Genomic DNA, 572995 nt, shown 5'->3' on the forward strand with positions numbered 1-572995 from the left:
GATGCCATGAAGCCTGAGTTTGCAAACACCACACCACCTCAACACTCAGCATTCTGGGGGGAATGTGGGGTTTGGTTCCTGAGAGCCTCCAGTCACAACAGTTTCAACAACCCAAATGCTATTTGTGTTATGGGGGTTTGTTTACTGATGTCCTAGTGAAACCAGCCCATGTCTTCAGGCTGAAACCCTACCCTTCCACGTAACCCTTTTCTCGTTAACACTTAGCAGGCAGTTTTCAACTTCTTCCCCAGCATCCCGATCTGCACAACCTGTCCACCTGCAAGCTTAACATTTTTTTCCTGTACCACTTTCCACCACGTGTGAGCCAGATCCGCTGAGAAGAGTTTAGTGTCTTCCTGACCCCAGGTAATGTGACTGTCCATTGCTTTGGCTTTCTTCACAACCATGCCACCCACCTCACATTCTTTTATCGATGGTCATTTTGTGAATCCACAAATGTAGCCTCTTTTCCACTTTCTGTGTAATGTCTTCATGCAGTAGAGATGTTACGTTAGCACTTTCCAGAGCAGCCTCGTGTACAGTTTGGGGAATTTCCTCTTCCTGTTTCAGGATATCCTGTATTGTTGATTCACTAATGTTGAACTTGTGGCCGGTAGCACCGTAACTTGTGCGTGAACAAAGCTTGTCTCGTACATAAACTTTCTTCTGAGGCACATCACAACTTTTTGTGCTAGAAACACTAGACAGGACATCAGCACTACCCCTGGGGCTGTTTTAAACAGCGAAACAACCAATAAAAAAGCACAAAAATGCGGACAGTGTGGCACTAAATGGACCGTGAAAGAGACATTTGTTCATAAGAAGGCAGAGCATTGCTTTGTTCAACATCAACAGGGAGTGTGGGCACTCAGCAACTGAATTTTTTCACCACTCAGGGCATGTTTGCAAATGACCATGAAAAGCACTGTGTGCATTATTTTTGGGTTACAAATAGATTTTAGTGAGTAGGTGAATTTGCAAATACAGAATTCATGAATAATGAAGATCAACCAGACTTGCAAAACACATTGCTGACAAAGGACTGTTAGCTAGGATACATAAAGAACTCTCAAATTCAACAGTAAAAACATAAAGGATCCAATGGATGTGAAGAGACATCTCACTGGGGAGAGGTGTGAATGACAAATTAGGCACATCAAAAGATGTTCGACATCCCTCGCTGTCAGGGAAATTAAAACCACAGACAGATATCACTAGATATAGGCAGACACCTGTCAGAACAGCCAACACAAAAATTTCCGAGAGGGCCACAGGCTGGAAAGGCTGAGGACGCACCCTGGTAGAATGCACGACGAGATCACCGTTCTCAAACACAGTATGGCAGTCTCTGGAAAGACCAAACATCCACTTACCATGAGACCCAGACCCAGCAGGGTGGCCCTGAGCATTTATCACAGAGAAATGAAAATTGATGTCTGTGCAAAAACCTGTCCGTGACTGTCATAGTACCTTTATTTACAATAGCCTGAAATTGGAAAACAAGGATGTCCCTCCGTGGGCGAACACTTCCACTCCGCGGCTCGTGCAGACCACGGAACGTGGCTCAGCCGCACAAGGAGTCCACTGTTGGTGTGCCAGCCGCTTGGATGGATCGCAGGGATCTGAGTGGAGAAGCCAATCTCAAAAGGTCACATACCGTATGATCCCACTACAGAACATTCCCAGACAACCCGTTTTAGAACTGGCGCAGGTGGGGGCGGCGGGGTAAGGGGCAGGGGCAGCACAAAGGGCCACATGGGGGAGGCCTTTGTGGACATGGCGTAGTCGGGCATCTTGCTGGTGGGGTTGCGGGAACCTGCGTGTGGTGAGGTGTCACCCATGTCGACTTCCCGATGTGGATGGCACACCACAGTTGTGTCAAAAGTCACCACCAGGGAAAACTGGGTGAGGGCGAATGAGCCTCTGTGTTACTTTTGCAATATGCTGCGAATCTGTACTTATTTCAAGATGAAAAGTTTTGAAACTTTGTGGGAGGCACGTCAAAGAACCTGCAGACGTGTTTTAAAGCCACCACACGCGTCGCAGACGCCTTACCCATCGGGTGAAAGGTCACATGGTATCAGGCGGGGCCCCTGGGGGCCTTGAAAGAGGGCTGGAAAGAGCGTGGTACTGGGGTGGCGACTGGGACAGCAAGCGGACAGCCCTGGGCGCGTCGGTGGGGAGAGGAGTACAGAGTGCGCAGCATGGGGAACTGCCCAGAGCCGCGGGCACCCACCTTACGCAGGTGCTCTGGGCAGCAAACTGCTCCAAGCACGGTTTTGTGGGCCAGGCACTGGGGCAGGACTCAGCAGCACAATCCAATTGCTGTGTAGACGGGCCACGTGGTGGAGCCCAGCTGCCGGACAGGCTGGTGCAGAGGGTGTGGGTGGGCCTCCCTCACAGGCCTCCTCCTCCGGGAGGAGGGGCTCAGCAGGACCCTTCTCCCCGAGGACTGGCGGCCTCCCCAGCAGCGTGGCGCAGCTTCCACAGGGCAGCTTGGGGCTTTTTCTGTTACACAGCCAATGGCGCACATTAGGCATTTCAGACAGGTTTTCAAAGCATAAGGACTGGAATAACCACACGAGCACATTGGTTTCCAGTCTTGCATGACACACACATCCCCCGTTTTACAAAAACGGGATCACATCCTAGTCACCGTCACACTCACCCCTCCTTTAATTGCCCTCTTTTGGGGTCCTTCCTCTAAACTCATTACCACCCCACTCCTCGCCAGGGAAGCCCATTGCTTCCTCTATGTATCTGTACGCTAAAATACTTAAACACTTTTTTATTTAAACACATTTAAGTGTTCCTAAATTTTTTTTTTCATTTCACCAGAAAGGATTAATATTTTACACACTTTCCTGTCTCTTGCTATTCTCACTAATAATTTGGAAATACCTCAACACCGCTTGGTATAGACCTCATGCATTCCTTCCGAAGACCGCGTAATATTTCATGCAATGTGATTCCCACAATTTACGCAAGCATTACCCAACCGATGGGCAATTTGTTCTCAGGGGTTTTACCACGCGGTATTTTTAGAAGAATGCTGCAATAAATATTCTTTAAAATTTTTTTTTAATTTTTTTTTTTTTTTTTTTTTAATTTTTGAGGGAGGGAGAGAAAGAGAGAGGGAGACACAGAATCCGAAGCAGGCTCCAGGCTCCGAGCTGTCAGCGCAGAGTCTGACTCGGGGCTTGAACACAAACTATGGGATCATGTCCTGGGCTGAAGTAGGACACTTAACCCACTGAGCTACCCAGGTGCCCCTACAATAAATATCCTTTTTTTTTTTTTAATTTTTTTAATGTTTATTTATTTTTGAGAGAGAGAGAGACAGACAGAGTATGAGCAGAGGAGGGGCAGAGAGAGAGGAAGACAGAATCCGAAGCAGGCTCCAGGCTCCGAGCTGTCAGCACAGAGCTCAACGTGGGGCTAGAACCCGTGAGATCGTGACCTGAGCCGAAGTCAGATGCTTAACCGACTGAGCCACCCAGGTGGCCCATTATTCTTACGTTTATGTATATGTCGGGTTTTTCTACTGCCTGGGTCCTCACGTGTGGGCTAGCTGTGTTTTTCATTTTAATACGTATCTCCAGATTATTCAGCAAAGAGCTTCAGCAACTTACAGTTCCACCAGCAATGAATGAAGATCCTTTTGTACACATTTCTACGAGCTATAGAGATTATGGTCTTTGGTAATTTTTGTAAATCTGCATATGCTAATTTTAGCATATCCTTGTCAATTGTTTTTATTTAAAAAAAATTTTTTTTTACATTTATTTATTTTTGAGAAACAGAGTGAGACAAAGCGTGAGCGGGGGAGGGGCAGAGAGAGAAGGAGACACAGAATCAGAAGCAGGCTCCAGGCTCTGAGCAAGAGGTCAGCACAGAGCCTGATGTGGGGCTCGAACCCACAAACTGTGAGATCATGACCTGAGCCGAAGTCGGACGCTCAACTGACTGAGCCACCCAGGTGCCCCTATTTGTTTCTATTTAATAGCTATTTATGTCTTGCTATCTTTCCATTTTTCTTATTATCGCTCAAGCGTTATTTATATATTATGCCATTAATAATTTATCTTTTATATGCATTGCAAATATTTTTCCAATTTAACATTAGTTTTTTGACTTATTTGGTATCTTTTGTTATTTACATGTGTATATTGTGTGTGTGTGTATATACTGGTATATATTTTATAAATATATCAAATGTAAATTGTGTATAGAAACATATTTTATATACAAATATTTTTCAATTTATGTATTTTAAAATATATATTTTACATTTTTAAAAATTTTTATGAAGTTGGGGCAGTTGACTGGCTTAGTCACAGAACATGTGACTCTTGATCTTGGGACTGGGACTTTAAGCCCCACGTTGGGCATAGAGCTTACAAAATTTTTTTGTGTGGGGCACCTGGGTGGCGCAGTCAGTTAAGTGACCAACTTTAGTTCAGGTCATGATCTCATAGCTCATGAGTTCAAGCCCCGCGTCAGGCTCTGTGCTGACAGCTCGGAGCCTGGAGCCTGCTTTGGAGTCTGTGTCTCCCTCGTTCTCTGCCTCTCCCCCGCTCACACTCTGTCTGTCTCTCTCTCAAAAAAATGAATAAATGGGGCGCCTGGGTGGCGCAGTCGGTCAAGCGTCCGACTTCAGCCAGGTCACGATCTCGCGGTCTGTGAGTTCGAGCCCCGCGTCGGGCTCTGGGCTGACAGCTCAGAGCCTGGAGCCTGCTTCGGACTCTGTGTCTCCCTCTCTCTCTGCCCCTCCCCCGTTCATGCTCTGTCTCTCTCTGTCCCAAAAAAATAAATAAACGTTGAAAAAAAAAATGAATAAATGTTAAAAAAAAAATTTTTTTTTAATTTTTTTGTGTGAAGCCAACTATGTCTCTGCAGAGTTTCTGGGTTTTAGTTTGGGTTGAAAAAGGTCTCTGAAGCACGGGTTTGCATACTTTGTAGACGTCAGAGTATTTTGCTGTTTACCTTACCCCACCCCGCCTGTCATTTGTTGTGCGATGGGAGAGCAGGACCCAGAGCGATGGCCGTGTGCCCCCGCCATTTACAAATGAAGCCAGCTTCTTGCTTTGCGCTGAGACCCCCTTTGGGACCAGCCAGCTGCCCATGAGCCAGCCTCCAGTCCCACAGGTGGCTGCCCCGGTCCACGTCCAGGGTCACCACCGCCCTGTCCTGACCGCAGACCGCTTTCTTGGGTTTTTGTGCAAATGCTCCTTTGCGGCAGCAACGGGCCGGTGCCAGCGCACCCCTGCTCCCCCTGAGTACAGGTGGCTGCCTCTGTCTGGCGCGTGCCTGGTCCACGTAGCCACGTGGCTGGTCCAGCCAGGGAACCCCAGCAGAAGCGGGGGCTTCGTCCCCCGAACGACAGAGAGAGGGGACTTGAGACACCACGGGGCATGGCGGCAATGCCTGGGCCAGAGAACCGCAAACCTGCCGCGCGTACCCTGACCTCGGCGTCAGGAGGGATACGCCTCTTGCTTCCAGGCGTCTGGATATCGGAACCTCTTTGCTGCTGCAGCCTAGCACACCCCGACCTGAGCAAATGCTCCCGGGACCAGGGGACCAAACCCCACCCAAAGCACGATGCAAACAGCAAGAGGGGGTGGCCCTGTCCCACGCCGTCCCCACTGGACGGGTTCCCTGGAGCTTCTTACTCGAAGTGCGGTCCCTAGAGCATGACACTGCCCACAAGCTCAGGCCTCCCCAGGCCAGCGGGACGGGAGACCCTGGCCGACATCACCTGGCACCTGCTTGACCCACTGCGCTCAGGGCCCCTCCCTCGATCTGCAGCATTTGCACACCGGCTATTGGCTTCCAGCGCTGAAAGTTTAGACTCGTGTGCACTGACCCAGCTCCGCTCTCACTTCCTGACTCCTAGACGAGGGCCCTCCAGGTCAGCCCTCCACAAGCCCCCCACACACAGGGGCAGAGCTGGGGGCGTGGGGGAGGCCGGATGCGGCTGCCGCAGGCACCTGCCCTCCCTGCCACCTGCCTCCACCCTGCAGACTTGGGGTTCCACGAAAGTCCCCCAGGCAGGCCCTGCACTTGCATTCTGCCTGTACGTCTGGCTCCTCCTCCAACATGGCCACGATCTCCCTTCCAGCTCCCAAAACTACACGGAAATTTCCAGATCTACCATTAGTGCCCCCTCCCCCATTCTCTTCACTCTCAGTGGACTTTTTTTCTGCAGAATTGTGTTTTCACGTATCGCTACTGTCCTGAACCATTTCGGTAACAAGGCCTCAGTGGCGTTCAAGACGGTGGTTCCCAAACATCAGCCCACGATGCTGTGTAAGTGCCGAGAACAGAGGCCTCGAGCCGGGGCATCCACCCCGCCTTGGACGGGGTATTTGCCACAGCGGCCCGAGGAGACCAGCAGGCGTGCTCCTCCAGTGTTCTTCATGGGGCCCAGAAGTACAGTCTGGGCCCCGGCCCCGAGTCACCTCCTCCTCCCCCCGGGGCCCCCGCCTTCCGGATGGAGCCATCTGCCAGGCCAGCACAGGGCCCGTGTTTGCTCGTGCTGCAGCTTTGAAGCGTCTGCAACACGTGTTGCCGATGAAGCAGAGCAGACCATCTACAGAGGGATACGGGTCGTGATCTTCACCTTGAAACAAGCCGGGTTCGGAATCAGCAGCTTTGCAGGATTTCTGCTCTTGAGGGCGTTTGCCGTGGAGTGTTCCTCGGACTCCCCTTCGCCGGAGCTATTCAGGCCCACAGGTGGATGCTGGGCTCTGCTGGCGTTTCTTTTTTCAAGCCACTCCACGTGGTACTGAAATGACTTCGACGGATCCACATCACCCCTGGCCACCGGGCACACGGTCCGGGCCAGGCGGCTGCAGGACGAGCCACAGGAACTGCGGGAGCTCCAGGAGCCGGGGCAGAGAGACAGGGAGGCCGGGACGGGCCCCGGGGGAGGCAGCGCGGGGGCGGGGCCCCTGAGTGTGCCCGCACCGGGCCCCGCGCGCCCTGGGGGTGAGCTGAGTGTGGCTCAGCGGCCAGAGTCAGAGGCGGCAGAAATCCCGCGGCACGAAGCAGGGAGGCCGGGACGGAACCCCTCAGCTTGCGGCACATCCTGGAGGCCCAGAAGCACGGCCCCGTGGAGACGGTGGGGATGGGGTGCCGTGGGGGTGCCTCTGCCAACGTGAGGAGGCGTTCCGCCCTGGCTGATAGCGCACGTTGCCGTCAACATATGTAAACACATGGCGGTAAGCTGAGGTCAGTAGGCCGAAAGATACACCCACAAAAATGAGCATCAGAGATCTGTTTGTGGGTGGGAACAGCTCTGCCCCCACCGCGCTGACGGGGGTGTGGAGAACCGCCAATCTGCCCTGCTCACCACCCCCGGCCACGCTGGTGGTAGCTACGTCCACTGCCCTGGCCACAGCGGCCACAGCAGCTGGCTCGGGGACGGTGTGCAGCTCAGATCACTGGGGTTTTCAGTGTGGCCACAGAGGGAAAGGTGTCTGCCTCCGGTCTCAGGGTCAGGAGGAGCGGACGCCGGGTCCACACGTAGCCTCGTCCCCACTACGGTCCCAGTCAGGAAATGAAACCAGGAAGACCCGAGCAGAGACGGGAGAGAGACCCTCCTCTGCTCAGGACCGGTGGCCCTGAGCCCCATCCTCCCTGGACATCCCAGCTGTGTGAGCAAGTGAGTCCCCTGTTCGTCCCAGCTGCCCTGAGCTGGGATTTGCTCACTTGGGTGGTTTATAACTCACACAGGGTTTGGAACCTGCCCTGGCCTGAGGCTTGCGCCCAGCACGAAAATCGGGGGAGGTGAAGGCAGGGGCGTTGTGGAATCAGCAGCCCTCCATGGGGACCTTGCCTTCACTGCTGTGGGACTGGACCCCCTAGCTGCTCAGGCTTCATCTGCAGGGTGGAACATTCCAGAATATCAGGAGGGGCATCAGCCCTGATGGCTTTGGCAGGTAGGGGCTGAGACTCAGAGGCTGCCCTCCACAGGACTGCCCACAGGACTTGGCCAGGACCAAACTAGCATAGAATGTGCTAGACTTCCCCAGTTCTCCGTCTCTGGGAAGGAGGTAGGCAGGGCCGTCCTTAGCATAGCGACGTCCGCTGAGGAACTGTCCTGGAAATTTCTCTGTCTGCTCCGCTTGTTACGGGCTCATCTACAGTCTCCTGCTTGGCCTCGTTGGCAGATGGGTCTCCTGTTGCTGCGTGACAAATCAAATATATACAAAGATTTACAAAGGCGAGGGCCTCGTGCCTCTCTCCACGAACATCCACAGGACGTCCGCTGATTCTCCTGCCCAGGGCTGGGAACGGCACGGCAGGTAAAGTATGCCTGCTGAGGGCCACCAGCTGTGTGTGAGGTCCTGTGTGAGGTGCTTGCACTGTGGGCCATGTGCAAGCCGGGGCTCACTGACCACTGCTGCCTGGGATAGCCGAGCAGGACACAAAACGCCGAGGTGACAAAATCGGCCCCCGGGGGCACTTGGGGGCGGGGGGAGGGAATTGTGAGGAACTTGCGTTCTCTTACGCACAGCTTTCAATATTTTCTTGAGTGTTTTGTAGCAAGAGTCACTTTTATAATCAGAAAGGTCAGGATCTCTTCCTACCTCTCCTCCAAAAGCTGAGTATTGCCGTTCTTTTTCATGTGTTCACCTGATTGACCAACACAGAGAAACACAGAGAGAGAAAGAGAGAGAGACAGAGAGAGAAACAAAAAGAGGGAGGGAGAAAGAGACAGATATAGACAGACAGAGAGAGAAAGAGAGAGAGAGGGACGGAGAGAGAAAACCTGTGAATTTACGAATCTTTGATGACTAGTGAGGCTGATAATTTCCACGGACGGTCCTTAACTTCTGGCCCTTCATTCCTGGCTTACATCACCTTTCCCTTGGGGCGTTTCTCCTTTTCTGATACACGTGTAAAGCCTACTTATATATTCAGGTTTTTAATCCTTCGCCCATCACTTATGCTGCAAATGTGTCTTTGTCTTTAAACTTTGTTCACTGCGACACCACGGGCACATGTCTTTGCAGGGACGAACCTCGCAATCCTTCCGTCCGTGATTTTGCTTGTGCGGTCAGACTCAGAGAGTTCTTGCACCTAAAACGGTATGTAGACGTTGCTTTCGTGCTACGTGCATAGTTTTATGCTTGTTTTTGCCACTTAAGTATTTAAACCACCTCAGGTTCATTTTGATCTAGAACATGAGAGAAGAAGCTTTTTTCCCGCTAATGGTTGACTGATTGTAAATCACAGATGGGGGCCTACTTTGCTGCTGGTGGGAAATTCTCTGTGACGGTTTAAGAAAGATTAATAAAGTCAGGCACGTTTCTGTGTGATTCTGGACTTCCTCACTTGTTCCACTGATTCGTTGGCCCAAACAGCAGTAGCATGCTAATTATTAAAAATTTTACCATCTATGTTAAAAATTTGCTAGGAAGAGCCATCCTCATTGTTTTTCTTTTTTAGAATTTTCAAGCTATTTTTCTATATTCTTTCTGAATGAGCTTTAGGACTTTTTGTCAACTTACCCTAAATAAACTTTTATTTGAATTTGTTTAAGTTTCCAAATGTACAAAACAATACTTAGGCTTTACGTCCAAGGAGAGAGCACGAATTTCCATTTCAGTGAAAGAATAATGGCTGAGAATACAGACTTCTCAGCTACGTGGCCTGGGTTCAAATCCCAGCTCAGAAAGCTTTTTACTGTGTGACCTTCGGGGGGATAGGAGGCCTCTCTGGGCCTCGACATTTGTATACATGCAACATGGAAAGTATGAGTAGCGACTTGACAGGTTGGCTATGAAAAGTGACTGGTTTATACATGGCTTGTCTGTGGTTAGAATAATGCGTGGCACATTCTCAAAGGATGCTGACTTTTCTTACTTGTTACTTCCCCCACTAATATTTTGCAGGTCACTGCGTGTTGGGTCCACATGAGAAAGTCGGGATTCAGTGAGTTTATGTGTAGAAAATACGGAACAGCTCGCATCCACGGTAAACACTCAGTTATACTCTTTAACACCAAATGGCAGAACCACCTCATTCTATCCTGTCACCTTTCAGGAACATTCCACCTTCACTGTGGGAACGAAATCAAGGAGAAACACTCATTTGGGACAGTGGTCCACATTTTCTGTTCACTAAAAATCTGTTACGCACTTTCATGTAATTCAAGCCAGAGATCAAGTCTCTCTGAGAATATATAGTCCTGCTGGCGGGGGAGGAGGGGAAGGCCTTTAGCTTCCTAGTTTTGGTTTAAATTTCATTCCCAAGCTGAGACTGCTTTATGAGTTTCAGCTGGAATGAGTTTTCCCATCTCGTCTCGAATCCGAGCGAGAATGTCGCCACAGACACACTCTGGACGGTCGAGGCTGGAGGTCTCACTACAGGAAAACCCAGCCGTGGTTCGCCAAAGCCAACAAACCGCAGGGCCGGATGCGTGATGCCGCGGTCCACCCTGACACAGAGACCGGCCCACCTCCGTGTCCACGTCCCAGACGTTCCCCGCCCCCGGCCCGCTTCCCACGTTTCCACGGGCCACATCTAAGGATGTGTTGGAAAACAGGTCAAGAGCGATAGCATCCAGCCACACACGCCTGGACCCCCCCGAGACTTGAAGGAAGACTTCTTCCTCTCGTTCATTTCAAACAAAACAAAGACCAGAAATTCACCGGAGAAAATACCGGCTGTGGCGGGAGGGATCTAGATGGGCAGGGTCAGACTACACGGACGGTGATGATGCGGTGTTAGGGAGGGCGGCTGGCTGTGCAGACCGAGTCATACCTGCACGGAGCACTGAAGGATGAGGGAGAGGGTGCAAGCTGGCGAGTGGCAAGCAGGCTGTCTGGGGAGAACATTCCGGAAGGTGCCGCAGGCACAGTAAAATGAAATCATAAAACACCCAGGCACATTCTAAGAGTTGTGAGTGCTTCGCAGTTGTTGGATTTACAGAATACAAGGGGGAAAGTCAGGCAGCAGAAGGTATAAATCACAGCTGGACTCATGTACATGGGAAGGAATACGGATTCTTTTTTTTTTTTTTTTTTTTTTTTTTAATTTTTTTTTTCAACGTTTTTATTTATTTTTGGTACAGAGAGAGACAGAGCATGAACGGGGGAGAGGCAGAGAGAGAGGGAGACACAGAATCGGAAACAGGCTCCAGGCTCTGAGCCATCAGCCCAGAGCCCGACGCGGGGCTCGAACTCACGGACTGCGAGATCGTGACCTGGCTGAAGTCGGACGCTCAACCGACTGCGCCACCCAGGCGCCCCTGGATTCTTTTTTATTATTAAGTAGGCTCCACGCCCAACATGGGGCTCGAACTCATGACCCTGAGATTAAGAGTCGCGTGCTCTACCCATTGAACCAGCCAGCCCTGATTCTTTTCTGTAGACAACAGGCCTCTTTTGGGGGCCCGGGAACAAACCGCTGAGGATCTGGGCAAAACTATGGCCACTGTCCTCAAAATAGTGCTCACAGTACAAGTGCGTCCGTAGTTTCAGAGGGTCCGCGGGACCCCGGGAGCGAGGACACAGAGCCCTGACCAAGAAGCTCACAGACCACAGCTGGAATTCAAGCTGAAGTGAGGGGGTCAGAGACTGTGTCACAGGCGCTCTGGGCAGAAAGGAGAGCACAGCAGAACCATCTGGAAGCTGCAGGACACATCTCACACATGGTGGAGGGCCAGGGTCTGGCATGCGTCCCGAAGCGGGACGTGTCCCTGCTGCTTTTTTTTTTCTTAATGTTTATTGATTTTTGAGAGACAGAAAAAAAGAGCGCATGTGCACCCACAAGCAAGCGGGGGAGGGGCAGAGAGAGAGGGAGACACAGAATCCGAAGCTCCAGGCCCTGAGCTGTCAGCATAGAGCCCGACGTGGGGCTCAAACCCATGAGTTATGAGATCATGACCTGAGCTGAAGTCAGACGCCCAACCTGCTGAGCCACCCAGGGCCCCTGCCCCCCATGTCCCTGCTTCTAACAGGTCATATGCCCCATCAATTTCTCAATTTCTTTTCTTTTTTTTTTTTTTGAGAGAGAGCAAGCTTGAGCTGGGGAGAGGGAGACAGAGAGAATGCCAAGAAGGCTCCACACTCAGCATGGAGCCCGATGCGGGGCTCGATCTCATGACCCTGGGATCATGACCTGAGCTGAAATCGAGTCGGACACGCACCCGACCGAGCCACCCGGATGCCTCAAATTCTCGATTTCTTAACAGCTGCTCGGGAAAAAGACGTCCTCCACATCAAATGTACACTATTTTGTAATCTCCTATTTTTCAGCTGGTTGGGGCAGTGGGAACTCTGATGAACTTAACCCTGACAACAATGGTTCTCATCCAGGGAACCCCAGGCATCCACGGGGAGACTTGACCTCCAGGCGTGGGTCAGGCACGGGGCAGGGACACCAGGGCTCTGGACTCGTGGGCACAGAGGGTCTTTCTGTGCACCTGCCCAAGATGTTGTCCCCAGCAGGGAACACGGAGCCGGGGGACTTGGGTCAAATCCCCAGGCCTGTAGTGGGCGGGCCCACCTGAACCACAGGGAGTGAGGAGAAGAGCCCGGGGGCAAGGGTCAGCACTGTTGTCAGAAAAGATAAAAAAATTTAAGAACGGGAAGAATGGTGCCGGTGGAAAACAACAGATTGGCGCCAAACTCAGCAAATTCAGTCACTTACATTTTCTTCCTCCTTATCGGGCCTTCCCTCGCTCACCAGATACTTACTGAGCACCTACTACGTGCCAGGCCCTGAGAATGACGTCAGCGGAAAAAACACAGGCAGAAGCCTTGCCCCTCGAGGGCCTTGTGTTCCTGCTGGAGGTTGGTCGGGCTCACGTGGCTTCAGGGTGACCTTCCTCTCAAGGTCCCGGTGCTTCAGCGTTGGCCGACCCTGCCTGGGGTTGCGAGCCGCCTTCCCATCTACACCAGCCCTTGGCCTCGTCGCCACCATCGGGACCGGCAGTAGGGGCCTCCTGGGGGCTCAGTCGGTCGAGGCTCCCGCTCTTGGTTCCAGCTCAGGTCATAATGCGACGGTTTGTGGGTTCCAGCCCCACTGACAGTGCAGAGCTTGCTTGGGATCCTCTCTCCCTCTCTCTGTCCCTCCCCTGCTCATGCTTGTGCGCTCTCCCTCTCAAAATAAACAAACAAACAACCATTCAAAAGAAGGATGGACAGTATATTTGAAGTCACTGGAGAATACCCCGGCTTCCCCCATAGTTCCTGTTTCGATGAGGCCGAAGGCTCGTTGCGCTCGTCCCTGAATCTCCCCGGCAGGTGGTCACCTGCAGGTCCCCGCGCCGGGCACTTCCGTGTGCGGCGTGAGTCCGGGCAGAGTGCACCCGGGGGAATCGGGAGCACGGGAAGTGACTTTTCCTCCGCTTCAGGAACGTGGCCGTAGCTGCACCGTGACACAGACGCCCACATGTGACTTCAACAACGCAAATGGCAGAGCTCGGTTCCCGCAGCGACGTCGCCGTGCATCTGCCGGCTGGTCTCAGACTGCGAAAAATCGCGCGTCTTACCAAAGGCAGGGCAGGACCCCGGCAGGTAGCCAGAGGCTGGGCTCAGGGCTGACCGTCAGGAATGCGTCACAAGGGGCCCCCGCCCTCCAGTCCCAATCAGGGCGCGTTTCCAGGCTTCCCCAGCCACAGGGAGTGGGCGAGCGGCAGGCTCTGACCCCACCCCCCCCAGGCCCACCAGTGCCCCGCGATGCCACGTGCGCCAGAGGCAGGGCCGCGCCCCCGACCACGCCCGCCCGCGGGGACCGCAGCCCCCTCCCGGGGACCCCCGAGCCCGGACCGGGACACGGACCAGGCCCAGGCGGTGCAGGGGCAGGTTCCCCTGGGGAATGTGGAGCTCCCGATCGCTCGCTCGGGTCAGCGGCAGGGCGGTTTGGGGCCAGAAGGGAGACTGGTATGCCGGAACATTCCTCTGCAGGCTCCCATGACGGCCCTGCAGCGCTGGAGCAGATCCACAAATATTTGTCTGGTTGCATAGTTCAGGCATGTGAAAATCAGACCCGAGAAACACACCCTTTCTTCTCTTTCCAGAAACGCTGCCTGAGCTCTGACCCCTGGCGCTCCCGGCATCCACCCCGATTTTCCATCTGGTCTCCATTATCTCACTTCGGTGCCTTCACAGACTTTGCTGGAAACGAGAGCAGTCGGTGTTCCTCTGCCCGTCTTCAGTGCTGGCCGAGGCGTGCCTCCTGCCACAGGGAGGAGAGCCCCCGGGGGTCCGGTCCACACAGCCCTCGCTCGCCCCTGCCCTGAGCCACCCGGCCTCTGCTGCTCCCTGGAAAGGCTCTGGAATTCCTGATTCCACATCATCTGTGCGTGTCAGGCCCGGCACACTGTTGCAGCCAGCTGTCTCCAACCCCCCGGGGTCCCCTCCTGTCTGTGGCCGGGGCTCCCCTGACCCGTGGCTGCTGCTTCCTCGGGCTGCAGGCTCCAGAGGAAAGCAGACGAGCCGGGTCTGGACCTGCCGGGTGGTGAGAGCCAGCGGGACCCGGGGGGAGGCCGTCTGCAGGGGGGAAGTGAGGCGGCACGGGGCTCCCGCACCCCCTGCATTATGTGGTCTCTTCCGTGTGGGCTGGAGGCTCTGCCCTGAGGTCCACAGGCAGAGTTCAGCCGCCCAAGAAGGTGGATGGGAACGACTGTGTCTCTATTTTCACTAACTTCTAACTACAAGTCAGATTTCCTTCCTCTGAATGTGGGTAACACAGCACGGTGGCGGCAGTGCACCCGGGGGCCCCGTCGACAGCAGGAGCCTCGTCCCGGACACTGTTTAAGCTCATCGCTATGTAAAATCACGGCGCCTGTTAGGCCCGCCACTGGGGCTTATTGCCCGTGAATAAAGAGGCATCCATACTGCGACATCGCAAATTTATTCTTTAGACTCTAACCATGCTTTTCAATCAAGTGGATTTTCTTTGTTCTCCTAAGTGTTCCCAGCGTTCTTCTGAGAGAGGTCCTGAAGCAGCCCCCACCCGTGCCCCCCTGTATCCCCAGGCCTGGCCATCCCGGCACCACCCCCTACCGTCACAGAGTCCCCCCCCCCCCGGCCCCGCACCCCGAAAGCCACTGCCTGCGAGGCCGGAGCACAGACAGCGTGGGAATTACAACGTCGACCCTGAGAGCCCGCACCTCACCTCTTCGGTGGGTTTCCCCAGGACTCACCCCATCCTGCCCTGACCAGCCCCCCACCCCTCGCTTCCCTGCCCCAGGCTGCTCCCTGCTCTCCCGAATACCCCAGCTGTGCTCCAGTTTCTGTCTCCGGGTCGGCTTCTGAGGGAACGCAGACTTCGCGTGGCCACTGCTCCAGGCCACGGAGGGGTTTCAGGTCCCGAATGAGTCAAGGGCCCCAAGCGAGAGGCCCCCCCATCCCCAGTCTTTAGGCTGAAATCTTAACCTTTCTCCAGGGTCTCCAAAGTGGTATTTCGGCAGCCAGGGTAGGGACGATGTCAGCTCAGATTCGTAGGTTCTCCGGAAGGACCTTTAAGAATTATCATCTTTTCAGGGGCGCCTGGGGGGCTCAGTGGGTTGAGCGTCCGACTTTGACTCAGGTCACGATCTCACAGTTCATGGGTTTGAGCCCCACGTCGGGCTCTGTGCTGACAGCTCAGAACCTGAAGCCTACTTCGGATTCTGTGTCTCCCTCTCTCTGTCCCTCCCCCATTCATGCTCTCTCTCTCTCAAAAATAAATTAAAGTTAAAAAAAATTAAAGACTTCTCTTTTCAGTGATAATCTCTGGAAAAGGGATATCATGCGTGTATTTTGAATCACTTATGACCCACCCCTGGTTACCCGGTACCGTGAGGAGAGTCGGGGCCACATTCACACGTGCATTTCCCACTGAGGTGCCACAGAGCAGGGACGCTTGGACTGTCACAAGGACAGAGACAGGTGGGCGGTGCACAGCACAAACACATCCTGCACCCATAATGTGACAGCTGGTTTGGGGACGTTCAGGGAAGTGAATAACCACACGTGGCCACTGCCGGCTGGTGTGCGGGCTGCAAATACAGCCACCAGCGCCCTGGGGACCCAGCCGCTCTGGAGTCCTGGCTGAGGTGGGACAAACATGTCTCCCCGGAGAACAACTCTAATGTTGTTAATTTAAAGTTTCCTCTTTTGGGGCGCCTGGGTGGTGCAGTCGGTTAGGCGTCCGACTTCAGCCAGGTCACGATCTCGCGGTCCGTGAGTTCGAGCCCCGCGTCGGGCTCTGGGCTGATGGCTCAGAGCCTGGAGCCTGTTTCCGGTTCTGTGTTTCCCTCTCTCTCTGCCCCTCCCCCGTTCATGCTCTGTCTCTCTCTGTCCCAAAAATAAATAAACGTTGAAAAAAAAAAATTTAAAAAAAAAAATAAATACATAAAGTTTCCTCTTTTCAGGGGTGCCTGGGAGGGCTCAGTCTGCTGAGCATCCAACTTCGGCCCAGGTCATGATCTCGTGGTTCCTGGGTTCGAGCCCCTCATCAGGCTCTGTGATGACAGCTTGGAGCCTGGAGCCTGCTTCGGAATCTGTGTATGTCTCTCTCTCTCTCTGCCCCTCCCCAGCTCATGCTCTGTCTGTCTCTGTCTCAAAATAAACATCAAAAAAAATTGTAAGTTTCCACTTTTCATTTTGTGTCCAGTCACACGTTGTGTGGGACTTCCTCAAGGACAGTGAGCATGGGGTGACCCACCAGATACGTATACCCCGCGCTCATTACTACTGCCGTGTGACCAAGCACCGGACTCTTGGGGCTCAGAACCCCCTCTTTCATCCTTGACTCTGTGGGTGGGGATTCAGGAAAGGCTCTGAGGAGCGGCCACGTGGGGGCCGGAGCCTGAGTCCACATCCACAGCGGTGCACTCACAAGGCTGACAGGGATGCCCCCAGGTCACCTCTCCAGCATGGTGGGCTCTGTGAGGTCGGGCTTCCCCGGAGACGCAGCCGCTGTGACCCTGCATCACCAGCCTGCCGGACTCGGGGGTGGGGAGTAGATCTCACCTCTTTGTGGGAAGAGTGTCCCAGAACGTGGGGTGCATGGTTGAAAAGCCACAGTATTGAATATTATACTCAACATGTTTGCAGTGAGCATGGAGACCCTTGAAGGCCATCCTGACTCGCCCTAACTTGGAAAGCAGGGACTGGAGGTTGGGAACGCCGCGGAGCCAGATCTGCTAGAGAGCAGCTGAGCTGAGGACCCATGTGCTGACCAATTCCGGAAAAGCCTTCTGTGGATCCTCGCGGACAAAGAAGTGGTTGGAGCAGAAAGCAGCTGTGTGGGAACGGACTTCAAGGGGAAACAGCGAGAGGAAACCACACCCTCAGATATTTACTGAAAACTCCACGGTTCGTTAAATACTTTCACTCGGTTTGTCTCATTGGGTTACGTTTCATACATGACTAAATGTATCACCAAAAATATAAGCCAAGCATCAAGATGTGTATGGAGACTTCTGGATAGCATCCCCTGCTAATATGTAAGAAAAAGAGAGGGAGGAAAATTAATCAGGAAAAAGAAAGAAAGAAAGAAAGAAAGAAAGAAAGAAAGAGAAAGAAAGAGAAAGAGGTAGGAAGGGAGGAAGGGAGGAAGGAAGGGAGGAACGGAGGAAGGAAGAAAGGAAGGAGAAGGAAAGAGGAAGGAAGGAAGGAAGGAGAAGGAAGGAAGGAAGGAAGGAAGGAAGGAGGAAGGAAGGAAGGAGGGAGGAAGGAAGGAGGGAGGAAGGAAGGAGGAAGGAAGGAGGAAGGGAGGAAGGAAGGAGGAAGGAAGGAAGGAGGAAGGAAGGAGGAAGGGAGGAAGGAAGGAGGAAGGAAGGAAGGAGGAAGGAAGGAAGGAGGGAGGAAGGAAGGAAGGAGGGAAGGAAGGAAGGAGGGAAGGAAGGAAAGGGAGTCTGGGTGGGGACAGGGTGGGGAGAACGTGGATTCTGGAATCCCAGCACTCTGGCCGGGGACTGCAGCAAGGAGGACATCCCTGGCCTGGAGGACCAGAGGCTGGGGCTGGAGCTTCAGAGGAGGGGAGGGGCTCTGGAGCAGCAGCCTGTGCGGGGGGAGGGGAGGGGCAACCTGGGGCAGAGCGGGCAGGATGACCCAGCACACGGTCATGGTCACGCACTCAGCTCAGCTGGATACCATGAGTGTGAAAGCAACACTCTTCCTACAGACCCAGAAAAATGACCTCACCTGTGGTCACTGTCATATTGCCTGTCACTCTGTGCCTAGAACATAATATGGCCTGGAAACTTCCGTATGGACAGTTGACCACGGTCATTAGACCCCTCATGTAGAATTTGTTGGTAGGCTCCTGGTTATTTATTAATAATTCACTTATTTTTAAATTTACATCCAAGTTAGTTTGCACATAGTGCAACAATGATTTCCGGAGTAGATTCCTTCATGCCCCTGACCCATTTAGCATATCACCCCTCCAGTAGCCCTCTGTTTGTCCTCCATGTTTAAGTCTCTTATGTTTTTGTCCCCCTCCCTGTTTTTATATTATTTTTGCTTCCCTTCCCTTATGTTCATCTTTTTTGTATCTTGAAGTCCTCATATGAGTGAAGTCATATGGTTTTTGTCTTTCTCTGACTAATTTCACTTAGCATAATGCCCTCCAGTTCCATCCACGTAGTTGCAAATGGCAAGATTGCATTCTTTTTGATTGCCAAGTAATACTCCATTGTATAGATATACCACATCTTCTTTATCCATTCATCCATCGATGGACATCTGGGCTCTTTCCATACTTTGGCTCTTGTCGATAGTGCTGCCATAAACTTGGGGGTGCACGTGTCCCTTCGAAACAGCACACCTGTATCCCGTGGATAAATGCCCAGTAGTGCAATGGCTGGGTCGTAGGGTAGTTCTATTTTTAATTTTTGAGGAACCTCCATACTGTTTTCCAGAGTGCCTGCACCAGTTTGCATTCCCACCAGCAGTGCAGAAGAGATCCTCCCTCTCCGCATGGTAGGCTCCCGATGTTATGCTACGAAGTGTGCTGTGCCGTTGGTTCAAATCGATTAGGCGGGGAGGCAAAGTCAGTGATGAAACAGGCCTGGAATAGGAGAGGGAGTCTGCTTCAAGAAAGGCGGAGAAGAGTTTATAATGAAACTCGTCAGTCTTAAAGGATGCAGCATTTGTTCTTTTCTATTTTGGGCTCAACCAAACAAGCGTCTGTTGACAAACTGTTTTACGTGAGGAGGTAGGGACAACCCTCGAGGAACACACAGTCTCGTGGAGATGATGAGGATACCATGGGATCATTTCACCAGTGGAGATGTGAAGTCAGTGTTGTGGGCACACGGCAGCAGCCAGGACAGGGGAAGACTTCCTACATCCTTGGGAAAAAGTCGGAAGGTGTATCAGTCAGCTCGGGCTACGTAACAAAACCCCACAGCCTAAGTGGGTTAACCAACTGAAATTATTCCCTCATTTCTGGAGTCTAGAAGTTCCTGATCCAGGCACGGGCAGGGCTGGTTTCCTCTGAGGCCTCTGTCCTTGGTGTACCGAGCTGTCTCCTCACCATGTCCTCACGTGGTCATCCCTCTGTGCTTGTCTGTGTCCTGATCTCCTCTTCTTAGAAGGACACCAGGAAGATTGGACCAGGGCCCACCCTAGTGACTTCAGTTTACTTTAACCACTTCTTTAAAGACCCTATCTCCAAACACAGGAGCATTCTGAGGTGCTGGGAGTTAGGACTCCAACATAGGAGTTTTGGGGGACACAGCTCAGCCCATCGCAGAAGGTACCCAGGGAGAGTGACACTAAAGTGAAACATTGGCAGTGCTGGTTGTTGCGTGTACCCAGACTGAGAGAGGACCCCAAGTCCAGGCTAGATCCCCAGCTTTGCAGAGTCAGAAGTATACATGTTGCACATGTAAATAAATTCTAGGGTTTTTTTTCTCTCCAGTTATCTGTGTTTTGCCACTTTAATTTGCATGCCTTGATCACAGAACCTAAGAGGGTGGAAGAAAGACGAGGGTGAAGGTAATGTTCCAGATCTTGATTTGGGTGGCAGTTACATGGACATGTATACACAGGTAGACATTCACTGAGCACTGTGTTTCAGATTTGGGCACTTCATTGTACGGAGGTGATGTGAGTTTAAAATACGTCAGGCTGATCCTTTCCACCATGACCGTACCATAATCGCCAGTAAGCTCACGGTCTGTGAGGGGACCTCTGCTCCCCACTGCGGGTGTGTGGGAGTCCATGGCCATTTGCCTCACGGTGGCCTTTGCAGGGCTACTATTTTGCGGGAAAAGGAAACGAAGCACAAAGTGGCACCTTGTGCGAGGTCAGGCGGATTATTTGCATTCAAGATGAATTTCATCCTGCTCCGAGTCTGAATTCTCTTTGCTGTGCCTTCCAGCCCCTGCTGGGTTAAGGGAGATTCTGCCAGCTTGCCGATCTCAAATTACTGTCACTTGAGTGTGACGCTTGATCTGGAAGTGCTCCTGACTGAGAGTCCCCGACAAACAGTCAAGTTTGCTCGGAGCAGCGTGGGTTCCTCGTCCGTGGGGGTGCGAGGCCTCCTGCCAGCTAGAACTCCACACGGGGCCTGCGGGTGCCTCTGTAGCTTGTACAGGAGCCATCGAGGGGCGACCTAAGGCTCCGAAGTCTCTAAGCTCCTAGAGAATTAGGAAGGCACCGGCCCACACCTCCGTCTCGCTGGGCAGGCGGGAACGCGAGCCCGTGGCGGGGGCTTTCCCCACGGTCACTGGGCCAGCTGGCAGCGGTGGGGTGCTCCAGCACTTTCCATAGGGACGTGGCTGGGAAACGGTGCCTTTCCAGAGAGGGGCTGGCACTGGGGGGGGGTGGGGGAGGGGGAGTGGAGAGGGGAGGGGGGCAGCCTGCTGGCCTGCAGCCGGGTCTCCCCAGCCCAACATCCCGAGCACCAGACAGCGGTGTGACTCCTGCTTCCGTGCCCGGGACCCCAGGTGTGGTGTGCGTGTAAGTGGTCGCCGTGTAATGGTGACAGAGCACAGGGATGAGACGTCACGGTTGGATTTTGTTTGCCTGAAGTGTCTGTGTCACCCAGTGGAGGCGCGGTTGGTCGTGTAGGAGAAGATGCCGTGTACATGTTACCCTCTGTGCACACGCCTGGACACCTCGGGTCACCTACTTCTGTCCCCGAATTGCCAGAATCACCTTCTCCCCTCTGCCGTGGCGACAGAAACCACTCCGATTGGAAGATGGGCTTTCGGCAGCCGAAGCAAGCCAGCTTGCTCCCCAGAGGCCCCTGCATCACTCCGCGGCCTTTGGCACCCGCTCTCTGGTTGGGATTCGGGAAACATTGGCCTTCTTAGTGCTGATTCTGCACTTCCTGCCAAAAGTGAGCTCTAGGCTCTGAGCCGCCACTGAAACCCGAGCCCGCTGGAGTCGGCTTCCTTTCCCGGGGAGACGGGGAGACGACCGGTGAGGTCATCGCACGCGGGCTAGCGGAGCAGAAACCCAGCCTCCCACAAACCGAGACCAGACATGTGCCTCACAAGAAAACATTTTGGAAGCCAGGTTTTAATCAACAGCATTAAATGAATCACGGATTTTTAAAGACTGGTGAATTCCAACGGCAGCCTGTCTGGATACGTTTTAAAACTGAAGACGTACGTTTTGCTTGAGAGATGAGAAAACCCTAAAACACCAGCATGAACGACGCAGCGAATGCAAGTAAAAGTAACAGGAAAAGGTAAAAGTTTGTAAAAGTAAGTTAAACACTTCATGTTTGTCTCTGACAAATTGTTTTACGACAAACACACGCACAACTGCTCCGCCTTCTGCACGGGGCTGGGGGGGGGGGGGGTTGCGTCTCAGACCGCAGAACAGTGTGTGGGCTGGTGCCACTTCTCCGCCCGCCATGTGACCCCCGACCCCAACCCTAGGCGACTGGGCAGCACTCCTGCGGCCTGGGGACAGCAGATCCCCCTGTCAGAGAGGACAGCGCCATCATCCCAAGGCTGCAGAGTCGGGGCGAGGGTCCCATGACACTGTGATGCCCCCAACTCCCTGGTCCTTGTAAGACAGATGTGGAGTTTGGGCATCTATAGGGTGGTCCCAACAACCCTCATGTTGCCAAACACAGACCCTCACTGACACATTGCTTGTTGCATTTTGTCTTTAATTTTTAGACAAGATTCTATTTTTAATCTTTAATCTTTTAATCTATTTTGAATCTATTTTAATCTTTAATAGACAAGATTCTATTTGTCTTTAATTTTTTTTAATGTTTATTTTTAAGAGAGACAGAGAGAGACAAAGCATGAGCAGGGGAGGGGCAGAGAGAGAGGGAGACACAGAATCCGAAGTGGGTTCCAGGCTCCGAGCTGTCAGCACGGAGCCTGACATGGGGCTCGAACTCACAGACTGTGAGATCATGACCTGAGCCGAAGTCGGACGCTCGACCGACTGAGCCACCCAGGTGCCCCTCACTTGTTCCTTCTCCAAGATGAAATTAGAATTGTTTTGCCGTTTGCCCAGAAGACTCTCCCAGTGACATGACACGGAGACTGCAGTGTCTGAGTATGTGGCCGTGGCGCTGGGCTCTGTGGCCCCAGGCAGCTCTCCCTGCTCCTGTTTTCCCCCTCCGGTGTGGAGATGCCAGGGTGCCCATAGAGGGTCTGTGGGCAAGACCTTCCCTAATTACTTGGCCACCGGCCTCCAGCGGGGGTGTCCTGGCCCTGCTCCCGTGGCCTCTGACCCTCCGCGTCAAGCACAGCACGGGCCTGGGCTTCAGCCAGCATGGCAGGACACCAGCGTCCCCTTCCCCCAACACCAGCCACCCCCACTGCCCAGCTGGAGCCCCCCGCTGCCTGCCACAGTCCTGGGCTCCCAGCCCTGCGGTCCAGCCGTCAGTGGCCCCAGACCCGACTGAGAAGCACTGTGGCCAAGTACTGCGCTTGCCTTGGTCACCGTGCTGAAGCCCACGGGCCCTGTTTCCTGTGTTTCCATCGCTGTGCCACAGACATGACGGTGGACGCCAGCCCTTGTTTAATTATGCGCACGGGGTCCGCAGGTCCGCAGTTCGGACAGGAAGCCCGAGGAGGTCTGGGGCCTCAGCTACGAGGACTCAGAGGCTGGAGGCCAGATTGGAGGCTTCCCCGCTGGTGCTGGGAGTGGGCGGCCTGTCTACAGGGCTCGGGCTCCTCGCAGGCGGCAGCTGGGCCACGAGAGCGAGCGAGCACGCCAGGAGACTCGGGAGAACTCCGCGTGGGCTTTTCCGGCTGCCGGGAGCCGACCCATCCAGCCTTCCTGGTGGCACAGCCCGGGTGGTTGGAGGAAGGGCAATGCACAGCGACCCTCCGAATGGGAAGCTACTGGTGTCCCTCCTCTTACTCATCGTGGCCATCCCCACGGCCCAATTGGCACTGATGATTCAAAAGAAACCCATGGGGGCAAACTCGGGGATATCTTCTGGGGATGAGGGAAAAACCCTGAGAATCCGAAGATGGATAATGAAACCTTATAGCCAGCCGGTGCCACCCCTGCCTGCCCGTCCCCTACCTAAAGGAAGGATAGCCCCATACATCTCTCAGCCAGGGAGGGGAGCAAATGGGTTCGAAAGCCCCACTCCGGCAACAAAGGGATGTCTCTAGGGATACAAGTGACTCCAAGCCCTAGGCCCACTTGGCCCCCAGGAGGCATTCCTGATGGTAACTGGACCTGGTGACTGAAGGTACAGAATGGTTCATTAGTTCCCAGGTATACATTGTCTCTCTGGGAGCGCATAAGGCGTGGGTTCCCAGCCCTCTTGGCTCCCTCCCGGAACCCCAGACCAAAGCGAATACTTTTGTTCCTTGTACCGCAAATGGTTCAAAGGAACAATCAAGAAGTCAGGTCCCTGTAAACGTTCCACTTGAGGTGTTGAGAGCTAGATGACCTTCCATGAAAATAGCAAAGCAAATGCTTTACAGACTATAAATAAACGTAGATACATAATGAAAGTAGTATGAAGAAATCAGTCAATAAGCAAAAGGCAGGAGGAAACGTTGCAAAGAAATAACCGTGAGGTTCCTTAATGGGTGATCACACCAAGGAACGTTTTTAGAATCACGTAAAGCCGAGAAACATAGATGACCACGCTCCAAGGAAACTGCTAACAAACATAATGCCACGTTTGCCACAATAAAGCGGCCAGTCGAACACACTGCTGTCGTGTCCATTTGTTATTTTCGCCGACGCCGTTCATCCTTCGGGAGCCCCTGGACCTGCTGGGGCTGGACCTCGGCATCTGGCCTCACCTCCAAGTCGGCCAGCATCGTGGCTCCTACGTTCTGCTGGTTAGGACAGGTCCCTGGGGCTTCCCGGACTCACGGGGTGGGATCAGATGCCACCCTGCCCGGGTCCCGACGTGGCTGCCTACAGGGGAGCCGGTGGGCTAAAGATATTACTGTGAGCCCGTCTTCGGAAAATTCCATCTGCCAGAATCCCCATCTCAGAATCATGTTTTTAAAGCATAAATAAAGTGTTTGGAATTGCAAAGGAAACCAGTTATACTGGAATACAATTTTCAAACACAATTTGTGGAATAGTAAAATACGTGCCCTAACGCATCGGAAGTAGGGTCTAGCCGTGCGTCCCACTGCCACTAATAGCCAGTTTCGAGGATGTGATGAGCTTGAATGATAGTTTGATAAATCTACCACGATCACAATGTGCACAGACCTGTGACTTTCTGTTGTCATGAAGTCACAGATCCAGCAAAGCCCAGTGCCCACGGCTCCGGAGCCAGAAGCCGGCCCACCGTATCTAACAACCGGTCCAGGAAGCCAATCATTTCTGTAATAATTGGACCCAATGGCCAGGACTTGATCAGTAACTGACAGCTTCCCTAAGTTTTGTCTCAATTGCAACTTAGGACCAACCAGAGGAAGCTGAAGATATTCCCCTGTCCAGTCGCACGGGACGCCCCTTTCCAGCTGGCCGCCCCAGCATCCCACGTCCACTGCCTCCCCGGAGCCCGGAAGCTCCCCCAGTCCTCCGGGGCTCTCCCAAGTGCGAGTGACGGCGGCCGAGTCTGAATAAATCGCTTTGCTTATTCTCGTTTCATTTCCGCAACAGATAAACATCCTACGGTGCCCGGGAACGTCCTCTACTTGGGTGTTACTGGTCTGGGAGCAGTCTTCCCAAGAGCTGCATCCTGTGCTGTGCTGGGCCCGACCGTGTGCCCCCCACACAAACTTACATGTCGAAGCTTTAACCGCCAGGACCTCAGCATGTGACTGTGTTTGCAGATAAGGTCTTCAGAGAAGGAATTAAGTGAAACTTGACTTTTATGGTGGGCCCCAATCCATTATGACTGGTGTTCTTATAAGAGAGGATTAGGACACAGACACTCACAGACACACACAGGGACGACCACATGAGGACACGGGAAGACGGTACCTACACGGCAGGAGAGTGGCCTCAGGGGAAGCCAGCCCTGCCCACGCCTGCATCCTGGACTTGCGTGCACCACCCATCTGTGGTGTGTGTTACACAGCCCAAGCTGACAAACACACGTGTCCTGGTTAACGGTGGCTGTTCGAACCCGCCTGTCTCTTGGTGATTCTCTGACGGTTCATCTGAGGCCCATCCCGTAGGGTCCAGTTCTGCCTGCCCTAAGATCTCCAAGCATCTCACACTTGCCCCAAAGAAGGAAACCCTGCAGGGGAGAGGCCACACTGTAGGATGAGTGTGTACATTCAGCGGATGCCCGGGTGACCTCTCTGTGAGATGGCAGAGACCAGAGGATCCTGTGCATCACTGGCTTGCCCTACCCAGCCCCATGATGCTCCGGGCTTATCCCAAGCCCTTACCAGGCAGGCATTGGCCTGCAGGGCCCCTTATCCTCCGAGGGGAGGCCTTTGACACAAGTGCTAGGCCTCAGCACGTGTACTTGGTTTGACCTAATGACATGATGTGCGCGTGAGGACCTCCGTTTCACGCCTTTCTGGCACAAATCCTCTTTGGGATGTTGGGTTATTCTCTCACCGCACAGGACTTTGATTTACTCGTCTTGGGGGCAGAAATTAGCTGATCTGTGGAAGGCAGCCCTCAGGACGCCAGCACGGATTCCTGCCCTCTGTATTCACACCATTGTGCAATTCCCTCCACTCCGTGGGACCAGACCCGGAGACTCGTGCTCCTAAGGCACACACAGGCACAGGTGACCGTGCCGTCTGTCTTAGGTTCCAAAGAGACTCTGGCTTCCCTCGTGGGCACCCTCCTTCCTCTTTCCCTCCCACTCTGCAGATGGCTGGTGGCCATGTTTGAGAGCCATGCCCTTTGGAGAGGCCAGCACGGATCTCTCCGCCAGCAGGGACCTGAGTCTGACGGCCGCCTGACTGAGCGCAAAGCAGACCCTGTCCCGTCTGAGCCCTGAGATTACCCCAACCCCAGCCAGCGCCCTGACTGCAGTCGAGCGGAGGACCCCACCAGCCACACCCCGCTCCTGACCCACAGAGACTGTGACAGAGCAAACGCATTGAGCCACCAAATTTGGGGCTCGTTTGTTATGGGGCAAAAGTATTATGACAGTCTTAACCAAAATCGACCTACAGTTTTGGAGTTTGGGGAACTGCCTTCTTTAACTTCTGGTTCATACGTTATCCATCACTGATGGGTGAGGGAGGTTTTAACTTTTCTGTGTTGAAATGATTTATTCCTTTAAGCTTTCAAATTAGCACTTGCAAAATCATTCAAGAAAGGAAGCTTCTGTTTTTAAAAGAACTCCATTAACTATTTCAATTTTTATTTTTTAATATTTATTTATTTTGAGGGGTAGGGTGCAGAGAGAGAGAGAGAAGGAGACAGAGAATCCTAGGCAGGCTCTGCACTGTCAGCACAGAGTCTGACACGAGGCTCGATCCCATGAACCACGAGATCATGACCTGAGCCCAAATCAAAAGTCGGACGCTTAACCAACTGAGCCACCCAGGCGCTCCAACCATTTCAACTTTTAAATTGTTCTTTGTATATTCAGATATTTCTAAGTCAATTGGATGTACATGTAATATTCTCTTCGTAATCTGATTTTATAACTCCTTCAACATTTCTAATTTTGATGACTTCAGTTCTCTTACATTCTTTACAAGCTCTGTATGCATTGTTTTGTGTGGTTGGGGGACTGACATCTTCTTTCTTAATTTCCACCTAGCTTTCTTGTCTTCACGAGGGTGCCTTGCTTGTTGATGGTGTTTATTTAAGTGGAGTCGTCCTGGATTATTCTCGGTCACTATTATTATTGGTGACAAAATGCTCGGAGCTCTGTTACCATCGTTTTATAGGTTCTCATGGCAAAGACTCTACATTGGCTCACTTTCTTCAACACACTTCTTCCATTGTTTCATAAATTCCTGAATCTTCAGTGAGCGTGCAAACGTGTGTATGTGTGCACATGTCCATAGTCAAATTCCAGCTTTATATCCACTGCGAGGGAGGGTGACCGTGGCCCTGGTTTGCCCAGGACCCCCCAGTTACACTCTGTGGGGAAATCCAACTCCTCTGGACTTCTTGGAGCTCCATAAGAGCCCTGTTTCCTGGCACTCCTCACCTCTTCTCACCTGCCACAGGGATTGTATCTGTAGCCTTTTGTCTAACAATTTCTTTGATCGAGAAAGATAATAAAACTTCGCTGGTCTCCCCAGGATTGCTAAATGCTATAGCTCAGCCTAGATCCCTAGGTTAAACCCCCCATGGGGCAAATAGAGGGGTAGCCATCTCCCCAGGTGGGGGTATTTCAAGGGAGAGTGAGCGTCAGCATTGAGAGAACTCCAAGTCTCAAAGCTGAGACACACACACAGCACATGCAAACACATACACACGTATCATACACAAACACACGCTTACATACACACATACGTACACATCACACCACACACAAACACCCCGCACATGCACACACATGTACATGCACACACATCACGTGTGTACATGTGTGCACTTATGTACATGTCCAAAGCACATGCGTGCACACATCACACACACACCCCACATACACACATGTATACAGACACCCCACACACACATACCACATATTACACACACATCACACCATATATACGCAAACACACACACACACACACACACACACACACACACACAGAGGCACACACACCACATGGCTATCTGGCTCCTGGAGATTTTATTTACATACCCAAGTGTTGAATCAAGGATGGGCCCATTGTGCTTCTAAGGGGACCCTCTCAGAGGGGGCGGGAACAGGTGACTTCCTCCCCTTCTAAGAGAAAAAGAAACCCTTTTTCCTCGTCCCTCCCGCACAGAGTGTCTTGCTGCTGCTGTAGGAACACGTCCCGTCCGCTTGCCTTCCGTCTGCCCAGGTGCAGGCCGGCCTCGCCGTGTGGCCACCCCTGTCGGCCTGGTGCTCCCAGGAGCCTCCAGGAGAACCGCGTCTCCGGTCCGGAGAATCTCGTGCGCACTCTTCGGCGTCCGCTCCTCAAACCGGGTGGCTTGAGGGAACAGGAACGTCTTCAAGTCTCTGTAGCCAGAGCGTGAGGCCCGGGGCGGTCGGGGCCGCGTGGACACACAGCCTCTGCAGGCTCCGGAGGGGGAGGGCCCTTCCTCCTCCGTCGGCTTCTGGCGCCTGCAGCGGGACTGACGACCCGCCCCGTGGTCCCAGGCAGTCTGCCCGCTGCGCGTGTCTGTGCGCCAACTCCCGTCCACCCCCCGGCACCCCGGCCACTGCGGCAGGCCCCGCCCTGAGCCGGCCTGCCTCACCTTGGCCTAGGCATCCGCAAAGACCCGGCCTCCAGAGGAGGGCCTGTCCGCAGGCTCCAGGCGGACGCGCACCGGGGGTGATAGTTCATCCGAGCGCACACACGTTCAGGGTAAAGTTAATAAAGATGAATATTCACAAACCCACACACCTGTCATCTGGGCAAGACTATGAACAGCTCCCCCTTTCCCTCCCGATGGGGCTGACAAGTGGTAAGGTCCCCTGAAGGACAGCCATTCCCCATGGTCACCCACAGCAGCGTGGGCAGCTGTGCTCTGCTGGACGGCGTGGGGCCGCGGACCAGCGGCCACCCCCCCCCCCCCCCCCCGCCCGTGAACGTGAGAAGCAGCACTGATTGTGAAGTTCCTACCTGCCTGTGCTCCGCCCACGGCCTCACTGTTACCAGACCAAACCCGCCAGTACTAAAATAATAATACATTGTGGCCAGGGAGACCGTAGCCTAAGCTCGCAAGGATGCCATCTGTTAAGGTAATAAGCTGGCAGACGAAGAGGGGGAGTGACCACCTTAACCAACGATAAGAGAACAAAGTTCAGCACGGATCTAAGATTTGGGGGCAAAAGATGCTTAATGCACCGAGATTAGAAAAAACTTTAACTGGATACAAATGTACCTGGCAGAAACCTCCAGCAGTTACACACCCAAGTAGAAATGCCAGAATTCTCACTAAATACTAAAACACAAGGATGCCTGAGGTCCTCGCCAGGGGAAGACGAAAAAGAGGGGCGCCTGGGTGGCTCAGTCGGTCGAGCATCCGACTCTTGATTTCGGCTCAGGGGATGATCTCACAGCTCATGAGTTGGAGCCCGGCATCAGGCTCACACTGGCAGTGAAGAGCCTGCTTGGGATTCTCTCTCTCTCTCTGCCCATCCCCTGCTTGATTCCTCTCTCACTCTCTCTCTTTCTCTCTCTCTCAAAATAAATAAACTTTAGACAAAACTGATAAAAACATTAAAAAAAAATGAGAAAAGCCACATTGCAAACAAAGGGTGGCCCCAGCTTGCTGTCTGTGATCATTCAGCTGACAAGTCACAAGGACCCGCTGGGAAACCTTAACAAGTAGTAACAAGACTCAGCAAGATGATCGGAATAACACAGACGTACAAAAGTTACTATCTTTATAGACGCTTTCTAATGTACTGGGTAAAAAAGGGATCCGTTCACAACAATGACAAAAATTGCAAAATCCTAGTAGCCTCATAGAAACCGTGCAAAATTTATATGGGAAAATTATAGTTGACTCAAAATCCAAAAGGCCTTGAAGAGAAGGAAAAAAATCTTCCTCTCCCCGTCACAGTCCTGCAGCTGGACTAAGAATTAAATTGACACAAGGCAGATGAAGAGGAGAAAAAGCCACAGTTTTATTATGAGCACACAGGCCCAGAGGAAGAAACTGAAGCTGATAGAAATGACCAAGGCAGGCAGTTTGTACATTCTTTAGGCAAAGAGATAATAACTCTGTGAGGAACTAAGAGAACAAAGAGCTCTTGACTTTGGGAGCTTTTTTTTAAAAAAATTTTTTTTTTCAATGTTTATTTATTTTTGGGACAGAGAGAGACACAGCATGAACGGGGGAGGGGCAGAGAGAGAGGGAGACACAGAATCGGAAACAGGCTCCAGGCTCTGAGCCATCAGCCCAGAGCCCGACGCGGGGCTCGAACTCACGGACCGCGAGATCGTGACCTGGCTGAAGTCAGATGCTTAACCGACTGCGCCACCCAGGCGCCCCTGGGAGCTTTGAGTAGTAAGAAATTCTACACAGAAGTTGGGCTGGGGCATTAAATCAGAGGAACAGCCTTCTGGGTTCTACATGTCCCACCTCTGGTGACAAGAACGTCTTACCTCCCAGTGCAGGGAGGGCACCTTCCATGTGGGAGATTTACTTCCCGCTTCCAGGGGAAGGGTCTGGGTCTCCCTCTTGCACAGACCATCTCTTACCTGACTTTTATTGAAAATAATACGCCACAGCTGTGCATTGTGGGGCCCTGCCCCTGGCCCCGATGGCCTATAGAAATGCATAAATGATCCCACATAGTGAGACTCAGTGTTGTAGAAACAGAAGTTCCCCAAACATAATTCATTTTGTTTAAAATAATAACGAAGAGGGCACCCAGGTGGCTCAGTCAGTTGAGCGACCGACTTGGGCTCAGGTCATGATCTCACAGTTTGTGAGTTCGAGCCCTGCGTTGGGCTCTGTGCTGACAGCTCGGAGCCTGGAGCCCGCTTCGGATTCTGTGTCTCCCCCTCTCTCTGCCCTCCCCCACTCATGCTCTGTCTCTCTCAGAAATAAATAAACATAAAAAAATTTTTTTTAATAATAATGAAGACCTTAAGTCATATGTGTGAGGAGGTATTGAGTAAGAAACCTTTAGAGAAAGAATCCATTCATTCTGTGCCAAAGGTCAGTATTTAGCCAATAACCAAGATAAAGAAAATTAGGAATATCTTTACCTCATGGTCTCAAAAAATTGACAAATAACTATAGAGCAAAGAAGCAAGATTCTTCATTTTACATTTATACATAATTACATTCCTTCTTAAATGTTTAATAACTGGGAGTAGAATGCCCCTGTGATATTCAATTCATAACTAAATAGGTTGCTAATCTATAAACTCAAGGATGATCTATAAACTGCATTTTCTGGAATGTTAGAATGTTTGTTACATACAAATATAATTTATATTCACTGAAATTTAGAAAGAATGTTTGTGGTAAAATATTGAATTTGTTCCCCTACATTATCATGACCTATTTACTGACTTCTAACTCTACCAACACACAAACACTACAAATCATCTTGAGAATTAGGGAAAGTACATCGAGATATTTCTCCCTGGTGATTTCTTGTTCATGAATAATTTCAAATCTCTGTAACTTAATTTGTAAATTTAATACAACCTCACGAGAATATTTTATGAAACTAGACAAGATAATTCTAAATTTAATTAGGAAAAGAAAATGCGAGGAAATAGCCAAGAAAGTTTTCAAAAGAAGAAACGAAGGAGAAAATGTTCCTGACAGATATAAAAGCGTGAATAACCATGTATATATTACATGATCCATTGCATACATCCTGGCAACCGAGATGTTGGAACAGGGTTGACGTATGAAACCATGGAAGAAAACAGAGATTCCTGGATGGGGTACAGTGGAAAGTTAGATCTTGTCTCACGTGGTACAAGAAACAGGAAGAAAAAATGCTCTGAATTGTGCATAAAGGCACAATTGACAAAACTGGGGTACAGAAGACCTTCTTAAGAAAGATACAAAACACAGACGTGAAGGAGTATGGTGATTTTGCATCAAAATTTAAAACTTCCATAGAGCAGAAACCTATAAACCAGGTAAAAAGATGAGAGAACATATCCACTGTGTCCACAAAGGATTTCTATTCAGAGTATATATTTACTTCAACACCTATAAGTCAATTTTTAAAAATAGACAAACAAGCGTATAGGTAATTAGACCAAGTTTACGGACAGTTTAACAAAGGCCCTCTAAGCATACACATAAAAATGTTTTCACCTGGGCGCCTGGGTGGCGCAGTCGGTTAAGCGTCCGACTTCAGCCAGGTCATGATCTCGCGGGTCCAGAGCGTCGGGCTCTGGGCTGATAGAGCACGAGCAGGGGAGAGGCAGAGAGAGACAGAGACACAGAATCCGAAGCAGGCTCCAGGCTCTGAGCTGTCAGCACAGAGCCCAACATGGGACTTGAACTCACAAACCTTGAGATGATGACCTGAGCTGAAATTGACCCACCCAGGCGCCCCTGCCTTGACATCTTTGAGCCTCACGGGGCCCCAAAGGCCTGTGAGTTCCTCTGCTCACACAGATATGCCCCCGGCCCAGGAGGAACGCCTCCCTGCCTTTCAGCTGTTCTCGGCCAAGTGGGGTCCAGCTCCAGAGACGATTCCTATCAGAATCCCAATTGACCTCTTTGCAGAAATTAACAGAAAATAGAACTGGCATGGAAATTCAAGGGACACAAAACAGCCAAAACTTTCTCGGAAAAGAAGACAACATTGGAGAACTCACACCTCACAATTTCAAACTTACTACAAAATCTACAGGGATCAGAACAGTGTCAAGCTTGAATAAGGAAAGACGTGGGTCAACAGAATAGAATCGGGAAACCAGAAATAAATCCTTGTGATCACAGTCAACGGGTTTTCAATAAGGGTACCAAGGCAATTCAGGGGGGAAAGGACAGTCTTTTCAACAAATGGCGCTGGGACAACTGGACATCCACACGCATAGAATGATGTTGGCCCCTCACCTAACCCCCTACAAAGTCAACTCAAAACAGGTCAAAGATCAAAATGTTAGCCCTACGACTATAAAACCCACAGAAGAAAACACAGGGGTAAATCTTCATGCACCCGTCTTAGGCAGCAGTTTCTTAGATGTGGAAGTACAAGCAAAAAGAAACAATGCACAAACGGGACATTACCTGCACGAACAATGCTTCAGCTTCCAAGGACACCGGCAAGAGAGTGAGCGCACAAATCGCAGAATAAGAAAACGTGCACATTATCTCTCTGTTAAAGGTCTTGTACGTAGAGTAGAAAAAGAATTCCTGCAGCTCAACAGTAAAGAACCCAGTAGATGTTTCTGCCAAGAAGGTATCAAAATGGCCAAAAAGTTGGGGTGCTTGGGTGGCTCAGTCGGTTACGCGTCTGACTCTTAATCTCAGCTCAGGTCATGATCCCAGGGTCTGAGTAGCCCTGTGCTGGGCACTGGGCGTGAGGCCTACTTAAAAAGGCAAAGGGTCAAAAAGCAGGGAAATTGGAAGGGACCCTCACACAGTGCTGGCGGAGATGGAAAATGGTCCAACGGCTTCGGAAAACCACCTGGCCGCTGCACAAAGGACTGAACACGTGCGGTGACCATGACCCAGCCGTTCCGCTCCTGGTGGTGTGTGCGGGAGAGAGGAATGCACAGGTCCACACAGAAACTTGCACACGAATGTTTAGAGAGCACCATTTGCAACCCCCGAGAGCTGGAAAGAAACCAAATATCCATCAGCCGATGAACGGAGTACAACAGGTAGCACACAGTGGAAGATTATTTAGTGATAAAAAGGAACGAAGAAGTGAGAAAAACTACAACATGGGTGAACTGCAAAAACATTATGGCAAATGAGAGAAGCCAGGAGAGGGAGGGAGGGAGGGAGGGAGACAGAGAGAAAGAGAGAGAGAGAGAGGAAGGGAGGGGAGAGGAGGAGGGAAAGGGAGAGAGACAGAGAGAGTGACAAAGGAGACAGAGAGACAGAAAGAGGAAGAGACAGGGAGAGAAAGAGAGACACACAAAGAGAAAGAGGGAGAGACAGGAAGAGACAGAGAGAGAGGACATAGAAAGAGGGAGAGGCAGGGAGACAGGGAGGGAAAGGGACAAAGTACACAGCAGTGTGTACATGTTGAGATGTGTGTAAATACACACGTGTGTGCAGGGGGTGCGTGGATGAGCTCAGAATGCTGAGCACCGGGGGGGGGGGGGGGGGCGAGGAGACCATCTCAGAGGGATCCCTGAGCTCCACACTATTTTCACAGTAACACAAGGACATCCTTTGTTGTCTGCACTGTATTACTGATTACCGTTGTCACTGATGCACAAACGCGACGGAGGCCCAAACCCCCAGTGCCTAGACACTGGTCAGGACACGGTGTCCTTCACGGCCTCGGGTCCCATAGGAAACTAAGGGCCGGCGGCACGCAAGAACAACCCTAGTAAGCTAGCAAAAGCCATGATTTCATCAATGTCCATCCCTAGGCGTGTATCCTGGGGACCCTGGCCGGTGAGGAGGGGAGCCTGCGCCCCACACCCAAACCGGAGTCGGTGGTGTTGGGGAGCCCACGCGGCAGAGCTGGGAGCCGGACTGGACGCTCATTCCGGGGAACAGCCCCTCTGACCGAACGACAGCCTGTGGGTATTCGGACCCAGGTATGTCCTCAGGAATCACAGTGAGCTGCCCCCCGCACGAAGACAACTGCCCGTATTGGTTACCAACGGCAAACTCGAGTTTCTAGCATATGTTAGAGTTTTGAAAAATCTCTACCACTGTGAGCTTGGCGGTGGCCCCACACTTAAAGACTTTTCTGATGATACAATATTCCGCGGGACAGAATGTCGCAGTGAGTGATATTAATCCCAGTGAGCGATATTAATTACTGTGATTTTTTTCCAACAGCATAATGAAACGTACCAACTCTTGGAAGTCCTGCTTACGTCGGTGAGCCTGTATTTTCCAAGCCGTAAACATACAATGTTATAAAATGATGCAGGGGAGGTGGGGGGGGGGTACAGGTGGTTGGGCACCCGGCTCTTGATTTTGACTCAGGTGGAGATCTAATGGTTTACGAGTTTGAGCCCCACGCCGGGCTCTGCGTTGACACCATGGAGCCTGCTTGGGATTCTCCCTCTCTCTCTGCCCCTGCCCTGCTTGCACTCTCTCTCAAATATGAAAATAAATAAAAATAAACTCAAAAACAATAATACAATAAAATGATACATGAATTTAAAAAAAATCCAAAGTGCAAGATATGGCAGTGGGTTTTTTTAAATTTTTTAAAATCTTATTTATTTTTGAGAGAGAGAGGGACAGAGTGGGAGCTGGGGAGGGGCAGAGAGAGAGGGAGACACGAATCTGAAGCAGGATCCAGCCTCTGACCTGTCAGCACAGAGCCCGACGTGGGGCTCGAACTCATGAATGGTGAGATCATGACCTGAGCCGAAGTCCCCGCTTAACCGACTGAGTCACCCAGGCGCCCCTGGCAGTGGGTTTTAATGTAAAGTGAGTCGATCTAGCTTCAGAGTTCACATCGTAAGGAGCCGTGAAGAGACCTTCACTTGCCAAGTTTGGGTGTGGTAGCAAACACCTCCCCAAGGCTCGCGGGGCTACTGCTTCTGGCCAGGCCGACTAACCTGGTAGGGAGGTCCCGGGCTTGGCGGGCCTCCTGCTGCCTCCCTGGGGCGAGGTGGGGGTGGGCACAGCGCAGCCGCTCGGAGGAGCAAACTCAGTCCTCCCCCTGGTCCCCAGGCTCCCTGCCCTCGGCTCACATGGCTGGCCGGCTGCCTCGCGCACTGGGAAGGCAGGGTCCCAGCCTGCCTGGCCTCTACCGATGCCCTGCAACCCTCTCCCCGGCCCCCCAGATCCCCCGCCATTCCCGACGTTCTCCCCAGGCCCCCACCATTTACAACGCTCTCCCGGCCCCGGCACCCCCACCATTCACAACTAGGCCCCTAGACCTCCCACCACACCCAACGCTCTCCCCTGAACCCCAGGCCCCCCACCATTCCCAAGGCTCTCCCCAGGCCCCCAGGCCCCCACCATTTACAACTCTCCCCGGCACCCCTAGACCTCCCACCACACCCAATGCTCTCCCCTGCACCCCAGGCCCTCCACCATTCCCAACGCTCTCCCCAGGCCCGCACCATTTACAATGCTCTCCCAACCCCGGCACCCCTACCATTCCCAACGCTCTCCCCAGGCCCCCAGGCCCCCACCATTTACAATGCTCTCCTGGCCCCAGCCCCCCCACCATTCAGAACACTCTCCCCCGCCCCCCAGGCCCCCCATGGCCCCCAAAGCTCTCCTCTGCACCCCAGGCCCCCCACCATTCCCAACGCTCTCCCCGGCCCTGCACCATTTCCCGCGTGCCTCACTCAGCACCTGTCTACACCTGCGTCTTCCCTGTTCTTCGTGAACCCAGGCCCTCCTCACTTGGGCTCAGCCACCCCAGTGAGATCACGCCTCTCGCGGCCGCCCTCGGCCTCCCCACGACCACCTCAGCGTGCTCCCCTTCCCGTTGTGAAACCTCCTCCCCGTGGCACTCACCTCTCGCCTCCCCTCCCGGCTCTGCCGTCCCGGAGGTCCCATCCCTGCAGCGTGGCTGGTTCGCGTGGGTCTCCCCCAGGGCCCAGGGGTGGGCGTGTGCACGTTCCGACGCGTGACGACGACCGCCTGCGGCCCCCACGCCCCTTCCGCACGGCTCCCAGAAACCCCGAGCTCCCGCCTTTGGTGCCGGCGGGACGTGCGGGGCCCGGGCCCCTGCCCGCGGGGAGCCCCCACCTCGGGCCGTGCCGGCCACGACGGCACCCCCAGCCCGCCTCCTGCTCTCTCAGCTCATTTCCGGCCGGCCTGGGAGGCCTGCCCGTTCTCCCGGAGACCTCGATTATGTCAGCGGAGGGGCCGGGATATGCCATCCGGTCCTGACCTCCTCAGGTGTGGCCCCACCGTCAGTCGGTCCCAGGTGTGCTGTCGGGAATAAGAAAGAAACTCATCACAGCTGTTGCATTTACGCAAAGCAATTAGGTATGGTCCTCGTGCCTGGAGAGAGAGACAGAGCAGGGAGAGGGAGGGAGAGACGGAGGCTGAGCCGCCCGGGCCGGGCACCCGCCCCAGAGCATTAGGACAACCAGGCTTTTCTAGGGTCACACTTGGTTTTGTTCTTTCCGCTTGTTTACTTTTCTCCTGCACTTAGATATGAGCATGTATCACTTTTGTAGTAAGGAGAATACGACAAACGTGCATTTTTAAAAATCTCTTTTTTTAAGTTTTATTTATTTATATTGAGAGAGAGAGAGAGCACAAGCAGGAGAGGTGCAGAGAGAGGGACAGAGAGAGTCCCAAGCAGCCTCCACAGTGCCAGTGCAGAGCCTGATGCGGGGCTGGAACTCACAAACCCTGAGCCGAAATCAAGAGCTGGATGCGTAACCAAACGAACCCCCAGGCGCCCGACAAAGGTGCATTTTAATTTAAACCGAGAAGGAGTGCAGACTGGGCCCAGTGGGCCCAGTGGGCAGGAGGATGAGCTGAGGGTCTGGAGGGAGGAAGGGGCCGCTCTCTGGGGAGCCTGTGGCTCAAATTTTCGATCTTTGGTCCCCCAAGTTACTGCCCTATCTTCAAGTTCCTTCGGGGGTGCATGGGAGGAAGGGATGGGTCGAGGATGAGACTGGAGTGTCCCCCCTCCTCCCTAAAATGACCCCAGCCTAGGGACTCACTGGCACATTTATTATGGAAAGAAGGTCCTGCGTGGATGAAACAGAAAAGTGTAATTTTAGGGAGGAGAAACCAGGGAGTTCGGAGGATTGAAACCAGGCTTCCACATGCCGAGAACCTGGGCTAATTAACCCCCACCACGGGGCCCCGGGGAGACAATCCCTGGGCACTGCCTCACATTGGGGACTCTTAGCAAACGTCAGCCTCCTTCCTGCCTTCTCTCAAGTTCTGGAAAATTCTCCACGGGCAGACCTTCCAGGCTTCGTGGTCACAACGTGCTTTCATAATTAGTTCGGAGACAGCTTCACAGCCCCCTTCAAGAGCGATGTCACTCATGATACTAATTGCCATCAGACTCTGTGGTGGGTCCATCCAGAGAGCATCGCCACAGCAGACGTTTCTATGCGCAGGTGCCACAAAACCGGCCACAACACCCGGGTTTGCCCTTTGCCACTCATGGACGTTTCTAGTTTGTTTTCTCGTGCACTTATGTGATCAATAGAATATCAGTTTGTGAGTGAAACGCCCAGAACATGACTAGTAAAGCAGCAGCTGTGACGTATTACTCAGTCCTGTGTTGCTCAGGTCCAACATTTTTTCTTAGACTTTACATTCGTAGGATAAAACCATTTACAAAGTTCACACGCTCCACCCAGGACCGTAGAGTTTTAGGTTTTCCTGACCAGAGTGGATTCGCACCATCACAGTATTGTACAATAATAATCTGTGCACATCTACACGTTCTGAGTGGGGCTCTCCATTGTGAATATCTGAGACGGTGACTAGAAACCCTTAAAACAGTAGGGGCGCCTGGGTGGCTCAGCCGGTTGAGCATCCGATGTGTCTGATTCTTGATTTTGGCTCAGGTCGTGATCTCACGGTTCGTGGGTTCCAGACCCACGTCAGACTCCAAGTTGGATTCTCCAAGGAGCCTGACTTGGGATTCTCTTTGTCTCCCTCTCTCTCTCTCTGTGCCTCCTCGGCTGTGTGCCCACCCTCTCTCTCTGTCTCAACATAAATAAGCAAACATTAAAAAAAAAAAAAAAAAAAGAAACCTTTACAACAGCAACAGTCAAGAACCAAGAAAGAGTATCGTTAATACATAAAAGAGTATCGCTATTACGCTACAGAGAAACCCGCTCCTTGAAGGACTGTGTGTCAGGGGTGATTTCTCTTTGGGCTCGAAGCAAGTTTGTTTTGTGGAGAGAGGTAAGAGTAAGGAAAACGAAACAAAAGCATTGTGGTGATGAGCAGCCGAATTCCCTGGGGGCTGTGTCCACACATTTCACAAACGTACACGGGTCATCCACATTTTAAGTGTTTTAATGTTTATTTGAGAGAGAGAGAGAGAGAGAGAGAGAACACAAGCGGAGGAGGGCCAAGAGAGAGGGAGACACAGAATCCGAAGCAGGCTCCAGGCTCCAAGCTGTCAGCACAGAGCCCGACGTGGGGCTCGAACCCACGAACTGTGAGATCATGACCTGAGCTGAAGTCAGAGGCTTAACCGATTGAGCCACCCAGGTGCCCAGGTGCCACATTTTAACCGTTCAGGCTCTGCAGGGCACACCCTTCCTCAGCAGTTGGTCTACTCGGGCTCCCCCTTTGCTGTGTGGACGGCCCCTCTGTGCCCGCCTCAGCCGGCTTCTTCCTGGGCGAGGTGCCAGCCTCCAGCTGCCCACAAGGGATCTAACAGCCCACGGAGCTGCAGCGTGGGCAGACTCGTCCGGGACGGGCATCTCTGCTTCTGGGACGGCTGCTCCAGTGGGGCCAGTTCCCCCCGACGAGGCGGGAGTCCCACAAGCGACATCACCTTTTCTAACCCAGCCCATCACCCACACCACTCCCACGGCAGGCACGGGCTCCCTGGGGCCCAGGAGAGAGGACAGAGACACAGCCTCCTGCTGGACTGTCACACGAAGGCGTCTGTGCACCACATCTCAGATGTCACATCAGTAGGTGACGACCGCCCATTACATCGCTTCTTGGAGAACGCTGCTCGGAGTTTCATCGTTTTACCTTGTTGGCTGCAGATAATTTTCCTTTGAATCGTGTTTTGAAATGTGATCCTTTCATTTGCGAAGCCTTGCAGAAATGATAAAGAAAAATAAATGAATGAACCAGGGGTCCCCAGCGTCCTCGCCCTGGAAGCAGGCTCTGCATTTCATTTCATCTGGTTTCCAGCACCAGAGCGAGCGGACGAGGTCTTGTGGGCTCCATCCAGGTGTCACCGTGAGGACAGACCTTCCTGCCCGGCTCCGGCGGCCTTCCCAAACCAGCCTTTCTGGAGTGGCGTCCTTCTCACGCCTAGAGTGCCTGGGCGTGCGCGTGGGGGTCCCGCAGATGTACCAGCTGCAGCTGCCCGGAGCTGAGACCGCCCCGGGTCGATCCAGCCCCAGCCGGACTGGAAGGCTGTCCATCCCACGGACCCCGTCCTTCGTGCCCACAGTGCCCCCCACCCGCCCTGAAAGGCTGCATTCCCTCCATGACTCCACGTTTCTTGACTCCCGACGGGCATGTGTAGGGAATCTCCTCACTACGTGACCCTGCCACGTGGACCCTGCCCCCTCCTGTGCCTCGATGCCACCGTCCCTTCCAGTACCGTCTGGCTCTATTCTCCCCTTTGGTCTGTTGATGAATAAATAAATCCCCGTTGTCCGGGTGGGAAGGAAACACTCTTCCCAGGTCCTAACGTAGGAAAGGAAGATTTTTTCCTCTCCCCTCTTAGGTTAGCTAACCGGGGTCCTGTAAATCAGGCTGAGGAAAGATGGGCAAGAGAAGCAGTCTATGACCGCATGCAGCCGCGCGCACGGTGGGAATGGGGGGCCGGTGGCTTAGAGGGGCGCTGGCGACCTGGGGCTCAGGGAGCGTCTCTGCAGAAGGAACAAGACCAGGGCAAACCGTGGGGAGGTAGGTCCGTGAACCGTGGGCAGGTAAGTCCACGGGGCAGCGACGGACTGCTCGTCTGCCCAGCCCCACCCTGGAGCCGGCTCACCGACCTCCTGGCCGTGAAGCTCTCCCTCAAGGGGACGCCGACTGGCAGTTCTCAGCAGCCGGTGCTGTTCCACGGATAAGCGCAGCTCGGGGAAGGCTCCTTCCTGCGTCTGGCCTGGCGAGGCTCATTTGCCTCCAGCTCAAAATAATCCTTCTGCCAAAGGGCAGGTGGAGGCGGCAGGTTCCTGTCCCCTAAACCGCCACGATGCAGCGGGTTTTCCTGGACCGTGTCCCCAGCCTCGAAGCTGTGTCCACGGGACGGACGGCCTCCCGCCATGCGGCCACGTCCTCCCGCCCGCCGCCGTCTGCTCAGACGCTCTCGTCTCCTCTAGGAATCGTGTTGTTGCCGCCCCAGGGCCCCCACCTCCCTGTGGACTCGCCCGACATCGACGCTTTCGGCGTCCTCGGTGGAAAATCCCCTGCCCCCAGGTGCCCTTCCCAGCCTGCTGGACGGACGGAAGCGGAGGTGTGCACAGGTGCCAGGAGAGCCCTGCCCCCTGCAGCCCGTGGCCCACCGCCCACCGCCTTCCTCCCCACCAACCCCGCACGTGCTTCCTCGGGAAGCTTCCGATGGCCGGCCCGGCCCACGGCAGCTGGGACTGACGCAGTTTGGGGGGCCCACCTGACGTCGCCAGACTCCCTCCCGTCCCGCTCCCGAACCACCGCCCTTTGCAGCGCGCCCATCTCGGCTCCGCGATGCCGCGGCCGCCAAGCCCACCGCTGGCGCTGCCGTGAGCCAGACCTGCGCCCCAGCCGCCGTCATCAGTCCACACGCCCAAGTGCGTTCTCCCTGACGAGATAAATCCCAGCGTGTGGTTTTTGCCCCCAGCATCGTGTGGCCTCGGGTAGGGACAAGGGCGCTGGCTCAGAGTGTCCCGGTAAATCAGGGGCCGGGAAGGAGGCAGGAGGAAGCTGTCAACGTGAGAAACATCTGGGGACTGAGGGGCGCGGCCTTATCACTCGACACGGTGGGCACGATGGACGTGATGGAACCGCAGAGCCCGCCCTGGCCCGCCGGGTCCAAACGTCCCCTTCGACCAGACCCCCACGCGGTCCGAGTACACATCACAGGGGGAGAGCCGTGGGCTGGGTGGCCGTGGGGCGAGAGGGGGGCCCGCGAGGAGGGGAGGGTCTGACGCCAGCCGCAGGTCCCGGGTGGTCACCTGTAGGGACCAGCCAGCCCCGCCCCCTCTGTCACCCATGTCACTCGTCAACAAACAAGAGACACTCTTGTGGCTGAGAGATTCCTCAGGTTTAAGGAGCCGTGAGCCGGGAACCAGGACACGGAGCTCGCCTGTACCGTCCCTGCTGGAATGGCTGAAGTTTGTCGACCGACTTAGGGACCTGAGTCAGGGCAGGAGATGCCTTCCATCTGCCTCCCCTCCGGTCTGACGCCCCTGCAGGTGGCCCTGGACACTCACGCTGTCCATGTGTCCTTCCGCTGCCCGTTGGATGAGAGGCCGTCTCACGCTCACGCTCTAAGGACGTGTGACTTCTGTGTCTGAGGCAGTTCGGCATCAGCAACGCAGAGGGGCCCTCGGTGAGGAGTTGTCGGCCGCCTGCCCGCGTCCCGCGTGTCCACCTCCCGCGAGGCCGGGATCCAAGCTCACCACCTGCCCCAACCGGCCCGGAAAGGCAAACCCATGTTTGGCGGCTACAGAGTCCCATTTCTGGGGCAGTAGCTCAAAGTTTGTTTGTTTTTTTTTTTGATTGAGGAACTTTTCCAAATACAGCCCCTCAACCAAACCCTGAGGTTCTTCGTTCGGGCTGGTGACTGACAACGGGGCCACCGGCGCAACTTGCCGAGCGTGGTTGTGAGGTCGTCTGCACTGCCGTCTCAGGGGCAGCCCTAAATGAGCGTGTCGTGAAGGCTTGCTCTGTGAATTCACACGTGCGTAACGTCGACGCGGCAATAACCACCCAGGAATCAGAGGGCTTGTTTGCACGGCCGTCCGCCTGCTGTCGTCGGGGGCCGTGTCACCAGGGGCGGGCGCTGGCCTCCTTCCTCTCCGTCCCTGCTGGGAGCCGGGCAGGACCCCCGCCCGAGACCGTGGGAGGCTGCCTCTCCCCGCGCTCAGGCCCCGGGCATCAGCAGGGCCACAGATCCCAGCCCACCCCAACTTCCAGAGCGGACTGGTCGCTCCTCCCTGGACAGCCAGGTCTACCTCTCCCCCTGCCTTGCCCGGAACACTCCGGGGCCTCCTAGCAAACGGCCCTGGGCCGGCAGGACGGCTGCTCACTAGCCGTGAATCCGGTGGGTTTGGGACGGCCGCCCGCAGTGCAGCTCCAAACTGGGCCATGAGAGGACGTGGGCTTCATCCAGGCTCTCCAGGGGATTAATCATGCTTTCTACTGTCCATATGTTACCGTGTTTGGACATCTTAAACAGCTTGCTGGCTGGAGTGGCAGCCCCTCCCCCCACCTTCCCCAGGGCCGGCCAATTCCCAGACAGCATGCCGTCCAAATGCAAACCAGCCAACTCCGGTCTACGCCCCCAACCGCCTCTTTCCCTGATGCTCGCACACCAAGCCAACACCCTCCCTTCCCAACACCACCTGAGGGCCAGTCCTATAGCCCAGAGCCGGAACGTTCCAAGAGCCCCTCCCATGCTCTTTGCGCTGCCCTGCTTCGTTTGTCTGTGGAAACCCCAGCAGGTGCCAGGGCTGCGTGCTTCCCTCACCCCTGCTTCTGCCTCCTGACCAAACACCGTGCTCCCCCTGTGGCCCTGGGTGGCGGGCCCTGACGTGGCTTGCTCCCTCCTGTCCAGAAATGTTCATAATAAATTCTTCTCTCAATGCATTGGCCTCTCGGGGTCTCATGAATCACCTCCATAAATTAAAATATCTTGGGTACAAATGAGACATCCTGGGGTGTGAGCCCCGAGAAAGGCAGCCCCCGTGTAAGACGTCCGGGTCCCCAGGATCCCCGTGCTGGAGGGGCCTGTGCACAGCAGGTGACGGTGCTGGCAGATCCCCAGCACCCCGCCGAGGCACAGACCCACGAGGGAAGAGATTTGGGGTCCTCCGGACCAGCCAACAGGCCAGCCATGACCCCCGCATGACCTCTACTGATGCCACATGACAGACAGGAAGAACCATGCTACGCCCAGCCGAAGTGCACCAGACGGGGGCTGTGAGCACCTCAGACACCCCTGCCTGAGGCACTCCCCTCGGCGGTTTGCCTGGAGACAGAAATTGGAGCAGTGTGCCGTTTGGGGCATCCGGGGAAGCCAACTCTCCTTACATCATCGGGGGTTTTCGGGATTTGCTTTCTTAGGGACTGGTGATTCTTCTAGCACTCGGGGTCACACGGATGGGCAGTGGAGGGGGAGATGCCTGCCCACCACCCCGCAGCCCGAATGGCTGTGGCTTCCGTCCCTTTTAGTGATTTGTCCTCCAAGGAAAGATTTCCCACGAACAAAGAGGTTTTTCTGGGTTCGGAGTGTTTTCAGGCTTAAAAACCAGGGACTCCTTTCAATTGGCAGATGAGTACACTGAGGCCCAGAGAGGCCTGGTGCCAAGGTGACATGAGCAGGGACACCCTGCTCTCTCTCCTCCTCTTGCCACCGTGGTGGTTTCACAGCCGTGGAGCAAGAGAAGCAACACGCCCCCGCTCGCTCGCAGGTGCTGTTTCCACATATCCAGATTTAGCCCGGAGGTTGTCAACTCCACTGAGCCGGGCAGCGTCTGGGCAGTCCGCCCGTCTCCCGTGTCATCGCTCATCTCCATGGCTTCCACACTTCCCAACTTTCATTATCGCGTGTGATGACTTGAGTGGTGAGCTAAGAAAACAGGGTTATTCGCACTTAAACCCATGGCGTTTGGAATCGGATGTGTGCTTCTCGTGTGTCCTCTTTCCCAGACGAGAGGCGGCCATCGTGGACATCGCTTACTCTGCAGAAACAGGCTCTTGCTGAGGTCAGACGCCCCCTTGGAGGCATGTTGTAGGAATGTGAACGCGGCCGTCAGCGTGGGGTTACCCAAAATACTCGAAAGTATTGAGTCGCTCGGAGAACTGGAGAGCAGCCGTGTGCAAACTTGAACAATAACTCTTGGGGAAAGTCTGGGTGCTCCAGAGACTCTAAGATGAAAATGGCCAGCGCAGCACGTGGTAGAGAAATATTCAGGAAGTGAGTTAACGCTAAATACAGCCGATGCTTGAACAACACAGGGGTTAGGGGCGCGGACCCCCCGCGCCGCTGAAAATCCACAAATAACTTTGGGCTTCCCCCCAAACTTAACTACCGATAGCCTACTGTTGACCGGGAGCCTTAGCGGTCACCTAAAGAGTTGATCAACACACATTCTGTATGTTATGTGTGTTATATACTACCTTCTACAATCCAGTGAGAGGGAGAAAAGACAATGTCATTAAGAAAACCATAAAGAGGGGCGCCTGGGTGGCTCAGTCGGTTGGGTGGCCGACTTCGGCTCAGGTCGTGATCTCGCGGTCCGTGAGTTCGAGCCCTGCGTCGGGCTCTGTGCTGACAGCTCAGAGCCTGGAGCCTGCTTCGGATTCTGTGTCTCCCTCTCTCTGACCCTCCCCAGTTCATGCTCTGTCTCTCCCTGTCTCAAAAATAAATAAATGTTAAGAAAAAAAAAAAAAAAAGAAAACCGTAAAGAAAAGAGAATCCATTTACAGTATTTCTCGAAAGCAAGTCTGCGTGTAAGTGGACCCATGCGGGTCAAACCGTGTTGCTCACGGGCCCTGGTGCAACCTCACCTTTGGGCCGTGTCTCTAGGTCGCCCTTGGGGACAGCGGCACTGCTGCGGTCACCTCAGAGTGGGAGACACGAGGTTCACAGGACGAGTGTGTCCGGCAATCAGGACACACAGAGGTGGTTCCCGCCTGGATGCCACGGAGCCTCCACGTGCACAGATGGTTGGTACCCGCGTGGGGGGCAGCCCCCTCCGCCCACCGCCCCGAGCCTCGGCGGAAAGCACTCCCCGTCATGCAGAGCCCAGGGGTTTTTGATCAGAACTCGTGGGTCGCCAGGGCCCCCGAGCTCCTGGAGCTCCCCAGGTGGTGGTCAGACGGCCACGGGGATCAGCGGCCAGGCTCGCCCTCTGCCCAGGCCCCGCCCAGCTGCCCTTGGACGTTCTGTCCTGCTTCCTTATTTCAAGAACTGTGCAGCCTCACATCTCTGCCCACACGCGGACTGCAGCCTGAAATGGTTTTGGCTCCACTTTTCACTTGTTGTTACCGAGTCTTTGGGTTTTCTGGGGACGGTAAGCCTTTGGTCTCCTTAGCCCTAGATCTAGAAGTTGCAATTCCTCGTGACTCGGCACGCTTCTCGGCTCTGTCTTCTTCCCTTTTCCAGGGCATCTCTCAGGACTGCATTTCCAGGATTCAAGGGTCACGTGTGGCTCAGCACAAGGGCCTCCAGTCACACCCGGGCCCCAGAGGACTCGGGCTCCCACCTCCTTCTTCGCCCCGGCTGCACGCGCTCTCCCCGGAGCCGCGTGTCCATGCACACTCAGCCTGCACTAAATCCTCCGTCGGCTCGGCAACACTCTCATCTCCTTAAAGCAGACCCTTTGTCCTGCACTCCGGACGCCGATAAACATCAGCTAACTGATCCCACGGGGTCTCTGCACTTAGAGAACGTAAAATGAGCGTGTCCACACGGCCACCAACCCTCACTCCCCACCCCCCTCCAACCCCGCTGGGTCCGAGTTCTCCGGGGGCCGTCTAGCTGCTGACCTTGCACCCTGAGCGCTATTCTGCAGGCGATTTTGATGCTGCGGCCAAGGCCGCCGACTGTGGGGGTCTGCCGAGGGGGGTCACAGCGCCATCATGGCCCGATGCACTCGCTGCTCTCCCCGGATCTCGCCTCACTCTGCCCCTCCTCCCCGGGGTGTACTTGTCTTCCGTGGGTCGCTGGCTCATCTCCCACTGTTTGCCTCCCGCCCTCAGTTACATGCCAGCACCGTCTGCAGGACACCAAGCCTGGCACAAAGTAGGTCTTCGCTACGCAGTAGTGGATACAAAGTGGTTCACAGCTCAGATTTTAAAAGGCAGAGATAAACCAGTTTTTCCCTCCAAACAGCAGGCATGCAGGCAGTGAGGTTTATTTCTGTTGAAAGCCTCAGATTTTAAAAGGAAAAACGAAACCAAATGTTCCCCTCAACACACCAGGTATCCTCGCCAGTAAAGCTTATTTCTGTGAACGGCCGGGCACCCCACGCGTCTGAGCTGGTTGGAGGGATGTAGGTCACCGCTCACAACGGAGGTGAAGGAGTTTAATGGGTTGGCTTAATCAAGAAATACAACCTTAACGAGCCACTAGCAGGAAGCGCTCTAAGAATCGCTCTCTGGGAAAACGGGAAACGGAACATTTTATGCTGCAGCTTTTCAGGAAAAGGAGCGTCATCTCCAAGCCTTGATTCCTAAAGGGGTCATGTTCCCGAAGCCCCCTCCTGTCAGGTTGTACCTCAGAGCATCCGTGTCGGACGGCGTGGTGGATGCTGGTAGCTGAGTCCTGGAGGGCTCGATGCACGTCACCTGTCACACAACAGGGATGGACAGTTGGCCTGTTGGAGGAAGCCAGCTGTGACCTGTCAAACCTGCGGTGAGGAGGAAACGGCCTGGAAGACAGGGGTGACCCAGGCAGGATTTGCAGACTTTCTAGGGGACATACTGACAAGGGCACCCACCCCAGCTCGGCCCCTGCCCTCCTTCATCTGAGCAGGGAGTGTGACTGTAGTCTTAAACCTTTGTTTTTTTTTAATTTTTTTTTCAACGTTTATTTATTTTTGGGACAGAGAGAGACAGAGCATGAACGGGGGAGGGGCAGAGAGAGAGGGAGACACAGAATCGGAAACAGGCTCCAGGCTCCGAGCCATCAGCCCAGAGCCTGACGCGGGGCTCGAACTCACGGACCGCGAGATCGTGACCTGGCTGAAGTCGGACGCTTAACCGACTACTTAAACCTTTGTTTAGGGGCACCTGGGAGGCTCGGTCAATTGTGCCTGACTCTTGATCTCAGGTCACAATCTGACGATTCACAGGATCGAGCCTGGAGTCGGGCTGGCAGTGTGGAGCCTGCTTGGGATTCTCTCTCTCTCTCTCTCTCTCTCTCTCTCTCTCTCTGCACCACTCCCACTCTCTCTCTCAAAATAAAAAAATAAACTGAAATAAATAAATAAATAAAGCTTTGTTTAAACCAAACACACCAGGAAATAGGGGTTTAATCTCAAAATAGCCAAATGGTAGTTATTTGGAAATTACTCTTAAAATACATTTCCCTGTATTTTAAGTTTAACAAATTCACATTGTATTTGATCTGACCAATGTTTAGGGCATATTTTATGTATCTGTGTTGTGGCTTGAATGATGGTCCCCCAGAAGATATGCCCAGATTTTAACCCTTGCTCCCCATGTACGAATGTGACACATTTAGAAAAAGAATCTTTTCAGATATGATTAAGTTAAGGATCTCAAGAAGAGATTGTCCTGGATGAGACCGGCCCTAAATCTGGTGACTGGTGTCCTTATAAGAGATACAAGAGAAGAGACCAGACACAGGACAGGAGCCATGAGAAAACAGGGGCAGAGGTGGGAGGGATGTGGCCACAGGCCAGGGACGCCCAGAGCCCCCGAGGCTGGAGGAAGCAGGAAGGACCCTCACCTGGAGCCTCTGGAGGGAGCACAGCACTGCCCCCCTGGATCTCAGACTTCTGGCCTCAGAACTGCAAGAGGAAACATTTCTGTGGTTTTACACCTGTTCCGTGGGGTTTTGTTAAAAAATGAAAATGACCTGTAAGAAATTTTATTTGGGGGGAAAGAGAGGAAGAAGTTGAAAGTTAAATGCCACAGAATTTTATGGCTTTTTTTTTTTTTATAGTTTTTTTTTTGTTTGTTTGTTTTCCAGGTCAGTTTTTCAAAAACCTGCACGGATGTTTTGTGAGAGGCTTTGAGGCATTTTTTCTCCAGGAATGGAGGCAGGGCTGTGCCCACCTGTGCACAGACTTGTAGCCTGGGGCTCGGCTGCCCATTCTGAGCACGCTGGGAGTTCACGTGGCTGCTGGGAGGTGTCTGCGCCCCTCTTTGTCCGCCCATGGGGATTGCTCGGGGCTCCTGATGAATTTTGATATTCCTGCTAGGGACTGTGTCTCTCCCCTTATTTGTTACTGAAAAGAGTTAATTCTGATCATTTTGTGTCCACCTAGGGAAGATGGAACCTATGCACGGGGCCAGCCGCTTTCCTCATTTTGGAGAGGAAAAGGTATTTCTATTCCACAGGGTGTTCTCCGAGCGAATGGGGGAGCGGGGGGAGGGGGTGAGTGGGCTGTTCAGAATTTTCCCCAAGATTCTTCTTTTCCCCAAGGATAAGCACTATGTCTGTCCACGTGTGTCCAGGAGGGACTTCAACTTCAGACAAATAAATCGTGCGCTCATAACATGCAGGAGGGAGAGAGGATGAGCACACAAGACAAGAACCAGGTCTCCGGTTAGAGATCAAACCCGCATCTCGGATTCCTGACTGTGCAGCGGACCCTGTGTGACGGCCTCCCTGATGCTCGCGGGCCCCGTGGGGGGAGCCAGGGCGGAGGAGGGACCCTCAGAAAGACGCTTCCCCTTGAGCTCCCCCTCTGCCTCTCCTTCCCCATCAACACACCTGGGCGGCCCATTTTCACAGAACGGAGACAACAGAGAAGGGTCTCGAGTGGGAGAGACCGAAAATGGCCGTCTTGCGCTCAGACTGCAAATTTTTATGCAGAAGAAGTTATTTCTTCACCGTGAGGGAGAACTTTTACAGATACGGAAATTCACCTCGTTTTTCATTTTTTGTTTGATTTCTGTAGAAGGACTTTTTATGATGGCTGCTGCTTGATGAGAACGTGTCGGGGTTTTAGCACGCAGAGTCCCTCGTGTTGGCTGGAGGAGAGGCCACCGACCTACAGACGCCCCAAAGCCTTTGCTCAAAGCAGTGGGCGCCCTCTCCTAGTCCAGGAGGAACAGTCTCCAGAGCTGTTCCTCCAGCCGACACGACTCGTCCTGGCTGGTGCCTGACCTCCCCTGAGCCACGACGGACTTGGTGTGTGCCTGCATCCTGGCGACCCAAGGGGCGTGGGCCCGGCCTGCTGGTCAGCGTCCACCCAGCTGCATCACACAGCCCACGACGTACAGGCCGGGCCCGGGGCTCGCCGCGGCCAGCTCAGGGTCTGTGGCGCGTTCAGTTTGTCATTACTGAAGCTAATTCACCGACACAAGAAGAAACATACCAGGTTGTAAGTCAGCTGTAGACCTCACTCCTTTCCTATCAGGCCGGAAGGTCCCTGATGCCCACAATTCTTAGCTCGTTCATTTAGATCCACATGGCAATCCAATGTTCCCACCTCACTGACGAGGGACCTTCCCTCCACCCGGCTGGCTCACCCGCTATTGTACGTGCCTTTCATCGCTTTATATGGGAAATAAAAGCGGGCCGCCCGGGTGGCTCAGTCGGCGAAGCTTCCGACCTCCGTTCAGGTCATGATCTCACAGTTTGTGAGTTTGAGCCCCGCGTCGGGCTCTCTGCTGTCAATGCAGGGCCCACTTTGGATCTTCTGTCCCCTTCTCTCTCTACCCCTCCCCCCCCAAACAATGTAAAAAACGTTTGAAAAAAAAAAAAGGAAATATAAGGACTTATTTCTGTACGGCTTTGAGCCTTTTTTGGTGGGGGGGCGGGGCGGGGCCCATTCCTGGTTGTAACTAACACCGCTAGTTCTCGTGTGCCTGGTATTTCTGGCTGAAAGTCCCTTAGAGCCTGCAGGCTGGGGAGGAGGTGCCCAGCTGCACACTTTCCATGTGACGCTTGGACGCGTCCCTCGGGAGTTTCGCTGTGCTCCTACTGGGGGGTGGGGGGGAGGAGGGGGGCACACAGCAGTAAAACTCACCGTGAATTTGGGAGCACAAGTGAGGCAGACACACTCACCAGGACAAAACCTCTGCAATCATCATTTTGTGTTCCTTACCCCGGACCAGACAGAGGGAAGTGCCATGGCGCAAGGTCCTCCTGTCACTGGGCCACCAGGGGAGGGGCCGTCCTGGGGGAGGTCCATGTGGGGCCAGGGGGCTGGGCGGTGTCTCTGAAGGAGGCTGTGTGGTGTCTGTGTTCCCTCTGGCTCCTCTGAAGTGTGACCAAGTCCCTCCCTTTGCACGCAGGCTGGCCCTGGACAGGCCCTGACCGGGAGCGTGCAGAAGTGTGTCTGTCAAGACGCCCAGGGCTTCCCCTCCTCCCCCTGGAGCCCTGAGCACTGGATACAGAGCCACGTGTGGCCAGAGGCCCAGCCGGCTCTCAGGCTTCAGCCACCCAGGTGGGGCCAGGTTTCCAGTCCCAGGGGTCCCAGCCCCCGGACCTTCTGCCCATTGATGCCACGTGGAGCAGAAGTCCCCCGCTGAACCGTGCCCCCAGCTCCTGACCTACAGAATTTTGCACAAATAAACAATGATTGCTATCTCTGGGTGGTTTGTCAGCCAGTGAAACGGCCTAGTGACCCGATGTAGCTGGGGTCCCAGCAGCCTGGCAGTGAAAGGTGTTGGGGGAATCCAAGCACAGACGGCGGGAGGTGAAGCAGGACTGGCTGGGTCACCCGCTGCACAGGACAATGTTCGCTAACCAGGCCCATGCCCCAGCAGGGCCGTGAGGCTGTCATGGCAAAGGAGGCAGACAGGACTTGGCACCCTGGAGCCTCAGTGGCAGAGGTTGGCTTCTAAAACAGGCAGGGATGCTTGAAAGAAGCGAGGGCTGAGGTCAGAGACACTGGCACGCAGGTTCAGCCGCACAGAGCAGAGGGAAGGGGCCCACAGACCCCACGGAGGATCAGAATGGGTCTTAGCCTAGGAGCTGCATGCGGGTGGGAAAGGTCTGGACCCTGCAGACCGATGGGCTACCGGCTGGAGACAAACCCTTGTGTTTATGGGCAAATGAGGCCCCTAAGGGTTCCAAGAGCATTCAGTGGGGGAAAGAATGGCCTTTAACAAAAGAAGCTGTGCGTGCAATAAAAGTGGGATCTTCACTTAACGCCATACATGAAAATTAACTCAAAATGATTCATAGACCTGAACGTGAGCACTGAAACCCTCAAACTCCAAGGTCTTCAGGGCCTCATTTCAGGCGATGGTTTCTTAGGTACGATGCCAAAAACACAAGCAGCAAGAGAAAAACAGGTGAACTAGGACCACATCAAAATTACCAATTTTTGTGCTGCGAATGAGGTCATCGAACAAGTGAAGACACAGCCCAGAGACAGGGGGAAAATGTCAGCAAATCATACACCCGATAACAGACTTGATTCTAGAACAGACCACAAACTCCCACAACTCAACAGGAAAAAGACGAATAAACCCATTTAAAAATGGCCACAGGATTTGAATGCACATTTCTCCAGGGATGCAGCGGTCCCTCCTTCTCTGCAGGGGACAAATTCCAAGACCCCCAGGGCACGGCCGAGACCCCAGACAGCACTCAACCCTGTATGCTCTGTCTTTCCTGTGCTCGGAAGTTGAATATATAAATTAGACGCACGCAGTAGGAGATTAACAACAATAACTAATAATAAAATAGTACAATTGTGACAATAAAGCACGAGAAAAACCACGTGACTATGAGCTGTCTCTCTGCCTCGAGATATCTTACTATACTATACTCACTCTTCTTCCCGTGAGGACGGGAGACGACGAAATGCCCACGTAAGATGACGGTCAGGGTGTGGCGCAGGCATGCGGTGAAGCAGGCTACGTTCAGCCTTTTCAAAGTTTTTAATGGAAGTAAAATTCATACGTAATATTAAATGAGTTTCTGCCGTACAGCACGATGATTCGCCGATCACATACACGAAGAAATGCTCACCACGCTAAGCGCGTTACAGTGTGCCTGACTACATTCCCCGTGCCGTACCTTTCACGCCTACTGACTTTGTGGTGACACTGTCAGAAGGAGGGTCACCAGCTTCAGGACCACATTTGACTTTGGGTGTCTGAAACCACGGCCGAGGGGGTCCACTGTATACATATAGCCAAAAGCTCAGGAAGAGATACCCAACATCGGTGATCACCAGGGAATGCAAAACCAAAACCGCAGTGAAAACTCACTAGAAGGGATATAATAAACAAGACAGGAACAGGAAAACAAACGTTGGCGAGGATGAGCAGAAATCGGAACCCTCCCACGCTGCTGGTAGACACGTAAACAGTGCCTGAGCCTGGGTTGGGGGTTTGGGGGGTGAATGGGGATTAAATGCTGATAGGCGTGGAGCTTTTTCTGGGGGAGGGGAAAAATATTCTAAATTTAGACTGTGGCGATAATCTGCAACTCTATGAACATACTACTAAGCGCTGAGTAATGTCCATTAAATGGATGAGTTGTGTGGGAAGGGCAGCCAAAGACGCCACCCCACACAGTCCACACCGGCAGACAGAGTATTCTGAGCTGAAGGCCACGAAGCAGCAGGCACAGGAAGAGCTCTCTGCCCTCCCCCCTTTGCCTAAAAGCAGGACATAAATCTGTACAGGCAGCCTGTGCCCCTCTATACGGGCAGGGAAGGGGGTGAGCCACAGCAGCCCCGCGACGCAGCAGAGGAACGCGGGCTGCAGCTAGCTCCCCTCTCCCTTCGATTCCCTCCACCCCACCCTGCCCGGCTGCTTCCCTCCACCCCACCCCACCCCCCTGCACTTGCCCCCAACCACCCCCCGCTGCTTCCCCCCACCCCAACCCCTGCACTTGCCCCTACCCCACTCCACCCCACCTCCCTACACTCGTTCCCACCCCACCTCCCTGCACTTGCCCCCACCACGTGTCGCCGCCCCTAGAAACCCAATGTCCTCCCCGAGTCCTGTCACTTCTCCATGATTTACTGTTGTGCTGTGGATGCACAGTATGAGCGCTTTACCGCTTGACGTTCTCCATCTCTGGGAGCTCTCGGGCGTGGACTTCTGCTCATCCCTCTCTGGTTCATCTGTGCTTTGTCGGTCTAACTCAGAGTCCCAGCCAGTGAACGTACAATGTGCAGAGGGAAGGCATTTTCCTCCCCTCAAAAGTATGTGAAACTAAACCTCAGCAAGGCGGCTGCAGAAACAGACAAGGCCCAGCCGGCTCCGGAGCCGGCAGAGATGCAGGGGGCTGAGCCATCAGGACCTCACCCTGCCTGGCTGTCCTGCCAGCCCGTCCAGGAGCCCATGGTGAGAAGAGCCAGCCCCCTGCAGGGCTGGTGCACAGCATGCAAGACTTCTAAAAAATGGTTTTCATATAGTCAAAGAAATAAAGGACCTAGATTGCAGTTTTTAATAACATGCTTTTTGTGCAGTATTTACTACACTTTCCAACAAATTGTCGGAGCAGCCAAGCGAGGTGGGGGGGGGGGGTGGGGGTGGGGGTAACACATGTAGCCAGTTACAGCCTTGCCTGGGGCTCTAGGATTTCACTAAATGTGTCGTGGAGAAAAACGTGTCCAAATTCAAATTGGAAAGGCCAGTGTGAACTCACAAAAATAGAGCAAATGTGTTTCCCCCGTGACAACAGTGGGCTCGACGACCACTGGGTGTTTCCGAGTCTTTTCTCCCCCCACAGAGGACCCAGGGCACGTGAGTCCACATTTCCAGGCAGAGAAAGCTCATGGGCGGCCTGGAAGACTGTTGTTCTGGGACGTCAGACGTTTGCTGAGGGACAAGGCCTGGAGTATGGGGACTCCCCACAACGACAGGGTGATGCTGGGTCTCTTCTGGGTCCTTCTCACGACAAGCCTAAGGATGAGATCAACATGAGACAGATTACAGGAGGGAAAGGAATTCGATTTCGTAGGTAAATATGTATGTGAGCTGGGGCGCCTGGGTGGCGCAGTCGGTTGGGCGTCCGACTTCAGCCAGGTCACGATCTCGCGGTCCGGGAGTTCGGGCCCCGCGTCAGGCTGTGGGCTGATGGCTCAGAGCCTGGAGCCTGTTTCCGATTCTGTGTCTCCCTCTCTCTCTGCCCCTCCCCCGTTCATGCTCTGTCTCTCTCTGTCCCAAAAATAAATAAACAATGAAAAAAAAAAAATATGTATGTGAGGGAGCCCCACGAAGACGGAAGTCTCGAACAAGTGACCAAGCAGGCGACTTTCATGCCTTTTAGACAGACGAACGGGGAATTTGTGAACAACTGACAGCGGTTTGGGCTGGGGTCCTAAACAACCGGAGGAGGAGAGGTCTGTTCACACAGCCTCCATCCCTCGATTTCCCACCAGCCTCCTGTGTGGGGAGGGTGCCTCTGGCGGGGGGAGATTCGTCTCCGTGGTCAGGAGGGTGGTGTGAGGGAGGCGGTCGGAGTGCCCTTCCTTCGTGGGCTGTTTCTCCAGCATCTTTAATTCAGAGTTATCAATATGGGGTCATGTATTCTGAACCCCACCAAGGACTAGAGGCTTCTCAAATGTAACGCGTGGAGGGGACCTCCCCCGAGGTTGCCCCTCTCTTGCCCTGTCCCTCTCCTCTCCTCCAGCCTTGAGGTTCATCCAGGAGTCAGACCAAGACCTTTCTGGCCTTGCCTCACAGGCACACCCCCATCCCCGATGTGCTGAGACTGAGCCCCATTCCCGTCCTCGTCCTTGTGGTGGCTGAGCCGGTTCTGTTCGCCCACTGCACCAGCAGCCCCGGCCATGAGGACAAGCCCGGGGAGGCAGTGAGGCCCTCACATGGCACCAACACAGGGACAGTCCACGCGGCGGGGTCTGGGGAGGCTGCATGAACGCGGGAAGTGGATCAGACAATGCATAGCTCACTTAGCAAGCAGTGCACAAAATGAAAACAACGCAGGACCACACAGACCACCCTGGATAAAGCTTGAAAACAGAATGCGGACCAAGCAAAGCTGCTGACTTTGTGTGACTTCTATGATACCATTCATGTAAAATTTAGAAAAAAAAAACACAGTGGATTGTATGCATTAAAATAAATCTTTTGTTGGGGTGCCTGGGTGGCTCAGTCGGTTAAGCGTCGACTTCGGCTGAGGTCGTGATCTCATGGTTTGTGAGTTCAAGCCCCGCGTCGGGCTCTGTGCTGACAGTCAGAGCCTGGAGCCTCCTTGGGATTCTGTGTGTCCCTCTCTCTCTGCCCCTGCCCTGCTCATGCTTGCTCTCTCTCTCTCTCTCTCTCTCAAAAATAAATAAATAAATAAATAAATAAATAAGTAAATAACAAAACAAAATAAACAAATAACAAGATTTGCCAGGACAGTTTGGCAGTTGAGGACAACTGAGAGCACGCTGTCCTGTCACAGTGGTTTGGAATGAAGACAGTGTGGCTTTGGTGCCGCTGGACACAGCCTGACCGGTGGGAATTTTCACGTGACAAAGGTCAAGGTCCGGAAACGGAGAGAAAGAATAGTGTGGAGACATCTCAGTTCAAGAATCACATGTTCTCAATAATTTTGGTATCGATTAAGCATCTACGGGTAAAAAAGTTAAATTATAGAAGTCCTAGAAGAAACCAAGTGAGACTATTTTTATTATCCTCGGGTGGGGAAGTACCGATGTAGACTGCGTGTGTCCCCCCCCCCCCCAAACTCATACACTGAAACCCAACTCACAGTGTGATGACATTCAGGAGGTGGGGCCTTCGGGAAGTGGTCATGAGGATGGACCCCAGGAATGGGATTAGCGCCCTTACAAAAGGGACCCCGGAGAGCCCCCCGCCCCATCAGCCACGTGTGAGGGCACATCGAGAAGACAGCCCCCTAGGAACCAGGAGTGGGCTCTCTCCAGACACCCGATCTGCTGGCGCCTTGGTCCTGGACTTCTAGCCCTCACAGACGTGAGGAAAAAGTCTGCTGTTTATAAGCCCCCCACCCCCCACATTGGTGGCATTTTGTTATAGCAGCTTGAGTGGACTAAGACAAAGTGCTTATAATCAGGATATGAAATATAGAAGCTGCAAAGAAAATAAAAGCGTGGGGGCGCCTGGCTGGCTCAGTCAGCGGAGTGTGTGACTCTTGATCTCGGGGTTGTAGGTTCAAGCCCCACGACGGGGATATAGATTGCTTAAAAATAAAAATAAAATCTTTAGGGGTGCCTGGATGGCTCAGTTGGTTAAGCGTTTGACTCCTGATTTCGGCTCAGGTCATGATCTCACGGTTTGTGAGTTCAAGCCCCACGCTGGGTTTTGTGCTGACAACATGGAGCCTGCTTGGGTCTCTCTCTCTCTCTCTCTGCCCCTACCCCGCTTGTGTTCTCTTTCAAAATAAATAAACATTAAAAAAATTTTTTTAAGTGGATGTGTACTATATGACAGCAATGACATCTCTCAAAAAGAAGCACTCAGGTGTAAGCGGACGTTTCTTCATAGTAAAAACGGGAAGCACCTCAGTGTCCATCAGACGGGGATTTAGATGAACTACGGCCCCTTAGCACTGTAGAAAACCATGTTGGCGGCTAAAAAGAACGGCAGACCGACGACTCGTGTCTTTAGCGGTGCCTGTGCCCTCTCCACCCCAGGCTCCCTGCCCACACACCCCAATGTGATGCGGGCTGGTGGGCCGGTGGGCCCCTGCGTTCTTACTCAAAGTTCACTGGAAAGATCCCTGCGGGGACGCGACCTCCGTCCGAAGCAACGGTGCAACATGCCACCAGCCACTGAGCCTTCCCGTGACAAACGTCCACAGGCCACCCTGCGCGAACAAAAGAACCTACGGTTTACGAGAGAAATACTTCTATAAAGACTGGGTGGAGGTGGGGTGTGGAAACGATTTGGGGAACCACACGGATGTTCGAAAGTCTCTCACGTACTTGGAGAGGCTGAGATTCTTCACCACAAAATTAAACCCGGTGAGATGGGGACTTGGTGTTCAGTGGGGACAGAGTTTCAGTTCTGAGAGATTTAAGTGTTCTGTGGGCAGATGGGGGGGGGGGTGGCCGCACAGCCGTGTGGATGCGCTTAGCGTCTGCACCACAGGCTTGAAAATGGTTACGACGGTAAGTATTATGCTACCTGCATTTTACTGCAAGTAAAAAACTAAGACATTACGAGAGGGGCGCCTGGGTGGCTCAGTCGGTCAAGCGTCCGACTTCGGCTCAGGTCATGATCTCCCGGTTCGTGGGTTTGAGCCCCGCGTCGGGCTCTGTGCTGACAGCTCGGAGCCTGGAGCCTGCTTCGGATTCTGTGTCTCCTTCTCTCTCTGCCCCTCCCCTGCTTGCACTCTGTCTCTCTCTCAAAAATTAATAAACATTAAAAAAAAAATACCTAACATTAAAAAAAAGACATTATGAGAGATGAAAACCTAAAGACAGAGAATGGGCCTGTGACGAGTTCCTGGGGGCTGGTCTTGCTGCTGGTGGCAGCTCAGGAGGAGAAGTGGAAATTGCTCAGTTTCCAGTCTGGGGAGGCGGGAAAGGGGCACACGCCCCGGCGGGTGTCTGCGCAGACCAACAGCTGTCCTGGGACCGGCCGCTGGCCACACCCCCCTTTCACATAAGTCCTTGTGATCTGAGCCACTCTTGTTGGGGCTTATACGCGCCAAACGCGGCCCCCGATGGTGCATTCCTGGTGCCGGAGGCCAGAACTCGGGTGCCGGGCAGCTCCTGGCAGAGAGCTCTGCGGAGCGGCCTTAGGGGTGATGGAGCACAGCACCACCGGGGGCCTTGCCATCCTGAAGACTTAACAAAGGAAAACCGAAGGCTCCTCCCAGGAGGAGGTGCACCCCAGGGACCCCTTCATCAGGGTCCACGAAGGGGAAGGTGTGTGGGTGACGCCCCAGCACAAGAGGCAATAAGACCGAGCCCCCCGTGTGGCTTCCTGTTCTTCGGCCCCTTGGGAAGTCAGCTTGTGGGCGCGAGAGCCGGGGAGCAGGTGCCGGATCCCCCCAGCTCCCTCTGGCCGGAGGCAGGCTGCCTCAGCTGTCCCAAGAGGTGAGGACCACGCGCCCCTCGGGGTGAAGGGCAGAGGAAGGTGTGCCTTTGCTCTTGGTGGTGGACAGGATCACTTATTCCATGGACACAGGAGACAAAAGAATCCTTAGCCGTCCCCACTGAAAGGAGCGTGAAAGCTACAGAACCCCCGGTCGTGGGGGACAGAACAACAATTTGAGCAGCCAACCTTCCTCTTTCCTTTCCGCGATCAGAAACTTGAGGCCGGAAAGCTAATGTTTATCACTAATTTAGAGACTCATCTGTGAACTTACATGGATGCTCAGCAGTGTAGAGGGGGAAGAATAATTCCCCTTTACCCTCTGAGTTCCTGGCTGAGACCCGCCCCTGCAACTAAAGACAGATAAAAACAAGTTTATTCATATGTGAACCTCACGTACAGGTGGGAGGGACCCAGCTCCCCGGATGGCCTATATGCCATCTCGTAAAATACCATCAAGGAAGACGCTGGGCGGGGAGGCCGGGATCCAGCACAGCCGGCAAACAGGGCTTGAAGTCGGTGCCTTCCCCACCACTAAGACTCTGCTGTGGTTTGGATTCGTCCTCTTCCTGGTACAGAGAGGGAGCCGGACGGTGGCGATTTCCTTTGCAAAAGGCAACTGTCCCCTACAAAGGGGACTCCCAGATCCTCTCTCTGCTGTTTCTCAAAATCGTCCTCGTGCCGAAGAGGCATCTTTTGGGGTGACGTATTCTGCTACCCTTCAGCAAGCTCTAATATCTAGAATAATCCTGGTAGTTTCCCCCAAATAACTATACATTCACGATCACCTATTGTCTGTGTTAAATAACAAAACTTGAGCTGAGTAGTTAAAAGATCAAATTGGCTTTACGAAAATTTGTGGATCCACAGCACCCCACCCAGCAAGTGGAGGGGAGCTCTGTGGGACCGCAGAAGAGAAAACATTTTATTTTTTTATTTTTTTCAACGTTTATTTATTTTTTGGGACAGAGAGAGACAGAGCATGAACGGGGGAGGGGCAGAGAGAGAGGGAGACACAGAATCGGAAACAGGCTCCAGGCTCTGAGCCATCAGCCCAGAGCCCGACGCGGGGCTCGAACTCCCGGACCGCGAGATCGTGACCTGGCTGAAGTCGGACGCTTCACCAACTGCGCCACCCAGGCGCCCCAAGAGAAAACATTTTTAACAAGGCAGAGAGGGAGTGGAAGAAAGGAAATTATTAGCAAAGAATGCATTGTTTGGGGCAGGGCCGCCCTTCTGGGGGAGCAGAAGGGGTCTATCAGTGGACCACCTAGTGTTGACCAGGAAACTGTGTCCATTGGTTGAAGGTCACATTTCTGGGGTTGGAAACTGCAGCCAGGTTAGATAAGTCCTGGCATACTGACGAGAGGACCCTGACATAAGTGACTCCATTCTGGGCCTGCGGTTTTCTTTTAACAAGTGTATTTTGTTTTCTCGGGTTTTTAACCGATCTGGTATTTATAGTTCGGTTTCCTCAGTGAATAAAGGCTGTGGTTTTAAGGTCACTGACACCTCCCTGCCCCCCACTCCATACAGCAGCTTGTCCCTTCTCTCTTAATTTTCCTTGACAGCTGGGCCCCTGCTTTTTTTTTATTTTAAAAAACATTTTTAAGTTTATTTATTTATTTTAAGACAGAGAGAGAGAGAGAGACAGCCCAAGTCGGGGAGGAGCAGAGAGGAAGAGAATCCCAAGCAGGCTCCGCACTGTCAGTGCAGAGCCCGATGCGGGACTCAGGACTCACAAAAGGTGAGCTCATGACCGGAGCTAAAGCTGAAAGTCAGACACTTAACCCACTGAGCTACCCAGGCGCCCCTGAGCCCGTGCTTCTAAGCCCCAGGCCGAGGAGAAATCACACTCCAGAAAGATGATCTAAAATGTTAGTTTACGATCTTACACATTTTCTATTTGGTTCGACAGAGACCTTTTGAAGCCATAATGTAAACTGTGCTGGCTTCTCCAGCTAGACCCCGGGACCTGCCCTCTGCGGCTCACCTGCTGTCCCCACCCATCTGCGTCCACATTTTTCCTTAAACTCTTCTGTCCAGCTGATCTCTTACCTCAGAGGACCCGCCGGGCACAGCAAGGAAACCGCACGCCACCCCGCCCCCAGCCAAGCACTAGCACCTACCCAGACCAGAGTGAGCTGTGAGCGGGATCCCCACCTGGCACCTGCACAGAAGGACCCCACAGTGACCCACAGAGTGACAGTTCCCTTTACCTCATTATAACCCTAAATTCTTCCCCCCTCCCCCAGGGAAAAGCACAAGCCTCACTCACAGGAACAGTCGTGTTTCCTTAAGAAGCACGTGAACTTATGCTGGCCTTTGTGTTCAGTGACGAGGCTTCCCTATCTAAATATTCGTCCTAATCCTAAACAAAGGGGACCCATCCACCCTTGCTCCCGGAGTTATTCTCCACGAGCTCCTTATTTGCTGCAAATAAAGTTTCCTCGTGCGAAGGCTCACCTGCTGTCGGTCCATCTGTGAGTCACCAAGGAGTGAACTCAACGCTGGCTGGGTTACACTGGATTATATTAACACATCGATTCCCTTTTCCTATATAAATCTTACTTGATATCCAAAAGAGTCTAACTGTAGAGAGCACACGTTGCCTGCAAAGGGGCGCCAGGAATGATGCTCTGAACCGTCCAGGGGATCCAGTTCCTGCTCTGGCCCGGAAGCTGTCTCTGTACTTTGTGGGGGTGAAAACGAAGTCCAGTGTGGGCTTCAGCAGCACCAGAAGAGCCTGTCTGCTTAACTGACGTATCTCTTTCGCGGGATGACAGTTCTGATGGTGAATCGTACAAGTGGCAGCGACATTCCTACCCGATTTGTGTTTGTTCATCAATCAATCTAGCTCTGATTTCCTCCCTCCTGTCTGTTTGCAGAAGGTTTTGTTAAAAAATAAAGGGGAAGCAGATGAGCACAAATCCAGTCTTAACCAACAAGTAGGCCGAGGTGGAGGAGCCCCGGGGCGAGCTGCAGGGAACCGGCGCCTGTGCCGATGTCCCCACAACACCAGGGGCCTACGGACAGACACGCGTTCCCACCCAGCTCTGAGAAAGAAGCGAATTCTTCCCTGCCTACCACTGCTGTCTCCTAAGCGCCGCTTGGCCTGCACCAAAGAAGGAAGGAATTTGGGGGTGAAGCCCCCCTTCCTGCCAAGCACAGACTGGTCACTCCTAGGAACGAAACGAGAAGAAACAAGCGCCTTCGGTTTCCTTCCGCAACAAGCCAAAAGTATCACCTGATCAAACGGTGAGGAGCTGTTTATTCCAGGCCGAGGGGCAGGGGGCAGGGCCCAGCTGCGGTGCTGCAGGGATGCGGGGGTGTGGGACACGCGGGGGACGGAGGGTGGGTGGGTGGAAAACCACCCACAGGAGCCAGCCAGGTGGGGGGTTCCGGCGAAACCCGCCCGATGGGATGCTTGCGGCAGGCTGGAGCGTGGTCTGACGTCGGGGTGGGGTAAGGGGTCCGCTATCCGCGGGGGGGAATCCGGGCTAAACAGACTCAGCAGGATTCTTTGCCGAGCTCGTCTTCAGGGGCCGAGCGAGGAGCCTGTCTGAAGGTCGGGCACAAGAGTCCCGGTGAAGCAGCAGATTTAAATCCGCAGACACCGCGTGCGCGCGTGCTTAATTTCGGAAGCGGAGGAGGCAGAGACCCGCGTGTTCCCTCCCTCGTGGTCCGGGGACTTGGGACAGCGAGGGCTTGCTGCCCCGGGTGTCCGGGAGTGCCCCAAAACCTGTTCCAGGGACGAACCGGCCCGACAGATGCAAAAATCGAGACGGGAGTGGGGGCGGGGGGACGCACACACTGGTTCTCGGTTCCACCTGCAGGACCCGCGCCGCGTCCCCACGAGGTCCCGCCCCGCGGCCTGAGCTCGGGGATCCGCCCCCGGTCCCCACCGAGTCCCGCCCCGCGGCCTGAGCTCAGGGACCCCTCTTTTGTCCTCCAACATTTACGGAGCACCCAGTCCGAGCCGGGTCTGGAGTCCCCACTGGCGGGAGCCCGTGCCTGAGAGGGGGACAGGGCCCTGGAAGGGCAGGTGGGGGAAGGGAGGGAGGCGGAAACCTCAGGCTTCCCTCCCTCTTTGACCCCCTCCTCCTCCCTAACCACGGGATAAAGCCTCCTGCTGCTGTGTTTAACCCGGTCGATTCCCCGCGCCCGGACCCCTGCCGACGCCCCAGGCTTAGCAACAGGAGTTTGGTTCGGTGACTGAATAAACGTTTCCTGCTCTCAGGATGTGCAAGGAGGCCCCCTTGGTGGCACCACGAGCTTCCCGCCCTTCCCGCCGCCGGCCGTGCGGCCTGCTCTTCCGTATCCTGGGCCCCCACCCGGCCCCCCGGACACTGATGAGCGTGCCCGGCCCCACTGTGAGCAGAGCCTTAGCTCCGCGGGGCAGGAAAGCTGCTTCCGCCCTCCCTGGGGGGGCTCTCCCGCTGGGCAGACACTCGAAGGGGCGGCCACCGCGGGGCTCGTGTGGCGTCCGGCCAACAGCCCACCTGTGGAGAGGGGACCGGGCTCAGGAACAGGTGTCCTGGCCCCCCGCGGCGGCGGTTTTAGCAGCTTTGTCATGTAGAATCTTCCCCGGACGTCCCGGGAGACACCTTCGCAAATGCGGATTTACCTTCAGCTGTGACGCAAGCGGGGGAGCGGTGGGGAGGGGGGAGGGCGGAGAGCTTGCTTTGGCCTCTGCTGTTTCTGACTTGTCTTCAGCTCAAAATAATCCTTATGCCAAAGTGGCTTATTTGTAGGTGGAGTGTTTTGGTTCCCTACAGCCCTTAATAACCTCAATTAAAAAAAATTTTTTTTTAATGTTTAGTTTTGAGAGAGACAGAGACAGGATCAGAGTGGGTTAGGGGCAGAGAGAGAGGGAGACACAGAATCCGAAGCAGGCTCCAGGCTCTGAGCTGTCAGCACAGAGCGCGGGGCTCTAACTCGCGAGCTGTGAGATCATGACCTGAGCCGAAGTTGGAAGCTCAACCGACTGGGCCACCCAGGCGCCCCAGTAACCTCAAATTTTTAATGGTGGCCAGATACGCTGCCCAGGTTGGAGGGCAGTCATGGTGACAGGGGTCCGTATGGCACCAGTACTGCAGCGTTTAAAATTCCCTCTCTGGGGCACCTGGGTGGCTCAGTCGGTTAAGCATCTTGCTTTGGCTCAGGTCATGATCTCTCGGTTTGTGAGTTTCAGCCCTGCATTGGGCTCTGTGCTGACAGCTCAGAGCCTGGAGCCTGCTTTGGGTTCTGTGTCTCCCCATCTCTCGGCCCCTCCCATGCTCATGCTCTGCCTCTCTCAATAATAAATAAACGTTAATTTTTTTTTTTTTTTTTTTTTTTTTAAATCTGGCTCTGTCTCTTCCAGCCGAGGAGTTGTGGGTTCTCTTCAGGCCTCAGTTCACTCATTATCCAGACCAGAGGTAATAACTGTCCGTACCTCCCAAGTCTGTTTGTAAAAACAGAATGACTTAGCAATGTGAAATACTTAGCATGTCACCCAGTACGTAGTAAGCACCCCATAAATGCCAGCGTTTTTTATTCCTTAGCTACAAAAGGAGTTCAGCAATAATCCGCAGCCACAGGAACCCTGTGAATTTTGGGGTGAGTGTATTCCTTCAAAGGATTATATGTGGATAAGGAAATTTCAATCTTGAGGCGCCTGGGTAGCTCAGTTGGTTAAGCATTTCACTTTGGCTTAGGTCATGATCTCACGGTTCTAGGTTTGAGCCCCGAGTCGGGCTCTGTGCTGACAGTTCAGAGCCTGGAGCCTGCTTTGGATTCTGTGTCTCCTTCTCTCTCTGCCCCTCCCCTGCTCTCACTGTCTCTCTCTCTCTCAAAAATAAATAAACATTAAAATAAATAAAAATAAAAGGAAATTTCAATCTTGCTGAAACAATGAACTTTATTCAGTCCCAGACAGAAAGCTGCAGGTGAAGAAAATACTGCATGAACATAATATAGGAGGAAGGGTGAGGAGAGAGAAAAGAACTTTGAAAAAACTACGGTAGAACTTATTTCATTTAAAATGAAACACTACAGCCAATTGCTGGTTAGGTTAATAATATTGGGAGGTCACTGAATGGCATCTCCGAGGGGCACCCCATAAATTACACACCTGCTGTTCATTAGGATTCTGAACACCTTGAGAAATAGAACAAAAAGGTAGTAAATAGTGATGTGGAAATGTTGGGGTTCATAGTGGGTGGTCAAGAAAGAATTCTAAAGACATTTTCCGTGCAAAAAGGAGGTTTTATTAAAGCACGGGGACAGGATCCGTGGGCAGAAAGAGCTGCACTGGGCACAACCGGGGTTGTGAGGGGTGACTGATTATGTACCCTCAGGTTGGGAGGGGGTCAGGGACAGTGTAAGTCTCTAAGGAATTTTGGGAGCCAGGCTTCCAGGACCTCAAGGGGCTAGCTGCTGTCAGGAAAAGGTCATTTATTACTGTTTCGTAAAAACTCAGTCACGAGATCAGATTTATATCAGGTGGCCCCACGCTTGGAGGATGATTACCAACATATATCTTGGGGGCAGAGATAAAAGAACTTTACAAAGGAATTTTTATACGTAAAAGTAGATTTACAGGATACCAGAGGTCAGGATAATGTCAACCTAAGGTTGCCTTTTGCCCTCAGCAAAGTGTCATCATCCAGGCAGCTGAGCTCCTACGGGAAGGTCACTTGGCCTGTCCCAAGGCCTTGTCAGTCGGCTGGAGGCATAAGGAAATTCTTTTTTCTTTTGGCTTTGTTTCCCACATCAAATAGCACTACCATTTTGTGCTCCTAGGAGTGATGCCCCTCTCTCCCTGCAAGACACTTGCCTTCTGATCCATTTTAATGTGAGGGGTAGCTTGTAAAGAAATTTTGGAAGAAGCTCGCGTTTAGAGAATAGCTAGGGTTCCAGAGAATGGAATATCATTCGGTGCTGAAAAGACTACAGGCAAGGCTCCATCCAGTAGGGATGCTGATGGTGGGGAAGCTGCATGGGTGTGTGGGGGGGGGGGGGGGGGGGCGCTTGTGGAAATCCTTTGTACCTTACCCCTAATTTTGTTGTGAATCCACAATGCTCTGAGACAAAGTCTGCTTTTATAAAATATACCGAATATGTAAAAGGATAAACTTTACGGCAAAGAGATAAGGTGCATGGTTTTAACGAAATTGCTTCCTTACAATAAAATATTCAATCAAATAGCATTTTTTTTTTTACGTTTATTTATTTTTGAGACAGAGAGAGAGCATGAACGGGGGAAGGTCAGAGAGAGAAGGAGACACAGAATCTGAAACAGGCTCCAGGCTCTGAGCGGTCAGCACAGAGCCCGACGCGGGGCTCGAACTCACGGACCGCAAGATCATGACCTGAGCCGAAGTCGGCCGCCCAACCGACTGAGCCACCCAGGCGCCCCTCAAATAGCATTTTAAAATATAGTTGGTGCTAGTGATAGTGCCAACAAGATGGGTTTGTATCAGAAATATATTTCTTTGGGAGGCAGTGAGTCTATACGAGAAGGTGGACTATCTGAACCTACAGCAATCATTTCATAAAACACGTACATCAGGGGACGCCTGGGGGGCTCAGTCAGTTAAGCCTCGGATTCTGGTTCTTGGCTCAGGTCATGACCTCAGAGTTCGTGAGTTTGAGCCCCACGTTGGGCTCTGTGCTGATAGCATGGAGTCTGCTTGGGATTCCCGCCCCCCGCCGTGTGTGTGTGTCTCAAAATAAATACATAAACATTAAAAAAAGAGAGAGAAAAAAGAGTGTTGTTATCAAATTAGCACTAAACCCAAATGTGACAGACAACCCCCTGAAAGTACCTCAGAGGCAGAAGGAAACCACTCTGATCTCACCGTGAGATTAGGACCCGAGCCAAAACCAAGAGTCGGATGCTTAACCAACTGAGCCACCCAGGCTCCCCACAACATTGTTTTCTTTCTTTTCGGCCTTTATGGAGGTTTTCTGGGGTGCGAAAAGATTTTGTTCTCAGTTATATCTCCAGACCACTGGGCAGGAACAACCCCCAGCACACCTGCCCCGGAGCACTGCATATGAGGCCAGACGCTTGGCCCACCCCAGGGAGTGCTCCTCTCCCGCCACGGAGGTGGCAGGGTCCTCCAGTGGGAGCTCAGGCCAATTACCGGCAATCGGAATTTCTGGGCTAGGGCTGGGATATCAACATGTTTTGCTTTGTTTTTCACTTCCCAGTAGACTCCAGAGCACACGCACTGCTGAGATTTCCACTCTGGAAGACCAAACAAACCCAACTCTCGCTGGAATTGGAGCCTTCAGCAGAACCATAAGGGAGCCAGGTCTCTAGACTGCCTTCTATTTGGGGAATAAGTTGCCACTAATTTAATTTCACGTAACTTAGCTTGCAATGAAAAATCCAAGATAGCTACCGTAAGAAAGCGTAAGAAAAAAGTTCCTGAAAAGAAAGCAAACAAAGACTGATGCCACAGATGAGCAGGAGAAAAGCAGACAAATGGATTTTTTGTAAGTTCTACACGACACGGGAGCCCGCGTAAGGAATTGAAGACCCACGGAAATGGTTAAGCCTGAGTGTTTTTGTGCAAGGTTTGATGAAGGGTGGACAGTCGTGGGGCCACAAGACAGGATGAGGTGGAAGGTCGGTGTAGTAAACCAAAATCAAGGTCTGTTCGTCCAGATTTTTCTCAGCGTTGCTGCTCAGGGCAAACGGAAGGCACCAGTCATTTGAGGGTCTTAAGCCAGCTTCAGGGAAAGGGGAGGTCAGAGAACCCATCTACCGCCTGTCATTTCTCAAATCCCTTCAGCTTAAAATGTTCAACATGCCCAGGCGCCAAGATACCCTGAGCCCTGTCAGAGGGAATCATTAGTTCAAGCTTTATACTGAAAAATCTAACCATGAGTTAGATTTTTTTCTAACCTTTCAAAGCTTAGAAATCCAATCCAAACTTTATAAGACTGTGGCCCTGTTAAAGAAAAAAAAAATTTCTGATTCTTGTTAAAGACAGGACAAAGGCAATAGGTGTCCAGACTGTCAGATACGGGCACTCCCGTGCAGCAAGGACGCTGGGGATGTGCAGCCACAGGTCATGGTCATGTGAGGCCGGTTCAGCCAGAACCCCCTTCTGATCTGTGGATCTTACTGTACCCCAAATTTTCCTTAATACACTAGCTGTAACTGTTGCTGTGGCTAGATTGTAAACTGTCTGTGGGAAGGGGTTGTACATATATTGTCAACACCTGGCATGGTGACTGGTCCCCAAGATGTTTCTCAAATGTAATGAAACTAAACACAAAGACATACATTTCTGGGAAGTAAAATAATAGGAAAGAGAAAGAAAGAAAGAAAGAAAGAAAGAAAGAAAGAAAGAAAGAAAGAAAGAAAGAAAGAAAGAGAAAAAAGAATTAAGTAAATTTAGACTATAGTTGGTTGATTACAAGGCAAAAAGAAAACTCAGGGGACTCATCATGATTTGTTCCTTGGGTCCCGAGGTCCCTTGCCAGCTGGCCTTCTTCTCTGCACTTCGGAGTCTCACCATGTTTGTTTCACATACAATGTCCAGTTGTTTTGGTTGTACTTAGCAGGAGGGATAGGGAAACCACCACGACTCACCCATCATGAAGTGGATTGTTTGAATAGCCTTAATTACTAAAGAAACTGACACCATAATTTAAAACTCTCAATAAAGAAATATTTAGAGCCAAATGGTTTCATTGGAGACTTCTACCAAATGTTTAAAGAATGAACCCTAGGGGTGCCTGGGTGGCTCAGTCAGTTGAGTGTCTGACTTCGGCTCACGTCATGATCTCACGGCTCGTGAGTTCGAGCCCCGCGTCGGGCTCTGTGCTGACAGCCCAGAGCCTGGAGCCTGCTTCCAATTCCGTGTCTCCCTCTCTCTCTGCCCCTAACCCACTCGCATTCTGTCTCTGTCTCTCTCAAAAATAAATAAACATTAAAAAAAAAAAGAACCCTAATCGTACACAATCTATTCTAGAAAACAGCAGAGGTGAGAACACCTCCCAAATCATTTAATAAAGTTTGTATTACCTTAATACCAAAACCAGATAAAGAAAATACAAAACACGAAACTAAAAAAAAAAAAAAAAAAAATCCACAGATCAATATCCCTTATGAGTAGATGTACAAAAATCCTTAACAAAATATAGCAAATAGAGCTCTACGGTGTGCTTAAAAATTGTACACCATGACCTGGTAGTGTTGGTTCCAGGGATGCAAGACTGGTTCAATGTTGGAAAACCAATCAGTGTAATCCACTACTAACAGCTTTAAAAGGAAAAAGAAGGGACACCTGGGTGGCTCAATTGGTTGAGTGTCCAACTTCTGCTCAGGTCATGATCTCGCCATTCGTGGGTTTGAGCCCTGCGTTGGGTTCTGTGTCTCCCTCTCTGTCTGCCCCTCCCCGCTCTTGCTCTGTTTCTCTCTCTCTCTCTCTTTCAGAAATAAATATCAAAAAAATTTTTTAAAGGAAAAAGGAAATCACGTGATCATATCAATCAATGCAGAAAATGATTCTGACAAAATTCAACATCTATTGATGATAAAAAGTCTCAGAAAAATAGGAGTAAAAGGGAACCTCCTTAGCTTGTATCTTGATAAAAACCTACACATCGAGGCATCTGCGTGGCTCAGTCGGTTAAGGGTCCAGCTCTTGGTTTCGGCTTAGGTCATGATCTCATGGTTTGTGCATTTGAGCCTCACATCAGGCTCTGTGCTGACAGTGCAGAGCCCGCTTGGGATTCTCCCTTTCTCTCTCTCTTTCTCTTTCTCTCTCTCTCTCCTTCTCTCTGTGTGTCTGTCTGTCTGTCAATACCACACAGTCCTGATTGTTAGAACTATAAGTCTTGAAATCAAGTAAACTAATTTTCCTACGTTATTCCTTTAGCTAGTCTAGCTCCCTTGCCTTTCCATATAAATTTTAAATTTAACATTTTGTCATATAAATTCTCTCTCTCAAAACAAATAAATTCACTTAAAAAAACACCTCCAACTAACATTATACTTAATAATAAAAGACAACGATTTCCTTTTAAGATCAGGAACAAGGAAAGGATACCCACTCTACCTCTCATTCAGCACCATGTTAGAAGTTCTATGCAGTACATAAGACAAGAAAAGGATTAAAGGCATACAGATCAGAAAAGAAGAAACAGAACTGTCCCTATTGGTAAATGGTATGATTTCCTACGTAGAAAATCACGAGGTATTAAAAAACCTCCTAGAATTAATACAAAAGTCAACTGTATTTCTATCTACTAACAATAAGCATGTGGACACAATACAACTCAAAATCACTCAAAAAAATATGTAGGTGTAAATCTAACAAAACATTATAGGATTTGTATGGTAAAAACTACATTATGCCAATGAAAGAAATAAAAGACCTAAATAAGCGGAGAGACATACCTGTTAATGGATCAGAGAATTGGACAAAATGGCAACTCTACCCAAATCGATACACAAGTTTCATGAAATTCCTACCAAAATCCCAGCAAGATAATTTGCAGATATACACAAGTTCATTCTAAAATTTATATGGAAAGGCAAAAGAGCTAGAATAGTGAAAGGAATAAAGCAGGAAAATAAGTTTACTTGATTTCAAGACTTATAGTTCTAACCATCAAGACCGTGTCGTATTGAGAGAGAGACACAGATCGACAGAGCATAATAAAGAACCCAGGGATAGATGCACACACATACACCCAAATAATTTTCCATGGAAGTATGAGAGCAATTCAATAGACAAAAAATAACCTCTTCAACACACGATGCTGGAGCCATTGGATAGCCATGAGGGGAAAAAAACCCAAAATGACTCTGAAACTAAGTCTCATACCATATAGAAAATGCCTTCAGAGTGGATCAAAGATTTAAATGTAAAATGTAAAGCTATAGAACTTTTAGAAAAAGATCATAAGAGAAAATCTGCAGGGTCTGGGGCAAGGCACAGAGTTCTTAGACTGGACACCAAAAGCACTGCCCACTTAAGGAAAAATTGGATTAAGTGTGTATTAGCCTCCTAGAGCTACCACAGCAAATTCCCACAATCTGGGCGGCTTAAGATAACAGCAGTCTATTCTCACAGTTCTGGGGGCCAGAAGTCCGAAATCCAAGCGTTGGCAGGGTCCCGGTTCTCCCGAAGTCTCTAGGGAAGGATGCTTCCTGCTTCTTCCAGTTGTGGCGACTGCCATCCATCTATGGCTTGTGGACACATCACTTCATTCTCATCCTCTTTCTTCATGTGTCTCTCTCTGTACATGAACACCAGTCTCGAATTTAAGATCCACCTCAATCCAGTACGACCTCACCTTAACTTGATCACATTGGCAAAGACTCTGTTTCCAAATAAGGGCACATTCACCAGTACCGAGGTTAGGACCTCGGTGTATCTCTTTCCAGGGACACACAATTAGACCGCATGAAAATTAAAACCTCTTATTCTGCTAAAGAGTCTGCTAAGAGGGTTAAAAGACAAGCTGCAGAATGGGAGGGAATATTTAGAAACCACATATCAGAAAAAGACTAGTACCTAAAATACATAAAGAACTTATAGAACAACGATTTAAAAAACCCAAATAATCTAACCAGAGAATGGGTGAAGTCATCAAGAGACATTTCACCAAAGAGATGTATGGATGACAAACAAGTACGTGAAAAGATGCCGTGATGGTTAATTTTAAAGATGCTTCGCTAAGCTGTGTTATAGGCTGAAGCGAGCACCCTCCCCCCATCACCACCAAATTCACACACTGAAGTTCTATTCCCCAGGACCTCAGACTGTGACTATATCTGGAGTTGAGGCCTTTAAAGAGGTGATTAGCTTAAAATGAGGCCATTAGGGTGAGTCCTAATCCAATCAGACTGGTTTTCCTATAAGAGGAGAGAGTCTGGACACACCCCAGGCCACCCCAGAGGCAGGCCACCTGCAGGCCAGGGAGAGGGGCCTCCGGAGAAACCAACTTGCTGACGCTTTGATCTTGGACCTCTAGCCTCCAGAACTGAGAAAATAAATTCCTGATGTTAAAGCTGCCCAGCCTGTGGTATTTCTTATGTCAGCCCTAGCAAATAAATACCCCATCAGACCCAGATATTTGGTCAAACACCAGTCTAGACGTCTCTGTGAAGGTTTAATTTAGATGACATTAACATTTAACTGAGCAGACTTTGAGTAAGTGAGATTGTCCTCCATGATGTGGGTGGGCCTTATCCAATCGGTTGAAGGCCTTAAGAGAAATAGACGAGGCTGTCCAAGGAGGTGGGAATTCTGCCTCCGGACAGTTTTTGGCCTCAGACTGCAACATTGACTCTCGTGTGGGTCTCCAGCCTGCCCTACAGATTTTGGAACTGCCAGCCCCACACTTGTAGGAACCAATTCCTTAAGATAAAGACATCATTAAGTACGTATTTGTGTTGGCGCTATTTCTCTGGAGAGCCCTGGCTAATACAGATGCACGACATAATCAACCATTAGGGAAACTGACCTTAAAGCCACAGGGGGCTGTCAATGCACACCTGTCAGAAAGGCCATCATAAGACACTGACCACATCTAACAATGGTGAGGATGAGGAGAAAAAGAATCGCTCACACAGGGCTGGCGGGGAGGGAGAGTGGTAGGGCCACTCTGGAAAACTGTTTGGCAGTTTCTTAAAACAACTTAAACCACAGGTTTTATGCAGTATCTGTACTCCCCGGCATTTGTTCCAGAGAGATGAAGACTTATGCCACTCAGAAACCTGCACATTAATGTTTATAGCCACTTTTCTCATAACAGACAAAAACTGGGAACAACCCAGATGTCTCCAATGATTGAATGGTCAGATGAGCTGCAGTGTTTCCATCCCCTGGAGCTCTACTTAGCAGTCACAAGGAACGGAGTATTTCAGCGACCTGGGGGTAACTCCCAGGAGATGGGCCAAAGGAAAAAGACGCTCAATACCAAAATGATACGTACTGTGTGATTCCATTTATATGATGTTCTTGACACGAGAAATTATCGAAATGCAAAAGCAGATTAGTGGTTGCCAGGGGTTGGGAAGGGGTTAGGGGTGGGAGGGAAGTGAGTGTGGTCACAAAAAAGGAAACAAGGGGAATCCTGGTGGGATGGGAATGTTCTGAATCTTGACCGTACCAACGTCGATGTCCTGATTTTGATATTATACTACGGTCTTACAACAGGTTACCTTGGGTGGGGTGGGAATGGGGTGTCTCTGTGTTCTTTCTCTCTCTCTCTTTTTTTTTAGAGAAGAGGAGGGAGAGAGAGAGAGCGCACGCGTGCACAAGCAGGGGAGGGGCAGACAGAGAGGGAGAGAGTGAGAATCTTAAGCAGGCTTTGTACTATCAGCACAGAGCCTGATGCAGGGCTTGAACCCACGAATTGTGAGATCACGACCTGAGCAGAAATCAAGAGTCAGACACTCAACCCTCTGACCCACCTGGGCACCCCTCTCTGTTACTTCTCATAATTGCATTTCAATCTAAAATTGTTTCTGAATAAAAATAAGATATATATAATATATCTCATATATATATATAAGATACACATAAGATATATATATATATATCTTATATATATATAAGATGTATATAAGATATATATATATATAAGATACACATGAGATATATATATATATCTTATATATATATAAGATGTATATAAGATATATAATACAATTTTAAAATGGGCAAACAAGTTGAATCAACCTTCTTCTAAAGATGATATACAAATGACCAATAAACCCATGAAAGATGTTCAACATTATTGGCCGTCAGGGAAATGCACACCCACACCACGAGATACCGCTTCACACCCACAGGGATGGCTATAATCAAAGACATACTACACCAAGTGTTGTGGGGACGTGGAGACACTGGCCCCTCGTCCACTGCTCGTCCACTTCCTGGTCCTCCAGGAAGGTCCCGGAGGACTGGCCATGGATGGACCACAACAGGAGTGTTCTCTTTCTCGGAAGAGTGGGGTAATGGCACAGACTGTATCCTCTGCCTCACCCAACCAGACAACAGACCAAATATAGGAAACAACTCTGCCAACCAGTGGCCCCTGGGTTACCGCCTAGAGAGTTTGATGGCCGTAGAACCGGGAGGGGGCCTAGGTGTCACCAGCGAGTGGTGGAACCCTGAGATTGGAGTGGCCAAGGGAGTTGGGCTTCACAGGGGAGCGTGCTGCGGAGGAGAGATCACAGACAACTCTAGGAATCTGTCTGCAGAGACTTGGCCTGGTTCTGGTAAGTGCGAGTACCTGAGGGGACGGAGGCCAGAGAAAGATCAGTCATGCGGAGCAGCCCTCAGGCTCATACAGTGGAGGGCAACTCACGTTCCACCAGTCAGACTGGAAAGACTCCCCCAAAACAGCATGTTGCAAAAGGGTATTGTTTTAGCAGTGGGGACTGATTAGTTCCAGAGTAAACAAGTCTCAGAAGGGCCAAATCCTTTCCAGCATCTTCAGTGTGTACCACAACAAAGGCTAAGAATATTCAAAGGGATACAAAAACCCAAAACCAAAACAAAAAACAACAAAACCCAAACCCTGTACCCAAGGACATATTTATGATATCTGTCATGCAATAAAATATTACCAAATATGCAAAGAAGCAGGAAAATATAACTCATCATTAGAAAAATCAATCAATAGAGACAGATCCAGAAAGATGCCAATGTTAGAAGTAGAAGACGAGGGTGTTACGACAGCTGAGATCAATATTTTCCAAATATGCAAGTGGTGGGAAGGAACTCATGTGTACAAAAGAGATATAGAAAAAAGGACCTGAATAGAAAGATCTTCAAGAAACGAAAATACAAGTCTAAGATGAAAACTACCCCGATGGGATTCACAGCATCTTAGACAACTCAGAGGAAAGGTTAGCCAAGACGGAGCGATGGAAACCGTCCAAAATGCAACCACACTGAGTTGCGGGGCACAAAAGTGGCCTAATATTTTTGTATGGAGGGAGGGGATTCGATGAACACTCTAAACCCAGAGCTCAAACAAACAAGCAGGAACGAAAAACAGAGCTCAACAACCCCAAGCAGAAGGAACATGAGGAGAATGACTCGAAGCCATATTCTAAGAACATTGCTCAAAGCGAGTGATGAGGGACAATCTCCCTAGTATCGGGAAACATCGATGCATGGGGGCAGAAAGGTGACCGTGGTGGGGTGGCCGGTGGCCCTGGGACCCTGTGCCTGGAATGCCTGTCCGTCCCCCTTCTCCTCCAGGGCCCAGCTCAGAGCCAGCTCTGGTGAGGGGCACGGACTCCAGACTCGAGGCTGCCGAGGTCCGTCTTAACTCTCCATGCCCGTGCCTCTAGACCATCTGGGGAGATGAGTGCTTGGACAGGGTGGGGGGGGGGGGCAAGGTCTGTGAAATATTCTGAGACAGGCCTGGTGATGGAACCAAAGGCACACTGATTTGTTAGATTTTAATATCAGGTGAACGGGCCGTCACAGGAGAAAAGTGACTGTCCTGAAGGGCAGTCAGATGCGAGCGCTTCTGTGTGTCTTGATAGGGGCAGGGGAGGGGACACGTTTTTTAGGAAGGATGACTGGGCCCTAGGAAGAAAAGATGGCACATGTAATACTGTCAGAAACAAAACAAACAGGGCCCCAGATGGTGTCACGACACTGGGTCTTAACACCCAAACTCGCTGTGGGCTCGACCTCCCCCAATCTTAACCGGCCAGTGAGGAATGTTCTGCACGGCACCAGTGAGGTGATCTGCCCCCTGGGCCCTTGCCATCCCCCAGATCTTCAGGATGAGACCCTCGCCCTTCCCCTTAGAGGACCGTGACCTTGCCTGCAACAGTCCTTTCTTCCTTGTGCTAATAGTTCCGCCCCTTTTCTGCCTACAGGATGCTTCCCAGTGGCACAGCTCCCCAGAGGTGCCTTCTGCCTGCTAGGTGGCCGCTGCCTGGTTCCTGAGTGCAGTAAGAAAGCCAAGGAGACCTTCAAACTTACTGGGTTGCATTTTTGTTCTTTAACAACAGTTTCGGACAAAGTCTGTCTGGCTGTGGTGGTGGCTTCTGGTGTCCCCTGCTCTGATCAGAGCCAGCCTTGCTGGTGGATGGGCTCTCAGGATGGAGGGCAGCTGTCCTCCCCTGGGAGGCCCTGTCCTCAGGCTGAGGAGCGGGGGTTCAGAGAAAGCCTCTCCCGGTGTTTGCATTTTTTCAAGTGCCTTCATCTCAAAATAATCAATATTCCGAAGAGGCATATTTTTGGGTGGCGTGTCCTGACTCCTCCGAGAGACCTTTGAATTTGTGTGTGCACAGTTAGGGCCTCAGGAAGCACAGGGTCCAAGAACGGTCACTTAAATATCTTACGACCACAAAACGGCAGAAATGCCGAATGCAGAGAGGTTAGCTACGGTCTTAAAGGGAAGTCTGCAGATGGTTATCTACCACATAGAACCTGAGTCATTGGAATGTGGGCTGGGCTGCCCTTTGGCTCAGAAATATGTTCCTCGCATGGAACGGAGGGATTGGACACAGCCTGGGAAGGCGTCCTCACCCACTCATGGCTTCGCTCCCGTCACCTGTGCCAGGCCACACACTCGTGTCTCTGGTGTGTAAATGTAGTTCTTTCTTTCTTTTTATAAATTTTTTTGAATGGTTATTTATTTTTGAGAGAGAGAGAGAGAGAGAGAGAGAGAGAGAGAGAGAGAGAGAGAGCATGAGCGGGGGAGGGGCAGAGAGAGAGGGAGACACAGAATCGGAAGCAGGCTCCAGGCTCCGAGCTGTCAGCACAGAGCCAGACATGGGGATCGAACTCACGAGCCGTGAGATCACGACCTGAGCTGAAGTCGGATGCTCAACCGACTGAGCCACGGAGGCGCCCCTAAATGTATTTCATTCCAGGAAGATTTGAGAGTAGGTGTGGACCTGCTGACATTAATCGAACACACAGCATTCATATTTTTGTGCGTAGTTGGCATTTAAAGTATTTTTAAAGTGTAAGGATCTGGGGGCACAACGGTCTTGTGATTTCAGTCTAAAATGTGAAAACAACTGAAAGGACTTTTTATTTTAAAAGGTGATCTTTCTCTTCATAAACATTATCAGACCATTTGCAAGAATCTACAGTGTATGAATTTGTGAAGGTTGCTGACTACCCTGCTTGTACACTCTCTCTCTCGAAAAACAAATAATAAATAAAACTTTAAAAAAAAGTGTTTTAACAAAATGAGGGCCACACCTGTCCTTTCTTATCAAGAAAGAGTTGGACACAGAGTGCAGCTGTTGATCTGCAGTCCTGGGGGAGGGGCTGGGAGCAGCCTCCCCCCACCGAGGGTCCTGCTCCCCGCAGGGGAGGTGGCCCAGGGCAGCCGAGGAATGATTTGCCTTTTGCTGCTCCAAGAAGAGGGGCCAGTTGACATTTGCTCTTGAGAACCAGAATTTATCTCCGTTAGGAGGATTTTTTAAAATAATCTCTACACCCAATGTGGGGCTTGAACTCATGACTTGGAGACCAAGAGACACGGGTTCTGCTGACTGAGCCAGCCCAGAGCCTCTCCTGGGCATACTGAAAGCTTTTCCTCTTAGTCTTCATTGCCTACTGGTCAATAACAAAACTCAACCTAGCAAATCTGAAGATCTAAGTGGCTTAGTTTTTTATTCTTATTAATTTTATTTTTTAAAATTTACATCCAAATTTGTTAGCATACAGTGAAACAATGATTTCAGGAGTAGATTCCTTAATGTCCCTTACCCATTTAGCCTAGCCCATCCCCCCTCCCACAACCCCTCCAGTAACCCTGTTTGTTCTCCATATTTACGAGTCTCTTCTGTTTTGTCCCCCTCCCTGTTTTTATATGATTTGTTTCCCTTTCCTTATGTTCATATTTTTGTCCCTTAAAGTCCTCATATGAGTGAGGTCATATGATTTTTGTCTTTCTCTGACTAATTTCACTTAGCATAATACCCTCCAGTTCCATCCACGTAGTTGCAAATGGCAAGATTTCATTCTTTTTGATTGCCGAGTAATACTCCATTGTGTATATATACCACATCTTCTTTATCCATTCATCCATCGATGGACATTTGGGCTCTTTCCATACTTTGGCTATTGTCGGTAGTGCTGCTATAAACATGGGGGTGCAAGTGTCCCTTCAAAACAGCACACCTGTATCCCGTGGATAAATGCCTGGTAGCGCAATTGCTGGGTCGTAGGGTAGTTCTATTTTTTAGTTTTTTGAGGAACCTCCATACTGTTTTCCAGAGTGTCTGCACCAGCTTGCATTCCCATAAGTGGCTTTATTTTTTAACGTCTATTTATTTTGAGAGAGAGAGAGAGAGAGAGAGAGAGAGAGAGAGAGAGATTGCAAGCAGGGGAGGGGCAGAGGGAGTGGAAGAGAGTCCCAACTTGAGGTTCAAACTCACAAACCATGAACTCACGACCTGAGCTGAAATCAAGAGTTGATGCTTAACCGACTGATCCACCCAGGTGGCTTTATTTTATTCTATTTTATATTTGTTTTATTTATTTATTATTTATTCACTTATTTATTAAATGAATCGGCAACGGCCAACACCCGTCCTAGGGCATAGAGTGTCGGTGTGCAGAGCCGTGAAAGGTTGTAGGTAGAGGTGGGGACAAAAATCCCTCTGCAGAAGAAAAGGACTGTTGCACAGGAGGCTGACTGCAGGGGGAGGGCAAGGGGTCATCCTCTCCAGGTGGCAGACTCTCTGGCCACTGGAAAAGCACACGTCCTGAGTGGTGGGTGAGGTCCAGTCCACGGGAGGGGACATTGAAAGGGCAGTGAAGATTAGGAATCAGCCCTGGTTTGGGGACTCGGTCAAAGTGACACCATTTTGGGCCTACGGGTTTCCTAACACTGGCTCCCGCAACATCACCATGGGCACGGCGGCCCTGCGAGTGCGCGAGCTGGATTAATCATGCTGAATTGAGCTGACGTCAAAGGCGGAGGGAAAAAGTCGTCCTCCGCCAGACTTTCACGTCCTGATGCGCTCATCCGGAGCACATTCGCACGCGGGGACGTGTGTTCAGAAGGCTTTCAGCTGTGGATCACACGTGCTAGGAATTCATCTGTTTAGAACATTTGAACCTCCTCGCCTCAAGGGAGGGGGGATCAGAAGAACTGAAGAGAACAAAATTCTTGGCTTTTGATTTACCAAGTGGGCTTCTCAAGGCAGAGGTTGTAGTTTGAGGCAGAAACGGGAAGTGTTCGAGCCGGGTTTGAGACTCAAATGCCAGTCCCTGAGGACACCTGGGATTTGGGGATGTGGCAACAGCAAATGAGGACAGCCCTGCCCTCCTGAGATCAAGTGCTCTCCTCCTCCCAGGCGGAGAAGTCTGGTGATGCCACGAAGGATGGAGACCCTGAGAGTCAGGGGTGGGACAGATCACGGGGGAGGAGCCTCTCCCTGTTGGTCTTGTCCTGGCCGCGGGCTGCATGCCAGAGAGGTTACCCTGGACGTGTGTTGTCCTCTGGAATGCCAGTGCTCACTGTGTGCGTCCAGACTTTGCTCAGCCTCTCTGGGTCACCCTCACACCCAGAAGAGGTGTGGTGAGGCCCAGCATCATGCCTGGCAGGGACACTAACCTCACACACTTGAAACTGAAGTTGGTGGAAGGCCAGCCTTGAAGGCACATTGTGAAAATAACTTGCTGAGGGTCATTGTTTGCTAGCACTGTGGCTCCACCGATTTAATCTCTCCCATTGTATCCTTATTACTCCCATTTTTAAATTAAAAAAGGGAGCCTTTATGTCCTTGAGGCCAATAAGGCCAGGGAAGAGGGTGCGGGGCTCTTTGCTCCAGCCTAGTAAACAAGGTGTGCCCCCGAGGGACAGGGACAACACACACATGCACCACTCCAGACCCTAGGGAAGGCTTGCTCTGGATTTCTAGGGAAGTCATTTGTGAATGATACAGGCTAATATGTAAACATGATAGAGAATAAACGTAAAAGATTTTGGCTATCTGACAATGAAAGCCACGTTAAAAACATGGAGATATGTTTAAAAACAAAGTCAAAATTAATCGTTTCTAGTCCTTAAAGTTATCATCTATAATTCTTTTTTTAAAATGTTTATGTATTGGGGTGCCTGGGTGGCTCAGTCGGTTAAGTGTCTGACTTTGGCTCAGGTCAGGATCTCACGGTTCGTGGGTTTGAGCCCCATGTCGGGCTCTGTGCCAACAGCTCAGAGCCTGGAGCCTGCTTCAGATTCTTTGTCTCCCTCTCTCTGCCCCTCCCCTGCTCACACTCTGTCTCTCTCTCTCTCTCTGTCTCTCTCTCAAAAATAAATAAACATTAAAAAAAATTTTAAGGGGCGCCTGGTTGGCTCAATCAGTTAAGTGTCCAATTCTTGGTTTCGGCTCAGGTCATGATCTCATCATCGTGAGTTCAAGCTCTGCATCAGGCTCCACGGTGACAGTGAGGAGCCTGCTGGGGATTGTCTACCTCTCTCTGTCCCTCCCCTGCTTGCCCTCTCTGACTCTCAAAGTAAATAAATACATTTTAAAAATTAAAAAAAAAAGTTTATTTGAGAGAGAGGGAGAGAGACAGAGAGAGAGTGTGCATGTGTGCATGAGCTGGGGAGGGGCATAGAGAGAAAGGAGAGGGAGAATCCCCAGCTCTGTGCTGTCAGCGCAGAGCTGGATGCAGGGCTCGAACTTACAACTGTGAGATCACGACCCGAGCTGAAACCAACAGTCAGACGCTTAACTGACCGAGCCACCCAGGTGCCCCATAATCTGTAATTCTAAATTCCTAAAGAACAACAAAAAAAAGTTTTCTGAACACGAGAGGAAAAAATGTATTATCTCATCATAGGTAAGGTCTTTCTAAACATGGTAAAAACTGAAGAAGTGATATAAGAGTAATAAATTTGTTTGTATAAAACTTTTTAAAGCTTTGCATGAAAACAGATACCCGGGAAAAAAAAGGACAAATGAAAAGTTAGGTAAAAATTTTGCTAGCATATGATAAAAGACTAATATTCTTCAATGTGTAAAGAGTTTTTGTAAATAAAGGAGAAAAATAAAATAAAAATCCAAATGGAAGAGCAGACTGAGGCCATGGACAATAAATAAGAAATAGCTATCCAATGACTTTTTTCTGTTCGATTCTTTTATTTAAAATTTTTTTTAAGTTTATTTCTTTTGAGAGAGAGAGAGAGTGAGAGAGAGCGCACGAGCACAAGTAGGGGAGGGGCAGAGAGAATCCCAAGCAGGCTCTGCACTGCCAGCACAGAGCCTGAGTGGGACTTGAACTCATGAACCGCGAGATCATGACCTGAGCTGAAACCAAGAGTCAGACGCTTAACCCACTGAGCCACCCAGGTGCCCCATGTTTTATCCTTTTATTTAGCAGCTTATTTTAAGATATAATTCATGTACTAGACAATTCACCCACTTATAATGTACAATTCAATGGCATTTGAAGGGGAGTATATTCATATCATCCATCACCACAATTCTGGAGCATTTTAATTACCACCCCCCCCACCCCCCACCCCCCACCCCGTGCTGGGCAGTCACTGGTTTACTTTCTGTCTCTATGGATTTGCCTGTTAGGGACATTTATAGAAGTGGAACCATACCATATATGGCCCTTTTGATAGTTGATGACATTGCGCATCGTTTCCTGTGCTTACTGGCCATTTGCTGATTGTATTGGGAGAATTATCTACTCCAACCCTTGGTCCATTCTTAATTGAGTTGTTTGTTGTTTTATAATTGTAAGTTCTTTATATGTTCTATATACAAGCCTTCTATCCCAAGCAGGGTCCATGCTATCAGTATTGAGCCAGACATGGGACTTGAAATCATGACTGTGAGATCATGACCTGAGCCAAAATCAAGAGTCAGACGCTCAACCAACTGAGCCACCCAAGTACCCCTGTAGGAAGTTTCAAAATTGAGAAGTGTGATTCCTCAAATTTTATTCTTTTTTTTCAATATTGCTTTGACTATGCTGGATCCCTTAAATTTGCATACAAATTGGTCAATTTTTGCAAAAATAGTTAGCTGGGATTTTGATAGGGATTGCACTGAACCCAGAGATCAATTTCGGGGGGATCGCAATCTATAAACATTAAGTCTTTTAGTCTGTGACTCAGTTCTTTAATTTCAACACAACTTATTTGGCAGTTTTCAGGGTATAAATTTGCATTTCTTTTATTAAATTTATTCCTATTTTAGTCTTTTGAAATCTATTATAAAAGGAATATTTTTAAAAAAAAATTTTTAAATTTATTCTTTTTTGAGAGAAGAGAGTACACATGAACACAAGTGGGGAAGGGGGGGGGGGAGAGAGAGAGGAAGACTGAGGATCCAAAGCAGGCTCCATGCTGTCAGCACAGAGCCCTGTGTGGGGCTCGAACTGACAAACCACGAGATCATGACCTGAGCTGAAGTCGACACTTAACCAACTGAGCTGCCCAGTTGCCCCGGGAGTATTTTTTTTAATTAAAATTTTTTTTCATTTTTCTTTAAAATCAAGTATAGTTGACATACGTTACATGACTTTCAGGTGTAAAGCATCATGACTCCACAAGTCTATAGGCTATGCTGTGCTCCCCACAATTGTGGTATTATCACCATACGACACTATCATAGTACCACTGACTACGTTCCTTGGGCTGTGCCTTTTATTCCTATGACTTAGTCATTCTGTAACTGGAAGCCTAGGTCTCCCACTCCCCTTCCCCCATTTTGTCCGTCTGTCTACCCCATTCCCCTCTGGCAATCACCAGTTTGTTCTCTGCGTTTATGGGTCTGTTTCTGCTTTGTTTTGTTTTTTTAGATTCCACATATACGTGAAATAATATGGTATTTGTCTGGTTTATCATAATACCGTCTAGGTCCATCCACAGTGTAGGAACGGTCTTCTTAATTTCACTTTCAGTTTGCTCATGGCTACTACACAAACCCACAATTGATTTCTGTGTATTGATCTTATATCCTGCAACTTTGTGAACTCCTTTATTACTTCTAATAGTTTTTAGTGGATTCCTTAGGGTCAAATGACTTTTAAACACATGGAAAAAGACCGGTTTCTCTTATAATAAGAGAAATGCAAACGTAAAGTATCATGAGATATGGTTTTGTTCACCTACTACATTGGCCAAGATCTAAAATTCTGGAGGCTCCTGGGTGTCTCAGTCTGTTGAGTGTCCAACTTCGGCTCGGGTCATGATCTCGTGGTTTGTGGGTTTAAGCCCTGACCTGGGCTCTGCGCTGACAGCTCAGAGCCTGTGTCAGATTCTGTCTCCCCCCGCCCCTACCCTGCTTGTGCACGTGCACACACTCTCTCAAAAGTGAATAAACATTTTTAAAAAAAGATCTAAAATTCTGATATCATTGTATAGGTTGCAATCTACGAACACATGTACCTCGTTCATCAACCCCGCTTCCAGGGGCGTACCCTACAGCACCTGTCTTGCAGGTTGCACACAGTACTGCTGGCGAGGCACAAATGCTACTTAAAGAGTATGCGGTACGCAGGCCCGTCACTGTTTGGTTCCATTTTTGTAAAGTTCGAAAACAGTCAAAACTAATCTGCTGAGAGAAATCAGCAGAGTTGTATTATCCTCATAACAGTTGATCAAGATCTTTAGGACGTGTTTTAAATGAGGATTTTGTCCTTCTTAACCCAACGGTAATACCACCCAATGAAGCAGTAACTCCCCACTATCGAGTATCCAGTTTGCTGGTGGCTTGGAAGTTATTACTATATTATCCTTCCCAAAAGCACTCCGTTCAGCCCAAATCCTGCCCCCCAGCATTATTATCAGGGCCTTCCACATCGTCTCCTGTATTTCCTGATTCGCTAAATTCTCTCCAGCCCTAGACAGCCCTAGACTCAGCAGCCACCCCACAAAGCTGACTGAACATCTTCAGTCGTCTCCTCCTGGATGGTGAAACTCCCTTGTGTGTGTGTAGGGCTGTACAGGGTTTATTTTGATCCTTGACACAACCTTGTGAGCACAGGTAATGAGAACTGAAACTGCCCAGCGTGCTGGCATTTAAGCCCTTGATAAGCCCCGCGTCCTAATAAATCCACATGATCCAATATTCCCAGAACAAGTCATACCTTCACATAATAAATAGCTGTCAGGTCCTTCCTGCCCTGTTGGAGGTATATTGATGAGGACAGCAGCTCTTGTCCCTGCCATCTAGACTTTATAACAGGGTGGGGAACAGGCAATGCACATGTAAACCAATCAGTGCGGTACGTAAGCACAAACGAGCATCGGTGCTCCAAAGAGAAATGAACAAGGACGTGTGTAAAAGAGAACAGCAGAGAACCACCCACTTGTGCAGGTGGTCATGGGAGGCTTCTGAGGAGACACCTGAAAGCATTTCTTTGCCTGCAGTGTAGAAAATGACCTGGAGGGAGGCAGGAGCCAACCGGGGAGGAAGCTGCACAGTTGACCAGACGGCTGACCTGTGCTCCTGAGGTTTCTCTTGGGGTCACTCTTTCAGCAAACATTTCCCTAGAGCAATGCGAGATTCCCTCCACCGAGCATATTCTTGTGGACTCGGACGTACTGTCCCTTCTTTCTGGTCCCACTGCTGACCGTGTCTGCAGGCTCTGGTCACCTCTGCACTGGACGACAGCCCTAGACCTCTGCAGAGTGTATATCAACGTGGCTTTTGGTCAGAGATCTAGCCCCAGTGCCTTATCAGGACCATCGGAGAACAGATGCCTCTGTCCTGGCCAGGCCACCATCTCATCAGGATTCACACAAGGCTGCCTAATTAGTGTAGCCATAAACCTGTAGCCACAGGTGGGAGTGGCAGGGCCAGCAGGAGCTCTGATCTTAAGGACTGATGTGTTAGACATGGAAGAACCCTGAATGTTCCCAGTTCATCAGCCCTGGCCCCCACAGTCTGGGAGTAGCAGGGCATTGGGTCAATTGGAGGAGGTGACCCAGGTGGCCAATGGTGAGAGAGCATCCTTACCTACAAGGTAACTAGCAGACTGTCAAACTCATCCACCTAGTTACACGAATAGAGAATTATTCCTGTGTGTAGCATGCATGATGCGTTTAGAATACTTTTTGCCATGTTCAAGAATTGGATTATTTTATGATAAACGTAACTACTCTGAAAAAGCTTCTGAAGACTGGTTTCCAACGATCACATCAATGTCAGCGGGGTAAGTACACCAATACATCAAGGTCCACTGTGGGTCTGAGCTCACCCCACTCTCCCACCACAGATGTGCTCATCTCTGGGGCAGAAACTCCCTTCTCCCCAAGTGGGAGCCCAGGGACTCAATATTAAGAGACATACGCCTCGTAGAGGTTTGGAACGGTTAACACGCCAATTGATACTTGCCAGAAATAAAGTTCCCGCAGGAGGAAAAATACACGTAGGCTTTTCTGACCTCATCTCCAGAAGTCAAGTGTGGTTGGGAAACTTGCAGAAACTAGCTCTATATTTAAGTTTCTGGAAATGCTTGGTCAATGAGCTGGAAGACAGCAGGGGATGCTTACTTAGCACCCTAGAGATTCATGAGATAACTGGGGCTCCGCCCAACTTTTCCAACCTGTTATTTTGAAAAATTTCAGTTTTCCAGACTCGTTTGAATTGGACAATGAACCACACACACTCATCACAAAATGTTAGCATTTTTGTTACATTTGCTTTATCTCTCTGTAAAATACATATATTTCTGAACCATCTGAAAGTTGTGGCCACTAGGACTCTTGATTTTTCAAATAATCCAAGACAAACCTCCTAAGGACAAGGGCATTCTCGTGACAGACATCGTCACACTGACACATTAAGGATAATTCTATAATACTCTCTCTGAAATACATTCCATATGTAAAATCCTCCAACTGTTCCCCTCATCTCTTTGGTTGCTTCTTTCCCTTAAAGTAGTGTAGGTTCGAGGGTCATGTGATGGATTTGGTTGCAGTCTCCTGTGTCTGGCCTCATTCCCTAGCTTTTCTCATTTTCTCCCAATATTTTTGGCAGATTTAAATGGGTGTAATTTTTGACATTCAGCATGCTAATGAGCAAGGCTTCTGAGGGGCGGGGGTGAGATACTTCTGGCAGGAATGGTGGTTGCGTACCTTGGAAGTGCCACCCTAGCTGACATAGGGTGGCTCACCTCCCTGGCCTGTGCATTGTCTCCCAGTGACTATCGCTAGAGGCAAAATTTAAACCAGGACTTCTCCAGGAGGGAGGGGATGGGCTGACACATTTAGCTTTGCCTGGAGACATTTCTGGTTGTCAAAATGTTGGGGAAGGTGTGTGCTCAGGGCATCTGGTCAGTAGAGGCCAGGGACGCTGCCAAACATCCTCCTTAAAAAAGAATTACTCAGCCTCAGATGTCCATAGTGGCAAGGTGGAGAAACCCAGGGGATGCCACTGCAGTGTTCCAACCAGTGGACTCTTCCGCACCTGCCTCTTTCCCGTTCCTCTGGGCTCCTGATGTGCTCCGTGCACGTGAAACACAAGTGAAAGCATCAACCCTTCAACACATCCCCACTGGTGAGCACAGCGACACGCTTCCGTATTTGCGTCTAAACTGGCCCTCTAGTTGGCCTGTGAACTCCCTGTGCTCGCCAAGTGTGTCACCTGAGATGAGCTTTAATTGCTTGAGCAGGCACATATCAGTCTTATTTGAGAGGAAAGAAGAAGGTGCCAGTAAAATCCCAGAGGGCATTGCTAACTAGCAGCTCGCTGGGCCGCACGTGAGAGCCTAGTGTGTTCTCCAAAAGTCCTGTCATCCGACCTGACAGCAGTCCGTGAGGCGGTTTACTACGAGGTGGCTGCCCGTTTGCGCTCGAGGAACCAAGTCCCCTCTGTGCCCTGCTCCCTGCTCGAAGACACCTCGCTAGTGGGGGGCCGGGGTGGGGGAGGGGAGAGCTCCGGAGAGTGGAGGACTGTGCGCACAGAGCTCCAGTTCAGACCCAGGATTCAGCTCCTGCACTCATCTCATCAGGAGTCAAAACTGTTTCTCTTTTCCTTCCTCTCCCCATGCTCCCGCAAACAAACAACAAAACACTCAAAGGGCATCTTGGGTAAAACAAGTCAAACGAGTTCTCGAGCGACCTTGGGAACGCCTGGTTCCCAATTTCGGAGGAGAGCTAGGCTACTTCTCTTGTGTGTGTCGGGGGCTGGGTTCTCAAGGTCACAGGTGCGTGGACAAGGCCCGGGTTCCTCCCCCCCCCCCATCCCCGGCGGGACAGAGGTGGGTGGGCGAGGCCCGGGTCTAGTCGGACCGGGACCCGGGTCCGCAGGGCGCCCCTCCCTCGCCCGGCGAAGAAGGTGGGTGGGCGAGAACCGGTTCTGGTCCGAACGGGACCCCGGTCCGCAGAGCGCCCCTCCCCCTCCCGGCAGGGCAGGTGGGTGGGAGAGGCCCGGCGGCGGCGCAGTGCGGCCGCGGGTCCGCGCACGGGGAACGGACCCGGCTGGGGCTGGCGCCCTACCCGGCGTGTGGCCAGTGTCAACGCAGCCACGGCTCAGCCCGCGGACGCCCCTACCACCGTACCCGGCCTCATCCACCCGGGCGGCGTGCGCGCTGCAGGACGACTTACTGCTTAGATCCAAGAATGAGGAGGGCAGGTCCATCCGCGAAAGTCCTCCCACTGAACGAAAACGAAACTTCCCAGGATGCCTGACTTCCGGCGCGAGCCCTGGCGCCCCAGGCTCCCGGGGCTCGACGCCCCGAACACCGCCCCTTCCCGGCGCACACCTGGGGGCCGGCCCCGCGCGCCCGCCCCGGGGCCCCGCCCAGCTGCCCCCGGCGCCACCAGGTGAGAGCCCCGCCCAGCCCCGCCCCGGCCGCCCACGCCGCCACCGGGAGAGAGCGGCGTCGGGCCCGCCCTGCTCCGTCCCGCCCGCCCAGCTGCCAGGTGAGCGGCGCCAGACCCCATCGCCCACTAGGCCCGTGAGAGCCGCACCAGCCCCCGCCGCCAGGTGAGCAGTTCCCAGCCCTGCCCGGTCGCTGGGCCCCTCCCGGCCCCCAGGCCCCGTCCCGCGCCGTCCCTTCGCATCCGCCCGACCGCCGGGTGAGTGGCGCCATTCCCCGCCCGGCCGCCGGGCCAGGTCCAGCTTCGTCCGGCCCGCCCTACCCGCCGCCAGGTGAGCAGCCCCAGGCCCCGCCCGCCGCCCGCCGGGCTCCACCCAGCCGCCAGGCCCTGTCGCGCTCCGTCCCGCCTCTTCCCCGCCTCGCGGCCTGGTGAGTCGCACCAGGCCCAGTCCCGCCTCCCGCCTAGCCCGGCTCCCAGGCCGTGTACCGCTGCAGCGCCAGGCCCCGCCCCGCCTGCAGGTGAGCTGCCCCTGATCCGCTCGGGGCTCCAGGCCGCGCCCAGAGGCCCTCTAGGCTCCGCCCTGCCGCCAGACCCCGCCCGCCGTCTGCGGCGCCTGCGCAGTGCGGCCCGTTGGGCCGGGGCCGGGCGGCGCGGCCGGCGCAGTCGGCGAGCGCAGTGCGCGTGCGCCGTGCGGCCGGGGGCGGGCGGCGGCGGCCGCGGAGCGGAGCGGGGGCGGGGCGGCGCCGTCTGGCTCGGTCGGGCCGGGGCGGGAGTGCGGCGCGGGACGGCGGGGCCCGCGGGCTGCGGACGGCGGCCTCGGCGGCCGGCAGGTGAGGCCCACGTGCCGCGGGTCGGAGGGTGGAGAGCGAGGGCCGCGAGGGGGGCGCGGGCGGGGCGCGCTGCGGGGCGGCGGCGGAGCCCGGGGAGCGGCGGCCGGGCCGCGGTGCATTGTCCGGGCGCGGGCGGCGCCTGCACAGCGCCCCCTGCCGGCCGGGCCTCGGGTGGGGGGCCTCGGGCTCCGGCCGCGCGCCTTTGTTCGCCGCCCCCGCCAACATGGCGGCCGCCCGGCCCGCCCGGCCGCGGGCCCCGCGCGCTTTGTTCCGCAGGCCTGGGCGCCGGCGGGCGGGGGGCGGCGGGGGCGGGGCGCAGGAGCGTTGCATAATCGGCCGGGCGTGGCGCGGGACGGGACCCCCCCCTCCCGGGCGGGGGGAGGGGCGGGGCGCTGCGGGCTCGGGTCGCCCCCCCCCCCGCCCCGCCCCCGCCCCCGCCCGGGGCCGCCCCTCGCGCCCCAGCCTCCCGAGTGACCTTGAGCGCGCTGCGCCCCGGGCGCCGGGATGGATGGGGCGACGCAGAAGCTGCGCAGTGCTCGGGGTGGGCTCTGGGGGCCCCGGTGGGAGCGGCCGCAAGGGGGGCGCACCACGCATGTTGACGCAGCGGGGTCGTGCGGACGCGGTGTCGCGTGCCGTGCGCTGGGGGACCTGGGGTCGGAGCGGGAGTTTCCATGCACATCGGGGTGGGATACGCGGGTGGAGGGGCTGCGCTAGCGGGAGCATCAGGCGGCGGCACCGGGCACACTGGAGCGTGTGACGCCACGGCAGCTGGAGACGACATACCTTCCGAGACGTGAACACCTGTAACTTTCCTGTGTTGGAATTTTCTGGAAGGAACTCTGGTCTGGAAAGGGTGGAGGGAGAGGGCTGTGACCGCTTTCCACACAGCTTTTGTTAGGAAATGGAAATCCAGCCTGCCCTTGGTGGTGTATCCCGGGGCAGGTTGAGTTTGAGAATGCTCTTAGAGGTTGTGAGCATCCTTTTAGAGGTGGTGACACTTCACGTGGGGTCACATCAACCAGGAACCTCCTCAGTTCCTTCCCCCAGCCTTGGCTGATGGGCAGACACCCCGAAATTGGAAGAGCCAAGAGTTTACAGAAAACATTCGTTACAAGACTTGATAACGAGTAAAGGTCGCACAATGTTTATGTCAAAATTATGGATAGTAGGTATTAATTTCTAGTGAGAAATAAAATAGAATGTTTTTAGTTTTGGTGTTGAGTAGCGAAATGGTTACTGTTAAGATGTTGTGAAATGTGTAAGGTAAAAAAGGCTTGTAGTTCTCTATGTTTAATATATATTTGTCTATATATGTATATATATTTTTTAAAGCTTTGGATAAATCCCAGAAATTCCACCACTACTGCTTCTGACAGTACCCTTAGTTACCAATTCAGAATAAGGCATTTACTTGGTTTTGGAGTGTCTGAAGTGTTGTTTAAGGTAGTGTCTCTGTGACTCTAGATCTAAGATATACTACAGGAAAAACAGAGGGTTCCTTGGTCACCTAAATTTGGCAAACAGTGCTGTGTTTTGCCCTCCATTAGGGTCACAATTCATTTCATCGAATTAAGGGCCTTGAGAAATACTGCAGTACTGTTCCCATGGTTGGTGGCAGATCTCTTTGATGTGTTTTTAATGGAACATTTGTTAACACCCATGAAATTCAGGTGAGGATGAAGTGTTGGTCGTTGCTGTCCATACAGAGCGTCTTAGATAATGGTACCTGTCCCTTAAGTGTGAACTGGGACGTTGATGGGGTTTGTGTGTGCCTGTGCATCTTATGGCAGTATCTTAAATTTGGCTCTTAGTCATAAGATATGAGGATTATTAACCTGAAGTCTTAAGTTGAGAAATTTGATAATAGTGTTTTCAGTTTCCGGTGATTTACTTGATTGTCCATCATTTGCAGCTTCACTCACTGTACTTCTTAATTGTTAGCAGTTTTTTCTTGGTACATTAAAATTACATGGTAGGGATGCTGTATCTGAAGAGTTAATCACATGGGTTATTTAGAGATTAAAAATAATGCTGTTGAGTATTTCTTTTGGTTTAGCTGTTAACAGGATCTTAATTTGCTGAGAAAGAGCAGTTAATACATATCTACGTAAATACTTGCTTATGTTTATTGATGCTTAATTAAATGTTTTCTTTCCCTGTTCCTTGAATGAGAAGAACTTGGAAGAGGGAATCAACTATTTTGCCCAAGTATGTTGTTCAATTTGGCAGACGTTATGGTGTTGTGAGAAGGCTGTGGGCTCTGGAGTTGGCCATGGAGATAGTGTGGCCTTCAACTCTGCGGTGTCTGGGTGGAAATCCAGCCCCACTCCGTCCTGGTCTGAAGCCACACAACTGATTCCCACTCCCACCCCGCCACCTCTTGGCCTTTTGAACTTGCCATTTCTGAGTTGTCACACGAGGCCATCTTGAGCATTAACTGAATTTGTAGGGTTCCCGGTGCAGTCCTGAAATGCAACAGCCCCTGCCAGTCATTGTTGATTTACTTTTCTTCCTGCTTTTGAACTTTGCATGGTATTTTTAATGTTGAAGTGAACAGTTTGATAAGTTGTGCCCCAGTATTCAATGCAATTTTTTTTTTTTTCAACGTTTATTTATTTTTGGGACAGAGAGAGACAGAGCATGAACGGGGGAGGGGCAGAGAGAGAGGGAGACACAGAATCGGAAACAGGCTCCAGGCTCTGAGCCATCAGCCCAGAGCCCGACGCGGGGCTCGAACTCACGGACCGCGAGATCGTGACCTGGCTGAAGTCGGACGCTTAACCGACTGCGCCACCCAGGCGCCCCTATTCAATGCAATTTTTAATTGAATCTTTGTTCTTAATAAAATGAGTCACGTATGGGCATAATACATAAAGATGTGCCCTTGCAGACCTTTCAGTCTGGTGGGGAAGATCTGCCTGCATGTGGTGAGGGAATTTGATGCTGAGAGCATTTGGCGGAGAAGGCGATGCCCGAGAAGGATCAAGAGTATAGAGCAGGAGAGCAGAGAAGGACAGCCACAGCAGAGGTGCGCCGAGAGTGTTTGAGACCATCCTGGATTTGAATCCCAACCAAAGATTGCCCCGTGTTAGCATTTACTCCTATGCGTGTGTTTATCTGTTAGATGGGGTTAGAACACCTACCTCATCAAGTGTGAACTTCTGGGTCCCTGTAGTAGGTGCCCTGTGGGTACCGATGCTGGTGATGATGACGTTACCAGTGCTGACACCAGCTGTAGTTTGGCAGGGCCATTCTGTGTAGCAAGAATTTGGGGCTAGATTTGACGTAATTCTGCATACCATATCCAGGCAGTTGGTGTTTACCCTGTAGGTGGGGAAAGCCATTGGAAGGCATTAAGCAGCATGAAAGGTGGACTGAAGGAATCTGCCAGCACAGGATCTCTAGTCCAGCCTGTGGGAGGCGGTGGATGAAGTCATTTGGGACAAGGGGAGTCAGTCTGGAGTCACTAGAATGTTGAATGTGATGAGTGTTTTGGGTGGAGGAGGTGGAGGGAGAGGGATACATTCAGCATAGATGTTTACTTTATCCGAATATTGAGAGTGTAAATGAAGAGACTAGTAAAATATTTTTTATACCGTTTTAGGTGTTGTTAGATTGTAGTGTTGTCTTTTAAAAAGGCAGAACACCTTTTTAAAGAACTTAGATTGTATTTATGGTAAGTTTTAGTTTGTTTATAGTTATATCCTTATAGCCTACGTGTAATTTTTGGACGTGTATGTGTATGGCCTTGTGTGTATCTATAAATGATCTCTGTAGTCACAGGCATGTGAATCTACATGTCCATATGTTTGTACATTCATTAGTCTTGTATCTTAAATCATAGTAATTAATCTAGGTCCTGACAAGTGGTCAGAATGTCCTTTTTCCTGCGTACAGGATTGGGTTGTTGTGAGTTGCTCTTTTTGCTTTTTCTCTTTAGACCACTGTGGACCCATGGGCTTTGGTATATTCAGTGTTTTAATCAAGTGGTCCTCATTCTTTTTCCTCAGCTTGTCTTAACTGGGGCCCCATGCAGTCCCTTCAAGCTGGGTGTCTTCCCTTGGTGCCACCCCATTAATCTTTGAACCATTTCTTGCTTTCTGATACCAGATGCTTATGACTCACTTTGTGCTTTCTTTATCAGCCAGTTCTTTCAGCTGCTTTTATTGGAGAGTGGAAGTTAGATACCAAAATCTGGTTCTGTGTTTCCTTATTGCTACTGGGATGCCCCTACTTTCATTAGACAGATGTGGGAAATACATGCAACTTGATTTTGTATTGATATTTCCAATTCGTATTTAACAACTCAGGGTTTTTCCTTTGAGTTCATCCTTTTTTCCTCTAACATTGAAAATTTGCATTCTTTGCAACATTACTTCTCTTTGTCCTGCAGTGTAAATGACGTTTGGAAACACCAGTAACAGCATAGTGTTGGTTTGTATTTCATTGTAGTCCTTTTTGTTCGTAAAATATATCTACATAAGGATGCACAGTCGACATTTGGAATTATGAAATGATTTGAAAATATTTTCTTTCTGATTCTTACCAATTTGATTATTATTTTGGTTTATTTTCACGAAATCTTTAGTGCTTAATGATTGCGTTCATTTTGTTTAATGTATTTTTTTTCAGTATGTAAAACATTTATGCAGTTCAGAAGCCAAAGCCGTGTTACAGAGGTATGGTCACATCATTCCATTTCTGTCTCCTGCACCGTTCCCCTCGTGCCCCCTTTTTGTTAGTTTCTGGTTTATTCTTCCAGTGTTTTGTTTTTGCAGATACAAGCGCTGGCATATTTTTATTTCCTTTCCTTTTTTAAACAAAAGGTAGAACTCAACACTTTTCTGTTTTTTTGTGGGTTTTTTTGTTCTTTTTTTTTTTTAATTTAATACATTCTGGAGATTGCTTTATACAAACTCTTTTCCATTCTTTTGTGCTTATAGTTTCATAACGGTGAACACAGGTTGTTTGTATTTTATTGCTGTTATATGTGCTGCTGTAGGGAATAACCTTGTAGATGTGTTGTTATTTTGTGTTTTTGCAGGTATAGCTTTAAGATAGTGAGATTGTTGGGTAAAAGGTAAACATGTTTGAAATTTTGTTAGTGTCAAAAAATTCCAGTTTAAAAAGGTAGATCTGATTATGTCACCTTTTTACTTAAGACTCTCAGTGGCTTCCCATTGCTTTAAGGACACAATTTCATAACATGACCTCACAGGCATGTGTAATTTTTATCGTTTGTGCCTCGCCTCACCGGCGTCACATCTCCCTTTGTTTTCCTTGCTCCAGCCACGCCTGTCGCTCTTCTGTGCCCGGCACCTTCTCCGCCAGACCACGGGGCACTGGTTCTTTTCTTCTGCCTGGAATGTTTTGTTTTGGTTCTTGTTTCGGTTCTTCCAGGTTTTTTTTTTTTCTCCCTAAGTCTGTTTGTTTTTGAGAGAGAGAGGGAGAGAGAGAATCCCAAGCAGGCCCAGGGCTGTCAGCACAGAGCTCGACGCGGGGCTCCATCCCATGAACCTTGAGATCATGACCTGAGCCGAAATCAAGAGTTGATGCTCAAGGGATCGAGCCACCCAGGCGCTCCCCTAGTCTTTCTTTAAAGTTTGTCTTAAGTATCACTTTTTCACGAAATTCTTTTTTGTGTGAGTTTGCAGATTTTTGTAATAAGGTAGAATAGTCCAGAGAATTCTGTATATCCATTACCTGCTACCACAGCCATCAACTTGCTGAAGTTTTTGAGTTTTTTCTTGACTTCCCTGTGGTTAAGTTCTCCTATTAGAGACACTGCTGACCTTACTGCTCTTCTCAAAATTATACTGTAAATGAATGTAATGTAATGAATTTTTATTTTCTTTAGAATGTTGAGTTTCGTGAAAACAGAAATTGTTCCTGTTTTTGCCCACGATTAGTTTTGTAGTATTCAGCTTGGTGCTTGGGTCGTGACCGCTCAAACCCGTGCCCTGGGCAGTAGTTGGCCAGGTGCTTTGTGGGTATGTCTGGTCTGCTGTACAGGATGAATTGAAAGTTGTGTCAGTTCTGTTGCCTCTGACTTTGGTGCTGTGGGTGCCCTGCACAAGGTGGGCCCTTGTCCTGGAGCTCACCGCACCTGTGGTATGGGGGGCAGGACTCTCTGGGAACCTGGGGGAAGGGCAAGCCTTCACAGCAGCCTTGCAGGGCCGAGTCTGCCTGGCATCAGTGAGGGCCCCCAGAAGAGCAGTGAATGCAGGCTGCACATGTGCAGCCACAGGTGCTGCACAAGAACGCTCCCGTGGCCCGCCCAAACTAGAACCGGGGATGTGGTTCAGTCTAGCCAAGTTAAAACATTACAAAGCGGGGGCGCCTGGGTGGCGCAGTCGGTTAAGTGTCCGACTTCAGCCAGGTCACGATCTCGCGGTCCGTGAGTTCGAGCCCCGCGTCGGGCTCTGAGCTGATGGCTCAGAGCCTGGAGCCTGTTTCCGATTCTGTGTCTCCCTCTCTCTCTGCCCCTCCCCCGTTCATGCTCTGTCTCTCTCTGTCCCAAAAATAAATAAACGTTGAAAAAAAAAAAAAAACAAAAAAAAACATTACAAAGCGAAATGATGAGCTCAGGGTTTTAAATTCTTAACTCAGATTCCACATAAGGGACCTGAAAGTTTCTGTGACTGCTGTAAAAAATTCATCTTGAATTCCAAATTTGTAAGGAGCACTGATGGATAAAGAATGGGATTCTAAGAATTGGAATAGGGACATACGGTCAGATTGCCATTAAGTTAGAGACCTAAATTCTGCTGGGCTTCCTTTGCCAGTAGAAGCAGCGTTTCTGTCACCTGTGTGAGGAACTTCATCTCCCTTTGCCTGGAAAACCTGTAATTGCCTTCCCTCCCCCAGGGATCGTCCTAGCAGGCCCCAAAGTGGGAGGTGCAGAGTGTGACCCAAAAGATGGTTTGGTTTGCCACTGTATAGGTAGGAACCTGGGGAATATTTGTGGGAATGGATCTTAAGGGGGGTGAGATTATGGTGGAAGGGACCTGAAGGTTGGTGAGGCCGTATTTGTTGATGTGGGCTCATCAGCAGACGTTCTGGATCAGTGTTGTAGCTTGAGGGATTAGAGTTCTGGTTGATTGCCTGAAACAAACAAAAGGTGGTCTGTCTAAGCAAAGCTGAGATGCCAAAACTGTTGGTATACCATGGAGGAAGAAGGCATCCAAAGGCTTAGGGAGATTGGAATGTTGTGACAGGCCTGGTCACCCACTCTGGGAGGATTCCGTGCTCATGCCTTACCCTGCAGCTGCAAAGGGAGCCCCAGGATCCTAGACGGCTCTGGTCACTGTTAAGGTCAGAAATCACAGTGGGAACTGCAGGATCCATAAATGTGGTGGGGATAGTTGGATCCTGGAGTGGCAGGTCTGTGGAATGGTCTTAATTTAGAATTAATCTTTGTGGGGCGTGCCTGGTCGGCTCAGTCAGTAGAGCATGTGACTCTTTAAATTTTTTTTTCAATGTTTATTTATTTTTGGGACAGAGAGAGACAGAGCATGAACGGGGGAGGGGCAGAGAGAGAGGGAGACACAGAATCGGAAACAGGCTCCAGGCTCTGAGCCATCAGCCCAGAGCCCGACGCGGGGCTCGAACTCCCGGACCGCGAGATCGTGACCTGGCTGAAGTCGGACGCTTAACCGACTGCGCCACCCAGGCGCCCCTAGAGCATGTGACTCTTGATCTTGGGGTCGTGAGTTCAAGCGCCACCATTGGGTGTAGAGATTACTTACAAAAAATGTTTTAAAAAAAGAAAAAAAACTAATCTTTGGGTTGCAACTACTAGTAATTTCTTTGGTTTATTCTGGTGTTGTTTAATCCACACCAACTGTGGAATTGCCGTTCATGTAACCATGTGGTCACTAGAGTTGTTTTTTTTATTCACGTATAAATTGTACTTTTCATGGCTCTTCATTCCATTTTTGATGAATATTGGGTTGTTCCTGGTTTGAGACTGTTGGTTCAAGCCTCCAAAGAGCCAGAAGACAGCAAGTTTGGATCACATTTAGATGTAGCAGAGGAAATACATGTGAGAGTGCTGTCAGCACCTTGCTGGTCTGTTGCATATGGAAGAGAAAGGGATAGAGAATGTTTGGTAGGCAGAGTCTGGTGACTGCAGTGTAGTTTTAAGAAAGTTTAAGCAAGGCCAGTGAGGAGTCTTCCAGCCAGAGTTGGGAGTCACAGGAGTCTCTTGTCCTGCAGGAATAAGCCTGCTTTAGTATTCTGCCTGTGGCCGATCTTTGGCTAGAAACAGCCTGTGGGAAGTGTGGTCCTGGTGGGAAGGGTGATGGTGAGTTCAGAGTAGCGCACCTCCCCATGGTAGGTGATTCAGGAGGCTCATTTTCATGGCTGTCACAGGATTCACGAGCGTGGACTTGATGTGAACATTCAGGTATGTGTTTCTTTTGCATGCTTTACTGTTCAGTACACTCAGGAGTAGAATTGCTGGGTCATATGTTCTGTCCAATATTAGTAGATAATGCCAAACTTTTCCAAAGTGGGTATACCAGTTTCTATTCATACTACGGTGAACAAATCCTTATTGCTTTACATCCTCACCAATGTTTGGTATTGTTGGTCTTTGTAATTTTAGACATTTCAGTGGGTGTATGGTAGTATCTCATTCTGGTTCCTGAGTTAGATGTGGCCATGTATTTATCTTGGTCAGTGAAATGGGAGCAGAAGAGATTCATCACATAAACTTTAAGAGCAGTAGTGAGATTTTCCATATCCCTTCCCTCTTGCCAGTGATCATGTTTCCAGATGCAGCTTCCTACCGTGCTGGTCTTTTATGTGTCTACATTGGGCAGAAAGCAGAGGGAAGTACAGGAAGGGTGGGGTGGAGAAAAGAAGAGGAGTGGGAAGGCAGGGGTGTTTTTTGTGTTGAGTTTTCTTAACTAAGGTTTCTGGGGTTATCCTTACAGATAAGTCTTTTTTTTTAAGAGCAGTTTTAAGTTCACAGCAAAACAGAGCAGAAAGTACTGAGTTCTCCTGGATCTCCTGATCCCCCAGCCCCTGCCCCCAGCATCCCCCATTATCACTATCTTGCACCAGGTTGAACATTTGTTTGTTACAATTACTGAACCTGTGTTAGCACATCATCACCATTCTGAGTACATAGTTTATGTTAGGATTTACTGTTGATGGTGTATACTCTAGAAGTTTTGATAAATATGTGATATATATCCATGATAACAGAGTCATACACAGTAGTTTCACTACTGTAATAATACTCTGTGCTCTACTTATATTTCTACTGTAATTCCATTGTAGTCAGAACACTAAAAGCTTATGAAAATTTTAAAGCTTGCTTTATGGCCCAACATATGATGAATTTTTGTAAATATCCAGTGCGTGCTTGGAAAGAATGTGCTTTTGCATTTGTTGGATGCACTGCCTATATTTGCCAGTTCAACTTGGTTAGTCATGTTAAATTCTTCTGTCTTTACTTGTTTTTTCTTTCACTCTACTGGATGTATTGATTCAAAAGAGAAATGTATTGATACCCTGATCTTGCATTTGTCTGTTCCTTCTTAGTTCTGATAGTTTTTGCTTTATATATTTTGAGGATATGTTGTTAGGTGCATACATGTTTATAGTTGTATATATTCCTCATCAGTTGAGTCTTACAAAATCATTGAGTGTTCCTCTTTAAGAAAAAAGTATTGTTAGAGATAAAGTTTACTTAGCTGAATATTAATATAGCTGCACTTTTTTTTTCTGGTTAGTATATGCAGTCTGTTATCTCTTTTTACCCTTTATTTTCATACTTTTCTGTGTGCTTACGTTTTGAGTGATTATTTTGTCAAATGTATAGTTAGAATTAAAAAAAAAAAACCTAGTCTGACAATATTCCTTACGTTTGGAAAATTCAGTCTGTTGACATTTAACAAAATAACTGACACAGTTGGGTTTAAATCTTAATACGTGCTTTCTCTTTATTAAACCTGTTTAATGTGCCCTTTTCTCTCTTGTTTTTCTTTGGATCCTTGTTCTTTATTTTTTTGTTAACTTGGAGGTTATTTTTTAATGTTTATTTTTGAGAAGGGGAGGGGCAGAGAGAGAGGGTGATGGAGGATTTGAAGCGGGCTCTGTGCTGACAGTAGAGAGTCCAATGTGGGGCTCTCCCAAACCATGAATTCATGACCTGAGCTGAAGTCAGATGCTTAACCCACTGAGACACCCAAGCGCCCAATTAACTTGGAAATTATTTAAAACCTGCATCTTTGACTTCTCAAAATATAATATTTGGGTATATCCTCCATTTCCTGGGCACTTAAACTCCATTTGTCTCATTTTCATTGCAACTATTGTGCTGCTTTAGTTCTGTATCTATTTTATCTTAAAAATATTGTAGAATCAATAGTTAGATTTATCCTTTTTATTGTTCTTCATTCCTTGCTGTAATTCCAGTCCCCCATCTTTGAATATTTTCCTTCTGCCTGAAGTATACTCTGTGTTTTGCACCTGTTGTATGGCTGCTAAGAGTGAATTCTCTGATTATGTTAGCTAAAAATTTCACAAATTGATTTTGAAGGATAGTTTTGATGTGTATAGAATTTCCTAACTTGTTTTTCTTCTGAGGCATTGAAAGAAGTTACTGAATTACATCTTCAGCTTCATTTTCTCTATGAGATGTATGTTGTCAGTTTAACATTTGCTCCCATGAGTGGAAACTGTCTTTTTTTACTTAAGACTTCTAAGACATTTTTGTCTTTGGATTTCAACAATGTTACCGTGATGTGTTTAGGTATATACTTATTTATATTTTGTTTTTTAGTTCTTAGTAAATATGTACTAAAGTAATTTTCATTCTTTTGAAAAGTTCGTAGACACCATCTTTTAAAGTTTTTCTGCTTCCTGCCTCCTTCCGCCCCTTCTAAGAATCCACCGGAAGCATATTAGACCCTCTCAATTTCTTTCTTCTTTTTAAAAATTTTTTTTAATGTTTTTATTTATTTTTGAGACAGAGAGAGACAGAGCATGAGCAGGGGAGAGGCAAAGAGAGAGGGAGACACAGAATCTGAAGCAGGCTTCCAGGCTCTGAGCTGTCAGCACAGAGCCCGTTGCAGGGCTCGAACTCAGACTGTGAGATCATGACCTGAGCTGAAGTCGGATGCTCAACCGACTGAGCCACCCAGGCGCCCCTCTTTTGTCTTTTTTTTTTAATGCTCATTTATTTTTGAAGGAGAGACAGAGCATGAGCAGTGGAGGGGCAGAGAGAGAGACAGAGAGACAGAGACAGAATCCTAAGCAGGCTCCAGGCTCTGAGCTGTCAGTACAGAGCCTGGTGCAGGGCTTGAACTCACGAACTAGGAGATCATGAACTGAGCTGAAGTCGGATGCTTAACCGACTAAGCCACCCAGGCACCCCAACCCTCTCAGTTTCTTACCCTCTGCATGCTTCATTCTGGATATTTTCTTCTGGTCTCTCTTAGTTCGCTAATTTTTAATAAGATTAGGCTACTGTTAATGTCTCCATTGAATTTATTGTACTTTTTTCATTTCTGGGAAATTTGGCTCTTTGATAGTGTCAAAGGTTCAAAATAGCCAGAGTAAGACCAATGAATAACTGAAGTAGTAATTAGTAAACGTTTGGTGCTCACACACCAAAATGACCGTTTGTAAGCGGTCAAATCAGAACATAGAATGAGGCTTACAGGTATATTGTTATAAAGAAGCTTATATGGTGAGAAGGCAGTGACTGTATTCACAGAGATTAGTTATGATGTTAGAATTCTCTTAAATAATATAGAATCGGTCAGTGGTTACCGTGTATCAACCTTGGGAAACCGTTCAAGTTTTGCTTGTAATTTTTAGAGGCACAAGAAAGTAATGATCCAGGTCAAGTTAGCCTTGCCTGGTAAGCTGCATTAAGCTTTGCCTGCATGAGTAAACTGGTTCTGTCTGCATGGGGGATCCTCAAGGCTGGTCTTTGCCTGTCCTTGATTTTAACAATTACATCCTTTTGGTCATTGGCTTAGCAGGCTGAGAGTATGACCAGCTATTATACTGTTATTCTTGATTACTACCGCTGAAATAGACGGGCAGAAGAATAAGCACATTTGCTGTTTCCATTAGTAGAGTCATCAGGCTGGAGGCCATGTAGTCACTGTCATTATTCACGTGATTGTTTTTGATATCATCCAGTTGTTTGATCCTGATGGATACCATTTGTCATGTGAGTGGCTGCCAACAGGCATTTAAAACCTTCGAGAGAGGGGCGCCTGGGTGGCTCAGTCGGTTAAGCATCTGACTCTTGATCTTGGCTCAGGTCATGATCTCCTGGTTCGTGAGCTCAAATCTCACATCAGGCTCTGTGCTGACAGTGTGGAGATAGCTTGTGATTCTCTCTCACCCTCTCTGTCTGCCCCTCCCTCATGTGCATGCACTTGAGTACACTCTCTCAAAAATAAATAAATGTTAAAAAAAATGGTTTTAAAACCTTTGAGAGAATATAGTGAGGAGAACAAGAGCCAAGGATTGAAAAACTCCCCAGAGCAGGGATTCCCAGGAGCTAAGATTTAACCAATCAAATAAATGGGCTATAATTAGATTCAGGTTTTACCTAAGTCAGTTTACACTTTTAAAAAAAATAATTACATAGGCACAACATAATGTCCTAGCAAACACCTATCCTCAAAATATGTAGGACAGGATGAACAAGAGGATATTGTATTTCAGGGGGTGGTGTTGGAGGCAGGTTTTCCACCTAAATTTGGCCTCTGTAAGATGTGAGTGATCAGGTAATTTAATGAGGCATTTCTTTGGTAACAAAAGAAAAAGGTTAGTAGTTCGAGCAAATTATAAATTCAGTTTTCTAAGTTTGGTGAGTAGCTAGTTAAGGTTTCTAAATACAGGGTTCTGAGCATCTTCAGATGGAGTGAGGGGCAGGCAGTGGCAAGCTGACAGATGTTCCTGGTTTGCAGTGTGAGTGTCCCTGGTGGTCTTTCTGAGCAGCCACATAGCAGCAGCATGAGGACTATCTACACATGAACAATTGTAGTTACTCTGAAGTTTATATCAGGTTGTCCAGCTTTAGTTTATATGGCTTTAAGAAAATTAATTTTAGTTTTGTAGTGATTCCATGTCAAAAAAGTGGGAGAAAATTGGAAATGTTAGAGTTCTAGTCAAATAGTGGAGGAAACTAGAATTTGGGAACCAGTTCAGTTTACAGGTAAAAAAACACCTCAAAGACAACAGACTACAATCTGATATCCAGAAAGGTGTATTATTCAATATTATTTTTATCTTTATAATTATTACTATTTCTGTTGAAAAGAACAGGAAGACTGATTTTTCAAATTAAGTCTAGTTTTGATAAACCTCGCTTGATTATTTACATAAGTGCGGCAAAAATAGCAACTTGACCATAAAGGCTCTTTTCAAATCCACTTGGTGGAACTGTTCGTAAGGAGTCTCAGATTGAACTTTGAAAGTCTCTCTCAAGGGGAGCCTGGTGACTCACTCAGTTAAGTGACCCACTCTTGGTTTTGGCTCAAGTCATGATTTCATGTTTCGTGGGTTTAAGCTCTGTGCCACGCTCTGAGCTGACAGCATCGAACCTGCTTGGGATTTTCTCTCGCTCTCTCTTTCTCTCAAAATAAATAAACATTAAAAAAAAACTTTTAAAAATAAAACACCTTCTTTAGGCTAATATGTTTAGCTGAGGACTTGTCTAATTGTTTCCTGTTACAAGGAGTGAGGAGAACAGATTCTTATTGAACTCACGCAGAAACCTATATTGTCAACCTTTGTTGTAAAGATAAACTTTATGAAATTGATGTTAAGCTGTAGATAACTTAAAGAGAGGAGAAAAGGGAGGCCTTTAAATCGGTAAAACAAAATATTAAAGAGCTAGCAATGTTTGAAATGAAGTCATAAAAATTAACGATTATCTTTATCAGCTCATTTAGTCTTCTGTAATTATTCTTCATCCTTTATTAGCAGTTTTATGAATTCATCAGTTTTCACTTCAGAGTTTTAGAAATTCTTACTCTCAGTTCAGTTTTATGATTTTAAGAGTTTCAGAAATCTTTATTGTAGAGTACTCGTCAGGGTCTTTTCCATGAATCTCCTCGAAGATAAAGCATTATTGCAGGTACAGGTTTCTAAAAACACCAGAATAAAACAATAACTGTGATAAAAGACTTAAAATTTGGTGATGGTTAAAGATCAGATGAGATATTATAATATAATTGACAAGGGGTTTTGGTTATTTTTGTGATATACAGTTTTTAAAGATAATAGCAGGAATTATGACTTATGTGCCAGGACGTTTCAGATCTTTAAAAGTGTTTGTTTATTTTTGAGAGAGAGTTGGGGAGGGGCAGAGAGGGAGAGAGAGAATCCCAAGCAAGTCCCAGCACTGTCAGGGCAGAACCCCACATGGGGCTTCATCCCATCAACTCTGAGATCATGACCTGAGCCGAAATCAAGAGTTGGATGCTTAACTGAGCCATCCAGGCTCCCCAGTATTACTTTTTATCTGATAATGCTTCCCATGTAATTTAATATAGCCATTCCTTGTTTTATCATGATTTGCTTTATTGTGCTTCACAGATACTGTTTTATTTTTATTTTTAAGTGTATGTATTTATTTTGAAAGAGAGAATGAGCTAGGGAGAGGAAGAGGGGGGACAGAGGCAGAGAGAGAGGGGGACAGAGGATCCAAAGCAGGTTCTGCGCTGATATCGGAGAGCCCGATGTGGGGCTCAAATTCACGAACTGTGAGATCATGACTTGAGCCGAAATCAGGCATAACTGACTGCACCACCCAGCTGCCCCTGCTTTTTTTTTTTTTTTTTTTTTTAACAGATTGAAGGTTTGTGGCAACCCTTTGTTGAACAAGTCTGTTGGTGCCTTTTTTCTCTTTGTTGAAGATTTTATTTATTTTTATTTGTTTTAATGCTTTGTTTATTTTAAGAGACAGCATATGCAAGTAGTGGGGGAGGAGCAGAGAATGAAGGAGAGAGAATCTCAAGCCTCTCTGTTGGCAGCACAGAGCCCAGTGAGGGGCTCAATCTCATGAACCATGACATCATGACCTGAGCTGAAATCAAGAGTTGGACACGTAACCTCCTGAGCCACCCAGGAACCTGAGAGATTTTATGTTTTTAAGCAGTCTGTACACCCAACGTTGGGCTTGAACCCCCAATCCCAAGATCAAGAGTTGCACGCTCTACTGTTAGAAAAGCAGCGCCAGGGTGCCTGAATGGCTCAGTCGACGAACCACGCCCATATAAGATGGTCAGCTTTAAAATGTTTTGTGTGTTCTGACTGCTCTATTTGCAGTAAATAATCCTGCGGTGACCTCTTCGTGTTCAGTGGAAAGGAAGAGTCACATGTCTCTCACTTTCAATCACAAGCTAGAATCGATTATGCTTAGTGAAGAAGGCATGTGAAAGCCCACATGGGCTGAAAGCTGAGCCTCTTGTACCAGTCATCCAAGTTGTGATTGCAGAGGAAGTCTTTGAAGGAAGTTAAAAGTGCTACTCCAGTGAACACACAAATGATAAAGTGCAACGGCCTTGCTGCTGATAGGAAGTGTTCGTCGTCTGCGTAGATGATCAAACCAGCCACAACATTCCATTCGGCCAAAGATTCACCCCGAGCGAGGCCCTAACTCTTCAATTCTGTGAAGGCTAAGGAGGTAAGGAAGCCTCACAAAAAAGTTTGAAGCTGGTGGAGGTTATAGGTCTCAGGAAAGAAGCCGTTTCTGTGACCTTAAAAGTACAAGGTGAAGCAGCAAGTGATGGAGAGCATCTGGCTGAGAGGATTAGTGAAGATGCCTCCACTAAACGACAGACTTTCAGCATAGGTGGGACAGCCTTCTAGTGGAAGAAGATGGTACCTATGACTTGCACAGCTGGAGAGAAGTCATTGCATGCCATCAGACACCGACCAGTTTGAGGGTAATGGCAGGTGGTAACTTTCAGTTGAAGCCAGTGCTCATTTACCATTTTGAAAATTTTAGGGATCTTCAGAATTATGCTAAATCTACTCTGCCTGTGCTCTAGAAATGGAACAACAGAGCGTGGGGACAGCACATCTATTTATAGCATTGTTTACTAAGTTTTTTTTTTTTAATGTTTATTTTTGTGAGTCAGAGAGACCGAGTGCAAGCAGGGGCAGGGCAGAGAGAGAGAGAGACAGACAGACAGACAGACACAGAATCTAAAGCAGGCTCCAGGCTCTGAGCTGTCAGCACAGAGCCCGACATGAGGCTCGAACTCATGAACTGTGAGATCATGACCTGCGCTGGTATCAGACGCTTAACCAACTGAGCCACCCAGGTGCCCCTATTTCCTAAGCATTTTAAGCCCACTGTTAAGACCTGCTTAGGAAAAAAAGTTCCTTTCAAAATATAACTGCTCATTGACAGTGCACCTGGTCACCCAGGAACTTTGATGGAATGTCCAATGAGGTTAATGTTTTCATTCTGGTAATACAACATCCATCTGGCAGCCTGTGGATTAAGGAGTAATTTTGACTTTATTATCGAAGAAATACCTTTTGTAAGGTTATAGCTGCCATAGATCGTGACTCCTCTGGTGGGTATGGGCAAAGTCAACCGAAAACCTTCTGGAAAGGGCTCACCATTCTAAACGCCATTAGATTCACAGGAAGAGACCAAAATGTCAACATGAACAGGAATTTGGAAGAAGTTGATCCCGGCCCTCATGGGTGGATTTGAGGGGTTCAAGACTTCAGTGGAAGATGTGGTGGAAACAGCAGGGGAACTAGAATCAGAAGTGGGGCCTGATGATGGGATGGAACTGCTGCAATGTTATAAAACTTGAGCAGGTGAGGAGTTGCTGCTTCTGGATGAGCAAAGAAAGTGGTTTCCCGAGATGGAATCTACTCCCGTAAAGATGCTGTGAAGATTGTTCAGATGACAACAAAAGATTTAGAATATGACATGAACTTAGCTGGTAGAGCAGCTGGCAGGGTTTGAGAAGTTGGAAAATTTCCAATTTTGAAAAAAGTTCTGTGGGTAAAACGCTATCAAACAGCATCAGTGCTGGAGAAATTGTTCCTGAAAGAAGAGTCAGTTCAACATGGCAAACTTGAGAGTTGTCTTGTTTTCAGAAATGCCACAGCCGCCACCTCCCTGCGGGGTCAACAGCCATCAGTACTGGGGCAAGACCCTCCACCAGCAAAAGGTTACATCGTTAAATTAATGTTTTTCTTTCCCCATTCAGAATTTGATTTGGGGAAGTTTCTTAAAAATGTCAAAGTATTTAAAATACTTGATCAGACAGGATCAGGGGTCTGTGAAGCAGTACTTGGTTGTCCAGTCAGTGGTGGTGAAGAGATTTCAGTGCTAAGTACTTGTAACCCCCCCTCCCCAAATTTAGCTCTTCTAATAGAGAAGATTCTGTTATTTTTCTAGGAAATAAAAGACCTGATAAAGATAATATGGAACACAGGAAATTGTTCTTTGAAGATACTACATTAAAGGCATGGAAAAATCTTTGATTATAATTTCTTATGTAAGAGCAGACCAGTAGTCTAAGAAAAAGCTTTGTCTATATAACAGAAAACTAAATTCTAATCTTGTACTAGGGCTCTTTTGATACTAAAATTCTTTTTTTTTTTTTTTTTTCAACGTTTATTTATTTTTGGGACAGAGAGAGACAGAGCATGAACGGGAGAGGGGCAGAGAGAGAGGGAGACACAGAATCGGAAACAGGCTCCAGGCTCTGAGCCATCAGCCCAGAGCCTGACGCGGGGCTCGAACTCACAGACGGCGAGATCGTGACCTGGCTGAAGTCGGACGCTTAACCGACTGCGCCACCCAGGCGCCCCACTTTTTTTTTTTTTTTAAACTGAAATCTTAATCTTAGCTTGACCACACATAAAATTTCTAAGATTTCTTTTCCACAACCCTACTACAACTTTCTATGTCTGCTTAGGTTTTGCTCGGTTTTTTGTTTTTCTGTTATTTATTTATTTATTTTTTCTTATTCTGGGATAAGGATAAAAGTCCTTAACATCTTTTAACAGCAGTGCATCTCCATTCCTCGTGTCTTTTTTCTTTAACTGAAGTCATACATCTTTTTGTATAGTCACTTTTTTTTTCCATCCTTATTATTTCTAGTAGTACAAATGTGTGTAAAATAATACCTTTTTGGTAGTTGGCTGGGAAAATGGCAGAGTAGGAGGATCTGGAGCTCCTTCACATGGATACAACGAGGTAACACTCACAATAACCTAAATAGCCCAGAAATCAACGTGCAGATTGGCAAAACAGACTCCATGACTAAAGGTCGTGAACGTGCCACATCAAAGAAGGTAGGAAGGGTGAAGATGCAGTCGGGAGCAAAACGGACGCTGTGGTGGGTAGAGAGCTGGCAGCAAGGAGGAGGGCAGAAACCAGGTTGCCCAGAAACAGGGAGGACGAATCCCAGTAATATTTGCTTTTGAAAGCGAGAGGGGCCAAATTTCATAAGTTCTTACAATCAGTAGGAGTTAAGGCCTGGGATTTCAGTAGGCTTGGGAGAGCCTGAGGGGTGTTAGGAAGCAGAATCCCCCTCCTAAAAGAGGTAGCATGACCAGCAGCCTGAGCAGGTGCAGTGTGGAAACAGTAGATGGAAAAACAGTGGTGGCAGCCGGGAGGGAGAATGGTTTGCTCAACTCAAGAGTGTGGCCTGGGGAGACAGGGATCACAGGGAGACCTCCCTGGGGACAAAGGAGCTGACAGGCATGCTTTCTCTCCCCTGCCCCCCAGAATAAAAAATGGCCACCTGTGGGAACCAACAACCTAATTTGCTTGTACCAACACCTCTCCCCACCCTCCACGATGTTTTGGCAAATCCATCCTTCCCAGTCATGCTCCCCTTAGTCCCAGTGCTGTGGGCTCTTCCCCTAGAAGACCAACACAAACCCAGTCAACTCCTGACCCGTACATTTTGTGGGACCTTAGTTCAGGTGCGCATCTCATTTCACAAGTGGACCGCCCCTGCTCACGATAGGGGCACCAAACTGCTCACAATAGGCAAATAGGCAGAGAGCCTCTGCAGACAACTGGACTGAAGGAAGAAGTGGCCAAGACATCGCAGCAGGGCACACGTAACACAGGAGACATTCCCCGAAGCTGCAGGCCCTGGGGAGCAGGGGACCCTGTACTTCAGGGCACAATAGGATTTCTTCATAAGGCTGTTACTGAAAAGAGAAAGAGAAGTAACCGATTCTCCTAACACAGAAACAGACATAGAAAGTCAGGCAAAATGAGAAGACAGAGAAATCTCTCCTAAATGAAGGAAAGGACCAAACCACAGCAAGAGACCCAAGTGAAACAAGTAGAAGTAATGCTTGGTGGGAGTTCACAGTAATGATAATAGTGATATTCACTGGACTCGAGGAAAGAGTAGAGGACTTCAGTGATATCCTTAATGCAGAGATTAAAAAGAAAAAGACCAAGAACACAAAAATAAAAATGCACTGGGGAGTAAATAGGTGAGATGAAGCGGGGGAACAAATTAATGATCTGGAACACAGAGTAATGGAAAGTAATGAAGCTGAGCCAAGGAGAACAGAAAATTATGCAACTTGAGAATAGTCTTCGGGAACTCTGACTCCATCAAGCATAATATCATGTGCATTATAGGGATCTGAGAAGGAGAAGAAGAAAAAAGGGAGCAGAAAATATATTTTGAAGAACTAATAAATGAAAATTTCCTGAGTCTGGGGAAGGAAACATACCCAAATTTAGGAGGCACAGAGATCCCACAAAAATTCAACCAAGAGTGGTGCACACCAAGACACAATTACAGTAATTAAAATGGCAAAAAGCAGTAGAGAAAAAAAATTAAGGGGCGCCTGGGTGGCTCAGTTATAAGCACCCAACTCTCGATTTTAGCTCAGCTCATCTCATTGTGAGTTTGAGCCCTGTGTTGGGCTCCCTGCTGACAGCGTGGAGACTGCTTGGGGTTCTCTCCCCTCTCTCTGTCCTCCTGGCCCCTGCATGCATGCTCCCTCAAAAAAAAAAAAAAAAAAAACACACTAAAAGAAGACCATTATATGCACGGAAACAGCATAAGGCTGTGAGCAGATTTTTTTCTAGCAGAAACTTAGGCCAGAAGGGAGTGGTATGACGTATTCAGAGTGCTGAAAGGGAAACTTCTGTAGCCAACAATACTGTATCCAGCAGGATCATCATTCAGAATAGGAGGAGAGCTAAGAAGTTTCTCAGGCAAAAACTTAAGAGTTCATGACGGGCTCAGTAGCCAGTCCTGTAAGAAATAGTAAAGGGGACTCTGAGTGGAAAGGAAAGATCATAAGGGAGAGCATGAAAAGTAATAAAAACCCCCAAACAGTAAAAATGAATATTTCTGTAAAAACCAAAGGATTCATATAATGATGTAAAATATGACACCGTATACTTAAGATGGGAGAGCAGTAAAGAATGGGTTTAAACTTAAGTGACCATCAATAAAGACTGCTACATGCAGAGGATATACACAAGCCTAATGGTAACTACATTCAATACCCAGTAATAGATATGCAAAGACTAAAGAGGTAGGAATCCAAGTATATCACTAAAGAAAGCCAACAAACCATGACAGAGAGCAAGAGAAGAATGGATCAGAGAAAATCTATAGAAGTAACCATAAAATAAAATGGCAACAAATATGTATCAATAATTTCTTTGAATGTAAATGGACTAAATGTTCTAATCAAATGACGTAAGGTGATAGAGTGGATTAAAAAACCAAGACCCATCCGTGTGCTGCCTACAAGAGACTCCTTTCAGACGTAAAAACACCTGAAAATTGAATATGATGGGATGGAGAAACTTATCACGCAAATGGATGTCAGAAGAAAACTGGGGTAGCGATCTCATATCAGACAAAGTAGATGTTTAAGACAAAGACTGTTATAAGAGACAAAGAGGGACACTATATAATAATAAAACGGACAACCCAACAAGAGGATAGAACAACTATATGCACCCAGTGCAGGAGCACCCAAATACATAAAAGTTAATAACAAATATAAAGGAAGTTACTGATAATAATACAATAGTAGTAGGGGACTTTAACACCCACTTACATCAATGGACAGGTCATTGAAACAAAATCAACAAGGAAACAGTAGCTTTGAATGACACACTGGGCCAGATGGATTTAACAGACACATTTAGAACATTACATCCTAAAACAGCACAATACACATTCCTTTCAAGTGCATTTGGAACATTCTTCAGAATAGATCACATAGTAGGCCACAAAACAAGTATCAACGAATTAAAAAAAGTCGAAGTCATACCATGCATTTGTTTCTGACCACAATGCTATGAAAGTAGCAAGTAACCACAAGAAGAAATAGGGAAAGAGCACAAATAAATGGAGGTAACACAAGATGCTACTAAACAGTGAATGGGTCAACTGAAAAATAAAAATAAAAAATTACATGGAAAGAAATGGAAGTGAAAACACAATGGTCCAGAATCTTTGGATCCAACAAAAGTGGTTCTGAGAGGGAAGTTTATAGAAGTATAGGAGTATCTCAAGAAGCAAGAAAAATGTCAACCTAACCTTACACCTAAAGGAGCTAGAAAAAACAAAATGGAAACGCAGCTAATGAAAGACCATAAAGATTGGAGCAGAAGTAAATGATGTAGAAACTAAAAAAACAATAGAACAGATGAGTGAAACCAGGAGCTGGTTGTTTGGAAAGATCAACAAAATTGATAAACCTCTAGCGAGGCTCATTAATAAAGAAAAAAAGGACCCAAGTAAACAAAATCAATGAGAAAGGAGAAATAGCAGTCAACACCACAGAAATACAAACCATTTTAACAGAACATTGTGAAAATATATATGCCAAGAAATTGGACAATTTAGAAGAAATGAGTAAAAATTTCTAGAAACATAATCTACCAATACTAAAGCAGGAAGAAATAGAAAATTTGGACAGACTGATTACCAGCAAGGAGATTCAATTGGTAACCAAAAAAACTCCCCCCTAAAAAAGTCCAAGACCAGATGGCTTCACAGGTGAATTCTACTGCTTTTTTTTTTTTTTTTTTTTTTTTTAATTTTTTTTTTTTCAACGTTTATTTATTTTTGGGACAGAGAGAGACAGAGCATGAACGGGGGAGGGGCAGAGAGAGAGGGAGACACAGAATCGGAAACAGGCTCCAGGCTCTGAGCCATCAGCCCAGAGCCCGATGTGGGGCTCGAACTCACGGACCGCGAGATCGTGACCTGGCTGAAGTCGGACGCTTAACCGACTGCGCCACCCAGGCGCCCCAAATTCTACTGCTTTTAAAGAAGAGTTACTATCTATTCTCAAGCTGTTGCAAAAAATACGAGGGGAAGGATAACTTCCAAATTCATTCTATGTAGCCAGTATCACCCTGATGCCAAAACCAGATAAAGACACCAGGAAAAAAGAGAACTACAGGCTAATATCTCATTAATACAGATGCAAAAGTTCTCAACGTAATATTAGCAAACTGAATCTAACAATACATTAAAAGAATCGTTCACCATGATCAAGTGGGATTTACTACCGACATGCAAGGGTGGTTTGATATTTGCGACAGAATCACTGTGAAACATCACATTATCAAGAGAAAGAACAAAAGTCGTATGATTTCAGTGGGATGCAGAAAAATCATTTGACAAAGTATAACATCCATTCATGATAAAATCCCTCAACAAAGTAGGTCTAGAGAGAACATAACTTCAACATAACAAAGACCATATATGAGAAACCCACAGCTAATATCCTCAGTGGGGAAAATTGAGAGCCTTTCCCCTACGATAAGGAACAAAACAAGGGTGTCCATTCTCCCCACTTTTATTCAACATAGTGTTGGAAGTCCTTGGCACAGCAATCAGACAAAAATAAAAAGACATCCAAATTGGCGAGGAAGAAGTAAACCTCTCACTATTTGTAAGTGACATGACACTATTCCTAAGACTCCACTGAAAAGTCCTAGATTTGATAAATGAATTCAGTAAAGTTTCAGGATATAAAAGCAGTGTACAGAAATATGTTGTATTCCTGTACACCAATAATGAAACATTGGAAAGGGTAGCTAAGAAAACAGTCTCATTCACAACTGCACCAAGAAAAACAAAGTATCTAGGAATAGACTTAACCAAAGAGGTGAAACACTTGTATTCTGAAAACTGTAAAACACTAATGAGAGAAATGGAAGATAATGCAAAGAGAAATGGAAAGGTTCCATGCTCATGAGTTGAAAGAACAAAATTGTTGAAATGTCTATCCTACCCATAAGCTATCTACACATTTAGTGCAGTTTCTGTCAAGGCACCAATAGAATTTTTCACAGAACCAGAATAGTCTAAAATTTGTGAGAAACCACAGAAGACTTCAAATAGCCAAAGCAGTCTTGAAAAAGGTAAATAAATCTGGAGATACCACAATTCCAGATTTCAAGTTATATTACAAAGTGATAGTCATTAAATCAGTATGGTATTGGCATAGAAACAGATACATAGATTAGGGGAACAGAACAGAAAACCCAGAAATAAACCCACAATTACATGGTCAGTTAATTTTCGACAAACCAGGAGAGAATATCCAATGGGAAGAAGACAGTCTCTTCAACAAATAGTGTTGGGAAATCTAGACAGCAACATGCAGAAGAATGAAACTGGACCACTTCTGTACAACATATACAAAAATAAACTCAGTGCATTAGGGACCTAAATGTGACACCGAAACCATCAAAATCCTAGAAGAAGAAACAGGTAGTAAGTTTTCTGACATTAGCCATAGCAACATTTTTCTAGATACGTTTCTAGAGGGAAGGGAAACAAAATCAAAAATAAACTTTTGGGACTACATCAAGGTAAAAAGTTTCTGCAGTGAAGGAAACAACAAAACTAAAAGGCAACCTATGAACGGGAAAAAATATTTGCAAATGACATCTGGTAAGGATTGGTATCTAAAATATATAAAGAACTGATACAGCTCAATACCCAGAAACCAAATAATACAATTAAAAATTGGGCAGAAGAGCTTGGGTGGCTCAGTCAGCTAAGCATCTAACTTTGGCTCAGATCACGATCTCAGGGTTCATGGGTTCGAGCCCTGCACTCTGTCGGGCTCTTTTCTGATGGCTTGGAGCCTCGAGCCTGCTTTGGATTCTGTGTTTCCCTCTCTCTCTGCCCCTCCCCTGCTCGTGCTCTGTCTCTCAAAAATAAATGTTAAAAAAATATTTGGGCAGAGAACATGAACAGACAGTTCTCCAAAAAAGACATCCAGATATTCAACAGACACATGAAAAGATGCTCAGCCTCGCTCATCGTTAGGGAAATACAAATCAAAACCACGATGAGGTATCACCTCATACCTGTCAGAAATAAAAAGCACAGGAAACAACAAGTGTTAGTGAGAATGTGCAGAAAAAGGAACACTCCTGTGCTGTTGGTGGGAGTGCAAACTGGTGCAGTCCCTGTGCAAAACATTACGGGGGTTCCTCAAAAAGTTAAAAATGGAATTACCACATAACCCAGTAATTCCACTACTGGGTATTTACCCAAAAAGTATGAAAACACTAATTTGAAGGGGTGCGTGCCCCTGACGTTTATAGCAGCATTTCCGACAATAGCCAAACTGGAAGCAGTGCAAACGTCCGTTGACGGAGAAATTGAGGAAGATGTGGTAGAGATATGCAACGGAATATTACTCAGTCACCGAAAAGAAGCAAATCTTGCCATTTGAACAGCATGGATAAAGAGGTACAGAGTATTATTTTAAGTGAAACAAATTAGAGAAAAACAAATCTGTGATTTCACTCATACGTGGAATTTAAGAAACAAAGCAAATGAGCAAAGGGAAAAAAAGACACAAACCAAGAAACAGGACTCTTAAGTATGGAGAACAAACCGGTGGTTACCAGAGGGGAGGAATGGACGGGATGGAGATTAAAGGGCACACTTATCATGATGAAAGAAAATTGTATACATACATACATACATAATTTTTGCTGACAGTTGCAACTTTATTAGTTCAAGATGTTCGCAGTTTCCTAAATTTAGGACTCTTCTCTAGAAAAGAAACTTGCAGGGCAGTGGTTACAGATTACAGGTTTATTCTTAGAAGATAACAAAAGTGTTTATATATTACATTGAATGAGTACAAATTCCTTGTACATGATAGGCTTGAAATTGATCAGCTGTTTTTTGGAAATGGCAATATGAGATTGTGTCTAGATTTCTCCTGACACTGCTCTGCCCGAGTGGTAGTGACAGGACAGGTAGGGGCCACAAGGCCCCTCATCATTGCTGAGTGAAGATTTGAAAGGGGATAGCAGAGCTGTAAATATCTGGGGAGCTGTTGCCAGAATTCACAGACTTCACAATTCAGTTGGCCCTCGAACAACAAGCGTGAACTGTTCGGGTCCTCTTATATACGCAGATGTTTTCCAATAATTACAGTACTGTGCCGTGAACATGTTTTTTTCTCATGACTTTTTAAAAAAAATTTTTTTTAACATTTATTCATCTTTGAGACAGAGAGAGGGAGACACAGAATCTGAAGCAGGCTCCAGGCTCTGAGCTGTCAGCAAGAGCCTGACGCGGGGCTCGAACTCACGAACTGAGAGATCATGACCTGAGCTGAAGTTGGACGCTCAACCGACGGAGCCACTCAGGCGCCCCTCTCATGACTTTTAATGACATTTTCTTTAGCTTACTTTATTGTAAGAATATAGCATATGATGTAGGTAATGTATAAAATGTGTTAACCGACTCTATGTTATTGGTAAGGTTTCCAGTCAACAGTAGCTATTAGTAGTTAAGTTTTTGGGGAGTCAAAAGTTATATGTGGATTTTCGATGTTGCTGGAATTCAGTGTCCCAACCCCAGTGTTGAAGGATGAATTGTAATAAGAAATAGGAGGGGTGCTTCATTGGCTCAGTCAGTTAAGCATCTGACTTCAGCTCAGGTCACGATCTTATGGTTCATGAGTTAGAGCCCTGCGTTGGGCTCTGTGCTGATAGCTCAGAGCCTGCAGCCTGCTTCGGATTCTGTGTCTCCCGTTCTCTCTGCCCCTCCCCGGCCCACACTCTGTCCCTCTCTCAAAAAGAAAGAAACATTAAAAGAAAAATAAGAGGTGTTCTTTTACATAAAGATTGTTGCCTGGCTGCAAATCTGGAAACACAAGGCAAGAAAGTATGAACCTATCGGAGCGTGATTGCAGCCTGGCCTTTCTTGGGGGGTTATCACTATGTGTGTACAGGACTGAAAGAGTGGCTCTTGTACTGATCTTTCCAGCTGGCTGTACAGACCTTTTTGTGGCTCAGTGTACTGTGGTTTGAGAACAGTGGCTTTCAAATATACTGGATCATTCCACAGCAAAAAATACCATGTTTGGCTCAGCATGCATATATGGAGCATGTATATATACGCTCCTATAAATAACTAAAATAAAAGCTTAGTAAACTGACATGTATTTCCTTTTTTCAGTGTATGGCATGCCTGCATGCTTACAGTTTTTTTTTTTAATGTTTATTTTGAGAGAGGGGTGGAAAGAGAGAATCCGAGTAGGCCCATCACAGGGCTTGAGCCCACAAACCATGAGATCATGACCTAAGCCGAAATCAAGAGTTGGCTTGATTTCAGACTCAACCGGCTGAGCCACGCAGGCACCCCAAAACTCTTTCCCTTCTGAAAAACTTTTTTATCCATGGATAAGTGAATTCATAACCTGCTTGTAAGTTATAGATAAATTGAATATATCTTTGTCCATTTATGTGTATAGGTAGCTACAATAATGTGTATATTCTCTGTTTAAATAAATGTTAATCACACCAAGGATCTGTGACCGCAGTTTGAGAAACAGGAAGTCACAGATTACTTCATAGTAGTAAAATTAATTCTGGCAATACCTTTCAGAGGTAGAAATATATCACCTCTGTGTCGGGCACATAGGCATCGTAAACGTGCAGATAGGCACAAACAGATGTTACGGCTTTGGTTTTGAAAGATTTTAGTCATGTCTCAGATATAAAAGTGAAAAGAATAGTTGGACCCAGATTGTGTTTTTGGCAGCTGGACTAAGTTCAGGTTACTTGCTCAGATGGCCAAAGAGTTTACTAGAGACTTTTTATTTGTGTGCAGTAAAGACCCTTTTAGAACAGTTACGGAAATCACTTTGTGTTTTAGGAGCTTCTGCCTACCAGTCCAACAGCACTCCATTGTCTCCCAGAAGCTTGGGGATCCACTGGCCTCTAAGGGTGCCCCTTAAGGTGGACTTCCTTGAAGCAGTTTCCCTGCAGTGGTTGTTAAATTCCAGATTACCTGAAAGTTCACCTGTTTTTCAAGAAAGGCACAAGAGCCTGGTCCACGGGCCAGGTGGGACCTATTTCCCTTTGGCGTTCCTGAGATGTTCTGTGAGGGGCCCAAGTTTCCAACAGCTGTTCCAAATCTCTGGGAGTCACGTGTTTCCTCCTCTGAACAGAATGGGTGACTTAAAGTTTCAACAAAGGGCAGTAGAAACCAGGAAGCAGGGCAGAGGCAGAAAGCAACTGTTCATAGGTCGGTTGGAGAACTAGAAGCCGGAGAGACTTAAAATTCTAGGGAGGAAGCAGGGAACTCCATGGGCTCCAAGGGCACCAGCACCTCTTTGCTGTCTGGCTTGAGTCCCTGGGAGCCTTCTTTGCCTTCCGCTCCCGACACCTGAAATGTCAAAAGCTCAAACTAGCTGAGGACGACCAGTGGTCATAGCAGTAGCAAGTAGAAGTTTATTGTGCACACACCGAAACCGCAGTTTGCAAACTGGGAGACTCAGGCCAGAACATGGAGTGAGGCTTACGGGGCATATTACAGAGATGCTTCTCAGGTGATAGAATGTTCTTAAGTGAGCGAATTGGTCAGTGGTTCACGTTTTGCTTTTGATTTCCAGAGACACAATTAAGAAATGACCCAGGTCCAGTCAGTCTTGCAAAATAATCTAAACTAAATTTTGCCTGCATGACTCACTGGTTCTCTCTGCTCCGGGAACCTCCAAGGCGCTTTGCTGTCTGTCCTTGATTTTACAATGGTTTTCTGCCAGTTTTTCTGTTAGGTCTTATCCTTCAGAGCATAAATAATGCCGACAGCTGTTTTAGTTTCCATTTAGTAATTACATTGATTTCTGTACCCTTCCCCCAGCTTACTTTCAAGTATGATTTTTGCGGGATGCCTGGATGGCTCAGCTGGTTAAGTGTCCGACTTTGGCTCAGGTCATGATCTTGCGGACCGTGGGTTTGAGCCCCGCGTCGGGCTCTGTGCTGGCAGCTCAGAGCCTGGAGCCTGCTTCAGATTTTGTGTCTCCCTCTCTTCTGTCCCCCTCCCCTTCTCATGCTCTCTCTGTCTCTGTCTCTCTCTCAAAAATAAATAAACATTAAAAATTTAAAGTATGATTTTGCAACACCAAATACCTGGCAGCTCTGTGGGTCTGCTTTTTATTTGTTGTTTCTGCCAGTTTTTGTCTCCTTGCGGGCTAGTTTATATGTGTGCGTGCGTGTGCGTGCACATGCAGTACCTTCAGGATTGTTGGGAATAGTGTGGAGTCTGGACTGGTATTCTAGGGAAGATTTATGCTCGCTTCTGCCAGGCATCTGAGGGGGTGGGCAGTCTGGGCTCCCCTCAGCTCAGTTTTAGGAGCGTAGATGTTCCAGTCAGATGGCACTTCTCAGCCTGGAGTCCTGCCATCCCCCAGTTCCTGAGAGCGATTCATGATCCTGGCTCCCGGCACCCTTGGCTCCCGGCCCCTCCTCCCCTTGCTGGTCCAAGGTAGCCCTCGGGCTCTGGTCTTCGGCTCCTTGCCTTGCAAAGCTGTCAGCCTTACAGCTGCCCCTCGACACTGGGCAGTTGCTCTCAGGGACCCAGGCTGTCCCGGATGTGGGGTTTCCCTCCCTAGACCCTGTTTCTGCGTGCTGCTGTCCAGTCCTTTACGCTTTTGAACATGGGCTCTGTGTGTGTGTGTGTGTGTGTGTGTGTGTGTGTGTGTGTATGTGTGTTCAGGCTGTTGTCATGGAAATCTTGAGCCATACACAGAAGTTAAGAAAACAGCGGAAGAGAACCCTGTCTCTTGGGCGCCCCTCCAGTGACCACTTCCTGGCTTCTGGTATGTCCACATGTTCCAGGCTTCTCGTAGACTTCCTACACCTGACCTGGAAGCGGCCCTGGTTCCTCATCGTTCTCGTTGGGGTATCTAGGTTTCTGTGACTTTCTAGCTTTCAGGAGAATGTTCTCGGTGACTAGTCCCTCCCCACCAGGACCTGTTCATTCTCTCTGCAGTACCTGCGCATGGCCTGTAAGGGATTCAGAGGTGCCCCATGCCCATGGTTTGTACAGGGGTGGTTGTGCTGTGGGCCTCTTGGCAGTCTGCTGAAGCCTGTGGATACCTTCTGGTAGCATTTCTGAATACGGTAAATGAAGTAGAGGGTATCGCAGTAGAAATCAGTGATATTTAAATGGTTATAAAACTATGAAAACAAATTTAACAGTCAGGTAAAATTTTTTATTTTAGGATACTTAAATGATGGCTTTTGATGCTCTTCAAAAAATAATTGAAGGTGGTCGTTGACATGTCTTCCTTCATGTATCGATCAGCAGATCATCGGAGAGCAGTGTAGACCTGTGTGTCCCTGCAGCGCAGCCTGGCGCAGCAGCTGCGCAGGTGAGGTCAGACGGCACAGGCGAGGCGCTGCCCTCACTGCAGCCCCCAGCCCCCTGTGGCTCTAACCAGCCAGGTGCAAATTTGGGGGTTCCCACCGCCCGCTTTGGTGAGTCACTGCAACATCTTGAAGAATTCAGGCGAGCGCCGTGCAGGCATCCTCCTTCTCACCGAGTGTCCCTTCTTTGTGCCTTGCAGATAACTGTGTTCTTACAGATCGAGGTCCTTCGTCTCACTGAGTGTCCGTCCTTTCCTCGTGTCGGACAGATACTGTGTTCTTACAGATCGAGGGCTTGTGGCGGCTCTGCTGAGTGAGCACCGCCATATTTGCTCACTTCTTGTCTCTGTGTCCTCTTTTGGTGATTCTTGCGGTATTTCAGAGTTTTTCTTTGTGTTTGTTATGGTGATCTGTGTTCAGTGATTCTGACTTGCTGAAAGCTCAGATGATGGTTAGCCGTTTTTTGGCAATAAACTTTAAGCGGAGGTATTGTTTTTTAGATATAATGCTGTTGCGTACGTAGTGGACTACAGTATAGTGTGAACTGTATAGTGTAGCATTTTTATGCGCTGGGGAACAAAAGAGACTTCTGGTTGTCTGGACGGAATTTGCAGGATCTCCCAAGGTGTGCCTCTACTCCTGATTACAGTTCTGTTAGATGCAAATCAGGACCAGCCTTATCTGGAAACCCACAGGGTGAGGTCTGGGAGCGTCTGGATGGGCAGCTTGGAGTTCTCTTGGGTGGAGTCAGGAGCATCGCCTACTTTGCCACTGGTTGTGTAACTGTTCATGGGGTTGGAGCACTGCTGACCAGGGAGTCCAGCTCTGCGTCCCGAGTTTTATTGGGGTTCCTTTATGTAAGCATGGTTGACGGATCGTTGGCCATCAGGTTGAATTCGACACCTGGCCTCTGTCCCTGGAGTTGGGCTGCCATCATGGGATTGGAGCGCAGTCCTGTAGTGACATGGTTGGTCTTTCTGGTGTGACCAAACCCATTCTCAGTCACCTTGTTTGCATGAGTGATCAAGGGGTCACCGTGAATCACAGAGACTGCAGAAGCTTCAAGGATTTAAATGTATGTTTGTTTTAGAGAAAGAGAGCAATAGCGTGTGCAAGTGCTTGAGCAGGGGAATGGATGAGAGAGAGCGAGAGAGAGAGAGAGAGAAAGAATTCCAAACAGGCTCTGCACTGTCAGCACAGAGCCTGACACAGGCTCAGTCCCACAAACCGTGAGATCATGACTTGAGCTGAAACCAAGAGTCAGACGCTCAACCGACTGAGCCCCCTAGGCGCCCTGAGAAGCTCCAGGGATTCAGAGGAAGCCTCCCTGGAATTCGGACCAGGGCTGGCTTGGCTCTTTGTCTTGCAGTATTACTGGTTCTGTTTTCACAGTTGGAGGAGCGCTGACCCGGCAGCCAGTCTGCTCTGCTCTGGTCCGGTCTGGTCTGGTCTACGGCAGCCACGTGGCATAATTTAAAGTGTTGATGAGCTTACAAGCTACTTTGAGATCTGCAGCACGTGCAGTGGGATGGACAGACAGCGTCCTGCTGAGGAAGTCCTGGGTTCTGGTCACACTGTGTTCGTCACACGCATTCAGGGTGGACTGAGGTGCTTTCAGGTGAAGGTTAGCAAAGTGAAGACCGACATTTCCCCCATCCAGATTCATGACACCTGTGCATTTGTCTGTGCTTCAGAGGTCTCCGGATTGGAATGTGGTGTTTGGGTGTGTAGTGATTTAGGCCATTCATTTTGCCTGTATTGAAATGTGAGAGTTTGGGGCTCTGGAGGCCTTCAGATATCCCTCAGTGTTCTAGCCAAACGTTGGGTGATTCACGGTGGCTTTATTCACTTTGAGCCTTCTATTTTAATCTTGAGGTTTGAGTCAGGGGGACACACAGCCTGCGCTAGAGGCCTCTGTAATGTTGTTTAGTGCCATGCATTGGACTATCTAGTAAATTCTAGGAAGTAGATTTCCTGTCAACCTAGGAAGGTTCTGAGTTGTACTCCACTGGGTTTCTTTCCATATTTACAAAGTCTAAAACTAAAACCGCTGGACCTTTTTCTCTCTTAACATTCTATTGCGAAAATTTCTGGGCATGTAGTAAACTTGACTGAGGTTGAACATTAGTCTGTTTTTAAAAATCACATTTTAGAAAGTAAGTTACAGACCTTTGAGCACGTACAGTAAACCTGTGTTGTCGCCAGTTCCAAACTTGGCTTTTCACTTCCCTCTACTGTTCTTTTCCCCAGACTTTTTAAATGAAATGTTCTAGACACAGAAGAGTTGAAACTGTAGCTGCGTTATGTCGTATGCACACCCTTCTTTGAGGCCCATTCGCTGTGTTGCTGCACTAACATTTTTTGTGGAGCCATTTGAGAGCTTGCAGTAAATTGCAGACGTCGTGACGCTTCTTAGGGATATTTTTCCTTGTAACTATATTGTAACTAAGAAAATGACTTCATTTCTTTTTTCAGGAATAGAATTTAGTGATTCATCACTTACATAAAAGTGTTCATCCCAACCAGTGTCCCCCTTAATGCCCCTCACCTCTTCAGCCCATCCCCCCACCCAACACCCTGACAGCAACCCTGTTTGTTCTCTTTAAGACTCTTTAAGAGTCTCTTATGGTTTGTCTCCCTTTCTGTTTTTACCTTATTTTTTGTTTTGAAAATAATTTCTCCTTTAATATTTAGACTCTTCAGAATTTAGTGGTGTATCATTTTTCACATAAATATTTGTGGTAATACACACTCCTCCTATCTGTGTTGAACCATTTGTGACAACCTCTTTAAGACCGCTGTGTTTTGGCCATTAGTGCTCCCGTTTGCTTTTCCAGTAGTGGTCCAGGTGTTGGGACCTAGCATCTTTGCTTAGTTTTGGGGATGTATTTCTTTCTTTATAAATAGCACTGTTGGGTGGTAGCAGCTGGCAGCAAATAGTTTGATAACGTAATTTCTATTTTATGTTTATTACTGACTATACCTGAAATGTTGAAACAGTCATTTCTTACCCTTTTTGGAAATAGGATATAGTGTCGTTGATTTTTGTGGTGTTTTCTCTTCCTTTATGGAAACAGTCTATATGTGTATTGTTAAAGTAGGAGGTTTATCTTAGCAGCGCCCCTTGCAGTCTGAATGGCCGTGAGCCAAGCTACTTTAACTTCATACTGCAGTTTTTAAGTTTCTAGAGGAGTGTGGTCACTGTGTGTGCCTCTTTGGGGTTGTGAGGCATCTGGGCAGGTGCACGCACAGCAGTGTGTTATGCGCTGTGTGTATCCTGGGACATTTATTTTTCTGTGAAACCGTTTGTGGGAATTGTGTGGTACCCTTTATGATTATTACAGAAGGAGAATTTTGAGTTTCAGACCTAATTAATGGCACATTTTATTTATTAACAATTTTTTTTTTAACGTTTATTGTTAAGAGAGAGACACAGAGTGCGAGCAGGTAGCAGCAGAGAGAGAGGTTGACACAGAATCCGAAGCAGTCTCCAGGCTCCGGGCTGTCAGCAAAGAGCCCGACGTGGGGCTCGAACTCACAGGCTGTGAGATCATGACCTGAGCTGACCCTTAACTAAGTCACCCAGTTGCCCCCTAATGGCACATTTTAAAGATTGTTTAGCAAAATTGCAAGACTGGAGAGTTGGCTGTGTTTAGTAGAGATGGATTTGGCAAAAGAAAATCCAGGATTTTGTCTTCCCCAACTTTTTATTAAGAAAATTTTCAAATTAAATAAAAGTTCAAAGTAACATTAGCATGCCTGTCAGATTCAGAAATTTGTAGTTTGCCCTTTTCACTTTATCCTATGTATATTTCAGTTTCTTTTCCTGAAGTGTTTGTAATTCCCTTGCAGATATTATAGCTGTCTGCCTCCAAAAACCTCAGCACGCATTTCCTGAGGGTGACTGCTCGAGTGCGCCTCAGTATCGCTGGTGTGTGCTCCCACGGTGTCCTCCACCGCGCCCGAGAGTCCTGTTTACATTCTCCACTTGCCCTAAGTGTCCAGTACAGCTTTCCCTTCCAGACCGTGTCCTCGGGGTTCACATCTCTGGCTGGAAGAGTGAGTCCATGGACGTTTCGGAGGGTCTGGCCTGCTTGTCTGGCGGGCACTTGAGTGTGGCTCCCGTGTCACCTGCTTACTGTAAACTGGAGATCGGTCTGGAGGCTGGGAGGTGTGCCTGTTTGCGTGGCCCCTGCAGGGATGTCCTTCCCCGCCGGTCTTCACCCCGCAGTGCCAACATCTGCCAGGCCTCTCCAAACCTAGCACCGCCTCTTCTCTGTCTTTTGACAGCATTTTCTGTAAATACTTGCGAGAAACTTTGATAATTCCCAGTCTCCTAGAAATAATGAGATTTTTCTGTCTCAGCAGGTAAAGGTTTTTAAAAAAAGTTTATCTGCAATTTGTCTTCTTTACTAAATTAATCACGTTAGAGTAACATAATAAGGTAAAGGTGGTATGTTTAAAAGTTTTTTTTTTTTTTCCCCCAATAAGTTTTGCCCTTTCCAGTCAAGAGTGAGATTTTGTTTTAGGAAAGTTTTTTGAAGCATCATACGGTGAGTGTGGGGACAGCACAGTGTTCGTGTGAGTGAGAGCTCAAGAGTGTGCCTCTCTTGCTTGGGCTCTCTGTTTCTGGATAAGATTAGGCAGTTGGAATATTAACTGCAACTCAGAAATGGGAGAGGACTTTGATCTAAAGTCTTGCTTTCTTATGTTCAGAAAGCTCCCTGTGTAGCCTTCCCCCCCCGCGGCTGTGCCTTGCACGTTTTAGAGGAGTGACAGGTGGAACACGCTCATCCTGGGGACCGCAGCGGGGACTGGTACCAGGAGAAGCTTGGACGTGCCCGTGAGGAGGGCGCACTTGGAACAGGAGCAGGCTTGGTCTCCCATGTTGCGGAACCAGTGTAGTGCACCGGGCTCCGACCTGCTGATGTGTGCACGGTACAGCGTTCCCCGGTCTTTAAAGTGATCTTGTGAAGAGCAGCAGGGGTCCGGTGCTCTCCATTTGGGAAACGGTACATCGGGTGAGGGGGGAGCAGATGGGGCAGAAGGGAGCAGGGGGCGCCAGTCAGGGTCAGGTGGTGGCGGGAGCAGTCCTCTCTGGTGTGTGGGGGGCGTCCCCCTAGCAGGTGGTCACTTGCCCGCCCAGGCGGGGACTGTCGTTGGATGCTCACTCCAGGTAGGAGATTATAAGTTTGTTGGCCTTGCCTGATGGCTTACGATGTGGGCACCGTAGGAGGGGGCTGGGTCAGGGTTTTGCCAGGAGAGCCAGTGACAAGACAAGAAGAGTAAGAAAACGGAGGAAGGCAGGGGAGGAGCTGTCGTGGTGGATGTCCGAGGAATCAGAGTAGTGAGGAGGGCACTTAGTCCCTGAGGAAGACCGTGGACAGTGGCACGGTGGTGAGGCCACGGAGGGAAGGAATGGTGGCAGCCGGGAAGCGTGGGTGGACATGTCCGTGTGACGGAAGGGGACGATCGAAGGTGGTTGAGGATGTTGTGGTTCTTGGTGATGAGAAGGTGCGGGCTGTGACCCTGGAGGCGTGGGGCTGGAGGGGCAGCTGTTTTGAAGCGATGATGTCCAAGACCTGAGGGGTGAGCTGCAGAGTCCTTGTTGCCGAACACGGAAGAGGAGAGTGGGCTCCGGGTCCCCGGGTGGCCGGAGGACCGGCTGGCAGGGGCTTCGGCCCCGTGGGCTGCATTCGGCCTCCTGGAGGTGGGCGGGGTCCTGCAGGGCGGGGCTGTCACGTGACAGTTGCCAAGGGAGCCGGTGCTGGGGGCGCTGAATGAGGTCGGGGAGCAAGGCTGAGAGGCTGAGAGTGGACTCTGGGAGACGGGTGGTAGCCACTTGTCAGGCAGCCTTGGGCGGTGAGGCGGGCAGAGCCCGGAACCTTAGAGGGAAGAGCCTCGTCCAGAGACGGGTGCTGTGTCCTCGCTGTGTGTGCCACCTCTGTCCTTCCTGAGCCCCACACAGTGAGCACAGCCTGCAGGGTCCCCCAGTGAATGAATTCTCAGATCCTGTCATTTTTGAGTCTGTCTTCCTCGAATAATGAGAAAGCTTTATATTAAGAATTTTTAGCAGTAAAACGGACTCTTCTCTCCTCCACCAATTAGGCTTTTTAATTTTATTCCATTCTGTTGCATTTTTGTCTCTAGAAAATGAATTCAGCCTGGTCTTCAGTTAAACCTGTGAACACAGGGCTGTGGTTGTGCGCGTGAGAACTGAATACGCGAGAGCCGAAAGCAGCCCTGTGCGTCCATGCAGTTTGCAGTAGACGCTCTCGTGGTCTGGAGAATGCGTGTCCCCACACGAGTTTCGTGCACACTGACCCTGCACCGGAGTCACATTTGGTTTGCAGGATAAGCTGCTTCCCTAAGATGACTTGACTGTCGCACGGGTGCAGAATTTGCTGGTCCCTTCCTCTGGTTTCTGGAAGCCTGAGGTTGCCTACAGGGCACCGCTGGCTTGTTGGCTGTTCTCTTTCCTTGGCGGCCGGCCTGCTGACCTGGTGCCCAGCTGTGCTTCGGACCTGAACTTGACTCCTGTGCTGCCCCTGCTCCGGCTGTCCTGGCGCCCTTCCTCCCTGTGACCGCCACCCCCTCACCACCTCCGTGGGCTCGGTCTTTGTGTCTCGTTGAGGAGACGGGCCATAGCAGTGTCTGTGGTCACTGGCGCCCTAGCGTCCACCTTTTACTGATCCTGGCAGCAAGGGGGTGTCGGGGTAGGGTGAGGGGCAGGTGCACCCTCCGCTGCCTCCCCCGTGTCCTCGGCTCACGGGTCTGAGGAAATCAGGCTGGTCTCTTCTGGGCGGGGCACTTCATAGCTGACGTCGTGTTTAAAATTTTACATCAGCTGGCGGCTCGCTTGTGTGGATGCCCTAGTAACGAACTATTACTTCGCTGTTTTTACAGAGTCCTTATGTTCACACATGTCTCTGCTGAACTTGTAAAAGAGGCACTTGGATGATGGACTGAAGGAACGTTGAGAGTCCGTGAAAAGTTTCAAATCGGAGTTTTCAATTTTCACCCTAGTCCGGCAGCTGTGCTGCTCACGTACATACAGATGAATGAAGACCCCATTCGGGAAGACACCTGGCCAGCGGTCCAGAGCGGATGCAGGTAGGCGGGGCGGCCCGGCGCTCTCCAGTCAGTGTGCCACCGTGGGGACCTGCGCGGATGCGTCCGCACGGCTCCGAGGGTTGGCTGTTCTTCCAGCCCCGTGACGGCCAGTGTTTCGTACACCTACGTGTGGAAAAACAGGTTCCTTGTTTGAAAGGCAGGGACGAAGCTAGTATTTTTCTCCTCGGTCTTTCGCCTCCGGCAGGTTGGACCTCCAGCAGATTCGCCAAGTGAAGCGTAAATACCCGCTTAATGGGGTTGTAATCAGGAGAGGATTTGTCATTTCTTTTTTTTTTTTTTTTTTTTTTTTTAATTTTTTTTTTTTCAACGTTTATTTATTTTTGGGACAGTGAGAGACAGAGCATGAACAGGGGAGGGGCAGAGAGAGGGAGACACAGAATCGGAAACAGGCTCCAGGCTCTGAGCCATCCGCCCAGAGCCCGACGCGGGGCTCGAACTCACGGACCGCGAGATCGTGACCTGGCTGAAGTCGGACGCTTAACCGACTGCGCCACCCAGGCGCCCCTGTCATTTCTTTTTGAAGAAAGAAGTGAAAGGGGTTTGACTAGAGGAGTAGGAGGTTTAGGGTATTTATAGTAGTTTTGATGAAAAAAGCTTTTGTATGTTGATTTGGAAGAACTTTTTTGGAATGAAAGGGATGGAAATGAAACAGATATTTAACGGAAATTACTTCCTACTTTGGTGGCCCGCAGTTCGTGCAAGTAGAACAGAAGGTTAGACTTTGCGTGATTTGTACCCTCCCCAGAAACCAGGATAATACAGGGCGCACTGTGAAATAGTTAAGTCCTGCTTGGGACCTGAGCTCTTCTCCGTGCCAGAAATAAGTCTGTCGTAACATTTTAAGATTCTTTGATGAATGAATCTGAGAATCATGCTAGCAAAACTAATAAACCTACAGGATGGTTGCTGTTTGATTTAGAACTGTTCCTTGTTTTCATTAACTACAGTGTTTGGAATTCCTTTGTAGAAGAGCCACCGGGATTCACATTTTGAAGTACCCCTTTTCTTTTATTTTCGTTTCTCATTTGTGAAGATAATATGGATTCCGGTGTTCGGCATCTGTCTCTACTTTGGGCCGAGATGACAGACTGAAGTGTCAGCCATCTGCCGGTGTGTTGTTCAGATCCGGGCCCTCGCGGCCGCGTAGACAGAGGTGCACGTCGCGTCTTCTCGAGCCCTGGTTCTTACCGCCTAAGCAGGGGTGTGTTGTGGTGTGTACCTGCGGAGGTTCTGAGGACGAATAAATGAGCTCGTGTGTCGGGGTGCAGTTGGGTGCCCGGCACACTATAGCTGTTCTATGGAAAAGCATTGTTATTGTTGATCATGGTGTTTACAAGAAAATATTTTTATTTTTTTTATTTTTTTATTTTTTAAAAAAAAATTTTTTTTTTTTTCAACGTTTATTTATTTTTGGGACAGAGAGAGACAGAGCATGAACGGGGGAGGGGCAGAGAGAGAGGGAGACACAGAATTGGAAACAGGCTCCAGGCTCTGAGCCATCAGCCCAGAGCCCGACGCGGGGCTCGAACTCACGGACCGCGAGATCGTGACCTGGCTGAAGTCGGACGCTTAACCGACTGCGCCACCCAGGCGCCCCGAAAATATTTTTATTTTAATTGCGAGAGTTGTTGTCAGGTGTTTTGTTGATCAGTGAAACCTCCCGTGTTTCTGCCGTTTGAAACAGTAATTCATTTTCCAGAGTTCTTTTTATGCACACCATTCCAAATTCAGCACTCCTGTCTTCTTCCTTGATTTTGAAGTCCTTGTCAGGTGGGTGAGCAGATTACAGCGGTGGGTCGCGGGGTGGGTCGCGTGGTGTAAGTGCCCGAAGGATCTAAACCGAGAGAGGCTCTTGCTCTTAAGGGAGAGATTGTTAATCCTAGCCAGTACTTTGATCTTGTGTTTTTCTTATTCCTTGGCAGTTTTAAGAGTGTGTGGTATAGGCTGAAGACAGAGTGGGTACCCTGTTCCAGGTGGCCCGTTAGATACGTTAACATGAGACCGTGGAGTCTCTTACTGTTCCCTGCTGTTCTGTGGTATTGTTCGATTTTGGAAAATTGCCGATCCCTTGATCAGTATTGTTTATAAAATTGTCTTCAACCGTTCTTCCCATTAACATAGACCAAGGCTCTGTTGCTTTTAAACTCCTATGTCAGTTATGAATGTGCCCATTTACAAATAAAGAAAATTCACCCAAAAGGGGGGGTTCTCTTTCTCCTGCAGCAGGAAACCCAGGTAGGCCTTCCAGGGTCGGTACGGTGGCTCAGCTGTGACCATAGGCTGCTGCCATCTCAGAGCTTACAGCTGAGAACCTCACTGGGTAGGGCCTTTCTCCTCCTCTGTGGGCCTCTAGGGAGCTGGACTAACCCGAAGGCCCCCAGAACAAGTGTCCCCAGAGAAACCGGCACAGCTGCAGGGCTCTCCTGGTGAAGCCTGGAACCTTGGTGTGCACACTGGCTGACTTCTGCATTGCATTCCTGGAGGCCTTCCTGGGGGCGGACCCAGGTTCCAGAGAGGGAGCCAGTACTGTGCTTGATGGGGGGAGGGGCTGCGGGGGGGAGGAATCTGAGGTCATGCCTTAAAATCCCCACAGCAGTAAATAGATCAGTAGGCGGTTCCCAGTTCGGGGATCTATGTTTGACAGAGCGTGGGTGATCAATAACAATTTGAAAGTTGAATATTTGTGTGCTCTTTATCTAGTTCAACATATTAGGGATTTCTGTTTTTTTTTTTTAATGTTTATTTTTGAGAGAGACAGACTGAACATAAGCAGGAGAGGGGCAGAGAGAGAGGGAGACACAGAATCCGAAGCAGGCTCCAGGCTCCGAGCTGTCAGCACAGAGCCCGACGCGGGGCTCGAACTCCGAGCCATGAGATCATGACCTGAGTCGAAGTCAGACACTTAACTGGCTGTGCCACCCAGGCGCCCCAGAGATTTCTATTTTAAAATAACTTAGGTTTATCTGTGTAATTCTGTTGGAATTTAATTGGTTACTAAAGTAGTAATTTATGTACACCTAATGACATTGGACAGCAAGTCCTATTATGTACTGTACTGTTACATATATATAATTATATATATACATACTATATTATTTTTCATGTGTTTTTTTTCCCCTAAAGTCAGGCTCCATTTTTTTACTGGTTTATCCAAGGTTTCCGTTTTTCTCCTTTGTGACATAGTTTAATCATACTGATAGGTACAGGGAATGGTAATGATACATAACCATGTACATAATGCTCAGATTTATTTGGCAACTACTTTTGCTCTGTTTAATTAAAATAATTTTAAAACTTTGATTTTACTTTTATCCAGTTGATAAAAATTCATTGTTGAAAATGTCAAGTAGTGCCAAAGACTTCTAACAAAAAGCAGGCCCTCTATTCCTTCTGATATTTACCTTAAGTGTTCGTTAATACTATGCGGAGACAAATTTCTCTGGATTCTGACAGTGCTGAACCAAGTAAGGCAGTGTGATGACTTTTTTTTTTTTTTGGTACATTTTATTTTCCCTGGAATTTAGCCATTTCTTAATTTTTTCATATTTGCTTAAATTTGTTTGCAACTTGGTCTCTCAAACCATCCAACAGCTTTATAAAACTCCGTGTACTATGCCACGTGGCCAGTGCCACACATGGCCCATCTGTCCGTGGATCCCCAGAGACTCTTCTCGCACTTTCAGCTCTGTTGTCATCTAAGCCATGGCCTCTAGCTGCTGGTGCCCTGTCGTCCTTGGAACTCCATTTTCATCTCTGTAGCAGGATCCTCCTTGTTTGTGCTCGCTGTGCCTCCGGTGTTGGTATGTGCTCTTGCCTAGGAAGAGGCTGTGTGGCCTCAAGCAGCTTTCGGAGTAGACCGCGAACGAGTTGGTGGTTAAAGTGGCAGGTGGAACGTGTCGTTTATTCATACTCTCGACTTTTCTGCATGTATGAAATTGTCTCTGATATGGTTTTCCAAAAGTGCACCTAGAAGATGAGGTTCTTTCTGAGACCCTGCATCAACATTGTCTTCATGCTGCCCCCGTGCTGGCGGGGCCCAGGATTCTAGGTGGAGGTCACTCGTCATTCAGAATTCTCTAGGCATTGCTCCGTCTCTGGCCTTCCAGATCTCAGTGCTGCCATTGGGAAGTTGGATGCTGTTTCCAAACCTGTCTACGTGTCCAGTGGTCTTTGCCTCTCCTCTGGAAACTTCTGGACTGCTGCTTTATGTGCTATGACCTGTACTGCAGTGAATGTCCAGTTGGGTCTTTTTCACTTGGTGACATTTTCAGTCGGTCCCCCCACGGGGGTTCAGAGATCCTTCCGGTGGTACCCATCCTCTCTCTCTGGCTGTATGCAGCTTGGATGTTTTGCTTCTCAGGTTGACCTTTTTTTCCCTAAACTTTGCCAATTGTTCATTCCCATTTTTTCATTCTTAGGAAGTTACTGACTTTATTTCCCAGCCTTTTAAAAAGATTTCAGTAAGGGGCGCCTGGATGGCTCAGTCGGTTAAGTGTCTGACTTTGGCTCAGGTCATGATCTCGCGTTTGTGGGTTCGAGGTCCACGTTGGGCTCTGTGCTGACAGCTCGGAGCCTGGAGCCTGCTTCAGATTCTGTGTCTCCCTCTCTCTCTGCCCCTTCCTCACTCGCACTCTGTCTCCCTCTGTCTCAAAAATAAAAATAAACATTAAAAAAAAGATTTCAGTAAGCATTTTAAATTCCTAGGAGCTCTTTTTTGTTCCGTTTGCTATTTCATAGATGCAGGTAGCTTATACTTCTGAGGCTATAAATTGCATTTTTTAAAAAGTATATTTTTTAAAGTTTATTTATTTGAGAGAGCACGCATTCACAAGCGAGCAGGGGAAGGGCAGAGAGAGGGAGAGAAAGAATCCAAGCAGGCTTTGTGCTGTCATTGTGGAGCCTGACATGGGGCTCAAACCCATGAATCATGAGATCATGACCTGAGCCAAAATCAAGAGTTGGTCCCTCAACTGACTGAGCTATCCAGGTGATCAATAAATTGCATTTTTAAGAAGACTTTCTTGGGGCACCTGGGTGGCTCAGTCGGTTAAGCATCCAACTTCATTCAGCTCAGGTCATGATCTCTGTCTTTCTTTCTCTCTCTCTCTCTCTCTCTCTCTCTCAAAAATAAAAATTAAAAGAAAAACTTTAAAATGACTTTCTTGAACTAGCTTGGCCTGTTAGGAATGTCTTTGTGTTGATCTGCTTTTTAGTCTGTTTCGCCTGGAAGTTTTCCTTAAATCTCTTAAGATCCGAGGTGGATCCTCTAGCAAGGCACAGAAAAGTTGTTTGGAAGCCGCATAGGTAAGGGAAGTGCTCTCTCTTGAGCTTACCACTTTTGCTCAGCAGCAGGGACAGGGTCTCCTTGACAGCCTCCCAGGAAGATCTCACAAGAGGCAGAGCTCCCACAGGGAGGAATGAGTGAGGTGGCAGGGCTGGGGGCCCTCAGGGTGGTGTGGACGAGATTGGTGAGGGTTCCTAATTTGAACAGGTTGTTGGAACAGACATGGGTCTTTGTCTTGGGGAAATCTGGGTCCGCACAAAGCTGACCGCTGGTTACAGGCACATCTTGGAGGCGTTGGAGGTTCTGTTCCAGACCATGAGAACGCGGATGTCCCCGTAAAAGAAGTCAGATGAATGTTTTGGTTTCCCAGTGCATATAAATGTTATGTTTACACTGTGCAATAGTCTGTTAAGTGTGCACTATGTCTGAACAATGCACCATAGTGTAATCAAAAATGAGTTTATTGCTAAAAACTGCTGACCATCAACGGAGCTTTCAGCGAGTCAGAAGCACTGATTCCCCGATCACTGTAACAAATATAAAAATAATGAGAAGGCTTGAAATATTGTGAAAATTACCAGAATGTGACAGAGAGACATGAAGTGAGCAAATGCCTTAGACAAAATGACGCTGATAGGCTTGCTTGACACAGAGTTGCCTTCGGTTTGTTAAAAAATGGAGCATCTGCAAGGACACTACAACTACAGCAAAGCGTGATAAAGGAGGTGTGAGTGTTTTGGAAGATGGGTCCCAATGAGCTTCTGCTAGAACAGTTTGAGTGTATGTGCTTTTGTTACCCGTCATGGTTTAGTCCAGTTTAAGTAACTTCTGTGAGTCATAGAACAGTTAATTTTGTGAATTATGGCTCTACTCCTTTTCACATTTCAATCAACAAATAGATGCAGCACCTAGTAAAGGGTCTCGTTCTGTTTTCTGTTGGAAAATCTGTGATCCTCAGATGAGTGATGCCACCCACTTCCAGTGACAAACTGCCATCGGCGCCCAGTGGCTATAAACATGCCTACCTGCTCCTCTGTCACTCTCCCACTGAGCAGCGTGCGGTGACCACCCCTTCGCAGCGCGTAGAGCGCCTACTCCCCACTCGTCACAGCTCAATAGTACCTTGTATTCATTTATGCTTAGTTATTTGGACATTTAGGTTGTTTCCACTCTTCCGTATTAGAAATGATGATACTGCAGTGAATAGGCTTGTCTGTTTTGCCAGTGTGTCATCACTGGGATAGGTTTTTAGGAGAGCTGAATTAGATCTTACATGCATACGTGATTCTGTGAGGTGTTCATGGGCTTTGTACCATTGTGCCTTCTTACCAGCAAGCGGTGTGGAAGCGTGTCTCTCTCCCCCATCTTGCTTCTGTAGTGTGTTGTCAGCTTATGAATCTTTGTTCGTCAGATGGGTGACAAAGGAGTCTGTAGTTTCATGTGTGAGGCCTCTTTGGCCTGCCTTTTTCTGTTCTTATCTCCAATTTTCTTCTACCTTTAGAAGCTCTTTTATTTTTTAAAAAATATTTTTAATGTTTGTTTATTTATCGAGAGAGAGAGAGAGAGAGAGAGACTGAACACGAGTCGGGGAAGGGCAGAGAGAAAGGGAGGCAGAGAATCCCAAGCAGGCTCTAGGCTCTGAGTTGTCAGCACAGAGCCTGATGTGGGGATTGAACCCACAAACTCTGAGATCATGACCGTAGCTGAAGTCGGACGCTCAACCAACTGAGCCACCCAGGCGCCCCTCGAAGCTCTTTTAAAGTTGGAGTTACTAGCCTTTGCCTGTGATATATTTCTTACACTTGCTGCTGTGTGGTGCCAGCTTCTGGGAGACCACTCTCCTTAAGTCCCTGGCCTCTTACTCCTGTCTGCATGGGTCTCATCCTGTATCACAGATGTCATGCTGGACTTAAACATCTCTAGTTTCTCGGATCCTGTGTGTTTATGATGCTTTTCTGTCTTGTTTTCTGGAGAGTATCCTCCAGTTACTTCCAGAGATTTGTGGGAGGTGTAACTTTTGAGCCCATACATGAATGTAAATGTCTATACCCTCAATTGGTAATTTAGCTGGGTATGGAATTCAGGGTTCAAAGTCATTTTACTTCAGCATTGCAGGTATTGTTTGCTGTTTAGCTCAGTGTTAATGATGGAAGAATAAGTCTAGTACCTCTTTTTTTAAAAAGTCCTTTTTAAAAAGAACTTTGCAAAAGGACTTTTCTTTTTTTCTAAGTTTTGTTTTGTTTTGTTTTGTTTTTTGAGAGAGAGAGTGCGCACGTGTGCACAAGCAGAGGAGGAGGAGCAGAGAGGAGAGACAGAATCTCAAGCAGGCTCCGTACCATCAGCACAGAACCTGACGCGGGGTTTCAACTCACAAACTGTGATATGACCTCAGCCGAGATCAAGAGTCAGATGCTCAACCGACTGTGCCACCCAGGAACCCCAGGACTTTATTTTGCATAAAGTAGTTTTAAGTTCAAGGCAAAGTTGATCAGAATGTACATTTCTTGTATATCTCTGGTCCCTCCCCTTCAATGTCCTCTAATAGCCACATCCCCCACCAGATAGTACACTTGTTACATTGGCATGCCCACATTTACATGTCATGATTGCTCAGAGTCCATTGTTTACTTTGAGCTTCGCTCTTGGTGCTGTACGTTCTATGGGTTTTGACAGATGTATTCAGATCCACCATTCTCGTATCGTTCAGGGTAGTTTTATTCCCTGAAAATCTCCTATTCTCCAACTATTCATTCCTTTTTCCCCCAACCCTTAGCAGTCACTGCCTTTTATTGTATCCATAGTTTTGCCTTTCTTAGAATGTCATAGAGTTGGAATCTTACGTAGCTTTTTCACATTGGCTTCTTTCACTTAGCAGTATGCACTTAAGGTTCCTTCTGTCTTTTCATGGCTTGATAGCTTATTATTACTGAATAACATTCTATTTGTTGACACGCCATGGTTTATTTATCCAGTCACCCACTATAGGACATTTTGGTTGTTTCCAAGTTTGAGTATCATAGAATGAAGGTGCTATAAACATCCATGTGCCCAGGTTTTTGTGTGGACATGTTTCCAGCTTCTTAGGGTAAATACCAAGGACCATAATTGCTGGATCATATGGTAAGAGTATGGTTAATTTTGTAAGAAACCACCGAACTGTCTTTCAAAATGGCGACACCAATTTGCATTCCCACCAGCCATGAATTAGAGTTCCTGTTGCTTCACATCCTCTCCAGTGGTTGGTGTTGTCAGTGTTCTGGATTTCGGCCATTCTGATAGGTGTGTCGTGGTGTCTCCTTGTTTTTAGTTTGCATTTTTGGATGACATATGATGTGTAGAGCATCTTTTTGTATGTGTTTTGCCATCTCTACATATATCATCTTTGGTGTTAAGGTGTTTGGCCCATGTTTTAATCAGGTTGTTTTTTCTTGTCGAATTTTAAGAGTCTTGTTATATTTTGGTTAACAAGTCCTTCAGATATGTTTTCTTCCAGGTGTTTTCTTCTTCTGGCATGTCTTCTCATTTTCTTGATAGTGTCTCTCATAGAGCAGAAATTTTTAATTTCAATGAAGTACAGCTTATCAGTTAACTTCTTCATGGATTATGCTGTTGGTGTAGTATCTAAAAAGTCATCAACATAACCAAGGTCATCTGGATTTTTCCCTGTGTTGTATTTTAGGAGTTTTATAGTTTTTCACTTTACATTTAGGTCTGTGATCCATTTTGAGTTAATTTTTGTGAAGGATGTAAAGTCTCTGTCCAAATCCGTTTTTTTTGTAGGTGGCTGTCTATTTATTCCAGTACCATTTGTTAAAAAAACTATATTTTCTCCATTGTATTGCCTTTGCTCTTTTGTCAAAGATCAGTTAACTATATGTGGGGTCTTTTTCAGGGTTCTTTATTTGTTCTATTTGTCCATTTTTAAAGAGTCAGTACCACATTGTCCTGATGAGTGTAGCTTTACAGGATGTCTTAAAGTTGGGTAGTGTCAGTTCTCCAACTTTGTTCTCCTCCTTCAGTATTGTGTTGGCTGTGCTGGATCTTTTGCTTCTCCCTATAAACTTTAGAACCAGTTCATTGATATCCACAAGATAACTCATTAGGATTTGGATTGGGATTGCACTAAATCTATAGTTCAAATTGGGAAGAACTGACATCTTGACAATACTGAGTCTTCCTGTCTATGAACATGGAATATCTCTCCATTTAGATATCTCTCCATTTAGATTTCTTTCATCAGTTTTGTAGTTGTCATGTAGATTTTGTATATGGGGTCTGTAGTGATGTCTCCTTTTTGATTTCTCATGTTAGTGATTTGTGCCTTCTCTCTTTCTTGTTAGTTATCCTGGCTAGAGATTTATCAATTTTGGTATTTTCAAACAATGATCTTTTGATTTCATTGGTTTTTCTCTGTTGATGTCTTATTTAAAATATTACTGATTTCTGTTCTTTTATAACCTCTTTTATTTTACATTTAATATGGTTTCCTATTATAATTTCCTAAGGTGTAAGCTTAGATTTTTAATTTTAAATCTTTCTCTTTTCCCATACATGCATTCAGTGCTGTAGATTTCTCTGTAAGCATTGCTTTCCTTGTATCCTACAATTTTTGCAAAATGTATTTTGCTTTTCATTTAGTTCCAAATATTTTTAAATTTGTGTTGTGATTTCTTCTTTGAACAGTGTATTTAGAAGTGTGTTGCTTAATCTCTGAGTGTTTGGGAATTTTCCAGCTATTTTTCTGTTATTGAATCTAGTTTGATTTTATCGTGGTTTGCGAGCAGTTGCAGGATTTGTTTATTTATTTATTAGCTTTTTCAAAATTTATTTTTGAGAGACAGAGAACGAGCAGGAGAGGTGAAGAGAGAGGAGACACAGAATCTGAAGCAGGCTCCAGGCTCTGAGCTGTCAGCACAGAGCCTGATGCGGGGCTCAAACCCACGAACCATGAGATCAGACCTGAGCCGAAGTTGGATGCTTAACTGACTGAGCCACCCAGGCGCCCCTGTTCCTTTAATTTTAAGATGTATTTTATGCCAGAATGTTGTCTTGGTGAATGCTTCTGGGACCTTGTAAAGAATTTGTATTCTGCTGTTGTTGGATGAAGTGGTCTATTGATGTCAATTATATCCAGTTGATCAGTGGTGGTGTTGGGTTTGACTGTGCACTCAGTGATTTTCTGCCTGTTGGATCTGTCCATTTCTGATAGAGGGTTATTGAAGTGTCCCACTGTGTAGTTGTACAACTTTGGCCTCCCTTGATTTGATATTCTCTTGTGAGATACATACATGTTAAGGATTGTTGTCTTCTTAGAGGATTGATTGCTTTATAATAATGTATCTCTTAAAATTTTTTTAACGTATTTATTAATTTTTTGAGAGACAGAACGTGAGCAGGGGAAGGGCAGAGGGAGAGAGGGAGACACAGAATCCTAAGCTGGCTCCAGGCTGTGAGCTATCAGCACAGAGCCCAACGCGGGGCTCGAACCGATGAGCAGTGAGATCATGACCTGAGCTGAAGTCGGACGTTTAACCCATTGAGCCCCCCAGGCGCCCCATCATAATCTATCTCTTTATCCCTGATGACTTCCCTTGCTCTGGAATCTGACTATAATTAATGTAGCTACTCTCGCTTCTTTCGATCAGTGTTAGCATGGTATATATTCTTCCTTCCCACTATTTTTAATGTAAGTATATATCCTTAAAGTGGATTTCTTGTGAGAAGTGTACAATATGGTCTTTATTTTGATCCACTATGACAGACTTGGTCTTCTAATTGGTGTACTTAGATCATTGACATTTAAGGTGATTATTGGACTAATATCTGCTATATTTGTTACTATTTTCTATTCATTACCCTTGTTCTTTTACTTTAAGAGACTGCCCTAGAGTCTGCAGGATCCTTTTACAACTAATCCAGTTCACTTATGCGTGAGCTATAATCATCTAATACGTTGTTAATATTCTGGAAAAATGTTACCATTTCTGTTAAGAAAGATGGTCTCTAATGATCTTTATGTAGATTCGAGTTTTTCAACTCATTTTCTTCTCTCTGAAGAATTTCTTTCAACATTTCTTGAAGTGCAGGTCTTTTGGAAACAAATTCTCTTAACTTCTGTTTGTTTGAGCAAGTCTGTTTCTTCTTTACTCTTGAAGGTTAGCAGAATACAAAATTCTGGGTTTTTAGTTTTCTCTCAGCACTTAGATACTTCACTCCTTTCTGCTGCCGTGCTTCCTGAGGAGAAGGCGGATGCAATTGCTCTTTGCTCTGCTTCTCCATCCATAAGGCGTGTCTTCCTCTGGCTGCTTTCAGGAGTTTGTCTTTGCCCTGGATTTGCGCTGTGAATATGATACGCTTATATGCGGTGTTCGGGCATTTATCCGGCTTGGTTTTCTCTGAACTTCCTGCGTCTCTGGCTTAGCGTCTGACGTTAATCTGGGGAAATCCTCAGTCATTATTGCTTTGACTGTTTTCTTCTGTTCCTCCGTCTCCATCTTTTCTTCCTGGCATTCCCCTTGTACATGTTACTTCTTTGTAGTCGCCCCACGGTCCTTGGATATTCTGATTTGTTTTTTCCTGTCCTTTGCTCTGCTTTTCAGGTTTGGACCTTTCTGTTGGCATGTCCTGCGGCTCAGAGACTCTTTTCTCAGCCGTGTCTGGGGCTCACTGGATTAACGTCTGCTCTGTTTCTTACTGTGCCCTGTTCCTTGCCCTGTGTTTTCTTCTACTTTCTCTCCCACTTTTCCCTGCTTTTTGTAGTTTGGATTGCACTTTCTCCATCATGAGTCCCTCATACACATTCTTCATTTCTGTTCTGGTGTTTTGACCTCTGCCGTCTTTTTTTTCCCTGATAATTTCTACCTTTCTTTTTACATTACTCATTTTTTTCTTGCACGTTGTCTACTTTTTTTCATTAGAACCTCTAGCTTAATTTTGATAGTTACTTGGAATTCTTGGAATGATCATTCCACCACCCGTCATGCCAGAGTCTGGTTCCTGTGCTTTCTGTCTCTTCAAACCGTGTTGGTTTCCTTTTTCATGTGCTTTATAAGTTTTTGACCAAGTTGGACAGGCTGTGCCAGATGAAAGGAGCTCACAAGCCTTTAGTGACCTTCGATGGGGCGTGGGGGGCGGGATACATTCTGTAGTGCTCTAACTAGGCCTCGTGTCTTAATGGGTCTGTGCCACTGGCTGACCCTCGTGTCCTCCTCCTGTCCGCTGTGGGACAGGACCCTCGGCAGCTGGACTTTTAATCTCCCTGCCCTTGGGCAGGGATTGGGCTCTTGGGGATGGGCCTTGTTAAGAACCAAACACTTTGTTCTGTCTCTGAATGGCTACTTTCTCCCCTCCCTCTACTGGGGGCTGGAGGGGAGTTTTCTCTCCCCTTCCTCCCCCACCCCCCCCCACCACCCCCCCCTCACCCCTCGCCTGGAACTGCGGCACTCCCAGAGGTGAAACCCGGGAGCACGTGGACCCTCCCTCCCTTCCTGCCAAGATTGGCCACTGGGGGCTGGGCCCCAACTTGTGGGCGCGGAGGCTGTGGGTAGGCTTTTCCACCTGCTCCCCCCGCAGGTTCTGCCCGAGGCGCCGTGTGCGTCCCTCTGGAGGCCTGTCTCTGTTCACCCTGGGACTCCTCCTCTGGCCACTTGAAAGATTCCTGATCTTGTGCAGCTTCTCCCCTGTTCGGGCAGAGGGAGGACTCCGCTCCTCACGTGCAGGCTTCCGAGAGCTCCCGCTCTCCGTGTTCGTGCCTCTGGCCCTGTGTGGTGACTGTGAAGGCCTCGGTGGCCTTGAGGACCGCCGTGCGTCCTCCTAGTCCATCTGCAGAGCTCCGGGGTCCTTGCACATGTGGTGGTGCACCCAGCCTGGAGCGTTTGCACCCAAGGGGCCGTGTCTCCACGAGTGTCAATGCCTGTTCGCCAGAGCAGAGGCTTCCCTGGGAGCGGCTCGCTCCTCTCCGGTGATCTTGCCACAGCCCTCCTGTGGCGGGAGAGCGAGCCCCGTCGGGACACGAGGTGACAGGTGGGCCCCAGCGTTGCCTGGCACGTGGGGGCGGGGGCAGACAGGTGCAAGGCCGGCTGCCCTGTCCCAGTGAGCTCCATGTGGGAGGCAAGGTGGCCCTGACACCAAGGGGGTAGGGTAGTTACCGTGGACCCCCAGTGATCCTGTACCGTCGGGTCTGTTTGCCTGTCCGCTCTCCTCATCCTGTCCACCCCGAGCCTAGAGACATTCCGGGGTGACGGCGGTGGGGGTGGGGTCGGGTGGGGCGTTCAGGGAAGTTTGGTGTCCTTCCAGGCTGTCTTCCATTGTCCGTGAGCTGTCTGCTTGTCTGCGTGGGGGTGCCCGGGCCGCTGGGGACAGCGGGGAGGACGGCGCTGGGCACCCGGGACCTGCCGGTCTCACCGTCTTCATGAACAGGGACAGACAGCCCTGCACTGACCGGTTGGCCGTGTGTCTGCTTGTTCGCTTCACTTTGGAATTGGAAGTGGAAGTAAGGAAGCGTGTGTAAGCATGCACGCTCTCCGGGACGGCCAGGATGGCGGGTTTGCAGATAACCCCGGAGCTGCCTTCTTCCACTCAGGGGACCGCTAGACGGAGCTTGTGGTCACACGTTCTTTGTTTTCTTTATATTTTGCTGCCTAGCGTGGATTTTGATCACTGTAGTTAGGGGTGCTTTTGCCGCATCCCACGGATAGCGTTTCCAGTTTGATTTTCTTCAAGGTCAAATTTCATTGTGATTTTGTCCTTGAACTGTGGATGAAACAAGATTGTGGTTTAATTTTCAAAAACGGGTGTTTCCAGATATTATTAATTCCTCTTTCCCTTCTGATGTGGTAAGAGAACAAACTTCCTAGGAGTTCATGTAGTTTTAAGTGCATGCAGGGTTTGTGCTATGGGTAGCAGATGGTGTGTCTGAGTGAACATCTCAGGTGAACTTGGGGGAAAAAACCCGTGTAGGCTCTTTGTGGTGTTCTGGTCTTCTGCGTCCTCTCTGATTTTCCACCCACTCCTTACTTCCGTGACTGAGAGAGGAGAGCTCACGTCTGAGTGTCTAATTGTGGATGTGTTGATTTTTCCTGTCAGGGCCGTCGGGTTTTGCCTCATGAACTCCAGTGTTCTGTACCCAGTGCACGTACCGTCAACCTGTTAAATGTGCCGGCTTCCTGGTTGACTCTTACCGTTTTGAAATGTTGTCTTGATCCCTGATAACTTTGTCCTGAGGTTAATTTGTGTGATGCTAGCAGTTGTCCCATCCTTTTTTATATAGTCTCTGAATTCGTGTTTGGACAGTCTTCATTTGATGCCGTTATCTGTACCGTTGAGGCTAGAAGCTCCTTTGGCCGGAGATAGTGCTCTGAGTCCTTGAGTTTTCCTCCCCCGTCTTCTGTTTGGGCTCACGCTCTTTCTGGCAGTGGATCTGGAGCCAGTATTGTCTTTGTTTCTCTGTGTTGTTTCTTTTTTAAATTCACTGTTTATTTTGAGAGAGAGTGTGCGTGTGTGAGCAAAAGAGGAGCAGAGAGAGAGGGTGAGACAGAATCCCAAGCAGGCCCCGCAATCTCAGCACAGAGCCCAACGCAGGGCTCGAACCTGTGAGTCATGAGATTGTGACCTGAGCCAAAGTCGGACGTTTCACCGACTGAGCCACCCAGGCGCCCCTGTTAGGCTGTTTTAAAGTATTTCACCGGCCACTGGTTTCCAGAACTGTGATTAGGATGCGCCCTGGCAGGTTCATCCTTGTTTTCATCCCACGTGGGCGTGGCTGAGCTCATTGGCTGTGCGGCCACGTGGCTGTGTACGCACCACATCTGGAGAACTCTCTGCCACTGCTGCTTCTAGCTCTTTCTTCTCTCCCGGTGCGCTCCTCTCTTCGTGGGTGTGGTAAACCATCCCGTTTGCCGTGTGTCAGGCCAGTTGACACGGGCCGTGAGGGTCCCCACGGCCGCTCCTGTCCCCACCGTCTTTGGGTCTGGTCCGCGGTTAACCGTGTCCACTCATCTTCATTTCAGATCGTGTGTTTTCACCACTTTCATTTATTTCTTTCCTTTTCTTCCCCACATTTTTCTGTTTTGAGTATCGTCTGTCGTCCTTTATATATTTGAGCAGATTATAGCTCTTTTAACATCTTTGCTGTTAATTACATTTTGGTTGTAACCCCCTTGGCGTGGGGTATGGGCTGCCACTTTCCTGCGTGTCAAGTGGCCTCTGTTGGGGTGCGGGCCATTTGAGACGTGTGGTGGCGCATTGGGACTGTGTGGCCGTGCTCGGACTTTGTTCTGGCCACCAGATGCCCGGGTGGGTCTGGAGCAGCCCTCTTGCTGAGGGGTCACCTCTGTGTGGTTTTTACCAACTGCCCTACGGGTTTGAAGAGGTGGCTGGCCGGACTTTGGACAACTGCCATCCCTTTCCACCCCCAGATGTTTGGAGTCCCTCTGAGACCCCATTCGCCAGCACTCTGCACCCCCCCCCCCCCGCCCCTTTGTCCTCCCAGCCTGGGGCACAACCATCCCGTTCTCCTTGCTCCCCTGTGGGCCGGGTCTGCACATCACTCTGAGACCGTGGGCCGGGCAGGTGCACAGCCTTCTGGTGCTGTGGTCCTGTGCGTCAGCCGTGCGGTGCCTGGGTCTAGGTGTCTCACATCTGCCTGCTTTCTAGTGGCTTGTCGCAGGAAGACAGCTTCTGTAACTTAGTACTTTACGGCCAGTTTGTCACTTGTGTTATGTTTTTTTGTTCCATGTGATTTTGGGTTTTTTATGGCAGATCTGGGGAGATGAGCTGTTGTCCTTGCTATCTTATTTTCCTAGAACCCCTTTTATTTCCTTCTTAACAATTAAATAAACAAATGACTTCCTACAGGTTGGCTCTTTATGGCTTATTTTCATTTCATGCCTTTTTTTTTTTTTTTTTAATGTTTGTTTATATTGAGAGAGAGGCACACACACAGAGCCCTAGTGGGGAAGGGGCAGAGAGAAAGGGAGACACAGAATCCGAAGCAGGCTCCAGGCTCTGAGTTGTCAGCACAGAGCCCAGTGTGGCAGTCAAACCCACGGACCATGAGATCATGACCTGAGCTGAAGTCGGACGCCTAACTGACTGAGCCACCCAGATGCCCCATTTCATGCTTTGCATAGCAGTTTTTTAGAAGTTCATTTTTTCCAAGTTCTGAAGTATTTTTGTGTCCAGTTTTTATTGACTTATGCTCACTTCTCTTTTAGGCCATGCTGGTGTGTCTGCAAGCATGATGAAGAAAAGGACGTCCCACAAGTAAGCAACTCTGAAACTTGCTTTTAGATAACAGGTTGTGGCCTTAGGTGACGTAGGACATGAGATGCCATCGTGCTGCCCTCTTCTCCGTGCTGAGCAGGTCATGCCCCCTGTCTTTGGCCTGGCCTATGGCTGCCTAGGCCTGTCCTTCCACTCTTGAAAGCCTCTGGGCGATGATTTCCCCTCCAGCTCCCAGGGGTTGCGCTGTCTGCAGGAAGCCCCAGTGGTGAGGGCGGCGTTCTCCCGCTTCCCTCCTGGGAAGGGCTGCGTGCTCTCGGCATGCAGGTTCTTGGCTGCGTCTGGGATGCGCTGCTGACAAGGAGGTCCTTGTGGCTGGAGGGCCTGAGTAGTATGCCGACAGCTGCTTGCTCAATGCTTTTCTACATTTTCAAGTACATGAGAAGCTTGAAATCTAGAGAAAGAATATGCCTGTTGAAAAGATTTTAAAAGGCTGTGTATTTCAAGTGACCAGTATAAGTCCTAAATTCTGTAGGTACCAGAGCGAACAAGCCACTTTTCCCTCCCTTTAATCTTTGTGTATGACATAGTTACGTTTACAAAGAAAATTGAGGTACTGTCTTAAATAAGACTGTGCTTGTACTGAGTTACATATTTGAATAGATTGCGCAAGTACCCACCGGGTCCTGGTCACCGCTGCTGCACCATGGGCGCTGCTCTAACAAGTAGGTTCTGATCGTTTGGTCTTGATCGTAGATTGTTAACTACAGACCAGGCCCTCTGACCCTAGCTGGCACCTCCCGAGCCTCTCAGAATAGCAGTTCTTTCCAAATTGTTCATACCGAAGTCACCACCCTGTGTGGTTGAAGGGCCCAGGGCGCCTTGGCTGCTGCGGTGGCACATTTGGATGACGTTAAACATGCCCTTCCGTAATGTCGCTGATCCGAGCACACGTGCCTCCCGTGTAAATGCGTGCATGCGTAGTGATGTAAATATTTGTCAGGTTAGGTTCACGAAGTGTCCTACAGTGTAAAACTGTGAAGTTGAGGTCTGTGTGTCCCTGAGGGTTGATAAGGCATTTCCCAGATTTCATTGATATGCCCATTACTAATGTTCGTGGTTCTGCCACGCCCACCGAGCTGGTAATCTATGTACTCTATCTCCACTCATGGCGCACCATTGCCATAAGTAATCAGCCATCTCTTGGCCCAAGTGGGAGGTAACAAAACAAATACAAGCTGTAATATCAGGTAATGATAAACACTTAGTGGGGAAGAGAAGCAAGTTAGATGTTGATTTGCAAGACCAGAACAGTTCATGCAAAATAGATTTTACCAGTTAGTTTAAAATAACTGGCTTTCAGAGTGTAATGTGCATTCAGTTTTACCCATTTTTACACATTCCTGGATATCTCTGGTTGGAAGTTCCTTTAGTTAGGATTTCAGGCATTCTTGGGTTTGTGCAAGGGTTTCACATGCCTGCTCATAAGCACTGCTTTCCATGGACTCGTGGCTCTGATGAGCTGGTAATGCCCCCCCCCCCCCCCCCCCCCCCAGCACAATGAATAAACGCCTATCTGTTAAAACTTCTGAGAATCTGCTCCCCTGTGCTCTGCAATGCAGGGAGCTCAGTCGGGTGCTTGTTTCAGTGAAAACAAGCTTTCAGTAGACAGCCTTGAACTTGGTACTCTGTAGCCAGAGGGCGCCACGGGAAGAAAGGACACACTCTCAGTCCTGTTCGCCTGTCTTCTGATCTCTGTGCACATCTGAAGACGGTTGGAAAGAAAGAGTCTGCACGTTTCACAACAGGTGGCCATTGCTCACGGCCTCTGGATGGGCCCACAAGGCTGGTGGCGAGGCCCCTGGTCAGGAGCTGGCTCGAAGCGGGGAGCTGGGTGGTTCAGCTGGGCGCCTTGGCACGTTCCTCTGTCTGCCTGGGACCCTGCTTACTGCGCCTAAAAATCCTGGTCTGGACTGGAATGGTGGGGTGTCAGCTTTTCTCTCTAGACAAGGCTTTCTGCCAGCAAGATGTTTATGGAAACCACGAACAGAAAAGCAGACCTGGAGCCTCACTCTGCCCTTGCTGCCTCCACTGTGGCCCAACAGCGAGCGAGGAAAGGCACAAGGGACCCACCGCCTGCAGCCGCTGACCTGTGGCCTTGTCTCCTCTCGCCTCCTGTGTTTCTGGGAATCTGAGCAGTAACTGCACGTGCGGAGGGAGTCATAGGAGCTCCAGGGGACGAGTGTGGCAGCCCCGCCCCCGTGGGTATCAGCAGGACTCAGAGTCAGGTCCGTGGCAGTGGGAGCATTGCTGCAGCAGACCAGGGACATTGTGTAGCCGCATCTTGTTCTGGTTTTTAAAGTGAAGGCAGCACACTTCCATGCCTCCTGCCGACCAGGCCCCCCACTACATTTTGGGAACAAGTTGGTAGGCAGGCCTTTCCCAGCTTTGCAGGACGTCGTTTGGGAAATGCATCTGCAGGGGAAGTGTACTTGGCCCTTGAACAACATGGGATCAAGCAGCACAGGGCCACCTCTGCCCGGATTTAAGTACGGCACAGAACTAACTATGAGCGTATTTTCTGTTCCTTGTGATCTTTCTTTTCTCTTTCTTCTTTCTTTCTTTCTTTCTTTCTTTCTTTCTTTCTTTCTTTCTTTCTTTCTTTCTTTCTTTTCTTCTTTCTTTCTTTCTTTTCTTCTTTCTTTCTTTCCTTCCTTCCTCCCTCCCTCCCTCCCTTCCTCTCCTTCCTCTTTCTCCTTTCTTCCTTCCTTTGCTTTCCTTTCCTTTCCTTTCCTTTCCTTTCCTTTCCTTTCCTTTCCTTTCCTTTCCTTTCCTTTCCTTTCCTTCTTCCTTTCTTCTTTCCTCTTTCTCCTTCCTTCCTTCCTTCCTTCCTCCTTTTCTGCCTGCCTTTCTCCTTTCCTTTCTTTCCTTTCCTTCCTTTCTTTCTTTCCCCATTTTTGAGAGAGTGAGGACGAGCAGGGGAGGGGCAGAGAAAGAGGGGGACAGAGGATCTGAAGATAGTTTGATCTGGGGCTTGAACTCGTGAACTGTGAGATCATGACCTGAGCAGAAGTTGGATGCCTAATGGACTGAGTCACCCAGGTGCCCCCCCACCCCCCATAATTTTCTTGATGATATGTTCTTTTCTCTGGCTTACTGGATTGTAAGAGTACAGCAGAGGTTACATACAGTGTACAAAGTTTGTGTAAATCGTTCATGTAATTGGTAAGGCTTCCGGTCAAGCTATCAAGTTTTGAGGGAGTCAGAAGTTATACTGGGGGTCAGCGCCCTGATCCCTGCTTTAAGGGGCAGCTGTGCATCTTGAAGGGAAGGTAGAGTGGGGGGATCTCAGGCGAGATTAGCCGTAGCGGTTCTTTGTTGCAGTTTTCAAACAGAAATCCGGTTCTTTGTCTTCCCTAGTTGGAGTAGTGGATGCCTTTCCATTTTGAGGCACTGTCAGAAACACGACGGGTTTTGGTGTGTTTTTAGAGAAATGGACCAGGGCTGTTACACACTAAGTAGAGGTATTTCCAGCCAGTGCTTTTCCATTTGTTAAATCACAAGTACCAGTCGCTGACCGCAACAGCGACAGAGACAACTCCCCTCCTCCTCCCCCTCCCATCCTCCTTGTCCCCCCTCTTCCTCCTCTCCCTTCCTCCTCCTGGAGTCCCTGGCGTGGGCTCAGGTACTTTTCATGGCACCCCTGTCAAGTAGGAACCCTGGGCCCTTTGATGCAAGAGGTTAACTGACCAGTTTGGGGTCATGCAGCTGAGAAGTGACTGAGCCAGGGCTCCCAGAGGGGACAGCAGGATTCTAGAGCACACAACCACCACACTGTGCTTCCTCGTGGAGTGGTTGCTTGTCTCACATTGGAAAAGCAGGTTACACAGACAAGGTAACAGTGAAGCAGGCATCTACATGAAGTGTGGTGCTGTCTTAAATTGGACAAAAAGAATAATACTTTTGAATCGACTTTTAAGTGCTTTTTACACCAAGGAAGTGAATAGTGTATTGGAAGGCCTTGGCATTGGGAGGTTGCCGCAGACAGCTCTGGCATTCTCTGGGACAGAGTAATGAAAGAACCCATAGCGTGTGGATGGAACCCCGACTCCCCATCTTGTTTTTATATCGTCATTTTAAGCTGGCAATGGCAGTATCAGCTGTACAACTTTTATTAAGCAACAGGAACCAGAAAAACTTTCTCCTTACTGGTGTGCGTCTTGTAAAAAGACAATTATGTTGATACAATCAGTAGTTTCTTCTGAAAGGTGCTGCAACACGAGTAAGGGAACTGCTCTTAGAAGACAGTACTAAATAGAACAAGGAAAGGGTCAGTAATTAATTTGTGCAACATAGCACACGGTGCGTGAGTGGCATTTCCTGGTTCACGGCAGAATGGTGCTGGTTGAAGCTGAAGAAGTGTGGTCCCTTTAAATACTGACCACCAAAATAAGATCTTCCAGTCCCGGGGAGGAGGCTGTGCTTTGAACACAGAATCTCTTTTCTGGGTGACAGAACAATTAGCGGGGTGTGTTCCAGATTTCCTTAAAGTGTCCGCAAGGCACAGAAAATGCCCCTGCAATCCAGCTTACCTTTTGGGGAGCATGGGTGCGTGGAAACTAGTGTTCGTTTTGACTGGTGCTCCCTAAGGTATGGTGCCTGGGGCAGCGGTGGCCTGGAGTGTGTGCTGGAAGGTCTGGGATCGAGGAATCTGGGGCCAGGTGCGGGCCTTGCCCACACGCTCCGGGTGGTCGCTCGCCTGCCAGAGTCTCCTCCGAGGCCCATCTGAGAGCTACGCGGGCTCGTGGGGAAATCCGCTCCTGCCGTACAGGGAGAGTGGCTTTCTGCCGAGGGGTTGGCCGGTCCCGTCTGCTCCCCGGGGGCATCCCCGTGGGCATACGAGAAGAGCCGGTCCGAGTCGTGAGGACCAACAGCAGCGCGTCCCTCCAGAGCCCGGGGGCCTGTCCGTTGTTCCCAGAGGCGGCTGTGGAGAGAACCAGCAACGCGCTCACAGGTGCGTACCTCTGGCGTTCTGTGCTGTCCTCCTCGAATCGTTGGGATCGTGACTCAGTGCAGCCTTTATTTGCGCGTGGCGGCAAGTTCAGCCGTCCTCCCGGAGCGAGGTGCCTGCCGTCCGCCTGCGGCAGCGCTGTGTGTGTGTCGGCCTCTGGAGGCTGGGCCTGGAGAGCCCCCTAGACTCTTCGCAGGGACGCACACGAGCTCGAGGGCTGTTACGAACACGTGTATCCAGGGAGAATGTAGGTCCGCGGCGCCATATTCAGGCAGCCCTTAATTTCTTTTAAGTTTGTTTATTTCATGAGAGAGACAGAGCGAGCAGGGGAGGGGCAGAGAGAGGGAGGGAGACCGAGAATCCCAAGCAGACTCTGCTGAGAGCCCGGAGCCTGCTTTGGATTCTGCGTCTCCCTCTCTCTCTTTGCACACCCCCACCACCGCTTGCGCTCTGTGTGTGTGTCTCTGTCTCTCAAAAAAAAAAAAAAAAAAAAAAACATTAAAAAAAATTAAGCTGAGCTGAGGAGCTCTCTGCCACTTTGAGTTGAAAAGGAAGCCCTCCGAAAAGTGCGGATCCAGAGTGGACCCTGGAGTCTGTACAGGTTGGAGACTGCAAAGGCTGGCTGCAGCCGAGGTGGCCGGAGGAGAAACCAGCCGTGGGGGAGGTTTGCCTGCCCCTCGTCTCCGTCCCAAGGCCTCTGCTCGCTCCGCTCCCGGCCACTCTGCAGCCCCCTGGGTCACTGCTGCTTCTCCGATCCCACACCTCCTGCTCAGACGTCAGGGCCCAGCTGGGCCTGAAGAAGGACACCCGCGCTCCAGACGCCGTGGTCTCGGCTGGCACGGAGCACAGGAACGCCGGCGACTGTCGGGCACCTGAGGAGCACTGACCACATGAGAGAGGATCACACATGGCGGGAGAGCTAACCAGGAGTCTGCGGGTGGCACCACCGCACCCAGACGAGGCCGACCCGCAGAGCTCACAGAGGAATCGGGAGAGGAAGCGAACGTTTACGGCCAGTAGAGGAAGGCTTGTTAATTAAAGAGACACGGTTCAAGAAAAGGTGAAGAAACATTTGTTTCTTATCTATCGGTTGGATAGAGAGGCTGAAATTCAAGCCTGTCTGTTTCACCTAATTCAGGAGAGCTTGGTCTGAGGCTTTCTGGAAGGTGAGCAGTGTCAGGGGAGTGGGATCATGGAGGAGAGGCCGGGAAGTGCTGTGTTCCTCTGCTAAGGAAGGGACGGTGGGTGAAGGATCCAGAATAAATGTAAGAGAGGGGCACCTGGCTGGCTCAGTCGGTTAAGCGTCTGACTCTCTATCTCAGCTCAGCTCACGATCTCACAGTTGTGAGTTCAAGTCCCACGTTGGGCTCTGTGCTGGGTGTGAAGTCTACGTCTTGAAAAATGAAATGGGGTGGGTAATTTTGCACAGCTGTCTTGAGATTGGTCAACTGCTAGTTGAGGGGTTGAATCCAGGATAGAAGCTCTTCTGGTTGTGATCTGTATTCTCCAAAAAGCCAGCACCGTAGTGATTGTGTGCCTGTGCACGTACGGAGAGAGATCAGAGGCTGGTGTGGCAGCTCCGGTCCCAGGGCAAAATTGCTTCCTGTGAGAACACTTTTTCTTAAGACCTTCAACTGATTGGATAAGGCTCAGCTACATTATGGTGGGCCATCTGCTGATTTACAGGTTGCCTTTCTAGAAAAATGCCTTCACAGAAAACATCTAGGGTAATGATTGACCACATAGCTGCGTACTGTGACCCAGCCAGGGTGACAAATTTAGATAAACCGTCACACTGGCAGAAATGCTGTATTTGCTTATAATTTTGGTAGTAATGGTGGAATGTTTGTGTGAATTAGGAAACGGTGCATGTGACTGCATTCCTTAGTCAGTGAGGTTGGGAATCAGCCTGTGCCTTTGCTGTGAAGAAAGCCTGATGCTGTACACAGCATGCATCGCTGGGACTTCTGCTGAAATCTCACAGATGGTAATTGGTTGTCTGAGGAGACACATGATGCTGAAGATCCCTGTGCTCTGCCGGCGATACGTAAGGGCTGAGGTTCGCGGTGGCTGCTGCCGAGTTCCTGGGCGGGCAGCGCTGACGTGCGCTCTTGGCCCTGCCTCTTCCGTGCATCCAAGGGAGGGCGATTGTCCTAGCTGCTCTTCTGTCCGGCGGGTGGCCCTGCCTTGCGCACCCCTCTCTTTCCCTTTCCTCGTGCAGCCGTGGGGACGCACCCAGGGCCGGCGGGGGGGCCGCCGTGGGGCCGCCGTGGAAGCTCCTGGGCGCTCCTCGGTTCTCCGCAACCGTCCTGTAACCTCCCGGGCCTCTGCGGTCAGTGTGGAGGCCTTGGCTCACATTCCCCTTGCCGAGAACTGTAAACTCTGCTGTCTGGTGGCCCCAGTGTCACTGTCTCGTTCTCCCGTGATGTGGTCCTCGTGCCTGGATGCCCACGAGATGTTCTTTTCCTTAAAGAATTTGTCTTAACTGGAGGATGTTCGCGTCAGAGGTGGGGTCTGTTTTCCCAGGGCTGCCTGTGCACACGGGTGTTGTCTGTCTCGGGGTTTTCCGTGAGTTGCGTCAGTGTCCTAATGTCCTACAACAGCTAGGAGCCCGTGTCCATTAGTCACAGCTGTGTCGTGTCCTCCCAGGCGGGCCCCGCCGCGTCTGTTGGCCGTGCTCCTCTGGGTTAGTCCTCGTTTCTGAAACGGCTTCCTTTCTGGTTCTCACTCCCTGCTCTGGCCTCTGGTGTGTGCCTGGCCGTGGGGAACGGTTTCCATCTCCCTCCCTTGTGGGCAGATGGCCTGTGGGTGTGCCTCCCGACTGTTCCGTGTCATCCATGTGCGGCCGTGCCACTGTCCTCTCGGGCCCCATGTGTGAGGAGGGCTGTGGCTCCCTGGATGGCCATCCCCTGCAGAGCTCCGAGCCCCTCTGTCTCCGCAGGGTTCTGTGGGGTCTTCCCTTCTCAGCCACCCCCCCCCCCCCCGCCTTGTCAGCCTGTGAACCTCATCCTCCTGGAAGGCAGGTCTGCTGGGCGCCTGCAGAAAACCCGCTCAGAACCTTGGGAGCCCTTTTCCACCCCACGTGAGCAGTTTTCCATCTGGGGTGATCTCCGTCTTGCTGAGGAAAGGCCTGCGCCAACAGATGCGGACCTCGTTGGGCAGCCCTCGAGGTTCCTCTGTGTCACACTCCCTCTAGATTTACCAGCTCGCCTCCTTGAAAGTCTGTACATCGTAGCTTTAAACATCACAGCCTACAATAAATTGTTTTTTTTCAAAGTTTGTGTGTATGCCAGTCGCTTATGACTTTCGCTCGTGGTGTAGACGAGAGATCTCTGCCCACCGGACATTCTCGGCTGAGCACGTGCAGTGCCCCGGGGCCTGGCCGTCCTCTCTGTCCACGCCCAGCTTGGTCCCTTGTCCGCGACTCCTAGGTGGAGCCCAGATGCCTTCCCTGATACCAGGACCCACGTGTGCTGCTTGTAAACGTTGCATGTAGATTTTCCAATTGTTAATAATCTGGAAAGAATGTGGTTTGGTGTTGCTCCAATAATTTTTGATAATACGTTAAGTGTTTGTCAAAATTCAAGTCTTGTTTCAAGTTACAATTTCAAAATTCAAGTAAGAGTCTGTTTCCTAGAGAAGTACTAACGGTGTAATGCCTGGATGCCAGCCGGCCTGGACTGCTGGTTAAAGAGAAGTTAAAGGTCTAGTTTTTTCTCCTTGATTAAGGTGGTGGGGGCTCATTATGTGGGCGCCACAGTGGGTGAGATTGAACAGTTGCACGTTTCTGCTTGACGAGAAGCGGGTTCATGTTCTGTAAAGCTGTGTGCATGTATGCGTATTTTATGCGGTCAGCCCTTCTCTATCTATGATTAACCGGGGTCACTGTGAGTTGACTGCAGTAATGGAAACTCACAGTTGAGAAAGCGATGCTCGTGTTCCATATCAGGGTGAAGTTGCTGTGGCAAAGTGCTGTTCCTGCGCCTGCCCACAGGGCGCACAGGGAGCAGGACGTGTGCACACGGTGACCCGGAGGGCCCCTGGGGGCGCCTGGACCCGGAGAGCATGCTCGCTAGCAGTAGGGTTGGGGGTCGGGGTGTGTACTTCTGACATGATACCTTACGTGTGTTATGTGTGAATGCAGAAAACATCGGAGCAGTGTGGGGCCGAGCAAACCCGTTTCCCAGCCCCGGAGGAACATCGTAGGCTGCAGGATTCAGCATGGGTGGAAGGAGGGGAATGGCCCTGTCACCCAGTGGAAAGGAACCGTTCTGGACCAGGTGCCTGTAAATCCTTCTTTGTATCTTATAAAATACGATGGATTTGACTGTGTTTATGGACTAGAACTTAATAAAGATGAAAGAGTATCTGCGCTCGAAGTCCTCCCCGATAGAGTTGGTAAGTTCTCTTTACTATTTGTGTGTTGTATTCTTTACAAATGATTGTCGAAGTGATTGCTTTGTGATTATTCTTTTGCATTATTGGTATTTTTATTTTTCCTGGAGTGCAGGCACTCCCGATATACTCTTAAGTCAGTCATCTGAAACCACACTTCAAGTCAGGGGTGTAAAGATGTGTGAAATGATTGCTGAACAAATTGACAAACTGATAATTTCTAACATTATTTCCCATGTTTTGCTCACTGTTCATGTGGACTCTGATGGGTAAGAATGTTTTCTTGTTAGCTCAAATATCTTGTGTACCTCTTTCATCAGATTATAGTAGCTTATGCACTTACTTTAGAATCCTTATGTGAAGTATATCTTTCATTGTGTGTTATTACATAAGTAATAAGTGTATTTTCAGCCAAAATTCAAGCAGCCCAAACCCGTGGGCTTTATTCTGCATTCTTTAGATGGTTGTTTGCACAATGTGGAAATGAACGGCCCTTTCTTTTCTTAAATATTGTACAAATAGGTCCCCTTATATAACTTAGTTCCTTAAGGCTTAAGGTGTCAGTTAAATAATAACGACTGATTTTATTTTTAAGGATAAGGTAAAATACCATTTCTAGGATGAGTCGGACGCACCCACGTTAACGTTACTTTCTTCTTCTTTTTTTTTTTTTTTTTCAACATTTATTTATTTTTGGGACAGAGAGAGACAGCATGAACGGGGGAGGGGCAGAGAGAGAGGGAGACACAGAATCGGAAGCAGGCTCCAGGCTCTGAGCCATCAGCCCAGAGCCCGACGCGGGGCTCAAACTCACGGACCGCGAGATCGTGACCTGGCTGAAGTCAGATGCTTAACCGACTGCGCCACCCAGGCGCCCCTAACGTTACTTTCTTAAAGAGTGTTCACTTTGAAGTGCTTTCTTCTTACCACGGCCATGCTGCTCGTGCCTGAGCGCTGGTTGATGCTTTTGGAATTGTCTTGAAAAGCCTCTATGTTAACAAACGCAGACTCAGCAGATGTGGACTTGTGGGTAGAAGTGTGGGGCCAGATTGTCAAGAGGGGAAACTACTCTGTCCCTTTGTCCCTTTGTTTTTGCCATTGTGTTCTTGGGACACACGTGCTTCCCTAGCAAGTTAACTCTTTGCCAGAGCAGCAAGTTTTCTGTTTGCCTTCCCTTTAGATGACGATGCTAAGTCTATATTTATCCCATGTAAATACAGTTCTGTTTTCGCAGAAATCTTCATGTCTTTATTATTATCAAAGGTAACTGTGTAATGTTACATCTCTGGCATTTGTCACGTCTTTACCTGTTCTTGGTGCCACTGGACCTTCCTCCTTCCTCACGAGGCACATCCTCTGTTTCCTCTTGATCTTGACGTTAGCCTATTTCCAGTGTGAGAAACTAACATTGAAGAGTCTTACCTTCAGGTTTTAAAAAAATACCTAGACTTTCAAATCCATTGTTTGTACTAAGTAATTGTCGTGTATCCTTTTTCTGATCTAGATGTTTAGTCTGTCCCTTTTGGGGTGAGACTGCCCTGCCGGCCTGTGTCAGTTCTTCTGTCATCATAGGACAGAGGAGGTCATTTCCTCTTGGTAAAAACGTGATTTGATCAAACCAAGATACCCCCAAATCTATAAGTATCTCTGGTGATGGACTTGAGTTGCTTAATGGTTTTCTTACTGTTTCCAATGGGAGATCAGGCTTGTTTTTGTAAAAAGCAAAGCATTTTAAAAAGGAAATCCAAAGGCGTCTATGCAACCCAGCAGTATTTCACGTGCTGAATTTAATGAGTAGTTAATTCTGGTACTTCTCGCATGCTTCAGTCTGGAAGATTATTTGCCCTTCGCTTACGTTCCACGTAGGACGGAAACCGTCTTTCACGATCAGCTTCAGGTTATACATCAGACTGTACTTGCAGTCTTGTTTGCGATAAGCTAAGGAGGGGACCCGGCCTGAAGGCCTGTGGTGGCACAGTGTATGGGTGCCCCATGTGTGGTCAGGGGCCCTCGAGGTCAGGAGGCTCGTGACATCGGTAAAAACACAGAACGTGAAATTTACTACCTTGACCATTTTTAGGTGTTGAATTCAGTTAGTGTTAAGTGCATTCAGGTTGTTATGGAGCAAATCTCCAGAACGTTTTCATCTTGTAAATCTGTTGCTCCGTTCCCCACCTCCCCCCCAGCTCTTCTACTTTCTGTTTCTATGAATTGGGTCACAGTAGATACCATTAGATAGAGTATTTGTCTTGGTGACCACTTCCTTTCCCAGCATAGTGTACTCAGGGTTCACCCACGTAACATGCGACAGCATCTCCTTCCCTTTCGAGGCTGAGCGGTACTCATCGTGTCGACCCCGCATTCGGCTCGGCCCTCGCTCTGCTTGGGTTGCCTCCACCTTTCGGCTGTTGTGGATAGTGCTGCCATGAACATGGCGGTCAGGCACTTCGGGCCCTGCTTTCCTCTCTTCTGAGGATAGTCCTGGAAGCAGAATCGCTGGATCGTGCAGTAATTCTGGGTTTAATTTTCTAAGGAGCCCATGTACTGTTTTCCACAGTGTTCGTAACACTTCACATTCCCACCCACAGTGCACAGGGCTCCAGTTTCTCTACATCCTCGGCAACACCAGTTGTTCTTGTCGGTTTTGGTTTGCATTTCTCTGGTGATTAGTGAGGTCGAGCACCTTCTCCTATGCTTTTTGGCCACTTGTCTGTCGTCTTTGTAGAAATGTCTGTTCAGGTCCTTTGCCTGTTTCCCAATCAGGTTATTTGATTTTGTTGAGTTGTAGGAATTCTTTACATATTTTGGAGATAAGTGAGTTTTAACAGAACAGTGTGACAGGTTTACTGATAATGATTTCAGATTCTGCGTGCGGTTAACCTTTAACAAGCTTGTTGAGCTGTGATGTAGTGTCACAAGAGTATCTGGAATTATCTGACAAGACTAATAGAATACTCCCCCTTTTCAACAACACATCTTTGTGAGGCTGGGTTTCATATGTCAACCAGAAGAGCGTGTAACAGATGCTTCAGAATGCTGAAGCCATTAGGAGAATCTAGCTTTCCTTTTGTGAAGTTAGACATTGAGAGATTTAAACAAATGTAAAATCATCCCGCTCTTCTTACTAAGTCTTTCTTAGAAAATATGGTTATTTTTTATTAAAAATGCGTTATGTGAGTATTTAAAAAATATTTTTAGACTTACTTGTAATTTCTAATAGCAGATTTTGGTAGCTATCCATGTAGAGAATTGCTCTTTTAGATCCTCAAAAATTATACAGGAGTCCTGAGATCAAAAAGTTTGAGAACTTCTGAAGAAACGCGAGTGGGCTTTTAGTGCACACTGGGGAATTTTGTGTAATTTTGGATAGTTATTGCATATGTAAGCAAAGAGAAGCACCATATGTATTTAGAGTTGTCCTTCTGATAAAATTGGCTAGCAGTATCTTCAGAAATTCTGTGTTCCTTTGAATTTTAACAGAAGTAAAAGCACTTATGAATGAGTAAAATAGAAGTGCTTTTTTTTAAAAGACAGTTGTCTAAAATGCGAGGACCAGAGAAACCTTAAAATCATTAGGACCTTCTGTAATTTTCCCAGTATTAAAGACAAGTTAGGTTGTGATTTTCCACCTGCCCCATAACGAACACGGCAGGGCCGTCGATTAATGTGTACGGCGGGTGTCTTAGTGCGGTGCTCTTGGTATCGGAAAGCAGACGGAAGGGGTCTGTGCTTGCCTCCCGGGTGCCCGGGCCAAGCAGGACGACTGCCGATGGTGGGGAATGCCATTAACGAATAAAGCCAGAGGAGGCAATGGTCTCGGCCGGCCTTTCACTCCTGGTCCCGGAGAGCCCCTGGGAGGAGACCTGGAGGAGGAGGAGACCGTGCAGGCAGGGCCCTGGCAGGAGGCAGGAGGCAGGAGGGAGAGGGCGGCTGGGCCGGCGCTGAGAAGCAGTGACTCAGATGCTGAAGTGAAAGCCCTGGGGCGTTCCAAGCGAAAGCACAGCCCAGTGTGGTGTAGCGCCCAGGAGCAGTTGGCTTGCTGTGGAAACAGATTACAGACCCAGAGGAAGACCTCAGGCCTGGGGTAGGGTGACCTCTTAGTTTGAATAACTGCCCCGTGGTCACGGAAGGTGTTACCAGAGGGAAGGTAGGTGAGGAGTGCATGGGAATGCTCCTGTTCTACAGCTCCAGGCAAGCCTAGAATTATCTTGAAGTTTTTTTTGTTTTGTTTTGTTTTTTTTTTTAATGTTTTTATTTATTTTTGAGACACAGAGAGACAGAACATGAATGGGGGAGGGTCAGAGAGAGAGGAAGACACAGAATCCAAAGCAGGCTCCAGGCTCCGAGCTGTCAGCACAGAGCCCGATGCGGGGCTTGAACTCACGGACCGTGAGATCATGACCTGAGCCGAAGTTGGATGCTCAACCAACTGAGCCACCCAGGTGCCCCTTGAAGTTTAAAATAGCTACTAAACCTACCAAAACCCACTGTATACCTCGAACGAACCATTGAAAGTTCTAATTTCAAGGTACCGCACCAAGAGCAGTTGAGTTCGGAAAACAAAAAAGAAGGAAAGCAGGTTCTCGCAGTGACTGACCTGGGACCCCCAGAGCCTGTGGACTCCAGTGGGGCCTGGGCGCCAGCCCGCTGATTCTTGTGCCGCTCACACGTCAGGCCATCGCCTTGTGTGAGTTCAGTCTTCACACACAGTACATGTCCGTAAGATCCTGTGTGAACCGCTGTCTGCTTCTTGTCCCCAGCGAGCTCTCGAATCAGCGACGCGCACCTGGCCGACACGATGATCGGAAAGGCGGTGGAGCACATGTTTGAGACAGAGGATGGCTCCAAGGACGAGTGGAGGGGGATGGTCTTGGCTCGCGCCCCTATCATGAACACGTGGTTCTACATCACCTACGAGAAGGACCCCGTCTTGTACATGTACCAGCTCTTAGATGATTATAAAGAAGGCGACCTTCGCATCATGCCCGATTCAAGTAAGTGTGGATTGTCAGCTTTTATTTTTGATAATTCCAAAGGAACTTGAATTTTAGAACAAGATATTTGATTAACTATTTTTTGTAGATTCATCTTTCTTACTTTGATTACTAGGGTTAAGGGATGATTCTTTTAGTCCTGCACCGAGTGTAGATTGTGAAATTTTGCACCTTTTGCCAAGACTAACGTGCTTTCTGTGTAGATCTGTCGTGGATTGTGGATGTGGGGGTGAATGGAGCATGTAACACGGGCTCCTTCGTGAGTGGCTTCCTTCACTCAGCGCAGTGTTTTCAGGCTCCTCCGAGTTGTAATGTGTCAGTGCTTCATTCCTTTACTGGCCAAGTGCAAGTGTAATCTATGCGTGTGTATCCACCCGTCTGTTGATGGACGTATGGGCTGTCGCCCGCCTCTTGCTCGTTATGAAGGATGCTGCTATAAACCTTTGTGCGCAGGTTCCTGAGTGGATGTTTGCCTTCCCTTCTCCTGGGTGGACACAGAGGTGTGGGACTGATGGGTCTGTGGTTACTGCTGTGTTGTGTGGGGGACCGCCGGACTGATTGACAAGGCCACTGCACCATTCTGCACATGCTCCGACCATGTGTGATGGTTCTGATTGCTTCACACCCTCACCCCTTTGTGTTACCTGATGTTTGGCTCTGGCTGTCCTCATGGTTGCAAGATGCTAGCTCGTCATGGGTTTGGTTTGCATCTCCTTGATCGCTGGAGACATCGGGCACCTTTTCCCGTGTTGTTGGCTATTTCTGTGTCTTCTCTGGAGAAGTGTCTGTTCGCGTTGTCTGCCTGTTCAGTCAGGCCACCTGTCTGTCACTGACTTGTCCGGGTCTGTGTTCTCCGTGCTGGTCTCCTGACACGGCGGACTTGCAGACACTTTCTCCCATTTTGTCGGTTTCTTTTTGCTTCCTTGATGGTGTTCTTTGAAGCCCAGAAGTTTTAAATTTTGACGAAGTCCAATTTATTCTTTCTCTTGTAGCTCGTGCTTTTGGTGTTTTTTCTCTGATAGTCTTTACCAAGTTCAAGGTTCTGAAGATTTACTTCTTTGTTTTCTTCTAAAAGTCTTGTAGGTGTCGCTCTTACCTGTGGGTCTTTAGTTCTTCTGTTTAGGTCTTTGATACATTTTGAGCTAACTTTTACGATGTGGTGAGAGGGTCCATCTTCATTCTCCTGCACGTTGTCTGAGCGCCATTATTTGGAAAGACTGCTCCCTCCCCTGTTGGGTGGTTTTGCCGCCTTGTTGAGAGGGAGTTGGCTGCAGACGTGTGGGGGGTGCCGCTGGGCTTCAGCTCTGCTTCGTCGCCCCAGGCTGTGCTTGCGTACGTCCGGCGCTTGGTCACACTGCTCCGGAGTCAGTGTGGACACTGGGAACGGTTGAGCCCTACTTTGTTCTTTTTTCACCATTGTTTTGACTCTTCGGGATCCTTTGCGATTTCGTGAATTTTGGTATCAGTTTGTTAATTTCTGCAAAGCAGTCAGCTGGGATTCATCGGGGATTGTGTCGAAGCTCTGATAACTTGGGGGGTAACTGCCGTCTTGACACCGTGACGCCTTCTGACCCACGAGCATGGGCTATACTGCCGTTGCTGAGATTTAAAGATTTCTATCAACAGTGTTTTGTAGTTTTCAGAGTAGAAGTTTTGTACTTCCTTTGTGAAATTTATTCCTAAACATTTTGCTCATTTTGATGCTACTATGAATGGAACTATTTTCTTAATTTCACTTTTGGGTCAGCCTTTTCTTTTTGAAAGTACTCTTTAGCCTTTCTTCCAACACAGGGGTGCCTGGGCCTGAACAGATGGGGCTGGCGGATGCACGATACATGAGCGGTGTGACAACCATCTCTGTTGCTGAGTTCTGCCAACGAGCCAGTCAGGGAAACTGCTCTGACGTGTGCTCATCTGGCCCTGACTTTCTGCCTTGTGTACATTTGCCACGGGTGGTAACAGGAAGTATTTAAATAGCAGGAACTTAATTCTCATGAGAGCATTCTTTAAAAGCATTTCTCTGGCCTGGGGCGCCTGGGTGGCTCAGTGCGTTAAGCGTCCGACTTCCACTCAGGTCATGATCTTGCGGTTCGTGAGTTCGAGCCCCACGTCGGGCTCTGTGCTGACAGCTCAGAGCCTGGAGCCTGATTCAGATTCTGTCTCTCTCTCTCTCTCTCTGCTCCTCCTCTACTCATGTTGTGTCTCTCAAAAATAAATAAACATTAAAAAATTAAAAATAAAAGCATTTCTCTAGCCTATATGAAGTTGATTTTTAATTTTTTGGTAGAGAAGTATCCCTGTTAGAGCTGCTGTCTTGCTGATGGAAACTATGAAGGCGTTTGCACCGTCCCCAGTGTCTCCCAGCCCCTCTTTCCCCCCCCCCAGCGTCTCTCCCCTGTTCGCTACGTGCATTGCGAGAGCGGAAATTAAGTTACCATTGGAACCCATGGTGATGCCCTGCTGGGGCGGCCTCTGTGCGAGCCCCTCACCTCTCGGCTCAGTTGCTGTGGTGTGCCTGGTAACCACACACTTGGAACTTTGTGGACGTGAAGTGCCCCGAAAGCGGGGAGGGCCCGTGCCGCTGCTGAGGAAGAAAGGACTTCCGCCTCGGGTTCGGCATCACTTCCCTGCTCAGATCGGATAGCGCCATACTTCGGCGTTGTGTCGCGCGGTGGTCAGAGTAGCAGGGTTAGGATTGCGTCCTCGGGCAAGAGGACCCGCCGCCGCCAGTGAGGTGGACCGTCATTAGTGCAGTTGGGCACTCGGGCCGCCAGCGGGCCGCGCAGAGCTCCAGGGCCAGACCCGGGCTACACAGAGGGGGGCTCGCCTTGCTCGGGCCCTGAAGAGTTTTCTGGACGTGGAGTTGGAACCTCCTAGCCCCATCCCCTGTGTCTTCGCTGCTGGAGGGGACAGTTGGCTGTCCTTCCGGGGACGCCTCGCAGCCCCCATGCGCTCGGGACGGTGTTTTCCAGCACTCAGGCTTTCGGGGGGGGGGGGGCTCGTCTGAGAGGTGCGCTGCCTCCACGGTCCTCAGAGATCCTGTCATGGCCGGGCTGGGGAGGGGCTTCACTCGGCACCTGTTTCCAGAGCAGAAGTCTCTTATGTTGAACCTGGGCTGGGACGATGGTGTGCAGTGGAATGAGGTGGAGGAGAAAGACACTTTAAGGATTCGCAGGAAAAGACCAGGGAGAAGTTTGAGCAGCGTATTCTCGCCCCCCTGTAGGTGTTGTCTGCTCTGAAGGCCTGTTTTGAAGGAACTCCAACTTACTTTTAAGAAGTTTTGTGGATTTAGGTTTTTCCCTGGACTTTTCCTTGGTGTGGTCCTCACCTCCTCAGGCCGTCACAGCTGTAATTAAACACAAGCCTCAGGGATTTCTGGTCATGATTTTCAGAATCCTTCACATGTTATGGCCTGAGGGTGGGAGGGGGCGGCAGAGTGTTTTTGTAAATAAAGTTTTATTGGCACACAGCCACACTTTTCATCTGTATATTCTCTGAGGCTGTTCTCACTTGATAAGGCAGAGCCGAGTAGTTGGTACAGAGACCATGGCTTCAGTCCTCACATATTTATTGTCTGGCCCTTGAATAAAAAGTTTGCTGACTCTTGGGTCTAGATAATCAGGATGAATTGGGGATGTTAAGTTTTTAAAAAAAATTTTAAATTTACATTCAAGTTAGCGTATATAGTGCAATAATGATTTCAGGAGTAGATTCTAGTCTTTTATCCTCTATGTATAACACCCAGTGCTCATCCCAACAAGTGTCTTCCTTAATGCCCCTTACCCATTTAGCCCATCTCCCCCATCCCCAACCCCTCCAGCAACCCTCAGTTTTCTGTATTTAAGAGTCTCTTATGTTTTATCTCCCTCCCTCTTTCTATATTATTTCTGCTTCCCTTCCCTATGTTCAACTGTTTTGTATCTTAAAAGTCCTCATATGAGTGAAGTTCTATGATATTTGTCTTTCTCTGGCTAATTTCGCTTAGCATAATACCTTCTAGTTCCATCCACATAGTTGCAGATAGCAAGATTTCATTCTTTTTGATTGCTGAGTAATACTCCATTGTGTGTGTGTGTGTGTGTGTGTGTGTGTGTGTGTGTGTGTGTATACACACACACACACACCACATCTTTTTTATCCATTCATCCATTGATGGACATTTGGGCTCTTTCCATACTTTGGCTGTTGTTGATAGCACTGCTATAAACATTGGGGTGCACGTACCCCTTCAAAACAGCACACCTGTATCCCTTGGATAAATACCTAGTAGTGCAATTGCTGGATCGTAGGGTAGTTCTATTTTTCATTTTTTGAGGAACCTCCATACTGTTCTCCAGAGTGGCTGCACCAGTTTGCATTCCCACCAGCAGTGCAAAAGGGTTTCTCTTTCTCCACATCCTTGCCAACATGTTGTTTCCTGAGTTTGTGTTAGCCATTCTGACAGGTGTGAGCAGTATCTCGTCATGGTTTTGATGAGATTTCCCTGATGATGAGCAATGAGTGATGTTGAGCATTTTTTCATGTGTCTGTTAGCCTTCTGGATGCCTTCTTTGGAGAAGTGTCTATTCGTGTCTTTTGCCCATTTCTTCACTGGATTATTTGTTTTTTGGGTGTTGAGTTCGGTAAGTTCTTTATAGATTTTGGTTTTTACAGACCAAGTCTTTATCTGATATGTCATTTGCAAATATCTTCTTGCATTTCATTGGTTGCCTTTTAGTTTTGCTGATTGTTTCCTTTGCTGTGGAAAAGATTTTTATCTTGATGAGGTCCACATAGTTCAGTTTTGCTTTTGTTTCCCTTACCTCCAGAGACTTGTTGAGTAAGAAGTTGCTGCAGCCAAGGTCACAGAGGTTTTTGCCTGCTTTCTCCTCTAGGATTTTGATGGCTTCCTGTCTTGCATTTAAGTGTTTCATCCATTTCGAGTTTATTTTTGTGTATGGTGTAAGAAAGTGGGGAGAATGTTAAATTAAAAAAAAAATTATTATTAAAATAGACCTGTGAGTTGGTACATACTGAAAAATTGACTTCAAATTCTTTTTCCTCCCCTGTTTAATGCAGATGATTCTCCTCCAGCAGAAAGGGAACCAGGAGAAGTTGTGGACAGCCTGGTAGGCAAACAAGTGGAATATGCCAAAGAGGACGGCTCTAAAAGGACTGGCATGGTCATCCACCAAGTGGAGGCCAAACCGTCCGTCTACTTCATCAAGTTTGATGACGACTTCCATATCTACGTGTACGATTTGGTGAAAACGTCCTAGATGGCATCATGGACTTCGCCAAATTTGTGGAACTATTAAATGTATAATTTGTAGACATAAAGACTTGATTGCTTTCCAGTTTAATGAAAGCTTAAATGTCCCTGCGAACCCACAATCTCTGCCAGCAGAACTGGTTTTGTTCCGAATAGTACAAATTCATGTGAACACAAAGCATTTTGTGTAAGGAACTCCTTCCTCTTAAAAGAAGTCTGTCTGTCTGGAGGGGAGTTAACAGGCAAGTTTGGTACAAGTTAGGCTAGCCCCATAGTCATTTCAAACTGTAGTAGATCTTCCCCACTTCCCTGCCACTGTTGCGCTCTCCGACTCTGCCGCCACAATGCAAGCATAGTTTGGTATTTTTGTTATTGCCTTTTTTGAGATATGTATGTATCTATATCTACCTATCTATATCTGTGTGTGTACATATGTAATATATACACACACATAGATCTGTGCGTGCGCGCGCACACATACTTAATTGGCAGTCATTTCTTTGTGGATTGGGGCGGGGGGTAAATAATATTCTCCAGTTTAACAGGAGTACTTGTCCGAAGTCAGTCATACTTAGCATATTACTGCTGCTTATTTAAAATTAAATGTGGGCACAGGAGACACAGGGATGTTCAGCTTGTTTTCAAAGTCAGAAGTTCAGACACCTTTTCAGTCTGGAGGCTTTAAACTGTGAGTCCAAACATGAATCATTGGTGAGCAGTTGCTGGACCCACATTAGGATTTAACAAAACAGGAATCTGGGTAAAAAGCTGCCTTTAATTCTAAGCTTTGTAAATTTTTGTTTACATTTTTTACTGTACTTTTTTTTTTTTTTTTTTTAAAGCGAAGCCCAGGTACTTGGTCCACACAGTGTGATGCGGGCGTATTTTGGACGGCACAACTGGTCTGTTATTTGTACGAGTCCGCAGTCTGCATTCTAGTACATGGATTTGAGAGGCAGCAGTGCGTCAGTGGTTTGTGTGTATGTGGTAAGTTCCTGGAAGAACCTAGTGGTTTCGTATTAGAAGTTCAAGTTGAAGAATGGCATTGCTGCCTTCCAACAAGTTCTCTGGGACAATTTTTTTTATTACTGTTCTTACTGATACGTGATTGTGGTCAGAAGGCTTTCCCCCCCCGGCTTTTCCCCACAAAGAACATCTAGACAGATGACAGCTTCGGTCCCCTGACACCTTCTGTGGTGCTGTTATGGTCTTGCCCCCGGTGTGCTGTGGATGTGGACGCTTCCCGTCCTGTGGGCCCTACCACGTCGGGGTCCGTCACTGCACCAGCTTCCGTGGCTTATTCCCGCAAGGTTGTTTTAACCGAAGTAGAACTGCAGAAGTGGGGGTAGTGGCGGCATGGCCATCTGTCGCCTTGTGTCGGATGAGCCCTGATGGTTTGGCAGCTAGGAGAGAGGCAGTACGTGACACCAGTCTCCTGCGGAGGTTGGAAACCTTCCCTGCATTTTGGGCAGAAGGTTGAGTGCATGTGTTGTCAGTCCAGTACAAGAAGGCCACGTGGCCTCAGCGTTGGAGATCCTGTACCTCAAGGCCTCCCCACGTGTGGTTCGCACGGCTCCCGCTTTTGCCTTCGGGAAGTCCGCGTGCTGTCGTGCTGTTGGATGGTAGCCCTGCGCCCCATTCTGGTGCAGCGCCCGGTGTCCGCGGTGTGTGGCGTGCCGCGCCTCACCTCACCTCGGGCGGCGGCCGAGTGCCTGGTCTCAGACGCTCCTCCTGCTCGGACAGGTGTCCTGCTGCACGTCTGTCACCTCTTTTCCTGGTGGCTCTTCTAAGAGTCCCTGCATGGGAATCTCAAGGCTGAGCCCGGCTCCCCGAGCGCCAGTGGACAAGTGTGCCCGGAGGGTGGGTGCGGCCGGCGTGTGCGCGGCGTGAGCGCGGCACAGAGGCGTTGGGCTGCAGAACCGGTGTCCTCTGGCAGCATCCGGCGGGGCGGGTCCGTGGAGGCGTCTCCGGCATCACTTACTGACTTGCTTTGTGGTTTTTCTGCAAGTACCCCTAGCACCTTCAGTCCCACACGGTCTGCCGCTCTCCAGACGAATGTGACACGTGATTGGCGTCCTCATTTTAGTCAGCGTTCCATGTATTGCCGTTAGGGCGGAAGGAAGGGGAAGGGGTTTTTTGTTGTTTTCTTTTATTTGCCCCATTCTCTTTTCTTTCGGCGGCTTAACTCCCACTTCTGTGGTGACTGATCCCACTCCTTTGCCCGGGATTTCAGGCTTCGTTTTAGGCTCACGTTTCCGATCTGCATGCATTGCTTGCCTTTTCCTGGTATTGGGATGTTGGTTCCTTGTTCTGGGAGCCCAACATTAGTTTCCAAAATTATCACGGGACTTGTGACCGCACAAGACCTGAACCTGTATAAAATGTCCTGGCCTTCCTCACTGACCTGCTGTAGTGTTCTTGTGTCGTGTGCGTGTGACGTCTGGCTGCCACGTGAAGCTTCAGAGGAGAACCTTAAGCGCAGACCATCCTTTTTTGCATGCTCTATTCTAAGTAGGATGTTCAATGTAACTAACTGAACTTGCATGTGAGAGATATTTAGGTTTTTTGTTTTCTATCTTTGTTTTTATTTGTTTTCAGCTGTCTGTATATTTGCTTCCTGTGCTGTTGTAGTGGTCGTAGGATACAGATGCACTGGTGAAGCAGTGTAGTGCCAGCAGAAGGTGATTTTCCAGCCCTGTCTGTCGTGCAGCATTTGAAGGGACTGTGCATTCTTGAAACTCTCACAGTTACTTCTAAGCCAGAGTTCATTCCTATTATTGTTTTACGTGCCAAACCCCGAAGTGCATTGGGCTTGAATCTCTGAACGCTGTGGACCCATTAGAAGACTGTTCTGATTGTCACAAATTGTAGTGCCTGAAAACATTCTTAAGCTGATTGTCTTAAAAAAAAAAAAAAAAAAAAAAGAAAAAAAAAAGAAAGTTCTCCAAAGACAAAACAGGAACAATTATTATAACAGAAAATAATTATGGTTGAAATGTCTGTGGTTCCTTGGAAATGCTGCGCTTTTTGTATTTTCCACCGTTAGTGCAGTTTGAACGAATGTGTATAGTTCAGAGGTCTTCGTGTTCGCATTTTAAAATTAGGTATATGACCTCATCTTTCAAGCTTGAATTCATTTTTAATTTTAATTTTATTTTATACAATGTGTAGACAGTTCCCTGTTCTCTGCATTTAGAAGTATAAACAATATAAATCTGTTAATTCTGTAAGTAATTTTTATAATTATGATGTAACTCTATCCTATCCTTAAAACATTTAAAATAAACCCTTTATGTGCAACTTCTGACTGTAAATTTTGTGCTCATAAGCAAAATGTGATGTGTTAAACCTGCTTCTGAGAAAGTTTTTAAAGTTTTACTTTAAGATCCTTTCACCACGTGTAAATGTCAGATATATGCAGAGACAGAAAGAAGTCCGACTTTTACTTGAATGGTAACACTCAGTAATTCCCGAGGGGAGAGGGGCAGTGATCAATATCCCAAATACATTCACTAGTCCAAAATATTCAGTTTGTGATTCGCCGCTAATGAGAAAATTTATCATAAAATTTTAAACTGAATTGTTTTAAATAGAATTAAATAATATGTATTTTATACTTTCACATCTAGTTCTGCTTTGTATATTGCCTGTAATGCTGTTAATACTTCAGTACCAACTGGTGAGAGTTTGTAGGGGGAAAGCCCCATGTCTTGACGGCAGGGACGAGGAAGCGCATAGGTAATGGCCTAATGGCCGGGACGGGTGCGTGTTGTGTTTTATCTTCTGGGCGATTATAATCAGGAAGAAAGTAGATTCACAATGTGTCTGTAATCACATTTGTTTTTTGCTGTTTCCCTATTGAGTTGGGCCAAAGGATCTTGTGGTTAAGGCTGGGGTGGGACAGGCCACCTTCTCGCTGCCAGAGTTCGCTGCAGGAATGGCCCCCCCCTGCCCGGGCTGGGTGGAGGCGCCCGCCCGCTGGAGGCCGGATCTCACGTCCTCCTCCTGCCACACCTCAGCCTTTTTGTGCTACTGCACATGTAGCTCGGGAAGCGTTTTCCCTGCAAATGACAGCAAGTCTCGTCAGAAGTTGATGGTCGCTGGCTGCCGTCTATAGGCCAGCGAGCGGGTCTGCACGGCTTGGAGAATCATGGGTGGGCCTGCCGGTTTGACCGCTCTCGGCACGGCCACGGCGCTGGTGGTGAGTAAAGCGTGACAGATGCTCTGGAGTCCTTGGCCATCGCCGTGTGAGACTTCTGATGGGGGGAGGGGAGGCGCACCTTTTCTCCGTGGTGCCGATGAGGAGGGCGTGGAGGCCACGTGTCTGGTCCAGGAGGATCACCAGCCTCAGTGCAGGGATCTGAAGGACCCAAAGTCCAGCCATCTCTGTGGCTAGTTTTGTACCCTTGCTTCCTAAGTGAGGGCAGGAAGTGTTTTCTTATTTTCCAATTATGCTGAAGAAATATAAATTTCCCTTTCGAGATTGTAGAAACTATTTTATAGTTAAAGATATTTTAAATATGTCATTACATTCATATTCTTACAAAAGCTGCATTTCTTATGCCCACAGAACACCATAACCTCACACCTAATTTTTACAGTAATTGGTTTGTTCTGTGTCATATGTTTGTACGGTCTTAGGCTGCCGAGTCTCAGAGAATTAGGTGAGTGAGTCTTTGAGTTATTTCTGTGGACTTTGTCAGATGGTCTCTGTCTGCCCTCTTACTCACTGTGAAACCCTTCAGCTTAGTTGACTCAGCTTTTAGGGTTATTGCCTTGGCACATCATTTTGCCTAAAATTGACCTTGCATTCTTTCTGCTTAGTTTTTATGCGAGGATGCTGGACCAGGTGGCGCATTGATCTCTGCCAGTCCAGGCGACAGTGACACTGGAGTGCGGGCACTGGCTCGCGTTTCGTTTTTGTGCTGGCCGTTCCCGTTGGGTGAGTAGGCTGCCGACTGCACTGTGGGCGCATCCTGCTGCCTCTTACCTCTGTCCTCCATCACCTTCAGTCTGTGCTCTGGACTTGGGTGCTCCTGGAGCACCGCCCAAAACAGCGCATCAGCTACCCAGGGCCCTTCACTGGATCAGACATGCACGTAACTTCCAGGCTGTGAGTTGGAACAGCTGTGGCAGGTACGATGTGAACAGGACAGACTCAGGCCTTCCACAAACGTCAGTGCTAATGTAGAGCTGCTGAGGGGTCCAGGTTGAATTTGCGCTCTGAATGGACTTTGGGGTGTAGACTGCAAAAGTGGCTCTAGAGCTTTGCCTTGAATTTGTGTTCTGAAGGGTGTGTGAACAATCTGGTAGCTTCTGCCCAGGAGTGTGTGTGTGTATACACATGACAGGTGCTGGGTGTCCCCACCAGGGAGATGCAGAGTGGCTCTGTCCCTAGAGGTGGTTCTTCACTGGGGACTCTGCGTGTCATGTATGGGGACCTTATTTTAGCAAATGTGGCTTTGGGTTGTCCTGTAAGGCTAAGGTCCAGTTGTCTCAAGCCCTGGGTTTGTGTCCTCTTCAGAACAGCCCTCAGGGGAGCAGGCATTAGGGACTGGAAGATTGGAGGGGATGGAACCCATGGTCTGTGTTGTCCTGCAGCTGGAGGGGAGACTGACACCTGTTACCGGGTGTCCCTTTGCTTGACTCACACACGTTCACAAGGATACTGATGTGTGTCAGCTGTCCTCACTGGCCCTCTCTCTGTTTTACTTAGTGATTGTCTGTTTTTACAAGGGTTGTGCCCTGAATCATCACGCATGTGTTGGGCCCCTGAAGGGAGTGTTTGCGAGGACACTGCATGCTGGTGTGTTCATTGACTCAGGTGGCTGCAGCAGATACCAGATGGGACAGGGGCGTTTAAACCACAGACCCTGTCCTTGTGCTGGTGGCTGGAAGTCTGGGATGCAGGCCTGGGTGGGGCCGGCTTCCCCTGAGGCCTGTGTCCTGGAGTGTAGATACTGTCTTCCTCCCATGCCCTCACGGGGTTGTCCCTCCATGTATATCCATCCTGATCTCCTCTGCTTATAAGGACACTGGTCACACTGGGTCAGGTACCTCCCATATAAACTCATTTAATGCAGTCCCATTCTGAGGTCCTGGGGGTTAGGGCTCCAGCTGGTGGTTCAGGGGACACAGTGCAGCCCATAGCCCTATATTCAAATTTGGGTGGGCTTTCTAACAAGGAAAATAAATCTTATTGGCAGGGCATTGTTTTTTATTTTATTATTTTTTAATTGTAGAGAGCGAGTGGGGAAGAGGGGCAGAGAGAGGGAGAGGGAGAGAAGGAATCCCAAGCTGGCTCCACACTCAGCACAGAGCCTGATGCAGGGCTCGATCTTATGACCCTGGGATCATGACCTGAGCCAAAATCAAGAGTCAGACACTCAACCAACTGAGCCGCCCAGGTGCTCTGGCAGGGCATTACTTTTGACAGACTGATTATTTTTAAAGTGGCCCTAATGTTCTCTTTCGATATAAAAGGGCGGGTAAATTTCATGTCCTGGAAGGCAGGGAATCGCAGAGCTCTAGGTGTGGCAGCTGCCTCCCTGGGCGCACTCGGGCACATCAGCTCACCCCTTCCCTTGCTCTCATGTGTGACTGGGAGCCCTGCCTGACTCCCTGTAGATGCGCCTGTGTCCAGCGCAGTGCAGACTGGAGCCTGACGCAGAGGGGATGCACCGAGTCGTGCAGGGCCTGCCTCACACAGATGGCTTTGTCCCTCAGGCCTTGCCATGTTCCGCTCTCCTTTGTTGAGTTCCGCTCACGCTTTCTGGGTCCTGTGACGTCAGCAGGGAGGTTCTTGTTGGTACTTTCCCCAGAACACTGGCATCTCCCAGCATCCCCACACGTTGTCGTAAAGCACTGTTGACGTGTCAGCGGGGTGTTCTACAGTTTCTGTTTGATCGTGATGGAGAAGTAGACTGTGACCCTGACCTTTGTGAATAAAGGGACGCACGTGAGTCTGCTTGTGTTCTCAGCGTCGTCGTGGGGGGTCCTCTACACCCTGCTGTGCAGGACCCGGTCGTGGGGGTCCTTCCTGCTTCGAGAAACGTGGTGTGGTGGTGGTTCATTGTCCATTGGCGGCCCGGTTTGTTGTAATGTAGAAAGCAGGTCTTCTTCCAGAGCGTCCTGCAGCCACACAAGGATGCCATGTTCTTTAGATGTCCCGGGAAGAGTAGCTGTGCTGTGCAGGGGTGGGGTGGGGGCGTGGTGATCCTTGCCTCGTCCACCCAGAGTTGGGCCTGATGCACCGTGAATTTCATCTCCGCTTTGCTTCTCCTTTCTACTATAATCTGAAATTGCCCCCACCTCCCCAAACTGGAGTTTTAAAAAGTTGATCAGGTTTCTAGGGGAAGAAAAATTTGCAGGTGTTAAAACTCACCTTAGTTTTTGATTTCCATCATTAAGTTTCTGGTGTGGATAATTAGTGTTGGTCCCCACACACTTTCTAAGGGAAGCTGGTTGTGTTACTTAAAGTATCACAGATTCTTACTCCGTTTTAATGTGCGCCCCAAAGAAATAGCCAGCAAGATACTCAGAGGAGAGACTGGAGGCTGGTGTGTACCTGCATCTTCCGCGGAGTGCGGGCTCCAAGAGCACATTCTTGTCCTGAGGAAGCAGATACTGGAATGTTTTAGAACTTGCGGGTCTCCATCTGGAGGAGAGGGTTTAATTGAACTTCTTAAGACGGGCATTTCAAACGTTGCTGCCCTGCGAATCTTTATTACAACTTAGGAGCAAGTTAGTTCTGACCTAATTGAGCTTTAATGCCGTTCAGACAGTGGCAAAAGCGTACGTTTTCTCTAGTCTGTTGTGTAAATGTGGACATATACCAACAACTGCATAAGGAACAAAACAGGTATACTTACTTAGTCTGAAAGTCCCCCATCCTTTAGTTGTGAATTTTTAAGCAGTGCCATGGGAGATGGCTTTTCTTCCAGATGACATGGGGGTGGTTGCCACCATCCCAGAGCTGTGACCCCCAAGGGGCAGTTGACCAAAACTGCTCCTAAACCTTGTGGTCACTGGTCTGTGATTAAGACATGCCAGTGTGTGTGGTTACATGGTGCTGTGATTGGGGGAAATGCAAAGTGTGGTGCCTGGCCTTCACGGGGCCAGTTTACAAGTCCCCAGGAGACCAGCCTGGCAGGGTTTGGGGTCTGGTCTCTTTTCTCTGTTTGAAAACGTCTCTGAGCCCCAGCATCTCTCCCTATATGGTTTATTTTAACCTCCTAACTTCTCATTTGTTTATCCAGAATACTACTACAATTTCCCCTTTCTTTAAAGCACTCAGGAAAGATGATCAGTGTTTGCAAAAGTGCGTCATCAGTAAGTGACAGTGTTGTGTGCACAGTGGTCAAGCTCATGCCTGCCCTGAGGATCCCTGCATCAGGCTGTCCGCTGATCACCTGGTCAGCGAGCTGCCTCGCACCCCATTATGTCAGGGTGCTGGCCGATGAGCCTGGGGTCATGACAGCATTTGTTACTAACCAGTGTCCTCCCCGCTGCGCTGTGCTCCCAGAGGAGCTCTTGTCCTCTGGCTGTCGCTGGGGCAGTTTACTTCTCTGTGCAACCAGAGAGCGGCATGGGACAAAATGCAAAGCGCAGATTGCCGCGTGTTCTGGGTTTGCACTGTTCCCAGTTGTCCAGCAGCTGCACGAGCGAGCGTTCAGAGTGCGGAGTCCACCAGGGCCGCTGGAGCAGGGCCAAGGCCTGGGCCTTCTACTGGCCGTCTCCCAGGGCACGTGCATACCCCTGCAGTTTCAATGTGGATCCCAGAGATCTGTCCTGCCATTTCCCGTTTACCATCAGAAAAGTCCGAACCCTTTTTCCTAGTTTCCGTGTCTACGTTATTTGAAACATCCTAAAAGTATGTGTCTTGTGCTTTCCCTGTTTATCAGTAGTTTATGTCGTTGCTACACTGAGCTGGCCGTGGGGTGAAGAGCTGTGTGGTTTCGGCTGGACACCCATCCTGATGGCAGCTGCTGAGTTAGCAGGGCTCCGTGGGGGTTACCTCCACTCCTTTGGAAAAAAGACCAGCCTTCCCCTTCTGATGGGATATTGTTCAATTTGGTGGATTTCAAAAACATTTAAGTGTTTTGAAGAAAGAAAATGGGACTTTTGAAAACCAAGGCACTTTGATGTTTTCCTGATACTCTGGAAGGAATTGTAGGTTTTACTTAGTAGTTTACATGCCAGTTCAGCCCTGAACTAAAGGTAAATTAGAAAGTTTTTGAAATTGATTTTAGAGGTCATCATAATCATCTGCTTTGTTCTGAGACTAGTTGTTAATTTTTCCAAGAAAATGAAGTTCCTTTTATTACTAACTAAACATACTACCAGAATTCCTCTGCACTTTGTGAAAATATAATGTCTGTAAATAAGGTAAAATTGTCATGTCTTTTTTCGGGATCCTTTTTAAGGATCATGTTAATTCAGTTTTGCGCTTGATTTGTTTTTTATGATGTTTAAAGGCAAGATTTTAAGAATCTTGTGTCTTGAATGTTTTCAGATGGGTTAAGACCTAGTTCCCTGGGAAGTACTATCTAGAGTATCCTTTGAAACAGTTCTGGGTTCGAGTGACTTGAGAAGAAAATCCTCCCAGTGGGACATAGACGGAAGCACTTTGCTGGAAGAAGGAAAGTCGTTCATGCAGCACTGGGGCACCTGTGAGTGTTGGACAGAACGCTCGGAACAGGTGCGTCCCAGGCTCACCCGGGATACCATCCTTAGTGCTCCTTGCTCTGGTCGGCCGAGTGCTCAGCTGAGACCGTGTTGGAGTTGGGAAGCTCCCCAGCTGTCCCATTCTCTTTCAGGGGATCTGGTCACCGGCCAGCATTCCCATAACATTGTGGCGGGCGTCCCGGGCCACCTTTGTGTTGGTGCTGCGACGTCTGCGGCATGGCCCAGGCCGGTAGCCAGTGTGAGTGTAGTCCCTGGGAAGATGGCCGTGTGGTCAGCGGGGCACAGAGACAGAAGGTGGGAGATCCACCTGCCCCGGTGGCTGCTCGGCCTCCCCCAGGCCACTTGGCCTCCCCCAGGCCACTGTGTCCCTTAGGCTGTCAGCACTGAACATACTTACGAAGGCCATTAAACTGGTCGTCATAAGCCCAAAGAAGCCCTTCCAGAAAACTTAGTTGCTACCTTCCTGTCTGTGAAAAGTGGCTTTTATGTGCTTTTTCCTTAGTGTCTGACATGGTGCTTTAAGCTGTGGACTCCTCTGAGGCAGACGGGTTCAAGACCCAAGATATAGGAATTTACTGTACGTAGATGTTGTTAATCATCAGAAGTGGATGGTCATTAAAAATGATCAGCAAGAAGGAGATGTTAACCCACCTGGGTCCATTGTTCCCGATCACAGTATGAGGAGGTCTGGGTGAGGCATAGTGAAAATGCAGATCCCTGGACTTCACAAGTACACAGACATCAGGGCCCAGGAAACTGCAGTCTAAGAAAACTCCTGAAACCCAGAATAATTTGATGCACGTTCATGTTTGAGACTTGCCATCATGGGTCTCGGGGCCACTTAAAAGTCACGGGTTTGGTTTTTTTAGTATTTGCAGAGCTGTATCTCTGGGATGATGAGGCAATGCTTTTATGTCTCTAATGACTGTGACCTGACTCTTCCTCTGTTTTAAACCTCCAGATTACATTTTACATCAATACAAGAATCTTATTCTTAAAGGACGTTGGAACTCTGGAAATGGCTCAAGTTGTGAATGCTTTCCGCGGTTGCTCAGATTATCGGCTTGTGGCATTCCTGTGTTAAGCCGTCCATGAGCAGGCTGTGGGTTCTCCTGTGACCTCAGCCAGGCGGCCCTGGTCTGCTGTTGGCCTTCTGGATGGAGAACCACCCTCCGGCATCGGCACCCTAATGATGTTGATGGCTCCATCTGAAACAAAACTGCCTTCTAGATCAGCTCTGTTCTCTTCCTGAAAGCCTAACTGCTGAGTTTTAGAGCAACGCAGGAAGAAAACCTGAATGGCCGGACAGAAGGAACCCCACACCAGAATGATTTTTATTCGCAGATGCTCTTGCATCCTTGTGTTAACATAACTCTGGAAAATGGATTGATGTTGCCTTATGACTTTGGAAGAAACGTATTATTTATTATAAGAAACAACTACTTTATTATAGGAACAAAATAATAGTATTTATCACAATGCATTTGTCATATAACCTTGGAATTTCTGTGAGTAACCACCTTATCTGTGTGTTTCACAGAATTGATGTTTGTCCTTAAGAGGGTGGAACTCAACCCACAGACCATCCCAGTTATGACTTGGGTGTGTGTGTGCAACGGCGTAGTACCAAGTGCATCCATGTTTACTCTCCAGAGAGCTCACACCAGCCTGCTTCCTAGACTGTGCAGAGAAAGAGAGATCATAATATGCTTAATGTGACTTTCCAGTATATGCGATACAGAGTTGAATTAGTTAGCTATAACAATCTTATGTTTTATATTAAATTCCTTGTTACCCTCCTGGAAGGGAGTTTGACTATAGCAAAAACTAACAAGTGATCATCAAGAAGTGTTTATAAATTGATTATTACTTCCTAGTAAGCGTTAATCACAACACGGTACCTCAAAAATCTATGAGATGCAGCTACACCATGCTTAGAAATTTATAGCTGCAAATACTCTGTTAAAGAGATTTTAAATCAATAGTCTAAGATTCTACCTTAAAAAAATTAGAAAAAGAGAAGCAACAGAAATCCAAAGGAAACCGAAGGAAAGAATAAAGATTAGTATGGAAATCAGTGAAATAGGAAACAAAAACAATGCGGAAGAATCAACAAAACCAATAGCTGGGTCTTCAAAAAGATCCACAAGTTTGGCATACTTTGAGCTACAGTGACAGAGAAGACATGAATTGCCATTACCAAGAACGAAAGAGGGGACATTACTAACAACCTTACAGAAGTTAGGGTTGTAAATAAATGCTGTGTACAACTTCATGCCAACACACTGGACAAGTCAAGTGAGATGGAAAAATCTTAGACACAAGCTACCAAGATGTAGTCAAGAAGAAATGGAAGGTTTTAGTAGGCCTTTAACAAATTGAAACAAAGCCAAGGGCCAGATGGCTTCACTGGTGAATGCCACCAAATGTTGACAGAAGAAATCATGCCAATCTTTTCACAGATTTAGATAATAGAAGAGGGGTATACTTACTAGCTGTGTGCTCTGAGGCTCCTATTACCCTGATAGTAGGGCGAGACAAAAACGTAATGAGAATATTGTGGACCGGTATCCTTCATGAATTCTGAGTATAGCTACAGAAACTTCATCAACTCAAGTGACACACAGGCACATCTCTGAGATACTGCAGGTTTCTTTCCAGAAGCCAATATCACAATAAAGCGAATCAAATGAATTTTTTGGTTTCCCAGTACATATAAAAGTTATGTTTATACTGTAATCTGTTAAGTGTGAAATAGCATTATGTCTAAAAATAGGTACATACCTTATTTAAAAATACTGCTAAAAATGCTAACCATTATCTGAGGTTTTCGGGGAGTTCTAATCACTAATCCCAGATAGCCATAACAAATATAATAATAATGAAGGTTGAAATATTGTAAGAATTACCAAAATGTGATGCACAGATAAGAAGTGAGTAGATGCTGTTGAAAATGCCGATAGACCTCCGATGCGGGGTTGCCACAAACCTTTGATCTTAAAAAAAAGCAGTACTTGTGAAGAGCTATAAACAAGGTGTCCCTGTATAGAATGGTTAAGGTACATGACCAAGTGAGTTTTAATATCAGAAACCAGATGTATTCCTTCCACCATATTAACAGAAGACAAAAGGCACAAGTCAGCTCAACAGGTGGGAAAAAAGCATTTGACAAAATGTAATACCCATTCATAATAAAAACAAAAAATGTGGAAAAGGAGGGAATTTTCTCAGCCTGATGAAGCGCCTCCATAAGAAATCTACAGCTGGGGCACCTGGCTGGCTCATTCCCCAGAGCGTGCTACTCTTGATCTCAGTGTTGTGAGTTCAAGTCCCAAGTTGGCCGTAGAGATCACTTAAAAATCTTAAAAACAAAAAAATCTACAGCCAACATCGTACCCAGTGATGGCAGAATGACTGTGTTTCTCGTAGGATCAGGAACGTCAAGGGCATCCACGCTCATCCTTTCTACTCAACATTGTACTGGAGTCCAGTGAGAACAAAATAGTGAGCATCCAGAGAGAAAAGGAAGAAAAAGTTGTTTTTATTGCAGATGACAGGATTCTGTGAAAAATCTTAAGGGCTAATGAATTCAACATGATGGAAACCTAGATCTATATGTAGATGTCAACCACGTTTTTCTATATACTAGTGAACTTTCTGAAATGAAATTAATTCTATCCATACAACATCAAAAAGATTAAAGTACTTGGGAATAAATTTAATACAAGATCGTACACTGAAGACTGCAAACATTAGGGATTTCATGTTCGTGGGTTGGAAGACTCATTGGTTATTAATACGGAGATCGTTCTGAGAATCCCTGCAGGCTTTGTTGCAGAAATTAAGCTGACCCTAAAATTTTTAGGGACATACAAAAGCCTCCCAATATTCCCAAAGGAATAGTGAAAACAAAATTGGATAAAGTTCTTCCTGACTTCAGAACTTCCTGTAAATGTACCAAAATTAAAATAGTGTGTTAGTGGTATAAGGATCTGTCTAGATCAGTCTGTCTCTGGAATTACAAATGAGAATCCTGAAATCAGCACTTAACATTCACGGTAAGTTGATTTTCCTCAGAGGCACCAAGGCAGCTCAACAGGGAGAAGATGAGTACATGAAGCTGGAAAAATTTGATACCCACATGCAGAAGGATGTAGTTTGGCCCTTTACTGTATACAAATACTAACTCAGAGTGCCCCATGGACAAACCTGAATGTAAGGGCTAACACTGGAGAACTCGGAAGAAATCCTAGGTGAGAGTCTTCATGACCCTGGGTTCGCAGAGATTTCTCCTATACTACCCCCAAAAGCGAATCCCTAAAAGGCCAGGCTGACACGTTAGATGTCACCAAAGCCAAAAAGTTGTATCATGAGCTATCGTGAATGAGAGAAGCTACAGACGGGGAGAAGTGTTGGCGGATCATGTTGATAAAAGGATCGGTATCCAGAATCTAGAAGGAACGCTAAACAAGACGACCCAAGTGAAGATGGAAAGGAGTTGAGTTAGACGCTCCTCTAAAGAAGGCATGCGAGCACCGGAAAGAGGTGCTCAGCGTCCTCCGTCCCTGGGGAAAAGCAGAAGAGAGTGGGGTTGCCACTTCTACTGGGACAGCTGTCCTGTGCAGGACAGGCGGTGATGGGTTGAACTTGGGAAGGACGCTGTCGCCGCTTGCTAAAAAGTCACAAAGCCGAGACCCTAGTTCCTAGGGGGCGTACCCGTGAGGACTGACCCGTCTACAGAAAACACGTGAACCAGTATTGGGAGTGCATTTACAGCAGCCCCAGGGTGGACGTGGGGCAGCTTTCCGGTGGCCACTGTGCAGGGGGGCAGCATGGCCTGTCGTGGGGTGGAGCCCTGCTCAGGGACGGCAGGGTGTGGCTGGAGGAGCCTCAGAAACACGTAACCTGAGAGGAGCAGGTGGGAACGACCACTTACCTGGTGATTCCGTTTCTGTGGAAGGGCTCGAGGATGGAAAATGAGACGGAGAGCGGACCCTGGGCCGAAGGGCTGCGCTGGGAAGGGAGAGCACCTGCTGGTGGGCGCGGGAGGTTCGGGGCGAGGGAAGTGTCTCCAGTCAGATCCTAGTGACCCCGTCACCCCCGCCACAGGGGCAGGGTGCTCGGCCGTGCTGTCCTCCCGCTGCCGCGTGGGCCGGGGATACCCTCTCTCATCACGGGAGAACTCCAGGACAGGCCCGTGGCACCGCGGATGAGAGACACGGTGAGGAGTCGCGCTCCGGGGACGCGAGCCACGGGCTGGGGCGGGGTCCCGGCGGCCGGCTTTCCCTCGTCGCCCCGCGGAGGCACGTGCTGCTCACGGGGCGGGGGCGGGGCGGGGCGGGGGCGGGGCCGGGGCCGGCCTTTCTCCGCGGGGAGCCGCCATCTTGGGCCGGGTCGGCGGCCCGGCTCCTGGCGCGGCTCCGACCTTCCGACCTTCAGTCCCGCTGGAACCTGCCAGGCCGCCGCGCCCGCCTCCTCGAGTGCCCTCGGGGGCGGCAGGTGGTGGCCGAGGGCCCGCGGCGCCGTGAGCGAGCTCGCCGCGGGCGGTGTTGCGGAAGAGAGCTTGTGAGGCGCCGCCGCCGTCCGCCTTCCGCCTTTGCTACCCGGCGTCTCAGGAGTCCTCCATGATACGGCCGCTCGGCGGTTGCCGTGAAGACCCCGGACTTGGCCGTGTGTCTCTGAGTGAGTGTCTGTCTCGGCTGAAAGCGGTTCGGCCGTGTGGTCGCGAACCTCGAGAGACCAGCCTGGCGCTCCGGTTTTGGCGGAGACCGCGGGGGGGGGGGGGGAAGGCTGCGTCTCAGGCGCGGCCGCTGCGCGTCACCTGCGGACGGCCTCCTGCGGGAGCCTCAGCCCTGACCTGCTGGCTGCTCTGGCCTTGGGTTTCGGGCAGGGGGACACTGTGTGCGGGACGGGGACGTGGCCGGCGTCCCTGAGCCGATGGTCTCCCTTGGGTTTGGGGCAGGGGGACGCCGTGCGGGACGGGGACGTGGCTGGTGTCGCCGAGCCGACTGTCTCTCTTTCCTGGCGCACAGACGTGTCTCTAGCCCTGGACAGAGTAAGGCCCCGGGGAGGAGCGGGGCCGTCCGTCCACCTTAGGTCATATCCGATGGTGACCAGTGTGGCCTGTGGGGGGTTACCTCTCAAGGCTGGAGCCCCTAAAGGATTAGTGTCCTCCTGAGAGGGGCTCCAGGGAGTGCTCTGGCCCACGCACCATGCAGGGACAGAGGTCGCCATCCCTGAACCTGGAAGAGGTCACACTCTCTGGACCTCAGCCTGTAGAGCTGAGAAGCGTGGTTCCCCCGTGCAAGCCCCCAGCCCAGGGAGTCGTCACCGCCGCCCGCACGGGTGAAGTCTCACTGGGGCGCCGTGTGTTCCCGCTCGGAATCTCACGGTGACTCCCAGGTGGCGGTGGGCCCCCAAAATGTCTTGTAGGAGACCTGGACCCACGGGGAGGGTCTTTCTCTGAGCGCCTGACGTAGGGCTCTGCCCCAGAACCTTCTGTGATGAGTGGGGCATGCCCAGTGCAGTGGCCACACTGACTTCCGGGACCCTGCCCGGGGCTGACGAATGCCGTTGCTCTGTTCTGGCATTACCGACCTTGTGGCGTGGGGCTCAGAGCGGCTGTGGTGGCCCGTGCAGGTGAGGCACTGGCAGTAGCTGGTGGTCGTCTGTCTCCTTGCTGTTCTGGAGCTGCACAGGCAGGCCTCACATACTCGCTGGTGTGTGTGGTCAACTCCACGCCTTCAAAAGGCAGGCATCTGTCTCCTTCCCGTTTCTCCCCTCGGGTTCGGCCAGACTTTTTCAGGGGCTTCGGTTCAGGCACGAAGGGGCCTTATTCTGTGATGTAAGAGATCCCCCCCCCCCCCCCCCCCCCCACCGTTTCTGCCCTGAGCCAGCAGGGACCCTGTGCAGACACGACCCTGGAGGACGGTCCTGGCGGCCGCCTGCAGCAGAGGCAGTGCATTCTCAATGCCTGGGGAGCAGGCCAGCTCAGGGCCACCCCCGCCTGCCCACTGGCTGCGCCCCAGATGACCTTGAGCCCCGAGACCACCCGAGGCTGGGCTCCCAGGACCCCAGCCCCACTGTGAATGGTCTCGTTGCCACCTATTCCTTACTTCCCTCTGGGATTGTCCACGTGGAGGCAGGCTCGTGCCGAGGGCTCCATGGCTCTGTCAGGCACAGCATCAGACCCAGAGCAAACAACAGTGCAAGCCCCATTCAGGGCCTGGAGGAAATGGAACCCCCTCTATGCCGTTCAGCCCCTGACCTAGCTGTGTTTGGCTCTGAGCAGTGTATGAGTCCCTTGGGAAGCCTTTGATATCCCAGGGCCTACCTGTGGCAGTTGTGGGAAAGACGCCCCAGGATGCCTACCTTCAGGGCAAGGTGACAGTGGCGGTGTCCCCACAGGACTTGGGCCTCAGGGAGCATCCACCATGAGGGCCTGACCCTAGGCGTGTCTGCTTCTGCCCACCTGCCCTTTGCTGGCCCAGCCGTTGGCTGGACTTGTGTGAGTGCGTGTCCTGCGTTCATGGTTTACAGAGACGGAAGGCAAGGGGGCACCTCTTGCCAATGAAGAAGTGCACGCCTGAGGTCAAGGGTCTGTCCAGCTGGGGACACCCACCTGTGGAGGGCAGTGCAGGGGTTGGTTTCTGTCCTCTGCATGTGCTCACGCTTGCCTGTTCATTGTAACCTGATGACCGTCACTGTCCATGCAGCTGACCCTCGTCAGCTGTCACTGTGTCTTAAGTACACATTTACAAAACAAGCTCGAACAGACAGCCTGGGAAGTTCCGATCTCTCTCTGAAGACGGGATGGTGGCTTTTACCCCCAGGTTGTACAGGCGATGCACGTTAGAATCAGTCGTGGTTTTTCCTGTTCTTTGCCAGTCCCAGAGATTGAGGGCAGGTGTATGTGCTCACTCGAGTGTGCGTGTGTGCAAGATGTAAGCAGCCATGTGTTTAAACGTGCGTGTGTATGTATCTGTGTGCATATGCACGAGCAGGTGAATGAGTGAGTGTGTGAGCGTGGGTAGGTGAGTGTGCAGGGGTGAGTGTGTGTGTGTACGTGTGGTGAGGGCCTGTCTCTGAGGACTGGGGGGTGAGAACACAGATGGAGGGAGAGCAGGCCAGTGAGGAGGAGGACAGAGTGCAGGCTGAGATGCGCAGATTGGGGCCAGGCACCCAGAGAATGGATTGTTTCCAACTAGGCCTCTGTTGAGACAGAGTGTGTGCGCCCAGGGGTGCTCTGGACACTAGGGGGTGCTGCACACAATGCTCCTGGAGGTAGGAAGTGCATGTTCGGATTCAGTGGGTCTGTTGCGAGCATTTCTCACCAGCTGCAGGGGCAGCTGCCGTCCTGGGAGTGGCCGGGTGTGTAGACGAGGGGCTCCCAGAGAATCGGGAGACCTGGGGAGACGGCCAGCCTCCAGAGCTGTTGTCAGGCCAGTCGAGTGAGACTCCTGCAGGCCGAAACGGCTTGTGGGTGAGGGTGGGGAGGCTGGGCCTCCAATCTGCCAGGACATTGGAACCCACCCCCTGGGGCTGGGTGGGGGAGCCTCTGTGGAGTACAACTGCGGCAGTCACCAAGATGGACACCACCTCACCAACCACGTTAACTAGTGAGCATGTGGCTGCTTAGCAAGCAGTCACCAGGCTTGGAGGACGGGTAGCCTCCACTTGGAGGGCACAGCCTAGTAGGAGGAAGCCGGGGCCTGAAGACAGGGCTGTGGAAAGGCCCTTCCCCTGAGCTGGCCAGCCTCAGGCCCTGGGAATGCTGTGGGGTGAGTGTGCACCCCACACTTCATGGTCAGCAGTCAGAGCCTGGAACGTCACAACCAGAGGTCAAGCACAGACGTATGAGGGCCTCCCTCGGGCCTGCACCCAGCTGGCAGTCTTACAGGGGTGTCCCTGGGTCGTGGGCACTTGGCTGGGTCACTGTGGTCCCTGCTGTGACAAACAGAGTGACTGTCACTTGTGGGAGCTCAACAGTACCAGTCAATGTTATAAGAACAAAGAAAACAGAATATCTTACTATTTGCCGGTTACTTTTCCAGACACATTGCATATTTTCTCACGAAGTCTTCATAGCAGACGTTACCTTCTCTTTCACAGATGTGGAAACTAAGGCAGAGAGCCAGGAGGTAACTTGCCCAAGGTCACACCACCAGGACGTGGTGGTCCCACGTCCCTCACCTCCACAGATGTAGCGCTCATGCCATAGCCCCGAGGGACATGCAGCCACATGCATGATGACGGGTTGTGACTGCATGTCCTTGGCGCTGCGCTCACATTGCGCTGTGGTGAGATGAGAGGGGGAAACTTACTCAACACAGCATATTCACGCTTGTTTCACACATGCCACGTTGGCGTGGCTCAAAACGACACGACTTGGTGTGGACGTGGGGGCAGCGAGCCTCATTTGCTGCTGCCAGTCTGCAGGGGGTGAGGCCTCCGCAAAGGAGTCCCTGTGAGACCCAGCATCCTGCCCCAACAGGTGTCAGCCCAGCAGAAGTGAAACTTGTGTTCACATCAAGTCCGTCCGTTCAGCTGAGGTCAGAGTATGTTTGCAGGGGCCAGGAAGTGGACCAGCCCCTGTGTCCGTCAGTTGATGCGCGAGCAGTGTGGCCTGTCTACACAGTGACTGGTGTGCAGCCGCAAGAGGGGTGACCTAGGGGTACTGGCCACCACGGGGATGAATCTTGAAACGTCGCAAAGTGTGAGAGAAGCCGGACCAGGGGCCACCTGCGTGTCCTGTGCTTCTGTTTCTGGAACGGCCTGGAACCGGCAGAACCTCAGAGTCTGGGAGCTTGGTGAGAGGTTGCAGGGCTGGGGTTCCTTGGAGACCCTGGAGACAAATGAAAGTACACAGTGATCATGGTTGCACAGCCAGCCCACGGAATTGCACTACTGCGGGGTGGACTTTATGGTCTATGAACTGTGTCTCTAGTTTTAAAAGGTCTGCGAGGGGCCCCGGGGAGGATAAAGGCTGCAGCCGCACTCACTGAGTGGAGCCTACGGGCTCACATGGAGAGCTGAGGGACAACAGCTGAGATGGCACCGGGCTGGCAGGAGGTGTGCGCCCTAGCCCAGATTCACTGTAGTGTCCTTCCTGGTCCTGAGGACATAGGTGACCCATTGGCTGTCATACCCAAGCTTTACACCAGCAACCTGGGATGAGGAGTTAATGGAAAGCTGGCATCGGGCATGGGAATGTCTGGAGCACCAACCCCAGAGAAAAGAGAGCGGTGACAGGTCTGACTCCACACACGGCCCCCAGGACTCCCCAGTGTGAACAGCCTCACCCTGAAACTTGCCAAGACAAGGCTGTGCCCTGGGGGAGAGTCGGTATGTGCCAGAAAGAGGAGAAATTGGATCAGAAACTGTCTAAATGAGATCATCAAATAATCCATCATGGTCATTGCTCACGTTTACGGAAGGCTAGAACAAACCACTGCTCTGAGCGGTTTGTTAAATAAGTAGGCTTAAAGGATTTCGCAGAGTAAGACACTGAAGGCATAGTGGGCAGATCTGAACTAAAGAAATAAGATTCTGGACGTGGCAGATACAGTCACGGAAATAAGCATCCGGTGAAATTGTTAGTAGAGTGGACGTCTGGGGAGAGACCGTGAACTGGACGGCAGGTCTGAGACATCTGGGGTGGGGGTGGGTGTCCATGGATGGGACACGGGACATGTCCCTCAGTGGTTCTGAAGGAAGAGCGTGTGGGGTGTGGGTGCGGGGCTGACTTCTCAGTTGGTGGCTCAGAATTCTCCAGACTCCGGGAGAGCTGGGGCCTTAGGCTGATGAAGCACAATCAGACCCAGACAAGGTAATCAGATCAATAAACCAGCAGCAGAACGGTCAAAACAGAAGAGTGAAAGCTGGGAAGCGAAACGCAGACCGCTTACCTGCCCAGATCATTCCAGAAGGAGGGAGAAGAGAATATTTTCAGAAAAGCAGGAATAAGAGTATTTCCTATTGTAAATACTTGTTGAAACCACTGGTAAGTGGCAGACCGTTTGTAGCACAACGAAGACGGTGGAAATAAATCTTGGTCTGTGGTGATTGCCACACATGCAAGGAGGCTGAGCCCATCGTCGAGAAGTGAAAGGTCCTAAGGCTGGAGGAAGAAGCCCAGGTTCCTGCCTGCTTGCACACCGTGTCATGAAAAAGGAGTTTAAAGCAACAAGATAAAACAGGCTGATACTCTCCAGAAAGGGGTGGCACAGCTGTGTGAACATCAGCCTCCCTTAAGGTTAAAAGCATCAACAAGAATAGAACAACGAATGAAGTCATGACTGCTACTTGGTGACGCAAAGGAGAAACCTATGAGGCATGCAGGATCATCTTAACCACGCACGCGCTCAGAGTACATCAAAGACGGTACACGGCATGACGAGGAGGTTGACAGCTGGAAAAATGGGACGTGCTTCTGGGAGATTAGCGAGGCAGAAATGAATACTGGCAGATGAGGTCTGAATCATAACAGTTGGTGAGTGTAGATCCCTGTGCCAAATGGGGTAGATGATGTGTCCTTGTTTTCCAAGCACACTTGGTGCCATTACACACACCAGCCAGGTGGCAGGCATGCAGATAAACCCCAGCAGATCCCCCACAGGCTGCATCATGCAGACCCCTCGCTCTGAGCACAGTGTGATGAAATTATGAATCCGTAAACAGAGGCACCAACACTGGAGAGTAAAACCATCTTTCTAAATATCAAACGAGTTGAAGAAGAATCCATAGTAAAAATTACAGCATATTTTGAATTTAACAAAAATTGCCCATCAAATTTTATGGGATGATCTTAAAAACTTTCAATGGATGTTCAGTGGGAATTGACGCAGCCTTAAATCCATCTATGAAAGAATAATGATTGAAAACTGATAAATATACAAGAAGATAAGCCCGAGGGAAGCAGAGAGATGGACGCAGGTGTGGATAGATAGCACTGAGCCACGCAGCCGGAGTGAGGGAGGACATGCGTGAGAAGCCGCAAACGATTTTTAAAAGACCCAATTATGGACAAAATAGATATTTTTAGTTTCAAGGGAAGAGTATGAACAATGGGATGTCTCTGGATGAGGCCCTTAGACAAAATGGGCAGTTTTCTAGAAAAATAAAATAAAACTCCCTGAATAAACTAGGAAATCCTAGTAAACCTATAACTGCTAGAGAAACAGAATGAAAAGCTCACGATCTGTGCACAAAAGTGAAACCAGGAAGGTAAGCCACACTGGTTTTGTTGGACCTTCAGGGCACAGGGCCTCCGCAGTTCTGTCCCTGAGGACCATGGGAGAGAGGCCCTGCGTCCGTCCCACAAGGCTCAGATGCTCCTGGAGCATCCCACATGGGTCCCAACACCTCTGCTCCCCAAGGATGAGCGGCCACCACCTGATGGTTGAAGGAAGGTGTCGGGGAGCCAAGGAAGCGAGGAAGAGCCTTGTAAGGTTTTCATTTGAGTTGGGTGGGATCACTTAAAAATTTTTTTTTAGTGGGTCGCCTGGGTGGCTTGGTCGGTTAAGCATCCGACTTCAGCTCAGGTCATGATCTCACGGTCCGTGAGTTTGAGCCCCGCGTCGGGCTCTGTGTTCACAGCTCAGAGCCTGGAGCTTGTTTTCAGATTCTGTGTCTCCCTCTCTCTCTGCCCCTCCCCTGTTCATGCTCTGTCTCTTTCTGTCTCAAAAATAAATAAACGTTAAAAAAAATTTTTTTTTAGTGTTTATTTTTGAGAGAGAGAGAGACAGTGCAAGCGGGGGAGGGGCAGAGAGAGGGGGAGACACAGAATCCAAAGCAGGCTCCAGGCTCCCAGCTGTCAGTACAGAGCTTTAAAGGTCTTATTTCTTGAAAACACTATTTTGATCCCCAGTGGGATGGGTCCTAAGGACAAAAAAACCAGAGGGACATCTTAAACTGTATTCAGGTGACTTCTTTCTAGTAGCAATGTTGTCACCATTATTTTGAAGCTATTATGTTTCTAATATAACGTTAGTCATTTTGGATTATTTGGAATAAAACTTTATCATGCAAAGACGACAGTTACAGGTATAAAATTAGAAATATCAGCATGAACTCGAGATTGAGTTTTCTCTTTTCACAACATCCGTATCCCCTAGCTGTGTCCATGACCGTGCCTAGGAGCAGTGTAACCCTGCAGGGGCGAGCCCCTCTATGCCAGTGCACTCACAAACATGCCTCTGGAAGTGGCCGGGCTCTCTGGAGAAATGCCTCATTCTGCATCTCGGGCAGGAAACGCACACAGTGAACTGATAAACTGGGCCTCCTTCTGTGCCCGAGAAAAAAAGACCACAAGGCTCACTTGAAAAGGACACACAGGTGTCAACTTGTAAGGGGTCCCACTGGCCAAAGAAGTGACAGTTTGAGCACTGGAGAGAAAAATGACTACACTGGATCAGAACACCTGAAATTTATAAGTTTCGTTATGATACTTGATAAAATGCACTGGTGGTCTTCCCGGGTTGCGAGGCACCAACTGACTGTGAAAACTGGTAAGAATCGTGTATTGATCCAGGTCTTTCTGCACGGACCTCGGGGTAACCACTGTAGAGAAAGGACAGACTGTTTTTATAGAAAAATTCTGGTGCCTGAGGCCAAGTGGCGGATAGATTTAAGAAATGGTCATTTCACAACACAGTGGAACAGTGGGTCAAGATGGGAGTCATCAGTAGATGCTAGACCGGTTGGGGAAGGTCTGGTGGAGAACTCTACACTGGGGAAGGGGTGTCCATATCTGGACCACCGATGATCCATCCGTGTCAGCAGAAGTGAGGCAGGAAACCCGTGGCATCACGTAGGGAATCGTCCCACCAAGATGACCTTCTAGTTCAAAGCAACCTTTTCTCGAAACCAGGGCTAGAAGTATTAACTTGGTATTACCACCAGAAGGCAGTCCACTGGCTTCTTCCATAAATAGCGTGGACAGGAGTGGGGCCATAAATAGATAGCGTGGACAGGAGTGGGGCCATAAATAGATAGCGTGGACAGGAGTGGGGCCATAAATAGATAGCGTGGACGGGAGTGGGGCCATAAATAGATAGCGTGGACGGGAGTGGAGTGACCAGAGGAAGGGAGCTTTTGCAGATTGAAACAGACTTAAGGGACTGACCATATTTGTAAGGGTGACTCTTCCGTGGATCCTGATCTGAGCAAACCATGTGTAAGAAGATGTTTGTTTTTTACCCGTTGGGAGATTTGAACGTCGCTTGCTGTTTGATGGTATCAAAGACTTAAATTTTTGTGAGGTGTGACGGTGGCATAGCAGTTGAATGGTGAAGAGGCCTTATGTGTTTAGAGAAACACGCCGAAGTGTTGGCATGGTATACACAGTGTCTGGTGGTGCAGATAAGTCTTAGTCCCTCGTTTGGGTCTAAGAGTTGAGAAGCGTGGGTTTGACCTAAGGGTCAAGAAAGGCACCACGGACCCTTTAGGATCATGTCTACTTTCCGGTGACAGGAAAGGGTACCCCAGCCCTGGTCCAATCATGACATCCAGGGGGTGTCTGCAGATGAAGCAGGGTGGGGCTTGGACCCTGGAGTGTTCCCCGTGGGGTGCCGTTCTCCTTCCAGCAAGGTTTCAGTTGCACAGGAAATACAGTGGGTTGAGGCCGTTGCGTGCCCATGACCAGGGCTGGCCCTCCTCCCACATGAGGCTGTGCCCACGCCGAGATGTGGACGGTGCCAGCTGTCCCCCTGGGACCTGGTGGAGGCACCCCAGCTGCGCACCGCGAGGCCTCGCCTCTGCTCTGGCCCCCACACCCGCCGGAGGGCCAGCTCCATAGTTACTCTGAACCCAAGTGGGGGCTCAGGAGAGCATCTGCTGCTTGTCAGTTCACGAAACTGCCACCTTTCAGTTGGCAGCACACAGACAGCCGTTCCTGTGTTTTCGTGCTTTTTTTCCTGACGTGGAGACCCTTTTCCCCTCGCAGACGCTGCTAGTGACTGGCTTTCTTGGAGCAGAGGCATTGCGTGTGCGTGTGTGTGCGTGTGTGTGTACTCGAACCTGTGTTGGGAGCTGGTCCGAGAAGGGACACGGGAGACCCAGCGGGAGGGAGAAGTTCCAGCTCTGCTTTCTGGAAGAGAGCTGGGTTTTCCCTTTGGCCTGCATCCCTGGTTTTCGTGGGATCCTCTTTGCGCTGCTGAGGGGTGACCTGGGGACTGGGCCAGAGGCAGCTTGAAATGAGCAAGTCAGCAGCCCTGGCTGCGGACAGTGACGCCTAGGGGCCACTGTCTGACGGTGGCACTCCCTCTGGCTGGCGCTCGTCTCACCTGCAGGGTCTCGCGGGCAAAGCGGGAGGCAGGTGCATGCCGTTTCTCTTTAAAAAGGAAAACTGGGAGTGGTTTTCAATAGCTGTAATTGGGGATAAAGAAGTGTTGAGGCGGATCCCCTTGTTGGGAGGCTTGGAAGGAGGGAAAAATGGGGCGTCTCCCGACGTCAGGCCTGGACCCAGCAGGCGAGACCCCGGCAGAGCCCCGGGTCGGGCCTGGACACGACTGCCAGGCGGCCCTCTCAGGTGGCCGCTCTGCTAGGGCAGTGACTCCCGTTCCCACGTGAATTAGGGCACAGCAAGTTATGCACCGTGTAGTTTTGGCTTTGTTGCCCTTGTCCTGCCAGTGGCCGTTGTTGTGAGGCCACCCGCCCCTCCAGGGACCGCGGGCCCCCCTGTTCCTCACCAGACCCCAAGAACTGCCCTCTGTGAGGGTGCCCAGCTGTGTGCTCGTACTGAGCCCCAAAATCACGTCTGTCCCTGCAGTGACTTGCCTCATCCTTTCTCGTGTGCATAGTTGGGAGAAGGATGCTGGACACCCCAGGGGCCGGCCTTCACTGGGGGGCTGGGAGGGGGCCGCCATCCAGCAAGCAGTTCCCGTTCCAGCAGGACAGGAGGACTCGAGGCCAGAGGGCACCCCGGGCTGGCAGGTGATCAGGACTCGAGGCCAGAGGACACCCCCGGGTGTCGGGGGGGCAAAGCCGCTTAGGGACCTGGATGGGGTGGCAGGACTGTTTTTTCTAAGAGAGCTGCACATTTGTTTCGTGTGGTTTTCGGGATCTTTCATTTTACGGTAAAAGCTCACCCACAGGTGAGGTATGAAAACAAACCATGCAGCGGCCAGAGAAAGTAGCAGGAACCATGCATCCACGGGCCTCTGGACGACACATCTGGGAGACATTTCAGGCTGACAGGGTTTTACACAGACACACTTGCCTTTGTGACCTTGTTAATTAAAACTTGGAAGCAATTTTCCTGGACGGTGGGTGCCCTCCAGCTGCCGGGCGCTTTGGGCTAGGTGTGGCTAAAAAGACGAGCAGGCCCCGTAGTGTTGTGGTCTTCTCAGTATGCAGATGCTTTCACTTGAAGCCTCCAAGCTGGTCCTGGTGCGCGTGGGACGGAGCTCAGTGCTCCCCGCCAGCTCTGGAGGCTCAGCTGATCCCGTTCCTCGCCAGGTCACCAGCGGCACACCTCAGTCACCCCACCAGCCCATCCTGTCCCAGAAGGGACTCACAGCAACAAGGACCAGAGACACTAAAAGAACACAACACTTGGGGCGCTGGGGGCTCCGCCAGTTGGGTGTCCGACTTTGGCTCAGGTTGTGATCTCCCAGTTCGTGGGTTCGAGCCTCGCGTCTGGGTCTCTGGTGAAAGTCTGGAGACTGCTTCGGGGTCTGTGTCTCCTTCTCCCTCTGCTTCTCCCCCGCTCACACTCTGTCTCTCTCTCTCAAAAATAAACATTAAAAAAAAAAAAAAACACTAGATGCGTAAAAGAAAGGGGGTTGTGGCCCTGATTCTGGGCCCTGCGTTGGGGGGACCCTCCAGTCTGGCTGGCACTTAGGAATTTATGGAGCCCGTAAATCAAGTACCTGGGGATGGGGAAGGAGGGGACACGGGTGAACACTCTGATAAAATGACAGAACAAAAAAGTTCTCAAAAGTTGTGTGATTCTGGGTTATACTCCAGGAACACGAGTAAGAAGGAAAAGCATTTCAGGGTCCAAAGCTGTGTGGGTCCGCGGAGCCCCCACCACACCCCACACATTATTCTCGCGTGGCTCCTTGTTTCCCCATACTTGCCCTTGTGTGAAGTTCGGTTTTGGGGATGGTTTTGCTCTGGAATAGTGGTAGATTTCACGTTATTGAAATAGGACGGACGTGGTGGGACATGGGGCGGTAACGTCCCCAGGTTCATCAGCCAGGGGCTGTCCCCGTTGTCTGGTACCTGGGCCTGGGCCGCTTGCCCCAGGTGGACAGGGAGGGGCACACACGAAGGAGATGGCTGGCACGTGGGCGCTGAATCAGTTGGTTTGCGCCCGGGCTCTCCTTACCCGTCTAGGCAGTCGGTAGCCCTGGGAGAGGGCGTGGGGGCGGGCTGTCCCTGCAGGTCAACAAAGCCTGATGTCACACGTCAGACACTCATGGTTGATACACTCGCATGAACACTCCTCCCTGCTACAAATGTCCATTACATTAATGCCTGGGTTCTAAACCTCACTCAGGACTGGAGGTGGCTGTGATTTCCTGATGCAGCACCACGGGTGACCTCTGCTGCCCACGTGGTGTCTATTGGGAAATGGGAGCCTGCCTATCCCGTGTCTCACTGAGAAGCATCTTGCAGGTGCTTTTTCTGAAGAACAGGCAAAGTTACTAACTCCTATGGGGCCATGATGAAATTTAAGGAAAACTGGACTTTTCACCGTGATTGCATGGAGGTAAAGAACGTGCTGACCGCTGAGTGCAGTGTGGTGCCGCGGGCGTGGTTCAGGTTGTGTCAGCTTTTCCCCGCTGTTCCTTGTGCACCTTCAGGGCCAATGTCAGCACCCAAGGAAGGCAGCTGCTGTCTTAAGTGTTACCATGAGGACAGTTTCAACCTGCATGTCACCTGAGAGGGTCTCATGTCATCTAGTGCTCTGCAGAACGTACTGTGAAAACTGCTGACATAAGGGTTTATTTTCCTCAGAAGCCATCTGTAAGCATCCTGGAGATTGGTAGTTGCTGGTTTGGGTTCAGTGGCTCATGCTGTCAGAGGACTAGGCCAGTATCTCTGAAATTCTCTAGGCCTATTCCTCACAGTCTCAGAATGGCTGCAGCAGCTCCAGACATCACGTCCTCACTAGCATTCAAAGTCAGAAAGAAGGTTAGCACCAGGCAGGGGGTTCTCGAGAAATTCCCTTCATATCAGGAAGAGGAATACCATTCCAGGAAGAGCCTCACATCTCACTGGGCAGGTATTGCGGAGGGAGGTTGGGGAGGGTGTTGGGATTGTCCTAACACCATGTGGTGGGTGGCAGGCAGGGAGAATGGGGTTAGCAACAGGAAGCACAGTACCTGAACAGTACTTTGGGATTTCACTCTCATTTTAATAAAACCAAAGTCCACATTTCCAATTTCATAGTTTGTTTACAAAGAGAGGAGCTACATTTATTACTGTGTTTTTGCAACACCTCGTAAGCCTTTTGTGAAGATTAGATAACATCAAGTAGGTAAAGTGCCCAACACGGTGCCTGGTGCATGGCGTGAATGCACACCACCCACTTTACCATGTACCGGGCGCCCGGCCCTCCACGAGCTGCCACAACCCTCCTTCCCTCGTCCTCTATCAGCTTCCTGCACACGGCCGCTGCAGCCACGTGGAGATATTTGCTCTTCCCTGTCCCCAGCCCACCCGCGCCCACCCCCTACCCCCACCTGCTCCTGGGCCTGCCCTCCTACGCCGCCTTCCAGTCCTGCCCTGAAGGTAACTGTCCGTCCTCAGCGCTGCTGTTAGGGGTTGAATTGTGTCCCTTCAAAGGTATGCTGACATCCTGGCCCCCAGAACCTCAGGATGACTTGGAAAGCGGGGTGTTGCAGATATAAGTAGTTAAATGAAGCCAGTGTCGTGTGGATGTCCTGCTGCCGTGTTGGGAGCAGGTCCAGCATCGGGCGTGGACTCCTGCAATCTCAGGGGCTCAGACCTTGGCTCAAGCACGCTCCCACCTCCCACTGCCCCACAGCCTTCTGGGAACGGGTTCCAGACTGCTCTGTCCTCCTCTGTTGGTGTCCCTTAGTGTCCCGACTCCACCTGGGTGTGGGGTGCAGAGGGTCCCCTTGGGACATGTGAGTCTCGCTGAGTCTCAGGGTGGGCACGGTGGTGGGAGCAGCTGGCAGGACAGAGAACCCAACAGCTGTGCGGCCGCTCATGGGCCAGCCCCCTGGGCCAGCGTGAAGGTCGTGTTCACCCTGTGCCCAAGACAATGGAACATTCAACCATGACGGGCCAAGCGAGAGCTTCTTGCACACTTGAGTGCGGCTACCAGCCCCGGGTTTTCATTTTGCGCCAGGCCTGGCGGCTGCTGTGGCCAGCCGTGGTTGGGAGCTGTGGAGAGGTGCCCCAACGCAGAAGTGATGCACAGATCCATTCGCTGCAACTGGGACCGGTTCTCGTGACTTGGAACCTGGGCACACAGCCTCACGACGACACAGGTGGTCACCCTCCCTGGGGAGGGGTGGTCTGGCTGCCAGACCTCATACCCGGTGTGCAGGGTCGGCCAGGCTGCTCCTGCAGAGATGGGGCAGGGGTTGTGAGCCGCATCTCAGCTTCCACAGCCCTTGGCAAGGGCACCCCCAGCCTGGTGCGACCCCCATCTCACTGGGTACATTTCTGAGGACGGTTTGGTGGGATATGGGGGTGAGCTTCAAAAAGAGAAAATGAAGCCGTGTCCTGTATGGCACGGAGCCTTGTCCCACATGATTAAAGTCTCTCCAGATCCTGGCACATAGAAGCCATTGTGCAGTTGTTGAACGCCTCCCCCCACCACCCATCCACCTGAACTACCGTCACCCCCTGCTGGGTTTACTGTTGACTTGGGACACCCATAGGACTGCTCTTTCCCTCCACACCTTACTTTCCCTTGTTCAGAGGGCACTGCAGCCCAGGCTTTCTCTCACACTAGACTTAAACATTTGGGGTCAGGGACACGCACTGCTTGTGCGTGGGTGGAGCCGTGTCCCCCAATTCCACGTGCTGAAGCCCTAACCCCCAATGGGGCTGTGTCTGGAAGTAGGGTTTTTAGCGGGTAATGGTGCGTAAACAAGGTCCCGATCTGATAGGACGTAGCTTTAAAGAAGAGGACGACAGCTCTCCCCACTGCCATGCAGGGACACAGGGAGAAGGCGGTGGTCTACAAGCGGGGCTGGGGCTCACCAGCACCTCGATCTCCGACTTCCCACCTCCAGAGCTGTGAGATGGGAGTTTCTGCTGTTGCAGCCACCGACTCTGTTAGGGCAGCGGGGGAGCCTGAGGCACACTGTCACCTTCTCTCTGTGCCTGCGTTTTGTGTTTCAGTCCATCTGCTGGAGCAGCACAAATGCTTCTAGAACCATCTAACACATTACTGGGAAGAAGCTGGTGGGGCCGGGGAGCACTTCCTCAGCCCAAAACCATATCTGTTTTGACCACTTCTAAACACGAAGTTGTGTCTGGGAAGCTGGGCCTGTGGGGTGACTTGCTTGTGACCCCGTAGCTAGTCACTGAGAAAGCCAGCCTTCTGTTCGTCACTTTGCCGTCCGTTCCCGGCAGTTGGTCAACCGCCATTTTAAAAGTGAGCCATGAAGACCTCATGTCATTCCCTGAGAACAAATACTTAAGTACAGGAAAATAAATAACTCCAGCATGAATATTTAAAACCAGGAAATTCAGAGTGTGATATTTGCACACTGGGAGGTCTAATTTGTTTGCTGTGCTGATCAGAGCAGAAAAAGCTTCCATGAGAATATTTGTGTATTCATAACTGGTGGTAGAAATAAATGAATCTTCCTGTGTACATCTTGAAGTGAAAAAAAAAAGTCTATTTCATGGCAAGTGGCCTCAGGTCCTGTTTCTTCGGTGCCTCTCTTCTGGAACATAGAAGCAACTCGGCATGCAGCATCCAAAGACGGAGTGGGGAAGAGGCATGCTGGCTGGAGACTTCCCAGGTGTCCCTGCTCAGAAAAATACTTCCTCTGAGAAACAGCCTCAGTCAGAAGTGGGGAGAGCCTGCGTGCCGAGCACAGACAGGCAGAGCCATGATCGTACCACAGTGTTTCTTTCCAGAGAGGCAGTCTCCTGTGCCAACCAGCCAGTGTTAGCTCCAGGAACATTCTGCCCCACAGTCAATGCCCTGGCTGTGAGCCAGCCGAGGTATCAGAGCTCTTGATAGCTGCTCGGGAGAAATAGAGCTGGATGCCAGTTAAAGGTGATGAACAGATTCTATTCAGTACCGCTGCACCGGCGGGGGAGGGGGGCGGTGGGGGGAGGGGGCGCGGAAAGCTGAGCTCAACTCTGAACACAGGCCAAGGGAGGGTTTACGGCCAAGGGAGAGGGTGGGGTGGGGTCAGTGTGTGGAGGCGGCTGGAAAGCCGGTTAGAGGAGACACCAAGGGCGGGGGATTGTTGGTGAAGGTAGGCGGGGTGATCAAGAACGGGGGCTGACTCAGTGGGATTCTTGGCAGGCAGGGGACGGGGCCCAGGGACCAACCTTAGGTGAGGAGCGTCCTGGGAGCCTCCGGGGACTTTTGTCATCAGACAGGAGGAGATGCAGTTTGGGTGGGGGATGGATGGTAGGGCAGAATCTAGGTCACAAACTGTGTAGGTGTGGCAGGGGTTAGGGAGAGGGGGTTCGGGGAGGGGGGCAGACCCAAGAAGGCCCTCCTGGAGCTGCTCACAAGCCTCAGGAGTAGGAGCGCTGTCCAGCGTGGCTGGGGTTATCCAGGGCATGTGAAGCTGCTTAGCAGATGCCCTGTTCAAGGCACCCTTACATGCCCAGAAGGAAGTCCAGTACGAACTGACTTTGAGCGTCCCAGCGGGGATTAGGGACAGCAAGCCCTGTGTCTGGGACTGCATTTGTGGCTGTTCCTGCTTTGGGTGGAGGAAGTTGTGCAGGACACTGACAGCAGAGGCAGGAGAGGGTTCTGGGTTTCCTTCTGCCTCTCATGGCTCCTGTAGCCCCCTTCCACCTTAAGGAGTGGCCCGTGGAGTGGGATGGTTGTCTGAAGACACAGGCTCATGCCCCAGGCACGGCCCTGAGAAGTCCCTTGACAATGGGTGGGGCAGGTGAATGAGCAGACCACCACCAGTGTCCCTTGCTGCCTGGAGGAGCTCTGGAGGGCAGGCCCCATCCTTCACACACACACTCAGAGCAGCCAGAGGAGGGTCCCCTGGTGCGGAGGGGTGCTCCCCCACATCTCCTCTCCCTGGAAGGCTGCACAGGCTTCACCGCGGCTGCAGGAAGGCACCTCAGTATTTATACAAATAACTGGAAATTTCCCCCGTGGGAGTGTGTCGCTGAAAGGAACGTTCTCTACTTCGCTCACTGTTGAGATAAAAGGGAAGGAAGCCAAACAGATCAAGACAGTCTTGACATTCACAGTTTTAGCTGCATTCCATTCATCATATTCCTGAGTTTTAACAAAAGTCGGACCTCCACCTGCAAGGGCCCCCTCCCAGCTTTTTTCTCCCATTCACCTGCATCTCCCCCAGGTCTTACAATTCCACAGGGAAACGCGGCTTTGGCAGCGCGCTGCTGGGGGCAGCGTGGGTCGGACCGAATCTCCAATCGGCGGGTGCGCCCTCCCGCGGGGCTCAGTCCAGTACGCGCTTTTCCGCCGCGCGTCGCGGCTGGCAGTGGGGCAGGCAGGATCCTGCTCTTATTTACAAGTTTGATGTTTTGTTCATCGTGAAGTTTTTTGCATTGATTTTGAAGTTTTAAAATACTGCCTTAGAATGTGATTCATCTTGATCGCTGAGTTTTTTGCGGCAAATGCCTTAAATCTGCGCCTCCCACGAGTGCCCCACCCTCCGCTTCCCCGCCCCTGCCCGCGCAGGAGCTGAAATTATTTTGCTCGCTGCTGGATCCTGAGGGCCTCCAGCGTGCCTTGGTACTTTAATACTGTGACCTCTCAGATCATCAGGACACGTGGGGCGGGGGCGCAGAGAGGACCGTCGATACGAGCAACGGAGATGGGCGGGGCGCGGGGCACTGGGGACACTGCCGAGCGGGATGAGGGCCCTCGGAGAGGAGAGGAGGGGCGGGGCGGAGAGCAGGCGGAGCTCCGGAGAGGGCGTGGTGGGCGGGGCGTAGGGCGGGCCGGGCAGCCCGGCTTCAGGGAGGCGGGTGCTATCGCAGCCGCCGCTTCGGGGTCGCCGCGGGTGTCTGTGTGTCCCTCCTCCCTCAAGTGCTCACGCCCGTGTCGCAGCCGGGGCCGGGGCAGAGGAGCAGGTGGGGCCCCAGGTAGCGGCACAGCCCGAGCGGGTCCTGTGCGGCACCGCCGCCCGCCCGCGGGTGACCGTCCCTCTGCACTCACCGCCCGCGCGCGCAAGAGTCGGTGCGCCCGTGCTCACTGCCGTCCCCCTCAGGTGTTCCGCGACCGCAGGTATCCGTCCCCGAAATTGTGGGTGCTGCGTGGAAGTCCATGCTTCCGCCGCCCCCTGCAGGTGTCCGTGCGCCCGCGCTCCTCGCCGCCCCCGCTCCCCGCAGGTGTCCCTGCGCCCGTGCTCCCTGCCCCCCGCCGCCCCCCGCAGGTGTCCCTGCGCCCGTGTTCCTGGCCGCCCCCGCCCCCCGCAGGTGTCCCTGCGCCCGTGCTCCCTGCCCCCCCCGCCCCCCGCAGGTGTCCCTGCGCCCGTGCTCCCTGCCCCCCCCGCCCCCCGCAGGTGTCCCTGCGCCCGCGCTCCCCGCCGCCCCCCCCCGCAGGTGTCCGCGCCCAAGCCATGGTGGACGTGCTGGGCGGCCGGCGCCTGCTGACCCGGGACGGCGCGTGGGTGGAGGCCGAGGAGGAGCTGCAGAACAAGGTGGTGGCGCTGTACTTCGCCGCCGGCTGGTGCGCGCCCAGCCGCGACTTCACGCCGCTGCTCTGCCACTTCTACGCGCAGCTGGTGGCCGAGGCGCGGCCGCCCGCTCCCTTCGCGGTGGTGTTTGTGTCGGCCGACGGCAGCGCGCAGGAGATGCTGGATTTCATGCGCGAGCTGCACGGCGCCTGGCTGGCGCTGCCCTTCCACGATCCCTTCCGGCAGTGAGTGGGACGGGGTTGGGCGGCCGCGTGGAGCTCGTCCCTCCCCCCACCCCTCGGGCGGGCCTCCCCGGCGTCGCTCGTGGCCCCCACCCCAGGCCCCCGAGGGGTCCCGTGGGGCTGCCGCATCCCTGGGGACTTGGAGAGCCGGGCCCTGACTTAGCGGGTCTGCGTTTCCAGGGAGCTCTGGTGACGTGGCTGTTGCAGAGCCTAGCGGTGGTGGGACTCGGGGAGGGGTGTGGAAGCAGGAGAGGGTGCCTTGGGAGGCTCGCGTGGGAACTGGGTCTCTGCGTCAGCTGCCGCGAGCGGCTGGGGGCAGTGCCCAGGGGCGCACAGAACTCCAAGGCTGGAGGAATTCCCTCTCTGCTGGCTGGGGTGCGGCTTGGTTATCGCTGCCAGGCCTGGAATTGCCTGAAAGTGAAGGTGTTTACCATTTCCACAGCCGTAGGAAGAACCAGGTCCCTGGGCTCCTGGGGTTAATGTCAGAGGCCACAAAAATCCCCAGGGGGTAGGGACCTGACTGGGGAGGAGGGAGAAGGTGGGAGAGAGGAGAGAGGAGGTGGGATGGAGGAGGTGGGATGGAAGAGGGAGGAGGAAGAAGGTAGAAAGGAGGGAGGAGAGAGAAAGTAGGAGGGAGGAGGGAGGACAGAGGAAATGCCAGGGAGGAGGTCAGAGGGAGGAGGGAGGGCAGAGGAGGTGGGAGGGGGGAGTTGGGAGGGAAGAGGTGGGAGAATGGGGGAGCCGGAAGGAGGAGGGAGGGTGGGGAGGATCTCAGGAGGGTTGGTGGACTGGAGTGTGACTGGGCTCTGATTGCACCTTGGGGTCCTTGTTGTGGTGAAAGCATTCACACTCTGCACACGGTGTTACCCCACTATCCTTGTAATGGACATGGAGTGAGTTTCTGGGTGTGTTTTACAGGGCATGTTTCTCATTTATGGTCCTGGGGGGGGCTATCATTCAGTTGTGGTGGACCCCCCACCTCCCTCCCCCAGCTGTCCTGATGAATTGGCTCGTGAACAGTTAAAAGTGACAGGGGGCTTTGGAAAGGTCCGTAGAAGAACGTTTCTTCCCACAAACACAAGCCGCAGGGATGCTGAGGAGGAGGTGAGGCTCAGGCCTTCCAGGTGGGCACCTGCTTCTTAGAGGCCTCGCTCCAGGAGCATCTTACAGATGTCTAGTTTACGCGACAGTGGAAACAAACCCAAGTGACAATTTTGAGAGGGTGAGTCCCAGTGACTTACTTGGCAGAGGGATTAGCCGTAGCATCTTCTCTGGTGGTGTTTGCGAATGCCTCTGATATGCTTAGCACCAGAGTTATGCACGGCCTTGGAACCCGTACAGGTTTGAAAGTGGCAGGGGTACCGTGTGGGTAACTAGGCAGTGCTCAGGGTCGGGGATTTCTTTGTGGCTTGATGGAGGCAAGGGGGCTCACTGCTGGGTGATGAGACCCCTGTTGTGTATGAGGGCGGCCCTGATCCGGGAGTTTGGAGCCATTGGCGGTCACGTGCCAGCACCTTGTCCCGGTTCGCAGATGTGCCGCTGAGGCTCTGGAACCTGAGTCTCTGCTTAGAGCTTCTCCTCCCTCTTTCTCCTCGGGGCTACCTGGGATCTCGCTGGGGGACTGCCTTGCGGAGCTCCCTCCTGCTTCTCCTGTGCTGCGGTCAGAGCCCTTAGGGTCCACTGCAGGCAGCAGGAGGCCAGCGTGGTCTCCAGAAGAGTCTAGCGTCCGTTTTTCTGCTGGTGAGACCTTGTCCTTCCTCTTTCCAAACTGCACCACACTGGGTCTGTCCTTGCAGTTTCTGTGGTAGGAAGTGGGAGGTTCTGTGAGAGTGTTTGGAGCTACTCCCTTATTCTAGCCAGGATAGTGCTCTGCTCCCGCTAGGTCAGTCATGGTCAGGGCCCTGGGGCTTTCTTCCTCAGCGGCTACCCACTGAGTCCCAGGTGAGGGGAGGAGGAGGAGGAATCACTGGGGAATCACCACGGGTGCCCTGGGCATGGCTGGAGGCCACATGGCTGCAGGGCGTCGACAGCCCTAGACAGACATGTCTACTGAAGTCCCTGCAGCCGGTGCCTGTGTGCAGGTGGGCGAGCGGCCTGATTGTGGACACCAAGGACAGGTGTCCTGCCCATCTCCTTTCCCTTTGTTATGGGCCCAGTGCCAGCAGGAATTCCTGTCTCCTGCTGTCGCACGCAAGACCTGCTCAGTGGTGATTTTTCATGGCCTTTATGATTGTTTGTTAATAATGCTGGTACCCACTTGGGCTCTGGTACCCCGGGAGGCCCCCAATATGACTCTGCCCCCCTCTGGTCTGCTCTCGCGCTGACCACCACCCCCACCACGGGCCAGGAGGATGGGATGCCTCCTGACAGGTTTGCACTGCACAGAAAAGACACTTGGCCGTGGCATCGTTTCATGGGTGGAGAGTGGCTCTGTCAGAGCCACCCACTTGGTGGGGTGCCTGTGCCCCCTGCCATCTCCCCAGCCTTGGGTTCCAGCCCCCCCCCCTCCCCCCAACTGCCAGGCCTCCTGACTCAACATGTCCCCATTAGGCACTGAATCTGCTGAGTCTGGTTTCCTCCTCATTGCTACCTCCTTCAGGTAGGGCCTGGACCGTTGGAATATTCTAACCTCAGCCCCAGTGTCCATGTTTAATGGATTCTTGTTCTGGAACCCACCTCATCTTTCTTGTCTGAGGCAGGCCTGGTCCTGCTGTGCCTACCCCAGCTCTCCGGGGTCCCTGTTGCCCAGGGGGCTCAGTCCACGTCTTGCCCTGCCCTCCCACACTTGCCCCATACTCACCTCCTGCCCCAGCCTTCTGTGACCCCCTCTGCAGACTGGACAGCAGTGTTCCAGAATACCCCATACCTTTCCCACCTCCACAGTTCGTACACACGCTTGCAGCCCCCCAACCCTGGAGCCCTCACGTCCCCGCCCAGCAGCCCCTCCTCCTCATCCATGACACTGGGGACACGAGGGGCATTTCTGGCCCTGGAGGCCCATGCCTGTCTCGTGCCCAGCGCCACCCGTGTGAGCAGTGTCTCTGGCATTCGTGCTTGGCGCCTGTGGGCTGCTCCTTGGCTGGAGCCACTGCAGAGATTTGCTGGCCGGTGGGGGGGGGGGGGGGGAAGAGACTGGAACCAGCGTTGCCATGACAACCCAGAAGTGGCTGTGCCAGTGGAGGACACGCTATTAGGTGAAGGGAGGGAGGCACTGTCGCAGCAGCGCCCGCCCCGAGCTGGGCCCTCGGACTCCCCCAGAGCATACCGCGCTCAGAGCTCTCATGCCTGCACTCTGTGCGGCCACGGGGCTCTCCTTCCAAGGCGCCGTCCGTTCCCGCGGGACACCGCGCCCGAAGCCGGTGGAGACGGTGCTGGCGAGCCTCTCCGTGCAGCTCCAGGGTTACGGTCGTCTCCACGCAGACGCTGCCAGGCTAGGGATTCGAGGGCCCACACGGCTGACTGCAGATACTCTGGAGCCAATGTCTATTCCAGACTCCTCCTCACTCCTCAAAGCCCAGCCTGCCTGCACCCCCCTCCGCCCCCGCCCGACACCTGTCAGAGCTTGATTTAATGTTGCGAGGGAGTGAAACAGCAGCAGCAGCAGCCCAAAGCTTAAACTGTAAAGATTTACTGATGGGCTTCAGTTACACGCCCAGCAGCCAGGAGCTGGTCTCCAGGGAGGTGGGAAACCACCGAGGACAATTTCATGGCTCTGCTTTCTGCCATGCCTGCCTCATGCTGAGGCTGCAGCCAGGGGCCACTTGGCAAATGCAGTCTCTCCTCATGGTGGCAGAGTGGCTGCTGTGCCTCGGGCTGCGTAATCTCACACCCTCCACTCTCCTAGCTCACACGGAAGTGTTCTGTGCAGTCGCACTAGTTCTGAGTCTGCTGGTTACCCGTTCCGGTGCTGGTTGGTGTAGCCAGCACTCAATGGCTGTGTTGCATTGGACAGCTGGCCCACCTTGGGTTGGACGTGGCTCCATCAATAACAGCCAGTGTTTTCTGAGCATTTACGTGCCAATCCCTTAGCTATCCCGTATGCATATTAACTATCTAAACCTCCCAACAACCCAGGGAGGTATTTCCCATGGTACAGATGGGGAATTTGGGGTACAGGGAGGTTAGCTAGCTTGCCCAAGTCCCACAGCTAGTGAATACCAGAAGGTGGAGGGTCACGGATGCTGAGCAGGGAGCCACATGCCTCTACCGCCCAGGCCATCAAGGGCACCGTTCTCAGCTTCCCTTACTGCCTGCTCTCTCCCCCATCCCCAGGGTGACTGGATGGTGGAGGGAGGGGGATGCAGGCGGCCCTGGGAGACTGGCAGGGTTGCATGCTTCAGCAGGCGTGAACCCAAGGGATCGTGGGCTCCACCCGCCCCACCCCAGCAGGGACAGGAACCTCTGCACTTGTAATGAGCTCCCTGGTGCTGCTGCTGCTGGTCTGGGAACCCTGTGCCCTTAGCACTGCTGCTGCACACGTGGGGCAGGGCCTCCTGGCCTTGGGGGTAAGCCCCAGGCCCTGGGTAGCAGAACCCCCCGCGGGACCATTCAGACGTGGTGGGCACTGCCCGCCCCGCCTTGCCCAGAGTGAAGACCCTGCACTGACCCATCTGCCTGAGCTGCTGGACAAAGCCGGTGGCAGCCTCTGGCCACCTCCCTGCAGTCTTCAGGCCAAGGGCTGTGCAGCCGTTTCTCTTTTCTCCATGTGTTTGTCTTATGCTTTGGGGGAAAGCAAGTTTCATAGGCCCTTCAAATTTCTGGGGTTGTTCAGCATCCTTAAAACACTGGTGGGGGGTCTCCTCCACCCCCCAGCCTACCCCTGAGTTGCCGGGCCAGCTGGCTTGTCAGCAAAGGCCTCAGCTGGTCCCGGGGCTGGCATCTCTCCACGTCTGTGGTTTGTGCGTGTCAGCCCTGGTGTCTGTTCCACAGATGATGATCACTCTTGCATAACACTTTTTCTCTCCTCCTTGGTTGTTTCTTCCTCATGTGAGCAATGGCTTCCAGAAGCTGCCGGAGTGGCAGCCGTGTGCAGGTTTCCTTCGGGACCTGGTGGTCCTGGCGGCAGTCGGGTGTAGTAGGAGCGACCTCGCCCGCCTGCCTGGGTCCGCAAGCGGGGTGGAGTCCGCCGCGGGCCCAGGACCCATGTTCCCGTGCCTTCCTTTTCCCCTGAGCAGTGCTGGTAGCGCCTTGGCCCGTTAGGTCTCCGCGCAGCCAGGTTCGTTTTGAAGCTCACCGGATCTTGTGCGTTTCTCTGCTGTGACTTCTTCCCGCCGTCTGCCTTTCCTAGTGTCTGCTGCATCAGTCCTGTTCTTGCCTTTTGAGTCAGTCACACAGCTCGTCTACAAGTCGTTTGGAAAAGTGTGTTTAGGACCACAACTTCCTATGTCTAGTTGTGTCTACGGCTGCAGATCAGAAGTATATTCCATATTGTTCCCTTTTGATTGTGTTGTGGTCTGTTTTGCTGTTTCACGTGTAGTGGTAGCGTATGGTTAGTTAGTTTTTAGACTCATTCCAAAAGCTGCATTGTGTTGGTGTCCCGTTTTCATTGCATTGTGGTCTGGTTAGGTGGTCTGTGTGCTCTTGCTTGTTTGAAATTTTGTGACGATCTCTTGGTGGCCGAGAACGTGCTGGGTGTGTCACCGTCTCTTGGACGTTTGAGACAAGGCTCTCTTCCTTTCGGTGGAGGCGGGAGGTCTTCTTCCCGCTTGATTTATGCCTTTGTGTTTGGCCTGGGTTCCAGAAGGCAGCAGCAAGACCTTGATGGAGACGTGACGGGGAGACTTGGTAACAGGAGGGTTTCAAGTGCGTTTTTCCTTCCACTCAGACCCACAGTCCCTAGGGTGACAGGTGAGTGCAGTCAGATTACTGAATGAGAGACACTTGCAAGGTGGCCTTGGGAATGGGGAGGGGTCTTCATCAGCTGCCCTGTCTTGAGGACACTCATTTAGGAGAAGGTTAAGGGGAGAGACAAAGGAGGTGGTTGCTCCTTTTCCTACGTCAGTGCAAATAATTCTTGTTACACGTGACGGAAAAAGTAGCCGAGAAATGTGTCGTCCATAATGTAAATCAGCCTCTCCTTGAGTTTGAGGGGCAGAAAGTCTCACACAGCTTTGTTGGAACTCACAGAGTTTTAACACTGATGGTTGTGTGTACCTGGTGTTTTTCAGCCTCTTGAGACAGAGGAGGGATATAAATTCATTGGGGCGTATTTGTGGGTTTAGAATTGTACCGTCCGATATGGTAGCCACCTGCCACTCGTGGCTACTTGAATTTAAATTAACGAAGATGAGAAATTCAGTTTTGCTGGCGCTCCTCCACCTCTTGGGTTCTCCGTGGTCCCACGCAGCTGGGACCTGGGCTCTGGGATGGGCAGCCCAGGCTCAGAGCAGTCCCCTCCCTGTGCACGCCCCTCTGGGACAGCACACCTGTCCCCTCCCTGGGACACCCTTCAGGAGAGGCTCGCAGCAGGGAGAGAAGGTGTGGGCAGGCTGGGGGCTAAGGCTTTGCACGGTCAGCCAGCCTTGGGGACGTGGGTGTGGCGGCCTGCCCACTCCCCCGCTGACCCGGCCCTCCCACTTCTCTCCCGCAGGGAGCTGAGGACCAGGTACCACATCACAGCCATCCCCAGGCTGGTGATTGTGAAACCAAGCGGGGAGGTCATCACCGACAAAGGGCGGAAGCAGATCCGGGAGCGGGGGCTGGCCTGCTTCCAGAGCTGGGTGGAGGCGGCCAACATCTTTCAGAATTTCTCCGGGTGACGCCGGGGGTCTCGGGGGCACCTGCGGCTGCATCCTGAGCACGGAAGGGGAGCGGCCGTTTCCTCCCCGCCCGCACTGGTACGGTTTATGTCCCGGCAGAGAGAAACACTGCCAGGGAGGATCCCGTAGCCTGCGGATCCTTATTTCTATCACTCTTAGCAGAGCTGTCTTCACGCGAGCCTGAGTATGCTCCCGTTGGGCTCTTGGGAATCCGTGGAAAACACATCTTTATACCACTCCTCAGGTGAAGGAACACATTTACGAATATGTCTTCTGGAGACCTACTTCGGTTAATGCTAAGTTCTCACGACTCATGTATCACTGAGGTTTGCAGAATCCGTACGCTTTAATAAACATTTCCGGCACAGCCCTCTGATCTCCCTCCTTGTCCCCGCAAACCAGGCGCTCGCACGGGGACAGTGAGGTGCTCCCCCAGTGCTGGTCTCCACACTGTGCTCCCGTTTCCAGTCTCACAGCTGCTCGAGGCTGCACGTTCACGGTGTCACACCCGCGTCTCCTGCGGGTGCAGATGGGTCCAGGTAAGCGGGAGCCACCACAGGCTCTGCCAGGAGCCCTCTGCCCTCGCACTGCCGGCCACCGCTGGCACACCACACACACACGTACACACACCCCTTGTACACTACACACACGCCCTACACCCCCCCCACACACACATGCTATGCACACACACCACACAGACATACACCCAGCACGCACGCACATGCACACACGTGGACGCACACACACCACACTCACCTCACCCCACACACCACGTACACACACCACCCAGACACACACACACGCCCTACGACACACACTCTACACCAGACACACACCGTGCTCTTGTCTCCACCGGCAGCCTTGACTGCTGTACGACCGATGCTCAGAGCACACGCACCACGTGTCTCCTGGAGCGGGCTTTCCCGGAAGTCACCGTAACCACCCACCTGAAAGCAAGCCACAGCTGGACAGGACAGGGGCTGGGGGGATGGTCCGTGGTGCTAATGCTCCTTGCAGGCTGCTGGCTCCTTTGTGACACTGCCTGCGAGGCCCCTCTCTCCCCTTCCGGTCACAGCATCCACGGGGACCCAGAGCCCGGGGACTTGGGGACCTGGCCCTTGGGTGGGTGTCAGAGCCGCCCTGGAGCTTCTGTGGGGGAGGTTCGGGGCTGGGGGGCCACTGCCTCGGGGTTCTGGGGCACACTTTTGCCGCTGAACAAATGGGCACACAGACACATAAGCTGTCAGGGTTCATCCCCATGTGCAGTCTTTTTTCCTCTGCTGTCAGCCCCGGGCAGGTGCTCCCCCGCCATGGCGCCCACCGTGAGCCCCAGGGCAGTGCTCCTCCGAGGTGGCACCTGCCACCAGCCCTGGATGGGTGCTGCTCTGAGGTGTGCCCACCGTCAGCCCCGGGGTGGGTGCAGCAGCAGCCGCCTGGTGGGAAAACAGGCCCCCATTGGTCTTGGTGGTTACAGATGCGCTTCTGACCCTTGCCCTATCGGGAGAGGCTGCGGAGAACTTGCTTGTCCTTCCTGTCCCCAGGAGAAAAACATAATTTATGGGAGGGGTCCTCCTGGTTTATAATAAACAGTTGAACAGGGGTCCTCCCCCCTCACATTTCAGGGGGTCCCCTTTGCACTTTGTCCACCCTTGCTTCCTTCAGCAGACTCCCCAAGGATTCGTTCACAGTGGGGGAGGGGATGTGTGTGTGTCGGGGGGAGGGGACCGTGCCTTCTCTCCCTGGCCCCACCTTGAACCTCTTGGCACCTGTATCAGTCAGCTTGGGCTGCATAACAAAGCCCACAGACAGGGCGGCATGAACAACACAGACCTCTTCTTTCCCCGCCCTGGAGGCTGGATTCCAGAATGAGATGTGGGAAGGGTGATTTGTCCCGAGGCCTCTCTCCTGGGCTGGCAGATACCAGTCTTCTCCCCGCCTTCTCACGAGGTTGTCCCTCTGTGCATGTCTGTGGCCTCTTCTCTTAGGAGGACACCAGACAGGCTAGATTAGGGCCACCCTTGTGACTTCATTTGACTTTAATAACCTCCTTAAGGCCCTGTATCCAAATAGTCACATGCTGAGGTTCTGGGAGTTAGTGGGGGCACTTGGCCCCCAGCACCAGCGCTCGGCCTCCCAAAAGCAAACTGTGGTGCACAGACAGACACGTGCTTGCAGCTGAGTTTCCCAGCAAACAGCACAGAAAGGAGGAAGGAGAGGGACAGGGTACAGCCCGCCCCCCTGAGGTGGTCTCTGGGGTGCGGGACCAGGAGCTTGGGCCCTGCTCGGGGTGGGCAGGTGGGCCTGCTTGCAGCCCACGGACGCAGTGGCCGGCAGGTGACACAGCAAGTCAAGTGTGTGGACACCAGCAGGAGGGACAGCAGCTCTTGCGACTGGATGCTGATTTTAGGGTGCGCTCTAATGAGACCCCAGACGGGTTGCTGGCCCCGCAGGAGACTCTCCTCTGAGACACAGCTTTACCACCTACTCCGTCCCATCTTCTGTGACCGACACCTCCAACAGCAGGAGCAGCAGTGGGCTCGCTCATCCTGCGGATGGTCACTCGCGTGGTGCCCACAGGCCTGGGCCGTCAGCGCCTGCGGCGGCCCCACGCTTCCCCAGGCAGGGCAGCCTCCCGGATGGTGCCCGCTCTCCAGCAGGCCATCCTGGCCACTGCACTCCCCACGAGGAGCAAAGCCACTGGGACATGTAGCCGTGCCCAGGCTGAGAAGTGTCTGACTCCTTCTCAGGTTAACCCAGCAGAGCTGGTGGGCTCCCCATGCCGGAGTGGTGCAGCCCCATCACCTGTCCTCAGGCTTCAGTGGGGGAGGTCGCCTGCTTACGGATCACTGTCCCCAGAGGCGGGCTGGTCTGCAGCAACCCAGTGCGGGAGGGGAGCCTGCCGCCCTCTCACCAATAATCGCGGGGCCCCTTTCCTTCGTCATCAGGGAACCCGAATGCACATCTTCCCCCGGTGGTTTCAGCCGTGTCCTGTGAATTCTGGCCTCAGCGAAGCTGGTTGAAAGAGGCTGAATCGCCTCTGCACCACAGCTCCTCCTGGAGCAACTGGACGCATCTACCTGCTGGCTCTGGCGTCCCCACCCCTTGGCCACCTTCCCTGTGGAGGTGAACCTGCCGCACTCAGGCACTCTCCACCTGCCGGGCACCTGCCAGGTGCCTGCCTGCCTTCCTGGGGGCAGTTGGCTGAAAAGGCCCAGAGCGTCACTGCAGGGCCCTCAGGGTTGGAAGAAGCGGGCCATAGGGAGGGGGGTGTGGCCCCAGGACCATGTCAGGAGAGCCCCCAGAGCCCAGGTGATAAGTACAACTTTTAGGACTCAGGTTTACAGAACTGGTGGGCAAGGGATAGGACATTGGACCCAAGCGCAGAGGGGCTCCTGCCCACGTTGTCCATGGAGCGCCCACAGGGGTGGGAAGGGACAGTGGGGACGTGCAGAAGTGCCATCAGGCCCACTGCAGAATGGGGGCTCCCTGGGGCTCCCAGGCCACGAGCGGATGCCCACCCTGCAGTCATGGCCGCCACACGAGGGCGGGACCTGTTCTCACGGAACAAGTTCTGCAGACTGAGAAAATAGAACACACAGAGAATGCTTCCTGTGTGGGGGCCAGGGGTCCTAACTGGCCACCCACCTATCCCTTGAAGGGCTGCCATGGTCCCTGGCTGGCTTCCAGGTTTCCACTCCCATCTCCTGGAATGTGAGGTCCACACAGCAACTAGACCATCCTTCATGTGGAAATCGGGTCGTGTTATGTCCCTGCTTCCCAGCATCTCAGACCGAGGCCGAGTCCTTCTGGGACCATCCTCCCCATTCTCTGCATCCACTTGCTCCTCCCAGACACACCTCCCTGTCCTTCCTGTCCCTCCGTGTCCTGTCCATCTCCTCGCTGTGCTCACTCTGCCCACATGCCTCCTCAGAGGCTTCATCCCTGACCCTCCTGTCTAGATGGCACCCCCCTCCTCGTTCCGTGTCGCTGTTGTCGACCCCCTTCTCTGGGTTGTCCATCTGTCTTTCTAGCCATCTGTCAATCATTCATCTTATCTATCATTTATCACATCTTTCTGCCTATTCTGTCATGTCTGTGTCACATCTGTCTTCTATCTCCTATTCACCATCCATCCATCCATCCGTTCATCTGCTATCATGTGTCTATCTGTATCATCTATTATCTACCTAGCTTCTTTCTATCATCCATCCATATATCTGTATCATCTGTCTACTACCTAGCTCTTGTCTATTTATCTATATCTATCTATCTATCTATCTGTCATCTGTCTCTATATCCTTCTCCCCGACCACCAAAATCACTACCTTGAGAGCAGAAATTGTATTCCTGTCTGGTTCCTGGAACGAGTGGATACTGGATGCTTTGTGACTGTTTGTTGCCTTATTGAATTCTGATGTCCGCTGAGCATGATCACGTGTGGCACACCGTAGGTTACTCTGTCCGGCCCCACATCAGTGGACGTGATGCCAGTCTCTAACTGGTGCTGCACTGAGTGCCCTTGTACATGTGACTCCTAGCACTGCTGTTGGGACACAGTGAATTTGTGTGTGAATTGGTAAAGAGAGAAGGAGTGAGCCCTCTCTGTTTCTGGACCGTGTGATGTTCTGTCACCATTTGGGGAGTGACCTTTCTCCTGCTGGCTTAGTCAGGGCAGTGGGCTGCACTTAAATAAGTCAGGCCTGTCTGTATGGCAGTGCAGTGGAGCGGCCCCAGGCTGGGCACACCTGCCCTCCATTGGGTGCTCTGGCTTCCTGAGGGGGTGCAGTGGGAGGCCAGTGGGGTGCATGTGCTCAGTGTTCAAGGTGGCCTGGCCCCCCTGACCTGGAGTGCCCGTGCCTCCCTATGCCTGTCCTGTCCAGCCCTGCCTACGTGCTGCCCCTTCCCACGCGGCTGGCCAGCAGAACCTGGGGAGGTGTCTTGTTAAGGTCAAGACGACTGAGCGCATGGAAATGGAAACGGGGCACAGGGAGTGTTTGCAGCTGAGTTCTTGGCTCTGCTTCATGGTAATTAATTTGTGTCCCATTTAAGTGGCCACCCGCGGCCGGTGGCTACCGCCTGGACTGTGCCAGAGACAGCACACTCAGCAGTGTGCTTTGACCCGGGGCCCAGACTCCAGCCCCTGGCCACCCCTAGCAGACAGCTGGCACCGGCCCTGAGCGGGCCTGGTGCTGGTCCTACGGGGTGGGGACGCTGGCCAGGACCCAGACGGCTCTCCCACCAGCGGTCCCCGTGCAGCTGTTCGCTCCATCTTCCTGGCCCCCTCACAAGACACGCTTCCGGCTGTTTCCACGTCTGCGTCTTCACGAGGTGTTCTGACGTCTGGCAGGGCTGGTCTTCCCTGGCTTTGTCTTATTTTCCGGAACTTTCTGGGGTATTCTCCTGTACTTAGTTTTTGCACGGCAAGCTAAGTGTGGCGATCCAGTTCGGAGGGGAAGCCTACTGTTCTCAGGAGAAGAGCCCCCGCTCTGTCGCTGCTGAGATCCGCCGCTTTTCCGTCTCGTCCCCAGTGGCCCTGCGTCCTGTGCCTTTCCCTGTGTGGTTGCTGCCCCTGCCTTTATAAAGAGAACTCTTTGCTCTCCTTTTCTCCCTGTGACTGGTTTTTATTTACGGAAGGGGCCCGTTCGGCACGTGGGTCTGTCCCCAGCTGCGCGTTGTGTTTCCCATGGCACTGGGTGCTCTCAGCGCACGTGTGTCCACAACAGCGGACGTTGCCTCCCTTGTTACAATTTGCCTCTTGTGTTCCTCTCTGTCATTAAACTGACCCTTAACCGTGGCAGGGACGTGGTGGGAATGTTTCTGGTTCTTTGCTGTCAGGTTGGATGCTCCTTTGGGTTTTAGATATCCCTTTATCGTAAGAAGAAAATAATCCACTTTCTGGTAGGTGTTTTACAAATTTAATCAAGAGTGGATGCTGAAGTTTCTTAAATGCCATTTTAGCCTCTTTGCAGATAATTATGTGGTTTTTCTTCTTTGTCTTATTAATGTAGTGAATTCTGTGAACAGATGTCCTAGTTTGAATTACCCTTGTATTCCTAAGGGATGCATCCTACTTGGCCATGGTTTATTATTATTTTAATGAGCTTTAGAATTAAATTTGTTAAGGTTTTATTGAGGCTAGTTGCAGAGATATTCATATATAAGATTGCTCATTTTGTGCTATTTTTTCAGCCCTGCTGTGCAACCCGGTCTCACCACGCACAGCACCTGCTTCGGGAGACTTTGGTGCCCAGCCGGGGGTTGTCCACTCACCAGTGTGGTGTGCACTGGTGCCTTTACATAGGTTGTAACTCTTGGTTTTGCTTGTTTCATACTTCTCAAAGATGTGTTTTTCTTTTGGCAAGTAAAGAATACGGAGCCATGCTACCTGGGGTCCAATCTTTTGTTTAGAAATAAACTCTTGGGCGTGTCCTCACCTGAAAAGTGTAAAAATAGCATGTCCTCTTGTATAAAATAGATACTACACCTTTCTCAGAGTCTGTTGGGGAGTAAACGGGTTACTAACACACACAAACTTGTAAGATCAGCGTCCAGCACACAATAAACATCATGTAAATGCTATTATTGCAGCTAATGCTATTAATCACTTGTTAACAACACAGAATGCCGGGTTTAGCTGGAGGAGCCCAGTTGCAGCTTGATGGCCTCACATGGCCTGAGCTCAGAGCCCTCCGTGTGTGGAAGGGAGCCTGCTGTGTGGACAGGAGCCTGGGGGCTGCAGGTGGAATGGCCTTACATGCTGGTGAAGTCGCTGGAGGACTTGGAACCCACGTTTTCTTGATCGGCTGAAGCCCTCCTTCTCTCTGTGAAGAAGTTGTGTGTCCTGTAGCTGAAGGTTTTTTGGGAGTGGACGTTAACGTCTGACTGGAGACCACTTGCCCTACTTGGTATTTGTAAAAGCAAAACCTGCTGGTGAGGTCCCACAGTGAGGAGTGCAGGGACCCATGGGTGAAGGGGAGTGTTTGGGCTGATTGGGCATGTCTGTGGGGCTTTCCCCTGGTTGTGAGGTTTGTGTGTTGTGGTTCCGGAAGCAGGGAGAGCCGTCCTGCTGGCAGGGTTAACCGGACATGTGGACGGGAACCGTAGGACTCCCCCGAACCTCGCAGGTTGTTCATTTCACGTGAATGTTCATCCAAGGAGTGGGGGCTAAGCTTGCTGTGCGATGATGAGTGAAACTGCTGTCCGGACCAACCAACATAAAATACTCTTGAGATCTGAAATACCCTCGATGTCTCCGGTGATGTCTGAGGGACGCTCCCACGAGAGGTCAACAGTGCTGGGAAGAGTGCCATAACACAATGGAAGTGTTTGCACGGGACCATGCAGCAGGGGGGGTGCAGAGGGTGAGTGTCCCCACTTCTGTCCCAGAGACGGATGTAGGGCGGAGGCTGAGGGCCTGGGGACTTGAACAGGTGTGAGAAACTTCTGTGTTGCTCGCACAACAATGGGAACGGATGGAATGCTACCCAGCTGTCCACACGTGATCAAGATGGTAAAATCTGTGTTCAGAGTATTTTACCACAATTAAAAGAGAAAAAGATCTGTATGGGTATTTGTCCAGAGAGGGTACACAGATGCTCAAGCTGAGTAGTCAGGAGGGAAGCAGATGGAACTTCAGTGAGACGCCACTTCGCAGCCACTGGGGGGCGGGCGTGAGTCACAGTGAGAAAGCAGCGTGGGAGGCTCGGAGACACGCGGGGAAGGCAGGACAGCACAGCCTCCTGGGAGAACGGTTTGGCAGTTGAAAAGTTAGAGGCGTGCAGTGTGTTGCAGCAATTCTGCTTGTGTCTATGCACTGAGGGAAACCGCAAACATCCACGAAAAACTCGTGCACAAATGTTCCTAGCGGCATTATTTGTAAATACTCGTTACTCATAAATATTCATAAGTGTTTGCAGACAGTTGGAAACAAGCCAGAGGCCATCAGCTGACGTACAGATGAACAAAACATGGTACACGCACATGGTACTGTCGTCAACACCGGAGGGACTGATGCACTGACACGTGCGACCACGTGGATGAGCTTGGAAAGCTCCGTGAGAGCAGCCAGTCACGAAACTTGTACGATTCCTCTTATACAGAAGTGTTCAGGATTGGACACCAAAGACACGGAGACAAAGGGGTGTGTTAGGACTTGGGCAGGGGGAGGGCTGTGGGGAACTGGGGGATGGTTGCTCGTGGATCGTTTTGGGGGCAATGAAAATGTTCTAAAATAGTGAGTGGGGGGTGAATGTCTTAAAAACCATGATTTATATACTTAAATGGGGAAGTCATGTAGTATGTAAACTACTGTCAATAAAGCTGTTACAATAAAAATAAACTATAAAAAGGAGAGAGAAATCATTATCTTGCATCTATCCTGCTGGTGGTGCAGGGGCAGTGAGGCGGACCAGCCGTCCGTTTCCAGGACTTGGTGGCCCACAGGCGAGCAGTAGTTACTCGAGAAGAAGAAAGAAGCCGACAGTTGCCTGTTGTGTTGGGCCATATAACTGAAAGAAATAGGGTGTGAGGTGGGATTGGGGGCTCCCTGAAACTGCGTATTCAGGGCAGGGGCCAGCCTGGTGGGAGTGGTTGGACTTGAGATGGTTCCTGCCAGGCTGGCAGGGAGCCCCGTGTGTTCTGGAAACTTGGGTTTCCAGAAACCCAGAAACAGGGCTGGGTGGTCTGAGCACAGGAGTCTGCAGATCCCATCCTGAGGACAAGACCCGAGGACAGAGATTTCTCTGCCATGCTAGTGTGATGCAAGCCAGATGATACTTAAAAAATTTTTTTACTTTTGTTTTAAAGATAGAGCCGGGGGGGGGGGGGGGGAGTCGGGTAGAGAGAGAATCCCAAGCATCAGGCAGGCTCTGTGCTCCATGTGGAGCCTGATGAGGGACTCGATCCCCTGACCCTGGGATCATAACTTGAGCTGAAATCAAGAGTCAGACGCTTACCCAGCCACCCAGGCACGCCTGCCAGATGGCACCTTAAGTCATTCCTTCTTGTAGATCTCGTTAATTCATTTCCAAACCACACTTTCCAGGTTAAAAGCAGATTACTGAACACTCTGATGTTACTCTTGGGAGTAGAGCAGGAAAATTGCAGAGGAGCAGCTGCCCCGTTAAGCGAGCCCTGGGTGCACCCCATGCAGGGGGGCCAGGACCTCACAGGCAGAATCGGGCAGAATCTGGTCCATCGCCATGGACAGAGCCACCGTGTGGAACTAAATGCACCTGGGGTTTACTACACCTGCTTCAACAGCTGGCTTCTCCTTCCTCATTTTGGGGGCACCTGTCAGATCCCATTGAAGGAGCCCGGGGCCCCCAGAAAGAGGCTGTTCAACTCATGACTTCTGGAGGAAGGGAGGGATTCCCCAGACATGGGTGAAGGGGCAGAGCTCTGTTCCCCGTGGGGCCCCAGGCTGCCTGGAGGCCTCTGAGCCGTGCGGGCGTCGGAGCCTGAGTGCCGGGGACCCTGCCACAGTGTCTCTATGAGCCGCCGCCTCTTGACCATGTTTCAGGAAGGTCAGCCATCCTCCCACATGGTACGGGGTACAGGGTCCCCCTTCCAGCCCCGGAATGACGGTGAGAAGCAGGTAGGGGGAGTGAACAGGCTGGTCTTGCCCCTCCCTTCCCTCCCCCTCCTCCTGTTTTCTTCCTGTTAAATGTCGAAGACGCTTTATTGTTTAACCTTTAAAACCTTTTATTTTGAAAGTCTTTGAACTTAAAGTTGCAAAACAGTACAGACAATTCCCGTGTGTGTCCCCAGTGTTAGCGCCTTGGGTCATGTCACCGGCCGCTCCCACTGCCCGCGCTGCGTCCAGCAGCCGCGTGTCCTGCTGCCTTCGGTGTGGAGCGCCCCCTCTCTTCCTGATCTCTCTCAGCTGGCTGACGAGCAGTGGCCAGTTTGGGTTCCTCAGTTCGGGTTTCTCTGCCGTCTCCTCGCCCTTGATTGTAGGCTATGCCCTTTTGGCGAGAATGTCATAAAAGTGCTATCGGGGCCCCCTCACTGCTCTGCATCTGGACGCACGTGTGAGGAGGTCACGTCCCTGGTGCTGTGCTCAGGTGGGTCTTCAGGCTTCTCCGTGAGGCTGTCCTCGTCCCCTGTGTGAACCCGCCACTTAAACGCCAGACGCTCCGTCTCCCCGGCCTGGCCTGCCGCAGGGAAGGGGCAGGTGCAGCCGAAGGGTGAGGGGGCAGGGGAGAAGCTGGGGGTCAGTTCCCAATTAACAAGTTCCCAGACGGGGGGGCATCGAAGACAATGCAGACAGTAGCACTCTTGTCTTAAGAGTTAGTCGGGGGGTTTCGGACAGGTGGTTTCACCAACCCACTTATCGTGGATGCGCTCCCTGAAGGCAGCTGAAGCATGTTTTCAAGTGGGCCTCATTGCACAGCACGTGGTGACGTAGGTGCTCTCTCCGTGGTTGGGAGGTGAGCCCTCACGGCGGGCAAGGTGACAGGCTCAGTGGCTGGTGCCCTGGAACACTGGCCTGCGTTCTTATGGGAGACCCCGGCTTCTCCTGTTACCTCTTCTCCCCAGAGCCCCCTCTGTGCTCACTCACTGGTTTTCCATCCCTCACCTGGGTTCTGGAAGGATATTGCTCTTTGCTACCCCCAAGCCACGTCTTTGTAAACACAAACAGAATGTTGTGGGGGAAGGGGCGGCTGTTCGTGGTCAGAAGAGGAATTTAAGTGGGGTCTGCCCTGTTAGTTTTAGCTGCATACAAAGCACGGAGGTCAGAGATGTAAATCGCCACCGTTTCCTTCAGCTTACAAGCCCAGAGCTGGGTGGGCCACCTGGATGGCCTGTGCTGGGCTCTCCCACGTGCTGTGGCCCATGGGCGGCGGGCAGCTGGGTGCTCCCCGGGGCCTGGTTCCCGTGGGGCTTGTGGGATTCTGAGCAGGTGCAGCTCTGTTCAGGTTTCTGCTGGTGTCCCATTCGCTGCCTGGTTCTGCCCAAAGTCCCGTGTGGGCTGTGAACACAAGGACGCAGACTACCAGCCCTGTTTGCCAGCCATCTGCTGCGGGAGAGGTGGGAAAGCCGCAGCCGACAGGGCACTAAGCATCAGAGTGTTAACAAAATAAGAAGGATATCCTTGCTCGTTCTGTCATGTCTGTGTTGTAGCTCTGTCTTCTCTCAAGTGTGTGAACGTTAGAAAAAGGGGCGCCTCCCAGCACGCCGACCAAGGTCCCATTGAGAAGCCAGTTCCAGAAGCCTTTCTGAACCAGACACTCCACTTACAATTTAGACGAAGCTGAAATTCCATCACTGTCTTGGAAAACGGTCAGTTCTATACAGTTATCTTAGATGAGTTTTTCCTCCCTGAAAACTGTGTTAACATTCTTTTTTATGAAGTTTATTTTTGAGAGAAGTAGAGACAGCCTGAGCAGGTGAGGGGCAGAGAGAGAGGGAGAGAGAGAATCCCAAGCAGGCTCTGTGCTTGCCAGCACAGAGCCTGACGTGGGCTTGAACTCACCACCTGAGCCGAAACCAAGAGTCGGACGCTTAACCGACTAAGCCCCCAGGCACCCCCGTGTTAACCCAAGCAGGTAGTTTATGGCTATGGACACCACTTCCCGCAGTGACCGTGTTGACCCTCACGACGGGGCATGCACCTCTCCAGCTCCCATAGCACAGAGTTCCCCTGAACGTGTCCTGCTCCTGGGCACGAAGGCAGCACATTCCAGACAAAGCCCCCCCCCCCCCCCCCCGCCAGCTGTCCAGGGACACCAGGAGGAAGCGGATCCTGGCACGGATTAGAAAAGTGAGAAAGACGTGGTAAAGTCGAGGTGTGTCCGTGTGAGCCAGCGCCGTGTCTGACGTTGCACATCTGCGAGGTTCGCCGCCCCCCCGCCCCGAGTTTTGCACCTGCCTCCAAGGCTTGGCCTCCGTGCTGCAAGGGCCCCACCTGCCACTTACCCTCCCACCTTTATCTCCAGTCGCTGCCCATCTTCCTGCCCTTCACAGGCAAATGTTGGCTTGGTCGTCATTGGGATACCTATTTACTGAATTTAGTAAATGTTAGTGTAAAACATGCCCGTAGCCCAAAGTGCTAAACATAACTGAAAGTCTAGCAGCGACAATGATCGACACTAATTCTGATTTTGAACAACAACAACAACAAACCCATGCTCTGATCCCTGAGACACAGCCACCTTCAGAAATGTGCTCCCCAAGTAGATTTAAAACTGCCCCCAGGCCCGGAACGGCCCTGTCTGTTGCTAACAGAAACTGCAAGTTTATTTTCCCCCAAGACTATTTCTGGTGTCTTCTGTGTGTCTCAGACAGACTGGCCTCTTGAGGAAGCCTCTTGGGTGGAACCGGACTCTCTGTGCAGTCCTGGTCTGCAGCCCTGGTGTGCGGGTCGCGCCCCAGGCTTCCATGTCCCTGTGTGTGTGTGTGAGTGTGTGTGTGTGTGTGTGTGTGTGCACTCGTTGGGAGGGGGGGCCCTGCACCCCAGGTCTCGGGTTTGTGAGTGGGCACTTTGGTCCCTGGTTCCTGGGTTGTGCCTTTCTGGTCCCCGCCCAGCAGGGGGTGCTGGTGCTCCAAGAAAGTGGGTGCAAGGTGTCCGGAAGCAAGGGAAGGGCTTTGTCTCCCCGAGTGTGTCCCCGAGGCCCATGACTTCAACTTACACAACACTATATGTGTCAGTTATATCTCAATAAAACTGGGAAGAAAGGAAAGTAGTGCTACACTGACCCGCGTTAACTAGTGCAATACCGACACACGTAAACTAGTGCCACACTGACCCATGTTAACTAGTGCTATACCGATGCATGTTAACTAGTGCTATACTGACCCGTGTTCACTAGTGCTACACTGATGCACGTTAACTAGTGCTATACTGACCCATGTTAACTAGTGCTATACTGACCCGTGTTCACTAGTGCTACAGTGACACGCGTTAACTAGTGCTACACTGATGCATGTTAACTAGCACAACACTACTGCCATTACAACCAGCTAAGCAGCCAACAGTACTGTTGAGTACCATCTGTCACGCACTTGCTAAGCATTGTACGAGCCATCACAGAGCAGCAGTGCCCTTGCAAACATTGGGGACTGAGTGCGTGGCTGTTGACGTCGCGGGTCCTGGGAGGACCGGGCCCCACTGCCTAACATGGCGCCTGGAGCCCAGCTTCTTCATCAGGGGCCACACTCTTTCAACCACGGGTTGGGGCTTGGAGCCTGTCCCTGGGGACTGGGGCTCCTCTTGGCTGTCTCCCCTCTGAGAGCATTTCTTCTGGCTGCTCTGCTCCCTGCCATTTTATGAAGAAAATGTTCAGACACACGGACACGTTGAGAGTGGGCACCCCGACAGTGGCCCCTGGATTCTACAAAAATGCTGGACTTGTATATGTGTTGGGCGGGGCTTTGTCATCCATCTCTGTCTTGGTCCACTCATTTTGTTATTAACTAAACTTTATACTTCATTGGATTCTTAGATTGTAGTCGTGAAATTCACAGAACACAAACTTAGCACGTCGGTCATTTTTGAGTGTAGGGCTCAGTGGCGTTGAGTACATTTGCCTTTTTGTGAGGTCATTGCCACCATCCGTGCCTGGAAGGGTTTTCTTCTTCCTGACCTGGAGCTTTATGCCCTTTAAACCACTGGCCGCTCCCCAGGCCCCTTCTAGCACCATTCTGCTGGCTGGCTCTGAGAATCGGACAGCCCCAGGGCCCCATCTGGGCAGAGCAATACAGCATTTCTTCTTATGAATCACGTCTCCTTGTGACTGGCTGATTTCAGCCAGCATCACGCCCTTCAGTGCCTCCACGTTGCAACGTGCATGCGACTTTCTTCCTCTCTAGGGCCGGGTAGCTCTCCCTCGTGTGGGTGTACTGCATCTCATTTTTGCGTTCATCTGTGGATGGACAGGCCTCTGGAGCGCGACAGCACATTCTCTTCTTTACGCCCCTGCGTTCTCTTCTGTTATGGCCGCACTGGGGACCCCGTGACATGTTCAAATTAACCCCAGAAAGCACCGGAAAGGGCCTTCCTAGTGTGTTCCTGATGGGCTCAAGTTGTCACCTTTATGTTAAAGAAAATAATAGAGAACATCAAATTATAGGGCTGCAAATGTGGTGGCTCCAAGTTAGCTGTCGCACGGTTCCCCGGCCTCACTGTGGTTTTACGCATTTACATACCTCTGTCTACCTCTCCCGCGTTCCTGACCACGCAAGGACTCCTGTCCAAATGTGCGATCCCTGTACACACTCAGAGTGTGGGTCACATGCAGATGGCCATGCTCTGCTTTGTCATTTTATTACCGACAACCTTCCGCGTAGTCTGTGTTGTCTTACTGCCTTGTCTTTCAGATCTTAAATAGTGAATATGAGCGGGCAGAGCTGGGGGAACAAGCCTGTGTCTGTCCAGACTCTGGGGTCCCTCTTGATGGGGAGAGGACACGTTTCCACACCCCCCACACCCCCTCCTGCAGTAGATGATACATTTCCACACCCCCCTGCGCCCCCCCGAAGGCATTGGTGGAGATGATGCCCAGAACATCACACCCAGGAAGCGGGTAGGTTTGGATCCGGCCGGCCGGCTGGGCTGTGGGGCAGGTGCTGCTGGGCCTCAGGTCTGTGTGGGGTGGCCCTAGGAAGTTGGGCCTGTTGCTGAGGACTTGGTGCACCTTGCCCCAGAGCACTGTGGACGCTGGGTGTGTGTGCAGAGCACCCGCCATGGAGAACACTGTGCTGTCTTCCTGGCTCCCAGCACACTTGTGCTGCGTGCGTCTGGACCAGAGCAGCCTGGGCGTCCGGTGGGGGCACGTGATGTCCGCTCCGTACTGATGCAGAAACCTGGAGGGAAGCCGAGATTGGCCCCAGATCTCCTCTGGGCGGACACTGTGGCCTCCTCTGGCCACCCTGTGTGCTGCAGGGACACCCTCCAGTCATAGGATTTCTCTGGCATGACCAGAGGTTCAAAGCCTGGAACGCCCTCGGGCAGAGTGGAGTCCTGTGAATGGGGGTGGGGACCAGGCCACGCGTGTGGCAGGCCCCAAGGAGGGGCCCTGGTTCCCCTTCTGTCCGCAACCAGACCCTGCGCTGCCCTCCCCGCGGGTCCTCTGGGGTCCACAGCTGCTGCCCAGCTGGCGTCCTGGGGTGAGTGCAGCCGGGGTGGGCAACCGGCTGGAGCAGCACCCTCCCGATGTCCTCAGGAACAGGAGGACAGACACCAGCTGCGGAATCGTGGGAAGTAGAGGAAAAGCAAAGCTCCGTGGAGGGTGTCGTCTGGAGGGATGCCCGCTATGCCCATGCAGGGGAAGATGGGGCCTGCAGGGCAGCTGGGCCCTCTACTGCGGCCCCTGCCCCATTCACAGTGATGCCTGGGGGGGGGGGAGGGCATGTCTCCTGTCACCTGTGTCCCCAAGCCACACCATCAGTGTCCAGGAAGCTGCTTTTCTCTTGCCTTTGTTCCCCCCAAAATCTGACCTCAGAAGCCAGGGTTCCCTCATACCCAGCTCATTCAAAACGGACTTAATGGCAGACACAACTTTGGGAGAGAGACAGGCCTAAAGTCCCGGAGCCACTCGGAGCAGTGGCATGTGTATGACGGCACCTATGTAGCATGGCACCTGTGGGGACTCTTTCCTTGGCTCTGTAACTGCCCAACAAGGGAACGTACGGGCGGACTCAGCTGGAAAAGGCATTCTCGGGCCAGGAGGAGAAAGTCACGATAAAGTGACTGGCAGGCATCTTTGCAGAGCCTGTGGCCAGGCACTGGGGCTGATGTCCCTTCGGTGAGGGGTCGTATCGGTCTGTCTACTCCTGGGCTCCGCAGGGCTGGGGGGCTTCTGTCCTCACTTCCTGGGGAGACACCAACGCCCCCTGCCTGGGACGTCCTGACAGTAACTGACAAAAACCAGAGATGACAAGGTTGGTGACATCTTTTGTTCCAGTGATTCTGTGAGTCAGGAAGCAGTGCAGGGCGTTTCTGAGGTTCAGGGCTGGTGGAATCTGCCATGGGGATGTAGAGACACCTTCCACCTGCCTCTCCTCACGCACGGTGGTTCCGGCAGGTGGGGGTGGGGGTGGGGCTGGGGACGAGATGCTCACACACAAATACGAAAGGTACAGAGCCAACCAGCCCAGTGAGGACAAGGGAGGCCCTTGAGTCAGAGACCTAAATGCCAGAGGGAAGGGGCTCATCCAGCCTGGCTCAGATGCTCGGAGCTCAGGGAAGGGAATGTTTAGCGCCTCGTGCACGTTGCTGTCCTGTGAAGAAACAACTCTTCTTTCCTGGTGGTCGGAGACAGAACAGAAGAGTGAGATTTCACGATTGCAGCAGCTTGTTCGTAAGCGGGAGAATGGCGCACACACATGTAATATTTTTTAGACAGTTCTGGACATTCTTAGAGGTCCCTTGCCGGGCAGGGGGCCTGTAACTCCAGGCCAGGTATTTCCCAGGAATTGCAAAGTACAGGAAGGAAAACCAAGGCGGCCGCCCTCGGCCACCGCGGCCAACATCTCGCTTTCCCTTGGTTTCCTCCGGTGTTTGTGCTGCCGAGGCCCTTCCCGTAAATGTTTCTCACTGGCTCTTGTTAACAGCTGCGTGACGCCACTTTCAATAAGCCGTAGAGCAGTGTCCCCAGGTCCCCATCCCGTGCGCCACCCCCAGGACTGACGCCCCAAGACAGCATTTCTTCACCACCTTCACCTGCTCTCTCCTTTACATTTCAGTGAGGGTTTTTTCACCCCATTTGTGAATTGTCAAAGCACCGTGGCCGTTAGCCTGTATCCCGCGTGATGCTGGGATACAGTCCTACCCCTGCTGGCTGCGTATTTAATTTTGTTTATGGAAATATCTGACTAGTGTGTGGTCAGTTCTGTGGTCTTTGTCCCTTTCCTTTCTATTTAAAAAAAATTTTTTTTAATGTTTATTTATTTTAGAGAGAGAGAGAGTGTGAGTGGGGGAGGAACAGAGAGAGAGGGAGACACAGAATCCGAAGCAGGCTCCAGGCTCTGAGCTGTCAGCACAGAGCCTGACACGGGGCTGGAACCCATGAGCCTTGAGATCATGACCTGAGCTAAAGTCAGACTTAACCGACTGAGCCACCCAGGTGCCCCCAACTTTGTCCTTTTTCAAAGTGTTTTTGGCCATTCTAGGTACTTCACATGTACATATGAATTTTAGAATCAGCTTGTCAATTTCAACAACAAAAAGCTTGTTTGGAGTTTAGTTGGACTTTTTTTGAATTTTACAGAACTATTGGGAGAGAACTGACATCTTAGTAATGTGGAGCCTCCTGATTCATTAACAAGGTATATTTCCCCCCTTATTTAGGTATTCCTTAACTTTTTCATCAGTATTTCGTAGTTATTAATGTACAGGTCTTATTACACAGTTTTGTCAGATCTATCCCTAAGTATTTTGTATTTTTTGATGCTACTATAAATGGTATTATCTTAATAATTTCTATTTCTGACTGCTCATTGATAGCATATAAAAATAGAAGTGATAGAGGTGCCTTGGTGGCTCAGTTGGTTAAGTGACCGACTCCTGATTTGGGCTGAAATCATGATCTAATGGCCATGAGATCAAGCCCCTCATCGGGCTCCACGCTGACAGCATGGAGTCTGCTTGGGATTCTCTCTCTCTCTCTACCCCTCCCCAACTTGTGCATGTGTACGCATGTGTTTTCTCTCTCTCTCGAAATAAATAAGCTTTTTTAAAAAACAGAAGTGGCAGTCGTATGTTGACCTCAAACCTTGCAGATTTACGAAACTAGTTCTAATAGATTTTTTTTGTAGATTTCATCATATTTTAAATATATGATTGTGTCATCTGTGGAAAACAACTTTAGGTTTCCTTTCCAGTCTGAATGTTTTTTTACCCCTTTTTCTTGCCTGCTCACGTCAGATAGAACCTCCAGCACAATGTTGATGGGGCACCTGGAGAACAGGCATCCTTGTCTCTCGTTCTTCATTTTGGGGGAAATGCGTCCAGTTATTGCCACTGAGTGTTATGGTCACTGTAGGTTTTCTGTAGATGTTCTTTACCACACTGAGGACACTCCTTTCTGATCCTAATTTTCAGAGTTTTTTTTTTTTTAATCAGAAATAGATGTGAGATTTTGTTGAGTGCTTTTCCTGTATCTAGAGAAATAATTATATAGTTTTCTTATTTTTAAAGTTTTACATGTTAAAGATTATTATTACCATGTTCAATTGCATTGATTTTCAAATGTTACACCAACCTTGCATTCCTGGAAAACCCTACTTGATGATAACGTATTTTCCTTTTTATACCTTATTGGCTTTGACTTGCTAAAATTTTGTTCAGAGTTTTTGCATCTATATTTATGTGGAATATTGGTCTTTAGTTTGCTGTACTTGTAATGTCCCTATCTGGTTTTGGTACCAGTGTACCTGGCCTCATAAAATAGGTTGGGATGTATTCCTTCCTCTTTAATTTTCTAGAGTTTCCTTTGTGGGAACAGTTTTAACCACAAGTTAAATCTCTGCACATGGGAGTGTCTTGGCCAACTTCATGGAAATGGGCTTGATTTCAAGATTTGAATTAAATAGCAAGCTAATGCAGAAGGCAGTCACCCCATCCTGACATTTGGGGCAAATTCCAGAGATTCTGAGTCTCCGAACCTACTTAGAATGGTGAATTTTATTGCTTTTCACGTATTGGTTTTATCTATTTTATTTCTGTCAGTTTTTTTCTTTATTTCATCTAAGTTATGAAATTTATTAGCATAAAGTTGTTAATAGTTTTCCGTATTATCTTTTTAACATACGTGGCTTCTGTGGTGATGTCACTTCTGATTCCCATTATTAGTGATTTGTGTCTTCTCTCTTCATTGAATAATTAGGGATAACTCCTTGTTTTGTTTTTCTGGGGGTTCATTTAGGGTTAGGGGTATACTTATCAGAGTTTACTTTCAAGTGATGATGTACCACTGTATGTGTAATGTAAGAGTGCGACAGTCGCATGCTTTCATTTCTCCTGCCTCCCTTAATGGGATTGTCACCACACATTATCTAATATGCACATCAGAAATCTTAAAATGTATAGTTCTTATTTTTGTTGAAACAATTGTCTTTTTAAAAGATTGAAATAATATGAAAAAATCGTGTATGTTCACTCATGTAGTTACCATTTTTGGTGTTTTATTTCTTCGTTAGATCCCTGTTTCCATCTGACATCATTATCCATCTGCCTGAGTGATATGCTTTAATATTTACTAAAGTGTGGGCCTGCCGGTGAAGAGTTCTGTCATCATTTGTGAATTTGAAATAGTTTGAATTTTGTCTTTTTTAAAATTAAAGGTGTTTTTTGCTGGGTGTTGAGTTCTAGATTAACAATATTTTTTCTTTCAATATTTTGCTGCTGTTATTCCTCTGCTTCCCGGTTGCATAGTTTTTGACGAGAAATCTGCTGTCATGTGCACCTTTCCCCTCTGTACCTAATGTGTTTTTCTCTGACTTAGAAAATATTTTATCCACATTGCTGGTTTTTGAGCAGTTTGATTATGATGTACGTTGGTGTCATTTTCTTCTTGTTTCTTGTGCTCAAATGTCATTGAGTTTCATGCATCGGGGGTATTTATCCAATCTGGAAAATTTTGTTCACGGTTTCTTCAAAAAAAATGTTTTTGTCCTCCTCATTCCCTTCTCCTTTAGGGACTACAACCAAATGTATATTAGGCCTAGTGAAGTTGTCCCACAACTTACTGATTCTTTCTGATTTCATTTTTTTTTTTATCATTTCCCCCCAGTTCCCATGTGGACAAATTATCTGTTGCCATGCTTCCACGGCCACTGTCTTTCCCTCTGAAATGTCTAATCTGCCATTAGTTTCATCTAGTTCATTTTTCCCAGAGACATTGTAGTTTTCATGTATAAAGTTGGATCTGGGTGGCTTTAGAAATATGTTTTCCATGTCTCTACTTAACTTTTAAAACGTACAGAAAACATTTATAATCACTGTTTTAACATCCCTTTTTGTGAATTCTCCCATCTCTGTTCATGCTGGGTTGGTTTAACTGATTGACTTTTCTCCTCATTCTGACTTATATCTCTAAGCTGCTTTGCATGCCTAATAGTTTTTGATTGGATGTGAGGCATTGTGAATTTTACCTTGCTGGGTGCTGGGTATTTTTGTATTCTCATAAATATTCTTGAGCTTTGTTCTGGGACAGTTGTATTTCACAGAGTCAGTTTGATTCTTTCTAACCTTTTAAGATTTGTTTTTAGATTTGTGACCTCAGCAGCGTTGTCTCAGGTGAATTACCCCCAGTGCTGTGGTGAGAATTATCTGAGTGCCCTACCCGTGAACCTGTGATCTGCAGACGATTCGGGCCTGGCTGGCGGAATCACACCACGGTCCTGGCCCTGGGTGAGCGCTGGTCCCAGTTCTCGCTATCCTTCCATCCTGGAATCAGCCTCGGGGAGTGTCCTCCTGCACTCGGGAGGGATGCTCAGGGCAACCCTCCGCAGGTCTCTGGAGTCACTTGTCACTCTCTTCTCCTTGGTGCCCTGTCTTGTGAACTGGAGCCACCTTCATCCCCTGGACTCCCGGCTCCGCCTCTAGATCTGGGAGCCCACCAGCCTCCTCCTCCTGCGACCATGTTCCCTGCCTCATGTAACTCTCTCAGGTCAGTCTTTAGGGGACTCACCCTGTTGGTTTTCCACTTCTCAGGTACACTGTTCTCCGTTGCCTCGTGTCCAAGGTGGAGAGGCCGAGCAGCCTGAGAACACAGAACTTACATGACAAGGAGCGATGCCAGACTCTGTTCTATTTCAAGGCCCACACTTGTAACCTCCGCACCACAAAGCCAGTGAAGAGTTATTTTAAAAAAGAGAAATGGTATAAGCACACTCTGTATAAATCCTTGCCCTTGACCAAGATTTTCAGCCTACCTGTGTCAGCATGGAGTTGTCACATACGGGACAGAAACCAGATGAAGCAATGAAATGTTTTGTTAGTATGAGTGGCTCCCCCAGGCAGCAGGAGGGGTGTGGTGGTGGGTCTGCGCAGGGACGGCAGGGTCAGCCGGGGCTGTGAAATCTTGGCAGGCACGAGGCATGACCTCCATGCCGAGCCCGGAGAAGACCCAGAAAACAGCCCCAACCCCCAGCTGTGTTCTAGACTGGGGTCTGGGTCAGAAGTTCAGAAGGCCTGATCCCATTCCTGAGGCCTTCTAATTAACAGCCGTTTCCAGCCGAGTTCCACAGGAGACAGGCCGCAGGGGAGTCATCTGAAGGACTGTTTTCTCAGTTTCCCCAAGAATGCTCCATAGCTAGTGCTGCTGTAGAAGGAGAGGAGATAAGCTAATTTGTGATATATGTTGGTTGCCTTGGGGAGATGGGCTTTATTCTAGCAGCATCCTTGTTGAGAAGGGCCCACTGAGGCTTCCCAGCTAACCTGGCTGGGATGGGAGCCCATGGGGTGGGAAGGAACATCGAGCTGCATTTGAATGGGTGCAAACCTCAGGAACCAAACAGAGCAGCTTGGCCTCGCCCAGACCAGTTGATGCATCCCCCTTCTGGCCCGCCCTTCCAGCATCATGGGGCAAGGATGCTCATCCTGGCAGGCCGAGTGTCCAGCGTCGTCTGGGAAGGGGCGGCCGCACATCTTCGCCCTGGGCCAGGGCAGGCTATGGTCACTGGGATGCACATGTCAACCTTGTCACGTCCAACGTGCCCACGCCCCACCCAGCTCAAACCCAGTTTCCATAAATGGGCATGGAGCCCGTTTCCCTGGCCTTGTCCCAAGACCAGGGCACTGAGTTCCCAAAGTCTAACTTGGCTCAAATATCTTTACCTACTAGGGTTATTTTTCTGTTGCCATGGTGGAATTTGCCATTTTCAACAGCTGTGAGAAATTCAGAATTTATTTCTTTCAGTGAAACAGCACAGTGAGGGAGATGGTTACTGGAAGCTGTTGTTTTTCCTTTGTATGGATCCTTGGAAAAATGACCACAGTTAATATTTTAAGGGATTGATCTTTTTCTACAGGACACAGTCCGTGGAGCACATCGGTGTGTAGGTACAGATGTTTCTATTCCATCTTCATTCTGTGTTTCCATAGCTTTGAGGCATACTGCAAAGGGACAAGGAACCTGGCCAACAGTGGGCAGGCTTATTACTACTTCTGGAAGTAAATCAAGGCTGATGCTCTGGGCTGAGTTTACTCCGGGCATGTGATCTCACTCCATCAGATCATGTCAAATATAGACTCAGAAAGGAGTCATGGCAGAACATCGACAGAGGCCACAGCTGCTCTTGGATTTTTGTGTCTTTTTCAGAAAGTGGTAAATTTGTCCTGGCACACAGCTCCCTTAAGACAAAGCAGAGAGCTCATCCCTTGCTGATTTCTAGAGGAAAAGCTCAAATGCTATGAAAATACATCCCCAATTGTATCTGGAGTTATAGAATTTTTGTTAGTTTAGTTATTTAGTTAGTTATTTAGTTATAGAATTCTACTTTTTTTTTTTTAAACAAAAAGCACCCCCCCCCCTTATGCCATAACATGCTACCCTTTATGGGATTACCAGCCATGATTATTTGATGGCAAGAAGCATTCATAATGACTCATTTTATTGGTCGCTCTCAGTCATGAAATGTTTTTCAGAATCTCAGAAAGGTTCAGGATTGGGGAATCTGGCTCCGCCCTCCAGTCCCACCCCACCAGCCTCACCACCACCTCCAGGAAGAACACAACACAAATCCTTCAGGATGGATGAAAATGCCCTGCTAATCAGGCCTTCAGGAGACGACTGTCCATGGCCCTGTCAGATTTCTCCTTCCTAAACAGCTTCTACTCCAGGGAAAGGTTTTCTTGATTCTGACAGAGTCCCTTCTGCTGACGTTTATGTGTTTTTCTTTATTCTGTTTCATTAAGTTGAGGTCTAATTGACATAGCATCAAATTACTTGCAGGTGTACAATGCGATGTGCGGTATTTGTATATATTTACTGTTCTCAGTGTGTGGGTGGAGGGTCGCAGAGAACAGCTTTGTGATGTAACAGAAGCAGAAGCGTAGGCCCAGTGAGGCTGAGTCCCCACAGCTGGTTGTCAGCAGAGAGGTCTGGTCTTCTGGGCTCGAAGAGCATTTTTTTTCACCATGTGGAATTCATTTGAACATACATTTAAATCCCTCCCCAGCTTCCATTTTTCAAGTTGAAGATGATCTTTTAGCCCTTCCCAAAACTTAGGTATTTTCTTATTTTCTCCTAGTTCTAAAGTGAAAATATCAGGGCACTTGGGTGGCTCAGTCAGTTAAGCATCCAACTTGGGCTCAGGTCATGATCTCACGGTTCATGAGTTTGAGCCCCATGTCGGGCTCTGTGCTGACAGCTTGGAGCCTGGAGCTTGCTTCGGATTCTGTGTCTTCCTATCTCTGCCCTTCCCCACTTGCACTCTGTCTTGTTCACTCTCTCAAAAATAATAAATAAGCATTAAAAAAATAAAAAAAGAGTATATGCTTTTAAGTGAAACTTTTGCTGGTAATACAAACATATCTTCATGTGTATGTGTGATAAAAATGTATTCCTAGGGTTCCTGGGAGCTCAGTGAGTTGTGCGTCTGACTCTTGATTTTGGTTCAGGTCATGATCTCACAGTTTGTGAGTTTGAGTCCTGCATCAGGCTCTGTGTTGACCATGCAGAGCCTGCTTGGGAGCCTCTCTCCTATTTCTGCCCCTCGCCTGCTCATGCTCTGTCCCTCTCAAAAAGAAATAAATAAACATTAAATCAATCAATCAATCAACCAATCAATAAAATAAAGTGAAAACATCTCTTGAGTTCTTATCCACTACATGTCAGTGATGAATGCACCGGGGATACAGGAACCAACACCACAGCCCATCCTTCGAGGGCCTTGGAGTTTGAGGGAGATGTTGATAGCTTAGGGGTTGGTTGGGGTAAGAGGTTGTGTGTGTGTGTGTGTGTGTGTGTGTGTGTGTGTGTGTGTGTAGGTTGGGGCACAAGAAGAGGTGTCATCATGTCTGTGGGGCTTTAAGAGAAATGTTAAGGGAAGTTTTTACAAAAAGTGAGATATTTTCACTGGGTCTGGAAGAAGGCACTGCCTGGCAGGTAAGCGGAGCATCCATTTTTAGCCTTCCAGTATTCAGCAATGTTTAAACACCGAAGTAATGCACTTGGCATTACTTCTGTGTGTGTGTGTGTGCGTGTGTATGCTCATGTCTTGAGTGGTAGTACTTGGACTAACAAGACCACGTTCATTTTGGAAAGGTCACTTCTGTTGCAATGTGGAGGGTGAACTGAAAGGAGAAAAAAGGGGGAAATCCATTTAGGGGCTACAGTAAAAGCCCAGGAAAGAGACGATGAAGATTCGCACTAGGGAAGGGCCGCATCAGGAGGCTAATCCACAGGATTTAGTGGCCCTTTGAATACTGAGCGTTGAGGCAGAGGATGAGGGCCGCAGAGGCGTCCAGTGTTGTGCTTTGGATGCTGGGGTTGGACGTCTTACTACTAGGTTTACAGTTATTCTGTTAGGCGTATCGGAAGTGTGGGCAGAGCACGGGCTGTGCAGTGGAAGACGAGGAATCTGACATCAGCTGCGTGGAACCTGAACAGCCTGGGAGTGTCCCGGGAGTGTCCCGTGTGCACTGCCCTGTGGGCAGAGGGACACACGGCTCTGGAGAGCAAGGGAGAGAAGTACAAGAGGTGGAGTGCAGCCAAGGAGTGCACAGCTGGGTCCAAGGAGACATTAGCGAGTGAGAACAGGACCCCTCCCCAAGGGCAGGCAAAGGGGACTCAGGGAGGAGACTGAGTAGATATGCCTGACAGGCGGGAGGAGAACCAGAGCATGTGCTCACGTTCTGTCTGGTGAGAGGTCTATTCCGGGCTTGAATGCAGATGGTCAAATCCTCTGTGCTCACACGGCCTTTCCTTGGTGCATGTGTGAAGGAGGGAGAGGGGTAGAGGAAGGGGAGGGAGCAAGGGAGAGGAGGAAGGGAGAGAGGAAGGGGGAGAAGAAGGAGGAGAGAGGGAGGTGGCTAGGGAGGGGGGGGGAGGAAGGAGAGAGAATGGAAGATCTCTCTTCCTGTTTTTTTGAATTGAGATGTAAGTGACCTATAACATTATGTAAGTTTAAGGTTACAGCATACTGATGTGATGCATTCATAGGGCAATATGATGGCCACTGGAGCACCAGCTAACACCTCTCCTGCCTTGCGTAATTTCCGTTTCTTCTAGTGATGGGAACACTTAAGATCAAGTTTCTTAGCAGGTTTAATTTTTATAATTGTGGGTTTTTTTTTGGGGGGGGGAGTCTGTAATCCCTGTACTGTGTATTAATTACATCCTCAGGGCTGATTTATCTACAGGCTACAAGTATGCACCCTCGAACAACCTTCAGACAACACCTCTGCCATTTCCCACCCCCAGCCTTTGTAACCACCAACCACATCCACTGTCTTCTCAAGTTCGGTTGTTTGTTTTAGGTCCCCCATTTAAGGAATATCATATAGTATTTGTTTTTCTCTGTACGACTTACCTCACTTAACATAACGTCCTCAGGATCCATCCCTGTTGTTGCAAATGGCAGGATATGATTTTTTTCTTACGGCTGAGTAGTATTCCATTTGTGTGTGTGTGTGTGTGTGTGTGTGTGTGTGTGTGTGTGTGTGTCTTCTTTATCCATTCACCCATCCTTGGAACTTATGTTGTTTCTGTGTCTTGGCTACTGTGAATAATTCTGCCATCAACATGGGACTGCAGATATAGCTTTCATAACCTGTTGTCATTTCCTTTGGGTACATACCCACAAGTGGGATTGCTGAGCTGTGTGGTAATTCTATTGTTAATTTCTTGAGGAACCTCTATACTGTTCTCTAAAGTGGCCGGGCCAGTTTACGATGCAAGTAGCGGTGAACAAGTGCTCCTTTTCTCTGCATCTTCACCGATACTTGGTGTCTCTTGTTTTCTCGATCGCGATTCTGACAGGCATAAGGTGACATCTCGTTGTGGTTTTGATTTGCATTTCCCTAAGGGTGAGTGATGTTGAGCTTCTTTCCACATACCTGTTGGCCGTCTAGATGTCTTCTTCAAAAAATGCCCATTTAGCTCGTCTGCTCCTGGTCGAATCGGATTGTTGGCTTTTCTTGTTATTGAGTTGTAGGAGTTCTTTGTAAATGTTGAATCTTAACCTCTTATCTGATACATGGTTTGCAAATATTCTGTCCCATTGTTTAGGTTACCTTTTTATTTTGTTGTTTCTTTTGTAGTGCAGAAGCATTTAGGTTTGATGTAGCCCCCTTGTTGATTTAGTCCTTAGTTGTTTGTCCATTTGGAGTCATGTCAAAAAAACACTGCCAAGACCAATGTCAATGAGCTTGTATATGTTTTTTCTAGGAATTTTATAGTATTAGGTCTTCCATTTAAGTTTCTGGTCCATTTTGAGTTAATTTTTGTGAGTATTGTAAGATAGGGGTCCAATTTCATTTTTCTCCGTGTAGTTAACCAGTTTTCCCAACACCGTTTGTTGAAGAGACTGTTCTTTCCCCATTGGATGTTCTTGGGCCTTATCAAGTACTAACTAACCGTACACGCGGTTTAATTCTGAGCTGTCTGTTCTGCTCCGCGTATCTGTGTATCTGTTTTTGTGCCAGTACCATGTTGCTTTAATTACTACAGCTTTGTAGTGTAGTGTGAAATCAGGGAGCGTGATGCTTCCACCTTTGTTCTTTCTCATGATGGCTTTGGCTGTTTGGGGCCTTTTGTGGTTCAATACCAATTTTAAGATTGTTTATCCTATTCCTGTGAAAAATTCCTTGGCGATTTGATAGGGATGGCACTGAACTTACAGCTGGCTTTGGGTAGCATGGACTTTTAATAATATTAACTCTTCCAATCCATGAGCCATTTGTTTGTGTCTTCTTTGATTTCTTTCAACCACGCCTTGTAGTTTTCTTGTAAGGATCTTTCACTTCCTTGGTTAAATTTATTCCTAGGTATTTCATTGTTTTTAATGCGATTGTAAATGGGATAGTTTTCTCTATTTTTTTCAGCTATTTCTTTGTCAGTATATTGAAATGCAACTTGTTTCTGTGTATTGATTTTACATCCTGCAGCTTCACTGAATGCATTGATTAGATTGAGTAGTTTTTTAGTTGAGTCTTTGGGGTTTTCAATATATAAGATCATATCATTTGCAAATAGTGACATTTTTACGTCGTCCTTTCCAATTGGAATGCCTTTGACTTCTTTGTCTTACCTGATTGCTGTAGACGGGACTTCTAGTACTATGTTGAATGGGAGCGGTGACAGCGATCATCCTGAGGCTCTCCTTCTGTATCAATATTTTATTCAAGTTTTATTTTAAGTGATGATAATTAAAGCATTTGAAGGGGAGTCTAACTCCAAACAAAAGGGAAGACGACAATGAAACCAATAAGCTTCTAAACTGCCGAGTGGTGACCGTGCAGCAGAAGTCAGATTTAGATCCCAGGGATTGTCACCATGTGACTGCAGTGACAGACACTCTTCCCAGCTTGCAGTTGGAGCTCTTGGGGCGAGGGGAGCAAACCAGCAAGAGAGAGGATTAAGTCCTGAATTGTCGCCTTCATCGCACCCACCCTATCCCAAAATGGCATAGAAGAAACTCGACTGTACCCCACAGACTGCTTTGGTGTCAAGGAGGTGATGGAGTAGGGTAGAAAGAGGTCATGAAGATTCTTCCTAGAAACCCCTTTCAGATGAGTTTGTGCACAGCATCAAACAAGGAGCCTCTCCTCATTCAGGGCGGGAAACCCAGGTTTGAGTCTCAGAAAGTCACGATTTCATTCATGTACTCGATATGGATTTACAAAGTGCCTTCGTACTTTGTGAGTTCCCCCTAAGACTACAAGTGAAAGGATGTTTTTGGAATCAGATTTCTTATGTACCTTTGAAATGGTAACACCTTCAAGCTGAATCATCTTTAACTTGGATGTCTAACATGGTGTTCGGCAAAATCGCATCCAGATGTGCAATATTAAAAGGCACACTAAGTTCCGAAGTTAGCTATGCTGCAAAATAATTTTAAATCAAACAATTGTATGGTATTCATTTATGCTGGAAGTTCCAGTCCCAGACCAAGCTGGTGGCCCCGGCATTGATGTTCTTGCTGTCTGGCAGAGCTGACGACATTGGTTTGATACCCGGCTTCACAATCTGGATGTACCCTGGACCCATCAGGCTGGAGCCATTCCCTTTCACCAGGAAGCAGGTTTCAGGGTCGATCTGCTACTTGGCTGGTATTCCAAAGTGAGTGTCACTGTTTCCTGCTGTCCAACTGAGACTGGCAGACTTTTCCAACTTCTTGTTCACCTTCTGGCAAACAGAGCCTCCAGACCCTGTCCTGTCATTAACGTTGATGCGAGGCTGGAATTCTTCAGTCCTGTAGCCAACTGCAAAGTTGCTCTGGGTCCCTTGGGAATTTATGGTCTCAAGATTTGTCTGATGGCCAGCCAGCCAACCCTGGTAACTCAGCACACAGCACCCTGGATTGAAGGCCCGGTGATGTCGAAATCCAGGCTGATGTGCTCCTGCCTGTATCCTGCCTCAAATTTATCATCTCCACCGCCTCCGCCCAGGGTAGGTGATCTCCCACGGTAATGTTGGTGCCTAGCGTGTGGTGAGATTCCATTTCTCCACAAATGTCAGACCATATTTAGTCCATCTGTACTTGGTTTCCAGATTGCCTGTCACTTCGGTGGCCTCAGGGTTGGCTGAGCCTGAGCCGGTAGATTCCAGGCCATTCTCAGATTTTGTTTTCAGATCTGTTTTTGTTTTTTTTAAAGGTAAATCCATAGCCCTTGGCGAAGACCATCCTGGCAGATTTGCCAAGATGTGCATACACGGGAGGCACAGCCGTCTTTTGCTTATGGGCAGCTGGGGCGGCAGGGGGCGGGGCTTCAGTGCCTGTCTGCTTTTCTTGTGTGAGTTTTATAAATTGTCTTTTAAGGAATTTGATGCATTTATATGGGAGATTAAATTTAGGGCCATAGATTGTTCCTAGTATTCCTTTGTCATCCTTTTAACGTCCACAGGATCAGTAGTGATGGCCCTTCTTTTATTTTTGATAATAGTAATTTGTGTTTTTGCTTTTTTTTTTTTTTTAAGTAGCTTGGCCAGAAGTTTGTCAATTTTATCAATCTTTTCAAAGAATTCGCTTTTGGAGCACCTGGGTGGCTCAGTCGGTTAAGTGTTCAACTTCAGCTCAGGTCATGATCTCACAGTTTGTGAGTTCAAGCCCCACGTCAGGTTCTGTGCCAACAGCTCGGAGCCTGGAGCCTGCTTCAGATTCTGTGCCTCCACTCTCTCGCTCTCTGCCCCTCCCTTGCTTGCGCTCTGTCTCTCCCTTTCTCAAAAATAAATAAATTTTTAAAAAAGTAATTGGTATTTAAAAAAACAACAACAACCAGCTTTTGGTTTCGTTGACTTTCTTTGTTGATTGTCTCTGTTCGATTTCATAAATTTTTGCTGTAATTTTGTAATTCCTCTTCTTCTTTAGTATTTTGGATTTAATTTTCTCTTCTCTTTCCAGTTTTCTAAGGTGGAAGCTTAGATGATCGATTTAGAACTTTCATCTTTTCTAGCGTATGCTTTCAACAATATAAACTTTCCTCCAAGCACTATTTTCCCTACATCCCACAAATTTTGATAAGTTGTATTTTATTTAGTTGAAAATATTAAAAAGAATTTGTCTTGACACTGCTATGGCCCATGTGTCACTGAGTTTTTTCATCACCAAGCATTTGGGGATTTTCCAGCTCTCCTTCTGTTACTATTTCTAGTTTGTTCCACTGCGGTCAGAAAGCAAATGTGTGTGTTTCGTGACTCAGAATGTGGTCTGTCTTGGTGCATGTTCTGTGTGAGCCTGAGAAGGATATATATTCTGCTGTTGGTAAAGAATTCTTTAAATGTCAATTAGATACAGTTGATTGATGGTGTTGTTCAGTTCAACCATGTCCTCGTTGGTTTTTTGCCCACTGATCTGTCCATTACTGACAGCGGCATGCAGGCGTCTCAAAAATCAGTAGTGGACTCATTCATTTCTTTTAGTTCTGTTAGTTTCTGCTTCATGTATTTTGACTCTCTGTTTTTAGGTACACACACATTAAAGATTATTGTGTCTTCTTGGAGAATTGACCACTTGGTCATCATAGAATGAATGCCCTTCTTTATCCTGATAATTTGACTTGCTCTGATGTCTCCTTTGTCTGAAATTATTACTACTGCAGTTTTCTTTCAGTGAGTGTTAGCATGGTTTATCTTTATCCACCCCTTCACTTTTATTTTATCTGTGTCTTTGTATTTAGAATAGGTTTCTTGTAGGCAGCATGTAGTTGGGCCTTATTTTTTAATCCAATTCAATAGCCTCTGTATTTTTTTTTTTTGGTATGTTTTGACCGTTGATGTTTCAAAGAGTAATTTATGGGGCACCTGGGTGGCTCAGTTGGTTGAGAGTCCGACTTTGGCTCAGGTCATGATCTCCCGGTTCATGGGTTCAAGCCCTGCATCGGGCTCTGTGCTGACAGCTCAGAGCCTGGAACCTGCTTCACATTCTGTGTCTCCCTCTCTCTCTGCCCCTGCCACCCCTCCCCCACACTCTGTCTCTCTCTTTCTCAAAAACAAACGTTAAAAATTTTTTTTAGAAAGGATAATTTACATAGTTTGATTAATATTGACCATATTTGTTTTCATTTGTTGCTTTTGTTCTTTGTTCCTTTGTCTTCCACTTTTTTCCTGCATTCTCTAGTTTTAATGGAACACTTATATGATTTAATTGTCCTTCTCAGCATATCAATTGTTCTTCTTTTATTACTTTTCTTAGTGGTTGCCCTTGAGTTTTCAATATGCGTTTACAACTAAGCCACATCGACTGTCAAATAAGACTGTGCTATTTCATGAGTAGTGCAAGGACCTTACACGGAGTCTCCCACCCCCTCCCCCCATCCTTTATAACATTTCTGCCATTCATTTCACTGAGCAGCAAACTATAGTCACCAAATTTGGTGCTGCTATCATTATTTTGAACAAACTACTCTCTTACATCAATTAAGAATAAGAAAAATAAAATATTATATTTTTACCTTCATTTATATTTTCTGTAACATTCTTCCTTTCTTTATGTAGATCTGAGCTTCTGACCTATATTTTTCTTTTTTTCTGATGATCCTCTTTTAATGCTTCTTGCAAGGCAGGTCTATTGCTACCAAATTCCCTTAAGTTTTGTTTGTCTGAGAAGATCCTTATTTCTCCTTTATTTTTGAAGGATAGTTTTGCTGAATACAGAATTCTAGGTTGGTGTGTTTTTTCTTTAACCCTTTAAATATTTTACTCCTCTCTATTGCTTGCATGGTTTCTGAAGGGAAGTCCAGTGTCATTCTTTCTCTTGCTTTTCTGTGTGTAAGGTGTTCCCCCACCCCCTTTCAGCTTCTTCCAACATTTTTTCTTTGTCTTTGACTTTCTGCAGTTTGAATATGATATGCCTAGGTGTCGATTTTTTAAGGTATATATCCTGCTTGATGGACTGTTAGCTTTCTGGATTTGTGGTTTGGTGTCTGTCCTTAATTTTGGAGAATTCTGTCACCAAGGCTTCAGTATTTTTTCTGTTCTTCCTTGCTCTCGTTCTCCTCTTCTGGTGTTTCCATCACAGGTATGGTTTACCTCTTACAATTATCCCACAGATCTTGGATAGGCCATTCCATCCTATTATTAGTTTTTTTTTTCTTTCTGCATTGCAGTTTTGGAACTCCCTATTGGCATTTCTTCAAGTTTATTATTGTCTCCTCCTTCATTAGCCACCCTGATCTGTGGATTAACTGTTTTTATAGTGTTGTTTTTGATTTCTACTATTTTAAAAAAACTCTTTCCTTATAGTTTTCATCTCTACTTTCATTGCCCATTTGTTCTTGCTTGTTATTCACCATTTTCATTAGAACTCTACGTGCATCAGCTGTGGTTTTGAACTCCCAGTCTGCTCGTTCCAACATCTCTTCCACATCTGAGTCTGGTTCTGACACCTGCTCTGTTTTGCTCCTTCGTGTGCCTTGTAATTTTTTGTGGAAAGCTGGACATGTTTTCCCAGGTGAAAGGAATTGCAGTAAATGGGCGTTTGGTGTGGAGCTTATCTGACTTGGAGCCAGGCTGTGCTTCCTGGGTGCTGTGGCTGTAGCTGTGAGAGGCTGATGGTTCCTCTGTGTCCTTGTTGTCTCCCCTGTGTATTTTGGTTTCCCTAGAGACTCTTTATTTGTATATTTATTTATTTTTATTATTATTTTTAAAACATTTATTTATTTTTGAGAGAGAGAAAGTGCAAGTGGGGGAGGAGCAGAGGGAGAGGGAGACACGGAATCTCAAGCAGGCTCCAGGCTCTGAGCTGTCAGCACAGAGCCTGATGCGGGGCTCACACTCATGAGCCGTGAGATCATGACCTGAGCCAAAATTGGACACTCAACCGATTGAGCCACCCAGGGGCCCCTAGAGACCCTTTTTAAATAAAATCTAAAAGATGCAGTTCTTCCCATTGTATTCTTTGGTTCTTATACAAGGGAAACATTTTATAGTCCTATGACTAGACCCCAGTCTTTTAGTGAGCCTGTACCCCCCTGGGCCATGCCTTCTACAAGTGTTCCTTGGGTTTTTACCCTCTTAGATGTGACAGGCTAAAAGTAACTGATTTGGTGTCGTAGACTCTAAGTCTAAAGTTCTCTTGTCTAGCAAAAGAGCAGATGCAGGATTAAAACAAGAGATGGCTCCTGTCCGGGAAAAAGACAAGAGCTCTGAACAAGGGTCCTTGCTCCGTATTTATTCAGATCAGAAGGCTTGCAAACATGATGGGCATGTACAAAGAGGCAAGTAAACTAGGAACATTAACTTGTGGATATGAGGGGGGAAAGAGGATTTTGAAGATACACAGTGTTTGGGGTTTGGGTCAGTATGAAACAAAATCCAGGTGCTGGGCAGATGGGTAGATGGTTGTTAACAGCAGACAGAAGGCACTGTGCCTGTTTATCTTTGCCAGCCTAGGGGATGAGACAGGTAGGGGAAATAACCTCAGGGTTAATAAGCCACCTTTTCTTTTGTTAACCATCTCCACTCTGGGCTGCTTTGCCTGCAGCGCAGTGGTCCAAAGTCCAATTCACCAATTTACCTAACCCGGCCCTGTTCTCCTATAAAAGCAGCTTTCTGCGATAGTACTAAATTTGGGGTGCTTTCACCCTGAATATCTAATCTTGTTATTCCTGTGTATTGGGCACCTTTGCGCCGTTTCTATTTCAGCCCTTTGCCTCTCTCTCTATTTTTGGGGGCTTAGCACCCCCTCCCTATTTGGGGGTGCCTTTGCACCTCCCTATTCCTGGCACCTTTGTGCCTCCCTATTCTTGGGGTGTCTTTGCCCTATTCTTGGAGTGCCAATCTGGTTTACCCAAACTCGGTGTGAGCATTTTATGACTTTGTATGTCTTTATGCCTTGTTAACTCATTGGTGTAAGCCCGGGGGATTCCTAAGCTTACCCCCACAGTTTGGATATTCCCGTTCCTCTGTGGAAGGCTAGAGGTGGCTGTGGTTGTGTGTTTTCTTTCCCCCAGGTGATAGGCTTTGGAAAATCCAATAAGTTAGGCTTTGGTGAAATAGTTTCTTCCCAGGACAGGCTGTGAAAGGACAGGTACCTGGGTGTGTTTCAGAATTGCTACTTTCTCTTCATCCTGCCATAAGCAGGAGGTGATTTTTCTCCGATCCTGGGAACCTGGTATGGCTCCTGCCCATCTCCCCAAACTTTTTGAGCAGTGCTTTGCCCCATGACCTCAATTCTCTGATGGGCCCAAGAATAGTTGTTGATTTTCAGTTTCTTCTTGTGAAGATAGGAGTGATAGCTTCTAGGTTCATCAGAAACCAGAAATCTTCCCCTGCACTTCTGAAGGACAGTTTGGCTGGATACAGAATTCTTGCTTTTCAGTGTTTAAATTCCAGTACTTTGAGTACATTATCTCACTATCCCATGGCCTTTCTGCTTTCTGATGAGACATCAGCTGTTAACCTTCCTTATTGAGGATGTTTTACCCATGATTAGTCTGTCCTCTCATGCTTCAGGAGTCTCTGTCTCTGGTTTTATGGTATATCTGGTGTGGCTGTCTTTGAATTTATCCTGTTTGGGTCTTGTTGAGCAAATTGGTAGATAGATTCATGTCTTTTATCAAATTTGGGAAATTTTCAGCTATTGTTTCTCATGATAAACTTTTGACCTCTCTCTCTTTCCCCTCCTTCTGGGTCTCAATAGACATATATTGGTGTGCCTGATGGTGTCCCCCAAATAGCTGAGGTTTTGTTAATTTGTATTCATTCTTTTGTTTTTTTCTGTTCCTCAGACTGGATATGCCTAATTGTCTTTCTTATCTTCAAATTTACGGATTCGTTCTTTTGCCTGTTCAAATCTGCTATGGAACTCTTTTGCTGAATCTCTCATTTCAGTTATCGTACTTTTTAGCTCCAGAATTTCCAGTTGGCTTCTTTTCATAATTTCTTTCTCTTTATTGATAGTCTTTATTTGATGGGCCATCATTCCCATACTCTAGTTTTTATCACAAAGTGTTTCCTTTATCTCTTTGAGCATATTTAAAATAGCTGATTTTATGCTAGTAATAGTAAGTCCAACATCTGGACTTTTTCAGTGAGTTCTTATTGACTGATTCCTGTCCCTCTGTGTATGGGCCATACTTCCTTGTTTCTTGGCATGCCTCATAATTTTTTGTTGAAAACTTTACATTTTGTATATTGTAGCGTGACAGCTTTGCACTCTCCCCCTTCCCCAGGTTTGTTGTTCTTGCTTCTTATTGTAGTAGTGGGTAGTGGTTGTTTGTTTAGTGACTTTTCTGAATGAATTTTGTAAATCTGTATTCTTTGTCACGTATGGCCGCTGAACTGTCTGCCCCGTTAGCTTAGTGGTCAGCTAATGATTTAGCAGAGATTCTTTAAATGACCAGGACAAAAAAACAAACAACCCCCCCCCCCCAACTCCCAGTGTTTGCTGAGGGGCTGGTGTTGGGGCATAGCGTCAACACTTAGCTTTCCTAGAGCCTCAGGGTCAGCCACAGGTGAGAGCTTACAATCTCTCCTGAGCCCGTATGTAGCCTTGGGCATGCATGTGGTCTTCTAGATTCCCAGAAATATGTGGGAGCTTTTCACAGCCCTTATTCCCCAAAGCTCCTTATTCCCTAGTCTTTCTGCCCTGCCGTTTTGGCCAATGTATTTGTGATCCATTAGCCACTGCCTCATGCATCAGTGACTAAAACATATGCCTGGAAAGGTTTTCAACAAGTGACTCCCAGATAGCAGCTTTATCATTAGGCCAGAAACCCAAGCCCTCTGAGCATGTCTTCCAAGAAATCTCCAAACAGATCAAATAATGGCAATTCTTTTCAAGTAAGGTCCATTCTGCCCCTCTGGTGCCCATCCCAGGATGTACTCTGTTATTTTATTTTATTTTTTTAAAATTTATTCTTTTTTTAAAAGATTTATTCACCTTTGAAAGAGAGAGACAGTATGCGAATGGGGAAGGGGCAGAGACAGAGGGAGACACAGAATCTGAAGCAGGCTCCAGGCTCCAAGCCGTCAGCACGGAGCCTGATGCGGGGCTCAAACTCACAGACTGCAAGATCATGACCTGAGACGAAGTCGGCCGCCCAACCGACTGAGCCACCCGGGCGCCCCTCTGTTATTTTAAAGGCTAACACTCATTTCAGTCCTGCGGTACTTACCCTGCGGGGCTAGGGCAAGTTGAAATGTTGCTTACAGAGATGCAGGCATTTTTCTGGAATGAATGCCCCCCAGGTTACCACAAGGTTTGGGGCAGATTCCAGAGTGCCAAAGGAGTTTTTTCTGCCTCTTTTTTGTTCCATTGATTTTGATGCAGATGTGGATTTGTGGAGTTCCTTACCCTAACAATTTTTGCTTTCATCACTCAGGAATGAGTTTCTTAAGAGAGAATATGTTCTGTATTTTATTAATTTACATACTGAGCAAATGTTTGGTCACAGGATAGACGTTGGCTACATACTTGTTGCATAAATGAACTCATGGATCAGTAGGAATTGAAAACAGAGACGTAGAGAAGCTTGGCCGTGACTGGAAGTAGGTATGCGGTGCCTAGGAGGGTGAGTAGTTTTGAGAGAAGTTTTTTGTTTGTTTTTAATTGAACACGTTTATAGGATGTGGGGAGGAAACCACTGAAGAGGGAACATTAAAAAAGTCTCTCTTTACTACGTGACCGTGTTCACCATCTTTGTTCTTGGCAATGGTGTGACTCTGGCGCTAAGTCAGTCTGTGGTTCGCTTCATCCTGAGCTCTTTCCTTTCACATCTGTTTGCCTAGTGTCCCTACAGTAGATATTTATGGGTAAATAGATTCTTTTTTACAATGCTTTTTTAAGATAGAATTCACATACCATAAAATTTCACTCGTTTTAAGTGTATGCTCCAGTGATTTTTAGTTTATTTATAGAGTTGTGCAACTATCACCACTATTACCCAATTTTAGAACATTTCCACCGCCTCAGAAGAGTCCCTTGTGGCCACATGTAGTCCTCCCCACCCCTTCACCCCTAGTCTTTGGCGAGCATGGATTCACTTTCCGTGCTTGTGGAGTTTAGGTTTTGTGCTCACCGTGGGGGCTCGAGTGTGGCTTGCTGGTCCTTCCCAGGCAGAGCCGAGACCCCCACCCACCCTGTGGCCTCCTACCACAAGCCAGGTTAGCTGGGAAACCTCAGTGGACTCTTCTCAACAAGGATGCTTGCTAGAATAAAGCCCATTTCCCCAAGTCAACCAACATACACCGTAAATTAGCTTTGCCTCTTCCCCTTCTACAGTGACCCTAGCTACAGAGCATTCTGGGGAAAATTGAGAAAACAGTCCCTTCAGACCACATGTCTGTAGGCTAATTGTATTGTGGAATCCTGACTGAGAAGGACCGTAATGAGAAAGCTTGGGAAATGGGATCAGGCTTCCAGAGACTTCCGAACGAGGCGTTATTTCCATGCCTAGCTGTTGTGTGGAGCTAAGGATGCAGGATTCCTGTCCTGGAGGAGCTGATAGTCCGTAGGGGTTGCTGATGCCAGGCTCACGTGACACCTCAGAGAGGAAGATAACAGATCCCCAGGTGGCAAGAGGATCGTCCCCTTCCTCATTGGCTCACTGAGAGGAGAGAAAGTTAAGCTGGCTTGGGGAGGGGGGGTGCTGGGCAGATGTTTCCCCAGTCTGTATTCTTCTGGGGAAGAATGTCTTAAATTTCTCCCAACAATGTTTTCAAGGAAGCCACAGACCAGCATCTTATTATGCAGGAGAGGTGTCAAGCTGGGTTGGGTCTCATCTTCAGTGGTAGCAACCTTGTTCAGGAAGCGGACCTCTGGAGGGTCTTGGACTCCTTGGGGAACCGCTGGAAACACCAGTGTGTTTAGTCAAATATACAGGAATATGTATTTGCATAACATGGAGTGATCTCAAGCACACGTGAAAATACATCACAAAATACCCACAAGGCATTTGACTAAATATCCTGCTAGGTCTGGTGTTTTTCTTTCTTTTTCTTTTTTTTTTTTTTTAATTTTTTTTTTTCAACGTTTATTTATTTTTGAGACAGAGAGAGAGCATGAATGGGGGAGGGGCAGAGAGAGAGGGAGACACAGAATCGGAAACAGGCTCCAGGCTCTGAGCCATCAGCCCAGAGCCCGACGCGGGGCTCGAACTCACGGACCGCGAGATCGTGACCTGGCTGAAGTCGGACGCTTAACTGACTGCGCCACCCAGGCGCCCCTTTCTTTCTTTTTCTAATGTTTATTTATTTATTTTTATTTTATTTTATTTTATTTTTTTCAACGTTTATTTATTTTTGGGACAGAGAGAGACAGAGCATGAACGGGGGAGGGGCAGAGAGAGAGGGAGACACAGAATCGGAAACAGGCTCCAGGCTCTGAGCCATCAGCCCAGAGCCCGACGCGGGGCTCGAACTCCCGGACCGCGAGATCGTGACCTGGCTGAAGTCGGACGCTTACCCGACTGCGCCACCCAGGCGCCCTGTTTATTTATTTTTGAGAGAGAGAGAGAGAGCACGCACGCAAGCGCAGAAGCGGGGGAGGGGCAGAGAGAGAGAGAGAGAGAGAGAGAGAGAGAGAGAGAGAGAATGAATCTGAAGCAGGCTCCAGGCTCTGAGCCATCAGCACAGAGCCCAACGCCGGGCTTGAACTCACAAGCTGTGAGATCATGACCTGAGCTGAAGTTGGATGCTTAACCGACTGAGCCACCCAGGCACGCTGGGTCTGGCTTTTCTGTCATTTGCTGCCAGCTCTTGCTGGACAGTTGACACCAGGTTGCAGATTTTAGGAAAAGTTTTTAGGATAAAAATTCCAAATTGGGAAAATTCTGTCCAATATTTGTGTGCACATATGAAGTGGTCAAGGATGGCACCATTTTCCCCTTGTTGGGGCAGGGAGAGCGGGCATTGTTTGAAAACTGCTCACTGCAGTGTAGGAGCTCTCCTTCTCTATCCGCTGCCTGCTGGCCATTCTTCTTCTTTTCCGTGGGAGGGGGCTGTGTCCTGGCCACTTGTTGCCTCGCTCTGTGATGGGGAAGCAGAGGGGGAAACCCAGTCGGCTGAGAGTTCTAGACCCAGTTGGTGCATCGTCGCCTGATGACTTTGGGCAAGCCAAAGATCTCTTTTGCTTTATTTTCCTTATCTGCAAAATAGAAATGATAATATTCCCTTGCTGATGTCACAGTATTTTTCCCGTGGAAATCAAGTGAAGGAAGTCATTAATGTGTGAATATAAAGGGTAATTACTTGTTTTGCTTGAAGATGATGCCCTCACTGTCCAGTCTCTCCCCCGGCCATAAGGTGATGGATTCCCTGTAATAGCTGCCTCCATGATGGTCCCCAGGGATCCCGCCTTGTGGGATTCGTGCCCTGCATGCTTGTCATCACACAGTTGTATAGTGTATTGTTCTGTGTGGCCAGTAGGATGTGGCAGGAGTGGTGTCGTATCACTTGAGATTAGGCTATAAAAGATCACTGGTGATCACTTACTCTGGGAAAGCCAGCCACCTTGTCACCATCTGCTATCCTGTGGAGAATTCCACATGATGAGGCCTCTGGCTGGTAGCCATCTGATTGAACTTCGGAGTGGCTGTTTCCTAGAAGTAGACCCTCCAGCCGTTCAAGGCCTCCGATGACCGCAGCCCTGGCCGAGAGACCCTAAGTCAAAGAGACCCCGCTGAGTCGTTCCAAGACTCCTGACTCTCAGAGATGACTTTGTGAGTTGCTAGCATCTGGTTTCAGCCACTCCGTTCTGGGGTAAGTTGTTATGCTGTGATAGGTAACTAATACGTTCCTCAAATAGAAACGTGTATGCATTTGCCCACAGAATCCGTGCTGGTCACATGGAGGGTAAGTGAAAGCAAAGGAGGGAGTGGCTGGAAGGCGGAGCGTAGATGTCGTAGACGTGCACGTGAAGCTTTCTTCCCCACCGAGGCTGCGTGTCCTGCACAGATGCCCAGAGCAACCCCACAAGCACCCTCTCCCCAACTTTCGTGACCCGCCAGCGGGCGTGTTTCCGGGCGTGAAGACCAGAGCCATGGTTTCAAATGAGTCCTGCCTCGCACCTCTCCTGAGCGACACGGCCCCGCGTGCGACCCTCAGCCTTTGGAGGGATAGGCGACTTCAGAAGCCCAAATCGAAAAGGCATAATGTCACTGTGAGGAGGTCATCCTGTCTTCCCGGGGGACCTCCATCCACGCCTTCCTGTGTCTGCGCGTGCTCTTCTTCCCTCCCTGAGCCGGGTCCTGGTTGCCGCCCTGGGGTGGCCCGAGGACTGGCTGTTACGGGGACCTGTGCGGCTGTGGGGCCGTGGGCCGAGGCGGCTGTCTCTGTGTCGGGCTGGAGCCTGCGGTTCACGGGCCGTGCAGCTGGAGGTCAGGGCCTTTCATCGGCGAGCTGGGCACACGCCTCTGGCGCAGGAGTCAGGCCTGCTGACGGGGTGCGGGGGGAGAGGGCAGCAGTGGGTGCCCGTGGGGTGAGCCACCAGGCGAGGGCCGTGAGTGAGGGACACGCGGCTGCCGCAGGCGGGCCTGTCTGCGGCGCCCTGACCAGAAATGTGCGGGAGACGGGGCTTCTGGGAGAGGTCGGGCCAGGCCGTCGCCTCCCTGGGAAGCCACTGCACCGGTCCCCCAACACCTCGCCCACTCAGGGCCAGGTAAAACGAGCCCACTACAAATCACTTTGTCGTTACTCCTGCTAAGAGCGGTAGTCGAAGTTGCTACTCCTACTGAGAGTGGTACTCAAAGGTTTGGTGTCAGGCCAGTTTTCTGTTCATGAAGATTATCGAGGGTCCCACCGATTTTTGTTCGTGCAGGTTATGGCTATAGGTATTTGTCATTTTAAAAATTAAAGAAATGGACGTATATTAACTTATGTATAAATAAGAATAATAAACTATCACGTGCTAAAATAGATGACATCTTTTAACAAAAATAACTAATTTAATAAAAATAAAAAAATTTGGTGAGAAAGAGGGACATCATTTTACATTTGCAAATATTTTTAACGCCTGCCTATTAAAGGTCCTTCAGTGCCTGTTCGTTAAGAATCTCCTTCTGCCTTCAGTGATACTCCCCGTTGTGTGACCTCTGTCGTGATCCCCCTCATTGTGTGGCCTCTGTCATGATACCCCTCGTCGTGTGACCTCTGGAGAGTTCCCCTGTACACATAAGAGAGCGAGAGGGAGAAGGTGATTAGGAAAACAGCTGTGACTTCACAGAGCCCCCAGAAGGGGGCAGCGCAGGAGTCCGGGCGTGGATGCCGCCCTCCATGTGCCCAGACAGAAGCCTGTCCTGGAGCGGCATGCACGGCCTTGGAAGGGGCCAGCCTTGCAGGCAGCCTCACTGAGTTCCAGGACCGGCTTCGACACACCCCCAAAGTCGTGCACGGCTGGGAGACGTGGCCTCGGTGTGGACATTTCCCCATTTCGGCGCCTCACCCGCCCCTGCCACGTCCACCGGGTGGACCTGAAACCACGTCCCGCACCGCTTGCCTGCTTATCACTCCGGCTGCCACGTGGCTCTGTCTTTCACGTGCTGTTACTTTCTGGGTTGATTATAAGGCAAAACTCTTCTCCCGGGAGGTATATTTGTCAAGAAACCGACTGCTGCTCAAAATGATGATGTGAATTCTTACAATATCCTTTTTATAAATCAAAGCCTTTATTTGGAAAAAGAGTCCTCTAAAAGAGCCACATTTTCTTTTCACCCTGGCCCTCAGCACAGTTTTGAGAAATGTTTTGGAGAAGTACCAGCTTGTGATACCAACTGCCCAGACATTGTTTGGACACAGGCGCATTTTTACGGTCGTTGCCCTGTCACTGAACCTTTACGGAATGAAGATGATGGCATGGCCAAAGTTTTCCTTAAAGTCAGGTTTCAAAATACGACATGATTTTCTTTAAATATGAATTAAAGTTACAAGCACTTTCTGTATCCTGTCTTTTTGTGTTCTAAAACTGCTGCCTGCTGCTCGTACCCAAACTGGATAATGCAGGATACTAAGAAGTCACCTGCGAACGTACTACCCAGACACGGTAGCGAATGTCCTCCCGATCACTTCTCTAAGCCTGTGTCTGCACATGCATATATATGCTTAGTATCATGCATGCATTTACATCTGTACGACTCTGAAACAAAGTGGGGTACCCACTCTGAGCTCTCAGAGAGCTGAGGCTCCCTTGCTCATCAGGCCCTTCCAGGAGGGAGCAGAAGGTGCCTGGACACAAAGTAGCTTGGAGTCCCGATAGTCGGGGAAGGGCAGTGGGGTCAGGTGGGGCGTGGGACTTCAGGCGTCGCTGACTCCCCATGCGGAGAGGAGAGACGTGTGCCCACCTCAGCTGCTGGCGAGAGGCATGGCAGGGCCGGGAGCTCAGCCTCAGAGAAGGGATGGGTCTCGGAGGGCAGGAGTGGCCGGGAGGCAGGGCTGGGCAGAGGGAACCTGGCATGCCCTCCTCTGTAGGTGCTCCCCTTTAGAAAGGAAGAAGGAGCAGTGGGGAGACGGGGAAAAAGCACGTGAGCAACTGGGAATGTGCGTGTGTATATGTGTGGTGTGCGTGTGTGTTCCTGTGTGTGTACTTGTGCGTGCACTGTAAGGAATGGCTTGTGTGGCTGTGTAGACCTGCAGCCGCAGACCCGGGAGCTGGTGGTGTGGGTCGGAACCCGAGCGGGAGGCCCTAGAGCGCGAGCACAGCAGGTGCACATTCTGATCCTGGGGCAGAGAGACCGGGTCCCACTCAGCAGCCAGGAGGAGAGGGGTCACTCCCCTTTCTGCCGTATTTATGCCTCAGTGCACTGGACGAGGCCCACCCTCACCGCTTTACTCAGTGCAGATTCAGGTGTGAACCGCCTGGGGGTGGGCATCGTGTTTAACCACGTACCTGGGCATCTGCGGTCCAGTCCAGTTGACATATAAGATGCACCATCACGCCCCAGGAGTGCGACAGATCCCCCCGCCCCAGGCACAGAGCCCAGAGCTTGTCCTGGTCGGCTGCTCCTGCGGATCCCCGTCCTGGTCTAGAACTGGCGTCACGGGAGCCTGAGTCCAGGTGGGGGTAGGAGGAGCACCCCGCGGGCTGGTGCCTGGAGTGGAGACCGAGGCTGAGAAGGACAGTCACGGCTGGACCGTCTGTGAGGCTCCCTGTGCCCTCTGGATCAAATCCACACTCCTCCCCGGGGCTCCCCGCACTTGGCGGCTCCCCCCACCACTGCTCCTTTGTCTTTTCATTTGTCCGTGGATGAACAACTTAGGCTGTTCCCGCATTGGACGGTGGCTGCAAGTACATAGAGCACAGGTTCCCCTCCAGATCCTGTTTTCACTTCCTGTGGGTTGTACCCAGAATGGGATTACTGGATGTGGGGTAGTTCTATTTTTAACTTTCTGAGGAATTTCCAAACTGTTCTCCTGAGCGGCTGCACCAGTTTGCATTCCCACCAACAGTGCATGAGGGTCCCTTTTTCTCCACGTCCTCGCCAACATCTGTTGTCTCCTGAGTTGTTAATGTTAGCCGTTCTGACAGGTGTGAGGTGGTATCTCATCGTGGTTTTGAATTGTATTTCCCTGATGATGAGTCATGTTGAGCATCTTTTCATTTGTCCGTTGGCCATCTGGATGTCTTCTTTGGAGAAAATGTCTATTCAGTACCTGTTTTAAATCAGATTTTTTTTTTTTTTTTGCCATTGAGTTATGTGAGTTCTTTATATATTTTGGATATTAACCCATTCTCAGATATATGATTTGCAGATGTCTTCTCCCATTCTGTAGTTGGCCTTTTAATTTTGTTGATGGCTTCCTTTGCTGTGCAGAAGCTTTTTAAGTTTGGTGTGGTCCCACATGCTTATTTTTGTTTTTGTTGCTTTTGTATTTGATGTTGAATCCAAAAAATCATTGTCAAGAGGCTTACTTCCTACATTTCCTTCTAGAAGTTTTATGGCTTTAGGTCTTATGTTCAAATATTTAATTCATTTTAGTTGGCTTTTGTGTTTATGATATAAATAGGGGTCTGGTTTCATTTGTATGCATGTGGATGTCCAGTCTTCCCAACACCATTTACCGAAGGGATTGTCCCTGCCTGTTGTATGTTTTTGCTCCTTCGTCGTATATTAAGTGGCCATATAAGCATGGGTGTATTTCTGGGCTCTTGATTCCACTCCATTGGTCTGCGTGTCTGTTTTTAGGCTAGTACCAAACTGTTTTGATTACCACACCTTGGTAGTACAGTTTGGAATCAGGAAGTGTGATGCCTCCCGCTTTGCTCTTTGTCCTCAAGACTTCTTTAGCTATTTGGGGTCTTTTGCGCTTCCATACAATTATTAGGAATTTTGATCTTTATACTGTGAGAAATAGTAATCCTTAAAGCAAGGATTGTTCTAAGCAACTGAGATTTTCAGGAAGATGCCTCTGGCTTCAAGGTGGAGTACAGCTCGGTGGGGCTTCCGAAGGGGAGGGTCAGGTGAGTCAGGAAACTGGGGCACATTTCTGAGTGAGAGATGAACCTGGTTTGTGCTGGAGTCGGAGAGGGTCGGGAAGAGACGGCTGACCTGAGCCAGTAGGTGTAGACAGAGTTTGCATCCTAGGAGATGAACCACCGAGTTCACATAAACCCCTCTGTAAGGGGAGTGTTATTTTTACAGGGTGAGCGTGTTCATAAATACCGTTTCTCCCTAGAGGGCCGGGCATTGCACGCAGTGCCCTGGACAGAGAGGCTGTTTGTTGACTTGTTCCGGCAAGAACGTCAGCCTCTGTCTTCTGCCCACGAGTGCCTATAAAACACTGGGAATGAAAAACCTCACTCCAGGGCTCTGTTCAACAGCTCTGGAATCGGTGAGCCTCAGAATCAACGACGAGCATTCCTGGGCCCAGTCTCCAGGGTTTCTGGTTCAGTCAGTGTAGGGGAGAGCCTGACGATTTTCAAATCTTGGGTCTTGATGAGCGTCGTAGTGGGGACCATTTACAAAGCACCAGACAGGCATGCCGTGAACGTAGATCGTGTTTAACCATGTACCTGGGCATCTGTGGTCCAGTCCAGTTGACATATAAGATGCACCATCGTATGCATCCATACGTTTTTATGAAGAAGAAATGAAGTTTACGTTCCTGGGGTATGCCACGACTCTTGCTGTGAAGTGGGGTGGATAACCCGTCCAGTTTGTTCTTGGAGGTGCTAGTCAGATACGCAGTGGAAATCTTCAGCAGGAGCCTGGGAGGGACCCCCAGCTCCGCTCCTGCTCCACTGCCCAGCTCTGGCAGATTCCTAGTGGGACCGCACACTGGGTGGCTGTCTGCCTCTCCCCTCCCCCTTCTTCCCCACGACCTTGGCGCCACACCTGTCCCCAGATGGGGCAGCAGGGTGCTGACGCTCCCGTGTGCACCACTGACTGCTCAGGTTGCACCAGGTGTGGGATTTCCAGAAGGAGGATTCGTGTCTGCTGGCTGTTGGCTGACCTCGCAGACAGCCACAATGTGTCAGGAGGAGGCGTGGGGAGGAGGCGACCTGTCGGAGACGCTGTGATCCGAGTTTTGGGTCCCCCCAGACTCCTTGGCAATAAGCAATGCATGGCTCATTCACACGTTCCACTCCTGAAATTTCCACGGAAAAACGGTTGCGCACAAAAATCTTGTAGTTTCCCAGAGTAACCGTAGGGACGTGGATGGAGAGGCCGTGGAGCCAGAGGTGAGTCAGCTTCTGCCTGAACCGCAGAGGGGTCAGCCTGCAGGTGCGGGTGAAGCCTGCGGAGGCAGGACAGACTCAGTCCAGGCCCTGAGCAACAGTGCAGCCCAAGCCGTGGCCACAGGAGAGAACGTCAGGTCCGGTGATCAGGAGGTTCTCCTTGACCCTAAGGTGAAGCTGGAGGAGTCGTGGGTCTTGTATCTGGGGATGTGAGGTCGTGGAATTGGAGTCTTATGGGCCCTCGCTTCTGCAGGGGACGGATGCCAGCAGGAGGGGCTGGAGGTTGTGAGAACTGGCCGGTGAGGCTCGACCAGACACTCCCTGCACCCTGGTTTCCAGGATCTAATTTTACCTGTGTGTGGCCAGGCCAACAAAAGGTGCACTTGGGGCGGTGTCCGTTACCTGAATGGTTAGAGTTCTGTTATGGCCCCAACACAGCCAAAGCATCCATTGGTTTGAACCAAGGCAAAGACCGGAGAGTGTCTGACCTGCTCTCTGGCATTTCAGATGATGTCCATCCAGCAAGAGTTCACTGCAGACCTGGAAGAGAAGTCCCTGGGAATTCACATATTGTTTGTTCATGTCTCCATGTAATGAACCTCCCTGGGGGATGCCTCAGCCCGGGAAATAAATATGTCTCGTGTGCCTGGATAAATGGGGTTCCTGGTCACTGGAAGGACAGACCGGGCCTTCTGGGGGAGGACCTACCCAGCATCTTCCTGGAAGCACAGGGCAGCACCTGTGGTACCACACGTGGTCACGGGGCACATTGGACATCGATGCCCAGCCTGGGGGCAGTACCTCAGCCGGTCATCTGGGGCCGGAGTACATTTGTGTCCCAGTGAACCATTTGACCAGCAAACATTCACTGAGCACCCACTATCAGCCAGCAGTGCCCAGGTGCACGGGACACCTCTGTGAGCAGCCGTGCAACAGCGCCTACCCTCCACGGGGACACGGGTAGTTACAATAAACGCAGGTATCGCATGCTGGCACCTTGTTCCGTGTGCCAAGAAGGGAATGAGCTGGACCAACCACCAGGGGGCAGCCTCCCCCCAGCCTAGCTCATGCTCCTCCCTGGGGGTGCGGGTCCTGACAGCAGCTACCGCTGGGTTGGGCCGAGGCAATTTGCCAAGAGCGGATCCCAAGATCGTTGCCTGTCCTGATACAGGGGGACACCAGAGGGCCCTAGAAGGGGGCGCAGGACCCATGCCTCCCCCGCTGACCCAGTCCTCAACAGCCAGCTCCCCAACCCCAGAACCTGATCCCAGGCCAGCCTGGTGGGGCATGGGGGCAGGCAGACTGTCCTTCAAAGGTAGCCTGTCCCCCTCAACAGCCAGCTCCCCAACCCCAGAACCTGATCCCAGGCCAGCCTGGTGGGGCACAGGGGCAGGCAGACTGTCCTTCAAAGGTAGCCTGTCCTCTGTGCAAAGTGGGAGCCAGAAGTAAGCGGCTGTTCTCTTAGAGTTTTGTAAAGACATATTATCAGCGGCTATCTCCCTCAACTTTGGAGAGTTAATACCAGAAACATTGAGCAGATTTAAACACTTCCGGATACAGTTAAAGATCTGGAGTCAAACTTTTAAAACTAAAGTAACTTTGAAATGAGGTAACAGTCGGAACATTCAGTAAGGATCTGGATTAGCAAAGTGTGTCCCCAGGCTGGGATGGTCCTGAACACCTTGCCACCAAGAGCAGTTTCAAAGGAGGCAATTAGCAGCGAGCTGCGTCTGTGGCCCTTTAAACAAGACACAGGCAAGCTTAGCCGTTCCCTGTCATTCGACTACATTTCTGTGCACGTCTGACAACATGCTCCCCCTTGTCATTCTGTCTTTCTGGTCACGAGTCCCTCTGGTTTGCGCCGTCCGGGCATCTCAACGTGGGCGAAGCTGTGTTTCCACCCTGTTCTCATTCTCAGAGTGCACTGACTTTTCATTTCCTGACATTGGCTTTCTGTGCAACCCTGTTTTACCCAGCATGCAGAGCAGGGCCGGCTTAAACATTTACAGAGTTGTTTCTCCAAAGGGAAGCACGTGCTGGAAAGAAACACGATTTCACGAGATGAGACTGCAGTGGCAGTTGGGGGCTTCCCTGCAGAAGTGTTTTCTTGTCCAGAACAGTCCTGGAGGTCCAGTTGTGACATGGTATCTGGACAATTTCTGTCCACTCTGTGCAGAGAGGGTGGTTTCTGAGGGATCAGCATGACTGGGAACTGGCTGTTGTCTAATAAGCCCGACGTGAGAGACAAGGCAAGGGGCGGTACGCGAGGGTAGTTTCCCTTTACGTGTAAACACACACACATTTTTAAATCAGCGCATAATGGATTATACCATAATGCTGCTTTTTTTTTTTTTTTTAATGTTTATTTTTGAGAGGGAGAGAGCGAAAGAGTACAAGCGGGGAGAGGCAGAGAGAGAGGGAGACACAGAATCCGAAACAGGCTCCAGGCTCCGAGCTGTCGGCACAGAGCCCGATGCGGGGCTTGAACTCACGAGCCGCGAGATCATGACCTGAGCCAAAGTCGGATGCTCAACCAACTGAGCCACCCGGGCGCCCCATCACTTTTTTTTTTTTTAATGTTTTTATTTATTTTTGAGACAGAGAGAGACAGAGCATGAGTGGGGGAGGGGCAGAAAGAGAGGGAGACACAGAATCCGAAGCAGGTTCCAGGCTCTGAGCCATCAGCACAGAGCCCGATGCGGGGCTCGAACTCACGGACTGTGAGATCGTGACCTTAGCCGAAGTCGGACGCTTAACCAACTGAGCCACCCAGGCGCCCCACTTTTTTTTTTTTTTTTTAAGAAAAAAATGAGACGGGTGTTCTTCCACGTCCTTACACACATCCTGTCGTTCTTGGTAGAGATGCGTGACGCTGCAGGGAGGGGCTGCGCCACGATTTGCTAGGGTGTCCCTGGGTGGACATCCAGGTCGCCTCCACACCTCTGCCTTTGTTACAAGCACTGAACGTTTGGCTTCAGGGCCGCTGCCGGGAGAACGTGTGCAGCTGGATACCCGGAGTCAGGTTTCTGCAAGGCCGCCCCGTGAGGGTTTGCTTCACTTTCCGCCCCTCTTGCCTGCCTTGGCACCAGGGGCTGCTGCCTGCTACGTTCTTGCCAACCTGCCTGGGGAAAGCGACCCTATGGCTTTGATTTACCTTCCTCCTTCCTCCTCTCCGTCGTCGCGTCGCATCTTCCATGAACTGCCGTGAGCTCTTCGGGGAGTTTTTGACAACGCCCACCCCGCAGAGCTTTCTCGGTGAGACTGAGGCTTTGGCATCCCGCGGGACTTGCCAGGACGCGTTCAACTGAGTGGATCTTTTTCCAGGTTGCCGAGCACACACTGCATCAGGCAGGACACCGGAATTCTTACGCAATTCTTCTGTAATCCTGCGATTCAGCTGCCGTTCATGAGAATCTGGGACCGACGGTGAACTCACGTTTCCAAGGTTAATGTCCCGGTGGTATTAACCGCTAGATTTATTAGTATTAAGCGAAGGTGCCTATGCTGCGTAAGGAGTCTGCAGTGTTAATGAGGAAGGAACGGCTACCGGCCGAGTTGGATAACTTACTAACGCATAAAAAACCCAAAAAGCTTTGAGCTCACATTTTTCCTCTTCTGTCCCCAAAAAGGTCTTGCCTCATGTCCACTCTCAGGACGGAAATGACTTGCACAGCTGCTCTTCCTCCCTGGCGTGGTGTGTGTGTGTGAGTAATTTGTGCATTCATGTGTGTTACACCACACTGTTTGGGACACTGCCCAGGGAGGAGGCTGCAGGCATGGAGGGACCAAGGAGGGGGTGGTGGCCTGCAGGAAGACATGTCACAATGCCGGGAAGCCCGGGTGCGAAGCTGCTTGGGGGGGGGGTGGCATCCTCACAAACCTGCAGGGAGGTGGGCCACTTCCCCCACAGTGGGCCATGTGGACGGAAGAACAGAAGACCTTCCAGAATACTCTTCTCAGAGTGATGCCCTCAGGACGGCCGCGTGGCCCCGTGAAGAGCTGGGGGCAGGTTCCCACAAAGACAGATTGAATTTTCCACGAGCTGAGTGGGATGGAGATTTTGACTCAGATTTCATTTGATTTAGGGGGGAAGATGAGACATTTCTAGCATTCCCACGTTACTGGTTGCAAGTTCATTTTTACTACACAGAGAGAATGTGTCTTAGGCAGTTACTATGCATCCGAGGTATTAATCAACAGAAGATGCAAATGAATACAATATTTTTAGCGTTGTGAGCACATGGATAAATGGGTACCAGACCACTAGACAATGAGGGTTTGATTGAAACTTTGCATCTGGTTCCTATTAACTGAAATGGAGACAGAATACGCATTCAAGGTTTCCTGCCAGTTAATTTAAAAAGCAATTTGGAATTCATGGGCCTCAGCTGAAGTTTGGTTTCAGGGATCCCACGGGCCGTAACGAGCTGGCCAGCCTCCTAATTTCTTCTCCGTGTTGTAAAAGCAATAAGGACCACCTCTCGGACACGACAAGTGGCCTTCCACTGCCCATCCGTCAGACGCAGACCCCTATCTCCGTAACTGTTCCCCGCGGTGGGTCGCTGGGATGCAGTCGACTCTGTGCTGCTGGAAATAATGGCGGCCACACCTGGCTCCACGCTGCCACAAACCACCTCCAAGGGACTGCGGCATCTGCCCTCAGTGGGCCCGCCCCCCAGCAGCCCCAGAGAGCTGGCCACTGTCCTTACTTTCCACATCGGTTGGCAAAAGGCTGTATCGTTGCTCTGATTTATACTTTACAGTCACTGATGATTTTGAACACTTGCCCACGTGCTCATTAACTAGCTGTTTGGCTGGTGTTGTGAATCCACTTCAGTGGCAGCTGGCTTGCACATTTTAATCACTTCCGACACAGAAGCCCATTTCCCTAGACCCTATCTTGTCTTCTCACACGATGGGAATGGAAACCTAAGATTTTCAAAGAAAGGAACCCGCATTTTAGAACAGCTCCTTCCCAGGATGCGCCCAGGTGTTCCCATGCCCACTCTCCTCTGCTGCTGTGGCTGTGGGCTCCTGGCCCTCTTGTGGCGCCTGGGGCCTCCCCGGGGTCATCTAAGAAACCAAATTCCCATACGAAAGTAGGGGTTTAAATGCAGCGTACTTTAATTTATTTTTTAAATGTTTATTTATTTTTGGGAGAGATGAAGCATGAGCAGGGGAGGGGCAGACAGAGAGGGAGACACAGAATCCAAAGCAGGCTCCAGGCTCTGAGCTGTCAGCACGGAGCCCGACGTGGGGCTTGAACCCATAAGCTGTGAGATCATGACCTGAGCCGAGGTCAGATGCTTAACTGACCGAGCCACCCAGGCGCCGGTATAGTGCGTTTGGAGACTCATTTTTAACTGGTTAACAATGCAACCAGCAGGGAAGACAAACCAAGTAAGCTAAGCTGTTTAGAAGGCTGTTGAAGAAGTTGGGACTTGTCTGGTGGGTTTAGAAAGGACGCCTGGATGAGACCACTGCTGTATCTGAGTGTGTGGTTGTCACCTTCTGCAGCCGTAGGGAGAACAGAGACAGCACTGGGCCCCAGCTTCCTCCGAACGGTCAGTTTTGGCATCGACTTGGCTGAACTACAGTCCCCAGCTACTCAATTAAACACTCATCTAGGTGCTACTGTGAAGGTGTGTTGCAGGTGTGATTAAAGTCCCTCATCAGGTGACGAAGTAAGGAGGATTAGCCTAGAAGACGTGGGTGGGCATGATCCAATCAGTTGAAGGGCCTCGTGAGCAGAGCGGAGGCTTCCCTGAGGAAGAAGAAATTGCGCCCTGGACAGACCGCGGCCTCAGCCCATGCACACACATTCCTGCCCTTCCACACAGCCTGTCCAGCAGAGTTCACACTCACCTGGTCAGACTCCAAGTTCATGTAAATCAGTTCCTTGTGACGGCCCTCTTAATGTGTACCTCCTAGCGTCTCTTTGTCTGTGGTTGGGCCCTGGCTGACACGCTCCCGGCACCCTCGTCGCCTGCCTCCCCCCGCCTCCGCTCTGAAAGCACCCTCCCCACATCCACCCTCTCGTTTCCCTGGAGTCACAAGGGCAGACACAGCAGAGAGAAGGGTCAGTTACTGTAAGGAACATAAACCAGAGGCATCGTAAACGTTTCTTCCTCTCTCCCTCCCATCCAACATTTCATTATGAAAATTGTCAAACTACAGAAAATGTGAAAAGTTTGTAGTTAACACCTCTTCAACCCGCATTCTACCATTGACGTTTTATTACACTTTCATCTGTTACACATTCACCCGTGTGTTCCTCTACTTGTCCATCAACCTTATCTTCCTGATGCATTTGAAAACAATTTGCTGACATTACTGGCTTTCTTCCTCAGTACCTCAGCATGTACATCACGAATTAGAATTTAGTATTTGCATGGAGCTCTTTTGAGGAAAATTTTATAGAATTAAATGCATAAATCTTAAGTGTACTTTTCAATGAGTTAAAAAAATTTTTTTTCACGTTTATGTTTGAGACAGAGACAGAACGTGAGTGGAGTAGGGGCTGAAAGAGAGGGAGACACAGAATCTGAAGCAGGCTCCAGGCTCTGAGCTGTCAGCACAGAGCCTGACGTGGAGCTTGAACCCACGGACCGTGAGATCATGACCTGAGCTGAAGTTGGACGCTTAACGGACTGAGCCATGCAGGTGCTCCTCAACGAGTTTTAACAACTGCATTTACCTGTGTGACCCGAACTTCATCAACAGGATATTTACATCACCCCAAAGTGTTCTGCATTCCTCACCAGTCAACCCTTGACTCACCTGAGAATCGAACCCTGGGCTGATTCTCTTTTCCTCCAGAGATATAGTTTCTTTGTTCAAGAAATTAATCAGTATGGAATCATAAAATGTGTGCGCCTCTGTGGCTGGCTTCCATGCGCCATAATATTTTTGAGATTCATCCATGTTGTTGGATGTACCCATTGTTTGATCCGTGTTGCAGCTGAGAAGCATTTTGTTGTGTGACTGTATCACCGTGTACATTCTGTTGACGGACGGCTGGGTTGTCTTTGTCCATTACAAGTAAGGATGCTGTGAACATTCCTGGATGGGTCTTTCTGTGAATATAGGATTTTCATCTCTTGGGTTAGTATCTAGGATTGAACGTGCTGTATCATCTGGTAGGTTTACGTTGAGTTTTCTGTGAAGCCGCCAGAACTTTCTCAGGGTAGATTTACACTTCCACCAGCAGTGCTGGGGGTGGGGGGGGGGTTCTGACTGTGCTGTATCATCACCGTTTGATATGGTCAGTCTGTCATGTTTAGCCATTCCAGTGAGTGTGTAGCAATAGCCCTTTTTGGCTTTAATTTATGCTTCCCTGGTGACTAATGATGGTGAGCCCTTTTTCATGGTAACATTGTCTTTTGATCATGTGCTTACAAACCCCTGAATCCACCCCAGCTTTGTTGGGGCATCCTGGAGAGCTTGTCAAGTTACATTGTGAAATTCTGTTTTAAGCAGTGTCTTCATCAAGCCTAGGTGGGATTCTTGACTCCGGTGGGGAATCTGGAGGCAAAGAGACTTACACAAATTCCAAGTACCCAGCAGAAGTGGCATCCTAAAAGGGCAGCAGAGACCAGGTCTGCAGTTGGGTGAAAGGAAGATGAGTAATGGGGCCAGTAGGATCATGGGGACAATGTGATCATGGGGGCCATTGAGATTATGAGGGGGCAATAGAATCATGGAGCCAGTAGGACCATGGGGCCAGTGGGATCATGGGGACCTTTGGGATCATGGGGGGCAATAGAATCATGGAGCCAGTAGGACTATGGGGCCAATGGGATCATGGGTGGGGCAATAGAATCATGGGGCCAGTGGGGTCAATGGGATCATGGCCAGTGAGGATCATGGGTGCAGTGAGGACAATGGGGACTAACGAGGTCATTGGTCCTGAGAATTATGGGTCTTTTGTCCACTTCTGTGTATCAGCAGTGGGTTATGTAGGGGTGTTTGGGCTGGACTAACTATGCAGGGACATTTGTCCAATTATGGCAACAGATTTTTTCTTATGAATTAATACCTGATACTCCTGTAAGAAAAATATTGAGCCTTTTCCTGTCATACTGACTGTAAACACTCCCCCATTCTGATGTTTAAGATTCCAGCTTCTTGTGTCGTGATTCCCGGGGTTGGGGTGAACGATGATGGCGGTCTTCAGATGTTGACGCATAACTTCTCACGTATCTGTCACTCTGCCATTACTGACCACTGTGACAGGGCCAAGGCTTTAGCTTAGAGAGATAAATGTGACCGTCATTCAGGAAGACTGAGGCTTTAAGGTCAACGGTCGCAGAGCTTTAGGCTGAGAAAATGCTTGCACGGAGAAGGACTTGCGAACGACTCCAGGTCCTTCACCTGCAGAGGACCCAAGCCACCTGCTCCCACCAAAACACATTATGCAAATCTGGGCTCTTACAAAAGCTACAAAATGAGGGGTGATTTGTATATTTTAAATGGATTTTGTTAGGTGAGATTCACTAGACTCTTCATTCGAATTTCAAGTTCTTCCCCAGTCAAAACATAATTTGATCGTCAGAAATTGGTCAGGTGACTCAGTCCATCAGGCAGGCACAGACTCAGCAGGAACAGTACCTTCCTCCCCCAGGAGACACAACAGCGAAAGCCAGCGAGCGAGCTGGGGACACCTGGGTATTGGTCCTGCGTGGCGGGCAGAGCCACATGGGGGTGAAATGGACTGGAGGCTTGTGTTCCCCTAAGATTCACAGGTTGAAGCCTGGCCCCCAGCATGACGGGGTTAGGAGGTGAGGCCTTTGGGAGGTGAGGAGGTCTGGGGGATGCAGACCCACGAACGGGGTTAGCGTCCTCATCAGAGGCTCTGGAGCCTTCCATTGTGTGAGGACCCAGTGGGAAGACGGCCACCGTGAACGGGGAGGCGGGTTCTTTCTCACCAGACGAGGAGTGGGCCCCACCTTGATCTTGACTTCCCACCCAGAACTGTGGGGAGTAAATGTCTGCTGTTGAAGCCGCTGTGGTGTGATGCTGTCACGGCAGCCTGAGTGAAGACAGGGGCTCATTTGGGTCCCAGCACTGGCTACCCTGCTGGGACTGAGGGCCTTTGTGAGGGCAAAAGTGACCGTCTCATCCAGCTCGGGTGGCCATAACACACACCCCAGACTGCATGGTTCAAACAACATGGGTTTATTTCTCTCAGTTCTGGAGGCTGGAGGTCCCAGATCAGGTGTCCCCCAGTCTGGTTCCTCACTTGCTGTAGCCATCTCCTGCAATGTCCCCTCATGGCAGGGAAAGAAAGAAGTTCTCTGGTCTCTTCTTGTGAAGACACTAATCCCATCATGGGCCCCACCCTCATGACCTCATCTAAACCCAGTTACTTCCCTAAGTCCCCCCTCCAAATACCATCATGCTGGGGGCTAGGGTCTCAACGTATAAATTTTGAGAGGACACAATTCAGTCTATAGTATTCTGCCCCCCAAATCTATGTAATCCTTGCCTGCAAGATACCTTCATTCCATACCACCTGCCCCTAGAGTCTTAATTCATTCCAGCACCAACTCTCAACTCTGACTCTGGAGCCCCCTGTAAGTCGGATGTGGGGTATACCTGAGGTACAATTCATCCCGAAGCAAAGTTCCCCTCCAGCTGTGAACCAGTGACACCAGACAAGTTGCATGAGATGGGCCGAGGATGGCCGTTCCCATTCCAGAAAGGGAGCTCCTGGAACGAAGGAAGGAGTGATGAGTCCCAAGCAAACACAAAACAAAAGAAGGCAGATTCCAGTATACCACAAGGCTTAAGAGTAATCCTCTTTGGTTTGACGCTCTGCCTTCTCGACCCACTGGGGTGGCTGATTACAAGAGACGTATTATCAGAACTGGCTCCCATGGTCATGGAGGCTGAGAAGTCCAGGACCCGCAGTCGGCAAGCTGGAGACCCAGAAGGGCCGATGGCGTGCCTCCAGTCCGGGTCCCAGTTAGAAGGCGAGGGATGACCATGTCCCAGCTCAAAGGCACAGAGAGAAAATTCTCCTTCAGTCCACCTTGTGTTCTGTTCAGACCCTCAACTGATTGGCTGAGGCCCACCCGCACTGGGGAGGACAGTCGGCCTTACTCAGTCTACAGATATAGATGCTGATCTCCTGCAGACACTTCCCAGACACACCCACAATCTTGTTGGGCCACGTGTCTGGGCACCCCAGTCTGGTCCTCACTTAAAACTAGGCATCATGGTCACTGGCCAACTGACTGACGGGCACGGAGGCTCTCCGGGGCTGTGGAGAATGTAAAGCAGGGCACCCCCAGCTAACCCTCTGAACCTTCCAAATCCACTAGGTCGGTTTCTCAGGGCAGGGGCAGCTGTAGGGTGTGTGAGGAGGAGGGCATGGCATGGGTGGGGTGGGGAGACATCAGCAGACTCTGCCCCCGACCTGGAGCTGCCACCACCCCTGCCGGGCCTCCTCCCACGTCCCCTGGCTCGGACACCAGCCGGGTCAGGATGAGATGAGTGAACAAGAGAAGCCACAGCAGCCAGCTTCTCCCCTCGGTGGCGTGTGTGTCCTTCACCCATTACCACACTGGAGCCTGCTCATAGGCTGGGGAGGGACCAGACGCGAGCCTGGCCTGGCATTCCCTGCAGTCTCAGGAGGCAGCCGGCCTGTGCTTCCCCGGGCAGACGAGGGCCGGATAAGAGGGCCAGAGAGGGCCAGACGTGTCTTAGGGACGCGTGTTACGATGTGCCGCGTCCTTGTGCTGTCCCCCTGGGACTTCCTTCGTGCCCTCCTGTGTCCTCAACTAGCATGTCGCCCCATCAGGGCAGCGGCGACAGCTTTACACACTGCGGGGTCCCCACATCATTTTACATCCTCGATCAAGGATATTTGTCACTTGCACTTTTTACTGGATGTGGACTCGTCATGGCTTCTTCTCAGCCCAGCTGCCAGGATGTGGGTGGCTTCATACAGGTTAACTTCTGTTTAAAAGTCAACAACAGCGGAGAAGGAAGGCCCAGCAGGTGTGAGAGCAGCGCCGATTGAAGTGAGCCACCAGGGCACACGGGCAGGCGGGGAAGTGGTCTGAATTCAGAACTCTGCCTCCTCCGTTGCTGCAAAATTTCCTGCAAAATGTGAGTGATGCCTGCGGCTCTCACTCCACTGGTCCGTCAGCCTGCTGGTCTGCCTGGGGGCGTCTGCCACATACACAAGTAGAGAGGGTATATGAGGGACTGGGAGTTCCCGCTGCAGCAGAGAGGTCATGGTGCCTGCCCAGCCCCTTGATCGCAGAGACCCGTGCCCAGCTCCTGCAGATGCTGGTGGCCCTGCCTGCTGGGAGGCACCTGAATCCGAGGTAGGCCTGTCGCCCAGGGTCAGGAGCTGGCAGCCAGGACTCCAGCTCAGGGCCCTCGGGTGGCTCATGATCTCTCTGATGTCCTAGGTGCTACTCAGGAACCCGGCCCTCCCGATTCTTGCACTGGAGTCAGCTCTGGGGGACCCAACCAAGACACCCACAGTCTAGACTCAGACATTAGCAAGGTTCTGCCTCAGGTGGTTCATCTCTTCCCTTTCTTCTGTAGCATTTTTGAGCAATTCCCAGACGTTATGAAATGACATTACATTTATGGATCCACTCCAGAGGAAAAGTGCACCAGCCTCCTGGCCATGGTCCCCCCCCAGCCCCATCAGCACAGGTTTGTTGCCTTCCGTCTCACCCCCCCCCCCCCCCACCAGCACGGACTCCCATGCGATTCCCATGTGCATCATCAGCAGACAGACTGGGCTCATGCCCGCCCGTTTACCGCTGTTTCGCTCTTAGTGGGTAAACCCAGGGCTTCAGACTGCAGGCAGGAGTGAAGAAATGTGGGAGGAAGATTCCTTTGGAAAGAAACAGCCTTTCATTAGACCAGAGAAATCACGCCCGTAGTGGGCAAGTGGCCGTAAGAGACGCAGAATACAGGAATTGGCACCCAGGGTAGCGTTCAAGGGCTTCGTCTGGCGGGGCCAGGTCCCCTCTGCGCCCTCAGGCCCTGGCCACACAGCATGGCTTCCTGTCTCTTCCAGCACAGCTGAGCATTGGTTCCAGGGAAAGGCAGGTTTTCTACATCTTTCCTTCGCTTGATGGGAGAGGTGAGAACACGGGCTGGGCTCATGTGGTGCCCATACTTGCTGGCCACGGAGCCTGCACACGGCAAGCCTGGGAGCAACGAGAGCCCCTGAAGCTCCCTGGGGAGCCCTGAGAGTAGGCCAGATGCTCATCACACCTTATTCCCACCAGAAACCAAGCAGGAAGAGGGAGGGGAAGCGATCTCCACTTCACAGTTGGGAAACTGAGGCCAGGGCCTTATTGACGGGGGCTGAGTCGCTTGTGGTGCTGGGGGGTCAGCTTCTGAAGCATTCACTTGGAAGCCTCGCTGAGGCCGCCTCCCCCAGGGAGGGCTGGCCGCCCGTCAATGGGGGGGGGGCCTTGTGTGGTGGGTGGCTTGGTGCACCCGCGAACTTTGGGGCGTTCCTCACTGGCTCTGGGCGTCACGTGCATCAGAGCCTGGCGACAGGGGCCTCTCTGCAGAGCTGCCGCTGGAGGGGGGACAGTTGAATGAGGGCTGTGTGTTTGCTCTGCTGCTGATTTACAGCCCTTGGTCACATGGCTCGTCATCATGACCCACAGCACTGCAGGAAGGCATCAAAGGAGGGTCGTCATAAAGGCAAAGCGAGCGTCACCACAGGCGTCTGGGCATCTGGGAAGTCGCCTGGGGACAAAGGCCATGGTGAGGACTAGCATTGTCCGAGGGCCTCTGGGTGCACAGGGCGCCAGGGGCCTGGGGCTGCCCTAGGGAGGAGCTGCCCCAGCCCAGCAGGTGCAAAGGCCCCACCCACCGTTCACAGGGCAAGAGCGGAGAAAACCAGAGAGGCAAATTTAGATAAAAAAGGAAGAGATTAACTCTGAAAACAACAACACAACTTGGTCCCTGAGCAACAAGCTGATGGTGGGTTCAGGTGGGAGGCAGAGGACAAGCACTCTGTCTGAGGACTCAGGACCCGGAACTGCCACCCCGCCCTGGGGAAGAGCCTTGAGGCCCTGGGTGCAGGGACCCAGCGAATACCTGAGCCTCTCTCTGTACAGCCTGCTTGCTTGGAGAGGGTGCTGCTGGTCTCTGGGCCTGGAGGAAGGGCCCGGAGCATGTCCCTGGGAGTCATGGAGGGCTTTATTCTCTGTTCTGCAGATTAAAATACATCACTTTTTTAAACTGCCACTCTTTGCCGTCTTTAAGGCCAGCTTCACCAGAGTGACAGATGCCATCTGTTATGGGCTGAATTGTGGCCCCTCAAAAATCCACATGTTGAGTCCTAACCCCCAGTGCCTCAGAATGTGGCTGTGTTTGAGATAAGGTCTTTGCAGAGGTGATTAAGAGTAAATGAGGTCTTGTGTGTGGGTCCTAATCCCACACGACTGGTGTCTTTATAAAGAGATGAGGACACAGACACACACGGAGGGATGACCACGTGAGGATGCAGGGGGAAGACGGTGTCTACATGGTAGGACAGGGGCCTCAGGGGACACCAGCCCTCCCCACACCTGCCTCCCATACTTCCCGCCTCCAGGACCGGGACAGAACAGTCTCTGTTGTCAGGCACCCCGTCTGTGGTGTTTGTTACGTCAGCTCGCGCTGGCTGATACACCGTCCAACCAATACACTGTCCTGCAGGTGCATTTCCGTGAGCCAGTGTTCTGCCTTCTCCATGAAGCAGGGGACCCAGGTCCCAAGACGTCTGGTCCCACTGAGCTGCCCGTGGGTATCCACCCAGCCTGCCAGCGATGGGTCCTTTTGATTATTCTCTTTTATGTGATTGTGTGTCACATAATTTGTTAGCTGGTAATGAGTTCTCCATTTTTGTGACTAGACCCCGGGTTTTGGAGCAGCGGCATTGGCAATATTAGTTTTGCTGCTCAAGGCTGATGGGATTTTAAAACGGACATGTAATGTTGATGGTAAAGGTCTGATTCCTTTCAGGCAGTTTGAAATAATAAAAATGGCCTTTTACTGCCTTGCTGGGCCTCTGGCTGTCCAAGGCCTCTTTTTAGGTCAAGAAAGGCAAAATCATAGGCAAATCCAGAGCAGACAAGCATTCCAATCGTTGTGTGAATGGAGTTAAGCCCCTTAGTTGGGGTCTTCGGGGATTTATTACACTCATGGGTCCCAGAGAGGGAGGTCTGGCTTGCCCAGAGGGCCACACATATTGGTGAAAGCCAGATGAGCTTGGCTGGAGGAAAATCAGGTCAAGTGAGGATGGGTCCTGGGTAGGGCAGCCATGGCACCTGGCAAGTGTGTTATTGGCTACCCCAACCCTGTGCAGGTCAGCAGAAGGGGAGTGCAGAACGGGGGTCCTCCTGAGACTCACCGCCCAGGCACACATCGAGAGGGAGGGGTGCCGTTGAAGGCTCACTCGGAGAGTGGGTGTGTGAGAATGGCTGCGTTACACCTGGCCCTTCCATAAGCACACAGGTCGCTCTTGAAAACCCAGTCACTGGGAGAAAGCTGTTCAAGGAGAAATATTTCCATTAATTTTAGTGGTGAACGTATGAGACGTTCCATCCTAGCCCAAGCGATCAGACAAGTTTCTCAGAAAAATATGTCAATCAGACAGCGGAAACAAGTTTATATGAGTAATAAATAATCAGCTGAAGCAAGTAAATGGAGTCTGTACATAAAATACAGCCGAATGCAGCTTTATTGTCCTGGGCAAAGGATCAAGCAAGGATTTGATGTGCGTGGGGTGGCGAAGGGGGCTGTGGGAGAGTTGCCTGTCCATGAGTTTCTTCAATGATTTTCCAAAATTTTTGTCTCATGGGTATTTTTCACTCACACTGTTCTTTACAAATAAGGTTATTGTGCAGAAAAGCAGTTACATGCAAAATAAAGGGTGTACACCAGAGCTGGGCATAGCCCAGAGCACCCGACACAGGAGGGTGACCGGGAGGTTTGTCTCCTGGTCCCCTTTCCCTGGCCCTCACACATAGGGCAAAGCTTTTGGGTTCATCCAACATGGTGTACTGGCCAAGCTTGTTCCGCGTGATGTTCTTGGACCGGAAACTGAGCAGGTGCGGACGAAATTGTCGGATGTGTTGTGTCTTCGATTGAAACTACAACGTTAAGATAACACTTCTTACCATGTATTGATTGAGTGTGTTTTAGGGAGAAAAGGCAGTATACCAAAAAGCAAAGTCACATGTTCCCAGTGTCCTTGGGGGATAGTGTAGAAGTAGGGACCTGCAGATTTGGGGTTGAGACTTGGCTGGTGGTGACTGATTCTTTCTTGGCAAAGCTGTGCTTCCTGTAACAGGTGGACAGGTTTAGAGTTGGTTTGTTGGTTTTCCCTGGTCAGTACCTAGCTCACAACCTGCTCCCGTGTCGATAACCATGGGCGCTTGGGGCTCTCGAACTTCATCTTGCTGTTCCCTGCTCCATCCATCTTTCCCCATCTCCCTGATTCGTTTACCTGTGCCTATCTCATGGCATTGAATGTATTTAGTTCAGCATCTTCTGTTGGGAGAAGGTGGACTCTGAGAGGCAGAAGCATCTTGTTACTGGTTCGCATGAGAGAGAACATCAAAAGGAAACAAGTTTTTTATTCCTTTTTTGGTGGGTTCTTTTTTTAAAATTTGGTTTAAAGAACCAGATTTTTAAAAAATGTGTATTTATTTTTCAGAGAGAGAGAGAGAGAGACAGAGACAGAGACAGAGACAGAGTGTGAGCAGGGGAGGGGCAGACAGAGAGGGAGACACAGAATCCGAAGCAGGAGCCAGGCTCCGAGCCGTCAGCACGGAGACCGATGCGGGGCTCAAACCCACAAACTGCAAGATCATGACCTGAGCTGAAGTCAGACACCCAACCGACTGAGCCACCCAGGAGCCCCCAGATTTTTTTTAAGATCACATGATGAATCTTTTTCACTAACATCTGCCCAGCTATTCTGTTGATGTACGTAAAGAACTAGAGACAAGCTTTCCTGAAGTCCAGAAAGTGAAAATATGTGATAAATGTGTAGAGAACGTATAGACCAGACAGCAAGAAAACTCAGCATCAACGCTCGCACACCCTGGGAGGGCTCAGGTGGTGGCAAGGTTGCCGGTGCTCCTGGGGAGCAGAGAAAGTTCCAGAATGCCTGGTATGAGAGCCTCATCCAAACCTTCTGGGATCACTTGACAGAAACAATGAGGTTATCAACTCTAACTTGACTTCTGATGGTGTAGTCACTCGTGTCCATGGCAGGTGGACCACCAGCTAGAAAACATCCCATGGGGGCATGGTTCTCAAACCAGACACCTGGGAGAACCCTGGAGGGCTGGTTTATAGCACAGACCCTGGGCTCCCCTCTGGGGCTCCCACTCAGCAGGGGAGGAGCAGGCTGGTGTTCTCCCATGAAGCACACATACACCTTCTCCCTCATGTGCCTCTAGCCTCTGGACCTTGGCAGGCGGGTGAGCCCAGTAAGGACGGTTCTCTGCACCCGACACAAGCCTACCCAAGAAACAGTTTTTGAAAAAACTTAAGAAAGGTTTGCAAAGTGGAAGACTGGAAAAACAGACTGACCCCTGACTGTGTGTTTCTGGAGAGCAAGGCTGTCATTGGTGCCCAGAGTTGCCTATGACAGGGAGAAGCTGGCTGCACTCCCAGGGCGAGTTCCAACATCACGGAGCAGAGAGGGGCCAGGACAGCCGGACGCAGGGGCCTCGCCATGCTCGCTGGAGGAGGCAAGGTGGTGGCGTCAGCCAGGCGCCACACGGCCAGGGAAAGTTCTGGCTCCACGGGACCGAAGGCTCGTCTGGACTTCTGTCTCCAAACCCTGCTTTGGTCTGAATAATGTGCCATATTTATTTCCCAGCACAGCCGAGACAGCCTAGTGAGAAGACAGTCTTGCTTTATTTCTGGAACTTAGCAGAGCTGGGGCCACGGGTTCGGGGCAGCATCTTGAGCTGCTTCCACCTTCCCCTGTTGGATGGGCCATGTCCCCCTGCGCTCTGCCCCACCTGCTACCCCTGGGGCTGCAGGGAATGAGTCCCAGAATGCTGAATGGGGCAAGGGCGGTTTGGGGGGGACGGGCAAGGTCAGGTAACAATTGTGGGGATGTGTGCACAGAAAGGAGAACGTTCATTTCGAGGTGTATCCTCACTCTGTCTCACCTGGGCAGCCTGCTGAGCCCAGACAAGCGGACTTGGGGCTCTGTGGTTGTCCTGCGGTGAGCACCTCTCTGGTGCCTTGTCACTGAGTGAGACCCTGACACAGCCACCTGCTTCACTTAGCGTGGGGTCTCGGTGATGGCCCTTCCTCCCCAGCGCAGCCCGTGGGTCACCTCAAACATGCTCGTCCTTTGGACTGCGTGCAGCTGGGTCGGTGCTGTCTCTTGGCTGGGGGTGTCGCTAAGGGAATTCTTTTTCTTTTTTAAAAAAAACTTTTTAAATGTTTATTTTTGAGAGAGAGAATCCCAAGCAGGCTCCCCACTGTCAGCCCAGCGTCTGATGCTGGACTTGAACCCATGAACCGTGAGATCATGACCTGAGCCAAAGTCGGATGCTCAACCCGGGCACCCCAGGAATTCCTTGTAAAGGTGAAACAGAACAAAATTCCCTTAAACTCCCCTCTGACTCAGATTTTAACCCTTGATTCTGTGCAAATACCTTTACTTAAAAAAAAAGTCAAGACAATTACGTTAATAATAAAAAAACAGAGACCACCAGCATGAAAAAACATAGAGGGTGCTTGGGAAACATTGAAAAGATCACATTCACAAGATAAACTCTTACAAGACAAGTAGCTTAAAGTTAAATGCATCACAATAGAGAATATCCTGTGTCTTCCTGTGGGCTTTGCCCGAGTGAACGTGACCTCTGATAGCGCCCAACCTGTTAATACAGAGTGTGTGCTTTGTGATTTGTTTTTAGTTGGTTTCCTGGGAAAGTTGTAATTTTCATTGGAAAGTAGCAGGTGTTACAGTATAATATTTTATTACAGGTCGTAGCTAACACTGTTTTTCTGTGGGAAAAGATTTCTGATTTTATCACGGAAATCAGTGCAGAAATGTGAGTGAGTTTATTCAGACTCACTTTGCAGGCATATCAGGAACAATTCTTCCCCAAGGCCAGTGGGAGGATCCAGCATCGGCCCCTGGGAACCACCTGCCAGACATGGGGGTCTCACCCCCCAAGTCCTCCCCTGCAGCTTGGCTGGTGCCACCCTCACGGTCCCTCTACAGCTGGGGCCACCACAGCTTCCTCCAGACAGAAGTGAGGCACCGACCCTGCGAATCGGCAAGAGTAAACCTGGATAACTAACATCGTGGGTCTTTGTTGGGGGAAGGACATGGTTTAGAGAGGACAAGTCAGAGCTGGCTCTAAGAGACTCTAAAACATCCCAGATGAGCGGTTCCTACAGACACGTGTGTCACCCACGATGCACAGTCTTCGGGGAGGAGGGGGCAGATGCCGCCCAAATCCTTCCAAATCGCATGACGGAGCAGTAGAGCAGAGCTGTGTCTGCGGGACATGTGGGTGTGCAGCATTCCTGTGCAGGCAGCCCCCGCCACCCCCACCCCCGCTCCCCCCGCCCTGTGCAGGGGACAGGGGTTTCCCCGGTGACGGCCACAAGGGACTATTTGCCTGAATGTTTCCCTCTTGACATATTCGGAGCTCAAAGGAGAGGTTACGGAAGCCCACGCAAACGACATCAGCAGTGCAGGGAGCGACCCCAGGAGCTCTTTGAAAGCCCAGCCCTCGCTGGCCTTTCTCACGGCCGCCTCCCCCACAGGGCCTGGGGGCACAGGCCTCGGAAGATGGGGGCCAGGGGGCCTGCGGGCAGCCAGGCTGTGGCCCCTTGGCTCCCGGCCTGTTGCTGACAGCACGTCCCTCTGTGGGCACCTGGCAGCCTCAGCCGCTCAGACTCCGCCCGCCTCTGCTTCCTGAGGACCAGGGAATCCTCAGGGGCAATTTGGGCTGTGATATTGCTGTTTTACAGCTTCTGTTTATTTAAGTTTTTAATTACAGAATGAATATGTGTTCATGGTAAAAAATAAAGTTATAAAACTAAAAGTATGACCAAATGGGTCTGTAGGGTTGGGGCTGACTCACCCCCAGCAGCAGGGTCAAGCGTTTGGAAGCATCCGTTCCCGTTTGCGGCTCTCCACACACTCGGAGTAAACCCACGGCCCACACCCTCGCCCGAGTGTGGTTTCTGCTTGTCTCTCCTGCACTCTGGCCACGGGCCTGATGCTTGTCCCTCGGACGCGGATATCAGTCTCTCCCGAGGCTCACACCCCCGAGGGCCCGGCTCCTGCCTGTAATTCCAGCCCCACTGCAGCATCTGCCCTGCAGAGACTTTGCTCCGCAGAGTCCCTGCCTGTCCCTGCCAGTCCCTTTCTCTAAGGTACAGCCTTTGTTTTCTAGACAGATCTTGCCACCATCTCCAGTTACCTTTAATTTAAAAAATCTTTTTCCCAGCTTTATTGAGATATAATTGACATATAACACCGTGTACATTTAAGCTGCACAACATGAGGATTTCATATGCAAACGTTTGCATCCAGTTATGTTTTTCATTTATTTGTCCACTGTCGTGTCCCTAACGTCGTGAGATCAGGGCCCTGCTGGTCAGATGAGAGAGCTCACTGAGGTTGCTACCCCATCCCCAGCCCTGGTGAGAGACAAAGCAAGTTCCTTCAAGACCAAGTGACCAGCTGCTGGGTCTGTGATGTGACCCTTTCTGACAGGTGCTGTTTTGTTGTTCTCTGGAGACTCTGGGCCAGTTTGTACTTCCTTCCACCGGCGCGCTTTGAAGATGGCCCAGTGCTCCGGCCCTCAAAGGTCTGGTTCCCAGGCACTGTGTCAGGACCCAGCACAAGGCTCAGCCTTCGGTGGACACTCATCGCCTCTGCCGGTTCTCTGTTACCCTGGGCATCGAATGCCAACTCTAAGGCTGATCCCGATGTCTTCTAAAGTCATTGCAGAAGAGAGTTCTGGGCCAGGATGGTGATGTAGGAAGACTCTGAACTCATCTTCTTCATGGAGCAACCCCAACTTACATCTGTTCATAGAACAGCGCCTCCTGAAGAGGAATTGCGGGCCGACTGAACAGCCAGCGGACAACCAGAGATGGACAGAATGGCAAGAGAGATGTGGACATGGTAGCAAAAGGAACCCCCACCCCAACACTACCAATAGCAGCAGGGACAGTACTGAGGGCCCGGGGACAGATCCCTCTGTTTGGGCACAGAAGGAAAGCTGCAGGTTAAAAGCAGCTAGCGCATAAAAGAGACAACACTTCAACTCCGCTAAGTGACAGAGGAGCTGTGGGAATGCTGTCTAGGTCAGGGGTTGGAGAAGGCTGTGGTTTATGTTCTCGCCCTATCTTTCTATTTTTTCTTTTTTTTCCCTCTTGTTTTGATTCTCTTATTACTTTCTTCTTTCCCTTTTTCTTTTCTTCTTATTATTTTTCCCTTTATTCTCTCTGTAAAAGCTATGGTTTAGAGTAGCAAACACTTATGGCCACGGCTCCAGCCAGCAGAGTCAGCAAACACATGCGGTCTACACGGGGACTCCACACAAGAGACACCTTCAGCCCCAGGAGAAGCAGCCATGTTGCTCGATCCATAGAAACAAACACAGAAGTCAAGGAAAATGGGGAGACAGAGGAATATCCTCCAAAAGAAAGATGAAGGAAACTCAGAAAAAGAACTAAATGAAACAGAGATGAGTAATACTCATCCTGAGATGGAATTTAAAGTAATGATCATAAAAATAGTCACCAGGTTGGAGACCTTCAAATAAAGAGATAGAAAATATTAAAAAGAACCAATCAGAGCTGATAACACAATGGTCCAAAATCTTTGAAATGCAACAAAAGTGTTCCTAAGGGGGAAGTTTAAAGCAATACAGGCCTACCTCAAGAAGCAAGAAAAATTTCAAATAAACAACCTAACCTTACACAAAAGGAGCTAGGAAAAGAACAAACAAAGCCCAAGGTGAGTAGAAGAAAGTAAATAATAAAGGTCAGAGCAGAAATAAATGACATAAAGACTAAAACAACAATAGAGAAAATCAGTGAAACCAGGAGCTGGTTCTCTGAGAAGATAACACAGACAACCCATAGCCAGACTCATCAAGAAAAAAAGAGAAAGGACCCAAATATGTAAAATCAGAAACAAGAGAGGAGAAATAACAACCAACACCACAGAAATACAAAGGATCATGATAGAATATTATGAAAAATTATATGCCAACAAAATGGACAACCTGGAAAAAGTAGATAAATTCCTAGAGACACACAATTTTCCAAACCTGAATCGGAAAGAAATAGAAAATTCTGAACAGACCAACTATAAGCAACGAAATTGAATTGATAATAAAAGAACCACCAACAAACAAAAGTGCAGGACCAGATGGCTTCACAGTTAAATTCTACCACACATTTACAGAAGAGTAAACAACTATTCTCCTCAAACTATTCCAAAAAACAGAAGAGGAAGGAAAGATTCCAAATTCATTCTATGAGACCAGAATTACCCTGATAACAAAACCAAATAAAGACACCACCAAAAAACCCCAGAACTACAAGCCAATATCTGTGAACATAGATGCAAAAATCCCCAACAAAATACTAGCAAATTGTATACAACAATACATTAGGAAGATCATTCACCACAGTCAGGTGGGATTTATTCCTGAGTCACAAGAGTGGTTCAACATTCACAAATCAATCACCGTGACACATCACATCAACAAAACAAAGGATAAAAATCATGTGATCATCTCAATACATGCAGAAAAAGCACTTGACAAAATTCAACATCCATTCATAATAAAAACCCTCAACAAAATAGGGCTAGAGTGAAACCCCCAACAAATAAAAGCTATATGAAAAACCCACAGCTAACATCATACTAGGGAGAAGAACTGAGAGTTCTTCATCTAAGGTCAGGAACAAGACAAGGATGTCTACCATCCTTGTGGAGGAGGAGTCACCGCTTTGACTCAACAGAGTACTGGAAGTCCTAGACACAGCAATAAGACAAGAAAAAGAAATAGGAGGCATCCATATTCGTTAAGAAGTTAAACTGTCACAATTTGCAGATAACATGATACTATACAGAGAAAATCCTAACAATTCCACCAAAAAACTACTAGAAGTAATAAACAAATTCAGTAAAGTGTCAGGATAGGAAATTAATACCCAGAAATTCATAGCATTTGCATATACTAGCAGCAAAGTCACAGAAAGAGAAATTTTAAAAAGCACCATTAACAATTGCACTGAAAAGAATAAAATACTGCAGAATAAACTTAATTAAAAAGGTGAGAGACCTATACTCTGAAAATATAACTCACTGATGAAAGAAACTGAAGAAGACACAAACAGATCGAAACACATTCCCTGTTCATGGGTGAGAAGAACAGATATTGTCAGAATGTCCATGCTCCCTAAAACAGCCTACAGATTCAAAGCAATCTCTATCAAAATACCGACAGCCTCTTCCATAAACTAGAACAAATAATGCTAACGTTTGTATGGAGCCACAGAAGACCCCAAATAGCCAGAGTGACCTTGTCCAGTGGTCGAGTATTAAGCAAACCTTCCATGTAATTAACCCCAGTCCGACTGGCTGCCCGGCATGTGCTCAGCACACATGTCTGTTTTCTGGTTCCATCCTCACAGTAACCAAGGGAGAAAGTTACCACATTTCCAGTTTTACAGATGTGAACCCTGACTGTGAAGCCCAGAGCCACTAAATAAGTGAACCAGTACATGAATGCACTGTCCTGCATGCATTTATTTCCTCTTCCTGTGCCTGTGTATTTTGGTCCCGATTCACGGGAAGCACGGTGATTAGCACTGAGAATGCAGTTTGTGCACGAGATGGCCGTGGACCCTGTTCTTGAAGATTGTGCGATAGCAAGGACAGGCATTTGACATAATTACATGACAGGCATTAACTCGCAACTGTGACAAGTACAACAGAAGAGAGATACAACAGCCAAGGACCATTAGAACATGGAGCGGGGGTCGCAGCTCTCTGGAGGCCCACGGAAGACCCGAGATGGAGGCCACGTGGAGGGTGCCAAGCTGCCCCTGCCGACCCTCAGTATCTCCCAGCATCTCTCAGCCCAGTCTGCCCCAGCATCTCCCAGCCCAGTCTGCCCACCAGCTGGATTTAGCCACATGAAGGCCTAAGCATGGCCGGCAGAGGTCAACCCACCATGAGGAATACAAAATAATGTTTTAAGCCACTAAGTTTTGGTGTGGTTTTGTAGACAAGTATGGAAAACTGAAATAGAATCCAGTGTCTAAACAGGAAACTACATCCCACATTTTGCCTGTACTGTGGTCAGTACAGTCAAGCTTGGGCAGCTGACTGGCTGCACGTGTAACACAGAACATGGAATATCAGAGGTTCTGGCTCAGAGTGACTGCGTTGGGCACTGGGAGAAAAGAAAGTTCAAGTCCCAATGCGTGTCCCCAGTCCAGAGTCTTCCTAAGATGTGTTCATAGACTCCCTCATGTCTCGTTCCCACAGGGTGACAGGGGCTAAGAATCAAAAGCAGAGTTAGAACCAGTGGTTTCCCAAGTTACAATGACAATGAACAGTGTCAGCTAAGCATTGTATGGGAACCAGAGGCGAGGGACACTGGAGCGGGATGTGGGGGAGGAGGAACCAGCCCCCACTGTGGCCTCCATTCCTCTTCGATGATACTATAATTTCCTTGCCCAAGGGAATTGCCCTGCGAGAGGCAGATGTACAATTACGCTCAGATCCCAGGGATGAATTTCAGAGTCAGATCACAGAGGAGTAAGCATTCTGTGGTGGTTTGAACACATGTCCTCAGATTCCATGTGGCCTCCCCTTGAACCTGGGTGGGCCTCCGTGGCTCCCGGATGGAAAAGGCCACACAGCCCTGCTTGCTCCTCCTGGGACATTCACTCTGGGAGCCTCCAGCTGTCTTTTGTTTCTGTTTTCCCCCTGCTTCATTGAGTAGAATTTACCTATTACACTGTGTTAAGTTTAAGGGGTACAATGTGTTGATCTGATAGGCATATGACTTGTGAATTTTAGTTCAAGTGCAGTGCAATATTGGCTTCAGGAGTAGAATTCAGTGATTCATCACTTACATACAACACCCAGTGCTCATCACAAGTGCCCTCCTTAGTACCCATCCCCCATCAAGCCCATCCCCTACCCTCCACCTCCCTCCATCAACTCTCAGTTTGTCCTCTATCGTTGAGTCTCTTGTAGTGTGTTTCTCTTTCTTTTCTTCCCCCCCTTCCCATATGTTCTGTTCTGTTTCTTAAATTCCACATGAGTGAAATCATATATTTGTCTTTCTCTGATTGACATATTTCACTTAGCATAATACATTCTAGCTCCATCCACATCGTTGCAAATGGCAAAATTTTATTGTTTTTGATGGTTGAGTAATACTCCTTTGTATATATATACCACATCTTATTTTTCCATCATCAGTTGATGGACATTTGGGCTCTCTCCCTAGTTTGGCTATTGTTGATAATGCTGCTGTATATATTGGGGTCCATGTACCCCTTGGAATCTGTATTTTTGTATCCTTTGGGTAACCAGCTAAGAGCGCAATTGCTGGATGGTAGGGTAGTTCTGTTTTTGTTTTGTGAGGAACCTCCATGCTGTTCTTCAGAGTGGCTGCACCAGTTTGCATTCCAACCAACGTGCAAGAGAGTTCCCTTTTTCTGCATCCTCGCCAACACCTGTTGTTTCTTGTGTTGTTAATTGTAGCCATTCTGACAGATGTGAGGTGGTATCTCATTGTGGTTTTGATTTGTAATTCCCAGATGATGAGTGACGTTGAGCATTTTCTCCTGTGTCTGTTAGCTATTGGGATGTCTTCTTTGGAAAAGTATCAGGGTGCCTGGGTGGCTCATTTGGTTAAATGTCTGACCCTTGATCTCTGCTCAGGTCATGATCTCACGGTTCATGGGTTCAAGCCCCACATTGAGCTCTGTGCTGACAGCTCAGAGCCTGGTGCCTGCTTTGGATTCTGTGTCTCCCTCTCTGCCCGTCCCCCACTCTCTCTCTCTCTCTTAAAAATGAATAAACATCATAAAAATTTTTAAAAGTGTCTATTCATGTCTTCTGCCCACTTCTTCACTGGATTATTTGTTTTTGGGGTATCGAGATTGGCAAATTATTTACAGATTTTGGATACTAACCCTTTATCTGATGTGTTGTTTGCAAGTATATTCTCCCATTCTGTAGGCTGCCTTTTGGTTTTGTTGATTGTTTCCTTCACTGTGCAGAAGCTTTTTATCTTGATGAGGTCCCAATGGTTCATGTTTGCTTTTGTTTCCCTTGCCTCTGGAGACATGTTGAGTAAGAAGTTGCTGTGGCCAGGGTCAAAGAGGTTGTTGCCTGTTTTCTCCTCTAAGATTTTGATGGCTTCCTATCTTACGTCTAGGTCTCTCATCCATTTTGAGTTTATTTTTGTGTCTGGTGTAAGAAAGTGGTCCAGGTTCATTCTTCTGCATGTCGCTGTCCAGTTTTCGAAACACCATTTGTTGAAGAGACTGTCTTTATTCCATTGGATAGTCTTTCCTGCTTTGTCGAAGATGAGTTGACCATATAGTTGTGGGTTCATTTCTGGGTTTTATATTCTGTTTCATTGATCTATGTGTCTGTTTTTGTGCCAGTAGCATACTGTCTTGATGAGCAAAGTTTTGTAATACAGCTTGAAGTCCAGGATTGTGATGCCTCCAGCTTTGGTTTTCTTTTTCAGAATTGCTTTGGCTGTTTGTGGTCTTTTGTGGTCCCATACAAATTTTAGGATTATTTATTCTAACTCTGGTAGAAATGCTGGTGGTATTTTGATAGGGATTGCACTACCTGTGTAGATGCTTTGGGTAATATATACATTTTAACAATATTTGTTCTTCTAATCCTTGAGCATGGGATGCTTTTTCATTTCTTTGTGTCTTCTTTAATTTTTTCTATAGTTTTCAGAGTACAGATCTTTTGCCTCTTTGGTTAGGTTTATTCCTCGATATCTACTTGTTTTTGGTGCAATTGCAAATGGGATCGATTCCTTGATGTATTTTTTCTGCCGCTTCATTATTGGTGTATAGAAATGCAACAGATTTCTACTCATTGATGTTACATCCTGCAACTTTGCTGAATTCATGTATTAGTTCTAGCAATGTTATGGTGGAGTCTTTCAGGTTTTCTACATGGAGTATCATGTCATCTGCAAATAGTGAAAGTTTGACTTCTTCCTTGCCAGTTTGGATGCCTCTTATTTCTTTTTGTTGTCTGATTGCTGAGGCTAAGACTTCCAGTACTATGTTAAAAGAGTAATGCTGAGAGTGGACATCTTTATCTTGTTCCTGACCATAGTGGATAGGGTCTCAGTTTTTCTCCATTGAGGATGATATTAGCTGTGGGGCTTTCATATATGGCCTTTATGATGTTGATGTGTGTTCTATGTATCCCTACTTTGTTGAGGGTTTTTATCAAGAATGGATGCTGTATTTTGTCAAATGCTTTTCCTTCATCTATTGACAGGATCCTATGGTTCTTATCCTCTCTTTTATTAATGTGGTGTATCATGTTGATTGCTTTGCAAATATTGAACCAGTCCTGCAGCCCAGGAATAAATCCCACTTGATCATGGTGAATAATTCTTTTCATGTACTGTTGAATTCAATTTGCTAGTATTTTATTGAGGATTTTTACATGCTTTTTCATCAGGAATATTGGCCTGTAATTCTTTTTAGGGGGTCTTTGTCTGATTTTAGAATCAAGGGAACGCTGGCCTTGTAGAGTGAGTTTTGAAGCTTTCCTTCCATTTCTGCTTTTTGGAACAGTTTGAGAAGAATAGGTATTAACTCATCTTTAAATGTCTGGTAGAATTCCCCTGGGAAGCCAGCTGACCCTGGACTTTTGTTTGTTGGGAGATTTTTGATAACTGATTCAATTTCTTTGCTGATTATGAGTCTGTTTAAATTTTCTGTTTCTTCCTGTTTTCAGTTTTGGTAGTTGGTAAGTTTCTAGGAATTTATCCATTTCTTCCAGATTGCCCAGTTTGTTGGCATATAATTTTTCATAATATTATAATTGTTGGTATTTCTGTGGTGTTGGTTGTGATCTCCTCTCTTTCATAGGAAATTTTGGGGGGTTTTCTTGGGGAGCGAGCATGCCTTTTGTTTGTACAAGTGAGAGCCATGTGGGGTGCCGTTGATGTTTGGTGTGGCTGTTTTCCTTCCTATGCAGTGACAGTATGGTCAGAAAGGCACAGGAGGATGGCCTGGACAAAGGGATGGGCTGTTGTGGGGAATCACTGGGCGTTATGTTGGTGGCCAGTTCCTAAGTCCTCTTCCCATGTGGAGGGGTCTGACACCGAGTGGGTTTAGTGGAAGGCAGGCCCACCCCCTCTGCAGGCACAGGGGAACCTGAGGCACCAGAAACCCCCCGGTGCCGTCCCTGTCTGACGGGGAATATGCTATTGGTGCATATTCCACAAGCACTGGATTTGGAGCAAATCTTCAAGCAAAGGTCTGATTCTGAAGTTTCAGAAATCCTTTTATTCAGTGGACACACTAATGGGTATTGTGATAAAGCAGGAAGCTTCATAAGACTGAGTCATTTTCCCATTTGATTATTACTGAACACCAGATTCACATTTGGGTATGAACTAATTCCTCAGAAGATAAAGACTGAAGACAGGTGATTGGTGTTGACTGCAAGGACACTGGCAGGAAAAGTGAGAGGTGGCTGGGGACCAAGCCCCTCAGAGCAGGTGATGGCCTCACCATCGTCTGTGTGTTTCTGTGCCCAACCACAGTGCCTGGAAATGTTGACAGTGACCCAGCATGCAGGACAGAATGTGAAATGCGTGGGGATGTGTGGTTGGGGTGCTAAATGCAGTTTTAGTTTCTTTAGATACGGGAGGGGTTGGGAACGTTGGTATTTTTTTAAAAAATATTTTTCGGAGGCTAGATGGGAATGAAATCACAGAACCTCAGGCTCTCTGAGTTGAAGGCTCGGAAAACATTACCAGTTCTGGGTCCCATCGAGCAGATATTCAGACTATTTTTTAACAACTCCTAGTTGAAGACAAAGTCTCTCTTCCTGTAGCTGACGCCCTCTGACACTGCCGCACGGCTCCAGATGCTGTAGGTTGACAGTGTTTGTGCCCTCGGTCATTACACCGCAGGATCGGCAGTCTTGTCTCCCAGTTTCTCCCCGGAGGCCTCCTCTCTGGCTTTGTGTCGGGGCCCTCGTGGCCTCCTTGCCTTGGCTGGTTCATCTCTGCCTCTGGGGGCAGTGGGTCCTAGAATAGAAGTGGACCGCCAGGCGGAGAGGGGCGCCTACTCCCATGACCAGACCCGCGGCGGCACTGTGGCCACCATCAGAATGTGCTGGGAGAGCCGACCACCTGCCCCGGGTTCCCGTAGGACCCAGTGTTTGGGGCCAGACCCCAGAGGTGCCCACACACTCGGCCTCAGTGGCCGCACCTCACTTGCACCTCCTCTGTGCTTACTGTTGATGAAAAGCCCCTCAAGCCAGTTTTTCAAGTGGAGCTGCAGTTTCTCTCCCTTTATTTTGTATTTCTGCGATCAACTCACCGGACTGTGGGAGGCATTTGAGGATGTCTTCTCAGAGCACTGTCCCTACCCACCACCTACAGAGGCAGTGGGTTCAACCACAGTGGGGCCCGTTCGTGAGCTGGTCAGAGGCCTGAGTCGTGGGTGGCAGGACCCAGTGTGACAAGCAAGCATCTGACCCCTTCTCTGCAGCTTCAGAACAGGGTTCCTGTTGATTGCGGGTCTTGGGAGTTCACGTGGACTCTGGCAGGTGTTTGAATACACAGAGTGAGTCCTTTTCAGCGGCTGGTATCAGGGAGAAGGTAATGTGCGTGTGTGACTGTTGTCCTAGACAACAGAAGTGTATCATCTACCCTGCATTCTCCGAGCTTTCTCTTGAATGGGACAGACTGCCCCGACCTGGGCCCTTGTCACGCTCTCTGTGAGTCTCCGCCAGGGCTCTTGTCAAGCTCATAATGTAGCCTGGAGACCTGTTGAGCTCTTTGTTTCATTACTACACGTGGGAGCGGGGCCGGGACGACCTATCAACGCAGGTTTACTAAATGTTTTCCTCAAATGCAGACAGCACGAAAGCAGGGATCAGGGCTTTCTAGTTGGGGTGACACCAGACGGTCTCCGGGTGAGCTTTGCTGCTGGTCAGTGGGAGGCCCTCCTGGGATTTACCCTGTGATCACTGACATACTCTCATCAGGCATCTGCCTCGACCAGCCCTTCTGACAGCGCTTCCCAGGCGATGTCGACGCCAAGCTGTTAGTCCAGGAGAGGGTGTGTGGGTCGTACTTGTCTAGGTGAAGTTCAGATTGAACTGGGTGTCCTGTGTCTTTTCTTTGTTCAGCCTGGAACCTTGTGGTCATGCAAGGGCAGAGTCCTGTCCTCACTGGTTTTGTTAAGCGCTTTCTAGCAGGGCAAGACAAATTCTGTGCTGTGATGGTTTCCCCCACCCCCGCTGACCGCCCCCCACCCCCGCCCCCCGGCCCCAGGCATGCCTAGTCCATTCGTGAGGAACCGGGAACATTCCGGCTCCTGGCTTCCCTCCTGCCAGGCTCCAGGCAGGGCGTCCCGATGCTCTGGGACCTTTCACCTCCCCAAGTGTGTCTGACTCACGGGGCCTCCGGGGGATAAAGGGGCTTTGTCAGAGCCCGGCCTCATTTGCCACTTCAGAGCATCATGTCTGTTGACATTGCAAAATAGCAGAAGAATTCGACAACAGGCCTTTTCAGAATGTTCATGGTGAATGCACAAAGGACAGTCCCAAGTGGGCCAGCAGCTGGCCCGGAGAGCTTTCCGGGTGAGGAATCACATCTGGGTATTCAGCCTCTGTGGACCCTGTCCTGCCCACCCGGTGACTCAAATGGGCAAAGGCAGCGGGTGGGCCCCTTCCCGAGGACGGGCGCTGTGTGAGTGGCTTCCTGTGATGGCATCTGACCCCCTCTCACGCTGTGGCATTTGTATGAAGAGTCCCCAGACCCGTCCACTATCACGGAGGCCCCCTAAACATCGACCACCGTATGTTTAAGGGGCCTCAGGCCAGAGGTTCAAGCATAAAGGTAGAATAACCGTCTGGTGCTTGTTGAGTGTCCTGTCCCTGTGTGTGGGGAGCAGCCAGATTGCCAAGCTGGCAGTTCCTGAGGTTTTGGTCAGGGCCGGACAGGGCAGATGCTGGGCATAGACGTGTGCTGTGCAGGGCAGGGTGGGGGCAGGCCACTGCTCCCCAGTCAGTGTGTGCTGTATGGGGGTGGGGACAGTCCACACCCCAGGATGAAGGGACCCCACCCAGGGAAGGCACCTGAAGGTTCGCCCTGTGTGAACGCGTCTGGGTGACCCCAACGCTTCAGTTAGCAAGCTTGCCCCAATTAATTTATTCAGAAGAGGGTGTTCCTGGAGATTGGGAATGTACAGAAATTCCCACATCGGTGACACAGACAGCAGTCAGTCTGGAGCTGTGGCCAAAGCTGTTGCTTCTGGCAATGAGCCACAAAGCCATGCTGGGTTGCTTTCCTTGCAGCAAATTAGTTATAATTAATGATCATTTGCAATAAAGACATAAGTACCAATTCATGCCAGACATGAACACATCCGGTAATACGAATCTAACCTTACTTGAATTCAAATGAAATCACAGTAAAAGAAAACGTTCATCAGATTAAATATTTTTTAAAGATTGGAATAGTCAGAGCTGACAACCACATGGAGGCGAGAGCCCCATGGTCTGCGTGCTGGTGGGAGTACGTCGGGCATAGCCTCGGAGCTGACAACCACGAGGGGAGAGCCCCGTCGTCTGCATGCTGGTGGGAATACATCAGGCACAGCCACCTTGAAAGGCAGTTCGGTGGCACATCCCAACACCCTTGGGCATGCTAATATATTCCAACCCAGCAGAGTTGCTTCCAGAAATTACTGTGGGGAAGCACACGTAAGGCGAACACAGTTGCAGCTTCACAGCAGAAGAAAGTCTGAAAAGTCCAGTGTCAGTAAATTATCACAGGCCCTTGTAGTGGAGTATTTAACACAATGATGCTGGTGTGGGAAAGAAAGTGGGTATTAATACCCACGAAAATCCTGAGCACAAAGGCGGAGACAGGGTTGGCTGGATGAAAACAAACTGCAGACCTAGAGTAACTGAAACAGTTAAATTCCTGGTGTTAAATTAAGATTAAATTCCCGGTGTTGATTTGGGGATGATAGATGCATGAAAGAAGCAGAAGAGAGTCCGTAGACAGAACGATTCCGGTTTGGAAAGGCAGTTTGACCAAGAGGTGTATTGGGGCCACTTGCAGCCACATGACGAGTAAGCCCTGGGGTGTTAGATGTGGCACGGTTACAGTGACGGTAGCTGACAGCATCTCTTCTGTATTTGCAAGTTGCTAAGAGAATAGATCTTAATTTTTTTTTGTAACAATATACGGTGGTAGATGTTACCTAGAATTATTTTGGTGACCGTTTTTGCAATATACGCAAATATCGAGTCATTATGTTGTAGAACACCTTAAACGAATACAATGTTATATGTCAACTGTATCTCAGTAAAACCAGGGGGAACATGTATCAGAATAGTAGGAAGGGGACCATTCAGTCCGGGGTTCTGAGATAAGGGTTATATATGTGAAAGTGAGACATTTCATATATTATCAAAAATAAGCTCCCCGGGCGCCTGGGTGGCTCAGTCGGTTAAGCGTCTGACTTCGGCTCAGGTCATGATCTCACGGTCCGTGGGTTCGAGCCCCACGTCGGGCTCTGTGCTGACAGCTCAGAGCCTGGATCCTGCTTCCGATTCTGTGTCTCCCTCTCTCTCTGACCCTCCCCTGTTCATGCTCTGTCTCTCTCTGTCTCAAAAATAAATAAACGTTAAAAAAAATTTAAAAAAAATTTAAAAATAAGCTCCAGCTGGATTTAAGAAGGGAACCCCGCCTAGAAACATAGCAGAAGGGACTATAGGAGAAACATTCAGCCCTCTGAGGATGGGGAAAGATTTCTGAAGCAAGACACAAAGCCAGAGCTGTAGCAGAGACATGTAGTCACCAAGTTGTGTCCTGATTCTCCTGGGCGCACAGGACGACGACCTTCCCCAGCAGGGACACAGCACAAGAGTGAGTTCTGGCTGGTGGGGAGTGGGGGACAGTGATGTGTGCTTGCCTGCCCTTTGCTGGTCTCAGGGCGTTGGGGCCGCTCTCCGTCTGCCATTCCTGGTGGGGGGGGGGAGTGAAGGACACAAGAAAGGGGCCTCAGATGGAGAGCTGGTGGAGAGCTGCCAGGAAGGATGGCTGCACCAGAAACTTCTGCGTTACAAATAAAATTCTGTGTGTGTGCGCATGCGTGCATGTGTGAGGACACTGGGGTTTTGAAGCCAGGACTAATGCCGAAATCATCAGTGGAAACACTCTCCGCGTTACTCACACGGAAGTTTAGGTCTTGTGTGTAGGGAAACAGATGGTAAGTAAAGTTAAAAGATAAGTAACACGGTAGAAAGTATTTGCAGCATACTCCAAAGATGAAAGATGGTAGGGGAAAAAAAGTGCTCCTAAAAGTCAATAATGAAAGATAAAACAATTCATTCACAAACTAGTCAAAGAATAAAAAGAGGGTAATTGCAGAAGAGAAAAACAAAGCCTGTAAACGACAAACAAGAAAAGATACTTAACCTTGTTTCTAATCATAAAACGCAAATGAGAGCCACAATATACCCATTTTTTGCTTATTGGAATGGGAAATTTTTAAAAATTTGATTATATTCAGGGGTTCGCAAGTATGTGAGGAGAGAGGCATCAGTACACTTCTTCATAAACTGCTTTACTTTTTTTAAGTTTACATATTTATTTTTGGGAGAGAGAATGCACAGGCAGGGCAGGGGCAGAGAGAGAGGGAGACAGAGAACCCCAAGCAGGCTGCCCACTGTCCGTGCAGAGCCCAACACCGGGCTGGAAGCCACAAACCACGAGATCATGACCTGAGCCAAAACCAAGAGTTGGAGGCCTAACTGACCAAGTCACCCGGGATCCCCTTTATAAACTCTTGTAGAAGTGAGTTATAAAATGTGTGGACCTTGAGCATTCCAGTCCCATGTCCCAGCGCCTACAGTAGAGGAGGATCCTAAATAGATCATGGGGAAATACTGATGCATGTTCGGAACATGAAACCGTGCTCTGAGAGACTTGACTACATAAGTTCGCTGATCCATCCTGTGACCTAAATTGCCTTGCAATATTAATATAAAAACGGTTCCATATATGTATTAAACATTCCCCAGAATGCCTTTGGTTTATGCCAATACGCGTGTGAGGACGCGGGAAGCGTGTGGAGGAAAGTCCACGGATCCAGGTGGCCACCACTGGCATGGAGATGGCCGTGAGCCTGTGAACTTCTGGGTTGTTTGAATCTTGTTACAAGAGCCTGGTAACATACCACGTGTAAAATTACGGAAAAAAAGAGAAGATGCTATAAGCTGTAAAATGTTCATGTGAGTGAAACACAATCAAGCAGGGGAATTGGTAGTAAGTGATAATTATGGAAGCGTGTAGTGCGTGGAAAGTGCTTATGATGTGGCGTGAAAAAGAAATCAAAATTACAGATAAACTATAATACTTAAGAGGGAACCATGAGTTTCCTTGGGGATGAAAACTGGAAGGAAATACTTTGAGAGCATGGCTGACTTTTTAAATCTATTTCCTAAACTTTTTTTTAGCATTTATTTATGTCGCAAAAGAGAGAAAGCACAAGCCGGGGAGGAGCAGAGAGAGAGAGAGAGAGAGAGAGAGGGAGGGAGAAAGAGAGAATTCCAAGCAGGCTCTGCACTGTCAGCACAGAGCCTGACGTGGGGCTCAAACTCACAAGCCATGAGATCATGACCTGAGCCAAAGTCAGATGCTTAACTGACTGAGCTACCCAGGCGCCGCTGTTTCCTAGGCTTTTATGTGAGTATTTCCCCTCTTCCCACACCTTGTGTCTTCTTGGAGGGGGGCAAAAATGTGCTGGGAGATGATGGTGATTGTGATGGTGGTGGTGATGATGGTGATGGTGATGAGGATGATGGTAATGATGGTCACGATGATGATGGTGATGATGGGGGTGATGACGGTGGTGGTGGTGGTGCTGGTGGTGATTATGACAGTGGTGATGATAATGGTGATGGTGACGATGATGATAAAGGTGATTTTGAGTTCACATCCAGACAATAGGCTTGCAACTAGCTATTTTTGAGAAGGGAAGGATTTTCTAAATTAACTGAACATATCGAGATAAACTAGATGGAATAGATAATAAAGTTTTATGTACAGGGGGGTTCCAACTAGAAAAAACAGGAAAAAGAAAAGCCTGGTGCACTGTGGGAAGCTCCAGCTATAAAACGTATGAAGCAGATACGGCAAAATTTATGAAATCTGGATAGTGAGTACACGGGTGTCCACGGTGGTTGAGTACGCTTGAAATAGTTCGTAATTTAAGAGATGGATCCCATAAAAATAAGTTCCCTGCAAAGCCACCGTCTCACGTAATATAGTCACGGGTGCCATGTCTAATATTTAATTCTGACGACCTCATTATCACCGTGCTTCCAAAACGAACCTGCTGCAACGAGATTCAGAAACGCTGATACGCAGCCAGGTACACTGGAGGCAGGCCTCATCGACAGCCCAGTCGTTGTTCGTTACGTAAGTTTGAACCTGAACGTTGTAACGCCCAATGCTCAAGTCACAGTTTGCATGGACGGCAAGCGGCAGGCAGTTGAATGTGGGGTTTTGAGCACAAGGGCTAGGGGTGGATGCTCTTTCCCACAGGAAAGGGGAGTCATGGGTGCTTTGATGGGTCCAAGGCCCAACTCCGGAGGCAACACTGCTGTGAGGAGACAGTTGTCTGTAGTCAGAGCACAGCTGGAGTCTACAGAACACCAGGATTTGCCTTTGCGGTGATCCGGAAACCTACCCTCCAGGGATCTGCGCATTCACTCCCTTGCTAATTTGTGTGCAGTTAAAGAAGACATCCAGGGGCGCCTGGGAGGCTCAGTCGGTTAAGCATCCAACTCTTGGTTGTGGCTCAGGTCACGATCTCACGGTTTGTGGGTTCAAGCCCCACATGGGGTTCGGTGCTGACAGCTCAGAGCCTATTTGGGGTCCTCCCCCTACCTGTCTCCATGCCCCTCCCCTGCTCATGCTGTGTCTGTCTCAAAAATATATGAATTAACTTACAAAAATACGTCCATGTGAATTATTTGGTTGCCATGGCCATAACACAGAGTCGGTGCACATGAAGGAGGAAAGGTGTGTGTGTGTGTGTGTGTGTGTGTGTGTGTGCGTGCGCGTGCGCACACATGCACCTGTGCACTTTGGGAATTCATTCTTTTCCACCCCTTCCTCTTCTTAACACCCTGCCAACTAGTTTCAGCCTAAAGGCTCCAGTGTGTCTTGTGTTGAGCCTTCCACCTTCCCAGCGTTGGATAACCCCGATCTGAGTGACCATTGAAGGGGTAGGGACCATGAAACTGACTTTTCTATCATGGATCTGGCGATCATTCAGAATGGCTCACCAGGAGAATGGATTTTTTCATTTTCAGTAGTTTCCATGTGAGGTTAAGTGAACACGGATATTTGGATTTAGGTCTGAGCAATTTGGGGGAAATGAGAGTTGAGGGTTTACTTCTGTGACACGGAGAAAAGTCACTCACTTATGGGGGCCTGGGGTCTCTATTGCCACCAGTGGCAGGTGGTTCATAAGGCGGGTGGGGGAGAGGAGAGCAAGGAAGGAAAGATTCTTGGGTCAGATTCCTGGCCCAATTGTTATATATATTTTTTCAGATGGAATCTAGGAAATGCGTGAACAAGAAAATTAAAAAAAAACACCCAAAATAATACAAAGCAAAAAAAAAAAAAAAAAAAAAAAAAAAAAAAAGCAACCCCAAACAAAAGCAAAGCATTGAAGAGTCAGGTTTTGAGGGGGAGAAACAGGAGCCTGGGCAAGTTAGATTGGGGTGAGTTTGTGGAGCTGGCAGCACGAAGCACTGAAACTTTGGGAAACGCACGTGTGAGAGAGACACTCCAAATGAAAGACGGAGAAGTTTTGGAGGTTTTTGTGCATTATAGCTGTACCCTGCTTATGGGATCCTCAATGGGATGTGGTGAAGTGTTGAGCCTCTTAGTCTAGGGACCAAAGTCACTGTTTACTTTTTTATGTTTATTTATTTGGAGAGAGGGAGAGAGAACGAACAGGGAACGGGCAGGGAACGGGCAGGGAGAGGGAGGCAGAATCCGAAGCAGGCTCTGCGCCGTCAGAATAGAGCCTGGAACAGGGCTCGATCCCACGACCCTGTGATCACGTGTCCCGTGGGCCTGGCACAGGCCCTTACTCCCGCATGTCAGACGGGGCAGCAGTGTCCTCCTCCCAGGGCTCCAGCTGGGACTCACTGGAGGCCCAGCCTTGCAGGTTCATCTCTGACCTTGCCCTGCACCTACCTCTTCATGGTGAGAGACACATAATATGGATCTACTCTCTAAACCATTGCTGAGTGGACAGGAAGCAGGTCTCCGGAGTCTGGTCATTCTGTGTGGCTGAGCCTCGGTAGCTCCTGGAACAGCACCCCTGTGCCTTTTCTCCCACCCCCCCTCCCCCCTTCCTCCCTCCCCCCCATGACCACCCCCACCGCGTTCCTGGCTGCTGCCATGCTGCTCTCAGGGCCATGGATCTGACTGTTCTGGTCCCTCGTACAAGCAGAGGGGATTTGGATTTGGTGACTGGCTTATTTCACTCCGCACGTGTCCTCAGGGTTCATCCATGTGGCAGGCGCCCGCTTCCCTCCTCTAAGGAGGAACGATATTCCAGTGTGGGCACACAGCCAGTTGTCTCTATCCCCTCATCCACGGCAGACATTTACATTTCTTCCACATTTGGCGTGCCGTGAGTGACGCTGCGGTGAACATGGGGGTGCAGAGATCTCTTCAAGATCCTGATTTCAATTCCTTTGGGTATTCAGTTCTGTCCTACTTTTGACTTCATAGTCCCATGATCATAATTTTATGATAGAAATGAGAGAATCTTTGCTAATCCTGTTTTTAATTTTTTTTAATGTTTATTTATTTTTGAGAGGGGAGGAGGGGCAGAAGGAGAGGGACACACAGACTCCAAAACAGGCTCCAGGCTCTGAGCTGTCAGCACAGAGCCCGATGCAGGGCTTGAACTCACAGATCATGAGATCATGACCTGAGCTGAAGTTGGACGCTTAACCCATTGAGCCACCCAGGTGCCCCAATTCCTTTTCTTTTTTGAAGCCCCTCCTGGTCTGAGGGTGACCCAAGGTCAGGGACTGTGTCTTACTCATGTCTGTGTCCCCAGCACCCGACAGTGCTCAGTAGAGACCCTGCGTGCCTGGCAAGTGGGACCGATAAGTCACTCAGTTGATGAATGTAAATGGAGTCTTGCCAGAGGTGGCCCTCAGGACACACAGCGTCTTCTGTAGGTTAGGACAGTGGAGCTGGGGTTGTGACAGACACGATGCATAAACATCACTTGATGATGTTTTCCCGCTACATTTGGCCTACAGAGAACCTCTGTGTTTGAATGCATGGTTTTGAAACATAGCAATACCTACTCTGGCAGAAACACAAAAAACCCCGACCAGTTCAGTTTAAAGGGTATGTTTGTAAGCATTTCAGCAGGAACCAGTTCCGCACGGAAATCCCGCTGACCCTGGATACACCTTGCCGGTGGGGGGAGGGCATTTCTGGCTGCACCTTTGGATGGAACACGTGCCGGGTCCCGCGTGAGCCTCCCGGCCGTGAGGTCAGGGAAGGTCTGCGCCTGCACACTCATCCATCCATGCGTTCGCCCACGAATCACAGGAACGTTCATCCACACCACCCACACATTTTTTCCCAGCCTCGGTGCCTTCATAAAACCAAGTATCAGTGGGATGACAGCCAAGCCCAGATGGTTTCCAGGTCTTGCGAGAAAGGCGCTGATTGCTTCTTCGGAGGGAATCCACGCTGTCATGCGGAGTCTAGTCTTTGGGAGAAGGAGGGCGTTGGTCACACTCTCCGTCCTGCTCTCTCTCCTCTTCATTTGTCCTGTCGTGCGTCGTGGCACCACTTGGAATGCGGGCTGGTGCTCTGCCTTCTCTGGAACGGACTTCAGACGTGTTTGCTCACCTCGAATTAGCTGCGGTTCTCGTGCACAGTTTCTGGACAGCAGTCTCTGGCCAAAGGCGTGGCACAGACCAGTGACCCTTTACACGGTTCAGCCTCGAAACCGGGGACCCGTGTGGCTGTCCTTGCTGCTGGCACCTCAGGGGGACCGAACTGATGACTTCTGTGACAGAGGTGGTAGCATTAGGATAAAAGCACTTCACAAAGTGACTGTCCTGTCTTCTCTGATGCTGTGTCCTCAGAGTGATGCCTTGGGCCTCAGAGGACCTAAGTGACCAAGCCTGCCCCCTTCCCGGACCTGCTGGGGTGCAGTGTTTGACTCCCTGGCCCCAGGTCGCCTGCTGTGAGGGCAGCCTGTCTGTGCTGTGAGCAAGGCCTCTGGGTCCAAGCAGACCCACGTCCTAAGCCCCGTTTAACTGCTCATTGGCTCCATGACTCTGGCACTTTCTGAGTCTTTCTCTGCTTCGATCTCTTTCCGAGTATGGGATAGAGCAGTTAACCTGCAGGGTTGCTTTGAGTTTGGAACCATCAGCAGCACAGGGTGCCTGTCCTCACCAGGGACTTACCAGTGCAGCTCCCCAGCCAGGACTTGGCCCCTGTCTGGCTGACCCTCGTACAAGCAGAGGGGATTTGGATTTGGTGACTGGCTTATTTCACTCCGCACGTGTCCTCAGGGTTCATCCATGTGGCAGGTGCCCGCTTCCCTCCTCTAAGGAGGCACGATATTCCAGTGTGGGCACACAGCCAGTTGTCTCTATCCCCTCATCCACGGCAGACATTTACATTTCTTCCACATTTGGCGTGCCGTGAGTGACGCTGCGGTGAACATGGGGGTGCAGAGATCTCTTCAAGATCCTGATTTCAATTCCTTTGGGTATTCAGTTCTGTCCTACTTTTGACTTCATAGTCCCATGATCATGGCTGACCCCATGTCCCCTACAGCACAGGACGGCCACAGCAGAATTCCTGCCCACTTTGGTGCTGGCTCTAAACCCCCTGAACCACAGGCAGTCGAGTCTGCACGGACCAAGATTAAGGGCACCGTGTTAAGAGAGATTGGCCTCTTATGACTCCGTATTTCCACAGGCTGTGGGAGAAGACATACACTCTGGTCCTCACTGCGAGCCTGGGTGGACTTGGCTGCAAACAGAAAGGGAGGAAATAGCATCATCTCTGGCAGTGCAGCACAGTTCAATATAGCAGCAGTCACCGAGCACTGCCTGGAAGAGGCAAAGGTACAGGGCAGGTCCATTCCCTCTGTGCATACCCCGTCCTGCCCGGGTCAGCCTCCCCATTTTAAGTTGGTTCTCACGAAGCCGATGCAAGCAGAGAGCTGTGCCCAGGACGGGTAGTGGGGAGCACTCTCGGGATCGGCACATCAGAGAGTAAGGGAGGCAGGACCTGGCCGAGCACGAAGGTGGCAGCCATGCGTTTGCCCCAGGCCCTCAGCTGACTCATGCTGAGCTCTGCCGCTGGCTTGGCCCTGCACGGAGCCCTGAGCCTGCCCTCGGTGACCCCACAGTGACCGGCCTTGGCTGAGCCCCACTCCTGAGAGGGGGTGAATCTTGGGCCGGGTGGCTTCTTTCAGCCGAGGGAAATTCCAGGGAGGGACGGAGCTGTGAGTCTCCAGCAGCCGCACGCCCGGCAGCCAAAGCTGCCGAGTGCCTCAGTCTTCGAGGGGGACCCTGGGAGTGCAATGTGGCCATCTGGGGCCATCTTTCCAGACTTTGCCTCTGCCTGAGCAAGCCCCATCTGCCTTCATTATAGTCTAGCGGGGAGGCAGCTCACGTGGGAGAGGGAGTCTGTGGGTAGAGGTTGGCCTCCCCTGTTCAGTAGCATGGATGCCCCAGGACTGTGGACGTGACCTGGTGGCACACATTCCAGCCAGTCCGGTGGGCAGGACGTTAGCTCCTGTCTCTGCACACCCGTGCTTGAATACTCATCGCTTTCCCAGACACACGGGATCCCTCCGCTCAGGCCACGATAACAGAGTAAGGTAGACTGGTAGTTAACCCCCAGGCATTGATGTCCTACGGTCGTGTAGGTTGGACGTCCGAGATCCAAGCATGGGCAGGACCGAAGAGGCCTCCCTTCCCGCCTGCAGATGGCTGTGCTGGAGCGAGCTCTTGTGTGCCCTGTCACAAGGACACCAGTCAGGGTGGGTCAGCACCCGGCCCTACGGTCTATTCTAACCTCATTACCTCCTCAGAGGCCCCGTCTTCAAATACAGTCACGTCTGGGGTTAGGGCTTCAGCGTAGGAACGGCAGAGGGTGGGGGGCATGGTGTGATCCATAACAAGAAACAAGAATTGACTTCAAAGATGAGTCATTTAGAATGTTCTATATGGTTGGAGAGTCTTGTCTTCGTCCAAAAGAACACGTAACACAGTGACCTGTTCCTACAGTTGGCAAGCCGGGCCTGGGGGGTGCATCAGCTCAACCACCTGGAAAACCCAGGCACCTTGGTCTTTTCTCACAGACAGGTATGAAAGTGGATGACACGTGTCCAGTTGGCGAGAAAGAATCAGGATTCAGAGCAGGAGACCATTCCCGACCGGGAAGCATTTTCCTAAGCAAGGCCACTTTTGCACACTGCCCAGATGCAGATTCTTCATTCCCCAGTGAGGGCACGGGTAACCCGTTACTTCACCAAGTGTTTGAGAAGTGAGAACAGCCACGCTGTCATAGACATCAGCACTGATTTTTCCCCCTTCAGCCCCAGGACTCACCGGGAGCTGTGCAGGACGTGGGTGCTCCTGCTGAGACCTTGTCCCTACCTGGGAACAGGCGATGAGGTGTTCAGGCAGACGGCAGCTGGTGGGTGGATGCCATGTGATGGGGACTGCAGGCCCCATCGGGCAGCCCGACCTGGTTCCTGTGGTCCAGTCCCTGCCCTTCAGGATGGGGCTCCCTTACTGAGAGACTGTCTCGCCTGCGTCCGTCCCTGCAGGTCCTGGACAAGAGAAGGTTCTTCTCTGGCTGCTTTAAAGTGTAAAGTGTCAGTAGAGGACATGAGGTCCAGTGATGCCAACAGGTCAGGAGACAAGTACCCTTGAAAACACAGCTTGTTACTCCTAGCTCCCGAGAGGAGGGAGCACCCGGGGCAGGGAGCAGGGGGGGGGCAAGAGGGCGGGTCAGGAGGCAGGTGAGGGGGAGGGCAGGCAGGAGCCTTTATTACCGTCTCTTCGGGAGGGAACAGGTGAGGCAGGGCAGGCGGGCGGAGGATTGGCAAGGTTGGACGACTTTAGCAGGCTCCTGGGGCGTGGGGCTGGCCCGGGCGTCTGGCCCCTGGCCCTGGGTGACCAGGGAAGGTGATGGTGCCCCAGCGGGTGAGCACGGCTGGAGGAGGTGGTGGCGTGGGCTCTGGATGGTGGGCAAGTCCTACCCTTCTGCCTCTAGTCGCCCAGCCCTGGGAGAGGTGGCCCATCCAGGGTCAGCAGGGCCCCAGACGCCAGAGCATCAGAAATACAGAAGATCAAGGATGTCCTCCGGGCCCTGGCCAGCTCTGTGCATCACTTTTGCCAATTCCCACTGGACGGAAACCGAGTTGCCCTGTCAGGATGGGGCTTCCTGAGAATTCCCATCATCCGACGTGTCTCCCGGCCCGGCCTTCCCACAGACACGCTCGGCTGTGTCCGTCGGCTCCACGCGAGGTTCACGGGGCCTCTTTGGCGAGAGAGGTTCGCTGCAGGACAGCTAGGGCTTGGTGGCAGGTTCTGGCTCTAGATCTAGCCAGGTTCGGGATCAGTGCAGTGAACGGTCACATGCCATCCAGCCCTGGGAGCACTTGTGCGTCTGTTTTAAGAAGATTTTATTAATCTCATGTTTTGAAACTGAGATTTTTATCTGGAAGACTTCTCATGACCTGATTAATCCAGAGCTGCCTTTTAATTCCACCTCCCCTTATAGAACAGAAAAGTAATAACGGGATCCAAATAGTAAACATTAAAAACGCCTTGCAGGCATAAATCCAAATAATGAAAACATTTCAGAAAAATGGTGTTTTTTTCATCATCCAAACTTCATAGTACCTAGAGCTATACCTGGAGGTCGAATTCTTTCCAAAGTGTTGGCATGGTACTTGACGTGTAGTTAGAAAAACGTGTGCTCTTTCCCCAGAAACACATAGTCAGATCTCATCTGCATACTCAAGCCAACTGACACAGAAGGAGGTGATGCAGAAGGAAGGGGACCGAAATCTGAAGTAGTAACTGGGAGACGAGATGAAGAAACGGTCAAAATGTAAAATTCAGGATTATGTACCTTGTGTTTATCAAAACTCTCCAGATAATAATTTTTAAAGATAATTTTTAAAAATCTACTAGACACTTAATTTTATAATAAAAAAACTTCTTGGGGCGCCTGGGTGGCTCAGTTAGCTAAGCATCCGACTTCAGCTCAGGTCATGATCTCAGCGGTTTGTGAGTTCAAGCCCTGCATCGGGCTCCGCGCTGACAGCTCGGGGCCTGGAGCCTGCTTCGGATTCCGTGTTTCCCTCTCACTCTGACTCTCCCCTGCTCACGCTCTGTCTCTCTGTCTCTCTCTCTCAAAAATAAATTAAAAAAAAAAACCTTAAGTTATTTTGACCAGAGCTAAACAAATCTCAGAATCAAATTCGACTTTCGAGTTGTGCCTTCTGTAAAGCCTGCAGGTGAGGTGCGAGCCGTTTGATGCTCACGGGTCATCACACACACACCAGGTGAACACTGGGAGCAAGACCTCCCTGCCTTCTCTCTTCTCCTGGGCTCTGCTGGGACCCTGCTTTGCCTCCTTCCCCTTGTCTTCTGCTCTTTCTCCAACCAGCAAACATTTATTGAGCACCTTCTGTACGCCAAGCCCCCCTTATATCAGGCATTGGGGGCACAGCACTTAACAGGGCACACAGCTTCTGGGGTCAACTGGGAGAGAACTGGTTCTGCAGGCAGTTTCCGTCTGCTCACCGTGGCGGGGAGGGGGGGGTCAGTGGCAGGCAAGTGTGTTGCACAGTGGGAATCCTTGGGGTCATCTGCTGAGGACTTGGGGGGCCCAAGTTGTTGGTCATCACTGGCACTTCTATTGGAGGGAAAACCCTGGTCTTCTCCAAGACCAGGTCTTTGGGAAGAGGGACTCTGAGTCACCGGCACGATGCACGTGTCCCTGGTTTGCTTCCACGAAGGGAGCCGGCCTCGAGACAAGCGTCTTCTGCAGAAGACAGATGAGAGGGGGCTCTGCCAAACTGCCACCCAGCCCTCAACAAGAGCCAACCCTCACGTTCAACTCCTTGGCTAACACCAGCCAATAAATGTCCTTCTTTGTCCAACTGAAGTTGGTTTTTCTGTGCGTGTAGTTGACAGTGTCCTAACAGACTCATTAGAAGGGATGGTGGAAGGGAGAGAATATTCTAGAGACAATGAGCAAATGTGGCAGGAGCATGTGAGGTGCTCAGCCTGGCTGGAGCTTTGAAAGGGAGGGAGAAGAAGGAAGAGGCGTCAGGCCGGATGATTGGGAGGACCCCGTGTGTCGGCTTAGCCTCGAGCTGGGGGCACACTCAGGAGCTTCCTGGGCAAGACCTCAGCCTCCCTGCCCCCCCTGCACTCTGGCCAGCGAGGAGGGTTAGCTTGGAGAGGAGGAAATTGTTCACGTCCTCTAACATTTTGGTCTCAGGTCCCCCCTCACACTAAAAAATACACACAAAAAAAACTTTTTGTTTTTGTGGGTTGTATCTACCAAATATTCGTTCAATTAGAAATTAAAACGTAAATCTAAAAAGATTACTTGATGTATTAAAAATAGCAATGATTGATTCATTGCATATGACTATAGCACATTTTAATGAAACATAACTACATTTTCAAAAACCAAAAGAAGGTATCGTTTTGCCCTTTTGCAAGTATCTTTAATGTCTGGCCCACTGGAAGGAGCAGACGGTTTCATCTGCTTCCACCGTCAGTCTGTTGTGTGTTTTGGCTGATGGCTGCTGACAAAATCTCATTTACACAGAGATGCAGTTGGAAAGGGGATGGATATTTTAATAGTCTTTTCAGATCATGATGCATATTTTTCTTTGCTACAACACCAAAACTCACCAAGTGGTAGTGTCTTAAAGGTTAGCTGCTAAGGGAAATCTGAAACCTTATCCGTACACTTGCATTCTATTACGTTAAAATCCATTGCTCTCTCTTGCCCTTTGAATGGCTCTTACCCGTGCGTGGCCGTGACCTTGCAGGACGCTGAACGCATCTTGGAGATGCGTCCCCCAGGGGTTCTGGATCACTCCTTGAGAGTCGTTTCAGTAAATCAAAGCAGTTATGCCAGGAGCCTGGACAAGAGAGGTGGTGGAGAGAAGTTGACGGGCAAAGTGGATGTGCGCTGAGGGGTGGCATCGAGGCACCACCGGGGAACTGGAGACTGGTGTGATTGATTTGTGGGAAGAGACGGGGGCGCCCCTGTGTTCTCGCCTGGGTTACAATGTGTGCTTCGCGGATATTAGGACATGGGGAGAGAATTAAGTTTGGACGAAATGAAGTGGATTCTTCTGAGTGTGTTGGGACTGGGTGCTCATCAGACACCTCGGACGACACAGACACCCGGGTCTGAAGCTCATGAGTGCCCTTCCTCAGGGATAGTCGTGGCTCGGAAGTCATCAGAATATGTGCTGTAATTCAAGCTGGAGAACAGGGGCAGCATCCTGAGGAGAGTTTGCAGAGGGTAAGAGAGGAGAACTGAGAGCAGAAGCCTGGAAAGCATTGATGACCGGGGGACAGGAAGGTGCCATGCCATAGAAGCAGGGAAAAGGAGTGTTTCAAGAGGGACGTGGCCGATGGGGGCACACGCTGCAGACGGTTAAGGAAGACAAAAGCCAACATGCCCTCCATGTTGAGAGCATGGGCCCCACTGGCGACGTTGGCAGAGCATAGCGGAGGGACCTGTACAAGTCAGAAGTTCCTCCCTCCTGAGGATATTTGCAAATAACAAATCAGATAAAGGGTTAGTATCCAATATCTATAAAGAACGTACCAAACTCAACACCCAGAAAACAAATAGTCCAGTTAACAAATAGGCAGAAGACATGAATACACACTTCTCCAAAGAAGACATCCAGATGGCCAACAGACACATGAAAGGATGCTCAACATCACTCATCATCAGGGAAATACAATTCAAAACCACGATGAGATATCACCTCACACCTGTCAGAATGGCTAAAATTAACAACTCAGGAAACAACAAATGTTGGTGAGGATGTGGAAAAAGGGGAACCCTTTTACCCTGTTGGTGGGAATGCAAACTGGTGCAGGCACTCTGGAAAACAGTATGGAGGTTCCTCAAAAAGTTAAAAATAGAACTACCCTATGACTTAGCAATTGCACTACTAGACATTTACCCAAGGGATATGAAAGTACAGGTTCAAAGGGATACATGCAGAAAGGTTAAGTTACTGCTTCATACAGACATAACCACACTAGGCTACTGTGCTTGGCTCACTTCTTACTTGAGTGTCCAATGTCAAATAAAGTAGCACATCTATCTATTGATCGATTGATTGATTGACAGATCATCCATCCATCCATCCAACCAACCATCCATCCACTCGCCCATTCACCTACCCATCCACCCGTACATTCATCTATCCCTACAGCCACCCATCCATCCAGCTAACCAGCCAGCCAGCCACCCACCCATCCGTGCATCCATCCATCCACGTGTCATCCATTCTTCTACTTCTCCTACAGCATTTAATTGAGAGTTCACTCATGTTCTAGGCTGTAAGACATGGTTCAAAGCTGCTGGAGGAGAGGTGAAAACTTCGTTCTAATAAACAGGGGTTGTAGAAAGTACTGTTTCCATAGATGTTACTCAGGGGCTTTGGGAACTCAAGGGATGGTTTAAATGCTGAGCTGAGTCCTGACTGTGTAAGGTATTAAGCCCTCTCACCATTTACTCAAGGTCAGAGACCACATCTCATTCCTTATAGCCTCTGTATTATCCCCAGGAGGTCTCTTTTAGTGTTTGGAAACTGTGGTCTCTCAAAAAAAAAAAAAAAAAATGACAGGGAGGAATTTAATGATTGATTTGCTTTGTGCTTCAGGAGGGCAGCAGAATAAAAACTGAGCAGCACAAATACGTATCATCTGGCAGCCTTTAAAGCAATCGCAGAAATATTTCTGAAAGAAGAATAAGAGAAAGGATGCTTTACAAATCCATGAGAAAGACTGCGCTGAAAAGGAGAGGAAAGGCTGTGGGAAAGAACAGTACAAAAACAGTGCCGCCAAGTGAATGCTCTTGCACTTGTGGGGGGCACATCCCCGGTGCGTGGAGGGAACGGCAGACGGCACCTTTAACTTGCAGAAACGGGGGGCTGGGCTCTTGACCAGAGGCTCCCCCACATCTGTCTCTGGATCACACTCTGCTTCTACGTTGGGCTTTCTTGCCCGTGTGGGACTCTGGGCTCAGCCAGGCCCTGCTGGCGAGCTCACAGCCACCTCCTGGCCTCAGCTCGGCGTCTCTGCCTTGTCACGACAGTGCACCCCCACGTCAGCTGTGGACAAAGAGGAATCCTGTACTTCAGGGTTCCTGCTCTGCTGAATTTTTACAAAGGAGGAGATTGTTACTTTAAAACTTTGGGGGTTTTCGGTGTTTTTTTTTTTTTTCGCAACAGAACCTTTTTCCCACCCCACCCCCCCACAAACAAAATCTAGTGCTCAGCCATATTCCTTAAGACAGAAGACAAGCCTTTGTGGTGGAGACTGAGCTGTGAACGGTGGCATGGGGTGGGCGGAACGCCCCTCCAGCTCTCCGTGCCCATTGATTTTCTCAGGAGCTTTCATTTTGTAAACCCATCAGAGGTTGACGTCTGTGCTCTGTGCGCAGACCTGCAATGCATGTCCGCATCTGTGCACGTATGTTTTTCTGTATGGGGGGTGACGCTCGCACAAAAGACCGAAATAGTTCCTTGAATAAAAGAGAAAAAGGAAAGGTAGAGAGCGTTAAGTATGCATCATCTAGTTGAAGAAAATAAAGTCTTGGCTCTCAGTATTATGTGTGGATCACATGCTGTGTAGAGAGTCAAGAATTACAAAATTGAATCCGGTCAACGGGTGTGTTGCCTATCACTTCCTGAAAAAAACTATTAAAAAAATCCTGCCACATTTCTCTCAGGTTTGTAATTGTTCTAATGAAACTAAAATGAACTCTAGTGAGTTTGCCCCACCTTAGACAAAAGCTGAGGCTCGAAAAATGCAGGGGTTAGGGGTGCCGGCCCCCACACAGTCAAAATCTGCATATGACTTTTGATTCCCCCAAATTTAACTACTAACAGCCTACCGTTGGCTGGAAGCCTTGCTAATAACGTGGTCAATTAACAGATATTTTGTATGTAATATGTGTTATATATTGTACTCTTACAGTAAAGTAAGCTAGAGAAGAGAAAATGTTGAGGAAACCGTGAGAGAGGAACCTGGGGGCTCAGTCGGTTAAGTGTTCGACTCTTGATCTTGGCTCAGGTCATGATCTCATGGTTTGTGGGATCGAGCCCCAAGTTAGGCTCTGTGCTGACAGCGTGGAGCCTGCTTGGGATTCTCTCTCTGCCCATGCCTCTCTCTCTCTCTCTCTCTCTCTCTCTCTCTCTCTCTCAAAATAAGTAAATAAACATTAAAAAAAGGGAAAGTCATAAGGGAGAGACTTACAGTACTGTCCTGTATTAATTAAAAATAACCTGTGTAGGGGTGCCTGGGTGGCTCAGTCGGTTGAGCGTCTGACTTCAGCTCAGGTCATGATCTCATGGTTCGTGCGTTCGAGCCTCACGTCGGGCTCTGTGCTGACAGCTCAGAGCCTGGAGCCTGCTTCGGATTCTGTCTCCCTCTCTCTCTGCCCCTCCCCTGCTCACGCTCTGTCTCTCTCTCTCTCAAGAATAAGTAAACATTAAATTTTTTTTTTAAATAACCTGTGTACAAATGGACCCGTGCATGTCAAACTCGTTAGGTGCCAGGGTCAACTGTAACTGCCCAAGGGATTGTTTAAGAATTCACCATCTCTGGCCTTCGTCTGTCAGCTCTGACCATTGCTCTTGGCTGTGGGCTAGAAATGGAGCTTCGTGGACAGAAACAGGGGATGGAAGGAAGACTCTGATGGTCAGAAACCCAAACGCAGAAGCTAAAGCCTCGCTGTCATGTCACGGTACAGCACCCGTCAGGGGGCAGGAGCAGGCAGGCCCCCGACAGACACACACAGACGCCCCACAAAATGGCTGCGCGCTTCTGGCTGTCACTAGTGTCAGGGAGCCCAGCGCCCTGCAGAGGGTGAGAATGCTCTACAGAGTGACTGCTTTCCTTCTTTTAGAAACAACTTCTTGCCGTCGGGGACACACAGATCCGCTTCCCTGCTGAGGGTGGGCTCGCCATGTCCCCGGTGCCATCAGTGACTAGTGGGGGTTCTCACTTGCCCAAAGAACTCGCCTTTTTTGTTAGTATTGCCAAGTGATTGGAAATGTGGATTCCACGCCTGTCACAAGAAACCAAAATGTCCACTGCACGAAGGCTGTTACGTGGATGATCTCATCTCTCTCACAAACTCCTAGGATATGGATATTTTGTCATGTGTGAAACCAGGGTTTGGAGATATTATGTTAGTTGTCTAAGATCCCACGGTGAATAGGAGGTGTAGTCTGGATTCCTACTCAGCCTTCCTGGAAGCCTGGGGCTCTCAGTGACCTCACTTGCCATGTCAGTGAAATATTTCGGTGTTTAGAAACTATGTACCACTCTACTTAGTCACTAACATGTGTGGCGAGACTTGGCAATGACCTCATTGGTTTGTAAGCCTTTGATGCTGGGAAAGTCCCACTAATGAAATCTAGTTTTCAAAGACGATATTCATAATTTCATCAATTGTAAATTAACTTATTTCCCTGGAATTAGGCTTCTTATAATGCTATGGCTTGGTTGCATAAAGAAAGTAAAAGATTAATCAGCAGTGAAGAGCCAAGAGGTGAAAATCAAATAGTAAAAACTCTCAACAAAGCTGAATGGTCATCAAGAGACAGACAGGAGTTCATTTTTCATTTGTAGAAATGCAGTGAACAGCCTCAGACCCCCCTCCCCTACCTGCTTGCCCTGCACAGGTGTTTCCTGTCACCACCATGAAGAGGCACCCACTGTCTTCCGTTTTCATTGTTTCTGCTGAGAAATTGGCTGTGTCTCACTGCTGCCCCATTTGAAGTGAACGTGTCATTCCATTTTTTTTGGCGGCTCCAAAGATCTTTCTCTTCGTTGTTGGTTTTCTGCAGATTACCTTGATGTTCCTAGGTAGGGTTTTCTTCGTATGTAACCTGTTTGGGGTTCACGGAACCTCTTGTGTCTATGGGTTTTGTGAGTTTTGAGAAATTCCCTTCAGATCCTGCTTCTCTCCTAATCTCTTCCTCCTCACTAACACTTCAGTGATGTGATGTCAGACCATTCCCTCATCACTCTTGTCCCCTTAATGGTTTTTGTCCTTCATGCTCTTTAAATCCTATATATTTCATTCCAGATATTTCTATTGACCTTTCTTTCAGCTTCCTGATTTTTTCTAGAACTGTAACCAGTCTAGCGGTAAACCCATCTTTTAAGCTCGCAATTTTGGTCATTGCGTCCTTCAGTCCTAGAATTTCCATTTGATTTATTTCTTACCAATTTGAGTTATTTGCTAAATCCCCATTTTGTTGTTTGATTTCTTGAGCATATGAATCACAGTTATTTTGAAATCTGTGTATGATCACTTTCATGTCTGGATCCATTATATATATATTTTTTCTCTTGGCTCATCTTTTGGTATATATGGAAACTTTTCATTGCATGCTAGACATTGTGTATAAGAAACTATAGAAGCCCTGTCTACACTGTCCAATAAGGTAGTCACTAGGTGCCTACTGAGTCCTTGAAATGTGGTTAATTTTGTGTAAAATACTGGATTTCAAAGGTTTGGTGCAAAAAAATGTTAAATAGTTAAATAATTTTTATATTGATTATATCTTGAAATGATGATATTTTGAAGATGTTGGCTAAGAAAAGTACATTATTAACATTAATTTCAACAGTTTCTTTTTACTTTTTAAATATGGCTGCCAGGAAATTTAAAAGTATATATGCGTCTCAAGTTTTATTTCTACTGCATGTGGTCCTCCAGATGGTAACATCCCCCTCCAGGGAGGATTCACTGTCGCTGTTTTCTGGCACGCTGATAGAGGGGGAAGGTCACATCCATTCGGTTATGGATTGAGCCGATTTGAGCCCGGGTGGAGTCCTGGCACAGTGCAGTGTCTCAGGGTCCTAACAAGGCCTAGGGAATCTGTGAGGACCCTGCTCAGAGGCAGACACAGAATTCCGATCGCTCTGCATGCGAATTTACCAAAGTTCCATTTGGTTTGCCGACTGGCCCAGTCTGTTCAGTGGCCGTAACAAAATACCACAGGCTGGGCAGTGTAGACAACAGACGTTTTCTTGCAGTTTGGGAGCCTGGACATCCAGAATCAGGATGCTGACGTGGTTAGGTTCTGGTGAGAACCCTCCTGCTGGCTTGTGGACAGCCCTCTTCCCTCTGTGTCCTCACATGGAGGAGAGAGAGTCAAGCACTCTTGTGTCTCTTCTTATAAGGACACTAACCCCATCATGAAGGCCCCACCATCCTGATCTCATCTAAACCCGATTACTTCCCAAAGGCCCCCACTCCCACCCCAAAGGCCATCACACTGGGGAGTAGGGCTTCAACATATGACTTTTGAGGGGACCCAATTCAGTTCACCGCACCAAGTGTTTAACATCTGCAAATGTACCAAATTAGAACTTGGCTCAGAAGGTCAGGCTCATGTCTCTGCATTTTGTGCTCATCAGAAGATGGGTCTCTCAAGCCCTGGCTCCTTCACCGGTGCAGCTCTGTGCTTCTGCCGAATCCTCAACCTTTGTGCATCCACACATTCCTGGAGGGGCGAAGCTGTGCAGGGCGCCCAGGTCCCTGGGGGGAGGGGCGGAGCTGTGCAGGGCACCCAGGTCCCTGGGGGGAGGGGCGGAGCTGTGCAGGGCGCCCAGGTCCCTTGGGGAAGGGGCGAAGCTGTGCAGGGTGCCCAGGTCCCTGGAGGGAGGGGTGAAGCTGTGCAGGGTGCCCAGGTCCCTGGAGGGAGGGGTGAAGCTGTGCAGGGCGCCCACGTCCCTGGGGGGGGCAATGCTGTGCAGGTTGCCCTGGTCCCAGCTCATCGCAGTGTCCCCCTGCTCTCTGTTATCTTGGCAAGGCCCAGCAGCCACATTCCAGCATCTTCAGACAGACCCAGCGCTTCCTCCCCATTCCCAGTGAGGCATCAGCAGGGTGGGGTGCAACAACAGACCGTTAGAGCGGGGCGTGAAGGTCAGATCACCTCCTAGCACTGCTTTCTCCCCAGCAAGTCTTAGCCTCTTTCCGCCCCTCTTGTCTGTCCCTCTCTGGAATTCCCAGCATGAGGCTTTCCCAAGTGACAGTGGGAATAGTGCTCTACTGAAGGTAAGCCTTTCTGTTCAGGTCCTGCCCAGACTGCCCTAGAAGGTCCAGGGACAGGACTGGGCCCAGGCCCTGCTGGCACAGACGTGGGTATCTGACAGTGGCAGCTGCCTTCTTGGCTTTTGTTACACTTGCCTCGAAGATTCTAGGCCAACCTTAAGCTTATCTCTATGTTACAGAACATTGGGAGCTAAGGTGGTCCAAAATGACTTGTTCACTGTTTCTAGAATGTTCTTTCCCTTTAAACTCCCCCCCCCCCCACCTCCCCAGTGTGACAGTTAGTGACCATTCTCTTTGCCCAGGCTGCCACTTAAATGTTCACAGGCAGGTGGTTCTCTCCAGCTGCCGCTAGAGAGCATGACCTTGAACTTTGTGCTACTGGAACTTCGACAAAAGCTAAGTGGAGAAGGGTCATGTGGCCCAGCTCTCCTCCTAGGTTCCCGACAACCTGTGCCTGCATCAGTCAGCCATGTGCCCCGATTGCCCCACACTAGTAGGGACGAGGGAGCCTTCACTGGATTTTATGTGGGATTAATGCCATAGGCTGCCACGGGAGCCGACTTCACTTGAGGACACGCTTTCCATGTGACACAGTACCTTCTCTTGAATTGGGAAAAAATTTCTCTCTGGTGTTGGAATAAGGAAGTGGAACATTGTTTGTTTCTATATTGCAAACTTTATGAATTCTGTATGTGTTTTCTTCTTGCATTGGCCCCTTAATAGCTTAGAGTCAAACCTTGAGCTTGCTTCTCAAAGGCTTGTTGGGCGCACTACATACATCTGCTGTGCTCACCCCAACTCTGCCTTTGCAGTGTGCCCGACCTCGGTGTTCTCTGTCCACCTCTCTCCTCCATCACTGACACTGCCCTAGGTCAGACCCGCCTCTTCCTTTGCTCCATTATGGTGGCCGACATTTTTTTGGTTTTCCTCCATCCAGCCTTTCCCTCATGTACATACTAACCAGAATAGTTACCCGTACTAGCTGTGTATGCCGCATAACAAATTAGCCCAAAACTTAGTGGTTTCAAATAACACCCGTGGGTCAGGAACCTGGACCAGGCTTAGCGGGGTGTCTCTGAAAGGCTGCCGTAGGCGTTGGAGGGAGCTACATCACCTGAAGGCTCCTCTGGGCAAGTGCTCACTCCCCAGCCCGCTCCCATTCCTCCGTACACGCCCACAGGGCAGCTGGCTTCCCTCCGCGTGGGTGAGGGGGGGGCTCCGAGAGGCAGCCCGGGTGGGAGCCACAGTAACCTGATCTTGGAAGTGAAATTCCCTCCTTTTTGCCATATTCTGCCCGGTGGAAGCCGGCCACCGAGTCCAGCCCACACTGAGGGCGGAGGGTCCCACACGAGGGCCCGAATGCCGGGATGCATGGCCCACGGGGGCTGTCGTGGGGGCTGCCCGCGTGTCACTGTTGCACGGAGCTGAGTGTGTCCCGTGGACATTCCTGCACTGCTTACTCACTGCCCTCCGAGGAAGTCTAAACGACCGGCGCGGCCGCCCCTCCCTTCGCCCGCAGAAGCCCCTTGCCCGCCCCATTTATCTTCTTCTAGAAAGAAGGAAACAGGACCCATTTAGCTTCATCTTTTCTCTGTCCCAGATGACATTTTCTTTTTTTTAAATGTTTATTTTTGAGAGAGAGAAAGAGAGCGTGGGTGTGTGTGTGTGAGCAGGGGAGGGGCAGGGAGAGAGAACGAGACACAGAATCTGAAGCAGGCTCCAGGCTCCGAGCTGTCAGCACAGAGCCCGACGTGGGGCTCGAACTCACAGACTGTGAGATCATGAGCTGAGCCGAAGTCAGACGCTCAACCGACTGAGCCACCCAGACGACCCGATGACATTTGCATCAAACAAACTATCCAAAAAAGTATGAAGCAGAACGTTAAAACTGCAGCCCGAGTGGCGTGCCCTCCAGGAGCTGACCCCTGGGTGCCTTTCAGCTGGCTGTCACAGGACTAAAGTGAGCAAAGACACTCAGAGTGGCTAGCGCTGGTGACTGTGGGTCAGGCACTGCTCAGATTGCAGGGATTAACGTATTCATCCCCCACACGGCCTGCACGTGGGTCCTTCCCAGTTCACAGGGATTGGGCACGGGAGGCTGGCTGGAGCCCCACCTGCACATGCTAAGGCACTGTGGCAGCCTGTGCATGCAGGCGTGACCTGGCAGGGGACGGCTGCAACCACGTTTGCTGCCTGCCTTCCACAGCCCCCAGCACAGGGCTCCGGGGGCAGTCTGATTCCTCCACATAGCTCTTGTTGGCTACTTTAGACCATACATAACATTAAAAAAATTTTTTAATATAATTTATTGTCTAGCTGGCTAATATACGATGTATGCAGTGTGCTGTTGGTTTGGGGGGTAGATTCCCGTGACTCATCGCTTACATACCACACCCAGTGCTCATCCCAACACGTGCCCTCCTCAATGCCCATCACCCGTTTCCCCCTCTCCCCACCCCCATCAACCCTCAGTTTGTTCTCTGTATTTAAGAGTCTCATACATAACATTTTGGAAGAAAGGACAGAAGCAACAGTAACATTTTGCACTATTTTTAACATGTATTGGGATATAATGAATTTGATGACATGAAGAGATTTGTCTGCTGTTGTTTATTTTACTTTGTTCTCTAATCATTTTGAAACAAGGACATTAAAAAAACTTTTAAGCTCCTTTGGAACACACAATTCTGGTGTAGGAGGATTTTTCCAGAAAGTTTTCAAACTGGTTCTTTCTTCTAGAAAAATGTAAATAACAATGACAAGAAAAGTTGGTGATCACGCACCTGTGTTGGAAATCTCTGCTATTGGGAACCCACAGGGTGACCTTAACTTTTTCTTACCTATTTCTTCTTTATTCATCTTTTAGCAAATGTGATTCTATTTTGGAGATTAAGGCAGGTGATTTCCAGCCAAAGAAATGACACTGAGGCAGGTGGATTTGGGCTGAGCTCAGGAGCAAGACGAGGCAGACAGGGGCGCTCAGAGGGGGACGGAGCATCGCTCCTGGGCAGGAGCTCAGAGACACGGATATGCACGTTGCTAACTGCGGATTCCCATCATCCGGCTGTGACGCCTTCCCAGCCCTATTTCCAAGCCAATTACGCTTAAAATGACTCCGGGCTCTGCAAGCCCAAGAGCCATGCCTGCTTTGCGAGTGTTAGCCTGCACGTGGCATAGACAAGAATGTCTCTGGAAGATCTAGGTCTCTGATAGCACTGCGTGGGCCCCGTCATTCCAGCATCGGCTGCATCCTGCCGACTGGGAGCACTGGGGACTTCCCAGCATTCTTCTCTGCCCAGGCCCTCAGCTCCCAGATGTGCAATTCTCCGTAAGGTATGACTTTTTCACTTGTCCCATCGACCCCACCCCCAGACCAAACCCAGATGCCTTATTAACTGTGAGCGATTTCCGCTAATTACCCCCCTCTTGCCATCCTGAGCAACAAATGGAGAAAACAAAAGTCTGTTCCTCTCTAACCAGTGCAAACCGGCTGAGACCAGGGGATCCATTTGCCATTTAAAAGTCTGGCTTCCTGAACACAGGTTTAAAGGGACACTTTTTTTTTTTTTTTTAATGTTTATTTATTTTGAGAGAGAGAGAGAGAGAGAGAGAGAGAGAGACTGTGTAGGGGGAAGGGCAGAGAGAGAGAGACAGAGGGAGAGAGGGAGAGGGAGAGAGGGAATCCCAAGCAGGCTCTGTACATCAGCACACAGCCAGGTACAGGACTTGATCCCACGAACCCCGAGATGGTGACCTGAGCGGAAATCAGCTGACTGAGTCACAGCTGTGAAACATCTCCTGTGTGGGCAGGGAGGACGGGAGGGGGAGGATCAGGGCAGAAGCAGGACACAGAGCTATAAACACAACTTACTGAGAAAACGTACTTAGAAAATTAGTCACAACAGGCAATGCGTTTCCAGAAGCTGACAAGCACCATGTATGTGACAATATCATAAAAACAGCATGTGTTTATGAATCCACACACTTGTGAAATACTGGAGGACCGTCACTGCCTTGGTGGCAGCCTGCGTGTTTTCTCTGGAACAACACTGTCCGAGGCTGAGATTCTTCAGAATTTCTAACTTGGGGAGCTGCGTGAGAGATGGCCGTTGGCAGCACCGAGAAATAAGTTGTGATACGTTGCTCTGCCCATGACTCTCATCGCAGTGGGGAAACGGTGTGCCACATTTATAACTGAAGGCACTGCATTTTTAGCATTGCTGTGACACGAGAACACCTCTCTGGAGCGGGCGTCAGTAGGAAGGGCCTGCAGTTTAGAAGCGTAGTGACTGGGAGCCCCTGAGCCCTTCAGACGGCGCGTCCCCGCTGCCACCCGCCGCCGGTGCTGCAGGAAGCGATCCCACCTCCCTGTCACGACACCAGGGGCTGGCCGGGTAGAGGGCAGGGGGACCTTCCAGGAGGCCGTTCCTAGCCTGCAACGGTCAGCGGTAAGCTAGCCGTACTTGGAGGCAATTAACACCACAAGACATACCCCTAGACATCAAATTGAGCATGTTCCCCTGCTCCCAAATCACCCTCCCGCCGTCTGGGTCCCAAACGCTCACAGGCCCACAGATGCCCTCGGCCCGAGGGGCAGTGTGAGCGTGGCTCAGTGGGATGGAGCGGCTGTGACCGGTTTCCACTACGGTAACTCTCTTCCCCGGTCTTGTGGGAGCTCGACCGTGTGAACAGGATGCCTGGGTGCCTACCTCCACCTTGGAGTCCTCCGCTCCACGCGAGGGGACAATGGCGGCCTGCACGGGCGCTCTGGCGCGGGCCGGGTGCTGTCTGCTGTCCCATGCCCGCCAGAACGCTCGGGCCCTAATGCCCAGGACCTCAGAATGAGGCAGAGCTTGGGGCAGGGCCTTTACGGAGGTGGTTAAAGTAACATGAGGACATGTCGGAGACCCTAATCCAGTCCGACTGGGGTTCTCACAGGAGGGGGGAGCTTAGGGCACACACATACACGCGCGCCCACACACACACACACACACACACACGGGGGGGGGGGCAAATGAGGACGCAGGGGGAGGAGACGGCGTCTGCACACCAGGGAGAGCGTCCTCGGGAGAAAGCAGCCCTGCCCGCGCCTGGATCTCGGCCCGCCAGCCTCCGGGGCTGGGAGACGTGTACTCCTGCGGAGGCCGCCCAGGCCGTGCTCGAGGCGCTCATACGGTGGGATAACCGGGCTGCCGTGTTCCAGGCGGGGTGCGTGTTTACCATCGGCCTGTGGTTGGCGCTGGACTGGGGGGAGCCTGGTGGCAGAAGGCCTGTCTTTGTGAGGGTCACAGAGGACTTTCCGAAGCCTTGACCCCCGAGGGAGGCTGTGAGTGGCCTGAAGGACACGTCGATGCGCGGATCGTTGGGAACGCCATTCCGGAGGGAGGGGACTATATGCAGACGTGCGCGGTGTCGGGCAAGCGGAGACCCAGGAGAGTGGTCTGTGGGGGGGGGGGGGGGGGTGCAGGGGACCCGAAGAGCTTGTGTGGGCAGCACATGGGCTGGGCTGGGGCTAATGATGCAGGACCAGAAGTGGGGCGACACCGTGGAGGACGGGACTCCGTCTGGTGTGGAACCTGGGCCAGAGGACACCAGGGTGGGGAGGCTGTGGGGTCATCCACCCAGGACAGTGAGAAGAGGAAGAGGGGCTTGTCTGGGATCTATTTCGGAAGTGGAAACCATCAAGGTGGCAAAGCTGACATGCTGTGGGACTGCCACTGAGATCAGGAGGCGGGACAGGGCAGAGGGTTGTGGTGGACGAGCTCATCTGGGACAGGTGAAGGTGGGGGTGTCTGTCAGCATGTAAGAGGAGATGCCAGGGAGCGGCCGCGCAATTGGCCGAGTCAGGAGGCAGTGAAGCCCGGCCCTTGGGGATGGGAGCCTAAGGACGGGGAAGCCCAGTGCGCACCTGGTCAGCCGCACCCGGGAGGTGTTGCAGGGGTGTGGTAAGGCCCAGGGAGCGACTCTGTGACTCCGCCTGGAGGACAAGAGAGGCAGGTTGTCAGAGAGAAGGGACTGGGGGACGTTGAGCGGTGCCAGGAAGGGATTAGCGGGTTGACCTGGGAGTGCCCAATGAGGGCACGTTCAGCAAGGCCCCACAGAACGTGTCCCGAGCAGCTGACCCAGAGGTGGCCCGCCCCGAAGGTGCTCTGTGATGCTCTGTTTGTCTGTGGTATAGACCCAGGGGACTAAGAGCCATGCTGGGATATCAACCCCAGGTACAGCAAAGGGCACTAATGGCTGGGCTCCCCCAGAGCTCAGCTAGCAAACCGCCTTGTGCGCTAGTGAGAGTCTAGCAGGGAACCGATGGCACGTTAAGTTGGGCTATGCTAGCGAGCGTTTCTCGGAGTGCGTGCTAACAGAGGCGCCGCGGGTGACACAGGCCGTAAAGGCTGCGAAGGACCCGCGGCGCGCAGCAGGGAGACGCCACCCTTGGGCTGGAGGCGTGTGGGAAGCAGAGAGGTTGCTGGTTCCAGAAAGGCGGCGTCAGGTGGGGAAAGCGCCTGGAGTCTGTCCAAGGCAGCCTCCGGGAGGAATCCGTGGGCATGAGCTCTCTCCCCTCGCTCTCATCCTTCCCGCTGATTCCCCGCTGGGGCTTGATTGATCTAAATGATCCACGTAAACTCTGTTCCCCATCCCCATCCCAGTGACTTATCATGGTATCTTAACTCTACCTCATACGAGATACAGACATGAGAGTGTAAAGTTCCCCCATCTACTGCCTCCGTCTTCTGTCAGAATGGTTGTATTTTACATTTAGCTTATCAAAGCTGGTAACATTTATATTCTGTTGCGCTCAAATTTCTATGTTCTGGCCATAGAATGATGCTAAAAGTTGAAAAAAAGTGCAGCCATGGGGCGCCTGGGTGGTTCGGTCGGTTGAGCGTCTGACTCTTGGTTTCAGCTCAGGTCATGATCTCATGGTTCATGGGATCGAGCCCCATGGCATGAAGCCTGCTTGGCTTGGCGTTCTCTCTCTTCCTCTCTCTCTCTCTCTCTCTCTCTCTCCCTCCCTCTCTCTCTCTGCCACCCCCTCCCATGCATGTGAGCACATGTGCTTTCTCTCTCTCTCTCTCTCTCTCTCTTTCTCTTCCTCTCTCTCAAAATAAATACATTTAAAAACTCTTATTTGGGTGGCTCAGACGGTTAAGCATCTGACTTGGGCTTAGGTCATGATCTCATCGTTCATGAGTTCCAGCCCTGCTTCAGGCTCTGTGCTGACAGTGCAGAGCCTGCTTGGGATTCCCCCTCTCTCTCTCTCTCTCTCTCTCCCTCTCCCTCTCTGCCTCTCTCTCGCTCCTTCTCTCTTTCTCTCTCTCAAAATAAATAAATAAACTTAAAAAAAGAGTGCAGCCTTGACATTGTGTTTCACATCACGCTCAAATCTCGAAAGTGTCGTCTGATTTTGCTCCCGTGACTGCTCTCCATTCAGACCGTGACTGTCTCTTACTTCTTCCCTCGAGCTTCTGTTGCCTTTTGTTTTCCTCTACGAAAGAATGATGTGTTTCGTGTATTCATGTTTTACTTCCTCAAATATTTATCTGGCACTCGTTTTGCCAGGCAGCATTCTGACACTAAAGGTGCACGTGAATCAGACCCAAGTCCCTGCCCTTCCATCCATCTGCGGCAGCGAAGGAAGCCGGGAAGCACAGAGAGAGGGAGAGTGCGTTGTGGACAAGGAGGCTGCTGTTGTGGAGAGAGAGAGGGCACCGCCAGCCAGCGCCGTGCTGCGGTGGGGAGCCTGAAGCTTCGAACGGGGTGACCGGTGACGTTCTCTCTGGGGCCACGTGCTGCCGTCCCTCTTCGACAGCGCCTGATTCCTGCGGGGTCCGTGTTCTGGCTGATCACAGGTCCGCTGTCCCTCTCGTGTTGGCCCTCAGTGCCCCGGCCGGCTCTGGCCGTGGCGCTCCGACCCGAGGGCTGGGCAGAAACCCAGTGGCTCACCCGTCGGGCGACACCGTCCCACTGCTCTGAGGCTTTGACATTTCGTCTACCGTGGAAGGAGGCGGGGACGAGCCTCTCCCGCCAGGCGTTGTTGGGCTCAGTGAAGCTTTTGGTAAAACAGGTCCCGCTCTCTGACACTGGTAGTTTTCTGAGGTATGGTAGGCTGAGGGCAGCAATCTTGGTAAGGGATCAAATTCACATGAAACTGTTCATTTCTCCTCTTTCATGATAAGCGGCAGTTTTAGTGCCGCAGAAACATTCTCAGTGCCAACCTCACAGATGCTGCTGAGGACACGGGGTAAAGACTCGCAGCGCTCCTGAGATCTCCTTCAGACCATCAGGACTTCTTGTAGAAGGAAAATGACAGCATGGGGTTGTCGCAAGTGATTTTTATTCTTTTCTTTTTAAAAAATTTTTGAACATTTATTTATGTTTGAGAGACAGAGAAAGACAGAGCTTGAGCAGGGGAGGGGCAGAGAGAGAGGGAGACACAGAATCCGAAGCGGGCTCCAGGCTCCGAGCTGTCAGCACAGAGCCCGACGCGGGGCTCAAACTCACGAACCATTGAGATAGTGACCTGAGCCGAAGTCGGACACTCAACCCCGATTTTTATTCTTTTATTTGGCACTTTCTGTATTCTCCACGTCTTACTTAATAAACACGGCTGATTTTTACAATTAGAATAACACTAAGTTTAAACAAAAAGTTCATCAGATCTTGGTAAAAAAAGGGGGTCAGGCATTACTTAAATTCTACCTGACAGAGTTTGGATTTATGTTTAATTCAATAAAGTAACTTTTACATGATGTCACTGGAAAGAAAGCAGGGAAAAATAGACTCTTAGCCACAATGAAACATTTTACATAAATTCTCTCTGGGCACAGCGACCTTGTGTTTGCTTGCGTTTGGACCGTTAAAAAGGATGGGGAAGCAGACACGTGGACCATGCCAGAAGGCTCCTTCACAAGGCGGGTGCAGTTGTGAGCTGCATGCTCCTCGCCCATCAATTAGGGCTTTGCTGGTCTGGGCAAAGCTCCAGGTTCAAGTCCCGTCCCCTCCCTTGAAATGTTTTATTTGTTTTTCAGAAGTGCCACAGGAAGGCAAGGAGGTCTCTCTCTTCCTGGTTTTCCAAATTAACATGCATCTTATGAGGGAGGTCGAGGCATGCGTTCTGCATGTCACAGCTGGTATTTAAGGTCGCAGACCCCAGGCGCTGGGGGAGTGACGGCAGATTCTGTGGCTGTGCCTTGTCCCCTGTGGGTGTGGACAGTGCGCTACCTTGCGGAGAATGTCACAAGGGGGTCCCGCTGTTTCAGAGCTGGGGAGCATCTCAGGGCTCAGGAGGAACGCCACGTGTGGGATCGCCCTCGGCCCCGTGGGCCTTTGGCAGATGAGCCGGGTCAGAAGCTGGGTCTCACACGTCCTGCGTGGGCGCTAAGGACTGCTGGTCTGGGTCAGTGTGCCCCAGCGAATGCGGGCTCCCTTCTGGGGCTCCTTCCTCGCTGATGAAGCGGTCCTGACAAAACGGACCATCTGGTGCAACACACACCACAGCTGGGCGTTCTCGGGGCGGGTGTCCTGTAGAGCCAGAGAGACAGTCGAAATGGCCTGCCCAGGGCACGCGGTGTGACCGGACCGGACTCGGGCTCCCACCCCAGAGCCGTGGATGAAAGCTGGGCTGGCAGCTGGGGCCGACTTCAGGGCAGATTCTGCTGAGCGATTGGAAAGTCTGTGACCCAGTGTTTCTTAAAGGCTTGCTGCAAAACCCTAATTGGGATGCGCGGTGCGTTTTCTTCCTCGTCACTGGAGGCAGTGCCCAGGGCGGGTCCTCTGCAGTGAGAGCGCACGTGTGTGGTAAACAACAGGCAGGCCCGGAACAGCAGCGCAGCGCGGGGCCGCACCGTCACCGGGGCGCAAGTTCCCCCCACACGGCCACCAGGCCCAGGGTGCTGGCATGAGCTAGGTCCTCGGCAGATGCTTGTGCGTGACCGTCGTCAGTGTTCCGCGGGATTCTGATAGGAGTTTCAGAGGACAAGGGCTTGGGGAGGACGGTTAGCTTGGGGAACACCAGAGTGCACAGTTAGCAGGTTCTTTCCTGGAGTCCTCGGAGCGTCTGTCCCAAAGCCCCAGATGGAGGATACCTGTGCACCCCCCTCAGTGTCCCTCACCACTCTTTGGAGGACAACACAGAGAACTTTCTAGAAATGGAAAGGTGACGTTTTCGACTCACGGTGTCCAGACTCACGCCCGACCCTTGCCGACTGCTCTGCTGTTGGAAAGTCATGCCCTGGGTCCAGTGGCGCATCTGAGTGAGGAAGCTCCGTGGCACCCTTCATTCAGCATGCGGCAGGGTGCCTACAGCAAGGCAGCTGTTGAATACACAGGAGCTCTTGGAACTGTCACCGGAGGACTGGGTCCCAGGGTGAGCCCCCCGCTGCGTCCCCGGGGCCGCTCGTCTCCCCCCATATCCCTCAACACTGCACTGGGCTGAGTGATCATAGCGATTGCACGCGGATGTGCAGATCAAATAGAGGTCGCCAGATGTTTCCACTTCACCAAAGAATGAAGTTCATGGACATGTATCACAACTCAAACCTAAGACTTCCAGAGAGATTACTGAACAGGAACAGCCTTAAAGATGTCTGGTTTGGCATTCCGGCATTCCAGCATTCCAGGGCAACCCAAACCACCATTTGGCCACATCTGGTCTCCATCAGGCCTGGGGTGTTACATAAATACATGCATGGTTTATAGGGTGAGGAGGCCGTCCTGACACAGCCCAGGCTGTGTTCTGTTGAGCTCTGCAAATGGGTCCAGGGGCTGCCTCACAGCCCAGGCTACGCTGTCCCAAGGGATGGAGCTCTCTGCTCCCATCAGTGCAGCCAAGGTAGGGATGCCACACTGGTGGACCCATCCATTCCAGCTGCCCTCACTGTCCAGCACACCTGCAAGTTCAGTCTTCAAATAGAAGCTTCTCACAGACACCTAGTGGAGTTCAGCTGGTTAGAGAAGAAGAAAATGCTTCATGACCCTGTGGGCTCCACCCAATCATCCACCCACCCTCTCATCTACCCACACACCCTCTCATCCACCCACCCACACACCCATCCGTCCACCTACCCACCCACATCCATCCACCCACCCATCCATCCATCCATCCACCCACCCACCATCTACCCATCCACCCACCCACCTGCTAATCTATCCATCCATCCATCTACCCACCCACCTACCCACCTATCCATCCATCCACCCATCCAGCCATCCACCCACCCACCATCTACACAACCACCCACCCACCTGCTCATCCATCCATCCATCCACCCACCTACCCATCCACCCATCTACTTACCTACCCATCCATTCACCCATCCATTTAGCCACCCACCCATCCATCCATTCACCCACCCATCCATTCACCCACCCAGCCAGCCAGCCACCTATCCATCCATCCATCCATCGATCCATCCATCCATCCATCCATCCACCCCCCCCACCCATCCATCCAGCCATCCACTTACCTATCCATCCATTCACCCATCCATTCAGCCACCCACCCATGCATCCATTCACCTCCATCCATCCATCCACCCACCCATCCATCCATCCATCCACCCACCCACCATCTACCCATCCACCCACCTGCTAATCTATCCATCCATCCATCTGCCCACCCACCTACCCACCTATCCATCCATCCACCCATCCAGCCATCCACCCACCCACCATCTACACAACCACCCACCCACCTGCTCATCCATCCATCCATCCACCCACCTACCCATCCACCCATCTACCCACCCACCATCTACACAACCACCCACCCACCTGCTCATCCATCCATCCATCCACCCACCTACCCATCCACCCATCTACCCACCCACCATCTACACAACCACCCACCCACCTGCTCATCCATCCATCCATCCACCCACCTACCCATCCACCCATCTACTTACCTACCCATCCATTCACCCATCCATTTAGCCACCCACCCATCCATCCATTCACCCACCCATCCATTCACCCACCCAGCCAGCCAGCCACCTATCCATCCATCCATCCATCGATCCATCCATCCATCCATCCACCCCCCCCCCCACCCATCCATCCAGCCATCCACTTACCTATCCATCCATTCACCCATCCATTCAGCCACCCACCCATGCATCCATTCACCTCCATCCATCCATCCACCTACCCATCCATCCATCCATTCACCCACCCACCATCTACCCATCCACCCACCCACCTGCTAATCTATCCATCCATCCACCCACCCACCCATCCATCCACCCACCCACCCATCCATCCATCCATCCATCCACCCATCCATCCACCCACCTACCTATCCATCCATCTACCCATCCATCTACCCACCCGCCCACCCATCCCTGTTACATCCACTTATGTAATGAATAAGAACTCTGCGTATGCCAAGTACTATTCCAGGCACAGGGAATCCAGCAGCAAACAAGTCAGGTACAGAACTGACCCTTGTGCCGTGTTCCAGTGTGAGAGACTGACATTAAATAATTGCACAATTATTCATTGGCCAGGGTGATAAATGCTTAGAAGGAGAATTCCAGAGTGTGCTAAGCACACAAAATGGGAGATGGCTTGTAACTAGGAGGCCACAAGAGGTTTCCCTGAGCCCAGGGATGTCCAACAAAACAGCCTCAGAGCCCAGACTGCAGACCCTGGCCTGACTCTGGCCATTTGGTTTCCATGAGGTTGAGTCCTGCTGGTTTGACTGCAGACTCCTTTCCCGACAGACGCCTCCAAAACAGGGCTGTCCCTTCTCTGGGCAAAACCAGTAAAATGTTCCTAGAATCAGTTCCCTCAAGCAACCTAACTTAAGGATTGAATCCCGTAAGAGTAAGCTGAAGGAAGGAGGAAAACAGTGTTCCTGCACATCACTGTCCCAGACAGAAGTCCCTTGTCCTGACGCCACCCGGGCTGTTGGACCACAGAGCTCTGACCACAGCACTGTGTGTGCCACGAGCGGCCCTGGCCCGTGGCAGGGCGGTGTTTCCTCCCAGGGTCTCCTCTCTGTTTTACGAACCTGACCCAGACAAGCCACAGAGGAGAACTCTCCCTGCTCCTTGCTGTAGGGGGAGGCAGAGTCCTGTCCCCTCCAAATGCCTGAGGTCCGGGAGGCGGCCTCATTACCACCGGGCTCAGCCCTCTCAGACGATGGCTGGTAGTTAAGTGGCCTTGTTTCCGCTGTCTGTGGTTTTGCCTGCATCTTCAAGAAAGAGAACAAAACCCTGTGGCTTGTGCTACGGTGCAATTTCTTCATAGGGACGGGGCTTTTTGGCTACTCCCAAACTAGCTACCTGTTAGCTGTGGCCACTCATTTCTTTGTGCAAAGAGTAGCAATTACACAGCCAGAGGGCATCGACCGACGCGTTCGTTCTTCTCCAGGACATGCATTTTGTGAGATAGAAGAGAGGTCCTCTGCCTTCTGGAAGCAATTCCTAAAATAAACACAGCAGACTCCTCCCTCGACTCTGCATGGGAACAGGAAGGAGGCCACTGTGTCTAACGAGACATACGGTCAGTGGTCCACACAGGGATTGTGCAGGGAAGGGGAAGGTGGCGAGAGAGGGGAGTTTGTGCACAGGTGGGTGCGCACAGGTCACACTCCCTAAAGGCAGGGCTGGGACCGGCTGTGCCCCCAACTGCCTTTTTAAGCTTAATCGGAAATGGTGTCCACGCAAGCATCATGATGAGAAGACACACGTGTTCGAAGCCCTTCACAAAGAGCCATGCTGCTCGCCCGTGCCATGTGGCAAGACCCCACACAAGTGAGGGGAAAGCGAGTGTCCTTGAGACTCGGAGCCAGAAGGCACCTTGACACCCGGCCCTTAATTAATTTCAGGGAGCTGATGGCCACGAGGTCAGTGGGATTGTCGAGGGAGTGGCCCCCAACCTCCTCACACCCAGCACCCATTTTGCCCAAGACAGGCTGATTGCACAGCTCAGCCCCAGCCTCTCAGGGGCCCGGGAACAAGGCACTTTCCAAGTCTAAGTGAGAGCTGGAAGGGCCTTTGTTCTTTCCTTCACGGCGGGATGGGGAACACACAGAGGCAGCGGTCATCAACACACAGGCTGGGGCTGGTTGTGTTTGCCCTTCTGTGTGCGGGTGACCAGTGTGGGAGCCCGGTTCCCCTGAAACCGTGGGAATCACTGCTTCTGTCACACCCTCCGGCGGCCACGTGATGGGAAATACAGCGAGGTGGGCGGGCCTGCTTGGGGAGGGGCGCCCAGAGCCCCCTCCCGGCTCATCTCTCCCCGCCCTGAGCGAGCCTCTTGCTTCTAACCCAAGGGATCCTGCGTGTTCTCATGTCCCTCCTCTCCTGCCTCGGCTCCTCTCTGTCTCTGGAACCCCAAATCGTCCATACTCGCCAGCATTTCTAAATTGCCCAAGGATTTGCCTTCAAAGTAGCCTCAGTATTTCCATCATTAATACAGACACCTGCACCTGCTCTGTGCCCAAATGGCCAATTGTGTCTCCAAAGGACAGTGGACGAAGGGTGCTGAGACCCAGCCAGCGCCATTTCCTACAACCATCAGTTTTGCAGTTGGTTTTCATTTAAGGGATCATTTTAACAAGCTTTCTGCACATAATATCCTCAGATATCAACTCTCAGGGCACCTCATGATTTCCTGGGCCTCTGTTTCCCCACTGGTCCAGTGGACATGCCCACGGGGGCTCAGAGAGGGGTGCTCAGACATGGGTGTTCAACAGACCTGACCACGTCGAAGGCACAGACACATCACCCAGCAGACCCTCCCACACGTGGTCGGCAGGGCAGCCCAGGGGGAGGCAGGGAGGGGACAGAGAAGCAAAACCGGGCTTGAATCAGGGGCTCCGGCAGAGAGATGTGGTGAGGTCCCAAGGATGACGCCCCCAGGTCGCGAAAGGTGACCTCTGGGAGGCTGTTTGTCCCATGGGGTCCTCCGAATAAGTTCATGGCAGGAACGTTTTAATCTCCAGTAGATAGCCCAGGGCAGGACATCATGACTTTGCGATTTCATGGACCGGCAGTGTTTTTCCCTTCAGGTTTTACTGAGCTGTAACAGGTGCACAGCACTGTGTGAGTCTGTGTGCTGCACACGTCCTGACTTACATGTACTGTGAAATGGTTACAGGTGAGCGTACTTACTGTGAATCAGCAGCGTTTAAAAAGGAGAGTCGGGCAGCAAAACTGCTATTGACTAGCACCCTCAGTTCCCGAGAGAAAGGACAGGTCAGTGCCCCAGAATTCGGATGTACTTAACCTCAGGATGGTGGACAATCTTTAAACAGATAAACCTGTGTTTATCAAACACGAATACACTGCCCATTTTCTTGGTTTTATTATGGACACATGCGGACCCGTCACCGAGCACCCCAGCGCCTATCTGGAGTCACTGGCGTAGAGCAGGCGTGTCGATGGGTCTCAAGTTCAGGGCTAAGGCCAGTTGCTGAGCAGAACACTGTGTTAAGAAGGATTCTGAAGCAGGGCCTCAGCTCAGTCATTATTAATTAGCAGTGTTTGGGGCTTATAGTGATGTTGAAATATGTTCACAAATCCTCTGCCTTCTTCCGGGCGAAAAGTGGAGTCCTTGTGAATGTGGGCGGCCTTCGAGACTTCCTTCTGACCGACAGAATGTGACTTTTGAACCATCAGCTGGGAGCCCGGCTTGTGAGGGTGGAGCTCGCGGCGAGCCCGTATTGCACATTTGTGAGTGAACAAAAAGGCCCCCGATTTCTGGGGTGGTCTGTTGAGCTGTAGGCAATCGCGGGCGGGAAAGTGGCAGAAAATGTTGGCCACTTGCATCCCAGAGCACCTGGTGTCAAACACACTCTAAGTTCTATCCTTCCAGGACTCTGCCTGTTTTCCTCTGCAAATGCAAGACCTCAGGGTGCCTGACTACATGGAGGAACGGAGGGCGAGGTCGTGTGGCCACTACAGATCTCTTTGGAATCGACCGATGTCTGCAGTGGCCTCAGCTTCTGCCAAGCCCCCCAGAACTGGTGCAGGGTGACCGTGGCAGCCGGGGCGTGTGCCGTAGGGAAGCCAGAACTCCCACCTCTGGGGTCCGGCCACTCACCAACACCCTCCGCGTGGAAGCTGGTCCGTGGCCATGGCACCAGCTTCCTACAGGGTTTGCGCCACGAGAGTCCAGCCTGGGATGAAATCCTGAGACTGAGAATCCAGGGGACAGGAGTCCTCCAGCCAACACCGGAGGACGTGGTCGCTTCTTACGTGCCTGATGGCCCCTCCCTGTTAGAAACTCCCTCTCCCCAGGGACCCTCACCCACAGTGGGATGTGACAGTCCCTGCATGTGTCCCTGTGCATGGACAAGCCACCACCCGAGCTAGGTGCTGAGTGTATAAAGATGATGGAGATGGGGGTCCAGCCTCTGAGGACTCAGAGGAACACAGACAAACCCCACATTTTAGCGCGGTGCAGGGAGAACGGGCCGTGGCCATCCAGCATTATGGACTGCGTGTCCTCCGTGCTCCTTCCTTTCCTATGGTTGAGCGAGCTGGACGGGGGGCACGGGGAGAGGGAGGGCGCTCGCTGGGCTCCCGCAGCCTGCAGCCCTGTGAGCAGGGGCCACATAGGGAGAAGAAGGGTCAGGAGGCTCCTTCTCGTCGTGGGCAGACAGCAGCTGCAGGGTAAGGCTGCCGGGCTGGGAGGAGGAGCTCGCTGGGTCTGGGGGGGGTGTCCTAGATTCTCCCTCAAGAGCCCCCTTTTATCCAGGAGCTTCTGAAGCAAAGGGAGGCTGACTGGCTGCAAAACGAAGACCCCAAACCCACAAAGTGTTTGGTTCTGGGTAGATGACGAGACCCACCCCCCCAGCCGAGCTTTCAGAGCCCCTGAGACCCCCTCTCTGCCCCGCCCTGGGCTCTGGGCCCCTCACCCACCCCAGCACCATCCAAGAACATTGTGAGGCGCTGCCCGCTTGGGAGCCGATCCCGAGGGCAGCCGCGGGGGCAGGACTGGACAGGACCCTCCCTGTGCCTTGTCCCTCGTCCCTTCTGCTGCTGCCAGCATCTGTAATTGCAGCAGCCCCCACACCCCTCCTCCCGCACCTGGCCCCCTCGTGTCCAGGCCCGAGGTCAGAGGACCCCCAGGGTGTGCACAAACAGCACCCTGCACCTGGGGCGTGTCCCCACCCACACGATGGTCTTAAAGCACGCCTGGCCCGTGCGCCTTCACTGACGCGTAGGAGCAGCCGTCCACACGGCTTGGCACTTCCAAGCACGCGGTCCTTCCGAGAGAGGCAGGGCCACCTCCGTCCTGCGGCACTTTGTCACTGTGTCCCCAGTGCCTGTGCGGCGTGGCCCGCTGGCTCCCAGCGGACACCCACTGAGGACTGAATCAGCAGCCTGGCCTCCTTCGGAGAGAGAGGTCAGCCGTGGTCAGAACAGCCCACGTGCCCTGGGCCTCCTCACGCCTCACGCGGTGCCGCTGGGCTCCAAGTGAGCAGGACGGGAGAGGCGGGGAGGGGGAGGGGGGAGGAGGAAGGGGGAGGGGCCGGATGGGGAGGAGGGACTTTGGAAAGCGCACAGCCTCACTTCCTGGGTGCCCCACCCGGAGGCAGTCGCCAGGAAGACAGGGGCCATCAAAGGGGGTAGAGACACCTCTTTTGTTAAATCGCGATACAACACACATAATGCAAAATGCCCCATCTCAACCGCTTTTGAGTGCGCCCAGCAGCATAAGCGCGTCCACACTGCTGTGCACAGGTCCCCACCGTCTGTCTCCAGAACTCCCTCCGCCTCCCCCAACCGAAACCCTGGCCCCTCGGATGCTGGCTCTCTGCTCCTCCGGCCTGCACCTCACCTGGGGCCGGAGCAGTGGGGAGCAGGCCGGGGGGGGGGCCACCCTGGAGATGCCGCTGTGGCCACTTTGGAGACACATGATCTGCCTCCACTGATCTGGACTTCACGCTGCATCAGGAAGCACACGAGGAATAATAGTGTCCGTGGCTTCTCTCCCTGTACCTGACGCTCCCACACCGGAGCCCCATGCTCAGCATTTGCATCTTTACAGAGACGATAATTCAGACGCTCCCTTCCAGTTGCAAAATTCTGATGTTCTCCTTTTCCATGCCGTCCCAGTGGGCCACAAGTGCCTGAAGTGTGTTTTGCTCTTACTTCCTTATCCTTGGGCAGGAGACCCTTCTGTCCTTAGAACCATTTTCAGAAGTTTTCACCGAACAGCCATGCAGCCTTGGCCCCTCCGTCTGCGTTACCCAGGCCACGTGTGTGCCACCAATGGCCTCACCACCCAAGGGTCTGCCGTGGCCACTCGCCTTCACCCTGTCCTCCGACAGCAGAGCCTCTGGGAGAGAGAGGCAGACAAGGGAAGGTCCCACGGTGTGAGGCCACGGTGCCCGCATCACTCACGGACCCCGGGATGGGTCATCCCCCCTTCGGAGGCCCGCAATGGGAAGTGCACATCCCTGCACGTCCCTGCTTTCATGTCGAATTGTCACTCCATATGCTCCGTAGGTGGGAACCTTGTAAATTTTTATCACTCTACAAACTATGGGCCAGAACTTCTGTGAAGTAGACTGTGCTTGACTTTCCTTAAGAGTTTATCATTCTTCGTACTCAGAGTCCCCATGACCCAGCATCCTGTTTTGCATTTATTTTTCTAAAGAGAGGCCTCAGCACATCTGGGAATTCACGTAGAGCCGCTGAACCGAGCCGGGGGAGAAAGGATTGATCCCCCGCCATGTGATCTCTGCTGCACAGTGATGCCAGAGCAGGGAGGTGCCCAGGTGAGGGTCGGGGCTCAGGGTGCCTCATCGTGGGGCCAGAGCCCCCGTCCCACCGCCACGGACGGTGCTAGGTAACGAAGCGCCTGCCTCGTGGGGCTGGGCCCGTACTCCAGATCCTGGGACTCTGCAGGGAGACTGCGCAGCGAGGAAAGCAGACAGGTCAGGCCTGTGGCAGTCACGGCCCCCGAGCTACGGACCAGCTCTCCAATGTCAATCCTGGCCAGCCTGGTGGAAGCAGTCTCTCTGTGGACTTGCCTGGGGCCTGTGAGTAGGGGTGAGGCTCCTCCAGTTCCCAGCACCCATGTGTCCAGTCTTGGACCGCTGGTAAAAGGTCGACGTTCGGAAGGCCTTCCTTCCGGATCCAGAAACATAAACACTGCATAATAAGAATGTTAAAAAAAAAAAAAAAAGATGGTTTCCATCATTTTCCCAGCTGTCTGAGTTAATGGGCTGCTTCTCTGAGAATCAGGGAGATTAGCCTTAAGAGGAGATGCAGATGGCCAAGTGTGACCCTCAGGGGACCCAGCCCCAGGCCTGTCACACAGCTGTTTCCTGATCCCCTCCCCCTCAGTAAACATTTGATGAGCTGGAGGCTTCGGAGGCAGTGCTGGACTGTCCCAAACCCTTTGATGCTTGGGGTGCAGATTTCAGCCAACTCGAAAACCAGGCCGGGAGCCGCTGTGACCCCAGGGGCTGGGGATCTACCAGCAGACTGCTTGGGGCCATGTGGGGAGACCCACCCCCACCCCCCACCAGATCCCCTCTGTCTGGAAGAGTAAGTGGCTTACCGGGACCGGTGTGAATGGAAACATTTGCACTCACTCGGTTTCCATAATTATAGGCCAGAGCTTCCCTGCAAACCCTGTTGGAAAGTTCCCACACAGCGGCTGAAAGCCAGGCGTGAGGAGGGGTCCCGGGAGCGCCTGGGAACAAGCGCCATGCGGGTGGAACGGAAGCGCGTGCGCAGAGGCCACCACAGGCAGCGCGTGCTGGGGAACGTGCACTGGTTCGGTGGTAGCCACACCGGTGGGCACTGCGGGTCCACACGGGACAGTATGACCACCAGGTGGGGGCCGAGCTCTGCAGGTCTGACCTGAGTACTGTCCCGAAGCATCTCACCTCAAGGCTGGGCCGGGTAGCGGCGGGGGCCGGGCCAAGGACCAGAGGGTGCCTGTTGGTGTCGGTCACGTGCTGGGGGTGATGTTCCCCTAGGGGAGCTGTCTGGAGGGTTACAGGCGAGCATGCAGGGCACCCCACGGGCAAGTGCCACGCAGAGTAGACACCTAGCCATTGAGGACCCGTCCTCAGTTTCTGTCTCCTGTGTGTGACTCGGGGTCAGGCGTAACAGCATAGGCACGCAGGGAGCAGAGCACCACTCCCCGCTCTCCATGGCCCCTTCCTGGTATACCAGTAGCCTGAGGGCATTTTCTTTATCCCGAATCTGCTATGAAAGGTCAACACACCATCCTCAAGTCCAGAGAACCCAGCACTTCTGCCAACCCGGAGGAACAGAGTCAGGGCCGGGGGACCTCCTACAGCCTAGAGCCCGAGCACAGGCACCACCTCCCAGAGGCCGTGAAGCAGGGCATTCGGAAGCCTAGGGACCTCCCAGGCTGGAAAAGCCTTCCATGCCGATTCCAACGCCATTTTCACTTACGCAGAAAGCAAGGTTGGAAGACTTAGTTGGCCTCTTGAAAGAGGCAGCATCGAGGCCCTTCCCGACTGCTCACACCTGCTCTCCCCTGCACCCCCACCGCACCCTCCCAGCCCGGGGTCTGCGTGGAAGGCCCCGAAGGCAGCCCTGCCACCCACCCCTAGCCCCAGTGAGTGGGCCTGGAAACCAGGAAGGTGCTCGGTTCTCTCCTAAAGAAATACGGGGGTTGTTTTGGTAGAAGGTGCCAGAGAGTATTGCCCCAGACTTCCTCACCCACAAGTGTGGTCTACGGTCTTGACTCGCCATCACCCCTGCCCACCTGTGTGTGAGGCCAACGGAGGACCTGGGCTTCTCAGCCAGGCGGGCCCCAACCCCGTACCTGCCCGATCGGCCAATGGAGAAGGGGAAGTGGGACCCTCTGAGGGGCAGCCCTGAAGTTTGTAGAAATGATAAACCAGATTCCTATAGGAGACTGTTTGCTTACACAGATGTGACACTGGTTCAAACATTAATTCTGCCCAGATAACTCCAATGAATGAACAGATGGGAAAAGTAGGTGCTACTAAGACACAGGCTCCCAGTTAAGGAATGAAAAAGTCACAGGGACGAAAGGCACGGCATAGAGACTAGACTCAGTGGGACTGTGAGAGCATCATATGGTGACAGAAGGTAGCCACACTCGTGAGCACAGCATCACATCTAGACTCGCAGAATCACTATGTTGTACCCCTGATGTTGGTGTAACATCGTGCGTCAACTGTACTTCGATAAAAAATCTTAATAATACATTTCACCGAACCCAACATGTCCAAAATATCATTTCAGTGTGTAATAATATAAAATTATTAATCAGATATTTTACCCTATTACCCTATTACCGTAGGTTGTAGAAAGTCAACTTATGAATAACTTACTTAGAGCACGTGTCGGTCCCCACACTAAATTTTCAGCACTTAAGGGGAAAATGTGTGTCTGCCAAAACAACAAAGTCATATTTAATGGAAAAAACAAAAACTAGGTGCTATTGCCATCTACCCCAAACCTCATGTCTTTGACTAGTTACCAAACACAAAAAGAAGCCTACTTCAACAATTTATAGTCATTTTTAGAACAGATACAATTCCATTTCAGTGAAACTCACGGGATGTAAGATATTTTGGAAGATTTAATTCTGAAACAATTCTGTCTTCACGAGACGTTACAAAAACAGTAGAGAGATGCCCTGCATGCCCTTCCCCCAGTTCCCCTCAGAGGAGACACCTCATGACACTACAGTTTGGTATCAAAGCCACAAAGCTGATTTTGGCACAGCGCACGTGTGGCGCGCCATGCTGTTTTATCGCCTGTGTAGACAGACCCTGGCAACACGTGGCACTCGAGGTACTGGCCGTCTGTCACCACGGAGGTCTCCCTGTCACTCCCGCCCCTGTCCCAGCTGCCCACCATCCTACCGCCTGACACCACTGGTCTGCTTTTCGTATCCACGGTTTTGTCACTTTGAAATGTCTTCTAAATGGGGCAATCTTTGGCTCAGCGTGATGCCCTGAGACCTCTCCACACAGGGTATTGACACTTCACTTCCTTTTGCTGCTGCCTTATATTCCGTGGTAGCCAAGAAGCACCACTGTTCAAACATCACCTCTTGAGGTGGTTTCAGGTTCAGGGCTGGCACACGTTAGGCCGCTATGAACATTCATATGGAGGTTCGTGTGTGTAGACTTTTGCTTCCCTGGGATCAACGCCCAGGAGTGGGATTGCTGAGTCATATGGTAAGTATATGTGTATGTTTTTAAGAAACTGCCAGACGGATTTCCAAGGTGGCTGTATCACCTTACCGTCACACCAGCAATGGATGTGAGACCTAGTTTCTCCCCAGCCTCACCAGCACTTGGCATTGTAACTATTTTAGCTGTTGTAATATGTGATAGAGAGATAGATCATAGATATATAATCTGTTACCTAATACAGTATGTACTCAATATATTATACGTGTAAACTCATGTGCCTGTTGGCCATCTGTGGCCTCCTCCGTGAATCGACTGTTCGTGTCTTTTGTCCGTTTTCCAATTGGGTTGGTTCTGTTTTTATTCTTGAGTTTAAGACCTGTGTAAGTGTTCTGTGTGCGAGCCCTGTGTCGTTCACCCCTGCCCGTGGTTTGTCTTTTCATCCTCTGCGCCTCGGTGTTCTGGGACCGAGAGTCTTTAGCGTGGCTGAGGTCTAGCTGGACTGATCTTGTTCCCTGATGGATCTGCGTTTTCCTAGAAATTTCATGGCTGATGTTTTACATTTGACGTCATTACCCATTTTTAGCTACTTCTGTATAAGGTGTGAGGTTTACCTTGAGCTTCATTTGCCTTACGCGTGTCCAAATGCTCCCACGCTGTTAGTTGAAAGACTGGGATGTAAGACTAAAGCGTTGTTTTAATTTGTCATTTTATCTGTGAATAGTATGTAGGTGAAATTACATTTCTTTGAGGTAGGTTTTGACAGCCAAAGTTCTGTCAGAAAGGCTTTGGATCCAAAATGCACACAAGGGTCTCGTGTCCGTGCCTCCGCAAGGGCAGGGGTCTTACACTGGGGCCTCGGTTTGGTGGGTGGATTGATTTTCGGTGGTGGGAAACACATTAGCAGGATAGCTACCTGTCACTTACTGGTTGAGGGCAAAATGAAAGCTCTCCCAGTGCTTAATCCTTCTCCAACCAACACGGGGCCCAGAACCTGCTTCCCTGGCATGTGGAGTGGGGTCACAATGGGGTCGTCTGACACCCAGGGCCATGTGGCTGCCACTGGGAACACTGGGCCTTGTCCCCATAGAGTAAAAAGTCTGTTTTAGTAAACACGTAGAATGGATGAGTAAAGGCTGGTAGTTAAATCCGTTAAACTCTGTCAGCACGAATCTTTTCCCAGCACATGGCTTAAGTTCATAAGGCAGCAACTTTCCACTGTGTTCTTTGGAAGGAGATTTTACTTAATTTCAGTTTTTTCTTTCACCACCAAAACAAGACTGATTTTCTGCCCCTGTTCTGTGGACTGATGTCTGAGCGTGCATTTGGTGTTTAGCGTTTGTCTTGATAAAAAGTAATGAGAGCAAGGCCTTCTGTCCCGTTGCCCTATCAGGCTCTCTGGGCCCTTCCCTGTGGGGGCGACATTCTGTTTTCTCATCGGCCACGCCAGGGGTACGTGCTGATCTCATTATTCCATCTAGCTACTTTGTTTTCATATTTCTGCCATTCAGGGGGTGAGTCTTCCTTTGGGAACCGGGGGATGAGAACTGAGGCAGAGCTCTGGTAGCAGCAGGAGGACACTCCCTGTGGCTGTGGTCCACCCCGTATCCTCCCCACATCAGGCCTCCACTTTAGGCCACAGTGGGACATGCAGGCAGGGAAGGTGTGCAGCGCTGGGCCTGCCCCGGGGCCCAGGCCCCGGGACCCTGCTAGGGTCAGGAGGACACTGACGCTGGCTGCTTTTCGGCGAATCGGGCAGAAAATAGTCAAAGCACGCCTGCAGTGTGCCTGACTCCATCCATCACAGGGACACTGGGATGGTGTTGGATGCATAGTGTCAAACCTCACCCCATTCTACCTACCACCGCAGTGCCCGCCACAGTCGTTGAAAAACCTAGATGGTGTTTGTTATTTGTCTGGACTGCGTGGAATACAAATGCCTTGCCAACAGCCTTTTCCGTCTTATCCCCTCCACCAGCTTAGCATCAGTAGGGCCCGAAGAAGCCAGAGGACCCTCAGCGGGTGACTCTGGACTTTTAAATACCAAAACAAGTGGTATAAATGAATACGGCAAGACTACTGAGATGAGAGACATGGTCTTGGTGTGATCTGGGCAGGAGAGCCTCCACAGGTCATGGGCACCTAACTGGAGCCTTGAAGGGAGTGTGTGTATTAAGTGGTGAATCCCCCTTTCCTGTGGTTCACTCATGATTCCCCAGAAGCCCCCTCACAGAGCACTGGACTGATTAGATGTGTGGGCCAGCACTCAGGAGTTAAACAGCAGAGAGCCAGAATGCATATGATGAGATCCAGATTTAGGCCGAAATCTGAGTTGATACATTCCAGGCTCTGTTCCCTGGGGAAATAAAGAGAAAAAGGTGAATCTCATCTGGTGGTGTTAGAGAAAGTCCTCTCGGAGAGAGATGGTCACGTGGGAAGGGGCTGGGAGCTGGGCAAGGAAGTCGTTACCATGACATTTCAAGCTCGCAGCTCTAAATCCAGAGCAGATGGAGAGTGTTAGGTTGCATTTCTGAGCTGGATTGTAAATCAGCTCGAGGTAGCCTTGGCATTTCCTGAAAACCATGGTAGCCTCACTGGGGGCCACTCAACATTCCACTGCAGAGAGCTGCCACAGACCATGCTGTTCAGAGCAACTATAATTAAAAAGCAAGATTAGCAGAGTGAATTAAAAAAATGCCCCAACTGTGTGCTGTTTATGAGAAACTCACTCTCCCTAAGTTCAACAGCATAGGTAGGTTGAAAATAAAAGGATGGGAAAAGATATCCCATGAAACTATCAATGAACAAAAGGCATGAGAGGCTATATTAATACCTAATAATGTAGACTGCAGACCAAAGAAAATAACCAAAGACCGAGAAGGACAGCACATAAAGGTAAGAAGACAGACCCACCCAGGAAGACATCACAATTCTAGACGTGAACACACACACACACACAACAACAACAACAACAACAACAACAACAAAGCCCTAAAATACATGAAGCACCAACTGGTAGAGCCGAAGAAGAAATCGATAAATCCACAATATGGTTGGGAACTTCAGCACCCACCTCTCATCACCTGGAGAGAAAATCAGCATGGCTATAATCAGAACAATACAATCTACCGCTGGCATCTAATTGGCACACATATAACACTCGACCCCAGAGCCCCAGAACACATATTTTATTTTCAAGTGCTCATGAACATTCATGAAGACAGACCATATCCTGAACCAAAAGCAATTATCAAAGAATGTAAAAGATTTGAAGTCATACTGAAAATATTATTCTTAAGTTTATTTAATTATTTTTGGAGAGACAGAGCAGGAGAGAAGGAGGGGCAAAGAGAGAGGGAAAGAGAGAATCCTAAGCAGGCTCTGCATTGTCAGCGCAGAGCCTGATGTGGGGCTTGAACCCACAAATGGTGAGATCATAACCTGAGCCAAAGTTGGATGCTCAGCCGACGGAGCCACTCAGGCGTCCCTGTACAGAGAATATTATGTGAGCATGATGGAATCAAGCTTGAAATCAATAACACAGAGACAAAAGAAAAATCCCTAAGCACATGGAGGATGAACTGCATACTTCTGAGAAACCCATGGATTAAAGTGGAAGTATCACAGGAAATGAAAAAAGTGTAGACCTGAATGATGAATGAAAATGAAAACACAGTGTACTAAAAAATGTGAGATGTGGCTAAGGCAGTATGGACAGGAAAATTCATAGCACTGAATGTTTATGTTAGCAAAGAGAAGTCTTGTCTCATAAATCTAAAGTCATACCTCCAGAGATTGAAAAAGAAAAGAAAAGCAAACAGAAAGGAAGCAGAAGAAAGGAGATCAAGTTCAGAGCATAAATGAGTGAAATAGAAAATAAACAACAGAGAAAATGACTAAAACTACAAGTTGGTTCTTCAAAGAAGAAAATCAGTAAAATTGACAAGCCTGCAGCAGGAGGTTTCGCCAGCACCAAGACTGAGGTGACCCTGTCCCTGCAGACATCCCACAGCCACGGAAAGGATTACAAGGGGAATAAGGAAACGCTACAAATAACTCTGTGCTCATAAATTTGAACATTTAGAAGAAATACTCCTTCTCTGAAAACCTAACGCCGCTCAAACTCAGCCAGGGTGAAATAATCTGAATAGTCCTAGAGTGATTAAATAAGTTCAATTCATAATTGAAAGTCTCCTGAAAAAGAAGTCTCCAAGCACAGGCGCTTTCACTGGAGAATTCTACTAAATACTTGGGCTTTTGGTTCAAGACATTTTTATTATTATGGTGCAGAATGGGAACCCCTATTTTTTGGGGTATTCTTAGGTACGATTTCTTCTCCCTTTCTTCATCCTGGAGACTCTGGGGCAAGACCAGCAGGGCCGTGTTTGTTCAGCCCTGCGGGTCCCCTACTTTCCCATCTCCACCTTTGAGCCCCCCACCCACCTTGCCATCCATAGCACAACTGTGGCTACTCTCTTTCCCAGCAGCTGCTTCACAGAAAACCCCAGGCCCTGGTGGGTTTTCACTCTGCTTCTCTCTGGTGTTTGGGACTATAGCCCATGAATCTGACATGTGGGAGGGCACAGGTCCCAGAGCAGAAAACGCTGAGCTCAGAGAGACAAATCCCAGGAGGCATGTCTGGAGCCCGCAAGTGGGATTAGGGGCGGCCAAAAAGGCCAGCCGGCGAGTTCACCGGATGGACCATCATTTCCTGTTCTCAAAATGTCCTCTAGGACCCGCAGCCCAGCTGCCCTGCGGGGGAGGAGCACAGGCCCTGGTGCTGCAGTCAGGACCCGGAGGCGGCACTGGGGGGGCCTGACCCCGGCAGTTCTGGTCCCACCACAGGGAGACACAGCTGGGCCGGGGGGTCAGCGGAGGGGTGTGTGTGTGTGTGTGTGTGTTTTTGTGTGTGCACATACGTGTGTACGTGGATGTGTGAGATCGTGTGTGGGAGAGTGTGCGAGCCTGCATGTGCATCAGCGTGTGGAGGAACACGATGGCATCCCTGCGTGTGCGTGTGGGTGCGTGTGGGTGCGTAAGAACAATGTAAACCTAAAATGTAGAGACCGTCTAGGAACCACAACCAGGGCACCGTTCACCTACAGCTGCCAACACCCTGAACACCCTCAGCATCCCGTCAGTCGGCATCCAGTTGGCATCCAGTCAGGGTCCGTCTCTTCTGGCGGCTCACGACGGTCCTTGGGCAGCTTGTTGAGTCAGCGTCTAAAGGACTGTCCCCTCGCTGGTGGGGATGTCCCTCGCCCTCCCGCACATTATTAGCTGCGCCCAGAATCTCTCTGTTTGAACCTGCTTTCTTTGCGCCCCGGGGACGCTGCTTACCAGGCCTCTCTGCCCGTGTGTTTCCTGTAAGTTGGTGGCTGGACCTCAGGCTTCTCTCCTTCAGGTGCAAATAAGCATGAGGCGGGTGCTGGGTCCTCGGCTGCTGAGGTCAATACCCAGAGCACGGGGCCCCATGTCTGAGGAGAGCAGCCTGCCCTGCCCGGGCCCAGGGCTCACAGGGTGGGGCCGGGGCTGTTGCTTTTATGGGAACTTGGGTACCAGGAGGAGGGTCCCCCATCCACCGCCCACCCGGACAGGCTCACGGCCCCAGGAGGTGGCTCCCGTGTGCCGCTCGGAACTGGCGATGGTGGCATGGGCCCCTGAGCCCCGAGGAGTGTCCTGACGGCTAGCAGTAGGCTGGTGTCTCGGGCGGTTCCTCATCAAACAGATGGGGATCCCCTTTACTTCAGCACTCTCTTTTGTTCTGACGCTACAGAGCGCCTCTCAGACACCTGGTAAGATCCGTGAGCTCTGCTGGCTGCTGAGCGACGACAGCAAAATGTTTTCTCTGGAAAAAGAAGTGAGGGCAATGGACACTGTGTGCTAGACAGGATAGGGGACGGCGGAGGGTGGAGGCAGCTGTGACACTCACTGTTTTTCTGGGTCCACGCCGTGGCCGATGCCAAGGGGCACACGTGGGTGTCACGTGCAGATGGTCTGACATTGCTCACGGCGGCACCACCCTCCGCATCTTCCGATGCTGTGCCTGTTGTCACAGGGCTGCTGCATGACCTACCATCGACAGGTGGCACACAGGGTCCAGCGTCCACGAACCTCAGATGTTGGGGTAAGCACCTGCTTGTCCTCACAGCCGAGGGATGAAGGCCTGCTGCCCGCTCTGGATGGTAGAGAGATTCTAGGAAGCGGAGGCAGGACCAGAGCAGGAGGCTGCCGGGGGAGGGGAGGTGGATTCGGGGTCCCAGGGCTTCTTCCGATGAGACCCCGGGGGGCCAACCATGAGCAGGGACACAGGTGCCGGCTGGGCTGAGGACAGACATCGGTGTGGACGATGGAAAGTCCCAGCCAGGTCTGCAGCTGCCTTTGGTGACCACAAGGCTGTGAAGTCTGGGAGCCGTCATGCTGTCCCCATCTAGTCCACGGCAAAGGGACAGGGGATGGCAGCCCACCTCTCAAAAGAGATTTCCCTCATTCCTCTTTTCTGTGTCTCCTAAACAGGAGATTCGATCAGCTTGACATGTTTACCAAAGAAAAAATGGGGGAGGAAGGGCGGTGGGGGCAGCGTTAACGTCGCCACTCACGTCCAGTACAGTCAGACTGCTGGAGGCTCTGCCGATTTTACTAGATGTGCACGCAGCTCACACTTTTGAACCTCCATTTTCAGCTTTGTCCCTTGAAAGGGGATGCTCCAAGAAGTCACAGCAGGGACAGGGAGGCAGCTGGATGCCTCACACCTGCCTGCAGACACGCAGCCATGGGGCCTGTAGGTCCGGCCTGAGCTGCCAGGGAACAGACAGGACACAGGAGGCCCGAGCCCGACAGGACCACCCGGGCGGCCAAAGCAAGTGATGGTCCATTCGCTCCAGAACAGGCCTGAAGGGGATACGGGTGCCCCGAGGGAGGCTGGTCTTGGTGCCAGAGGGGCGGGCTGGTGCGGCCCACAGCCTGTGCCTCCTGAGGGCTCCGCTCCCATCCCAGTAACAAACTCAAATGCAGCCGTTTTTTTTTTTTTTTTTTAATATGTATTTCTTTTTGAGACAGAAAGAGAGACAGAGTGTGAGCAGGGGAGGGTCAAAGAGAGAGGGAGACACAGAATCTGAAGCAGGCTCCAGGCTCGGAGCTGACAGCTCAGAGCTTGAACCCATGAACCGTGAGATCGTGACCTGAGCTGAAGTCGGACGCTGGACCGACTGAGCCCCCCAGGCACTCCTCAAAGGCTGATGCTTAAACTATGGATTTTGTTTTTGTCTAGTGACGTGAGGTCCAGGGGCAGATGTCCAGGTAGTGATGTGGCTCCAGGATGCGGACAGAGAGCGCACGATGGCTAGACCAGCAGGGGTCCTTGTTCTGTGGAGGAAAGAGGGAAGGGGAAGGGCGGAGAGCAAAGGCTGCCCAGGGAGACAGCCCGGGAAGCTCTGCCTCCGCCTCCTTGGCTGCGCTCGGATGTGGCCACTCTCACCCGCAAAGAGGCCTGGACCATGCTGTTTCCGCTCGGGCATCATGACAACCCCTCAAGCTGGGGTTCTGTGCTCGGGTGGTCGGGGCGCAAGAGACACGAGGTCCCCACGGGGAAGAAGTGCTGGGGAAAGGCTGTGACAGCTCCCAGGGACCAGGGGTCCTCAGAGCAGCTGTGCACAGGGATCGATTTCTCTCCCAGACAGAAACCAAGCAAAAGGCCGTCTCAGAAGCTGGGAGTGACAGCAGAACAAGACGGCAGAGCCGTGCCCACCGCACGGCCCCTCGACTTCCCAACGACCGGGGCCCGTGCAGGCTGGCGCCCTGAAGCACAGCGGGGGTGGTCTTGCAGGCCGCGCATGGCCAGCGGCGGCCTCAACGCAGCCTGGGTTCTGAGTGCCGACGTAGCACTGAGCACACCTTCGTGATGAGACCGCCTGTGTGCTCTGTGCACGCTACTGCTCACGCTGGGAAATTGGGGGAACCTGCCCGTAGTTCATGGAAATAACCACAGGGAGGGTTCTCAAAATGTGCACCATTGGGGACGTCACGGATTCACAAGTCAACCCGCCTCCTCGTTAGTGTCGTCGTATCCAGGGTCCTGCTGCGACCAGGAGGGAAGCCGGGTCCTCTCTGCCCTCGGGGAGCTTAGGCTCCCGCCCAGACGAGCTGGAGTTACACCCAGAAAGGGCAGAAACAAAGATGCTTGGAAATCAAGCAAGGAAACAAGGCAGACGTATAGCTGGTCGTCTGTGCTTTGTCTTTACCTCCGGATCTTTGCTAAGAAACAAAACGGGAAAAGTCTCCAGCAGCTGAAATCGCGACAGCAAGCCTGTTGTCGAGGGGCACCCAAGGGGCCCGCCTGAGGTCCCCCGGGCAGGCATGGCCATGCGCAGGTGGCTCACGCCTGGCCGGCCTCCAAGAAGGGACTCCGAGGGCACCTGCTCTCCCCCCTCCCCTGTGCCCTTGCGGCCCACCTGGGGAGGTGAGGCAGGCGTGTGACAGTCGGCACGGTTACCGTGCTCCGGGGCAGAGGGCCAGCCAGTTGACCCTGGAAAGCCAGCCGCAGGACCACCCACCATATTTCTGAATCCTGTTTTTAACCTCTGTCTCCGTTCCTCGACACCTTGATACAGCTGCCGGTTTACCAAGCCCCCTGCTTTCCGGGCAGGTAAACGTGTTCACAGACACCCAGACTACCTTCCTGCCTGCTGCCCAGCTTGTAGGAGACACTCGGGCCTGTTGCCATGGGCCGTGCTTCCAGCCAGATGGAACAGCAGCAGCAGGATGATTTCTCTTCCCCTGTTAACCTAGCAGCGCCCCCTCAGAGGCCAGATGAGCCCCAGCCCCATCATCCCTCGTGAGCGGAAGGCCCTGTGCTTGGGTGAACGAGGAGATGTTTGTGCCCACGGTGCTATGAGCAAGACCATTTCCTGGCTGCGAGCTTCTCTTTTTCTTTTTTAATTTTTTAAATGTTCATTTATTTATTGTGAGAGAGAGAGAGAGAGAGAGAGAGAGAGACAGAGCGTGAGCAGGTGAGGGGCAGAGAGAGGGAGACACAGAATCCGAAGCAGGCTCCAGGCTCTGAGCTGTCAGCACAGAGCCCAACTCGGGGCTCGAAATCACGGACCACGAAATCATGACCTGAGCCGAAGTCGGACACTCAACCGACAGAACCCCCCAGGCGCCCCTTCTCTGTCTTCTCCAAGCCCCCGTTCCTCATCACTGACACTTGTTGACAAACTTCTGAACTGGGGTTATGCATCAAAGCAGCACCCTGAGATCTGGAGAGGCGCTTTCCTGGAGCAGAAGCTCCTAGAGCCGCAGATGGCCAGGAGGTGATGACGCACAGGTAGTGAGAAGACGGTCTCTTCCAAAGTGGACAATGCCGAGCGACACTGGAGTCCTCCGGTGAGGACTGAAGGTTTGGGGAGAACACTGCTGGCGGCCTCAGTAGGTGTTAGTCTGAGGCTAACAGGGGTGGGGCAGGTGCGTGCCCTTCTTGACTCTCCATACCTTTCCCGGGGTTCTGGGATTCCAGCTCTCGGACTCACATCTATTCCTTGGTTGCCTCCTCCTCAAGGCTTCGCCCCCCACCCCTGTGACACCACGACATCGCCCTGGCTGTGAGTGACCGTGGCATCCACGCCCATCCCCTGCGGCTCTCCACCCCCTCGTCTTAGTCCTAGTGAGTTAATTCAAAGTGCCAGCGCAGGATTTAGCAGTCTTTCCGGTCTCTTTGCACAGAAGCAGCTCACACTTGTTAAAAAAGCAGGTCAAAACATGGCAAGATGGAAAGTGCTGTTATTCCCCTTTGCTTCAATATCTGATCTTGCCTCCAGTTTTAAGCTTTTAAAAGCAGATGAAATTTTTTTGACAATGCCATTGATTTGTTGTTATCCCTTTGTATTAAGGGTTGGGAATAGAGTTATGCAGGTGACAGAGCAGAAGAGAAGCAGACCAGACACTGTGACGGACGGAACCAGGGCCAGTCAATGACCGTGGGTGCCCCCTTCCACCACCCAACCCCCAGCCTTTCCCAAAGTGCTGCTTCCGCCGAGGTCGTGGCCAGTAGGGATTTGTCTGCCGGGCCATTGAGGAACACAGTTTTGTCATGTGGACTGTCTTCAGCAAAAGTGAAAAGTGACCATAAGTAGGAAAACATATGTGACCATATGTTTGTCACATACCTTCTTTGTAAAATCGTAATACTGCACATCAAGGGACTAGGGAGGGGTGTGTGTGTGTGTGTGTGTGTGTGTGTGTGTGTGTGTGTGTGTGTGTAACGGGGGAGGGAAGCAGAGCTGAGGAGCCCTAGGGACCCCAGGGAATGTGCCAGGGACACCCCTCGACAAACTGCTCTGAATAGAAAGACGAAAAGGATAGTAAGAGCTATGTCAGCCTGTAAAGCTCTTAAAACCCAGGGGAGGCCAGGGGAAATCAGGCAAAGATTAAACAGTAACCTATAAAAAAGGACAAGATAAACGTTCATCAAGGGAAGCACTTAAATTATCTTGGATCTATCGGATGAACCATATGCAGTTATTAAAAATCACCATTAGAAAATATTTTAGTAATAGGAAATAATATACATGAATAAAAATTACAATCTTTAGGGGCACCTGGGTGGCTCGGGCGCTCAGCTGACTTGATTTTGACTTGATTTTGGCTCAAGGTTCATGAGTTTGAACTCATGGTTCATGAGTTTGAGCCCCATGTCTGCTCTGACAGGGTGGAGTCTGCTTGGGATTCTCTCTCTCTCCCTCTCTCTCTGACCCTGTCCTGCTCTCTTGCTCTCTCTCTCTCTCTCTCTCTCAGCAAATAAATAAAAATAAAGTTAAAATATTATAATGTTTAACAATATTTGTTCTTCCAATCCAAGAGCATGGAATCTTTTTCCATTTTTTGATGTCTTCTTCAATTTCTTTCATAAGCTTCCTATAGTTTTCAGTATGTAGATTTTTCACCTCTTTGGTTAGATTTATTCCTAGGTATTTTGTGGTTTTTTGTGCAATCATAAATGGGATCAATTCCCTGATTTCTCTTTCTGTCACTTCATTGTTGGTGTATAGGAATGCAACCGATTTCTGTGCATTGATTTTATATTCTGCAACTTTGCTAAATTCGTGAACCAATTCTACAAGTTTTTTGGTGGACTCTTTTGGGCTTTCCATATAGAGTATCATGTCATCTGCAAAGAGTGAAAGTTTGATATGACCCAAAGCAATCTACATATTCAATGCAATCCCCATCAAAGTAACACCAACATTCTTCACAGAGCTAGAACAAATAATCCTAAAATTTGCATGGAACCAGAAAAGACCCCGAATAGCCAAAGCGATCTTGAAAAAGAAAACCAAAGCAGAAGGCATCACAATCCCAGACTTCAAGCTATACTACAAAGCTGTAATCATCAAGATAGTATGGTATTTGGCACAAGAAAGACACTCAGATCAATGGAACAGAATAGAGAACCTAGAAATGGACCCACAAATGTATGGCCAACTAATTTTTGACAAAGCAGGAAAGAATATCCAATGGAATAAAGACAGTGTCTTCAGCAAGTGGTGCTGGGAAAACTGGACAGCGACATGCAGAAGAATGAACCTGGACCACTTTCTTACACCAGACACGAAAATAAACTCAAAATGGATGAAAGGCCTCAATGTAAGACAGGAAGCCATCAAAATCCTCGAGGAGAAAGCAGGCAAAAACCTCTTTGATCTTGGCTGCAGCAACTTCTTACTCAACACATCTCCGGAGGCAAGGGAAACAAAAGCAAAAATGAACTACTGGGACCTCATCAAAATAAACTTCTGAACAGCAAGGGAAACAATCAGCAAAACTAAAAGGCAACCAAAAGAATGGGAGAAGATATTTGCAAATGATATAACACATAAAGGGTTAATATCCAAAATCAATAAAGAACTTATCAAACTCAACACCCAAAAAACAAATAATCCAGTGAAGAAATGGGCAAAAGACAGGAATAGACACTTCTCCAAGGAAGACATCCAGATGGCCAACTGACACATGAAAAACTGCTCCACGTCACTCATCATCAGGGAAATACAAATCAAAACCACAATAAGATACCACCTTACACCTGTCAGAATGGCTAACATGAACAACTCAGGCAACAACAGATGTTGGCGAGGATGCAGAGAAAGAGGATCTCTTTTGCATTGTTGGTGGCAGTGCAAGCTGGTGCAGCCACTCTGGAAAACAGTGTGGAGGTTCCTCAAAACACTAAAAATAGAACTACCCTACAACCCAGCAATTGCACTACTCGGCATTTATCCATGGGATACAGGTGTGCTGTTTTGAAGGGACACATGCATCCCCATGTTTATAGCAGCACTACCGATAATAGCCAAAGTATGGAAAGAGCCCAAATGCTCTTGGATGGATGAATGGATAAAGAAGATGTGGTATATCTATACAATCGAGTATTACTTGGCAATCAAAAAGAATGCAATCTTGCCATTTGCAACTATGTAGATGGACCTGGAGGGTATTATGCTAAGTGAAATTAGTCAGTCAGAGAAAGAAAAAAATCATATGCCTTCATTCATATGAGGACTTTAAGTGGCAAAACACATGAACATAAGGGAAGGGAAACAAAAATAATATAAAAGCAGGGAGGGGGAGAAAACAGAAGAGACTCATAAATATGGAGAACAAACAGAGGGTTACTGGAGAGGTTGTGGGAGGGGGAATGGGCTAAATGGATCAGGGGCACTAAGGAATCTACTCCTGAAATCATTATTTCACTATATGCTAACTAATTTGGATGTAAATTTTAAAAAATAAAAAATAAATTTAAAAATTAAAAAAAATATTATAATATTTATTATAGAAAAATATGTGAATTTCCTGTGCAGGCATTAAAACAAACTCCATGAGTTTAAAACCACCACGTAGAAACATGAAATAACAAATATTGTCTCCAGTGCATAACTAAGCAGGAAAACGGTTCAAAGCATGTGTTAGGAAAGAGAGCCATTTTTTTTTTTTTTTTTTAAATTTTTTTTTTTTTTTTAATTTTTTTTTTTTTTTCAACGTTTATTTATTTTTGGGACAGAGAGAGACAGAGCATGAACGGGGGAGGGGCAGAGAGAGAGGGAGACACAGAATCGGAAACAGGCTCCAGGCTCTGAGCCATCAGCCCAGAGCCTGACGCGGGGCTCGAACTCACGGACCGCGAGATCGTGACCTGGCTGAAGTCGGACGCTTAACCGACTGCGCCACCCAGGCGCCCCGAAAGAGAGCCATTATGTCTAGAAACATAACATGTGACCCACATGGTGTCTCCATGTCTAGAAATGAGATCCCATTAAATGGACTGGTCCTTTGGCATCTGGATCCACTCGGAGCATCCAGACTAGACCCCCATCGGACTAGGATATGAGCAAATATGTGTTCGTGATGTTAAACCACCGAGCTATTTGTGCTGTTAGAGCAGCCGGCTGCCTTCACCCCAGTTACTGGGAGCAGCTGAGTATCTGCTCAGAAATCAGCGATGGCGTGGGCACCACGTGAGAACCTGAAATAAATCCGCGGCACTGTCTTGGTTCTGGGTGGCGGGTGGAAGGGAAACTAACACCTGAGCCTAGAAACATGGAAACCGGCGTTGTGGTCTGGTAACTCTTTGGTAAAACCGTTGCCTGTGATGGTTGGGAGGCTCATGGGAGGCTCATCGGAGGAGCGGGGAGCAGAGGTGCTGGAGGAGGTGTATGGGGGCCACTCTGGCAGGGGTTCCGAGGCTGTGATGAGCTCGGGACGTTGGGCGGTTTGCAGGGAGGGGTAGCAGGGACAGCTTCACAGTCCCAGTCTCCCCAGGGCTGGAAACAGAAAGCCAAGGGCTCCTTGGTCACAGGCAATGAGAGAGGGGACTGAAGAGTACCGACAGGAGGGCCACAGATCTTCTTCAGCAAGGACAGGGGAGAACGAGGCCACACACGGCGGGGCCTCCGGTAGCGTGGGAGGAGTATGCCGGCCAGGAGGTGGGAGTGAAGACCTGAATCCACATTTGGGGTGCAGCTCCGTGTACAGTCACTTGAGTCTTGTCCCGAATGGAAGCCAACAGACCAGGGTTCTGGCGGAATCGCGTTGCCAGAGAGACACGAACAGAGACAGCAGTGCGACAGCAACCACGTTGACTGTTGAGACCCACAGACGACACGTGGGCATCGGTGGCAGGTGGCATCGTCGCAGCGGCCCTGCCACCACCTCCCGTCTCTCACTCCTCCTGTGGGGCCAGCACACCTTCCGCCAAGGGACGGGGCTGTTCTCTCCCCAGGACTCTGGGCACACTTGGGGCAATGGCAGAGCCGCTGTCATGGGATGGCCACGGCTACGGTGATGCATGTTCTGAGGACTCCCGTGGGACATTTGCACTCGAAGCCCAGTCACCATGTGGAGAGGAGGCCCCACGTCCCGGAGACGCCCACCCGGGAGGGGCTGGGCCTGCTGGCCCCTCGCCCTGGATGAGCTGATGCCCGGCACCAACCTGCCAGCCACAGGGCACGTGGGTCCTCCCGCTGCGCCTGAGGCATGCCAGGCCACACCTCGGAGCCCTGCCCCAACCGCAGATTCGTTGGCCGAACAAATGATTTTGTTTTAAGCTGCTGACTTTGGGGTGTTTGTCACGCAGGAGTAGAACAGCAGAGCGGCCCCACAAGCAAGATGGTGGCCTTGAACGCCGTCACCTTCCCATGGATGACAGCTCCTATTCTTCCCACACGTGTCATACGTGGCCCCTAAAGTGGATGAGGAGGAGCCTCCCAGGTGCTCTATCATCAGAAACGGTGGACCAGGGAGCCCCTCCTGGAGAGTTTCATCAAGAAATCTGTACCCCACGGGCCGGCAGCTTCCCAGGGACTGTCCAGCGGGAATCCGTCACCGTTTCTAACCAGTAACTGCCACGGGCCTTCCTTTCTCTCCCTTTCTGAACAAGGGTTGATCGTAGGCACCTGCCCCACCCCCTGCTGCCAGAGGACCTGTCGGGAGGAAGGCAGACTCGACTCTTTAGTCCACAGAGAGACTTTCCATCTGGTCCTAATGGGGCGGGATGTGCATCACCAGGAGTCAGGTGATGTGGGGACACGATGGCTTTTCACGCGGTCTCCCTTGGGAGGGATATGAGAACACGTGATGCATGAGTGGGGGGGAGGGATGGGGAGTGTGTGACCAGCAGGGCAGAGTCCACAGAGACTCCTGGCACTCACCCAGCTCCACATGCACCTTCAAATTCCGGGACTCTTGCCCTTGGGTTGGTCACATGACCAGCTCTGGCCAGCAGAGTGTGGGCAGCCCTTCGCGGGCCCCGCTCCTACAGTGTCCCACGCCATGATCCACGTTCACACTCTGTCCCCACGGCTGGAAGCACAGGGTCCCATGACGCTTGAGTCACTCAGTAGAAACAGCCCAGATTCACGTCTGACATGCAGTGAGCGAAATTAACCTTATTTTTTTGATGTGAAGCCACGAAGATTTGGGTTATTTATTACAGTAAATAGGGTTAATTAGCCTGCCTGAGATGATAAGCAAAAACTAGGATTAGATGTACTGAAGTGGAAAATACCCAAATGGCCTCTAAAAATGAAAAGATGCTCCTCGCGATGAAAAGCAGAACAGCACAGAAATGCCATTTTCCCGCCTATCAGATGGGCACAGAGCAGTCCTCTGGCGGCAAGGGAAATAAATAGAAACTTTTCAACATGGATGGAGGCAGATATGGAGTCAGAGTTCAGGGCAGGAAATAGAAGTGTCTAGAAGCATTTCCAGCAGAAAGACTTCCTGCAGGTAACAGTGCACCAGCCGACTCAGGGAAGGATGGGGAGGACGGGGTGGGGAGGGGGCAGGGGCTGTAGCTGCAAGCCCAGGAAGAGAGCCCCCACCTGCCATCTGTGGAGGGGGGTGTGGGGGACCAGGAGGCTGCTGTTGGGGCCCCTTGATGCAAGAGCAGAGTCCCTCCTGTGTCCCCGAGGCAGAGAGCAGGGGTGGGCGGCCACGACTGCCATGCAGACAGACCCCGCTTGGCGGGAAAGCCGCGGGGGCAGCAGGTGAGGCTCTTCCTCTAAGGGTACCGCCACCACCACCATGGAGAGCACCTCACCAGCAGGACCACATGCAGGAGACACACAGGCCCTGAGCCAGGAGCCCTGCATCCCGCTGTGCCCAGGGCAACACAATGAATATGGAAAACTTCACTAATGTGGACTCCGGATGCCAGGAGGGGAGGTTGGGGGGCAGGGAGCAGCCCTGCTCAGTGTCAGTCACAGGACAGACGCTGTGATCCGTGTCGATTACAGACGCCAACATGGAGAGAAGTATGCAGCATCTCCTACAAGAAACTGACCATCCCAGCAACTCAGCCAGTGGGAAACCTCCTCGCCCTGAAATTTTGCTTTTCTCCAGTGGACATCACTCCAAACAGCCTCTCCTAATGCCCTCCTCCTTCTCCATAAAACCACCTTCCTCTCCTTTGTTTATTGGACTCGTCTTGCTGGTCCCCAATCAGAATCAGCATAAACCCATTATTGCTGGGAAAATAATCGGTGGTTTTGTTTTATTTTATTTTTTAATGTTTATTTATTTTTGAGGGTGGAAGGGGCAGAAAGAGGCAGAGAGAGGGAGAGAGGGACACAGGTGATCTGAAGCAGGCTCTGCACTGACAGTACAGAACCCGATGCAGGGCTCGAACTCACGAACCATGAGATCACGACCTGAGCCGAAGTCGGACGCTTAACTGACTGAGCCACCCAGGTGCCCCTCGGCAGTTTTATTTTTAAGTTTAACAGTTCATACAATGGAATATTACAGAGCAGTTATGGACCAGATCTACGTATACTAACAAAAGTAAATAGCAGAAAACCTCGTAATTCAAGGAAAAGGCTTAGGACAGAAAGATACGTGAAGTGTGGTGTCAATACTGTGCGTTTTTAAGAGCGGCTGTGTCATTTTTAGATATACATCCATAGTGACGGTAAAAGCGTTTACGTCTTGGCAGCAGGCATGTAGGTGTCTAGTGTATCGTTACCTGTATTGGGTGAGTTAAAAATGTTTCTAATTACAGTGAAAATTTGAGAGTGAATCCGTGATGAGGATCGAGGAGTGCACACATCGTGTGTTGTATGAAGTGTTGAACCGCTGTATTCTACACCTGGAACTGATACTGCACTGTATGCTAACTACGCTTTAATTCAAATAATAAAAAAAGAAAATTAGAGCAAAATCCCCACAAAAAACTTTGAAAGGAAGTCGACAGTCCAAGCCTAGAATTCATCTAAAAATCTAAAAGGGGGGATGTATGAACAAGGAACAGCAGTTTTAAAAAGGAATATTGAGGGGCACCTGGGTGGCTCAGTCGGTTAAGCGTCCGACTTCCGCTCAGGTCGTGATCTCGCGGTCCATGAGTTAGAACCCCACGTCAGGCTCTGTGCTAACAGCTCAGAGCCTGGAGCCTGCTTCAGATTTTATGTCTTCTTCTCTCTCCCCCTCCCCCACTCACGCTCGCACGTGCTCTCTCTCTCTTTCTCAAAAATAAATAAACATTTAAAAAAATAAATAAATTTTAGTTAGATTTGAGAGCTAAATGTAAAATCAAAATTAGGCAAGTATTAAGATTTAGGAGAACATAAATGACGTAAAATAATCTTCAAGCTTTATTGTTACTTCCACAGTAAAAGAGAAATCACATGTCACAGATTATGTCAAAGTAGATAGAAAAAAGATAAAACCCAGATAAAGAACCAGAAGGATCTATATCAACAGGCTGAGTGGTTACTTCTAAAACCACCCAAACGTCCAGCAGGAGAAACATGGTTAAAACATTAATAAGATTCCCTAAGAGCGATATTATTCACCATGAAATAAGAATTAAGCACATCTGTATTTATTTGCATTGCATGACGTCCGGGACATTTTGTCAGTGACGGACGGCAGCTACACTTGTGGTGAGCAGAGTTGTTGCATCACTAGGCTGTGCACCTGAAACTGATGTAACATCGTGTGTCAGCTAGACTCAAAAAAAAAAGAAAGAAAGAAAAAAGACAAGTCACCAAGCAATGTGTATACATAGATGTGCCTCTATTTACACGTAAAACCATAGGAAAAGCCACAAAGCCACGTGAAAGAGAAGGATATATACCAGTCGTAAGGAGTGATGACCTTTCAGGGTGGAGAAAGGTCTGGACTGGAACTTGAGTTCTGGGCTGGTCCCTCCTCAGCGCCACCCTCTAGAACTTTCTGTGAAGGGAATGGCTCTATGCCCATGTTGGCCATGGCCACGAGTGACATGTGGCTGTGAACAACCAAGGAAATGAATCTTTAATTTTACTTCTTGTTTAATTTAAGTAGCTGTGTGTCTGACTAGTGGCTATGGTGGGTGTTGCCCATTGATTCCATGTACTTATATTTGGAAAAAAATGTGTCTTTTAAACAAAAAAATACCCGTGTTATGGTTTAGGTTACGCTGTGATAATAAACTGCTCTGAATTTTTTAAAAATGGAAGTTAGAAAGTATATTCAGCAGAATCACATATACCTAAGGAAAACTGACAATAGGTGAAGGGTGCCTGGGTGGCTCAGTCGGGTAAGCATCCGACTTTGACTCAGGTCATGATCTCACGCTTTGTGGGTTCAAGCCCCCTATCGGGCTCTGCGCTGACAGCTGGGAGCCTGGACCCCGCTTTGGATTCTGTGTCTCCCTCTCTCTGCCCCTCCCCCACTTGCACTCTGTATCTCTCTCTCAAAAATAAATATTTTTTAAAAATTAAAAAAAGAAAAGAAAAGTGACAGTAATTGAGATAGTTTGTCCTGGGATAAAAGGATGAAATGTGGTTATAATTTTGTTTTCATACAGGTTTGCTGTTTCCAGGGATACGCATATAATATTAGAAATTTATACCGATTCCCATCAGCTAAGGGGCAGCAGGACGAGTGAGGTCCCCTATTTAGCTGACATAAGGGGACCACGTGCCATGGGAGCCAGGTGACAGGTGACAGGGCAGGGCCGATGCTCTTCAGTAACTGGGAGGTGGGGCTGGCGGCGGTCGCAGAGTGGTCTTGGAGGTGATTGGCCGGGTCCTGTAAACTGTCAGGAGAGTCGGTGACCTTACCTTGACAATGTGAATCTGGTGTCAGATCGGCTTACATGCCATCTTTCCTTCCACGGTTAGAGAGCGTTTTGGGGAAGAACCACCAGTAACCGGGTGGCCGATGACAGGCTCTGTTCCGACAGTGAGAACGTGAACACCTAACTGTGTCTGGTTTCCTCGTGGGGACCGTGGGGCTGTGCTGGACGACCTCCCAGAAACAGAGGCACGCTCACTCTTCCTCCTTGTTCTTGGACCCATGACTCCTTTACAACGTGCCTACTTGGTACTTTTAAAATAGCGATCAGCCTGTAGAAGCCTTTACTTAGAGTCCGTTTCCGATTTTTCTGTTTGAAGGAAGGCTGAGTTGAGAGGGGAGGGATGCTAGATTTCTTCTCACTTCCTCCTGCGCAGGGCAAGGCCCGGCTGGCCACGTGGGGCTCGTGTGTCCACGAGAGAAGCCTTGTACCCGGCACAGATGAGCAGAGCTGTCCAGAGGGGCAGCCGCAGAGCCCAGGTTCTTTCTCAAAAATCCTCCCCTGGGGACACCAAGCTCGGGGGAGAGGGGTGGACCATGTTTTACTTCATCTCTTTTATTTATTTATTTATTTATTTATTTATTTATTTATTTATTTATTTATTTAGTGGCAAAAGAATATGCTTTGAAAAGACGGCCCCTCATCAGATCATTTCCGGAACCTTCTCTAGCAAGCTGACCTTTTCTTGTGGGCAGCTCTGTTGTGCAGAGTGTGGCCCCAGCACACCACAGGTTGTTTTCTTGGGGAGCCAGAGTCATCACCAGAGGGCAGGGGAGAAGCTGACTTCATGTGTGCACAGGGAGGAAGGGTGTGCCGTGCAGGGTGCAGGAGCATACACCCGCTTTGTGGTCCAGGCTCCAGAGGTCAGTGGCCCCATGTGCTCAGCGTCCACCCAATGCCACTGAGCTCTCTTGGATGAACTCCTTATGTCACAGATCCCGGGGATCAAATGTTGAACTTGAGGAACAGTCCTGACCCAGTAAGTAGGAAGGTGGGATTAGAGCATTGGGGCTCAGCAGGAAGACAGTACACGTGCCCTCCAGCCTCCCCACACAGCTCCCTGCATTTGAGCACCTGCTCAGCTGTTGCCCGAAGCCAGCCCTCCCTTTGGGTCCTTGAGTTCCGAAGCCAATAGGTTCCCTTTGTGCTGTGGCTGTAGGACGCGATGGGCTCGCTGGTCCTGACCTTGGGTGCAGCTCTTTTGACCAGAGTCCTCTGCTCCCGTGGCTGCGAGGAGGTCATCACAACAGTTGTTCGTGACTTGGTGTCAAGAAGCTGGAGCTATGATCTCACGTGATCAAAGTCGCTGGCCCTCTGAGCCTCCACGTTCACATAGCGGGCTGACCCCTCCTGGCCTCGTGCACTCAGACCTGCCGTGGGCACAAGGAGGTTCCAGGGCAGCGGTCACCTCCTGGGACTGCTGGGCACTGCCCAAGGCCAGTCTCCGGGGAGCCAGGCAGGCACAAGGCCGCGGGGCACAGGCCGTGGAGGGAGAAAATGCCCGTCTGTGGGCCGGGGGCCCTGCGCCCCCCACCTGTCCGCCCCCAGAGTCTGTATTTCGCTTCAGGTCACAAGGGGTCAGTGGGAGTCTGGGGCAGATGCTCTCTGACCTTGGTCTTCTGAGTGTAGCAGGGAGACCATAAGTGAGGACTCAAGGGTGTGACTGCACGGAAGCCTCCAGATACGGACGCTTGGGGTCGACTTCTTCCACCCCGAGTGCCTCTCGTTTGCTCCGTAACCACATACTGTCTCCAGGAAGCAAATTCTTCTCTGTGATTGAGAAAGTAAGAAGGTGGCGTCAGCACACCTTCTATCAGGAAACTATGTGTCCCTCTCCCCCCTGCAGTCCCACGTGCTGCTGCCACTGGCATTGCCGTGTGGAAGCCCATGCCTCCTCCCAGCCCACAAGGCTTGTGCTGCAGGAGAAGCAACCCCGAGAGCATCATCCATCTGCCAGTAGTCATACCTGCACTGGGCAGTCATCCCTGTGCTGGGCAGTCATCCCTGTGCCGGGCAGTCATCCCTGTACTGGGTGGTCATCCCTGTACCAGAAGGTCATCCCTGTGCCAGGCAGTCATCCCTGTACTGGGTGGTCATCCCTACACCAGAAGGTCATCCCTGTGCCAGGCAGTCATCCCTGTACTGGGTGGTCATCCCTATACCAGAAGGTCATCCTTGCACTGAGCAGTCATCCCTGTACTGGGTGGTCATCCCTACACCAGAAGGTCATCCTTGCACTGAGCAGTCATCCCTGTACTGGGTGGTCATCCCTACACCAGAAGGTCATCCCTGTGCCGGGCAGTCATCCCTGTACTGGGTGGTCATCCCTGTATTGGGTGGTCATCCCTGCACTGGACAGTCATCCCCGTACTGGATGGTCATCCCTGCACCGGGCAGTCATCCCTGTACCGGATGGTCATCCCTGCACTGGGAAGTCATCCCTGTACTGGGTGGTCATCCCTGCACCAGATGGTCATCCCTATGCCAGGCAGTCATCCCTGTACTGGGTAGTCATCCCTGTATTGGGTGGTCATCCCTGCACTGGACGGTCATCCCTGCACTGGACAGTCATCCCCGTACTGGATGGTCATCCCTGCACCAGGCAGTCATCCCTGTACCGGATGGTCATCCCTGCACTGGGAAGTCATCCCTGTACTGGGTGGTCATCCCTGCACCAGATTGTCATCCCTATGCCAGGCAGTCATCCTTGTACTGGGTGGTCATCCCTACACCAGAAGGTCATCCCTGTGCCGGGCAGTCATCCCTGTACTGGGTGGTCATCCCTGTACCAGAAGATCATCCCTGTGCTGGGCAGTTATCCCTGTACTGGGTAGTCATCCCTGTATTGGGTGGTCATCCCTGCACTGGACAGTCATCCCCGTACTGGATGGTCATCCCTGCACCGGGCAGTCATCCCTGTACCGGATGGTCATCCCTGCACTGGGAAGTCATCCCTGTACTGGGTGGTCATCCCTGCACCAGATTGTCATCCCTATGCCAGGCAGTCATCCCTGTACTGGGTGGTCATCCCTACACCAGAAGGTCATCCCTGTGCCGGGCAGTCATCCCTGTACTGGGTGGTCATCCCTGTACCAGAAGATCATCCCTGTGCTGGGCAGTTATCCCTGTACTGGGTAGTCATCCCTGTATTGGGTGGTCATCCCTGCACTGGACAGTCATCCCCATACTGGATGGTCATCCCTGCACCGGGCAGTCATCCCTGTACCGGATGGTCATCCCTGCACTGGGAAGTCATCCCTGTACTGGGTGGTCATCCCTGCACCAGATGGTCATCCCTCTGCAAGGCAGTCATCCCCGTGCCAGGCGGTCATCCCTTCTCTGGGCGGTCATTCCTCCGCGAGGCAGTCATCCCTCCTCTGGGCAGTCATTCCTGCGCCAGGCGGCCATCCCTCTCTCTGCGAGGCAGTCATCCCTCCTCTGGGAGGTCATCCCTCTGCAGGGCAGTCATCCCTCCTTTGGGCAGTCATCCGTCTGCTGGGCATGCAGGTGCCCTGCCAGTCTTCCCGCCTGCTCTAGGATGTGGCTCTACAGGCACCTTCCCACCTAACCAGCCCCGGGTGGTACAGCATCAACCACATCTCTTTCCTGTGTCTGATGCTGGGGCAACTGGGGCCGTCCTGGCCCTGGAAGCGCTGCCCCATCCGGAGCCGGCCAGGTGTACCGAGCGTCGGCTGTCCCAGGAGCACACTTTTCAAATACAAACCAACACCCAGAGCCCACAACCACCACTTCCTTTTTCAGCCCTCACGGTCTGGGCCAGTACCCCCCCGACCTTGTCACCCCAGGGCCAGGCACCAGACGTCTAGGATAGCCCAGAGCCCACTGATGTTGCTCAGACTCGCGATCCAAGCCTGCTTCCGCTACCTGCTGGGTTCCTTCCTGTGGAAACCACAGTATGGTTCTGGTCATGCATCTGCTCACTCCCTCTGTGGCCTGACCAGCCCTGGTGCGCCTCCACGTGGCCCTGCGTGGCTGGCACGTGCCCTCCTCTCCAGTGGAGGTCAACTCCTGAGCTGCTGGCCTCACCTCATCTCCAGTTTTCTGTTAATGCTCTACTGAAACACGGATGCAGAGACCAGGTCCTCATGCAGATTCCAAGTTCCAACCCTACTTCCTGGGAGGCTCACAGTCCTACATCTTGTGTCTTAAGGCTCCAAACAGCAGAATGTCTCAAGTGAGTGGGAAGATGTTGTTTGTTCTTGCCATGTTTCTTCGGCCCAGGAGATACACATCAGCTCGGAGTCTGGGTACGGACTTGTTTATTATTCTTGGAAGAATAAGGACAGAGGAGGCAAATCTTGCATCAGCGAGTCTGTCCCCGGAGAGCCGTTAGGTTGGCGGTAGCCCCACGAGCAGGCCAGCTTGTAGAGGGGACAGCTGACCCCGGTGCACCCTGGACGTGCCCCTTCAGGAAGGGGAGCAAGGCAGGGAGCCGTGCCGGGATCGGAACCGGCTGGTGCGGGCGCGCCTGCCCTCAGGGACACGACCCACTGGCCCCCACACAGCCCCAGACCAACTGCACTCAGTCCTCCTGGAGGGGGTATCTGCTTCACTCGCCCCATTTCAGAAAGGCAGGATTTAAGAGGATAAAGTTCAAATGTGCACCAGCCAGGCCTGTCAGCTTCTTTCCACACATCATCTAAGCCCACAGCAATCATAAACTTGTATAAACTGCCAGGGACGGAGCCCAGATGAAGTCCCCCAGCCCCCCTCAATCACATTTTTTTCCTTTGTTAGCACAGCCGCTGCATTTTGCATTTTTATTACCCAGTTTCCAAACACCGCCAACATTCAAGCAAGCAAACTTCCAAAAGACATCTGAGAGGATGTTGACTTGGGAGTGACACCAAAAGGCAGCAGATCAAATGCCAAAAAGCTGGCCTTGGTGTCGTCACTTGCGGCCATGTCAGGGACTTGGAGAGAGAGGGTGGATTTTACGGATCTTGATAAATCGTCTCTGTCACTTTAATTAACCGGAGCGTATCGGTGAAACACAAGCACGACACAGGGGTTTTTCCACTCCTGGCTCCCCCATGTACTCTGTGAGGGCAGCCACTGGCCAGCTGGACAGGAACAGTGGGTCCTCTGTGCCCGTCTACACCACCCCTCTGTGAAACCCAAGTGAAAACCACAGCAACTTTCTGTGGCCCACCCTTTCCACCCATTAGAAAAAGGAATCGAGGGGCGCCTGGGGGGCTGAGTCGGTGAAGCGTCCGACTTCGGCTCAGGTCATGATCTTGCAGTTCATGACTTTGAGCCCCGCGTCGGGCTCTGTGCTGACAGCTCAGAGCCTGGAGCTGCTTTGGATGCTGTGTCTGCCTCTCTCTCTGCCCCTCCCCCTCTCATGCTCTGTCTCTCAAAAAGAAAGCAAAAGCATTTTAAAATTTTTTAAAAAAGAAAAGAAAAAGGAATTCGCTTGCAAAAGGCACCTGAGGGCAGCTGCTGGCTGCTTGCTGGCTGCCTGTGCACGCCTGTTCCGTGCGCATGGCCTCCCGGCAAAGACGAGCAGAAGGCGGCGAGCTCTCACAGTGCTCCTGCACCCTCTTTGGGTGGACTCCTCAGCCTCCCCTCTACGTCTCCCGGTGCGTCCACTGGAGAAACGGCTGATTGCCTGCTCAGCCCCCGCGGTTCCTTTCTCCCTTAACAGGACTCTGATTTTATTCTGGGTGTCGGCTTCCAGGCCACAAAATGACACTTTCCCTCCCGCATTTCAGCCAGGAGTGGCGGGGCAACCCAGGTGTGGACAAGGAGAGGTATACGGACACAGTGGGCAGGCCTTCCGGGAAGGTCTTGTAAAGAAATGGGCTTGTTGTTTCATCCCATCTCTTTCCTTTACTACCCCCGTTTTTGACTGTGGAATACAGATACGATGATCAGAGGTGCAGCAGTCATTTGGGATGATGAGAAAAACATGAGGGTGGAGGTCATGGCCAAGAATGGGGGGACCCTGAGGGTGGGGCCATGGCCAAGGATGGGGGGACCGTGAGGGTGGGGGCCATGGCCAAGGATGGGGGGACCCTCAGGGTGGGGGCCATGGCCAAGGATGGGGGGACCCTCAGGGTGGGGGCCATGGCCAAGGATGGGGGGACCATGAGGGTGGGGGCCATGACCAAGGATGGGGGGACCGTGAGGGTGGGGGCCATGGCCAAGGATGGGGGGACCATGAGGGTGGGGGCCATGGCCAAGGATGAGGGGACCCTGAGAGTATGTTCCAAAGATGGCAGATGATGAAGTCAGCAATAGACTGGGACACTGAGATATCCTGGAATCACTGTGGCACACTGGGACTGCTGTCTTAAGTATTCCACATTTTGGGGGTGAAATAAGTCCCTAATGAATAACCTCAAGCCACAGTTTGGTAATAATGCAGTCCCTCCGTGGCACCTCCCCATCATCCCCCCCCCCCCGCCCACCACACACACACACACACACACACACACGCACACACACGCACACACATACACAAAGACATTGGATTCTGGCTTTGGGGTGGAACCCTGTGCTTCCGACTTGTGTTCAATCAGTTTTCTCTCCCCTTTGTCAGGAAACGTGACTCTTTTCCTTGGGTGGCAACCTCTCCTAAAGAATGTGTTTTGGGTAGAAAGGTCCTTGGTGGCTCCCAAATGAGAGGAGCTCTGTACCTGTCAGTGCCTTCCCCTCGATGCCGCGTCCCCGTGCATGTTCCCCTGTGGTGTCTCTCTGACAACAACAGCATGCGCAACTTTCAAGACTCAACACGGACATACCGTCTAATGAAAAGCTCCCTGACCTGCGCAGGCAGCATCAAGGGCTCCTCCTCTGTGCTTCCCAAGTACGTCCAGGATACTGGGGATAATTGGCTTCTCTCTGTTTCCCTCATGGGAGCTGGGACTGATCCGGAACGTGTCCAGCCAGCCAGGCTCCATCCAGCTCCTGGCTCTCTAACAAATGTTTGTTGAATTAATAAGTGAGTGGCTGTAGAATGCACTTTACATGTAGCTGGATAGATTGGTTGGGACGTTATTGGCCATTTGGTTAGATGCCCTGAGGAAGCCCAAAACCTGCCCGGGCCCCATGCCCCTTCTCTTGGAGAAGGCCAGAGAAATGGCAGTATCGTCTCCAGCTGAATGCATGAGTCACCCAGAGTGAGACCAGCAGAAAATCTGTGGTCAAGCCACAGAGTTATGAGAAATAACACTCAATGGTGGAATGACTTGTTACACAAGCAGATACTTGACCCAAGATTCTTTGTCCCCGATTCTCTTTTCCTCCATTCATGAGGTGACCGGAACTCTTCCCTCCCCCCGCAAGAGGACACGGAGACAGAGACCCAGGTGGGAGGGGAGCGCTGGCCTGGGGACCGTACCCACAGAGTGATGCCAGGTGCGAGCTCAGCCCTTCCTCTGGAGGTGCATAGAGTGACCAGCTTCTCTGGGCCTCCGTGTCCTCTGTCCACAAGCAGTCTGAGGTGGCACAGTGAGTTTTCCTACTTGAGGACAAGTAGGCTTTCCAGCCAGGTGCTGTAGTGGCAAGGCCAAGAGCACCCTGGAACCTGGGCTGTGAGACTCTCCTCACCTACTGGAGAAGCTATTCCTGTATGAGTTTCATATATTGGCTTCAGTATAAAACTGTATTTGAGAAAAGTATTCAGCTGCTTTGAACATGTGAAAATCACTGAACTGGAGTCTTTTTAAGGGCCTTTGGGGACCTCATCTTGAGGAAGTGGAAGCCCATGGCTCCAGCAGGATACTGCTCTCATTTGGTGTCTTGCCACAAATGTCCAGAAAAAACCTAGTGTCCAGACCCACGTGGTTTCACATGTTGCTGGAGAACATGCAAATGTGTGATGGAGGCTCACCGCGAAGACACAGCTGGCATGGAGGGTTGTAGGGAGCACCATTCACAGCACGTCACTCTGAGGTCCCCGGATGAGTGTTCTCAGTGCCGGATAAGCAGAGCCCGGGTCCCCTGCGTACACTTGGGGGTCCAAGTCTTCCCTAAGCTCTCCCGGCCCCCTGTAGCGTGAGTGCATCTGTTGGCCATCTATATATACCAGGGGCTTCATGGGATGAAGACCAAAGATGTGTATACTGAAATCAATAAGGCATTAATGAAAAAAATAAGGAAAACACAAAGCAGTGGAAAGATATCCCATGATAATGGGTTGGAAGGATTAATATTGTTAAAATGTCAAAACCACCACAAGTGATCTGTAGATTTGATGCAATCCATATGAAAATACCAATGGCATTCTTCACAGACAGAACAAACAATCCTAAAATTTTTATGGAACCATAAAAATCCCCCAAATAGCCAAAGCAATCTTGGGAAAGAGGAACAAGGCTGTAGGCATCATGTTTCTTGTGTTCCAACCACATTGTAAAGCTACACGAATCAAAAAAGCATGGTGTTAGCATATAAACAGACACATAGGTCGGTAAAATAGAATAGAAATCCCAGAAATAAACCAACACACAGTCAACTGATCTATGACAAGAACCCAAAAAAGGCACAAGGTGAAGGGCCGTCTCTTCAAGAGCGGTGCTGGGAAAACTGGACGGCCACATGGGGAAGAATAAAGTTGGACTCTTAGCTTACACATATGTGAAAATTAACTCAAAATGGATTAAAGACTTAAATGGAAGACCTGAAGCCAAAAATCTCCCAGAAGAAGACGTGGGGGGAAATCTCCTTGACATTGGTCTTAGCAATGATTTTTTTAGATTTGACACCAAAAAGCACAGGCAACAGAAAGAAGTGAAGTGGGGGAGACTCCATGAAATCAGAGGCCTCTGCACAGCACAGGAAGCCATCAAAACACGAGAAGGGAACGCACAGCAGGGGAAGGCAGTCACAAACCATGGATCTACTAGGGGGTTAATATAAAAATATATAAGGATTTCTACAACTCAATAGCAAAAAAGCACACAATCCCATTAAAAAATTGGCAGAGGATCTGAATGGACATCTCTCCCAAGAAGACATACGGATGGCTGATAAGTACATTAAAACGTGCTCAACATCACTCATCATCAGGGAAATGCAAATCAAAGTCACAATGAGATGTTACATCACACCTCTTAGGATGACTATTATTATTACTGTTTTAATACAAACCTTTTATTTTAATAATCATCCTAAAAACTTGATGTTAATGGTCCACCTCAGTAAAAACCACTATCCCCCTCTCAACCCAGTGTTGGGTTTGAATTATAGGAAATGCCAAAAATAGGCAACAGTGTCTCCCAGTTCTTCATTCTGACCTAGATAATTTTTTTAATATGGGGATGGGGGACTAGGGTGGGGAGGGAAAAGTGGGTGATGGGCATTGAGGAGGGCGCTTGTTGGGATGAGCACTGGGTGTTGTATGTAAGCGATGACTCATGGGAATCTACTCCCGAAGCCAAGAGTACCGTGTATACGCTGTGTGTTAGTTAACTTGACAGTAAGGATGAGTGTTATTTAAAAAACAAGAGATAAGTTTGGCGGGACTTGGAGGAGTGGGAACCCTCAGGCACTGTTGGTGGGAATGCAAACTGGTGCAGCCACCATGGAAAAGAATATGGAGTTTCATCAAAGCATTAAGAATAGAACCATCATAGGAGCACTTGGGTGGCTCAGTTGGTTGGGCATCTGACTTCGGCTCAGGTCATGTTCTCGCAGTTTGTGGTTTGAGCCCTGTGTCGGGCTCTGTGCTGACAGCTCAGAGCCTGAAGCTTGTTTCCGATTCTGTGTCTCGCTCTCTCTGGCCCTCCCCCACTCATGCTCTGTCTCACTCTGTGTCTCAAAAATAAACATTAAAAAAATTTTTTTTGAATATAACTACCATATGATTCAGCAATCCCATATCTGGGTTTTTATACAAAAAAATGTAAGTGAGGATCTTGAAGAGGTATCTGCAATCCCATGTTCATTGCAGTATTATTCACAATAGCCAGGATATGTAAATGACTGGAATGTCTGTCCTTGGATGAATGGATAAAGATTGGTACGTGCTCACACATATGCGTGCGCGCACACACACACACACACACTCACACACACACACTGGACTACTACTCAGCTGTAAAAAAGAAGGAAATTCTTTCAATTGGCACCACATGGATGGACCTGGAGTTCATATACTAAGTGAAATAAGGCAGGCATGTAATGACAAATGTGGATCTAGAATAGTCAAACTCATAGAAGCAGAGATTGGAAGGGTGGTCGCCAAGGTCTGGAGGGAGCAGAAATGTAAGGGTGATGGTCAAACAGTGCAAAGTTTCAGTTATACACAATGAGGAAGTTCTGGAGATCTACCATACAGCATAGTGCTGTAGCTAAAGTGCTGCCTTGTATACTTAAAATTTCCTGGGTGATTAGATCTTATGTTAAATGTTACCTCCCACCCCCCGCCACATGCGCACAATAATAATAAAAGGGGCAGGAGGAGCCTCCGGGAGGTGGTGGGTTAATTATGGCCCCAGTGATGGTCTGGGTTCCTAGGTGTACACGTCTCCCCAACTCACGGAGGTGTGTCCATTACATATGCTCAGCTTTTAACATGTCAGTCATACCTCAATAAAGTGGTTTTAAAGGAAAAAGAAATTAGCTATTAATATACCTTTAGTTTTGAACGACAGCTTCTTTTAATGCCCTGTTATGCTCATTTTCCTCTGTCTCCTTGTCCAGAAAGGAATTATTTCAGTGGAAAGCGTTAGATGCGTCAGTGAGATTTATAATTTTCTTTATCAAGAAAAACAAAGGGAGTGTGTAAACCTCTAGGAAACGATCAGAGAGCCCAACGCTGAGCCAAGTGCATCCCCAGGACACTGATCATGGTCAGGGCACCCATGTTTTCTAGGTGCCTCAACTGTTCTTTCTTTCTGTCTATCTATCTATCTATCTATCTATCTATCTAATGTTTATTTTTGAGAGAGACAGAGAGAGTGTGTGAGTGGAGGAGGGCAGAGAGAGAGGGAGAGGCAGGATCCCAAAATGGGGTTTGATCTTACGAACCGTGAGATCACGATGTGAGCCGAAATCATGAGTCAGACACTTAACTGACTGAAGCCACCCAAGCACCCCTCTCTTTATATATGTTTAATTGAAGTGTAGCCAACACACAATGCTACATTCGTGTCAGGGGCACAGCATCGTGACTCCACGGGTTTACACAGTGTGCTGTGCTCACCGCAAGGGTAGCTATCATCCCTACTGCCTTTGGGGTTTCCTCAAAAAATTAAAAATAGGAATACCATATGGTCCAGTCATGCTACTATTGGGTAATTACCCAAAGAAAATGAAAACATAAATTTGAAAAGAGATATGCTCCCCTCTCTACTCACTGGAGCTTTCTCTGTAGTAGCCAAGGAACGGAAGTCACCCAAGCGTCCGCCGATAGACGAATTCAACAGGAGGTTGTTCTGTTTAAACGGTCTCTGCTCTGGGGCGTTATCTGGTGACGTAATGACTGTATTCTTATAAAAGAAGGTCAGCTTTCAGATTTAGGTGAAAACTAGAGAAAACGGACTACATGGTGAAGGAATTTGAACATGGCGGCCCAGAGCCCTCCTCCTGCAAGCTTGGAGGAAGTCTGAATGCACCCCCATCGTTCGTTCGTGCAAATGTGGTTTTAATTCAGAGCAATGAATTCTGCGAACTCACGTCTTGGGCCGGTCCTAATAATAGACTGCCCCCTCCCCGCGCCCCCGCATGCCGGCAGCAGAAAGTGCCGGTCCCAGGAATGTGGCATCGTGATGCAGTTTGCCTGTCAGGCCTGGTCCCAGCAGCAGCTGCCGCCGATTACCGCGAGGGCTGTGTTTTATTTATGACCCACCTCCTGCCTCTCAGGATGCATCAGCACACACTCATGGAAGGAAAATTAGAGGCTCTGGCCAAGGCTTGAGCTTGGGAAATGCACTTTCCCCTTCTTCTGGGCAGGACAGACGTGTCCAAGAGGCCCTGGTGAGCACCAGCCCCGCACAGCTCCGTCCATATGCTGATGCCGGCTCAGACTTGCAACGCTTTCTTTTGTTAACTTTGTCTCCCTTCTCCCACCCCCCCCCCCAACACCCCCCCGCAGCTCTGGCCACGCTCGATCCCCAGCTTTCAGGACATACTCCAGGCCCAGCACACACCTTCCAACCATTTCCAGTTGGGCCTGGGGGCCCTTCAGAGTCCCAGACTGTCACCACCTACTTCCTCCTGACCCCACCCCCTTCTACCTTCCACCTCCGTCCCTTCTGCAACCTCAGACTCGTGCTGACCCCGCCCCACCTATTCTCAGGGTCTGGCGTCCCTCAGCATGTCTGGACGGGAGCTGGCCCGTGGGTCCCCCTGGACAAGCCATTGCCTGGAGTTCCCGGTATGACATTTCCATACTAATACGCTCCATTCTCTGCCATGCAGTCCGTTTTCTCTATTTTTCATCCAAATCTAAAAGCTGACCCTCTTTTATAAGAATATAGTCATTAGGTCACCAGATAATGCCCTGCATTTTTTATCTCTTGAAATCCACATCCACTTTCAAAGCTTTGGGCCCCCAGTTAAAACAGAGACTGCTTGGTGAAGGGCTTTAGGGAAAGACCTCATCAGTGAGGGATTCTTCCTCCCTTCGCAGTGATGGCTGAGGAAGCACTTCCCAGTCAAGGCTGCGTCTCAAACACCCGGAGGCTCTCCTTACGTTCCGGAGTCATGTGCAGGGTGCTCTCCCCGGGTTAAAAGGAGAGCCGGGCAGGTCAGGAACAAATGAGGGAAAATTAAGAAGTGAGAGCATTCAGATGCCAGGGACCTGCAGTGGTGCCCTCGGCCCGTGTGCCTGCGCTCGGGAAGGTTCCAAGCCCATTGGCTGGACTCAGAGACCCACTTCCCCTACGCTGCTCGTTAGGACCCAGTACAGAGGGAGGGAATGGGGCCTCTTGTTCAAAATTAGTAAGAATGTCACGATGGTAGCAGCAGAACATTAAAGCAGACCCCTCTGAGGGCACGACCCTGTGCCCCTGCCTGGTCTGTTATCTGTCGCTTATCTCTTTGTGCTTTTTTTTGTCTCATAAGAACTCGCGGTTCTGCTAGCCTTGTCTTAGCTCCCGGGAAATGGTCAGCACCATGGCTGCATGACTAGGAGGTGCCCAGATGCCCTCCGAGGGCCGGAGGCCACGGGAGCTAGTGGAGAGGGGCCTCCCAGACCCGCCTCGTCTGCCCCGCGCTTCGTCCTGAGTCTGTCTCGTTTGACCTGGCCCGTGGCCCCCCAGAGCTCGATTCCTGCCCTCAGACCTGGAAGGGATCCTGGAAGGGTCCGTCTGCCAGGCCCTTGGACAACCCACCCCTGTGGACGGCATTCTGAGGAGACTGCCACCAACTGCAGTCATTAGCTGTCTGCACGTGGGGACTCCCACCGGCCACCTCTCCTAAGCTGTCACTGTGCCCTGAGCAGCCTCGCAGACCAGGGGCTGTGCCAGGCCTACGACACTGTCTGTTCTTCCCTACCCTGCCCTGAGTGTGGGGATGGCAGGGTGGCCTCTGGGGGCAGCGAGGGCCACGGGGGCCCAGACCCCCAGATCCCAGCAAGATGCCCGTCACCAGGTATGGTGCCCCTGCACCTGTCCAGACCCCAGGAGTGGGGGATGGGAGCAGCATAGGTGAAGGGGGGCCGCAGGGATCGTCACAGCGCCGTGGGGCCAGCTCTAGGGGCTCTTCCCCCTGTGCACAAGGTCAGAGTCCCCAGGAAGACATGCTCTCTGAAAATAGGGGCGGTGGGATGCAAACCTTGCAAACATGTATGCACTGAAAACCATGCAATTACAAAACAGCCTAACAACAGAACAGACAGCTGCTTTGTCAGGAGCAGGAAGGTGGGCAGGTGGGGCTGTGAGCCGAACCGGGCCCCCAGCTCACCCCGCCGGCCTCCTAAGAGGCAGGTAAATGCCAGGGCAGAGCCGGCCCCTCCTAGGGCTCTGTCCGGTGAGGCAGTCAGCAGGAGCAGAGAGGCCCGGACACGCATTGGTCAGCTGACGTGGGCTGCGGGTGCTTCTGTTGGTTTTTCAGAAAAAAACGTATATTTGTAAAAGGGGGGTGGGAGTGCCGCAGCCTAAGAAGGAAATAACAGATTCCCGCACCGCAAGGTGTGCTGGGGGCGCGGCCCCGTGTGGGGGGCAGAGGGGCCCAGGCAGTCCTGGGGAACCCCTGCCTCGGAACCCCTTCTAGGACGAGATGCCCTGAGCTGGCAAGTCTGTGAGCGAGGGGCTTCTGCCGGGAGCAGGCCTGGGGTTGCAAAGGAGAAGCACGGGTGTGGGGGCAAAACTGTGAAAACACACGTGCTCATTCACCTGCCCCACACACACCTGAGCCCCTCGTGGCTGCAGGCTCCACGGGGCACTGGGGACAGGGGACAAGGCCGGCCCTAGCTGTGACTGGAGTGCACAGAGAAGGCAGGGCTGGACAGGGGAGCTCAGAGCAGTCACTGGGGCTACGACCCTGACACCCAGAACCTGAGGTCCTCGGAACAGGGAGGAGGCCTGGGGAGGACCCGGGTGGGGGGGGCGGGGGTGTCCAGGGCCAGGGAGATCAGCCTCCGTGGAGGATGGATGGGCTGGGGCAGTACAGGTATGGGGTCATCAGGCAGGCCTGGAGGTCACCCCGAGGCCCCCAGTTCAGCAGGCCGGTGCCCTAGGTTTCCTTTTGGAGGAAGCTGCCAGAGGGCCTGAGGGAGGGACAGTGCCGGGACTCCGATGTCGTGGTCGGTGATCCTGGACGGGAACAGGCAGTGTGAGCTGCACTGATTCTGGCTCTGGTAGATAGCAGCACTGACCTCGGGGTGCTGTGAGGACACACCCCCTCCCCGGCAGCCCACCCTGGGGCCATCGCGGGTGACTGGGGTCCCAAGGAATGTGATGCCCAGCAGGGAGGGCAGAGGCAGAAGAGCTGGGAGGCAGGGGTGTGGCCAGGTCCCTGGGAAGAGGGTCCTGGTGCAGGGGTGTTGGGGGTGTGGGTGTAGACGGTGATGTGCGCTGTGGCAGGAAGGAGAGCCGGGGCCACCCCACAGGGGGATTGAGGTCCCCAAATGCCTGTACTCTGGGTAGAGCAAGGGAGGCAACACATGTATGGTTTCGGAGAAACAGGAAGGGAAGCGGGAGAGGAGAGGACTCAGCCCATCAAGGGCAAGGGCACCTTCTCCAGAGGTAGACCACACTTGATGAGCGTCACGCTGAATTTCTGGCTGAGACGCAGGCAAGCCGGGTGGTCATGTCCAGTTGTACAGGTTGTAAAGTGCACAAGATGCCTGTCATGGTGAAAGACATCATTCCTGCAGCAGGTGATGTGGGTTTACATCATTTGATGATGGGGGGACCCCACCCTAATCTGCCATGGGCCCCGAGTGGGGTGGGAGCGCAGGGTGTCTGCTGAGCAGGAAGGGAAGGGCCAGGTGGGGGTTTGAAAGAAGATGTAAAACTCCGGAAATGCAGGAAAGAGACGGAGAAAGGAAAGGCCCGTCCCTTTCTCCCGCCCAAGTGATAGCAGGGCCTGCCTGTGACTTGTCATCCTAGGCTGTTACCAACACCTTGCCTCAGGGACACAGTCACAAACAAGAAACCCCAGGAACAGACCTCTGCCGTCAGAAAACCTGACATGCCTGCCTAATTTTTTTGGAAAACGAGATGAAGTATTTAATTCCCTTGGTATTTCAGACTTCTCAGCAAAACCGTTTCCTTTTAGACCTCCTGTCAGGTTTTTTTTTGTTTTTTTTTTTTTGTTTAAGTCCTGATGAAATGCAGATCCTGGCAACTTTTACTTAAGCCAAGTGCAGAAGTGTTCACCAGCAGCCCATGGCCACCGGCTCGTGCAGGACCTGGAGGGACGTCAGGATGAGGCTGTCCCGGCCGTGGTGGACGTGGGGCCACCTTGCCTCTGCTCAGGAGCTCACGACATCTGTTTTGTGAATTCCAGGCTCATTCAGGCCAAGGAAGTAGCCCCCGCGGCTACTGTTGGCTTCACTGAAACCCACGGCCCCGTGGGAATTACGACATCGTGGACCCGTGGGCACTGGCTCAGGGCCAGTCTTCCTAGGACTTGTGTGGCCACTAGTAATTGATGTCACTTTTCTTTCTCAGGAAGAGAGGGGTGGAGAGAATAAGTCCCCCCAGGGGCTGATGCCCATTCAAATGACATCATGCTTTTCTTTTCTTTTTTTTTTTTTTTTTAATTTTTTTTTTTCAACGTTTATTTTTTTATTTTTGGGACAGAGAGAGACAGAGCATGAACGGAGGAGGGGCAGAGAGAGAGGGAGACACAGAATCGGAAACAGGCTCCAGGCTCCGAGCCATCAGCCCAGAGCCTGACGCGGGGCTCGAACTCACGGACCGCGAGATCATGACCTGGCTGAAGTCGGACGCTCAACCGACTGCGCCACCCAGGCGCCCCTGACATCATGCTTTTCACGCCCAGAGCCCTTGTCCTCCATCAGGTTACCCACATGCAGACGATAGGGGCTCACACGCCTACAGTGTTGACCGGTCTCGTTGTCCTCGTGGCGTCCTGGCTCAGGAAGAGCCTCCACAGCGTTACGGGCCCTGCGGTCATCACGGCTGTGCTCAGACCCAGGCCTTGGGGACAGAGCCGGTGCCGCGTCTCCACCCGACACCGTGGGTGACTTCTGTCCTGGCTCTTCCTGTATGAAGGAGGTGGCTGCCCCTGCTTCTCAATGTCGTCACGGGAGCAAGTGTGGGAGGGGTGCACGCGTGGGCACTGCAGCATCCCTCGCACCCAGAACCAGACCTGATGCCGGGACAGGGGCTTTCGAACGCAGACCCCCAGCACAGGACCTGGCAGAGGACGCCCTGCCGTCATAGGTGGAGTGGTTTCCCACGTGCTCAACCCTCCCCTCATCACTGCCCTCTGTCCGCGGCCCCAGAGCCCAGGACGCAGCCTGACAGCCCATGTCGGTCCCCAGAAGGGGGTGCCGGCCACAGAGCTGCCCCCTGAGCGCAGCGATCCTGAGCCGACCTCCGCACGGGAAAATCAGAACATTTATTTAGTGCTTGCTGTATGTCAGGATATGGAGGCTTACTTTTCTGCGACTCATTATTTTCTCACAAAAACTAAAGGGCTTGGTTCTCTCGCACTTCCCATCGTGCAGACGAAAGTGGGGCCTCCAGCAGGCGAGTGGCCCATGGGCACGACAATTAAATGAATCACAGAAAGTCAGTTTCTGTTGCTTAACACACAGCAAGCACTAAATAAATGTTTTGGTCTTGTTTCCTCGGAAGGACCGTTTGCCTTAACCACTTAGTCCATGGCTAAGTCACTGGGTGCCCTCAGACGCTCCAGGGTAGACAGGAGGCCGGACCCCTGCAGACCTTCCCGCGGGGGTCTCTCCCCCACACTCAGGCCTGAGAAGAGCCTGAAGGAGGCTGTCCTTGCTGCATCAAAACAGACAACCGAGAATATCTGGGGGCCCTTTCCTTTCCAAGAACAGCACAGGCTGCAATTTCTTTCTTTCTTTTTTTTTAATTTAACAAGAGAAAAAAATACCCCTGAATTTCTAGGGGAAATCCAAAGACAGTTATTCCCACCATATTTCGAGGAAGTCTTGAACGCTTCATTGGCGGACGTCGGATTCTCAGAAGGCAACTGACCTTCTGCAAAAGCCATTACAATGTGTCATCTGGATGGGCTTTCGAAATGAAATACTGTCGCCCCTCCAGGCAGAACACTAACCAAGCCATGGGAGCCCTCGCTGGGCCCCAGAGGAGCCCGGACCTGCTAGTGACCACACTGTGGGGCAGAGACGTCCCCGCTTGGCCCCCGAGGGTCCCACATGGGGGACACTGCACGTTTCCACCCAGCAGGCCAAGGCGAAGCTCGAGGGGACGTTTCGTTTCCCGAATAGGCCGCCTGCTTTCAGTGAGGCGAGGAGCCCGAGGCCATGACGTGTGCCCAGGGCTGCTTCTGGGATTCCCAGTGCAGCAGGATGCGTGTTCTCTAGTGATGGCAGGGGGACGGGCTCGCATTCTCAGATGACTCTGGGTGACCGACCCTGTGACGTGGGAAACGAGACTGGAGGGAGAAGGAACCTGCCCCAGCCCACCTACGTAACCAGAGCCCAGGGCCCCTCAGAGCCACGTGTTGTCTGCGGCCGTGGGGGTCCCTCTAGCACGGCTCCCCGGCCCATGCCCACTGACCCATCACCCGCCCGCACGGCATCTCGGGGCCGGGGAGGCACACCTGCCCTCCCACGGCTCACCCGGACCCCCGCTGCTCGCGGGCTCAGATGAAATCTTGTGGCTCACGACTGCTGGGGCCAGGGTGGGGTGGGCAGTGAGGATGGTCCACGCATCGTATGTCTAAGTGTGTTAAAGCCCTGGTCCCAGCCCAAAGGAACCCACAACCCAGGTGCTTGTGCACAGGCCTGTGGGCCTGCCAGCCGGTCCCTCTAATCTCTGGGTCACCCCCAGGGGCAGGAGAGCACACTGGAGGGGTGGTCAGCCTTCGGGGAGAGGACTAGTGGAGGTGGGCTTGGGTGTTTGCACCCAAGGGTTTAGGGTCCCTCGAGTGTGATCTAGAAGGAGCAGTGCAGGCCCCGGGTGGTGTGGCCTCCTGACCCCGTGAATGCGTCTGCTGGAAGGGACCCAGCAGGCAGGTGCAGCGTGAGCCCTGACCACAAGCCCCCCCTGCTGCGCTGAGGGCCAGGCCAACATCTGCCCGGTCCCATCTTCCGCTGAGTGACGCCAGCCTTTCCAAGCCACGTGCCGCCCCTGGGAGTGACGCCTGCTTCGTGTCCCGGTGAACACGTCTGCCGTGGCCCACCTGCCCAGGGTCCCCTCACCGTTGTCACCTGCTGAAGGCCCGACCTCAGCTCTTCCCACACTGTCTCACAGTTATTTCATGGTCTGCCTTCCGGACCAGATGTGGATCCTGTCCAAACACGGTGCCCAACACGGAGTTGGCATTTAGTCAACACATGGCCTTGGCTTCCCCTCCATCCTGGAGAAATGAGAGATCGGCTTCTGCCCAGGGTCACGGGTGCCAGGGAAAAGGAGGTTACAGCAAGGTGTGCTCAGGTTGCCTTCTCCCCAGCACTCCTCAGGCCAGGGGCCGAGCTCAGCACCGCGCCCCCCCGCCCCCAGCAAACAGCCATCAGACACTTGCTGGGTGTCAGGCCCTGGCTGGACATTGGTGACACAGAGGAGTCTCCCATTGGTGCAAACACTGGTTCTGAGCTTACACTTAGGGGCAGCTCCGTGTGCCCGAGCCCGTGTCCTACCAGTACACACTGTCCAGTCGGGTACAGCAGCTCTGTGTGGCTGCTTTGTCCCGGGAGACCAGGGAGCAGAGGTCACGTTGTGGGGAGCCCCAGACACCAGGCAGGAGGCAGCCATGAGCACAGGAGTAGAGAGGGGCAGAAGAGGGAGCCGGTGGCAGGAGCTCAGCTGTCTCCAAACACACCCACCGATGGGGTCAAAGCTTGACCGGAACAGGGGCGGCAGAGAAGCAACGAGTGTCAGGAGGGGGCGGGGCCAGCTTCTGCTGGGGAGGGAGCGAGGGACCGTACCCGTTCCACATGTGACCACTGAGTGGGGGGCCACGGCCAGCAAGTCATGGTAATCCGGCTGCTCCGGGGAGAACAAAGCGCGGTCCCCGGGAGGTCATCGCAAGGTGACCCTCAGTTGAGGGATCTGGCAGTGGTCGGAATGAGGGGCTGAGACTGACCGAGCTGGATCAGGTTTCAGGAGTCTGTCAGCAGGACTCCGCGCTGGACCGTCGGGCAGGGGTGAGGGGGAAAGGGGTCCGCCCTGTGTGGTGGTGCTGTGGCTGAGATGAGCCAGCGCAGGGTGGGGTCTAGTCCCTGGAAGGCCGGGAAGAGGGAGGGGGAGGACGTGTGGCCAGGGGTGGAGGGGGAGTGCGGCTGCTGAAGTCAAATCTCACTTGGAGTCTGTCGTACGGAGCCCGCAGCTCATTTTCCTACTGACATGATAACCGCTGGCAAGGCCCCAGGCAAACCCACGATGCACTGAGCACAGAACGAGTGGGCCGCTGCCGCAGGGCCCGCACGTCCAGGGAAGAGCCTGGATTTCCCTCGGGCAATGCCAGGTCACAGTGGTAAAGAAAAGCAGAGCCGGCGGAAGCTGAAGCAGCGAAAGCAGATTTTATTCAGGAATTACTGCAACAGGGGAAAAGAAACCTCAATCTGGAACTTGGTTCCATTCCAAGTATGGCAGGGACAAGGGGGATTTATGGCCAAGGAGCCGGTGGGGGTCAGGGGATGGAAAATCACTAAGAGGAAGTGTCACGGCTTGGTGGGAAGGGGGTGCTTTCTGGCTGAACCAACCTGACAGGAATTCTGAGGGCAGGGCAGGTGATCAGGCATCATCCAAAGGATGGAGAAGGATGAGGGGATCTCAGAGACGCTGGGGGTGATCAGATATTGAGGGTGAGGGCTTCTGGCTAAGCTGACTTAGCAGGAATTGTGCTAAAATTGGGCAGTGCAAAGGCAGATGCAGAAGTCCAAAGCCCAGGCATATCTGGGAAGAGCGTTCAGAGGAGCCCGACTGAAGTTTGGCCAAAGAGGGTCTTTACCAGTAGCTCACTTCCACCCCAAGCCCTTTCCCGCCCCCACCCCCACCCCCATCCCACCACCGAGGCCTGGGCACAGAGAGCAGGGCCAGCCTGGCAAAGTGAAAACACACTGAACAGTCGCACGCAAGCATGTGAAAGTGTAAATCATACTGGTAAAGGCAACATTGCAGACAGATTCAGAATGCTGTACACTATAATGCTGATATTACTTTTAACCCTGACATAAAAGTTAAAATATAAACATTTATTAATGGCTGCACAAAAGAAAAAGAAGCAGACTCCGAAAACAAAAACACAAAGAGTGTGTGGTAGGGAGTAAAGTGTAGAGTTTTATAGGCAATGTAAGCTAAGGTGTTATCAATGTAAAATAGATCGTTCATGGGCACCTGGGTGACTGTCAGTTAAGCATCTTACTCCTGATTTCGGCTCAGGTCACAGTCTCATGGTTTGTGGGTTTGAGCCCCATGTTGGGCTCTGCGCTGACAGCATGGAGCCTGCTTGGAATTTTCTTCCTCTTCCTCTTTCTCTGCCCCTCGCTCATGCTCTCTCTCAACCTCTCTCTCAAAAATAAATAAATAAACATTAAAAAAATAAAATAGAGGGTTTATAACAATAAGATATTTCATGCAAGCCCAAAGATAGCCACAAAAAAGAAAAAAAAAAAAAACCTGTAATAGCCACACAAAAGACAAAGAGAAATGAATCAAAGCAAATCATCAAATATCCAAGGAAGACAGTGAGAGAGGGACCAAACAATTGCAAAATAGAAAAGAACAAACAAAATGCAATAGTGAGTCCTTATCTATTAATAATTATTGCAAGTGTAAATGGATTAAATTCACTAATCAAAAGGCATTGAGTAGCCAAAGGAATTTAAAATAAAACAAAACAAAACCAAAAACCCAGAATCCAACCATATGTGACAAGAGACTCACTTTACCTTTAAGGACACTCACAGGCTAAAAGTGAAGGGATATGCTATTCCAAGCAAATGGTAACAACAACAACAACAAAAGCCAGAGTAGCCATGCTACTAATAAACTTTAAGTCTAAAAGTGTCATCAGATATAAACAAGGTCACTATATAATAATAAAAGTGTCAGTCAACAGAAAGATACAACATTTATAAATATACACACCCAACCTCAAACCACTTAATGTTACAAAGCAAATATTGATGTATCTGAAGACAGAAAGAGACAGCAATACAATAATAGCAGAGGACTTAATAGCCCACTTAACATAATGGATATATCATTTAGGCAGAAAATCAACAAGGATTCAGAAATCTGGAGCACTGTGGACCAAATGGACCTGACCGACATACACAGAATATCCCACCTAACACCAGAAGAACACACATTGTTCTCAAGCACACACAGAATGTTCTCCAGGATAGATCCCTTGTTAGGACACAAAACAAGCATTCCCAAATTTGAGGAGCTTGAAATCACATCAAATACCTTTTCTGACCACAACGTGATTTCTTCTTTGACTCTGTTTGAGTGTGTTGTTCACTTTTCACATATTTGTGAATTTTCCCATTTTCCTTTTCTTGCTGTCTTCTACTTTCATTGCATTGTAATCAAAAAAGATACCTGGTATGATTTCAGTCTTCAAAACGTTTCCCCTGCCCTTCCTTTATCAGTGTGATGAATAAAAATTGTATATACTCATGGCGCACAATGTGATGTTTTGATATACATATACACTGTTGCCAAGATCACCACAATAAAGCTAATTACCATATCCATCACCTCACAGTTGTCGTTTTCTACCTTCATCTTGCATAACTGAAACTTTGTAACCTTTGACCTCCCCCCCCCCACCGCAACCACCAGTCTCCTCTCTGATTCAGGTCTGACTATTTTGGTTTCACAGGTAAATATTCGTCTTTCTGTGTCTTGCTAGTTCACCCAGCATAATGTCCTCCAGCTCCATGCAGGTTTTGCAGGATTTCCTCCTCCTTTAAGGTTAATAATTCTGTCGTGTGCATACACAGCCTCGCACACACATATTCTTTACCTGTTCATCCCCTGGTGGACATTTAGGTCGTTTCCATACCTTGACTAGTGTGAATAATGCCGCAGGGGACATGGCAGTGAGAAGACGTCTTGTCTCAGGTAATCCTGATTTCCATTCCTTTGAATGTTTACCCAGAAGTAGGATAGCAGATCACATGTGGTCCTTTTATTAATTTTTTGAGGAACCTCCATACTGTTTTCCAGTGACTGTACCAATTTACATGCCCACCGATAGTGAGCAAAAGTTCCCTTTTTTCCCCTACATCTTCACCAACACTTGTTATTTTTCATCTTTCTGATAATAGCATTTCTGCCAGGTGTGAGGTGCTGTTTCATGTGGTTCTGATTTGCATTTTCCTGACATTAGTGATGTTGAGAGTCATTTAGATACCGGTTGGCCATTTGTAGCCTCCTTGAAGAAACTGATAGTCTATTGCTTTTTTTTAAATTGGGTTATTTGGCTTTTTTGCTCTTTGGTTGAAGGAGTTCCTTATGTATTTTGGTTCTTAGCCCCTTATCAGATACGGGGTTTGCAAATATTTCCTGCCATTCCATAGATTACTTTTTCCATCTTCCATTTGTTTCCTTTGTTCCGCAAAAGTTTTTGGTTTGATGTCATCTCACTTATCTTTTTTGTTGTTGTTGTTCCCTGTGCTTTTGGTGTCACATCCAAAAAGTTATTGTCCAAGAAGTTTTTCTGTATGTTTTATTTTCTCTAGTTTTGTGGTTTCAGGTCTTATGCTTAATTATCCAGTCAATTCTGAGTTTGTTTTTGTGTGTGGTGTGAGGTAAGGGTCCAACTTCCTTCTCCTGCTTGTGGACACCCAGTAACATCATTTATTGAAGAGATATTCTTTTCCTATTTTGTGTTTTTAGCACCCTTGTTGAATATCAAATACCAACAAAAGTAAGATGGTTTTTAAAAAGGTAAACAAAATCAACACACATGTAGCTGGACCAAGCAAAAAAGAGCAAATACTCAAATAAATAAAATCAGAAATGGAAGAGGAGATATTGCAATATCCATTATTCTAAGTGGGGCATTGAAGCTCCTCGCTATTATTGTATTGCTGTCTATTTCTCACGTCAGTTCTGTTAGTATTCTTTACATATTCAGGTGCTTTGGTGTTGGATGCATATATATTTTCCTGATGAAGTGAACCTTTTGTCATTATATAATGACTTTGTCTTCTGTGAGAGTTTTTAACTTAGAGACTATTTTGCCTGATATTAGCATATGTGAGCATAGCCATCCTGCTTCCTTTTGGTTGCCATTTGCATAAAATATCTCTTTTCATGTATTTAATTCTAGCCTTCTGTGTCCTTAAACTGAAGTGAGACTCTTAAAGATAACATATAATTGGATCTTTTTATTTTTATTCATTCAGCCACTCCATGTCTTTCGATTAGAGAATTTAACGCATATATATTTACAGTTATCATTGATAGGTAAGGACTTACTATTGCCATTTCGTTACTGTTTTCTATTTGTTTCGTACATCTTTTGTTCCTCTCTTTTTCTCTCACTGTCTTATCTTGGCATTTTACGTACATTCTTTTACATCCTCTGTCCTCAACCTATTGGCTTTTCCTTTGGTCTTGTCACCTGGTCACCACAAGAGGACTGCCACAGTTGACTCTCACAACCTCATACAAATATGTACGAAGGCTGAAAAAAAGGAAAAGAATCTCTTCTCGCGTTCCTTTCTTCTTTTATCAGGGAGGACAGAATCTTCCAGAAATCTTCCAAGAGATCTCTCCTTGGATTCCATTAGCCAGAACTGGGTCACATGGCTATGTTTAGCTGTAAGGAAAGCTGGTAAAATGAATATCTGATATTTTCAGCTTGAATCGTGGGGCCCGGCCAAAAAGAGAATAGTAACTAACAGAGTCCGACAGACCAACACCCACTGTTTGGCATCTATTGTGACAGATCTGGGGCAGGGAACTGCAGAATGTCAGGAATTCCCCTTAAGACTTTCCCAAGTTTCCTCATTAGTGTAATAAGTAAAAGCTAAGATACTGGTTTCCAAATGATACCTTGAATATAAAAGCCCCAGCCAGAACATAACCACAAACATGACCATGAGTCTAATATTAGAGAGGGAAAGAAAACAATATCGTCCTTGATTTTCGAGAAGTAGACAATTTTAAAAGTCAAAATAGGACAAATTCTCAAGAGTTTATGGAATCAAAGGCACAAAGTGTAAAATATTTCATCATGGATTTATGCACTAGACAACATTCAAAAAACCATGTTAACATGCAGTTAGTTAAAAAGTCCTATAATCACTTTGAAACTCAAATCAATATTTTCACCTTAGTGCTTCTAAGTAGCTGGATTTTCGCCACTTAGGTTTGTGAGCTCATTTGTTCCTATCAATACTCGTTTACCGCTTTGCATGTTAGTAAACAAATTTAACATCTTGGTAACTGATTGTGTGTTTAGTTAATGTCCATTCTCAGAAACACCTCCACAATCACAAATTTGGTCTGCAGGATTGACTTTGATTGCAAATGAGGTTTAGATTCTGAAGTCAAGCGTAGAATGAGGAGCCTAGCTGGAGAAATTAGATATGAAAAAAATGTATAGAAGGATCCAAATCAGAAGGCAAGAAGTAAAATTAATTTCCTTTTGCAGATAATATAATAGTGTGTAAAAAATCCTTAAGACTCCATAAAAAATTTGTTAGAACTAATAACTGAGGAGCGCCTGGGTGGCTCAGTCAGTTAAGCATCCAACTCTTGATTTCAGCTCAGGTCATGATCTCACGGTTCATGAGTAAGAGCTCCATGTCAGGCTCTGCACTGACAGCACGGAGCCTACTTGGGGTTCTCTTTCTCTCCCTCTCTCTCTGCCCCTCTCCTGTTCCTTCTCTCTCTCTCTCTCTCTCTGTCTGTCTCTGTCTCTCAAAATAAATTAAAAAAAAACATTTTAAAGTAAAAAAAATAATATAACTGAATTCAGTAAAGTCACAGGATACAAAATCAACATACAAAAACCAGTTGCATTTCTGTAAACTAACAACGAACTATCCAAAAAGGAAGTTAAGAAATTATCACTTATGACAACATCAAAAGGAATAAGATACCTAGGAATGAATTAAGGGGGTGAAGGACTTGTATACTGAAACATGTATCATTAATGAATAAAATTAAAGAAGACATAAATAAATGGAAAGACATCCATGTTCATGGATTGGAAGAATTATTATTAAAATGTCTATACTACCCCAAATGACCTTCAGATTCAATGCAATCCTTATCAAAATCATAATGGCATTTTTACAGAAACAGCAAAGAATTCTAAAATTCATGTTGAACCAAAAAGAAGCTCAAATCTTACGAAAGAAGAACAAAGCTGAATGTGTCACATTTCCTGATTTCAAAATGCATTACAAATTTACAATAATTAAAAGAGTATAATACTGACATAATAACAGACATACAAACCAATGGCAAAGAGTAGAGAGCCCAGAAACAACTGCTGGCCGATGCATATATGGCCAAGGGTGCCAAAAACACACATGGAGAAAGGGGAGTCTTTTCCACAAACGGTGCTGGGAAAACTGTCCACACGCAAAGCAATAAAATTAGACTCTTATCGGGGCGCCTGGGTGGCGCAGTCGGTTAAGCGTCCGACTTCAGCCAGGTCACAATCTCGCGGTCCGTGAGTTCGAGCCCCGCGTCGGGCTCTGGGCTGATGGCTCAGAGCCTGGAGCCTGTTTCCGATTCTGTGTCTCCCTCTCTCTCTGCCCCTCCCCCGTTCATGCTCTGTCTCTCTCTGTCCCAAAAATAAATAAACATTGAAAAAAAATTAAAAAAAAAATTAGACTCTTATCTTACACCACACACAAAATTCAACTGGAGAGCGATGAAAAGCTGACACATAAGACTGGAACTCTAAGACTCCTAGCGAAGACCTGAGGGAAAACCCCATCACATTGTTCTGGGCAGTGATTTTTCGAATAGGACACCAAAAACACAAGCAACAAAACTAAAAATGAAGTATAGCCAAACACTAAACTCCATCTGCACAGCAAAGGAAACAATGAAAAGAGAGGAAGGGCAGCCAAGTGTAGGCAACTGACAGAATGGGAGAAAATATTTGCAAACCATCTATCTGATACAGGGTTAATATTGAAAACATATGAGGAACTTGTTTAATTCAAAAGCATACGTAGATACCTAAGTTTAAACAGAGCAAAGGACCCAGATATCAGTTTCTCCAAGGAGACATATGATGGCAACAGGAGTATAAAATGATGCTCAACATCACCCATCACCAGAGAAATGCAGTCAAAGCCACGATGAGCTATCACCTCACACGATTAGAATGTCAGGACGGCTATTGTATATAAAGACAGCAAGTGTTGGCGAGGATGTGGAGAAATGGGGATTCTTGTGCACTGTTGGTGGGAATGCAAAGTGGTCGGCAATGGTAGAAAACAGTATGGAGGTTCCTCGCAATTTAAAAACAGATATACTCTAGTATGTGACAATGATACTTGCGCGTATTTGTCCAAAAGAATTGAAATTACCATCTCAAATAGATATTTGAAGTCCTGTGTTTATTGCAGCATTATTCAGAATAGCCAAGATGTGGCAACAAGCTAAAAATCCACTGGTGGACAAGTAGATACAAAAAAGGTGGTATATAGACATAGATGAACCTTGAGAATAACATCCCAAGTGAAATAAAACAGTCACAGAATGACAAATACTGGATGTTATTCTTATAGGAGTTATATAAAGTAGTCAAACACACTGAGGCAGAGAGTACAATGGTGGTGGCCAGGGTAGGGTATAGGGGAATATAAGGATTTGCTACTCAATGGATATAAAACTTCAGTTATGAAACATGATTATGTTCTAGAGATCTGCTGTACAGTATTGTGTTTCTGGTTAACATTACCATATGTTGCATTTAAAAATTTGTTAAGAGGGTAGGTCTCATGTCAAGTATTCTTATCATGCACACACAAAATGAGCTGAGAAAACTCCCAACAGAATAAACCCAAAGAAATCCATGTCAAGATATATATAATCGTCTCACTAATGAAAACTAAAGCAAAGAAAAATAATGTTGAAATCGGTGATAAAGAATGGCACGTTCGTAGGGGAAAACTATTTAAATGCAGGTAATTTCTCACCAGAAACCATGGAAGCCAGAGGGAAATAGTTCAACATCTTTAAGTGCTTAGGGGGGAAAAACCCTGCCAACCCTGAATTCTGTATCCAATGAAAACATTTGTTAAGAATGAAGGGCTAATAAAGACATTCTTAGATGAAGAATCAGTAAGAGTATTTGTCACCAGCTTACCCACGTTAAAAGAAGGACTAGAGAAAGTGCTTTTAAGCTAGCCATGCAAAAAGCTATTCAAAGAGATACACTAAAAATCCCCACTCTAGATATATCAAAATGAAAGTCTAAAATGTTTAAGTAACCTATAGGAAGGCAGAAAAAGGAAAAGAGAAAAATGAAAACAAGAGAGAACAGAATACATTCATACGTACATACACATATACATAGTTTAAGTCCCACTATATCAATAATTATATTAAGTGTAATTACATTACATGTAAATGCTTTAAACACACAAATTAAAAATGGAGAGTGGCAGAGTAGATAAAATTCATAATCCAAAATATTCTGTCTCTAAGAAATTCACTTCAAATATATCAATATTGGTAGGTTGGAAGCAAAAGGATGGGAGATATATGCCATATGCTGTGGAAACATTAATCAAAAGATAGGAAAAGTGGTTATAATAATAACAGATAGAATGGACCACAGTACACACAAAAATTACCGGAGACAGAGAGAAAGATTACAGAATGATTAAAGGGTCAATTTATGAGGAAGATCTAACAATAAATATGTATTCATTAAACAAGAGAGTTTCAAACTCTGTGAAGCAAAACTGATAGAAAGGAAAGGAGAAATAGAAATCCACACTTAGAGTTTGCAACTTCAACCCTTCTTTCTCAGAAACTGATAGGGGAACTAGAAAGAAAATTGGCAAGTATATAGAAGACCTCGATAACACCATCAACTAATAGGGTCCAATCAACATTTTAATCATTTTTGGGTGTGCAATTCAGTGGCATTGAGCACATTCACACTGTTGCGTGAACATTCATCTCCAGTACTTTCTCATCATTCTGTGCTGAAACACTTTACCCATTAAAAAATGACCCCTCTTGGGGTGCCTGGGTGGCGCAGTCGGTTAAGCGTCCGACTTCAGCCAGGTCACGATCTCGCGGTCCGTGAGTTCGAGCCCCGCGTCGGGCTCTGGGCTGATGGCTCAGAGCCTGGAGCCTGTTTCCAATTCTGTGTCTCCCTCTCTCTCTGCCCCTCCCCCGTTCATGCTCTGTCTCTCTCCGTCCCAAAAAATAAATAAACGTTGAAAAAAAAATTTAATAAAAAAAAAATGACCCCTCCTTCTTAGTCACTGGTAACCATTGTACTTTCTGTGCCTATGAATTTACCTGTGCTAGCTCTCCCACGCTGATGGAATCAATATTTGTCCTGTCTGGCTTATTTCATTTAGTCTTCAAGGTTCATCCATGTTGTAGCATGCATTCTGATTTCCTTCCTTTTTCAGGCTGAATAACATTCTATTGTGTGTATGTGTATACACACACACACACACATATTTTGCTTATCCATTCATCTGTTGAAGGACATTTGGATTGTGTTTTCACCTCTTGTATGTTGTAAATAACGTATCTATGAACACTAGCAGACAAATATCTGTTCAAGCCTCTGCCTTCTTTTCTTTTTTTTTTTTTCTTTGAGAGAAAGAGAGGGTGGGGGAGGGGCAGAGGGAGAGAGAGAATCTTAAGCAGTCTCCATGTACCAGCATGGAACCTGATGTGGGGCTCGATCTCACCAGCCATGAGATCTGACCCAAGCTGAAATCACGAGTTGGATGCTTAACTGACTGAGCCACCCAGGCGCCCCAAGCCTCTGCTTTCAATTCTTTTGTGTATATATCCAGAAGTGGAATTGCTAGATTATTTGGTAGTTATATTTTTAATTTTTTGAGGATTCTCATATTGTTTTTTTAATTTTTTTTTTCAACGTTTATTTATTTTTGGGACAGAGAGAGACAGAGCATGAACGGGGGAGGGGCAGAGAGAGAAGGAGACACAGAATCAGAAACAGGCTCCAGGCTCTGAGCCATCAGCCCAGAGCCTGACGCGGGGCTCGAACTCACGGACCGCGAGATCGTGACCTGGCTGAAGTCGGACGCTTAACCGACTGCGCCACCCAGGCGCCCCTCATATTGTTTTTTATAGTGGCTGCACTATACCATTTTCTATTCCTACCAAGAGTGTACAAAGGTTCCCTTTTCTCCACATCCTCATCAATACTTGTTATCTTTTTAAATAATGACTATCCTAACAGGTGTGAGGTAATATCTCATTGTGGTCTTAATCTGCATTTCCCTGATGATTAGTGATGGTGAAAACATTTTTATGTATTTGCTGACCACATGTATGTCTTCTTTGAAGAAATGTCTCTTTGAGTCTTTGCCTATTTTAAAATCAGGTTGTTTTTTTTTCTATTGAGTTGTAGGAGATATAGAGATAAATAGATAGATAGACAGATAGATAGATAGATAGATAAAAGATGGATAGATGATAGATAATAGATGATATATAATAGATAGATGATAGAAGATAGATAGATGAACGTAGGGATAGATGTAACATTATTGAGATTAATGCATACGTAATAGGAATCACTCACTTAAAGTGTACAATTCAGTAGCTCTTGTATGTTTATAGAGCTGTGTAACCACCACCATCATCAATTTTGAACATGCGCATTAACCGTCCCCCAAACTGCATACACATGTCAGTGACTCCTCATTTCCCCAGCCCCCCAGTCCCAGGCTTTCTGGCTCTATGGATGTGCCCATTCCAGATATTTTATGTAAGTGGCATCACACAGTGAGGCCGTTTGCGACTGGCCTCTTTCACTAAGTGTAATGTTTTCAGGGTCCATCCATGCTGTGGCAGGTATCGAGATTTCAAGAATACCTTGTGTTGGGGGTACACCTCCATACAGTCCCGGGGTGGGGGCAGGAGACAGGACTGCCTACTGTCAGGAGCTAAAGTGAATGAATCAAAACCCAGCAAAAGCATGTCATTTGGTTACAGAGATAACAACCCAAAGAAACAGCTAAACAATTAAAAGGTGGTATCTGTGGAGAATCTTGGTGGATTTTTTGCATCAGGATTTTTTTCTTTTGCAGGCTTTTTGTGTGACTTAATATTCTAACGATACAAGGTTTTCACTTTAAAAAATCTTTTTGGATAAGTTTTTTTTTTTTTCATGTTTATTTTTGAGAGAAACAGAGACAGAGCATGAGCAGGGGGGAGCAGAGAGAGAGAGGGAGACACAGAATCTGTCAGCACAGAGCCTGACGCGGGGCTCGAACTCATGAATTGGGAGATCATGACCTGAGCCAAAGTTGGACACGTAACCAACTGAGCCACCCAGGCGCCCCTACAAAATCTTTTTAACTTCACTTGAAAATGCTTGTGACTTAGCCTGGCTCTTTACTGTCTGTTATTTTATTTTGGAAATGAATGCAGTGCCCAGCATAGCCAAGAAAGCGTCCCAGAGCCACGTGGGTGTGCAGGAAGACCTGTGTGTTTGTACTGCATACTTTAAAACTTGGGTTTGTTTTCCAAATGCAACGATTTCATCTCTAAGTTGCTCCCTGACCATTCTCATTTTGTCACTATCCCTCTGTATTAATTGCAAGCTTAGCTTTTCTCCTCCCTTTTGTGACCTCGTGGCCAAAACCAGCTGTCCCTGTGTTGCTCTCTGTGTCCTCTGAGCTTCCACATGGCCCAGGGACAGCGACCTGATGCTTCTTCCTGTAGTTTAGGAGCCCTAAATGCTTCTCAAGGGCATGGCCTTTTCCTGGCATAAGTAGGAATGAAATAAGGCAAATCAGAACCAGAAGGAAAGCATTCCATGGTCAAACATCAAGAAGCTTTCTAGGGGCGCCTGGGTGGCTCAGTCGGTTAAGCGTGAGTTCGAGCCCCGCGTTGGGCTCTGTGCTAACAGCTTGGAGCCTGGAGCCTGCTTCGGATTCTGTGTCTCCCCCTCTCTCTGCCCCTCCCCTGTTCATGCTCTGTCTCTCTCTGTCTCAAAAATAAATAAATGTTAAAAAAAAAAAATTTAAAAAGCAGCTTTCTAAAGCCTAAATATTCCCTACAATTCCTGTTCATTCATTCATCCCTGGTTCGTTCGTGTGTTCACATGGTTGGAGAGTTTGTGTTTTGGTAGCTTCAGGGCTGCTGATGTGAGAAAGGGACAGAGAGCGATATCACGGGCTCTCTTCCTGCTCCCTCTTCACTGGGGGAAGCTCACGGCCGCCCCTCAGCCCACACCTTGGGAGGGAGGGCATTTGCTCTCGGACTTCAATCTTCTGAATTCCCAGTGTGGTTTGCCTCCTACTCAAAACTTACAAAGTCGGGGTGCCCGGGTGGCTCAGTCGGTTAAGTGTCCGACTCTTGACTTCGGCTCCCGTCATGATCTCACGGTTTGTGAGTTCAAGCCCCGCATCAGACTGTGTGCTGACAGCTCAGATCAGAGCCTGGAGCCTGCTTGGGATTCTGTGTCTCCCTCCGTCTCTGCCCCTCCCCACTGGTGCTCACACACACACACACACACACACACACACAAACACACACAGGCACATGCACACTTTGTCTCTCTCTCTCTCTCTCAAAAATAAATAAACTTAAAGAAAAACTTAACAAAGTTCACAGTTGAAAGAAATGAAGACACTCCCTCTAGCAATACATTTCTTATCAATTGTCCATTTCAGATGAAAGAGACTGAAATTACTGAGAGGCCCAAATTCCAAAGAAGCAACAAGCCAGGGGCAGTCAGTGTTGGAAACAAAAACATCACTGCAAATCTCGAGCCCAGTCACTGATGTTACCAAGCCAGAACCAGAGCTTAAAACCCATTTTGATGTTTTCAATTAAGTCTTTATTTACTAAAATGTGACTAACCTCAATATTTAACTTACTGTTACTACCTCTTTCCTTTTTGAACAAAGACCAAGTTTCTTACTGTGTTTGGTGCTCCTGGGGTCTTTTCGCGGCTGCTTTTGAAAGCATAGTCAAGTGGGTACCCCAGCCCGGGCAGTGCCCAGAATTCCCAAACGTACAGGCAGGAAGCATGAGGATTCATCTCAAAGTTCACATCGACCCTGAAATCTTGGGAAGAATGGCCTGCAGACAACAGCGCTTGGGTCTATAATATTTATAATTTAAGCAACCACAACCACGTATTACCCGGTCTCCACCAGCGAGCGTCGACAAGCGCTAAGGAGGTGCACGCCACAGGACCGAGGGCACCACCGCCCTGTTCAAGGGCAAAGGCTGTGGCAAAATTAGCCCACACGTTTTGCAGGAAGAGTTTCCAAACATAGTTTTGCTCATCACTGTCCTTCGAGCCTGGCATCCACAGGCAGAGAACGCTAACCCGTGATATCCGGCGGGCGGTTCACTCTGGAGGAGTTTCTCGATGCTGGCCCGGGTCTTCCGTGGTGGTTTCTAGGTCGCTGTGTAGCAAGGACAAAAATCACATTTTTCTCTTTCACATCTGAAAGGAGTTTTCTTGTCACAGAGTATGTTGGGATGAGGAAAGCGGGACACAATTCCAGATTCCTTGCCTCTCACTTACCCATGAAACAAAGTCATTATGGAACGCACCACACGTGCCAGGTCAGAGCTGGGGAGACCGCGGTGAACAGCCCACAGTCCCAGCCTCGCGCTGCCTCCCGGTCTAGGACCCTCTCCACTCACCCACTCACTCACGGCTCTTGATCTGCAGGACATGTAAGGACACCAGAGAGCCAATGGCAACCAGTAAAGAAATATCCCTCGTGAATCATATTTAAAAAGAGAGACAGTGGGGGCACCTGGGTGGCTCAGTCAGTTAAGCGTCCGACTTCAGCTCAGGTCATGATCTCACAGCCCCACGTTGGGCTCCATGCTGACAGCTCAGAGCCTGGAGCCCGCTTCGGATTCTGTGTCTCCCTCTCTCTGTCCCTCCCCTACTCATGCTCTCTTTCTGTCTCTTAAAAATAGTAAATAAACATTAAAATTTTTTTTAAAGAGAGATGTTCAATAATTATGATCACCAGACCTTCAATCTGTTGTTTGCCCAAAATCCTAAGATCCTTTTTATAAGCCAGCAGTTTCCTAGCAGCTGAAAAGATAAATTTATGTTTCTTCTTGTGTTGGAAAGCCATAGGAGGGCAGAAAAAAAAATCTCCTAGAATTTACCATCTGTTTTGATTGACTTACAGGTAATTTTTTTTTTCAACGTTTATTTATTTTTGGGACAGAGAGAGACAGAGCATGAATGGGGGAGGGGCAGAGAGAGAGGGAGACACAGAATCGGAAACAGGCTCCAGGCTCTGAGCCATCAGCCCAGAGCCCGACGCGGGGCTCGAACTCACGGACCGCGAGATCGTGACCTGGCTGAAGTCGGACGCTTAACCGACTGCGCCACCCAGGCGCCCCGACAGGTAATTTTTAATCTCAACTCCTGGGAAACCACAGCGTGGCTCCTTACAAAAATCTCAAGGACACAGAACCATGTCTTAAGTTCACGGCAAAGGCTTAGCCAGTGTAGAGAGAGTCTGTTGCTGGGAATCTTTGCAAGACAGAACCCCCCTCCTGGGGCCTCACCAAGATGTGTGCTCTTCAGGAGGATGATTCGTAAGGGTCTGCTCAGTGGGATAAAAACCAGCTTTACCTAGACCAGCAACTTGTTCCCCTTCTTTTTTTCTGCCGTAGAGCAGTTTGTGCGAACTGTCAAAGCCTAAAAGAGTAAAGCTCTTTAAGGACGGAAAGTGTGTTTCGGTTCATGTGGCCTCCCCGACACCCACTACGTAGTAAGTGCTTGAAGAATTGAAGCCAAACTAGAAGTTCTCCTCTTGGATGGGGAGAGAATGACAACTGTACGTCTCACCTCCTGCTGTCCCCACCATGTGCGGGACGGTCTCTGGCCAAGAACCGAAGGGAGTGAATGTGCTGCGGTGAGAACAGGGCTCCCAGGAGAACCGGCCAGGCCATTGGCCCAGAACAGGGTGTGGAGGCTGAACGTGGGTCCAGGTGGCTCAGTCGGGTTCCCGAGTGTCTGGAAGAGGCCAGGCCGCCCATGGGTGGCGGGAAGGACAAAGAAACGGGGCCTTGGGTGGGCCGTGCTCTTGTTTGTGCATTCTCTGCCCTCTCCCGGGGAGCCCAGGGTGAGGACGCATGCGGGCCCCGGGGCTCTGGAGGGGGGTTGGTGCTGCTGCGGGGGTGGGGGGCAGTTGCTCGGGTGAGGACCCACAGCTTGAAGTCCAGGAGGGTGATGCCTCTGGCTTCGTTTTTCTTCCTCAGGATTGCTTTGGCTCATCCGGGGCGGGGGTCCCTTTGTTACTTGTATCTCTCTCTCTTGCCATTCTCTCTGTCTCTGTTGTTCAGTGGTCGTCAGCCAGCCCTCGTTCTCCAGGAGGAGCTGCTCTATGGGCAGGTGTGATTTGCCACGTTCCGGGAAGGGGTGAGTTCAGGGTCTTCCTACGTCACCATCTTGAACCGAAACTCCCTTCCCTTTCATTTCTTTGACAGCTTAGATCGAATCGTTTGAATTTTTTTCTTATGCTTGAACAATTCTGATCTTGCAGTGTATTTATATCTACATTAAAAAGTAGCCTTTATTCATGATATTAGATTTGTTTTTTCCAGCTTGTACCTCCAGCTGAGGTACAACCGACAATTGGAATGTATTCCTCCTCATTTACTCCCTACACCCCTTCTCCCTCTCCCTCTGTCCCTCTCTATCTCTTTCTCTCTCTCTCTCTCTTTTCCTCAAGGAGGGTAGTAGCCATGATAAATGTGAGCATGATATTTATGTACAGATCTGACACTGAACATTCTTTGCTCAAGAAAAATTGGAAAGAGGGACATTTCCTTCTGTAATTCTTTCCATGAGTGTACTTGCCAGACGGTGGTGAGGAAGTGTGGTGGGATCAAACCTTCAGTGGGGGTCTGCCTCTGTGCGCGTCTGCTGAGTCACCTGCCCTCGGGGCTGTGTCCTCGCCTCGTGTGAACCTGGAGGAGCAGCCCTCGAGAGGGGAGCCTGCGCATGCGTGTCTCGGACAGGTGCACAGACCAGTGTGACCTGCCTCAGGACGTTTGGTCCTCTCTTTGAGGCTAAGTCAGCGCGGATGAATGTGTCCAAACCCTCTGTTACCCTCTGTCTTGTCCAGTTTTCTCCTTAGACCCTTTTCTCCCCGCAGCCTCTCTGCCCGTCATTTTCCTGCATTGGCTTAATCCTCTGAGTGGGTAACATAGACGTGAGTGCTCCTGTGGCAGGTCTCTGGGAGTCCAAACACCAAAGCACAAATCCCACTACCGCAACTTCCCTACGCGCCTCCTTTTACGGACCACGTGCTTTCTGTTTTACACAGTTTCCCCGGATTCCGCACCATCCCCCCACGTTCCCAGAAAGATCTGGACACCCGCTTTGAAAAACGGGTATTATCCTGTCTAGTCCTCACCTTCACATCATGCCCTAGGTCATGAAATGTTGCTGGTTGTCCTTAGGTTCATGGCGTACTCCCGTGAAATCTTCAAGTGGTCAGAAATCTACTCGCAAAACAATTGCTTCCACGGGGTGAGCAATGAAGGACAGAATATTTCAGATACGAAGTCTGTAGCTATCGTCTCTTGAAGGATGTGTATTGACATCTTACAGACAGTTGTTTATACTGTCATAGGTATATGATTATTATAGGTGTAAATTTTTATCGGGATGGCTTGCAAGACGACACAAACAATTCTCCATCAAGCGCCCAGTCAGCACCCGCCTAACCCGTTAGTGAGGGAACCTGCAGTGGTTCAGAGGAGAACATCTTAGATCTCAAGGAGAGGTGGTCAGCTGGCAGGAGAATTCCAAGTCAGATGGAGGAGACAGAGTAACCCCCCCTACTTGGCAATGGAGCCGTAACCTTTGAAATCTTTTGTAAGAAAAGAAAGATTTAAAGAGATGGATCTAATTGACGTCAAATGCGTGTTTAGAAGGTACCTTCAGAACACGGTGGACATTCGTATCACATACGAAGCCATCACGATAATCCAGATGGCAATCATACACATCCCCCCAAACCCTGTCATCTTCTAACGGGAAATCTGCTGAGACTGAGCGGTTTTGCAGGACGGTTTCAGCCGCTGGGGCAGCCCTGGGCTCTGGGCTCCTGCTCTGGCCGCTCCTCCCTTAAGAGCTGCCCTCCCTGGGGCGTCCGAGTGGCTCAGTGCGTTAAGCGTCGGACTCTTGATTTCAGCTCAGATCACCATCTCACGGTTCTTGGGTTCAAGCCCCGCATCTTGGGGTCTGTGCTGACATTTCGGAGCCTGCTTGGAATTCTCTCTCTCTCTTTCTCTCTCTCTCTCTCTCCTCTGTCTGCCCCTCCCCACTCTCTCAAAATAAATAAACATTAAAAAAAAAAAAAGAGCCACCCTCTTGGGGAGGGGTCCTGTGTCCTCTGGGGCAGGAGCAGTGGGTGATTGACTCTCCTGCCTGAGCTGAGGTCCTCTGGTCCCCTGACCCTGGGTGTCCTGGCGGTGTCCAGCTCCCAGGAAAGTGCACCCGGGGCCCCAGGCAGTTGGGGACAGAGCCCCCGGGGAGGCCCTTAGCCCTTCACGTGGCTGTTTCGTGGCTACCAGTGGCCAAGCTCCTCAGAGACATAAAGTTGTCTCAGGACACCATTTAGTCTTTTTCGGGGAAAGAACTTTACTCTTCAGAGTGAACTCGGTGCCGACGCACAGATGCACCCTGCGAGTGACCTGCCTCGGTTTGCCCGTAAACACGGGGCGGACTCTCGCTCTGCGGCCCGAGGGTGCCCTGAGAATGCCGCGGCCGCCTCCCAGTGCTCCCGCATCGGTGACTCCCAGCGGCTCCTTCTGCAAGGTCGCCTACACACGGCTCACCTGCCAGTGGCTTCGGTTCTCCGGGTTCAGGAGGAGGCTGGAAGAGCTTTGTGGAGGGGGGACGGCGTGCGCCTGTCGCCCTGCGAGTGTTAACGCCTGCAGCCCAGTGAGCCAGACAGGACGCCTCCCCCACCCCCCACATGTCCTCCCGCCTCTTCGCTGCCCGCCCGCCCTCTGCCCTTCCCCGGGCGTGCGCCGCTCTGCTTTTTCTCGCTAAAAGTCAGTCCAGGGGTTTTATGTCAGGAATCGGTCCAGTACGTGGCCCTTTGGGACTGGCTGAGCCACTCAGCAGGACGGAGATTCAGCCTTGCTTCCACGTCTGCAGCACCGTGTCCCTTCTACCTCGTTCTGGTTACCATGCACCTGTTGACAGGCATCTGGGGGTCCCCCGGTTCGGGGACCCCTAGAGCCCACCCTGCCCACGTCCACCGCGGAGAAGCCCGCCCGGGCTGCTTCCTTGTCCCCCCACCCCCCCGCCGGGGGTGTCTGTCCATCTGTCCACCACCTGCCCGCAGGACCACGGCCACCCCCTCCTCTGGCCGCTTCACCAGTCGGGAGCCCCCTCTCCTGACACGGCCTCCCTGTGGCCTGGGAAGTGGCTGCCTCACTTCATCTCGGGAACGCTCCCTCTGCTCAGACAGCTTTGGAATTTCGTGGCAGAGCCCGAGTCCCTCTTGCTGGAACCACCTCGGTGCTGGGCAGCCCGAAGCTGAGGTCTGGGCTTCAGAAACGGGATCCCCGCTTTACAGAGTTAAAGTGGTGGGGAGAGCTCCCGGGGTCGGCGATGTTGCCGGAACCAGAAGTTCCTCCGTCCCGCCAGGGAAGCCCTCTCTCTGGGGCCTGTTGGACCGGCAGCTCCCTTGTCCCTTGTGGCAGGCCACTGTGGGGGCCCAGCGCCTGGGGACAAAGTGGTGACCCCACGTCCGGGCACTCCGCATGCAGAAGTTCTGAGAGTTACTCCCAGAAGCAGAGCTCAGGACATTTAAGTGACCAACCTGGTAAGTCACTGGTAGTTACAGCACCGTCCATGGTCACCCACTGTCCGCTGGGCTCTCTGCAAGTGACTTAAATGCATCATCTGATTGGCTGCCCCCAGTGACCTCGTGAATACGAAATTGCTGTTACCACGGTTATTGCTCTGGTTCTCCAGGTGAGGGCCTGGTCATCGGAGACGTTGGCCAATGTGCCCAGAGACACACAGCTAACAGGTGCTGAGCAGGTGGACGGGAGGCTTCTGTCACCAGTCCCGTCTGCCAGACCCTCCTCCCCGAGGCCGTCCTAACGCCGCAGCGGCTGTGGCCTTCCTGCCCCCTTTCCTGCGCCTTCCTCCCCTGCCAGGGAGTCAGCAGATCCTACCCGGGGAGGCTCTCCTGCCGGGACCTGACGTGGCCTCCCTGCCTTCCCCTCCCCCACGGAGAAAAGCCCCTCTTCGAGCTGTCTTGCCGAAGACGGTCGAGGAGCTCTGAGAAGCCGCACTTGAGCGTTCGGCTCAGAAATACGTACAAATATTTCCCAAGAAGTCTGACCAAATCCATTAAAGGCTTGCGTCCGCGGTGCTTGTTCTCATCGTGAGAGATGCGCTCCCACGTCTTGGGATTCGCGGGATGAGTGGAGCCTGAGCCACATGCGGCATGGCCGGGAGCTCAGCCCGCACGCCTGCATCCGGGAACAGTCTGTGGTTTGCAGACGCCCTCGGGAAACAGAAGTCTGTTCACGTCTGTGCAGCTGCCCACCGTGAAATGCTTTCTCGTCCACGCTGTCACCACGCGGACAGCCCGGGCATCCTGGGGAGCGAGCGGCGGGGTCGTTGCTATAGCACCGCGTTGGCACAGAGCACAGGTTTGGCAGGGCGGTCATCACAAGTACATCGCTGGGGACCTGGCTGGTGACAAACGTCCTCGCGTCCTAACACAGAGGTTAAAATACTTCACGGGGTAAAAGGTGCTCTTCGCGGCTCAGCCTTTCCGGGGCAGGTCCACGTGTGCCGACGGCGGGCCGCACACGGCGAAGGAATCATGGTCGCACAGCATGGTGCCCAGTGTGGGGACTGTGACCGTCTCCCCCAGAGAGTCACCAGGAAACTTCGAGCGCCGGCGGAGGAGGTCTGCCGGCTACACGTTGCTGGTACAACCACGCTGCGGGTCACGAGGCTGACAGCCACACGGGCCCGCCGTGGTGGCCGGGCGCCGCCTGGGGACTCCGCCGCCCCCACAGACGACGGTGGCCCACTTGGTGAGCCGGACGGAGCTGCAGAGCAGAGCCCTCATCAACGTGGAGCCTGCTGAAACTGACACTGGCTTGTGGGCTTTGGGACAACGCGCCCCTGGTGTCCTCCTGCCTGCGACCCGCACGGCAGGGTGCTTCTCCCCCGGGGGGGCCTGAGACGCTTCAGCCCAAAGCAGCACACCCTCAGTGACTCATCTCTGCGCGGGCTAGGGCACCGTCTACACCCGCGTGGGCTAATGCACAGTCTACACCCATGAGGGCTAGCGCACCATGGTCGTGCGCTCGAGCCAGCAGGCCGTCCACACCCACAGGGCTGGCCGAGGAACCTGGTGACGCAGTCACCAGGAGATGGGATGCCGCTTCTGCACTTCCCAACTCTGGCCGCCCACTCAACCTGGCTGAGATTCCGGGTCTCTTGCCTGCAAGCTGGAAATGGGAAAACCCAGCGTTCTGAAGCCTCCCTCCCTCCCTCCGCCTGGTGTCCCCGGGGGTCCTGGAGAGGCACCTCCATGCAAGACTCCCGGCCGCGCTCAGGGCTGTGTGTCCTCCCCACGTCCGGGACGTTTTGTCCTGTCCCCATTGAGATATTCCTCACACAAGTCCTCGATAGTGGTGATTCTCAGGCCCTTTACTCCTTTGAAAATTCAGGTGCATCGTGAACCCTCCTCCCAAAGGAAAAAAAAAGCCCATTAATCAGGCATGGATAGACTCAGTATCGATCACATGTCACTTCTGCCCAAATTGATCAATGCAACCCCAACAGAAATTCCAGCAGGCTTTTAAAAATCTGACAATTGAATCTAAAAGTCCTACAGAAATGCATAATACCTACAACAGCCAAAGTAATTTCTAAAAATAAGAACTAATTTGGAACACTAACGTTGTCTGATTTCCAGACTATAATGAGTTTGCAGTAATTGAGGCAGTGTATCTTTCTTGAAAATACAGGCAAAAAAGATCAGTGGAGTGGAAAGGAGTCCAGGAATCCAGCCACCCTGTATGGACAACTGATTTTGACCAAATTTCAAAAGCAAGTTAATAGACAAATAATAGCCTTTTCACTAAATGGTCCTGCAACAATCAGGTATTCATACTTTAAAAGATGTCACTGGAGGGGCGCCTGGGTGGCGCAGTCGGTTAGGCGTCCGACTTCAGCCAGGTCACGATCTCGCGGTCCGTGAGTTCGAGCCCCGCGTCGGGCTCTGGGCTGATGGCTCAGAGCCTGGAGCCTGTTTCCGATTCTGTGTCTCCCTCTCTCTCTGCCCCTCCCCCGTTCATGCTCTGTCTCTCTCTGTCCCAAAAATAAATAAACGTTGAAAAAAAAAATTTTTTTTTAAAAAAAGATGTCACTGGAGTGCCTGGGTGGCTCACCTGGTTGAGTGTCCGACTTCGGCTCAGGTCATGATCTCATGGTTCGTGAGTTCGAGCCCCCCGTTGGGCTCTGTGCTGACGGCTCGGAGCCTGGAGCCTGCTTCGGATTCGGTGTCTCCCTCTCTCTCTGCCCCTCCCCTGCTCACACTCTTGTCTCTCTCTCAAAAATAAATAAACATTAAAAAAAATTTTTTTAAGATGGCACTGTTTTATTTCGCAGAGTGAAAACATGGTGGGGATGTGGGGTGAAAGGGATCAGTTGCCACCCGCCAACTCCGGACCTTGAATCCTTGCTAGAAACGTGCAGTGCTATTAGGTTGACATAAACCAGGGGATAACAGAGAACAGTGATGATAAAATGCTGCAAATAAGTCTATAGGTTTAAAGGAACATCTTTTCAGAAGTTCACATCAGGTGTCATGGATATTCAAGGAAAATGGGGGGCTTGCGGCTTCTCAAGATTCAGAGAGCGTCCGGGCTGGGAGGTGGTTCTGCTGGGAGGGGGCAGAGTGGGGCTGAGCCCAGGACATGTCACCTGAGCTGGTTGCCGGCCAGACCCCAGACTCTGATTAAATCCTGAGGATTTAGGATTCAAGGTGGCAGGTCCCGTCCGCCTTCAGCTTCAAACTGGAAGCTACAGTTTGGTTCAAAACGAGTGCTATCTCTAAAGGTTTCCGGGAGCAAATATAAACTCTGCCCCACAAGTAACCGAAACCAGATTCTCTGGAGGAGGCGGTGGGACAAGCGGAGGTGGGAAGAACGGAGAGTACTTTTTATTTGACGGAGTGGACAAGTGGGAGACGGAGGTCGTGAATCATTTCATTAGGAGTAATGGCTTGGATTTATAGGGTGCCTTTCTTCTGAAGATCTAAAGCCGTTCCCATCCCTGCTATTTTGTCTGGGTTCACAGCAACTTGAGCAACAAAACACTGTTGTGGAGTAAACATCAAATGCAGAAATGCTGCCGAAAGGGGGGTAGGGAGGCTTGAGAAGCCTGCGGGCCCTGGGGTGCCCCCAGAGGAAAGGGGGCCGCGGGGCTGGGGGGCGGGCGGGGAGCGGAGCCGCTGGTGCTCCCAGGACCTGCATGCTGCCTCCTTCCTGGTTTCTGCCAGACGAGGCCCCGGCAGATGCAGCGGGCTTCCCAGTCCCAGCTCTCTTTGTCCACCTTTTCTTCTAAAAATAGACTTTATTGGGGCGCCTGGGTGGCGCAGTCAGTTAAGCATCCGACTTCAGCCAGGTCACGATCTCGCGGTCCGGGAGTTCGAGCCCCGCGTCGGGCTCTGGGCTGATGGCTCAGAGCCTGGAGCCTGTTTCCGATTCTGTGTCTCCCTCTCTCTCTGCCCCTCCCCCGTTCATGCTCTGTCTCTCTCTGTCCCAAAAATAAATAAACGTTAAAAATAGACTTTATTCTAGAGTGGTTTTAGGCTCACGCCGAACCCGGGAAGAGATTTCCCGCATGCCTCCCGCCCACTCCCTGTGCACGCCCCCCCCCCACCGTCAACACCCCCACCAGAGGGGGGCATTCGTGGCAAGTGATGAACCCACAAACCCACAGGGACACATCGTCATCCCCCCACAGTCCACAGTTTACACGGGGCTCACTTGGGTATGTGCCTTCCGTGGGTTTGGACAGATGTATGATGATGTGTGTCACCATTACAGAGTCACACAGAGTCCTTCCGCGGCCCTGGAGTGCTCTGTGTCCTCTTCACTCCCCGTCCCTCACCTCCGGGCAACCCCTGACTGTCCACGGTCCCTACAGCTTTACCTTTTCCCGAATGTCACATAGCTGGAATCACGCAGCCTTTCCAGCCGGCTTCCTTCTAACTGAACATACTTACGGTCCCTCCATGTCTTTTCGTGGCCTGATAGCTCATTTCTTTTTCTTTTTTTAATGTCTATTTATTTTTGAGAGAGAGAGAGAGAGCGCGCGAATGGGGGAGGGTCAGAGAGGGAGGGAGACACAGAATCCGAAGCAGGCTCCAGGCTCCGAGCTGTCAGCACAGAGCCCGGCGTGGGGCTCGAACCCATGAACCGTGAGATCATGACCTGAGCCAAAGTCAGACACTCAACTGACTGAGCCACCCAGGCGCCCCAACTCGTTTCTTTTCAACACTGAGTAATATTCCGTTGTCTGGATGGACCACAGTTTACTTATCCATTCACCCACGAAGGACATCTTGGCGCGATTATGAACAGAGCTGCTGTGAACACCGCGTGCAGGTGGTGTGGACATCCGTGCTCACGTCCACTGGAGACACGCTGTGGGCTGTGATCGCTGATGGCTGCGTCCCACAGAAAGAGCAGTTAGCTCTGATTGCTCTGTCCGCCTCTCGGTTCCTAGTTCCTTTCTTAAGGTTTTGTATTGAAATAGAGTGTTGTACCACAGTGCCACATTGGTTTCCGATGTATGACACAGTGATTTGGCAAGTCTGTGCGTTCTAAGGGCAGTTCAGTTGCTAAGAAACCACCTACCCGTTTTCCACGTTGCGTTTCCCCCCGGCCACCAAGGGGAGTTCCCGTGGCTTCAGTTGTTCCGTGTCAGGCAGGAGTGGCCAGACCACAGCAGAAACCACACAACATGGTCAGTACCTGCAAGGGGACCCGCGTGTCTCTGACCTGGGCACGTGTGCGGGGCTCCAGGAGAAAGCGTCTGACGTCCTAATTGGCGGTGTGGCCCAGTGTTGCCTCTGGGGCTGTGGGCGCAGGTGATCGGTCTTGTTGTTTCTCTTCCTTGTTCAAGCATCAACCAGAGCACCTGACGTGTGCCGGGCGCCCCTGCTCGTGTGTCAGGGGCCTGCCAGCCCGCTCCCCACCTCCAGCCTAGATGCAGACGTGGTGCCAGCCGAGGTGTGGCTGGAAACTAGAACGGTCGCCTGCCAGGTGGGGAGCAGGGTGGGGTCACGGCGTGGCTCGCTGAACCTCACAGAGGGCTGGAATGCCCATGACACTTTCTCAGAAATGCGTGACCTTGTCTACCCCCAGATTATAAAGGTAAAAAAAGCAATTTAGGGATAATCCAGGGAGATTGAATATCCACCGGGCGCTCGTTGGAGGTGGTAACGTCACGTCTGCCATATCAGAGACAAATGTCCTGTGGTTTAGAGACGCACAGGGAAGAGTCTAGCAGTACAAACATATGGAGCCCATTGTTTGCACCAATGAGTGTCAACAAACACAAACCATGCAACAAAGGGGGAAGTTGGAGGGGGGAGAGAGGCAGTGGTTCTCAAGCTTCACGGGCCCCCCGAGGGATGTTTAACACTCGATGCTGGGCCCCCAGAGCTGCCGGTCGGGTGGGGCTGGGGTAAGACCTGGAATTCTCGTTTCTAACAAGTCCCGGATGCTGTGGATGCTGCTGGTTCACACTCTCAGAACCACTGTGTGAAGGAAACAGCAAGATTGCAAAACACGACTGATCACGCACTGGGCGTGGGGTCGAGGGGTGATCACACACTGGGCGTGGGGTGGCTTGAGATTCCTTAGACTATCATCTCTACGCTTGCGTGCTTGACATAGCGGTGTCCGAACATCTTTTAAACAATATATTCTCTGCACATTTTCAGAGTTGAGAAAACGTTGACGATCCAGAAGTCAAATTCTTGCCAAGACCTTCCTCTACCCAAAGCTCCCATGAGGAATCAAGCATCAGGTTCAGGGGACACTCAGCGAACACGCCCACAGAAGGCCCATCTCTTCTCACCGTTTGCCAGAGATTTGGGTGACAGTGATGCAGCCACCTGCCTTGCGAGGAAAGACAACAGGTGCGTGGTCCCGGCAACTCGCCACAATGGGAAAACCCGCGTTTCAGTGACTTAGTTTACGAATAACTCATGTTCAGCTCCGTTAGCTGTGGAAGCATTTGGTCCTGCTCCCCCAGCCTCCCTCCCTGGGGAATAAAAACACACAAGAGTGGTTTAAACGAGAGAAACATTTGCTTTTCTTTCCTCTGGGGCCTCCTGAGCTGCTCAGGGGCCAGCGTCCTACTACGCCGGCCTCATGACCCAACATGGCAGAAAAGGTGAGTGGCACTGGATGAATCCGGAAGGCTCCCAAGGCTACGGGCCCCCTGCCGGCATCTCCACTGGGGTCCACTCCACCTGCAGGGACACCGGGCTGCACACAGTCGGAACAGGGACTGATGGGCACAAGGCCTCATCATCAAAGGGCCACGCTTCCTCCCTTAACACTCAGGACCCACCAGAGCTGAGGACCCAGCCTTTCAAGCCCGTCCTGGCTGTTCAATCAAGTCTCTTGTGAGGTTGCCCATGGGCCTACTCAGAAAAAACAGGACAAGAAATACCATAGAGCCCATTAGCAGGGTGGGACTTGAATTCCCATCTCTCAAGCACAAAAAAACGAGAAACCCATACCTATCCTGTTCAGTGGCAAAGTTCCTTGAGGCCAGGGGCAGAGACAGGCCTCTCAGCCTGCAGGAAACGCAAGTGTGAGTTTGCATCTTGGGTCCTCCCGAAATGGGTGAAGTTGGCAATTTCAGGATAGTCTACTTCCTGCAATTTTCTTACCTAAAAGCAGCTTACACGTTAGCACCTAAAATCCCTTCCAGGACCTACAACGCTCAGGTCGACAAGGCAGACGTTGTGATCCCCGGTGTAGGGGGCAAGTCTGCAGGTGGAAAGGTCCTCTGGGGTCGTGGGGAGAGTCTGTGCCTTCCCTGAGCCCATGTGGTAGAGCCTGTTCTGCAAGTAGAATTTAGTCTCAAGGCCTTCGAGATCTTCGTTTATTCAAAATGAAGAGATAAAAATCAGTACATAGGCCCGTAGAAAAAGTACAAAATGTAGCTAAGAAAAAATACATTATTTTCACCGTAAGCTCTGCTCTGTGGGTGTGTGTGTGCCACACTGCATGTATCTCTAGAATATTCTGCTGTTTTGCAAACGTGTAACTGATTTTAAAGTAAGAACCTGAAGTGAAACCTCAGCGATCAGTTATGTTCGTACCTTAAAGAAACATTTAAAATAACTGAGGTTGAGGAGAAAGAGGGAAACTCAAACCTTGGCCCCAGTGGGCAATTAGGGAAGACACGTTTTTGACGGAATCTCGGGGTATTTGGACAAAGTGAGCTTAGCACGATGGAACCCCGTGCCCCCCACCAGTGGCCCTGGATGCTCCATAAAACCTCAGGTGCCTGGAGGGCCGCTGGCCAGAGGGCTGAGCCTGCTTACGGCCTGTGCGGTAGGGACCTGGGCTCTGTTCCCACCGGCCCCGTGCCCTGGCATGCCCTCCCCAGAGAGGCCTGGCCGAGCTCTGTGCCTCCTGCTGTTCTCCTTCCTCTGCGCAGACGCAGGGAGACAAGTTCAAAGGCCTCCAGAGAACGAGCGGCCAAGGCAGATTCCAGCCCGAGCCTGCCTGCACCCCAGGCCCACGCGCAGCCAGAGAGCGGGGGTTGGGGGGGGCGCACCTCACCTGGTCGGGGGGAGCACAGAGCCCTCCTTCGCGGGTGCGCCGGGCGGTGCGTGGTGGCCAGCCTCCAGACCAGCACACGGGCGGAAATCGTATGGTATTTGTCTCCACCATAATACTCTCCAGCTCCGTCCATGTTGTTGCAAATGACAAGATTCCCATCCTCTCTATGACTGAATATATATTATTACATATATACTAGTCTTCTTTATCCCCTTACCTATTCGTGGACACTTGGGTTCCTTCCATATCTTCGCTGTTGTAAATAATGCTGCTATAAACATAGAGGTGTGTATATCTTTTCACATTAGTGTTTTCATCTTCTTTAGGCAAATACCCAGTAATGGGATGACTGGATCATAGGCTGGTTCTATTTTTAACCTTTGGAGGAGCCTCCACACTCTTCTCCAGAGTGGCTGCCCCAGTGTACATTCCCACCAACAGTACAAGAGGGTTCTTTTAAAATACCTTTAATAGGAAGGTAGCTGTCTGTGCGGTTTCTTTTCAAGAAGAAAAGGTTTTCTTTTGAAAAGCTGAGGGAAACCGTATTGGTCCCCAATCCTGTCTGATTGTTAAAATCACCCAGAGAGATATTTCTAGAGTGTTTAAGAGCTTTTAAAAACACAGATCGCAGATCGGAGCATCTGTGTTTCAGAGCCCTTGACCTCGGCGGCTGGCCGAGATGCCGTCCATCAGCCTGTTCTGTGATTCTTTGCTGTTCCCTCTGTTTTTCCCAACTCAGAATGAGCCCCTAATGGCAGCAAATCATCAGACAGGCCTTTTCCATCTGTAAAAGGAAAATTCTTTAAAAAAAATCCTTCTTGCTATCACTGACTCTGTATTTATAACTTGTTTCCATTGAAAAAAAATGTTTTGTTCTGTACGGTTGCAAGTATTGGTCTTTAAATAACTCAGTCTTAATGTTGTTAAAACGATTTCTTAATGATGAAAAAGAGTTATTAGTGAGAGGCTTGAACAGCCACAAAGAAAGTAATTTGCATTTGTATTAGTATCAAGTAGGATTTTAAGTTCTCTTTCACATTAAATACAGCTCATTTTTATTGAGTGTGGTTGAAACTCAGGCCAGCCTCTGTGCTGGGTGGGAACACTTACTCAGGCTGATAACCGAGAGCTCGATCCCGCCAGGGCGCCTGCCTCGCCTGGGAAGTGGCCTCCTCACACTGCACTCGGGACCACTGCTCGCTCCCTGCGGTGACACCCGTGGGGGGCCAGGAACAGCCTGTTAGTATTCCCTCCTCTAACTTGTGCGCACTCTGACGTGGGAGCAAGAAGACAGAGCGGGACTATGAAGCCTGTGAAGAGGGAGCGTGTCCGCGCTCCGTGGGAGCCTCTGGGGAGAACACGCACCCGGGGAGGTGAGCTCCCACGGAAGGTAGCAGGCCGTCCACCGCACGGCGTGCGCACACAAGCCCAGAGCCCAGGAAATGCCCACAGGCTGGCGACCCCGCGACGTTAATACAGACTGACCCGCGCTCCAAATGTCCCCGAGCAACTCCCTGCTGGGCGCCCTCCCCCCACGTACCCGCCTGTGTGCGCCTCTGTGTCTGCGCACTCTCGTTTGGTGCCGCAGCAGGGATGTTTTGCACCAGCAGCCCCCGCTCGTTCGCGTGGCCATTCTTCCCTGGGCTGGCGGGTTCCTCTGGCGAGTACGGTCCCGGGGCGCCCAGCAGGCCTGCGTCTGGCTTTACCGGGGGGTGTTGACCAACAGTTTTCCCAAGTAGCTGTGTCTGTGTATGTATCTTCCTTCTTCCAGGAGCGTGTGTGTGTCTATCAGGACGCACATTGTCCTTTATTGCTCATTATTGTTCCTCCTAATTGATTCAGAGGAGTTCTTTACATGTTGTAGATATGAGCCCCGTGTCACATATTTGTGTAAATAGCAAATTGCCTTTTTATAACCTTCATGTTGTCTTTTGATGGAACGAGCTTGCACTTGTGGTCCGTTTTCAGTTACCCCTGCCTTTCCCCGTCTTTCCGCCCCCCGCCCCGGGGCCTATCAACTCTATCAGCCTTTTCAGAGAAGCAGCTGGTGGCTCTGTGGGTTTTCTGTGTCACACGTTTGCTTCTGTTTCACTGGCCCTCATCATGATTCCTTTCCGTCAACTTTCTTCCACTTAAAGTTGTTATTCTCTTCTAACTTTTTGAGAGGCACCCACGAGTAATCAACTTCAATCTTCTCTCTGAGTAAATAGTTTTGAGGTTAGAGTGTTAGCGATCCACGGACCGAGGGGGACCGTGTGCGAGCTGCCCCCTCCAGGCGTCCTCGGCCTCCACACCGCCCCAGATCCTGCCCTTCGGGGGCCGCAGCGGCCAAGAGCATGAATTCCTTTCTCAGGATTTCCGCACAATGACGCCTGTGGATCCCCAAACCAGCACGTCACTGCTCAGGAGAAAACTGAAGCTCCTCATGAAACAGAACGGCTCCTCCAGGAAGAAGCCGGGGCTGAGAAGGTGGGCCTGGGATCCCAAGTCACTCTGAGCGTCATCAGCTCCTTGGCCGGTAGCAGCCACTGAGTGCCGGTTGCCGGAGACGTCCCCGCGTCTGCCCTCATTCCGATAGAACTTGAGCACGAAACATGTTGATAATAGAAGATGGTGAGTTTATACCACCCCCCAAGTTGAAAGCAGGGTCTGGAAGAGATATCTGTGCAGGCACGTGCACAGCAATATTACTCGCTGTGGCCACGCGGTGGAAGCTACACGGGTGCCGTCGGATGGATAAATAGGTAAATGAAACGCGGTGCGCGCGCACAGTGGGGTATCAGTTGGCCGTAAAAGGAAAGAGGTCCCGACACCTGCTGCGTCAAGGACATCACGTCAACTGAGATGAGCCAGGCATAAAAGGACAAATGTTGTGTGAGGTCCCCCGAGGGGTCACGTCCATGGAGACAGAAAGGAGGATGGTGGTGTGGGGGCTGGGGGCGGGGCATAGGGCTGGTGTAGTGCAGACAGAGCTTCCCTTTGGGGAGATAAGAGAGTCCTCTGGATGGACGGTGGTGATGGTTGCACAACAGTGTGAAATGTGCTTCGTGCCAGTGAACTGTGCACTTAAAACCCACTCAGAGCACAGGCTTCATGGTGTCTGTGTTTTACTGCAAAAGTTTTTTTTTTTTTAATATAATTTATTGTCAAGCTGGCCAACATATAGTGTATACAGTGTGCTCTTGGCTTTGGGAGTAGATTCCCATGATTCATCGCTTCCATACAACACGCAGTGCCCATCCCAACAAGTGCCGTCCTCAATGCCCATCACCCACTTTCCCCTCCCCCCCCACTTTGTTCTCTGTGTTTAAGAGTCTCTTATGGTCTGCCCCCCTCTCTGTTTGCAACTGTTTTCCCCTTCCCCTTCCCCTTCCCCATGGTCTTCTGTTAAGTTTCTCAAGTTCCACATATGAGTGAAAATATAGGATATCTGTCTTTCTGTGACTGACTTATTTCACGTAGCATAATACTCTCCGGTTCCATCCACGTTGTTGCAAATGGCAGGATTTCATTCAGCATACAGATCTTTAACATCTTTGGTTAGGCTTAATATTAGGTATTTTATGGTTCTTGGTGCAATTGTAAATGGGATCAATTTCTTGATTTCTCTTTCTGTTGCTTCATTATCGGTGTATGGAAATGCAACCAATTTCTGTACATTGACTATATCCTGCGACTTTGCTGAACTCATGTATCAGTTCTAGCAGCTTTTTGGTGGAGTCTTTTGGGTTTTCCATGTAGAGTATCATGTCACCTGCGAAAAGTGAAAGTTTGACTTCTTCTCTGCTAATTTGGATGAACATCCTCATGAACATGGAATAAAAATTCTCAACAAGATACTAGCAAATCGAATTCAACAGCATATAAAAAGAATTATTCACCATGATCAAGTGGGATTCATTCCTGGGCTGCAGGGCTGGTTCAATATTCACAAATAATCCATGTGATACATCACGTTAATAAAAGAAAGGATAAGAACCATATGATTCTGTCAATAGATGCACAAAAAGCATCTGACAAAATACAGCAACTTTTCTTAATAAAAACCCTCAAGAAAGTCAGGATAGAAGGAACATACTTAAATATCATAAAAGCCATATATGAAAAGCCCACAGCTAATATCATCCTCAACGGGGAAAAATGGAGAGCTTTCCCCCTGAGATCAGGAACACGACAGGGATGTCCACTCTCATCGCTGTTGTTTAACATAGGGTTGGAAGTCCTAGCCTCAGCAATCAGACAACAAAATGAAATAAAACACCCGTAAAAGTGTTTTAACATTTTTAAAGATGCGGGAAAGGCCAACTGGGATTTCCTGCCTTCAGCCTTGTGTGGATGCTCGTTGCTGTATAAGCAAAGGGCCTGGGGCCGCTGGCAGCAGGGATGGACCCTGATGGGGGGGCTGCTGGGCAGGACTGGGACTGAGAGCTGGCTTTGGGCTGGTTCTGCCCAAGCCCTCCCGGTCACTGCCAACGCTGCTGCTGGTGGCAGTGGCACCAAATGGCATCGACAGGCCCGGCCACCTGAAGAAGGTTGAAGCTCAGGGGAGGGGGTGGGGGTCACAGAGTCCTCCCACGGCCAAGATTCACAATTTGAAAACTGTGTTGGGGGGGGGGGGTGGGCAGGCCGTCTCTGGAGGCCATTGGTCTTTCAGAAGCGGGTGCTAGAACTAGCTTTGATTCCACACCTTCTCCCCTCCGGCCCCAGTCTCTGTTCTCCGGCCCCTGAGGAGCCTGCGTGGTCCCTGCACCCAAAGCCAACAGGTTTCCTGGAGCCTGTCTGGATCTCCGGGAAATTCGCCGGCCAGCCCAGGCTTGAGACGTGTGACATTCTACCCACGGCAAACCTGTGGCAGCTGTGTGGCCCGTGCCACTGGCCAGGGACGCTGGGCATGAGGGACTGGGGTCTACCCAAGGCCTGGGTGAGGGGGAGGGAGGCCCCGTCGGGGTGCTGACCTCTGTCAGCCTGCAAACTGCTGGACATGTGGCTCTGAGCAGATGGTGCCCAGGCAGAGGGAAATCACATTTTGGAACAGCCCAGCCAGCACCATGCAGGAGGGGGCAAGGCTGACCCTCACTCCCTCAGCCACCGCAGCCCAAGCCCTGCTCCGGCCACCCTGTCACCTCCCCTGGGTGGGGCATCCTGTAAGGAGGCCCACGCTGATTCTAAGCTAAACCTCTTCTCTCCAGAGATTCCCAAACGTCTGCCTTCAGGGAGACCGAAGCCCAAGATGGAAAACTGGCTGATGGCATCCGTAGGGGAGGCAGCCAGGGGATGGTTCCGAAGCTGTGTCGGGGGGTCAGGCCCTGGGACGCCAGAGCCGGGCATCCAACCGCCTCAGTGGGAAGAGAAACGTGTCTTCTCAGTGTTTCGAATTAAGCACGTTTTTGAACAGTGTCTTTTCCCTTAATCTCTCTTTTTCACACACACCACATACATACACAACATATACACTCCCCATATACACACCACACACACATGCACACATACATGGAGATTTAGAATTTCCATGACTAGCACAAGGGAAGTCCCAATGGAAAGGTACAAATTCCCAACAAATTCTTACCAAATATGCCCTGGCACCCCCACACCAAATGAAAATGTACTCTGCCATGTTTCTTTGTATGAATCAGATGATGATGATGGTGGTGATGATGGTCATGGTGATGGTGGTGATGATGGTGATGGTGGTGATGATGGTGATGGTGATGATGGTGATGGTGATGGTGATGATGATGGTGATGGTGGTGATGGTGGTCATGGTGATGATGGTGATGATGGTGATGGTGATGGTGATGATGGTGATGATGATGGTGATGATGGTGATGATGATGATGGTGTGGTGATGATGGTGATGATGGTGATGATGGTGATGGTGATGATGGTGATGACGATGATGGTGATGACATTGATGATGGTGATGGTGATGATGGTGATGGTGATGGTGATGATGTTGATGATGGTGATGGTGATGATGATGGCGATGGTGATGTCGGTGATGGTGATGGTGGTGATGATGGTGATGGTGATGATGATGATGATGGTGATAGTGATGGTGATGGTGATGATGGTGATGATGGTGATGGTGGTGATGATGACGATGGTGCTGGTGGTGATGATGGTGATGGTGATGATGGTGAGGAGGATGATGATGATGTATAAGAAACAAACTCTGATACCGGTGTTTTACACAAGACAAAATAGTTTCAAGACTCCAGAGATTCCATGAAATTCAGTTGCTTCATGAAAGAGTTCTATTGGCTTCATGGTTGATGGTTGTTTCAGACACTGAGTCCCCATGTGCTCTAAGGACAGCGCATGTGAGGCACCGGGCAGAGCCCTCTTCAGCCGGACATGGACAAAGCCCCCAGGTCCACACACCTGCTTTGAATAACAAAGGTCGAGGCACTGAATTCCCCAAAGTGACCCTGGGCTGGTGGCCTCACATCACCCAGGCCCACCCGGATGTACCAATCGGAACTGATGTTGTAACAGCAACCCCAGGAGATTTGAGGGACCACACATGCGATCGGGATTCAGTGGCCCAGGGGAGGACCTGGGAACCTCTCCAGAAGTGATGAGCACACCAGCAGCAGGAAGAGGATGTGGGATGCAGACAGGCAGATCCCTGGGCTCCAAAACTGCACGGCCCTCCCGTGACCCCAGGTCCCGTCCACCCCCGTCCCAGCCTAGGAGTTTGCTTGGTGCTGTAACAAGGCACCCAGGCCGGGTGGAGAGGCTTCCACAACACACATCCCTCGTCCCCCACTGCCCTGGAGACGGGAGGTCCCAGGTCAAGGTGTGGGCAGGGTTGGCTCCTTCTGAGGCTGGGAGGGAGGCTCTGGTCTGGGCCTCCCCCAAGCTTGCAGCTGGCTGTCTTCACGCTCACACTGCACCCTCGCTGTGTGTGTCTGTGTCCACATTTCCCTTTCCTGTAAGGACACCAGTCATACTGGATTAGGACCCACCCTGATGAGCTCCTTTTAACTCGATTGCTTTTGTTAAGACCCTCACTCCAAATAATGGCTCCTTCTCAAGGACTGGAGGTTAGGGCTGGGAGACAGACACAATCCAGCCCATGACACCCGGACAGGAGTGTCGTTCTTAAGCACTGGAGGTTAGGGCTGGGGGACAGACACAATCCAACCCATACCACCCAGACAGGAGGGTCGGACAGCCCCCAGACGTTGCACAGCACAGGCACTGAACACCTCTGGGGAAGATCTGCCCATATGCCCCCAGAAGCTCCTCGGGACCCTGACCAGACCCCCACTTTCTCCAGGCAGAACAAATGAACCACAAGCCTCATCTGGGTGTGAGGCTGTAAATGACTTTTCTTATGGTGAACTTCAGGCCATAAGACTTGATCTTGGAATTTTACCTGTGGTGTCACAGGCTGGAAAGTTCACAGGCAAGAGCCCTGTAGATTCATAGCACTTGAGAGAGTAAAGGCCCAGTTTTCATCTTGAGAGACTTGGGGGCTCCCTGATGGGGCCTCCTTTGTTTCTCCTTTCTTCTGTCTCAGGAAGGAGACCTGACCACCTTTGACCCAGGAACATTTGGAAACAAACGAAAACCTCAATCTTCTGACCAACTGTCTCCCTCAAGTCCAATCTACTAAACATAATAAAATAGCGGATTTCAGTCTTGCACCTAAGATCATCAACAGAGCTGAGAGACTGACCAGATCTGGCTCACTGGAGGGACTGAAAACTAACATTTTGTTTCAAGGAAATGAACATATTTTTTGTTAAGTATCCTGGATTCCTCAAGTCCAGATAATCTCCCGAAGGAAGATGTATAACAAGAGACATTTCTCTTTTCGTTTTTCGCTCTGCTGCAGGAGAGGACCTCCAGTCTCCTGGAACATCCTGTGGCTTGACTGTTCCCTCTCTAATTCTTTCTTCCATGTGGATTAGTCTCATGCTGTTAATGTGCCCTAATTTCAGACCCTTTTCCCTCCCCTTCTGATTTTTTTTTTTAATTTTTTTTTTCAACGTTTATTTATTTTTGGGACAGAGACAGAGCATGAACGGGGGAGGGGCAGAGAGAGAGGGAGACACAGAATCGGAAACAGGCTCCAGGCTCTGAGCCATCAGCCCAGAGCCTGATGCGGGGCTCGAACTCCCGGACCGCGAGATCGTGACCTGGCTGAAGTCGGACGCTTAACCGACTGCGCCACCCAGGCGCCCCCCTCCCCTTCTGATTTTTACGTATTCTGACAACTCACTGGTTTTTAGGATTCAGAGCAGGAGGGTATTTTTTCTTTCTCTTTCTGCCGTCTGTGTGTCCACCTTCCAGGTCCACACACACAGACACCGTGCGTAGTGACGAGGGTTCAGACGTGAGGGGCGTGCATTCGGGGCTGGAGGTGCCCCGTGGCGGGTGCTGTGGGCCGTGGGGGTGGCCGTGGGTCTGTGCTGGCTGCGGTGCCCTGGCTGCAGGTGGCGAGGTCACTCATCGGTGTCACGGCCGAAGGAAGGGGACACTCCCTCCGCGGAATCCCGCCATGGCCTCCCATTGTACAGCATCTCCCGCCAGGAGGCACGCCCCTGTCCGCTTTCCCCACACGTTTCACTCCTGCCTGTTTTCCTGTCCCCGAATGTCGGCTGAGGATGGCTTTCTCCCTCCTCGGGAGCACCAGCATAAGCCGGGCCTTTTGCAGCTGGACATTGCCCAGTAATCACCAACAAAAGGCCAGGCTGTGCTCCCCACACGTGTTTTCCTCACTGGTCTGTTTGCTGGGCCCCAGGAGTTAACGTGCGCGCCGGCTCAGCCCCGGGGGGTGCTGCTGGCCCCCCGCTGCCCGCTCAGGGCCGTGGCCTCCCTGCACGTGGAGCAGGAGAGGAGCTGGCGTCACTGCACGTGTGGCCATCGGATGGGGAACAACGTGGGAGTGACTCAGGCCAGGGCGTCGACGCTGCGGTGCGCCCTCGCCCGGGCCCAGACACGGTGGGTCTGCGATGGACCAGCTTCCGCTTCTGTAAGCGTCCTGGGACTGACGCGCCCACGGGCCTGGCCGATTACTGTCCGTGTGGCCACGCGCATCTGCTGTGCGGTTGTGCCTCGTGGAAAGCCAGTCGTAGCCAGAAGCCACGTGACTTACCCCCCACAGAAAATCAACTCTCCAGAAGACCGGGAACAGACTGGCCAGATCCTAGGGGTATGTCTCCTGTGTCCATACCTGGAGACAACAGCTAACAGGCTGACAGCGGGTACCTGGCGGGGGCACCGGCCTCCCTTCGGCTCCGAAAGCAAGAACTCCAAGAGCCCGCCAGGCTCCGGCCCGCTCTGCCGCTGACCAGCCACCACCTCAGGCCCGGAGCGTCAGGCGACCCTGGAGCCCTGCCCCGCGTCCACGGTCCGATGAGATGGTCGGGCGGCGGGGTGTCTCCGGGGGCATCACGGCCGCGTCACGCCCCGTGGAGCAGCAGGCTTGCGGCTCTGACCCTCCCCAGGCGACGCGTTTCCCGCCCTTCTGACAACCCACCGCCAGGTCCCCTTGCAGACTCCTGCCGCGGCTGGTGGGCTATTTGGGGGGCACGCCACATATTTCTGAGTGTGAGAGCCCCAGGTATTTGATTTTACGAAGAACATTCTACGAGGTCATCTCATTCGTGGGGGAGCTCAGACCCCAAGGGTCCACGGTTCTTTCCCCAAAGACACAGAGCCAAGAACGCCACGTGGGCTCCAGGTCAGGCCCCTGGACCCCAGGCCCAGCAGCCCCGTGCTCCCCACAGAGAGGGAGGCTTCCCTGCTGGTCAACGGCTCCAGGAGCACCCTGCCTTCAAACAGTGCAGAAAACCACGTCCGGAGCTCCGTCAGCCTAGGTTTTTATTTTTATTCCAGGTTTAAGCCAGTTCGTGTCAAGGTCAAGAGCACCTTGGTTAAAAAAAATCCCTTCAAACACTTAAGATAAATAAAGCCACGTTCCCTTTGGCAAAGCACGTTTGGCGACGTTCTCTGTGGGACTTGACACGCATTCCGGGGGGGAGGGGGCAGTCCCCCTCTGGGGCAATCCTGGAGGACAGCAAAGGGCGGTGGCTTCGGGGACGTGGGGCAGGGATTCATTCTGAGACTGGAAATACCCCCTAGTCCTTCCTCTGTCTGCGCCCGACTGCACAAGCTCGTTCTTCTGTCGGGAGGAGGTGGGCCAGCCAGTTGGCTCAAACCCTAGCTCGTGTGTTCTCTGTGAAGGCAAGATTGCGGTTTAGCGAATCCCATCACCCGCTGTGGGAACAACGCCCGTCGCGGCACACGGACTCCGCCACACGCACCCCCCGGTCCCTGCGCACCAGACAGCTCGGCTCTCCACCTGCTGGGGGAGGGGCACAGCGTCGGTGACGCGGAGGACTTGCTTATCAGCAGACACTCAGCACCAGAGCCAACCCTGTCTGTGCCCAGGTGTCCCTCCCCTGTGCCCCACGCTACGGCCTCCAAGCTGGAGCATTATTCTTGGAGACACCTGACGGCAGTTCCAAGCTTCCCCAGAGCCTTCCCTCATCCCGGACATCAGAGCCCTGCTGTGGGCAGTGCACACGTGAGCCAGAGAAAGTGGCCGCCCCACAGCCCCGGAGGGAACAGCCTCTGCTGGGTCGGTCTCCTGTCGGGTGGGGGCACGGGGACAAGGGTTTCAGAGGGGCATTTCCTCCCAGCACCGACGTGATGTGCAGAGGTGAAGCCGTGCCAGCTGTGGACCCCCGGAATGGTGAATCGCACGAGCTCATTCTCAGAAAGCAACGTCGGGTGGGCCTGCAATAAAAATATAAACTGCTGATTCTAAGCATGGCTGAATCGGGTGTATGTTTGGGGAGGAGAAGAGCACGTAGACGGTGATCCTGGGGTGTGTGAGAGACAGGTGTGTGCAGAGGGAGGCGCAGAGGACAGGCGTGTGCATAGGTGTGTGTAGAGGGGCGTGCGGAGGGGCGTGCGTGTGCGGAGGGTGGCGGCGGGCTGCGGGGTGGGCTGGCGGGGACGAGCCGGAGCACGTCGTGTGTGGCGTCTGATGTGAGACGGGGCACAGAGTGACGGCGCTCTCTGGTTCCCCCGAAACTAGCACGGTCCTTTCATGTCTCCATAAACACGGAAACTCTCCCATAAAAACTTTCCCTAATTAATTATGGGGAGCCTGTGGCAGGCGGGGGGGGGGGGGGGAGTTGTGCCGCAGCGACAGTGGGAACACCTTCTCCCCCCACCGCTGCACGAACCGCCCATGCCCGGGTGTCAGCCCGAGACTTCCAGCTCTCCCGGCTCCCGGTTGGCCCCTAGGGAAGGGTTGTCGCGAGTAGGCCTCCTCTGAAGGGGTTAAAATGTTGGAAGGGACGGCAGTGGACAGGGAGAGAGAAAGAGCAGTGGCCCCCGTGGCCCCAGTGGCACAGAACTTTCTGGCAGAAAGTTCGGTTGAAAGCTAAGTGGCCCCGTTGGGGAAGACGATGTGTGTGTGGAGCGGGCAGCCGTAGGGGAGAGCCGGCACGTGGGTGAGCGGGGGAGTTCTGAGACAGCGCGGCGACCTGCAGCCCTGCGGTGTGTCGTGTGCTGTCCCCTGCCCGTGACTGTGGGTGGACCTGGGGCCTGCTTCTCACCAGGAGCCCCCGGCGCAGGCGGTGGGCCGGTCCTGACCTGAAGAGGCGAGAGCGGGCGTCCGGGGCTGCATCCTGGACGCTCGTGCTGTCCTCGATGAAGGACTGCCGAGGGCTGGGTCCACGTGGCAGGGACACACGGAAGGCACCAGCCATGAGGAGCCACATTCTGCCAACAGCCATGTGAGCCTGGCAGGGGACCCCAAGCTTCAGAGGAAAGCAAGGCCTGATGGGGACCTCGGTTGCAGCCCTGGGAGACCCTAACCTTGGAGCCAAGTCAAGCCGAGCCAGGACTCCTGATTCACAGATGCTGTGAGATCATAAAAGGGTGGGGGTTTTTTGTTTGTTTGAAAACAGCTTTCTTTAATATATTTCACATACATACAACTCACCCATTATAAGTCAATGCATCTTAGTATATATTCCCAGGGTTATGTAGTCACCAACACTAGCTAACTCCAGAACATTCTGATCCGTCCTAAAAGAACCCCCATAGCCATTAGCCATCACTCCATATTCTCCCCCACTCCTGCCCAGCCCTAAGTAACCATTAATACAGTTTCTATCTCTGTATATTTGTGTATTCTAGACATTGTACATAAATGGAATCATACAATATGAGGTCTTCAGTGACTGGATATGTTCACCTACCCTGTATCATTTCATTGTCATCTTTATGGCTAATATAATACTGTATGGATACACCATATATCCATTCATAAGTTGGCGGGGATCTGGGTTGTTTTTCCTTTTTGGCTGTTGTGAATAACACTGCTGTCAACGTTTGTGTGCACGTGTGTGCACGGAGGTATGTTTCTATCCTTTTGGGTACAGACATAGGGGTGGACTTTCTGGGTGATGTGGTCCTTCCATGTTTAACCATTTGAAGAACTGCCAGACTGTTTTCAGAGGGGCTGCACTAGTTACATTTCCAACAACGGAGTGTGAGGGTTCCAGGGTCTCTATTTGCTGTGTAACACGCTCACACTTGTTACATTGTCGTTTTGATTATAGCCCTTCTGGTGGAGTGAGCTGTGTTTTCATTTGCGTTTCCCTAGGGAGTGATGATGTCTTTTCATGTACAGAGTAGACATTTGTGTATCTCCTTTGGAGAAATACCTGTTCACATCCTTTGCTCATTTTTTAAATAGTGTTGTGCTTTTAATAATTGAGTTGTAAGAGTTCTTTGTATGTTCTAGATACAAGTCCCCTGTCAGAGATGTGATTTTCGGATACCTCTCCCAATCTGTGGGTTGTCTTACCACCTCTTTGATGTATGTTTGGCGGCACAAATTTTTTAATTTTAATGATGTCTAATTTATCTATATTTATCTTTTGTCACTGTACCTTTGATGTGTCTATCTAAGAAACTATTGCCTAGGTTAACATCATGAAAATTTAGTCCTGTATTTTCTTCTAACTTTTATAGACTTAGCTGTTACATTTAGGTTGATGATTCATCTTGAGTTCATTGTATGGTGTGAGGTATGGGACCAACTTCATTCTTCAGCATATAGATATTCAGTTGTCCCAATGCCATTTGTTGAAGACTATTCTCCGCACCCCCCACCTTGAATTGTCTTGGCACCTTGTCAAAAAGTAATTGCTTATAAATGTAAATAGATAGTTCTTATTTCTCGATTCTAGTCTACTGCTCTATATATCTGTCATTATACCTTAATTACTGTAGCTTTAAGTTTTGAAATTGGGCTGTATGAGTCCTTCACCTTTATTCTTCCTTTTTAAGATTGTTTTGGCTATTCTGCATCTCTTGCATTTCTATATGAATTATAAAATCATCTTCTCAATCTCTGCTAAAAAAAAAAAAAAGCCAGCTGGGATTTTGATAAGGATCACATTGAATTTGTAGATGATTTGGGGGTAGTCTGGCACTCTTAACAATATTTGCTCCTGTAAACCATGATATGGAATGCCTTTCCATTTATTTAGATCTACTTTAATGACTTTCAACATTTTATAGTTTTTAGTGCAAAAGTTTTGCACTTACTTTGTTCCTAGGTATCTTGTTCTTTTTGATACCATTGAGAATTGAATTGTTTCCTTTCATTTCTTTTTCAAAATGTCCATTGCCAGTTTATAAAAATACAATTTCCTTTATATATTGATCTTATTTTCTGAGATCTTGCTGAACTCCTTTACTAATTCTAATAGATTTTATGGTAGATTCTTTAAGATTTTGTATATACAATGTCATGCCATCTGTGAAAATTACTTTTACCTCTTCTCCAATCTGGATGTATTCTTTTCTCTTCTTTTTCTTTTATTTTCTTATTTTTTATTGTCTTGGTTAGGACTTCCAGTGCAAGGTTGAATACCAGTAACAGGAACAACAGCAACAGTAACAAAACAAAAACAAACAACAAACAACAAACAACAAGTAGCAAGAACAGATATCCGCCTCTTGTTCCTGATTTTAGAAGGAGAGCCTTTAAGTTTTCAGCATTAAGATTATGTTGGTTGTTGGGGTGCCTGGGTGGCGCAGTCGGTTAAGCGTCCGACTTCAGCCAGGTCACGATCTCGCGGTCCGTGAGTTCGAGCCCCGCGTCGGGCTCTGGGCTGATGGCTCAGAGCCTGGAGCCTGTTTCCGATTCTGTGTCTCCCTCTCTCTCTGCCCCTCCCCCGTTCATGCTCTGTCTCTCTCTGTCCCAAAAATAAATAAACGTTGAAAAAAAAAGATTATGTTGGTTGCAAGTTTTTCACAAATGCCCTTTATCAGATTTAGGAAGTTCCCTTCCACTTCTCATTTGTTGAGTGGTTTTATTATGAAAGAGTGTTGGATTTTTCTCAAGCGATTTTTCTGCAACTATTGATAGGATCTTTTTCTTTCTTCTTTTTCTTTTTTTTTGCCTTCATTCTGTTATATATTGCCTCACACTAATTAATTTTGGATGATTAAATCAACTGTGCATTAGTGAGATAAATCCTATTTGGTCATGGCATATATACTGTTCATATGTTGCTAGATTCTGTTTATATTTTGCTGAGCACCTCTTACATCTATATTTATGTGGGGTAGTGGTCTGTAGTTTCCTGTGGTGTCTTTGTCTGGTTTGGGTATCAGAAGAATACTAACCTCTTGGAGAGTTTGGAAGTGTTCCCTCAGCTTCCATTTGTTGGGTAAATTTGTGGAGGATTAATATTAATTCTTCATTAAATATTTGGTAGAATCCACCAGTGAACCCATCTCAGCATGGGTTTTCATTGTGGGTAGTGTTTCAAATTACTAATCTGATCTCTTTACCTGTTAGGTCTGTGTAGATATTCTATTTCTACTCGAGCTCATTATAATGATTTGTATTTACCTAGGAATTTTTCCATCTCATGTAAGTTAACTAATTTGCTGGCACTGAATTCGTAAGCCCTTAAAAATGCTCTTTATTTCTGTAAATTCATCTCTTCTCTCTTTTTTCTGGATCAGTGTAGGTAAAGTTTGTCAATTTTTTTTTATCTTCTCAGAAACCAACTTCAGTTCTATTGATTTGTTTCTATTTTACTTTTCTCTAGTTCATTTCTTCTGCTCTAATTGTTATTATTTCTTTTCCTTTTGTTCTCTTTAGGTTTAATTTGCTCCTCCAGTGTCTGAAGGGGTGAGGTTAGGTTATTCATTAGAGATTGTTATTCTCTCATTAATATAGACGTTTGTAGCCATAAATTCCCTGCTAAGCCTCACTTTACCTGCCTCCCCTAGGTTGTAGCCTGTGACGCCTTTGTGTCCGGTCACCTCAAATACTTGCCTAATTTCCCTTGTGATTTTCTTCTTTGAATTATTGGTTCTCTAGGAATGTGTTGTGTATTCTCCCAGATTTATGAATTACCCAAATCTCCAGCGAACAATTTTCCATTTCATTTCACTGCAGGCATCGTGGCCAAAAAATACACAAAAATATCAATCCTTCTACATTTTTTGAGGTTCGCTTTGTCACCCCGCAGGTGATCTCCACTGGAGAACATTCCACATGTGCCTGAGAAGGATGTGTGGTCTTTGGAAGCCTGTTAGGTCCAGTTGGTGAACAATGGGGCTCAGGTGTTCCTTTCCCGGTTCATCTTCCGCTGTGGCTCTACCCATTGTGGAAAGCCACTGTCACGGCCCCAGTGCTCATGGCCCAGCCACGTGTCTGTGTCTCTCCCTTCAGTTTGGTCAGGTTTTGCTCCATGTGTTTGGATCTCTGTGGTTGGGTGCACGTATGTGTTGTTATAACTTCCTGACAGATCGACCCTTTTATCGTTAGATGACATCCCACTTTGTCTTAACAGGTTTTTTCTCCAGTTTATTTTGGGGATAGTAGTTGACATAGCTGTTCTGCCGTGGTTACTGTTTTAAGGTATATCTTTTCCATTCTTTTCCTTTCAGTCTATTTGAACTTTTGAATCTAAAGTGTGAATCCTGCAGATGGCATGTGGTTTCATTTTTATTTTTTTGTCCATTTGGACAATCTCTGCTTATGATTGATTGTTTAATACACCTGCCATTTTGCTCTGTGTTTTCTCTGCGTCTCATGCTCTTCTGTTCCTCCCTTACTTTCCTTGAATCTAGTGAATATTTTCTAGGGTGACATTTTAATTATTTTAACATTTTTTCCACTATTGTTTAAAGTTATTTCCGTACTGGTTGCTATAGGGTTTGCAAAATACATCTTAATGTATCATATTCTACTTCAGATGGACACTGATGTCCAGCGAGGTTATAACCTTTTTTTGTGTTACTATTACTGTACATATTATGTCTATATATGTTACAAACTCAATAATACCATGCTATATTATATACATAATTCTGTATCTTTTTTTTAAAGTTTAGGAAAAGGCTGAGCAAATGCATCTTTTTAGAGTTGGTTCAGCCACCTCCTTTTTGTTGTTATTTTCAAATATATTACATTTTGTATATTATAGGTCCAACAATACAGATTATATGTACTTAGATAATATATATACACCAATTTATACAAGTTATATATATATATATATATATATATATATATATATATATACACACACATACATACATACATACACATATATATAATGTACATATATGGAAATTACATAAGGAGGAAACAATAGAAAATGTTACTGTCTTTTATAATTACCTGCATAGTTTCCTCTACTGGCGTACTTCGTTTTTTTAGGTGGATTTGAATTACTATCTCGTGTCTCTTACTTTCAGCCTAAAGAACTTCCTTTAGTATTTCTCATAAAGTGAAGCTTCAAACAAAGAATTTTCTGTTTCTGCATATCTGGCGATGTCTTCATTTCTCCTTCACTTTTGAAGAATAGTTTTGGCTGGATATGAGATTCCTTTTTGATATTTTTTTGTTCTTTTAGCATTTTGAGCATGTTAGCCACCGCCTTCTGGCCACCGTTATTTCTGCCGAGAAGTCAGCTGCTAATTTTATTTGATTGTTTACTTCCTTGTACATGATGAGTCAGTTTTTCTTGCTGATTTCAATTTTTTCTCTTTATCCTTGTCTTTCAACATCTGTGACTATGATGTGCATGCTCGAGTGTGGATCTGTCTCTCTCTCTCTCTCTGTCTTTCTATTTGTCCAGCTTGGAGTTTGTTGAGCTTTTTGAATAGGTAGGAAAATGTTTTTCGTCAAGTTTGGGGAGTTTTGGCCCTTGTTTCTTCAATCTTTTCTGCTCCTTTCTCTCTCCTCTCCTTTTGGTGCGACCTTGACTTGTATATCGGTATGTTTAACGGTGTCCCACATTCCTCTGTGGTTCTCTTCATTTTGCTGTATCTTGGAGTTACTAACCTCCTCTGAATTGCTCTTGACCAAGATGTGAGCCATTTTCCCCAAACCACTCAGGCATGGATTCTCAAACCTCTGTTCCCAACAGCCGGCTCCACTCCACAGAGACGCAGAGCTACCTCATGGCCCTCCCACCCCTGCATCACTGTCCCAGCGCTGGGACCCAGCCCCTGCTCCTCTGGAGCTGACACCCCTCCTTTGCACGTAGGCCCTGGGGGGGGGGTGGGGAATGGCGGACCCTCGTCTTCTCTGCCTGTTCCTCCCGGCGTGCAACTCCCACCCAAGTGAACTGGGGCAGATGGTGACTGCTGCCCCACATACGCGGCCTGTCACACCTGGAGTAGAACGTCCACACTACGAGTGGGGCCCACGTGGGGGACGAGAGACCTGGTCTTCTCAGCTGTGCCTGCCCGAAATAGGACTTCCGACACCCAGCCCTGGGGGGCGAGAGACACCACAGCCTGCTTGTCTCGTAGCAACCTCAGACTAGGACACGGCGGGGGGCGGGGGCCCCTGAATCCTTGGGTATATGCAGCCAAAGTAGAGCTTCTGTCACGCAGAGCTGTCGGCAGAGGGACGAGTGGGACAGGTCACGGCTCAAATGCCGCAGACTCACTGCCCTTCCTGAGATTTGGTGGATTTTCTTACGCGAATGTTTCACCACTTCCTGGATGGCCGTGGGATGATCTTCAGAGAATTTAAATGATCTTTTGCTTGTTTGTTATAATTTCACCAGTTGAAGGTGTGGTTTTGTTGGAGAGACGGTCCATGGGACTCCTTACTCGTCATTCTGGACACGCTCTACATTGTTGTAAACACGTCGTCATTTAGACACTTTAGAAAACTAATACAAGTGTGATTTGTGTTCTGACTGCTAATCTACTGAGAATGGAAAAGCAGCTGTAGAGAAGTATGGGAAAAATGCTTCTCTGAAAGACTCTTCCTTCCTGAGCCACCACCCAGGGTGGGGTGGCCAAGGGCGTGCACCTTGAGGCCCTGGCCCACGGGGATGGGGGGACGAACACAGGTGCACACGGGCTCTCTCTTCTCCTGCCCACAGAACAGGGGCGCTGGGGGACACAATGGCCCAATTTCTGACCTGACTGCATCTGCTCAGAGGAACTCATCGTCGCCTAAACCCCGAGTGTTAGAAAGAAAGCTCAGGGTGAAGTAACTGGTAACCTGAGACATTAAATGCAAGTGTGACTTTCACAGGGACTAGATAATAGTCCAGTTTAATAAAAAGTTCCTAGCAAATAATCATCCTGTTTGAGACCACTGGTAAATTATACCTGAGTACAACTGGATTCACGGAATTCCTGTGTCTTGTTTTAGAAAAAGGCTTAACATTTGTAGAAGTCAAGTTGACTTCTTCCAGTAATCCAACCTTATTTCTAAGAGCTCTCACATGCCAACGGGCAAGTTCATGAATTATAGGCATCAACCCTGTGGGGGAATCATTGACTTACTCAGGTCAGGTGGTGACTCCAGACCTCCAGGTGAAGTCAGCTTCACAGAGGACGGGGCAAGCAGAATCAGAGGCCCAGACAAGACACAGAAGCATGTGTTTGCTGCTGTCCCTCTTGGCAGGGTCGAGGGCAGGAAGGTGCGTCCACGCGGGGCCTCCGGGGCTCTGCCTACGAGGTTCACTGTGGGAGAACTGATACCCGTGAAGGGTCAGAACACATTAGGCAGGAGGGGGCATCCCACGTAAATGGTCACAGTATGGTGGAAAACAGCCACCGGAAATGATATTTGTGATATTTTATGTCAATTTTAATGGCGGAAAGAAAAAATACAAGTTATTCTAACAAGCAGGACGGAGACGTGATGCACAGTCCTAGTTGTGTCGCACAACAGGGGGTAGTTTCCCACAGGCTTCCCATGCTGCATTCAGAGATATTGTATGTAAACACACATACACACGAATACATACACACGCACCACTTGGCGCTCTCGCTCTCGCCCTCTCTGTCTCTACACACACATACACACACACTTGTAAAGGGCTCGCTGTGTGCCCCACCATGCACACTGCTAAGTGACCGAGAAACAGCCTCTCACCCTACTGCTTGCAACAACTCTGTGAGAGGGGTATGTGCTGGGTTGAATGGTGTCCTCCCAAACTAATGTCCACCTGGCACCTATGAACACGACCTTATTTGGAAACGGGGTCTGGACCGATGTCATTAGGTCAAGAGGAGGTCATACTACATGAGGATGGTCCTAAATCCCAAAACTGGTGTCCTTATAAGAGAAGGCAGTTTGGACACAGACCCCTGGGGGTGGAAAGGCCGTGCAAAGACAGAGGCGGGTGTTGGAGCGGTGTGGCTATAAGTTGAGGAAGAGTGAGGATTGTCAGCAGCCATCAGAAGCCAGAAGGAGCGAAGAAGGATCCTGACCAGCATCTTCAGAGGGAGCACGGTCCTCACAACACCTCCATGTGAGGATTCTGGCCTCCAGAATGCATCAGAATGGACCTCTGCGGTTATAAGCCGCCCGGCTTGTGATACTCGTTACAGAAGCCCTCGGAAGTTAACACAAGGTATATTTATCTGCATTCAATACGTTAAAACAACGATCAGAACTAAGGGTTTAGCGGGAACCCCCACATTTGCAGTTGGTCAGACAGCCGTGGGTCCCCTGCTGCTGGTGCCACGAGTGCGAGGTCTGGGCTCACTCTGGGTCGACAGTGTCAGAATGGAATGAATTGAATTGTTGGACGCCTAGTTGGTATCAGAAAATTGGAGGTTGCCCCTTATGAAGTGCAAATTAAGACCAAAATGTATACTAATATACTCATATTTGATTGCCACCACCCCCCCCCCCAAAAAATAAAGGAACCTGGGAACACCAGCAGTGGGGAAGGTTGAGGATGCACAGGGTTCCCGACACAGCCCTGCGGGTGCAAATCACAGGACCACCTTGGAAGCGAACTGATTGTTATCTCTCCAAGTTGGATAACCACATACAGATGACTCAGCAACTCTGTTCCTAAGTGTGTGTCTGTGGGAAACTCCTACGCATGTGCCCCAGAGCTCTGCACAGAGAAGCCCATGCCAGCTAAGGCTCCAAGACCAGGAAAAAGTCCATCTATGGTCTATTTAAAATAGACTTGCACTGCCATCCGAACGACCAGCAGGAGTGACGCCCCACAGCCAGGGCATCGGCCACAAAGTTGCGTGCAAAGGGCGAGTCCCGGGAGAGACTATACAGGATGGCATCCTTTCCCAAAGTTCAAAAGGAAACAAAATGAAACCATACACAGTTGTGGGTACAACACTTCACCAGCAAGGAAGGATTGATGGACACAAATTTCAAGGCAGTAAACGCGGTTCTTGATGAAGTTAGCAGAACCGGTGTTTTCTTCTTCAGTCACATACCTCGTTCACGCCTCAACCTTTCCCCAGGGGAGTGAGGCGTCACTGCAGTTAGCAAACAGTCTTAGGCAATGCTTTGCCCCGAGAGATCTCGCCACCGAGAAGACGAAAAGACGTGTCGTTTTGGTTTTTATTTACTTGCTGATGCATGTGAGACGGTGCTCTTAGTAAATCCTCAGAGAATAGTCTCTCTTCTAGTGCAGAACTGTTGTGATGTTTTGTGGAGTAATGGAGTGGAAACATTTTGCTTGTACAAAACAATTAAGATTTCTACAGGGCAATTTAACGGGGGATTTTTTTTTTTCTCTTTCTTTTGGCGACAAAGCCAGCTGCATGATTCTGTTGTTCCTCTAAGTGCCTATCCTTTCGGCGTGGGGTTCTGTACACAGGAGGGGCGAGGGGTGGACAGAGAAGCAGGAAACAGGCTTGTCAAACCCCCAGGCGCGGGGTAGGGACTTTCTAGATTTGTGCCCAGCGTGAGTGCGGAGTCTGACGGGGCTCTTCGGCTTCCACGAACCCGGCTCTCACCGTCTAGTAAGTAGGACGCTACCCAGTTAATCCTTCTCTTTCTTGACAAGTTACTGAGCCCCGAGTGCAGCAGACAGGATTTTCTTCCTGCAGTGGCTGTGACTATGATCCTGGCATCATTCGGGTGAAAGTGAGCCTGCTGCCCACCGTCCGCATTGGCACGCGGGTTATCTGGGATCCACTCACCGCAGAGAGCCCTCACGAGAAAGCGGGCAACTTCTCTGCCATCAGCGCCCTCACGGGCCTCAGACCGCAGGAGGGTTGGCGGGAGTGTCGGCCCTGAATGCACGAATGTGTTCCCAAGTCTCCAGTCTCCTTAGCTGGAACGAGGGTCAGAGTGCCTCTTCCTAACTGGTCCCGCAGGTGTCGGGTTGTGGAAACTTCTGATTCTCATGTATTCTCATGTCCGGTGGGCACCCCTTTGGAGGCATGGACGGGGCAGAAGCAGGCCCTTCTCTGGTTTTTTCGTCTGTATTTAAAGGAGAACCAAAGTGCAAAGAGGAGAATGGGGGCGGGCAGTGGGGCATCTCGGGAGAGGCCGGGAGGGAGGGGTGTGCGGGGGGACTGCAGGCTCTGGGCAGTGAGTGCAGGAGGTCAGAGGGCACGTGGGCCAGAGGAGGGCTGGTCTTTCCTGGATCTTGTTATGGGATGAGACGTTCTGGAGTGAGAAGGAGGCTGTGGTGAGGACGGGGAGAGGGATGGTCAGGAAGCAGTCTTAGACTTGGAGGAAAGGAAGGGGACAGGAACTCGATGGTGGGACAAGAGTCCTTGAACGAGGGCTCCGGAGAAGGAGGCAAGGGCCGGTGAGTACGGGTAGTGGGGTGGGAGTGCATCACCCCTATTTCCTCTGTGCCCAGGGCGGGCGTCTCCTGAGGGGGGCACCCGTGGGGCAGGGGCCATCCCGGGAACAGCGTGGGCGGGACAAGCACAGCCCATCCGCTCCGCCAGCCCGGCTGTGGGTGGGAGCGGGAAAGCCGTGTTTGCGTGGCTCTGAGGGGGGTGTTTGCACGGACCCGAGGGGGAAGCCTTAGTTAGAGAGGAGGCAGGTGTCTGGAAGGGTTCAAGGTAGAGAAGCTGAGGCAGCCGGACAGGGGGACGAGGGTCTGCAGGTGTAGAGAGGAGGTAACACAGAGCTGCAGGAGAGCTGGGTGTGGAGGGAAGGCCAAGGAGCAGGACCCCCTACAAGGCCAGAGAGGTCCTCGCACACAGGAGGAAGCAGAGGGCTAGGTCATGTCGGAGTCGGAGTGGCTTCGAGCAGTGACAAGACGGCCCCGTGGCATGGTACCACGTGGATGGGTGAAGGTCGGTAGCTCACCGGCTGCTCACAGGCCCCGGAGTGGTCCCCGATTCCGGCAGCGCTGTCCCTGGCTGGTGGGAGAACTGTGTAAATGTGGAATTGGTTCCACATCCGAAGAGCTACAAAAAAGCAACATGAAAACCATCAGCCTCTTTTTCTAATCATTTTATTTCTAGGAACCTATACCTTCAAAAAATATTCTCAGGAATAAGATTTAAAAGGAGCCCTACGGCACATCCTGTATTCAAGGTTCTTGGTCCCACACGTAGCTTCTGGATCAACCCTTATCTGAACCCCACTCCTATCGCTTCAAACTTGTGATGGGGGGCTCTGTCATTTGCAGCTTCAGACACCCCCGCAGATACGGGAGCTATTTGCACAGGGGTGGTTTATGTGTTTCCAACTCTTCCCTCCCCGACACTAACTCAGCTGGAGGAATTCTGCTAACAGAAATTAGCAGCGGGTTTCTCCTCCCCCAAACTTTTGCATGTAAATCAGCGGCCTCTTGAACTAAGGAACTACCAATGATTTATTCCTAAAAATGATATGCTAGGGTAACACGGAAGAACAAAATGAACCTTAAGACACTTTCACAAAGTTTTGATGTGTAGGAGGCCGGGAACACGAATATTAAAACAACAATCACAAAAGTGGATGTTTTTTTTCTATTATTGAGACTGAGCTGCAGGTCACCCGAACATCTGGAATATCGGCCACGAAGGGGACAAACGGATATTCGCTGCGGGGGTGGGGAGTGGGCAGGAGATCCCAAGCCAGTTCTCCACAGCCCAGAAGCACGGAGATGCTGGGTCCGTCCTCAGAAAAGACAAGAGAAGTGAGTCTGTCTTGCTAACCCGAACTGGTTTTCTGGAATTCAAACCTGATGCTTATCAGCACATCCGTGAGCTTCTGGTTGTGGGTTCGTTTTTTTCTTGACTTCAGAAAACCACGTATGAAACAAAAGGATTTGTGAAAAACACCATTAGTCTGAACCCCCAAAATTACATTTTTAAAAGATTTTTTTTAAGTTTAAGTTTTTAAGTTTAAGTTTTGAAAGAGAAAGAGACAGCGTGAGTCGGGGAGGGACAGAGAGAGAGGGAGAGAGAGAGAATCCCAAGCAGGCTCCACGCTGTCAGCACAGAGCCCGACGCGGGGCTCGAATTCACAAACCATGAGGTCGTGACCTGAGCTGAAACCAAGACTCAGATGCTTAGCCAACTGAGCCACCCAGGCACCCCCAAAATTACATTTTAACTTCCCTGTCCTAAATCCTACTGCAGAATCAGCAGGCACATGGTGGGATAGAGTTGAAGCCATTGGCATGAAGCCATGACTGCTGTTACACAGACGGGAAAATAGAGACGTGTGGGGACACACAGGGCGGCCAGCTCCGAACACCACGAGGGCCTCAGAGCAGGGACACGGGGAGCAGCAAATGAATCCAGGTCCCAGGGCTGGGTTCCTAAATACCGATTTCCAATCAGTGCAGCAGCAAGCCTCCGGAGACACGTCTGACCCCCCCCCCCCCCCCCGCCATGGCGGCAGAAAACACGAGATGAGTCTGGAACATTCTGTGGTGCCAGAAACTGAGGAAGTTCTCGGAAAAGAAGGAAAAGGCAACGAGGTGGGGCGCTCTGACCGAGCACAGGAGCCGACCTGGAAAATCCCAGAGGCCAAAGCCCGAGCGAGTTGAGCAACAAAATAAACGAGGAGATCAGACCGTAACCCGGAGAAGTAACCAAATATCCGTGAGTGCCTGCTGGTACAAATAAATGACTAAAAAATAAATAAATGGGGAAATGGCACAAATCTTCCTTCAAGAATTACAAATAACAAATCCATTAGGACTCAGGGGAAGAGAAAATCCCCATGAGCCACTGTTGCTGTTGGCAACATCCACGGCTGAGGCTAAGTTAGTGGGAGCAGGCAAAGCCTCAAAGTACCTACCACAAAATGGTTATTAATTACCGCGGTGGTTGTAACTATGTCCACAGATTCTTTGATCCGCCCCCGGGAGGTGGTTCCTGCTTGTCCTCCCCTTGAGTGCCAGCTGGCTTCGAACTTACGGAAGAGGAAACAGACCCCTCACAGAGACCACCCTTTAACCAGGAGGTGCTGGGACCGTCTGGTAGCCCGCAGCCCCCCAACACAAGGCCATAAGGATGCATGCCTCTGGCGTTCTCCCCCAAATCCTGAACCATGAGAAGGCGTCAGACAAACACACACCGAATGACATTCTGCGGAGTATCCGACCATCAGAGTCACGGAAACCAGGCAAGGCTGAGAATCCCCCAGATGCCAGGGGAATAGGTCAGACAGCAGATGCCACGGGGAATCCCGGAGGGGGCTCGGGGCAGAAGGAGGCCATCGGTGGAAAGACGGGTGACGTCTGAATATTCCAGACTTCAGTGAATAATGTGCCACCAGGGTGGGTTTCTTTGTTGTGACAAATGTCCTGTGGTTACATGAGATTGCACCACCGGGGACACGGGGTGAAGACGACAGTTCTCTGCACTATTTTCATGACTCTTCTGTAAACAGAAGAAATGAAACTTCCAACAAGGGGGTCGGCCATCAGAGGCTGGAGGAGGAGAGCCTATTGAGGAATCACCGCATAACCGGGCGTGTAAGGTGTACCCAGCATGCTGGTCCCCTCCCCTCCCGCTGTCCCCGTCCTGGGGCCTTCCCCCTGCTGAGGAAGCAGCCTGGGGTCCCAGCTCCACCCAGAGCGGTGGCCACCGGGGCATTTTTCCCTTAAGAAGGGTTGTAACTGGGGCGCCTGGGTGACTCAGTCGGTAAAGCGTCTGACTCTCGATCTTGGCTCGGGTCAGGATCTCACGGTTCATGAGTTCAAGCCCCAAGTCGGGCTCTGCGCCGACAGTTCGAAGCACCGACACCCGAAAGCATTCAAAGGGGGGAAAGGATTAAACAAAAAATAGCATCCTCATCAATGAAGTTAGTCTGAGAAGCAACTCTGAGTTTTTAGAAAGGTAACCAAGTTAAACAAAGAAGGTGGCCACGCTGACGTTCTGCGTGCTGATCTGTGGAAGCAGTGGGAGAGCAGGGTTTCTGCACAGCTGAGAGATACCCCTGCAGGACACAAGCCTCCTTCGGTTCCCGAGAGCCATTTTCATTGGCCGGCATCTGGAATCTGGCCTGCAGACTGGCCGCAGTTTATTTAAAGACAATAACATCCACACACACACACTCCCGCCCGCTAGGCGAAATTCGTAGGTGGAGTAGACGCTTCCCAGCATAGAAACGTTTATTCGGCAGTCCAGGCAGCACCCGCTACGTGACTGAATCCGGGACCGTCCCGGCTGGCCCCACCTGCACACGGCCACGTGCTTAGAAGGTGAGACATTTCGGGGCGCCTGGGTGGCGCAGTCGGTTAAGCGTCCGACTTCAGCCAGGTCATGATCTCGCGGTGCGGGAGTTCGAGCCCCGCGTCGGGCTCTGGGCTGATGGCTCAGAGCCTGGAGCCTGTTTCCGATTCTGTGTCTCCCTCTCTCTCTGCCCCTCCCCCGTTCATGCTCTGTCTCTCTCTGTCCCAAAAATAAATAAACGTTGAAAAAAAAAATTAAAAAAAAAAAAGTCTCTTATGTTTAAAAAAATAAAAAATAAAAAATAAAAAAAAAAAAAGAAAAATGCCACTTACATGCGCTCAGGGCCATGATCAGTTTAAATGGGCCAAGTCTTCGCGCAGTTAAAGCTCAGGGAGACTTACGCCCCTCGATCGTTTGCGTGCGAGACGCCCGGTTGGAGACTGGGAGAAATCAGTGGCGTGGCTCTTGGGTCACTTTCATCCCCAACGTTTCTAAGGATGAGCGTGAACAATGGTGGTCGAAAGGACCATGGCAGAGAGGAGCTCACGGCCCACTCAAGGCGAGGCACTGAGTGCCGTCTCTGAGATAGTCGTGCATCACGCGGAAGAGCTTCTTGCGAGGTGAGACCAGGAGAGAGGGGAATGGTGGCACGGTTAGGGATGGCCGGCGTGTGTCCAGTCAGCTGTACTTACCGGGGAATTTGTGCCTCGTAAACTAAGCCTACTTCCCTACCCAGCCTCCAGCCGGTGAGGAGGGTCAGAGCAGAAACTGGCAAAGTTCTGTGGGTTTTGAATTACTTGACCTGCCCTGGGCTCCCGGCGGTGTCGTCTGGGCTTTGCGTAAACACAGACTGGCACGTGACACTTTGGTGGAGTGACGATGCGTGTCGGGAGATGGTGCAGATCAAAACCTCAGTGTGACGATCTTTTCACCTCAGGGGCACTCTTGGGTGCTCGTGGCTACGTCCCGTGACCCATGTCCGCGTGTGTGCATGTGTACACGCGTGTGTCCCTGAGCAGACGCACCTGCGGCCAGCCCCGCTGGGCAATGGCTGCCGCCTGAGTCGTCTCCATGCAGCTCCACAAAGCACATTGCTCCCCGGCCCGTGGCCCTGGCACGGTGGTCGATTCTACGCATCAACTTGGCCAGGGCAAACAACTGCCGTGAAGGGATTTTTACATATCTGCATCATATTTAAATCAGTAGACATTGAGTAAAGCAGACTGTCCTCCATGATGTGGGTGGGGCTTGTCTAATCAGTTGAAGGCCTTAAGAGGAAAAAAGACTGACCTCCCCTGAGAAGGAGAGAATTCTGCCTCCAGACAGCCTTCAGACCCAAGATGCAACATCAGCTTTTCTTCCCTGGGTTTCCAGCCTGCCAGCCTACCCTGCAAATTTTGGACTTGCCAGCCTCCACAGTTGTGTTAGCCAATTTATTTTTTTTAATGTTTTTATTTATTTTTTGAGAGAGAGAGAGAGAGAGATCGTGAGTGGGGGAAGTGCAGACAGAGAGGTAGACACAGAATCCAAAGCAGGCTCCAGGCTCTGAGCTGTCAGCTCAGAGCCCGACGCGGGGCTCGAACCCATGAGCCATGAGATCATGACCTGAGCCAAAGTTGGATGTTTAACTAAGTTAGCCACCCAGGTGCCCCTATGTTAACCAATTTCTGAAAATAAATCCCTCATCTATCTATCTATCTATCTATCTATCATCTATTATCTATTTATCTATCTATCATCTATCATCTATCTACCTTGGCTCTGTTTCTCTGGAGAACGCTGATACTCAAGATCACGAGCTCATGGCACCTTTCTCTTGGGCAGAAGCCAAGCAGTGTCACCGTCAGTGACCGTGCCCCTGAGACACTGTCCTGGCTCTCCACGGTCCCCAGCCAGAGAAGGAAGTAGGGAACAGAGCTGCCAGGCTGCTAAGAGGAGGCAGACACAGCTTAGTCTCAGACAAAGCAGACAACAAAAGTTTCTGGCCAGAGAAAAGCCAGCATGGAGAGAGATAGCTGGAGAAATGGAAATCCCCTGGTTCCCCTGGAAAAGTGGAGTCAGAATGATGGCAGAAAGGGGCCACTGGCTGTGGTGTTCAGGAGCACGGGCTGAATCTTGCCTGAGCGGAGCCTGGAGCAAGGCTTCTTCTCTCTCCCCTGCAGTGGTTCTCGGGCACGTAGGCTCCTGAGCGCTTTCTGAATGTGGAGGGCTGTCTCGTGTCTCCAGGGGCTGTGTCCGTTCCTCACGGCTGTGAGCCCCTCCCCACCCGCCACCACCCTGCCCGCTGCACAGAGCCACAGACCTGGACCCCACCTGGCCCCAGGCTGTTGGTGTTTGTGTCTCAGTCTGGGTCCTTCCCAAGGCAGGTGCCCAGACCATTTGGTGGCAGTCATTCATTTGGAGGTGATTACAGGAAGCTCTGGGTCAGGGGGAGAGGAGGGTACCGAGGAAGCCGTGGGCCCCTGTGCTCAGTGCTGCCGGGACCCCCTCCTCGGCATTGTCCCGTGGCCGGGCCCCTTCTCCGTGCAGGGCAATCCCAGGAGCTGACTGCTCAGCCATTCTCCAGAGCTGTCTGCAGAAACGGCAGGTGGCCTCTGGGGTGGGCGAGGGGCCAGGGCGGGGTACCCGTGGGCGCTGCCCCAGCTGACCTCCCCCAGCAAACGTGGGCACTGTAACCCTCAGTTTTCCTATAAACTCCAGCAGCGATGGCCTCACTCAGCTTTGTGTTCCCACAGTCTGGCCCCCGGGAGCCCCCAGATGTACTGGTCACACGAGGAAGGAACTGAACGCCCGCAGCATCCAAGTGGCTGACGGAGACGGGTCACTTTGCTTCTGGCAACCCCGCCTGCTTTGCCAGCAGAGCAGAAACGCACCGGGAGAGGTGAGCCGATTGGCCGATCCACTTTAAGATAGTCTTTGGAAACACTCTGCTCAGCACTGATCCGGACGGCCGAGAAGAGAAGGGGTTTGCAGTGTGACCCCTGCCAGGGAAGACTGGTATCTCCTGGAGGGGGCTCGGAGCTCGCGACATTGGACCAGAGCAGCAGCGGCTCCGGGGACGGGCTTCAGGTGCGCACAACGGGCAGGGGGAGATTAGGAGATCTTGAGCCGTCAGCCCGCCTCCCTCTGCCCTTTCTCCCCCAGCATATTGTGAGGTGTTTCCAGTCCATGAGGAGCCCCAAGAACTCTGCAGTGAGCGCTGAGACGCGGAGCACTCGGTCGCCCCCTGGCCTTGCACCTGCCCCACCACGTTTCCGCCCATCTCTCGGGCGCCCCCCCCACCCGCCACCGCACGGCTCCACGGCCGCCGAAGCCAGCTCCAGCTTCCTGTTGGATTTGTTCCAGGAAGACCGGGCAACGAATTGAAGGAAGCAAACCTTGTATGAGAAAACTTCCCCGCAGGACACGGGATCAGGAGCTTCACACATTCTCCAGAGTCGACCGTGGCCGAGTTGTTCTCATTCCCGCCCTCAGATTCCTGGGGGGCTGGTCACAGTGGTGAGCACATCGGGGTCAGCCTAGCTAGAGAAGCACGCGTTTCAGGACTTGGGAGAAAGGCTGGCCCGGCGGTGGTTGATGGGACAAGGGCGTCCTTCTGCGCGGCGGGGCCCTTGGTACAGCCTGCCGCTTGCAGTTCGGGACGGGGAGTCCAGGAAATCGCCCCCAAATCGTACACCTGTGGACTTTGGCTGCTGAGAATTTATTTGCTTAATATTCTGCCAATCAGCTTGTCCCTTCTGTGTATCGTTAAGCACGAGTTATTGGACGAAGTAGGATATTTACAGTTATGCCCCAGTGATGATTTCTGAGCATTTGTTTGCTCAAAGAAGCTTGTGCATTTTTAGCAACTGTTTATCTTAATCTGAGGTTTGAGAGAAAAGAAGTGTGTGAGACCAGAAGAGCAAACATTACCAAGGAAGGAAAATGGGGAAGGACAAGTAGACCGCAGACTGATGTGATGTGTAAAACTGATAAAAATTGAGACGGAACAGTTGAAAACCAGAAAAACAGAGGTGAAAAGCAAACGAAAAAAAGTGAGAATGAGCAAGAAACGATGGAAAGTTTGGAGGGCAGAGCAGAGAAAATTCGCGTTGTACCACGAGCGCCGGGCGGGCACGATCAGAGGGTCCTGGCTGTCGCGGCCGCGGCGGGCTGGTGGGGTGACGGCTGAGGGGGCTGAGCGGGGAGAAGCGGTAATCCGGAATCGCAGCCTGGATGTTCTGGCTGCTCAAAGCCACAGGAGCTTATCTACTGGCCTCCCGGGACACCCACCTATTCCGAGGCTCGGGGACCACACGTCGGCGAACGACCCCAGGTGCGCCAGACCCGCCGTGCGTTATCATCCACGACCTGGACAGCGAGGAGGAACGACCTGGGGCTCCTCTTCCGCTCCTGCCCCTGGCTGCCTTGCAAGCAGCCTCCCTCCCTTTGGGTGGTTCTCAAAATGTTGTAACGCGTCCTGCAGAGTAAGACCCAGTGTGCTGCCTGAGCGCAAGCTGTGGGCGCAAACTTCCAGGCTTTGGCGGAGATGACCCCTGAAACGACGGTTTTCTAGTTTCACTGGGGAGGGGGGCTCGTGACCTGTGCTAATTCACAAAACCAATTTGCCACGATTCTAGCCAGTCGCAGGGAGCTTCGTATGCCGGCCTCTGGACGCAGCTGAATAGGACTCCCTTTCTAAAGACCGTCCATGGTACCGGAACATTGATCCTGGGAAGCATGTAACTTCACGTGAATGATTAAATACTGTAGGGATGACTCAGAAAATCTTAAACTGGGCGGAAAAGCAAAGGAGACAGTTGCCAAAAATAAGGCTGGGAGCCCCGAGGGTATGGATTTCTCTCCTGTAACCTGCGGGGACACAGGTTCGTGCCCCACTCTGAGGTCTCCGGGCTTCTCCCCAGAAAAGCCCACCTTGCCCTCTCTTCTCGAACAGGTGGCATGGAGAGCTCGGGGTGCAGTGAGGGCCAAGCGGGGCCCCGGGAAGCTGGACAGTGCAGGGCAGTGCTCTCCAGCTCCCCTTCTCCTCCGTGCCTAACACACACGGCGGGCAGCCTCAGATTCGGGGGCGCCCCAGGCACAGTCAGAGCACTGCCAGAGGTCTCCTCCAGCGCCTTCCTGCCGTACCCGGGGTAAAAACCCAAGCTGCTTACCCGGCTGGTGGTGACCAGCCCCTTGGACGGCCGCGTCCGAACCCCCCGAGCCCGCGAGTATGTGACCCAACATGGCGAAGGTGGTGGAAGGAAGCCCCTCAGCTGACTCAGGAGAAAGCACAGCATTCTGGGCTTTCCAGGTGGGCCCAACGTAATCCTGAGGGTCCTTGAAAGGAGAGGAGAGCATCAGACAGACGGCAGCATGGGGAGACCTGGCCCGGTGGCCCCAGAGTTTGAAGCAGAAGGGCCACCAGCCAAGAAATGCAGGCAGGCACCGGGACCTCGGTGTCAGGCTTTGGACCTGCAGAGCCGCGGGGTAACACATCTGTGCGATTTGAAGCCACCGAGTCTGAGGCCACTTGTCATAGCGGCTGTAGGAACCCAATGCCACGGCTCACAGGGTCTGTCCCTCTGACCTTGGCTTGCTTCCCTCCCATCTTGTCTCAGCATGTCTGGGCAGAGGACTGTCTCACTCTTCCCGGCAGGCCACACCCATTCCTACTTCAGGGCCTTTGCACTGGCTGCTCCTTCCACAAGCAGCCACAGCCACAGGCAAGCGCGTCTCCAGAGAGGTCTTCCCCGCCGACCTCAGCACTCCCGTTCTGACTTGCAGTGATTTGCACAAAAGCCATCAAACCCGACACACTCACCCCGACGTCCCATGACATGTGCGTGCACAGCCTCGAATGTGCTCACTCTTGGTCGTTTCTGTTTCTATCTTATTCCCACAGTCACTGCTTTTTCTTCTTTGCATCATCATTTCCCTTTGTGTTTCTTCTGTTGGTTTGGCAACATTTCATGGGCTCCCTAAACCTGGCCCTGGTGAGGACACACCCTTGCTCATTGTAGCTCGCGGGTGTCGAGGCTGGCTTCACGTCGGGCTGAGAACGGAAGGCCCAGCAGGCGCCTCCTGGAGACCCCGACCCCCAGTCTCACCTGCCCAGGGGCCCTAGCGGGGCCGTTAAAGCAAAGCGCATCAGTGTAGAAACACACTGTTTTCACTTTCCAGATGGTTCCCTGGGAACATGGTAACAGCCATATTTGAGATTCACGCCTTGCAATTACATTTTTTTAAAAAGCCACAAATACTTTGACATCACACATGTGGCCGGGGAAACAGCAGCTGTCCCCTCGCCCTGTAGGCCCAGACCTGGGTGGGGGTGCCCAGCTCCCACTCCTGAAACAAGAGGATGACCTTCCCCAAGAGACCCTCCGAAGTATTTGACCCCAATGTCTTGAGTCAAAGGCAGAATCATTCTAAGGAAAAAATAAGATAAAATCCACGGTGAAAGCCGAAGACATTGGTAGCAGTGACGGGTGCTTTACAGAATCCGGTTTGGTTATAAACGTAAGTTGAGCTTCTGAAACACGAGCGGGAAATTGGCCAAGACTTTCGCGAATAAGGAGACGTGACCCCTAGCTCCGGCCGGGTCTCCCGGCTTCCCCCCGAGGAAGGCACGAAGCAGGCCACCGTGTCTCAGGCCTCCTGGGAAGGGGTCCACGGCGGACTGAGTTCAGCGGGGCGAGCGTGCAAAGCGCTCCCGGCCACACCGCGTGCACGGCCTCTCTGGGGCCCACGGGCTCCGCGCCTCTTGTGGACTTAGGCCAAGTCTGCATGGGGACTCTGACACGGTTTCCCAGCCTGAGTCCATCTGATGGGCCCCCGGCGAGTGCCGACTGTGGCCCAGGGCATCCGCCCCAGCTCCCGCTTGCCGCGCTGAGGGGTCCTCCTGCTCCGGGGGCACTACCGTCTCCCGAAGGCCTCCTGACACACCAGCCTTTCCTGTCACTGTGCGTCTGGGCCTGCCTTCCTGCTCGCCGTGCCCGGCTCTGTGCCGTGTCGCGAGCGAGCGCTGGTCAGGCCCTCGCCTTGACAGATGTCCTCTCAGTCTAGGCTCTGCCTGCATAGGGATTCGGGAGAGGACACTGCTCAGAAAGTCTGACGCAGAAATCGTCTGCACGTCTCAGAGAGACACAGGGGGAGCGGGCTGAGTCGAGGAAGGAGAGCCCCAGCGACGAGCCCACAGGTTAAGTTGAACGTCTGGCTTCTGTTTCGCAGACTCTGTGCCAAGCGTCACGAACGCCCTTGCTTTGAAGGTCATCCGTGAAAAGTACCAGGATGAGAACCGCCTGGTGTCATTCACTCTCCTGACTGCACTGTCCGTATCCATCTCCCCAAAGTGCCTCAGAACTTTAAAGAACAGCTGTGTTCAGGGGGGCGCCTGGGTGGCTCCGTCGATTACGCGTCCGACTTCGGCTCGGGTCAGGATCTCGCAGTTCGTGAGTTCGAGCCCCGCATCGGGCTCTGTGCTGACAGATCGGAGCCTGGAGCCTGCTTCCGATTCTGTGTCTCCCTCTCTCTCTGCCCCTCCCCTGCTTTGTCTCTTTCTCAAAAATAAATAAAAACATTAGAAGAATTTTTGAAGAGCAGCTATGTTCAGAGTGCCAGAAAGCTGTCTCGAGCTTTGCCGTGGTATAGTTTTTTCCACATTGATGAGACACTCTGCCCAGCCACCGCCTCTGACCGTGCTTCCTGTATCCAAAGTCATGGCCAGTAGAGCATCCGCGTTCAGGTGGTGGTTAGGAGGAGGGCATTTCCCTAGACCACCAAGCCAGGGTTTTGCCCACTTCCCTCCTGCGGGCCTGCCTTGGGAATTCCTGGACGGTCTGCGGGCCACCGACCGGTGACTTGTAGTAACTCCGAGGCCGGGGGCCGGAGGAGCCCGCCCCAGCTGACCACATCCTGCCCTGGCCCAGGGCATTCTGGGAGCTCTGCTGTTGGGCCCCGGCAACCGGTCCAGCCTGGGAGGGGAGTCTCCCTCCCTCTGCCCCAAGGGGGAGTGCGGACCGGGGCCAGAGGGTGCCTGCATCTTCCTGGGAGCCACCCAGGGTCCTGTCACCAGAACCACACAGCCGTGTACCCACCTGTCCCCTTCACTCGGCCTGTTCCTCCTTGGAATGCTTTTACCCATAACGCACCTCAGGGCCAACACTTTTACCTAATTACCTAATTAGGACAGCTGAGCCCTGGCCTGTCACATTCCTGCCAAGGAGAGGACGATGGCCGGGCCCGGGAGCCAACGGTAAGGCTGGCGTGGGCTGCTTCCGTAGAGTTCCTCCCTTCCAACGGGAGGGAAGTAGAGGTCCAGGGCAGAGCTGGTGGGTCGGTGGCTGTGACATGGGAGCGTGTACACGTCCCTTCTGGTTTCTTCTGTTTCCTGAGTGGAAGAACAAAGCAGGGGGTGACGGAAAGGGCGCGGGCATCTACGTGTGGAGGGGAGCTGGGGAAAGGTTGTCTCCGAGCAAGGTGAACAGGGGGCTGGCAGCTGAGGCCTCTCAGGGCTACAGGGGTGTCAGCAGGAGCTCTGGAGTTCTCCCCGCCCGCCTTTGGCCGCTCGGCCAGTGGTGCCGTCAGCACAGGGTCTGGCTGAACTGCTCCCAGGACCACACAGAGAGGGTGGAGTTTGGGAGGGCTGGAGCGAGGGGGGCGGGGGGGCTGACTGTGGGAACGGACTTCTTCCTCCCTGGGGAGAGGCCAGGACACTCGGGAGACAGACGCAGCAGCCCCAAGCGACATCCTGATGCAGGACCGGCAGAAGCCGGCAGCGTGAGCAGGAGAGTGAGGGGAGCCATCCAAGCACAGGGACATGAAGCCCTGGAGGGTGGGAGGCTCGAGATCCAAAGGGCGTGGGACGACCCGTACCTCCTCCAGCAGATTGGGACGCAGGCTCGGGTGACCCAGACCCGGTTCGGCAGCCCCCAGCCCCGCTGCCCAGGACTGGATGCTGCAGGGCCCCGAGGCTCCAAGTCTGCGTTTCTCCCGACCTCCCAGTGGTGCTGAGCTCTGTCCCCGCTCTGGGAGAAGGTCTCGAGAGCAGGATCTGCCACCAGGCTCACCTGCTGCCTGACACCAGCCAGTGGAACACGCCTCGTAGCTCTCTGGATGTCGACAGATAATGTACCTGTTTATAGAGAGCAGCCGACCGGAAGCACAAGTCACCATGTCTGTGAGCCTCCCGGTGAGCGACCACAGCATTGTCCACGCCTGCCAGGCCACCTGCCGACCCTGCGGCTCAGAGGTGAATGTTCTGGACAACCCCCCCCCAGGGCTGCCCCCGGCCCTCTGCCTGCCTTCTCCATCGAGGCTGCAACAGGGAGCCCCTCCCAAGAGCAGAAGGCATGGCCACCACGTGAGCTCACATGCCCACTGGGTTGGGACACCCGCCTGCTTCAAAGGCTGCAAAGGCCCAGGCCTTCCAGGACAGCTGGAAAATCCTTGGCGTGACCACTGGCAGGTCTGACCCTTCCTGCCACTTTGCCAGCTGGACCCCTCGCCCCCGCCCTCACACCCACAGACCTCAAGCCATTTCTACCTGTGTGTGATGCCCAGAGGGCACATGCTATCTGGGCTTGGAGCCCACCCCGCCACCCTCCCCCACTGTGCCCTGGGTGAGAGCCGCCCTAGAGGGTGTCGTCCTCACTCTATCAGTTATTGGCTCTTTGAGGACAGACGTTTGGTCCTGTTCTGGCCTGCCACCACGATGGTAGCTGGTGGAGCGAATAAAATGTAAACAAATGACAGGTGAGAGGGAGGGGGAGCATTTCGTGTCCAAGCCCTGTTTTCTGGATCTTTCCAGGCCCTGGAGTTTACTCTCTACCTGACACAGTGCAGGGAAAAGCGGGACTGGTGACATCACCGGGTCTTTATCAAAGCCCAAGGAGGCAGAGCATGAGCCTGTGAGTGAAGCTAATCTTCAGCTGGAAGGATGCTGGAGGGCAGCTGCTGTCCTGGAAAATCAGGCGAGTGTGGTATAAATGCCACACGGGTGTTGGAAAATTCTAGGCTAACACAGAAAATTCTTTGCTTCATTGTAATCCAAATCAAGTAAGATTCAGAGGGGGAAGAAAGTAAGGGAGTTTTCATCTTAAATTGTCTTTCAACACAGTGTACAGGAAATGGGGTGAAAATACAAGAGACAAAGTGGTAACTGCAGAAAAGCTTTAAACATCATCCTCAGACCCTCCGGGCATCAGAAATGACGGCCAAGCGAGGAGCTCAGGGGGTGCCAGGTGGCCCCCAAACTCTGCCTGCAGAGAACCGTGTTGTCTGGACCTGGGGACTCTGCTCCACACATGTGCACACACAGGCTTCACACACATGCACACACACTCACAGACACAGCACAGCCACACACAGACACACATCCACTCATCCAGACACATACACACTTATGTACACATAGAGACACAGACACAAGCACACTCACACACACACACACACACACACACATGCACACTCATGCAAACACGCAGGCACACACAGACACACACAATGACAGCATTGGGAATGACCGAGTGGGAATAGCCAAACAGGAAACCGATGGAAGAAGGCAGGGCCTCTCCCTGAGCCTCCCGCACAGCCGCCATCCCGAGACTTTCCCTCTCAGGCCTCCTGGGATTTGCCTCCCTGGGTTGGATTTCTCAGGTTCAGGGCCTAGGCTTATCTCTTCCTTCACTTACTCCCTTGTTTTGCTGCAGGTGTTTTTGCAGGTAGCTCCCCAAGACAGTTTGAATTCTTGCTGCGTCTGAGAAGAACATCTCTGTGACTCCCTCGGACATGGTGGTCAGTTTGGCTGGGTATAGAATTCCAGGCTCCATTCCAGAAACTGTTTTCTGGAGTGGCTGCACCAGTTACATTCCCACCAGAGTGACTCAGTTTCTCTGCACCTTTGCCTTCACCAGCTTTCGTTCTCCAAGGTCATCTTACAAACATTTTTGGTCCACGCATATGTTTTTGTTTTTGGATATCCAGTCGCTGCTGCCTCATGTGTTGAAAAGACAATTCCTCCTTCACTGAATTGCTTTTGCAAATATCTGTCAAATATCAATTAACCATTCCATGTGGGGCTATTTCTGGGTTCTCTGTTCTATTGATTCACATGTCTTTCCTTCTGCCAACACCATGGTCTCGATTAATGTAATTATATAGTAAGTCTTGAAATCTGGTACAGTGACTCCTCCCATTTTATTCTTTGTTTCCAGAATTGTGTTAGCAATCTTAATTCCTTTGCTTTTCCGTATAAACAGAATAATTTTGAATATTTAGAATAACTTAGAATAATTTTGTTTATTTCTGCAAAAAAAAATTTACTGGGGTTTTGTTAGGAATTGTGTTAAACCTGTATATCACTTTTGGAGAATAGACTCCTTTATTATGTTGAGTTTTCTAATCCATGAACATGGTATGTCTCTCCATGTATTGAGATCTTTGATTTCTCTCTTCAGTGCTTTGTAGTCTTCAGCTTGTGCCTGTTTTGTCACATTTGCACCCAAGAATTTCATTTTTTTAGTGATTTTAAGTTGCACTGCATTTTTAATTTCAGTTTCCATCTGTTCATCGATAGTATAGAGAAAAACAATTGATTTTTGTAAGTTGATCTTGTATCCTGTAGCCTAGTTTATTAGCTCTAGGAATTTTTATTTGTGTATTTTCATAGATTCCTTAGGATTCTTAGGAGGACCGCCACCATCATGCTATCTGCAAATGAAGGCACTTTTGTTTCTTCCTTTCTGGTCTGTATACATTTTATTTCCTTTATTTTCTTTATCTAGGACTTCCAGGACAATGTTGAATACAAGTGGTGAAAGAGGGCATTTTGTCTTGTTCCTGGTCTTAGAGGAAAACATTCAGTCTTGCATCAAGTATGATGCCAGCCATAGAATTTCTATAGATGCCAGATGCTCTTTTATCAAGTTGAGGATTTACTCTACTCCTAGTTTTTTGAGGATTTTATCATAAATAGATGTTAATTTTGCCAAATATGTTTTCTCCATCAATTGATATGATTATATGGTTTTTCTTCTTTAGGCTGTTCATATTACAGATTGTATTGCTTGATTTTTGAATGTTAAACCAACATTCATTCCTGTAATAACCTCAATTTGGTCATGGTAATTGTAACCTCCATGTAATGCTGAATTCTACTTGCTACTATTTTATTAGGAATGTCTGTGTCTATACTTATGAGGAATATTGGTCTGTGGTTTTCTTCTTCCATGCCATCTTTGTCTGGTTTTGGGATAGGATAATTCTTGCTTTGAAAATGATTTGGAGGGGTGCCTGGGTGGCTCAGTCGGTTAAGCGCCCGACTTCGGCTCAGGTCACGATCTCGCGGGGGGTGGGTTTGAGCCCTGCGTCGGGCTCTGTGCTGACAGCTCAGAGCCTGGAGCCTGCTTCTGATTCTGTGTCTCCCTCTCTCTCTGCCCCTCCCCCGTTCATGCTCTGTCTCTCTCTGTCTCAAAAATAAATAAACGTTAAAAAAAATTTTTTTAAATGATTTGGAAAATCATTTTTTATTTTCTGAAAGGGATTTTTGGAATTAGTATTATTCATCCTTTTTTTTATATGGCTTGGTAGAATTCTTCAGTGAAACCATCTGAACTGGAAGATTACTTTTTTGAGATCTCAGAAATTATGAATTCCACTTCTCAGCCTGTGTACTTCCTATTGGAAGAATTACGGACATTTGTGCTTTTCAAGGAACTGGTCCATGATATCTAAGTTGTCAAACGTATGTGTGTCGACTTGTTCATAGTCTCTCCTTATTATCCTCGTAAGGCCCTCTGGGTGTGATACCTTCCGCTTCATCCCCAAGATTCACTTCTGTCTGATCCCGTCTTGCACAAATTTGTCAATTTATTGATCTTTCAAAGAACCTCCTTTTGCTTCACTGATTATTTTTCTGTTTTAATTTAATTAATTTCGACTGATTTTCTTTTATCCTTCCTTCCACTTGTTTTGGAGTTTCTTCTGCCCCTCTTCTTGTTTCATGAGATGAGAGCTTCGATGATTGATCTGAGACTTTTCCTCTTTTCTAAATGCAGCTTTTGAAAACATCTTTTAATCAAGGAGAAGGGTTTGTGCACGGCTTCAATTAAATTAATAAAGAAGGAAAGCTTTTCCCACGTGTGCATTTTGTAGAAAGCTGCAAACTTCTATGATCCATTGAAATACCCAGATAGTTAACGTGGTCCCCACTGACTGTGGTGCAACGTACCATTTTCCAGAGGGGGACTCTGACACGCAGAAATTCAAGTGTCAGAGGAATTAAGAACGACAGTAGGAGCAAGTCCCCCACTCCTCTGCCCACCACCACCCTCCAGCCTGCTCTAGCCATGCTCACAGGCTGAAGTAGGGGCCGTCCTTAAAGGATCCGGGTAGATTCCATCCAGTCTCCCCAAACCGGCCACTCACAGTCCAGAATGGAGAGCAGATGTGGGGGCTGGCCAGAGTGAGGGTCTGTGGATGGTGTCCATCCTCCCCGCCCTCCTGCTCCAGCCAAGAGCAGTGGAGGGAGCGGCCCCTGGACCCCTACGCAGGCACCCCACAGGCACCCCAGGTACTGGTCGTTTGTGCAGTAAGTTCAGGCCAATGTGCTTCAAGAAGGTTGCAACCTCCAAAGGGCCAAATTAGGTCAAGAAAGTCCAAGTTGGGGGGGCGTTCTGCCACTTACTAGCTGTGTGACTTTGGGCAAGTGAACGGCAATCTCTGTGCCTCGGTTTCCTCATCTGGAGAATGGGATGGTCCCAGTCTTGGGGGCTGGGTCTCCTGGTGTGGTTAAGGAGTGATTCTGTGTGAAGGTCTGGGGCAGGAGTGAGCACCAGGCCAGCGCTGATCTCCACTCTCACGGTCTCATCAAACCCCTTCGGTCCTTTCTGCTCTAAACCCACAGGCCTTTGATGTTGGAGGAGTGAGGAAATCTGCAATTACGGTTACCTTCTTCCATGGTCGCCCCGTGTCCCCACCCCCACCCCCAAGCAAACCCTCTCTCAGCCACGAAAAAGCAAAGTAATTCAGCGCGGCTGCAGACACTCGTTCACAGAGCCAGGAGCACGGGAGGAGTGCACAGAACCGGTCCGAGCAGAGCACGGACAGGTCTGCACACAACCACGCCGAGGGCTGCACGCTCTGTGAGCGACTGAATAAACACAACCGGCGTTTTTGTTGGATTGCGCTGCAGACGGTGTGCGCAGACAGGCTTCCTAAGCGGAGGCCGCGGCTCCCGCAAGCCGCTCCCCACCCCACGCCCCCCCCCACCCCGTCTTGCAGGAGGGGCATCTGCGAACACAGGGCACTCTTTGGACTAATAGGACTACAAGCGTCCAAGGGCTGCTGCCCACCCGGCCCCCCGTTTGTGGGCTTCAGCTGCAGACGCCGCTGCCAGCCCTCGGACCACTCTCAAAATGGGACGGGATCCGGGGCGCCTCCCTTCCCCACCCCCCACCCCCAGCCCATCCTTTCTCCTCCGGCTCCCAGAACACACAGTCTTGCAGGAAAGCATGTGCATGCACAGCGCACAACCTCATCAGATCGCCTCCCCAGGCTGATTTCACACTTCCCCGTCTGCTCCCACTGAACCTTCTGCCCAGCCGACCACCAATTCCGAGGCTCCCACACCCACTTTGGGTCTGGTCGCTTGCTAGAACCACCCACAGAACCCAGGGAAACACTTTATGGATGTCTCCGGGCTTATTTCAAGGGGTGCAATTCAGTGGCAGCCAAAGGGAAGAGACACACAGGCAGGGGAGGGGAGGGGGCCCAGAGCTCCGCGTGTCCCTCCCAGCACCAGCCCGGGGTGTTCACACCTCCCCGGGGATGGGGGCGGGAGACCCGCAAATGCCAGCCCTCTGATCACAGGGCCGGTGTCCCCGTCGTCCGGCCCCATCCTGAGGCGGTTGTCTCCCCCAGCCACCTCCCCCAGTCATCTCATTAACATACAAGAGAAAATAAACTGAGGCTTTTAGGAGCTCTGTGCGGAGAAAAAAACAAAGACCAAATATTTATTTTGTATTTTACCCGAGGGTCCACGTGTTCATGTTCCGTGGAGGGTCCCTCACAGTGCAGTTCCTCTGTGCACACACAGCTGTACACGTGCACACACAGACACACGTGCACACACAGTCGCACACTTGCACGAACGCAGACACACTACTTAGGTGCCCGTACAAAATAAATGTGAACAGAATAGTCTCGGGATCTCCGCTGGCTCCTGGCTGACCGCGCAGCGTGGGAGGCGAAAGGCAGGTGTGACTGAGGCAGGGAGACGGGTCGCCAAGGTGCTAACTGCGGAAGCCACGATGAACGCATGAGGTTCAGCTTCGCTCGGTGTCTGTCGGCCAGTGAATACTTACTTGCAAGAGGTCAGCGAGTCCCAGGCTTCACTCGGGTCCAGCCAGGGTTACTGCACAAAGGCCAACTTTTGTTTTGCCAGTCTGTATCCAGGCTGCTGTTTGAAAGCCATTTCTCCCCGGTGCCGGGCTCCTTTCCTCCTACCCAGCACCCCTCCCCCCCTCCCATCCTCCCAGGGCTCGTCCCCAGTGAGCTCACACCACACCGTCCTGGGTGCACACCTGCAAAGAGGCGTCTGGAAACCAAGGAAGGTGGGGTGCACATTTACTCAAGAGAAGAGCCAACGCAGAGCTCAGAACAGGGGTGGTGCCCACTAATTCTGACCCGGGGACCCAGACAGCACCCGGGATCCAGGAGGCAGAGGCTGGGAGAGGAAAGGGAGGCAGAGAGGAGGCGCATTTGCAGGCCAAAGCGTCCGGCCTGCCTTCGCAGCCACTCAGCTCCTGCAAACTGCCTGCAGCACCCTGGCCCTGCCGGGAAGGTCCCCCGTGGCTCCACGTCGAAGGTCCCCCGTGGCTCCACGTCCGAGCTCCCTGTACCTGCTGGCCAGGCTGTAGGCCCAACCGCTGGGAAGGTGAATGTTTCCTTTTGTAAACTTATAAACAAGTACACGTTACGTTTATACGGTGATATGTGATATGTAATAGGTTTGTACCTACTATAGTCAAGTCTGGGGCCAGATGGTTTTTCAAAAGCATTCACATGTAAATTAGACTATCTTTTGATTTGATTCTCCTAAGTCTAGACTGGATTTGACGGCCTGAGAAAAGAGCTGGAGAAATTTTTAAGTTATTTGGTACCTGACATTTTATTTTTCTCCAACTTTGTGTTACGAAAAAATTTCAAACATCCAGAGAAGGGGAACACGTTGTACAACTCCCCACCGCGTCCGCTCCCCAGCTCCGGTCGCTGATTTTGTCCTCTCTACCTTCTGTGCACGTATCGTCTTTGCTGAGTCATTTGAAAACAAGTTTCGGACATCAAGACATTTCACCCTCAACAGCTCATCTCCTAGAAATAAGGCCATTCTTCCGGATAAGCATTGTGCTGTCACCACACCCAATTAGCAGTACGGATGGGTCTGTGATACTCCGTTCATACCGAAATGTCATCACAATACTTTCGTGCTGCTTAGGTGATCAGGTTCATGCTTGTTGTTGGAAACGTTGCTTCTTTCTAGCTGTTTTCATCCTAGAACCAACCCTACCCTTTTCCTGACGTTACCCTGTTTGAGGGATGCGCTAGGTCTGGCTCTCGGCACCCGTCTGGTCCTTTCTCCTGGGGTTGTTTACCGCGTGCTCTGTCCCTCCTCCTTCCCGTAAACTGGACGTGAGGGCTGAAATGTTTTCAGCAAGACCACGCGTCGGCGATTTCCGTGAGCTGGAGTTTTCGACCCCTAACGTCAGACTGACCCAGCATGGGTGATGCTGAGTTTGAATCCCCATGAAGGCGCTGACAGCCAGACATCTCCGATGAAAGTGGAGGGTGTTTTTTCTTTCCCGGGTGGCACTGTGTGATTGACACACTTTCACGTCCCCTTGTCCCGCTCAGTTATCTGAGGGGTGCAGAATGCAGAGCTCCTAATTCTTCCATTCCTCCCGTACTGATGAGCTGACATTTTCTGTGACGAGCTTTCCCTCGTTACTCCGGGAGGCAGAGACCCTCAGGGAGGGCTGGTTTCCTGGAGAGAAGGAGGGAGAGAATATGTCTCTAGGGGCTGTGGGGGGCACACAGAGGGCCCCCCCCCCCCGTCAGGGTCCAGTGTCTGAGCCTTAAGGCCCAGGGAGGGAGGAGCTGGGGGTGGGGGTGGAGCACTGCTTCAGTGAGAGGGCTGTGTGTGGGGAGAATCTCTGGGGGAAGGAAGGTTTTCCTGAGAGGATTTTCAGGAATGCCTCTGTGTCACGTCCCCGCCTCTCCCTTGGGGCGCCTGCGGTAAAAAGCCCCCCTGTTTTTCAGGGCTTCTGGGGCTGTTTTTGGAGGCATCACCAGGCCTCAAGTTTGCCCCGTTACGTCTGATTTCAGAGGCCCTCAGTGAGTGGAGACGCGGGCCCGAGCCACAAGGAACAGCAACCTGCAGCTCATCTTACCCGGCATGAGGCACCTAGTTGAACAGAATTACCGATAAGCCAAGTGCCCGGTGGGGTGCCGATGCAGAAGCCAGCACGCCGCGTGTGCCCTCCGCTCTGGCGTGGGCCGAGGGAGTGTCTCTCTCTCTCTCTCTCTCTCTCTCTCTTCCCCTCCGCTGGGCTGGATGCTGAAAGAGGCACGTTCGATCCCACTTGCAACTTGGGACAGAAGTGGCTTCCGGAAGCTTGTGCAGGGCTCGCTGGTCAGCCTGGAAGGCCTCCACGCAGATGGGGCTCGCAGCAGTCAGGGACTCATTAAGCAGCACGGAGGACCAGCATCGGCCCTCCTGGGACTCGGAGCTCCGCAGCGCCCCCAGCCCCAGGTTCTCCAGGACACGGGTTTCTCTGCCAGCAAAGCGCAAACCCCGCCTGGTGCCCATCAGGGCTCAAACCGCCCCAAAGAAGCACTCGCTCCCAGCTCCAGAGAATGCTGGACAGGGCTTGTTCTCTGGAAGCAAGAGGCCTCCAGATCTGGGGCAAGTACCCCAGGGACCCTTCCCCTGTCCTCCACCACCCTCCTGGTACCCCTGCGGCCTCCATCCTGCCTGCCCAGGGACGTGCACCCTGGCTTCGGGCATCAGGCCCTGCCTCCTTCTTGCTCTCCTTTCCTTCTCGTCCCTCTCTTTCTCCCAACCTCCAGAAGCTTCCAGGAGCGGTTGCTGTGTTCATTCACTTGGCTTTTACCTTCCTTCTCCAGTGGGAAATTCTGTAGTCTGGTCACCTCCCCGGGTGTTCTTCAGCAGCACCTCTCATGGACTACTTTATTCAGCCACACAAAAGGGTCCAACCTGTGTGCGACAGCGATCACTGCGATTGGCCCGCAGGCCCCGGAGCCGAGCGGGGTTGTACGCGAAGCTGGGAGCCAACGAACAGGGTCTGAGCCACCAGCTAACCCGGCAGCCAGCCCGCGGTCAGGTAGTTTCAGATGGAAATCATTAAGATCACGAGGACGGGAACGGTAACAGCCGTCGTCGTCACCATCGTCCTCGTCGCCCCAAACCCTCGCTGTCAGCGCTGCAGACGCCCGGCCCAAGTCCATCCACGGGCCCAGTTGGTACCTGGTCCAGCTGGGTCCCGCCTGAGACCCCGAGGTCGGCCGCCTGGAGCTCGCCAGCCCGTTGCAGTGTCTGGAGCCTCCTGGGGCAGGGGCTTGGGACGAGCTCGGCCCCAAGGGCTGAGGAGAGAGAGTGGAGGGCTCGGGAAGAGGAGCCCACGGGGTGAGGGGGGCGAGCACGGAGGTGGGGGGTGGGGGAGCGGGCCGAGGCGCCAGGAGGTGGGAAGGGGGGGCGGGGAGATGGGGAGGGGAGATGAGGAGTAGAGGTGGGGAGGGGAGAACACAGGGAGGGGGGCAGGGAAGCGGGGGCGGGGGTGGGGAGGTGAGAGGGGCGGAGGGGGCGGGGTGGGGAGATGGTCTGGGACTTGAGGCGAAGGGGAAGTGGGGGTTCAGGGAGGCGGGGAGGTGAGGGCGCGCAGGCCGCGGAGGAAGCGGGGAGAGGGCGGGTTGCAGGAGCAGAGGACGCGGGGGAAGGGGGGAGGGGGGCGAGGCGGCTGGCGGGAGGGGCGTGGAGGAGGCGGGGAGGGGGCAGCAGGGGCGCGGGGAGCGGAGGAGGCGGGGAGGGGGCGAGTTGCAGGGGCGGAGGAGGCGTGGAGGGGGTGGGCGTCAGGGAAGGAGGCGGAGAGGAGAGGGCGGGTTGCAGTGGCAGAGGACGCGGGGGAAGGGGGGAGGGGGGCGAGGCGGCGGGCGGGAGGGGCGTGGAGGAGGCGGGGAGGGGGCAGCAGGGGCGCGGGGCGCGGAGGAGGCGGGGAGGGGGCGAGTTGCAGGGGCGGAGGAGGCGTGGAGGGGGTGGGCGTCAGGGAAGGAGGCGGAGAGGAGAGGGCGGGTTGCAGGGGCGGAGGAGGCGGGGAGGGGCGGGCGCAGGGGTGGAGCGCGGGCCCGCCCCGAGGCCGCTGGAAAAGTTTGCGCCCCGGCGCGCGCGTAGAGGCTGAGCCAGTCGGTCCGTGGACACGCGACGGGGACGCGGCGCCAGCGCGGTGGCAGGACGAGCGCGGGAGGGACCCCCGGCCGGAGTGCGACCCCCCGTCCCCCATCCCCGCCCCAGGACTGCCCCGCTGTCCCGGTCCAGGCCGCTGGGAGCGGAGGAGGGGTCGCCGGGACGCGGGCGGCCCCAGTGCCCTCCCCAGACGGAGGTGAGTCGGCGGCGGGGCCCGGGGTGCAGAGTCTGGGCGGGCGAGTCCAGCCGGGCCCTTTTCTTGCCAAATTCCAGCCTGTCCCGGGCGCGACGGGGACCTGACCTGGCAGGGCGAGCCACCACCTCAGCATCACGCTGTCCCCCGGGCCACCCATTCCGCGGCGGACAGGGGATGGTTCCTTTTTGCCCACGGCCCGACCGGCTAGACTGAGCCTCCCCGTAAAGACCCGAGTGCCGCTGTCCCTCCCGGGACGGGACGGTTAGCAGGCCAGGCGCCCTTCCAGGACGAGCGCCTGGGGGCTCCGGGGGTGGCCTTCTCCTGGAAACCATTCCTTTACATCACATGCGCGGCAAAATTCCACCTTTTCCTTCTGTTTCTCAAAGTAGGCGGTGGAGACCGCAGGACTCAGGGCTGGAGGTCACGGCCCCTACCCCCTAGGTGCAGCCCTAAGGGTCCCATGGGACAGCGGTGCGCCGCCTTCATAGCTGACATGAGGCCTGGGGAAGGGGCCATCGCGGGAAAGCCGTGCTCTAACCCTTCTAACGCCGGGCTCCAAGTGGCCTGCCTCTCCCCTGTCCCTTCTGGCGCTGGCCAGTCCCGGGGACATATTCTTTGTGGGTTGTTATATTTAGATGTAAGAGAGGAACTTACTGTGGGTTCTTGAAAGGGAGAACACACTGGGTTAGGAAGATACGGGGGCTCTTCTGGAAGATTATTTCTAAAGGGGAGGGTGCACCCTTACCAACTCCAGAGTTCGGCATCTTTCTAAAGACTGGAGGTTGCCGTTGGAGACAACACGGTACATAATCACCTACTTGTAATTCAGCTCGTCAACGTTCTCGTCTTCCTTCGTGGCGGGCTTGCAGGCACGGTTAAGGAAAACAATTGCTAGAAAGTACCAGGGCTGGGTTAGGTTCCGTGGGTACGTGGCGGAGAAAGACGGCCGTGTCACGGCTGATGGTGTGGCTGTGTGTGTGTGTGGCACTCCACGGCTCGTGGGATGTCTGGATCTGTACGATGTCTCACGTAACCGAGGCCGAGCGCAGGGCCGGAATGAGTAATTTTGTGGCCGTAGGAGGGCCACGCGTGGGGTGTTCTCAGTCAGCAAACCTTCACATCCGGCCTCTGACACCAGAGACTGAAAGTCAGCCCTTCGGAGCCTCCTGCTAAGAGACAGAAGGCATGGCTTCTCATCCAGTCCCATCTTTGAAAATGCTGCTTTTCCCCTTGCGTTTCTGAACTTGGTGAAGATTTGCTACCACGTGTGGGTAGTAGAAACTCCCGTTTCCTCCCACGTCGGCCCAATGATGTTCTCGGAACGCAGGCACCGCTTTTCCTGTCCCTGGGAACTAGGACACTGACTTGGTCGTCTGGGATCGCTTCCGTCCTTCTAAAGATGCTTCGATACCTACAGCGTACGCGTGTGTTTTTATGATCGAGAAACGAGAATCAGAGCGTGCCGTCGTCTCGAAAGGGGGGTTACCCTGCTGTGAAGCCCCTTTTTTTCTGCCAGGACTTTGTGCTGTGACACAGCCGGCTTGGCCACGGGGCGCCCTCGGGCCATCTGTGACGGAGCCGAGGGCCTGCTGGGGGTCACCCAGCCTTCTGTTCCCTCTCCTGTGGCTCCGTCCTCCTCCTCCTATGGGTTTGGAGCCACTTCTCACTGCTTGGGTCCTCGGCCCCCATTTTCTGCTGAAATAATTAATTGCCTCAGGAGATGCTCCGGAGCTTTCGGCGCTAACGGGAGGCGCGGTGACCTCTGCCCCGTTGTGGAGACTCCTGTATCTCGGTCACTGTCGTGTCAGCAGTGGGCACGCAGTCGCCTTTTGGTCTCTGTCCTTTTCCTTCTGATTTGGTGGAGTTGCCACCGTGTCTGTGGGAGGCCAGGCGGCAGGCCACCGGGTGGGTCTGTGACGAGACTGCTCACTGCACAGCGTGGCACCCAGGGGTGGCTCTGGCATCTGCCCGGCACCGCGAGCGGGTGCCCGTCCTGAGTCAGTCTGCGAGGCCCTTCGGCCTCAAGACGTGACTCCCATCGCCCCGGCGTCCGTCCGCATGCGTTCCAGCATTCGGCCCCTGGTGACACTCTTGTCACCGTCTGGGTGAAGAACGCGAGGAGGGGCGGACGCTCCGGAAGAGCTGCCCCCTAACGTGGTGCATGGGGATCACATCCCCGGGCCAGCCAGCCCAGCCGTGTCTTCCGAGCTGTGCCGCCAGGGACGGCGACCACCACGCCGCAGCCTCTGTTTCCTTCTTCGAACATCCAAAAGGCAGATGCCGCCATGGGGACCAGACGTGCTGTGGCCCCGTCGTTCTGGGAAAGGATGGGAGGGACCCCACAGTTAGGGCTTCTTGGGCCCAGATGTCTCTTATTTGCATATGCCCTGCGTCCCCCCGGGGAGCTCACACCGTCACGCATGAGGGGGGCAACTGTGGCAGGAGTCCAGTCCTGTGCCCTCACTAAGAGCAAGCAGAGAAGGGGGCGTCTGAACAGAAAGCAGAGGGTAAGCCCTCTTGTATCAAAACCTTGATGGACGAGCCTGGGGACCCAGGAGAGAGAGAGAGAGCGCAGAGGCAGACCCTGGGGCCTGTGCCCGGGCTCCTGGGTCCACCCCGCGTGCCTGGAGTGTGCCAGATCTGTGTTAACGTCTGAGGCTCACCTGCCCGGGAGAATGGCCCCTGGGAAAGCCGCCGGGTAGCAGGGAGCCTGCTCACAAGGGTTACTCACCGGGGGCTCCGAGCCTGGGCTGGAGCAGAGTGCTGGCATGGGGCGCGCGGGCTGTGTGTGAAGCCTCTTGCCGTGACCACCTCTAAAAGCCCCGCGGGGTCACCTCAGAAATCTGGGGCAAGGGGAAGTACTCATTAGCAAAAGAATTTCCTGGAGCGTTGAAATGGCCGGCCCCCTACTTCCTTCCTAAATTCTCATAAACGACAACAACAAAGTACTGCTTTCCAAGAAATTTTCCAAGCATCGGCAAAGGCTGGGCGTTTTAGCTCAGTTTAGAGGATGCACGAGTCGATTTCTCCGGGAGAACGTGCCTTTGAGAAATCTCACCCTGACTCTGACCAGGAGGAATTTCTCACTGTCTTCCTGTGCTTTTCTTGTTTGCCTGTACGGAGAGGGAGAGGGACGGACCCCAGACTTAGTGGAAATATTTTCCTTTACTTTTTTCTTTTCCTTCTTTTTATAGTTTGTTTATCTTTCAAATTGCCATGTGTAGAGAAAGTGAATCACTAGCGTAGACAGCACATCTGGAATCCATCGGCCGACCCGGGCTGGCCCCTGTCCGCGGATGCACCTCCTTGGAACGGAGGGGTGGGGAGCCCCACTGATGGGACACGGTCTAACCCGGATGGCTCACGGTGGCACCACCTTCTAGAAGGCGTCTTAGTCCTTCTCAGCAAAGGGAAAAAGCGTTGGTGCTGAAATGCCTTGAGGCAGACTTGACCCCCCCTTCGTGAGGATGCCGGGAAAACTGTAGGTAGTGATCTCTGTTGAGTCCGTCCCCTGGGCACTGGGCGTGGGCAGTACATCTGTTCACCGCGAGATGCACACACCTCCCTGCTCGGCACGGGTGAGCGGGAGGGGTGTGCGGGAGTCCCGGGGACGCGGGCACAGCCCGTGGGAGCGAGAGTCCTGCCGGTGGACATCAGCCCTCCGGAGCCTGGAAGTCGTCTGCCGCGAGCAGAGGTTCCTCCCCCGACGGCCCGCACCATGCAGCAGCTTCTGGAACAGGGCCGGCGCTCCGAGCCATACAAGACAAGAAGGCCCACCACCACCTTCCTCAGCATCCTTTTTCGGCCGTTATTTCTGGGTTGTTCGGGGGAATTAAGCAGTGATCAGATGCTTACAATGAAAAGCCAGACGGCGGTCACTACCAGCCCCAGATGCTTATTTTTTAAAATAAAACAAAATGTGAGCATAATGTATAAATGTCACCCCCGTGGGGACTTCTCCAGCCAGTCAAGTGCCATTAGTCTCTACAGGGACCCCTGTATCAGAGCCCCTCCTAGACACCAACGTGATGTCCAGAAATCCAAGGCACCGCACAGAAGCACAGACACAGACTCCTGAGGACGCCCCCTTCCAGCCCCAGCCGCGCATCTAAGGACGATGACATGCGGCAGCCATCCTGTGTCCACAGACAGGTGCAGCCGTCCTTGACAGGAGCAGGAATTACTGGATCTGAATGTACCTCCACGTAGGACTCTGCTGAGCATCACATCGGCACAAAGATGCCAGGCACAGTACTATGCTGTGGGGCCCCATTTACTCAGAGGTCGGAAATAGACTATGGCCCTCGAGGGTATGAGAAGCTGGCCGGTGGGGTCCTCTTACTGGGAGGGGTGTTGGGGGTCCCCTTACCAGGAGGGGTGCTGGGGGTCCCCTTACCGGGAAGGGTGTTGGGAGGTCCCCTTACTGGGAGGACTGTTGGGGGTCCCCTTACCAGAAGGGGTGTTGGGGGTCCCCTTACTGGGAGGAGTGTTGGGGGTCCCCTTCTCTGCAGGGTAGGCCAGGCTGGCTTCCCAGGAGCTGGTGCCCGCCAGCCCGACACTGCCCAGAAGGGACGTTTCCGGCGGGCTGAGGCCCTGCCTGGCCCTGAGAAGTTGGGGGCAGGATGGGAGAGTATTCTTCCGGAAAACTCAGGTCCTGCCGCGCCCCTGAGACATGGAGGCAGAACTCCTCTGTGATGCTCTTGCCCACAAATAGCAGCCCTCAGATGTATCCCAAATCAGTCTGGCCTTTAGCCCAGCACGTAACTCTTGGGATGGAATCTACGTCCTAATGTTGAAAACCCAAAGAAAATAAGCTTTTAGTTCCAAAGAGAGCCAGATGCCTTCCAGTTACACACAAGGCGGAGAATAGCATTTAGCAAAGGATGTTCTGAAAAAGTATGCTTTTTGAATGATGAATATTTCATCAAGGGAAATGATCAATCAAGCATTAGTGGGGAGATACATCCACCCTCAAGATGCATGGTTTCGGTGGCTCTCTGGCACGTCTTCCTGTTTTCATTGTGGTCGGTTTACTGCTGGGTCCTGACTTTGTCGCTCAGCTCAGTTCCTTCTGAACCCCGCATATGCGGGCAAGGGCACCCCTGCAGCCCTGCACCTGTGCGTCCTCTCTCTTCACCTCCAAGAGGTCCAGACCCAGCAGGTTTGGAAGGTCCCTTCTGTCCACGCTGTCCGCACAAGCCCGGGGGTGGGAGCGTGCAGAGGCAGGACCGTGCGTGGCGTGGACTTCTCTCCGGGGAATCGGGCCGGAGACCAGCGGCAGCTGTGCTGAGGCTTAAGAACCTTCCTGATGTGGATGTTTGGAGCCCTGTCTCGTCGATTCACGAGCAGTTCGCACACCTTGTCCGTGTAGGGAACACTCACATGCTTCTGCGGTTCAGACTGTTGTGATGCTGGCTCACTCACCCGTGGTCGTGAGTCACGTGGACCACGTGTGTACCATGGTCAGTTCCAGGGACGGAAACCCAGGTGAGGGCGCAGGTGTGAGGCAGACTGGACTGGGTGCCAGCGGACAGAGGGGGCAGCGGGCGGGCTGGCGTGGGGCCTGTGTGTGCCCACCGCGGGCGGGGACATCGCCGTTCTCAGGATGGACTTAGATGAAGGTCCGGTGCCAGGAGAGGCTGGTGGCAAAGCCGTCCACTGAGCTGACCTGTGCGCCTCCAGACACACCCGTGCCTCCCAGAGGCCGGGCCCCCGGGGTTTCTGGAAGCAGCAGGGCATCGACGCTTCTGCGTGCTGGGGAAGTCTGCAAAGAAGAAATGGCACTGCCTCTTTCTGTCTCAGAGAACCCGACCCCCCGCTGACAGAGGGCAGGCTGACGGCACCCCGGGCCCTGAGCAGCGCCGGGGGCCGGGGAGCAGTGACCTGGAGGGTGCCCTGAGGGGACCCGCGGTTTCCTCTCTTTCTCCTCCGAGAGCGGCCGCCAGCACTGCAGCCCTGGGTCCTTCCAGGACGAGCCCCTCTCAGGCCGTGTTGGTACCTGGCAGTGGAGCTCAGTGGCCGGACTCTGACTGAGGGCTCTGACCTGAATGTTCCAAAAGTCAAAGAAGTCATGGCCGGGGAGTCGGTGGGCTGTCTTAAGCTCACCTCATTGGATCTTAAGTAGATACTTGCACGAATAATTGTCGTTTTAAAACCCGTGGGCCCCCTGAAAGCCACGTCTAGCTGTGATGGTGACGTCCCCGGAGGTGCTGAGTGTGGCCCCAGGTGAGGGTGGGAAGTGTCAGGTTGGGGGACGACTAAAATCCGGGGCCCTGGAGAGCCTGGAGCTTGGCTTCTCACCTTCACCGGTTGTCTAGTGCCCCCGGAGGGGGCCGTGGCTTCTGGCTCATGTGCTCGCCTTCAGTTTGGGGGGTTCAGACGGTCTCATCTGAGCTCTGGATTTTCAGCCAAGTTCAAAGCCCAAGCGCTGGTCCCTGCCTTCCCTTCCTTCACCCTGGGTGGACGTATAGAACTGCGTCCCGTCTGCCCCCCCCCCCCACCACGTCCCGCCGCCCCCAGGGAAGGCCTCTGGTGGCCTCGTGGCCCTGTCTCAGGCCTCGCCTGCGGGCCGTCTGGACCAGACTCTGTCCCCGGCCCTGGTACCCGGGACGCCGTCGCCCCACGTGGCTCCGGGCTCACCAGGGAGGCCTCAGGAGCTGGGTGGGCGTGCTTCTGGGCTCTCCTGTGTTGTTGTTGTCCTGAGATGACCCCGTTTCTCTCCCGGTAACTGGGAATCATGGTTTAGCAGCTCCCGCCTGTGGATGAGGCCGGGTGGCCAGCATCCCACATGCCTGGAGAGTCCCCGATGGACGTTTATTTGGGTCTGTGTCATGTTACAAGAGTGAACGACGGGCGCTCGGGCACCGAGTCTCCCTCCAGGCGGCTGCAGACGGCAAGTCGCTGCCTGTGGCCGCCTCTGCCTCTGCCTCCGGGGAGCCCCGGCCAGTCCCACGCTCCCGCGTTTTTGGTGCCTTCCTCCGACTCTGCCGCTGCCGCTGCTCCCCCTTAATCGCTGGGCGCCCCTCTTTTGTCTCCGCAGGCGCCCGCTCTCCATGCCCTGGCCGGGGTCCCGCCCGGGGCCACCTCCAAAGCCTGAGCCGGGTTGGTTTCTCTGGAAATGGACGTGCCCAGGGCGCCCTCTGGTGGCTCCCGGAGCTGAGCCTCGGTGAGTCCCGGCGGCGATGGCGGCCGCCGTCCTCGCACCGCGCCCCAGGCCCTCCCCCGGGAACGAGACCCTGCACCAGCACTACAACTACGTGGGCAAGCTGGAGGGCAGGCTGAAGGAGGCCCCCGAGGGCAGCACGCTGACCACCGTGCTGTTCCTGGTCATTTGCAGCTTCATCGTGCTGGAGAACCTCCTGGTTTTGGTCGCCATCTGGAGAAACAATAAGTTCCACAACCGCATGTACTTCTTCATCGGCAACCTGGCCCTCTGTGACCTGCTGGCCGGCATCGCCTACAAGGTCAACATCCTGATGTCGGGCAAGCGGACGCTGAGCCTGTCCCCGACGGTCTGGTTCCTGCGGGAAGGAAGCATGTTTGTGGCCCTGGGGGCGTCCACCTGCAGCTTGCTGGCCATCGCCATCGAGCGGCACCTGACGATGATCAAGATGCGGCCGTACGACGCCAACAAGAAACACCGCGTGTTTCTTCTGATCGGGATGTGCTGGCTCATCGCGCTCTCGCTGGGCGCCTTGCCCATCCTGGGCTGGAACTGTGTGCACGACCTCCCCGACTGCTCCACCATCCTGCCCCTCTACTCCAAGAAGTACATCGCGTTCTGTGTCAGCATCTTCACGGCCATCCTGGTGACCATCGTCATCCTGTACGCCCGCATCTACTTCCTGGTGAAGTCCAGCAGCCGCAGGGTGGCCAGCCCCCACAACTCGGAGCGCTCCATGGCCCTGCTGCGGACCGTGGTCATCGTGGTGAGCGTGTTCATCGCCTGCTGGTCCCCACTCTTCATCCTCTTCCTCGTCGACGTGGCCTGCAGGGTGAAGGAGTGCGCCGTCCTGTTCAAGGCCCAGTGGTTCATCATGCTGGCCGTGCTCAACTCCGCCATGAACCCCGTCATCTACACGCTGGCCAGCAAGGAGATGCGGCGGGCTTTCTTCCGGCTGGTCTGCACCTGCCTGGTCCGGGGCCGCGGCGCCCACTCCTCACCCACCCAGCCTGCCCTCGATCCCAGCAGAAGCAAGTCCAGCGGCAGCAACAACAGCAGCCCCTCGCCGAAGAGCAAGGAAGACCCTCCCCAGAGAGTCGCCTCACCCTGCATCACCGACGGAAACAGAACCCTGCAGAACGGGATTCTCTGCAAGTGAGAGCGCCTGCCTCCGGGAGCGGGGGAGGGGAGCCCCGCTCTGTGGCCACGGCCGTATCTGTTGCACGCCTCGCCCCTGGGAGTTCCAGAGAGGGGACTCGGGAAGTCCACTCGCCAGTGGCTTGCCCGGCGTGGACGTCACGTCAGGAGGGGGACCCAAGGACCCGCCAGCGTGTGTCACGGCAGACCGTGCGCTCTGTCCGTCTTGGCTCCGGTCTTCTGAATGCACCACGCTGCGACAGTATCTGCCGCCTTCCCCTGAGCCCCCCTGGCTGCTCCCCGCGGGGCCTGGACAGGGAAGGTCGCGGGCCCCACAACGTGCAGGGGGTTTCTCAGAACGTCATGACGATGTTTGGTAGCTTCACTCTACACTGTGAGCGGAGTGGATGCCTGTGTGCTGGTCACTTCTGTGTCACGGAGCTCTTCTGTCTCTTATGTCTGCCGTTGGTACGCGGCACCTGGGTGTGTCGGTGAGCGGCAGTGTGTGACACAGTTAAATATCCGTAAGTGCAAGTGTGTCCTGATTGAACCACCGGGTGTAAGGATGTGGCTGGAAACTCGGTGGACACGGCAGTCCCGGGCTCCGCAGACCGACGTGAAGTCTTGTGTTCAGCAGGCTTCGAATGCCACCATCCCAGAGAGGGCTGGTTCCCGGCGGGTCTCAGATGTGTGGGTCTGAAGCATCCTGGGAGACCGGGCGATCTGGTGATCTCCGGGAGCCGTGTCCCTGTTCCTCTGGGGCTCCTGTGTCCCTGCACATCCAAACCCACGTTGACCAAATTCCCTGATTGTTTGGGGTTCCTACAGATCACAGAAGAGCCAGGGACTTCCAGGAGCCCATCCCCAGACCAACCAAGAAAGGGACCCACGAGGGAGCAGCAGAGGACAGACGCCCCCCCGCCCCCCCGCCCGAAGCTGGAAGCAGTGGTCTGTTTAATGCAATGGAACGTTTGTACTGAATTAGGAGAGGTTTACAGGGCTGTGTTGAGTCTCTTTCTCTCTGATCAGAAAAGCTCGGAGGCGGCAGCCCCGTGTTGTCTCAGTGGCGTAGCTGGGGAGGTCGGCGGTCTCCACGCTCCCCAAAGCTGACCCTGACAGTGACAGCCAGGAGCGTGTCCGCGTGTGCTCTCCAGGGAAACGTAAGGATACTGTAATCTGCCTTTGCAGCCTGGGCTGACCCTGCGTCCCTGATGGTCGGGTAAAGGGATTACTTAGGAGGGGTTTCCGTGCGCGCCCTCCCCAAGGACCCCCCACCCGCAGGACAAACGTGTGTGCATCTGTAGAGATCTCATAACCATAGAGCTGATGGCTTCTTGGTAAAAACAAAACGAGCAACCTTTAAAAGGACCCTTACTCGGGCGAGCCCACGTCGCAGCCCCTGGGGTTTCTCAGGTTGGCTGGGAATTTCTGGCCGAGTCAAGACTCAGTCTCAACATGTTCACGATTTGCAAGAGAAGCTGGCTCCCGTGTGTCATCTGATGCACATTCCCCACACCGAGGAACGTTCCGGTGGGTCCTGGGTGGTTTCCTTGTACTGACCAAAGACTATCCTCGTTTTTGTTGCCGAGGAGAGAAATTGTACTTGTAAGGAGATGTCTTCGGTGGCGTTTTTGGTGGCTTCTTTACATCACTGAAAAGGGGCTTCTTTCTGAACTCAGAGAGCATTTCTCGAAAAGTGAAGCATTGAGGTACTGGGTTGAGAAAACAAAGCCGCATTCCAGAGAGCTGGAGTGTTGGGCATCGGTGCTCGCCGGGTGACGACGTGACTTCAGGACCCCGGTGCCCTGGCTCTGAGGGGCGTTGTGGGGGCGGGGGGTTTCCTCTCTGGTGCTAATGTTAGTGACACTCGCTCTACAGTCCCGTCGAGAGAACGCAGAACTTTCAAGCAGTCTGAATGAAAAATACGCCAAAAAAGGCACGGTGTTTGCTTGCTGTATGCAGAACGTGATCGAACATCAAGACCGGTGTGCACGGCCCTCGGCAGCTTGCGGGGGCGCGTTTAGGAGTTGAGACTACCGAGCTTGCGCTAGATCTCACTCGGTTAGTAACCTTCACAGTGTCCCATGTGTTCGTTAAAAAAAAAAACAAAACCAAAAGCCTGCATATAAACTGGTCATCGGGGCGCCTGGGTGGCTCAGTCGGTTCAGCGTCCGACTTCGGCTCGGGTCATGATCTCACAGTTCGTGGGTTCAAGACCGGCATCAGGCTCTGTGCTGACAGTGCACAGAGATTCTCTCTCTCCCATTCTCTTTGCCTCTCCCCTCCCTGGCTCTGTCTCTCTCTCTCAAAATAAATAAATAAACTTAAAAAAAAAAAAAAAATGAAAAAACAAACCTGTGGCTGGGGGTCAGCGTGGGGGCCCGTGTGCAGGGTGGCCACCTGGTTTCCCACCTGGGGCCACTGTCCCTCCAGGATGGAAACGGCTCTAGGAGCCCGTGCCCTCCCCTGCCCAGTCCCCCCGGGGCAGCTGCCCTGGGTCAGGGCTTGGAGGCGGGTCAACCCTTAACCCTTCCTTGGGGAGAAAATCACAGGTCCCGGCACAGCGTGGCCGACAGAGGGCGTCTGGTTCCGCTCCGTTTGCAGCAGGAGAGAGTAGGTCAGAACCGGTCCTTCGCCCCACGTCATTCCTGACAAAGGGCCACGTCTAGCGTGTGTGTGTGTGTGTGTGCGTGTGTGCACGTGTGCTTGTGCGTGTGTGTCTGCTCTGTGTTAGGCCCGCAGACGGCCTGACTGGGGATGTTCATGCTGATGTTGGTGGAGAAACCTCACTGCACAAGCGAGGACCACCGCGGCTCCCCTAGAGCGGACGCGGCCAGAGACCCCGTCAGGAAGGCCGACGCCAGGCCCCGTGTGCACGCCACACCGTCAGGGGGGCGAGGCTGTGCAGGTGCTGCTGTTGGAAGAGGCACGCGCTCCCTTCGGAGAAGCTCCAGCCCCTCTGCCTCGCCAGGCGACGCAAGACCCCCGCCCGCGAGAGAGGCTGGCCACGCAGCCTCCGTTGCTCACACCTCGGTGACGGTCACTCCAACAGTGAGCTTCGCGGCAGGCGCTGCTCTCTGCCCCGTGACCTGTGCTGCCCAAGAGGCTGTCCTGGGGGTGGAACCAGGCCCACTTCATAGAAAACTCCTCACTGAATTAGCAAGTCCGGGCTCTTAAATTGTGTCTGTGAGGACAAAGCCTCACCACCCAAACGTTTTCGCGTCTAAGTCGAAATATCAAAGGGTTTGCTGCACAGAAACGCACACACCTGTCTCCCGAAGATGAAGGCACATTTTCCCATGACCAGTGAAGAAGGGCACCATCGCCAACACGGCCGTGACACCCGGTGCCCCGGGCCATGGCGCTGACGCTCGGGGACGCCACGCGGCCCCTCCGCCTGGCCGCCACAGATGCGGCCAGAAGCCACGTCGCTTCCTGGAGGAGGTTAGAAAGCTCGAGGCTGGTTTGAGAATGCCACTCCTCGGAACCCAAAGGCGATTCTGTCCCAGCATCCAAGCAGAAAGTGGCTCATCGGCGACTCGCCCAGGCAGAGACTTTCACGGCAATTCTTTCTTGTTCCGCAAAAGTCAATGGAAAACAAAACACAGGATTCTCAAGTGATATTTATCAATATATATAATTTCCCATCCAAATGCTTTTTAAAAAGTAATAAATATCTTATTATTACACATTGAATTTACACGGAGTTCTTTCCTAATCCTTGGACTTTTAACATCCCATGTTTAATTCTTGTTTAATTCTCAGTGCAAAGAAACATTCACATACTTCAAGTTTTTACAATATTTATTCTGGAACAAGTTTTATTCAAAAGGCAAATGAACACAGAACATTGCACTCGCAGCTGACACACAGCCATTACAGAGAAAGGTAACTCAGCGTTCAAAGAGATGCCCACGTATTCCTGCTTTGTTGACCACTGCTGGATTTGGTCGGGTAGACAGTTTGGTTGTGGTAAGGATGCCCCGGGTGCGTGGGACACTCAGGACCACGCCTGCACTCTCCGTGTGCATGCTTTGCTACCTACAGAGTCTCAAGGTGAAGCAACGACACAGAAATGTAACCTTGCACGAGGTTTCGTGCCTGGCACTTTCTTCCGTGAGAATGGTTCTCCCAGCTCGGGGGAGGAGCCCTGGAGAGTCATTTATTCAGGACATCTGAGGGGTGCAGCCCCCAGTCCCCAGCGCCCATGCCAACACCAGCCGTGGGGCATGCATGAGAAGGGTGCCCCGCAGGCTCTGAATGTCCCCTGTGACCCTCCCGCCCCACCCGCCTCCAGCTCGCACAGCCTTCAGACCCCCGGGCCCAACCGGGAGCCCCAGCCTCCACTGTCCTGTTGAACCTGGCCACGCCGGCCATCAGGCCCGTCTGACCCTCGTGCCCCGGGTGTGTTTTGTTTCCTACCGGATGACAGATTCCCGTCTCTCCCGGGAGCCCAGCACAGAGCCTGCCGCACGGGAACCTGTGCACAGACAGGGCCAAGACGAATGCCCGCCAGCTGTGGGGTGCACAGCTGTGCCCAGGCAGACCGCTCGCCCCGAGCACACCTGGTGCGGACAGCTTTTCCGCACCTGTCCCTCCCTGCCCGTCGTCTCTGACCTCGGAAAGACACCGCCGGATGCAAGCAGCGAATAAGACTGGACGTGCTCGTCCCCGAACGCTGCTTCTTCCCTTCAGCCTCCTGCGCTGTCTCCCTCCTTCCTTGTCTTCCCTGCTGGCCTCCCTTCCCTCCTGCCCCTCGGTCACTTCCACAGTGCCCACCCCCGCGCTCCTGTCTGTTCGTGCTCCCCCTTGCTCTTGGGTCCCACCTCCGGCGGCATCCAGGCCGCTCCTCCACGAGTCTGCAGAGGCCAGGACCTGTCAGCCCCCAAACTCTTCACGCCTGCTTAACTTCCTGCCTGTCCTTGTGGCTTAAAATACCAGAGCCCGGGGAGGGTAGGCCGAGGTGCCCGGTCCACCGCCGGCCTGCGCACGCGCACACACACAGGTGTGCACCCGCCGTGATCGGCGCAGGTACGCGCGCACGCGCAACTGACATTCAGAGTCCTGGTACAAAATCGCAGTTTTTCTGGCTGCTATAAAATGTGCCAGTTTTAACACTGTGCATTTGTTGCTTGCAAACTTATAAATATTTATAAGCCCCATTATAAATAAATTGTGGCTGGCAGACGGCACTCTATGCGCCAGCAGCGATTGCTCGGGTTCTCGATGCTTATCAATCCTCCACTTTTAAAACTCAGAGCACGGGCTCTGGGATCTAGAACACGAAGTGGTAGGAAAACCTACTCGTAGATTGGAGGGGAGCCCTCAGTAGGGGAGGGCTGGCAGCTCGCACCCGACGGTGGTCCACACTCCCTGTTTACCAGAAAGACACATTCCTGGGCCCGCGCAGCCCTCCTGGGGTGGGGCCCTGGGGCCTCCTCGCTGCCCCTCACTCTGCCACACCACGGTGACCGGGCCGATCGCGCCCTCCTCCTCCTCCTCGACTTCCTTCCCTTCCCCACCCCTGGGGCATCGCGGGAGAAACGACAGCCAGTCAGACCCTCTCGGGGTCTGCGGCTGAAGGGCCCCAAACAGAAACACCTCCTCGTCCCGGAAGGGGCACGAATGCAAACGCAAGCGGGAAGAGCCGTTTGCCATTTTCCATCGGGGGCTGAGCGTTACACACACTGTCAAGGACCCTCATGAGTCCTGCGCTCTGTCCTACGTTCAGCCACTGACTGTCCCCGCGCTGCGGCAAGTCCCCTGGCCCTAGTGCCCCCACTGAAGAGCCGGGTCTGGAGCTGCAGGATCCTGATCGCATAGCCCTCCCTTGCTTGTGACCCTCGGGGGGCGGGGCACGGCACATCCGGGTTCGTAGCACGTGCCGGCAGAGTGGCTTTTCCACTTCATCTTTCCCAGGACCATTTTTAAAGTTTCACTACACTGCCTGGTGTTCTGAGACACGTGACCCAGATTTGTCTGCGACACGCGGTGACCCAAGCGCAGTATTTCCACCATCCCCCTCCCCCCTTCCCCACCGCCACAGAAAGGCGAGGAGGGGGAGCGTGCACCCAGGGGGGCGGGACGCACGCATATGCTACTCCGCCAGCCAGAGAGCCCGTCACACGTGTGCACGAAGCGTCCCAGGGATCAGCTGTCCTTCCTCTTCACGTATATTCACCGCCACCTCCCATCTCACGGCGGGGACACCGCACAGCCCTGCGGTGCAGGTGGCACGCGGGCCAGCGCTCAGAGAAGCCCCAGCAACCAGTGTGAGGCCTCGTGGCTCTGGGGCGCCGCCCGGGGAGGCCTGGGACCTCGTGGGAACTGCCTCCACCCCGTGACCGATTCCCGGAAATAAGGACCAGGGCCTCAGGTTTCAGGTGTCACTTATGGGAAGGACGCCTCCCCCCACCCCCACCAGGCATCTGACGCCACCTGAAAGGAACTGTCCATCTCAGGAGCCCAGGACGGGCAGGGCCAGCAGACACGCGGCCACAGTGTCCGAACACAGGACCCTTTCAGGGGCGGCTCTAACTGCCGCCCTGCCCCTCCACCCCCCTCCCGCTGCTGCCCCTCCTTGGAAGTCAGGCCTCCCTCTTCCTCTGCAGGCAGCTTGTCACTTTCTGTCTTCTCTGGAAATTACCTCGGTGCCTTCCTCCCTGTGAGACCCTCAGGACACCGTATGTCCTGCAGCTGGGCCTCTGTCCATCCTTCCACCCCAACAGCCGAGACAGCGATAAGCAATCCTTGTTCAAACGAAACGGGGGGCAGCAGAGTGGCCGGCGGGTCCTTGGGCCGTCGAGTATAGGAGCCCGGGAGCGGTGGCCCGGGCACAGGGGTGGGTCGGGAGATGCTGGCATGCGTCAGCCATCAGTCCGCTGAGCACCCAGGGCCTCAAGCATCAGAGCTCAGCGAAACCACCGGCCAGCAGCCCCATAGGGACCCTGTGGGCGCTCAGAGGGACAAACGAGGATGTCATTTGAAAATACCGCTGATTCACACACATGGAGGTGTTGGGGGGGGGGGTCTCCAGGGCTGCCGCACCGATGCGGCATCGGAGGCCCGCCGGGCCTGCCTTGTACACCCAGCACAGCCGGGGGCAGGGGCCCAGCAGGGGGGCGCAGGCCCGCTGCCACCATGCACCCCGGGGGCGGCCAGGCACAGCGCACAGAGAACATACCCGGGGTGCAGAGACCCTGGGACACACAGCCCTGCCCTGGCAGAGGTGCAGGCTGGGAACTGGGCGACGGGGGACCCAGGCTGGCCCGGGGAATCCTGAGTCCCAGGCACGGCAGAACCCGGTAACACCAACGGAGCAGGACAGCTCGGCCGGCTGCCCGCCCACCGCGTGGCTTTGAAGGTGGGGTACCCACCCTGCCTCAGTTTCCCCGCGTGTGAATGAGGCCCTTCACACGGCCTTGAAGGGGAGCTGAGATGACCCCGCGGAGCCCCAACATGCTTCACAGGGGAAGGCCAAGGAAGAGAGACTCGAAGGCACCCCTGGGTCTCCAGGTTGCTCCGGTGGCTACAAAGAGGCACGATTTCCCACTGGCACTGTTCCTTTGTAAGCAAACCCTGGAATCTGAGCTTAAAAATACATGTTTTGAATTAATATTGAAACAAGAATTTGATCTCCTGCCAATACTTCTAATTTTCTAAATTGATTCTCATGCAAAGAAAACATGATATATATATATATATATATATATATATATATATATATATATATTGCTTATCACCACTGAGACGGACATTGACTTCACAGCAGAGAGCTCCCGCACCTGCAGATTACCATCTGTCACATCCTCCAGAGGGAAAAGAAAGCAGGTCACGTGTTCAGGGCTTCGGGGTCCCCAACCAGCCCTTCCTACTTTGCCCTGAAACATTAGCATTTGGGAGGTGCCCTTAACACGACACAGTGGGGCACTAAAAAGTCAGTTTACCCATCTTTATATGTGTGGACGCTCCCACACTGGGGTGGGACCTCTGGTACATCTGCAGGGCTGCAGGCCTCTGGGGTACGGGGCACAGGGCGGTTCCCACCCCCGCCCTGTCTGCGTCGTCACAGGGCAGGAGCCTGAACAATGCCACCCCAACCCCGTTCAGCTCCCACTGCTTCCGAGTGACCTGGGGCAGAGTATCCGCACCGTGACTGAAACCAGAACTGTTCTTTCCAGGAAGAGGCGGATGGTCCTACGTTAGTTCCAATCCACGGCAGAACATTCTAGAAGACTGAAGCCACCGTCATCTTGGATCCACTGGACCCTCAAAGGACAAAAACTCCTAAGAAGCCCCACACACATCTGTGGAGCTGCCCGACTCCCCCATCACCCACAAGCTTCACCCCATCTTCCATCCTGGACACACACACCCCAAGAACAGAAATGGGGTTCATTTAGCATTAGAACTTCACAGATTCACTCAACAGAATTTTTTAAATCCATCCTTAACTCCTCACTCTCGAAGCATCGAATTTATTACCGTCCCACTCTAAGCGCGCGGAAAGTCCTTCTGTTGCTCCGACCCAGGGGTGCCTCGCACCGTGGGGCCGCATGGGACGGGGGCCTGTGCCGTGGCACCAATTAGAAGGTGCCAGCCCACGAATGGATTCTTCTATCTTTTAAAAGACAGCATCTGTTAAAATCACAGGGTAACGTCAACACGGGCGTTTTTTAAAAGTTACAGGCACTGTTGACCTCCTGACACCGAATGACCCCGTAAGAAATCCCAGTATTCCAGCTCAAAGGAAGGGGCCGAGACAAAGAGCTCCGTGGGGCACGGGCCCTTTCCACGGAGCAACTGGGAAATCTGCTGCAGAGACAACCAACCACCTAACCCACCGACCACTAGAGAAGCAGGAAACCTCCGACCGATCCCGCGGGCCCGAGTCACCAACCTCAGGCAAACGTGGGGCAAGAGCCACGGCCACGCACACGTCTCCAGGACGGAGCACGTGTGTCAGATCTGCCTTCGACACAGCTCGTACCGGTGCATTTTTCGCTGTCGGATTCAGGGCAGGGACGGTTTTCTAGCAGCTACCGCGGCGGCCTGCCATCATCGGATTGGCCGGAAGGACACAGAAGCCAAGACTTCGCCCCAGCCAGCCCCCCGCACCCCCACAGTAACACAGATGGGAGCAATGGAAGAGTTTGCCAGTGAAGATGTTGGTCACTGAGGCTCCTTTCGTGCCACATCTGGCAGTAAGATCTTTGAGAACCCTGGACAACGGAGGTCAAGGGGGACGGGATTCCCATGCTCAGGTACCACCGACACGGCCGGGTTGACAGTTCGGCGGCACCACGTGTCAGGTGCGGGAGCCGGGAGCTCACGGTGCAGTGCAGATGGCCGGGGGGACGGGGGGGGGGGGCGTCATCGCGGAGGGAGGGGGCGCCAACACCCCGAGGGGCGGCCCCCGGGACCAGAGCCAGGCCCTTTCGGGTGGCAGCCCGCCTTCTTCTGCGCCGACTCCGTATTTTTTACTCCATATTTTTAGAACCCTCCTGCCTGCTTCTAGTCCCCGTGTTGTGCTTATCGGGTAAGATTGCAGGTCACACCTTCCTAGGGGAATTTCTCAGGAGAACGGGTCAGTTGAATTAAATTTTTTGCCCGGACAACTAGAGTCAAACTTTTTTTTCCATTAAAAACATACAGCACAGAACGTTAGTCTTACATCTTTCTTAGTCTTAAAAAATATAAATATAGAGGGCTAATTTGTACAGGATGTATAGGTATGTACACCTTTAATATGCACACGAGAAAATCAGGACAAGTTTATGAAACTTGCACTTTTCGGACACCTTCCTCCTGGGGCATTTGGACAAGGCTCTGGGCCCGTGGGCGGCTGCCCGAGTTTCCATAGCCCCCGTACCCATTTCCCGGGAAGAACCAGGTCTCCTGACCACCGGTGCAGGGTCAGGACGGGGTGGCCGGCCGGTCACAGGGGCTTCTCCACCGGCTGCTGGAGACAGAGCTCACTTCCAGCAGAGACGATGGGCAGGCTGTTCTCCAGGTGGTGGTTGATGAGGTGGCTGATGCTGTCGAAGACCCTGTCCTTCGTCCGGACCTGGGAGGGACACAGAGGGCAGGATGCGTGACCCACGCGCAGAGAAAAGAGAACGCACGTGCTTGGAGCCAGCCCCAGACCACGGGAACCGGAGCGGCAACCTCCCCGGGGCCTCCGCACTCTCTCAGAGACACGTCTGCGAAGTCCCCAGTGATCGTCACTGGCCCGTCATTCAGCCTGTCACCTGCCATGTGCCTTCAGCAACCACCCTGCCCTCTGCTGCCAGCCTTCTCCCTCCTGCTCCTCTCCTGCCCTCGAAAGACCCGTCTGGCCGTCCTGCACTCGCACCCAGAGGGGGTCCACGTAGCCCTTCCGTCTCCCGCACTGGGGGCGAGCCTGTCTGGGACGCAGGGGCAGCGCGGCACGCTCCTGGTTTCTTGGTGCAATGCCCGCCTGCCAGCCTCCGAGCAAGTGAACGCTGGGGGTGGGGTGGGGGTGTGGGGGAGGGTCACCACTTCTGCTGCTCACCGGGCCTGCGCCTTGGTCCCTGGGCTGCTACACTCCCAGTGTAGACCACACTTGAAGAAGGCAGAGGACGCCTGGCCAGAACAGTCTCCCAGCTGCTGTGGACACAGCCCCCGTGGCCTCCTTTGAGGGGATGGGAGACAGGTCAGGGAGCAGGTGCCTGGCTACATCTGATGGCCCTCCAGCCCTTAGATGGTCCTCATGATGGCTTTTGGATGCCCTGGGTGTCTGACCTCTCTCTCCAGCCTTATTTCTGGGGACCCCCCCCCTTCCCTGGGCCACAGCTCTCCCCCACCTGTCTCTCAGGGACTCTGAGGGCACATCTAGTTTCTTCCTCCTTACCTGTCCCCGTATTCTCTCCTTTCCTCTAATCCCATCCTCACCCCTGATGTGGCCACTCTTGTCTCTCCCTTCCACCGACCTACCAATGGGATGTCCTATTCTGAGCCTTCAGCCTTGATCTCATTCCCACCCCAAATCTATAGTCCAGATGTGCCCATTAAAGCCCCCCCCACCCCGCCCCCCAGCCGTCTGCTCTAGGATCTACAAGATAGCAGCCACAGACAACAGTAGAAACTTAGAAATGAGGGTGCTCTGTTCTCCTGGGGTCCCACACTGAGGTAGGCCCCCTTCCCCACAGGTGTCTGTAAGCATGGAGGGACAGGGACCCACTGGGCCACGGGGTTCCTGACCCTTGGGCACTGAGCCTCACCAAGGATGTGACCCAATGGGCACATTAGGAAAGGAATCTTTTTGCAAGAAATTTTGGCATCTTTTCATCAAGGCTGTTTAATCCTCCTGAGTTCTGTAGAATCCCCACCCCAGAAAGACCCTGAGGTGACATGGGAAGGCCCCTTTCTGGGAGGTGAGGGGCACGCAGGACTCAGCCTGAGACTACTATTGGCTGCTGCCTTGACGCTGACTTCTTCTTCCCACTTCTTAGTGATGAACACTCATCGAAGTTCTGGGGCAGCAGGGGTGAATGAAAGACGGTTTGTGACAGGGCAATGTCTGGGATAGCAGTCTTAGCATGGACGCACGTCCAAATCACCAGACAGTGTTCAGTAACCCCGTGCCCAGGCCAACTCTACCAGGAGCTTGGGGTGGGGCTCGGCCAACTGGCATGTCTCTTGATCCCCGCCCCCATGATTCCAACATATTGCCCAAGCTGCCCCCTGGTGGGCATCTTTGGGGTATGAAGGCTGAGCCACAATGGACACACACATACAAACAAAAGCATGAAGAGTTATATGATATAAATTTACTGCCTAAATAGGCCAGTTCACTCCATTCCCATCAATGCTTGCTGAAACAAGCATTGACATGGCTAATAAGCACATGAAAAGATGTTCCACAACCCTCATCATCAGAGAAATGCAAATCGAGATACCACCTCACACTCATGAGAATGACCACCATCCCCAAACCAGAAAATAGCAGGTGTTGGCCAGGAGGAGGAGACATTACAGCCCTTGTGCGCTGTTGGCAGGAATGTGAAATAGTGCAGCCGCTGTGGGCTGTGTGATGGCTTCTCAAAAACATTTTGTTAATGAATTCTCATATGACTCAGCAATTCCCCTTCTAGATGTACACCCGAGAAACTCAAAGGAGGGTCTCAAAGAGATACCTGTGCATTGTATTAAGAGCAGCGTTTCCTGCAATAGTTAAAATGTGGAAGCAACAAGTCCATCCACGCATGAATGGGTGGGCAAAATATGGTCTATCCACAATATTGGATATTGGAATATGGTCTATTCCACAATAAATGGAATATTGTGCAGCCTTAGGAAGGAAGGAGATCCTGACACGTGCTCCAGCGTGGATGAACCCTAAGGACAGCATGAAACAGGCCAGTCACAGAAGGACAAATGAGCTGTGACTCCGCTTACATGACGTCCGTAGAGGAGTCAAATTCATAGAGACAAAAAGTAGAATGGTGGATGCCAGGGGCTGGGGGTGGAGGGGACAGGGAATTATTTAATGGGGACAGAGTTTCAGATTTGCAAGACAAAAAGAGTTCTGGGGATGGATATTGGTTGTACAACTACACGCACACCACCCACACCACTGAACTGTACCCTTACAGCTGGCTTAGATGGTAAATTTTATGTTCTGTGTATTTTACCACAACAACAAAAAAAAAAAATGAAGAAAAAGAAGAAAAACATGGACAAAGGATTCGAACAGACGTTAGTCCAAAGAAGATGCGTAAACAGCCAATAAGTATCTAAAGAGATGCTTGACCTTATTAGTCACGAGGGAAATGCAAATCAAAATCACAGTGGTCTGTCACTGCCCGCCCACACGGATGGCCAGAATCCAAACGCCAGCTAATAACAAGGGTGGGAGACGGCACGGAGAAATCGGGGCCCTCGCACACTGTTAGTTGGAATGTAAAATGGTGCAGCTGCTTTGAAAAAAAAAACTGTGTGACGGTCCCTCGGGTGGCAGATTACAGAGCCACCACACGACCTAACAAATCCACTCCTGGGTATATGTCCAAGAGAAATGAAAACACACGTCCACACAGGAACTTGGACGTCATGTTAGCGGCAATGTTCGTAACAGCCAAATGTCCGTCACGAATAAAGCATGGGCTGTCCGTGAGCGGAATGTTCCTCGGCCACAGAAAAGAATGAGGTGCTGACACCCACCACAACGCGGATGACCCTTGACAACACTGCGCTCAGTAAAAGAGGCTGGTCACAAAGGACTACGTATTTATAGGATTCCATTCAGAGGGAGCTCCAGAAGGGAGAAACCCACGGAGACTAGGCGACGGGAGGCTGGGGGGTGACAGCTGAACGCAGAGGCATTTCTCTTGTAGGTGGTAAACATGTTCCAGATGGACTGTGGTCATGGATGCACACGTCTGTGAATATACTAAAACCCACTGGATCGTACTCCTGAAACGGGCCTGTATGTAAGGTACATCCTGATAAGGCTGCCTTTAACGTCTCTCTGTCTACCAGTTTACAGAAGAGCCAGGGGTCAGGGCACAAGTGACACAGGGACACCACGACCCAAATCACAGCGTGGGATATTCTACAGACAAGTTATCTAGTCGCTCAAGGAAACCACCGGAGTCCAGGGAGATGGAGGGAAAACAGAGTAAGAGTCTTCAGAGACCTCACAAAATGGACCACGTGGACCACGCTTGAATTCTGATTCCAACAAACGTACTATACACAGAACATCTTTGAGATAATCAGGGAAATTTGAATATGTTGAACGACTATCTTCAGTTTTGTTGGATATAACAACTATGTCGTGTCGTTGTTGCCTTCATACCCTTATTGGTGGAAATGATGCTGAGATATTTACAAGAGCAGTGCACTGCAGGATGCCTGGATATGCGACCAAATGTTTCAGAAAGCCCCTCCCTCCCCTTCTCTCCAGTCCCTTCCTTCCTGACTGAACGGTCGGTCCAAATGCCAAGGAAGACAAGTGCTGTGCTCTGGGGGTGGGGGGGGGGGGCAGCCACGGTGGTCCCCAGTGGGAGACTGGAGTCCAGGGGCGGTGAGGAGTGTACCACAGGACAGGTGACAGGAGGACACAGGACAGGAGGTGGGTGGCCCGCGTGGGCATCAGAGCCAGGAGGGGTGGTCAGAGCGAGCTCAGGGGGAAGGGAGCCCCCGGGGAACGGCTGGGCAGGGAACTGGCGCCCCCGCAGGGCGAGGGCAGGGGCAGCCGCTGTGATGGGGTGCAGCTCACACGTGGGGGGTTAACCAAGTCGGTGAAAATATGAAGGTAAGGGGTCAGGCTTCTCATCGCTGGAGGAGAGACTTAGAAATGCAGGAAAAGAAAAACGGATGAGCCCTGTGATATCAGACTGGAATCGGAAGAATTACCACGAGCGTACCACTTGCGACATCCAGAGACGGACACACAAATGGACACAGACACGAGCGTGCGCGTGTGCGTGCGTGTGCCTCTGTCGACACCAATCCGTCCATCTCGAGGACACGGGAGCGGCAGCACCCCCACTTGAAGATCCTGGTCTCCCCGTGAGAAACAAGCAGGCCAGGCCTCCAACTGCAGTGGAGGAAGACGGTCCCGCGACGTCCGTGTGTATTTGAAGCAAAGACAAAGAAGAGTGTCGAAGGGACGCGGTGAGAAGCCACCGAACAGTCAGGCAGCTGTGAATCCACACGGATGAAAACAAATTACTTAACAGCTGGAAAGGCGGATTCATGTAGTTTCAGGGTACCTCCTCCCAAATATGTAATCATTACAAGGGAAGGCGAGAGTGTGCAGGGGCGAAGCCTGCCAGACGCCCCCTTCGTCCGGCATCCAGGAGAACACTCACGGACACCACTCCCAGCGCGGCGTCTCCGTGACGGCGTGACCTGGACGCATAATCTGACCCCGACTCGGAGGACAGCTCAGAAAATCGGACTGAGCCGGAACCTGCGGTGAGGGGGACTGAAGACACAGGACAGCCCGAGGTGGTGAGGGATTCTGAACGGATCCTTTCCAGTAAAGGCTGTTCCAGGAGCGGCCAGGGGACAGGAAGGGGGTCGGCAGGAGCAGGCCGCAGTGGCGCCATCAGGGCGAAGGCACGATTCTGTGTGCATCACACTCACACTCGGGGGCCGGGGGCGACGGAGACTTTGGGCAGGGTACTCGCAAATCATTCCGTGGGAGAACGCTATCCTCTACTTTCAAACACTATCGTCCCCTCTAAAATAACGGACGGGTGAATCGAGATCGGAACGATATTGGTAAACTGTGCAGCGAATACTGGGACCACGGGAGTTCATTACGCTTCTGTCTCTATTTTGTGCTTCAGAAAACACTGAAAGTGCTGTTGACAGAGACAGAGGGTGAGACAGGGAGGTCGCACAGACCTGAGCAGCGCTGCTGGGGAGAGAGAGGCTTGATGTATTTACAGACACAGAGACAACCTGGGAAATGAAAACACTTGTCAAAAATTGAAAAATGGGCTACGCTTTAGTTTCCAGGGAGAATCAAGAAAGGACACCTGTTGGGGCGCCCGGGGGGCTCAGTAGGTTGAGCTTCCGACTTCGGCTCAGGTCATGATCTCACGGTTTGTGAGTTCGAGCCCCGCTTCGGGCTCTGTGCTGCCAGCTCGGAGCCTAGAACCTGCTTCGGATTCTGCGTCTCCCTCTCTCTCTTCCCCTCCCCTGCCTGTTCTCTCTCTCTCTCTCTCTCAAAATAAATAAACGTTAAAAAAGAAGAAGACACGAAACCACCGAGAGCGGTTTGAGCACCAGGAAAGGACTCCGAGAGGGAGCCTGAGCCTGGCCGTGAGCACTACCCCGCTCCCCCGGGATTCGGTTGGGCTGTCACTTCTCATCAAAGACCGCAGGTAACATCCGCTTGGTCACACTTTCCAGGTGTTACGCTGGTAAGAAGTGAAAAGACACGACAGCCTTACCCGCCAGCGGCCAGTGGCCCTGCTCGTACATCCCTAGTCTATCCTGCACTCGGACCGGTAAGGCAGCCCGAGTGTGGCTTCTCCCACGAGGCCACTGACCGTCCCCACCGTCCCCATCCCCTTCTTCTCCATGGAGCCCCCGGGTTGAAGGGACGGGCCTGGAAGATGGGGGCCCTGGGATGTGAGTCGCCGAACCAAGGACCCGAGGGGCAAGAGTGAGTGAGTGGGAACTGAGCTCCCTTGGCTCAGACCAGTGAGGCTTCCCATGTCATCTTTTAGATCAGCACCGCCTAGTCTGCCGGAGACAAAGGAAAATTTACAATAACAGCAAGGCTTGTTTGAGCGGAGGGATGGAGAGGGATTATTTTCTTAGTTACTCTCAGAATAAAATAAAATCCTAATAAATGTGGGGTGTTGGCCGGTTGCTGTTTTCCGATGTCCTGAATGCGAAGCCCCAGCAGGTGCTCTCAATGGGCCACGTTCCCGAGACCGCGGTCCGGAAGCCCACGGAACAGCCAGCCACGGAACAAGTGCAGGTGTGCTGGAGGGGCGGGTGCAGGGGCGGGTGTGGGTGCGGCACGAGGCTCGTTACAAAGCAAGCACAGCGCCCGGCCCACCCTGCTGGCCCTACCGGCCGAGGGGATGAATCGAGGACAGGTGCCTCCAGGCAAAATCTTAGCCTCAAGAGGGCTAAGTCACCGTGAGGAGGCTCCAGACGCCATCTCTGGCGCTGTTTCTGCAGAGCCCGTCGGTGGGGCCGGAGCAGCTGCTGCCCCACGCCTGCCTGGGAGCTCAGGAGCCCCGCCTCCACGCTCCTGGGTCACCCACGTTGCCAGCGACCCCAGGAGCCCTCGTCTTGCACGATCAGTGTGCAGCGGGAAGGCACGCAGGTTCGTACACTCTGCGGTAAATATAGCCTCAGAACTGTTTTGCATCCTTATTTCTCCGAGTAATCTGTTCTGCCAAGTTTCCCCCTTTATAGTCAGGGACCAACCAATTACCATGAAAATCAGATGAATAAATATTGAAGAGAATGTGTTCATCGTCTATTTTGGCGTCCTAACAGCAAGGAAGTGACATTACATTCGTAATTAAGTCTTTCTCAGCTGAAGCTCTCCTCCACTGGATCAATTAAATTAGATCATCAGATCCAGCAAAAAGCCTCCCCAAAGAACACTTATTAGTTGGTGCGACTGATTTTTCTCTGAGGTGCCAGATTTCCCCTTAGAAATTAAAGTCTTGTAGACAGCACAGCTGGGGTCGTGGCTTACAAGAACACCTGCTTCAACCACACTCCTTCAGCTTCCTTCCCTCCCACCTTCCAAATTATCTTAAAAAAAAAAATGTTTGTAAGTAGGCTCCACACCCAAGGTGGGGCTTGAACTCACAGCCCTGAGATGAAGCAACAGGTGCTCCACCAACTGAGCCACCCGGGTGCCCCTACACGTTACGTTGATACTGGTTTGGGAATGCAGAATATATTAGTAGTAGTACCACATGTCCTTTTTTGAGAGAGAGAGAGAGAGAGAGGCAAGGGGAGGGACAGAGAGAGAAAGAGAGAATCCCAAGCGGGCTTCATGCTCAGTGCTGAGCCTGATGTGGGGCTCGATCCCTTGACTATGAGATCGTGACTGGAACAAGAGTCAGATGCTTAACCGACTGCGCCCCCCAGACACCCCAATACGTGTCGTTTCGTAATCATCAATCAATCCTTTGTCTACAAGGACTGAGTATATGACCCATTAACCGTCTTTGCTCTACGAGATGGCGTAACGTGGCTAAACTGTTAACTTCTCTTTTCTCAACAATACCTAAATGTTGCAACTGAAATCTTCGCATTCTCTTGGCCTTGCTCAGGTGTTTTCTCTCCTATTTTGTCTCAGAAAACAACAGATGGATTAGTAGCAGCCCTTGCAAAGGGAAACCTCTCTGGGCTCATTCTGTTTAGAGACGCCTATCTGTGATGAGTCATCTGTAGCAGCACGGGACCCTCAGCTCCCACGTGGCCTGCGGGGGCCCTCGGCTCCCGTAAAAGCCCGAGGTCGATCGGCGCCATCACGTGCTCGGAAAACACCTACTATGTGCCTGGCGCTATTCTAGGTACTGGGTGTAATGCAGTAACTAAGGCTGCCTCACAGGGATGACAGGGCAGTGGGGGGAACCAGTCAGCGAACCAATGAACAAATAAATGAGTGCTTGTGTGTGACAAGGCCTTGAAGGTCACAACGAATCGTGGTGCAGAAACAGGGGCTCTCCAGGACACTCTATGTGACATACGAAGAGGGACGGCCTCTCTGATTTGCAGCCGCCCTAGCTTGTTATCAGGTGACTATACCCCTGGCCCCCAAAGCAGACCAGCATACACAAGCAAAAGGCAGCCAAGGCAACCAAGACCGACCCCACGGGTGAAGGGCAGCCAGAAACACCCAAGAGGAAGTGTCGGGTGCCCAAATCCCGCAACGCGGTCCGTGACGGCTGCGTCAGGACCAAGCAGGGCATGTGCCAGGACGCAGCGTCAGAAGGATCTGCCTGTGTAACTGCCCCCTCCCCATGTTAACAGACTCCAGAAAAAAACCCCCCATGATTATTGTACTATTTCAGCTGGTGCTGAAGCAGCATTTGACAAAATCCAATGCCCATACATGACAAAAGCAATCCGGTAACTCATTTCTATGAATTCCACACAAGCAGAAACTGTCCTCTTAAACCTGCTCACGGACGTATCCCAGGTGTCAAAAGCAGCGCCCAGATTTAGCAGTCACTTGGTGCACAGCTGTTGAGCGACTGAATGAATCAGAGAACGAAGTCCTCTCTTCGGCTGATGAAGACAATCCCCCAGAGCTTACATCACCCTCAGTAGAACAAAACCCACCAACGTCCCCTTTCAGGCTGGGGACGAGACGAGGGCGCCCTCTCCTGGTGAACGCTCCAGGGCGCCCCGGTGAGCGCGCCACGGGGTCAGAAACCGGAAGGCAGGAGACGCGACTGTCCACGTGGGCCATGGCCTGACTGCCGTTCCGGTAACACCGCTGCCATCGGCAAGATTTCTGGGCACAAGATCATACCACATTCCTCTCCCTGCAGCAGTCACTGTTGAGAAAACGTGGCCAAAATCACAAACCTCTTGTGCCAAGAATTCAAACCAGACACTCCAGGGAGTAACCAAACAAAGGAAACACAAGAACTTTCCGGAGAGAGTTTTCAAATTCTAACAAGGGACAGCTTAAAACTAAATAAGTAGAGACTCATGCCATGTTCGTGGATGTGATGATTTAATGCTGAAAACCGTCAGCTCTCCCTGAAAGTGATCCGTGAACTCAACACCGGTCCTACCAAAATCCCAGCACGCGTTTTCGGTGGGGGGATAAACGGACTCCAAAACCACAGCAAAGAGGAATAGAGGTCCGAGAACAGCTTAAAAAGAGAATGCTAATAGGAGTTGCAAGAGGAAGGACTTACACTGCCACATGTTAAGACCGTTTCAAAGCCAGAGTGACCACGCGATGTGGTACTCGTATCAGGACTAAACAGTCCCCTCAACAGGACAGGGCAGACTCTTGAGAAAAACAAGGGACACAGAGCACGGAGAACGTTAACTCAAGGCGCATCCATAGGACAGAAGCCTGGCTCACCACCTGGAGATTTAAGGAATGCTGGGTCCCTGTCTTATGTCACTGTCAAAGTAACTCTAGTCAGAATTAGAACCTAATTGTGAAAAATAAGCAAACACAGAAGTCACAGAGGAACAATGTGCATCTATGACTGCAGGTCAGGAAATCTTTTATGTTTACTTTTTAAATGTTTCTAATGTTTATTTATTTATTTTGAGAGAGAGAGAGAGTATGAACAAGGAGGGGCAGAGAGAGAGGGAGAGACAGAATCCCAAGCAGGCTCTGCACTGTCAGTGCAGAGAGCCCGATGTGGGGGCTCAAACTCACAAACCATGAGATCATGACCTGAGCTGAAATCAAGAGTCAGATGCTCAACCGACTGAGCCACCCAGGTGCCCCATGAGGAAATCTTTTAAAACTCAAGACCACAGGGGCACCTGGGTGGCTTGGTCGGTTAAGCATCTGACTCTTGATTTCGGCTCAGGTTATGATTTCATGGTTCATGGGTTTGAGCCTTGTGTCAGGATCTGTGCTGATTGTGGAACCTGCTTGGGATTCTCTCTCTCCCTCTGCCCCTCTCCCCTGCTCTCCTTCTCTCTCTCTCTCTCTCAAGTCAAAACAAAACAAAACAAAACAAAACAAAACTCAAGGCCATAAACCATAAAAGGGAAACTTCTATTTGATGAAGAACATCACAGACAAAATGATCAGATTCGGGGAAAAAATGGGAGGGTTCATGTGGAAATTCTATGGCTGAGAAACTCAGGAAGTGAGCTGGGTGAGATCAGGAGAGAAGCAGGGGGGAGGTGGGCGCATAACATTTACTGGAAGAACCTGTGGACACGCGGTCGTAGGGCGACACTGGGATATGCTCTTCCCTGGAGTCCTGGACTCGCCCCGCAGGGAGGACGATGTCAAGCAGCAGATCATGTGACGTAACAACTCTCCCCTCCCCCACCAAACACGGTTAAACTGCGTTCAAGTCCAACCAAAGACGGAGGCTTCGTCCCTACCCATCGATCAGGACAGGCCATGTTCTAATCTACTGTTCGGATAACTACCTGCTTCTGTGTTTTCACTGGATAAAAGGTTTTACACAACAATCTTGGAACTTATTTAATGGTTCAGTTAATGTAATTACGTTTATTAAACTTAGCAGTTCTTAGACTGTGCCAAGATCAAGTCCAATCTATTTACTGACTGGAAGACGGGAAATTCAGTCAGACCCACACGGTTCATCAGACACGACTGTACCACCAAGAACGGCCACACACACTGTCCCCGAGTGGGAAAGCGGGAAGCTAATTAAGAGGGGGTCTGTTTACTGCTTCATCACGTCTTCTACTCTAGGAACTCTTGGAGACACTCGAGATCAATATTAGAAGCCCAGGAACCCTGCACTTCCTCATCCACTATGAATGGATTGGACAGGAAAACTTTCCCTGTTTTTGTACTTATTGTAAAGGACGTCAGAGTTACAGCTTTCGCCTTGGGCCCTCGTGAGGTTTCCAAGCGCGAGCCAAGCGCAGGCCCGTGTGCCTGGGCAGCTGGGTCCCCGAGAAGTGGCCGCCAGGACGTCAGCAGGTGCGCACAGGCAGCAGAGGGAAAGTGTGGTCACCCAGCACAGAGGACAAGGGGAGACTGCTCTAAGGAGGCAGGTCATGTCCCGCCCGTGCTCACCGTGCCCTCCGGGTCCACGAGCAGCAGGTGCTTGGCCTGGCCGTTGTGCATGCCCGTAAGGACGAAGGAGCCCGGGTTGGTGGCGCTCTTCCTGACCAGGAAGTCCCCGTCGTTCTTCAGCAGCCCTTCGGCCTCCTTCCGGCTCATCTCCCCTTGGTACCAAGGCTCCCCTTCCAGCTCCTCCAGCATCTTGGCATCGGGGGCTCTGGGCGTGACAGGGCTGATGCACTCCACGGAGGCCGCCTTGCTCAGCACAGGCCCCGAGGACTGGTTCCTGAGAGCGTCTTCAAAGGGTTCTGTCAACAGCAATTGCCAGCAACAAGTCAACCCCACGAAGAGCAAATGATAACATGCACAATGTGATCTCGATGGAAAAGCCGAGGCAACTTCCACCGGAAACAAACCTACAGAAAGGTGACTGGCTGGTACTATTGACCGTGTTTGGAGGCACAGGCCGAACCCCGCCACGACTCTTTCTGACGAGCCTGCGTTCCCAAGACAGCTGGGCGCTGCGCCTCGTGCGCCAAGGACTCAAGCACACCCTCTGTCTAGCCGGTCAGAATGACTTCACTTTTGCATGCTGCGAGAGGCCGTGCATATCGCCCTCCATCTACCTTTTCTGGGACATCGGCTAGCCTCTTAATAAACCTGTTTTCTTCTGAATGGAAACCTGCCATTGCTCCTGGAAATACGCAGAGAAAAGGATAATCTGCAAAGTTAGAGTCACTGCAAAACCTATACCCAGCCCATCACACATTTGTTTCAAAACCTTGGCATCAAGGTACATTTTTCAAAGAGAAGAAAAGTGACATTTATTGGGTGCCTTTTGTGTGACGCGGCCCGGGTTAGGAGCCCCACCTCTCCTTGGCCTTCGCTCGTTTCTCTGTGGAAAAAAGCTCCTGTGTGGGCATCTGAGACCCGGCATGACCACAAGTCCCCCAAGGACACACTTCCCACCCCGGGGTCAGTGAACGGTAGGTCCGCTGCTCTAACAGGAACAGACACGGCGGCACAAGAAGTCGCCAGGAACATCTAATTAAACCTCAAAATGAGGCAATGTGTACGAAAGTGCTGAAGACGCCCACGGCACCACACAAGTGTCAGGTGCGAGGATGAGCACATGGGACCACGTGGCCAAAGCAGCACGGTGCGAGTGCCACAAGAACAGGAACAGTTCTCTCCTGGGCACAACGACGTCCCCACACTCCAACATTGTCCCTGGGATGTAATTCGCGCCCTACACGTATTCAACAAATACTGCAGAATAAGACCAATTATGAGTAGAGGGTGGGCAAAAGCGAGGTGAATAAATGAAACCCAAGTTGGGGTGTTTTAATACTTGTTAAATCATTTACAGACCTAAGAATACAAACAGGTTAAAACTATTGCCTAAAATTAGATTTTCTGTTTTTATCCTTTTTCTTCCTGATTACCTGGAGTAGTTGCAAGTTGTATTATACCATTTCTGCACCATCACCACCACCATTATCACTATCAAGACCATCACTATTGTCACCACCATCATTAACCTCATCATCACCATCATCACCACCATTATCACCATTGCCACATCAGCACTATAACCATCATCACCACCATCACCATCACCACCGTCATCACCATCACCACCATCATCACCACCACCACCATCAACATCACCACCATCATCACCACCATCACCAATCATCATCATCACCACCATCAACATCACTATCACCATCATCACCCTCACCACCACCACATGACGATCAACATCACCATCATCATCACCACCATCGTCACCATCATCACCACCATCAACATCACCACCATCATCACCATCACCACCCTCATCACCACCACCCCATCATCACCACCACCATCAACATCATCATCATCACCACCACCACCACCATCATCACCATCACCATCATCACCACCATCACCAATCACCATCACCACCATCAACATCACCATCATCACTATCACCACCACCATCACCATCACCACCACCATCGTGACCATCAACATCACCATCATCATCATTACCATCATGACCACCACCACCATTATCATCACCACCACCATCATCACCACCACCACCATCGTGACCATCAACATCACCATCATCATCATTACCATCATGACCACCACCACCATTATCATCACCACCACCATCACCACCACCACCACCATCATCACCATCACCATCATCACCACCATCACCAATCACCATCACCACCATCAACATCACCATCATCACTATCACCACCACCATCACCACCACCATCGTGACCATCAACATCACCATCATCATCATTACCATCATGACCACCACCACCATTATCATCACCACCACCATCATCACCACCACCACCATCGTGACCATCAACATCACCATCATCATCATTACCATCATGACCACCACCACCATTATCATCACCACCACCATCATCACCACCACCGCCATCATCACCACCACCATCATCACCATCACCACCATCACCAGCACCATCATCACCACCACCGCCATCACCAGCACCATCATCACCATCACCATCATCACCACCACCACTACCATCACCATCACCACCATCATCACCGCCATCACCATCACCACCATCAACATCACCATCATCACCATCACCACCACCATCATGACCATCAACATCACCATCATCATCATTACCATCATGACCACCATCACCATTATGACCATCACGATTGCCACCACTGCCAAAGGCACCAGGAGAGGCACCATCACCATCATCACCATCAACATCATCATCACGTCACCAACCATCATCACCATCGCCACTACCATCAGCATCAGCATCACGATGAGCACCATTAACTATCACCATCTTTACCAATGGCACCATCATTATTTCACACTAGTGGTTTAAGATAAACAACACAGACTGCTAGCTTCATTTTTTTCCATACTTTTCAATAGAAACTAGCCTCTCCAGGGCCCTTTCTTCTTCTATTATGCCCTTCTCTAGTTTTGGAAGCAGGTGTAGAAAATGATGGATGACCAAAAGGAGGCTCTGGTTCTCATTTTTCCCATCTCAAACCCACACCTTATCTAACTCCCCTTGGGCTCTGGGGCCAGGAGCCACTGGTAAACTGACTAGATTAAACAGTGAAAACTGTCTGACCATAAATACAAGTACTAAACTGCAGCTGGGAGACACCATTTCAGCGCAAGCAGAGGCTCACAAAACTGCCACTTTGGTCTGCATCTTGGGAAAGTCGCTTCATACCTCTGAGGCTATTGCCACATTTTTTAAGAGATGGGATTTGGTTAGATGGTGGTGAAGGTGCCTCTAAGCCCTGAGATTCCACAGTTCTTCTGTGTGTGGTGACTTCTGTACACAGAATGGGGTCAGAACGGGAACCCACTGTCTGGGAAACCAAAGCAGCTGAGGAGAAACAGACTCTGGTCGTCAGGACGCCACCTGATCGTGGGAGCACTCCGCCACGTCCTCATTCACATGCAACACCACAAACAGCACACGTCAAACCAGTAAGGCTGCCTTGACCAAGTGGTAAAGTTACTGAACCTCTAGGATTCTCCATTTTCTCCTCTGTAAAAGCGTGATAATAACGGAATGGTAAAAATAATAATGGCAGGGACCTGCAGGACTGTTGCGAAAATTAAACAGAACAACGAATGCCCAGCACTTGTTAAATTATCGAGGCATTTCCTCCCCTGTGAAGTTCTCAGGGAACCACCAAAGCCACATGGGGATGTAAAGCTCTCTGTGAACTCGGAAGCCTCTCTCAAAATGCCTTAGCAACGACTTCCACTTTCGTTACTCAGTTCACGGATGATTTAGCTGTCCCAGTCTACACGACAAACAGAAGGTCCAGGGTGCACGTTACTACACTGCTAAGTAGCTTCCCATCACACTCCTCATCCTGGTTTGTTTTTCTTCAGGGCACTTGCTGCTACCGGTTACAGCACAGGGGTTATTCAAGCTCCAGGAGAGTAAGGATTCTGTTTTGTCTTCCTGTAGACCCCAGTAAGTAGATGGGTGTAGACACACACTAGATGCTCACTGGACAGGAATACGGGAGAGCGTGCGTGCATGCGTGCGTGCACGCGAGAGGGCGTATCGCCATTTCTTGCTTCTATGTTGGTCATTTTCAACAGACCACAGGCCCTGTGATATGCCATTTCACACTGGCATCCATAGCAACTGATACAGTATTTGGCACGTCACGGCCGGTTGACATTTAAGTAAATAAACGAATGAGGACGTTTTTGTGTGTATCATTTATCTCAAGATACGTGCAGACAGATCTTCAAGAGGAAAGTCAGTTCCACACAGAGGGGGAAACTGCTTTGTCTCTGGACTTCAGAGAGAGCTGTCATCCCAAAGCAGAGGTCGGCCAAGTGCAAAGCCTTGAAAAGCCCAACCATAACCCAGAAAAGTGAGGTGGAGCCATGGCCATGCGGTGGCTTCTGCGGGCCTTACGCGGTGCTGACCGGCCACCACACGCTGGTGGTCCCCTTTCAGCTGGGGCGGTAATTCACATCACTGTTAATCAAAACCCTGCCAGCAGAAAGTGCGGTCGCAGCAAAGATTTCAGACAGTGGAAAGCAGCCCCGGAAGATAAGAAAACCACACGCGAAAAGAAACCCACTCATGTCGAAGAGGTCTTTCCGCGGGCTGCTCTCCGCGCTGCTGCCGGAGGCCGGCGTGGCCTGAGGCGGGATGTGCTGGGCGTTCACGTAGGTGGGGGCTTCTCCGGGGCCCGCGTGAGCTCTCCCTTCCGGCAGGCTGTAGGTGTCCAAGGACCCTGCAACGAGAAAACCAGCGCTCTTTTCTCTTACGAGGGGAAGGCCATTCGCGCATCTATCCGTAAGCCACCCAACACTTCACGGAGGCGTTCGACGGGCTATCTGGTAGCTAATTCTTCTTGTGGGTCCCCACTGGCTAAATCCCCCTCTTCTGACCCTGTCACCACTGTTGTGTTTGGCCGGGACGATTTCCCTGCCTCCATGTCAAGATGCCAGCCCCCCGAGGACGGACACCCTGACGGCACAGGCTTGCCGGAGACTCCGGCCCCGACCGGGGTCGGTGAGCGGAGCAGATGCGCCACGGCAGAAGCTGCCTGGGTCCCTCGTCCCCTTTACAAAGCCCCCTGAGGAAGTAGCAGCAGCAGAAACATGAGCCTCATTCAATCGCCTCGTTCTCCCTTTCGGTGTAAGCGGACGCCTCGTAAGTCAACTCCGTTCTAGCCACGCGATGCCCGGCCCCTTCCTTACAAAACGAAGCATCCCGTCACGCCCCAGGCTCCACGCAGGAGGCCCAGGGTGGGCGTGTGATGGAGGACCCCACCCGGGGGCAGCGCCCCCACGGGACTTCTCAGCTGTGCCACGAGAGTGCCAAGGCTGGTCTGGGGCCCGAGGAGTGACGGTGGTGCCTGATCCCACTTGCTCGGGTTGCCACGGGAGCCCCGTCTCTGACGCACTTACACAGACAGACCCTCAGGACCACCGCCCTCTGGCAGCGCTGTCTCTGGAGAGAAGTCACCTTTCACACCCCATGGGCGGCTCAATCCAGTTGGCAAGAGGGCTTCTTAAGCTTTCCCCAGAGCCTGTTGTTGGGCTTGGGCAGCACAGCACTGCGAGAGGACGCAGGTGTCCTGTGAAAAGTCCTTCGTGTGTCTACACCTGTTCCTGAGCATGACTTCATGTTTCACGGGCCGCTCCCGTGTTATGTGTCCTGGTTCCACAGCGGCTTCTTGCCGCTCACGTGTGTGTGTGTGTGCATGCACATGTGCGTGGCGAGTAAATCAGTCTGTACGAAGGATTTTACAAACTAAGTTTTAAAAGGAGAAGATCAAAAGCCCAACAAGTAACTTTCCTGACGATGGCCCTTTCCCACTGAGACCATGGCAGGTGCAGAGCTGGGGACAGGGGGCATTCACACCACGATGGGGTCACCGAGTGTTAATTTTGGTAAGGGACAACGGCTGCCAGCAAATTAACAGAGGATATTCTTATCCGATGGCAAAAAGATATTTATTGCTTTCAACTAAGAACTTGAAATTCATTGAGACATATGACCCTCAGGTAGATTTCTACCTTGGAGTCTCTTACGTTGTCTGATCCTGATCTGGCCGGGGTGGGGGGAGGGGGTGGAATGGGAACACACAAGGAGAGACTCATTTTCAAGTGAACCTGACATACTTTTCAATAACAGCCAGCATCTGCTGTAAACAACGTGTCTCCGTTGGTCCTTAGCAGTTGTTAATGTGGTTAAGCACACATGTGTTATAGAAATACTTTTAAATTTTCTTTTAAAGCTTATTTACTTTTGAGAGAGACAGAGACAGAATGCGAGTGGGTTAGGGTCAGAGAGACAGGGAGGCACAGAATCCAAATCAGGCTCCAGGCTCCGAGCTGTCAGCACAGAGCCCGACGCGGGGCTCCAACCCACGAGCCACGAGATCATGACCTGAGCCGAAGTCGGACGCTCCACCGACTGAGCCCCCCCCCCCCGGCGCCCCTAGAAATACTTTTTAAATGTCTGTAGAACAGAGGTAAGAACATAGAAAAAAGGTGCTCCTGGCACAGCTCGGACTCTGGTTTGCCACGTGTTTCCTACTGGGAGCTGGAGCCGCGTGGCCGCCTCCACCAGGCCTTACGCTGTACTGAGGGCCCCACACACGGGTCCTCCCTTAGCTCGGGCAGGTGAGGCCGGAAACGGCCTCACGAGGGGGCAGTTCCAGAAATGTACTGTCATCTATTCCCCGGCGGGGACGGCCTTGACATGAAGCCAAAATACGGTCACACATACATACATGGACGCGTTAATCAGAAATCAGAGCTTAATTCCCCGTTGCTGCTTCTCCTTCAGACCCTGAGGCGTCAGCAGCCAGGGGTCAGGACCCCCGAGCTACCGAGAGAGTTCAGGAAGAAGCTGAACGTGGCACGAACCCTGTAGAACACACACACGGACACGCTTGGGTGTACGGAGCCTACTGAGAACTCCCGGTCACGGCCGAACTGTGGCAAGTGGGGACACGTCAGTCGACGCGACACAATGGGGAAGCGCCCCTGAAAGCGCCCAGGGCCCGCGCGGGACTTGCTTCTCCACGCCACCTCTAGCGCGTGTGGGCTCCGTCCCTCCCGAAGCTGACCCTGGACGGGGCAGGCGGGGGCCGGGCAAGGAAGGGAAAGCTACCAGCGCCTGTGAGGAGTCGTGGGGCACAGCCCCGCTGGAGCGCTGAGGGACGGCACGAAACACACGTCAGAGGGCCCCAGCCACCAGCCACCCGGACGGGTGCGGGCTCGTCGGGAGGCCCACGCCTCAGCCCCCTGGTAGGCAGGCCGTCCCGCCGGAAGGACAAGGACACGTCCAGGGTGCACGTGAACGGGAAGCGCCGGGATAAAGGGGAGGCACCAGAGGACGAGCGGCGCCCCCACAGCCCTCCATCCTGTGTCCGCGACGGGTGGGGGCCTCAGTCTCGCCGGGACACACGCGTGCGCCGCCAGCCCCCGGACGAAGTCCCCGCCGGGAGCGCGTGCTCCCGTGTCTTCTTCCCTCCCCCCCGGCCGTGCCCCTCACCTTGCCGGACAGGTGCTTGCTTCCAGTCTTCGCCGAACGGCTCTCCCAGGTGTCTCCCCTGGTAGTACGTCTGCTCTTTGCCTGCAAACTACAGACGTGTGTCAATGCCCAGAGGAAAAGCAGCCTCTTCCCCTTTCTCCGTCCCCCAAAACCACAGCCCAGTAGAAGGGACCGGAACGGCGGGCCCGCCACATCCCCAATCACACCCACCTTTTCCTTCCTGCCTCGCGGTTGGCATTAGGGTTCGGGAAACGCGTTTGCACGGGTGTGGGGAAGAGGCTGCGTCTCATCAAAACCACACGCGCCCCTCCTTGTCTTCGTTTCACGCCACCAGCCCTCCCTAAGTGTGACTGAAAATGGGGCTCTCCTACATCCACGCGGCCACATCACCGGACGCGCCCTCGGGTAAAGCTCAGGCGCGTCAGAACGCACCTCCCTCGGCCATTCACACCCGGGCAAGTCCGCCCCGTCCATCTCTCCGCCTCAGAGCTGCGGACGCTTGATTTCCGTGTTGTTTTGCCACTTTCGTCAGTGTCATTATTATTTGCACAAGGTGGGTGACCTCACAAAATTCTCTGTCACGAAATAGAGACGCGGTAACTCTAAAAAGCAATCGCCTTACTGGAACGGTGCTGATTTGGAGGAAAACTCAGGGAAATGAAGAAAAGGGAAGGCTCATAAAACGCTCATCGTTTTAAGGGCCCGCGCCCACCGTCTTCTCGGGGAAAGAAAGCACCCGAGCCTTTGAAAAGTCCTGAACTCTTTTGTCCCCTCACGAAGCTCCCAGTATAACGGCATCCGCCCCGGGATGGAGAGGAGACCCCCAGACTTGCACCCCCGGAATCACAACCTAGTTCCCAGACATGTGATTAACGCCTGAGGACGTTAGAGCAAAAGCCTCCCCTGTGTGTCTGCGTGTGTAATCCAAGGGGGCAGAGCAGGTGAGTTATTGCGCCAGAGACCGGACAGAAGGCCAGCCTGCGAGCACAGTGGAAGAAAATGGAAGGAAGTGCTCGAGGGGCCGGACCCAGGCAGGGGTGTGGGACTTACCTGGGCCGTGTCAGGGGCGTGGGGTCTGGCTTGCAGCCGCACGTCCACAAAGCCCCCCGGAGGGGGCGCCTTGCTTGGGATGCTGTTGTAGTACGGGTGGTCTGAGCCATCCCCCTCCTCTTCAGTCCAAGGCTCATCCAGACTCTGCATTCTGTTAGAAGAGGGGTTTTCCAGGGCTTTAGGCGAAAGTGGAGTTTTCTTGTCAAAACCAACAAATCTAATGTTAGGACCTGCTACCCCAGAAAAGAGAGTTCAGTCACTGCCTCCTCACTATCTAGATCTCAGCTCTGAGAAGCAGATGAATGGGCTGAAAAGCAGATACTTCTGCCTTCATCGCTGTCCTACCTTCTGGAAAATTCCACTCATCTTTGAAACAGGGAAGAAGTTTAAAATGTTAATAACTGGAGGCACCTGGGTGGCTCAGTTGGTTGAGCGTCCTACTTGGCTCAGGTCATGATCTTGTGGTTTGTGAGTTCGAGCCCCGCCTCAGGCTCTGTGCTGACAGCTCGGAGCCTGGAGCCTGCTTCAGATTCTGTGTCTCCCCCTCTCTCTGCCCCTCCCATGCTCATGCTCTTTCTCTGTCTCTTAATAATAAATACACGTTAAAAAAATATTTTTTAAAGAAATTTTATGTCCATACCTGCATTTGGAGCTGAAGTTCTTCTCAACAGATAAGATCCTGCCTGCTTCATTTTCTTTCCCCAAAACTTTGGCAAACTTGATCATATAAAAAACTACACAGAAAATTCTGACCTTAAGTGTATTCTCAGAGGAGCACGGCAACTCAGTGAGCTCCCCCACCCATTTTTGCGCATATAATTTTTATAGATTTATCTGGCTTTTATGTAAATTTCAGAAGTACAGAAAAGCATAATAATTAACATAAAAGATACGCATCCACCATGGACAGTAAGTGTGAACATTTTGCTCTGTTGGCTTTCTCTACTTTAAAAAAAAATTTTTTTTATAATTTTTTTTTAATCTTTACTTATTTTTGAGAGAGAGACAGCGTGTGAGCAGGGGAGGAGCAGAGAGAGAGGGAGACACAGAATCAGAAGCAGGCTCCAGGCTCTGAGCTGTCAGCACAGAGCCCAACGCGAGGCTCATACTCATGAACCATGAGATCATGACCTGAGCCAAAGTCAGACGCTTAATTGACTGAGCCACCCGGGCGCCCCTACTTAAAAAAAATTTTTTTTAAGTTTATTTATTTTTTGGGAGAGAGAGAGACAGAGCACGAGTGGGGGAGGGGCAGAGAGAGCAGGAGGCACAGAATCTGAAACAGGCTCCAGGCTCTGAGCTGTCAGCACAGAGCCCGACACAGCGTTCGAACCCCTGGACTACGAGGTCATGACCCGAGCCAAAGTCGGACGCTCAACTGACTGAGCCACCCAGGAGCCCCACTTGTTTTTTTAAAGAAATAAAACTCATCACGGGTGTACAGGTTCATCATATTAGCAGTAAAATGTGAGCGGTGGCACGTAGGTGGGTGTGCAGGGGCTCACCGTCTGTTGGAACGTTTTCATTATGAAATGTCAGGGAGCAGACTCACCCACCAATACAGTTAAATCCCACCCTCCGCCGCCTGGTCCCAGATAGTCCAGAGTTGGCGTGGGATATCCTGACGTGTTATACACGCGTCGTACACGTGCGTGTATCTGTAAACTACGCCTGTGTTGTTTGTTTGGTTTTAAAGTTTCCGTGTTTCGTATCCTTTTTCACTGCACTTCAGATTTTTGAGGTTTATTCCGGGAGCACAGATGTACCGGTCTACTTTTTTTAAAGTAGGTCCCGTTACACACAAAATTGACAAGTGGCGGAGAACGAGTGAACTTTCAAATTTTATACACAGTATACACAGTTTATGGATAGTGGGTGTGTATATGGGGTAGGAACTGACACTTTCTATCTGCTCCTCCCACACACAGTCCCGTCTGAACGCAGGGAAGCTTGACAACGGGGAAAAGTGGGGTCCTCACCGGCACCTCCCAAATGAATCGCCTTAAAAGCAATCTCCCTGGGGCGTCTGGGAGGTGCTCAGCCGGTTAAGCGTCCAACTCTCGATTTTGGCTCAGGTCATGGTCTCACGATCATGAGATCGAGCCCCGTGTCAGGGTCCTCGCTGGGCATGGAGTCTGCTCGGGATTCTCTCTCTCCCTCTGTCTCTGCCCCTCCCCACCAAAAACAACCTAAAAAAAAAAAAAAAAAAAAAAAAAGGCCACTTCCCAGTAGGTGAGAAAATGACTGAGAATGACCCAGTCAGGAAAGGGGCAGAGCTCAGAGGTGTGAACGAGGCCTTCGTGATAATGGAAGTAACAGAGCCTCCGTGCCTGAGTCACGGAACGGGACTGCAGACGTTAGCGCAACACTGAAAAAGCGAATTTTGGAGAAATAAAGGTTTGTTTGCAGTGAACACACCTTTAGAAGAGGCTTTCATTATGCAAGTCCGATCAAGGACAGACTATTGATACGCCCCCACATGGCTTTCTTTTAACGCTTTATGCTGCATGGAATATTCTTATGTCTGAAGGAAACTCAATGCTAGATCCTGAAGGCTGTTTTACAATTCATATTTGTATGAACTATTTCACCGAACACGTAAAACAACAACGGTCCATTGGGTGGCTCAGTCGATTAAGCATCCAACTTCAGCTTAGGTCACGATCTCACGGTTTGTGAGTTCGAGCCCTGTGTTGAGCTCTGCACTGACAGTGTGCGGTGGCTGCTTGGGATTCTGTGCCCCCCCCCCCGCCCCTCCCTCTTCTTTCTCTCTCTTAAAATAAGTAAATAAAAATTTAAAATTAAAAAAAAAAAGCGAGAATGCTGTTCCCTTTTTACAGAGAATGCTGCTGACTCATCCTGGCCAAGGGGCGGGCGTGCCCAGGGCCACAGGAGGCTTTGGGTCCTCAGGCTACCCAGCTCAGGGCTTCACGGAAGGGCCCAGAGTTCGGACCGCGCTGACCACGGTGGCACGGACGGGGGACATATCCCACCTGTGAGAAGAGGACTCACGGAGGTGACGCGTGGAAATCTCACCTGGTTGCAGAGGACACGGCAGGAAGGTATTACAGTGCGTTTTCGTGACCTTGGCTACCGTCTCTACAGTTTCTAGAAAATGTTTTCCCCAACGTTCGGGGCCTCAGCCATCCGTGGGCTTCCTTCCGACGGTGGGTCTCCCAAGCCCCGGCCCAGACCCGCCAGGCGCATCTGAGCCAGGAGCCCCGTGACCGACCACGTCTGTCCAGACCACACTTCTCGGAGGCCGTCTCGGGGTTTCTCCTTTGAGACATTCTCAGACGAAAGCCCACAGAACGCGGGAAGGCCCGCGCACAGGGGGTCACAGCGCTACTCACCGGTCATGGAAAGCGGGGACCTTGGAAGGACACTGCAAATACTGCTTAAACCGGAGTTCAAAGGCCTGTCCGATGGAGCCGATGACATCCTGGGCCAGCCCGTCGCAGCACTCGAGAATGTGACACGCTGGGAGAGCAAGCATGCAGGCCTGTTAGAGACGCTGGGCCGCCAGGCTCCCGCTGGGGAGGTGCCCACGTCCCCCACTCGCTGTCCCGGCAGCTCCACCCACAGCCCGATCCCTGGGCCATGGCCACGAAGCGTCACCGCGGGGATGCATTTCTTAAGGGCTCTGCTCTCTAACACCAAAGGTCCTCTTTGCAAGTACATTTAAATTTTTTAAATTTCAAAATGGTTAACAATTTCTTAACCGTCTACGAAATACCAACTGAGAGCTCAACAGAGAAACAGGGTTTGGAAGGAAACGTCGTGATAAAGAAGGTGGCGGTAAGAAGGAACGGGTCCCCCTCCGGCCCCCTGAGCCTGGACAACGGTCCCAACCCGGCTCCTGCTGAGGGACGCCTGAGCCACTCCGTGGCTGTCCGCTCACTTCCTCGTGGGAGTCAAGCGGCCTCACCGAATGCGGCAACTCGGAACAGTAAGGACCCCTCAAAAGAGGAGTTTCAGGGGATGTTAATTCACGGGGACCCCCCACCACATGCCAGGGCGCCTCTCAAGTGTGGGGCTGGCTGTTCGCACAGGTTCTCAGACAAGCAGCTTGTGCTAAAGAGCAGACCAAAGCTGGGCTCCTGTGGCCCGATGTGGGGGGGAGGGCAGGCCTCGGGGGGCCTGGAGCAGCTCCCAGCGGCTTTGCGACAGGCACTCACTGTCCCACGAGGGCACGCCGTCCCGGAGGCCAAGCTGCGGCACCATCTGTGTGGAGCCACCAGAGAAGAGGCTGCAGGGGCAGAGGGCCCGCTCTGCTCCCCGAGAAATACAAGGCCTCCTCCCAGATCCACGTCTGCGTGCCCCCGGGAACCCCAGGCCTCCCTGTGTGACCCGCACTGCCCCATCCTGTTACTAACGACGGGGAAACTCTCGGGGGAGGCACACCAAACCGCCCTCCTGCCGCACGAAGCCAGCAGGGCACCGTGGAGCCCATGCGACGGCGGCCACCAGCCCCGGGGTCCGCAGGCTTCCTGTCCCCCGGGCTGCAGGGGAGCACCCTGGGGACCCAGGGAAAAGCACGTCCTGAGGCTCTGGGTCGCAGCGTGAGCCCTTGGGAGCACCGGGGATGGCCAAGAGGTTTGTCCCAAGGAGACAGATGCCCGGCTGTGTTTTTAGTACTGATTATCGATATTATTTTAGTTTATTAAACACCAGCCCGGGAGGCACAGGGCGAACCCACATGACACAGCTGTTAGAGCTGCAGGGTCGTGCATTGAGCAGTACGGGTGGCAGTGTCCCTCCAGCTAGTAAGGAGGCTGGAGTCTAGGCAGGAGGGAGGGGAAGAACCCGCCTGTTTGCAGCCACGCACGCCCACCCCCGAGGGGGGCCAGCCGAGGGCTGCCTGGTCGGTGCTTCAGGGAAGAGTAGAGATGGGAAGGGCCAATAGAGTGCAGCTCACTGTCCTTCTGAAAAGAGATACAGCAGCCGCAGTGAAGGAAGAACGGGTTTTGGCAGGGGGCCGCCCGATCGCTCCCGTCTACACAGCAGGGAGCTGGAAGCCTGCTTCCTGAGAACTGGAGACGCAGGGCCGCGGCAGAAGCAGGCACCCTGTCCCGCCGAGGGTCGAGTCCTGGGGGTCAGAAACCGGGGGCGGCAGAGGCTGTAGCCGCAGAATTAAATCACGTCTCCCTCCCGGCTCTGGCACCTGCAGTCCTTGGTGCCCTGAGAAAACACTGTCTGAGGGCTGGGGTCCGAGGGTCTGTCCCGGGGCCTCTCTGTTCCAAACTGCACTCGAAATCCAAAATGAACCCTGGGGTGAGGGTCTCCGGGGCTGCCGTTTTCTCTGAGAGCATCGCAACAGTCTTTTCCCCTCACCCCCTCACCGGCATGACTGGGCACATACAGGAACGGGGAGGCCCTCGCCCACGGTGACCGCCCCTGAGGAGGGGGCAGAGCTGGGGGCGTCACTCAGGGGCCACGAAGGAGCAGACCCCTGAGAGGCACGTACACGGCTGTGGTGCCGTGAAGACTCAAATACGTCATAAAACCTAAAATGTGGCCCAAAACGGACGTGAGGGCCACAAAACGGGGCCGCTCTTCGTTCCGTCCCTTCCGGGGGAAACTGGCCCTCCTGTTACAGGGCGGGCGGTCTCGGGGTGCCCACGTCGTCTCCCCCGCCCCTCAGACCAATGAACAAGGTCGCTCTAGGGAGAACCGCTCACGTCTCTGAGCTGCTGGCCTCACACGAGGGAGGAGACGTCCTCGGGCCGCGTCACGGAGGGCACTTGGGAGCAACACGCACTATGGCCCCCGTAATCATACGGGGGGGGGGGCGGGGGGACGGCATGTTCCCTCAGACGGGCCAGCCCCACGTGTCTTCCACACACAGCAAACGCTGCTGGTCAGAGGTCACCATCGGGACACCAGCTCGTGGTTTCCCCATTGGCTCCAAACACGTCCGGAGCCCACACCATAGCCCAGCCCTCTGACAGCTGCGGGCTGCGGGCTGGGGTCTCCGTCCACCTGATGCTGTCCCCACGGCGTCTGCGGGACACCTGCTCCGCCAGCACAGGCGAGCGATGCCCCCACGGCACGCGGCCGCCATCTCCGCCAACTGGGGCTGGTAGGGGCCCCGTGGACATCTGGGGTCTTACCCAACTAGAAAATGCCCCAGGAACAGCGACCATGGTCCCTTCTTCACGGCAAACCGACAATCCTCACCCCTTGGGCGGAAGGCTGAACAGCAATGGCCTCCTAGGAGGGAGGCACAGACCCCCTGAACTCAAGCATGGTTTCCAGCCAACACTGGTCTGTCATCTGGGGAATCCATCGGAGTGGCAGGAACTTAACCACGGTTGACGTGAGGGCGGGCTGGTGGACGGCAGGCCCCAACCCCGGATAACCGCACACCTTATAAGAAGGTGCCCACGTGAAGACACAGCCATGCTCGGAGCAGAAGGCGGCATGAAGATGGGCCACTGGAGCCACATGGCCACAAGCCAGGACGCCCAGACGGCCAGAGCACTGCCAGGAGCTGGGAGAGGCAGGCAGGGTCCCTGCTCCAGGCTTCAGACGGAGCCCGGCCCTGGCAGTGCCTTGCTCTCAGGTCTCCAGCCTCCAGAACCGTGAGACAACAGCTTCTGTCGTTTTCAGCCACCGCCGTGCAGAGTTCTGTATGGGAGCCCTCGTGGACCGATCAAACTGCCTCCCACTGGAAGGACGGGCTTGTGTGGAAGCCCGGCCTGCTGCCCTCACCCAGCCGAGCACTGGTTATCCACAGTCATCACATGAAAGTCGCTGCAAGGTCAAGACGGGGTGGGCTCCACGTGTTAGCCAGGGGTTTCGGGGACAGTCCTTGGCTCAAGACCACCCATGCCCCCTTCCCGTCTACCCTCAGAACTCTGTGAACACCCCCACTCTGATTCAGGAGTGACAACGTGGCAGTCATAATCCAGGACATGGCGCTTCATTTGCGGGGTCCCCCTCGCCCCCCAGACACCCACGCATCTGGGGGAGAATTAAGTGCTAACACCGTATGATGTCATCGTCTGTGACTCTGAGGAAGGAAAGCGGTCCCGCCACGCCACCAAGTACCAGCGTGGGGCAGGAGGCGGCCGTGGGGAGGACCAAATCTTTACAGCCAGACTGGTTTCTGATTTGCAAGGTTCACTGACCTATCAACCATCTAACGTCTCTGCAAACGCCTCCAGGTCGGGCCGCACAACAGTGAAAGCGTCTGTACTCGGACCCCGGGGGGGGGGGGGGGTCGGTGCACCTGGGGGACAAGTCTCACCACATGGCCACCTCGCGGACAGTCAACCCGTTCTCTGTGTCCAAGATACAGTACCGGGGGGAGGGCACGACAGCATGCTAAGATCTCACGTGCACCGACATTTTAAAAGAAAAGAATATATGTGTACGTATGTGGATAAAAAGTCCCGTAAAGCAAACTAGAAAATCTTAACAGCCGGTACCTGGGGTGGAGGGTGGGAGGAGAGGGGAGCCAGTGCTTTGGATTGCTATCGACACCCCCTGGCGATCTTCGTCAGCGAGTTCTAAGCTGGGGTCACAGGGTGCGTCAGTATCCAAGGGTAGCGCGCACCTGTAATCAGCCCACCCGCCCGGGCTGTCGGCGCCCATGGTGGGGCTTCGGTTTTGTACATGATAAAAGGAACAGGGTGGTGAGCGTGGAGGTCTAGGAATAGAGGGCCCATGAGGATGGAAAGCTCGTGAATGCCCCACATCCCCCATTTCCAGCCTCGTCTGAGGCCCCGGCAGCTTTGTGGGGTGCGAGTGGATGGCACGCGAGCGTGGACTGCTCAGGGCAGCGCAGGCTTCTCGGGGTGACGTGGTTGGCGGTGGGGCTGGGGCCGGGCGGGGGCGGGAGGGCGGGGACACAGCGTTCCAGGTGTGGCCGAGGCCGCTTTCAGGGCACGAACGGGAGCCACCAAACAGGTCACGTGCTCCAAGCCGCACTCCCTGCGTGCAGGTGGGTGTCTCAGGCCCCCGGCCGCCCGGTGTCTCCTGCCCCCACCGAGAAGGCAGGCAGCCCTCAATTCCCGTTAACGGCACGGCGGGACACACGGGTCGTGCTGGCGGAGGGGGCGGGACCAGGGGGAGCACCTGGCATCGTGTTCAGCCTGACCGCGCACGAGTGACAGACCGTAAGGGTCGAGCATTGCTTACCTCTGCGGTTAACAGGGTCCTTAGCTACGTACGCAACGTAGTCGGTTGTGTCCTGTCAGAGAAAAACGAGGCACCCACGTCACTAACCACGAGCAAGACAGCACAGCCAGACATACACTACGCAACCCAGCCCAGGAATCGAACGCTCCCAAGGGACAGCCCAGAAGGACGGTATTTCTCACACTACCGTGGCCAGGAGTCTCCGGACCTTGTGAAGTGCGGGTTCTGACTCGGCGGGTCCAGGGCGGGGCCTGAGGCTCTGGTGCGGACACCGCCTGTCTGTGCCCATGCTCTGGGCCACGGCCGTGTGACGGGCACCCCGTTCTCTGCATGGCGGATCCCCCCAGGAGCTCTGAACGCACTGCTGCCGGAGTCCCAGCTCCCGGATAATCCGCCCTTGCTGGACTGGAGGCCGTGAGGCCTCAGGACGGTTTGAAGCTCTCCAGAAGGTTCTACCGTGAGTCAAGGCTGACAGCCACTCTCCTGAGCTCTGCCTGAATCAGCGGTCGTCAGTTCAAGCTGGCGTCAGAGTCCCACAACGGGCTTGTGGAGACACAGGCTGCTGGGTGCTGCCTTGGGACTTCGGATTCTGTGGGTCTGAGGGGAGGCCCCAAAACGTGCATTTCTGACAAGTTTCCAGCCGGTGCTGGTGCTGCTGGTCTAGCAGCCACGAGGAAACCAGAAGCAGACGTTCAAAGGTTGGTTGGGAACGCCTTCCTGGGTGGATGGCATGTGATGGTTCTTTTCTTCTCGGAAATAAGTAGTAACTTTAATCTTTTAAGATGTTTCACACATATGAGCTCTGAGTAGTAGCCTGGCTGTTCCGGGTGAAATCCGAGTCTGCGCGGCGGCCTCATCTGATCCGTGCACGGAGGAGGCTCTGTCCTCAGACGTAGGCTGGGCCGCCTCTAAACAGGCAGAGGAACCAATCATTCTCTTCATTCTGGAAAGCAGAACAGACGTTCCCTGCAAAGCTGACATTCACAACATTTGTAAAGTCTCGGGGGGGGGGGGGGCGACCGGTAAAGTCTCACCCCGTCGTTGCAGATTTCTCCCAAATGTCATTGCTTCGAAGGGTTCCAACATTACAGATGAGCCCCAGGTTTTCAGCATCCGGAAGATTCTGTGTCGTGACTGCCTTCATTACTACTCTCCGTGGGCAGGGGATGACCCCTTCTCTGTCTGCCATGCTCTAGGAAAACCCTCTGATGGGAGAAGGGACGACTGGGAGCCTGGGGACATGCAATGATTACTGAGCGCCCCAGCAGGCAGCACCAGGCACAGGGTGCTTTTCCATATGTGGTACATGGTTTCCCAGAACTCACAGCGACCCGCTGGGTCTGAGGAGGGGAGGAGGGCCCTCCAGCGGGTTTTGACATGACTGGTTGCCACCAAGGGTCCCTCCAGTATGCTGCCCATCTACGCTGTTCCATGCTCCTCCTTAGGCCACTGTCTGCTGGTATATTCCCTGAGCTGGGAAGGGGGGTGAAAAACAGACCATCAACCCAGCTTCCAGTCATTTCCATCAAGGAAGATCTGGTCAGAATATGAAACTAACAGCCAAGTAAGGACTCCAGCTTGTAGTCACGGACGCTTTCTGTGGACTCAGGAGATGACAGCATTGGAAGGGTCCTAGGACAGCACCGGCGTCTCTCCGTCCGAGCTCCGTGGAATTCTAGGGCTGGTCAGGAATATTCTCCAGTGTTTGAGATGTGACCAGACTTTCTTTCTAACTTCGTGTTTTAGTTTCCATAATAATCTTACAAATTAATACAAGAATATCCGGGACCATCTGAATGACCACTGCGTCATCGGTTCTGCGTTGCAATGTCAGCGACAAGGTTGTCACTTGGGTTTCCGACATTATAGATGCCAGGTTTTTAAAGAATTCGAGAAAAAAGAACACTCAGACTAGATGCTTTTGCCCCAACTCAAGCAATTAACGTCACATTTGTACACAACGATGCATCACTGAAGTGCTTACTTCAACAGAATAAATTAGTGGAAGGACTGAGTCACCCAGGAGCCTGACGTAGCAGAGAGATGCTGACCTTGAAGGATTCCGCACCGTGGCGGCCGGGTCGAGAGTCCCTCTGAGAGCAGAGATCTGGGTGGCGTCAGCAAAACCACCCATCCTGGTAAATTCCTGTCACTTTGAATGTTTCTGGCTTTACTGTGTTTATCAGGATTAAACTTTCAAACGTGATCGGGGCTTACAGTTCAATAGGACGTAGGAACCCAAGGAGTGTATACTTGATTTATTTTTGTGCATGTTTGGGTGACAAAATTAACTTGAGTCAACACTAGTGGCATACGCAAAGAAATTCTTCTTCTTAAATTCTTACTCCAGTCTGAGAAACGCTGCTCTGGGGAAGGAAGGCCAGGAAAGAGACATGACATGTGTCCCGTCCCTCAGATGGTTTAGGGTCAAGCCAGGACAGAACTCTTCTAAAGCCAATGTTGATCATTGTCTGGCACGCTGGGGGAGTGTATTGGTGTTCAGAACGTTGTTCTAGACATCATCCAGTCACACTGAACACCAAGTTCCACAGATGGGGCTGCCGGCTGCCCGTCCTGCGCCCCTGTTGCCACCCCCCAAACCTTTCTGAGCCTGGCCGGCACCCTGGCCCCCTTCTGGTGGCCTGTGAACACTGGTAATCACAGCAGATTATGATTACAGGGCATATTTTGGGGGGATTTGGGATTAACAGTGTTTTTCAGCCTGACTTAGTTGATATTTCAAAACACCATTTTCTTACTGGGTCAACTAGAGCACAAAGCAATGAGTAGTTACACACTGAGCACCAGAACAAGGGATCGAACCTGGGATTGCTAGTTTTATTGAAACACATTCCAATTATAATGGTTACAAGCCAGTGCGGAACGGGAACCCACGCACAATGCGAACGTGCATTTGGGCTTGGTTAAAATAGGAACTGACCAGGTTTCCTGTCCCCTGGTATCATGACGTTTTATGCATCAGAAACAAATAAGAAGAAAATATTAAAAGGTTAAAAGCACCCAGTGCTTCCTTTTTCTTTTTTAAAAGCAAGGAGGTGAGGAAATTTGAGGCTCGCAGACCTGTGTGCACCCTGGAGAACAGGACAATTTGAACAGAAGCCTGTGTCCTTGGCTTCCTGAGCCTTCCGTCTCTGCAGGTCCACTCATAGCATCATTAAGTTGAGGTTTGAGACAAGTTCTTGGAAGAATCTGTCGCTGCGGGTACGTACTGTTTCTTCCTTTTATTTTGCAGGCTGGGTTACCTCCCAAATTTCGGAAACTATGGCTACGAGCATCACACGGGGCCAGCGGTGAGACGCCTCTGCGAGTTGACTGGAGCCACGTGCAGACACAGGTGGAGGCGTGAGGACAGGTGCGCGTGCAGGTACACAGCAGGTGCACCTGTCCCTCGAGATCCCATCTCTAGTGGCAGACTCCCACTTGCTAAATGTATGTCTCAGTGAGGTCTTTCGCTTTATGATAGAATGTAAGAGATTAAGGGATTGGAGGGAAAGTAAAGGAGGGGAGGGGGAGGAAAAGAGGAAGCCACGGGGAGAGATTTTGAGGACTAGACCCTAAAGGAAGAGAGCGTGAGTCAGTGGAGGTGCTGAGGGTGGTTCAAGGGTGCTTTGCCATATTCTCTTGGTCAGGCGGGGGTGTAAGGGCAAGGAACCACGTGCAGGGTGGCCGAATCCCTCTCCTGCCAATGCCCTTGGCCCAAGGGTCTGGCTGGGCTTGACGCCTCCTTGGGGGAGAGGGGGGGCGGCTGCAGGAACTGGGGCAGAGGCGGGGGGGCGTGGGCTGTCTGCAGCCGAGACACCGGGGGCCGTGACTCCACCAGCCTTTAGAGATGTCGAGATGAGAGCCAGCAGTGGAAAGCGCCCACCGGCTCGACTTGCTGTTCATGAGCCAGCAGCAAGCAGTTCCCCAGGTAGAGGGGGCAGGCCGGGAAAGACACACGAAGTCCTCACAGCCTGGGAAATACCCCCTTCCTGGCCAGACCAGGACGGGATCTCCGCACCACACCGGCTACTCCGGCTGCCCTGGACCCGGAAACTTGCACATAACGAAACAACAATAACAACAAAAACACCACTTCTAAGCCTCATTGTTTTATTATAAAAGACTTACTCAACAGCAAAAGGACATCACGCCAGGACATAGAGCAATTTTTCTTTTTGAGGAAAGGTAGCTTCAAGAAAACACTCACTCGGTCGTCCTAATTTTTAAAGACGCCCCCAGACTGGTGAAAACGTGGCCCGGACCAATGAGAAATGGTATGAGGGCGGTCTTGGGGGCGGGGGTTTTCTCCCTCACGGCTCCGAGGGCTGACTGGCTCTTCTTCCCTGGAGATAGTTTCCTGCCTGCAAGCTGTTTCCAAGGGCTGGCCAGCAACACTGAGCAGCAGTTAGTGTGTGTGGGTCTGGCTCTGCTGGGGGCGGGGAGGGGTGGGGGGTGGGGGGTGGGGTGAGGAGGAGGGGGAGGAGCAGGAAGAGCAGAAGGGGAAGAGGGGGAGGAGGGGAGGAGGGGAGAAGGAGGGGGGAGGAGGAGAATGGCGAGGGAGGAGGAGTACGGGAGGAGGGAGGGGAGGAGGGAGAGGGGGAGCAAGGGGTTTGTGGGTCCTGCCTCTCATGACGCTGACAATGAGCACTGACACCATCTTGACCAACCGTGAGGAGTGAATTACCTTGTGACCTTCTTAATAAAAGCAGCAATGCAAAAATAGAACATTCCCATTCTGCCTTGCCCTCTCTCTCTCCCTCTCTCTGTCTCTCTCTCTCTCTCTCTCTCTCTCCCTGCACTCCCTCCCTGCTGGCAAAGCAAACCAGTAAGACTACAACATTAAATGTGGGTACAAAAATTCCAATTTCAAACATCTATGAATAAACCAGACTAAGTCAACTCACAGGCTTCGCGTAGACTTCAACTGTGAAACCGAGGGGCCCTGCCGGAGCCCAAGAGAAAAAAGGAACGAAGCAGGACCCACGGTCATCAGACGGGGCGCCTGACGGCTGACACTGGGGCGCGGTCCCAGGACCTCTTCAGAAAGCCAGCACTTGGAGGACTTTCGACCGCTTTGGGCCAATGGCACGAGAACTAATGGTGGTCAAGAAGGGCTTACGGAACCAGGTGGGGGGACAGCTGTCATCACAGTTACCTTTCCCGATCGTGCCCTAGAACGCACCCCCGGGAGGAAGGCCCCTTCTGGAAAAGTCCCAACGAGAGCAAGGCAAAGCAGCCCCGGCACTTACCGGGTCTCCCCCGGAGGCGAACGAGATGGACTGCATGTGGTGGTTGGCGATGATCTGCAGGCCCAGGACAAGAAAGGAGACACGTCGTTAGTGCCCGCCCCGCGTCCTGGAAAAGCCACCGTTTGTCGGCAGGCGATACAACAAGGTTTCCTGAGAATCCGCAAAACCGGTACCCGGCGCAAATAAAGGGATGGGAGTCGTCACACCAGCTGACCGCCGGTGGGCTTTCCCCACACGTCAGCTGCTCGCTCGGCGAGCTCCCTTGAGGCCACCCTTGAGGGGGGAGCCACGGCCGCCCCGTTCACAGATGCGAAGCCCGAGGCTGAAGGACCACAGCTAACGGGCGTCCTAACGACCTTCCCTCTCGGAGAAGGAAAGGGTCTCACCCCCACACGGAAACAGGTCACTGGTGCAATTTCTGCTTCCAGAGACACATACGGTCTTCAGTGCCGACCCCCAGCTAGCGAGCAAGGAGCGTGTCTCGTTGTGTCCCGGGCACTCTTGCGACCGGTTCCATCGATGCAAAGGCCAGGGAGGACATTCCAAGTCAGTATTAAACCCGGAAATTTCCATTAGCTTTACAAACGGCAGCGGAATTCAGTAGACAGTAAATTAGAAGCTGCCCTAAATTTAAGCTGCTACGTAAGTTTCCCATGCTATTTTTATAATGTCAAAGACAATGGAATGACCTTGAATTGAATTCCGGGGTGGAAACAGTGGCCCCGTCTCCATCACACCATCACCAGGTTTATTCCCGCACAGCCCCTCAGGCCTTTGGTGGCGGGCAGTCGGAAATTAACGGAGGTGAAATCCCACCGTGCGAGGAGCTTCCCGACTCTGCTCCCGAGACGCTCGAAGCAAACCTGTGTCTGAACTGGGAGAAAACCATTCGTTCTAAAATGCCAAAATGGCATGTGCAAAACCACTCGCGATCTAGAAAGACCTGAGCATATAAATGGGTGGAAACAAGGAAGCCGCTCTGGAGCCTGTACCAACCCGGCCGGATCCAGCTACCAGCGGCCGCTTGCAGCCTTCTGGAAGCTTCCTGCCTCCAGCCCCAGGGCAGGGGGCTCCCAGGAGGGCAGCAAAGCACCAGCAATCCCCACACGAGGATAAACCTTGAAAAGGTGTTGATTTCTGCTTAGTTTTTGCTCATAAGACAGCCCTCATACTGGAGTTTGGAAACTGAAGCGGGTATTATTGAGGGGAATATTGTATTGAGGGGAAAAAGCAGAAATCCTATTTGGTCACGACGTGTGGCTGTTGCCGTATCATTGTATCTCAGACTTTTGGAAAAGATGGGAGATTAAATGGAGTTTTGAGCCGGTGAATCTCGAGCAGGTGTTTTTGACCAAGGGAGTTTCGAGGGACGCTCGGCAGAGGAGAGCGGCCGGGACTTTCACGGTTGCTCTGCACGGGGGAGGGCAGTGTCCGGCCAGGACTCCTCCTAATTTGCAACAGCCAGGCCGCCACGGGACAGCCAGGGGCGTGAGCGGGGCCTGGCACCCACCGTCCCGGGCCGTGTTCTTATCGTCCCAGAGGGTGCCCCCCGCTCCTGAGCCCAGCCCCACACCCATGCTCCACAAACCGTGAGGACACAGCCAACCAGCCCCCAACCCCAGCACGGCCACGTCCCTTCCACTCCTCCTGAGTTTGTTTGTTTTTCTTACGGGGGGAATGAGGTGTAATAGGCAGGGACCGGGACGTGTATCCCGCAGAATTGAGGGCCACGGCCTGAGGATCCCTAGAAACTTAACAGCAACGGCCACAGTGCGTGAGAGTGGATATGGGCATGTGGTGCGGGGCAGAGGGGTCCCGCCTTGCAGCCCGGGGTCACAGGTGCTCAGCCCTGAGAGGGCCCCAGAGAAAGGTGGAGCCCGCTGAACCTTCCTAACCCACCCCCACCCCACCCGTCGGAAGGACCAACGTGAAAAGACAGGGATTATCTGCCCGGCAAGTGAGGGATGGAGTAGGAGGTGGTGCCACTCGCTGACCTGGGGGACACTGAAGTCAATGAATATAAATATATTTGGCAACGCAAAGGTAACCCCAGGCACCCCCGGGAACACGGCCAGAGTCAGAGGTGTGCGGGTGGCCCGCCTCTCTCCCCGTGGAGACGCATCCCATTTCCAGCTCAGGCCACCAGCAACGGAGCCCCGGGCTGCGCGGGGAACACGCCCTTTCACGCGTCTGGGCGTCTTCACCTGCTGGTACCCAGAACAGCCACTGAGACACCCACTGTTCCAGCGGACAGAACTGAGGCCCGAGAGACCTAAGACACACGCTGCTGAGAGGCCAGCGTCACACACGGAACCCGCCCCAACGATCGCCACCGCCATGCGGCCTCGGCTGGCGAGCGGCAGACGTCCCGCACCGGGCGGGCTCCCTCCCGTATGCCGCGTGCAGCGACCTAGGACGCCGTCGACCGCGAGTGGCTCCAGATGAGGAACCGCTAAGACAGAAAAAATCTGGCCCATGAAACCACGAGGTGCCATCCACTTCAAGGATGACAAAATGTGGAAATGAGACGTGGGCTGCGGAGTCCAAGAAATACGGTGTAAAAGGAAATGAAAGACGGGCAAGGAGATGAGGAGTCCGTGGCAAACACATGCACCTGCTTCTACACGGCAAGTCCCTCAATGACTTTAGACGTTACCCTTAAAAAAAAAAAAAAAACAAAAAAAACGGTAATTTGCAGCAGATTCCAAGAAAACCAATTCTACCTATCATTCCGTGGGCAACCGTTCAAAGGGGCCAAAGTCTGCAGGCTAGTAAAGATTTTAGACAAATGTGCTCTGCCAGACCCAGCAGAGCCGGCAACCTTGCAAAACACCCAGGGGGCCCGGGCGCCTACAGACCTGTTTGGAGTCGGGCGTCCGCAGGTTCAGGCTGGCGGTGGACACGGTCAGGGAGATGTTCATGCCCGCAAACTGGAGGTTGCTCTTGCCCAAGATGCTGGACAGCATTTTGCTGGGAGGCTGTGAAATCAAGCGGCCAGATTTTAGCTTCCGATTCCCGAGAGGCCGCGCTGTCACAGCCTCTCTGTTGTTCCCGTCTGCTGCACCCCCAAGCCCCCACCTTCCCGCCCTCCCTGGCCACGTGAAGGAGGCTGTGCCACGAAGGAGCCGGCAGGCGGGATCCGACAGGGGCACACAGATTCTGGGACTCGCAACAGGCAGCCACAAACACGTCATAAACACGTCACGTGCACACACGGGGGAGGACCCTCGGGCGTCAGCACCGTCTGCGTGCGGGCAGCTCCCGTGGGGATGAGTCTCCTGTCACTCGTAAGCCCAGGAAAGGGCCACGGGCCAGTGCTCACAGCTTCCAGGCTCAGATACTGGTTCCAGCCCCCCCGGGAGCTAAACTGGCAGAGCCAGAGGAGCAGGGTGCAGCTCGTGGGGCCGATGAACATCCCGTGGCGTCTCGAGACTGCTCACTGCTGGGGGCCTTGGGCCGGAACGTCCTCCAGGCCGGTGCTCACACGGACGGCTCGGCACAGGGACGGACCACCGGGCTCAACTCAGTTAAAGTCCTTGGCATAGGGCCCAAAGGACTGCGTTTCCGCACCAGCCATCCCTGCCCGCCCCCCACCCCCACCCAAAGGCCAACACCGGTATCTGGGTCCAGGGCCCCCAAGCCATCCTTCCCTTTCAGATTAGAACATGCCCTCTTTTGACATGCTAATTACAGCCGGTTCTTAAACCATTTTTAATCTGACAGAGGTGTTTACAAATGGAGAGGCCTGGGCCCCGTCCCCCGAGATTCTGATGAAGTCATACCCGAGGCCATCAGCCTTGTTTCTGCCACCCTCCCCGGGCTCTGAAAGAGGACGCTCCTTAGCTCTGTCCTCAGACCCCCTCCTAGTGACCCTACGTGACAGTCAAGATTCAAAGTTCTCTGCCTGAAACCCAGCTGCCTTACGGCTTCGCGGATGTCCCCGAGCTATAATGACAAAACCCACCCAGGGCGGGGGGTGTCAACAGGCCGGCCACCTGCCTGCAAACCTCAGCCCCAGGACGGATTCGGGGACATCAGAGGTAACGCCTCACGACAGAGCAATAGAGTCCGGGCACAGACAGTCCTGACAGTGGCTATTTAGTTCTGTACCTGCCAGACTTCTAACCAGAGAGGTTTTCTGACCTTTCTCTTAATCCACTTCCTCCCTGGCCGTCTAACCATCTCCAGAGTGAAAAAGTCAAACCCAAAGTTGAATGTATAGTCCCTGGAGCCGGGTGCCATGGGCCTGAGCCCAGCCTACCCCTACCCACATCTCTGTGCCTCAGTTTTCATCACCTGTAAAATGGGGATATCCCATGGCACTCTGGAGCTGGTTGTACTGGCTAATGAGAGACAATTATTAAATTTTTAGGAATTTTAGGAGCTGGCCGTTAAAAACAGCTGCTATGAAAAGTTAATTTATGTAAACTTACAAACAAATAACTTACATTAAAAAAAAAAAAAAAAAACAGACAAGTACTCAAAACTCCTCACTTCCCAGCTGCTTTTGCTACGTGACCGGTCATCTGTGCCGCTCAGGCCTTTGTGCCCGCTGCACCCGTGAACCAGGTGGAAACACCGTGAGATGACGTGTCACTGCGCGTCCTCGGGGATGTCGCTAGAGCCTGGAAGGCGCCTGGCGGAAGCACATATGCCACGGAAGCTGGCACACGGGACAGATGAGCGGCTTCGTACTCTGAACCCTGAGGGCCGCTGGTTAAATTTAGCAGCACAGCACGCGGGTGTTCACCACTAACTGTTCTAGCGAAGAGAACTAACGCCCATAGAGGCTTCGAGGGGCACCGGCCCCGTCTTCCGTGCCGTCCCCTCACCGTCTACAGGTCTGGGCCAAGGGGGCACAACTGGGCGCTGACTTGCCGGCCGTCCTGCCAACCCCAGGGCAGGGGGACCCCGAGCTCTCGTCGCTTGGAAAGTGCCGACAGCCAGGCGGTGACAGGGGGCCCTGACGGGCGGGGCGTGACCGCAGGTGCTGCGTGGGGAGGCAACACAGAAGACAGTACCTTTCTCTTCCTGAAGGCTCCCTTGGCGCCAGGGACGGCTTCGCAGACGCGGCTGATGGCTTCCCTTAAGGGGGCAGGAAGAGAGATCCATTTGTCACATCAGTCAGGATCCTGCAACCAAGAGACCACACGCGCACGTCCCCAGGGGAGACACCTGCCCGTGCAGTTCAGCGTAGACAGCGCGGCTCCCCATGCGGGGGTCACCCGGTTCCCTCTCTGGCAAACAGAACCGCACAAAATGCGACCAGGTCGTCCTGAACCTCCCGCTGGCAGTGCCCTAGTGCCTCCTGTTGGCATGGCTGTATCCTAACAGTGTGACGGGTGTCGACGCCACAGTCCGTCTTACGCTGGGCTGGGATTCCGTTTAGTGGACCATTACCAGGGCACGTGGTCTCCCGGATGTTCCCTTCACGGCCACGGTCCCGGCACGGGGCCGGCCCTGACCAAGCACCGCTACGGGTCACCACCCTTCCAAGGTGAATCCGAATGTTATCAGAAGAAATCTGGCATTCTGAGTATTATCTCCAGCGTCTGCAGTTAGTAAATATCATAAAACCAAGAGGGTTCTGAAGGCGGAGAGGTGCTCGGGTGATAGACAAATGAGCAAGAAATAAGGTCTGTGCCGGGCAGTCCCCGGAGCACCCGTTTATTGAGCAGCTACCATGTGCCAGTGCTGCCCTGGGGAAAGGAGGCAAGGAGGGTCCTAGGCCTAGGGGCACCTGGCTGCAGAGGGTTCGCCCGGGCAGGACACCTCGGGACGTGGGGAGGGTGCGAGATGGACCGGCTGGAGGCCGCTGGGGTCCAGATGCTGGGCCTCCAGGTGGGGAGGCCGTGCTGGTAGCAGGTGCTTGAAAGCAAATGGCTCAACTCCGGGAGCGGGCCTCAGTGGGTAATGACAGGGATACTCCAGAGGGGGCTCCAAAGTCAGGAGCCCAGAAAGGGGATGGGTGAACGTGTCAGCCCCCTCGTGGGGACGGCCACAATTGTAAGAGAGCACAGGAAGAAATAAACGGGGATGTGGACACACCACCGGACAAACAGGATAACAGGTCCTCAGAAACATTCTGCACGTTTTCTATGTGAAATACTTGAAATCATTTTCTATCATCTAGAAATCTAATCCCCACCACAAGATAATGCTCTTAAGAGAGATCTGTCCTTGTCAAATTACCATTCAGGTGAGGCTCACATTTGCCATTGAATTCACTGCAGAGAGTGGGGAAAGACTATTCTAGAAACTCAAATACCGTGAAGGCTGTAGACTGAATCACCATGACTCAGACAAAGTTCCTTTAAAAGGCATGAATGTTTTCAATGTTTATCCTTAGCCATTTGTTTCATAATAATGTTCCAACTGTGGTTCTATCAAAAGGATCACCTGAGTACCTTTTAAAAGGCAGTTCCTATTGAGGAAGGTCAAGCTGTCTCTTTATGGAACTATATAAACCCCAGCATCTATATTTTCTCTGTCTAATTTAAAAACAAGAAGAGGCAGCAGCTCGGCGCATCTCTGCACTGTGCTTGTTATGACACATTCGGCTGAGCAAAGCGCCAAAATCCGCGATGGTCCCAGCAGGCCGGGAAGATACCCCACGGCAGGAAGCTTTCTGTAGGTCTCTCCTAAAATATCCGTAACAAACATCGGATTTCTTTTCCGATCCACCAACGCAGGCAAGGAGAGAAAGAAATCAGCCTTGGGCGACAGCCTCCCAAGAGGATAGCTGTCAGCGGGGTCACCTGTACAGCATGTGTCTGAGCCAGTGGGCCACGCAGGTCAGGGCCACAGGCCTCCCTGGCTGCCCGTGTGCCACTTCTGTGGGGGAGGCGGACACAGCCCAAGAAGTCCGTTCCGTCGAGCAAATCCTCCCCAAGAGACTCCGGCGGCATCCCAGGGCACATTCAGAGACTCCATCTTCTGTCCTTAAGATGTGCAAATGTCGGAAATTCCAGAAAGTTCTCTGAGCTCCACCACCCAAAAAAGTCCTAAGGATCCCCTGTGTGAGATTTACAATCCCCCAACGTGGCTGCAGATCAAGCTACTCTTCAGAAAAAAATGTCCTCCGTCCATCAATTTGCTTCTAATGCTCCCACGATAACCTGCGTGCGTGTGAATTCTCACCACACGGAGGCTAACGGTGTCCGTCTCCCTTTGAAATAAGAATGTGGCGGAACGTACTAACTGCCACACTTAGATGCCTGATGCTGACACAAGAAGCTTTAACTCCACCGTCTGACTGCAAAGATAACCATTCTCATCGTCCCTCTTTACCACCCAGCACAGCACGTTTCGGTGAACGGTACTGTCTCAACTTTTCATTCAGCAAAAATGATTTGGCTTTCTGTAATTCCACCGAGTCCTCGGGTCAGTCTCGGGTGACGATGCACCTCTGTTTTTAAAGGAGATCGCTCATCCACCTGTTCAGCATGACCCCACTGGGGCGAGCCAAACTGTGACCTGGGAGCTCAGCTAACGGGAATGTGGACTCTCTGGCACGACCCCAGTCACCTGGGAGTAACTGAGCCTCACTCCATCCTGGTCCCACCATCTCTCCCATTCAGTATGAAGTTCTCATCGTGAGAGCCAGCTCCTCCCACACGTCATACGTGTCAGGCTGGAGGGCGGGATTTGAGAACTGGGTCCTTTGGAATCATGTAGCCCCACTTTTGTCCCCACTCAGCCATCTCAGCCTGCCCACCCCACCTCCCCAAACACACACACACATTTCACAGCCTAAAACAATAAATAGCAGGTGTCCCAAGTGGTGATTTCTGCCATCAGGGGTTTATGTTCTAGCAGGCGGAGGGGCAATAAATAAACACGTGGAACGACAAAGTGCGATCCACTTCATGAAGAACCAAAAAGGAGAGACATACACGGTGAAGGGTAGCCGAAGACGCCACCCCACACAGGCCACGCTGGCAGACGGAGTATTCTGAGCTGAAGGCCACGGAGAAGTAGCCAGAAGAGCTCTCTGCCCTCCCCCCATTTGCCTAAAAGCAGGTCATAAATCTGTACACACAGCCTGTGCCCCTCTCCACAGGGAGGAACGGAGGTGAGCCACAGCAGCCCTGAGACACAGCAAAGGAACTTGGGCTGCAGCTAGCTCCCCCCTCCCATCAATCCCCCCCACCCCACCCCACCCCTGTCCACACACTTGCCTCCCCACATGTCAACAAAGGGTTCTCCAACAGGTTCCCCCCTAGAAACCCCAAATTCTTTTCCTGGGTTTTGTCACTTCCCTATGGATTTCTTGTTCTTTGGTAAGATGTGAGATAAGCCCAAGTTCTAACCACTTCTTTGAGTTACTCATCACTGAGTTTCCCTGCCTGCATGCGTACTGTATACATTCATCACCTGCTTCTCTCCTGTTGGTCTGTCTTTTGCCTGCCTTATTTGCAGAACCCTAGCCAGAGAACACAAGAGGGCAGAGTGAAAAAGTGTCTTCCTCCCGTGGAGTGACAAATACAGTAATACATCCATACCCAAGGGGGACAGAATGACCAGTGAGTGGTTTTTCAGTGTCTGGGCAGCATTCAGGAAAAAAATCACACTGGGTTTCTATCTTGCACCTTATATGCAAATATATCCTAAATGGATTGCAAACTTAACTTCATGGTAACGAAACCATAAAAGTACTTAAAAAAAAAAGGAAAAAACCTGGGAGGAATTTTTTTATATCATCTTTGAGTTGAAGGATGACACAAATCTTGAACATAAAAGGACATATTGACACACTCCAGAGCATAAAAATAAAATTTTATGCAGAAAAAAAAAAAAAACTGGGGCGCCTGGGTGGCTCAGTCGGTTGAGCGTCCGACTTCGGCTCAGGTCACGATCTCGCGGTCCGTGAGTTCGAGCCCCGCGTCGGGCTCTGGGCTGACGGCTCAGAGCCTGGAGCCTGTTTCCGATTCTGTGTCTCCCTCTCTCTCTGCCCCTCCCCCGTTCATGCTCTGTCTCTCTCTGTCTCAAAAATAAATAAACGTTAAAAAAAATTTTTATAAAAAAAAGAAAAAAAAACAAACATTTCATAGTCAACGAGTTAATTACCTTAATATAACTTAATAAGGAAAATATCAAAAACCCGATGCGAAATGTTAAAAGATACACACAGAGTTCACAGCAAAGGACATACAAACAGCTCTTGGAAATATGAACAAATTCTTGGCTTTACTCAAAATAAGATTATAAACTAAAGCCTATGCTAACATGCCACTTAAACAGCCAAAGGTTCGAGCTTGAGACATTATAAGAAAAGCCCCGCACAGCCTCCGGGGGGCAGCCTGGCCTCATCCTAGGAGGACGAGACTCACACAGACCCTCCATCCAGCAGACCCACTCCCGGGAACCTACAGTCTAACACCTCGGAGGCGGCCCAGAGGCCCTGGGCATACCGCCACTGACTGCAGCCAGGTTGTTAATAGGACGGAAAGCACTCGGTGGCTGTCACAAGAGCCAGTTCCATAAATGACGGCAACTCCTCCAAAGAGACCACCGACACGGTGCTGGTGGTGGCGCCCTCTGTGCCCTTAACCCTCTCCCTCCAAGCCAGGTCTTGTTCCCACAATCTGCCCTGCAAATTCCAACACCCGCCACGGCCCCAAATGCAGTGGGCACTGTGCCACCCTCAGCTGACGCTCCTCTGACGTCTTCTGCCCTCCTGGGTGCTCTTTGCCAGTTTCTCGCCTTCCTGTGATGTGGCCACAGGACTCCATCCCGCCCACCTCTTCTCTGTCCTCTGTGCAACTCGGACAAGTGGACGATCAGGGTACAGTCCGAGAACCAGTTCACTGCCCCCAACTCCTGTCTCAGTGCACGCAGGGGCCCAGCTCCTCCCTGGCCCTGGATGAAGCCCCAGACACAACCCGTACCTAACGCACCCACTTTCGGACAAGAAAATGTCCCCAGTCACTTATAAGTTTCTCTATTTTCAGGAATAAAGATATCCAGCCCAGCATAACAGTAAAAACTCTGAACATCATTTAAAAGCAGAGCCCTCCTCCCCCGCAGCCAAGGAAAGAAGGCTCCTCCAACCTTCTAGCTGCAGCGTCTGACCCCTTGGCTGGGTGGGGCGCAGGGTTACGTGAAGAGAGGTCGTCAGGTGCACGCGGCAACCCCACCAGCCCCGGGGCTGGGCCCCCGGCGGGACTGAGGGCTGCATCTGGCTCCTTGATCCTTTGGAAGGCCCTCCCCTGGGAATATGTGGGTGCCCGTGCTGTGAAATGGCCAGTGTTGGTCCTTCACCCACCCACACACCCATCCCCTCCGCCGTCCACACCCATGGGGCAGCTGTAACCCTCTTGCGGCTGACAGGGACTCAAGCTAGCAGGAAACCCTCGGGATGGATCCTGTGGGCTCAGGGCCCACATGAGGTGCCCCCTGACCTTAGCCCTTTAGCCTGGCCGCCAGCAGGAGGCTGTCAGCAATGCCCACTCCCAGTATGGAGACCATCAGTGCACTGGGCATCCTGGACTCTAGTGACAGGTGCCAGTCTGTGTCATCTCCATGAAGCCCCTCACTCTGTCTGAAGCGAGAAGGAACCACCTGGCCTCTCTCTGGTGGGGGACAGGGGTGGGATCACAGGGCTCTATGCCTGCCAGACAGACACTGCCTCCATATCAGGCCCCTTGTCCTGTGGGTCCTCTGCGCTGGGTGCTGGGCAAACAGCAGCGAAACACATTCCCACCGCCATCTTGTCTTCCCAGGCCCTGTCGGGTGACCCCACGCCTCAGCCTGTCAGGCCTGCTGGAGCCGAGCCCTGGGGCCTCTGCGGTTCCCCGACCCGCGCTCGCCGTAAGGGTTCCTACTGTCTCTGCTCCAATTACCTCGCTCTTCTTTACCTCCAGCCCCCACATCTCCTCCAGCGCCAGGACTGTGGAGACCATTCCCACACCCAAGTGACGGTTCCACCGCGTTGTTTAAAGTCTTCTCAGATGTCACGCTTCAAACCAAGCCTCGACTGCTCCCCCCAAGAACTTCCACCCCACACCAAGCCCATCCCCTCCCGACCACCGAGGACCAGGCAAGACAGTGTGTGTTTTCAAGAAACGTGTGGAGGAGACCAGGGGTACGTGGGAGAGTCTAGAAGGAGACAACAGCTGTTGTGCGCTGTGCACTGTTTACTACTCAAGCACAGACCCGTCGTTCAGAGAAAGGAGAAGGCAAGGGCACCTGCCAGCGAAGAAGCCTCCATGCAAAGCGGGCTGGAGGCCAAGTGGAGGGAGAGCAAGATACCATGAGAAAACGCACGCTGGGTCCGGGCCCAGAGAGGAGCGTGACGCACGGTGGACGCACGAGGTGCGGCCACGCAGAGGGGTGTGCCGGGAGGTGAAAGGCCGCCAGATCTGCAGAGCCGTGCGGGTGGGGTTCTGACCCGGAGGTGGCTGAGGACGGACAAACCACAGAGGCCCTTCAAGCAGGCTGACGAGATAGACACAGAGTTGAATGGACATTAGCCGCTGTGTGTGGGACGAGGCGGTGGCTGAGAAATGGCGGGCAGGGAGGCCAGCGAGAGGTCAATGGCAGAAGCGACAGAGCAGACCCTTGGGGAGGACACCCGGAGGCCTGCCTAGCTGTGGCCAGCGACGCCCAGGTGGTCCTGGCAGGGGACGGCGGCCTCTCTCCCTTCCAGGTGACCATCTCCATCCCGCAGCCATGAGACACGGACGGGCGACGCAGAGCCACGCAGCCGGCCACCCAGCGAGGACGGAGTCGGGAGGAAGCGGCGTCCCCTCGTGCCGTCCACGGGCACCGCCGGCCACCCAGAGCCTCCATCCGGCACACGCAGAGTTACACGTGAATCTCAGACACCGGGAACACTTCAACTTTAACTTCTCGAAAGTCATTTCCCCGCGATGGGTTGAAACTGCCTAAACCTTCCAAAGTTAAGTGTGTCGCACGTAGGTCGCAAGCGTAAGCGGGGCCGTGAACCCGGAGATCTGTGCCGCGCTCGAGCAACCAGGGTGCAGCCAACCCACCCTCGCCGATGCCTCATAACCTGCGGAGTCACCCGAGACCTCATAACCCCGACGGTCTCAAGCGTGTGCTTTGCCTCCCACACACGTACACAGTAGGCGCCAATACCTGCCGGCTGATGATGACCAAACGTGCAGAAGCAACAGACCCTGTAAGTCCTCATAAAACCCAAGAGGAAACCAGGAATGAGGCTCCTTAACCCCGTGGGCGAGCATCTCACGAAGATGAGCCCTCGGGATTGAGGGGAAGGTATGGACGCAAGAGTAATGCCCACCTGCGGCAACACTGAGGCTGATGCTCCTTTTGGTTAGAAGAACGAAGCTTAGGGGTGCCTGGGTGGCTCAGTCGGTTAAGCATCTGACTTCGGCTCAGGTCACGATCTCACAGTTCGTGGGTTCGAGCCCCGTGTCGGGCTCTGTGCTGACAGCTCAGAGTCTGGAGCCCGCTTCGGATTCTGTGTCTCTCTCTCTCTGGCCCTCCCCTGTTTGCACCTGCCTCTTTCCCTCTCTCTTTCAAAAATTAAAAAATAAAATAAACATTAAAAAAATTTTTAAAAGAATGAAGTTTAAAGTTGGCTTGAGGTCACAAGGAGTGTCGCAGACATCCTTGACAGATGGGGGGGGGGGGGCTTGCTTTCGCCTCACAAACACGTTCCCTGATTTCCTCTTCCCTTTAAAATTCCCACTGTTGGTTAGAAAAAGCCTGCTTCCAGCCCACGGCTTCGAGACGCTGATGAGCCGAAGGCAGGACCGACGCATGCCCTGGAACTGCTCACCTAGACAGACACAGTTTCGTAAGGCGGACGAGTCCGCATGCGGTCGGGGTGGGGCCAGAGGGTGTCACTGCCTTCAGGGCGCCACACGCTGCTTTGCCAGTCAGACCTTGTGGATCCGGCACGCACGGAGGTTCACAGGGGGTGGCTAGGGCACACACGTGAATGCTGCCCCCGCCGCCGAGCTCTGTGTGAGGCACTGTCTCGTGGTCTCTGAGGACCCAGTGGCACCATCCGTGAACCCACAGAGCGTCTTAACATTCACGGGGTGTGGCTCGGGGCAAACGCACGATAATGATCCATGTCCCCATCCGCAATATTCTAATCAAAGCCACGAACACGCATCTTCCTTCACAACCGAGAGAGGAGCTTGAACCGATGGAGGTGTAGGAAATGATCCTCAAATTGATTGTTCAGCTCACCCCCGAGCAACACAGGTGTGAGTTGCAGGCATCCGCCTGGATGTGGATTTTCTTTTACAAATACCATATAGTCCTGTAAGTGTATTTCCTCTTCCTTCTGATCGTCTTAATGCCGTTTTCTTATCTCTAGCTTACTTTTTTTTTTAAATTTTTTTTTTAACGTTTATTTTTGAGACAGGGAGAGACAGCATGAACGGGAGAGGGTCAGAGAGAGAGGGAGACACAGAATCCGAAGCAGGCTCCAGGCTCTGAGCCGTCAGCACAGAGCCCAACGCGGGGCTCGAACTCACGGACCGTGAGATCATGACCTGAGCCAAAGTAGGATGCTTAACCGACTGAGCCACCCAGGCACCCCTCTAGCTTACTTTGTCGTAAGAACATAGCACATGATACGCATGACATAAAATGCACATTAGTTACCTGTTTATGTTTTCAGTGAGGCTTCAGGTCAGCAGACCACGAGCAGGGAAGTTTTTGAGAAGTCAAAGTTACACATGGACTTTTGAATCCACGCGGGTCAGTGGCCCTAATCTGCGCGCTGTTCAAGGGTGAACCGTAAATGCGTAATTACATACGTGCACATATATACACGTATATACATAGAGACGGCGTCAGAGACAGAGAGAGCAGAGAACTGTAGACTCCCGGCGGCTAATTCTGGCTCCAGACATGACACACACTCACATTGACCATAATCAGATTCATTTACAGACATATGGTCCCTAGAAACATATGGTCCCTAGAAAACGATAGGAAAATAAATAGATCCGTGTGTAAGCACCAGCTACTGGAAAGCCCACTCTCGGACGTGTATTAACGGTATTATCCTTAGTCTTATCTGCCGAGACCGCGTGGAGGGCGGCCGGAGGTCGCGGGTCCTCAGCCACCATGGGCCCACTGTGCACGTGCACACCCCTGCATGCACACAGACACATGTGCACGCATCCGGTGGCCCCAGACATTCTTGCCTGAGGGGCACAAATCCTCAGGAAGTCAACAGTGCAACCAGAAATGAAATGAATGTTCCCGTTTTCCAGTCAAGGAGACTTCGGCACACAAAGTGAAGGAGTTGTCAGCCAGTGCAGAGGCTCTGTCCCCAAAGGAAGGAAATCGTGTCTCCCTGAGTCCTGAGGGAAAAGACCACTATCTCCCAGCACTGGCCTCTCGCATCAGGAGGAAATATGTGCAGATCCCCTGAGGCGAAGCAGAACCGATATGTTGCCCACAGCAAACTCACTCGTGCCTCCCAGCAACTTAGGGGGCCGTCCCAGCCAGCTTCCCTCCTGACCCTGGGGGGCCGTCCCAGCCACCTCCCCGCTCAGGACACCTGGGAGTCAGGAGACACCCAGGAGCCCAGGAGCCAGAGGCTGGGAGAGCCAGGCCGCACCCCACGCTCCTGCCTCTTTCGGGGATGCTCCTGGCCGCCAGATTACCGACAAGGACAACTCCAGATTATGACGCAAGCTAACTCTGGAAGACGGGAGACGTGAAATACAAGAAGCCAAAGAAGAAACCCCTAGAAATAAGCACTCCACGGACACCATTGTTCTTTTTCCAAAAATGTGTTTAATATCAGGCAGAGAGTTACAGCGCCATCGGCCAAAAGGACGACGGTCGGGCAAAGCCAGCCCGAGGTGCAAGGTGGGGACAAGAGCGGTGGGGGGTGGGGGGCACGGAGAACGACAGGATTCGTCAGGCGGCCCTGGCTCCTGGAGGCGCCTGCCCGAGGCCGAGGGAAGGGTCTCTGGGGAGAGCCCATCTGCAAGGCAGGAGAGGAAGGCTGGTCTGACTCTTCCTCATCCAGCACCTTGTGACTCGCTCCCCTCGTGCGGGAGGCACACGCTCTGGAGAATTTACTGGGACGAGACGCGTTTCCCTTTCCTGATGGCACAGTATGTTCACTGCAGACCGGGGGCATCTGCTCTGCTTGGACGGGGCATCGGCTTTCCGTCCACATCCTTCTGCTCCCGTGTACATGTGGAGACGAAGTCCCTCTGATTGACTCTGGTGGGGAGAACGGGCACGAGAGAACGAGGTCAACCCGGGTCAACCTTCAGGGAACATGTCTGGCACTCGCTGGGCGTAAGGTGTCTTGATTTAAGGGGCGGAACCTAAGGGGACCTGGGGGGCGATGCGGCCGGGAGGGCGGCATCCGGACTCACGAAGACGGACTCCGCCGTGTAGGAGGGTGGCTCGCACATGAACACACGTACACGTACACACGTGTCATGGAGAGCCAGCACCCCCAGCAAGGGGGACAGCTGGCCTCTGTCTTCACGCCCCTCGTCTCTCTGAGCCACTCCCCCTCAGATGTCAAAGCCATTCTTCCCATTTGGAAAAAAAATAACGAGGACAAAAGGAATTAAGTTCAGAGAAGGTGTCTAACTCTTCCCAGAATCACACCGTATTAGAGGAGTCAAACTCCGAATTAGATCCTCCGGGCTCCAAAGCCAAGCTTTGGCACACGTGGTCTCTTCTAAGACTCATGTAATGCACACGATGACCCGGGGCCACACTGCCATCAGCCCCACAAGAGTGAGCAGGCATGCACCCCAGGTATCACGGGAACGAGGGGTGCCCCCCACCAGGTCAGCGCAGCACTGGGCATGGCCCCTGTGCCCTGTGTCTTTGTCTCTCATGAGAACGCAGCATGCCGGGCTTGTCCTGGAAAGCTCCCCAAGGACACTGTCATGAACATACACCAAGGGCTGGCACCCAGGCTGGTTGCGCCAGGCCAGGAGGGACTCAGACGCGCATCCCATGCACCCATGCACAAGGCATAGGCGAGAAGATACATCACTGTCCATCTCGCTCTCCACCCACGGCCACGGCCACGGAGCCAGCACTGGGGCCGGCCCTTCCCTCCCTCGGGCTGGAGTGTGTGCACAGCAACCCAGACCCACGGGCGGCGGGATGGGCAAGGAGAAGAGCCAGTCCCGCTGCGTGGGCCCAGAGCTGATGAGAGAGGGCGACACCAGTCACATGGAGTGAGGAGGAGGAGGCAGGTCCACGTCCAGCCCTTGTGACATGGCGAAGGCCTGGAGAAAGACAGGATCTCCGCTCAGGTGCAGGGCCAGAGGGGGACGCCATTTGTTCCTAAGCACAAGCTGACGCCCTGGTATTCCGGGGGCACAGCGGACAGAGGGTGACCCAGAGCATGACCCAGGACGGGGAGCCAGGAAAACAGGCCAGAAGCCACACGGCTGGTGCCTTAAATCCGGAAGGGGTTATGTTGTTGAAGAGACGCGAGGGGAAGATGTCTGGGGCAGATAAGAGGTTTTGTGACACAGACAGACACGGAAGAATCTCTCAGGAGCAGCGCATCAACAGAGAGACGCGGGGCGAAGGGGGATCCCATGCATGTGGATGCCAAAACCGCGGCCGCAGCGACAAACGAGGCGTGCTCGCGTGAAGACAGCAGAAAGCGTCGCTGGAGGACAGAAGCAGGACCCGCACAGGCAGAAACTCGTGCCACGTCCTGGACATAAGGTCGTGGTATCATTAAGTATAATTCTCCCCAAAACAGTTATGATCACCTCGATCGTAAATGCAATCCTGATGAGATCGTTCTGTGCTGAACACTACGATGTCAGAACACAGAAGAAAGTTGGAAAATGATGAAGAATTCTTTTTAGTCGACAAGAAAGCACAGCAAAGGGTGACGGGTCCCACCAGGGCGGATGTGTCTATGGATCAGAACCGCACACGTATCAGTGTCCAGGAGCACCTCCAAATGCCCAAGGGAATTGAGGGGACGAGACGGAGGCATCTCGAGTCCACGGGGGAATCCGGGCTGGGCACAGTGGCTATCTTGTCACAGGTGGCATGAAAATCCAAATGTGAAAAGTAAATACAAATACTAGAAGATCATCGGCGTAATCTCCCCACGAGGGAGATATTCAAGACAGGAACACGAGCCTTGATAAGCACACTCTAATTTAAAAGTTTCGGGGCGCCTGGGTGGCGCAGTCGGTTAAGCGTCCGACTTCAGCCAGGTCACGATCTCGCGGTCCGTGAGTTCGAGCCCCGTGTCGGGCTCTGGGCTGATGGCTCAGAGCCTGGAGCCTGTTTCCGATTCTGTGTCTCCCTCTCTCTCTGCCCCTCCCCCGTTCATGCTCTGTCTCTCTCTGTCCCAAAAATAAATAAACGTTGAAAATACGCAGAGACTCTTAATTCATGAATATCTGAGTTGATAAACTGAAGCTTAAAAGAGTCTTCAGGGGCTCCTGGGTGGCGCAGTCGGTTAAGCGTCTGACTTCAGCCAGGTCACGATCTCGCGGTCCGCGAGTTTGAGCCCCGCGTCGGGCTCTGGGCTGATGGCTCAGAGCCTGGAGCCTGTTTCCAATTCTGCGTCTCCCTCTCTCTCTGCCCCTCCCCCGTTCATGCTCTGTCTCTCTCTGTCCCAAAAATAAATAAAAACGTTGAAAAAAAAAAATTTTAAAGTTTCACTGTAATGCAAAATATTTCCAGCACACGCCCAGCGTGCAAAACACTGCCACGAATTACTAAGAAAACAGAGGGGAGCCCAGCAGAAAAGTGGACAAGGGATGTCAACAGGGAATTCACTACAAAGGACTCCAAGCCGGCACGTAGGTAAGAAGGACACGTTTCCGGCACGTGAAACCCTCAAAGTCCAGCAACAGCAACGGCGTCTGACCGTAAACCTGGTTAAAATGAACGATGTAAAAGGGGCAACGGAGCCACAACCAGGGCTTATCACGTGTCCGCTAAGTGGTCCCGCTGTACCACTGCGAGGGCATTAATCTCCCAGCGTGGAGTCCGCACGATCTCCATTTTGCGGGTGAGAACCTAAGACCAGAGAGGTTAGGAGGCCTGCCTGAGGCCGCACAGCTGGGAGAGGGAGGTGGACCCAGCCTGCCACACGAGCCGGACACCTGGCCCAAGTCAGCTGCAAACCCCCCACCCCCCCACCCCCGCCACTGCGAGAGCAGGTGTGAGCTCCGGCAGGCGGCTGGGGAATAAAACACTGATGGCCACGGGGCCCAGTGATTCCGTCTCTGGGTATACACGCCGGAGGACTAAAAACAGCGTCTCGAACAGGTGTTTGCACACCCGTGTTCACAGCAGCCTGACTCACAACAGCCAAACAGTGGGCCCAGTGCCCACTGGCCAGGCGGGTGGGTAAAGCAAATGTGGCCCATCCATCCAGGGAAACACCACTCAGCCTTGGAAAGGCAGGGAAGTCTGACACCTGCTCCAACATGGATGAACCTTGAGGACATTGTGCTAAAGGAAATAAGCTAGTCACAAAAAGACAAATGGCCCTTGAACAACCCAGGGGTTAGGGGTGCAGACCCCCCCACAGTTGAAAATCCATGTATAACCTCTGGCTCCCCAAAATTGTAACCAGTAACAGCCCAGTTGTTGACCGAAAGGCTTACTGATCACGTCAACGGTGGATTAACACGTATGTGATATCCTGCCTGCATTCTCTCTACAAAGTAAGCCAGAGGAAAGAAAATGTTAAAATCGTAAGGCAGAGAGAGTACATTTAAGCGCTGGACTGGATTCATCGAAAACAATCCACGTCTAAGCAAACCCGTGCGGCTCAAACCGGTGTCGTTCAAGAGTCACTCCACTTCCACGCGGTGCCTGGAGTCATCAAATTCACAAGCACGGAACGTGGGTGGAGGGCGCCGGGGGCTGGGGAGGAGGCCTGGGGGGTTGGTTTTTATGGGGACAGGGTTTCAGTGTGGAGGAGACGGGTGGTGGGGACAGTGGCACAACACTGAAACCACACCTAAGGCCACTAAACTGTGCACTTAAAAATGATTCAAGTGGTAAAATTAAAAAAAAATTGTTTATTTTTGAGAGCAAGAGAAAGAGAGAGACAGAACACAAGCAGGGGAGGGGCAGAGAGAGAGGGAGACGCAGAACCCGAAGCAGGCTCCAGGCTCCGAGCTGTCAGCACAGAGCCTGACGTGGGGCTCGAACCCATGGACCGTGAGATCATGACCTGAGCCGAAGTCGGACACTCAACCGACTGAGCCACCCGGGTGCCCCAAAGTGGAAGAATTTTAAAGCAGCAATTAAGGAGAAGCCAGAAACCAGCCACCGCGGACCATGTGCTGTGCTCATGGGGTCGGGGCCTCGGCAGGGGCTCCCAACCACGGCCCGACCACCGGGCCCACGCAGCCCACTGAGATTCATACGAATTTTAACGTCTTCCTCCATTCTGAGCGTAATTAAATCTTCAGTATTTCCTGTCAAACGCATCATCATTTTCCGACGCACTTTTAGGCCCATAATGATAGAATCCCTGGTCAGACTATAAATAATTGAGCTGAGGCCCTTACAGACGTGATAACAGCTTCCGTGGGACGTCCTTCAGCACATCCTGTGCTCCGCTGCTATTAAAAGGCTCTGTGGGCGTCTGGCCACATGTCGGAAAGCGCTGCCTCACATGTAAACAAACCACAGCTACGAAATAATAAATAACATATATTTAGGCACGTACGTCTCAGAGGGTCAGGTTCTACCCCACTCCACGCGCTAACGTCGAATACGGAGGACAGTCGCACTCAGATGAAACAAGAATGTCGCCAAACAGACAAAATGGTGCCCACTGATGAGCGGGCGTAAGATGACTCTTGATTCCCCGAGAACCGACACCGTGTTACTTGCCTGTGTCCTAGACTCGGCGAGCCGGGGGGAGACCAGGACTCTGGCCCCAGCCTACCCACCCCTAAGCAAGGTCTGTGCTGGACTCGATTCCCCCGGATGTGAAGGGTCAAGTTCATCCCCATCACTGGACGGGGCAGTCTGGAGATCACACGTGCACCCGGCATAAAATTGAATTACTACGTGAGCCTGATCACTTAACTCTACCTCTGAGGGTATGGGGGACACGAAACCGCACACAGTGTGCTCGCAAAGTTGTGGAAGAAAACTCACCCTTCCGTTTTTCTGGTACTTCTGTTTTCGAAGCTTTCTCTAGTGGACGGGCACGTGCCATGTTCATAATGAAACAGAATTGAGGCTGGGGGCATGAAGGTTAGCGGAGCGTGGCGGTTTTAACCCGGGACACTGGGAAAAGTCTGAAGGCTCTCAGTCGTCCGAGTGTTGGGGCACATCTAGTGGGGGGGAGGTCAGGGGTGCTGCGGGATGTCCTAAAATGCCCAGAAGAGCCCCCACGACAAGGCATGACCTGGCCCCAGATGTCAGGGATGCCAAGGCCAGGGATCATCTCCTGTCCAGGCCCCTGGCCCGCCATGCTGGGCTCCCACGCCATCGGCACCAATAGGAACCGTCCACGGATGCTCCGTTCACACAAGAGAAGGGCGTCCCTGGAAGGTAGGCTCAGTGTTAAAATTGCTGACGGGAACACGCTGTAGGGACAGTCCCCCCTTCGCTGTCACCTCCCTGTCCTGCAGGTCCCAGGGCTCTGGACAGAGTGCGGGTGGGACAGGGGGTCTGGTGGTCACCTGTGCGAGGCTGATACCGCCAGACCCGGGGCCTGAGAAGGGGAAGAGGCTTTGCTGAAGCAGAGGAGAGTGCCAGGAGGGAGCCGCACAGGGCCACGGGGAGCAGGGCAGCCCCCCCGGGGCAAGCGCCCCTGCCAGTGGGACAGGCAGAGCCAGAAGCTCCACCAGAGCATGCACCGCAGGGACCCCGGGTCCTGGGGAGGTGTCCCAGAACCAGGACACCCGCCCACCCCTCCGGGTACCAGCGGGCAGCCCGGGGAGCAGGGCTCACTGCCTTAAAAGAACACCAGCCATAAACCACATCCTCTGAAGGAGGCAGGGTCAGACCCACTGCTCGGCTACACGCCTCTCTTACCTGATATTTTAGTGTGCTTAAATAAATTATAACAACTTATAGACTGGCCACTAGAATTTGCTCTCCAGCACTTAAAGTCTGTACTTCAAAAGGAGTTATAAATTGCCGATCTCGAAATTATCCAAGTCTTCATAAGCAGTAAATAAAAACTTGAAGATAAAGGCCACTATGCCACCACATTATCCTCAAAGAAAGCGGTGTTTTCTAAAATAAATGACTTTCAACGTGCTCAGCACACACAACCGTGCTAATTTTCACAGAAAAGGCCCTGGGGGCAGAAAGGAAGGAGAAGTGCTTTAATATCACCTTTTCCACACAGTTTGTCTCACTAATCACATCCTTGGGCCACCACTGTTAACCATTTGCTTTTCCTGACGTTCCATCTTTAGCTATTTCCCTCGACTCCTGAAAATTTAAGATTTTGATGAGTATTATTTGACTACCTACTGTGCTGGGCTCTGAGATTCTGGAGGGCCCTTCTGGGATGCCCCGTGGCCTTGATGGGCTCTGAGAACTCCTCACCCGGAACTCATCAAGGCAACTCAGACTGTGCATTTAGGAGGCCATGTGGCCCCATCTCCCTGCCCCGCCGCATTTAGACACTTTAGACTTTGTTCTTTCCCAATAATGACCAACAATATGAATAGATTTTGATGAGGGGGAAATGCTTATGATTCTAAGGGAGGATCCGTGAACATAACCTTTTGTGTACAGTCTGAACATTATTATATCAAGCCTGCATGTAAAAAATACACCTTCACTAAGTCATCAAAACTGACATCGCTATGGAGACAAAGTGACCTCACACGCCTACTAACGCACACTGAGAAGGACACAATTTCTATTGTTTACTGCCAGAAACATATAAGCTAAGAGAAACAGACAGTTAAAATTAAGGCAAATTCTACAAAATACCGGGTGTGTACTTCCAATAAATGTCCAGAAAGACAAAGAAAGGCTGGGCAGTTGATGCAGTGGAAGGGAGCCCAGAGCCGCGACAACCACATACGGTGCGTGGTCCTGGCTGGAGCATTACCCTGATACCAAAGCCAGACAAGGACACCACAAGAAAATTGTAGGCCAACACCCCTGGTGAACAGATGCAAAAATCGTCAAGACAGCAGCAAATCAAACTGAACAGTACATTAAAAGGATCATTCACCATCATCAAATGGGATTTAGTCCAGGGATGTAAGGATGGTCTGCAAATCAAGGGACATGATACACCACAATTTACAAAATGAAGGATGAAAACCACACGATCACCTCGGTTGATTCAGAAGAAGCATTTGACAGAATTCAACATCCACTCGTGATAAAAACTCTCAGCAAACTGGGTATACCGGGACTGTATTTCAGCCTCATAAAGATCATGTAGGACGAGCCCTATATTACACTCGATGCGGAAACAGTGTGAGCTTTTTCCCTGAGATCAGGAGCAAGACAAGGATGTCCACTCTCTCCACTTTTATTCAACATAGCATTGCTTTTCCAGAATTATTTTGGCTATTCTAGCTCTTGACTGTTCTATATACATTGAAGAACTAGCTTATTGATTTCCACAAAAAGCTCAATGGGACTTTGATTAGAATTGTATTACATCGCTAGATAATTTTTAAAGATTTTTATGTTTTAACAATGCAGTTTTTAAACCCGTGAACATAGTCTATAACTCCATTTATTTAGATCCTTCTCTCATCAATGTTTAGTATTTTGTTGCATATAAATCTAGGATGTGCTTTGCTAAAATTAACACTAATTCATGTTTTTGTGCTATTGTATATGGTCCTTTCAAATTTCCATTTTTCAGTTAATTTCTGCAACCTTGCTAAACTCCCTTGTTAGTTCTAGAAGCTTTTATATAGTTTCTTCAGGATTTTCTGTGTAGATGACTGTGTCATATGCAAATAGAGATTGTTTCATTTTTCCCTGTCCGATTTGTATGCCTCTTACATTTTTCTTGTCTTATCACACTAAGATCTCTAGTACAGTGTTAAATAAAAGCTGCTAACTATGAAGTTGCCTGCAGGGTTTTGTGGATGTCCTGCCATCAGGTTAAGGGAGGATCTTTCTATTCCCAGTGTGTTGAGAGTTTTTATCATAAACGTATGTTGAATTCTTGCAAAGTCTTTTCTTTACATATATTTGCTTTTCATATTTTTTTCTTTTTTAGTCCGCTGATACGGGAAATTACATTGTTTAAATTTTTCATGTTGAGCCAACTTTACAATCTCTGGATAACCCTTCCAGTATATGTTGTATTATTTTTTGATAAATTGCTGGATCCAACTTGCTACCATATTGTTGGGGTTCTGTGTCTAAGTTCACAAGGTTTTGGGTTTTTTTCTTGTAATGCCTTTGTCTGGTTTTGGTACCCAGATAATGCTGGCCCCCTAAAACAAACTGGGAAATGTTCCTTTCTGTTTTCTGGAAAAGATCGTGAAGAATAAATCTTATTTCTTCCTAAGTGTTTGGTAGAATCTATCAGTGGTACCATGTGGCTTTAGAGTTTTCTCCATGGGAAGATTTGTTTGTTTGTTTTCACTATGGATTTTATTTCTTTAACAGATATAGGCCAATTCAGATTATCTATTTTTTTTCTTTAAGCCACTCTGGTAGTTTTATCTTTCAAGGAATTTGTCCATTTCATCTAAATTATTCAATTTATTGGCATAAAGTTGTTCATAATATTTCCTTATTATCCTTGCAGTGTCTGTGGTATCTGTGGTAATGTCCCCTCATTCATTCCTGCTCTTGGTTGTCTGAATTTTCTCTCTCTTCATTATTGATCTAATAGTTTACCAATGTTAGTGTTTTTTCCTTAAAAAAACCTACCTTTTGGTTTCAAATATTTTCTCTAATCTTTTTCTGATTCCAATTCCATTGACTTGCAATGCTCTTGAAATGGCCTAAAGAACAATAAAACTTAGCGAAAACACAGCAATGATTCTGAGCCAAGAAATGGTTCACTATATTCAGACTCCGAACTGGAAAAGAGTTTCAGGGATATCTTTTTCATATTGCTTATATTTTCCTTTTAACAGATGTACAGGTGTTATTTTTTTTTTTCAACGTTTATTTATTTTTGGGACAGAGAGAGACAGAGCATGAACGGGGGAGGGGCAGAGAGAGAGGGAGACACAGAATCGGAAACAGGCTCCAAGCTCTGAGCCATCAGCCCAGAGCCCGACGCGGAGCTCGAACTCCCGGACAGCGAGATCGTGACCTGGCTGAAGTCGGACGCTTAACCGACTGCGCCACCCAGGCGCCCTACAGATGTACAGGTGTTATAATGATATAAATCTGTGCCTGCAAACACCCAAATTGATTCTAAGTGATATTAAAGCATTGTGTTATATTTTAACAGGCAGTGCTTTTCTTTTAATGGTTACAAAATAATTAGTTGGGTTTTTTTTTAAAGGAGATGGTATTTTATAGTAGACGAAATGTGGTGTCTTCAAGACTTCCAGTGAGGAATGAGCCTGTAGAACAGTTCACACAATGTGGTCCTATAGCTCAGGGCACACATGGACACTTCTTTGGCTGAACGTTTGGCCTTGAGGCATGGACAGCGGGCCAGGAGAGTGAGGCGGTACGCAGGTCGGCATGGCTGTGCAAAGGAAGAGTGATAGGGTGTCATGAGGAATAGATTTAGAAAGGTATGCTGAGGCAGGTCAAGTAGAACACTGGCTGCTAAATTAAGAATTTTCCATTGTATTCTGCAAGTAATGGATAAATAGGGAGTAATATGTCTCAGGCACACTAACCCATGAGCCGGTGCCCAGGGAATTGAAGGAGAGAGCAGAAGGAAGGAAAGTACTCAAGGGGCTGCCCAGGGAGAGCCCACAAGCCCCAGCGGTTGAACAAGGGAGAAGATGAGGCAGGACAGTCCCGGTTTCTACTCTGGGAGAAGGTGTGGGTTGTCGTTACAAGCATCCAGGAGATGTGAGCTGGCCCGACAGTGGTGTTGGAGGTGAGGTGGTGGGAGGTGAGAACAGGAGGCAGAGATACGATGCTCGGGATCTGGCAACTGACTGAGCAGCTGTGTCCAGGAAGACATACCAGTACAGGGCCGGACTCAGAAGAAGATCCAGAGGTGCGGACACAGATCTGTGGCTTATGCACCCGGAAGTGTTATGTAAACCAATGAGATGACCAACACGGACAAAACATCACGAACACGAAAATGTCGAAATCCGCGAACATGTCTCGAGCTCTCCCACGCACTAGACAGCATGTTAAGTGCTTTTGAGATATTAACTCGATCATCGCTCGACCCTGTCAGGAGGTACCATAATGATTCCCATTCTAAAGATGGAGACACAGAGACACAGAGAATTTAAGTCACTTGCACAACCACACAGCTGGAACGTGGTTCAGCACACACAGAAGCCCAGATCACCTGACTCTAGAACCTGTAACATTTGACCAATGTCTGCAAAGGCAAGGAAGTCCTTACGGAATGATACAGTTGGGGGGCAAATGAACTCAGAGAAAGAGACAGAAAAGGAGCAATCAGAGAGGTGCGTCCTGACACAAATGTGCTTCTGGCATGGGGATTATAAATACACACCATGCCAGATGGTCCTTAAGGAGAGTATGGAGTGAATGCCACGTATTCATCTCGTGGATTCTATTTAAACCATTGTGAGCCACCGAGTCAACTATGCTCTCCATTTTTAAAATTTCTGGATGAGTGGGATCACTTGAAAAAAAAAATGGACTCATTTTCAAAGCGGTGGTTTCATAGATGGGAGTTGCAAACAGTTCAGAAGTTAAAGATAAAATCTGGAGCACCGCGTCTCCAAGGGTGGTCCCTGGGCCGGGTCAGAAGCTTCTCCTGAAGACTTGTTGCAAATGCAAATTCTCAGCTCCCACTCCAGACCCACCAAATCAGAAACTCTGGGGGCGGGTCCCAGCCGTCTGCTGTCACAAGCTGTCCACGTGACTCTGAAGTGTCAAAGTTTGAGAACCACTGCTCTAGAAAATAAGATGATCTGTTCATGTGCATCAAATCTTTGGAGTCCCCGCCCCAGGTCAGAGCGCTGACAGAGCACAGATCAGCCCTGTGGCCCCTCTGTGCCCAGCCTTCTGGGTTCTGAAAGGAATCCAGACTTTTTGGGGGAGCCCAGGTCAGGTTGGGTGGGGGGGTCCTCTCCTTCTGGTGCAAAATGGCAGAGAAAACACGAAGATCTTCTGTGCACGCTGCCTTCATCCAGAGATCTTAGCAGGGTCACCTCGGGGGGTCACCTGGCCTTGCCCCAACCCACCGCGGCAGAATCCCACAGGAGGGCATCATGGCATTTAACAAAGTTTCTTCATCCTTAGCCTGCAAAGTGAGATGTGTCCTTCCTGAGCAGAAAGTTCCACCAGGAGACAGCTGAATAAGCTGTCAAAGAAGGAGACAGACAGACAGATCCCGAGGCTTTGTGTGGGAGGCTCTGCCCGCTCCTCAGCCTGCTTTGCTGGAACTTGTAGACGCCGTGTCTAACCCCCTCTCTGCATCTCAGTGACAGCCGGGCTTGCCCTGGCCAGCTGCCCTTCCTTGCCAACCCTGCACCCTGTGAGAGCCTGGCTCACCTGTGCAGTCCAGGGGCTACCCACGCCCATCCATACCTGCCCAACCCCCACGCCCCACCCAGGAGACTGTCCCTAGGACCATCTCCCCACCCTGGCTCCCACGGACAGGCCCCTGGCTGGATGTTCTCATGCCCATGGGCGGTGACTGCCTGCCCTCAGTGGCAGACGGCTACATCACTTGCCCCTGTGCTCAGAAAGTTGTAACGACAAGGCCATCCTAACGTGGTGTTAACCAGGCCTTGAAAGGAAAGGGGAGAATGGAAACAGAAGGGCGTCCAGATTTTCCAGGGGGGGGAGAAAATGGGAACCAGACTGGTTTACTCGGGTGTTCCGGGCCAGAAGAGGAGGAAGCATTTCCCCCCCCCCCCCCCGACAGCTTGGAGAAAAACATGGCGCCTTCCCCTTCACCGGCCCACCCACCTGGCTCGTCCTTCCTCACCTCCCTCATCCCTGAACCCCGTCCCACCCCACCCCACCGTGCCCCATTCTGTCCCCCACTCACGTCAAGCTGGCTGACTCGGTGAGGGTCTCATCCTTTCTATACACCACCCGCGTGAAATTTTTTGTTAAGAACGCTCTAATTACATTTCCTCCTATTCTTTGGAGAAATTTAACGGGCAGTTGTGGAAGCACAGGAGACCAGTCCCAGGATGAGCCAAAGAAGCAGGACAGGGGCAGAGTCCTCACGGACCTCGAGGGCCTCACGCAGACCCTGCTCTCGAGTTCCTTCCCCCTGTGGCTGCTCAGACCACTGCTCCACTGTGGTCAGGAAGGGCGTCTGCAGTGAGCCCCCTCCTCCAGCAGGGCCTCCGAGGTTTGCCTGGCTCATGCTTCCTGAAGCCGCACCCCTCCCTCATCCCCGATGTGGCTACAGTGCCGCTCCAGAGCCCGTCTGACACCCACCGCTCTGGCTCGGGCCTCTGCAGCTGCGTCCCAGCCTGCGAGGTCTTGGTGGCGTGACCTTGCCCATCCTGTTGGCTCACGCCTGTCTGGGAAGCTCACGGCCAGGTTTGGGGCTCCTCAGAAAAGCCCTGCACGTGGCCGTCCCTCCTGCAGATCACTCTGCCGGGTGGCACGAAATTGCCCACATCTGACCGTGTTCACCTTCTGCATCCACAAAAATGTCAAGGTCATGTGGTTTCTCGCACCCTACTCGTGTCTACGTCTGTGTTGATCTTCTCTCTCCCCGCAAGAGAAGGCGAGCTCTTGGGGCGCCTGGGTGGCGCAGTCGGTTAAGCGTCCGACTTCAGCCAGGTCACGATCTCGCGGTCCGGGAGTTCCAGCCCCGTGTCGGGCTCTGGGCTGATGGCTCGGAGCCTGGAGCCTGTTTCCGATTCTGTGTCTCCCTCTCTCTCTGCCCCTCCCCCGTTCATGCTCTGTCTCTCTCTGTCCCAAAAATAAACGTTGAAAAAAAAAAAATTAAAAAAAAAAAAAAAAAAAAAAAAAGAGAAGGCGAGCTCTTACTCCGGGCTTTCTGACCAACATCTCAACGGTGGCCGGATGTGCCATGCGATAGACACGTAGTCGGTGGCCAAAGGACCAGCGCGCTGAGCCTGGAACACAGTAGGTGCTCAACGCCGGGGTCCTATTCGCGATTATTATTACTACTATCAGCCGCTGGCAAAGCAGGGACACAGAATGAAATACTAGAAATACTGCTCGAGTGAAGGCGATGCCTTCTTACTAAATATTTTACTCTTCTCAGTAACTTACAGTCTTTCTCTTCAGCTGGAAAAAATACCCTGGACCGAACTGGTGTTGATCATTAGTAATAGTATCAATCAGCAAATAATATTACAGATTAAGCATCATATTGGTTATTATTATAATATTATTAATTATAATTATATAATTATAATAAAATAAATACGTAATACATAACATGATAAATTTTAACATATACCATATAATATATATGAAATATATATTTACAAGGTATAATCGATATAATTAAATGTTATATTTATTAATATGTATATAATATGCAATTAAATATAATCAAATATCATTTATTAATGTATAATTAAGTTTAAATTTAACTCAATTAAATTAAATATATTAAATTTAATATCAAATGCTATTAAATATAATTATTAATTATAATTATAATTATAATTATAATATTAATTATAATTATAATTATAATATTAATTATAATTATAATTATAATATTAATTAATTAATATATTAATTGACAGACCCTGTCAGGTGTGCTAAGCACAGGCCAGGGCAGCCCCAGAACTTCGTGGGTCCCGTTGCTAAGACCCTCGATACGTCTCCCAGATGGTTCCATTCGCACCCGCGTGTGAGGATCCCGAGCCCACAGAGGTCATGAGTGGCTGGGAAGTGGTGCTGGGCTGGTGTCCAAGGGTCCCTGGACGCACCCCGTGCACACAGGGTTCTGCCACGAGGGGTCGGGACCAGGACAGCTGCTCAGGCGGGCAGAGACTGAAAAATCTGATTCAGATGGACGGGCCAGGAGCCGTCACCCCACTGCCCCAAGCCCACTCTGGCTCACAGGGTGGTGCCCGTGACCCCACCATGCTGTCCCGGGGGCCCGAGCCCGGCACAGGCCGCTCCGATGGAGGCTCGTCCGGCATCCTCAGCCAGGCCAGGGTGCCCCCACATTGTGGGCCTCTGTCCTCTGCCCGGGGCAATCCTCAGTTTAACTCAACTTAGCGGAAGGCAGACAGTGGGCAAATGCACCAGTGCCCCATTCCCTCCATGGGAGAACGAGGCCGGCCAGTGACGGGGGTCTCTGTCCGCGACCCCTTCCTGCTCCCCAACCCAGTCTCCCTAAACACCCTCCAAAATACCTCAGGTCCGCTCAGGGCCCAGAATCAGGCACGAGTGCATGCGGGTCCGGTCAAGGGAACAATCCTGGACACCCTCCCCATGCATGGCCTGTGCTGGCTGTTTCCAGAAGTAACGTCTTTAATGCTCCCCAAGTGAGTGAATCTGTCAGCGTGCATTACGGAAGCAGAGACTGGACACAGAAACGAGGCCCGTAGGAAAGTAGACCCCGCCTCCCTTTGCCCCCGGGGCCGGCCTGGCATCCTAACGGCAGCCAGCCAGCCGGAGGCGGGACTTCAGCTGGGTGCACACGGCCCCCCTGTTCCCTCTCCACTCCGGCTCCGTACCGTGGCGCACACCAGAATCACGGCAGAGTCCGAAAGACAGAACCCCGTGTGGGGCCGGCGGAAAGGATTTCAGGGGTAACCGCCCACACCCCAGACACCCTCGTCGTCTGGCTTCAGAGCCCAGCCCTGTGTAAGCAACGGCCTCGGTCCTATGCTTCCTTTGGATCTGCCTTGTAGTCGGGGGAGGAATCCACTGGCTTAAATGTGCCCTCCTCCAGGAAGTCTTCCCAGACTAGCTCAGGCCCTCGGGATGCTCTCCCGAGTTTCTGTGGTACTTCAGCATGCCTGCACCGAACGCCTGCCCGACTGCCTTGTGACTCGGGGCCTCCAATGAGGTGTGGACCTGTGCCTGGTACATCCTCACACGCAGATGCAGACGAAGGAGACACGAGGCACGAGGTTATCCTGGGGGTGGTAAGACTGAGTAGTGATGGACCGCGAGGCAGGAGGACTCAGCTTTACTCCAGAGCCGGGTGTGCGTGCACGCAGGGAGCTGGCGTTTTCAAAAAAGACTCCTAAACGGAGAACACGCCAGCTCCCCCCCCGCCAGGCCTCACCCCGGGGGTACGGGGCTGCCAGAGGCTCGGCCCGTGAAACACGTTCAGAATGAGTAAATTTAGAATGAAGCAGTCAGGCTAAAGTCACAGAGAGCGGCTGCGCGCTCCCCGCGTAGCAGGGATGGGTGGGCAGACCGTTCACACCGCCGTCTCCTTTCTATTTCTGACAGTCAACCCGCCCCGGGGAAGATCTTTACAGATTTGCTCCTCTTCCGGCCCGCTGAACTTCCACCGACGTTAGAGGTGTTTACTTTGCAGCGGGAGGGGAGCCCCACAACACCATAACCGAGTGTTCTCGCTGCAGCGATCGGGCCGCACCGGGCTCCCCCCCCCCGTGCCATGCGTAAAGCACGCGTCTTAAATCCACGGATCGGGTGGATGTTCCAAGACAGGACTTTCCGGATTGCTTCCTCTGGGTCTGCAAACTGAGAAAATAACAGAACCAAGCCCTGCCCACGTGGCGGGGCGTGTGGAGCCCCCACCGCTGTTCTCAGATCTGTGCAGAACATGCCTGAGCCCACCGTCCTGTGTCTCCGTCACTGTCCCGGGCAGGGTGATGCAGGCGGACCACTCTGCCAGCCGCTGGGAGCACCAACGCCTTATCTGCCCTTCTTCCTCCGTGTCCGTCTCTGGCCACAGCAGCTGCCCAGAGCCTGGGCATTGCCCCGAGCCCGGCACGGCCTCTGTAAGCACAGATACCTCGTCAGCAAATGCGGCCTGTCCCCACACCACACAGTACACACTTGCCACGGTGGCCACGCCACACCGCCGTGTGGGAGGCGTGACGGGAAGGGTTCTGGGGGCCGCCGGTGCAGGTGGGGGGGCCTCTCGCTTGCAGGACGTGTGACCAGGGCACACGCGGTCTCAGGAAGGCTGCCACACACACGAGAGGAAACGCAGCGGACTGGGGTGGAATGCACACAGATGACGGACTAGGTGGTGGAATTTTGACCTCGGACTTTGTCTTCTTTAAGGGCTCGTAGAAAACCCTGGGAGCCCGCAGTGACCGGAGAGGAGGGAGCATTGCGACTCAGAGAAGGGGGGTGGACAGAGTCTCAAGGCCACGCCGAGGCTGAAGATGGGCCCCTCCGAGCACAGGACGGGAGAGAGACCACTCTGGAAGCCAGGCCACATCCTCTGCTATCACGAGCCCCCACGATCACAGCGCCACGTCCCCGGGCCTCTGTCCCCGGGTTGTCATCTCGCCAGTGCGTGCTTGCTAGTTTGCTCAGGCTCAAGACCCTGCAGCCACCAACTAACTGCCCGGCACTTTCAGACCAAGGTCACGCCTTCTGAACACAGTCCACGCGTGAAACATCAGACAGAAAACACGGCAATGTCACAGCGTTCCCACCAGCGGGCCGACGGCGACTTCCACTTTCACTGCCCTCTGCCCCGTGCTGACAACGTGAACAGGTTGTGGCCACGCGGCAGTGAACCGACCCCGACAGACGGCATCAGCCACGAACGTCTCCCGAGACCCCACTGATATGCTGGAACAGAACAAAAGGGAAATACCTTCCCAAAAGGCACAGGCTTTGATTTTGATTTTCAGACTAAATAGACTTGGTGCCTTTTTATAGAGATTCTTCCAAGCATGCTGATTCTGGGTGTGTGCACCAGAGGAAATACTGGGGGGCAGGTCACATCCGCAGGGTGGTGGGCCTAACCAGGCTCTTTGGGGTCCACTGAAACTACAACAGCTTTTAGAATGAAAACAAACAGGCCACCTGAGTGGCTCAGTCAGTTAAGCATCCGACTTCGGCTCAGGTCACGATCTCGCAGTGCTCGAGTTCGAGCCCCACATCGGGCTCTGTGCTGACGGCTCAGAGCCTGGAGCCTGCTTCCGATTCTGTGTCTCCTTCTCTCTCTGCCCCTTCCCTGCTCACGCTCTGTCTCTCTCTGTCTCTCAAAAGTAAATAACATTAAAAAAAATTTTTTTACATAAACAAAATGAGGAAAACAAACAAACGAAACCCCACGAAACTAGATTCCATTATTGACGGACCCTCCACAATTCGGAAGAATGAGTTTATGTTAGGACAACGTGCTGAACCTGAGCTCATCCAGAAGTGCAGCAAAGTCACACGTGGCTGAGTCCACATGCCTACGTGACCTTTATCTGGGGAGTCTAAGCGGTGCGGGAGGTCAGCCGGGGTCAATGACACCCAACAACACACGTCAGATGTTTGCATTTGTGGCTGAAGACAGGTCACGTCGCTGAGTGCTCTGGGCTTAAGTGTGTATATATTCATAACCTTCCGTGTCCTAAAAATGGCTTACGATGACCCCCAATAATAGGTAAAATTTAACACGATAAATAAGATAAAAATGAGCAGATGAGGAAATCAGAGGAAAGGAGGAAGGACAGGGCCGGTCCAGTGACCAAAGGCGCATGGGGAGCTTCCTATCCATGTGGAGGGCGGGCCCGACGGGCAGAGAACACGATCTCCCCCGTGACCTCCCTGTCTGACATGGTTCGTCCCTCTGTAACACCGTTCAACACCCCCGCCTCCCACGCCGTGACAGGTGGGAGCATCTTCGGAGAGGACGTTTCAGGGAGGCACACGATGTGGTCCCCTCGCGCGGTCCTCTGAAGGTCGGGCTCAGGCCAGGCAGGCGACTCGCTGGGACAGTGGGTGCCCACCACCGTTGGCCACCATAACCTCGTTTGGAAACCAGTGGCAGATGAAAGCAGAGGTCTCTGATTGACGCCCAGCCGGGGAGCTGGTCCTCCCTGCTTGGGACCCCCCCTCAACTGTCCGCCTCGGTGACACCAACTGGAGACCCTCACTGACGCCCCTCAGGGGCTGTGCGGTACACTTTGTAGGCCCCGCCCACTGGGCACCCGATTTCCCACAACAGCCACTGATGTGGGCATTATGCCTGTATGCCTTTCCACACAAGTGGAAAATTGCAGAGGGGGGCTCCATGTACAGGACAGGACGTCCCTCCACGCGGCAGGCAGTCCCCAAGGCTCTGCCCAAAGCGTTAGGGGTACAAGGTGATTAACAGCCACCACTGCAACTCAGAGTCGATGGCAACTTCTGGGATAGTTGTAGAAGCTATCTACCAGTAAAAGGTCGGGAACCCACGGGTGACTCTACCGAAGGCATGACGATCCACCTCAACTCAGACGGAACAGCACAAAACTACATTGACTCCAACAAAAGGACGCGCGGTTTGGCCGCCAGAGCCTCCAAAGACGCTTACATCCAAAACTTGAAACAGTGGAACAGAGGCGTAGTGAGTGGCTGGTTACTTGCTTGAGAAAATTTTGGGACGCCTGGGTGGCTCAGTCGGTTAAGCATCTGACTGTTGATTTTGTCTCAGGTCGTGATCTTGCCAATTGTGAGATCGAGCCCCACATCGGGCTCCACACTGACAGCTTGGAGCCTGCTTGGGATCCTCTCTCTCTCTCTCTCTCTTCCCCTCCCCAGCTCATGCTCACACACTCTGTCTCAAAATAAATAAATAAGCTTTATATGTATACACACACACACATATATATGTGTGTGTGTGTATATATATGTGTGTGTGTGTGCATATATATATATAATGTGTATACACAGACATATATATGTATATAGATAGACAAAAATTTTTTCGTGATGTCTGGGGAGCCTTTGGAAACACAACTTCCTAGAGCCTATTTAATAAAAGCTAACCACAACCTCACATTTTCTGGCAACCTTCCGAGACTGCCTTTAGTATTAAGAGAAAACCATGGCGGGAGAGAGCAGTCACTGGCCTGGTGAGCACTCAAAGACCCCAGGGGCCTCAGCAGCCCCACCGTGTGTCCAGCTACAAGACACTGCTGGGCATTCCTCTCCGGGAGGCAAAGGCTTCTTTCTGACATCGATTTGTCAGTTTCCTTCGAGGGGTCTCCAACTATTACCTAAAATAAGGACCGTGTCATGTGATATAAAAGCAAGGCAAGAGGCAGAAAGCATCGTGCAGACAAGCACACGTAGTTTTCAAAAAGCCTAATAAAGCCGAGGCTATTCTGGTGCAACCAGAATTCACCAAGTTTCCTGAGTCCCAGCACGGCACCCCCCCTCAGCCCATGACGCCGCCAGCCTTTGCCAGCGTCTAAATGGAACGGGATCGAGAAAGACACCTACTCGTCCAAATCCACCCATGTCTGTTCTCCAGTTTCCTCCCGCAGTGTCCTCACTACCTCTGCCCCAGAGAGTGCCGGGACCCCGATCAAGGGCACACAGGGACTGTTCACCCCCCTCCACCACCCACCGCTGGTCCCCAGGTCTGCGTCCCCACACCGGGAGGCCAGGAAGGACAGCCCACGGCGGCCGGCATACTGCACGTGCAGAGCTCCATAAATACATCCAGAGAATTTAAACGATACGAAAGCATCTCAGAAGGGGCAGGATCTGTTACAGGAATTCAGCAGAAATAGCCAACAGTTCTCTCTCACGAAACCGCCACCACCACGAGAAGGTGAACAGGCGTGTGTTCCCGTGGCCCAGACGCGGCCAGAGTGCCCTGCTCAGCGTGCCGCCTGCACCTGACACTTGGTGCGTGGGACAGACGGTTCGCTCCGCAAATGCTCCCGCTGGTTTCCGGAACGCTCCCGCTGCACGGTACCGCCCCTCTGCCTCGGCAAGGCCTGTAGGCCATCCTGTGCAGATCGATGGACACGATTCTGCCCTGAGTGCAGTTTACAATGCTGCTGTGTCCCCACCACACGTGTCTTGAGCCGCTTCATGAGGGACAGAAACGTCCCTTCTTTTGAACACAGATTTCTTCCGTGAGGAAGACATATCATTGTGGTATTTGCCACAATTAAAGCGTGTGCATCATTTACAGCTATTACTACAAATAATTACTTTCTAAAGCTCGAACGTTAGACTTTGGCTTGCTAACCCAAAGATAGACAATACAGTGACTTGACTGCCATAAACATGAGGCATTGTCTGAGGTCACTATTTAGATCAAATAATTCTACAAATACCAAAGCAAGCTAAGGTCACCCACGGAAATGTGCCATTTCATGAACCCTCCTGACTTTCCAGTTTTCCTCTTCCAGGTGACTCCAAACCAACATGTTTTAAAGGTATAAGCTCTAAAAGGTTACGATTTCATTAAAAACAATGCTTAAATACAGAACTGGCTCTCAGGAAGCTTAGAATCTAGTTGACGGTGGAGGATACATACCCCTGCTCAAAATCGCTGACCCCCTCAAAGAACCAACTGCTTCCTAAACTACTACTGCCATGAATATTTCTGCCTCCAATCCATGCATTTTATTCCCTGTGTATACAGTTGAAAATTCTCTCCTGACACATTTTTCTCTTTGGAAAGAAATAACACAGTTGAGTACACTTTAAAATATCAAGCTTGTATTAGGGCTTCGTGTGTAAAGAAACAATCACAAGCACCACGCATGTCTGAAGCTTCATTATAAAGAGAGCTTGGAAGGAGCAGGGAGTGTCCCCGAGGGTGCTCATGTCAGAGACGTGCATCACAGGTGGGGACGAACACTTGGAAATCCTGAATACCCTCCCTGTCACCGTCACCAGCACTCAAGGGGCAAAGTTTCCCTCGGAAATTTCTAGGCTGCAAACTCTGAAATCATTCCTTTCCAAAGTAAAATCATGGGAGTCCACATTCGAGAGGGCTTACCTGGTAATCTGTGTTCTTGTACTGAAGTCAAGAGACCTCATTGAGCGGAGAACTTCAATGCACCCCAAGTACTGGAAGGGGAAGAAAACGTAAATCATGAGCCCTGGGGACTGAGACGAAGAGACAGTTCTTAACTGTGTAAAGGGCGTTTTGGAAAGCCATATATATTTCTTAGATCTCATTTTATGTACATCATGAGGCTTTGTTATCTTCTGTAAAAGCAATAACCCACACCCTTACGAAACTAACCTCAGTGCCTATGTCGGTACTAGACTTGACTCTTCTGAGTTCCATTAGTATTTTCATTTTAGTTAGAGGTACATTTTTAAAACTTTGTGTTGAGTTGTAACATGTACCGTAAACCACACAAGTCTTAAATGCAGAATTCAATTATTGCCGAAACACGTACCTGCGTGTAACCACCACTCAGAGCCCAACATCCCAACATCGTATTTCTAGTCCTTTACGAAGGCCTAGAGGCTTATCATTTTTAAAGAAGTAATGAAAACGCTATAACACCAACATTTCAACCAATGGTAAACTTCATTGTTTAATAAATATACTTCGGGTTCCATGAACAAACTATACATTACCCTCATAGTTGCTTTCTTTTGGTTTACCAGAAAGCCCTCTCCTGCATTATATAACACAAACTTTCAGAAGTTCTAATTTACACATCTAAATTTGTAGCTAAATTTTTAATCAGTTTCACACATGTAAGTGCATGTGTGTATGTAAATATATGGACATAACGAAAGCTGTAGATAAACAACTAGCATGGTAGAGATACAATATTTGTGTTCCAAAGCCCTGGGGAGTTTGAAGGACAGATGTTTTATACCAATGCCTTTAAAATTAGACTTCGCAGGAAGAGACCTCATGGTGTATCACAGAAAAGACTGCATTTGAATTATTCAGAAAACCTGAATTGGAGCCTGACTCTGTCATATCTTGTTATGTAACTTGAAGCGAAACTTTAAAATTCTCTGAGCCTGAGCCTCTGTACCCATAAAATGTAACTACTGTTCCAACCATTGGGTGGCTCTGTGATGTCACCACCACCACCACCACATCACACGGTTGTTGGAACACCACCACCACGGTGGTCAGGAGGATACCATGAACAACGTCGTAGAGCCACACGAATCAGACGACCACCAGCACTGCAGAGGCACGTGATTACACTGACCAACATCACAGACCTACCTGTGGACCAGGACTAACACCATGGGACTACATGACTCTTACCGCCACCAAAGCACAGAGTTACACGAATACCACATCCCATCACAGGGCCGCGTGAATACCGCAGTGATGTCCCAAGTTACATGAGAAGCAGGAACAACACTGCAGGGTTGTGGGAGCACCACCACTGCTGTTATGGTTGTGTGAACACCACCGCCACCACGGCAGGGTTATGTGAATATTGCTATCACCATCGCTCAAATGTGTGAAGACCACAACCCACTTTGCTGAGCTGCAGGACTGCCACAGCCATCACTGTCACAGCAGGGGGACACCACAACAGTGTCCCAGATATCCCAGGGCTATGTGAATACCACCATCAGCAGTGTTACAAAGTGAAGTCATTAATATGACCAAAGTGGCAGAACGGTGTCGATAACAACACCACTACCTCTCAAAGATACAGAGTTACACAATTTCACACCCGCAATTGCAGACTCATGGGAAGACCCCATGACCATCATTGCAGATGTGTGACTGTGACAAGAACCACTGCAGATAGCTGAATATCATGCCCACTGTCAAGAGCTATTAAATACCACAACCACCATTGTAGTTATGCGACTACACCACCACCACCACCACCACCACCGAGAAATGGGAATACCGTGAACACCATCACAGTTATGTGAATACCACCAGCAACATTGTGGTGATATATAAGTGCCGTGATCACAAACATCACAGAATTATCTGAATGCCACATCCAGCCTCATAGTTATGTGTTCCTGGGACAAAACTTGCAGAGCTACGTGTATACCAAATCCACCGACATCACAGAGTTACATCAGTACTACGATGATCATCACAGAGTTATGTGGATAGCACGCCTGGCTTTGCAGCAATACATGTATCCCCACACCACCACTGCAGCTATGTAATATACAGACCACCACCACTACAGAATTATGCAAATACCACCAACACCACAAATGCCCCCCCCCAAGCACCACTGCAGTTATCTGAACACCCCACCAATAGCATCTCAGATTTATGGGAAGATGATCAAATTTATTGAAGAGGTCTGTGAATACTGTCACCAACATCACAGAGTTATATGACTACAACTAACAGCCTCACAGTTATATGGATACCAGAACCACCATCACAGGGTTATGCGAAGGCCACACCAGCCCTGAAAGATTGTGTGAACACCATGACCACCATTTCTGAGTTACAAGAAGGCCATGATGGACTTTGCAGACTTACAGGATTAGCACACCCAACACCATCTCAGCACTTTGTGAAGATCACTACTACTGCCGTGTAGAATTATCTGAATCCCACAGCCACCAAGGCAGAGCTAGGAGAATACTACCACCATGGCCATCACAGAGATACATGAACACCACGACCACTGTCACAGAGCCATGCAAACACTGCCACCACCACTGTTGCGGAGCCTTGTGAATACCATGGCCACCAACCAGGAGAGTTATGTGATTCTCCTAACTAAAGCTGCAGATTTACATGAATATCACTAGCATGATCTCAAAGTGATGTGCTAATGCCAACACCACCATCGTCATAGAGTTATGTAGACACCACGACCAAGTCACAGGGTTGTCTGAGTTATACCATCACCACCGTCACAAGATGCAATGACTGTCACCATCAACTCTGTGCAGTCGCGCTAATGCCATGACAAATAAGTGTTGCAGGGTTGTAGGAACACCATGCTGAGCTTCACAGACCATGCGCACATAACCTCCACCACCATCACGGTGGTATGTGAATACAAGGCCACTGTCACATAGTTATTTGACTATCACCTCCACCCCCATCACGGTGGTATGTGAATACCACGACCCACATCACAGAGTCAAAGCGACAACACCAGCAATGTCACAGAGTCACAGAAATGCAAGTACCACAGTTGCAGGTTATGCACACATGAACACCAGAACCATGAAAGAGCCACGTGGACACCATGACCGGTTTCTAGAGCTATGTGACTAGCTAGCCAAGATGCGGCTAAGGGAAGACTACCAGAAATATGATCATAAAGTTATGTACTACCATGACAACACCACAGGGTTATGGAGACGCCACGACCGACACCACAGTGACATCTGAATGCCATCACCACCACCCCATTGCAGGTATGGAATATCATGACCACCACAGCAGGCATATGTGACCACCATGACAAATACCACCACCATGGTAGGAGAACTATATGAACACCACTACCACCAATGGTGAGGTTTTGTGGATACCACCAGTGCGCTGCACTGCACAATTCTGTCAACACCGTGACGAACGTGCATCCCTCCACTAACACAGTTGTGTGGAAACTGCAGTGTCGTCGAATTATGTGAATACCTCCAACACTGTCACAGTTACATATGGACCACAACCAACAATATGGAATTCTGTGAGCAACATGACCATCGCATTTATGGAACCACAACCGCCACCCCGGCAGTCGTGTGTAATGTAAGTACCACCACCACCACCAGCCACGTCACTGCCCCTACCGCCGTCAGCATTGTGTGAATACGACCACGGCAGCTGTCCCGAAGCTACACGAAGACCATGACCAACTCCAGGAAGTCACAGCATTACCACCACTGCCACACTGGAGTGCTAGGTGAGGGTCACTACGAGTGTCACAGACCTGAATCATGCCCCCCAGGTCTGCAGCAATCTGCCCTCTTACCATCAATGTTTAAGGAAACTTATTTCTACCCCTCATAACACGATACAGCATCGATCTCCGAATCTCTGTCTATCACACGCAAAAGTATCTCATCCTCGTTCCGATGTGCATTTCCCTGATGTCTATAAGGCAGTGTGATTCATCTCGCATGTGTGTTGGCCATTTTCACCCCTTTTTCCACTAACTAACTGCTTTGATCTTGGGCCCAGTTTCCTATTATATTCCTTATCTTTCTATTATAGACTAAGGGGATGATAATCTCCCATTCAGTCATTTCTCGTTTGATGGTGTCGGCATTTTACCTAACACAAACTGTTACTGCAGTGAACACTGTACCGATTCCTGGAACCACACGTCTGTCATTTTCTGTATGGCTCTGGAGGGTCCTGTCTTGCACGAGAAGGTCACAATATTCTCCTAAATTGTATTTCACAACATTGATTTATGATTTATCTACGCATTCACTTCTTTAAGTGTTTTCGGTAATGTTTTCCATTTGGCTTTTTAACCTATTTGGAATTCACTTGTCTGTACAGGACGCGGCGTGAGTTAATAAAGTTGGCCTCCAGAGGGACCGTGATCTACACCACTGCCACTGACCTAGTAGTTCATCCAAGTCTTTCTGCAGTGATGTGCCAACTTCGCGGTATATTAAATTCTTAGTTTCTGTGTGGACCTCTACCTGAGCTCTATCCTGTTATACTTCGTGTGTCAGTCCCACATCTTTTGTGTATATTTTTCCTGAAGAACTTTAAAATCATGTTCTGAAATCCCTCCACCACTCAAAAACTGGCTTCTATTTGAGATTTCATATTACCTCGAGAAGAACTTCTATTTGCCGTTAAGCTTTTTATCCATAATCGTTGGAGTGTCTCCATTTTAGATATTATTCATTGCCTTTAGGAAGACTTTGTGGTTTTTATGGCATTTACCCTCCAACACATTTTTTTTTTTTTTAATTTTGGTTACCAGTGAGGATGACATTTTGATTTTTCCATTGTACTTCTAATCTGGTTTTCACCAGCAGAGAGGAAGTCTATCGAATTGCAGGTATAAACAGAAAACTCAATCAATGGGCTCCAGAGATGCACAAAGAATTACGAAAACTGAACAATGGGACTCAGAAAACCTCCCCAAACCAGAGAAAACCTCCCAGTGGGACTGAAAGATGGACTCACAAAAGAAAGTGTAAGTCTTGGAGTCTGGATCTGAAAGTTCCTGCATCTACATCATAGGAGTTCCAGTAAAAGGAGAGACAAAAACAGGGGGGAAGAAATAATTCAAGAACAAAGAGAATGAGATGTTCAGCGTTGGAGGGAGACGGGAGTGTCTATATTTTCAAGGCTCATAGAAGAAAGATGAAAAGACCCACTTGTGGATGCACGGAAGCTGCGTTTCAGGACAAAAGGACCCAGACAGAGATATCCTGTGAGTGCTCCGTGAGGGGAAGAGACACCAGCTACTTAGAGAGAGTTCTCCTGCCCGCTCGGGAAGTCGGAAGAGAAGTATTGAGCTGAGAATCTTACATCCACCCAAACTGGCATTCAAGTGGGAAGACAAAGCCAGGACTCAGAAAGCTAACCACCCACAGACACTCCCTGAAAGAATTATTCCAGAAGAACAATGAATACAAAACACAGGAGTATGTGGGCTAGGAGAAAAAGAATAAGGAAAGAATCAACAAGAGTCACAGGTACATCTGATGCTTAATAATTATTGACGCTTAACTTTAAACATCTATTTTACAGCGACAGGGAACGAAATCTCAGAAGACCCCGACTCAGCTGGCCAGGGCAGACACAAACAGAGGCTGGAGCCAGGGAGAAGAAGGGGGAAATCAGGAAATGCACGCTGGGCACACTGGGCACGTTGGGCACCACTGTGTCTTGCGGAGGCAGCACAGAACTGATTAACCGTAACGGCAAAAACAATGTACGTTTACGTGCGTGCAAAAAATTGTAAAACCCTGGGGCGCCTGGGTGGCTCGGTCAGTTAAGCATCTGATTTCAGTTCAGGTCATGATCTCGTGGTTCCTGAGCTTGAGCCCGGAGTCGGGTGAGCCCTGCTTCTCTCTCTCTCTCTCTCTTTCTCTCTCTGCCCCTCGCTCACTTGGGCCCTCTCTCTCTCTCAAAAAAAATTGAGAGACCCCCCTCCCCGCCAAAACTGCTAGAGAACAGAAGGAGGAAACAAGTCAAATGATTCCAGCCAGCAGAAAGGAGGAGGAAATCAGAAAATGCACAAATAAAAGACACAGAAAAATATAAATTGAAACATCAGTAATGGGCCCAAACATCTCAGTAATCGTAATAATCATGATTGACTGAACCCACCAATTAAAAGTCAAAGCTTTCACACTGGTTAAGAATACGTTGTGGAAGTCACATGAGGTCACAAAGACAACACTGAAAAGACAGAGCAGATTCTCTCCCAGGCAAAGGCCAGCAAAATAAACCAGGGATATAACCAGGAGAATAACTCACTCACAATCGTAGGAAACAAAACACGAAATAAGCTTAAGAAACGTGCAGGACCAAATTGAAGAAAACCTTTCATGAAGGATGAATAAATAAAAGAAGGCCCGCATATGTGAGCAGACGTATCATGGTTTTGGGCTGCAACATTCCATACTAAAAGCATGCCAATTCTCCCCCAAATTAATCTACAATCTTAGTGGGATGCCACATGAAGTCTCAACAGTATTTTTTTCCCCACTGCATGAAAAGTTAATTCCAACGTGTAATCATAAAGGAAGACTTTGAAGAACGCAAATAAATTTCCGAGGAAGATGAAAATGACAAAGAACCAGTGATAACTCCATGAAGCTGACTTGGGAACAATCCTGCACGGAGTGTGGTGATGCGGGAGAGGCCGGGGACCCCGAGGGGCTCCCACGGGACCAGCCAAGAGGGCCCTGGGCTGCACAAAGGATGGAAATCAAACGCAAGCCAGCAGGAAGTGAGAGCTGAGTTTAGTGAACACGTATAGAGAGATACAGACGGAGCATCCAGGAGACTCAGAAGGGAAATGAGGGAGTCTCGTCTTTATTCTGGATCTGGGGCTTTCTACTAGATGGTGGCCTGGTGCACATGTCCCCTCAGGCATCCAAGAACCAGTGAGAACAAAGACAAGGGCCCAGGTTTTATTCCTTGGAGCAGGGGGCCTTGGTGTCAGTCGAAGTGTCTAGCTTGGAAGTCTGGAATACGCGTGCGATGGCTTCTAGTCGGTCTCACGTGGCCCTTGCTCAGATGTGATCTGCTCTAGAGAAATCACTAACTCCTTGTCCCTTACAAGGAGGACAATCACCGTCTGCATCACAAGGCATATGGAGAGTGGGGTAGGGGTACAGGTCCTAGCAAGATACAAGCCGGAAAAGAAGCAAAGTTAAAAAACCAGCTTTTTCTCTCATGGGAGAGCTTCCCCGTCTCAAAGGGGTGGAGAAGAAAAGGGCAGATGTATCTGTGGGAATCACTGATGAAAAGATAAGGGGCCAATAAACGTTGAGTACGTGATGGGCTCACAAGAGCCCATGCTGCTCAGTAAGGTCGGGTACGCCGTGTGCTGTTCACACGCGGCAGGCTCTCCTTACTCCATCCCCGAAAATAAATCTCAGAAGGATTAACGAGCTCAAGCTGAGGAACAAACTTACAAAAGCATTATAAGAAAACCCAGAATACTATTTCTGTAACACGACCTAAAACTCAAAGGCCATAAGGTAAACCCAAGAAAACTGGTAAATTATTTGTAAGAAAAGACAAGCGACATAAACATCATGACTAGGAAAAATGCAATAAATTTAACCGGGGGAAAAAATTAATGACCAGACTACCCAAAGAGTTTCTATGAGTCATTAAGGAAGCGCATCCACTCAAGAGAAAAAAAAAATGGGCAAGGAAACGAACCGGAAATTTACGGAGGAAGATAAATAGCTGACCAACGTGTCCGTAAAGACTAGCGATCAGAGCAATTAAAATAAATGCCAAACACAAAGATAATTTTCCACCCAGCTGAGCAGTCACACTGGGTGGGGGCCCTCCCTCGTGTTCCTCTAGCGTGTGTAATTTGGTGAAACCTTTCTGGAAGACTCTTTGGAAGTATCTATAGAAATGGAAAACGTGTTTCCCTTTGACCCAGCAACTTCATTTGTAGAGCTTTATTCACGCGTCAGTGTGTGAAATTGTATGTACAAAACATTCATTGCCTCGCTGCCAGCACAGAATGACAATGTGAGCCCCCTTCTCGAATGTTTATCAATAAACCCACGGCTAAACACTTAGGGCACATCCAGACTAAGATTCTGAATGGGGCCGTTTTATGAATGATTTAAGCTCAGAGTCTCCAGGAGACACCCTTACTTCCTCCACATCGCCCCCTTTGAGGCAGAACACTGGTTAACTGCAGACATCAGAGCTAGTGTTAGAAAAATACTAGTTCAAATCGCACATTACGCTTTAAGGTAATTTCAAGTGGCAGATACACAGGAAAGCCTACTGATGTCATCGATGGCAGGGTAAATGCACGTGCTGGCAGGAGTGACGACTGGGGCAAACTCGTGCGGCGTTTTCTCCCGAAGCTGGACATGTGCATTCCCCATGACCCAGCATCTCCGCTGAGAGACAGAGATGGACCCATCTGCCCGCCACATAAATGCACAAACGTACTCACGGTAGCACTGTTCATGAAACCCCTAAACTGGAAAGAAAACCAAGTGTCCACCAGCAGTGTGATGGATAAATAGCAGTGAAGTCGCTTCAACTGCCAACTCCCCACCCCCACCCGTGCCACGCGTCCCACGGCCTGTGGGAAATACGTGATCTCCCTTGCCTGCAAGTCCCCCTTCCCTCCCAACTCCTTCCCTCCTCCCCTTCCCGAACCATGCCAATCGTCAGTGATCCCCATCGAAGATCAGACTCAGAGAAAGGGCCCCTCCCTGCCTAAGGCAATAGTGTTCCTTATCCCGTGAGAGCACGTTCTGTGTTCTGCGTCCACGGAACCCACGCCTGTGTGCACGGTGCCCCTTCACTGTTATACCGGATGCTTGGTACTTACCGGGTAAGAAAGTCACGCTGCCGGGATTCAAAACAGGGGAAATTTAAACCTTTAAAGGCTCTCTCTCACTGCCATCCCTCCCTGACTGTCAACGCCTGAGACCCCAGCGCCCCCTCCAAAGTGCTGAGCTAGTGCTCTGTGCCATCGTCCCCAAATCTGCACCCGTCTGTATACCGTCACCGAGAAGACTGCAGGGCCGGGCCTTTCTCCCTCTCCGCTTTCCGAGCGCCTCACACGTGATGGGTACAAAATAAATGTGTGCTGGGCGCATTCACCAAGGCTAACGAGGTTAGAGATGCTTTCCGGTCCCTCCAGTGATCAGAAGCAGACAGCGTATAACACTTCATTTGATCATGCAGGAGGCTCACGAACCATAATTTTCTATTAACTTTTTATTTCACTTAGTAGCACCCATTTGTGCTGGTTTCTGATACGTAATATATTTCAACATTCTCTGTGTTTCCCTGAAATTATTCTGGAATTCAGATAGGACTGTTCTACAGGCCTTTCCCCGTAGCTGAATTAGTCCAAGTGACTGGGAGAGAGTGCGCACGGACAGCCCAGGAGCAGTGTGGGAAAGGGGGGGACGCTCACCCCAGCAAAGGAAGAGAGGAGCAAAACTACATTCTATCTGCAAAGAGCATGTCTGTCATTATCTCAAAAAAAAAAAAAATCTTTTCAGGGAATAACACATATCCTATGACCCTACAGCTATAAATTCAACATCTGCTCTCAGTTTACCTGGAGGCCAATTCTTCCCCATCTAGGGCAGCGTCCTGGACACAGATACAGGTCACCTGCGGCTGGGGCTACAGGTGCATTTCCTACAAGGTCAATGGGTTGACATTTTCCCCATTTAACCACATGCTTAGAGTTTCCCAATGATTATTTATAATTCTAAGATGAATATGTATTCTGTGAGTTAACTACCTAATCTCTGAGCCTGAATGGTACTAACTGGCATGCGCCCTTTTAAGGCAAGGATACCATAATTCCACAATTCAACCCTTGGCGCTTGGATGCGTCAAGCACTGGTATAAAAGTGAACAAGGAAAACCACTGGCTTCCAATTTCACTCCTCTGTCTTCTGTCCGTGGAAAAGCATGAGACCATACTTGCTGGTCGGGCCAAAAACAAGGCCCTGAAAAACGTGCAGAGATTTCTGCATTTCGCTCGCTAGCCAGGCAAGAGTGGGCTTGGGACCCACACAGCCCTAGGTTACAGACTCACTTCGTGGCTGACCACCGGGGCGAGCCTCAGCAAATCACTGGACACTCTGAGTGCCTGTTTCTTCGAGCGTAGGGTGAGATTACCGTGAGAAACACAGGAGACCGCGTGGGGCTTAAGCAAGCAGCATTACGCTAACGCATCACCTCCACGAGTGATAGATAGTGTACACCGAACACGGACTATACCTCCCCAGCACGGCCCTGCAAAAGGCATTTCCCATTGGCTTTTCATAAAACTTGTTCCAACTGACACATCGGCTCACGGTGTGGGAGAGCATCTTTCCCCTCCCTCTTTGCCAGCTCTCAGGATGCCGTTACGGGTGATTCATTTGCATTTTGTAATTTATCCGAATGTCATAATTCTTACAATGAACTTTACTCCTCATAAATGACGTGTTACTGACAACTCAATGCCCTGTCTCTTCCACCCAATCCAGGGAAACGATGTACAATCGGAATAGGTCCTGCCCCACCCCCCATCCCTCCGAGACCCTTCTCATTGTGCCCTGTTATCCAGAGCACCTTCCTCCCACCCCATCCAGACAACTGCCGCTCACCTTCGGACTTTAGACCCTCCATGAAGTCATGTACCTCTGGCTCATTTCATTCAGCATGGCCGCGCTTTTTGGTGGCTAAGTTTCTCATTTTCATAAAGTTCCAGTTATCTATTTTCCTTCTGCTCCCTGTGCTTGTGGGGCCATATTTAAGAAACCCCTGCCTAATCCAAAGTCACAAATATTAATCCTTGTGTGTTTTCTATGAGTCTTGCGCTTGTAGCTCTGACATTCAGGACTTTGATCCATTTTGAGTTCACTGTCCTGTACGATGCAAGAAAGACTCCGACTTCATTCTTCTGCATGAGGACGTCCCCTTGTCCCACACCATCTGCTAAAAAGACAATTCTCCACCGGCACTCTTCTCAAGAATCAACAGCCCACACATGTATGGGCTTACTCCTGGTCTCTCAATTCTGTTCCACGGATCTAAGTGTCTACACTTTGGTCCGTAAAATGTGAGTCCCCCAAATTTCGTTCTTCTTCATCGATTCAGTTTTGGCTATTTGGGGGCATTGATGCATTTTTAAATTATTTGATGAGTTATTTACTTAAGCCTGTTTGACTAGTTTATTTGGTTAGTTGCTGACTTCTTCACCACCACATCAACTCCAGGAGAGAAGAGACCACCTCTCTTTTTTTATTCCTGATTGTATTGAGAACCAGACACACAGTGTAAACTCAGTGCGATTTGTTGAATGAATGAATGAATGAATGAGTGACCGAATTCTCAATTTTGATAATGGTAAATAAAAACAGCCTCAATGTTCAAAAATAGGACAATGTTTAAGGAAGTTATAATACATTAATAGCATAGAATATCATGCAACTGTTAAAAAACATGCCTTCTGATAATATTTAATGATTTGGAGACTCGCTGAGGCTGATCTCAATTTTGCATAAATGAAAATAAAGGGTGGAAAAAAACCAGGGAAATTTTAATAAAAGTCATCATGGAAGGCTGCGATTATGCTTGAGTTTAATTTCTTCTTTTCCTTTTCTCTATTTTCTACTCTTTCTGCAATCAGCAGGTGTCACTTCCATAAAAGAAAGCCAAACACTATTAACTAAAAGTGCACAAAGGCATCCAGTTGTGCACAGACTTCTGGATTTGCAGTCACAGTCGATGATCGCCCTGCTAGGATTCTGTTGCTTGTGGAGTCGACCCCCAGTGACTTAGGCGGATTCAGATTCTACTGGGGAGGTGGCCGCATGGGAGGAACTGTTCTCTGGGCAGCCAGGGTTGAAGATACGATATGGGGTATAAAATCAATATAAATATGCCCCTACCCCAGTCTCATTTCTGACATGGTAGAACATCCCTTAACCACCTGTGAGAACCCAGGGCTGGGGGGGGGGGGGTTTGTGAACCTCACCTCTTCCAAATCCCCAGTGGGGACCAGAGGGGACCAGAGCTCCTGAGCCCACGCAGGTGCTACTACCCACGCAGTCAGGGTTCAAATGTCATCGACTAAAATAGCTTGGAATTTATTGGAAAGTTACTATCCACACTGAAGGAACGGCCATACCTAACGGCACTCACATGACCAATATTGGTAAGGAGTTTTTCATTTAAAAGGTCATGGATGTAAACTCATCGATGGTGGCAAAGGTCAGAATGCTGGACACCCTACTGACTGTTCGGGCTTGAGGGAGCCTGGAGGGGCCTGGGAATCTGCTTTAGGTCTTAGGCAGGTGCCCGGGTGGACGTCCCGTGCATGTAAATGTGCTCACTGATCTGAACATTTAAGCTTGCATGGTTTACTGAGCACTGACTAAAAAATTAAAAAATAAAAAAGATCATTGCTTTTAAGACAGCCCTTGAAATTATTTTTAACGCTCATCTTTTTCTGGCAAATAACGTGTGTTCATCGTACAAAACTTTGGAAAATACCAAGGGCATCAAAACATGAAGATCATTTATAATCAGTCCTCTGGCACAACTTGGCATTATGATAAATGCCACGGGAAGCCCTCTAACAGCTCGGCTCTGTTCTCTGGCTTCTGGCGCTGCTGGCAAGCTCTTTACCGATGCCCGCAGCTGCGGCCGCACAGACCCACCCGCCCTGACCACGTCTGCTCCCACCATTCAGCCGGCTTCCTCCCGACGCCTTCAACGCCAGCTGCGGGTTCCTACAGAATCATTCACTCCCCTCCAAGACGGGCCTGTGCCGCCACTGCTGTGGCCCCAAAGCAGGGGCCAGGAAGGGGGCTCATCCCCTGCGCCTTTCCCGACTCGCTGCCTTGTGGGGCAGAGGCACCTGCATCAGGAGGCACGGTGACCAGGGCTGCCGTCAGGGCCCTGTCCCATGACAGAACTCTTTCTCGGATAAAGGAACCTCTGACCTCTCCCACAGAAGGCAGAGGCCGGCCCTGACCCCTGGAGCTCTGGGCAACCGAGCCGCACTCCAGGACCGCGGCCGGCCCGAACAGGAAACACTCATCTGCCACCTGCCAGACCCGGGGCCGGCCACCCTGCAAATGCTCACTCGTCTCACTGCCCTGGGGCCCCCGTGGACAACGCCGTGCTCACCCCCACTTTAGACGAGGGACCTGAGGCTCACATGCACCCTGGGGGAGCAGCAGGTGAAAGGCGGCCCTGGTGCCCAGAGCCCCGGGGCAGCTGCTGTAGCGGCCGAGCAGCTATGTGCCTGCACGGCAGGCACGTGGGCGGGCGCCCGGGACAGCCTGTGGGGACAAGCGGGCACTGACACAGGTGACCACCTGCTTCCCGCTCTCCTGTTTCCTTTGTCCGGTTTCTTTTCACTGCCCGACAGGGAGGACGTCAGCCATCTGGGTACAGCAAACCCTCACGTCTAGGCTTCCTCCTCTCTTCACCTTTCATCTCACAGGGCAAATTATACTAACGCAAGTGCCATATAGGCTTCTATCGAAGGAGCCAGGAAGCCCTTGTAAATGCTGGCTGCAGGCATGTGTCACCCGTCTCGCGCACGCCGAGGACGCTGAGTCACAGGGAGGAAGTGTGACCGGGGCTCGCTTCAAAGGAAACCACTGTGCTCAGTCTCATCTGAAAATCACAGCAGTGCGATTGGCCATATCTGCTTTTCAAAGCCGAAGGGAAAGGGGGAAGAAATACTCCAGAAATACATGCTGGTGTTGCAGCTAAAGCCGCGTCACAGCTGCTGTGTGAAGGAGGCAAAGCTGACCAGCCCTTTCTATTCAAGCGTGTCCTCATTTACCGCCGCTGTCCTCACTCTGACACTGAGCTAGCCGCTTGGTCCCGGAACGTGCCATCTCTCCCCTGGAGCCCCGGTTCTCTTCACCCATCCCCCACCAAATAAACGAACAGATTATTGGACAGGATGGCCCCGGAGGGTCCGCTCAGCTCCCTGTGTGCGCTGGGGGCCAAGAGCCTTCTTTCCTGCAGACCCACCGGGCCACAGGTCTCAGTCCTGGGCCTCTGGTGCGCTGGACAGCACTGTGTGTGGGGGCCTGGCTTTGCGTCCACGCAGCGCCACAGGCCCTTTGCCCGGAGCTGCCCAGCTCTCCTTGCTCCTAGGACGCGGCCATCAGCTGCGTCTGCCCTGGAAAGGCTGCCAACAGGGCCGGGCTGGCTCGGAAGGCGTCTTGGGATCTGTCCAGACGGCCCCGTTTCGTTCCCGCCGGTGGTGACCTGGGTCTCCTCTCTTTTTATCTTGGTCAGTCTCGCTGGGCTTATCCATCTCACTGATTTTCTTTTTCACAGAATCAGATTTATGTTTCATCGATTTTTTTTTTTCCTATTGACTTCCTGTTTTTCACTTCATCGATTTCTGCCTTTACCTGCGTTCTTTCTTTCCTGAAGCTTTCTTTCCGTTTGTTTTGTTCTTCTTTCTAAGTGACCCTTAGATTATTGGTTGGAGGCATTTTCTCTTTTCCAGCGTAAGCATGCGGTGCCATAAATGCCCCTCCCTGCTCTGTCGGAACGCGCAGCGCACAAACTTTCGTACACTGTGCCTTCATCTGTATTCAATTCTGTATATTGTTCCATCTCCTTTGAAATGTCTCCTTTGTCCTTTGTTATTTACAGGCCTGTTGCCTAATTTCCGAGTGTTGGGAGGTTTTCCCGTTGCCTTTCTTTATGAATTTCTAATTTGAATCCATTCTGGATTTCGATCCCTTTAAATCTGCTTAGATGTGTCCTACAGCTCCAGGTAGGGTCTGCCTTGTTGGCTGTTCCGCGGGCCCTTGACAAAAAAGTTTATTCTGCTGTGGCTGCACGAGTGGTCCGTGTGCAACCAACCGCTAGATCCTGTTGTTGACTGTTGCTCAGTTTTGTGTATCCTTGCTGATTTTCTGCGCGAAGCCCACGAATGGCTCGGGCGGGCTGCTGGAGGCTCCCACTATGACCGTGGGCACGTACAGGCATTTTTGTACTTGTCTCTGTCCCGAGAGTGGGCTCGTGTCGCACACACATTGCTACATCATGCTCTTCTTCCTGTTTCTCCTGAAAATCTTTTTGGCTGCATGTTTTAAATGGCTGCACTTAGGTGGCTAAGTCAGTTAAGCATCTGACTTCGGCACGGGTCATGATCTCCCACGGTTCACGGGTTTGAGCCCCGTGTCAGGCTCCGTGCTCACAGCTCAGAGCCTGGAGCCTGCTTCAGATTCTGTCTCCCTCTCACTCTAACCCTCCCCTGTCCATGTTCTGTCTCTCTTTCTCAAAAATAAATAATAAACATTTTTTAAAAATGTTAATTGGGACACCTGGGTGGCTCAGTCAGTTGAGCATCCGACTTTGGCTCAGGTCATGATCTCATGGACCGTGGGTTCAAGCCCCGCGTCGGGCTCTGTGCTGACGGCTCGGAGCCTGGAGCCTGCTTCAGATTCTGTGTCCCCCTCTCTCTCTGCCCTTCCCTGCTCATGCTCTGACTCTCTCTCTCTCTCTCTCTCAAAAATAAATAAACATTTAAAAAACATACTTATTTTTAAAAATTTTTTTAAATATAATTTATTGTCAAACTGGTTTCCATACAACACCCAGTGCTCATCCCAAAAAATTAATACAGATAAAAAAATTAAAAAATAAACGTCTGCACGTTTTCGCCTGGTGTGGACGCACCACAATCCACGCCCCACCCCCCGTCCGTTATGGGACGTTGTGTGAGGGGTGGCATAACTCCCGGGGACAGTTCCGCTGGCTTCTCAACCGCGATTCTGACAGAGGCTGATGCTGCTCGTGACAGTCGGGGGTGGCCTGTGGGAGGCAGTGGGGGGAGGGTGGGTGGCAGAGGTGAGTCTCCGTTGAGCCCTTTAATAAAAGGAAGTGTGGTTCGGGCCACAGCGGACGAGCCGTAGGAAAAGCCCTACCCACCTTCTCGAGACAAGGAACAGCTGTGTCTTGGGCAGAGACGGACGAACCCGCCATTGCAGGTGCATGTGAACCAAGGCCCCAATTCTCTGCAGGACAGGACAGAACTCTAAAAATAGAATATGCACCGAGCCACGCCCGAACGCAATTCCACCACGTTCCGTCCGCGTCGTCCACAGCTAGAAGGTGAGCGGCTCAGACAACGCAGGAAGTAGCGAGGAAGACACATCAGCTTAGAGAAAAGGAGGAGGGGGCCACACACCCTCGGGACTGTCACCTGGTAAGGAAGGAGATCAGCTCTGCAGGCACCAGCGAGCCACCGAGGGACAGAAGGGACAGCGTCCGACCGGCCCCTCCAGTAGATGGGGAGCATCCTAATTCCAAGGGGTCGCAGCCCCGGCCACCAACAGGAGGTGGCTGATGTCTCGTGTCCCTCTGACCCGGGCCAGTCTGAGTGGAACGTCTTCCCCCTCTCTGGGCCGACGCCGGGCCCACTGTCACCTCCGAGGCATTTCTTGCTCCAACTCTCCCTCCTTGAGCATCCCCCCGCCCCCTCCTGCACACATCTGGTCAGTCTCTGGGGCCCTGGACACACCCCTGCCCTCTGTGAAGCCTTTCCTGCTAGTTCTAGGCCCGCTCGCCCCTCCCCAGGCCACCAGCACCTTACTGAACACAAAACTTTGTCTTTTTAATTTTTTTAGGTTTCTTTTTTTTAAATTTCTTTTCCTGTTTATTTATTTTTGAGAGAATGTGAGCAGGGGAGGGGGAGAGAGAGAGGGAGACACAGAATCCATAAGCCAGCTCCAGACTCTGAGCCGTCAGCACAGAGCCCGACTCGGGGCTCAAACCCATGGACCGTGAGATCACGAACTGAGCCGAAGTCGGACGCTTACCCATTGGAGCCACCCAGGCGCCCCCGAAATTTTGTCTTGTTAAAATGCAACATCTTCTCCCGCTTGAGGGGATCATACATTCCTTTTGGAAAATAGCCCTGAACCTCCTTCGAAGTGACGATCCCCTCACAAGGCAAGGGACGAAGGAGACGCAAAAACACTCACTGCGTCTACTTCCCCCGCTCTGTTTCCTAAGTCCGGCTCTCCCGGGAGGTGGGGGCGCACAGGCGTGCTCAGTTTAGCCCTCTGTGTGGACACGTCCTGCTGACGTCAAGCTATACAATATTTATTTAACCTCCATAACGACCACTCACGGCTCTCATTAAAGCTGCTTCTCTTACCAAACCCTTCCTGTAATTAGCTTTAAAGAGAATCCTCGGGTCTGCTAATAACGCTGCCCATCCTCAGAGCGGCTCTAGCGGACTCTGGGTGGGCGTTCTGTTCGTGCCAGTTCACAGAAAGAATAATTACCCAGGAATTTTTTTTTTACCAGAACAGAATGTGCCTCTTTGGACTTACATTCTTAATAGCCAATTACGCATAAAGAGGCCCCGGGTCACCCTCCTGACCTTCTGCTCTGACCGTCCTGACCCTCCTGACCTTTTGCTCCCTCACGTTCCGCGGTGCCCCACAGCCACCTGACCGCCGTCTCCACTGTTCCCTGCTGATCACAGGCTCTGTCCCCAGGGAGGTCCTGGGAAGAGCTGGCAGCTCACTGTCCCCGCAGCTGTGGCTGGTGGCCTTGTCACATGCGGAACCCCCCTCAGGAGTGACTTCCTTGACAGCCGGTGCCTTTTGACTTCTCTTGGGTTCTCAGGGGCCCCAGGGGGGGGTTCATTCTGTGGATGCACAGAGCCCTGGGGCCCTCACGGAGAGCTCCTTAGCCCTGGGTCCTGAAGGCTGCCAGAGCAGCATTAGAATAAAGGCCGAGGCGGGGTGGAGAGCAGGGCCCAGGCGGGAAGAACTGAGCGAAGGTCAGAGGGGCCGCTGGTTTGGGGGCAAACCAGCGGATTCCTGCGGCTTCAGTATTGGGGCCTGGGGGGCAAGAGACGAGCTCGAGGGCCGATTGGGAACGTGTGTGTCTCCTGACGAGGCACCGGGTGGACCTCTGTACACAAAAGCCGGTGGCAGAGAGCGCTCAGTCGGGAAGCTGGGACACGTGTGTTACGGAGATATATGATTCACCCTATTTAACAGAAAAAGGGTGAAAATATATATTTGCCTCACTAGATGCTGAAAAAGCCCCGGGGAAAATACAACGACCATTTCAGAATTTTTTTTTTTTTTGAAAACTAGGGTTACAGGAGATATTTCTTAACGTGGGCCCCAGCAGCCCTGGCGAGGGAGGCATAGACCGGGCACATCCCGGCCACTGTCCCGGCCCTGGTGGGGGGAGGCACGAACAGTTTGTGGTGATTCTGCCTCAACTGGAAGGCAGTACTTATGCACGTGCAGGACCAGCAGTCAGGTGCTCGCACCCCACGGGGGACCCCCAGCCGCTCGGTAGGCCATCCCTGTACTTAAGCCCCGCCCCCCGGAAGATATTCCTTATTCACTGCATACTGCAGAACGTTTACGCTGAAATGCAAATTTTTCTTTTTGTTCTTTACTCAGGAAATACGCACAACTGGTCTTTTCCCTCCATCTCATCCGAAGCCATCGGACTTCTGAACGAAATCATTCCATCTAACGTCATTGGTCCTTGAAGGTTTTCACTTAAAGGGCTGAGTCCTCACCGTACTTCCTGGGAAGCCACCAGACCTCCGGGGCAGCGGCGCTCTGGGGTCTGGGCCCGGCCGTGTCCACCCCGACGAGCGAGGCCCGGACACCGTGGTGCAGGCCGCTCACTGGAGGCGCGGGGACGGCGGATGCCGCGACAGTAGCGGCTCCCACGGGGGCCGGGCCTCCACGCAGCCCTCTGCCTCCCGCGGGGGCACGGGGAGGTCTGGAGCCCCATCGCGGAGGGGCCCGAGGGGGCTCGGGGTCCAGGCGTCCGGGCCCCACCCAGGCCGTGTCCCCGCGCGGAGGCGGTGTGTCCAGGTGAGGCTGCGGAGCCACACGCCCTGGGGACGAGCTCCCGGCTCGAAAGCCAGACTGTCCGTGGGCTTGCACGGTCCCCCCGGCCCCCCCGGCGTCCTCCGTTACCAGGACTGTGTGCACACAGCACGTGGCTCGTGCTCCTCACAAAGAAGACAGACACGCAGGGATGAAATGCAGCGGAGACGAGGGGAAGACACGCCTCTACTCCTTACAGGATTCCAGCGTGAGCAACAGCTCATCTTCCCCAGAACCATTCTCTCTTAGACGCGAATACAAAACGAGTGAAGTGATCAGGTATTTCTGGAAACGTGATATTTACTGTTTTCTAACAAGAAAGAAAACAGCCCCTGTCCAAAGTCATCACAAGTCATCTGATGTATGTCTGTGTGTGTTGTGGGTGTGTAAATGGTGTGTGGTAAGTTCGTGTATGGGGTGTGGTGTGAGTGTGGTGTATGCTGTGTGTATAGTGTGTGTGGGTGTGCAAGGCACATGCACATAACACACTGGCTATACTTGTGTCACATAAAAAGAGAGATGGTACGCTTTGTAGATTAAACTAATAATTTTGCCTCTTAATCTCAAAATAATTTCTTAAACTGTTTTTCAAACCACTTGGATGATATTTACATGGAAGCCACATATTATGAGATTTTCAACAATTTAAAAAAAATTCAACTTTCAGGGCGCCTGGGTGGCTCAGTCGGTTAATCGTCCGACTTCAGCTCGGGTCATGATCTCACGGTCCGTGAGTTCGAGCCCCGCGTCAGGCCCTGTGCTGACGGCTCGGAGCCTGGAGCCTGCTCCGGATTCTGTGTCTCCCTCTCTCTCTGCCCCTCCCCTGCTCATGCTCTGTCTCTGTCTCAAATATAAACAAAAAAAAAATTTTAAAAAAATCAACTTTCAAGTTTCCACTGCACATCAGACAATTTGTTAATCTAGAATTAAAACGGAATCCAATCAGTTGCACGGCGATCACGTGCCGCGGCCGTGCCGAAGGAGCTCTGCGATGCCCTTGCTCGTGGTGTCACAGGAGGAGAGCACTGAGACGAAGCAGATTTAAGGTATTTTTTAAATTTTTTAAATATTTATTGTTTTTGGGGGAGAGCGCAAGCAGGGGAGGGTCAGAAGACAAAGGGGGACAGAGGATCCGAAGCGGGCTCTGCGTTGACGGGCTGACAGCAACGAGCCCTATGTGAGGCTCCAACCCACAAACTGCAAGATCATGACCTGAGCTGAAGTCTCAACCATCTGAGCCACCCAGGTGCCCCAGATTTAAGGTATTTTTATAGACACTGAGGCAAGTGGAAAAAATAACAGTTAAGGAGATTCAGAGAAAGTGAAGTTTCTAAAGACCATCAATAAAGAGCAATAGAACATTTATAAATAAAACGAATCATTTCTACCGCCCTAAATATCATCAGATTCACAAATGGGAGAAACAAAATAATTTTTTAAAGAGCTCTCATAAAAACAGGGCTTCATTCCGAGAGAAGCACAGCCCCGCACAGGAGGAGAAAAGTCAGTAGATCTTGGGCTGTTGGACTCTCCTGCAAACAGCCGGTAACTCGGACCGTCAGGAAGAGCGGACGGGAATCTGTGGCTGCCCGAGGGACCCGGCACACAATTCCTGTCTCGGTGTTCAGGTGAGCCCCCGAGGTGAGCTCCTCACCTGGGCTCCCCAATCCTTGCCGTGGGCACTGGGGGTTGGTCCTAAATGTGCTCACTTCTTTCCCTGTTTTGAGTCTGCGGTGTAATGTGCTACAGGGAGGGCCCGTCTCTTGGGGGCCCTGGGGCGTGTCGCTAGCCCACAGGGTACAGCTGTCCATCAGGCAGGGTCAGGGCTAACCTCCGGGCCGTGCTGGCCTTTAGAAGGCTCCTCTCGGCGGCCAGCGGCTCTCCTTAGCAACAGACTCCCTCGTGCAAACTGGTGCAGCCACTGTGGAAAACAATGTGGAAGTCCCTCAAAAAACTAAAAATAAAACTACTCTACGACCCACCAATTGCACTCCTAGGTATTTATCCAAAGGGTACAAAAATGTTGATTCGAAGGGGCACATGCACCCCAATGTTTATAGCAGTGCTATCAACAATAGCCAAAGTATGAAAAGAGCCCAAATGTCCATCGATGGATGAATGGATAAAGAAGATGTGGTATACACACACACACACACACACACACACACACACACACACACTGGAATACTACTCAGCAATGAAAAAGAATGAAATCTTGCCATTTACAACAGTGTAGATGGAACTGGAGGGTATTATGCTAAGCAAGATAAGTCAGAGAAAGATATCATATGATTTCACTTATATGTGGAATTCAAGGAACAAAACAGATGAACATAAGGGAAGGGAAGGGAAAATAAGATAAAAACAGAGAGGGAGGCAAACCATAAGAGACTCTTAAATACAGAGAACAAACTGAGGGTTGATGGGGTGGGCGAAATGGGTGAGAGGCATTGAGGAGGGCATTTGTGGGGAGGAGGACTGGGTGTCGTATGGAATTGATGAATTACTGGGTTCTACTCCTGAAGCCAAGACTGCACTGTATGTTAACTAATTTGAATTTAAAAAAAAAAAAAAAAAGGAAGCAACCCCCCTCCCGTTCACGCCTATCTCTCCCTCCTAAGCTGCTCACTCTGTGGGCCCGTGCGTGGAGCACGCAAACATCGCCTCAGAACCCGCCAAAGACCCGTGGCAGCCCCCAGGCGCACTCAGGCGAAGCCGGCTTGGACTTTCAGACAGTAGAACTTTAAGGTGGGCAGCAGCAGAAGCGACACAATTTCTATGGGCCTTTCCTGTCCAAGTTTAAAGTAGTTTCAAAATGGAACTGTCACGAAAATATCCATTGTCCTTTGCTGCTATGTGACCAAAAGAGAAAGCCAAGGGTTGGGCACCCTGAGGTGGGTATCCGAGCACCGCCAGGAGGCCTCCCAGCGTAAACCCAGACCCGGGGGCTTCGTGTGCAGGAGCCTCCCTGCTCTGTGTGGCCGGGAGCCATATCAGCGGCAGGCTTGGTGGTGACACGTGCAGGACTAACTCAACATGCTACGCTCTGAATGCTCCTGTTCCCAGGCACCTTCTCGGTCTTTCAATCCCACACCCTTCATTAATTGACCCTACAACTGCTGTTCACACAGTTTGATGTTTCCTAGGTGAGTCAAACCCACCCGGCTCCTGCCCTTCCAGGCTCTCCTCCCAGGTGACTAGATGGAGTTGAAATATCTTCAAACAACAAACCTCGTATAGAATATCCTCAAGCGTCATAGTAGGTGTCTCTACAAGGGGGCAACACCTATCGTTATACAGCAAATGAATTTTCCAGAACTTAGGAAAACTTGGGGGGGGGTTCCTTAATTTAGGAATAAATTTAAATTGGGACGCTTGGGTGGCTGTCGGTTGGGCGTCCGACTTCAGCTCAGGTCATGATCTCTCGATCCATGGGTTCGAGCCCCACGTCCGGCTCTGTGCTGACAGCTCGGAGCCTGGAGCCTGCTTCAGATTCTGTGTCTCCCTCTCTCTCTGGCCCTATGCTACTTTCTCTCTCTCTCTCTCTCAAAAATATACAAACATTAAAAAAAAATTAAGAAGTAAATTTAAATCAAACCCTTCCCCAAACCCACAGCCTTTAGATTTACAAGCAATGTGCAGTCATATACGAGAGATTACCTCTCTCTCTCCCCGCGATCTTGTAAAGCCAAGAGACTGATAAAACTATTCACAAATCAGCAAACGATATCACGTTACGATTGTTTTTTCAGTTTTGTGATTTTTCAAGAAAATACGTCCGTGATGTTCAACTCAACAACACGGGCAATGAGGAAGCGTGCACCAACAGAGGGCCACGTGATAACGTAAGTCAAACGTGTGCACGAGAAATTGTCCTTAGCATCTGACCTCCTTGCTATGTGGTTCCAAACTTCTCCGGGGAAGCCTGAGCTTATGTTCACACGACCACCGTTCACGGTGAACCAGGCGATGGCCCCCAGGGCACTGCTGCCATTTACTGGAGGCACAATAAAGTGACCCCCAAACCCAGAGGCTGGGGCAGACCCAGCCTTCCGTCCACCTGAGTTCAGCTGATGCTGGAGTTGGCACAGCCGTAAGACGGCCCAGCAGAGCTGACCTGGTGGGCTATGTTCATCTGAGTCCAGTCATGACTGACCTTTAGAACGAGATGTCTGCCTTCGTTCTCCAAAAAGCAAGAGCAAAGCCCCAAGCAAAGGGAATGATCTGTTTTTGAAGGAAAACTTTAAAGGCAGAAGTTTGAGAATTCTCCCTCCATTTGAAAACGATCTTCTCTGTTCCACACGATAGGTACCTTGGCTTTGCCAAGGTCTGTCTGTTTTAAACATAAGCTCTTTTCTTTCTTTCTTTCTTTCTTTCTTTTTTTGTTGTTTTGTTTGTTTGTTTGTTTGCTTCTTAGATAGCAATTATATTAACACACTAGAAGAAATATTCTCCAGTGCTTGCTAGTTCACCTCAAAGGGGTCAGGGTTTTTTGTTTTCTGTTTGTTTCTTTCTTTTTGTTTTGGCTCCTGGTTGTGTAATCTAAAGAGGGACTACAAGAAGAAAAACCATTGTCTTTTATCATAAACTCAAGAAGACGTGCATATTTTAAGCTGATCGGCATCCCTCAACATATATTAATCCATTTTCATATGGTGAGATGAAGACTCGATTTAAAAGCAGCCTCGAGGGGATGAGGGGGCCCCATTTTTAACACCGGGGACAACAGCCCTTTGTCAGTACTTTTTAGGCAGTTAACTGCAGTCCACAGTTAACTGCTTCCTTTAATATTTTGGTTCCCAAACTGCCGAGATACAACATTTTATCCGAGAATGCGTCTGCTGGATTGTTAAACTGAATCTGTAGCCTGCATGCGCAGGCCAGACGCCCTGCAGGTCTCCCGGTGTGCTGGACAACACCGTGGAGATCGTGTGTCTCGTTCCCTTCCAAACAAGCAGCCATGCATCCGAGTGGCCTGCCTGCTCAGCCCTCCCCCCCGCTGGAGGACGTGGCCCAGCTGTAGAGCGCAGTGATGGCTCCCCACCACCGTCCAACAGGCTGGAGGCCGGGAGCCTGTGGCAGGCCAACTGACAGGTGCTGGGTATTCGTTCTTTTAACAGCATAAAATACTTGCATAAAGGAGGAATTTTATGGACCACACTGGGCACGACTGTATAATTCTTTGTGTCGAAGGAAAAATCTGGAGCTGCTAGCTCCAAGGCCCACGCTCAGCCCCTTTTGGCCTATTTAAATGGAAGACTACGGCCCCAGGGAAAAAGAGTCCCCAATTCTCTGCTGCTGTAAATCAGAACCCTCAGGTATGGAAGGCGAGGCAGACCTTGCTGGGGAAGGGAGCACCAGCGGCTTACATAAAGCAAGCCAGCATTTGGCCTGCACTGCTGGGAGCTGGGGGGGAGCCAGAGCACCCAGCCTGCCTCTTGGGGCAGACACAGCAGAAGTAGTCCCGCCGCCCCCGTATCTCCCAGGGCAGGGCGGCCGGCGCTCCCAAGTGGGCTCACTGCCCGGGGCCTGATGCCCACGTCCCCGGGACAGGAGCCCGTGCCCACAGGGGCACTGGCCGGACAGATGGCGCAGCGAGTGGGCAGAGGAGCGCACCTCAGGAGAAAGCAGGCCAGAGCGAGGTCCCCCATGGCGAACCTTCTCCCCACGGGTACGCAGCTGGCGCGCCCGCAGCGCCCCGTCCCCGCGGCCCCGAGAGCTAGCCCAGGAGCGCGCGCCTGCCGGCCTCCGCGGCCACCCACCCCGCGGCCCGCGTGCCCGCACCCACCTTGACGACGTAGGTGACTCCGGCCCCCAGCACCTGGTCGCTGGCGTGCGGGGCGCGCGGCGGCGGCTGGTCGCCGGGCCGGCCCTTCCTGGCGGCGCGCATGGCCGGGGCGCCGGGGCCGGGGGGCGCGCTGCCGTCCGGGGCGGCCAGGCTGGGCGCGCTGCAGCTGCCCGAGAGCCGCGCGCCCGCCCGCGCCCTGGCCGCCGAGCGGCCGCGGAGGCCCGAGCTGGAGAGTTTCAGGTGGGACACCTTGTGGAGCAGGTGGCCCAGGCTGCCCGGCCCATCGTCGGGCGCCCTGCGCAGCGCGTCTCCGGACACGAGGTAGGGGGCCGCCGCCGGGGCCGCGCGCGCCGCCGAGACCTTGCCGCCGCCGCTCACCGACAGGTTGTGCAGAAGGTCGTCGACCGATGTCACCGAGTCATTCCTGAAGCGGTTGTACTTGGTGCGTGGAAGCATGCCCCTCCGTGGGCCGGCCGCATCCGCCCGGGCGCTGCAGGGGCGAGCGCGGCCCGGCGGGACGCGGCGGCCGGGACAGCGGCGGCGGCGGCGGCGGCGGCGGGGGGGGGGGGGGGGGCGGGGGGGGGAGGGGGAACAGCGGCGCCGCCTCCCCGCTAGCGGCCCGCGCCGCCGCGTCCGCGCAGCCCCGGCCCCGCGCTCGGCTGCGGAGGGCGGCACGCTCGCGCTGCTCCAGTCATCGCTTCCGAAGGGGAGCGCCCCGCGGCTCGGGCTGCGCACTGCGAGAGCGTGACTCACTCCAGAGGAGACCCTTCTCAACAAAGGCCCAGGGAACGCTGCAAATCACTTCCTGTAGCACAAAATAATAATAATAATAATAAGTAAAAAAAAAAAAGAAAGAAAAAGAAAAAGGAGAGAAAAAAAGAAAGAAAAAAAGAAGGGAAAAAAACACACATACACCCACTGAGAGCACACTAGAGCCAATCAATTCTCAGATTGCCTTTTCTACATTCCCAGACATTTCCTTCCAACCTTTGCTTGTTGGCCTCCTCATCCCCTCCCCCCCGCCCCCCCCCCTCCCCCCGGTCCGGACTCAGCATCTGTGCCAGAGGTCAGTGCAGCCCCTTCAGACGGTCAGGGGAACTTTCTGAAATCCCTTCTTCTGAGCCCGGGGGCTTCCTCTCCTCCCCACCCTCCCCCCCCTCCCCCGCCCGCCCCCCCCCCCCCCCCCGCAGTTCAGCCCTCGGTGTGAGCCCCTAAGGATCTGACAGCCATGCGTTAAAATGTGACGAAGCCTTTTTAAGAACAAGATCTTCAGCGGATCCTCATGAATTCTGATTTGGAAAGCAGCAGAAATTGGTAAATAGCCAAAAAATTTTTTAAAAATTTTAAAAAGGCAGAAAAGAAAAGAATATCCACTCCCAGGTGAACACAAAATACCGATTTCCTGGGTTTTTCTTTTTTCTTTTCAAGTCAACAGGGCAGCCATGACAAGTGCCTTTGTGGCAATGCAGTGCCTCCGGAAAAAAAAAAAAGGGAAAGAAAAAGAAAGAAAGACAAATCTGCACAGGGACTTCTGCGCAGAGCAGGATGCCTTCCCTGCTAATGACCAGAGCCCTTCTCAGCTGGGGTTAGGTTGGAAACCTACTTCCAGAAAAGAAGAGGACTTCTCAGGAATGGCAGCCGGCTCCAGAAATCCATTCCAGAAAGGGGGCTGGGCTTGACGCTTTATCCCAACTGAATGCGCTCAAGGTCTGGAAAAATGTCTACCAAACGCTACAGATACATTTCAGTGTGTCTTCTGTTGCTGCTTTGCAACCCTGCAGTAAGGAAGAAAAAAATATACAGCTGCTCTGGTTACACAGCAAATCCGTTTCAGGAGTCAGACTCAGCTGCAACGGACAGGCGCAGGCCTCCTTCCTGTCGGCTAGGAGAACAGGGCGTTGGCGGCCCCACAGAAGGTCGGCGAGCCTCACGCCCGCCGAGCCCTGTCACCGTGGGCCCTGCCGGTCTCTGTCATGCATTGAGATAACCCACCTGACACAGCGGAACCTCCCTGTCCAAATTTCCAGGCAACTCTGTGCAAGCAAATGAATTCACCTGCCTTCTCTAGCGCCCTGCCTTCTCACACCCACGACTAGGCATGTGCCACACGAGGCACCCAGCCTTGCAGAGCTTTATGGAGCAGGTGCAGGTGGGGCGGCTCCTGGCAGGCAGGTGAGGCCGGCCGCTGGGATGCAGGCACGCAGGGCGGCCGCCGCTTCCCTCCCTGGGCGCGGGCACTCATTCTTGCCCTTCCCCTGGTTCGCTTAGCAACGGCAAGTGCACACCCCATCGCCGATTGTGGTGGTCAGCAGAGCCCCCCCAAATCTGAAGCAAAAGCACCCTATCATTCCCAAACCCCGCTCTTCATTAGAAGCAGACAAAAACAGCAAAATGTGAATGAGATGCTGTTTGTGTGAATGGAAAGGCTAGCAGTGAGCCAGTGATTCTGTGAATGAAGCCGGGCCCTGCAGCCGGTGCCAGGCAATCCCCTGGCTCCAGCGGCCTCAGCCAATGAGCAGCCGCCCCGATGACTCATTCAACAAAGGCTTGCTCAATAGTGGAAGATTCCATTTCAATCAAAGGCGGGATCTTTATTCCAACGGCAGTGTGGGAAAAAAAAAAAAAAAAAGAAGAAGAAGAAAGAAAGAAAGAAAAGCCAGCCTGATTACAAAATGCATGGAGGAAGGCACCGCTGTCATGGACAGAGGAAAAACTAGTTTTTCAAGAAAATTCAAGAACCGTTGGTTCAGGTACCGGTGTGAACAGGGACCGCTCTCTTGGAGGTGAGCTGAGTCCCAAAACTTTCATTCAGCAGTTCATTTACAAGCAAGAAGCAGCCATGAATGTGCCATGCGGTTCGGCATTTATTATGAATGTACAGCAAACGCACATTCAAACCCCAGGCATCTCGCCCTTGATTCTTTTTGTGAAAGGATCATCCAACACGCTGCACGTTCTGAGTCTCCAAGGAGGGAAAAAAAAAAAAAAAAAAAATCCAAAGCTACGCAGTTAACCCTTTAGCCAACAGGAGATTTTTATTTCTTTTATTATGATGAGCCATGTGGATGGAAATTGGCCATTTCAAAATATAATAGTAATGTACATTTACTGCATATACGAACATTTGTAATCAAAGAGGGTGATTACTATTCCAAGGACACACTGGTACAATAAAACCTCACTGGCCGGGAAGATGATGGCCAAGGGGGTGGGGGTGGGGGTAGGGGTGCACCAAGAGAGAAGCCCGTACCCCTCCCCCCTGGCGGTGCCCGGGGCCCTCACCCAGGGCTGGTGCAGCCTATTTCAGGCACCATCAGCCTGTGACAATGTAGAGATGGACGGTCGATGAAATTTTTCATAGCCTGGCAACACGGAAGGGAACCGAAAACGGGAAACCGCTAGAAAATCAGCCTTCAGACTCAAGACTGCCTGGGGTCATTGACGGTAGCCTTTCCAAGATCTTGTGGTTTCCAGAATGTTGTGGTTTCTCTTTTTAAATGGATTAATTTAAAAGTGTATTGGTTTTCTATGGATGCCATAATCACACGATTAGTGGTTTAAAATGATCGAACTGTATTCCCTGCCAGGGCTGTAGATCAGAAGTCCAAGATGGGTCACAAGGGGATAAACTCAAGGGTGGGCAGCAGTGGGCTTTTCTGGGGTTTCTAGGGGGAAACCCCTCTCCTGGCCTTTTCCCGCTTCTGAGGCAGCCCTCGTGTTCCTGAAGGTGCACATGAGCTGGGCCTGTGGGGAGGGTGGCTCTGCTCCCGAGATGGTTTTATTCTGGCCAGAGGCAAAAAAATCTAACGTGAACGTTATAACCCAGTGTGCTATAAAAACGTTTAAATATGTGTGAGGTACAAAGGCCATCCAGAGGGGAGCAGGCTGAGTTCGGCCTGAGGACGTCAGGGGTGACCTCAGTGGGAGTGACTCTGAGGCAGAGCTTTGAGGGATTTCTGGGATCTTCCAGGTCGATGGAGGTGAAGAGACGCCTCAGGAAGAGAGGCTCTGTGGGAGGCATCCCGAGGCCTGCGGGACTCGGCGTTTCCAAAGCCCTGTGTAGACGGTGGGGCCAGAGCAAGGTTGGGAGGCCAGGCCACTAAGACAGCTGGACCCGGAGGGGGTGGGATGACCCGCGTCACCCTCACGATGTGCGTGCACTAAGACAGCGTAGGGCAGTCAGATTTGTATTTGATGTGGACACCTTGAGCAGCTAGTAACGGGTGCTCTGGGGAGTTGAGAGGGGTGCTGATAACAATACAAGTAAACAGTGAAGTGGTCTTGAGGGAGGGCAAGAGCGGGGAGCTGGAAGGGAGGAGATGGGCTCAGGATACAGTGAGAAGATACAGCGATCTCCATGTCAAGGGACCAGGTTGGCTTGTCTGGAGGCAGAGCCGAGACAGGGTTTGGGGTACCACATGCTCCGTGGAAAGCAAGGAAGGCCAAAAGAGTGGGCAGAGGGAAGTGGTCCCGCAGAACACCCCTCTCCGTACCTCCCCAATCCTGGATTCCACCCACTTTCCCGCCCCAGAAGCCAGGAGCTTGACCCTCCAGCCCAGCTGGCGCCTCTGTAGCTGAGTTCCTGAGGGAGTGGGCGGTGGAGACGGCCTGCCCCACTCACCCCAGCAGAGGAGAGGAACCCTGCTGTGCAGGAGTCTGGGCAAGGTCTTCTGCATCTCCCAAGGAGGGGGATGTAGAACAAAGGCCACGCTTCTGTCTTGGACGACGAGGCTGAGTGAGTCTCATCCATCAGGACACAGAGCTCAGGTGGCAGAGGGTAGGCGATGTCTGGGTCCTGGATGCATGGGGGTGGTGACACATCCATGGAGAGCCGCCCAGTGCCAAGGAGTGGTCAGGGCTGGAGGCCCGAACTTGAAGGCCATTGGCGTGCAGGCGACATTGAGCTCTTCGGGGGCCGAAGCATACTCAGGAAGGAAGAGGGACGAGGAAGGATCCCAAGAAACTCCACACTTCCAGGATGGGAGCTGAAGAAAAAATGACCAGGAGTTGGAGGCGCATGTGGGAGCCTGGTCGGATAGACGCCCAGCATCTTAGCTCAGTTGCTATAACAAAAAGCTAGAGACCAGGCGGCTCTAACAACAGACTATTCCTCGTGGGGGCTGGAAGTCCAAGATCAAGGTACCAGCAGATTCGGCGTCTGGTGAGAGCCCACCTCTGGTTCCTACATGGTTGTCTTTCCCCTTGTTTTCCTGGTTGGGAGGGGTGAGGGAGCTGCCTGGGGCCTCTTTTATAAGGGCACTGGCCTCTTTCCTGGGGCTCCACCCTCATGACCGACTCACCTCCCAAAAGCCCTGGTCCAAACACCATCACCTTGGGAGCTAGACTTCAACATATGAGTTGGGGGGTGAGGGGATCAACATTGGTTTCAAGAGAAAATCAGTGATGGTTAGCAGGAGCACTAGTGACAATCGTAACTACTGAGAACATCCCGCCTGTCAAGTGATATGCACCTGTCGTACGCTTCAGCTCCTGTGGCCTGTGAGATAGCATTTACACCCCATTCTACACAAAGAGACATGAGGGATCAGAGGGGTTTATGAAGCGGGCCAGGGCCACAGAGTTAGGAAGTGGCCAGTGTACCTGACTCTAAATCCGTGTTTATGGCCACAACCTCACCCAATTCAGAGAGTTCGAGTCAGGTGTGTCCTGAGAATCATGACACCTTAGCAAGGAGAATGGAGGGGCCACTACTTAGGTCACAGGACTGTGCCATCCAAACAAGAGATGAGAAAATGGATGGAAAAAGTCACGCTCTCCAGAAGACAGTGAAATCCAAGGGAAGAACTGAGGCAATGGCCAGAGGTACAGCCCAGAGTGTAGAGCGGTGATGGAAGAATGAAGGAATATGTCTGGGGGGGGGGCTAGAGTAGGAAATGGAGACATGGGGAAGGGGGAGGGCCAGGAGGATGGCCCTATAGCGGGTAGGGGAGGAGAGGCAGGAACTGGGGAGCTGATCATTGGGGTTGAGTAGGAAACAGGTGTTCCAAGGAAGAGACCTGGGTAGACAGAACATTTCAGAGATGGGGTTAAGAGAGTCCAAAGATGATGACACACCAGGGATTCCTTACCTCTACCTTACTGTCTCACTCATGGTTCTTACCAGAAGCCATTCCCACCTTTGCAGATGAAGGAAGACAACAGGATCTCTGGAGCCAGTGGAATTCCAGCTGGAATTTGGGGGGAGGGAACGACAGATAGGCAGAGCCAGTGATGGGAGGGAGTGAGGAAGAGATACCCAGTCTCTGTCTCCCACTCTCCCATCTCCTGTTGGTGCCTTCCACTTGCCAAACCCATGGGAAGCCAGTGGTGCAGGTGCCTGGCAATGGCAATGGATGGAGAGTGAGCTGGGCAGGGCAAGAGGAGTTGGACCAGAGGTCAATCTCTCTGTGGCCATGGCAAGAAGCCAGAAGATTTTTAAGCCTGATTTGGATATCACACCTGATTTCCTCTACAACATGAAAGTGAAGTTTGTGCTTAAAAAGGGAGAAGGGTCTATCTCACTAAGGACCTTGAGTTGAGGGAGAACACAGAGGATGCGGCCAACAATGAGGAAGAGGGAGGGGTCGCTGCAGTCATCACGTGCCAACCATGACTCTGTGGTGTCCCTCAAGGAAGAGGGCTGGTTTTCTCTAACAGCGTACCTCTGGCTACATATGAGCTGGGTCTTGAACATGCAGGGAGGTGACAGCCTGGATTCTCAGGGACAGACACCCCAAGGAAGTGAATGGAAGCAAAAGGTCCCCAGTGGTGCCCCTGAAGCACAGGTGTGGAGAGGGAGCAGCCACACCAGAGAACAGGGGTAGGAGGGAGGGGTCTCAGATTCACAAAAGCCAGAGATTGGGGTCATCCTGTGAGGAGGGAATGGAAGGGAGTTTATTGTCGATGACAGTGTGACAAGGGGTGGATAGCTGGGCACTAGGAGAAGACAGAATGAGTGCACAGAAAGTTCACTTCACAAGCCACAGCTAGAACTAGCAGGAGGGTTGGGTTCCGGACCTGGGGGAGGGTCTCTGAGGTGGCAGACATGCTCTCTGCAGGGACCCTCAAGTGTGTGCCCCCCACGTCCTGGGTGTAGGAATGAATGTCTGTGGTATGGGAATACTCACTTCAGCACTATGGACAGTTCCCCTGAGCCTGGACCCAGACCAGGCTCGGATCCCAGAGGCAGACCTGCGCCCTGGCCAGCTTCATGGAAAGTTCTCCGCGTATCGGTGCCCCTCCACAAGTGCTCTTTCTTCGTGTCGCCCCTCCATCCAGGCCGTCAGCGGCCCACACCCATGTGAGTGACGGGGGGAGGGCCCACCGCTCCACAGCTCCTTGTCCAGCAGGCTTTGGGCTGAGCCCCGTATGTAGGCCTGTTCAATCCTTATGACACTATTCTGTAGGTCCTACTATTACCCAACTTTACAGGTGGGGGACACTGAGGCTGGGACAGGTTGAGTGGCTCTACAAGGAGAACTGGCTAGCAGGTGGCCAAGCAGGGATTCACTCTACAGCCGGTCTCACTCCAGCATCCCACAAAAACCACACGATGAGGCGGGGGGATCCTCACTCCAGACCTGCTCGGTTCCCCTCTGGGCAAGGAGAACAGTAGCACACAACTACTGCCTCCTTGAGCCATTGCCATGGTGACCAGGCAGCAAACCGAAAGTGCCATGCAGGCCTAGCACAAAGGGTTTTTATTACTGCTGCATTAAGACCCGCAGGTTACCCATCTACTGTAAGAAAAAGCCATCAAAGTGCTGGCGCAGGTGGAGTAGATGGAGATGGAAAGGCAAAGCTTCAGTGCACCCCGAAAACAGACAGCAGAAAGCAAACCAGTTCTCATTTCAGAGAGGGGTCCGCGGGACACGCCTCAGAAAAAGGGGGAGAGAACTGCCTTGCGCTCGAGGAATGGCCAAGAGGCCACCACATGCTGGAGAGAGTCGCTCGATTAAAATATGTGAGGGTCTTACTTCATGTGTAGAATAAATTACATAGCTTTTCCTGAAGAATTAATTCATTCAGAAAAAGTTTAGCGACTTCTGTATTCCCACCAGTTCCTTGAGCATACGCACGTCAAGTTTTACGTGGAAACCACTTCGTGCTCGTTTTCCCTCAAAAGAATCTATTGTTAGAGACACGGCATTTTATAACATAACATTCCCCAAGTGTGTTTCATGGCTGAGTACTATTCCATGGAGTTGAGAAAATGTAAGTCCTTCAGCCTCCACCCCCCGTCAGTGGACACTTTGGTGGTTTCTAACTTGTGAATGTTGTAAACAATGCCATCACGAGAGCCTTTGGACACACAGCTCCCTCCTTTGGTTTCACTGAATTATTTCTTAGTATAGATCACAAGGGAATGCAGACTTCCTAGCTCTTACTTGGTCTTGCTAAGTGGCTTTCTGGAGGTCCCCCATGGGTTTTCAGTGCCGGCAGTGATCAAGAGAGGCAAACCAGTCTCACTGCAACCTTCCCAGCTCTGGATTTTGTGACTTTTGCAGTTTTCCATAGTTGCAAATGGTTCCCGATACTTAACAGTTGCAAGATGCTTCCCCAAGGATCTGGGTCCAGATTGGTGGAGAGTGTGCTGGACTTTTGCCTTCATTCTGACTGGTTGGCTCCAAAGTATTGAGATTTGCTCGACGGGGATGGTCTGCCTGTGGACCTGAGCCTGTGTAAACCCTTGCCCACACCTCTCCCTCCTCAGAGACTCCACTTGGAACCTCACACTCATCCTTCAGGACTCACTGTTTTCAACTCAGATTTTTTTTTCTGCCAGACTCTGTGTGGGTTTCACTATACTAGTCAAATGTTTACCATCTTATTTGTTTTCAAAAAATATTTTAGCATATATAAAATTACACATAATATTAGTCACCTTATGTTATGTAACTATTTACATGCTATCTGATATATTATGCATTGTGATTTACACATAATTATATATACTAATAATATACTTATATGACCCGTACTGGTATAATGTTGATATATATTAATTATAAGTACTATTCCTTTCATGTGGATATGTGTTATGATTTATACATAATCATTTTTACCCATATACTTGTATAGCCCATAGTTGTATGTTTATATGTTAATTATATGCATCGCTGTGTTTTCACATGGATGCATTATGTCTTATGGCTTGTGTATGAGTAGATACACTGACATACAAGCTATGTTGGTGTAGTATTGATGCATATGAATTCTGTGTATTACTCATCCTTCATGTGGAGACTCAACACAGGGGCATCACCATGAAGACAGCTGGAATCCTGGAATGGCCTCCATTGTCTCAAGGCTAAGAGGCAAAACCACCAGCGATCACACTGTGTCCAGGGGTCTCAGACCCGAGGATCCTCCGGCAGACTTGTCACCACGCAGGGGGCTGGCCCACCTGAAGTTTCTGCTCCGGTGAGTGCGGGGTGGCTCCCCAGGGAGCTCGGTGCTGCCCTGTCAGGATGGAGCTGAGGTCACAGGAAGGGAGAGACGGGGGAGAGGAGGTTCTGGGGGAAGTCTATGGGTTCCAACACAACAGCAGCCTCACGGAGAAGTCGTGGAGGCAGCTGGGTGGGTGTGAGTCTGGACTGAATGGACAGGTGTGGAAAAGAGGAATGAATGTAGAAGTCAGGACAGTTCAGTGTCCTTAAAGCCACAACACCGATGAGGTCAGCAAGGTGATGAGCTGCTGGGCAAGGAAGGTTGTCCCTCTGCCAAATTCTGGGCCAAAATTGATGGTGGGTTTGGGAGAAGAACAGAAACCAGCAATGGGGACAGAGGAGGAGAGGCCACTGGGGACAGAAGCGCACACACCGAAAACCACAGAAAGATGCAACCGTGAAAATTCTAGGATGGATTGTTCTAGAAATGGATTGATGGACGCATTTCAAAGAGAGACAGGAAGGCTGTGTCCAATGAAGGCAACACAGCAAAGACTGAGAGATCTTTTCGCTGTGATGGAATTGTTATAAGATGGGATTGTGGCTGATATACAACTGTATGTTTTCACACAAACAAAGAATGTAGATTAAGTACGTGGATGGATGACATAAGTCATACCTCAAGAACTCAGTTTCAAATTAAAAGAGAATCTAGCACACATCCACCACTATTTCTATCCCAAGACATTCTTCACCTGGGGCAAATGAAGACAGATTTATTCATAAAAAAAGATGTGTACATAAATATTTACAATGTCTTCATTCATAAAGGATACTTGAGCTAACCCAAATGTCCATAATGAAGAGAATGGATAAATATTATGTGATATAGTCTTACAAGGACAAATTATTCAGCCTTCATGTTTATTTATTTGGGGGGGGGGGAGGGGCAGAGAGAGAAGGAGACACAGAATCCGAAGCAGGCTCCAGGCTCTGAGCTGTCAGCACAGTTCGATGTGGGGCTTGAACTCACAAACCACGAGATCGTGACCTGAGCCGAAGTCGGAGGCTTAACCGACTGAGCCACCTAGGCACCCCTGTTCAGCCTTAAAAAACAGGGTGTACCGCTCATTCGGATGAAAACATGTGGCAAGCCTGGGCGGCTCAGTCGGTTGAGCCTCCGACTCTTGATTTCTGCTCAGGTCATGATCCCAGGGTCTGGGATCGAGCCCCATGTCAGACTCTGGGCTGACCATGTAGAGCCTGCTTGGGATTCTCTCTCTTTCCCTCTGCCCCTCTTGCCCACTCATGCTCTCTCTCTTTCTAAAAATGAAAACCCCAAAACATGAGGATTTCAAAAACATTACTTTGAGCAAGAGACAGGCATCAGAGTGCACACTGTGATTTACCTCATTGTTCTGACTTTCAGCAACCGCAAACCAGAGCCCTTTCATCGACTTTAGAACAGGCTGCCAGTGCCGAGGCTGGTGGCGTTTCAACTGAAACGTTACAGTGGTGTATTTTCTTGTTTATGAACGTAGTTTGCCCATTGATAGAGTGTCTGGATACTGTGGGGGGTTATACATTTTTAAAAATTTGTCAACTCATGCACTTAAGTTTGGCGTTCTCACTACATTTTAATTTTATATTGATACAACAGCATAAACAAAGAGGTGAAGAAGGGTCATTAGGTAGGAATAGAGACGAGCACGTTTTACTTGTGGATCTCTGCCCACTGCCCACTGCCCACTGCCCACTGGATGACTGACCAATCCGCGATGCCAGTGGCTGGTTGGGTTCTGGGGGGAACGTAGGGGGTTTCTTGAGGGTTCCACAGTGACGGGGACACCCTGCGTGCAGCAGGGCCCCGGAGGGGCGGCCGTCCCCCCTGGGGCGTGGCTTGGGGCTGCTCCGGGGGCAGCTGGGTGATGCGGTCGTGGAGCGGCTGCCCAGTGAACTGGGGCTACACCTCACTTTCCACAGCCTCCAGTGGGAGACCGAGGCATGTCTGCCTGCCATGGGCTTGGCGGTGGGTCTCTTATTTACGTTCAGACTCATTCAGTCCGTTTGAAGTCAGCTTTACACAAGACATGAAGAGCAGCTCGCAAAAGTGGATCGAGAGGAAATGCCAACTCACGGACACGCTTTGTGCGGCCAAGAAGGAGTCTGAGCTGCTGGAGGCATCTTTAGAGAATGCCAGACTAGAGAAAGCGTCCTTAAGTATACTCAAGATACTTGCAGACGCCTTCAGGAAGGTGGTGAGGGCCAACTCGGTGCTGGTGGAGGAATTCACCTCCCTGGTTCAAGAACTGAACCAAGAGAGAGCCAAACGCTCACAGCCAGAGGAGGTGACGGCAAAGATGGCAAAAGTGTTCAAGTTCCTGGAAGAGGTCATGGGAATCGCCATAACCCAGGGAGCTTCTCGTAACCTTCCCGGAGGCCAGGAGCCAAGCCTTGGTGGTCTCCTGCCCCCGGAGACGGCCTGCGTCTTGGAGCAGCGTTGTCCCCTCCCCTCCCCTGGGCCTCCAGCTGCCAGGCTGCCTTGACCACCCCCACCCCCACCTGACCATCACTCAGGCCAGTGGGTGTAGGAGACCCCCTCTCTGAGCTGGAGATCCTTCACCTCCACGTACTGGGCTCCACCATGAGCTCCTTCATGGACCACTTCTTCCAATCCAGAGATTAGATTGCCCAGAACACACCAAGAAATGGGAGATTTCCCTTATGTGCACAGAATGTTTGGATTCTCCCATATTAGCAGTGAAAGAAACATGCTTAAGAGACAAATCTCTTACTGAATTTGACTCGTTACACCACATTTCTCAAGGCAGTTTTGGTAAACGTTACTTACATGTTAACCTTACAAGTGAACTATTTATATTTTCTTCTCTGTATAAACGTTGCGTTACAATTTGAAAACGCAGCTTATCGATAAGGACTTTGAGGTGGCAACAGCGGTATTTTTTCTAGAGCGTCATTCCCAACAGACGTGAGCCACAAGTCAAAGCGACCTTTTGCCTGAGCGTGCATCACTGAAAAAGAAAACAGAACTGGTCTCTTTTGACGTGGAGTTAAGTGGTACACTCAGAGAGAAATCTTTACCACTTAAGGTTGAGGCTCAAATACAACAATGGCTAAATTTTTAAAATACATTTGATAAATTGCATACGGATTGTTTCCTTTCCCTGCAAGAATGCTGCAGTCTACGTTCTCTGACCTGGAAAAAACCCAGATGGACAATTTGGGGGAAACTGCACACTTCTGTGTCTCATCCCTGTCTCCCTCACCAGCTAACGCGCCCCTGGAGAGCAAGGGGAGTCTGAAGGAACTTTTCCCATATAATTAATGCTGAGCCCCACCAATAGTGTCATTATCGCCATGGCCATGGGGTAAGGATCTGAGTCACAATAGAGTCTAAGAAGCTCCAACAGCCTTTCCTTGTGCAAGACTGTCCTGGAATCTGGGTGCTTACTGACCCTGGGGCTGGGGGTTCGGCAGGGAGAGACTGGAAGGCAGACAGGACCAGGCTACTGGTCATGGGTCAGGGGAGGGAAGGCCACCTCCATTCCAGGCTCAGGACCGCAGGGTGAGAGCCTGTGTCAGGACCTGGGGGGGATCGGCGTGGGGGGGTGGGCGGTGTTGAATGCAGGATTAGAGGTGACGGATCCACAGACACCCCCCCCCCCCCGCAGCAGGAGGGGAGCATTTCTGGCAAGGACAGGACTCTGTTCCAGGTTCGGGGGTGAGGGGGCTGCTCCCAGAGTTCCCCATCTTCATGGGAGCTGGTGGGCAGCAAAGAAGAGGTCTGTTACACAGGCTCCACGAGGCAGAGGGAGCAGCAGAGGCAGCAAGCCTTGAGGAGAGACGTGCCAGAGGAGGGACCCCACCACCCCTGGGCACAGCAGGGCCCGCGGGAGGGAAATGGAGAGGCAGGCCATCCGGCGAAACTTCTCACACGAAATGGGAATGGGATCGAAACAAAGAGGGAAAAGCAACTTGGAGGCAGTAGACTCTGCAGAGAGAAGAAAACATTTTTTAAAACCTATTAAAAATATCCTCAAAGAGGGGTGCCTGGGGGGGCTCGGTCGGGCGTCCGACTTCCGCTCAGGTCTTGATCTCGCGGTTCGTGGGTTCAAGCCCCGCGTCGGTCTCTGTGCTGACAGCTCGGAGCCTGGAGCCTGCTTCCGATTCTGGGTCTCCCTCTCTCTCTGCCCCTTCCCGGCTCATGCTCTGTCTCTCTGTCTCTCTCTCTCAAAAATAAATACATTTTTTAAAAAGTTAAAAAAAAAAAGTTTAAAAAAATATGTCCTCAAGGAGGTAAGGTTTGCATCTGTGAAATAAGACAAGATAAAGGAAGGAAGGGAGGCGGGTGGAGGGGACCCTCATCGCTACTGAGGTCCAGGAAGTCGAAGGACGGAGCAGGGCCACATCTCCTGAGGTGCCTCCCGGAGCTTCGTGCCCAAGTAGCTTCTGCCCAGAGGTTTGTGGATCAAATGTTGTCGCCAGAAAGCCCAGCAGGAAAAAATGAATTCTCCCTTAAGCCTCTGAGTTTTGTGGTGCTGCTGAGAGGACCTGGCTGAAAATAGGTCTCCAGTTACTGAAGTGAATGTCCTACGGGATGAAATTTCCTGTGACTGTCGGTCCGCACGGTGAGCGTCGGCCAAAGCGGATGGTTGGCCTCGGGGCGCTGACAACCAAGGGGTTCTGCCAGGCTCTGTGTTGGCTCATCTGTGGGCCGCTCCTGGGGCAGGCATTCCAATGCCCATCCATGGTCAGGACAGGGCAGTGCCGTTTGCTAAGGCAGGAGGGCACGCAGCCCACTCTTATAGAAATTCCACCAGGCAAGAGCAGAAGCAGGTGCGGCCGCCGCTGGGCGGTTTCTTACGAGGTTACACATCGTTTACGCGCCCACCCAGCAGGCCACCTCCTCGGAATCTTCCCCAGAGAGAAGTGAAACTATACATCGACGAAGGTTCACGGCATCTTTATTCATAACCGCCGAACAGTGGCTGTCTGGCAAAAGAAAGGATCTGCAATTTTCGCAAAAGAGAATTATCGCCAGGTTTTAAAATGGGGCATACCATACACTGAGTGTCCTCCGAGGAGTCGTGCCCATGACATTAAGTTTTGCGACGGAAAGTCTCAGGGGACTCTGCACATCAGAGTTCAGTCAAGGGCAGGGATACGGAGTCCCATCTGGAGGGGTGCTGGAGCCCACAAACGTGGAGCCATATTCACAAAGAGATAAATCGGAGACAAGTAATTCGCTCCACAATTATCTATCTATCATCTAGATAGATGCCCATCATCTATCTACCATGACCTACTAAAAAGTTGCTCTTAGGAATTTGCTTAAAAAGCTGGATCGTTTTTGGGGCGCCTGGGTGGCGCAGTCGGTTAAGCGTCCGACCTCAGCCAGGTCACGATCTCGCGGTCCGTGAGCTCGAGCCCCGCGTCGGGCTCTGGGCTGATGGCTCAGAGCCTGGAGCCTGTTTCCGATTCTGTGTCTCCCTCTCTCTCTGCCCCTCCCCCGTTCATGCTCTGTCTCTCTCTGTCCCAAAAATAAATAAACTTAAAAAAAAAAAAAAAAAAAGCTGGATCGTTTTTGTGTGAACACATCAGAATCGCAAACCGGTCGTATTTGGCTTTCCTCCTGGACTTCATCAAACCAACAAAGCATCCTGTGTTTAGAGAAGGTGGCCGATGGGGGGATGGGAGGCCACACGCTTCCTCAGAGCAGCAACTGTCAACCCCTCTCCCCCCCCACCACCCAGGGAGCACAGTACCCAGCAGATGTGACAGCTGGTCCCGTGAGTTGACTCAGAATTTACTGTGATAATCTCACGAATGATCAGAATTCTGAGTTGACTCGGAATTTGCTATGATAATCTCACGATTCCGCTTCTGGGTTTGTACCCCCAAAGAATTGGAAGCAGGGACCCCCAACAGGTATTTGCATGTGGGTGTGCGCAGCAGCCAGAGGGCAGAAGCCCCCCACACGTGTATCACGGAGGCACGTAAGCAAGCTGAGGCGTGTCGACACAGTGGAACGTTATGCTGCCTCAGAAAGGGAGGAAATTCTGCCACCTGCTACAACGTGGATGAGCCTTAAGGACGTTGTGCTCAGTGAGAGAAGCCAGACACAAAAGGATAAGCATTCTAACGTTCCAGCTACATGAGGGCCCCAGAGTCGTCCAATTCAGAGAGACAGAGGCCAGGATGGTGGATGCCAGGGGCTGTGGGAGGGGAGTGAGGACTTAGGTTCAAGGGGTTGGGGGTTATGTTCGGGATGATAAAAGTGTTCTGGAAATGGATGGTCTGGTGGATACACATCATGGATATACTTACTGCCATTTCATTGTACACTTAAAAAAATTGGTGTTTATTTTTGAGAGAGACAGAGACAGAGCGCGAATAGGGGAGGGGCAGAGAGAGAGGGAGACACAGAATCCAAAGCAGGCTCCAGGCTCTGAGCCATCAGCACAGAGCCCAATGCAGGACTCGAACTCACGGGCTACAAGATCATGACCTGACCCAAAGTCGGACGCTTAACCGACTGCGCCACCCAGGCGCCCCTATGGTACACTTAAAAATGGTGAAAATGACCAATTCTGTGTTGTGTATACTTTACCACAATAAACAGATACGTAGGGGCGCCTGGGTGGCGCAGTCGGTTAAGCGTCTGACTTCAGCCAGGTCACGATCTCGCGGTCCGTGAGTTCGAGCCCCGCGTCAGGCTCTGGGCTGATGGCTCAGAGCCTGGAGCCTGTTTCCGATTCTGTGTCTCCCTCTCTCTGACCCTCCCCCGTTCATGCTCTGTCTCTCTCTGTCCCAAAAATAAATAAATAAAAAAAAAAACGTTGAAAAAAAAAAAAAAACAGATACGTATTTTAGTTCCTCCCTTGTCCTGTTGCTGGTAGGATGGGGTAAGAATGAATTGCCTGAAGCATTTGTTTGCAGCCCATGCAGCATGTTTACATGACTTTCTTCAATAAAACGTCCACAGTAATGCAACCAGCTTCCAAAGTTTCTTCAAAGAAGAAGGAACCCATCTAGAGACGGTTCTATCACTACCCGATCTGCAGGGCTCCATCGTAGGCCTCGGTTTTTAGATTGGGGTCCCCGTGTTTTGTGTTCTGAGGTCTGTATTCTGATGACAGAACCCATAGAAGCTCCCAGAAGCCAGTGGACATGGTACCCTCGGTCTCCAGTGTCTCTGCTCTCGGAACCCTCAGCAAATTAGCCGTGCTATGGTTAACGCGAGGAACAAAAACCCCACACCCAGGATCCCTGGATGTGGGAGGATTTAGACCCCGTCGTATTTTCTGCACAGTATGTATATGACGCTGTTATTAGAGGAGTTATGTTGTTAGATGTTTGGCTCGTTACCGTCTTAATGAGTTCTAAGATGGTTCTAAGATCCTATGCCTTAGAAAAATCTGGACATTTTTACATCGAAATAGATGAAAATTACAAAACTCAATCAACAAGCACGGAGATGTGTCAGGGCTCCAGGTTCAATGCCGACCCAGGCGCAGGGCCCCTGGAAAATCACCTTCTGAAGTTAATATGACAGCCAGCATCAATTTTAAAATAGTGTTTCCATAGTGAACATTTTAATTAATTTCTCCACGGAGTACCGTCTCCCTCCAGTTAAGAATTAACCTCTGTGTGGGGCGCCTGGGTGGCGCAGTCGGTTAAGCGTCCGACTTCAGCCAGGTCACGATCTCGCGGTCCGTGAGTTCGAGCCCCGCATCAGGCTCTGGGCTGATGGCTCGGAGCCTGGAGCCTGTTTCCGATTCCGTGTCTCCCTCTCTCTCTGCCCCTCCCCCGTTCATGCTCTGTCTCTCTCTGTCCCAAAAATAAATATAAACGTTGAAAAAAAAATTAAAAAAAAAAAAAAAAAAAAAGAATTAACCTCTGTGTGTGTCAGATAACCTGCACGGTTTATGCTTTGGTTTCTCTTCTTAGCTGAAGAACTTGGCTTTTTTTTTTTTTTTTTTTTTTTTTTTTTTGCTTTGTAGTTGAATACACGTCTCCTAAATGCTGTCCTGACCCCGATCACTAAACTGAAAAACAACCCCAATGCCTAAAAATAAAGGCTTCAAGGAAGGATGCCAAGCTCGATGATGAGTATCTCTCAGAGGCGAGATTTCTGGGGAATCTTTATACTTGTCTTCATGCTTTTCCATAATTTCTAACAGTTCTATCCGGAACACATGTGTATTTTTCACCAGAATAAAAGGCTACTTTTTAAAATAAAAGTCAGGTCCCCAATACAAAGATTCTTTAAGAACAATTGCCTCGTTCTGCTTCAGAGAAACACATAATGTGTCCTAAATGGAAATAAAATCTCTCTTAGCAGCCCTAGAAACTTCCCAAAAGATCAGACATGTGGAAGGCTCGGTACTTATTACAGAACCGATACGATCCAACCCCCAAAATGATAATTCGTTATAAATACCGTCGGACAAAAGCATGCAGGGCACACAATCAGTTAGCGCAAGATCATGTCGAATCTGTAGCGGCCCTGTTATGAACACGGGTTGTGCCCACGTCCTTTCTGCCTCTCACATGTATGAGCAGGATCATGGGATCTCCTCCACAGGAGTTTCATGTCTGGACAAGCTTCTAAACGCACGTAGAATTCTGTGTCCCAAAGCAAATGATGGACCGCTGAGGGCTTCCCAAACATGGCTTTTAAAATATATAGACAATATCAGTAAGATTTAAAATCTCAAGCGGAACTCTTTGGACGCAAGACTTGTCACAAACAGGCTCTGCAGAGGGAAATGAAGACAGAGGTCGTGGTGCACTCATTCCTTAAACACAGTGAGAACAGCTGCAATTATTTCAATGAGAGACGCCGGCAAACTCCCCCAGCTTCTGCCCGCTCCCTCTCAGCGAGCCACAATGTGTTTCCATGGCAACCCCGTTGCTAAGGGGGACCCGTGAGCATCAGCGAGTTATCTGCAGTTTGAGATGCTGTTAGCCTGAGCAGTGGGGCTGGCTGGAATATTGAGATTTAATTTAGGGCCATTTCCCTCCTATCCTCACAATGAATTCGGCAGAGACTGTTAGAGGCCGTCCCCGTGTGAGGGCGAAGGGTGGCCTCCGAGCTTTTATGTCCCCTGGATCACACTGGCCTTCATTTTCACCAGCCTCCTGTGACTTAAACCCCAGAATTCTAGGAAGGGAAAAAACCAAAAAACAGTGATAGCAATTACCAACATGACCAAATGCCACATAAGACTGGTTTTGTTGAGTGTTTATAAATGCCAAATATAAACCAAACATAAGTTGTAGGAAATAAACATCATTTTGAATCAATAATCTGAAAGATTTTAAACATTAAATATTTAGAAAGCCCCAAATGAAGCAAATCAAAATATTTTTGAAGTTTCCTTTTCAATGTCTGCAAAATCATATTCTGGCAGATTGTAACATTTCATCAGAATCCTGATCGGAATCCAGAACCTTCCATCAAGCCAACTCTGATTGCATGTTTCACTTGTGGGGGTAAGTTTTATTGTCGTAAGCGACCATCCCTTAAAGTGGTCCAAGTTTCTTGGTTCCTTTTTCTTTAGCTTTTGAGCTCCACGTATGGAAGGAGGACCTTCCTGATGGCATGATGGCACCAAGGCAGCTGTCCTTGGCTAAAACAGGGACCGAGAACCTCATGCGGCAGGTGGCCCAGCCCAGCTGGAAGATTCCAGAAGCCAGTCCTGGCGGCCCGGCCCTCGCCACCCAGAATGGCCACGCTGAATCTCAGCCTCTACCTCCCCACCAGCTGCTCCAGGTACTAGCGCTCAACCCCCAGGCAAGCCCCCCTGGGCCGGGCCGGCGGAGCCCCAGAGAGGGGGCCACACCGGTCGGGGAAGCCCGAGCGGCTGAGGGAGGGCCCGCAGGGGTGAGTCCCGGGTCTCCGGGGGCCCCACGGGAGCCCCCTCCTTCGCAGCCGCTTCAGACCTCTCGGTCAGCTCGGCCACAGGCACTCACGGCTGTGGAGGCCAGCGCGGGGGACCTGGCGAGGGCTCTCCAGCTGGCAGCTGAAGCCCTCGCGCATGTCCTCACGTGGTGGAGGGGGGAGAGCAGGCTCCCGTGTCTCTGCTCCTGAGGGCATCGATCCCATCATGGGCCCAGACTCGTGACCGCGTCTTACCCTGATCACCCCCAGAGCCCCCTCCAGACACCATCCCACCGGGAGCGGGTTTGGGGGGACGCAGCACTCAGCCCACAGCAGGACCGCACCTGCTGCTCCCTCAGCACTTGGCCACATAAGAAAGGTTTGGAGAACAGAAAGCTGTGGCCCTTCGGGTGACCAGCCACCCCCGTCCGCCTGAGAGCCTCTGTCACAGGACCCCTCTGCTCCTCCTGGGGGGCCGGTGACGTGTGCCTGGTGATGCTGACACCCTGAGGTCAGCCACCTCCTGTCTCACCCGGTCTGTGCTCCACCCACCCCCACCCCCCCCCACCGTGCACTCGGTCCCCCGTCCCACTCAGACGTCATCTCGGGACGCACATCGAACATAAGAAACCTGTGCTTTGCAAAGGAAGGAGCCAGGGACGTGTGACACTGACCTGCCGTGTGCTTCCCTTGTAATTCGGGGCTTTTCCACGTGTAAGAGGAGAAGAGTGCCAGCTCCCCATTTTACAGCCGAGGACACGTGGCTTAACGCGGCCTAGGATCGTGGGGCGGGCGCGTGACCTCCGGCCTCTGACGCTCCCTGACGCTTGGAGACGGGCAGGTGCTCTCCGTGCCAGCAGGTCAACCAGCTCTGGTCATTCTACAGCTCCTCGTTCATTACTCTGCTTTCAAACTTCCTTGTATGTTATTTAGACGTGTTGATTGCAGTTACTCTGTATCCTGTGTCTAAAATATTTGAAGACTTCAGGGACCTATTTCTTTAAATTTTTAAAATTTTTTAATGTTTGTTTTTGAGAGAGAGAGAGAGAGAGAGAGACAGCATGAGCAGGGGAGGGGCAGAGAGAGAGGGAGACACAGAATTGGAAACAGGCTCCAGGCTCTGAGCCATCAGCACAGAGCCTGACGCGGGGCTCGGACTCATGAACCGCGTGATCGTGACCTGAGCCAAAATCAGATGCTTAACCGACTGAGCCACCCAGGCACCCCAGAATATTTCTTATTATTAATCATCACGTTTAACTGTTTTCACTGACAGACTCAGGGAGACTTTCTGGGCTCCCAAATTGTCACACACAGCCTTGCGTCCTATCCTTTATACAAGGAGTGGAGAAGCTGTTGCTCTCAGGCCAAAATCAGCTCACCGTCTCTTTTTGTACATCCGTAAGCTAAAAATGCTTGTTGTTGTTCTTCCATAAACTTGATGTTTTAAAACAGTTTTTAACGTACAAAAGAGATTGGCAAGGCAAGACAGAGTCCCCCCCCACAGCCCCCACCCACTCCTGTGATTAACATCTCTCATTCGAAGGGCACATTTGTCACAGTCAATGAACCTGCTACTTTATTGGTAACCAGAGTCCACACCTTATTCGGATGGCCTCGGTTTTCTGCTAACATCCTTTGCTGTCCCGGGATCCCATCCAGGCTGCCACGCTCTTGTCTACACATCCTGTCTCCTTGGGCTCCTCCTGATGTCACAGAATGGTCTTCACATTTTTTAAATCATTGGGGGGGGGGGGAATCAAAAGAATAATACCATATAATAACGCATAAAAGTGAAATTAAATCCAAATGTCACTGGCCATAAATAAAGTTTTCCTTTTTTTTAATGTTTATTTTTGAGGGAGAGAGAGAGAGAGAGAGAGAGTGTGTGAGCAGGAGCAGGGGAGGGGCAGAGAGAGAGGGAGACACAGAATCCGAAGCAGGCTCCAGGCTCTGAGCCATCAGCACAGAGCCCAACAAGGGGCTCGAACCCATGAACCGTGAGATCATGACCTGAGCCGAAGTCAGACGCTTAACCGACTGAGCCCCCCAGGCGCCCCCTGACCATGAAGTTTTACTGGAACTTGGCCATGCCCATCTGCTGACGTGTTGCCTGCTCTGCTTACCCACGGCGGGCAGAGCGAGTGGCCGTGTGGCCCGCGACACCTACAATACCTCCTACCTGGCCCTTCGCGGAGAAAGCTTGCCACCCTGTGCTCGACACGCAGCAAACGCGGTGGACAGTTTGCGTGTTGCTAACAGGGAGACGTCTTCACAGAGACATAGGAGGAAGGCCGACCAACTGTCTGTACCCCCCTCAGTGGCCACAGGGACGCGGTGGACGTGGTGCTGTGGGGCGAAGGCAGAGGTTCCGCAAGGCGGAGGAGGAAGAGCGTTCCCGCACGGCTGCTCCGCCTCTCCTACGGGGACATCAGTCAGTGGGAGTCGCGGACGCTGGGATCCCAACGCCTCCTCCCTCTGCAGGGTCGGGCTGCTCCTCTGCCCCCCGTGGCACCAGCTCCTGCTCTGACCCCTCTCTCCTCAAGAACGAAGACACGAGGCAGACTGGGTAAGAGGCGGCGGTCGGGGGAAAGGCCGAAGGAGTAGCAGCTCACCCCATGATGCACAGTTAGCATTTCCTCCCGGGGAGCCTCCCTCTGCAGGGCGGGGGCTATGCCTCCCTAGTGAAGAGTTGTGTGCGTTGAGCGTCTGTGAGGCCAGTTCCCGCTGTGGGGACCCCGCTAAGCCCCCATGGGTGCTGGCTCGGGCCGCCTCAGCACGGAGGGGTGGCCTCCACACCCCACCATTTCCCCCACGGTTCTGGCGGCTGGCGGCCTGGGAGGGAGCCTCGGGTGGGAGCCCTCTTCCTGGCTTGTGGACGGCTGCCTTCCCTCTGCGTGCTCACAATCGGAGGGAGAAAGAGGGCAGGCCCTCCGGGCTCTTGTTGTTAGGGCACTAATCCTAATGGGGACCCGCACTCGAGACCTAGTCGCCTCCTGATCCCATCATGGGCAGGATTCAGGCTTTCACTAGGAATTTTGGGGACACAGTTCAGCCCACAGCACCCCCTATGCAGGCAGTGGCCCTGGTGCCGTCAGCGATGGGAGCCATCACGACGCCGGCCGGTCAGCTATTGAGAGCAGCATAGGGCCTTCGTGAAAGGGTGATTGTGCGTTTAGTTGGCGAATGGAATCGCTTTAAGAACAACCAGCTGAGAACCCCACCCTCCGGCACAACGGTTGTGTTCTACACTGACGACATTCATCAGGACTTGCTCAGTTGAACCCAATTCAAATAAGGCTTTTTAAAAATAGAGGAATGTGTTGGCTCGTGTGACTGGGAAGTCTTTAGCATCAGGTGAGGCTGGATCCAGGTGGTCAAATGGTATCACCATTCTCTCTCTCTCTCTCTCTCTCTCTGTTGCTCTTGGCCTTATTCTGGGCCAGACTTTCTCCACGTGGAAGCAAGATGGCCCCCCTTTGACTCCCACCTCAAGGGGTCCTTTCAACCATCTTCCTCCAGAAAGAGAGAGGGGTTTTCCGGCTCACCTTCCAGAGAAGATGATGATTGGGCTGGTATGAATGATGGCCAGACTCCCAGCCAATCACTGTGGCCAGAGGGCGGGCACTCTGCCCATCAGGGCCAGTGCTGCACAAACCACACGGATGGGGAGGAATGGTGATAGAAGGGCAAGGGAGGACTCCCCACAAAAGTCACCCCGAGTGCTGCACTCCCAGCACGCTGTAGGGACGGTTGTGTCCGTAAGGACAAGTCCACATCCTCACACGAACTGGACGCTCTTGATAGCTTCCTGGGAACTTTCTGCTATAGGTTCTCATCATATTTTCAGCAGAAAATGGACCCTTCTTTCACGTATCCAAAAGAAGCCATACAATGGGGGGCGGTGGATGTTTCAGGTGTAAAGTCATGGGCTCGTCTACTCTGTCCTCTATCTCCGCGGATGCCGATCTTTCTGAGATCTATCAAGGAGCAAATTGTCCTCTGTCACAGTATGGAGAGCGCGCTGCACGCACCCTTTGAGGCCGCGGTAATTTACAAGTTACGTGCACACATTCTCCCCGTGTTTCTAATCCTCTGCCTTCCACCTGTCGGGACCTGCCTCCCCCTCGCCCTCACTTCCAATCCAGCAGCCTGAGACCCTGTAAATCGCCAGCCCGGACTTCTCTGCATGTTGAACCCACAGGCTCAAAAGGAAGACCAGGGCGCCTGGGGGGCTCAGCCGGTTAATCATCCCGCTTCGGCTCAGGTCACTATCTCACAGTTCGTGGGTTCGGGCCCCGCGGCGAACTCTGTGCTGACAGCTCAGACCCTGGAACCTTCTTTGGGTTCTGTGTCTCCCTCTCTCTGCCCCTCCCCTGCCCTAAAAAAAATAAATAAACACTTAAAAAAGAGAGAGAGAGAGAGAGAGAGAGAGAGAGACCAACAGGCTGCCCCTACAGAATGGAACACAGAGGAGAGTTTGGGCGTGTTATTTCTGTCTTCCCGACAGGCCCACGGGTCTGGAAGGGCCCTGTCCCCGCTGCTGGCTGGCTGGGTGGTCGTGTGCAGGTGACCCGCCCGGGCTAATTCCACATCCATAACGAGGAGGCAGGTCCACCTTGCCGGGGGGAGTCTGCAGCTCAAGGGGGCACACACACAAAATGAGGGGACAGACTCCCAGCCTGTCCCCCGCACTCGCTTCCGCGCCAGAAGCAGGAGACAAGGGAACCAGGATGGCTTCCTGTAGTCTCAGTCTGACACCTGCACCCACGTGCCCGACACCAGACAACATGACAGGTGTGCACCAGCTGGGCCAACAGCTCCCCGTCCCCTTACCCCCGAGGCTCCCGCGTCATCGCCTCCCTGTAGGGCTGCTTCCCAGCCCTTCTCTGCGGGGCTTAGAACCAGCACGCTCTTCTCCTGTTACCACACACTTCATCTGCTTGGAGTTTATCAAATCCTAAGACTCTCAGTATGGGGGGGGGGGGGAGTGGGGGGCGTCTGTTGCCAGGGAAACCATGCGGATGCCTGCTCAGCCAGCCCCCGGCTCAGCTCCGGCTCTCACCATCCCTGCGGCTGTGAAGGTCGACCCTGCCACCTCCTCCCCTGCCACGTGCCTCTGTTCCTCTCCAAAGCCTGCTGACCCGTGGGCCTTTCTCTGGGTCCTGCTGAGTGACCCTTTCCGAGTTAACTCAAGGACGCTCCTCCCTCGGTCAGCACAGTGAGTCCCCTTCTGATACACCCCGCCTGGCTGGACGGGCCCAGAATCTCTCACCGGGTAGAGTCCAGTCAATTTAGTTCCCTGCCTTCCCAACTAATGAAAGTTACTGAAGTCTGACCTCTCAACACACAGGCTGTTCCTGGAAAAGTCAAAGACTGCCGATGATAGAAGGAAAAAGTTAAAAGTAAGACCGCTCCCAGTGCATCTACACGCTTGATGCCTCTTTTGCTTGAGATGAGAAGCTTTTCCGCTCTGTGTCATCAGAGCGTCGGAAAATAGGGGAGTGCCAGCTTCCAGAAGGAGAGCCCCGCGTCCACGGGGCGGGGGTGGTGGAGGGGGGCACGGCCGGGGACTCCAGGCGCTACGCCAACCTGCCCTCTGGCCTTGAGCCCAAGGGTCAGCTCGGGAAGTCACTCGGAGAAATCCACTCTTTTTGAAAGTTGCTTCTCCCCAAGGGGGGAAAAAACCCCAACTCATTAAATGGACACGCATGGTAGACGCATTATGCAAATTAATAATCCAGGTTTGAAAAACGTCAGCTGCCGACTTTTAGTTCTGGAACACGACGACACTGCCCCCCTTCTCTAAATGCAGCTCAAATTCCGGAAACGACTTAACGGACGATGAAAAGGACAAAGGACACAGCTGGGTGTGAGCGGGGGTGGCCCCGGGAGCTCCGTGGATTCTCTTGTGTCTCCCACGGGGCCCGGAAGGGGGGCCAGGACAGACGCCAGGAAAGCCCACTCTGTGGCCAAAGGACCAGGAAAGGAGAAGCCCACCGGACCGAGTGGGGACCCCAACAGGGACCCGTGGAAGGACGACGTGCAGTTTCATGAATCGTTCCGTATTAACGACAACAACAAAAATTAGGAGAGCTCTCCAAACAGGAGGGAACCGGCAACGGAAGCGAGCTGGGACCTTCCTTCAGAAATGAAAAAAAGAGCAACAGAAGGGCTAAAAATAGAGGTGTGCATAATAGACCGCCGTTCACCTCACGAGTTCTGTAATTATATTTTGTGCTGAAGTAAAGCACCATCTGATGTGGTGCTCGGTGCGGGCGGAGGGAACAGTCGAGACAGTTATACTTAGAGACCGTGTTGGGCGGGAAACACCTGTCGTGCCCCCGCTCGCAGCCGCCTCCCCCAGTGCCGCCTGGGCCCTCCGCTCTCATCCCGAGCATCCCCGCCGGGCCTTCCTTCCTATCCGTAGGTGGGGGGGGGGGGGGGCGGGGTGTGGTGGACGTGATGGGGTGAGGAGCTCCCACGGCCAGCTCAGGGGGCCGCACAGGGAGCTCCCCGTGACTCATGCCTCGGGGGGGGGGGGGCAGCATCATTACCTTGGGCCAGGGCCCTTCCTGAAATGCGACCCTCTCAGTGGCCAGGGCACAGCATGCAGTCAGTCCCCACCTCCCCTTCAGCCGGGTGCCCTGGTGCAATGAACAACCCACCTGACAGCCCATGGTGGCTCCGTCCTGAGAAAGATCCAGGCTCTGGCGCACCTCATCACTTGATGTCCGGAGAAACCGCAGCTAAAGATTGCACCCCGAGGCGCGCGCGGCCCCTGCTGCCCGTCTCCTCGACTCTTCTTCTCCAGAAGACGGGCTTTGCAAAGCCCTGGGCACGGCCGACACCTGCCTGCCAGCCACCTGCATCTCCTGGGCTCTAAGCCCCTCGGTGACTGCATCAGCACCTGCTGTCTCTGAAATTTCAGGGAGAGAAGCCCTTTGCACACAAAGTCCCCAGGATGGACCCTGTTCTCACTTTGTTGGATCGTGGCTAGATTGTCCTTTCTTCACTGTGCTCATAAGATTACTAAGCACTTGAGCAGTGCCTGGGGCTCAGTCGGTTAAGCATCCGACTCTTGATTTCGGCTCAGGTCATGATCTCACGGTTCGTGGGTTCGAGCCCCGCGTCAAGCTCTGTGCTGACATCTCAGAGCCTGGAGCTTGCTTCGGATTCTGTGTCTCCCTCTCTCTCTGCCCCTCCCCTGCTATGCTCAGTCTCTCTCTCTCTCTCTCTCTCTCAAAATAAATAAATATTGAACATTTTTTTAATTAGTTGAATATTTGTTTTCCGTATTGCTAAAGGATACGTATACCCGTGCGTGAAACGTTGCCGGAACACAGGCTCTGCTCTCGGCAGGTGCCGGGACACCTGAGCCCGGCCCCTGCAGGGATGGAAATGCCTCGACATCTCCCTGAGGGAACAGAGTTTTCCAAAATCACTAGAATGAAAATACAAGCCAACCCCAGAAAGCAAGGGTTGGATTTCAAGAATCTGTACTTATTTTTTAATAAACAACCTTGTAAAAACCGTGCTTTGTCTCTGTGTTTAATGACGTGTGCCCCCACAAAGGTGGATGGCAAAGAAAACCGGCAATTTGGGAAAGGCTAGTCCAGGGGAGCGGTGGGAGTTAGAGGGGGCTGCAGTGCAACACTGCCCCAACATCACACTTGAAGATGTTCGAAATGGTTTTCTCCAAACTTTAGGAGACGATCTTTTGTCTTATTTACAAGGTGGCTTAGCTGGTTAAGCATCCGACTCTCCGTCTCACCTCGGGTCATGGTCTCCCAGTTTGTGAGTTCGAGCCCCGTGTTGGGCTCTGTGCTGATAGTGCACAGACAGTGCTTGGGATTCTCTCTCCTTCTCTCTCTTTCTCTGCCCCTCTTCTGCTCCCCCCCCCCCCAATAAATAAACATTTAAAAGAAAAGATTTTTGTGATACAAAGAATTTTTAATTCATCATCTCACCTTGTGAATGAACGGGGTGGGGGGGGGGACCGTCACGGAAATGAAGAGGAAAGAAGGGACATTTCCACCCCGTGGGGACAAGTCCTAACCACGGATTCAGGGACCAAGCAAGGAAAGTCACATGTCTTTTACATGCTACCTACACAGGATGAATTTTATGTGGATCACGTTTATTTTTAACATTTGCTTCTTTTTTCCCAAACCACACGCTAACCTCGGGCTTAAAAGAATGTTTTTTCGAAGTACAAATCATTCAGAAAGCTATTTGCTGCAACGTATTCTAAGGCTGTTACATGGCGCCTGTTTTCGAAATTCTTCGAGAAAACCATTTGTTTTATATTTTTAAAGCATTGTTGAGAATGGTTTTACTAACGTTCTCGTTACGAGGGGGAAAAAAACAACAAAACCCCGAGCCTGCAAAGTAGTGCGATTACTGGCGAGACATGTGGACTGTTTGGCCCGCTTGGAGCAGCATTGCACCCGTGTCCAAATGCACGCTGATTTTAGGCCCCCAATTACATTTTGGTAGAAGCAGCAGCGGGGGGAAGAGCCCCTTCTTACGTCTCTGCTGCTGTTTCTTTTTTTTTTTTTTAACATTTATTTATTTTTGAGACAGAGAGAGACAGAGCATGAATGGGGGAGGGTCAGAGAGAGGGAGACACAGGGTCGGAAACAGGCTCCAGGCTCCGAGCCATCAGCCCAGAGCCCGACGCGGGGCTCGAACTCACAGACCGTGAGATCGTGACCTGAGCCGAAGTCAGACGCTTAACCGACTGAGCCACCCAGGCGCCCCTCTGCTGCTGTTTCTAAGCCTCAGTGCATGCCGCCCGCCCACAGCCGATTAAGGCCGTATTTCGCCGAGATCTGACTGCCCGTTTCTTCCCTTAGAGCACCTTCATCTTGAAACGTCACCGCTCCCGTCACCGGACAGAGCGGCCTGGGAAACGTGCTGGCGGCAGACCCCTTCTGCAGGTGCGACGGGCTCGCGGCCCTCGGTCCCCCCCAGGAGACGGACGGCACAGCCCACACTGCTTTCCCACCCCACGCGCCTTCCTAGCAGCTGTGACGTCGTGGGGTTCGTTCATTCAAATGCCGCACGGCCACACGGACGGCTGGAATGAAATAACGGCTCCCAGGTGGTCGTCACACGCCTGGTCACACGGACGCTTCAGTGGTGCCGAAGCCGAGCGGGGCCGCTCCCTGGCTCCCTTGGGGGAATCCGGCTCTGGTCCGCCACCACGCTTGGCTCCCTCCCAGCCCACAACGGGGGAGACTAAAATGCAAACTCCCCGCTGGAGCCTTCCTTCCATGGCGACACGGGGTCTGCACGCTCGCTCATCAGGGACGTCATTCGAGACCCTGGGGTGCCGTTACACCACCACGGGACTGTTCATGGCAGCCGCACGCCGCACAACACCACATCGCAGCCCGGCTGGTGGTGTTCCCGTTACAGAGCTCCACTTGCCCGTCCGTGTGGCCGGACGTGGGCTCAGTCTTCCCTGTCCTTCCGCGTCTGCTGGAAGGGCAGCTGCCCCGGCAGAGGTTAATACAGGGGCTGGTGACCTACAGCCCACAGGCCACAGGCAGTCACCTGCCTGATCCTTGCAAATAAACGTTTATTTAACACAGTCCTGTCCCTCGTGTGCATACTGTCTACTGCACTCCATGA

The 572995-nt window shown here is 51.2% G+C and overlaps 4 protein-coding genes, 6 long non-coding RNA genes and 1 pseudogene across 22 annotated transcripts; 6 read left to right on the plus strand and 5 right to left on the minus strand.

The window, feature by feature from the left end:
- Positions 1-7382: 7382 nt before the first annotated feature.
- Positions 7383-16076, plus strand: LOC123593073. Its single transcript, XR_006710105.1, has 3 exons — positions 7383-8309; positions 14036-15142; positions 15726-16076. It is a non-coding gene; the product is annotated as an uncharacterized LOC123593073 (long non-coding RNA).
- A 38633-nt stretch (positions 16077-54709) lies between these two features.
- Positions 54710-87153, minus strand: LOC123592997. The gene is made up of 3 exons (XR_006710047.1): positions 87069-87153; positions 57195-57303; positions 54710-55378 (listed from the first exon to the last, which is right to left on the minus strand). It is a non-coding gene; the product is annotated as an uncharacterized LOC123592997 (long non-coding RNA).
- On the plus strand, positions 87131-164687 carry SPIN1 (spindlin 1). 6 transcript variants are annotated; one of them, XM_045468469.1, is made up of 6 exons: positions 87131-87287; positions 124683-124889; positions 141408-141456; positions 150570-150823; positions 155581-155814; positions 160873-164687. In XM_045468469.1, the coding sequence occupies exons 2-6, from the start codon at positions 124838-124840 to the stop codon at positions 161070-161072; spliced, it is 789 nt and encodes a 262-aa protein (XP_045324425.1). In that variant the 5' UTR covers positions 87131-87287; positions 124683-124837; the 3' UTR covers positions 161073-164687. The 6 variants fall into 6 exon arrangements, with proteins under 6 accessions (XP_045324425.1, XP_045324424.1, XP_045324428.1 ...); XM_045468468.1 differs by having other exon boundaries at positions 87260-87450; XM_045468472.1 differs by lacking the exon at positions 87131-87287 and adding an exon at positions 87319-87386.
- Positions 144574-153836, minus strand: LOC123592998. The gene is made up of 3 exons (XR_006710048.1): positions 153826-153836; positions 147758-147760; positions 144574-144688 (listed from the first exon to the last, which is right to left on the minus strand). It is a non-coding gene; the product is annotated as an uncharacterized LOC123592998 (long non-coding RNA).
- A 29355-nt stretch (positions 164688-194042) lies between the features above and the next one.
- NXNL2 (nucleoredoxin like 2) lies at positions 194043-415897 on the plus strand. Of its 4 annotated transcripts, none has more exons than XR_006710045.1 (4): positions 194043-194144; positions 194462-194780; positions 201367-201613; positions 201698-201905. XR_006710045.1 is itself a non-coding variant. In XM_045468473.1 (4 exons), exons 2-4 carry the CDS (start codon positions 194479-194481, stop codon positions 414989-414991), a joined length of 576 nt encoding a protein of 191 aa, XP_045324429.1. In that variant the 5' UTR covers positions 194043-194144; positions 194462-194478; the 3' UTR covers positions 414992-415897. The 4 variants fall into 4 exon arrangements, 2 of the variants coding, with proteins under 2 accessions (XP_045324429.1, XP_045324430.1); XR_006710046.1 differs by having other exon boundaries at positions 201780-201905; XM_045468473.1 differs by lacking the exons at positions 201367-201613; positions 201698-201905 and adding exons at positions 384439-384636; positions 414916-415897.
- On the minus strand, positions 229568-244009 carry LOC123593036 (annotated as a pseudogene).
- A 3794-nt stretch (positions 415898-419691) lies between the features above and the next one.
- Positions 419692-424537, plus strand: LOC123593165. Its single transcript, XR_006710161.1, has 3 exons — positions 419692-420416; positions 421166-421412; positions 422872-424537. It is a non-coding gene; the product is annotated as an uncharacterized LOC123593165 (long non-coding RNA).
- Positions 424538-428311: 3774 nt separating this feature from the next.
- On the minus strand, positions 428312-430922 carry LOC123593094. Its single transcript, XR_006710118.1, has 2 exons — positions 430707-430922; positions 428312-430436 (listed from the first exon to the last, which is right to left on the minus strand). It is a non-coding gene; the product is annotated as an uncharacterized LOC123593094 (long non-coding RNA).
- Positions 430923-431566: 644 nt separating this feature from the next.
- On the plus strand, positions 431567-442251 carry S1PR3 (sphingosine-1-phosphate receptor 3). The gene is made up of 2 exons (XM_045467477.1): positions 431567-431835; positions 438875-442251. Exon 2 carries the CDS (start codon positions 439017-439019, stop codon positions 440154-440156), a length of 1140 nt encoding a protein of 379 aa, XP_045323433.1. The 5' UTR covers positions 431567-431835; positions 438875-439016; the 3' UTR covers positions 440157-442251.
- Positions 442252-449860: 7609 nt separating this feature from the next.
- SHC3 (SHC adaptor protein 3) lies at positions 449861-546655 on the minus strand. 5 transcript variants are annotated; one of them, XM_045467473.1, is made up of 14 exons: positions 546116-546655; positions 545664-545835; positions 544061-544865; positions 519278-519348; positions 488391-488454; positions 486228-486347; positions 483370-483423; positions 478118-478169; positions 473326-473452; positions 469973-470123; positions 468923-469010; positions 465990-466145; positions 461358-461653; positions 449861-450200 (listed from the first exon to the last, which is right to left on the minus strand). In XM_045467473.1, the coding sequence occupies exons 3-14, from the start codon at positions 544514-544516 to the stop codon at positions 450072-450074; spliced, it is 1764 nt and encodes a 587-aa protein (XP_045323429.1). In that variant the 5' UTR covers positions 544517-544865; positions 545664-545835; positions 546116-546655; the 3' UTR covers positions 449861-450071. The 5 variants fall into 5 exon arrangements, with proteins under 5 accessions (XP_045323429.1, XP_045323428.1, XP_045323430.1 ...); XM_045467472.1 differs by having other exon boundaries at positions 546053-546655; XM_045467474.1 differs by lacking the exon at positions 545664-545835 and having other exon boundaries at positions 546053-546655.
- Positions 546656-561393: 14738 nt separating this feature from the next.
- Positions 561394-564303, plus strand: LOC123592870. The gene is made up of 2 exons (XR_006709987.1): positions 561394-563248; positions 563953-564303. It is a non-coding gene; the product is annotated as an uncharacterized LOC123592870 (long non-coding RNA).
- The last annotated feature ends 8692 nt before the right edge of the window (positions 564304-572995 follow it).

This window comes from Leopardus geoffroyi, chromosome D4 (genome assembly GCF_018350155.1).
Source record: "Leopardus geoffroyi isolate Oge1 chromosome D4, O.geoffroyi_Oge1_pat1.0, whole genome shotgun sequence".
In the NCBI taxonomy this organism is placed as follows: Eukaryota; Metazoa; Chordata; class Mammalia; order Carnivora; family Felidae; genus Leopardus; species Leopardus geoffroyi.

Coding starts and splice junctions, on each gene's coding strand:
- NXNL2 (XM_045468473.1), top strand. CDS start 194,479: ATGGTGGACGTGCTGGGCGGCCGGCGCCTGCTGACCCGGGACGGCGCG. Junction 194,781..384,438: donor TTCCACGATCCCTTCCGGCA/GTGAGTGGGACG, acceptor GCACATTTTCAG/AGTTGAGAAAACGTTGACGA. Junction 384,637..414,915: donor CTTGCGAGGAAAGACAACAG/GTGCGTGGTCCC, acceptor GTGTTCCCACAG/TCTGGCCCCCGGGAGCCCCC.
- S1PR3 (XM_045467477.1), top strand. CDS start 439,017: ATGGCGGCCGCCGTCCTCGCACCGCGCCCCAGGCCCTCCCCCGGGAAC.
- SHC3 (XM_045467473.1), bottom strand. CDS start 544,516: ATGCTTCCACGCACCAAGTACAACCGCTTCAGGAATGACTCGGTGACA. Junction 483,424..486,227: donor GGACGCCCGACTCCAAACAG/GTCTGTAGGCGC, acceptor CTGGGCCTGCAG/ATCATCGCCAACCACCACAT. Junction 469,011..469,972: donor ACGCCCCTGACACGGCCCAG/GTAAGTCCCACA, acceptor ACACGTCTGTAG/TTTGCAGGCAAAGAGCAGAC.
- SPIN1 (XM_045468469.1), top strand. CDS start 124,838: ATGAAGACCCCATTCGGGAAGACACCTGGCCAGCGGTCCAGAGCGGAT. Junction 141,457..150,569: donor AAGAAAAGGACGTCCCACAA/GTAAGCAACTCT, acceptor GTGTGAATGCAG/AAAACATCGGAGCAGTGTGG. Junction 155,815..160,872: donor TCGCATCATGCCCGATTCAA/GTAAGTGTGGAT, acceptor TGTTTAATGCAG/ATGATTCTCCTCCAGCAGAA.